Source organism: Notolabrus celidotus, chromosome 21, assembly GCF_009762535.1.
Source record: "Notolabrus celidotus isolate fNotCel1 chromosome 21, fNotCel1.pri, whole genome shotgun sequence".
Classification (NCBI taxonomy): Eukaryota; Metazoa; Chordata; class Actinopteri; order Labriformes; family Labridae; genus Notolabrus; species Notolabrus celidotus.
In genome coordinates this window covers 13820428-14280340 of record NC_048292.1, presented here as the reverse complement: position 1 = coordinate 14280340, position 459913 = coordinate 13820428, and the positions used below count along the sequence as shown (strand labels likewise).

General features: G+C 41.1%; 5 protein-coding genes and 1 long non-coding RNA gene across 6 annotated transcripts in view; 2 read left to right on the top strand and 4 right to left on the bottom strand.

The window, feature by feature from the left end:
- Window positions 1-8665: 8665 nt before the first annotated feature.
- On the bottom strand, window positions 8666-298033 carry snd1 (staphylococcal nuclease and tudor domain containing 1). Its single transcript, XM_034673168.1, has 24 exons — window positions 297703-298033; window positions 293549-293698; window positions 292721-292841; window positions 291479-291560; window positions 283232-283392; window positions 276401-276492; window positions 273997-274155; window positions 273804-273910; window positions 272441-272531; window positions 261332-261436; window positions 241009-241110; window positions 224602-224702; window positions 218495-218605; window positions 217009-217081; window positions 208016-208157; window positions 188823-188932; window positions 106636-106824; window positions 72723-72864; window positions 52284-52407; window positions 50612-50681; window positions 46526-46639; window positions 38691-38894; window positions 14071-14115; window positions 8666-9009 (listed from the first exon to the last, which is right to left on the bottom strand). Exons 1-24 carry the CDS (start codon window positions 297928-297930, stop codon window positions 8944-8946), a joined length of 2889 nt encoding a protein of 962 aa, XP_034529059.1. The 5' UTR covers window positions 297931-298033; the 3' UTR covers window positions 8666-8943.
- lrrc4.1 (leucine rich repeat containing 4.1) lies at window positions 149916-155143 on the top strand. The gene has a single exon (XM_034673166.1). The coding sequence runs from the start codon at window positions 151727-151729 to the stop codon at window positions 154589-154591; it is 2865 nt and encodes a 954-aa protein (XP_034529057.1). The 5' UTR covers window positions 149916-151726; the 3' UTR covers window positions 154592-155143.
- Window positions 298034-302828: 4795 nt separating the features above from the next.
- Window positions 302829-307295, top strand: pax4 (paired box 4). The gene is made up of 10 exons (XM_034673751.1): window positions 302829-303285; window positions 303429-303559; window positions 303728-303943; window positions 304029-304119; window positions 304420-304560; window positions 304651-304733; window positions 304817-304880; window positions 305443-305516; window positions 306234-306339; window positions 306785-307295. The coding sequence occupies exons 1-10, from the start codon at window positions 303252-303254 to the stop codon at window positions 307087-307089; spliced, it is 1245 nt and encodes a 414-aa protein (XP_034529642.1). The 5' UTR covers window positions 302829-303251; the 3' UTR covers window positions 307090-307295.
- A 2994-nt stretch (window positions 307296-310289) lies between these two features.
- Window positions 310290-311172, bottom strand: LOC117805225. The gene is made up of 2 exons (XR_004629377.1): window positions 310750-311172; window positions 310290-310573 (listed from the first exon to the last, which is right to left on the bottom strand). It is a non-coding gene; the product is annotated as an uncharacterized LOC117805225 (long non-coding RNA).
- Window positions 311173-316282: 5110 nt separating this feature from the next.
- hgfa (hepatocyte growth factor a) lies at window positions 316283-349740 on the bottom strand. Its single transcript, XM_034673029.1, has 18 exons — window positions 349479-349740; window positions 344335-344497; window positions 344069-344181; window positions 343302-343416; window positions 339101-339243; window positions 336552-336672; window positions 336237-336361; window positions 332143-332314; window positions 331800-331933; window positions 329316-329409; window positions 328052-328191; window positions 324600-324635; window positions 324300-324408; window positions 324115-324189; window positions 319151-319288; window positions 318796-318902; window positions 318548-318681; window positions 316283-317191 (listed from the first exon to the last, which is right to left on the bottom strand). Exons 1-18 carry the CDS (start codon window positions 349540-349542, stop codon window positions 317015-317017), a joined length of 2160 nt encoding a protein of 719 aa, XP_034528920.1. The 5' UTR covers window positions 349543-349740; the 3' UTR covers window positions 316283-317014.
- Window positions 349741-379711: 29971 nt separating this feature from the next.
- cacna2d1a (calcium channel, voltage-dependent, alpha 2/delta subunit 1a) overlaps window positions 379712-459913 on the bottom strand; it is a 139409-nt gene continuing 59207 nt past the window's right edge. Inside the window, exons 5-39 of the mRNA XM_034673988.1 lie at window positions 453028-453063; window positions 451130-451265; window positions 436187-436318; window positions 433930-433999; window positions 433108-433158; window positions 430857-430956; window positions 425841-425999; window positions 424551-424655; window positions 424377-424455; window positions 422291-422340; window positions 422076-422165; window positions 419519-419608; window positions 418809-418892; window positions 418642-418716; window positions 415059-415130; window positions 414851-414922; window positions 414689-414750; window positions 414105-414181; window positions 409649-409657; window positions 407300-407360; window positions 407100-407206; window positions 404303-404387; window positions 404008-404070; window positions 402134-402243; window positions 401975-402043; window positions 401486-401553; window positions 401355-401393; window positions 401190-401261; window positions 396932-397084; window positions 395823-395875; window positions 395430-395485; window positions 389999-390125; window positions 389282-389394; window positions 388450-388532; window positions 379712-383466 (exon numbers count right to left, since the gene is read on the bottom strand). Of these exons, the coding sequence (XP_034529879.1) occupies window positions 383341-383466; window positions 388450-388532; window positions 389282-389394; window positions 389999-390125; window positions 395430-395485; window positions 395823-395875; window positions 396932-397084; window positions 401190-401261; window positions 401355-401393; window positions 401486-401553; window positions 401975-402043; window positions 402134-402243; window positions 404008-404070; window positions 404303-404387; window positions 407100-407206; window positions 407300-407360; window positions 409649-409657; window positions 414105-414181; window positions 414689-414750; window positions 414851-414922; window positions 415059-415130; window positions 418642-418716; window positions 418809-418892; window positions 419519-419608; window positions 422076-422165; window positions 422291-422340; window positions 424377-424455; window positions 424551-424655; window positions 425841-425999; window positions 430857-430956; window positions 433108-433158; window positions 433930-433999; window positions 436187-436318; window positions 451130-451265; window positions 453028-453063 (2934 nt within the window). The 3' untranslated portion in view covers window positions 379712-383340. The remainder of the gene's footprint in view (window positions 383467-388449; window positions 388533-389281; window positions 389395-389998; window positions 390126-395429; window positions 395486-395822; window positions 395876-396931; window positions 397085-401189; window positions 401262-401354; window positions 401394-401485; window positions 401554-401974; window positions 402044-402133; window positions 402244-404007; window positions 404071-404302; window positions 404388-407099; window positions 407207-407299; window positions 407361-409648; window positions 409658-414104; window positions 414182-414688; window positions 414751-414850; window positions 414923-415058; window positions 415131-418641; window positions 418717-418808; window positions 418893-419518; window positions 419609-422075; window positions 422166-422290; window positions 422341-424376; window positions 424456-424550; window positions 424656-425840; window positions 426000-430856; window positions 430957-433107; window positions 433159-433929; window positions 434000-436186; window positions 436319-451129; window positions 451266-453027; window positions 453064-459913) is intronic.

The window sequence follows — 459913 nt, the reverse complement described above, 5'->3', positions numbered from 1 at the left end:
GGGCAGTATTTTTTGAAAGGGAGGAGGGATGAAATGAAGTGGCATGAACAATAAATTAACAATTCAGAAGAGCAGATTGACATTATAAATGGAATAAAATTAACATTGTCTGCCAAAACCACGTCTACCTGCTGATCTCTGCCGGCTAAAATAAGCTCATCAAATATGTGCTCATTTGAAGGACACAAAGATTTTACAAGACGACCCTGTGGGGTTAAAATGTTAAATAAAAGTTGGATTACTTCTTATCTTTGAATAACTGTGCAATAATCCAGCAGAGACTCAAGGCTGAGAGGTTTACTAAAGGAGTAAACAACCATTTGCCGATTCTGAGCCCTGTGACCTGCGGTGCGTTCACTGACACACACGAACCACATCCCTGAAATCTACCCTACTTTCAGCTGTATGAACCTTCAGACATGTTTAAAAGCATTTTCCTTTCTTCTCAGGAGTCTGAATTATTAAGCTGGGTTTCATTTCCTCCTCAAACCCCTCAGAGGAGAAACATGCCCAGGGTTCATAAAAAAATGATATTTTCCTTACTGTTGCTTTTTGTTCTCACCAAATCACAGATTTTTTTTTCCCCCTCTTCCTGGCAGCCTCATAGCTTCACAAACACATGTAGGTTCTCAGATAAAACATCAGCGGCTTAATTGGAAAAAGAGACCTCTGATTTTCTGACAAATCTCTCACAACGAGGCAACATTTCATGGCTTAACTGTTGTTGACACAGTTGTGATTTGGCTTTGCTCGAGCGCCGAATGATCAACTTTTCTGAGCAAACAATTTGCTGACACACGGCTCTCGGTAATCTGTGGCGTTACGTCAGCCGGGCGTCGATTCAAATATGACAGCTTTACAAACAGAGAGGAGGTGGAACCAGAAGGCTCAGCTTACAACTCACACACACAAGGACTTCTCATATCTCCCCATTATCACTTCCTTTTCCCCCTTTCCTTTTTTTTTTTCGTCTTAAGCCCAGTCACTGTCTCATCAGCTCGGAGAACAAAAGCAATGAGGCAAAGAGAAAGGGAGAGATATGTGATAGAGGGCGGTGAGACGATGGATAGTTTGTGACAAAAAAGACAGAGAAAGGACATGGATCTGTGAAACAGAGACGTCTCAGACTCCATGAGTCAACTGACAGCACAGACAGGATTCTTAATTGCCCTTAGAGCATATTTCTCATCCTGGAGTCTGGTAATTGGACATGAACACTGCTGATAAATTGCTCGGGCCATCTTTGATTTGGTGGCTGCTGACTGCTGCATTGAATTAAGACTGGCATCAAGTGAGGAGTGATGTTAACGACGGAGTTTGTTTTTTATCTGTCAGACTCTCGTACAGATTCTTCATCACCTGTACAAGCTTCAAAACAGACAGTACAAATAATATATGTCTTGATTTCTTGCTGTGATCAAGCAAAGCCCCACCGCGTGTCATCGATCAACCACAGAGGAGGACATGAAAAATAGATGCACGTCTGCCATGTCTAATTGAAAAACATGTCCTTCAGGCTGAAGATGTTTTCATAATCTCTATTTGACTTTCAGGAGATAATTTTTTTTTATCTTGCTCCGCCTTATTTCAGAGCAATTTGCAAAAACAACCTCTGGTCATTTCTCCAGAGTCTGGAGGGCTTCTTTGTTGCCATGGTAGACGAGTCTCATATCAACCAGAACTAAATGTCAGGATTGTGTTTTGTCTGAAATGGTGTGAATAAACTTTGTGCCCAAGCGTACACCTTACAATTATACCTAAATGAGCTTGTTGACAGTCTGATCTCTTCTATAAGAATGCCTACAGGCTCATTAACCAAATATAAACATGGACGACTCCACCTCCCTCCATTGTACCAAAGTGAAGCCAAAATGGATGGATGGATGGATGGATGAATGGATGGATGTGACAGATGTTATTACAGTTAGATCAACAAGCTAAGGCAGTGTATTGAATGCCTGAAAACCATGAGATATCCCTCAGGATCAGAGTGGATTCTTGTGTCGATTTGAGGCGGACCCTCACGGTTATTGAACATTCACTGATTCCGATGTCAGTAATTGTTGCATTTTCTCTCAGCTCTATTTTCCTTAACTCTCTCCTAACCTAGTGCACACAGCGTTGCAGGGGCAGCAATTGTCCGCAGAGCTGTCAATCATGGCTTTACACATTTTTTTTATAGCATTAGATTATTGATTAAAAATAATCTTAGCTGAAAAATGAACACAGCATGATGGAAACTGACTACGATGACAAAAAACACATTTGGATAAATTTAATTTCACTGAATAATCATATATTTTTAAGCTGGGGCTGCACGGTGGTGCAGTGGGTAGCGCTGTTGCCTCACAACTAGAAGGTTCCTGGTTTGAATCCCCTGCCGGGGAGGTGCCTTTCTGTGTGGAGTTTGCATGTTCTCCCCGTGCATGCGTGGGTTCTCTCCGGGTACTCTGGCTTCCTCCCACAGTCCGAAAACATGCTTACCAGGTTGATTGATCACTCTAAATTGCCTGTGGGTGTGAGTGTGTGCGTGAATGGTTGTCTGTCTCTCTGTGTTAGCCCTGTGATAGGTTGGCGACCTGTCCAGGATGTACCCTGCCTTCCACTCGAAGCCAGCTGGGATAGGCTCCAGCCCCCCCGTGACCCCTAACGGGATAAGCGGTCAAGATAATGGATGAATTGATATTTTTAGGCTCTTACACATTTATGTAAAGAGGACAGGACAGTGGACAAGCTGGAATCAAACCTGGACCGCCCACTGTATGGGTGCCCAACTTAGCCACAAGGCGAATGCTGAGCCCTTGATTTTAAAAATTCTGACCTATGTCCCATGTGTAACCATGGAGGAGGTGGGCTTTATGATATCAAGTACAGCCAATCAGTAAGGAGAGGTCCATGTTTTGGTGCCACTTTTGGGGCGCTGCCATGTGTTACACCCAGCTCGTTGAAGAGCATAACAAAGAAGGGAGGTCCACACAGCAACAGCTTTTAAATGAGTAAATCATTTATTGAAAGTACTCAACAAAGGAAAACTAACGATGAAGTAAGCTATCAGTAGTGTGGTGGGGGTGTTGGGTGCCGTGAGAGTATGTGTGCTAACCAAAGCTATGTGTAAAAGATAACTAAGGCTGAACTCAACATAATCACCAAACAAAACCAAAGTGGATGCCTGGCAGGCACCAGCCTTCCAGGAGGGAGAGAGAGAGAGCCATCTTGGATTCACCCAACTTTTAAAGGCTCCAAGCAGGTGAAGCCAATCCCTAAACGAGATGGGAGGGGCAGGCACTCCAGGAGGATCTGGAAGGGGAAAGCAGAGGCAGGAATGCAGGAAAACACACACTGACCAAGGCCTGTGGCCATCACACATGGCGTCCATCTTTTTATATGTCTATGGAACAGCTGATTATGTACCAACTTAAGAATCAGTTGGGGTTTTTTATTTTATCTGCTCTGTAAATCACATCCTGTGTCACAATGTGGTTAATATTCATTAACCTTAATGGAAGAATTTTGCTGTTAATTTGGGAATTTTGTTTGTATTACATTGACCAGTAAAAAGTAGTTATTTTTGAGTAAATAGAGAGCTTGTTTACAAAAATCCAATCAATTTGTTTTTAAGTTCTATGTGCTCAAATGATCCTCTCAACATTGGCGGCTGTTTGGTTGCCAAGTGGATGAGTCCTCTTGTGTTTCCATGTCAGGAGAACTCTTCACGTTAATTAGACTCTTTTTGTTGTTTTGATCACCAGTGTCTTCCACATTCTTCACTGAGCTTAGTTACTGATGGATCAAAACTTCAAGATGATAATAAATTATAAGAGTTAGCTATGCTGGACCACAATGCTTCCTACTTCAAACACCTCAAAAGCTGTTAGCAAGACACTGACTGCCTTTAGCTTTAAGCTGGCTTCAAGTGCAGACTCACCATTCCCCGTGCTAAGCTTAGCCTGCCAATCACACTGACTCAGACACCTCTTAGAGTCTTACAAAACAGACTCTGATGATGAAATCCTTCATAGAAAGAAAGAAGAAACCCTTTTTCCCTCTTTAAATGGATTGTTATGTGAAAGCTGTATTTTTCTATGCTGAGAATTTTAATTGTTGCTGATGTTTCTCCATATGGCACATCATCCGGTCACTTGTTTTGTCGTGGATATTTAAAATGCAGATCTTGTCTGTTTTTTTCTATAACTCCACAGAGGTCACTAAATGGTTAACTTGAAGGCAGTGAATCCAGAGCCTGGTGTGTGAACTGTTTGTAGAGCGTTACTTTTGTAGACAGTCACCGTGGATCTCTCACACACTGAGCTGTCACTCAACATACTTTTGAAGCGGTAGACGTCCACAGTGGTTTGAAACATCTGCCATACGTCTCCAATGTAAATGAAGCTTCTGCCTCTTTTTATGAAAAGCCCTTTTTTTTCTCCTTTCTTGCCATTAAACTGGAATGTGTCGATGTGTAGGAGTCCACTTAATAGCTTTAACCTTCAAAACAAACTTAACACTCCGGTGTTATATCGACTTGTTGTACTTCTTTCAGAATACAGCAGCTCTGAACACCGCAGCACGTATGGTGTCGAAGGTTTCATGAAGTGCGCTTTATAACGTAGAAGTTAAACGAGGAGGCAATGATGTGCTTTATGTAAGATTTGGTAAAGCAAGGTTAACAGGCTTTTAATGTGAAATGGAACATTTATTTATATGGCAGGCAATATTAAATGTTTACGAGCTCAGCATACTGTGCGGTGGGTCTTTTTTTTAAACTATTGCCTTGTTGGATATGCCTATGAAGATTGTTGAGGACTATGACTAAGAAAATTAAGAGCTGCAGTTTGTTTAAATGGAGGCCTGTTGGACAAATTAAAAAACAACAAAAACACTGCTTTAATATGAGTGTGAAGCTTTGCACAGGAAAAAACACTAAAATGTTACAGTCCAGCCTCGTTGAAGAGATACAACCAATTACAGCAAAGAAGACTGGAAGTGAAGTCTGTATATAAAAAATGTTATACTTCCAAATCAGATATTCTCATGTAAGTCCTTAAAGCTGGGGTTGGTAATCAGATTTAGATACACTTTTTGTCATACTGGTTAAAATGATCTTTATGTCCTGATGGTAATCATTACATGATGTGTTCCTAAAAAAGAGTGAAAAAAAGCTGCTATCTACAGCTGGAGTAAACCTGGGAAAACACCAACCAATCACCGTTTTTTGGCTCCCCAAATTTTAAACCAATCAAATCCCGTCCAGACGTTCTGCCCTCCTCCTGCGCGTACATTTCCCCGGCGTGCACTCCTCCGAGTCCCCGTCTCCTGCCTCTGCTTCCCCTGACTCTATTTACTGCCCCTCTCGCTCGTCCTCGGGCCTGTCCCCTCTGACCTGATGAGGTGCTTTGCTCAGGACTGTAGTCCGGATCAGAGTCTAAAAAGCTCTCACCAACAAGCAGAATAATTAATGACGTTCAATACAGAAAATATATATGTACTGTAGCGTCCGTCCGGACGCTGTAGTGATGACGAGCCGATTCGTGAACACGTTGAGCTTTAATAACCGGTCACTGTCGGCCGTGATCACGCCAACCAACAAAACAACAATCAATGTTTGAATGAATGAAAAACTTCTCCTCTTGTCTCTCCTCTCTCCCACTCGCACACTCTACACCTCTCCTGATGTGGAGGAATTAAGAGCATCTACACTGAACAGGTTTAACAAACAGTAGAGCTGTTACAGTATTACATGTGTTATAACTTTTCTCCTGATATCGTGTCACCGGTACAACTGGATAATGCTAGCATGATAGTTGTGAGTACTAACAGCAGCCATGTTTGTTTGTGTTTTTAACTTTCACTATGATAATGTTTTGGTGAGGACCGGTTTTGAATCAGTCACGATCATATGGTCGAGAATCAGCGGCGCTCGTACATGTGAGCGGGGGGGGGGGGCGTCGTTTTGGAGGAGCTCCGAGGGGGGAGGGGAGGGGTTAGACGGAGTCATGAGGAAAAGCTACATTCAAATTCATGCTGGTTTTCCGAGACTACCAACCCTAGCTTTAAAAGAAGTGATGTGAAGAAGTATTTTTCAGACCAGGGTGATGCAAAGAAAAAACAACAAAAACAAAATACAATTTTTCCACCAAATATTGATTTCTGACCTCCTCCTAAGTCTTAATGACAGCTTTCATGAGTCTCAATATGCTCTCCATCAGTCTTTCAAATTGATGTTGGCTGACATTACAAAGCTCTTTGCACAAAATTGATGGTTTGTCAGTGGCTTGTTCTAAATGGGTTCCTCAATAAGTAGAAAGACTTGAGCCAACAGGCTCTATTAGAGTATGGCCTCCATGGATATAAAGATGATGATTTAAAGCTCCTGTGAGGATTTTTTTTTAGCTGATTGTTAATCAGGCTGAAATGAATACTGATGTCTCTACATGAGCTCCAAAAGCAACCCAGAACATCTTTATAGAGACTGAGTTTCTATGTAGTTATTTTTAGTGTCTGAAAACACTGGCAGGATTCAGAGAGTTAAAAAAATAGTTTTTTTGTTTAAGTTTTTACTTAATATACTCAGAACAAATTCAGCAAATAAAACCAGATACTACACAAACTGAGCTGTACGGTGGTGCAGAGTATCACTGTTGCCTCACAGTTAGAAGGTTCCTGGTTCGAATCCCCGGCTGGGCAGGTGTCTTTCTGTGTGGAGTTTGCATGCGAGGTACTACGGCTTCCTCCCACAGTCCAAAAACATGCTCACCAGGTTGATTGATCACTCTAAATTCCCTGTAGGTGTGAGTGTGTGCGTGAATGGTTGTCTGTCTCCCTGTGTTAGCCCTGTGATAGGCTGGCGACCTGTCCAGGGTGTACCCTGCCTTCTGCCCAAAGTCAGATGGGATAGGCTCCAGCCCCCCTGTGACCCCTAATGGGATAAGATGGACGGATGGACTACACAAACTGAGAGTTCCTGACAGGAGCTTTAAAGGGATGGTATGCTTTTTCATATTTTTCAAACATATTTAAAAACACATTCCACCCCCACTTTAAAGAAAACAACTTGAAACAGTCACTTAATTATTTCCTGAACTTTAAGTTTCCTCCATTATCTTCATTTTGTTCATTCACCTAAAAACCTGTTACCTTTCATAAGCATGCTGATATCAAGTTTACTCATACTCAGTAAACAAATGTGTTTCAAATGTCTCTTTTCACGTTACTTCTTAGTGCAGACTTCACTCAAACACATATTTCAGATGTGCACTCTTCTTCATAACTCTGAAATAAACATTAAATCCTCTCATTTTAAATTACAAGTTGCAAGTCAGCACAACTTTCATCAAGGACAGTTAATGAAAATGGTCTATAGGTGGGTTTGGATTTTAGAATTGATTTTTAAGATTTCAAAACTCACTTTTAAAGCAATAAATGGACTGACCCCTGAGTACCTACGTGAATGCCTTAAAATGTATGTCTCCAACTGCCTGAGCAGTTTTAAATGTGTTTTTACTTCTTAACTCATCACTGACTTTTGAATTTCTGCATGGTTTTTATTATTGTTTTTTACTTAACTCATTTAAGCTCTCCTCACCTTTGTCATGTGCTTTTGTGTTTGTCTTGCACTTTGTAAACATGCTTTTAAAAGGTGCTATATAAATAAAATGTATTATTATTATTGTAGTTTGGAACTGATATAGCAGATCTGTAGATACTGTGCTGGTTGACATGATTCAAACTGAGACATGCTTTATTTGTGTCAGATTTAAAACTAGTGGGAAAAGAATGGTAACCCTCTTATCTGTGTATTCTCCTGATTTGCCACAAATATTTGATTAAATTAAGACATCTTAATTAGAGTCAAGCTCTTTTAGACCTTTCCACTCATCCCTGAAACAAGGAAGATCTGAGAAGAAGAAGAAGAGAACAAAATCCAACGTCTGGTTAAAAAAAAAAGGAACACAATGGTTTTAGTTTGCTCATTTTTAATAGAATGCAAAGGTCCATTAAGTGGAAACAAATTCAAACACTGTTTCTGCTATGGCATACAGAGACAGAAAGAGAAGAGACTGCCAGAGACTGGATCATAACCATTATCAGGATGTAAACTTCACAGAAGAGAAGACAGATAGAGAGAGATGATAAAATGCCACAATCTGGCGTCCTTTTTTTTTATACTGGTCATAAAAGTGTGACATAGTGAATAAACGACAAAACACTCCCCACGAAAACATCCGCAAATGTCATAATCACACAGATATACATCAAAGACAAAAATAAACCCGTCCTTTTCTTTTTCTGTTTGTCTGTGTGGCTCCACCTACAGCATTTCTCTAAAATAAATCCATTTACACTTTTCAACATGTCCTCACATTTACATTAAGTTTATTAGGGAAGCATCTGTTTCCAAAAAGATCAAGCGTCTCCCCTGGAAAAAAAAATAAACACCCGTCCGCTCCTGTATAGAGGAGACAGCAGGGACCGGGCCAGAGCGTCAGAGAGCAAAGAATATGATTGGCTGAAACATGTACGCAGGTATCATAATTAATTCATTCACACAGGAAGTCTGCTGAAAAGGTAACATGGCAAATAACACAGATTGGCAATAGTGCAGGCTGCTTGAGCTGGCAGAGGCCCAAACGGGGAAATAAATGATGAAAGGAGAATGATTCTTGCATGGTTAGTTTTTTTTTTTTTTAGTGTTGCAGCATGCTCTATGAGGAGCTACAGGGGCTAGCCAGAAGGGGGGGAAGAAGGAAGGTATGAGCGGAAGAGAAGCAGAACTGCAGGGATGAAATGTCAATTAAGGAGGAAGAGTGAGTCAATGCTTGTCGTTTAGTTTGTTTGTTTATTCCTTTTGTCTTCTGTCCAATGCATCACTCGTGTCCGTCTTTGGAATGGTGTTGGTTGGATGGTTGGTTTTGGGTTTTCTTCGTCGTCGTGTTTTTTTTTTTTTTAACGGCTGTAACCAAACTCATCGGCGTCATCCGCACGGAAGTCTCCATAGCGCCAAATGTTGAGCTGATGGGAAGACAAAGATTCAAGATTCAAGTTTCTTTATTGTCATTATGTTGGCATAACGACATTTTGCAGACTCCCGGTAAGTAACATAAATAAAAACACACATAAATAAGTATGTTAAAGTAAAAAAAACACACCCTTGGAATAGAATAAAAATATTTACAAACAAAATCTACAGAAGAATTTAAAAGAAGTGAAATTGCAGCTTAGTGCAAGTCCTGTTTTGACTGTCAGTAAGGGTGTGTGTGTGTGTGTGTGTATGATAGAGGTAGTCTTTGTATTCAAGAGGGTGGGTGTGTGACTGTAGGGGGCATGATATGCAAATGTTCCTTTACAGGGGGGCTATTGCTTTCACAGCTCTGGGGAAGAAGATGTCCTTGAGTCTATTGAGGAGTTTTTCGACCGGAGGAACTTTACCCTGGAACTACGTGCGTTTCTACCGGTGGAACTAGGGTCTAAATTTAGTTCAGGGGTAGATAATCTCCCCCCTAGAAAGTCCCTGCTAGGGGGGGGAAGTACTTTTCAAAGGATCTGGGGCTTTTGGGGGGCAGGGCCTGCAATGCTGAATGTGTCTGATTGGTAGATTAACCGCATTGTGTTTATTCCGCCCGCCGTCCACAATAACATCACACATCTCTGATTCACTTGATTTCTCTTTCTTTCATTTGTTCTATCAGTTTTGAATGAATGTGTACTTTTGAAAAGAAGAAGCTGTGATTCTCTTGATTTAGCAGCTTGTAACAGTAGTCTTCTCTGAGCCCACCGCAAATGCGTCTCTCCCGGTGTTACGGTTTTAAAAGCGACCCTGTAAACTGGAGACCTTCAGCTGAATGTAAAAGTTTTTGTGGAGTTTACACAGCTGTTGAAACACAGAGGGAGTTTTAAGATTCGATATCCTCATCAGATAAGTATTTATTGATCGCCTAAAGACGTTTATGAGGGATGCATCCGGCTGAAAGTCAGCAGTTCACAGGGTCGCTGTTTAAACCAAAACACTGGCGATCTCTGCCACGGCCTTTTGAGTTTAAAAGGATTTTAAAGCCGTGTTGAAACGTCTTTGCTACTCGCGCTTATCTCCTCTCACGTGTTGATTCATTGAATCCATCTGTGATTAAATATAGCACCATCTAAAACAGCACAAGCTGAGTCTCTTCATGTTAACAGGCTAACTGTTGTGATACCTGCCGGTCTTTCTTCTTCTGTGGTGTCATATGTGATGAATGGCCTTCGTCTTTGCTTTACTGCCCTCTACTGGTCTGGTGGTGTAGTGCATTTACTTTTATTTCCTCCGTACATTACTGGCCTGATTTGCACAATCTACCCGGGGCTTCGGCCCGAAGTCGAAAAGCAGACAACAATGGGGGGCACAGAACCTTTTAGTTCCAGGGAAAGTGGTTCTGGGGGCTAAAAGACCCCGGAACTCTTGGTCGAAATGCTCCTCTTGAGTCTATTGGTGGTGGCTTTGATGTTCCTGAAACGCTTTCCTGATGGAAGCGGTTCAAACAGTTTGTGCCAGGATGGGTTGGATCGGTTACAATGCGTCTGGCCCTCTTCTGGACTCGTGCAGTGTAAACTGAGTCCAGATCTGAGACGTTTCATTGACAATGATGGAACAAGCAGCCATGAAGTACTGTTTATACGCTTTGAATGGGACTCCAGAAGCCTCACGAAAACAAGTAGGAGAGAGCGGGAGAGAGGGAGAGATCACTGCTTTTTACAGCCTGGTAAAGGCGACTGCTCCACTCCTCATCATCACCGGTTAATCCAACTCTCTGTGCCCACCCATCCATTCTGGAGGCCCCCGAGTGCCTCAAATACCACCCAGTCTATTACTTCTCCTCTTCCATTACGTTCACATCGTGTCGCCTCATAAAGCATCACATGCGTTTCCCAGCTAAATGCCGCCTTTATTACGACGGCGCTTTTGGCAAAGTGTGTGTGTAGTTTGGAGCGGTTTCAGAAGCGTATTGGTTATTTAAATGTGATAGAAACTGTGCAGTCTCAGGGGTGTGTGTGTGTGTGTGTGAGAGCGAGCGAGGGTCTGTGTTTGTGTTTGTGTGTAAGTGGAACAGTTCTTTTTTGGCTCTGAGAAGCATACACGCTCAGCTGTTAATGCTGTGATTCATAGCTAATTAGTGACGATGTTAATTAGCAGCAGTTATTAGTATGAATGAGTGAATGGAGCCATTTGTAGGTATTGTCGTCTCTCACTCTGCTCCTTTTTCCTCCCTCTCTATATCACACTGTAAACATGAAGACAGGTTTTTATTGTTGTTGGAGTCAGATCCACTTCTGAGGAGCTTGTGTCTGAAAGTGCCGTTAAACTACCAGCTGAATGAAGAGAAGTGAGGGACAGCTTCATGGAGGGTTTAGAGCAGGGGTGTCAAACTCATTTCAGTTAAGGGGCCACACACAGCCCAAGTTGATCTGAAGTGGGCCAGACCAGTAAAATCATAACATAATAACCTATAAATAACGACAACTTTACATTTTTCCCTTTGTTTTAGTGCAAAATAGTACAAGTATGTGCTGAAAATGTAATCAACTATCTTTCTACAAAAACAGTTCTCCATGATGAGTCTCATAGTGGGGTAGAACATTTTACTCTAAGCACTGAAACCTGCTGCAAACACACCAAACAGGTTACCTATTGACCTGACACAGAGTGTAATGTTTACTGCAAAAGAACAGAGAGATTATAATAATGAAGAAGGTAAAGTTGGCTATCCTGGACCCCTCAGCTCCGAAAGGAACTGTTTGCTTGCTGGACAGTGTTGTATGCAGGGGTGTTGTGCTAGTGTTAGTAGTTAGTGGATCATCTTATAGTGCTCTAAAATGACTTAAAGAATCTCAACCGGATTATGCAAACAGCAAGTCATCTATTTTCTCACTTTGAGAAAAAAGTCCCGGGAAAAAGTGCTGTTCCGGTGCGCTCCATCAGCACTATGATTGTATGCGACCCTCAGAGGACAAATTTAAAATAGTAGTTACTTTTATTGAAAATTTGCAGTCAATGTCTAATCTGTAATTTTTTCCCTTTGCAAAGTCGTTCAGTGGGCCGGATTGCAACCTCTGGCGGGCCGGTTTTGGCCCGCGGGCTGCATGTTTGACACCCCTGGTTTAGAGCCTTTGTGTTTGATCTTTGACGTTTAAAACATGTTTACAGGTGAACCTTTCCTGTTGAAACATGACATTGATTTATTTTTTCTTGAATCTTAATGAAAAGTGGATGTTTTTAAAGGATTTATTGGTGTCATTTTGTCTTTCTTTGCTAGTACTGAGTTTTAATTAAAAATAAATAAATAAAATTAATAATAATAATAATAATAATAATAATACATTTTATTTATAAAAGCGCTTTAAAAGTTTCTCTAAGACACTTGACAAAACACTATATACAATATATAAGTAAGGGAAAGCAAAAAAAAATAAATAAAAAAAAAAAAAAAAAAAAAATCAATCAATTATAGGTTAAAATCCTTTCTAAATAGGTGGGTTTTGAGTCTGGATTTGAAGTTGGTGAGTGAGGGAGAGAGTCTGAGGTGTTGGGGGAGAGAGTTACAGAGGGTGGGGGCAGCGACAGATTAAGCCCCGTCCCCCCAGGTTTGGTGCTTGGGTTTGGTGAGAGGGGTGAGGAGGTTGCAGGTGGTGCTGTATGGCTGCAGAAGGCCGGTGAGGTAGGAGGGAGCTAGGTTATGGAGGGCTTTGTAGGTGATTTTCTGCATTGCATTTATCGTCTATGGAACATAACCAGCTGAAACCTTGAAAACATCCTCCATTATTAAACTCTTTTTATGTACTTTAAGTTCCTGGTTCTTCTCTATCATGTTAATGTTTACGTATCCTGACTGTTAAGACAGTTAACTGAGCCAAAGTACTTTATTTATTTTTACAATATCTGTCATTATAGTGTCAAAACTTTGTGACTTGACTCGTCTTAAGACTTGCTACGAATGTGCTGCTGCTACAACTACTACTATCTGTCTACCAACTATCATCTCTCGTTATCTCTCTTTCCAACCCTAACTCGATGGAGGCAGATGTGTGTCTGACATGAGTCTGGTCCTACTGGAGGTTTCTGACTGTTAAATGATGTGTTTCCTTGCCACTCCAACTTGCTAAATACTGCAAAGCACTCTGCTCATGGTGGATTAAGATGAGGGAATAAAGTCAACTCATCTCTCTGCTTCTCCCTTTATCCCTCTTTCCAACCCCAATGCGGTCTCAGTAAATGGCTGTCTAAGATAAATCTGGTTCTGCTCAAGGTTTCTGCCTGTTAAATGTTAAGATTAGATAAGACAGAGTCGATTCTCTCCGTTCCTTGTCAGACCCCAACTCGGCCGAGGCGGATTGATGTCTAATGAGAGTATGGTTCTGCTCAAGGTTTCTGCCTGTTAAAGGAAGTTTGTCTTTGCTAGTGTAACTTGCTAAATACTACAAAATGCCCTGCTCATGGTGGATTAAGATGAGATAAGACAGAATCATCCCTCTCACTTTCTGAATCTACCCCTCTTTCAGATCCCTACACTGTCAAGGCAGATAGCTGTCTAACATGAGTCTAGTTCTCCTCGAGGTTTCTGCCTATTAAAGGAAGTTTATCCTTGCCAATGTAATTTGCTAAATGCTACAAAGTGACCTGCTCTGTTTGTGCGTCTTCAGATAACATTTGTTGTGAATTGGCACTATATAAATAAAGATAGATTGATTGTTTGTTTTAAAACGGAGGCCTTGTGTGATTTGTGTCGTCCTTTATTCCTTCTCCAGTTTTCCCTTTGTATCCCTCTGTCCTCACTCTACATTTTTGCACTCCTCCCTGCCCCCCATTTTCCCAGTATGGACCTGCACAGACTGTGGGCAGCAATCCATATGGGACAATGGCGGCTGCCAATGTGATGTGTCGCCTCTCCATGGAGTAGGAGAGAGAGAGAGGGGGAAGAGGAGCAAAGAGGAAAGACGGTGTGTAATGTATCCTTGTTTTTAGAGTCTCTCTGAGAGGCAGACAAAGCACAAGTATAAAAGAAGTTGATGAGAAGACAAAGAGAAGAGACTGAAGTGACTTACCCGGGCACTCTTGGCAGATTCTTGACTGTTCAGGTACTCTGTCACCTAGGGCAGAAAAAGAAGAGTCATTAGCATATCACATCAGTGCGTCACACTCAGGATTTTAAAGGATTAAGGTGAATCAATGCATCCTTTCAACCTGCTCTGCCCCTCCAGACTTTTCTTTTAAGTGCTTACATAAGGATTCACACGTTTTTTTTATGCACAGGTTCACTCATTTTAAAGGGTGCTCGTTCACCCTCTCAGCACCACTACATGTGAAGAACTCAGTGTTCTGTGAAGATCAACAGGATCAACATAACACGCGCAGACACCGAGCGGTTATGTCACTGAAGTGGATGGGGAATGCAAAAACATTGTGAAGGAAGCATACGGAGCTCAGAACGCCACATTACTGCCCGTCATGTGAGGTCAGTGCTTCATCCGGCGTGTGTGGGGCATCACTTTGGGCTTCATGCTACGACTCACAACTCACAAGAGCCGACCAAGATGAGAGGCACTCATACACCTCGTGCCGCCTAGCCGCTGGCTAACACCTAGCCGGTATGTAGCAGCAATTTATAATCAAGTGCATTCACAGGACGCCTTAAGGGAGCTACTAGCTAAAAGCCTCAAATTTTCATGCATGTTTCATGATGAAAAATAAGAGCTCTGCTGACACTTACAGCCTGTTTATGTCCCTTATTTATACTATTCACTTTCAATTCTCTATTGGGGTGACAGTGGCTCAGTGGTAGAGTCAGTTGTCTCTCAATCAGGTGGTTGGTGGTTCGATCCAAGCTCCTGTGGTCACATACCAACGTGAAATGCGCCATAAAGGTAGAAGTCAATTTACCATTTACAGACCAGGCTGCAGTAGTATCTGTCTCTTTAACTTCATTAAATATCAACCATAGAGTGAAATATACACACATCTCAACACTAGTTTAATATAAAATAATGATAAAACAAACGCACTGAATAAAACGAGGTGTAATGTTGAATTTAAGACCTTTATAAAGTGATTACAAAATAACTTCCAGTTGCTGATGATGGGTATACCTTGAATCAGTTTTTTAGTTATAAACCCCTTCACACATTTTAAGCCTTAGACATGACACTCTCTGACATCCCATTTCTTGGTCCCTTCAGTGGTTTGAGGACCCTGCTGCACTGATAACCATTATCCTTAAATGGGCACCATAACTCTGCCTCAATTCTTGGTTTATTTGGACTTCATATTTAAGTCACTTTGTTGCAGACAATCACTGTGTCGCTCCAATTTCTATCCTCATGGACAACTATAGTGAGCGACAGCTAGCCTCAGTCATAATGTGTTTAATCGATGCTCCTTTAGTTTATTGAATTGTATTCTATTTTTCTCTTGTCGAATGTACCTTGTTTAAGGTTGTACCAACCCCTGTTTTGTTGTTGTTGTTGTTGTCGTCAAGTCTGTTGATTGTCTGACTGTTAGTGGGTTTTTTGGGGTTTCTTTTTGTCTGTTTGTTTTTGTTTTTGTTTAGAAGAATTCATGTTTTGTTGTATATTTTGTATTGTACTGTTCTCTATTTGTCATTGTCTGTCTGGGACCCCCTCTAAAACGAAATGGCACATCTCAAGGGGTTTATCTCAATAAATAAATGTCTTCATAATCACTAAACTCCTAATAAGACAATCCCACTTTTCAGATATATTCTAAGGAAGATTTGACCTTATATACAGGTCAATACGGTGGTTCTTATCCTCCCAAATTGGTATTGAATTCAAGACTAATAGCTTGGCTTTTAACATGGCCAAAATGAATAAAAATACCAATCCATTATTTTCAAAAAGCCAAGGTGAAGTCTTCAAATGGCTTCTTGGAAACACTCCCCAACATGGTCAATTTTTATTATATAAGGAAAGGAAAAAGCTTGAAAATAAGGAAGGTAGTTACACTTGGTTTTTGGCAATTTCCTTGAAAATGACAGCAAAAAGTACAAAACAATACTGCTAGTTGGTTGAATCCTGCTTCTCTTAACAGTGGATAATCTTTGTTGTGGGAACAAACAATGCAGTATCAGCAGCGTGCACTTGTTCGACTATCTGGAACAAAATGAATGTTGCTCATGATGGTTTTGTTTTCTTTTGCAGGTAATGAATAATCTGTTAATACTTCAGACAGTGAATAAATTGGGAGGGTTGGCTGTTTAGAGGATTCAATTTGAAATCACCAAGATTTTTTTCTCATTTGAAATCTTACATAGAGTGTGATAAGAATCAATGAAGCAGTTGACATTTGATTATGGAGGTCTATAGATACATACAACAAAGCAATAACATGTCTTATGGAGAAAGGATCAACAAGCTCCACAAACAAAGACGCTACTTAATTTCCAACTAAGGCAACAAGGTCATTGCAGTTGGAAGTTTGAAGATTCTCTTCAGTCAGACATAAAACCGCCATTTTCAGTTGACCTGAAACAGGGATAGTGGATGTAGCCACTTATTTCATCCCGTTTCCAATAGCGGAGCCAGGGGGTGGCCATGGCCACCTCTGAAAACTGATTGGCCACCCTGAAATTCATAAACATGATTGGCTATTTGCCATGTCAGAGGCACTTATATTCAGATCAGCTATTGCGTTTAGCGAGCTGCAGAGACAGTAGTTTCTGTGGATTTGAATATTGTTTTTGTTGATGCTTTGACTTTGGACAATCATCTTAATTTTGAGTCCTTAAAGAGTGCAGTTCAGCAGATTGTTAAATTATTTCATAGAAATAAGTTAAAGTAGATGTGGTTATTGGAAGTAACCCTCTTAGGTTTGGGGTAAGCCCCTAATGTTTTCCACACCTGGCCAACCCTTCAACAGTCAGTGCCCCAGTTTGGCCACCCAAGTCAAAACTGTGTGGCTTCGCCACTGCCCGTTTCATAAGGTAGCGAGTGCTGTCCAACAAGCAGTGCTGAATTAATCTGCCTCCATTTTTTTGTTTGATGCTTTCAACTTCACCCCAAACTTTAATGCAAATCCAGAATTCCTCAAATGTAGTTCCAATTCAAAAAGTTGTATGGACTTGAATTATAAAAGTACGGACCGATTCAGTCAGGTATCAAATATAATTAGTCAAATATTTGAAATGTGTGACAGGTTGGACGGGTATTTTTCTCTTCTCATTAGGTATCTTCATTAATCTGTCTGAAAACTGGATTTAATTAAGCTATTAAGTTATTAAGCAGCAACTGAGTGACAGGATGAGTGACGTCTCATTAATAACTATGATTTAATTAAAGAACCTGTCACATGTATTGAAGAGCGATACACTTTCGCAGGTTTTCTCAGTATCAACAACATAATATACGCGCATCAAATTATCTTAAAATGTTTGTCAGGCATGGAGGGGCTTTTTTCACTCCACACAAAGAAGTGGACTCATAATGAAGACATGAGAAGGAATAGAAGAGTGAGAGGAGGAGACAGGAGGAAGCCAATGTGCAGAGTTGAGCATATTGACTGCTTCTGCTAGAACAGCCATTTAGCCTCATTGAATGAACCAGTGATGAGTCATAGGGCAGGAGGTGGGGGTGGAGGAGGAGGAGGAGGAGGAAGAGGAGGTAGGGAGGGAGGGAAGAGAAAGAAAAAGAGAGGCAGTGTTTGATTAGATGGTAACAGCATGACTTGATGTTTGGACCTTGGGAAGCTGAGTTGAGCGCTGTCAGAGTCGATTCAGAGTGATCAAACTTCACACACGGTTCACCTCACATCAGACATGATCAACCCTGTCCGCCCACTCCACTCACACCCCGTCCGTGGCGGTGGGATGTAGCGCAAAATACCTGAAATGTGATCCCGCAAACAGGAACGGTTTGCAGAATAAGCAGGACTTATTTGTGTGCATGAAAGAAAACAATTGAAAGAAGCGGCGGCACAAAGAAAGCAGAAGTCACTTGAGAGAAGCAGCCGGTAAAGAAGAGTCATTGTGTTCTTGTAATGGATTCAATTGTGCACCATGTTTTGTAGCTTATTATAGTAGCAGATGAGCTGGCTTTCACACTCAGACGCACACACACACACACACACACACACCAGAACAAGGATGCCAGATGTTAAAACTGTCGAGTGTGGATGGGGCTCTGGAGTTTAATTGCTTAGCCAGCTCGTGCTCGTAGCTTGATTTGATAGCTGCGCTGCACATGGCACCGCCAAGATAACAGACCTGCAGCTGGACAGCGTGGACACTCCGTCTGAGGGGGCGGCACGTGTGAGAGTACGGCTGGAGGAAAAAAAAGTGCAGTGGCTGCATCAGTCATCCATCAAAGCCAACTAAAGGAGTGATTTTTTTGGAAGGAGTTGGGATATGGCATCTTGGTCCCATCAGGCAGATGTCACCATATGGAGGAGCCAGCGGACGATATTTTCTGGGCACAAAAGGCCGCTGATGCCATTTGGGCTTTGGAGGGGGGAGCTATGAGGGCCTGTAGCAGTTTCAGCTGGCTCTCTTAGTGCTGCACTTGGAGAGCTAAGGGAGGCTAACATGATGTGGGAGAGGGTTTCATATCAGCCAAAGTGGATCCACCAATATGTGAGGGGGGGTGGAAGGAAAATGACGTTTGTAAGAAAAATCACAGCTCGAGTTGAAAGGATAAAGAAAATATATTCAGCCAGCCCTTTTCCCCCAAACTCTACTCAGCTGAGAGTCTGCATCCAAATGTAAAGTATGGAGTGAAAGAAGTCAAGAGCACTACAGCACAATACGCAGAAATTGTATGCTGCCATGCTGAAATAATCACGGTGAGCCACTCGGTGCTCCGGTCGGGAGGGTGCCTCATCTTTCACTGTTCTGCTCACTTGTGCTCGCTGTAACACAACAGCCAATCAGTGAGCAGCTGAGCGCAGATGATGACTGCCTTCGGGGGCTGTGAACAGCTCCGCGTATCCGGTCCCCGGATCTTTCTTTCACAGCATCTCTATTGGCTCCAGTAGGGAGGCATAATGGCTCATTTAGCACACAAACAGAAGCAAAAAACTCATCTGGAGTCAACTTTAAGTGGGGAAGAAGAAAAGAGGAATGTTTCTCTTCATGGGAAACAAGAGGAATGTCAAGCACATGGGGAGGGTAGAAAAGGAGGGATGAGGGAGGATTGTCAGGAAATGATGATGATGTTCAAGCAAACCAAAGGCGAGGGGCCAACAAGGAAGCGGCTTAAAGCCGATTATGTTGAGGAGGAGCAAGAGAATATGACACACAACAAAAAGAGGATAATGAATGAAGGGACAAGAAGAAAATGTGTGGAGGGGGTTTGAGTGGGCAGAAGGCGACGGGTGACTGGGTGCTTGTCTTGATGACCCTACAGAGCTCCCATATGCCAGACAGAAGCCATGTTTGGTGATCAGCGGTCACGGACGCTGGCGGAAGCAGGGAGTAAAGGAGGACGTGGTGTGGGGAAAGTCTCTGAATGTGGAGTGATTAATTCTTAGCATGGGTTTGACTCTGCTCAGAGTGTGCAGCAAAACAACTATGAGAAAGTTGAACTGATTACAGAAGTCAATTTAATACAATTTCACGCCATCAGTGCACAAATGAGTGAATTTATCGCAGCATCCAGAGAGTAAAAAACAACAAACACTGCTCTCACACTCAGTGGGAAATATTATTTCTAGCAGCCGTTCGAGTCCATTTTAATGCATGCAGGTAACTCTGCAGTCACATACTTGTTGGAACACTCTGTGTAAGTGTGAATCTCTCCCTAATCTGATGGACAGGTGGTGTGGGTCTGGTGTTTTGGCACCCGTCAGTGCGTCTGGCCGGCTGTGAATCTGTCTGCCTCAGTGAGAGAGAGAGAGAGAGAGAGAGAGAGAGAGAGCGGGACAGCGTATTTTCCCGCGCCGGCCTGCGAGCCATGCCCAGGTGGTGTTCTGGTTAGCGTGGTGTGAAAGTGACAGATCTGAGCGAGAGCTAACGGGCCAGCTTTCTGACAGGTTGTGCACGTCTGGTGCGTAGGTGAGCTGCCACTTTTTTTCTTTTTCATTTCACAGCACCCAAAAAAAGAAAAGAAAAATACAGCTTTGGATGGATGCATATGAAAAAGCAAGTAAGTGATCAAAGTTTCAGCGCAGGGTGTGCGCTCTATGGGTCCTCGGCACTGAAATGGGATGTCAGGCGACGTGAAAACCAGTGGAGTGGAAAGGGAACAATGAGGCTTGTCCTCCACGCATGTTGAGCTTTTCTCATTAACAGCAATGACGATCAGACACACAGCCTCGCAGACATGAGCAGTCAAACTCTAAAGTAAAAAAGCTGCCACTGACTTGCTTTTGTCATTGTGTCTTTTGTTTCTGCGTTGTTGGATTTTTTTTTTTGTACTGCTCTCTGAATCCTCATCACATCTCATTTCAGTCTCACTCCTCCGCCTGCCACGTCTGTCTGTCTCCGTCTGACTCCATGGAAAGTAGAAATGTCTGCACATGACAGGTCGTCATCAGAGCATCTGCGGGATCACAATCGCTTTTATGTCTGTAACTTGTGTTTCAAGAGGAGTGCGCTGGGCTGAGCTGTGAGGCGTCCTCAGAGATGTCTCTCATTCAACATGCCAGAGAATGAACACTGCATGAAAAGCAGAAGAGGCCTGGGCTCCAGGAGACTCACTTTACACGATATGTTGCAACATGTGGTTTGATACAGGAAGGCTTGTCACATAAAAACTTGTAAATTGTTTATTGTTGTTTATAGTTGTACTATTCAATTCATTTAAATAATGTGTTGGCAGCCAAATGTATGTACCACACAGGTCCAAGACCAATTTTCCTTAGGGTACAACAAAGACAGATATTGTTCTGTACAGTATAGTATCATGTTGGGTTGTATGGTTTTGTATCACATTGTTGTTTATCTCAATCAATCATATAGTATTGTATCTCAATGTATCATATCCTATCATATGGTTTTAAACTGAAATGACTTTTGTTGTTAGGGCTGGTTCAAGTTTGGACCAGCTCTTAGCTCCTAGTTATGCTGCTATAGGCTTAGACTGCCAGGGGAACTGACACACAGGGATCCTGTCTCTGCTCTCTCTCTGCCTATCCCTTACTTTAACTTTTCCTGTCCCATTGAAATTATTAACCGTAGATCTTTCTGGGAGGCCCTGAGCTCCCTTGTCTCGTAGCTTTCTCTGGATCGCCGCCATAGACAGCCTGCTGCTGTGGACGTGCCAGACTCCCGCTGAAGTTTTTCCTTGCCACTGTAAATTGCTAAATGTTACAATGACACAGTCCTGCCTGTAAGATGGGACTGGATCTTATCCTGTCTTCGTGTTGGGTCATTTTGTATATATTGTTTTGTATTGGACCATATCGCATGTTATCATTTTGTTTCAAGTTGTATCATATGGAGTCTCATCACTTTGTTAAGTGGGGTATTGTTTTTTATTGTATTGTATCACATCTTATAGAGTCACTTTGTTTGGTTTTGTATTGTATTTTATGGTATTGTATTGAATTGTATCACATTATATCTCATGGTTTTGTGAGGTATAGTATTCTATTTTATTCTATTATAACAAACTATATCATATTGTATTGTTTCATATTATATCTCATCATTTTGCTAGGTATACTATTGTATTCTGTATAATTATAACGCACTATATCACATTGTATCGTATTGTATTGTCTCATATTGTATTGTCATTTTGTATTGTAGTGTAGTGTATCGTATGGTAGGACCCACATAACCTATAGTTTGTTAAATGTGTTTTTCTTTTCTTATTAATTTTACAAACTCAAGCTGGCCTGCTCACCCTCATCTCCCCCCTTTCTGTATCAGACCATATTTTCTCAGCTGTCAAAGACACACCAGAGCCGTGTTCACTGTTGAAGTCACTGTCAGCTTTCTTCAGACTTCTGGTTGAAAGCAGACGTCACTCTGAGTTTAAACTAGTCTTCACTGCTCCCTCAGAAAAAGACTCTTTACATGAACATCTGTCTAAACTACAACTAAATGAAAATCACCTTACATGTACATCATGTGTGTGAGCGTCATTGTCCCTAACGGAGGTAAACTGCCACATCACACGCTGACCCCCCGCCCTAAGCGTAGCTGTCGGAGGAGATCAGGCGCTTTGGAGGCAACGTGGCCTGACAAGCCCACCAGCGTGGGTTCATGGAGTTAAGACAGACACACACATGGAAAAACATGCACAGTAACACACACAACAAATGCAAGGACTAACAACAGATATCAAAGAGAACATTCTCCAGTGTTCCCAGGGGCATTGGAAAGAAAACAAGTCTTACATAAATGCTAATGTATCATAGAAATAAGCCAAATACACACACACAACCACACACACACTTTTATATAGGCTGAGTGAATAGTTGGGTTTTGTTTTGTGCAGTATCTCTTTCCTTTATCTCTTGAGGTCACTCCGTTTGAACATCATGAGGCCTCCACACTTCTTCCTGACTGTCCTCGGCTCACCTCAGGGACGACGGTGTTTGAAACTCTGCATGTGTTTGTGTGTTTGTGTGTGTGTGTGTGTGTGTGAGTGTGTGTGCAAATCTGCAGAAGACTTGGACATGACAAAGGGGCCCTCAAAGCGGTGGCTGCAGGGGAGGGAAAACTAAGTGAGTGAGTGAGTGAGTGAGTGAGTGAGTGAGTGAGTGAGTGAGTGAGTGAGTGAGTGAGTGTGTGAGTGTGTGTGTGTGTGTGTGTGTGTGTGTGTGTGTGTGTGTGTGTGTGTGTGTGTGTGTGTGTGTGTGCAGTCAATAACGGGAGCAGAAAATGTCCATTAAAAAGCTCCATCTCTAACTCTACTTGTAAATTAGGTATTGAGCCATTGGTGGGGAGCGGCTATGCTGCCACACAGCCATGACGCTCAGTGTGAGAGCATGTCTCTCCCTCACTCTGTGTATGTGTGTGTGTGTGTGTGTGTGTGTGTGTGTTTCCATGTGCCCTGTGGTGCTTTTTTTCAGTTTGAGGTGGAGGATTCTTGATGGGCTGTGACAGACGTAGCGGTTGAACAGGGAGGGCAGCGACCTGAGAGTCAGTCAAGTGGTGGTCTGGATACGGCTAAAGGCATTTATAGGTGACACGGTGAGGGACTTTTACGGTTTGGGGAGGAGACGACAGAGAGCTGACCCACCGTGTCGGGAACCATAGGGTGCTTACAAGCTGCACAAACACATTTACCCCAACCCTCTACTTTTGTTCTTCTTTGGATGCAATTTTTGCTCTGTGTTATTTTCTTGGATGTGTTTTCTTAAGGTACTGTGAAGTTGAAGTCAGTAAATAATTCTACTTTTGCACCACTCTTGAAAAACCTTACATTTGCACGCCACGGGTTCCCTCTTTCACATATGCTTACATCTCCATTCCCTGTGCCTAGACATATAATTTGTCCAGATCAGCAGCAAAGGCTTTTTGAATAAGAATTGCTTCTATTGATGAAAACCAATATGTTTAGAGCTTCAACAGTACAGGTTGTTCTTTATTATACAAGGTCTGTTTCATTCTAGTGAAATGTTACAGGAAACATGCGCAAGTCAAGACCCAAACTGGAAGATTCCTCAAATCTTAACAGCTGTTAAAAATGTGAGACACCCCACACTTGACGACAGTTTTGTTCTCAAGGAAGAGTGTCGCAACCAAGGATGTGACCAACGCAGCACACCACGCGCTAACAGATTCAATCCACCACCAATCCCTGATCCGACACTCAAAATTGGAAATCTTGCGAAATTTCTTGCGATTTTAAAGTCAATAAACAGCTGGCTAGTACGTCTTCTGTGGTAGAAACAGTCTCGTACATTTTCAATGGACCTGTTGTATAAACATAAAGTTGGTCTTCTATTTCTGACGTCCAAGATAACTTTATGCATTTCCTGTTGTTGCTATTGCTGCTTTATTGTACTTCTGGCTTCATGCAACTTGCTTCTCAACTTGCTATTATTTCGTACATACAACAGGGTATCTGATTGTATATATTAACCCTCCTGTTACGTTGCGGGTCAAATTGACCCTTTTTAAAGTGCAAAAGTCTAAAAAAATTTAAAAGTATTTTTTCGGTATGAACCGTCTGCTGCTTGGCTTAATAGGTCAAATCAACATGTATAATTAAAATGGTTCATTTCACATTTTAGGCAATATATGCCTTCCTAACTAGTTAAAAACAGCCTAAAAATCTGGGCAGCATGTGTAAGAAGAGGTTTCTCCTGTTAATTTATCAACATCACTTCATAAAAAATAAAAATAAAATATATGTAATGTAAAACTATTGCATTTATATCTAAGTCTTTCCAGTGTGCATTTAAAAAAGTTTTAAAGGTGACATATCATGCAAAATTGACTTTTTAATGGTTCTCTACCTGAAATATGTGTCCCTGACATGTCTACAAACCCCCCGAGAATAAAAAAAATCCATTCTGCCCCTGTTCTGATTTCTACACATTTCAGTAAATGTGTGTGAAACGAGCCGTTTCAGACTTCTGTGTTTTTGTTACGTAACAACAATATCCGGTCTGTCACGGAGTCAGAGCTCGGAGCTTGTTCAGCCCATAGACTGTATAAAATAATACTCAATCCCCTCCTCCGTTTTTCATTACCTGCACAAATGTGTGCTAACAAGGAGCTTAGGAGGGAGGCATGCTAGTTGTAGGCTGTCTTAATAAACACAAAGGTCAGTTTTACTCCCCACGTCTGCAGATTTGAAGATCTAGTGGATGATTTTTATTTATCATGGATAAGTGCTAGCGCTAGTTAGCATAGCTACATAGCTACATGTCGTAGCTGTAGCTGTGTACCAAGACACACGTCGACATACTGACAAATAAAACAACAAGAAACACAGAATCTGTGACCAATCCTTCAGAAAAGATCCCGCTGCCTTTCTGGCAGAGGTCGGTTTTACTCCCCATGTCTGCAGATTTGAAGATCTAGTGGATGATTTTTATTTATCATGGATAAGTGCTAGCGCTAGTTAGCATAGCCACATAGCTACATGTTCGTAGCTGTGTACCAAGACACACGTCGACATACTGACAAATAAAACAACAAGAAACACTAAATCTGTGACCAATCCTTCAGAAAGGTCCTGCTACAGGCGCCTCTCCATCAGGATCAGATTCAGAGGGTTGAAGTAACGCGATCTCTGAGCAGCCGTGTATATTCAGCCAACATGTAAACATTAGATTCAACGTGCTGGAGAGCCGAGGCACATCCACTTCCTGAGGGGGCGTGGTCAGAGGGAAAACAGAGTGTTCTGAGGAGGACTGAAGAAGAGGGCTTTTCAGGCATGCCAAAATCTGATTTCAAAGTGTTTTTTTGAGCATAAATTTTAAAGACATGTTTTGAGGACCTCTTAGACCAATATATATTGATTAAAAAAGCGTGATATGTCACCTTTAATGTGAATTTTCATGAAAAACAAGTGAGACATCCTCATTAAGCCATGATCTGTGAGAATTAAAGAACACCATTGCACTAAATATTGATATAAATGGTTAGTAATGGAGTTAACAATGAGATTCAAAAAATGTTTTGGGAATTATTTTGGGTTCTGACACTTTTGGATAATTAAATATACCCCAGGTCAAATTGACCCAGGAACATTATTGCTGTTCCTCAGAAACGAACAAAACAGGAGGGTTAAACATATCTCAAATCAGTGTTGTCACGATTTTCCATGGAGCAGATGGTGGGAAGTAAAATCGCTTATAAAAACTCTCAAACCACCGGAGAATATGTCACAATAATCTGAAGAACAACCAAATCAGGACTTTGCTGACTTTTGTCCAAAAGGGGAATCAGGGCTGAATTAGGCCAGATTATCTTGTAGTGTGTAACCCACTTTAGATGACATCACTTTCTTTATGTGTGCTTCTGAAGGGTGTGTGTTTTTTACTTCTGGCAGGTAAAGAAGGGATATTTGGTTGGATTTGATTGTATGAGTGAAATATAAAGATAAGATAAGATTTGTTTTGTATGAATGCATGCATGTAGGATGTAGGATTAAATAAGTTGTTACTTCTTCCTACTCATTTTTGCACATGTAAATTAAAATCTTTCAGTGCATGCTGATGGAGATTATTATAATTTTTTTAATCTATGTATTTATTTTGATATTATTATCAAAATAAATGTATATATTTTTACAGTTTTTTCTTTTCTTTTTTTACTAATTTTTTCAATTTTTTTTAGATGTACATGTTCAAAATAAAGACATCAAATCAAATCAAATGTAGTTTGAAGATTATTAAAAACCGTTACATAAAATGTGTGGTTTTATCATCACTGCAATCTTGTATAAAGCTGCTGTAGATGCTCATATGTGATTGGTCAGCAATATATGTGAGCAGGGGGTGTAAAAAAAAAAAGGGAGCCATTGATTGGTGTTAATTTTTTTAGGGGTGTATTTCCCCCCCTAACATCAATGCAGTATTATTAGAGTCCTAATCTTTCTATTGCTACTGTTCCCCTCTTTCTTCATTTCAAACAATACTTCAACAGCTCACGTGGCGCTCCCCACACATGTACTCTGTCCATCCTCTCTGCTTGGGGACGGCTCATAAGCGACAACATATCTGCTACAACATGAAACATTGTTTGCCCACGAGGCCTCATTTTGGCGCAGAGAACCTCCTGTATGGAAACACTCACACTCCCATGAGGCATATCATCAGTGTCCAAACCCGAGCCTTTACAGCATTGGCAGCAGCAGACTGTGTCACATGATCCCCCTTCTTCCAATAGAGTGTGTGAAGCACACGGCACAATTGCACTTTGATAAATGGAACAGCCCGTCCCTGGAGGCTTCCTGTGCATGTGTGAGCCTCCTTCCTGATTTCCTGTATGGATTCTTACATGCAGCTCAAGGTGTGACTACACTTCTAAGCAGCCTATTTCATCTTCATCTACAGCTTCAACCCCCATTAACACAATTACCGTGTGGTGCAACCGCTGTGCTATCAACCACGCTGGGGACTCTGATTGCAAACTGAAAGAAAACTACACTACCCATGAGGCAATGTGTGAAAATAAAGACAGGGATGCACAAAAAAATGGAATACCTGCATCTTATGTGAGGTGACACTTAAAAGGCTGCCCTTCTGTCCACTTGAAGCTACTTAAAATCCTCTTCTCTACACTTGTACATGAAGAGTGCGGCCTCAGGGTGAGTGCAGCAACAAAAGAGAGGAAGAAGATGAAAGACTTCAAAAAATATAAAACCACATTTCCCAGAGGGCTGCTGGGTAATTAAAGATTCCGGGACTCTCATCTTGGGAGCCACCTCACAGCTGTTTCCCCAATAGCCTGCCTTCTGCCGACACACAGCAGTGAAACTTTTAGATAAAGATCTTAAGCATGTCTTTACAAACATTAGTCTAAGGCAGGGGTTCCCAAAGTGTGGGTTGGGACCATAGACTGTATAAAATATGGACGTAGGATCTGTGACGTTACCCATCTGTTTCTGAAGCGCTGTTTTGAGGCCAATCGTCGTCGGCAGCCATATTGCTGCTGCTTTAAGCCTCCTAGCCAACAGCTACAGTGTTCCCGTCTGTCAATCAAGTCAGCTGTGTCTCTCATTGGAAGACTCGTAATCTCAATATCTTTGAAATTGCCGGGTTAGAAAAAAATTCACCCCCCTCACAGTGTGCGGCGATCAAGAAATGAGCTATCCAGACTACACTCGTCTTTTGTACCAGGCTGTAAACATGTTTATTTCTGCAGTAAAGATCGCCTTTTTCCCATTCATGTGTATGTGACTTCCAGTACTTCCGGAGCCAGCCTCAAGCAGATCCTCAATGAACTTCAGTTTTTAACACTTCTGCATTGGACTCATATTTTTAGACCAGAGGTTGCCACTTGATCTTTTTTAAAAAAGTTTTACCTTGTTTTCTTATGTTTATCTTCCCCTTTGTTTGTACTGCTTATTATTATTATTTTTGTATTTTCAGTCTTTTTTTTTTTTTCTTCTCTTTGTTGGTTTTGTGTTACTTATATGAGTTGTAAGTTCTGCTTATTTTTTACTTCTTCAATTTTAATCAAATCAATAAAATAATAATAATAAAATCAAATAATTAAATAATAACTTTTTCATAATTGTTACTTTATAAGCTCTTGTTTGCTTTATACATTTTTTTGCACATTCTACTTTGCTACTGTGACACTTGAATTTCCCCGTTGTGGGATGATTAAAGGACTATCTGATCTTATCTCTTATCTTATACAATTTGTTAACTTGTGGTTAACAAAGAAGTAGTGATCTAAAAATAGTACATTTTACCAATTATAGTAAAACATATCCACAAAAATAGTCGCTAAACTTGAAATAAAACCTTGAAAATAGAAAATGTAATGAGTTTTCGGCCTTTCTTTTTGCCAGATGACTCCTAAGTTTAGGGTTTGGTGAACAATTAATTATCAAAAGTATCAGTAGCAGTAGGTTAACTCATAACGGCACAGGAAACACAGACACATGCCCATAGAGGTAGGCAAATTTTCTGCAGACCAGCTAAATGAAGCCACATTAAATCACTTTGAGGGACAGTGGGGGTTGCGAGTCTTTGGCACCAATATTTTGGGGGTTGAAAAGTTTGGGAACCCCTGGTCTAAGGTGTTCCTCTCTCTCTACATCTCAATGGAAACCCTGCTGTGGTCGATACAGCAGGACTCGTCCCTGTTGGTGATTGATAATAATTGTACTGGCGAAGGAGTGACAGACTCTTCTGTGTCTGTAATTGACTTGTCATTAGCAAACAGCAGATTAGTAGCTTGTAACTCTAATGCATTTTAGGGGAGGTGTAGCACCAATGTCAGTTAGTGGAGGTGACTGGGCGAGACGTGGAGCGCCCGGTGGCCTGACGGAGCTGTGAATCAGTCATGTCGTTTTGCGGCTGCTGACAGAAAACACTGGTGAGGAGCAGCCGAGCACAAAAGATAGTGCTTCTAACCACACAGCAATCTTCCAATTGAGCTGTCATGACAGACTCATTTCAGCTACATCTGCCACCAAAACCAAAAAAGAGGTTTTCTGGTCAAAGATAGCTCCTGCGGGCGCTTAAAACTTGTGTAACCAATCAGATAGAAAGAAGCATTTCTAGTGTATCGAATTACCCGTCAAGTACTGAACTTTTTCACTGTCTCTTTTAAATACAAGCCTAAAGAACACATTTCCTCAGTGTGCGTGTGCTTTCACTGGAAAATATAAAAGACAGGCGTTACGGTCAGCTCATTGTAGGCTCACAGGGCAGAATCAGCTGATACAAGTTCTGAATAATTGCACATAACAGCATTTTAAATCAGTGCTCATTACGAGGCCAACATCAGGTCTGATCCGAGTGCCTCTCCACTTTAATTCCTGGGGATTATTGTTCATCGTGACATATCACTAAAAGACAATATGCAAATAAGCGCACGCAAACAGCCAAATGAGTCGCCTTCTGCTGCTGACATGAAGCGCTCGAGCTGAGTGTGGGTAACAAGAGCAGAGAAGGTTAAAAAAAGAACACAAGGAGAGAGTGTGTGAGAGTGAGTGAATATCAGAGCAGAGAAAAAGTAATAATGACAAGTGTGGTTGGAGAAGAGAGGGAGTGATGTGCAGAAGGCGGGGAGACGGAGCAGGGAGAGGAGTGGAGAGTACAGGGGGCGAGTAAACAAGGAAGGAGTGATGGAGAGGAGAGCGCAGGAGAGATAAGAGGCCAGAGGAAGAAGAGGAGGAAAAAACTTGAGTGATGTGGGAAGAGGCGGGGGAAATAATGGAGGAAATCAGACTCCAGACATTCAGAGGCATGGAGGTAGAGAGAGAGAGAGAGAGAGAGAGAGAGAGAGAGAGAGAGAGAGAGAGAGAGAGAGAGAGAGAGAGAGGTAGAGAGAGAGAGAGAGAGAGGTAGAGAGAGAGAGAGAGAGAGGTAGAGAGGGAGAGGTAGAGAGAGAGGTAGAGAGAGAGAGAGAGAGAGAGAGAGAGGTAGAGAGAGAGAGAGAGAGAGGTAGAGAGAGAGAGAGAGAGAGAGAGAGAGAGGTAGAGAGAGAGAGAGAGAGAGCGAGAGAAGAGAGAGAGGAGAGAGATAGGAGAGAGAGAGGAGAGAGAGAAGAGAGAGAGAGAGAGAGAGGAGGGAGAGAGAGAGAGAGAGAGAGAGGAAAGAAGAGAGAGGGAGAGGAGAGGAGAGAGAGAGAGAGAGAGAGAGAGAGGAGAGAGTAGAGAGAGAGTAGAGAGAGAGAGAGAGAGAGAGATAGAGAGAGAGAGAGAGAGAGGAGAGAGAGGTAGGAGAGAGAGAGAGAGGTAGAGAGAGAGTAGTAGAGAAGAGGAGAGAGAGAGAGAGAGAGAGAGAGAGAGAGAGAGAGAGAGAGAGAGAGAGAGAGAGAGAGAGAGGAGAGAGAGAGAGGAGAAGAGAGAGAGAAGAGAGAGGTAGAGAGAGAGAGAGAGAGAGGTAGAGAGAGAGAGAGAGGAGAGAGAGGAGAGAGAGAGAGAGAGAGAGAGAGAGAGAGAGAGAGAGAGAGAGAGAGAGAGAGAGAGAGAGAGAGAGGTAGAGAGAGAGAGAGAGAGAGAGAGAGAAGGAGGGAGGCAAGTGTGTTTTTTGTGAGCGAGTGTGTGCCAACGTGGCACCAAGCCCATGCGAGCAGTGGATAGTTGATGGTGCCAGGACAATTTAAGGATGGCTTAGTGCTGCGCCTGAGGTGGAGACGGCATAAAGTCAGTGTGTGAGTCTCAGGTCAGAGATGGACAGGAGCACTCCAAATGTAGGGTAATAAAAAGGAGTACATACTAGGGAGTGTGTTAAGTCGATTAAATGATTAAATGACATCACCCTTGCTAGTTGGCATCAGAACTACTACTCCGTAAAACAGTTTAATAATACTTTTATTATTGTGGGACAAAGCTGCCAATAGCCTGTAGTTGGGACTGTCATGTGGAAGTTAACCTGCAAAGAGAACGGAAGGATGGTGGTGCTAGATCTGCTATGGGTAGCCACAAACTAGAAATTAGTTGCTTCAGAACATCCCTAGTATATACTGTAAAGAAGTATCTACTGTTCAAGTACGGCCAATATATGTTGAATTTTAGTCGCCAAAGTTGACAGATTTGTCCTATTTCACAGGTATACTATGACTCTAAATAATAACTTTTGTTTTAGGGACTTAAAAACCTTTCAAAACTTTCAAAAAGGTTCAACAGATATCTTTGACAGACCGATACAATATGAAAGAAAGCAAGAAATAAAGAGTCAAACAAAGCCAGACCACTGTGCTGCAATCAAGATAAAGTAAGAGCAAGAGGATGGAAGATGTAAAGCCAGACGACAGAAATATGATGAAAGCTAAGGACAGCAAAAGACAAAGAAAAAGCCTTTAATGGAATGTGAATATAAAGAAATGAATAAAAGGCAAGAGTTTATAAAAGCAAGTCGACATAAAAGGCCTTAAGAGGTGATTTAATGATGCTTTACAGCTGCTAACAGCTTAAGTAATACTTCAATATAACCACCCTGAAATTATGAGTGATCCTGGAGGTTTTAATGAAGTTTGCTCCTGTTATTATCAGTTATCTCTGCGCTTGCTGATGCCTTATTGATTCAACTCTACACTTACTTATTCCAATTCCCATTTTTGTGATGGAGGAAAATCAATGCTCTCTTATTCACGCATTTGCTCGATTATATAATGAAGTGAAAAACAAATTTCCTTTCCCCAACTCAGGAATAGCAGCAGGCAGCGGAGCAATCAGACCTAATGACATGGTTGACACTGCTCTAATCTGGCTATCTGGGGCACGCGTAATTGTTGAGCTCTGCAAACAGCTAATTTATGATCCTCACATGATGATAGCATTGACACAGGCTGCCACTTTGCTAGCAGCCAATTGTACCTGACAATCTACAGAGTACAGCAGGCCCAGTTGCCTTAGGGGAACGCGCCATCACACTCGACTTTGTTACAAATTGATTTCTGCAGAAATCTCAGGCTCTATATCTGGATTTTAAAATGCCTGAGTGGTGACAAATAAAAAGGAAGAGTGGAGGGAGAAACAAAGAGATGGGTAATGTGATGCTGAAAGACAACAGAGATGTATCTTTGAGGGGTGTAGAGAGAGGGTAAAAAAAAATCTGACAGTTCCCAGCCTCTAAAGCTTAAAATACCATGAAACTGTCTATAATACCAAGTACTAAGTCAATTCCTAAAAGACAGAAAGTGATGGTTTGTAGAGTCATGTTGTTTTTAAGGCAGTGCTGCCTGAGGGCCTGATTATCAGGACAACACAGTATTGGTTTTTGGACTTCTCCCTTCTGTAGAGAGATTTCTCCAGCTTCTCTGAATCCTTTAAAGGTATTATGTACGGTTCATCAGGGTTCCCAAAAAGAGGGTCGGTGGAACACTAGTGGGGGGGGGTCCTGAGATGTCTTCTAGAATGTGTTATTTCTTTTATCTTAAGTAATCTAAAATTGCATATTTTACTGATTATTGTATAGACAAAACAAGTAGTCAGGGTTTGAAATAAAACATTGCAAATACACATTTTTTCATTAGTTTTCTGCCTTTCTTTGTTGCTGATGACTCCTAAGGTTAGGGTAAGAGTTAGGGTTAGTGAACAGTCGATTAACAAAAGCATCATTAGCAGCAGGTTAATTCTCAGCAGCACAGGAAACAATTCCAAATTGATTCAGCATGGAGGTAGCTAACTTTCTGCAGACCAGCTAAATGAAGTATGAAGCAACATTGAATAACTTCGAGTGACAGTGGGGGTCACAAGTCTTTGGCACCTATATTTTGGGGGTCCCGGGGTGCAAAGTTTGGAAACCCCTGTTGTGGAACACTAAACCCCCAAATTATTTATTTTCTTTTTTTTTTTAAGTTATATTTTGAGGCTTTTTTGCCTTCATGATAGGACAGCTGAAGAGAGACAGGAAATGTGGGGAGTAGAGAGAGGGGGAAGACATGCAGTGAATTGTCGACTGTCCGGGAGTCGAACCGGCAACCTTCTGCGACGAGGACTATAGCCTCTATGTGGTGAACCCTTTAAACCTTGATTTCTGAGAGACTCAGCCTCACTGGAGTGCCCTTTCACTCAATCGTATAACCAATCTGTTGCAAGTTCAGCCAATCAGCTGGCAGAAGTCCTTCCGGGTGTTTTTTAAACAATTTTAAAGCATTTTGGAACTTTTTCTGTTTTGTTGGCCCTGTCCCAACTTTTCTGACACGTTGATTGCATCAAATTTTCAATAATATGTATTTTTCATTAAAAAAAACCAATTCCTTCATATTTAATATGGTGTCTTTGCAGTATTTTCAAATTCATACAGGGTTTGGATGTTTGTATCAACCTTTTACACAGCGTCCTGACTTTTTCTGGAATCAAGTTTATGCACAATGCTGCTTGTTTTTCATAGTAAGCTTCTGATAAAAGCAATAATATCACAAACTGATGATCACCTAAAAAAAAAATAAAAGCCTCATAAACAGAAAATGCTGACCAGCTGGCCTGTGCGTCAAACAGATTTAACATTAAACACCAGAGTTTAATCTGATGGTCCGTCTTTAGCATGTAATGGATATCAATAGTATGAAATGCATACGGCGCCCGACTTAGGCTTTTTGGGTCATTCCGTTATGTAGGACAAAAGGGCAGTTGTACTTTAATCCCGCACTTTGTCGTCTATTCTCACCTCTGGGTCACTCTGTTCCCCCTCACTAAGTACATCATATCAATCATGATGTGGCTTACTGTCCTTCCACCCACCTCCTACTTCCACTGCCTCCTGCCTTTCTTTTAATAAACCACTTCCATACAATCAGGAACCAGAGGCCGCCATCCATATGATCATTTTTCGCCTACACTTTTGAAAATGACTGTTTATCCTTGGTATCCACCATACTGTTGTATAGGGCGCCCATATGGCGTGCATAGTGGGCTCCAGTGAATGTAAGGCTTAGGGCACAAATGCACTTGAAAGAAGAGATAAAAACCCCAAATGGATGAATATCCCTCACTGCTCTTCGTCTCTTGGGACAATGCCATCCTCAAAGACTGGTGTTAACCTTCAGTGCACTTATGACTCACTATTGATAGTTGCTGAAGTGCCAGTGAACGTTACAGCCCATCTGTTATGCAATGCTTAACACTGGAGTACAGATTACAATGAGCATGTTCCAATCCCCTGGAATGGATAATGAATAAAGAATGGAGTTAAAATGGAGCAGATAGGAGGGACAAAGGTCCATTTTACAAGAAGGCTGATAGTCTGGGCGAGTGAGAGGAGAGAAAGAGCCGGGGTCTGGATACTACGCTATCAAAAGCTCAAGGGGAACTTTCTAAAAAAGAGGAGAAGAATACAGGCACGAATTCAGAGGTCAACAAAAGGTTGTATCTTCGAAGAGTTTTTGGCTCTGCTGCCCCTGTGAGATAACATTTTCTGTTGTCACACCAGCAGCAGCTACAGGGCGCCTCATGAATCTTTGAGCCAGAGATGTGCCTCGCAAAAAAATAACTCCGGGGTCAACAAATAAAAGAATCAACAACAGATTGAACTGTAAAGTCTTCATCCAAAGCAGCACACGAGTCCAAACAGAGACAGGCGACTAGTGGTGAAAAAAAAAAAAGACTCAAATTTAAACTCGTAAAGGGCAACATTTAATCTAATGAAGGTACTTCTTTTGTTCAATTCAGTTTGTCGAGAAAACGTCCAGATAAAAAATACTCGTAGTGGTTTCCCAGAGTCCAAGGTGACTTTGTGTCATTTTGTCTGACCATGAGTCCAGAACATAAAAGATTCAATTATGGAGACAAAGACCAGCAGCAAATCCTCAAATAGGAGAAGCTGTGATGAGAGAATAGTGGGAGTTTCAGCTTGAAAAAGTGACCAGGACATTAAACAGCATGTCAGCATAGTGGCGGGATCGTTTACAGACTATTGGCTGATTGATATTGAGTTGATTTTGGAGTAAGTACATCAGCTCTATAACATGAGGTTTATCTTATGCTTAAAACAAGCTTGTACAAGTAAGAACAGAACCATTTGAGCGATATTAAAGGTAAACACACAATTAATCTATTCAATTCAAAAGTATATTCACAATTCAGGGCCCTGGAATAATTTCCAAGCCTTCCCTCCCCTCACTATACACATCAATGCATAAACATACTCTAGAATTCAGGTGTTTCAATCAGGCCCCTTATCTCCAGTGAAGGGCGATCTCAATGCTCCAGTATACCAAGACTTTTTACTCAATGCTATGCTTCCAACTTTGTGGCAACAGTTTGGGGGAAAGCCCTTTTCTATTCCAACATGAATGGGTTTGGAAGAACTTGAGAGCCCCGACCTCAACCCCATTGAGCACCTTTGGGATGAAGTGGAACTGAGATTGCGAGCCAGGCCTTCTCGTCCAACATCAGTGCCAGACCTCGTAAACGCTCTACAGAATGAATGGGCACAAGATCCCAAAGAAACACTCCAGAAGTGACTCCAAAGTGATGCCTCAACATGCAACTTTCAAATCTTTAATGTGTTGGCTGCCCACTATTGGTGGAGGTCAAAGCCAGGGCCAGAGATGACTCATCATAATTTCTTGTCTTTGTTTGAGTAGTTGAGACATTTAGTGGTGATCCATTATCAGCCTCATGTTGATTTGGCAGAGCTTTGACACAAGTTGGTCATGCTTTGCTAGTTGTAAAGAACTATGAGCATTGTTAAATATAATATAATATACATTTTATTTATATAGCACCTTTTGAAAACATTGCAGTGCTTTACAGAGTGTAAACAAAGGTAAGGTGAGCTAAAATGAGTTAAGTAAAAACAATAATAAAAACCATGCAGAAATTAAAAAGTCAGTGATGAGTTAAGAAGTAAAAGCACATTTAAAAAAGTGTGTTTTTAAAAGAGATTTAAAAGAGGACAAGGATGTGGCTTGCCTGATCTCCTCCGGCAGGTCATTCCAGAGTGACGGGGCCCTGACTGCAAAGGCCCGGTCACCTCTGGTTTTTAACTTTACTCTAGGAAGTTCTTAGAGGGACCTGCCGGAGGATCTAAGGCAGCAGTTGGAGACATACATTTTAAGGCATTCACTTAGGTACTCAGGGGCCAGTCCATTTATGGCTTTAAAAGTGAGAGTTAAAATCTTAAAATCAGTTCTGAAATCCACCTCCAATCAGTGAAGGGAGGCTAAAATTGATGGGATGTGTTCCCTTTTACTGGTATGTGTGAGGAGTCTGGCAGCTGCGTTTTGCACTAACTGGAGTTTTGAGAGGTTGTGTTTGCTTCAGCAGGTATAGAATGAGTTACAATAATCTAATCGAGAAGTTATGAATCCATGGATGACAATTTCTAGTTAAAGGTCGTCTTTTAATGCACCCCCTCCAAAGGTTGCACCCACCAGTTTGGAAATCACTGGGCTAAGCGTCCATTAAGAGGTCTGAAAAGTGGCCTCATCACACTCCAACTTGTTCTGCTCTGAGCATAGTAGCAGACTTTTTCTGAGGATTTATCAACCAGAAACGCTTTAGAGCTTACTTTAACACACTTGTAAGCACATTGGCAACACTTTCAGCTTGTTAAGCTCTCTCTAGATCTAAATATCCGTCTGTGGCCAGCGCGGAAAAGGCAATACCAGAGCCCCGGGCTGTTGAATATTAAGAGAAACCATTCGATCCGACGAAAACCTAAATCTGTGCGGCCTGTAAGGCTATTAGTCGTACGGCTGGAAGGGTTAATCACTGTCCTTTGTCTATAGGGTACATTACCCAGAGACGGCATTATGGTCTTTGGCTACTCTCAGGAGGTCAGAGGTCAAAGCACTCTTACAATGATGCACAGTGCTTTATTGACTTACTGGGAAGTGCTTTTATAGCTGCTCTTTAGTGAGGACAAAACAAGCCCTCATGTGAGGGGATAAATCGTGTAAAACAACGTCCACACGAACATATGTGCATACCTCCAGCCTCTGTTTTACATGAACGGTCATTTTCCTCATGTTTATGAGCAGCCACATACTCATCACTCCATTCTTTTTGTGTGTCTGAATTTTTTTAAATAAATGGCAGAGTGACTAATATTGGGGTTGGTGTGGAAGCAGTAATTGCAGCAGGAAAATATATCCACCACTTTTCTTTATCTTTCATGTACAGAGCGGCTTTGAGTCTGTGGGGAGAATTAGCATAATGAGGGGAGAGTAAATGAGCAACGCTTCATGGTTTGACAAAATGGCCGCCATCTGAGGCAAATTGTAGAGGTGTGTAAGTATATGTTGTGCGGCTGCGGGATTGACAAGCGCGGAGAGGTTTTTAATGTCCCACGATGTTCAAATTACCAAACCTGCAGGCGAGTCGGGCTGTCATTTCTCAAAAACAATCCATACAGGACAAACCGAGGGGGGGAAATGAGTGGGTAGATGCATGCTAGCGTGGACATGTTATAATTATTGGACTGTCAGAAAGCCATAGGCGGCGGTGCGGACCTTTTAACATTCAACGATACACAAGAGGCCTCTTTGCAGATGAGAACGCTCAACATTTACTGTGCGCCTAGAGTTAAGTAGCACCTCTTACAATTGATCCATGGACGCCATTGTCTATTTATAACAGTTGGCAAAAATATTGATCTATTGTGAACTACATGAACTGCGGAAACAAGAAGTAGGTAGAGATAGTGTGTCTTTTCTTTTTTGCATTTTTGGCATAAGCACAACAGCCCGAGTGGGCTGTAGGGAATCAATCAGAAATGTGCCTAAAATGACTCAAACTGACCTGATCAATGAAGTCTCTCGTTGACACAGGACAACCCCTGACCTTTCTTTTAATGCAGTTGGAGAATGTTCAAATATTCTCATGAACAAATAGAGTGAGTGGAAGTATTTTTCTTGGAGAGGATTCACGCCAGGAAAGAGAGGTCAAACTGTGTCGAACAACCTCCGTCTTCGCTCACGAAAAATAGGGGAGCAAGAGGAATTCGTATATACAGCCTAACCCAACAGGCTTCCCTCCCTGGATCTGCCTCCCTTGTCTTTTCTCTAGCATCTCTACACACTCCTTTCTCCATTTCCCCACTCCTCTCTTCCCTCATTAAAATAGGGGAATAGAGGGAGTGAGCTTCTGGCCTAACCCAGCGGGTAAGCTTGCTCCCTGAAGCCCCTGTTGCTCATTTCCCTCCTTCTATCTTCTTGCTTGGGTGTTGAACGATAGGGGCCTTATGGTATGTTACATAACTTATTGGTAGAGCACAACGGTTGGAGTGAAGGCATAAGGGGTTGGGTTTCATTGCTTAGCGCTTGTACAAATGACTACACAACCTTCAGCTTTGGTGGGACCAAACTAAAACGCCCAAGAACAAGAAACGGGTAAGGAAACACCAAAAGACTTCCCAAAATCTGTCAAACAATGTAGTTGGAGGCCTTCAAAGCTGGTTTTGGGACTTGAATCCCACCAGCCAGTTAACAAAACCAACCGTTTTCATTAAAGCATTTAAATACCTTGTGTTTTTTGATAAATGGACACTGGCAATATATAAATGATGACCCAACCTTCAGCTTTGGTGAGACCAAACTACATAGACTATGACAAAGAAACCACTCCATCCCAGTAAGGGCAAGAAGCACCAACAGAGGTGTCAAAATCTGCCTAAAAATGTAGTTTGAGGCCTTTCAAAGCTGATTTTGGGACTTGACTCTAGTTTCTTCACTCACCATCTTCTGCAGGTACTTCTCCTTGCGCACGTCCGTCATGACCAATCCCTCCTTCACCAGGCCCAGACCCACGTCGTCCTTGGTGTCGCCAAACTGTATTGTGACGAGTGGGCAGGTGGCTCCGGCGTACTCCACGTTCAACAGGCACTGGCTGTTGTGGATGTCCCGCACGATGCAGTCGACCACGTCAGCACGGGCGTCCTCCTAGAGAAGAGATCACAGGAAGAGGGGGAAGGTCAGGAAATGAGGCAGCAATGGATGGTGGGATTAGAGAAATGAAGGAAAAGTGGTCAAAAATAAAGGATGAGTTTATCTGGAGTCATTGATTTCCATTTGGGGGGTAACATTGAAGTGGGGGGAAACAGCCATTCACTCAGTGGGAACACACTCACACTGATTGATTACTGTTACATGATCACTCACTCTGTAATCCATCTGTCGTATCGCACAACAATTATCTACTCAACCGCTTCAACAGACTTTCTTGTGGCTGAACCATCTAATGCTCCACCTTTCCCCATCCTTCCTTCCTCTGTACTGCTCATTCTTCACTTATTCACCTCACTTCCTCTCCTTCCTTCCCTCCTCGTACCTTAAAGGCCAGAGTTTGATTGAGCACACATTGGAGGCTGCGTGTAATCCTGACCTCAAAAAAATAAACGAAGGAACTGCGTCTTCAGCGGCAGAAAGACACTCAGAAACAAAAAAAAAAGGGAAAAAATATCAGTCGCTGGCCATCATCCATCCCTCCCCTACACCATCCATCTCTCCGCTTCCCTTCATTCTCGCCCTGGTCTTGTCTCCATGGCAACCCCCTTCGAGCTAGCCGCCCTTGGGTATGTTCGTGTCTTTAATATGTGTGTGTGTGTGTGTGTGTGTGTGTGAGCGTGTGTGGGCAGGGTAGGCTTGTTCAATGCACAAAACTAAGGGCCTTCTTTGTCCCCGCTTTCCCCCTGGTCAACTTGTCACAGGCGCTGCAGGGGAGCTCAGGGCGAGAGAGAGAGGGAGAGAGGGAGCAGGAGAAGAGAAAAAGAGAGAGTGATGACACAGGAGGAGGCAGAAAGAAGAGCAGGAAGAGAGAATTACAAAACAAGAATACTTTGACGCTCGTGAGGGGGGAATACAAGATTAATGAGAGTCTCATGGTGACCCCCTCTTGTCCACCATATGTGCAGAGCAGACCTGCTTCAACGTGTTAAGGGCGGGCTAAAGTAATTGCTTCTTACGTCTTGTAAATCTATATAATTAGGCCTGCAGCTGGGTATTGTTTGGGGGGTTTCAATGGGGGTCAGTACGATCGCTCATTTTTACTGCTGCTTCTTGAAATCCGTCTTTTTTACCTTCTCACCGGCATACTAATGTTTTTATTAAAAAGCGCATGTCTCTGTTTAACACTACATTAGTGATAATTGTGTCACAGCACAAAACTACTAAGTAGATGTTGCTTTGATGAAATACAACATATAGACTTGAATTAGTCACATTAAATGTATTCACTGACATCAAAAGTGACATACCGTAAGTTGTGTAATAGAAGTTCCAGTGATGGGATGTAGTTTGTTTTTACTATCTTCCTTTTTGAAATCTTCCTGTGTTCAACGTTTCTATGCAGCTGTGTAGCTTCACTAGCCCAATCTACTTTCACCATCCTGTTGGCTACCGCAGTGGTTCCCAAAGTGTGGGTCAGGACCATAGACTGTATGAAATATGGACGCAGTATCCGTGATGTCACCCATCTGTTTCTGAAGCGCTGTTTTGAGGCCAATCGTCGGTGGCAGCCATATTGCTGCTGTCTAGCGATTGTGATGTAAAGAGGCGGGCTTTGAGCCTCCTAGCCAACAGCTACAGTGTTCCCGCCTGTCAATCAAGTCAGCTGTGCCTCTCATTGGAAGACTCGTAATCTCAATATCTTCGAAATTGCTGCGTAGAAAAAAATTCACCCCCCGTACAGTGTGTGCCGATCAAGAAATTAGCTATCCAGACTACACTTGTTTTTTGTACCAGGCAGTAAACATGTTTATTTCTGCTGTAAAGATCGTCTTTTTTGAATTAGTGTGTATGTGGTTTCCGGTACTTCACTTCTGCATTGGACTCATATTTTTAGACCGGACGTTGCCGCTTTGTCAGGACCCCCTGCATGGTTACTGAATACCTTCCGAAAACAAAAACTATTTAAAATAGCATATTTGATCCATAATTATAAAAATATACATGAAACTAGTGGTTACATTTTGAATAACGATGCTCATAATAAAAATGTTGACCACTTTTTTTTGTTGCCACATGACCTCTGAGCTGAAAGAGCCAGATAAATGACGGTATCAGTGGCAGCAGGTTCATTTACAGCAGCACAGGACACAGCAATGTGCACATAGGTAGTCTAATTTTCTACAGACCAGTCAAATGAAGTATCTAAGGCCTCTTTTTGATCCATATTGTACGTTTTTGTATTAGCTTATTAGTGTTTTCCCACATATCAGCTTCTCGAAAGGACAGTCGGGGTTGCCAGTATCTGGCACCAATATTTTGGGGGTCATGGGCTAAAAACTTTGGGAACTCAGGGGCTACCGGAAGGGTAGTTGAACTCAGCCTACATTAATGTTAATAGTTGTGGAGTAAAGATGGACCCCCTAAGACCAATTCCCTTGCTCCACCCACTTCTGCTGGCAACTTGTTGGCATAAATTGAAGTTTTAAAGTGATGCAGATAGAGTAGCCAGTCTCACTATGAGTCTAGTATGCTCTGCAAAGCAGATTGCTTGCATGCTAGACTCATAGCGAGCACTATCTTCTGGGCAAAAAGCTGCGACATCCACTTTTATTTTCTTACCAATATATCTGCCACTTTTTCAATGACAAAAAGTTATTAAAAGCAAATACTTTACTCCACATAGTCTGGTTATTCATACTTACAACTTTAACTGACACACAGTTTGCCTAACACAATGCCAGACCACTTTTAAAACCCCACACATAGTGGTCTGAAGCTCTCTATCTTGCCTAACATGAGGAAGTGACCTTTACTGGTGGAAATTCTCTCCAACCAAATTTAATTTTGAGTTTTAATCAAACACTTCTCGTGTGAGCTGGAGAGGAATTTAGAAAGTTTGGTTGAATCTGAAAGAATAAGTTTGAATGTTATCATGAAAATGAAAGGTAGAGTAGTAATGTGACCAGTAACCTTTAGTTCAATCAAAAATGAACACAACCTTTTGCTTCTGTTGGATTTTGGCTTCATACGATGCTGTGATGTTACTTATTTGTTGCATTGAGCAACCTTTGCATTGTCAGTGTTCTATAAAGCACAGCCATCAGGGAGTTGCTATGGCGTGTTATGTTTGAGAATTTATTCTGTTGTTCATCTTTTTTTACGAGCGCACTCTCGGCATAAACTACTTCCTTTAATTGGCTGCGCAGGTATGATGAAGAGATGGCAGTGTGGCAGTGAGAGTTCACTACACTCGTGATAAAACTGGATCAAGTTGTGCTAAAAACGTGGAAGCAGTTGTTGCTCTCTGCTGCAGGTGTCATGGAGGTCACATTTGCATTGTTGCACCGTCTTTTTTCGAATGCACGTTTCATGTAAGGAGGGAGTTTTGCAAAGCGCCATGGTGTCGCTTTATGTAACATTTAGGGGAACTACACTGGAAAGAAGCAGCGTGATCACGTCCCATTGGCAGATTCTGGTGTCAAAAGTAACAAAGAGTTAATACTCTGAAGCGCTTTCCACTTGTGAAGGTAGACCTTTTGGTGCGGGGCATCAGGTGACAGACTGCGAGACAAAGGCAACAACCTTTTTCCCTCTGTGCGGCAGCAAAGGCGTAGAACAAGTGGGGCACCGTGCTGTCAGCGTGAGAGACGCCGCAAAAAAAAAAAGCTCCGGATAAAGCAGACGGGGAACACATGAAAGGGAAAAAAAGCAAGAGAAAACAGAGAGAGAGGTGAGGGAAAGGGGTGAGACAAATGTAGAGTGACAGAGAGGGAGGGAGAGGTAGGAGATGGGAGGTGGGAGGTGCGTGTCAGCTTCCAGTGTGTGGGGAAAGCTTTGTGTGTGTGTGTGTGTGTGTGTGTGTGTGTGTGTGTGTGTGTGTGTGTGTGTGTGTGTGTGTGTGTGTGTGGTTGTAAAGTGTAGGTGATGCCTTTGTCCCCCGGGTTGGATCAACAGATGGGCCACTTCATCCACTGACTCATCAGACAGGTGACAGCATGCATTCGGGCACCACCAGCTCCCACACACATCTACACACACACGTCTACACACACACACACACTTCACTGTGTAATGCTTTGATAGCAATGTACAAGAAAAGGTTAATTAAGCAGCATCCAGTCATTCCATGTATAGTGTTCTTATAATGTATCACACTCTTGATAGTCCAGAATTTCAATCAATCAGTGCAGTGGTAATATTTGAAGTGAGATGTTCAAAATATAAGATGTTAATTGATGAAAGAGATGATTTCGTTTCTTTGAGGTGGGAGAAACACGTCATTCTTAGTTCCTGTGAATCATACATGAACATAAGATGCTCCTTTTTTTAATCACTTGTTCACTGATCTACAACTTTATTTATATTTTCATGCATCTGTGTCTATTAGTGAGATTATATTAACACTCCTTTGCTCTGACACCTCCAATGTCATTCCTTTTTTTACTACTGTGATTCAGTGTTTATGTTTAGGCCACTGGATCGTCACACTCTGCAGACTCACTGCACTCACCTCAACGTCAGAGGTCCATAAGCCTGAGGTTAAGCTTTTCTAATGTTGTGTTTTTCAGATTGTGAATGTGTGTAGAGATCACATCTTAAGCCTTGTTTATACTTTTGCGTTGACCCAACGCTGTAGAGCAGCTGCAGTATTCTGCTTCAATGCTTGTGAGTAGGGGTGCAACGGATCAAAAAACTCACGGATCGGATCACGGTCTTGAGTCACGGATCCGATCATTTTTCGGATCAGCAAAAAAAAAGCAAATAAAAAAAAAAGAAGACAAGACAAATATGACTTTGTCCCTCCATTTATTTTGTAAAACACTTTGCCCATTAAATAAAAACAACATTCAACTCAAAATGTGCTGCATGTGCAAAGCACCCTATCTGTGGGCCGTCCTGCCTCATTCACTGCATTTCATGGCATGGCAAGTGAAGGAGCAGAGGAACTTCTAAAATTTCACTCTATTCTTCTTTCAATCGCTGATTTTCACCGTCCACTTTTCTTTGAGCTGCAAACTGTGAACACACCGTTTGATTCTAGGGTCCTACAGCTGGCAAAGTGCCAACATGTGAACTGCTCCATAAACGAAAGTGAAAGTTAAAAATTGCACTCGCAGCATTGGACTCTAAGTGACCCAGTAACAGGCTGTCTGCATATCGTTGACATGGAGACAAGTCCCAGTAAACACGCGGTGACCCGACCAAAACACAGAGTGAAGGAATAACAGTTCGGGGACCACAAATAGGCGGCCGGATGCGGTCCGCGGGCCGCGTATTGACGGCCTCTGGTCTAGTGGGTGCGCAACGGAATTTCATAACGTGGCTCAAGCACATTCAGCATTCACTGTATTTAACAGGGAAACCCAAAATGCTCCCATACATGTGACTTAAGAGATGCAGGAGGGTTTTCAAGTTCCTCTGCTCCTCCACTTGCCATGACTACCGCTGCACTTGACGAGTGAGTGTGGATTGAACATGCAGTCATCACGTGAACACGCGCAACTTTTTTCATCAACCGATCCGCAGACTACGTCCGTGCTGAACCGTGGAGAGGCATCCGAACGGATCACGGATCAACGGTGATCCGTTGCACCACTACTTGTGAGCAGTGTGATCTCTATGATAGTTGGGTCGCCTGTTTCTGGTTCCGCTACGTTGTTTCACAGCCATTCTGAGCGTATAACATGTAATGTATAATCTTTAATGCAAATGACTAGTGGTTGATTTTATTTCTATCTTTTTTTTGTTTTACTGACTTTGTTCTTGTTTATTTCTCATTTCTTGTTTTTATTGAACGTTACCTTTGTAGCGTACTTTGTCACTTTGTTTGTCATGTCTTGTCCTGTGTTGTTGGGTGATGTAAAAAGGAAGCTTACTCACTGCAAACAAAATCTACCTACGGGTACAAATTAAGTGGTGCCATGGTGGTGTGAGCATGGTGTGTGAATTCAGCGTATATTCTGATTCAGATTCAACTGGAAATGCAGAAAGTGTGTATATTCCCTTTAATCCTTACTGTATCATAATGTAACCTCATATGAATAAACCTCAAAGAAACCCCAATCTGGCTCTTTACATCAAAAAACAGGCAAAAGAAAAATGAAATGCAAAAGAGGAGTATGACTCCCCAAATGTACTTCTCCCATGGATACTTTTTGCTGCTCTTGACTGACTCAAGCAGTCTTTTGTCCTTTTGCAGCCAGAGAGAAGTCCTTACATGACAAGTCACAGTCTACTGATATTTGAAGTTCATTTTTGATCAGCTCTGTAACGCATCTGTTTCTTGAGTCTGACCATTTAATGGCCATCAGAGAGAAAATCCTCTCCACACTTTTTTGCAGGACTTGGCGCATTTGTGCTGTATACAACTGATGCGCGTGAGGGGGCCTGTGATTGGATGACAGGTGGTGTGATTGGCACATGATCTGCCACTGCCGTTTTATCTGATCTAGGATCAGTAGAGTGCAGTCTGCTGTATTTACAAGAGTTAATAGTCAATATACGGGACAATTGAGGTCCCGTATGAAACAACCCAATTTAGCCCAATATACGGGATGTCCCGGCTAATATGGGACAGTTGGCAACCCTATTTGCAGGTGACTGACGCATTTGTTGAGTCAAAGCTTGTGAAGAATTGTGTCTGTCGGCTTGATATACATTTCTCATTCCTACTGTTTACACTTCTATCTTTACATATTTCTATATCTAATTGTTGTTATGTATCTGTTTACCTGTATCTTTTATTTGCATCTATCAATTCATCTATGCTAATGGAGCTAATATCCTCCAAACAAACACACTTGCTCATAGAAAGCAATTAAAAACAGGACTTAGCACTGTGCCCATCAGTTACACAGCAAAAGTAAACACACTTTTATCCACACAAACTCTCCTGGATGCTGCCAGCTCAGGAGGCAACCAATAAGCTGACCCCCCTTACACACACACACACACACACACACACACACACACACACACACACACACACACACACACACACACACACACACACACACACACACACACACACACACACACACACAACAGTGAAGTCACTCGCACAAGTGGTCACAAGAGGACGAGTAAACACACTCCAATATAACAAGAAGATTAGGACTGCTGCTTAAAAAAACCACTCAGTGCTGCTCTGCTATTAGATGACATTTATATGCACGGACACAAACACACACAGCACCTGGATGGTTTGTGACTGAATGTAGGATGTGGAAGAGTGTGTGCTGTTGAAGGAGGATAGTAAACAGTGTCAGATTGTTCATAAACATTAATGTCTCGCTGCTTCAATGTCACGTTTCCTCTTCTTTTTCGAGTAAATCAATGGCTCCATGTTTGTCGATGCTCTGTCTGCTCTGTATGACATGCATTATGAATGAGCAGGATTGAACCACAGAAGGAAGGAAGCAAGACTCGACCCTGTCTGTCAGCTGCAGACTTTATCACCTCGCGCCACAAGTGACACCCAAACACGTTTCATGCCTCGCCAGGAAGAAAAAAACCTTTCAACTTTCAAAAAGCTGGCAAGAAAAGTGAGAGTCAAGAAGTTGATATCTCAAAAGTTAATTTTGAGCCTCTCGGTTAAGGGACACATATCTCAGCTCTGCACTTACGTCCAGCGGGATCTGGATGAAGGCGAAGGCGTACTCGGTGGCCTGTGCTGGCAGGGTCCGGGTGCTGAAGGCAGGGGGGATGACAGCCAGACGAGTGGACGACACGACTTCTCTCTGAGGGAGGATGATCGAGGACAGAAAATCAAATATGGAACATTCTTTTTAAGGCAGATTATTTTTATCAATGCACATCATATAAAGACAGAGCAGCGTTCGCTTTCATGTTTCATCAACACAAGGTGCACAGACTTGGCGTTAGCGTCCAGAATAATGACTCAAGGGAGATCATTTGCTGTTTGATTTTGAAGTTTTGAGACTGTAAAGGGAAAGTTAAGAACAAACGGGGTGTGTTTTTTACTCCTTGCAAACATGGCAGACATCCATGTCCTGCGACAACTACCTTAAAGGAGGAGATTCACACAGAAACGTCTGGCTCAGGAGATGAAACAAACGTGACAAGGCAGTGGGAATCTTGTCGTGAAAGTTTTCACTCTGAACATTTGGCATCACATCTCTGGAATCAAACACGTGAAGGACGTTCTAGAACAAAAACACAGCAGGTACTCAGACTCTGAATTCTTCCTGCACCCTCCTCATGTTTTTCACATCTTCTCTGGATATTGATTCTGGAATCCTTCTGTCGCTCTAACGCGGAGAGTTTACAACTGTGAGAGACGGACAGATGCCATTTTGTAACTTAAGGGCTGCATGGGTGTATATGTCACCTTCCCGATCATTTCACAGATGTTTCTGCAGTAGTACAGACTCACTCTCACTGAGCTCCATCTGCTCTCCAGCTCTGCTACAAACTAAGAGGAGAAGCGACAATCGACATGGAGCGGGAAGCCAGGAGACTCTTGTCGGATCAGTAGAATGTAATGAATGTGTGACTTTTAACAGTGCTACGTATCGAATGAAGGAAGAACAACAACATGCACTAATTAAAGTTGCATTATCTCGTGATTAAAGACACCACGTCCCATGAATTTGAGACCTTTGAAAAGGATTTTCCCTGCGACCTTTCTTAAAGAGCTGTGGTCTTACAGCAGGGTGCGGTTGTCATCACTGGATTATGCCTCTCTGTTTGAATGCATTTAAAGATGGACAACTTATCTCCCCCTCATCCCACTGTCCTCAAAAATGAAGACAAAATACCCTCCCAGCAGTAGTGATGTCACATTTAACGTACTTTGACTTAAAACAGCACGGGTCTCTCAGGTGGGGACAGTCTACAGTAGAACAGCTTCTTGTGTTGACTTAAAGGGCATGCCCACTTTTCCCCCAAAACTTCTTTTGGTGAGGGTGGCGCATGTTATGGTGGCAACCACAGAAATTCTTTGGCTTCGCAGACTCTGGCTGCACAATGGCGGTGCCCAGGAGTGGGATTTTTTGGCTTCAGAACCATACAATGGGAAGAGGTGGAGCAACGCTGTCCATTTTTATTTACAGTCTATGGAAAAAACATGTTGACCTGAAATTAGATTTTGAAGTTTTGCCTTTTTCCCATCTGTCAACATGAAGGAGCTACACTATTAGCTACACTACAGCCAGTTAGTAGGGGGAGCCCCAGATGCTTTGGCTTCACTTTAGGAAGGCTGTCATGTCATCCATCATTTTTCTATGTAAAAATAATCTCCAATTTGATCTCCAGTGTTTCGCTTAACTCATGTCCGAACTGTTTTAATGGAGTGGGCGGAGTTTCTTTCTTTTCTTTCTGTAACTACAAACTTTTAATTTCTTTTAAGAAACTGAGTTTTAATGAAATTTCATAACTAATATTACAGTCTTTCTTTCTTGATCTTAGATTTTAAAATATTTTAAGTTTTCACGCTTATGTTCGTTTAATGTCATATTTGAAATTGGATATTTTCTGATCAAGGTATGGCGTTATGGAATTAACCAGATATTGAATCTACAATTAGATGTTGGCCTGTCCGGCACCCAGCGGGGCTGTCAAGAGGTCTGAGCCAGCTTTGGGCTGCGACTCGACACAGAAAAGATTCAATGTGTGAGTCTTAATCCTTGGGAAGAAGTTCTGAGATGAATCGAATAATTAAAGGTCCGTTTTGGTTAAGACAAGATCAGCTGTGATTCTGTGTCCGGTGGGACAGTAAGACTCTGCAAGTTACGGACTTCAGAGCAGTGAAGGGGGCTGATTATCTATAATAATCCCTCCTAATTTAAATAAATAATAAGACCCAACACTATTTACTATGTACGTTAAGTTACATAAGCACAGAGAGAGAGAGAGAGACAGAGAGAGAGAGTCCATCCCATGGGGTTTGATTTTGGGTGGAGGTTTTGTGAGCGCGCCGAATCGGGTGAGGACATTGAGATATGCTGTATAGGTGACACCATCGTTCATTAATGCATATAAAATATGTAATATATGGTTGATATGTATGTGATGAATATAATATGTAATGAATATGGTGTGTGATTAATGTATATATGGTGAGTGTAATGTGTTGTGAATATATATAATGTACTGTATGAATTTATGTGCTTTGGCAATAATATCTCGTTGTTCATGCCAATAAAGCAAATTTGAATTGAATTGAGAGAGAGTAGATCAAACATAATTGGCTGCATATAAAATGTAAACGTTCAAAGTGTTTGCTGTGTGTTTTGTTAATTGTTGCTGTTCTGGTTTTTGTTTTTAACTCTGTAAAGCACTTTGAATTGCTCTTTGTATGAATGGTGCTTTATAAATAAAATAAATAAACTTGTGTTGCCTTGTGATCTATACCAAAGTCAGACAGCCAAGGCTCTAAACTTCTAGGCTTCACTTTTAGGCAGCTGTCATGCCTTTTTATGTTGCGTACAGTCTTCTAAAACACAACTATTACCCTCTTCAGTGCTGATTTGAACTTCAGCTAGGCTCTACAAATTGAATGAAACTCTCGTGCTATGCTATTAAGTCTGTACTACACTCTATGCTGTGAAATAATGAACAGATAAAGTTGATAAATCCCGAAAGGTATAAGCCAATTCGGCCAATCAGAGATCAGCACAGGCTGCCTTGAGTGAGAAGCTGCTGATGGAAAGTCAGACAAAAACAGCCGTTAGGAGTGGGGAGTTAATTTAATGACCCTCATATCTTAGGTTAATGTGTTCATTGGACTGTTCAGTCTAGACAGAGAATACCTTGAACATTTATTATGGATAAGGTTATGGTTGAGATTTATCAACGCCATATTAGATTTTGACGGCGCTGTAAATGTGGGCTTTAAAAAATGAAAGACAAAAAGCGCTTTGCTGTGTTTGCTAATGATCACGTAATAACTCAGATAGCTGGGTCCCTGAGACAGGTGGCTGTATAACCGCCGAGCAGCTCATGACACAGCGGCATGAAATCAAAGCCAGGGTGACTCAACCTGAAATGACGCAAAACTAAAGAGTATGAGGTAGATATCAGATTGAAGTTTTTTATTTTTTTTAAGCAAGCCAGGTTGGCCTTGGAGAATCACACTTTCAGCAACATGCCAGGGCGCATCATGTCTGCCAGCCAAACCTCGAGTTATCCCCCTTACTCTGAGGTCAGTCACATACTGTGCCGCTACGATGCATCATGGGAAACTCCCGCAGGCCTGAGGTTGGCTGCATGAGCCGTTTGGTGATGCAAGTGTGTGCGCACATGGGCACTTTAAGGCAAGGATGTAGAGCCTTCGTCATCACATTAGAGGGAAAAAAAAATGGATCCAGAGAGAGGGGGAGTTTTGCTTTTGTCTTTGTTATAAAAAGGATAAAATGATACACTCAGATGCACTTTTTGCTTCAGTCGTGAACAATAAAGGGAAAACAAACAAGCCTGCATCGTATTTGTCCTGAAAACTGCAGCTTGAAGGATACACAAAGGCCTTTTTCTGCTTCCAATGCAGAAATAAGTAAACAACTGGTGTCGGAATAAATGCGAGAGATAGAAAAGAAATCCCTTTTCAGGCGATAGTTTCCCTCTGGCTGTGGGTTTGGCCAAAACAAAACATGACTAATGTTTGTGCTTCCTGAGCCTCTGAACAATGGCATTATGTTTTAATGATGACAATGCAACATTCAGCACAAACTCGGGGTCACAAAGTTACTCACATTGCCGTAGTCGATGTAGAAGACGTGGACCTTTGCTGGCGACTCAACTTTCTCCACTCGGGCTCTGTACCTGCAGCGGCAAAGGGATAATTGAGCGAGAGACACAGGCAGAGAGAGAAGTAGAGAGAGAGAGAGAGGGAGAAGAGAGATGAAGACAGAGGGCACAAGAGGAAAAGGAGATGAGTAAATGATTCCGTGCTTATTTCCCTGGGGAGAAGGTGTTGGAGGATCTGTCTGTTGTGATCGGGGGAGAGCGGAGAGGAGAGGATGAGCAGGCCGGGGGAGAGAGAGAGAGAGAGAGGGAGAGAGAGTGGTGGGGGGCAGACAGAGGGGATCTATCAGGACATGGCAGGGTCGGGGAAATTGCACTGAGCCCTCTTTGCAATAAAGGACAGAAATTTAAACCAATTTTTGCCTTGTAGGAAACAACTTGAGCGCATTAGAGCTCATCAGAAAACAGCAATTTCACTTCACATTCGGCGGCTGAATTAGACCGAAAATAAACTTAACATCACAAGGACGTAACAGATCAGTCGCTAATCTACTGAAAGACATGATAAAGTATGTTTTAGAGTCAAATCCTGCTTGTGTATTCACACAAAGGCTTCATAAGAGCATGTTTCCCCTTAAGACTTAATTCAGAAAGTCTCTCTTCATCTGACCATCGCCTGCGTGACTCTCAACTCCGAGCGCCGGGGAACGACAAATTGGCTGAGAACCAAGGACAGCAGCGGGAGGAGGCCGAATAATTACAGGCGCACGGGCGCAGGAAGACAAGTGAACAAAGTTAAGACCAAAATAAGTGATTAACAGGGACTCATCAAGACCAGCGCTGAGAGGGAAGAGAGAGAGAGGCTGATTGAAGGTTTCTCCTTTCTGTTTACGCTTTCAGACACATTTCTAATTAGCCCCCTAATAAAACAAGCCGTCGTTTCAAATACATCGCACACAATAAAGATGTGGACGCAGAACAATGCCAACATGAACGTAATTAGCTTGCAGAAAAATTAAAGACAAAGACTGAAATCTCACACATCTTCCTCTCAGAGAGACGATGTGTTGAAAGATGTTTCAAGAAAAAGAAGAGGGGATTTAAACGATGGCCTGTTTCCAAGCTCGGGGGTTGCAAAAGAATAACTTTGCCTCTGAAAATAATGAGAGGAAGGATGGATGGAGGGGAGGCGGGATAAAAAAAAGGGAAAGAGGAGCACCTGTGTCAGGGGAACATTTGGTTTTTTTAATCAGTTTCCTAATCTTTTTTCGCCGTCACCTTCTTGACATACACGCTCCCTCTCCCTCCTTCTGTCACCGTGACTTTTATCTGTCCCCATGACCATCTGTAAACTTCCAACATCCGGTGAGGAGGAAGAGGTGTGTGTGTGTGTGTGTGTGTGTTACTGTCACCGACTGCTGATTCCGAGGGGCAAAGGCAGTGGCAGAGAGCTAATTACAGCCTGTGGGTGTCTGCAGTTAATGCATCGCCGTTTTAAATAGAGACAAGACAAAATTAAATGTCAGGTTATCTTAAGAGGGGAGAAAAAAACCTGCAATCCTATATGTCTTATCAAAATGGAGTTAATTACGGTAAATGGGTGTGAAATGTTGAGGAAGTAAGTTCTGCTGTCTTGGTTCTGAAGGGTTAGAAGAGAAGACAGGGTTTGTGTTTGCTTACCATTCGCCATCAGCAAACTTGGCTATGCAGTAATCTCCCCGGCGTGCAGCGTAGGATCCTTCAACTGGAGGCTGGGCAGCGATCTCTGCTCTCATGGTCTCCATCAGACTCTCCAACTGGCCTCCTGATAAAGACAAAGAAACATGGGTTATAGTCAAGCGGCAACCTCCGGTCTCAAACGATGAAGCCAATGCGGAAGTGTTATAAACTGCAATACATCGCCTGGTTCAAAAAATGGCTTGGCTCTACGAAGCTAATTTCTCTATCGGCACACACTGTACGAGGGGGGGAATTTTTTTTCTAGCTTGACGATTCACAAGATATTAACATTACCAGTTTTTGCCCAAATAAGGACATGACTGACTTGACTCCCGGTCGGGAACACACAGCTATTGGCTAGGAGGCTCACACTACGTCACACTCTGCCTAGTTGAGTTCCGCATTTCCAATATGGCTGCCGCTCAGGAACAGATGGGTGACGTCACAGATACTACGTCCATTATTTATACAGTCTAAGGTTATAGTGAGACATCCTAATGCTGGTAGAGTGTTTGTTCACTTCATTAAAGCTCCAGTAAGGAGTTTTTAACAGGTTACAAAAAAACAATGATATCTAAAGTGAGGCCTCTTTATGCGTCAAATGCAAAAAAATAAAAAAGTTCCACTTATTTTCACTTTGAACACAAAAAAATGCCACAAATTTTATGTTTTTTGCATCAGGTGCAAAATTTTCAAATTTTCCATGATTTTCTTGTCAGATGCAAAAATTATACTTTTTCCATGATCCTTTTATTTATTTATTTTTTTCTTAAAGTAATATTTTTGGGCTTTTTTTCTTTTGTTGGAAAGGACAGCTGAAGAGAGACAGGAAATGAGGGGAGTAGAGAGTGGGGGAAGACATTTGCAGTAAATGGTCAGCCGGCTGGGAGTCGAACCGGCATCCTCTGTGACAAGGGCTGTAGCCTCTATACGTTAGACCGCTAGGTCACCAGCGCCCCTTTCCATGGTTTTTGCATGGGACTCAAATGTTTTACTAGTTTCATGATTTTCGCATCAAAAGCAAAATTTTCACTAATTTCATGAATTTAGGGTCGTAAGTAAATATCTTACTTTTACCATGATTTTTTTTTTTTTTTTTCTAAATTACATCGGACATGACTTTTTGAACTAATTTAATGAATTTTGGGCCGTAAGCAAAATTTTCACTACTTTCATGGTTTTCGATTGAACCTAAATTTGTCACTTTTTTTGTGTGCGAAAGAAAATTTTCACTAAGTAAATTATTTTGCACCGGAAGCAGAAATTTTGCCTTTTTCCATGATTTTTCGTTGGATGTAAAATTTTCACTTTTTTCATGATTTTCAGTTGGATGTAAAATTTTTACTTTTTTCATGATTTTTTCACTGGGATGTAAAATTTTTATTTTTTGCATGATTTTCATGCATCAGGCGCAAAATTTGCAAAACTAGCAAGATCAAACAAGATCATTAACAAAAGCTTGACAATTTCTAAAGCACTTCAGCACTTGACCCCCAAAGTAAAGGTGCCAGAGACCCGGCGACCCCCCACTGTCCCTTGAGGTAGTCTAATCCTATAGCAGTGAGGAACATTTAACTAATAGGCAAATCCAATAATAGACAAAATAGAACAAAAAATTGCCTAATATGCTTAATTTACATGGTCAGTAGAAAATTAGACGACCTATGTGCACATATTGCTGTGTTTCCTGCTGCCACTGATACCAACATTAATCTGGCTTGGTCACCTCAGGGGTCATGTGGCAACAAAAAGTGGAAAACAGATTAAAGATTTTTTATATTGTATGATTTTATTTAAAATGTAACCACTTTTTTCATTTCAATCTTTATAAATATGGATAAATTATGCAATTTTAGTTTTTTAAATGCATTTTGCGACCCCCTTATCAGTGTTTTGCGACCCTGCAAGGTGTCCCGACCCCCACTTTGGGAACCTCTGATATACAGCACAGTTCAGACAAAGCAGTTTTTTTACTTTCCAACAGCAAACCTTCACAGTGAGTGATGTGTCTCAGCCAGCTGGCTGCACTACATTGAGGAATGTGGATCATCTTGTGAAGCTGATCAATAGCTGAGCACAAACAGCGCTTAGAAGAGCGTGCACAGACTGCCTATTATCTCACAGATTAAACATTCAGATATCTATGAAACATCTACTGAGGTATCACTTCACAAGTTACTCCACATTTCTCATTTTAGTATAGACAGCAGGCTGCCTATCCAAAGCTCCCCTTCAAAATAACACTACCTAAACTTACGACCTTTTTCCTCAAATGTACAACTTTATTCTTGAAACCTCACATTGTTTTTGTCTTTTAATCATGCCCTCATATACTCTGTTTTGGTTTCCCTCTTTCCACAACACTGATGTGTTTATTTCTTTGCTTTCATCCCATTTCATCAAATTTGAATACCACCACTCAAAAGAGAAGAACTGAAACGTTAAAGGTGTAGTTGTTTTAAATTGGTCGAAAATTACACCTCATTTTCTCAGACACTGCACGCATGATGCTTTTGATTGTGATGTTGTTTTGATTGGCTGTGACTGACAGAGGACACATCCCGGTGTTTGAGCAGAAAATTAACTTGCTTTCAAAAAATCCCTGCCATGATGGGGCTGTTCAGTAAAATGCCACGATATAAATGAAATCATGTCTGATGCAACTTGTGCACAGTATTGGGACTTCTCCAAAGGTTGTTAGTGCTTTTAATTTGCATACTTATTTTCCCTTTCCCTTTGTGATGAGAAAGTGAGATTACTTTACTGATACTGCGGCTGCAGGGATTAGTATAAAACGCTGTGGTTCCAGTTTAACTGCATCACTGCTGCGGAGGAAGACACTTGAAATTTTGATGCGTATCAACAAACAAATACTCAAATCCTTTTTTGGTAGAGCACAAAGCTCTTCATTCAACATACAGTATTGCCTCCTCGTCTTCCCTCAGGGACTCAGACCAAAACACACAAAGAAAATCATGTTCCCCTTGCTAATGCAGGCTGACCCTGTTGGACCGACACGGCTATGAGTTAAGTGATCCAGAGCTCTTCCAATGGGCCTTCTTCATGGTGTACGCCATTATATCATGTCCCGCAAACCTATTATGGTGGATTCGAGGCGAGAGTCTGACTTGTCAATATGGTGGGAGTTACAGAAATCAGATAGTGAGTCAGTGCTCCATGGATTTAATGACTGCTGTAAGTGGCAGCCTGATTTGCACCCATCTGATGCAATTGGGGAGCTAATTATGAGTGCCGTAAAATACGCACATCTCGAAGAGAGCCACTTTCTGATGTTTGTGTGGTGTATATTTGTTTGTGTATGGCCCAGTATGTTTACGCATGTGTGTCTATGGCTGCAGGTGTGAAGTGCACGGAGGCAATTACAGCAGCCAGTTTAGTTAAGTGGCCCACATGAAATCTCGTGTGTGGGTTTTTTTTTTTTTAAGAGGCCATTTTCGCTGATCTACCACCTGGAGGAGGTTATGTGGGAGCGCCGGGGTCCTGAGTTATGGAGCATGTCAAACCGCATGCATATAAAGGGGAAGAGTATGTTGACTTAGTTTTGTATTTGCCTCACAGTTTTGATATGTTTCGCATTTTGCTCTCCGTAGCTACCATTCGCTTTAAGATGCCAGGAATCCAGGCCTGACTTCTTACCTTGTGCAAACAATGTTTTCTTAAATGGAGGTTTTGCATGCTTTAGAAGAAAAAGGATTCAATGCCAGGTAAAGTATCTGCAGTGAAGGGTATTGAAAAGACTTTTAATGTTAAAAACATGAAGTTCAAAGCTGCCTTCAAAAAAGGTAGTTAGTAAAAAATGCATGGATGTACAAAGGGAATGTTTCTAGTGGAAATAACAGACATTTTTCTCGGGGTATGTGAGGAAATGCTACCCAAGAGATGGAAGAAGCTGCTAAAGTATATACTTGTGTGTGGTTCTGAGTAAATGGGAGGAAAGTATGGACATTTAGGCGGTGGAATGAGATGGTCTGGAAAATTTGAGTCCAAGACGACACGGTGACTAAGAGTGTCATCGGGGAAACTTTTCTAGAACTTCAGAACGTCCAAAAACACTGTGCGCTCTCACTTTAACAGCTTAAAGCTCTGACCAGCCAATAAAACCTCTATGTCTTTGCCTCCGTTTGGATTATTCAACAACAAGGTGAATCCATTCTCTGGTTCTTTCGTGCATGTAAAAGCAGCCAGTGTTTAAGATGATTAAGTTCTGCTTACCATGCATGTTTCTGTACTATCAAACAAACAGCTTGCAGGCAGTGCAGTGCAGAGCTACACCTCTTCTCTCTTCTATACTGCTCCGGTGAGTTGTCATTAACACCTGATGTTATTTATTCTGCTGGAGAACAAGTAAATATAAATAATGATGCAGCTTTCAGAGGGTTATCTGCGCCGAGACAGGCGAGCAGCTGCCAACCAACGGTAGACAGCAGCAAACCTTCATTAGCATGGTGTCAAACTTTAAGAAAAACAGCAGCCAGGAGTGTGGAGGGATGTAGAGTGCGAGGAGCTCAGTTTGATTGAGGATGGGGTCTGGTGGTGGAAAGGGGGGGGGTAGTGGTGGTGGTGGAAGGGGGGGTGTCCAAACAGATGGGTAGCCACCCACAACTACACCAAATGCTGATGAATGCAGGGAGGGGAGTACAGATACACATACAGACGCTTCTTAAGAGTTTTGTAGAGAAAGCAGTTTTTGGAAAACATGTCAGATGAATCGCTTTCCGAACTACTCGCCTCACAAACACAAACACACACACACACACACACACACACACAAAGAAGAAGAAGAAGAAGAAGCAGTGTGGTTACATCATTACGCTCCAGCTTTGCCACAGCAGCTTGATACGGGTTCGGAATAGCGTCGGGCTACAGCCGTCACAGGCAGCCACCTCTTTGATTTATTAATCTAATTAAAAAAAGTTAGTGTGCTTTCCCTTCTCCTCTCACAGTCTACCAGTGTGTGCTTCTATGTGTGTATATTTACACTCACACTTATTTATTTATTTCAATTTCCTGGGCCATGTTCCACTTTGGGTCCAGAGAGAGCCCAATAAATGACACATGAGCTTTAAGAGGCTTCTTCCTGTTATATATAAATATATATGTATGTATACTCATGTACATGGAGCATTAGTGGATGGAGCCTCTCAGCCCAACCTAATTAAGAATACTTTATTCATGTAAATGGTACAGCAGGATTTTTATCTGGATACATTAACAAGGGGAAAAATCTTAACACGCAACATGGAGAATGGGGGCCTGGTTATCTGACAAGGATCTGATACGACAATCAGGTCTCTGCTGGCAGTAGAAGAAAAAAAGACAATTAATTATCATAGCATGGTCTGGCAACTAATAATGAAGCACAATGCAAGGTGCTGCTACAAGGATTGTAAAGTACATTGCAGAGCAACCCAAATTTGACAGTGCTCATGATTTTAGCATTCGCCCATAAATGGACTAGCTAAACCATTAATTGTAATCTAGATATGGACGTTTTGGGGGGCCTTTCTGATTCCAAACAAGCTACTCTGACTAACACTGATCAGCCATAACATTATGACCACTGGTGGCTGATCTGAATGATAATGGGATGGATGGGTCATGTTCGGCACCAGGTGAACACTTCATCCTTAAAGTTGCCGTGTTGGAACCAGAAAAACTGGGCAAGCTTAAGGATGTTAGCGACCTTGACAAGGACCAAACTGTGATGTCTTCATGACCGGGTCAGAGCATCTCCAAAAACTGGAGCTCTTGTTGGGTGTTCCCAGTGGTCAGTACCGACCAAAAGTGGTCCAAGGAGAGAAAACAGGTGATCCAGAGACACTTTCGTGAGGGGTCAAGGCACACTGATACCAAGTTCTCTATCTTATGTTTGTAGCATTTTCAGTTGTTATATCTTACATTTGTATTGTATTTTCTGTTTGTTGCATTTTCAGTTTTGTATTTCATGTATATTTTGTATGTTATGTTTGTTTTATGTGAACCACAGGAAGAGTAGCTGCTGGGTTAGCAGCAGCTAATGGGGATCTGAATAAAGGAAAGGAAAGGAAAGGAAAGGAAAGGATCAAAGGCTGTCCTTCATCCAAGAGAACAGCTACCTGGTTGTTGGCAGAACAGCTGGTTCAGATAGAAAGGTGTCCACTACTAAATGTGCCTACAGTAGGCATGTGAGCATCAGAACTGGACTACAGGGCAATGGAAGAAGGTGGCCTGGAGGAACACGGCAATGAGTGTCGGGTTCCAGATTCCCCAAATCTTAGTCCAATCGAGCATTCATGGGATGCTCTGGACGAAGTCTGATCCATAGAGGCAACTTCCTGGATCTTAAAGGATCTGCTGCCAACGTCTTGTTCCAGATACCACAGCACACCTTCAGATGTTCAATGGAGTCCATGTCATGTTGGGTACGAGCTGTTTTGGCCATGACCTGATTAGAGGGGGTCCTACACAATATAAGGCAGGTGGTATTGGTTTGGTATTGGCAGATACAAGTACCCCATGTGTTGTGCTGTGTCATGTCATATCGTGACTTGTTGTGCCGTGTTGTGTCATGACCTATTATGTCTTGCCTATTTGTCTCAGTCAACTTAAATTGTATAGACTCACAAGATCTCTGACAAAACATGTCAAACTGAGAAAAACAAGTATAACCGAATAAGGATTCATATCCCTGTTCAACTTGAACAGTCTGATGGCATATTTTTCACTGGGTTGCTCTTTTTTGTCATTAAACATGTAACAAAATAATCATTATTTGTTTTTTCATGTCTAGCCACAGGCTTTTTTTATCAAATTGGCCTCCCTGTATTTTCCAGACTAAGTATACTTTTCGGTTTTCTTTGTGCTTTGGAAATACACGCCACACTCTTTATGGACCCTGTTTGGGGTTATGCAGTCACAGAGGGCACTGACAGTGCAGTGTTATGGATCAGCAATTTTAACAAGCTGATTTATGATCCGCTGTGACCCGTGGACTCACTTCAATTACTTCCGAGTCAAGTCCAGTCACACTTTAACAATAAATCTATGTCCATCCACTGACTGACAATGAATACTGGCCTGCTTCTTGTTTTTTATTTGAAAAATGTCTGTTTCACTTTTGAGCTGTCTTTTAAAAAGACATATTTTTACATTTCGGATTGTATTTGCGTCTGATGCATGCAGGGTAATCAATATATTAAAGGGTGATTACTGATAGGGTTAAAAAATATCTGTGACAGATGCTTTTTTTGCAGCACAACAGCAACTGAAGCCTTTTCTAAGCATCTTATAGAGCCCATGTCTGAATGTGTTTGATTTAGTATGCAGGATGTGCCTCATGCATTATCATTATCCACTGTTGGGATTTACAGGTCCAATTTGCTGTGTCGGCTTCTTGGACAAAGGTGAACTGGATTTGGGGTTAGGGTTTTATCAGGAGCCGTGCAGGTTTATGTCCAGGTGAGTGCTCCTCTACAGACGGCGTGGGCTGAAAATGATTTGCGGAAATATGCATATCACTGAAGAGAAAAAACAGGGCATTTGAAATTACACATAGACGGCGACTATAAAAGAAAGACATTACTCTGACTGCAATCACGACGGCAGAAATCTGGAATAAGCTTTACATTCTGCAGGCGAGCAAAGAGAAAATCTAGGCCCTCTGGGGTCAATTGAGTAGTCTTATGCAGCATCCCAGAGAAATTCTGAGCGAATGTGAACATTAGGGAGGAAGTGCAGCCAGGAGACTCTGCATTACAAAGGCAAATTCCTATTTAATGCTGGCATAAAGACAACTAAATATCTGCGTGCAGAAGGGCTAAACCATGTCGAGCGTGAGTGCTCATTTTGTGTTGCAGGGAGAGCCAAAGCGATGATCCAAAAAACAGCCAAACCACTGACTGTGTCTGATGCTGGCCAATTTCTCTCTGTCTTCATCTCTTTATTCTACTGTTGTTTTTTCTCTCTCCTTCGTTTCTGTAATTTGTATATACACCATTATGGCTGCAGCTGTTTGTAAATCATATATAATTACATTCTGAAGGCCCAGTGCAGAGTGGGAGAGCAGTTCAGATGTGTAACAAGAAGAGAGTGGAGAAGGAAGGAGGAGGAGGAGGAGGAAGGGAGCAACAGCTTTACAGGTTGGTTATGATTGTATTTGATTATATTGTGGAACAGGATGTGTGAGCAGAGACAAGAGAGGGGTACAAAGAGCCAATGAAAACAGTGAATCATGTGCCCTTTCGCAGCGCATCCCAAGGCCTCGCTGAATTCTATTAAGCTGTTTACGAAAGCCATTAAAATCACAGAGGGGTAAATAATCACAGAATGACAGAAGCAGAGGCCAAGGGAGCAACGGTTGCTTATGAAAGCGTGCTAATTTCCTGGCTTATAAGAATGAAGGAATTAAGAGTCAAAGTGGAGTGCGCCTATGAAAAGGACACCTGCCGGGGAAACAAGAGATCTGGAAACGTAAACCTGGCTATAATCCGCTTTAATTGGCGAGGCAAAAAAGGAAGGCATTGACAGTTTTTCACTGCAACACTGGAAAATACTGCAGAGCCTTTGCTGTTTGCAGGGCTGCCTGGTCAAAAAAAATAAAACCTGTATGAAACACACGGACGGTGCATCATCCACCATCTGAGCAGAGCTTTGTGCTTCTGCTCACCTGTTTGTTCGCAGTGTTAAATATGCATGAGGTGTGGACAGGGGCTTTATCCTCTGGGGTAGAGGAATGGGCTGCGTTTCAGGACATGCAAGCAGCACTTCAAAGGGAAAAAGTTTGCAATGACAAACAACATCACACACGCTGGCTGGGTACAGTACGTACTGGCTAGGGAGGCATGCATTTGTGTGTAAGGAAACACACACACACAGCTGTTTCTGAGTCCATTGCCCCCCGTGGTTGGTCAACAAAGAAGCGGTGCTCACCCGGGGGGATATTCGGCATGTTTTTCTGAAGAGACAGTGCGACAATCAGGGAGCTAAGACAAGAGAAGGGCCATTTCCTCACGTTCCTGAGTGATGTTTAAAGTGGTGTCAGCATCTGCCCAGCGCTGAGGGAGGCCACTATAAAAAACAAATGATCCCCTTTGCTTGACTAATGCTGCTCCCCTCCCACTGGAGAGTGATATGGATTATATCGCGTGCCATACCCCCTCCCCACTTCCACCAGCAATTACCCCATTCCATTCTCCCCTTCCCGGCAGTGTGGAGCCTTTTACAGCAAATTACCGTTTCTGTAATTGGAAAAGCCATCACAGAAAAAAATCTAAACAGAGACAGCATCTGTGGCTCTCTCTTTTTGCATCCGTCTCTCCTGCTCCTCTCTCTTGCCACCTGTCGAGCCTCATTGACTTCAGCTAATGTCCTGCTTTGATTGTAAGGACTCCAGATATTTTCAGAAGATGGCCTCTTGCAACATTAGGGAGGGAGGGTGGGGGAGGGACAAAGCAGGGGCACAACCGGGGCCAATTCTGAAGAGAACCCCATTTGGATCCATAAGTGGCTCACCGCTGCGAAAAGTGTCATTCAGCCGTTCAGTTTTAGGTAATAGACCCACAAGTTGACATTAGTGCAAATCATGCTCGCTGGGATGGTGAGGAATGTGGACGGAGACGCTTATTTTCCGCCTGAAAATCAAAAGCAGCCTGCCTCAGAGCGACAGGTGAGCTGACCTTTTAGAAGCTAAAGGTGCGTATCTGATTTAATAATGAATGCCAAGGGAGGCGGGAGATAATGCGGGGAGGGTCTGACCTCTAAATATTGTATCTGCTGTGGGATCAGGGAGCTGGGAAAGTAAAACGAAGCCACGACGGCAGCTACTTCGAGGGCAACTTTCCCTTTTCTTTTACTTCCTACATTACACTGAAGGTGTTTGGTTTAACTCCACTGCAACATGGATTTTTGCATATTCAAATAAAACATGGCATAAAAGCTAAATGGCCAAATAAACAAGTGCAGCTCGAATAATTAGAATACTATGAAAAAAAATCTATAATTCCCTTTTTTTTATGAAACTGAAAATGTGATATTTTCTAGACTCACATTTTCTATCTTACTTTAATAATCATTGTCTCAATATAATAGTTTTTAAAAAAGATCTTAAAGAATTGGAATATTTCATTTGGTGTTAGTGCAGATTGTAACTCAAACAGGTAAAGTCACATGTATCTCTTGATCCAGTTTGGTGCATGCGACCTCAGTCGCTGGGCAGACTGACAGTTGTCAAGAAGACCATCATCAACACCCTCCACAAAGAGGTTAAGCCTCAGAGGGTCTTTGCTGAAAGGGCTGGCTGCTTGTACAGCGCTGCATCAAATCATGCTAATGGCAAGTTGACTGGAAGGGGAAAGGACTGTAGGACAAGGTGCCCAAGCAACAAAGGACGACAGCCTTGAGGGCATTGTCAAGTCCAGTTGAGTGAAGTTGATTCGCAATGTACGGCCATCTTTAGGGAACCAATCCTGAACCCGAGACAATGTCATGAGAGTGTTACCTAAAGGGGGGCGAAGAACTGTACTGTTGCTCAGTGCTCCAAAGTCCTCTTTTCAGATGAAGATCAATTCTTCATTTCATTTGGAAATCAAGGTCCTTAAATCTGGAGGACTAGTGAAGAGGCACAGAATCCAAGATGTCTGATGCCCATAGTGAAGTTCCAGCAGTCTGTGAAGCTTTAGGGTGCCATGTCATCTGCTGGTGTTGGCCCCACTGTGTTTTATCAAGTCCAAAGTCAACGCAGACATCCACCAGGGGATTTTAGAGCACTACATCCTTCCACTGACAAGATTTATGGAGAAGCTGATTTCCTTTGTCAGCAGGATTTAGCACCTTCCCACAGCGCCAAAACTCCTACCAAATGGTTTGCTTGATTGGCCTGCCAAGTCGGTTTACTTGGACCTCATGGAGAAACTATGCTGGATCGTCATGAGAAGATGAGGATCAACAGACACAAAAATACAGATGAGATGAAGGCTGATCACATCCATGCCATACCAAAATAAAAAAGACAACTACCATTTCCCAATATTCCAATTCTTTAAGCTGCACTACAAAACTCTATACATAATGCCTCTGCTTTATGTTGGTTTAACTGTGGCCATCGTGGCTCATTACTACAATTTGCTATGGGAGTGTCCTGCTGTTAAGTTCTTGTGGTCAGAAGTGCATGCTGTCATGACAGGATTTTTGCATACTGTTCTTCCCTTCTCCCCTTCTGTTTGCATTTTGGGCTATAAGCCCCAGACTAAAACTAGCCCTGCTGTCAGGGCTTTGGGCCCTTTGGTACCTTTCGGTTAAAAGACTGATTCTTCTTAACTGGAAGGAGCAAAAGCCAGCATGCTTCATGAAGGACTCTTGGCTTGAGGATTACCTTGACCTGCTAAATATGGAGAGAGCTGCTGGTCTCTTAAAAGACTTTGACCGAGGTCTGGGTTAAGAGCTTTGTACTGTATTTATCTGTGTTCATGGTCCTCTGCAAGGAGACTCTTCCGTATTGTTGTCTACCTGATACTGTTATAAAAGCTATTCAGCCTCCTAGATGTTTCATTGTGTATCTGAACTCACCCATCATGAATTGGTTATGAAATACCATGTACCCCCTCCAGTGTCATGTCCAGTGTTGTGGTGTCTCCTATTATATTGTATCTTATCTTTCCTATGTCTGTTATTTTTTTGTCTTATGTCTCTGTGTACTTGCATTTTTGAAAAATGTGAAAATAAAAAAAAAAAAAAATCTATACATGTATCTGCCTTTACTAGTAGGAATGCAAGGATAATCTAAATCTAATGTGGTGCCGCAGACAAGCAGCTTAATCTTTGTGATGGTTGCATCCACATTCAAGCCAATGCAATTTGAGCCATTCACCTCTTCTGTGATGGAGTCATTAAACTACCCGACATAATCATTGATACAACTGTCACATTAAACCCTTTGTTACATTTCTTTTGTCTCTACATTGAATTATGAGTTAATGTGTCCATTACATCACACCCCCTTTACTCCTTTCTTTTAAATAGATTGTTCAACAAAGAAGTGACAACATGACGAACAAAAAATTACTTCCTCCAGTGCTTCTTTTTTGGAGGTGTTTCATAACTGCTCTGGCATATGAGTTAATTATCTCAACCTCTGACTGACTTTGGCTTGATACCTACAATGTCACGCAAAGATATGTTATCCAGAGAAATAATGAAATTATAACTTAGCTCAGGCACCGGTTCTTAATGTTTTTATGAAGCTCTATTGTATTAACTTACCATCTCTTGGCTGCCTTGACATGACATCCAATTAGCAGGCCACTCACCCTGATAAATATTAAATGCTGTAAAATTCTCATGTGTTCGTATTGAAATCAGCACCTTGAATAGAAGCATAAAGGTGTCCAGTTGCCTAGGTTCAATAGAATAAGTTGGTATTAAAAGGGAAGATTTTGATGCAGTGTTAATGTTAAATCACTGTATGGAGGCCATGTTTGCTTAAGACATCAATGTGTGGGAGAGCGTACATTTAAAAGGACACCAACACAAACAGGGAACAAATAAACAAGCCAATATGACAATTTGCATTGGCAGTCATGAGAAGCTCCATACATAAGAAAAATAAGATTGAAATGTTACAGTTCAAAGTAACAGACTTCAATTTCAAAAGACAGAGAAAAAAAAAGAAGTCCTGGTTTGAAGTGTGGCCAGAGGCAGAGCAGCTCGCTGCCTGCCATGCTCCATCTCTGGCCGGGTCCAGCTTCATTAGGTGATGAACAGCTGCTATGTGTAAAAGGTAGAAGTGTGAATAATGTGGACGGAGTGGCACCTGGTTGGGGGGAACGACTCCTCTCATTATGAGGCTGTATGGGTGCCAGGTGACAACCAGCAGACAGGATGTACCACCGACTGCGCTGCAGCTGAGGCTCAGGTTGTGCAGAGTTTTTTTTCTTTTTTTCTAGACAGGATTGGGCCCCGCAATCAAGGCCTATGAAGATGAAAAGATAGTGCGGTCCAAATCAAGAGGGGGGGGGAACCCCTGCAGGTCTGTTGCCCAGTGGTATAGTTTGTAGGCCAGGACAGCCTGTGCAGTCTGAATTCAACATGTCCGTGTGTTGTAAATAACTCTCACAGATAGACATTTATGCATCAAACTAAGCGCATATTCAAAGAAAACATAATCAAGGGGATTTAGAAAGAGCCCATGGTAACTTTGCCAATATTTGGTAGGGGTGAGTATTGCCAAGAACCTCACAATACGATACGCATCACGATACTTAAGTCACGATAGGATAGTATCACAATATCACGATATTGTGATATATTGCGACATTCAACACAGTGAACTGGGAAAAAATAGGGATGGTGTATATGTAAATAACCCAATATTACTCAAAATTGAAAGGACAAATTAAGTCAAAACTAATTGATCGAAAACAACTTTTCCACTTCATCGTTTTTTAAATACTGAAGTTGTATTTTAGTTCCAACTCGGCTAAAATGTGACTTTGTATTATTACAAAAATATCGATATTAAGAGTTGAAATATCGATATCATATTGGAGGTCAAAGTATCGTGATATATTGCTGTATCGATATTTTTTCACACTTCTAATATTTGGAGGGTGTTGCATTTACAGACTGCTATTTAAGTACACGGTGGAGTCAGGTATGACTGTTTCTGATTGAGTTATTATGTAAACAAACAAGATGGCCGACCCCACCAAGAATGCTTGGATTTAACCAAGATGTTGAACCCAAGTGTCAAGAAGTTGAGATATGAAGCTAGCACTGTGCACAAACAGCAACAACTGTTGCTCCTTGAGTGTCCACCTGAGGCTGGCTCCAAAAGCCAAGGAATCCCCATTAACACAAATGTTAAATTGCTGTTTTTCCATTGAAACTACATGGCTATGGTCGTAATGGTTAATTAATTCATACACACTGTAAGTTACTTTAGATTGCCTATTTTGCTTATATTGAGGCTAAGAGTTATGCATAAAATTGCATAATTAGGACCCAGGCTGATTTGACCGACCAGTGGGTGTGTACCAGTTTTTAATTGGTTAATAGAATAGTAGACTTCGTCAGCATTTCCAATATGGTGGCCAAGGAATCATGTGTTTGTTGGTATTATTATTGGTGTATTGGTAAAGTAAAGCAGTGCCAGGCTAATTACCAAAGTTTGGGAGCTTCAAAAACAAGATAAGCAAGAAGGTGTATTGAGCAACACATTTTAGAGTTGAACTCCTGGATATGTCGAGGCTTTGTGGTTGGTGCTTTGTTTTAAAATTAGGTCCCGATATCTCTAGAAGAAGCAATTATTTGCTGCTTATCAGGCCAACATATTCATCTCTCCAGCTCTTTCTAAACCCTCCGAAACTAGCATGTACCATGAAATTGGGGCACAGCTTATGAGTTTTTAAGAAGACTAATACCCCTGCACTTAATGTCTTTTATTTAAAAAAAAAAAAAAAGGAAAACTGTGGTGCAGCATCAAATACTCAGGTTGCAATCATTACAGCCGCACATCCATAAAGACTTGGGGAGCTATATTTAGCACGTTTTTAATTATGTGGACTCTCCAGTATAGTGGCAAAGCAACAACAGTGTGCCGCACAGAGTCACTTCCTCCCCCTGCGCCTAGAGTGGCCTCTGTCTTTTAGTGTCCAAGGTCACACAGATCTATGCAGGTCCCCCTCTGACAGTAATTACATATAGCCTCTGGAGAGAGAGAGTGAGAGCAACACACACAAGGAAAACACAGCGAAGGGGAAAATAGAGAGAAAGCAGTACGGACGAGACAATGTGTGCAGGGAGAAAAATGAGACAATGAGAGATAAACGCATACAGCAACAGATAAAGAGCCTTAAAATAAACTGAGGATTAAAGAGTGCAATCCCTCAAGCTTCTCAGTGACTTGGAAAAGCCCATTCCAAATGTGGAATTAATCACTTATCGAGCCTGTGTTAAGATATCCGTATACGAGAAAACCCCACACTTAAGAGTAATTAAATGTGAATAATTAAAACGGGAAAAGGGGTAAAATACAGAGCGCTTAGGGACCCCCAGAGAATAAAAGATATTACAAAGTGCATTCTCTCCATAAAATATGAGAATCACTTAGTAGATAACAGCATGAAGATTACTTCACGGGGGCCTACGTTTGTTTATTTAAGTGCAACAACAGCAAGATAGCCTTTTCAATCACTGCTGCCCTCAGCGGACCACAATAAATAATAAAGAGACCCCGGCCTGCTGGGTAGCCGTAACTACCACAGGGCTAATGGTTTGGAAAAAGCATCTAAATATTAATGACTTAAAGCACACTGTATGTAATTTTTGTTCTTTATTTTACTGTAAAAGATCAATTCCTTTTAAAATAGGCTTTTTTAAAAATGGGGTCGTTGTTACTAAGGTTCAAATTCTTACTTTCTTTTCTCACTCACATTCTTAACACTCGTCTCCACCCTTTGCTCTTTATTGTAAGGATTCTACCACTATTTCTTCCTCCTCGCTGCTGAGACACTTTAATTTTCCTACATCCAATCAATTAAGTTCAACTTATCTTACTGGAGCAACGGTTTGAACAAATGGTGCTTAACTGCAGACAGAAAAATGACTCTGTGCCAGTCCCTGCTGTATTTTAATCTCCTTTTTTTTTGCGGCTAAAAATACACCTACCTTCTACAATTCAATTTTTACACCCACAATAAAAAGCGCTGGATTATTCAAGTTAAGTAAATGGGCTTGCACCTATCATCATTTTGATGATAGAAGCAAAGCCGGGGCCGTATAGTTTTATCGTCTCGCTCAGGTTACTCTCAGAGAGGGGGCCATCCCTGGTTTCCAAAACCGAACATCAAACAAGAGTTGAGCCACGAGGGGAGGAGGGGCGGGCGGTTAGGATTAAACTCCATGTTGAAACGCGTGCTAGGGTGGTTAAGGAGTACTCCATGAAAGTGTTTGCTCCATCTGGCAAATGGAGTTGTGGCACCGGCTGCCAAAAACGCAGACTAAAAATAGTCTGTAGTTTTACACTGTCAAGCGGCGACACGAGAGGAGGAAAACGTGGGTCTAAGGAGGTCAGATTTGGACTGCATGAATATCCTCAAAACAGCATCATCATGTCAGGTCATACAGTGTCAGAGTATTATTTGAAACTGCACTGATCTGCTAAGAAATGGGTTTACCTATTGTATATTAGTACGCAGCTCTCTTACTGATCCTCCGACTGTGTGAGATGCTGTATTCTGATTGTTCAAAACCTCTTGACAATGGTTATTAACTTTCACGAACATGAGCAATGCCAGAGGCAAACTGATCACACCCATAGACTGTATAAAATATGGATGTAGGATCCGTGATGTCACCCATCTGTTTCTGAAGAGCTGTTTCGAGGCCAATCATCGACGGCAGCCATATTGCTGCTGTCGAGTGATTGTGACATAGAGGCGGGCTTTGAGCCTCCTCGCCAACAGCTACAGTGTGCCCGCAGTCAGCTGTGCCTCTCATTGGACTCAAGACTAGTAATCTCAATATCTTCGAAATTGCCGCGTTACAAATAAATTCACCCCCCCATACAGTGTGTGCCAAGAAATTAGCTATCCAGACTACACTCGTTTTTTGGACCAGGCTGTAAACATGTTTATTTCTGCTGCAAAGTTCGTCTTTTTTTAATTGGTTTGATGTGATTTCCGTTACTTCCGGAGCCAGCCTCAAGCGGATCCTCGATGAACTGCAGTTATGTCCGATGTTATGTTGATCATACCACATGTCAAATCTATCCTTGGAAAAGATTTCCGACACATTTTACTTCTGCTTGTTGACACCGTACACCGTCAGGTGAGGTAAAACCTTTTCCGTTAGCATCAAAACAATGTGGCCAAAACGTTAGTTTGGGTTAGTATGCTTAATCATCAGGCTACAGATTTTTCATTTTAGATCCTTTCTAGCAATATTAGCCACAGCAACTTTAAGGCACCGATTGCGACAAAGAAATTTAAACCATGAGCAGTGGTGACAATATTAGCAGAGTTAAAGGTGTGACTAGGGATGCTCGATATGTGATACTATCCAACTCTTAATTTCCGATACTGATATCCCCCGATATATTCAGGCTTTTTACACCAAAACTGTTTGGTAACGACATAACATATCTCCTATTGTGGAATTAACACATTATGCCTAATTGTATTGTTATGCCCCACTGGATGCATACATAAATGCAACATGGCTTTCCAAATGTACACACTGTTTGTGCAAAATAAGAGAACAACTTCAACTTAAGTTATGGAAAAAAGGTGACACTTGGATATAGTTCCAAACCACGGATATCTCATGCACCGGGCGAGCAAGCTTGTTAGCCACGGTTATCAACCCACGAGTCTAGCGTGTTGTTGTTGTTGTTGTTGTCATACATCATCAAGAGCCCGTCTGTAAACGCTCCATGCTGCGTTCATGCAGGCTCGGAATTGCTAAAGCCTGCCGAGCAAACATTGGTTATAAAAGCCTGATACAGATAATTCCTGATATTACATTTTTAAGTCAATATCAGCTGATAATATCACATATCCCTAGTTGTGACATTTGCCTTGTTTATTTTTAAAGGTGTGTCACCAGCTGAGCTCAGAAGAAGAGGAGAGATGAATGAGGACAGTTTGAGGATGTTAAATAAACCACAACGTCCGGATAAGAATCCAATGCCATGGAATCACTGGGACTATTTTCAAAACTGTAAACATAAATCATTTTAGATAAATAAAATAATCCTTCAAACAAGGTTTTTCTGCCAGGGTGTTTGTATTTTAAGTTAGTAGCTGGGTAATGTGTGGGATAATGTATGGTAAGCAGGCAGGTATGGGACAAGATCCCAACACGAAGATCCCTACCTCCTAACTATACATTATTCAAAGATCAAGATTCAAAGGTTTTTATTGTCAATTTTCACTGTATATAAATTAAAGCCTTCACTTTGTTCTTGAAAGTCTTTATTTGTTCAGTGTTAATTGGTGAGGCCAAAGTGATCCACACAAGGCGATCAGGACACATTAACATCTATTTTACATGCCCATTATAACCACTCACACACTTTCTATGGAGTGTTATGTTGTCATAAGTTGCAATCACAGGCATATTTATGAAAGTCAGCTTCTGCTCCCAAGCTTATCTGAGCATATTAATTCCTTCACTTCAGAATTTAAGGAGAGGCGTGTGTGTGTCTGTGTGTGTGAAACATGTAATGATATTGCAAAGCACTCAGCCCGTATGATTTTACAGGCCCTAACACTTTGATGTGCTCTCAAAGGGGCTGGTATGACTTAATGTAGCTTTGAGGAGGCGTCAGCGAAAATGAAAGAGACCAAGGGAGAAAGAGAGACGGAGGGAGGCAGCGGGGAGGGGGCAAACAACGTGATAGGGAGAGGGAGAGGGAGGCAGGAGGTGAGGACCGGTCAGGTTTTCCCTCCCTGCTGAGAGTAACACTTTTTCAAAAAAGTGAAAAAAATAGTGCGTAAGCCTCTCGGTGGAGGAACACGGGCCAATTAAAGGGGGAAATAAATAAATAAACAAGCCCCGACATTGCTGGATCATCTAAAAAAATCAAGCCTTTATATGAGAAAAGATTAAATAACTCAGCTCCGCTGTCAAAATACACTGAGAGCAGCAATATAAAAAATGCAGTTTGTGTACAATTTCTTTAAATGCAACACTTAAGTTGCTGCTGAGAAGAAAGTTATTAATGCTTTGCATCTTGGTGCCCTTATAGACATACAGAACTTCAGAGGAGTGTGCTAAATGTCAATTAAGAATACTCTCTGATTCACTTTCATGTGGCTCCGTATGTTTCCAGAAAGACCCAGTAGATTTAGCAGCCTTCCATACGACAGGTAGAAAGCACACATTCCTCTTCCATGTTTTACCTTGCCAGCAGACACTGATGCTGGAGGCATTAACCCTGCCTCCGGGCCCACATGTGACACGCAACTGTTCATCTCAGCCTCCTTTTTTTAGTGACATGTGATTTTGATCAATGATAAAAAAAAAAAGAAACCTTGTGCGTAACCTCAACAGCAATCTTGACCTGCGGGGAGTGCAGCCGAAGTAGCCAGAGGAGTGGAAGAGCTTTAGATTTGAATCTACAGCCTGTGGCAATGAGATGAAGAGCAGATTGTGCACACTTCAGAGCACCGAGAGGTTTCAAGGAAAGGGGGGGGGGAAGAGAAGAAGAAGAGGGAGTTCAAAATGCAACTGATGGCCAAGTCCTTTTTCCACACTCGCATTGGAGATTGGATTATTATGGTGTGAGCGATGCTCCGACTCAGATTGGCAGTGAAGAAAGTCGGGTTAATTAATAACGTCAGTGAGGGAAATTAAGACGTGGCCAAAGTCGATTTCATGGCCTCTGACAGTGGAACCAGATGCGAGGGGCGGCTGAGAGAGGGAGACCTCGGTGTCCTGTTCTGATCTTGCACAAACTGGCAGACGATGAAGGGGAGGATGATTGGCATGGAGGCTTCAGATCTGTTCCAGCTAGTTTGTGGATGCAGGTTTCGCTGCGACTGTGGGGTTTCTAAATGTGGAACTATGTGAGACAATAATTAAAGTGCGGAATCAAAAGGTGTCAGGGGTGGCTTGGATCAACTTTTGATGCTCCTTTAAGAGCGGTACCTGATGCAGAATGCGAAGGCCTCTACTATTTTCTTCCTCTTGTCTCTTATCAGAGCTCAACAAATCTTGGTCTTATGTTATTAGAGATACAAGCTAAAGCTAAGTGCCACCCAAAGCCTAGACTGCTGCTGTGTGTACCTGCAATTAAAAACAGATATAAATGTATACAAGGAAACCCACACCTTGATTTTGATGTGCAGAGGACGCCTCATTAAGTATACAGCCGAAAAGATGGACCATTACCCAGCGCAAAACAGAAAACACACACACATACGTATATAGGTGCAAACGGCTTGTCAGAGGCAGAAGCCATGCAGGAACAACAGGGATTGTTAGTTTTCCCATCTCCCAACTTTTCCCTCCCCGCTGTCACTTGTGACATGAAGGGACGCTGTGATTTATTCCTGTCATTCAGTAGTAATAACAAGAGGGACGCTCTTTGTTTTGTCTCTGCTGGTGGGAGGGGGAGGTGAATGTCAGAGTGCTGCAGATAATTGACATTCATAAAGTCAGTGTGTGTTAAAAGAGAATAAAAAGTAAGAGCCACTGCTCGCACCCCAGAGAGATCGCTGCTGGTGTTGTACGTCGGATTGCACGGGATGATGAAATCCCGGCTGTAGCATGAAGAAATGTAGCATGTTGCGTCTGCCATTCTAACTTTGAGTGACTCACATTTGATCTACCTGTGTGTGTCATGTTAAGTTTTGCGTGTATCTGACGAACACACTTGTTTCTTTCTTTCACAATCACAAGTACCTGTCTCGACGTCCTGGGCGTAGAAGTGCAGGTTGTCACTGATTTCGGTGACGTATACTGCTCTGTAGTTGGGCACTCGTTCCTTCTCCTCTGATACCTGCACGACCTCTTCGACTGGTTTCTCCTCGTAGTTGGCCCAGACCTACAAAACACAGAAATATGACAGACACAGATCAGCAACTAAAACAGATGCTGCAAATTTTTACTTTTTTGCAGCTCAGAAGCAAAAAAAGAAAATCCTCGTAAAAACAGTGTGACAGAATATACAGCTACCGTAAAATGTGCTGCATAAGACACGCTTTTAAGACTTATTTTTTAATATTTTGGGGCTCAATTTTTTTTTATTATTGAACTCAGCCAACACGCCACAAAAACACAATGCAGCTATGAGACTCAGAGGCAGATCTAAAATAAATATTATATAAATAACACATTTTCATTAAAAAAAGGAGAAAAAAAACACTCAAAATCTGAAAAAAAGTAAAAAAAAGTTTTTACTAAAATCAATATAAAAAAATAAATAAATACTAATTAGAATAACAGAAACAAATACAGTTAAATAAAAAAAGGAGGAAAAAAACACTTAAAATCTGCAAAAGGAATAAATAAATAAAAAAAATTGTTTTCACTAAAATAAATATAAAAAATAATACTAATTAGAATAATAGAAAAAAAGAATAAAGTTAAATAAAAAAGGAGGAAAAAAACACTCAAAATCTGAAAAAAGGATTAAATAGATAAAAACAAACTTTTTAACTAAAATAAATATAAAAAAATATAAAAATACTAATTAGAATAATAGAAAAAAAAAGTTAAACAGACGTGACACTTCTCTTGAAATAAAGTTAAGACAGAGGGGAATGAGATGGGCCGAGTGTTGGAATCAAACTTGGCCATTTGCTTTGTCAGTTATAGCTTCAGTACTGCTAGGCTAATATGGCTCCCATCTAAAAGTTTGCAGTTTAAACATGTTGTCCCCTTTGGTAGACCCCAAGACTGCTTTTTATATACAGGTGGGAGCTATATTCTGTATATTACAGTAACTAAATTCAAGATTTTACTCAAATGATTGAAGATTTTGACACAAATACACTGCGTTTACCACAATACCTGGATTGATAAGCAACATTTTCACTTATAATTTAGTTTATGATACTGGCCACACTTTCTCCCCATCTGAACTCCCATAATGAACTTGGGTTGTTTTAATTCAGAGCAGATAATGTAAAGATCTTTCATTTTGACAGTCTTATCGAGGACAGAAGATATGAGAATAATAGAAAAGATATATTCTGATCCAACATTCTGCTCTGGTGAAATGAAAGTGATAATAGGAGCTGAATAACTCTCAAGAAAATAAGCTAAAAACGATCCGTCTTAATAAAAGTTTTAAGAGTGACGACATGCTGGGAAGTCTGTGCTTCTTAAAAGGGGATTTTTTTTTAGAGTTCAGTCTCAGGTCAAAGGTTACATTGAGTTTAGGATTAGTAGTCAGGTTATGTAAGGCTCAAAATCAACACAATAATATAGTCAATGAGGTTCCTCACAACTGTGGCAAAGAGTGTGTGTGTGTGTGTGTGTGTGTGTGTGTGTGTGTGTGTGTGTGTGTGTGTGTGTGTGTGTGTGTGTGTGTGTGTGTGTGTGTATCTGTCGGCAGGTTACATCCGTTCTCCGCTGCATCAAGGTTAGATCTCTTTCAACTCCCCAGGAGAAACAGAGGGCAGGAGGCTCATTAGGAAGAAGTGCTTCGCCTTGGGCCACATATCAAACTGCATGGATGTCAGGAGGTGTGTGTGTACGCGTATAAATGCGTGTGTGTGCTAACAGAGGGATGCGGCGGTAAGTGTGGGTGGTTGTCAGGACTGAAGGCAGCGTGTTTGTACACAGCTTCAAGTACAGTAATAGTATTGAGCACGTGCAGTCGGCACAAGACGGCCAGGATGAAAGGCGGATAATCAACTCCCTGCAGATGAAGGAGCGGAGGGAGCGGAGGGGAGGGAGATCCACAAGAGGAGACAGGGAGGGGAAAACTCAGGAGTCAAAAAGTGCACCACAGCGCTGCAACTTCTTGTGCATCAGCAGCAGCAGCAGCGGTAGCACAGCTTGTTACTGCTCATTTCTGCAGGCTATATGGGAAGTGTTTTTTTCAAAAGGTTACAGGAAGAGAGGGGAAAGAGGCAGAGAGATTTTTAACAGTGCAGCGATATTAGCCAATTAGGTTCTGGCTAATTATTTAACTGCATGGTATTATTAGATAATTAGAGTAGCTAGTTTTAGTGTTGTAAGTTTTGCACTCTGCCTGAGCTACGCTAGTGTTAAGGATTCACTAATCATACCCAGGGCCCTCCTTTTTTTTTTTTTTTTGATATGCTGTCTCTTCAGATTATCTCTTTACCTCACTGATGTTGAGACATACAGTTGCAAGAATCTGTAGAGAGAATAATTGAGTGTAATTCGCAAGAGAAAAAAATAAAAACAGTGAAATCATTGGGAAAAAAAAAAATTCTGACAGCGACCAGTGATGCAATTGACCGGAGATATGAGTGTTGCTGCCCCCTGCATCCCCCGCTAACAAAAGACAGGGGTCATACCACCCAATTAAATTCAATTATTCATCCCGCTAACACTGCAAAAAGAAATGAGAAAAAGAAAAAAGGAAGAGGGGGGAAAAGGAAGGAGGAAATAAAGCAGGTAGAAATTCTAGGGATTGAGGTTGAGCAAGGTTAATGAAGACCGAAAATGCAGCCACGCTTCGTAAACCCAGAGATCAACAAGGATTTTTTTTTTCAGGCAGGAGCATTATTTTCACACACACGCATACGCGGCCGCATGCAGACATTATATGCACGGTCACAAATACTGGAGCACAAGAGAGTGTGGTCATAAACATGCCTCCTTCGTTGCAATTGTGCAGACATAGCTTGGCTTCTAATCAAACCCACAGCACCAATTAGGGATTACAAAGATTAGAGTGTCACCATTCATTAGCTCGGTGGGCATCACTGCAGCACCTTCAGGGTGGTGGTGAGTGGGTGGGCTTAGGGTGGGATTGGACATTGAGCGCAGCCATAGGGGATCCTGTTGACCTCTGACTTTGAGTTGAGTGTGGATATCATGGTAACACAGAGAACGGTACATACAAGGACTGATGGGAAAGACACAGTTGCCTTGTTAGCCTTGTTCGAAAAATGAGATAGGGCTGTGTGCATTTGGTAATCCAAACCATTCAGGGTTGTCAAGAGGAGGGCCTTGACTCTTTTCGCTAACAGCTTTTTTTGAAAGGCTGTTTATGTGATTTCAGGTGTTTCTCCAGCCAGCCTCAAGAGGACGCTCCATGAACTGCGTTTTTTAGACACTTCTGCATGGGCTGACCACTTGACACAAGTTATATGGACATTAACCTGTAAGGTGAAGTGAAGGCTGGTGGTGCTAGCTCTGCTAGTGGTAGCCACACTTGGCCAACTAATTAGACATCCTTTGCCTGCAGACTATGTGAGCCTGTGTTTCACCGTGTTATATTAGTTAAATTTTCATAAAAAGGAAATTAGTTGCTTTTCAACATCCCTAGTTTCATCATGTAATATGTTTCCTTTGCACTATTTTCTGTCAAATTTAAGGTTAAAATGATTTGCAAACCATCTAATTATGTTCTTATTAACCTTTTTCAGGGTGTCCTTACGATTTGTGGAATTGGGGTTGTACGAATGAAAAAGAGATGCTAAAAGGAGGTGGTCAGACTATTTTTTGCTGAGTACAGTTCACAGATTCAGGCAGGCAGTCTCTGGTCTTGATCATTTCAGATCTTTTTTGGGGGGAGGGGGGTAAACAATCTTTTTTTTTTCAAGCGTGAAATTTGCATGTTCAGCTCTGACTCTTCGGGCGTGCAGAATCAAATGACTGGTGTGTTATTGTTTTCTATTGTGACCTAAACGGCAGACTGCTGGACATTTACAAAAAGTGAAAACCTTCAACACATCTTGCATCTGATATCGCCACATTTAATGTCAGCCAGCGTCTTCAGTATGTTTAAATCTGGGCGAACATCTTGTCTACATAAGGCTTAATATGCTCCACATTAACAGCAGCAACAGCCTCAGTTCTATTTCTGTGGATGCATTCAGGAGCAGTATTGAGTGTAGGTTACCCACGTTTTGGCAGAACTCATATCCCAATGCACACTCTTTAAGTTAACGCATGAAAGGGGAGAAAATAGACTTTTGCCTCAAGAGACATTTAGGTGTCTGTAAAGGAGGTATAAGATGAGGCATCACTTAGCCTGGATTGGTTAAAATAGAAGCATATCGGTTCTGTTAGACATGCGTGACGAATAAAAAACGATGCTTTGCTATATGAAGCACAAATTGAGCTTAAGCTGTGTATGCCTGAGTTTAAAATGTTTCAATAAAATGTTGTAGCAAAGAAGCCGTGTGTTAGTCACAGGGTTTCTTTTCACAAGGAAAGCCTGGGGGAAAATTCGCTGAAATAGCTGAACTTCTGGTGAGTATTTCAAATTTCTTATGCTAATAATCCCCTCTGTAAAAGCTATCACTTACACACAAACATTTCACACTTAAAGCAATGTATGCATGCACATCCTTGTTTTTTTTTTTAAAGGCCATCTGGAACAAGATTCCTAAAAGACTCCAGAGGACAGTGTGATTGTATTTGCTATGAATTGTCTCTTTGTGCACTATTAGAAACACTGAAGGGCTTCCATCTCTTTTTAAAGCACAAATAAATGCAAAAAAAACACACACATGCAAACACACAAACACACATGTAAATACACACACATGCAAACACACACACACACACGCAAACACACACTGTGCCCAGGGCTGATGACCTTCCGTGAGCAGCCAACCATCCTGTTTGTTCCACTTGAATGCAGGTATGTGACTGCTGCTTCTGCTGCCGCTCTGCAACTGCAGCCAGAGCCACCAAGATGCCAGAGACAATGAGAGAGGGGAGAGAGAGAGAGAGAGAGTGACAGAGAGTGAGGGAGAGTGGGACAGCAAGAGAAAGAGAAGAGAGAGAGAGAGCGTGAGAGAGAGAGAAAAATAGGGAAAAAGAAAAAAGCAGCAGGCCATTAAGCTGAGGCTGAAAGGACAACAAGTCCTATTAATGGAGGGCAAGCGGGGAGAGATATCGGGTTGGTTTGACCTTCACAACTCCTGAATGAGAAAACATACTTTTACCCAAAGAGTCCATTTGTGGTAATGTGATCGGGCGACATTTCTTTACCTTGTATCGTTACTCTTTAGAGCAACATTAGAAACGCTGACGCGAGTATTCAACGGATACATTGCATCTGTTCCCATAGACATGAAGGTACACCCATTGGCTTTTCAAAGGGTGTTATTAAGCCCAAGGTTGGTGGTCGCCATATTGGAAATGCTGACTCCAACTAACTTTGAGCTTCCTCAGATACCAGCAATGACATGGAGTTGAGTTCAAAGCCTTGCCGCCTGGCAAACGGCTACTACCCTACCACCTGTCAGTCAAATCAGCCACGCCCCTAATAATACATAATTGTGTATAACTCTTTGATTATATAGAATTAAATAGATGAGCTGTAAAAACAGAAAAGAAAAAAAGAAGAAATGTTGTTTAGAGACCAAAACTGTTTTTATTCCGGGTTTTAAATGTTAAATTCTGCCGTAAATTGGGCCCAAATGGTGTTTCTTTGGCTTTTGGGGGCAGCCTCAAGTGGACACTTTAGGTACTGCATTTTTTAGGGCCTTCATTTTTTTTTATGCAGGAATCATTCCTCTCTACATTATGTTCTCTAAATCTCTCTCTATCATTTGATTGTTCCCTCTTTTGACAAAACTTCCAATAAAAAGCAGTTAGCGATTGTTATTACAGAAATTGAGGCATATTTTCTAGAACACCAGCCTCTAACTGTCAGACGCCAAATTATTTCCTTAAACAAGTAAGATGATGATGCAAAAGGCCTCTCTGCAAAAAAAAGAAACCCCTGCTAAATTGTTGCAGAAATTCAGTAGTGGCGAAACCTTAATTTCCCAGCCTTGCACATCAAACACTAGTGAATGGTAGAAAGCTCTTTGACAGTTGTCTGCTTTGGAGAGAGGTAAACTGAGCTGCTGATGAGCCGAGGTTTGATTTATATGAATATTTCTGATTTGATGGAAAGCAGCAACTGAGAAAATCTATGGTCCTACATTCATAGATTCCCACATACAAGCACAGGTGGATGAATACACAGACAGATGGATGACTGAACACAAATGTAGTGCCAGGACGAGGGGGTGAGGGCTGCTTTGAACACTGATTACATGTGGCAGTGTGTCAACTTTTGCAGTGTGTGCGTGTATGGTCTGTTCATAAAAAAATCTACTGGTTAAACCTACATAAAAATTAATAATTTAATTGTATAGAGCTTTGAGAACTTTTTTTTCTATTCACCCTCAGATGAAATTAAGGACATTATCAGCCCTACTATACAGCCTGTCTTAATCCCTAATCAACCTCTTGCCACCATTGTCTGTACATAAAGGACAACACATTTGCACCTCCTTGTATTTGTGCATTTGGAGTCTGTAAGGGGCAACTTTCGTAGCTTCACCATTGACGCCAAAGGCAATTCAAGCTGGTACAGTCTAAAGCATAAACTTATTGCACTGTTTTGAAGTGGACACTCACTATTATGGAAGGTTCAATGACTCCTGTGTTAGTATTTGTTAAGTTCCCTCTCACAGTTCTTCCTTTGCTCTGCTAATCCAGTGCATACAGCGCCACAAGAGAAGCATTTGTCAACAAACTGGTCACTTAAGGCTTTATACCCCTTTATTTTTTGCACCAATTAACTAATCAAAACAACACGTCCCAGAAAAATAAACACCCAAAATGAGAACTAACACTAAGGACAGAACCTATGATTGAGGAAAAATCCTTCTGCATGTTTTCTGATATTAAAGATTGGGTTATTTTCCATCTGTCAACATGAAGGAGGCAGGGTTTATAGAGGAGTGTTGATCGGATTGATAGACCGAAATGGGATTATTTTCATCCTGTTCGGTTGTGATTAGTGACTGGTTTGTCTCCTCAAATCAACTGCTGATCTCAGATTTGCAAATACAACCTACAGCTTTCATGTCTTGTGCACACTGCACAGTGACACAAGCACCAACGCTGCAGTCACACACACAAGCTAACGTTGGTAGCCCATCAGCAGAGGAGAAAACAATCAAGCCATGAAATATAATGTGTGAATTAACTGATACATGAAGTTAGAGCTGGAATCGGTGAATCTCTACTGGAAAACGATAACTTCTGAAAGCTCCAAATATTTTGGCTTCACTTGTGGGAAGCTGGCATGTCATCCATCTTTTGTATATACTCTGTATGCTCTTATATTTAAGAGCCCAGGAAAGCTGCTGTGTGAACTTTTTGCTTCCCTTCTCAATCAAACACACTCCAGCATCTCACGACAAGCTCATGTACTGCTGAAACTGCAATCTAGCTGAAGTATTGAGTACTATGAGCTAGATGATATGGAGTGGTCTCTCTACTTACATGGGAACTTACATAGTTCCATTGTTTATTCATTACCCAATCACGCTTTGAGTACAATTGAAATCAATAGGAGCATGTTATTCACAAGATTGCTCTTTGTAAATCAATCTAGCCCTTATTATATCCCTGATGAAGCCTCTTTCGTTGGAATGGTTGATTAGTTCATTGGAAGGCATCATTTCTTGTTCACTTTTAGCCCTGTTTGTTTTTAGAAAGCACATCAAAAGGCTGAAAGCTACACGTAAGACTAGAAAGGACCATGTTTTATTTTATCCTGTTTGGATGCTAGGTGGCCTAGATTTAGACAAACAAGAGACAGTATCAAAGGGAAGTAATGGAGAAGCAAATAAAGGAATGTATATTTAAATGGAAAGTCAAACGCTGCTTGAACTAGTCCATTCCCTTTGGTACTGCGAGTAGAACAACTGAGCCCTAAAAAAAATGACGCCTTTATTTATGTGTTGTTTCAGACTTTCCCTCTTGACACAAGAGTTTTCTCAAAAAGCTTTAGGAAATGAATTTGACTGGCATACAAACTGAGACAGAATAATTAGAGATCTGCATTGTAGTCACGTCACCGAGAGGGTCAGATTTGTGTGGCAAGAAGGTGGGCGACCTGGATTTCCTGCTGCTCGATGATGTTGTCAAGTATTGACTAAACCATTAGAGGCGGAGAATGATCAAGAAGACGGGCAACTGCTTTCCCCGGAGGCAATCTGAAATATCAAAGCCTCTGTGATTACAACCTCCTATTAAGGTGCTAAGAGCCTTAAAAATCAAACTCGATGACATGGAGTTGGTAATAACGTCTAACCTTTAAAAAAACACCACATTTAAGGGTGCATTGGTGCAACAGGGCAAAGGTTCAGGTTCATTCCAAAAAGGACTCAAGGTTTAATCATTTTCTGGCAGAATCTTTTGTTTTTCAAAACTCAATTTGACAAGTTGTTGGGCTAGAAAAAGTCTGTAGCCCTGTGTTTTAAGCATGTTACTGCGGCCAAACAAGATCTGACAAAGACTCAATTTTCTCTTGCCACAGGCAAAAAAATGTCAGCATTAAGACTTCTCAAACCAACAACCTCAAAAAACCCTGACAGATAGATTTAACACAAAGGAAAATACCAAGAACAACAAACTGTTTGACCACTTACAGGGCACAGTTTGTTATTTTTGCCATCATCAATAATTAATATATAGTGGCCGCCCTTGATAAGCAGAGAGAGTGTTGGTCGGATTTAATCACAGGTAGGGTTGTTACTGCTTTTGCAAATTAGAGGTTGACAGCGAGAAAAACACCCTTTACAAAACCAAAAACAGCTCCTTCCATTTGTCAGTGATGTGTTCTCTTTTTATGTCGAGCCTCTCAAACTTATATGACCACCTGTCAAGAAGTGAAGTGACAGGAGGCTGGTGTCAGGCACACCTTGACTGACAGACTGTTAAGCTACCAGGTTCCCCCACATTGCCTTATTGACCTTAGGTGACACGACAGACCATTTCTTGACAACCCTGGAATCAAATTGAGTAACTTCAATGTAGAGGGTGGAAAAAAAAGTTGTCTGTATTAGTATCGATTGGACGTTGGCTATTGTGACAGGTGTCAGGGTGGCCCAGTTGCTCTCATAGAGTAAAGAGAAAAGATATTAACCTGATGCTAGCTCTAAGAGACATGCTCCAAGGTTAAGAGGTTTGTTGATGGTACATTAACCCGGGGCGCTCTCCTTGTTGAGGTGGGATAACTGAGAGGGTTGGCTGTGGTACTGGAAGGAGGATTGATTTACAAGACAGGGGAGCTTGGCCTGTGTGTGAGTTTCCTGCCGTTCTCATATTCAGATATAATGCATGGCGGCCTTGCATCGTAAAACATACTGACTGGCCTAAGCACACACAAACATGTGTGATCTTGTAGGCGCGGCCGTGGCCTTGGGATGAATTGGTCCGGGTTGAGCTACGACGTGGTGGCAGCATCGTTCCTGCCTCAGTGGGATAATACAGCGAGACTGCTAACGGGGGGCCTGCAAGGCCACACACGTGGGCACAGTAACAAAACATGTCAGCTGCACACACGGACAATTTGACAGGCTGTAAAAACTGGAATCACACAACAGTGGTATATCATGTTGTATTAGGCTATTGGTGTATCCCATCAAATCACAGAAAGAATCCCAGATGGAATTATTCCTTTTGCGACCATTTTTAGGCCTTTCATGGAGAAAGAGATAGGATAACAAATTATAGTTTGTATCTTGGTGAGAACAAGACTGGACGCAATGTTTCTGGGTTCAGATTTCTCCAATGAAGCTAGTTCAAACCTTCAACTCCTGGATACACCACAAACCACTGATGGGTTTGAATCAGAACATGAGAAAATGTGTCTGATTTCAAAGGATGTCACATTGAGGACATTTTTTAATTGGGTAATAAACTAACTCTAGTGTTTCTGATTACTCCAGACATTCAACAAGATTGGTCTTCATTGGTGTCACCATCTTCGGAGCACTTATGCTGCAAACCAGATATAATTTTAATGGATGTGGATAACGAGTAACAATTAAACAAAAAAAAAAAGATGGCCGACTACCCATCCAGATTTCACCACAACATTAAGAGGCTTTTTTGTAGGTCTTGGCAAGACACATATGCAAAAAAAATGTCATGAATGTATGTTGAATCATCTTGAGGGGCTGGCCCTGTGAAATTTGAAAATTGAAGGTGGCGCTATTGAGCCATTTTGGGGATTTTTTTTCAGGGGACCACCACAACATCAAAATTTTTCGCCAGGCCTGATGCATGGTCAACTATTGGTGAGTTTTTGGGCATGCTGAAGGCTCCAAAAAGGTGATTTACTTTTGGGGTAGAAAGAATAAAAAATTCCTTGGGTTCCAATAGGGCCTTCGCCGACCATGTTGGTGCTCGGGCCCTCATAATTATACATGGAATTTTAATCCAAGTTGTGCTGCTTTAGCTATTTGAGCCCCAAGTAATGAAACTGTATTGATTCACGGGCCAAGTCAATCCACCAAGTGTTGATACTTTCAAATGTTAATTTCAAATTCAAAATTAAGTCTTCAGTAGTGTTGATATAAACTCCATTAGCATTAGCCAATGGAGCAATCCATAACCCACATTTTGTGAAGTGACTTGCAGCTACGAGGGGCTTTTCCTTTCCTAGAACTCAGGTGTGTGACTCCATCGACACTGCAGTACCAAAGCTCTACATAGGAGCTTTACGTAGAGAGAGTTGGAGTACAGTAGAAAGGGTTTTCTCCAACTTGCAACACATGGACGTGACGGGCAGTGAATTCATACGTGACTGTGACGGCTCATCATGTGACAGATGACTGGTAGCTGCTGTCTCACGCTCTCAAGACAAGAGCAGAAAATGCTCTCTCTGCAAGTGCCAATTTCTGTCTTAGTACAGACGTCCATACATGTTTGCATTCAGTAATGTTGGACTTGACTGTAACACATACAGCTCAGTTTGTCAGGTGTGTGCAGCTTGTATTACATGATTTTATCATGATGTTTGTCAATGTGCTTGACTCCCATTGTGTAGAAACTAAAATAACTGCGGTGAGATGAATAGACTTAGAATTTTTTCTTATTAGATAAAACATATTTAATCAAGTTTGTTATTTTTTTGGACAATATATGGTGTTGTGATATTCAGTATATTATGAAAAGTTAGACATTGCAATATAAAGTCCATTGTGACGATATTGCACTGTGGGGCCAATGGTGATTCCCATCTGTATTAGCTAGACAAGAGATGGTTTTAAATTTGTCGCCCTGCCATTCCGTCGGTTGTGTATTTTTCCTGTGCCATCCAAAAAGTATGTTTATTTTCTCTCCCCGGTCTGCCTGAATTCATGTGAATGTGCCATAGCTTTGATCTTCAATGTTAGATTGCCTTGCCAGTCAGCTGCCTACTTGCATGGCTCTGGGTCAACTAAACTTGCATGTGTTGCAAAATTCGTGATATGAGACTTCTTGGTCATCGAAGCTTGGAGCTTTCCGAGCCACAATCATACCCTAACCCTGACCTTAACCCCTTAAGTGTCGGAGTATTGTCAAGATACGAAGGTGGGGGCTGTGGGTAATGTAATCCGTCCGTGTTAGAACACCGTGTAACGCCTGTAACACCTACTACCGTGGCGAGCCAACCACTTTCCCGTTCCAAGTCAAACACTGAGGGGAGAAAAGAGGGGAAGCAGCAGAGGGACGGAGGGATGAGTCTCTAGGATGTGGTTACTTAGCGGATAAATTATGCATTAAAACTGCACAGGTGGCGTGGGACAGGGTTTTTTAGGTGCAGGGGAGGGAGCCGAGCAGCTGGGGAATTCATACAGGGAACGGCGGAGCGAGCAAAGGGGGGAGAGAGAGAAAGAGATACTTCCCCAAGCTTCATATCACAGCCAACAGATGTTCTCCCATCACAGAGGCGGCAGGCGGGCAGCGGGGATACTCAACCTCGGCTTACACGGCTAATACTGCGCCCCTTATTCTGCGACTCATATACGCACGGAGCGGTTGAGGGCTTGGGAAGCGACCTCAGGCTATCGTAGCGGTTGCTTGCTACACTTGTCAAATTGGCACAAATTGATCCACTCAAGACGCGTGTGTGTGTTGGGGAGGGGGACGAGAGGTCTGCCGCCTTGCTGAAAAAAAAACTTTCAACTGCTGGGAAGTTTATCTATAGCTGCTTTAAAGAGGAGACATCAGAGGGAGAGACAAAAAAGAAGAAAATGTAAGAGGAAATGAGGAATGGAGGTCCTAAAGACATAAAAAGAATCAAATTAAAATTAAACTGAGCATTAACTTGAACCTGACAGAGATTGGTGGTATGTACACGTCAGCTTAATAGGGAGGGGGGGGGCAAGGTGTAGCCATGGAAACAGGATATGTTGGTGCATATGAAATCAAGCAAAATGTGTATATGCAAACCTACAACTGTGCCAACATCCTCATGGCTGCCACACAACTCTGCTGGTACAGCAAGCCAGAGGGTTGAGAGAATAAACCCACAGATCAAACACACACACGCAGAATCACCACACACACATCGTCCCTGGAGGTAGTCACTCCAGCATATGGAGCCTTGTGTCAACTAGGCCATTCTTTTCTGTTCCTCTTTCTTTCCTCTGAGCTGTGAGAGTGTCCATCGGCGGTCATTAAAACATGATCAAGCCCGAGCGAGATGTCGTCAGAACGAAAAAACAAAAAGCAGCGCTGGGGAATCGGCGCGCAATTAGAGCCGACCAGCTGCAAGTGCGAGGGCGCACGACGCGGACACTCCATCTTCAGACAGACGAGACACACAGAGACAGAAAAATGGAGATTGGAAAGAGAGGGGGGAATAGATAAAATAATGAAGCAGCAGGAAAGAAAAACACTGTCTGATTGTGTATCATGATAACCTTGATAAAGAATGAGGTGCTGCTTCACACAGAGATGAAGGGCTTTACAAAGAAGGACTTGTTTAGAAGGTTTCTTGATTTGTGTTTGATAGCTGTGTTTGCTCATCCTGCACTGATTTCTCGTTTGGGTGTGTGATCTGTCAGGTTGTTCTTCACACTCTCGCCTCCCTTTTGTCCTTCAATTTTCTCGTGTGTTTGCTCCTCCTCCGACAGCCGTTCTCGTGACCTTCATTCCAACGGGTTAAGTCTGTTTCTTCGGATAAATACGCCCACATTGCTAAACACTACGCGGGATCAAATTGGGTTGAAAATCAACAATGAATGCAGCATTTAATCCCTCCCTCCCTGTCCCCTTCCGCCCTCGGTTGTTCCCTTCATCCTTCCTCTATAAGATATGTTTATCAATTGAGCGGCTTATTGTCCGCGAGAGCACGCTCCTTGTCTGATCACTGGAAATTAACGGCGGGTTTAAAGAAACAAGGAGGAAGAAGAAAGAAGAGAAAAGGCGTGTACAAAGCAGAGTGATTAAGAAATAGGACTACCTCAATGTTACAATGTATAAGTATGCAATTAAAAGGCAATTAATCAACTTTTTAATTAACAGGCTAGTCTGTCCCGGGTTGCCACAGTGTTGCCATGACGACTGGTTTTCCAGGGCGCCGTTATCTTTTCTCTTCTTCTCTCCTTCTTCCTCTGTGTAGGACTCCTGATCATTTTTCTCTCTGATCACACCTTCCACTCCATTGTTCTCCCACTCCCTATGCTCTCTCCATTGAAGGAGAAGAAAAATAATAATACACAAAAAAAAAAAAAAAAGGGAGGGAGCCACAGAGGGAGGGAGGAAAGTAGAGCTGGTGGGGATTAAGGGGAATGGGGGGGATGCAGGATAGCAGAGAGAGTGACAGAGAGGTTAATATGGATCTGGCAGTGCTGAAGGAGCAGCGATGGAAAGCAGGAGGGAGAACGAGTGGAGGGAGAGAGAGGAAACAGGGGGGGTGGGGGGTGGGGGTGGGGGGGGGGGGGGGGATTGAGGGGAGAAAAAATATGGCAATATTACCACATCAGAGGTAAAGCCTCTTGAAGTCTCTGAAATGCTTCCCAGATCGCTCAATTTGTAGAGAGATTCAGAGTTCTGATGCAGCTCTCGTGAGCGGATGCTTTCCCAGTTTGAGAAACAACTGACATAATCGGAATCCTTGTAGGTGGAATAAGGTTGGGATCATCTTCTACGTCTGCCAGGGTACAATCAAAGCACATTTAGGTCATGGAAAGACACTATAAAAAGCTATACACAGCTTTAGAAGCCCTTAGATTTACACAACAGAGCACTGAAGGAATTCCTTCAGATTATGTTTCCAAATCTGACGCTTGATTATAACTGTAGATCCTTCCCCTAGTCTCCCCGTTGTAAATAGCTTCCTGCAAACTGGTTTTGTACTATCTTGTGTGAATATAATGTTCTAAAAAATACTAACAGTGACCCATCTGGTCCAAAAACTACACTCCAAACAGCCTTTAATACCCAGAATTGTACACAAGTCACTTCCATCGTAACAGCAAGTAATACTTTAGAACAATTCCAGTTTGGCTTCTGTCACAAACCCTCAGCTGAAACAGATCTTAGTCTCACATGACAACATGATTCCCTCTGTCGCAGGTGAATCCTCAATCCTGATCATCCTAGACCTAAGCTCTGCATTTGATACTGTAGAGCACATAGACACACTGAGGCGAGCGGTAGGCATCACTGGGAGCCCTCGACTGGTTCTGATGTCTTTCGGATTGATATTTCTCAGTGTAACTTGGACCCTTACATGTCAGAGACAGCCAATCCACCCTGTGGTGTGCCTCAGGGCTCTGCATTGGGTCCTACTATACATTCTTTATATATATTCTTCTATCAGGCCATTTAATTAAAAAAATTCATGGAATATTGCACCGCCGTTATGCTGACGATATTCAATTATATTTTCGTTTGTGCCTAATGACAATGAAAATCGTATCTTCTCCACTGTCTGCCATTAAGGCCTGGATGATTGACAATTTCCTTCAGATAAACACAGATAAAGAAGCTCCTCATTAATGCCTCTGACAATATCTCTGCCAGGGTTGCTAATTGTATTGGTTCCCTTTCTACCTTGGTAAAAACAAACCTCAAAAACCTCTGTAGGTTTTGATCATGGAATGCCCTTTGACCAAAATATCAACTCTTCAAACCACCCGTGTTTATTTCAGTTAAGTAACGTGGCGGAACTATAGTCTGTTGTCTCACAAGCGGATCTAGAAATGCTGTTTTTGCTTCTTCCAGGCTCGATTATTGTATTTCCCCTTTCACCTGCCTCAATAAATCCTCCCTTGACCGTCTACAAACGATCCAAAATGCAGCTACAGGACTGCTAACTAGGTCCACCAGGAAAACCCATATTACTTCCCTTTTATTCTTCCTACACTGGCTACCAATTAAATTCAAAATACATTTTAAGAGCCTTGCATCAACGTATAAAGCCATCCATGATAAAGCACCCGAGTACATCTCCGACCAGCTCCATCCTTACATCACCAGTAGATCCCTCAGGTCTTCTGACCAGGGTCTACTTGCTGTTGGCACTGTGTCGATTGGTGTTTGAACTTATGGTTTCAGCTCAGTACAACTCTCTTCCACTGTGCTGTTTCGACTGAAGCCTTTAAAAAGCAGCTTAAGATGCATTTGCATTTAAATTGTCTCTTGATCATCTGATGTACTCGGGTATTGTTGCATGTTATCATGTTTTTTAATCATTATTAGATGGACATGAGGGAAGCAGTCAACCTTTAACTGCATTGATCGATGTACAGCAACAGTGAAAATACTAAAGACTATACTAAAGATGTATTGAGTTCTTAAAATACATTGATATTGACTGAAAAATCCCTTCAATGATGAAAATCTCAATACTACTGTTACGTGGTCCAAACCAGTGTTGTAGTTCTCTGGTCCAAGGCTCAGACTCATGACTTGACTTGGACGCAAGCATTGATGACTCAGAGCACACACAAGCATTTGGACTTGGATGATGAAGAGAAGGACGAGGACTTATTTTGTGTTAATGAGTACTCTAGCGCTTCTGTTGATTCTCTTTTATATAATGCCCTAATTATAATGACTCAAAAAGAATTACTTAGTTTTGAACGAAGGCTGGCACATGTATCCACCTTTGTTTGCCTTCATGTGACGTCTTGTTCAGCAACAGTTCCCACCAGGATGAGTAGAGAGGCGCCATGAATTTTGCTCTCTGCTTTCAAAGAATTTACAGCAATGCAAGCAAGAGTAGTGCAACATTTTTGATATAAGAACCATCAAGGAGAACAGAGGGGCTGCTTCAAGCTTTAACAGACATCTTTCCATGAGGAGGAGAAAGGAGGCACCAAGAAAAGGAAGTGGGATGTAAATGTAACTTGGACTGTTACTGTTAGCAGGCTGCTAACTAACATTAAGAGAAGCCAAGATTTTAGATGTAAGTTCAAACTAAGCGGCAACCTTCGGTCTCAAAGTATGACGCCCATGCGGAGGTGTTATAAACTGCAATTCATCAAGAATCTGCTTGAGGCTGGCTGCAGAAACACCGGAAACCACATAGACACCAATTCAAAAAAGGCGATCTTTGCAGCATTATGTTTACAGCCTGGTTCAAAAAACGACTTGGCTCTACGTAGCTAATCTCTCTATCGTCACACAATGTATGGGGGGTGATTTTTTTCGAATGCGACGGTGCAAAAGATATTAGGATTACAAGTTTTTGCCCAAATACGGACATGACTGACGTGACTCCCGGTCGGGAACACATAGCTGTTGGCTAGGAGGCTCTCACTACGTCACTCTCTGCCTGGTTGCGTTCCGCATTTCAAATATGGCTGCCACCGCCGATTGGCTTCAAAACAGCGCTCAGGAACAGATTGGGGACATCACGGATACTACGTCCATTATTTATACAGTCTATGGGGAGTCTTGTCGGGGAACTCGGACTCAGATTGGACTTGAACACTGGGGACTCTTTTACAGGTGTATTTGATGTTATCAGATCATGTTTGAATACTGATTGAATATAATAGGCTAATTATTTTGTCTTATATTGTTTGCAGGCAATCTAACACAAATTAAAGGACCTTGTGCCCTGTCAAAATAATCAATCATACCCTTTTGATGGAACCTTTGCTAAACAGCCTCAATACTAATTCATAAATGACAAAAATTCCCATTACTTGTTGGCGTCAAAGTACCATGACATTATTAATTGTTTAACATCAATTACCAAAACCTCCTGTACAGCTGGAATGCTGTGAAACCCAAATAAAGTAAGTGTAACCCTGCAAAAAGGCTCTGGCAAGACTTCTACTGACACATAGAGGAAGCAGCGGAAATTAACAGGAAGGGAAAGTGAAGTGGGAAAAAAGACAGGAGCTGACAGGAAAAAAGAGAAGGGGGTTAAGGCAGAGTGAGAGAGACTGGTACAACAGGGGGAATTGGAAGCGCAGTGATGACGAGAGCCTCTTTATGTAACTCTGTCTCTCCCTAAGGCATGAAAGAGAGAAACAGAAAGAGGGACTCTGTAAAATGCACAAAAACACACTCGCAAACTAGGAGAGTGGTCCCATTCTCTAGATTTAGAGTGTTCTCTGCAGGCTAGCCAGCCAGAAGACTGAGCACAGAGGGCTGACCTAAATTAAGAGAGGGTCATTTAAGGATTCAACGTGAAGTCACGTGGTATAAAGAAAAATGTCATGTCGGCAAAATGTTGTTGTTACAGGCACATTTCTTGCCCTGATGATGAACCCTTATGGGTTCTGGTAATGCGCGAGATTCGATGGAAGCCACACCTCTAATGGCCATTAAAACAAAGTAGAAAACACTGAATGTGCACAAAGACATATTTTGGATGTTTTTAGGGGAATTTTGGGCTAATAGACAGGTTTGATCGAAACAGATAACATTTTGGCTTGCAAATAGTGCAAGAACCTCCTAAAAGTCACCAAACTTGAGTCAAACCTAGTTTTTGGTCATTAAGTTTCAGCTTCAAGGCTTTCCTCATTCCTTTTAACAAAAAGAAATATAAAAAAACCGCATCAAGTCAGAACGTCTCACAACAACTCATAACTGACTTGTTAGCTACTAGCTAGTTAGCCAACCCAAAGTCAATTGAAGAATTTAAAGAACAAGATGTCAGCCAACTACAGCTTTGAGGACCAAACCTCAAATTGCTGAAAAGGCGTTGACCACTGTTCTTTGTCTGGCCTGCTGGCTTCTCCAAATCCTTATCAGGTTTTGATCTGGGGTTAGATTAGACTTTGATGACTGGGTCAGAGATCACCCAAACTTGTAGCTCATGTAGGACGTTCCCTGTCTGCACTGGTCTGCACCCACCTGAAGAGCTCCCAGGGAAGAAAACTGGCGACAGGTTAATGGGTGGCTAAAGCTCATCGATGCACTACTGGGGCTGATATTGCTTAAAGTTCATTCTGCTTCTGATTCAAAGGTGTCAGAAAACAGAGTGCATCACATTTCCTTCCAGTAAGATAATGCATGGTTACAGATCACTGATGGTGGCCATACTGACCCCTGCCATCCACCAAAAGCGCCAAGAGTAGGGACAGGAACATCAGAACTGGACTACATAGCAATGGAAGAAGGTGGTTTGGAGGATCAAGACAGTGTTGACTTGGTTTAGAAATTCCCCAGAACTCCATTAAATCCAACATCTGTGTGATGTGCTGGACAATCAAATCTGATCCTTGGAATCCCCACCGCCCAACTCAAAGGACTTAAAGGATCTGCTGCTGATGTCAAGGTGATGGATACCATAGCACACCTCCAGAGGTTTGATTAAGTCCATGGCTCTACAGGCTAGGGCTGTTTTAGCCTTGCTCTGATAAGATCAGGTCAAGTGGGCTCTACACAATATGAGGCAAGTGGTCCTGATGTCATGACTGGTTGGTGAAGAACTGCTTCAGAGGAATGTGTGGACCTATTAAGCTGTTTATTTCAATACAATGATCTTTAAACATTGTAAAAACCCACGTACAAACCAGTCCCGTACTCCTTGAGTAAAGCATTCCATCCAATCCTACATAACCGACTGCTCGCTTGGGTTCATCCATCCATTCCTCTTTCCACATGTCACCACTCTCGTAGGTTGACAGCCCATGAAAAAGAACCCATCCATTTCCCATTAAAGGTTAGCATTTCTTGAAGGTTTAACAAACATGTTGAATGCTTTTCCACAAACCAGCAGCGGCAATCTGCAGTGCACTGGCATTTCATAACTTAACTGTGGTCACACGAATATATTTTATTTTGCTGGATGGTGTGACGATTCCCGGGGGGGCCACTAAAGACACTAAAATATGAGTCTAAGAAGATAAAAGCGGAGCTGACAGCTTTGCAGTTGGTGGAAATGTGCCTCATATCAACTCTGTGCTGGTGATGCATGACTCACAAACAATACAAGGGACTGCAAACGCAGTAATTTAGGATAAAATACTGAGCAGTAATAACAGATTCAGTGTCTCTTATCAAATATTAACTGTAAGACGTACGACAAAGGCAAAATTTCCTGAAGCGTGTCAATCAAAGCGAAAAACGGGCATCCCAACTTCTTTCTGTGGCTGCCCTTGCTGAATGTCACACTTAAAAAAAAAAAGAGATGCCTTTAGAAAGACCAGAGGACAGTAGAAGAAAAAAAAATGCATCAATGAATCAATGCACTTGGCATTCTCCTCACAGAAAGGAAAGCATTAGAGAGCATGTGAGGTAAGGGGAGAATAATAAATAGGGTACCTAATTCAGGGCTTAGATTGGGAGTAAGGGAGGTGGCAAGAGAAAGAGGTTGAATTAAGGACGGGATGATGAGAAAAAAAAAGGGATAGGGATGATAGGGTTTGTGTAGTGAAGCAAGAGCAAATGAATGGCAGGAAGAAGAGGAAAAAGTACGAAGGCAGAAGAATGATAGGGAGTAGGTAAGCCGTTGAGAGGGGAACAGAGGAAAAGAATAAGCAAACACATTTTAGGAGTGGAATTGGCTGCTCAAGCAAGACCGCTCTGCCAGTGTGTGGAGGAGTCTGTATGTGAGAGCAGGTAATAAAGAGAACTGATGAGGTGTTAGCATCTAAACTGGCTATAAGCTTCTTCTCTCCACTCTGGCTCAGAGTGGACCGGAGTGATCTGCTTTAGACCTGGAGTATACCGAGAGCTATTTCTTAATCAGGAGTAGGAATCTATGATAAGCAAGGTCAGGGGTGTTGTAGCCCTTTAGGTGACAACAGGCCAATGAAGGTCTTATCATAATGCCTTGGAACTCATAAAAACCATAACTCATTAGATGAGACAAGGTTTCAACCACCAACCAGTGAAGAGAAAGAGAGAGGGAGCATTTAAATGGCGCCCTTAAGAAGCAAATATTTAGCATTTCATTAGACAGCAGAGAGAGGAGCAAGTGAAGAAGGGAGGGAACAAGTACGGGGAGGGGGATTTCACTGCCGACCCATATTAAATGGAGTTAAGTGTCCCTCCGAGCACAGGGCCCTAAAAAATGTCAGAGTGCGTGTAAATGACTGTAACTTGCGTGCGTCGTATTTTTTAGTGCAAACACAGATAACGCTCATGCTGTTCTTCCCCTGATTAAACAAGGGCGATGTGAGAGGACACCTGCAGCAGGGATGAAAACGTCCAGGGCTTGATGTTTTCACAGCACCTGCCTGATGACTCCAAAAGTATATAAATGTCAGTTATCTGCAGGGGGGGGGGGGGGGGGGGGGGGGGTAAATGTCATGCCGTATAGGGATGTTCACATGAATGGCGTGGCAATTGCATTAAAAGGCAGGGTTGTCTGTGCTAACGGCTGCAAGGTCACAGGAATGTCATCAATACAAGCACTTTCAAGTTATAACCTGACCGATCTTAATGTATGTACCTATGTAATGTACCTTTAAAAGTATGCAAGGTGATGTGAGCCATGGCACTTTTGAGCATGAGGGGTTAAAATGCACATCTAAAAATGCTGTTCCAAAGGGAATATTCTCAAGCATAAGCAGTTTCAGATAAGTATGTATGGTGTTTAAGTAAACACCCAGAATACTGCATCATTATCAGCAGTTGCACGAGGTAATAACCTTTGCAGGAACTGGCTAATCAAAGTGCTGCAGTCTGAGGTCAAGTATGTCGGCGTTAAAATTCAAGGCTCGCCACCTGTGCTATACGCAATCATTTGCGAGGAGGTAGGAGGCAGTCAGCTCCAACCAGTCCTCAGCAAACCAAGTGGAAAAGTGTCTCCTTACAGTGTCCCAGGAGGGACACGCCAGGAGTGAGAGAGAGGGAGAGAGAGGGAGAGAGAGGGAGAAAGAAAAAAGAGCAAACCGCTCGCCCACCTCCAGTCAGTGCATGTCCTTCACACTCACTTTCATCAGCAAAAAATGGGGGAGAAAGTGGGGCAGAGGAAAGATTAAAAGAGGGATGCCCATAGATATATGAGGCATGAAGGGGTGGAGGGGGGGGGTGGAGACCTTGGGTTTGTGTTTTCTACTCCTAATATCAGAGCTGAGCATGTGTATTTAAGCCACAATGCCATGCACTATGTCATCGTACATTACGCCCCCTGCCATCTTTTCACCTCCTCTCACTCTTTCAGGCCTTCACCCCGGGAGCGTAGGAGGGTGTAGTGGGGAAGAGGGGAAGCAGTGGTGGTAAAGGGGGTGGGGTTGGAGGGTTGCTGCTGCCTGAGCTTTTCTGCACTGATGAGCCAGAGGCAGCCGGAAACCTGCCCCTTAGGACCTTCGCTAAGAGCCTGCAAGAATCCTGTGCATGACTGGAGAACGGGGAAGCACAAGGCCAAGGGCATGCAGACAAATGCATTGAAACAGTTGTGCAGGAATTGTACACATCACAATGAGCATGCTCACAGGTGCAAGTTACAGAGAATGCACAAGAAATACAAAGGAACAGGGACGGCAGGGACCATATGTACACTGCTGCAGCACGAGTACACACACACACAGAGGAAGAACGCAGAGCAAATGTTGATCTAAACAAAAAGGGTCTACTTCCTGTTTTTATGCTTCATCAAGTGGAATATTTCATCTGAGAGAGTGTGTTCCTCAGGATCGTCCCCATGTCCTTGTGGCTGGATGCATTTTTCAGATGACATTTTCAAAGTCAGCGCGTAATCCTGCAACTCATGTCAATGTATAATTCAGTGCGCAGAAGGTGAGACTGCTGAGGCGGACTCGCTTCGTTGAGCGTCAGATTTTGAGGTTCTTGCTCATCAGAACCGGTTTGCATGCGTCATTTTGCAGGTGAATGCACGTGCACGAATGCGCAGCTTTGAGTGTGTGTGTTGCGGAGAGGGAAAACGGAGCAGATTAAGATAGAAAGAATGTTTGCATGTGATTTCATAAGACAGCGAGTGGAGCTGACAGACTGCTGAATTTGCAACTTGGAACTGGGGAAAAGGAGGATGAAGACAGAGAGAGAGAGAGAGAGAGAGAGGGAGAGAAATGGGGGCTGGGGTGTAAATAACACACACATCACTGGCTCCACTGATCTCTTTCTCCGTCTTTCTGTCTTCTCTGCCTCAGGGCTCGGAGGGTCCAGCTTGCCGTCTCCAGTGAGGAGGGTATCACAGGAAGCGTGTGTCCGTGTGTACGTCTGTATTTGCTCCGTCGGGCTGCACATGCTCAAAGAGTCTTTGAGTCAGGCAGAGAGAGACAGTGAGAGTATGGTGTGTGCACGTGTGGTACCTCCCTCTATCTGCAACCAAGTTTTGTGTGTTTGTGTGTGTGAGTGAGTGCACGGATGTGTACACAGCGCACTGAGAATCATATTATGTAATCCTTTAGCCATATGAAAAAGCCTCCGTCAGCTCTTTGCTTTGTGTGGTAGGTGGTTCAGTTTGTGCACACAGAAGAAAGATGAAGGCAGGATTGAACTCACGCACAAACATCCATACAGAACATGATTGCATTGTAAGAAGAAAGGGAATGGCTCACACATATGCACCCAGACACACAAACTGAATCCTGGGAATTAACCCGGAATATAACGTAGAGTACAGTGAGTCCTCTCCATCTTTTCCAGTGATGTGAGGTCTCACACGGGTCACCTCTCCCATTGTGGCCGCCCTGCAGGCAATAATGTCCCCTTGCTGTGAACCTGCTGTCCTTTCACACTTACTAACAAACCCTGCAACCTTCATCTTACTGCTTTATTGACGCGCTGGCAAAGCGGCCAAATGTACACTCGTGAATGTGGTGATGATTCCTAGTATGGGAGGCGGGTCTCCTCAGCTACAGATCTATAGGCCATCAATACAGATTGGTGTTCCCGTTGTACTGCCTGACTTTTATCTTATAATTTTACATTTACAGAACTGTGATCCAACTTGTTTTTGAAACACTGCCAACATTTTACTTCAGCAAAGATACGCTATATTGCCCTCTTTTCTTTAGATTCAAATAAACGTACTTATATATTCCACTGCTCGGGGCATATCCCTCAGATTGCAGCATTTATTTTCCAACGCACTGCAAGTTTACTTCTGCTGCTGCTTTCTCTCATTTCTGAGAAACACCTTAATCAACACTTATCAAAAAGTAGTGGAAGCTACTCCAGTGGAAACTTTTTCTGTACAAAACCTACTGGTTGAGTTGTTTTTGAAAAGAGCACACTCAAAAGCTGCTACCTCAAAACCAGGACAAAAGCTGATCTGACCACAGTAGGATGAGGACTGCAGCACCATGAGTCATCAAACTGCACTAACCTGTTCACAGCTACTTAGAGCTAAAACACCGTGTTCCAGCTCTAGCCAAACAGATCATGCCGGCCTAAGGAGCAGCCAAGACCTTGGACTTCAGTGGGGTTTTTTTGTGACTGTAGTGCAGCACTGTGTTAAGACTGCAGACGCGATATATTTGAGACACAAGCAAGACGTGTGTAAATAGATTGCCCATGGGTGAGGTGATGTACTGTGACTTTTGGCACAGTTTTAGCAACTCATCACTGAAAGGGCAAAAAAATGCAAATCACCGGTGACATAATGATTCTCCACGGTGCTCTATCTCTGAGATGGGTGAGCAAAATGCAGCAGCAGGCACCGTTAAATTCTCCCATTAGTTTTCTAGTATTTGAAAGGGCCTCTGCATTGAACTGATGCTTTAATGTAGCTGTTTCTTCAAATCTACCACTTCAAGGAACCAAAGGAAGGGTGCTCACAGGAAGTTAAAAACGTCCTTTTGCAAAGAGGGGACTGTGATATGATGTACTACTACAGGCGTTTTCAATCAGGTCATTCATTACATGTCTGAATAAACTGTTGGATGATGTGACTTGAGTTGGCAGTTTGAAATCCAACACTTGCATTATGAATGATGTGTAGGACGCATGCAATACTGGCAGGGACTCCTCAGCCGTAGTAAAGGTAAAGCAAAGTAAGATGAGGGAGTTTGCTGAGGGTGGCAATATACAATCCTAGAACCAAGTGGCTATTTCAAGATGGGGGTTCCAAAGATCACCAAGATGGTTGCATCATGCTGAAATTCCACTGTTTGCATTCTGAGACTGAGGATTTCCCTCAGTAATTACAGAGTCAATGGTTTTCCGCCCCCCTTCTCCTCTTCGTCAATGGCCTCTGACAACCTCTGACCTGTTGACTCTCTGCCTGGCTTACAGCGGTTTGTTGATGCGGTTAAGTGATCTGGGAGTTTTACGCTGAAAAATAACCAGATATTTTAATGTTGTTTCGGTGTCTGACTTCCTGTCTTGCTCGATCTGCCCTGTGCCGCCTCAATGTGCTGTACTCCGGTATCCGGTAAGTCTAGCTCTTCCCCAGTCTGGTCAGAACTGAAGAAGCCTTTCGGAGGAGAGGTGAAATGTCTTCAAGAATTTCTACCAGTCCAGTTGCCTTGCGGATAATGCTTTGGATTACCATGACCTGGATGACTGAGAACCTTCACAGACAGAAGTCTTGTGTATTTGCTGCAAAGAGCTCTGGATTGCTGGAGCTGGGATGGAGCAGATGCGTAACAGACTGGAGCCAGTGGAAGCACTGTTGTGGCAGTCGTGGATCTGGTGACACTTCCCATAAGCCTTTAAAATGTGGTGGCCAATCCTAGAACCCATTGGCCATTTACACTGGTAAAGAAGGCCAGCTCAGTCCTGGAGCCTGTGGAGGTGGTGGCTGACAGGAGGATTATGGCCAATCTGTCGTCTTTGATGAACATTTCTTTTTTTTTTTAGATATATATTCTGATAGATTAGATACATATTGACATAGAGTGGTCTAGACCTCCTATGTTTGTAAAAGCGTCTTAAGATAACGTTTGTTGTCATTCGGCGCTATACAAATAAAGCTTGATTGATTGATTGATTGATTAAGTATGTAGTCTTTGGGGGCAAAACTTTTGGGGCTTCCAGGGCCACCAAGGTTTACCTGCATAAGCTTAATAAATACTATGGACAATCCTGATACCTATTAGGTATGTAGGATGAGTAAAAAGCTATTTGGGGCCACAATTTTGGGGCTCCTAGGGGAACCGAGGTTTGCTTGAAAAAGCTACAAATGCATAGTGGGCAATACTGGAACCTATTGGCTATTTTTGGATGAGACAAATAGCCCTTGAAGGGCCAACTTGTTAGGGCATCCATGGCCATAATATGAGCCACAAAGATGCAGTGCCCAAGCCTCTTTCCACACTCCAACTAGTAACTTCAGATGCAAGAGTAGTGCTCTGGTGGACAAAGGTTACAGGCTGTTGTTGGCACTGACGTTATTGAGATTCCAAGTATTTATTATAGAGATGGATGAAAATGTTTTTAAAATGATGGTTGCCTGGTTACAGGTTTTTATTTCAGTCATTGCGTTGTGACTCTAGCTCTCCAAGTTGTTTTTTGTGTGCATGCAATCAAAGGATGCTCAAATGTGGTTAGAGAACTATTCATATAATGAGCACTGCTATCGGAAAAACTCTCATCCTTTGGCAAGAGATTCTAAATGTAACATGCAGAAATCCTTTTGAGATAGTAGGTACTTGTGTCCAGACAAAGAACCTCCCTTTTAATGCAAAGACCAAACAATGGAATGCTCACAATGGAGGTTTCCATTATATTGCCATAAAGCAAGACATACAGGTTTTAACTAAAGTATGTCTTTAGTACTATATGGAAAAATGTACGTGCAGGAAGCTGAAATCCACCCACTGGCAGTTTGATCTCAAGAAGTGCAAGTGATCAAGGCTGTAGTAAGGAAGGATTTCAACAGAGTGATATGGTAGGGAATTTAACCAGACTTTCTTGTGCTGACTGGAAGTGAGTGGAAGTACAAAATATGTGTCCAAGATATCATAACATCAGCACTTTTCTTTAAAAGAATAACTTCCTCCTTGGAACCTTTCAACACTTGGCCATGGCATTTTTATTCTCAATCAGGCATGAGAAGCAGTTTCCTCAGCCGTCATTCTTGTTCCCTCTCAAATGACCTGGACAGGCAGCTCACTAGCTCATTAACCCTCCTGTTATGTTCGTTTCTTAGGGACAGCAATAATGTTCCTGGGTCAATTTGACCCGGGGCATATTTAATGATCCAAAAGTGTCAGAACCCCCCAAAAAATCCCAATAAACTTTAGTTCAATGAGGATAACTCACTCCTTTTTTATGAAAATTCCTGTTAATTTTTTTTAATGTAAATTGGAAAGCTCTAAATATAAATACAATAGAGTTACATGACAGATTTTTGTTTTTAATTATTTTTTTTGCATTTTATTTATTCTAATTTTTTATGAAGTGATGTCTATAAATTATTGTACTCTATTTTAATACTTAACATTTTTCTTAAGATTTTTGAACTTTAAAATGTGTCAAATTGACCCGCAACATAACAGGGGGGTTAATTGAATATCACTTTCCGGCAATCGACCATCTCATGGCGTTGCTCCTGTCTGGACGCTGTATAACGTCCATTTGTTAAATCACATGGCAACAATGTCAGCAATAGGCGGGCGATATCAAAGAAAAGGTTGACTACAATAGGTGCAATCATCCCGTTTGCCCCAGGCTACCATCAAAGCTCAGGTCTTTACAAGTCCTAATGCAATTTATACGAAAAAGGAATAAAGGTAATGATTTCTTGTTTGCCAGAAATCTCTCTGTAGAGTGAGGACAGCCAGTGACTAACACCAAAATGGCTGGAGTTAAGAAGACTTAATTTGCAGGAGCAGCAGTGGGATTTGGCTAGAAAGGGGCCTAAATTGGAGAACAATGAGCCACAAAATGAGCCAAATTTATTTTGAAGACTCCACAGATGAGCTACTTTAATATTAATCTCCAGCAGTTTTCCATGATACTGCTATGTGACTGCCATAGGTTGTTTCGATATGAGAGGCCAAGAAAAAAGGGAACAGAAAGAGAAAGATTTCAACCCTGAAAGCGGTTTCATGGCTCTAGGGCTTAGAAAGGGAACAGGGAAAAGAAAAGGGACCCTTATCCATGAAAGAAAACAAGGCTGTTTTATGTTTTGTATGACTATCTGCAGAATACTGGGAATCACAATGCCATTTATGTAACTGTAGACAGTCCTTCACTGTACAAGTAATGAATGTTAACTTAATTTACTGGATGTACATCGCTCCAGGTGAAACACACAGAACCATGTACATTTTCTTAGAAGTGCTATTATTGGAAGAGGACAGGCTGCAACTCATTACTCATACTTGTGCATGAAACCGGTCCACAAGAGGTAAAACTCCTCCAGCCCTCAACTCAGAGACACAAGCCTATTAGCTTTTCTAAAAGCCCAATTATCGTGATTCATCCACAGCGTGTTCCTGTGTAGCCAGGTGTGTGATGTGCTGACTGCTGGGAAGACACAGCTCAGATGGGAGGACAGGGAGATGTTGCTTTTTTTTTGCACACCCTCTGAAAACGGCATGAAATCATAGATAAATGGCGGAGCGGGTTGTGGTCAGACGGGATATATTTTGCTTGTGAGGCAGCATGCTTGACCCGTGGGAGAGCTTAGCCTAAGGCAGCTGAAATGCAACAACGGTTAAAAATGGAAATGTACTGATATAATCAGACATGCTCACAATGTTAGTCATCCAATCAGAGCAACTTCAATGACTGCTATTTGCTTAGCAGCACAGAAAGGGTTGGTCTGCACCATGTGTTCAAGTAATACCTGTGAACAAGCCCTTGGGCGAAGTCACAGTCAGATCAAGTAGACTTTCAAATCTGGATTCCACCCAAGAAATGAGAAGAAAAAAAAAAAAAGACCCAGCTGAAACAAGATTATGTGCTTCCATCAGGCTCCACCAAGGACTCGTCACCAAGCTCAATGTCAAGACGATGCTGCTGAAAGTGCTTTGACGAGTGTCGTTGAGTGACGGGTGAAGAATACGGAAAAAAGCAGCACCGGATCCTCAGTTTATGATTCAGAGGGTTTCTCTTTCCATTTCCCTCAAAAGTGGGAATGGGTGATTCAGCTTCTTGACTCATTCTGACCGGAGACATGGCCAAAGAACTCTGAATCAGCTGAGGGGTAACAAGGGCATGACATGGGGCATCTGAAAGAAGGTTATTAGGTGGAATAGGTGGGTATCAAGTGAAGGAGTTGTCATGATCAAAAGCTGCGGCTCTGAGATGCTTTATGGGGAATCAGAAGAGCCGGCTCGCATCGAGAGAGAGCTGGCTCCCAGTTTTTTCCTTTCGCTGCAGCCCATCCAAGCTGAGGCATCTCATTTTTCTCAATGCCAACCTGCACTGAGGACATTAATAATGTCTGCTTGAGTTTGGTTCTGGTTCTGTTTGCTTGAGTTTGGTTCTAGTTCTGTTTGCTTGAGTTTGGTTCTGGTTCTGTTTGCTTGAGTTTGGTTCTGGTTCTGTTTGCTTGAGTTTGGTTCTGGTTCTGTTTGCATGAGTTTGGTTCTGGTTCTGTTTGCTAGAGTTTGGTTCTTGTTCTGTTTGCTTGAGTTTGGTTCTTGTTCTGTTTGCTTGAGTTTGGTTCTGGTTCTGTTTGCTTGAGTGGGTTCTGGTTCTGTTTGATTGAGTTTGGCTCTGGTTCTGTTTTGTGGATATGTTTGCAGTTTGTTAATTTGTGCAATAAAAAAGTTGGATTAAAACACTAAACAAAAGTAAGAATGGTTTTGTAACAGAATAAATGCACAAATTTAGGTAATTATAAGGCTTCTCATAAAAACACTACGTAAAAAGGTTTTCAACACAAAAACCATTAGTTTTTGCAAAGTTAAGGTAAAATATACGGCTACAAAAGATCCTAAATTAAGAGCCGTTCAGGATTCGAAAGAGCCGACTCTTCTTTGGGACCCGAGTCAAAAGAGCCGGCTCTCTGAAAAGAGCTGAACTTCCCATCACTACTGGAAACCCCTAGGGGCCAGTCTTCTTCATTGGGCCAGACCATTTACTAGCTTGTGTGGCTCCTTGGTTTTGTGATACATGGATGTAAGCCGACAAAAAACCAACCAGACAATCATCCAGCATTGGCGAATGATGATAGCTTTTACTTGCAGAGCAGAAAAGAGATTTTCTGAGAGTGTAAACTGATTCCCCTCTCATCACCCTGCAGCCTCATTCCAGAGAAGTTCTTTCTTTGGTTTCTAAATTTAAAAAGGAAAAGAAAAAAGTCATCCCTTGAGGCATTAACCAAATAAAACAGGTGTGGTGCGCCCAACACCTGTACTGTCTTAAAGGAAGGAAGCAAACTAAAGCAAATGTCTCTGCAGTTGAAATCTCTCCTCCCGATCCATTTCCAACCAAACTGCTGCTATCATGTCAAATTTATTTCTCTCTACTGCTGCATGGGGAATACTGGAACATCGCATGAATCGCTGCAATGAGCCGTCTCGTATTACAGTGACAAAATGTAGTGTTTTTTTTGCAACATTTCTTGTTTACAGAAATGCCTGGTAAGCAAGAATTTGTTTTTCTAACCCTAGGAGAATCTAAATATACACAAGAATGCTTTGCACAACCAGGCAGGAGATTTAAGAGGGGGGTTATGTGTGCTGCTTGGCAACAGTCGACTCATTGTTAGAACCACATGAGATGAGTTTAAACAGAGTCTCAGGTCCGTCTTGCTGCTGAATCATGTAACTGTTAATGCTGAAGGCATGACAATAGGTTCTAACGGGGTGACACACTTTAAAGGAGATTTATGTGAACAATGGCTCAGCCTGGAAATAATGGGGAACAGAAGTAACGATTTTGCATGTGTGGGGAAATGGGTTTTCTGTTCCAAATATTGTTCCAAGAGATGCTGATTTGCAAGATCAAATAATGCTGAGCTCAAGAAAAGGCTTCTTCTTCTTCAAACCCTTCGGACTGCTTCATTTAGAACACAATCACTTCGTCCCACTGGTCTCATTGGAGCAAAAACTCATATTCACTTAAGTCACTCGAACTAAGCAGTTTTGGTTCAGGACGCTGCTGCAGAAAGGCCTCAATCCCCCGCTTGTTGTCCCGGGTCCCTGCTGGACCACCAACGCAAAGTTGTTCCTTTAATGAGTGTGTGAATGTGTGTGTTGGCGCGCACACCCTCTCCGAGAGTCCACTTCATTACGACAACCTTGTTTTCTTGTAGGCATTCCTGACACAGCAGTGCTGCTTGATGTCTTCCATATCCACAGCCGTAGGGACAATAAAGGGAGGGCAATGAAAGAAGGAGAGGGGGAGAAGGGGACGGGAGGAGGTGAAATCTGCCCTACCTTGCCTCAGCCTGCACGCAGACAAAGACCGACGACGACTTCAAAAGCGAAAGGCGAGAGAGAGAGAAAAAAAAAACGACAAGCTTTCAGAATTTTCCCAAGATGGTCTCTACGGGTTAATTAGAACACCAGGTCCAACCTCATCTGCCTTCAACTTGCAAACGATGCACTCACAAGCACATACAACTGCCATGTGCTTCCATTTGCGCAACATGCACACAAACAAATCCGGCTGTGGTTTATCCTTGCGTCAATGCCCGTAGCAAACAACATCAAACATGATCACTGTCTGTCTGGCCCACTCGGGCCCCATTCTGTCGTCTTTCCTCTTCGGACCTGTCCACACTCAGGTTGGCTCAAGTCAAAACCTTGTGGTGGAAGTCAATCTGTCTTGGTACTGCAAAAAGGGGGGTCGGAAACTGGTAGTGAAATTGTCATCAGAAGTGTCAGGAGGGTGCCGTCCTGCTTAAAGTAGATTTAACATGGCAGGGTTGGGTGTGCTCACATGGCTGGCGGGATGTTTCTCTGGACAGAGGTTCACCTGCATACCAATCTCCAGATCATTATCCCTCTATTGGAGCTTTTTTGAGGAAAAGAGAGACACAAATGTAGAGAAAAATAGAGGGAAGCCAGAAACTAGAAAGAGGAGTAAAACAGAGACCATGAACATGACAGATTCAGAGAAAGAGGGGGGAAAAAAAGAACACAGCCCGCTCTTGGCTGCAGCAATAGATCATGTTTATGTGGCGAGAACAGGCATTTGTGTCTCCTAAAGGACCCAAATAGGTAGGAGTGGAAGAGAGAAAGAGAGAGAGAACTGAAGAGAAGGAGAGCGGGAGAGAGGGTAAAAGAGATGAGTTACGGAGATAGAATGAAAGGGGGCGAGGATGACAGCTGGCCGGGCACTTCATGCATCTGGCAGGGGTGACTCGTGGAGCCATAATGAAAATGCAGGGCGAGATCAGGATCAGTGTGAGCGAGGCCTCCATCCATCAAAGGACTCCCATTGAGGAAAGGAAGCTTCGGTGATAACAGGAAATATGTGGCTATTCTCGACCCCAGATGGAGCATTTCCATGTTATTGTGGCTTTGACTTACAGTTCTGCGTTCATGCTAATTACCATATCAAGACAAGAAGTGCTGTTTAAATGATCTAAGAGTGTCTAATGTGACATATACTGATGTGTCTGCATCTATCTTTATGATACATGCTTTCTGTCTGGATAAAGAAGCATGGTTTTGTTTTAATGGGCGCCAAAGGTCATGGCAGCACCTGTCCTAACATGCTGGTTGGATGGTTAGGAGGAGGAGGGAGGGTGCTGTGACTTTGACAAGGGCAATGTGTGGGAGTTTCAGGACAGAATAATAACGTTCGTTATGAGTTTTTTTAAAAGGTGCCATATAAATAAAGTTACTACTATTGAAGTCATTAAGATGACATTCTTTTTATAAGGTTTGATATTAAATGACAGATTAAGTGCCCTTACAAGAGTGAGAGTCAGGGAGAAAGAAGTCAACAGTGGGCCAAGCAGAGCCTTTCAAATGCTCAGTATGAGGAGGAAAATTCCCCAATACGCCAATGATGTAGCGATGATTTGTACTTTGTTATATTAGCTATTAAGTGTTTTAGTTTTGCAGGGGTCCTTCCAAGATATGAATTCAAAGAATGGACATTATTTGAAAAGGTTTTAGAACCACTTTGCATGGCTTTTTGTGTCTTCCTCTTCGGTCTTAAAGGGTTATCACCAGTGTTAATTTTGTTAACGAAATTATGACGATAAATGTTCGTCAACGACTCATTTTTTCATGACCAAAACGAGACTATGATGAGCTAAGTGCTAAGTGCTTCACTGATAATAAAACTCTGACGAAAACATGTCTTGATTTTGTTGACGAGACCATGATGAGACGAAAACATTAGTGGCCGACCGCCGTACATTCAAAATCCATGTTTTCCCCGCTGTGCGTCTTTAAAGATAACAGTGATGCGTTCCTGTGACAGGCTGAGTTATTATCTGAGGGGCACAGTGTTAGCTTGGTCTCTACCTGCAGCAGGTGTGCTTTATTAACCAGCTCTCCTGCCTCCATGCATCTGTCTCATCTTCAGTGAGGATTTTTAACCCCCGGTGTGCGTTAGTCACAAAGACACAACCGGGAGACTTCTGTTTAATATTTGACGTTTGATGTTTTTGCCGCTCTCATCGTAAAAAGCTCTGCGTCTACAGCTTGATTTAATCCAGTTTGGTGATACATCAGACACATTTAGTAAGTTTGGATCAACTCCTTGTCATCAAAGATGCAGATGCATTTCAGAGTGCCGTGAACTGACTGTCTGTCCAGTGCGCCTGTCACTGCAGGTGCATTCAAGGACTGTCGGAAATGTGCAATACAGTCCTTTCATGGCATTTTTCTGTGAGTCAACAGAATCAAAATACAGTCACAGTGGTCACATTAAGAATGTTTTCTTTTGACATTTTAGCAGGGACAGGCTGAATTATTTAACTTTAGATATTACACAAGCAAAAGTGTTAAAGGAGTGTTGACGATTTTAACACTTGGTATGACCCTGATACCAATATCTGATCGACTACATTAATTATTTAAAGAGTGAAGATGTTTTGGCAAGAATCAAAGAAGAAGAAAATTTTTTGAGTAACTGACTAAAACTAGACTAAAACCATAAAGGGCTGAAAAGACTAAAATGTGACTAAAACTAACAGGCATTTTCGTCTAAAGACCAAGACTAAATCTAAAATAGCTACCACAATTAACACTGGTCATCAATCCTGTTGCCAGCTTTTTAATCTCTGCTTACATCCTACTACTAACCAGTTCAGGTGTTTTTGATGTAAAGAGTGGGACTTTTTCGGTTTTATATAGACACAATTTTAATGTGGCCACAGGCAGCAAGGCTAAGGAGATCAGGTGTGGTCAAGGAAACAAAAACTACTGATCTGTACCCGAAACTGCTTGTTGTGAAAATCCTGAGACGCATGACATCATCGTCTATGCAGAATAACAATGCTGAGACAGAAAAGTAACTCTTTCTAAATAATACATCACTAGATGTCATGCTGCATATCCCAGGCTTGCTTTAATGAATGTGAGTGTGGAGGCTTTGTGAGGACAGTTTTATGTCAGATGGGAGTAAAGTCGCTGCTCTGAAAGTTTAAGAGGATGTGGAGTAGTTGTGGCTCCAACGACGGTTAAGTGACACCCACCTTCTCTTTCCTCTCTCGGCAGCCCTCTTCTGCTGAGACCAAGGTTTTGTAGTAAGCGCTGCGCTCGGCTGTGAAGTGGACCTTGGAAAGAGCGTTTTCCACCAGCGCCACTGACAGGTTCAAGCCCTCGATGTGCAGCCAGCCAATGAAGTTGCCTGCTTTGTCCATGCTTTCCACTTCCACTTCCACCTGCGACAGAAAAACAGAGCAGAGGGAAGGGAGAGGGGGGGGGGGGGGGGAGTTAATTTTGTGTTTCCGAGATTATGTGTGAGATTCCTTTACAGCAATGAAGTGAAAGTGGTTAGACTGGGAAGGGGCTGGATCCACTGGTCTTAAATAGACACATCAATTGAGGCCCCCTGAGCTCGGTATCGATTTGGTAGGACACACACACACACACACACACATACTGCTTCAATCCTCTGTTGTTGATTTCTCACTCAGCAGTATCTGGTCCCTCTCACTGGCCACTTTATTTTATTCCTGAAAACAAAAACACAGGAGTGCCCTCTTGTCTTAGTGTAAATTGAAGCTGATTAAGCTCTACTGTCTGCTTTCCAAAGGAGCAATCTCTGCTTCTATTTGCGAACAATAAAACCCTGAAGGGGAGAAAATCCCAGGGCCCAAACCAAGAAAAAAGTCCATGTGGCTGTAAATTAGTGTTGCATAAGCACTTCAACCTTAATTGAGACTCTGAATATTGTGATGCTCCTTTTTTTTGTGATGTAAATCACTTGCAATTAGCGACAGCCAAGTTGCAATTCCCTTAAGAAACAAATGGGGGCACTGAAAAAGCTAACCCTGCTGACAAAGTAGGAACGATCTCACAACATTTCCCACGATAGACTCGAACCAAATTCTGCCTATTCAGGTTAATTATCTATTCATTACATTTTGTTTCATAAGTGATGGACGACCAAGGGAAAAAAAAAGAGGGTAGAAAAGAAAAAAAAAAAATCAATCGATTTTTTTCTCTCCTCCTCCCTACTCTAAAGCCTCAGTCAGCGAGAAAGTGAGAGGGCAGGTGTGCCGAGGAGATAGGGAGAAGTCAAGCGATTAAGACTGCCGCTGCTTAGCCCTGCAGCCACGGGGGAAATCTGAGGGGAATTAAGTTTGTAAACTGCTCTGCCTTGTTCTCAACTCAAGTAAAAGGATTTTATTAATGAGTGCATAATCTGTTCTATTATAAAACGCAAAACTGACAACGTCGGCAGTCAGCGGCGACTTACATATTTCAGCTTTCTGGATGGGGTTTCCACTTGGATGGAAATGGAAAATGACTAAAGGGTGTATTTCCGTCTGTAGTAGCAAAACTTGTTATAATGGAACATCAAGGCAGCAAAGCCAAGGTGAAGGGAAGATAGCAGAAACATAGGGTTTTCTGCAACCCCAGTTTTAGGCTGTGATGATGTTTAAAATATTAATAAAGACTGATTTCAGAGGCATGCAAATAATTAAAACCATATTCATTGAAAATAGTGAATTGATATTGTATTAAATATTGAAACTGAATAAGTTTATGAAAAATATATGAAGAGTTAATTTGCAAAAACAGATGACTCACTTTGAAAAATGTTTAAAAAAACATTTTTTCTATTACTAGCTTTTGGTATTATCATTCAATTGAAGTTGGGGGGCTTGACTAAGTCAAAATGACATTAATTAGAGGTATCTTAAAAATGTAACTTTATTAAAAATCTATATTAAAAAGAAATTTGGTTTTTGAAAATTTGTAAAAAAGGAGATATCTATTTTTGCAAATGAACTCTTCAAATGATCACTTGAAATGTGATTCCAGCAACACGTTCCAAAAAGTCCAGACAGGGAAACCAAAATCTGTGAAAATGTTTTGGAACATCTCTCATCTACTGAGCTTTATTTGCAACAGGTGAGCAACATGACTGGGTTTAAAATGGACATTCAAGAGAGGCTGAGTGTCTCACAGGTAAAAAAGGGAAGAGGTTCACAGCTGTTAGAGACTGCATGAGCAAATATTTCAACAACTTCAGAATGATGTGCTGTACAGTGGAATTGCAAATAATTTAGGGATTTCCTCATCTAGAGTACATAATGTAATTTAAACGGGACTAAAGGGACACAGAAGAAAACCAGTCCTGGATGGCCATGATCTAGAGGCTCTGAGGTGGCCCTGCAATTAAAAACAGTCATGACTCTATAGCAGACGTCACTGCATGGGCTCAAAATCACTTCCAAAAAACATTGCCAGTGAACATATTTTGTCCCAGAAAATAGGAAACCATAAGAAATACCATCCAAAGATGGAAACTGTCCTGTGGTCTAATGAATACAAATTCGACATTCTTTTTGGAAATCATGGACACTGCTTCCTCCACTCTTAAGAGGAGAGGGACCACTCAGCTTTTACACAGTTCAAAAGTTCCAGCATCCATGATTGTATGAGGATGACCTTGTCACCATACACTGTATAAAATATGGACGTAGTATCCGTGACGTCACCCATCTGTTTCTGAAGCGCTGTTTTGAGGCCATATTGCTGCTGTCGAGCGATTGCGACATAAAGAGGCGGGCTTTGAGCCTCCTAGCCAACATCTTTGAAATTGCCACGTTAGAAAAAAATTCACCCCCCAACAGTGTGTGCCGATCTAGAAATGAGCTATCCAGACTACACTCGTCTTTTGTACCAGGCTGTAAACATGTTTATTTCTGCTGTAAAGATCGGCTTTTTTGAATTGGTGTGTATGTGGTTTCCGGTACTTCCGGAGCTATTTAGCAGCTGAAATCCTAACACAATGGTGAACATGCCTGTCATGTTTTTGAATTGTGTCGTTGGCATCAAATTTAAAGGATCATACATTTTACATAATGTAACAACATTTTTCAGTTTAAACATCTGACGGTTTGTCTATATTATATATGAACTATATTGGTCACTTCAATTAAAACTGCTCTATTAAAGCTAAAAAAAAACACAGCTATGACATTTGTCTCCCATCTCAGGTTCTCACTGTGATACAATCTAAGTACACGTATACCTCATCTGCTTTCCCTTCCTCTCCCCTATCTCAGTTTCTCTCTCCATTGTATCTCTCTTTGTCTCTAAGTGCAGAAGCAGTTACATAACTAGGCTATTAGAGCGCCACTGGTCCTCTGAGCACCCAAAATGTCAAACGGGGGAAGTGGGCGAGTGCTGGAAAGAAAGATAGAATGGCTTGAGCCAACTTTACTGTCACTAAAAGAGTGAATACAAAACAAAAATAAAACAACACTGACAACTTTAAACAACACTTTTAGATGGGGAAAATTGAAAGCTACAAAATGACGTGCTAGCGTTGCAAACAATAAAGCCTACACGATAAAAGCTCCTGAACCAAAAGAGTGCTATCACAAGGAAGAGCACAAAAAGGGGAAGCTCAAAAGATAAATGTCTTTGTAGACGAGGCTGAAGCCTTGTGATTTCTAGTGTGATCAGCCTTTTTGCTTAGCAAGAGAGATCTGACAATCACTCTTTAGTCGAACAATGCAACTGTCAACGCAACACAGTCAAAGACAAGAAACAAATAATCTCAGTACATCTCTTGTTTCTGATTATCTCCTCAGAGATTTCAACTTGGGTGCTGAAAACTACCTCGAGGTCAGGGAGATATATTTTCTCTTTATAGAAAAATATCAAATATCAAAAGCAGAGTTTGTGAAAGCTTGAGATTAGTATAACAAAAGGACCTCAACAGTGAGATAAGTGAACACCTAGGGCAGGAAGTCATGTTCAGATGAACGCTAGGCCTTGACAGAATGCCGTTATTGAATTGAAATTGCATATAGATTTCTAAAACTATTTACGGTGGGCTTTACCAAAAATGCAGAGTGGGCAGATTTAGCCATGCCCAGTGGGGCTGCTCCATGGTACTATCTTTTTGGAAGGGGGCACTGATACACTCTCCAAAAGGCTGGCCAGAGTGTTTGGAGTGGTTCACGCTCATGACAGGAACTGCTGCCTTTGCTGGCCTGACTAAATAATGTTAAAGCAGGAGTGGTAGAACATGGGGAGCCTTTATGGCTTGTATTAGAAGTGAGGTATCTTTGAAAATACATATGGTACTGCTAGACAGGATTTGTTAATGCATTTTTATATGAATTGTTGGGAAATGTGAGCAGACCAGTGCAGATATAAAGGTAAATGTATTAAATACAGTGACAGAAGAAATGTTAATTCATGATCAATTTTAAAACAGCTGTTTCGTATGACGGCGTATTAGAGCCACTTAAAGAAATAAAAAAATAATAATAGTTCGAGAAAGAAAACTCAAAATGTTTAAGTTTTTTTTCTCGAAAATGTACTGATTCTAATTTATTCTTGTTGGATAAACGCAATCACCTCCTCCAGATCAGTGTGCTGCTTTCTTATGAACAGCCCCAATGTAGAAAAGGCCCCAAAGTTATGTTAAATCCTGTTTGGTTTCAGTTCTGTTTAAGTTATGCTTTCACTTTCAATGTGGGAGGGGCTTCCCCAGCTAGTGTTTGACTGTGAGTGAGTGAGGCCATGCGGTGATGAGAGCTGGTGCAGTGACAGACAAGTGACAAGAAGCTGGATGTGCATGAATGAAAGAGTGAGTATTAATCTAAAGGATAATTGTAATGAGAGAGTTGATTTAATTTGATGTTGCACTGTAAACTGTTATTGAGTCCCCGTTTAGAGTGTAGATGGTCTCCATGTGTTAATTTCGTAGATTTGCAGACTCTCTTGCTAAGCTAAGCTATAGTATAAAGAAGTGTGCCATATTGCTTTACATATTTAAGACATATTTGTTGTCCCTTTTTCTTTGTAGAAAACCACACACCCACACAGTCACACGAAGTAAAACCCAAATCAACCAACTTCCAACTCTCTGTGTTTTTCGTGCTCTTGAGCATTTGGCCTTAAGTGGTGTTCTGGCCGACACCCCTGTGTGAACCTGGTAATACTACACAAACTAGTGTCCAGACAGAGTTATCAGCATTATCTCCACTACACCCAATATATGGAAATGTCTCTTCAAAGTCCTGATGCTTATAATAATGTGATGATTCTGGGCTAGAATCAGTAGTATCTCCTTATTGCTGAGTCCAAGTAGGAAGTACAATTTGATGAGGCTGTCAAGGAGGTCCATGATGCAGTGAAAAGGGCAAAGGGCAGCTTGAGTTTGATTTCTCACAGATTTACGTCTTTAAAAACTCGACCTTTTTAAGTACTTTTTCAAGAAACTATGACTTTATAATCTCAGAAGTTTTGAGTTTTTTCTCGAAAATGTAAAACTTTAAAAACTTGAAAATTTCTAGTTTGATTTCTCATAGATTTGCGACTTTCAGTTTTTTTCTCGAAAATTAACTAATTATATATTTTTTCTTACATAGTGGCCCTAATACGCCGTCGTAGTTTTGTACGTTGTCGTCTTTTCTTTTGTTTTGTGATTTTTCTTCAGTGGGGGTTATTTTCTTATTTTTGCTTTATTATCTATCGTTAATAATTTCTTTATTACACTTTTTCACATTTCTTTTTTTTTAACTTAAATTACAACCACACTGCAAAAAGCCCAATTGGTTATAATTTCATGAGGTCCATTGTAAATGTTTGACGAGCAATTTAAAAAAAAAAAATAAGCTTGAGTGAGGAAGTTTAAGGTTGTGTTAATTCTGGCGCCCCCTGTGGACACAGTGGTACATTACTTCTTTACGGATTTTGTCCTGCAAATGTGCAAGTCATCTCATCCTGTTTTATTTCTAACACCAAGATTTATCACTCATTGAAAATATTTGAGGAAAATGTAAGAACAGGCTGTTTCAGCAGCGTGCTTTTGTCACTTTGACGGTCATCTACCCTACGCCGGAAGTTTAACACAGAAAAAAATAACTAAATAGAAAAAGTAGATCTTTATGCTCATGATTTTGTTTGCTGTTGTGGGTAATAAAGATAATCAGTGTTCATTTCAGTGTGTTTTATAGGCGATTAAAAAAAAACTCCTCACAGGAGTTAAAAGACAGTTTTCGTGAGTTTTGGCAAAAATGTATAATACACATGTTTTTTAAAGTTTAATATTTTTGGCCTTTTTGCCTTTATTCCATGGGACAGCTGAAGAGAAACAGGAAATGTGGGGAGTAGAGAGCGCTTAGACCGCTAGGCCACCAGCGCCCCAATATACGTCTTTCTTACTGTGAAACATATTGCAAATATGCACACAAATGTTCATTGTGTGTTTACATTGCATCAAACCATGAAAAAAAATCTTTGAAAATAGAACTAATCATATCAAATTTCTCTATTTGACTAAACAAACAAATAAAACTATACTATACAATATACTATAAACTTCTGAAGACCAAGACTTTGAAAGCATCATTAAATAAAAAGGATCCGGGCACTTCACCGGGCAGCGTGAAGAGATGAAAGAGGCTAATCGAGAGGTCAAATGTGAAATTAAGTAGGACAAATGAATTCATAAAAGGAAAGCGGAGGCCCGCTTTTCTGCTGGCAGAATAAGATCAGCTTGGAGAGGCTTTAAATCCATGGCAGGATTTGAAGCGTTCTTCTGGTGCTGGTACAATATGCTGCATTAAATATGAAAAATGGACCGACTGAAAACAGCTTGTTTATACTGTGAGCAACCACGGCCAATAATGATCGCTTTCCATCAGACTTGGCAATTTCTACTCTGCTTTTGGGTTGATTTCAGCTATTTTGTTTCGTTCGATAATACATTTTCAAAGAATTAAAATTTGTCACTTGTTCTGATATTGTTGGGACTGTTTCGGTCATTAAATTACAGCTTCTCTGACTTTGGAAATGGGTTTATAACTTTGGAAGAAATTTTAGATCCGCCAGGTTGTCATCAGTATTCATCAACTGTTGATGGACAGTGAATGAATGATTTATGAAGGAAGTAATTGAAAGTAAATCTTATATTGCCACCTGCAACCATACCCCCTCATGGTTTCCCTACCTTAGTTGCAAAAGGTGCCACATCAGAGCTCAAGAGCCTGATCTGAAGACACAATTTCAGATCTTTACAAATACACACACATTAAATTTCAGTTTCTCCCTCTTTTAAAGTAAATAGCTTTGGTCACAACGTAGAGAGGACAGGGGAGGCGGAGTGGAAACTGCTTTGAGTGGAGCCCAGATGGTTCCCAGCGGAGGCCTCCTCCGAGCCAAGACGGCTCCCGTCGGAACACAAATGGGCTCTGGTAATCTCATAAATGCTGGGATTGTGTCGACACAGTGGACGGGGTAAGGAGGGGAAAAAAAGGCAAAATACACACACACAAAAGCGATGCACATGTGCGTGCGAGCGCATACACATGCGCAAGCAGGAAAGACAAAGCCATTTGGTACCATTGAAGTGAAACCTGGCCCCGGGGCATGTTTTAAAACTGCAGCAGATTTAATTCACTTAGCTGTTTGAAAGTGAACAAAAAAAAAAAAGAAGAAAAATCAAAATAGACTGTGGTGGGTGACACGTCATGTCGGAGCCAAAGCCGGCACTAAAAGAAAATGAAAGAACACAGTGGGGGCTGGCAATTTAAAAATTGGCAAGCAATGGGATTTCCTTTTATCGCCACTTCTAAACAAAACAAAGTCTGAAAATCTGGAGGGAAAAAAGCTAATGGATGGATAACCCAAGGTTATGGAGAACAGGGTTTGTTTACTGATGGGTCCAACCCTACCTGGCAGGTTACAGCAACAATCAAACATTGTCTGGTGCACAGGGGTGGCCCAACTGAGGTATCGACTCCTTCATGGGGGGCACGAAGTATTTATGTAGATCACTCATTTCCTTTCTACACTAATCATAAAGACTTTTAACAACTTATAAAATAAAGCCAAAATATGTGGGGCTAGCTGTTTAAGTGCGCCCCATATTTAGAGGCAATAGTCCTTGAAGCAGAGGTTGCAGGTTTCGACTCTCAGCCTCTACCTTTGCTGCATGTCATCCCCAACTCTCTTTGGGACAAAAAGGTTACACTCTTTTAAAATTTGCCCTGCGAACCAAGGAAAATGTGCTATATTTAAAACGCAAAGATAACTCCCTGCGAAACATAATTGAAACAGAAGCCCTGCCTCTAACATGTCTCACAGCCAATCATAGTTTAGGGTGTTGGGTTGGTATCTTGGGTGGCCAATCAGATCCCAAAGGGGGCCAAAACCACCCCTCTGGACACGCACCTGTTTCATTTTGAAACAAATTATTGCAATCTTTAACAATTAGCACTGCAAACAAAGGAAAATGTTATTTGTTTAAATTTGATGATAACCCGTTACAAAACAGATAATTCAAACAGAAGTGCTGTATCTGTCAAGTCTCAAAGCCAATCATAGTTTAGGGTTTTGGGTTGGTATCTTGGGTGGCCAATCAGATTCCAAAGGTGGCCCATGCCACCAAAAAACAGCCCTCTGGACACGCCCCTGTTTAATTCTATAGACAGCATTTTGGAACAAAAATATTGCATCTTTTACAATTGGCACTGCAAACAAAGGAAAATGTTATTTGATTAAATTTGACAATAACTCGTTACGGTAATTCAAAGTCTCACAGCCAATCTTAGTTTAGGGTTTTAGGGTGGCCAATCAGATTCCAAAGGGGGCCAATGCCACCCCGAACCAACGCTCTTCACACACCCCTGTTTGTCACACCATATGTGCTTGGCATAGTCTCCTTGGGAAAAGAGAGCAGGCTGTAGACATGAGGGAAGCCACACAGGAGATGAATCTGTCAGTCAGTGCTTTAAATCATCACTGGAGGCAACGCTGTCACTTCTCTATTTTACTGCATATTCCAATAACTGAGATCACAGTCATCACCACAGAGATTTAAGCTTGCCTGAGTAAAATTACCACTCCTGGTCGTAAAAGTTTAAAAGCAGGGCATTGATGGTGGCAAGCGGTGTATTTCTCTAGAGTGTACTAGTCTGACGTGTGTGTAAGAGAAAGAGAAAGAGAAAGAGAGAGAGAGAACATATTGATGGGAGGAGATGTTTTGGCACATCTTCATTCATTCTCATTAAGCGACGAGGAAGTGGGGGGTGCTTTAACGGCAACTGTACTCTGCCACTTTTGCAAAGCTCCCTCAAGTGTGTGTGTGTGTGTGTGTGTGTGTGTGTGTGTGTGTGTGTGTGTGTGTGTGAGTGTAAGAGAAAATCAAAGTGAAATATCAATAGTTTAAGCAGCGAGTTAAATGATGCAAGGGGATAATATTTATGTAGGAGCGTTTGTGCGTACTCGAGTATTAAGGGATTAAGTGCTCATCACGTTAATGAATTTGGGTGTGTGTTGGTATCCTATGTCAGCGCGCACACACACACACTCATGCAGCTGATATGACAAGGTAACTTAAGAGAGAGTGGCGGCATCAGTCGCTGACATTCTATCCTTCGTCATCACGCCTGACTCACAGAAACAAAGAAGGCAGTCACTTAGAGAGAATTTGAATTCAGGAACCGAAAGACGAAGAAGAAAAGAAAGAAAGAAGTCGTTCCCACCTACAGCTCTCTGCTCATCCAGCAGAATAAGCCATTTATCAAACTGAGCCTTGGAGAAGATTGAAGGACTGATGTGGAGGTGTGTGTGTCTGTGTGTTCCTTTGTGTGCAGTGGCAAAGAGATCAAACCTCCTGCCGAGCAAATGAGGGATCCTAAGCCTCGGGTTGAGGTGCAAAAGTGGGAGAAAGGCAAAAATGGATGGAGCAATCAGATCATCTCTGGACCTTAATTCATATTCTCAACCTTCCCTATTCACTTAGAGAGAAAAAATCAATAGCTGTGGACACTTAATTCAGAGTCATGAATGTCACATGAAGAAGACACTTTGTCCTCTTCAATAGGCGTGTGTGGATTAAAGGAGAAAAAGCTGAGCGCCCGTGGGTCAGCCAACGCACTCTTGCGTGGAAACTCCATTCGAAGGGCTCCATCTAACAATAAGTCCATCATCTCTCCATACTAGCCCCTCTCACGCTAGCTTAGCTTATACGGCTCGTTTTTCTTCCCGGCGGAGTCGCTTCAAATGATACATCTGTACCCTTGAGCAAGACGTGCAGTCGCAACTTTGATCCGATTTTCAACCAGAAATCAATACGTGGCGACCAAAAAGCTCCTGCTGGGGCGGTGATAATTAATCAAAGCTAAACTGAGAAGTGAATCAAACTGTGCTGCACGACAGATGGCCGCGGAGCAAGGTAAATAAAAGGGGGGCACCAAGAACCAGGTAATGAGTACAGTATTAGTGTGACAGAGCTTTCAGAACGGCTGAGCGATCCTGTAATGTGTGTTAGCGTACGAGACGGGGCTTGGAGAAAGGATTCGATTTTCCGCGTGTGCCGACATGTATTGAGTTGTTTGTGCTCCAAATGGAAGGGGGACGTTTCAGTAGTGGTGTCACTTTTTTATGTTAGAGGCTGTGACAGTGTGGACATCAAACAGTAGATATAAAAAGAGAGAGGCTCCATTCTACCTTAAGTCTAGTATAGTATGGGAGGTCGAGCCTTCAGTTATCAGGCAACTCTACTTTGGAATCATCTACCAGTCAGGGTCTTTGAGGTAGACACCCTCTCTTTAGGTAGGCTTAAAACTTTCCTTTTTGGGAAATTGACAAACTGGGATCCCCTCTCCCCCCATCACTTACTTTCACTCTACCTGTCCCTTTAAAGTTACTAACCATAGACCTTTCTGGAGTCCCTGAGCTCCCTTGTCTTGTAGGTTCCTCTGATACCTCTTTTCGACCAACGTGATCCGAGATTTATTTCCAGGCTGGTGCTCGCACTGGTTCAGAGCTCGTTGAACTCGTGAACCAACACGGCACTCGTTTGTTTTTCCGCCCGCTCGAGCCCGTGGAAGAGGGACGTCATGACGTCAGATTTATGTGGCCGCTTTTCCCAGCAGCGCTAGCACAAACTTTCCCTCACAACAACAACGATGGCGGACAACAGCAGCTTGTCTCCTCGGTCGAACACTGCTTTGCCTTGGAATCCATTAGTCTCTTTATTTTTTCACTGCAGGACAATGGAGGAAACATGTTTTTGTTTTTGATCACGGCAACCCCACTCCCCGCCACTGACGTAGGCGGTTCGTGGTTCTAGACCAGCAAAGAGTTGGAGCCGCTTTGGAACCGGATTTCCCGTCCGGGAGCCAGTTCACTTGTAGTCGAAACACGAAAAAACGGTTCTCAATTGAGTGCCGGTTCATAACTGGCCCTGAAACTGCCAGGGTCGAAAAGGGGTATGACGTGCTGCCATGGCCGGCTAGAACTACTACTATCCGTCTCACCACTATCATCTCTCTCTCTTTTCATCTCCTCTACCCCCACTTTCCAACCCCAACTTGGTTGTGGCACTTTGCTGTCTAACCTGAGTCTGGTTCTGCTTGAGGTTCCTGCCTGTTAAAGGAAGTTTGTCCTTGCCGCTGTATCATGCTAAATACTGCAAAGTGCTTTGTTCATGGTGGATTAAGATGAGTTAAGAGTCTAACCCTGTCTTAATGTTGAGTCTTTGTTAATAATTTAACATGGAGTACAGTCAAGACCTACTTTGTTTGTATAAGGATAACATTTGTTGTGATTTGGTGCTATATAAATAGAGATTGATTGATTCTAATGTGTATGTTTAGCATTCGTTGGTGAGAGATAAGGAACTGGCAAGCAGCTAAAATAAAATGCTACAACACCCGGGAGCAGTTCATGTAGAAGTCAAGAGGGCTGCCATTTGGTTTAAAACAGGACCACATGCACTTCACCCTCTTAAAATCTTCCCACAGCCCATTATCAATAGTGCATTGCCATTACTGAGGTCCATAAACTGCTGTTAATGGAACAGAGTCACACAGCTTGGCTGGAAACAAGGTCACATGCTAAATCCTTCAAAATAAAACTTTTATTTTTCATTATAGACACAAGCCGCTCTTCCAGATGTTGTTAACCTCATGTCCGACTTATAAGGAGACCTTATCCGAACTTAAAGCCCCTCTTAAAAGGGCTACACTTGACTCCCTGACTAAAATAAGCATGCCCGAGTATTAGAGGGCTAAATGTGTTAGCATGTCACTGTGGTCAAATCGAAAGAGGGAAAGGCCAGTGGGTTCTGGGAGAAATCTATAAATATAGATCACCTTTAAAAAACTAGACAGAGAGAGTGAGAGATGGAAGAATAAATGAATGAATTAAACAAACAACTATTGATCCCTTAATGGCATAGATCAGGCAAGGATGTAAATAGCGTGTTAATGGGGCCTGTAATTTAAAAAAATATCTTCACAAGGAGAAGAGAGTGTTAAAGGGAGGCGAGCCGGCACGATGTCGACTCCTGCAGTCACTACTAAAAAAAAAACAAAATTGGAAGGGGGGTAAAAGAGGTCAGCAGTCATCGAACAGTGGTAAAATGGGGTGATGAGACAGATGTTGTTTTTATTGACATTAGCTAAAGTGATTGACCTATTTTAGAAGCTCTGCTGAGAGACGCTTTGTTATCTGAGAAGACCATTGTAGATGAAAAGTCTACCTGAAGGTATTATGCTTTCAATTAATCGTCTTTGGCATTTCAACTTAGGTGACCGTAATATTTGGTGTACTTGACCCTCTTTCAGCACCTTATTTTCTCTATAAAAAGTGGGCTGTGTCCTACATTCTGGTGTACCTAATACACCAGTGTAATTGTAGACTGCTACAGAAGCTGGCACAATCTACTGCATGTGACCTAATGCAGCTGATCATTTTTTCTACCTTCTTAGGTCATAATCAAGCATTTAAAGGCACAGTGTGTCACTCTTTGTGGAATCTAGCAGGACAGACTTGGTAGACATTGGATGTTATATTCCAAAGTATGTTCTAATCAATGTATAATGACCTAAACATATATAAAAAATAAAGTTTTTGTTAACTTCGAATTAGTAGAAGTAGAAGTAGAAGTAGAAGAAGTAGAAGTAGAAGTAGAAGAAGAAGAATTAATGTTTTTGGACCAACGGTTTTTGAAATAGAGGATCACACCTGTGATGACTTACAGGAGCTTGTTGTCCTCAAAGGCCACTTTCACTTCTCAGGCAAGAGGGGTGAGCAAGGGAGCGTATTATCTAGAGTCTGACTGCTAAATGTCCCTATTTTGACACACTGTCCCTTTAAGAAAATGGGCTGTATTGCACTCCAGGTGAACTTATATTCTGTATTTTTCAGTAACTTTTACATTTCAAGCCAAAGCTTCCCTCTCACCTTAGCCTCTTACGCTAAGATGGTAGAACACGTGTGTGCAAGTTATTGACCAGCAGTGCAGCTAAGCTCAAGGCCAAGGACCCAACCTCTGTCACCAACCAATTCCAAGCAAGGTTAGTTCATTAACTATTTGACCACAGGGTCTGGGGGGACAGCTTATACCTTCAAAGTTGATCGTAGTAAGCCTTGGAGTTGAAAGGTTGAAAAATTGGCTGCAAGAAATAATGGCGATTTCTATTTTTTTTCCTAGAAGATTTTGTCAATATCTGGAAAACGAAGGACACCATTTATCATTCTGTGCTGAAAAGACTTGGAACATACATCTCGCACAATGCTGTAGAGTTCCAAGATTTGCGAAACAACTAGCCAGTGCATAAGGACTCTGTTTTAGGATAATGAAGGGCAGAGTTGATGTCTAAAGAAGAAGCAAGAAGCGATCATCCAATAGTGCAGTGTAAGTTAAAGGAAAGCCTGAGCTTGGCAGGAATATTGCTGTCCACAGTGCTCACAAAAGTGTGTGCTTGAGTGTGTGCCAATTTGACTGCCTGAACTAATTTGTGGTGGAAGGACACTTTGGTGATCCACCCCTCCAAAGCCTGACATGCCCAAGGTCTACAGTTATAGCAGTAGTTAGAGCAAACAAACAACAGTACCCTTAAGACTTGCAGGTTTTATTGCTTTGACCCATCCAGTCCATCTCTTTAAATTTGAGAGGAAGCAGCAGAAACAACAGTTTGCACTAGTTGCTACACTTTTCAAATAAGCTTGTATTTGTAAAAACCTCGACATGCAGTACAGTCAACATTTCTTCCCCAAGAGTTTTGACCAATTTCAGCCAAGGTTGCATGAAACGATGGAACGCAGAGTGGACGGGAATGTGTCTGTATGGGTGCCTATGTTTGTGCAGACTCTCCCAGGGTGATCAATGTGACTCAGGGGGTCCAATGCATCACTGTCAGTGGCACGCCGCTGTCTGTCGGTGGCAGGGTGGGGAAAAGTCAAACGGCTGCTCTAATGGCAAGGGCCATTAACGGTCAGGCAAACAAGCATGATCCCCACCATTAAACCTGCCTGACGCCCATTAATGAGGTTTTCTTTTATCAATAGATAATTGATGTTTGCCCTGCGTCAGTGTTCTGACAGAACAGGTGCATAGAGGGAAGCTGGTAGAAATGGTTCAGGGAGGTAGACGCAGGCTGTATATGTTGGATATAAGTAGAAGACGAAATGATTTGGCTTGGTTGCCTACAAGTATTTATCCGTCTGTTACTGTATAACGGCACCACCTGCCTTTTCAGCACACATCAAACTGTTTGTTTCCATTTGTCACCAGAGAGTTCTTGGGACAGTTGGAAGTAAACACAAACATTTGACGTTTGTATAAGAACTTAGCTTATGTTTCCGTTGCAGGCCTTTGTAGAAAGAGATATGTCCACATGGTGCATCATGCCATTTCCATTAAACACCAAAGACAAAGAGAGGAGCTACTGCATCTGCCAACTGTATCACTGGTTTCCATGGTCATTCCTTTGTTCTTGATTTAAAGCCAACATTCATTCCATTTTGCTTTCATGATAAAGTGTGTTAAAAACGTTTTGGCAAAATTCAAAGTTTTTAAAGATGAGACTGTTGCCATGAAAATTATTACAGTGAATTATTCATGAATCCACAATGAATATATTTGTATAGAATCGATATGTATCCCTGAAACTAAGTACAAAGTCCCTTTGTCCAAGCAACAGCTATTTGCATTTGAGATAACAACGTCACTGATTTGTCTACAATTGGTCATCTGATTTGGAATATGTATTTCCTACTTAAGTAGCACCTTAATGGTCGAATTGTTGGGGGAAATCATCTATTTGTTTGACCTTGGGAAAGATAGAAAAAATAAAAAGGGAATTCAGAAAAGGGAAAAGAAGAAATGAGAGGGAGATAGAAAGAGAAAATAACAAAATAACAAGACTAGAGAGAGAGAGAGAGAGAGAGAGAGAGAGAGAGAGAGAGAGAGAGAGAGAGAGAGAGGGGGGATAGAAAAGAAAGAAGAGTAAGGAATATACAAAAAGAAAATGAAGAAAGACTGACAGAAAGAACAGTAAGGAAGAAAGTACAGATAGAAGGGTAGAAAGAAAGAAAGAACAGATGGAAAAAGACAGAGAAAGAAAGAAAATGAAGATACAAAAAGAAAATGGTGAAAGAAAGAGAAAGAAAGGATAGATGAAAAAAGACAGAGAAAGAGAACGACAATGAAGAAAGAAAGAAAGAAAGAAAGAAAGAAAGAAAGAAAGAAAGAAAGAAAGAAAGAAAGAAAGAATGGCACAAAGAAATAAAGAAAGACAGATAAAGGACATGGAAAAAGACAGAAAAAGAGAAAGAAGGAAAAAAGAAAGAAAGATAGAAAGAAAATGAAGATGCAAAAAGAAAGAAAGGAAGGAAGGACAGATGGAAAAAGACAGAAAGAGGGAGACAATGAAGAAATAAAGAAATAAAGACAGAAAGACAGAAAGACAGAAAGAAAGAAAGAAAGAAAGAAAGAAAGAAAGAAAGAAAGAAAGAAAGAAAGAAAGAAAGAAAGAAAGAAAGAAAGATTATTTATTCTGTAGCCTGAGCTTTATTGAAGCACTGAGAAAAAAAAGATGAAAGAAGAAAGTGAAAGAAGGAGGAAAGTCTTTGAAAGCAGTACTTTCAAAGACTTATGAAGCCTCTGTAGAAAATGAGTCAGAGCAATGGTGGAAAGAGAGAAACAGGCTGAGGTCATAGTGAGTCGATCAGAACGGAGCTGCTGTTGTCCTCTGCAAATAACCTACAGTAGACTTACCAAACTTCAGCACTAAATAATGGAGGGATCTCCTGCTGGGGCCAGATTCAAGACTGCAGAAGACACTTTAAGTGGAGTATTGTCAAAACAAATCTGTCGCTACTACTTATGCCAAACAATCTGGAACGAGTGACTGACTTTGAATACTGCTTCTCACGGTCGCTGTTTGCTAAGAGGTACCGACAGCGAATGAGCAATGAGCTTTTAACCATTGTTAAACCAGACTGTTCTTTACTCAGTTGATGAATTGTAAACCATTTAAAAGGACACAAGAACAATGTTGTGTTTGTGCGAAGGGGAAATGGTCTCTTGAACCTGCAAGCCTTTGTGAAGCTCGCTGACCTTTGTGACCTTACTTTTCTGTCATTTCACCCCCAAACCCATGACATGTACGGCAAATAGACACCATAGGGGTTTGACAATTCCCTACACAGTGAAAGGGTCAGTGACATGAAGTAATGCAGGACCTGAGGCGATGTAATGGCTGACTAGATTTAACATCAGTCACTCTCCTTTGATCTGCCCTAATAGGTTGATAGTGTTTCGAGGAAATCTGATAATTCGAAGAAAAGAAAAGAAAATACGAACAATGCTAGAGCCTCCCATTTCAATCCTGTATTACTGTTATCTACAATTAAATCAGTGCCATTAATACATGTATCCATTAGGGGTTGGAATTTAAAGATAATTCATGGTACAGTATAATACAATATGATACAGTATGATACGGTATGATATGATAAAATACAGCACTATACAATACTAGATAGTGTGCCTCACCTCACCACACCATATAATGAGTTACGATACAATATATGATATGTGATATGGTTTCATACAATGCGGTTTCATACAATACGTTACAAAAAAATACAATACAAAACGAAAAGAAGCGATACGATACAGTTTAATACGATACGATACAATACGTTACGTTACCATACGATACGATACAATCAAGCGGCAACCTCCGGTCTAAAAATATGAGTCAATGCGGAAGTGTTAAAAGCTGCAGTTCAATGAGGATCCGCTTGAGGCTGGCTCCAGAAGTACCAGTCACATACACATGAATGGGGAAAAGACGATCTTTGCAGCAGAAATAAACATGTTTACAGCCTGGTACAAAAGATGAGTGTAGTCAGAATAGCTAATTTCTCTCACTGTGAGGGGGGTGAATTTTTTTCTAATTCAGCAATTTCGAAGATATTGAGATTACCAGTCTTCCAATGAGAGGCACAGCTGCCTGTGGGAACACTGCAGCTGTTGGCTAGGAGGCTCAAAGCCCGCCTCTTTACGTCACACTGGCTCGACAGCAGCAATATGGCTGCCGCTGCCGATTGGTCTCAAAACAGCTCTTCAGAAACAGATGGGTGACGTCACGGATACTACGTCCATATTTTTTACAGTCTATGGTCCAATGCAGAAGTGCTAAAAACTGCTGTTCATCAAGGATCTGCTTGAGGCTGGCTCCGGAAGTACCGGAAACCACATACACACCAATTCATAAAAAGACGATCTTCACAGCAGAAATAAACATGTTTACAGTCTGGTACAAAAAACGAGTGTAGTATGGATAGCTAATTTCTCGATTGGCACACACTGTACGGCGGGTGAATTTTTTTCTAACGCAGCAATTTTGATACGAGTCTTCCAATGAGAGGCACAGCTGACTTGATTGACAGGCGGGAACATTGTAGCTGTTGGCTAGGAGGCTTAAAGCCAGCCTCTTTACCTCACAATCGCTCGACAGCAGCAATATGGCTGCCGCCGCCGATTGGCCACAAAACAGTTCTTCAGAAACAGATGGGTGACATCCCGGATACTACGTCCATTTTTTATACAGTCTATGGATACAATACGCTACCATACCATAGGATACTGATTAAAACAATACAATATATAATATATATATAATATATAAAACAATACTATTCAATACAGTCCAATACAATACCATAAGGTCTGATATTGTTCATTACGATATGGTATAATACAATTCGATACGATTACGATACCGTTCAATACAATACGATACAATAACTTTCAATATGGCTCTGTGCGATTTGATACCGTTCAATACAATACCGGTTAATATGGTTCTGTACAATACAACACAATGAGGTTCAATGTGGTTCATTACGATATGATATAATACAGTTCAATACAATATGCTACAATGCCAGTGACAACTTCAATATCATGATACAGCTATTCTGCTGCAATTGACAGACTGCAAAATGCTTATATATTGATGTTGTCACTTTATATGATTAACTGAAGAATGTCATAAGCACCTACAAGATTAATAACAGGGTTATAACCACTACCAACAATACAAGGATTCATAACATAGTTACACGGTGCCTTAAATTGGAAGGGAAATCTGTTTATAGTGATGAATCATTTTTAATTTATAACAGTATTTGAAGCCAGTGATATGACGACGGGTTTGCACAAGTAAGGACAATATATATTGCTGGATCAATATTTTGCCCCACCCCTATCTGAGGTTGGGTTTTAATGAAAAAGGTGTAAAAATAAAAAATAATACTTATGAAATATTCTGTGTCAGAAAAGGTCTGTAGACAGAAAAAGACTAACTGCAAGCATCAGCTAATTTAATCATGCTAAACCTGTATTAAATTAGTTTATAGATCCTTTGTTATCCAGATGAAAAAAACAGCACGTCCCTCACAAAGCACAAAAGGTACCCGAGCAGGAGAAAGGCTCTGCACTGGGTCTTAACAGCCTGGTTATTAAAATCAATAACAGCAATAACTGCAGTCCATCTCATTTTTAAGAGAGGGGCGACATGGCATGCCAGTCGATGAATATTGAGCTACATTTGTAATATTACTAATATCACATAATTCCTCTTAACTGGATGGTGTGAAACTGCGGGTGGGAAACACAAATTGAACAGGGCTGTAAGTTATTGAATGGCTGTTAAAACAAATGTCACACAGCTCTGTGAAAGTTATTAGTTTGACAGTATTTTCAGTATTTTGGCAACACAAATACACAGCTGAGCTAACACAGATGAATACGGAGACAAAAAGGGTGGAAAAGTCGGAATTAATTCAGTGCTAGACACATTGGAAAGGACTCTGGGATTTGATTTTTAAGCATTTTTTCACTTAGTTCCCAGAGGTACATAAAGTTCCGGGTTGAGACTCCCAGCTTCTCAGCGCCCTGGGGTATTGGAAAGCAATGAGAGGTAAGAGTCCAAATCTTCAAAATCGCAGCCTGAAGCGGCGAGAGCTTGGTGGGAGCAGTCAAGCCACATTGAGCACACTTAGGGGGTGGTCAAAATGATTGGAGAGGGCATTAAGCCACATTACCTCTGAAAATGACAGCGTTGCTCTCCTGCAGATCCATTTACACATATACCTCCGAGTACATAACCAATAAAGTCTGGCCATTATTTTGCAATCACCAAGCAGTACAGCGGCGACAAAGACATGGAGGAAATAACAATGGCAGGAATTTTGAGCACAGCTTCCTATTGAAGAGCATGCAACAAAGAGTATGCAAATTGAATGCTGTTGTGCTGTTCAAATGGCCACTTTTGTACACAGCGTAGTGTAGTGGGCTTACAATTGTGTTATCCCAAAGATAACACAGATTATTTGTTCTCAGTTCATTTAAACAGCTACTATTTCAATACCTAAAGTAAAAACCCAAACAATGAGGCATGCTAGAAGGCAGCTATAGGCGTCCACTGTCAATCCATTATCCAACTCAATACAATAGAAGGATGATTTTAGGAGCTGATTTTCTATACTGCAGCAGTACACATAATCTACTGAGTGCCTATTTTTACACAATAAAGGGATGAGTTCCCATTGTAAAACAATTGTTAGCATGCATGTTTATGTAAAGTATGAAAATATAAATAAACAAAGTAAATTGGCGTCATAACCTGATTAAGAAAAACAGGTATCGCAGGAGAAAAATACCCTGTATGTGTCACCTTGCAAATGAACACACAAGTGTATCTTTAGTTACCAGTAGTATGGATTTCTGACAAACATTTCATGACTGCAAAAAAAACATTTTAAACCACTCCCACAAAAATGAAAAAAAAATCCTAAAATTAAAACATAAAATTTGCAAAATAAATAAAACGCAAAAACGCTTCACAAAAAGGTATAAAAAATTGGAATTTGAATTTATTTTGTGTAACATGGAAATATTTAATGATTTTTTTTTCACAAATGTAAATATTAAAAAGCTGAAACATTTTACCAAATGTAATAGTATTTTGAAATGAAAATTAACATTTTTGTTTTATGAAAATCATTTCATATTCAATAAAATCTGTTTTTATGTTGTTTGATAAAATATTGTATTTTCAGATTTATTTATTTTTTTCCAAATGTTTCAATTTTCTGTTTTAATTTTTACAATTTGTTAAGTGCTTTAGGGTTAAAATATTTGTACTTTTTGTGAAATATTTTTTGCATTTTTATGTCATATTTTTTGCATGTTTCACATGTTTTTGCCAATTTGTGGCGCACTGTTAGTGGTTGCGAAATACTTGTACCTACAGGGCCATCATAAATACGAAACCTATAATGGTACAAAGATAGAACCAATATTTTGTCCCCAATGTCTGTAATTAGTTGCATGGTGTTGCTTAAAAAGATGACTCTTATTAACAATTACTTACTACAATTTTAAAGCTCCTTTGAGGAACTTTCTGTATATGTTGATTCTAGCTCCCCCTACAGACAAGTAGTACGTCTTAGCTATCTATTAGTTGATACTGTCCTGAACATGTCTCGGCATGTTCATAAAATGTCACCATTCCCTCTCTAACCATTTAAATGTATCACTCACTGAGAAGACACAACCTGAGAATAAAAAATGCTGTTTCTTCAGAGTGCTAGTGGTCTTGTATGATATCTACTAGCAGTGGTTAAAAGCATTAAGAATTACTACAGAGCACAAACCAATCCAATTATGTTAGCTTGGTTTGCTTTTGTAGGTCATATAGAGGCATCAACATTAACTTCAGTTTGTGTCACTACCAGGCATCATGAGTGTGGTTACAAACGTCAATGTGAAACATGAATCTGTACTTTCCTACTCTGTCAAACCTTTCAACCTCAGAGTTCTACTCACCACACGGGTTTGCCGTTTCTTCACTCATGCACCATTTGCCAGCGCTTTATGAATCGCTTTAAGATTTCATAATGGAATTTCAAATATTCATGATGCTGTGGCTGGAATGACCACGCTGAGGCGGCGGCGGTGGATGGGCCTATGTTGGGAAAACAGTGCGGTTGCACTACGGGGGGGGATCCAGTACAGTTAACAGACAGGAGAGTGAGTAGAGAATGATTGACGGCGTCCGAAATTGGATTACATTTAAAGTATTTAAAGCCTGTTTCCTCCTTATTCACAAGAAATAGTCAGACAGCGATGGTTGCGTAACTCGGTTCATTATTCAAAACTGGGTTACATTATTTACTCAATTTTCTGCGTACTCCAAAAGTTATTTCATTGATATGTTATACCTTTACACATGGGATTCTGTGTATGGAAACAAACATTCAAAGCATATGTAAATATTGAAAAATAAAGAATAAGTATCCGGATTCCACAAGAGGAAAACAACATCAATAGCGTGGTGAAAAAAACATCTCTGAACCAACTGGCATTCTGGCATTGAGGCAATGTTATTTGGACTTCAGTGACCTGAGGGGGAAAAGATGGCGGCTGAAAGCAAGGAGGGGTGCAGGACAATCATGGCTGAGGCCATCATCATTTGTCTCCACCTCCTTTTCTCTCCCTCTTTCACCAGTTGACGCGGCAAATGGCACGGCCAGCCCGTGTCACTCAAAAAGCCATTTCTGTCCTCCCAGACCGTGCCTGTGCTGACAGAGTGGGAGAATGAGGAGTGGAGGGGGGGTGAGTGAGAGAGAAGAGAAAAAAAGGGGGAGGAAAACAGCCGACTGAGGCATTTTTTAACATGGCTTTTTGTCAACTTCTGTGCACTTGTCAAAAGGGGGGGTGCTAGGCTAGGTTGGAGAGTTGTTAAGGAGAGGGTGAAGTTTGAGAGTTGTAAAAGTGGAGAGGGAAGAGTTACTCCATGTTTCTGTTAACTAGAAGTACAGCAAAGATGTGAAGATTCTTCCTTCATTAACTCACAATTAATCGCATTATTGTCCATCATTAAAGCTGGGGTTCGTATTCAGATTTAGATACACATTTTGTTGTACTGGTTAAAATGATCTTCGTGTCCTGATGGCAATCAATACATAATTTGTTCCTAAAAAAGAGTGAAGAAAAGCTTCTATCTACAGCCACCGTAAACCTGGGAAAACACCAACCAATCAATGTTTTTGGGAGCCAAAATTTTAAACCAACCAAATCCCGTCCTGTCGTTCTGCCCGCCACCTGCACGTACATTTCCCCAGCGTTCACTCCCCGTCCCCGTCTCCTGCCTCTGCTTCCCCTGACTCTATTTACTGCCCCTCTCGCTCGACCTCGGGCCTGTCCCCTCTGACCCGATGAGGTGCTTTGCTCAGGACTGTAGTCCGGATCAGAGTCTAAAAAGCTCTCACCAACAAGCAGAATAATTAATGACATTTAGTAAGTCCTACAGAAAATGTAGATGTACTGTAGTGCCAGACGCTGTAAGGATGACGAGCCGATTCATGAACACGTTGATCTTTAATAACCGGTCACTGACGGCCGTGATCACGCCAACCAACAAAGCATTAATCAATGTTTGAATTAATTTAAAACTTCTCCTCTTGTCTCTCCTCTCTCCCGCTCGCACACTCTACACCTCTCCTGATGCCTTCACTGACTGTCAACACTGTAGGAATTAAGAACATCTACACTGAACACGTTTAACAAACAGTAGAGCTGTTACAGTATTATATATGTGTTATAACTTTTCTCCTGATATCGTGTCACCAGTACAACTGGATAATGCTAGCATGATAGTTGTGAGTACTAACAATAGCCATGTTTGTTTGTGTTTTTAACTTTCACTATGATAATGTTTTGGTGAGGATTGGTGTTGAATCAGTCACGATCATATGGTCGCAACTCAGCGGCGCTCGTGCATGTGAGTGGGGGCGTTGTTTCGGAGGAGCTCCGAGGGGAGGAGGGGGAGGGGTTAGACGAGTCCTGAAGACATGCTACATTCAAATTCATGCTAGTTTTCCGAGACTAACAACCCTAGATTTAACTCTTGATTGATCGCATTATTGTCCATAGTTAACTCACGATTAAATCGAGTTATCGTCCATAGTTGACTCATGGTTAATCACATTATTGTGCATAGTTTATTCAAGATTAATGGTTAGCTTACGATTAATCGCATTAATGTCCATAGTTAATGCACGATTAGTGGCAAATTAATTGCACATTTTCTCTTCTAAATGTATGTGACAACCAACTCCATCTAATTGCGCTCACTCTGCTAAAACATGAAATTTCAAATAGGTAAAGAGCAGTCCTAGAAAAACAGGCTTCCTTCTTTTAAGTGGCAGCTATTACAGGACACCATTAGAGCATATTGCACCCACCTGCAATGAGTCTTTAATGTCAACATGTATCGGATAATAGGAAATGATGATCTGACCTCACTCAGCGGCATTCGAGACAGAAAAAAAACCTAGAGACAAATCATCCTATAATCATTCTTCAGTTTTGGCAATCCAGTCCATCCCTCGCCACGTTCAATCAAATAAATGGCAACTGCCGATCAACAAATGAGATGGGGAATTGAGATGGGTAGTGTGTGGGAAGGATAGGAGAGGGCCCGCTGATTGAATCAAGTCATGCCTACTTAGAAGGCAGTTAGTCTTTTGCCGGACCGCAAATGACAATTCACTGGCAAATTCGATTTGATTCCACTTTTCTTTTCCTTCTGCGACACATTTTGACCACTCTGGCTCTACTTGCACCCAGACATGGTAGTTAATATTATCAGTGCGGTATCAAATAAATGGAATTACAGGCAAATTGTACCTTTTCTTGTTAGCTGGCCGACCTTTAAGGAGACGCCATAATGAAACAGTGTTCTATTACAGATTTGAAGACTTGGAAATTAGGTAGGTGGGTGTTATCTTCTCTTACTGGCGATTTCCTAAGTAGGAGAAGAATATTTGGGTCATTCCAGTCACAGAGCCATCCTTGAGTATAAGTGCACTGCTTAATAGAGTACTGACCTTTAGAGTTAAGAGGGATTTTTGTTCTTTTTTTTGCTATAGCTTTAACCTCTTTTTCTTATTACATGCTACAGCTATGATGATGTATGTTATTAATGGACCCTTGAACTCAGACTAGTACCAGAGGATTGGCTGGGTTGTATTTTTGGAACAATGTCTATTGAAAGGGCAGCTTGTGTTGATACTTCCCTCATTCCAAAATATATGAGACTAGGGCTGAGAAAGGATTATTTTTTTAACTACGATTAATCACATTAATGTAGAAAGTTAACTCAAGGTTAATTGCATATTTGTCGAGTTAATCCACATTTAGTCACTTTATAATTCATTGTTAACTCATGATTAATCGCATTATTGTCCAAAGTTAATTCACGATTAATGGAATTATTGTCAATAGTAAAATAATCACATTATTGTCCATCGTTAAGTCTGATTAATAGCATTAACCTCCATTGCTAACTTGTGATTAATTGAATTATTGTCCACAGTTAATTTGCAATTAATCGCATTATTGTCCATAATTACCTCAAGGTAAATCGCATTAATGTCCATCGTTAACTCACGATTAGTTGCATTTTTGTCCATAGTTTACTCACGATTAATCGCATTAATGTCCATAGTTAACTCACGATTAGTTGCATTATTGTCCATAATTACCTCAAGGTAAATCGCATTATTGTCCATAGTTAACTCACGATTAGTTGCCTTATTGTCCATCGTTAACTCACGATTAGTTGCATTATTGTCCATCGTTAACTCACGATTAGTTGCATTATTGTCCATCGTTAACTCACGATTAGTTGCATTATTGTCCATCGTTAACTCACGATTAGTTGCATTATTGACCATCGTTAACTCACGATTAATCGCATTAATGTCCATAGTTGACTCACGATTAATCGCATTATTGTCCATAGTTGACTCACGATTAATCGCATTAATGTCCATAGTTGACTCACGATTAATCGCATTATTGTCCATAGTTAAGTCATGATTAATCGCATTAATGTCCATAGTTGACTCACGATTAATCGCATTAATGCCCATAGTTGACTCACGATTAATCGCATTTTTGTCCATAGTTTACTCACGATTAATCGCATTAATGTCCATAGTTAACTCACGATTAGTTGCATTATTGTCCATAATTACCTCAAGGTAAATCGCATTATTGTCCATAGTTAACTCACGATTAGTTGCCTTATTGTCCATCGTTAACTCACGATTAGTTGCATTATTGTCCATCGTTAACTCACGATTAGTTGCATTATTGTCCATCGTTAACTCACGATTAGTTGCATTAATGTCCATAGTTGACTCACGATTAATCGCATTATTGTCCATAGTTGACTCACGATTAATCGCATTAATGTCCATAGTTGACTCACGATTAATCGCATTATTGTCCATAGTTAAGTCATGATTAATCGCATTAATGTCCATAGTTGACTCACGATTAATCGCATTAATGTCCATAGTTGACTCACGATTAATCGCATTATTGTCCATAGTTGACTCACGATTAATCGCATTAATGTCCATAGTTGACTCACGATTAATCGCATTAATGTCCATAGTTGACTCACGATTAATCGCATTAATGTCCATAGTTGACTCACGATTAATCGCATTATTGTCCATAGTTGACTCACGATTAATCGCATTAATGTCCATAGTTGACTCACGATTAATCGCATTATTGTCCATAGTTAAGTCATGATTAATCGCATTAATGTCCATAGTTGACTCACGATTAATCGCATTAATGTCCATAGTTGACTCACGATTAATCGCATTATTGTCCATAGTTGACTCACGATTAATCGCATTAATGTCCATTGTTGACTCACGATTAATCGCATTAATGTCCCTAGTTGACTCACGATTAATCGCATTAATGTCCATAGTTGACTCACGATTAATCGCATTATTGTCCCTAGTTAACTCACGATTAATCGCATTAATGTCCATAGTTGACTCACGATTAATCGCATTATTGTCCATAGTTAAGTCATGATTAATCGCATTAATGTCCATAGTTGACTCACGATTAATCGCATTAATGTCCATAGTTGACTCACGATTAATCGCATTATTGTCCCTAGTTAACTCACAATTAATCGCATTATTGTCCATCGTTAACTCACGATTAATCGCATTAATGTCCATAGTTGACTCACGATTAATCGCATTAATGTCTATAGTTGACTCACGATTAATCGCATTAATGTCCTTAGTTGACTCACGATTAATCGCATTAATGTCCTTAGTTGACTCACGATTAATCGCATTAATGTCCATAGTTAAGTCATGATTAATCAAAATATTGTCCATCGTTAACTCACGATTAATCGCATTATTGTACATAGTTGACTCAAGATTAGTTGCATTATTGTCTACAGGTAACTCACGATTAATCAAATTATCGTCCATAGCTGACTCAAGATTAATCACAATGTTGTGCATAGTTTATTTAAGATTAATCAAATGAATGTTGATAGTTAACTCAAGGTTAATTGCATTAATGTCCATAGTTTTCTCTTCTTAATGTATTTTAAAGGGATAGGAGTTTTCAAGTTTTTATACTCTTATCAATATAACGAGAAGTCATGTGACCCACAAGACCTGATAGCACTATGATATGCTCAAACTTTATTGATGTTCAAGTTTTGTATAACGTAAAACTGGGTCCTCAGTTGCTTTTTCGTAGTCCACTTTTAGCTTAGGAGGTTGGTTTCTTTTTGCCCTCTACAACGTTACTGCTTTCTGATTTTCCAGAGAACGGCAGATGGTCACAATCACAGAACATGTGCATTGATCTTGCGTCAGAAGAATTACTGGCATTAAAAGCATTAGCTCGTTGTTAATATGTTAACTTTACAAGCCCGAAGAAAGAAAACAGCTCTAAATGTATCACCTTCAGCTCCTCCTTAGTTTTATTTATGAGTGTTCCAATCATCCCTCTTCTCTGCCGTTCTGTACACTTGGAAAGAATAAAAGTGTCGGAAACGAGACTGGGCCCCCTAACACCACAATAATGAGGAGACAAGGGAGAAAAATGGGGCTAACATTAGTGGAATGAGATACTTAGAGAGGCTGCAAATGATGCGGGAGAGCGTTAACACGCAAGTTTATTTTTCTCTTTTTTCCCCATTCTGATTCTCCTCTTCCTGCCCCACAAGACGGGGGAATCGCAGATGTTGTGAATCAGCTTTCCCTTAGAGAGGACATGCTCTGACTAGACAATCCCACAGAGAGAGAGAGAGAGAGAGAGAGAGAGAGAGAGAGAGAGAGAGAGAGAGAGAGAGAGAGAGAGAGAGAGAGAGAGAGAGAGAGAGAGAGAGAGAGAGAAAGAGAGAGACGCTGGTCAAATTCATTCATTACACACAAATGCTGGGCTGTACAACCTTTAGTCTTTCTCAAGGTTTATGTCAAACTCCAAACAGGAACAACATGTATATTGGCACTTGGATTTTCCCATAACAGGCCTGGCTTGAATGCAACACCGCTATAAAGAAAACAGATGCCAAAACATAACGCAAATGCTCCTAGAGGAAGCTTTTTAATACATATATTATGTCCAATACCTTTCTTTTGGCATAAGAAGAGATATATGACTCAGTTGTGAGTCAGTCAAAGATGACATTGTGTCGTTACATGGCAACACCGGGGCTGGGGCTTGTGTCACAGCAAAAGTCTTGACAAGCCATAAAGGATTGTGAAACGTGCACAAAAGATCTCAAAGGCTCAATCACAGCTTCGTTCATTATAGAACAGCCTAGTACAATAGGTAGGAAGGTTAAGTCATGGGTACAAGGATTTTCCATTGTTGCCTTCGCAAGCAGCTTGATTTTTGTTCCTGATAACAGCCAGGACTGTGACGACTGAGAAGCACTTTGACACAGGGTTGCATTCATATCAGTGGATGCAATGTTTAAAACCTTGGTACACTTGTGCTCTTAAGTCTTATTCCCACATAAACAAACCTGGTGAACTTTTCAGAGTGATCGGGAAAGGACACATTTTTTACCCCAACTTATTCATCCCAGTTACACCTGGTCTTCTCCGTTACAGTATATCAATATATATCAATAATTCTTGCATGAAACGATGCTTCTTCAAACTCCCTGATTCCAGAATATTCTTTTCCACCTCCACTGGCTCCCTGTTAAGTACCCTATCTCCCGACAACGGCAGAGCCCCAACCCTGGACAGTTTTTAAAAAGTTGTCAAAACGCACCTTTCCCTCAAGACCTTTCACCGTAAGATAGTGTTATCCCCACCTTACCCCCCAGACCCCCTACCTGACCCTGTGAAGCGACCTTGGCTTTCTTGAAAGGCCCTATATAAATACTAGTTATTATTAATAAGTCATTGATTCTATGAATACGTCCAATTGCACATAGCATTAATACAAAACTGTCACAGGCATGGTCCTAATTTAGGGGTGGGATCCCGTAAAGGATTCCGCCTTCATAACTGTATGAACTACTCAGTCTGAACAGAAATGACTGGTCTGGGCTACAGTGGATTTCTGGCTTGCATCACATAGCACTTCCCCTATCGCCTAGCTAATCTAAAGTATTAAGGTGTCCGTCTTTTTTTAACATTTGTATCGATTGGATTTCCATTGATTGGAAACCAGTTACATACATTTAGCAGTGTATAACTTGGCCACTTGAAAGTCCACCATCTTGTTGGGATTGGTGCACAAAGGATCATCAGACATGTTGGGCCCAAGCTGCAACCTCCGGTCTCAAACTATGAAGCCCATGCTGAAGTGTTATAAACTGTAATTCATCGAGAATCCGCTTGAGGCTGGCTGCAGAAACACCAGAAACCACATAGACACCAATTCAAAAAAGACGATCTTTGCAGCATTAATAAACATGTTTACAGCCTGGTTCAAAAAACAGCTTAGCTCTACTCTCTCTATCGGCACACACTGTACGGTGGGTGACTTTTTTTTTCTAACGCGACGGTTCAGAAGATATTAAGATTACAAGTTTTTGCCCAAATAAGGACATGACTGACTTGACTCCTAGACGGGAACATATAGCTGTTGGCTAAGAGGCTCAAACTCCGCCCCTTTACGTCACACTCTGCCTGGTTGCGTTCCGCATTTCCAATATGGCTGCCTCCATCGATTGGCTTCAAAACAGCGCTCAGGAACAGATGGGTGACGTCACGGATACTACGTCCATAGTTTAGACAGTCTATGGTTGGGCCCCAAAAAAATGCACCCCATGCATCCCCCCTTCAAAATAGGAAAGCAATCATCAACCATCTTGGATTTCCGCAGGTGAAACGTCTCTCCTCCTGAAACCTTCCCTTCTGTTCAAAGGGGAAACTTAACACTGAGAGGGATATGTGTGAAAAATGAACACAGGAAGATATCAGGGGCAGGGTGTCCTGAATTTTTTTTTGGAGCTATTCAGTGAGTACGTATGTGAAAACAGCTTTAGATCAAGTGGAATAAAAACAGCATGTGATCATGCACTTGATTCATTTGGCTTAGAACTCACCGTTTCCCTCAGGAGTGCTTTTAACTCCACCAGGTGTGATATGTGACAATTGTGCTTCCAAATAGGATGGATAACACTCACTTGAAAACAGGCGGCCACACACACAAACACACACACACACACACACCGGACACACACACACACACAAACTCACGCACACACTCTACAAATTCAATTTCAACAATGTGGCCACAGGCGAAAGCAGACACCCCACTGTATCATGGAGTTACAAGCTACAACAATCTTGCGGCCAGCTCAACACTCATGCTGCCCAGACTAACTGCCTGAATACCCAATGGGGCACCTTTTAAGAGGTAAAAGAAAAAAACCTTCGCCCACAGGCTGTTTGTCTCGTGGTATTTCCGCCAGACGACTAAGTGGAGAACTCAGTTGTTTCCTCAAAAGAAAATTTTAACCAGTGCATCTCAGTGGTTTCATCAATTTTCAGTTCATTTATTGCTGTGCACAGCAGACTCCGTCACAAATTGATGGCAGAACAGTGATGGGCAACGGGAAAAACAAATGGCAGCCCTTGAAGAAGAGTGTCTAGACGTTTAAGTCAGCAAAGCCATCTCCAGGCAGAATGTGCATATTAAAATGCATGCACAGGCACTGGGAAATTTGTGCTAGCACTGTGTAACTACAAAACAAATTGAAGAAACTAACAGCACATCTGATTCAACACTCTAAGGACAATACAGAGAGGAGGAAACCATACAAGTGTATGTAGAGGAATGAGATGCAATCTGTCATTTATAGCCTGAAGCTACAAGAAAGAAGAAGCGCCTCACCTCTTACACGTTTTAAAGTCTGGTCCCACTTCTGTCTTTTTTATTGCCAATCACTAAAATAATAAAATACATTAGGAATGGATGTATGACGATAGGTTGGAAGTCCAAACTATAATTTTCAGCAGGATGTCAAACGATGAGTGGCAGGAAGGGAAACGAAAGTGAAATCAATGTCTGCCTTGGGAAATTACCACTGTTCATCCATGTGTCAAGCCACTACTATGCGTGGGGTGAGGGGTTATTATGGAAAAAATAACCCGGCCACACACCAATAAACACAACCAGGGTGCAAGTGACCTAGACTGATGCCATCAGTGAAGGGACTGACTGATATTTTATGGATCCATGGTGCACACAGGCCACTGCCTATTAATCGTCCTACTGGTGCTCTGTCTCTACCGGTTAACAACGACAGAATAACAAGGAACAAACGCATGAGAGAGATGGTGTGAATAAAACATTAAGGGATGTACTTAGCTATTAAATGTAAAGGGCGACAGCTCTTAATGTGCGGTGGTGACGCAATGGTAGTTCTCTTTGTGTATGTTTAAAAAGTTAAAGAGCTCTGATGAATTATCGCTTCATGCTTCATTTAGCTTATTCCCTTGGTGTCATGTTGAACATATCACTGCATTATACAGGCACTTGGAGTCCTACCATCCCAAGACTGAGAGGTAAATTAGTTTTTATCATGAAAAATCAAACACACACAAGCATGTTTGAACACCACTGGGAGGACTGAGTATCAAAACTGCAGCCGACTGACTTTTTTTTTGCAATCAGCTCAGCAGAAGTAAGCAAAAAAGTGCTTAGCGCTCAGACAAATCATGCCTGTTTCCATGCTGTGCGGATGTGCCGGTAACTGCAACATACTTGTCATCAGATTCAAAAGACAAGGTGTGCATGCTTACAGCCCATGCTGCAACACACGCACACACGCACCAAAGCAGGCTCATGTCAGCCGGATGCCGACCCCTCTACCAGTCGTTAATTTCCTTCACACTGCTCAGAGCAGGCCAAGCATACCCATTTTAATCCCCACAGCTATGCAGAAGTGCTAACATACAAAAAGGGATTAAAGACAGAATAAGGCTGTGTCTGCATGTGTGTCTCAGATGTGCCTGCATTAGCAAGATTTCATACAACAGCTAGATGTGGAGTAAAAAGCACTTCTATGAAGCGGGCTCAGGGTGAGGTCAGGGTTTGTTTGATGCCCCTCTATTCCCAGTGTTTCCTCAATGAGTGTGATTTTAGATAGCTTCCACTGCTTAATATTCTACCCTCGTGGTGGACTTGCCAACAAAGCAAACACGTTGAAAAGAGAGAAAACAACTCGTTGGTTTTCCCGATAGAGAAAGTTTGCAAAGTGCAGTGTCGTTGCCACGCCTCTTTGCACTGGCGCCACTATTTGTCGCCCCCCCCCCCCCAACATGTGTGTCGCGCCCACGCAAACACATGTTGCCATGTGTGATGGTGCTTTGGAGAACTCAATCGACATCCAACCCCTCAGCTCTCCTTAGTGACTGTAAGCGGACTGCGTGGGAGGACTGGCTCTGATAGAATGAACTGCTGTGTTATTGACTTCAATTTAGAAAGTGCTGCCTGCTGCTTTCTCTTCCCCCCCCCCTCCTCCCTTCTCCTCCACCCTCCATACCCTTCCCCTTTCATAGCCAGGACCCTGCTGGCCCTTAGCCGCAGCCAACCTCCGGGGGATATCCCTGATTACACTGCTACAGAAAACACATTTAAGCAAGGTCGCAGGGTCTGGAGTTAGACGGAGGTGTGATTCAGGGGTACTTTCTCTTTTGACCCATATTCCATTCCCACTTTGTTATCAAAAACCTTACATTACTCTGATTATTTGGCAGTAATGTCACTCTCCACTAAGGCACCTTGTCTCACGACCTGCAGCCCTCCCTTCTCCGCATTGTCTCCTACCTGCTTGGTTGGACAGCTGCTGGAGTGTAGTATTGTCGGAAGGCTGTAGGAACACCAGCACTGAGCATTTGACACTGTGCTGGCTGCGCTCATAGATTAGACACACTTAGCTTGGCTTCTCAAATCCCCAGCATGGGAAGGGAGAAAAAATATGGAGGCAGAGAGAGAACGCGGATATTACACAGGGAAAAATATAACCGGCTGGGTGGTGAGTAGTCGCATTTGAGAGTAGACACACAAAAAAGGATGTCTGGTGAGCACACAAACATGGAAACTCTTAACCTTTCTGAAAAAACTACCTTGTCTCTTGCTGCTTTGCTGGCATTGGAGAGCAGACGGGTCATTTAAGCAGAGATAAGGTAGATGGGCAGCTATCAGTAATGAAATCCAAACTGGAAACACATTAGAAAAATGCCTTGTTCTGCTTTCTAACTCTGGAACATCGTTGGAAAGCAGATTTTAATATTGTGGAATATCTGTAGCAATGTATCCGGCACAAGGAAAATAGGCTGACAAACAGATTACTGGCACACACACAGACAACGTCACACACACACACTCAGATACACAATCTCTTTTTTTGGACGGTAAAGCCGTAAACTGGGTGTGGCCAGGTGGATTTGAAAAGATGAAAAGCTGTTTCATTCTCTTTCTTCCATCCCTGGGTCTGTGCTGTAACAGGCCTCAGTTGGGCTAATCCCCCCCTACATGAAGCTTGATGGAGATTCTGGGATTAACAGCTTCATGGAATAACGCAGGAAAGATGGTTAGTGGGCTGTGATTTTTAGGGAGGGGGAGGAATTTGAAGGTCAAGGGATCATTGGAGAGGAAGGAAAGATGGCCACCTTGAGTAAACTGGTTTGAGGTTAATAAGGGTTTAGGATTGAGGATAGGGATTGTTCACTTTTCAAACGTTGTAAATGTTTGGGAACTGAGGAGACCAGTTTCTGGAGTTTCTCGCCAAGTGCTTGGCATCTCCTTTGTTGTGTTTGTTTGTTTCATGATGCGCCAAATGTTTTCAATGGGTGAAAAGGGAAGGAGGGCCAGTTAAGCATCCGGACTTTTCTTTCACCTCAAACCATGCTGGTATAGTATAATACATGCCGAAAGAGGCTTGGCATTGTCTTGCTGAAAAAAATCATGGTTCTCCTTGATAATATGATAATCTTGGAGGCAGCATAAATTGCTCCAAAATATGTATACATTGTCCAGTATTAAAGGTTCCCTTCTTCCGTAGGCCCTTATTCATCACAACACTATCCCAGTTGTTGTGTTTTGCACTGTGTCCTGAAAACAAGTCGGATGGTCCCTCTACTCTTTAGAGCTGAGGAGGTGGCATCCAAGATTTCCAAGAGGATAGTCAAATTGTGATTGGTAAGAAAAAAAGGACAGTTTTTTTTCTTCGCCCCAGTCCATCCTAAATGTGCTTAGAGCCCAGAGAAGTGGCTGACCTTTCTGGACCATATTTATTCAATAAAATTTATTTTATGTCTTGTTTCTTAATTTTTGAATACTATTTTTGATAACACGACTTGCTACAAAGTTTTGGTGCCCTTACCACAGATGCGTTAAGTGGACGGCTACTTACAGTAAAATACAGTTCAGTCAGACAACTCACGTTTACTTAATAAGTTTATTGCAGCATACAGTATTGTGTTTGGCGTGTGGGCTCCAAACTTCATTACTCCTCGTACATTATTTAAATGCAGACATTAGGAGCAATGAGATAGGACTAACCCCTCGGAGCCCGTAGGTGGAAGCCGGGGAGGAGGTGGGGACAAACTTCACACAGCGCTGAGCAGAACAGCAGGAGCACTGCAAGCAGAGGCAGAGACAGGGAGACTTGCCGTTTAAATAGACCGCCGAATGAGGATGTTGAGATCAGCTGATGGAGAGGTGGTGACGTGTCAGTATGATGAGCACGGCTCGAGTTGTCTGCCTGAACTAGCTTGCAGGCGGCGCTCCATATGTGCTCGAAGGTGTTCCCCCTTGTAGTAAACTATTTTGAAACATAACTAGTCTTTTGCTTCTTCCTCATCTTTTGCTTTGGTTAATTGTTACCAAACCTTAGACCACTATATGTTCAGCCATCCTTCAAAAATTTGGCAATTCGGTTTTATTTGAAAAACCTCATTAGACCATCAATGTAAGCTTGTGCACCAGTGATCTGATTAACAGACATGGCTCCCCTCAGGTTATATTACGTTACAGGACCCACAAGACTGAATAGCAGACTTGATAGGCTGTAGCATTATTGATTTTTCAGTATTGAAAGAACTCATTTATATCAAATGCAATGAATATATAACATTTAGGGAGGCAAATTAGGGGCCTGTGTCCAATAACAGCGTTTTATTTGCAATGGCAGCGCAGATTTTCTATAAAAAACAATCCAATTTAGCATTTATACCACTACTATCCATCTCATTACTATCATCTCTCTCTCTTATTCTCAAGGCAGATGTGTGTCTAACATGAGTCTGGTTCTGCTCGAGGTTTCTACCTGTTAAAAGGAAGTTTTTCCTTGCCACTGTAACTAGCTAAATACTGCAGGGTGCAATGCTCATGGTGGATTAAGATGAGATCAGACTGAGTCCTGTCAGTAAGAGAGGACTGGATCTTATCCTGTCTTGATGTTGGGTCTTGGTTAATTATATAACATAGCATTTGTTCCCAAACTTTTCAACTCTCGACCCCCAAAATATAGGTACCAAAGACCCGCAACCCCCCTTGAATTTATTAAATGTTGTTTCATACTTAATTTAGCTGGTCTGCAGAACATTAAGCACCTACATGCACACCTGGCTGTATTTCCTGTGGTCCTGTGAATTAACTTGCTGCTACTGATGCTTCTATTAATTCATTGTTTACTTACCCTAACCTTAGGGGTTATCAGGCAACAAAGAAAGACAGAAAACTAATGAAACATTTTTAATTTTGCAAGATTTTATTTGAAATTTAACCATTTCTGTCAATATTTTCTAGAATAATTGGTAAAATAAGCAACTTAAGATCATTTAAAAAAGAAAAACAATTCTGGAAGACATCTTGTGACCCTAAATTAGTTTATCGTGACCCCCAGGGGGTCCCAACCCACACTTTGTGAACCACTGACAGAGTACGGTCTAGACCGGCTGTTTGTAAAAGCATCTTGAGATAACATTTGTTGTGATTTGGCGATATATAAATAATGATTGATTGATTAATCAGTGCTCAGGATCCTATATGCATAGAAACACTGGCATCAGTCGTGTTTGTCTCGCTGCACTTACAGTCCTCCCAGTCTAAAATTGCTATACCTGTGGAACACCTGCCCACTTGTCAGTGTTGATCAAATCAAGACAGGGCGGGACTTCTTATGTCATCTTTGTCAACAGCGTCAGAGAATTAGCTTTCATACATCAACTAAGCATGGTTTATCTTGTGAACTAAGTCTTGTTTTTCCCATGGGAATAATTTCCGAGTGTAGAGCAGGTAGGAATGCAAGGATTCCTTAACATTGGGTTTTACATTATCCACTACAGTCACCTTCAATTAAAGCGATAGAGCGAGTGATTTCTGACTAGCCACTATCAAGGAAAGCGGAAGTGATGTGAGACAACTTCCATAACCTTACTACAGTTAACAATGTTATGGATTTCTCTGAATTGAGGTTGTTGATGCCGCCAGCGCTAAAAGAGTATAGTCAATGGCCTTTGAGTTATTCTTATCTAATTGCCTCCAGCTGCAGACTTTTCATACTTGTTTGTATAAAGGCTGCACAAAAGCCAGACAACATTATCAGTATCAATGCAACACAAGCAATGCATTTGTTACTATGCACAATTAATCAGAGTTTCAACTCCCTTTTTAATTAAACAAAAACAATTAAGTGAACAGAGACTCGCAGAAGTAATACAAAACCCCAACATGGGACTATGTCACATGCAATATAATGCTGCTGCAGAGTAAACAACTCACTCGTAAGGATTCTTTTTTTTTTTTTGGACCAAGCCAAGGACACAAAGCAAAGGAAGAAGAAGAAGAGAGAGGAGGGGGGAAGGGAGGAAGAGGTGGATCTGAATGAAGACGGCATCTTTGCTCCTGAGGAGCTAAAAGTCGAGAAGATTTAGCTTCTCCCTCTGCTGTGAATTACTATTTTTTTACCTTCACATTGCTCAGAGAATGAGACATCCATTTCCTACGGCCTGGCAGTTGGCAAGGCAACATTGTGATGAACGCACATAGAGGGATGCTCCGTGAATCCCAATGAGACAAGCTGACCAATGGAGTGGCCAGGGTGAGACATGGAGAGCATTAGCATATGGGGAGAAAATTATAAAGGGCGATATATCACAGCAATGATTTTAAAGTATCTATGCAGACGAAAAAAAAAAGAAGAAAAAGAGATGTTAAAAATGATGTGGCACTAATTGGTGAGAAAAAACCCCAAATTGCTGCAAACTCAAGAGGCCAAAGTAAAAACACTTTGATTTTACGCATGAAGCATCTCCTTCCATTGAGCTATGTTGGCTCATGCTGATTGGGTTAACAGCGCTAACCTACTTGTATCTTTCTTCTGCTTCCAGCTAACACGGCGCTCGGGCTAATCCCTGCTCTGGCAGCCAGTATGAACACAGCTCAACATAATGAAGCCCATTAGTCTGGAGACAATGGCTGCTAGCGAAGCTCAAACACCGAGCCACCACAGGATGAGTGAATAGAAAAAAATGAAGTGAAAACCCTCGTCTTTTACTGTGTGCTTTCAAGTTGCCGTGACCTGATAATGTCCTCATTTGAGAGCGCACACTCTGTCACACAGAACAAAAAACATATGCTGAATGAGCAAACACAATTAACTTGAGAATGGCCTGCAAATTGTAGACCAGAGGAACACTGTAAGGAAGGAGCAATTTAGAGAGAGAGACAAGGGGGAGGAAGGAGAGAGGAAGGAGGTGGGAAGGGGAAGAAAGGGGTGAACAGAACAGCAAAGCTAAACAAGAAAGAGAAAATGGTGAAGGGGGAAAGAAAGAGGGCAAGAACAAAGGCTGGGAGTACTAGAAGGGAAACAAAACTGTAACAAGGCCAAGAAAAAGGAGAACGAGAAGAAAGAAAGAGGGCAAGGGACACCTTAAGAGGAGAGAGTTTGATTGAAGCAAAACAAGGAGTATGAAAAATAGACGATGAACACATCTACAGAAGGAACAGGTACCTAAAGAAGAAATTAAATTTCAAGTCTTTTCAGTCTCGACTGAATGTTTCTTTTTGTAAGTTGTATTTTTTTGCGTTGTCGTCTTAATTGACAGGACATCTGAAGAGAGACAGAAAATGTGGATAGTAGAGAGTGGGGTAATGATGGAGGCCGGGAATCAAACCAGCGGCCACTGTGTCGAGGTCTGTAGCCTCAGTATATGAGGGCACAAGCTGAAACCGCTACACCAATGGCCGCCCAAAGATTCAATGTTTAATGGTTCATTTGGAGTATTGCCAGGCTTTGCAAAATTCTTCATTCTGATTGGTTGAGACCCAATCACAAGAGTCATAATCCTCAACAGCAAGAGCGACGCAAGGGTTGACCTGATCACGTCTGTCATATTAAACCTCAATAGAACAGGACAACACACATCCACTAAACACGCACCTCATCCCACTCCCCTCAGGGTGCAGGTAACAGGGTACCGGGATGTAGAAGGGCTCGCCTTGGCAAGAGCCTGATCCCTGCTGTTATAGGGACCCTGAACAGCAGGCCTCGCTGAATAACACCACGTTCTCTGTTTGAATGTTGATGCCTCTGTGGGTAGTTTGTTTAGTAGAGTTGAGCAATGTATGTTTTTCGTGAATGTTTTTGTTTATGTCTGTGGAAACGCAGAGGGTGCTGTGAAAAAGAATTTCCCCAAGGGGACAATAAAGTCTAGAGTCTCAAGTCTAAACCAATCTATGGAAAGCACCTCAGGATATCTCTCCTCAACCTGTTGACACTGTGGCAGAAACATTACTTTCCATTACAATTCTAAATTGGTAAACAGTGCTGCATCTGTCTGCTTAATGTGGATTATAAACAAATAAGCAGGGTAATTTATTATTATCACCATGGACTGAAATGTTGTGTTTGATGTTAATTCATGTTGATGTTAAACCAGCAAGGAAGCTAATAAGAATCTGTTGTCATGGAAGCATCACCCACTGTAAAAACTTTTTTTTAGCAGTAAATAAATAGTCTTCAAATCAATCAAGTCATCTTTAAACCAACTTTTGATTCAACTCGTCTCTGTCTTTAGCTGGAGACACCTTTAATACAGGAGGTGTAAAGTCACAAATTACATTTACTCGCGTTACTGTAATTGAGTAGTTTTTGTGTACTTACTACTTTTTAAGTAGTTTTTAAAATCTGTATTTTTACTTCTACTTAAGTAGCTTTTTTGTTTAGTATTGTAATTCACTACATTTAAAAAAAATATCTGTTACTGAGTAAAAAAAAAAAAGGTAGGCTTAAATAAAAAAAACGATAAGAAACACATCGTGCAAGAGACAACTTAAAATATTGCACTCCACAAGAGAGATCAGTTGTTAAAATAAAAGTAACTAAGGAACTTTTCCTTAAAGTACATTTTAAACTAGCTTTTTTAAGTTATATTTTCGGTCTTTTTTGCCTTTATTTGTTAGGACAGCTGAAGAGAGACAGGAAATGTGGGGAGTGGAGTGGGGGAAGACATGCAGGAAATGGTTGACCATCTGGGAATCAAACCGGCGACCCCTGCGACGAGGACTGTAGCCTCTATATGTGGGGCGCTTAGACCGCTAGGCCACCAGTGCCCCGAAACCAGCTACTTTTCACTTTTACTTTAAGTACATTTTTAAACTTTTACTTGTACTTAAGTAAAAATTTCATCAAAGTAACAGTACTTGTACTTGAGTAAAATATTTCAGTACTCTTTACACCTCTGGTTGGTAATCCCTTCTGGTTAAGATAATGCTCACCCTCTTGAGATTCTAATTTGCATCACCGACTGTTCACTTTACATTTTCCCTGACCGACAACAGGGATTGTGTTTTGACTGAACAATAATTCAACTAACTCAAAGCAGACCAGAGGGGGTCAGTATTGGGATGAAACCAACTGTGCATATGGAAGCTACTAATATACCCTATTGCCTGTTATAATCTCTTGATATGCTGGCATACAATTGCTGTGTGCGTTTGTGTGTACATGTTAGTGTGTGTCTGTGTGATGAGATAAATGATAAACCACAAAAAATCCCTACCAAGCAGTTTAAGCCTTCACTGGGACAGTGATAGCAGTGTGTCTGTGTCTGTGTGTGTGTGGATGCAAGTTTTAGTCGTAATCTCTCGTAGAATTAATTCTTGGAAATCGAAATACAAATGAAAACAAGCTGTCAAAAACAGGTCCTCTACCTCAAGGTCAGTGTTTGGGGTGTTGATGTGCATCTATGTAAAAAGAAAGGTGGCCTTGAAAAACTGGTACGAGGGAACATGGTGCCAGGGTTGGAGGGTTTGCTCTGCTGTGCATCGAATCGGACATCTCGGATACTTAGAGGACATGCACGCAAACACACACACAAACAGCAATACATAAAATTTGTAACAGCTCTCAGTGCACAAGACAGGCCCAAAAATAGTGTGCCTCTTGTCTCCTTGAGAAAATCTCCCTCTCTGTCTCTCCTACGCACACACACACAAACACACAGAAAACCGTATGTGGACTGCCCAAGGGCCTACGCTGTAAATCCTTGATCCTGGCAATGGCAGAGGCAATGACATTATCATTAGATCTATCATTCGACTGTGCATCCCTCAACTCCGATTGTCATTGCTGCCATACTATACTGCAGGGCCATTCTCCTCCCAAATGAAACCACTGACACGCACACACATGCAAACACACACACACCACACAGGCTGCTGACCTACATGTGACTGGCCACAGCCCAGATTTGCCAGCATCCACCTCCGGGGATGAGTTCTGCAATGTTTGCATATAGCCTTCGAACATGCTGGCTGACCGGCGGATGAGCTGCACCAAAGTAGGTCGTGTGATCGCCACAAACTACACCCAGTGCCCTCCTGGCCTGGTGCAGGGGAGGGGAGGCTCTATTGTGCCCGGGGCATAGAGTAGGGAGGGCAGGGGTCGCACAGCAGGGGCATGGGGCTGGCATGACAGCGTGAAGGTCCTGCGTATGTGACAAGCCATCAAGCCGTAAATGGTTAGCAAGTCCCGAGGGTAGAGCTGGACGACGCCATCCTTGTCACGGCAGCATATATGTATAACCTGAACCTAGAAAGACGCGGCAGATTCAACAGTTCAGTCAGGTTGCAGATTCAGTACAAGTCTGAACAACAAAGTCCACAACAGATTAAAGGCAAACCCCCAAAAATGCTACTAGCTTAAAGGCTTTTCTGGTTCAACTCTTCGCCAATGTCAGGGATGCCAAGTAAACTGCACACATACCCACAGACCCACACTCTGGACCTTGTGAAAACCTTGCCAGGATCAGACTTTGGCTGACAATCAAGCCATGTCAGTCATTCCAGGCCAGGATCAAAGCACATCGCAAGGTGTTGACCACATTTGGTCAGTGGAGCATTGCAGAGTTTGGCAGGCTTTGACCCAGGCTCCCTTCAGTAGAGAGACAAAAATAGAGTCAGAATAGAAAAGACAGGAAAAAGAGAGGAATAGTTAAGGTGGAAACCAAGAGGAGAGAAGCTGTCCTGGCAGCGACAGTCATGTAATGGGTCAGTGGATGATTTTGGTTAGATAGTCTGGGACGTGACTGTGCTGGGTGGCTAAAACACAACCTGAACTCCTTCTGGGTCACTCGCTCATCAAATCGAGGCACAACACACCTACAGAACAGTGCGCAGCCACCATCTGACACACCAACAAAAGCTAGCAGCTCCATTATGCACACTGTTCTACATCTGATTTTTGTCATCAATACTCACACAGAGAACCACAAGCCTTCATTTGCAGTCAGCTCGATAGCGGATCAATGTAATGTTGACGTTCTGAGCAGCACATTGCAGCACAGCCTGCGTTTGCACTACCACTTTTTTCACATGAATATATGCATGCGTAATCTTGTGTTCCCTCTTGCTTGGAGAATGCAGTGAAGAGGACGTGGTGGTGCAGCACACCTTTGATGTTGCCGGCCGCATGGCCGCAGTGCTGGGGAATCCCTGTGGAAGGGGGAGAGGAAATGGCCTTTTTCTTAACAAGGAAAATCCCCCCCTATTCTCCTGAGACTGTCACCTCACTGTTACATGTGCTTCATTGAAGCCCATTCGTATTCAACTGCAATGAAGTCAGGGAGAAAGTCTGCATGTGTGTGTGTAATATAGGAGTTGGCTCTATACTCCTGTGCCGGTGGGAATAACGTACTGCGCTACAGGCAGTGACCTTTTCTAGCTGGCATGCTTTTCCCCTTCCTCTCTCAATCCCCCCCACTCTCTCTTTCACACGCTTACTCTCGAGTTCACACACACACACACACACACACACACACACACACACACACACACACACACACACACACACACACACACACACACACACACACACACACACACACACACACACACACACACACACACACACACACACACACACATAGAACTGTCACTGCGAGCTTTACCTCCCATCAATTACCCACACTGCTCCCTAGTTTAATGGACATGAGGCTTGTACAAATCATGGGAGATAGAGGGGTGATGGGACAGTGGGGTGCGTTTGTTTTGCTTTTCCTCCAGTGGCAGGAAGGTAAAGCATGTCTTGTTTTCTCCTATTCCCCTTTCCTCAACTTGACCTTTATGGCTGTGTGCTTCTTGAAGCGTCAGTTTGTGATCAAATTGAGGGTTAAGGCCTGCCTGTTTAGAGTGCTCTAACTACGTGAACAGACACACATGATGGAGGAGAGTGGGGAAAGGAAAAAGGTGTGGGAACCAGGGAGACTCAGAAATAAAATTGGCTCAAATGTCTCAACAAAACATAAGCTCAGGGATTTGTTGAGGTACATGATGAGGACCAACAGAAACAGATACAAATGTGTGCTTGCCGGAGATTACACAGTGACGAGTGAAGAGTGAGTAGAGCATGAGAGACAACAAGGAGGGCAAGGGTGGAGTGGGGGTGGTGGTGGTGAGGGGGGGTTTAATGCACAAAACACACTGCATCAAACCAAAGCACTGCTCCGAGCAGGATGCGTCAGCAGTCCATTCATGTTCCTCTATTTTCTACTAAAGGAAAAAAAAAAAAGAGAAGAGTGAGCGCGCAAAAGGAGATAAAATAAAAGAGAATCAAAGATAATGAATGAGAGAGCGGACAGGGGAAAAAGAGAGAGGGCATCATGAGATGAAGCAAGGAGAGTGAGAACGAGAGAGTGAGAGAAAACAGTGTCCCATCTGCCTGCCTTTTCCACCAAAGCAATGCTGGAAAGCTTTGGCAGACTCGTTGGGGTGGCTAGATTAGTGCCGGAGAGGAGGGGGTTAAAATCTGGTTGCTGTGGGGATGCCACTGTCCATCTCTGCCTTTTGCTTGGACAGCTCGTCTATTCCCCTAAGCCAGACAAAGCCTCAGAAAGCCACAGAACAAGAGACTGTAAGCATTAAAAAAGGAGAGCGAAAGGACAGCAGGAGAAAACTGGTTTTTGAAGAGGTAGATGTCTAAAAAGGTCTGAGTGCTTTGAGCCTACCCAACTACCTTAGGACACTGCAGAGAGAGCAGGAGGGAGGCAGGGGGAGAGAGAGAGAGAGAGAGAGAGAGAGAGAGAGAGAGAGAGAGAGAGAGAGTGAGAGAGAGTGAGAGCGAGCAAGCAGGAGAGAAAGTGAGAGAGATCCAAGCCGGTGCACGCTCTCTCTTTTGCTGCTACAACAGATCCTTTCCACATCGACGCTACTGTTAACGTCACGCCTGTAAGCCGTGCGCTCGCCCGGCACTCGCCTTCCCTATCTTGCTCCTCTCCCTGTTCGGACGCTGCATTAGCAAGGGGGTGCTGATCACCACGAGGAGAGGAGGGGGGAAAAAAAGAACTGGAAAAACAAGAAGAAACAAGAAACAAGCCAGAGTGAGGAAGGGAAAAACTGCGCACCACCCCTCCTCCCTCCAACCCACCTCGATCAACCCAGCTACAACACCCCCACTCCTCCCGGCACCCCCTTCCATCCCCCACCCCGCTCCCTCTCTGAAGAAATTGACGGATTATTGGGAAGTGCAAGGGAGGCAGGCTGCAGCTGCTGCTGTGTGTGCTCCGCTACTGCTGCTGTGTGCTGCGCAGGGATGGTGTGTGTGCGTTTGCGACTGCTGCTGTCGCCACCACGGCTGCTGAGACTGGAGCGTGTGGCCAGTTAAGGGGAAGAAGAAGAAGCTAATGAAGGCAGTGTGTGTGTCGCCTAGCCTTTTTTGAACCCCCCGCAGAGGACTCCTGGGGGAGAAAGAAAAAAAAATAGGACAAATCAAGTGGACACGACGCCGCACTGAGAGGGACGTAAGAGAGGAGAGAGTGAGAAAAAGGTAAAAGGGCTGTCAAACTGACCAACCGACCAACTGATTGACCACTAAAAAGTGAACACTGGAATACAGAGAGGAAGGAGTCTGCTTTTCCTGGCTTGTTACCCTCTCCTTCAAACCGTCGCAGTCAAAAGGCAAAGAACATTGGGAAGGACTGTGGAATTTTGATTAAACCTTCTTCAATCCCACCCCCGTCGACCTCCCTCTTTCTCTCTTGGCTTTTGTGCAAAAAAAACCAACAAAAAAACTGTGCATGTGTGGTTGTGTGGTCGCTTGTGCTATGGAGACCTGGGTAAGGTGTCTAGCAGGGGGATCAACTGTCGGATTCCAAGGACAAGCGGGAGAAGAGGAGCCGACAGCAAGAAGCGAGCCAGGGAGCACTGCTGCTGCTTTGGGAGCCTGACTGGATTCCTATCTGCAATCTTTCTTTTCTTTTTCTTTTTTTCTTCTTATCAACAAGGAAAAGGGAGAACAAAAAAACAATCACAAAGGGCCTTCGAACCTTTCTCTTTGGATGTGTGGATTTACAAAATAGCTTCGATTAAGCTCTGTGGCATTGATACCTGTTCTGTCAGAGCAAATATAAAAAGGCTTTCTTTGCTGCTCTTGGGATATACATACAACTGATGTGAATACCACAGCTCTTTCTGGTTGCAAACAGGAGGGAAGCTATATATCTCAGTTGAAGCACCTGTAATAATAACTTGAGGTAGGTGTCTAGTGTTTCAACCCCTCTTTACATCAATTTGTAACACCCTACCCTTCCTTCTGTCTTCTGATAAGGTTTTCAGTTGCTTAATTTTCCATAATGTCCTTCTCACACACACGTTTAAGAAAAGCCAGCCCTCCCTTCCCTCCCCTTTCTTTCTGCTTCTGAGAACAGTTCATGGGAATAAAAGCATTGCTTGATTGAGAATAGGTCAAGCCGCTTTGCCCCTGAGTAAGCCCCCCAACCCAGCCCCCCCTACCCCCCTTGTCCTCTGAAGTTCCCCTAACCTCGTAACTCTGAACCCATTAACATAACGACCGGCCATCAAGCTGCTTTCCCTTTCCCAAAAGCCCCTAAACACCACCCCCAAACACCCCAACCTCCCCCCCAGATGATGCTGAATTATGAACGTGCCACATCATGAGTCTCCTGGGGCGGGTAGCTGTGCATCGTGCCAGGAAAGCCGCCCTGCTCTGTGTAGTCTTCCTGATGGCGCGAGCGTGGAGCAGCGCCTCCCTGGCCTCGGCGGGGGCGGCGGTGTCTCAGGGACCCCAGGGCTGTCCACCGCAGTGTTCCTGCAGTAATCAGCAGGGGAAGGTGGTGTGCACCCGTCGTGGCCTCACCCGTGTGCCCCCTGGCATTCCTGCCAACACGCGACACCTCAATCTAATGGAAAACGCCATCGAGGCGGTGCAGGCTGACTCCTTCCGCCACCTGCACCACCTTGAGGTGCTCCAGCTTGGGCGAAATGCCATAAGGCAGATTGAGGTGGGCGCGTTCAATGGACTTACCAGCCTCAACACACTGGAGCTGTTTGACAACCGGTTGACAGTGGTGCCCAGTGGGGCCTTTGAGTACTTGTCAAAACTAAGAGAACTGTGGCTGAGGAACAACCCCATTGAAAGTATCCCCTCCTATGCCTTCAACCGGGTGCCCTCACTAATGCGACTGGACCTGGGAGAGTTACGGAAACTGGAGTACATCTCGGAAGGAGCTTTTGAGGGCCTACAAAACCTCAAGTACCTCAACTTGGGCATGTGCAACATAAAGGGTGAAATGCCAAACCTGAGTCCTCTCAAGGGTCTGGAGGAGCTAGAGATCTCTGAAAATCTCTTCCCTGAGATAAAGCCAGGCTCCTTCAAAGGCCTGGCCTCCCTGAAAAAACTTTGGGTTATGAACTCGCAAATCACAGTGATAGAGCGAAATGCTTTTGATGACCTTTCTTCACTGGTGGAGCTAAACCTGGCCCATAACAATCTGAGCGCTGTGCCACATGATCTGTTTTCCCCGCTCAGGTACCTGGTGGAGCTCCATCTCCACCACAACCCTTGGAACTGTGGCTGTGAGGCCGTGTGGTTAGCACGCTGGCTAAGGGAGTACATACCAACTAACTCAACTTGCTGTGGACGCTGTCACTCCCCTGCCAGCATGAGAGGTCGACAGCTGGTTGAGGTGGACAGAGGAGAGGGCGCTGCGGTCCAGTGTTCGGCACCTTTCATTGCTGATGCACCGAGGGACTTAAACATCTCTGCTGGGCGAGTGGCTGATCTTCGTTGCCGTACTGCCTCGATGTCTTCAGTGCGCTGGCTCCTACCCAATGGGACTATCCTGACACATTCGTCCGGTCATCCGCGAATATCTGTTCTCAATGATGGTACCCTGAACTTCTCAAATGTCCTGGCAGTAGACACAGGAACCTACACCTGCATGGTGTCCAATGCAGCTGGGAACTCCAACGCCTCAGCCTACCTCAATGTGAGTGCAGCTGAGCTGAATACATCCAACTTAAGTTACTTCACCACAGTGACTGTTGAGGTTTTGGGGCCAACTACTGAGATGCCCAAATCTAAAACCACTACAACTACAGCTTCTGCTGCAGGGGCTGGGGTAGCTGGAGGAGGAGGTGTAGGCCTAGGGACAACAACAACAACTGCCTCTCCTTCAGTCTTTCAGCCCGTCTTTATCTCCACACCAACAGTGTTACTGCAAAGCACTGACAGCCCACCAGGTGCATCTAAGCCATCCGTGGCGCCAGGTGTCAAAGGTGTCACTAGCAGGCCCGGCAAGTCTGGCCCAAGCCTAGATGAAGTAATGAAAACTACTAAGATCATAATAGGCTGCTTTGTGGCGGTAACACTTCTGGCTGCAGTCATGCTCATTGCCTTTTACAAATTGAGGAAGCGCCACCAGCAGAGGAGCACAGTGGCAGCTGCCCGTACTGTGGAGATTATCCAGGTGGATGAGGAGGACCTTCCACCACCAGCATCTGCAGCTCAAGAGACAGCTCTTACATTGCCTGAAATCCGGGACCATAACAACATACACAAACTGGACTTTATTAGTCACAAGACTGACTACAGCTTTCACAAACCCAAGGCAGAATACAAAACACAGCCAGATTTCACCCTTCACAAGCCGAAGGCTGAATACACCACATACAAGCCAAATATGGACTTCAGTAGCCACAAATTCATCCCAGATTACAGCACTCACAAATCTACACCAGATTTTAGCCTTCATAGACCAAAGCCTGACTATAGCCCATTTAGACAGGAGTACAGCACCCACAAACCTAAAGCAGAATACAGCCCCTTCAAACCAGATTTTGGCACTCACCCAAAAACTAAACCAGACTACAGCCCCTTTAAACCGGATTACAGCACCCATCCTAGGCAGAAAGCCGACTTCAGCCCATTTAAACGAGATTACAGCACCCAACCAAAACCTAAACACGACTACAGCCCGTTAAAATCTGACTACAACACACAGCATAAACCCAAGGCTGAATACAGTCCATTCAAGCCTGACTATGGAACTCATCCAAGACCTAAACCGGATTACAGCCCATATAAGCCTGACTTTAGCACTCAGCCTAAACCCAAATCAGACTACAGTGCCCAGAGATCTAAAACTGACAGTATCTACAAACCCAAGGACCCTTACGCCCCCCATAAGACTGCAACAGATTACAGCGCCTTCAAGACCGACTACAGCCCCCACAAAGCGGATTACAGCGCCTTCAAGTCTGACTTTAGTCCACATGCTCAGAGACCTAAACTGGATTACAGTCCACACAAAATGGACTACAGCCCTCATAAGGTGGACTACAGCACTCTAAAGCCCAAATACAACACCTATAAACCAACGGGTCATGGGGCTAAATGGACAGACAACAATGTTGGGAACTCTTTGCCTCGAACCTTGCCCAGCACCATCACAGCGATGGCTGAGCCCTTTGTCATAAAAACTCACACCAAGGAGAAGGTCCAGGAGACTCAGATCTAAAAAGGCCCCCCCAAAAGGCTCCCACTTTTTTCCCTAGCTCCCACCCATCCCAGACCTATGCCCCTCCCCCCCGCCCCTCCCTCCATCATTCCCTCATAAAATCATGCAATAGAATGCACAACGAAAAAAGGACAGGAACTACTTTTTTGTACAGAGTGCAAACTTAAAGACTGATGATTTCTTGTTGTACATGCTTATAAATAAATATATATATGGACAAATTGAAACTACCATGGGCTGGTGATAGAGAAACATATATTAAAAAGAAATTGAAACTATTTTCTAACTTGTAACTTCTATTTAAAACAATGAGTTGTTTAAGATGCTGTCTTGACTTTGACAAATGAGGGTAGTGTTGTTTTAAAAGGGGCATTCTGTGTGATTTTTACACCATGCTACAGAGAATGCAGTGATAAGAAAAAATATTTATACTGAGAAGACTTTCTTTAACAAAAACCGAAAAAAGATCAGTGTCGATCTTTACAGGTTTATCTTGTAAAAGCACCAAGAATTTGTACTGTGCCAAATGTTATAAAATGCAATAAAAAGGATTTTTGGAAGAAAAAAGGAAGTATTAGAAAGAGATGTTTTTTCCCCCCTTTTGCTTCTTCTCCTAGCGTATACTGTAACGATCAGCCAAATGCTTTAGACACTGCAGTAAGACGCTGCAGCTATACTTTAACCCTACGTGTGCTGGATGACTCAGGCAGAATGAATCATGGTGCAGAAGTGGATGGTGCTTTTTAAAATGATATCATTACCTGCTATTATATCCTTTTTGGTATGTACATGAGGGTTTGATCAGTTTTTATTTTCCCTCACCAGTGAGTTTCTTGGTGCTTCATCAAGGTGTGGCTAAAAAATAAATAATGCACAAGCTTCAGCTCAGTTCTACAAATATGTTCAGAAGTTAAAAGATGAAGCTAAGTGGCATTGTTCAGGAAATCTAATCTTTATTGAAATGCTTATTCCATAATGTTTGTGAATGCTGCAAGGTGATTGTGTTACCTACCTCATTTTCTACATTACAAACTGGTATTATTAATCATGCACCTAATGAGTGAAAAGGGTGATAAATTAAGGTGAAATAATGTTTGGGTGTTAAGACTGTCTTGCACTTTGCCAAAAATATGGATCCTCATTTCACTTTTCATTGCATTGCCAGCTGTTGTGCCGTCATCAATCAGTACGGGGGGCTTTTTTATGGTGACAAATGCATTTGGGTCTTGCTGTTAACTGTGCATTTTTCATCTTTGACAATATCACCCCTCTCAGTCATAATACAGCCTAAGTGCTCTGCCTAACAAAGAAAAATCACACACGACACACACAGTGGTTTAGTATCCATGTATGAGACAGGTGAGCCAGTTTGTCTTTGTGTGTGAAATCAAAGACCAAGCAGTGCTGCTGGTGCTGCTGCGCTCTTTTCTCTCACCTTGCATTTATTAACAGATCTGGAGATAGTAGTTCAAGCTCAGTGGATGAGAAGAAAAAAAAAAGCTGATATAACTAACCGCAGAACACATTTAGGCAAAGAACAGAGTATCATGTTGGAAATGGGCAACATGTGGGTGATAGATGACAAAGAGAATACTACAAAAAGACTCCAGTGGATAGATAGAAAGCTTTGTGGTCCAAAATCACCACAGCAAACACATAATCTCACTAAAAGCAGCAAAATACAAGAGAGAACTCACAACTTAAAAACCGCAAACAATTAGCCTCCTAAGATCTCATCAGAATCAAATGGGTAGTCCTCTGAAGAGAGCAAAGTTTGGCCTGTATTGTTGACTCCCCCAGTTTGCTTAGCTTAGTGCCTCAAAATCCCCAAAACCACAATAACAACGTGTTTTTTTCTTCCCTCTTGAGCTCTGTAGCATTCGAGAATTAGAGACAGATAGGAGAGGTGGTGCACAAAAGGAGTGCAACAGTTACCTGAGAGCTTGTTATGTGCTTAACCTGAAGTAGTCGCTGTTAGATGAGAAGTGTGTCTGGGTGTGTGTGTGTGTTTGCATGTGTGACAGACAAGCTAGGAGAAATAAAGGAGGGACACAGAGGAGGAAAAAGGAATGCCTTTTTTAGCTGTTTTTAATAGATAGATTCTACTTTCTCTGTGACTCTAGAAGTCTCTTCCACTGTTGCTTTATTCAGACAACTTAAACTTGAATATAACGAAGGCCTGAGAGATATGCTACAGTCAGTTAGACTAAAATTGCATAAACGTGGTGTTGTTTTCATCCCCAAAAATAGAGACTTCCCCAACCCTGAGTAAAAATAACTCACTGCAGTGCACCCAGGGGCCCCACATCTGGTCACTTTGGCAAAAAATAATCAGACATAAAAAAACAACAGCAGTTCTAACAATCCCCTCTCTTGTAATGTCTTTTTATAACTCGCCTACGCTTGAAATATGGTGTTTTGACTGCAGCAGCAACAAATGAGCTCGATGTATCAAAAAAGCAGGCTCCGGTATGCATTTGTGTGTGTGTGCGTGTGTTTTGTGCAGGAACAATACAAGCTGCACAGTGCAGTAAATGTTAAACATGAAGAAGGGTAAGAAAAAAAGACAGAGATAGAGAGAGAGAGCTTGTAGAAACATTTGAGAAAGAGAGCAGAGTGATGCAACTTAAAGTAAAATTTGACACGCCAATTTTGGGGACCAGGAGCCAAGTTCTTGAGGAGGTATAGGACTACCACTGCGACATCCACTCCACAAATTAATCTGTGGACTTTTTTGTTGCATGTCATCCACCTCTCTCTTCTCTCTCTCTCTTTCTTTCTTTCTCTCCCCACATTTCCTGTCTGCGCCTCTACTTTCGGCTTCCCACTGAAGGCGAATTGCCAAAGCACTGGAATATTTCAAACAAAAGGGAAAGAAAGAGAAACGTTTCGTACTGTAACTGAATGTTTGTCCCTATGCTGACTCACAACGCTCACAGCGTGCCTTTTGTCTCCCACTCCTGTTGTTTACTTATAATTGTTTTGATATCAAAGCTATGCAAAGCTTGATTTTTTCCGTCGCTAAAGTGTGGCAGGTGAGGAGATTGTTGAAACGTACTGAAAGCTATTTGTGTGATGGTTAGCATAAATGTCTTGATGGATTGTAAGCAGCTGCATAAACTGGTGTAAGCACTGTATTGAGTAATAGCTGTGTAATGGGGTTCTACTGTGAGCTTGGCCCATGCTTGCTTAAAGCAGGGGGATGCTTATGCTACTTTTGTATTGTGCTATGAGGTCATATATAAGGCTGCACTGTGCTATAAAAGGCTCTGTCAAACTAATCAGTCAACATGGCTAAAGGGTCATCAATCAGCCAATCAGCTAGCCAGCAACTGAAGGGCCCGTCACCATGGGAAACACTTCTACCCCCTCCGTCCCTTCCTCCTCCGCATCATGTCTCCTTTTTCTTTTTTTTTTATATGTGTGTGTGCTCATTAGCAATCATGAAGCCATTTGAAAGAGGAAGCAAGGCAAGATGCACCTACTTACACACAGCTCACAAAGCCCGAGGATGGAGGTGGGGGGGAGAAGGAGAGGAGAGGATGGGGGATTACAGGAAGAGGAGGAAGGATGATAAAGTGATACAGAAATCAGGATGTAGGAAAGCAAGACAGATTGCTAGGAAGAAGTTATAAGGTCGCAAGGGGAAGTGGGGAAATTCAGCCAAAAAGAGGGGGAAGAGAAGGAGGAAAATGAGGAAGCAAAGAGCGGGCACAAATGGGAAAAGGAGAAAACAGAGAGAAATGTGGAAGTGCTGGATAAAGATGGTTCATAGAAGTGTTCCTAAGAGACTCAAAGATGTAAGAAGGAGAAGAGGAAGAACACAAGGAAAAGTAGAGAGGCAGAAGGGAAGCAGTCAAACAGAAAACGGTGGTGCAAAAAAATAAAAAAAGAACAGACATAAGATGTTAAAAGTGATTAAAATCAAATACAAATGAGAGAAAAAGAAGAAAAGCAGTGAGAGAGAGAGAGACAGAGAGAGAGAGAGAGAGAGAGAGAGAGAGAGAGAGAGAGAGAGAGAGAGAGAGAGAGAGAGAGAGAGAGAGAGAGAGAGAGAGAGAGAGAGAAGAGGGAAAGAGAGCAAAGGCGCTTAGTAGAGGAGGAAGCAGAGCAAATGTGATGCAAGAGTGCCAGCTACAGATGGAAAGGGGGATATATATCCCAGCCATCATGGCTCCTGCATGATTGGTGAATGGCCTGAACTGCACCACGAGGGGTGTGGTGGTGGTGGTGGGGGAGGGGAGAAGGGAGGGAGAGAGGGAGGGCGAGGATGGAGTGTGATTTTATAGCACAGTGCAGCAGATAAGAAGTGCTGATACCAGTAATGGACTGGACCACTGGGGGTACTTGAGGAAGGGAGGCCGGTGAATATGAGGGAAGAGAGGATGGGAGGATCAAGGGGTCAGCGCAAATGGAACTGTAGGGATGATAACGGCCACAGTGCAGCCATGTGAATGTGTTGGTGTTTGCAGTGTGTGAGCAGGAGGACACTGAACAGAACAGGTTAAAGCGTTTAAAGCAAAACACTTCATTCTTGCTTTTTTATTCAATTTTAAGGAGACAAGCTCACTCTGAACTTGAAAGAGTTCAGAGGAAATTTAGAAACCAAATTATTTTCATGCAATCTCTTAATTAGATTTCTTTTAACCCGAAAATTACTTTGCACAGAAGATGGCTGAAGTAAAATGTTATTCTGTGGAAATTACCGCGACCAATGGACTTTATAATTTAAATGGCATCATTTATTTCTCAACTAAAGCACCTCACTTTTGAAGCATTTTCAAGTGCATATAACCTCAATTACTCTAATATGAGTCCTCTGAAATGTATATAAAATTGCGTTGAAACCTCCAATGTTAATTTGAAACTTCCATTTCTGTTCAACACCTCAAAAAGAGATAGTTTTGATGTCCTGAGAACTTGATCGCAGGTGTTTTATGGTTCTGACCTTTCCTTACACTTAGACTTGGTACATGACTTTTGATCAAAGCCAGTACTGGGATTCTACATAAACAAAAAGGATTAAAGGCGTTCCTAAACCCTATAATGACTGAATGTTCTGTTCTACATCATTTAAGGGTTGCCAGTTTAAAGTGCCCTGAACTAGAAATGTGTCCAATACAATTTGAATATCATGAAGTAGTATGTCTTGTGATAACTTGATTAAAAAAGTTACTTCAAATGAAATATTCCAATATTTTGAGGTATTTTTTTCTGGGATTTTGTGAGCTGTAGGCCATAGTTATAAAATTAGAATAGAAACATGCTTCAGACATTTCTGTGTATGTGTAATGAATCAAGAATATATAAAATCTCCCTCTCTCAAAGCTAGAAAATTTACTTCTTGACCTTTTTCAAGGTCTAATTCTTTTTTAGTTACACTGGTCTATTTAAAGATAAAAGAAACATTTGGCGGAAACTTGAGTGCAGGTGTTTTATTGTTCTGACTTTTCCTTACACTTAGAATTGGTACACGACCTTTGATCAAAGCCAATACTGGGGTTCTATATAAACAAATAAGATTAAAGGTGTTCCTAAACCCTATAATGACTGAATGTTCTGTTCCACATTATTTAAAGTGCCCTGAACAAGACATGTTACTTAAGAGTGCATCCAATACAATTTGAATATCATGAACTAGAATGTCTTGTAATAACTTGATTAAAAAAAGCTACTTCAAATGAAATATTCCAATATATTGAGGTATGTTTTTCGTGGATTTTGAATCTCCCTCTCTCAAATCTGGAAAAATGTACTATTTCATGACCTTTTCCAAGGTCTTATTTTTTGAGTTGCACTGGTCTATTTAAAAGATAAAAGAAACATTTGGCGGGAACTTGAGAGCAGGTGTTGTGAAGGCCTGAACTATATATTGAATTTCCATACACTGAGGCTTGGTATATAACATTTGATCAAAGCCAATGTTGGGATTGTTTATAAACAGAAAAAAAGATTCTTTACCCTTAGGAATCTTTGGTTCTACAGTTTGTTCAGGGACGTCAGTTCCAAGTGCCTTTGACTTTTAGTGTCAAGTTATTGACTCTTGAAAAGAGAAAAAATCTTTTGCTTTGATGCTGCATGCACAGTCCAAGAAAGGGAAGAAGGGAAAAAGGGAGCTCTTCTACAAATGTGCAGACTGATAGTACATGAGATAAGCAGGGCGAGTTTTGGGATTACTTTGAGAGGAGTTTCTCTCAATAGAAGTCTGTGAGTTATATGTATTCATATGATTTAAAACCTCATTTACGTGAGCTTTCCAGGAAAACTTGCTAATTTTCTTAGCTGTTATTGTTTAGTGATAGTTTCATGCTCAAACTAGCTAGATATGTGTGCTTGACATGAGTTTTTGTGCAAGGACTAGCTAGTGTGCTAGTGGAGCAAACAGGAGGCTATTCTCAGCAGGCCTGGGAGGGAGCTGCCATGTGAGTCAACATGAGTCAGGGCCAGAGAGTCGTTTGGTCCTAATGTCAAATAGAGGGACTGCACAGGAAGGGGAATCAAAGATGGACCCTGTGCATCATGAGTGTACAGAGCAAGGACATGCTTGTTCTGATGACAGAGAAACTGAGTCAGATGGAATCACGCTAGTTCACGTCTTACTGAAAACATCGGTAAATCAAGTTATCTTCAATAATTAGGAAGTAATAGACGTTGTCTTTGTTGAGAACACATCGTGTAAACTGACTGACATGTTTAAATTGAGTATCAGGGAGTTTAAATCACGAGGACAAAAGGTGCTGTGGGTGTTGGTGGACTCGAGGGACGTGCTGCAGGAAGGTTGGTGTGTGCTGACTTTGACTGTGTGAAAACTGACGCAAATATCCATATTCAGTGACCAGCTGGTGGTTTGATTTGTTGTTACTGAGGTCAACACAGGCAGAAGAAAGATTTTCATCACAGTATACTGCTGGCAGTGAGCCCAGTGCTGTCAAGGCTGTAGTGTTGAATAGGTGCATGCCAACAGATTTTATTGGATATACACTGCGGTCAAACTAACACTAGATTCTGTAGCTAAAGCTGAGTGGCAGGTGGGCTGTGTGAGCTATTTTTGCCATGTAGAGGACCACTCGAGTGTGTTACTCCCCTGCGAGACAGACTTTATTGCCCTTTCGGTGGGTGAAAAACATCACTGTATTTTCTTAGCAGCCACCGACGATGAAGCCTTACTTTTATAGTCCCGTCCAGTAGTTGAGGCTGAGGTGTGTGTGTAGTAAATCATGTCCACCGAGAGCCGCAAACGGGTGGGAGGGAGGGAGGGAAGGGGGGTGCTGAGACATATGCGGAGGAGGAGGAGGTGGAGAGTTGAGCTTTTTGTGTGCTCGCAAACACATAAAGAAAGTCACACACACTCTAAAAGGTGTGCACATACACACAGAGGGAGAAAAAATGAAGCCATTGACCATTAATTTCACTGCTTTTGTTGAGATTTACAGCAGGGAGAGAAATCATGATCACAGGAGCAGCATCACCAAGGATACGGTGCTCAGGATCAGGTCTTTTTCACTCACTCACTCAAAGACAAACAGAAACACAAAGAATAAATGTCTAAAGCTACATAGTTTGTGTGCTGGAAGTGCTGCCTTTTCAAATCTTACGGTAAAGAAATGTTGGTTCTTTTTAGTCAGATACTTTGAAGGCAAAACTTTAAAGCTGGCCCACACTTATGGGATTTTCAAAAATCCTAACTGATGCTGAAAATGTGAGAAGATCTAAACATGATGCCGAATAATGATAGATTTAATAGTTTTGTTCCTATAGTATGTGAAGAGCAATGGTATGACCAAAACAGCACACCACCCCCAAATATTTACAGCCTTGACCCTCAAAACTAGAGATAGACCAATATGTTTTTTTCATGGGCAGATACCGATACCTATTATTAGTAGTCAAGGAGGCCGATAACCGATATTTGGAGCCATTTTTTATTTATCTTAGATAATAAACATCTTTGTTTTAAAATTCTAACACAAAGTGCAGGGAGCTCCCAGGCTCAGCAGCATGTCTTATAAAGTTCAATTAAAACTTAAACAAATACATAGCTCCATAAAGTTTTCTACAGTAAATAAAGTTTTCCAAAATGTCAATATAACTGAAATGTTAATATTTCACTTATCTTTGTTTTATGGGGGTATTTCAGTGATTTTGAAGTGGGGTTGTATGAGTTTCAAATCACTAGTGATTGTAGGGGCCACAATGGATGCTCGTCCCCTGTGATGAGAAACTGCAGGGAGAAATTGAACACAAGCTAGGCTACGGTTTCTGCACACGGTGTCATTTCTGCCATGTGATTTAGTGAATTTTGAGCCAAAATAACCCAGTTTTAAATTGATCTCTTATCGGCCATCAGATTCTAAAAAAAGGCTGATGCCGATATGTGTCAAAATGCGAATATCGGCGCAGATAATCGGCCTGGCCTATCCCTACCCAAAACTAGCAATCTTGCAGTATCCCTTGCGGTCGTACGTGACTTTGGAGTCTTTGGAGAAAGATGGTGGACAACGGGAGCAAGAGTTGGCAGTAAAGTTGTTGTGGATGATGTCTTTAAAACAGACTGTGGGGGAAGGAGGGATCACTCTTTAAACATCAAATGTAACACCAGTGAAAAATCTGGGAAGATCATCTTTAGAGCCATGGCAAAGTCCCAAAATGTGGGACTTTGCTTACATCTGTCGAAGGATGGAAACTGGACCAAAAAATTGTCTTGTTAACCTTCAGTTAAAACATTCTAATTTAGCTGCTTTCAGTTCGTATAAAACTTGTCATGTGGTAGCTGAAGCCATGTTTTGCAGTACATAACTATGAGTGTGAAAAAAACCCACTGAATTCATCCTTTAACAACCTTACTGCTTCAAACCTCCCCACTTCCCATCAAGCATGTCTTATCACCCTGACACAAAAGCAGCCGTACGTGTACTGTACATGGATGTACATTCAGGACAGTGAAGTGTAAGAAACCTCTCTTCCTCTGTGTATATTCCCGACACATCCAGATTTTTACATCTATGTAGCCATGTTCAGATTTCATTACAGAAAAAGGTGAGCAGATGTTATTTTTCTGGACTATTTTTGTACTTTAGTTTCCATGGCACTCCAGCATGTTACCATGCAAATTCAGAGCCTGAGAAAGACCAGAACAAGCATATACACACTCTGCTGATGAGAAAATCTTTGCTTTGAGGCTGCATGCATAGTCCAAGAAAAGGAAGAAGGGGAAAATGGGAGCTCTTCTACAAATGTGAAGACTGATAGTACATGAGATAAGCAGGGCAAGTTTTGGGGGGATTACTTCGAGGAGTTTTGTGCGATTTCATCTTTTCTAGGATGAGCTCATCAGTGTGTAGACATTTTGGTGATTGTTGAAGGGTGGAATAGGGGTGACAAAATGGCCTCCTGCATTGCAGAAGACATTAAAAAGAGAAAGGAGTGACTGAAGGGCAGGAAAATTAACCGAGGGTGGGAGTGAGGGCAACGCATTATCCATGACACCCTGATTTAGTCATTCAGAGGGTCGCAGTGCTAAATGGAAAGAGGGAGAAGAGGGCAAGAGAATGAGAGTTGAGACAAGGGGTGAGGAGAAGGAGGAGGAACAAAGACGGCGGTGGGGGGGAAATAGCAGAAGAGCTGATTGAAATAGATTATAAGTCCTGTCTGACACATTAAAGGGAGGGCTCTGTATTCACTGTGTGGTAACTGCAGGATCATGAATTTACACTCATGCGGATGTCAACGCGACAAGCAGTGTGTGCCAGCGTCACAGACTTGCTGAGAGAACGTGCACTGTCGTGCGCAGAGCAGCACATGAAAGTGACGTCAAGATGAAAAGCTGTGACTAGAGCGACTAGCCTCCGTGGCTTGGAGCACAGTTTTTGGTGGGGTGGCAGAGTTATTCTGCAGCAGACTGCTGTGTTTGTGTGTGCAGGCGGGTCAGCGGAGATCTTTAGAGATCAAGCAAATCGATAGGCGACCTCTGTTTGCAGTGGACAAGTAAAGCCTCACTGCAGTATTGGTAGTGAAGTCCTTTCTTAGACACTTGGTTTTTATCTTAGAGAGCGATTGGACAGGATTTCAATTATTGTGTATTTGAATTTGAGTTAAACACGAAAGGATGATTGCTCATGGAAGAAATCCACCCCACTATGCCCTCTACTGATAAGTTTAGCAGACTACCACATGACTCCTCATGCAGGCCAAAGCCAGAAACAGATAGCACAGATGGGGAGCGAGAGCCAGCACATCATTGTGGTCATTTATCAAGTGGGCACCTCCCTTCTCTAATGTTTCATTAAGCTAGGTTAACAACACTTCGGAGAGGTTAAACAGTTAGTTCTGGCATTCCAGATCAGGGGTGCATCGTGTTCAGCTGGAAGTGAAGCTTCCAGCAAAGCGTCTGCCCCCTGGTGGCTGGCTGCAGTATAGGTCAAAAACTCTGTCTCCCCCATTCATTTGAATGGGGCTGCAGTCAAACTTTAAAAAATAAATACACGTTGTAGAGGCCAAGCCAAAGCTTTAAGCCACTGAGGCGCTGCACCTGGAATACCTATCTGACGCTCTTGGGTTACTGTGATTGATGAATGAAAGTCCGAGTCATATTTCCCAGTTGAACTCTTGGTCCATTTATTTTCGTGATATAAGCTCCAAAAGTGTCCAAAAACATGACATTTCATAGACAAACATACACGCATAACTCCCGCAGCACCATGCTGCTTGAGCGGTCAAAAACTGTATAACCATCCGGGTGGAACACCTGACCACACAACAAAGGTTCCTACCTAAATAGACAATGACCTCCGTACAACCTTAATTACGCACACAGGTCACACACATTCATTCATAATCTGCCGTTACACACGTCGTCAAATGTTTCTCACATCTGTATGCTGTGGTGATATGTAGTTATTAATTAACACTTTTGTGCTCAAGGCCTATTTTTCTGAAAAGTTTCCCTTTCGTTAGTTATTAGAGGTTACAAAAACGTGGTTTTACTTCTGGGTTTTCTTTGATTGACAGCTGCCGTAGAGAGAAACTCCATGGGATCTTGTGACGCTACGCTGTAGGGCGGAGCTAGTTACTGTGCTGACAGAAATTACCGTGACAACCACAGAAATTCTGTGGCTTCGCAGACTCTGGCTGCACAATGGCGGCGCCCTGGAGCTGAGTTTTTTGGCTTCAGAACCATACAACAGGAAGAGGCGGAGCAATGCTGTGCGTTTTTATTTACATTCTATGTTCCAGATCAACCCACTCCGAGCAAGCTCCCAACGTCTATTGCATACAATAGCAGAACACCCCGATTTAACAACCCAACCTATACACTATTGCCAGGTAGGGTTGACACAATACCAGAATTTTTAAACTTAGACGCATGATATCAATACCTGTTTGATACCAGTGCAATTGAAATCTAACTTTTGGGCACTCACACAATTAGCTGTTTTTTTTTTTTTTATTACTACACTTCAAATAGTGCTGGTTCAAAGTTCATATGACATAGGCCCACTGATGAATAAATTCTTGTTTACTGTTTCACGGCTTCGTTTTCATTAACGGCGCTCGCTTGCTTCACTTGATATCTACAGTTGTGCTCATGAGTTTACATACCCTGGCAGAATCTAGGATTTTTGGGGGGCATTTTTCAGAGAATATGAATGATAAGAGAAACACTTTTTTTTTTGCACTCATGGTTAGTTTGGGTTGGGTGAAGCCGTTTAGTGTCAAACAACTGTTTACTCTTTTTATATCATAATGACAACAGAAATTCTGCCAGGGTATGTAAACTTATGAGCACAACTGTATCTAACTTGACCATCTTTCTCACAGCAGCTTTGTGTTAGGCATGTGACTCTAGATCTTTCTTTTTTATAAGCTTCCAAGCTTTTCAATACTACCTTTTGTAGAAATAACAGATTGTTTTGTTGTATATATGCACATGAAAAGTTTAACGTATTGAGTATTTTGACGATCTCAGTGGAATAAGAGGTTGATAAAATTTTGAGTGTGCTCGAAACTAAATGGGGAGGAGAAAAAAAAAAGCTGAAAAGCTGAATTCATGAAATGTCAAGGTCGAGGTGTTTATTCGAGTTATGAATTCCAATAGATCCTGACTGAATGCTGTTTTGAAAAGAGCCTCTTAGGTTTGCAGGCATACCTTAGGAAGTAGCTAAACAATTGGACTGTCCTAGCATTGAATACATATAGTGAAGGCAAAGACTAGGAAAATAAGAGTACAAGAGATATGTGGGGGTCTGTTTGTGTTTTTATTCAGTGCGGTTCCATTTCTATGAGTTTGTGCAGCACAAGTAAGGAAAATATCCTGCTAGCAGATATTATTGTTGAATCATTCTCCAGTGTCCAGTGGTTTTCATTCCCGTCTTAACAAGGGGATTCAGCCATCCAAACAGGCATGAAAAACTGATGGTGTGCTTGCATGCCCGTCTATGGGAAAGAGCTCATGTAGGAGTCACTGCAGGTGAACCTGCGCCAGCCTAACTATGCCTCCTCCGCAGGAAAAAAAACTGATCAAAGCGCATACCATCCGAGAAAACCGACAGCAAAGAGCATTTATATCCAGTAGCTGCATATTTATGTCAGACAGCGAGACAACACTTAAACTTTAACTTTGCGAGATCCTCTGGAGCTGCACTGGCACAACCTCAAAAAAATAAGCCTTTGAAAGCAGGGGTGGAAATTATAAATATGAGGGGATGTTGTTAATTGGAAGTTGGAAGGTTTAGAGAAGGAATATTTCCACATGAAGAAAGAGCTTAAAGCTTGAAAAAATGAGAATTAGTGGTATTTCTGACAACACTAGACACAATAACGCGCTTATTCGGGGGTCAGACAGATTTGTCATCATGAAATCTTAAGTGCCAGAAGGTCTACTACAGCGTCATATAATGTGTAATGATGTGTGCAAAGAGGGGAGGGTTTCATTTGCGTCCTTATTTTGATTCAAATGCAGACGTTTTCCTTGCCTTCATGGCTGAGTTAGCCATTTCAGAATGAGGAAGTTTTCAACAAGAGGTTGAATCATAGGCGCTGTGTGGCCCCAAGCTGAGCGCGACCTCGTCGGCCCGGATGATATAAGAGTACCTGCCCGACGGGGGAGCCAATAATTAGACAGCCAGTTATACTGCTCCCCCCCCCCCCTCCCCTCACCCCTTTTGTGTCCCTCACTCCCGCTAATTAAACATGACCAGACACATCAAAGATGTATGTGTGCAAGCGGCCTTGTGTTTGTTCCTCAATTACAGTTTTGTTGTTGTTGTTGTTGCAGAAAATTAACTCAAACCAAGTCGGTTAGGGATGTACTATAAGAGTGTAAACATGAGGGATTAGTGCCACAAGTCGGGAAAATAATAAAATAAGTTAGTGTTATGCATCAGTGATATGAGAGGCAGAGGGCCTATAGAGGTAGTACTCTAAAGGGAGTTTAATACTATGAGAAGGTGAGGAGGAGGATGTTGCTAAGCTCATGGGATGAGAACCAAGAGGGAATAGAGGGAAAATATCAAAGAGAAGAAAGAGAAGCAGAAAGAGGCAAGAGGACGGTGTGTTTGATGAGGAGAGGAGAGGAGAGGAGAGGAGAGGAGAGGAGAGGAGAGGAGAGGAGAGGAGAGGAGAGGAGAGGAGAGGAGAGGAGACTTGGCAGGCGCTCACCCTCCCACTCTGTTGGCAGCAGAGACACAAACTGTTTGCTCACAGCAGTACATGCATCTATTAGTATTGTTCCAGGAGATAATAACTTGGTGTGAGTGTGAGTGTGTGCGGATGTGTATATTCGTGTTCTAGGGGTAATTCTCACCCAAAAGTGGCAAATGTGTTGCTTGGGGGTGGCAGACTAACAATATGGAGAGGCGTGTAACATGTAAGGGGAAGCAAGCGTTTGGATGTCTGTGGGTGTGTCAGTGTCTAGTGCCGAGCGTCAGCAACACAGGAGCACCAGAAGGTTTGGCACTAGCAGTATCATTAGCAACAAGTGACAGGTCATTTAAGGGGTAGCTTAATATTGTTAAGTAGAATGATATAGCCTGTTGTAGGGAACTACGTGGCGCTAAGTTGCTTTCTGGGTTTAGACTAAGAAGATTTGTTTGATGTTTTGGAGGTTTCCACAACACAGCATAGAGCCACAATATGACCTGATATGATACAACACAATAGGACAGGATATAGAACAATAGGGAAGGGAAGGGTAAGGTAGGGTAGAGTAGGGCTGGGTAGGGTAATAAAAGGTAGGCTACAGAAGGTTACACAAAAGAGAGGGTTCTGGTTTAGGAATCATATGGGAGATTTCCATGATGCAGCACAATACGATGTAGTATGGTAGGGTAGTGGCAGGTTGAGTAAGGTAGTGTAAGGTAGGATAAAGTAGGGTTGAGTAGGGTAAGGTAATTGGGATAAGGTGGGGTATGGTAGGGTAAGGTAGGGTAAAGTGGGGTATGGTAGGTTAGAGTGGGGTAAGGTAGAGTAAGGTACGGTGGGCTGAGGTAGTGCAAGATTGGTAAGGTAGTGTTAGATCAGGTTAAGTAGGGTAAAGTTGGGTAAGTGGGGTAAAGTGTGGTATGGTATGTTAAAGTTGGGTAAGCAGGTTAAAGTGGGGTTAAGTAGGGTACGGTAGGGTAATTGGGGTAAGGTGGGGTATGGTAGGGTAAGGTTGGGTTAAGTAGGGTAAGGTAATTGGGGTAAGGTGGGGTATGGTAGGGTAAGTTTGGGTAAAGTAGGGTAAGGTAGGGTAAATGGTGTAAGATCAGCTAACGTAGGGTACGGTAGGGTAAGGCGGGGTAAAGTGGGGTATGGTAGGTTAAAATTGGGTAATTAGGTTAAAGTGGGGTAAGGTAGAGTAGGTAGGGTGAAGTGGGGTGAGGTAGGGTAACGTGGGGTGAGGTAGGCTAAGGTGGGGTCAGGTAGGATAAGGTAAGGTGGGCTGAGGTAGTGCAAGATCAGGTAAGGTAGTGTAAGATTGGGTAAAGTAGGGTAAGGTAGGGTAAGGTTTGGTAAGTAGGTTAAAGTGGGGTAAGGTAGAGTAAGTAGGGTAAAGTGGGCTGAGGTAGTGTAAGATCAGGTAAAGTAGGGTAAGGTGGGTTAAAGCAGGGAATGGTAGGGTGTGTCACATGTGTGCTCTACAGTCCCATGTCCAGTAACACACCTCACACTTATCTGATAAAACGGATATAAAATCTAACATGTATGAGGAGGAGAAAAAAGGTGTATCCTATTAAAAGTAACTGCAATTGTGAAAGCAAACCCCCAATGAGAAAAGGTTAAAGACATGAACTCTCTGGATCCTTAACAAATGTATGGAGAGGCAAGCTGGTCAGAATACCAAACATTAAGTTTCATACAGCAAGCCTCAGGTACAGCTCACCTTTCAGACAAGCCGAGATGAGCATACTTACAGCAGCAAACGCTCTCCCTTTAAGAGAAATTCAGCTGGCAACTAAGCATTTTAAGAAACTGCAGTGCCCTGGCCAGCCTTTCTTGGAACTTCCCCTGCATACACCCCTGCACATTCAGAGAGAGAGATACTCAGCCAGCGAAGGGGTTTAAAGAAACTACGTTTCTATAGCTGGCCTCAATTGAAGCTATGCTTGTGCACATATACACACAGGCTCTCTGCCTGTCGCCCACTTCTGCCATTAGCTTTATCTGTCTGAATTCAAAGCTCAGAGCCCAATCCCTGTTGGTTTTTTTCAAAAGATTTTGCCAGGCTTGTTCTTCCCTTTATGCCCCCAACTCTCCTCTGGGAAAACATAGAAAAGAAAGGAGGGGGGGGAGAAGAGAAGGGGGAGGTATGCCGATCGCTGACACAGCCGCTGAGATAGCCTCTCTCTTGTTGGTGAGGGATATAAAGAAAAGGAACGAGGGGAGAAGTAGACAGGAGTAGATGCTGAGATGGGGATAAGGGTGCAGGCGCGAGGACGTTATGCTGGGGTAAGCTCGCGAAGGATTACCGCTTCAATTCTCTACTTTTTTTTGGCCTTTACTTGCCGCTTATTTATTTAAATCTTCAAGGATGTATTCATGCTCATGCCAGGTACACACACACATGCACACACAAGGATAAAGAAGGATCACTCAAAGTAGAGGTGAAGGTGAAGGAGAGAGGAAAAAGGAAAAAGGACAAGACAAGAGTCGTTCGGGGTCTAGGCAGGTTTTACCTCGCCACGTTGATAAGTCAATAAGCGGACAAGTGACGGGAGAATGACATTATACATGGAGACAAACAGGAAATGCTCAGTGTTTCATTTGCTTCTGTAACTTAATTTACCAAAAGTACTTTAAGCAATCCTTTCAAAATAAAAGCATGTTTGTTAATAAAAGGAGAAATAAAGTAATCTGAGTGTAAGCAGTAAAAAAAAGGCAAAATATAAGCTAGTTGTCTGAACTAGTTGACATGTCTTTACTCTAGCTAGTCCACACCAAAAATGTATCATCTGTTAAAGATAATGTTAATATTTTTGATTATTACAGGCCTGAAATGACAGTCAAATGTTGTGTCCAAACTGCACAGTGGCCATCCACCACTGGCTGGGGCTTTAGCTCTGGTTAATGGCTACTTCAATGGTCCTATAAAGCTCTACTACCCGAATGTAAACAACCATAGATCAAACAATCAATCTTTATTTATATAGCCCCAAATGCTATCCAAAGAAACTTTACAAACAGAGCAGGTCTAGACCAGGGGTTCCCAAACCTTTCAGCCCGTGACCCCCAAAATATAGGTACCAAAGACATGTGACCCCCACTGTCCCTCGAAGTGATTTAATGTTGTTGCATACTTCAAAATTAGTTTACCTACATGCACATGTGACTGTGCTGCTGTGAATGAACCTGCTGCTACTGATCCTTTTGTTAATCAACTGTTGGCTAACCCTAACCCTAATTTTAGGAGTGGTCTGGCAACAAAAAAAAGGCAGAAAGTTAATGAAATGTACTTATTTACAGGGTTTTATTTCAAATGTAATCACAATTTTTTGTCTATTTCTTTTGAATAATGGGTAAAATAAGCAATTTTAAAATACTTTGGAAGACATCTTGTGACGCCCCATTGGTGTCTCGAGACCCCTCAGGGGGTCCCGACCAACATTTTGGGAACCCCTGGTCTAGACCATACTCTATCAATAAGACCCAGCCCATCTTACAGGCAAGACTCGGTCTGATCTCATCTTAATCAACCATGGACAAACTTCCTTTTCCCAGGCAGAAACCTCCAGCAGAACCAGACCGTGTTGGGGTTGACAGATGACATCTCGTATTGTGGCGCATTTGGGCAGTGTTATGATGTAGAAACATATAACCACTCCAGATTCATACTTAACCAGCACAGGCATTTGGATATTAGCTTGAAAGCAGTGCCACGGCTGATGGTGCTTGCTCTGCCAACAGTAGCTGCATCCAGCGAACCAATTTGGCACCATTTGACACTGTGTTTAGCTGTGTTACATGAATTGTGCTCAATTTGAACTGCTTTCTGAATGTTTTCTTACCTGTAGACCAGTTGGTTAGTTGGAATTTAAATTTTCATTTAACAAGTGGCTATAGGACATCCCCTCTATAAGTATCACCAATCACTTTTATGAAGCATCCTCTCCTCTTGGTTCAAACTGTGTTCTTCACACACTTATAAACTTGTTCTTTCGTCAATCGTATCTAGAGTGGAGAGTATAATTTCTAAATGCAGCCATTGAAGGCACAAAATGAAGCCACAAGGGGGGGGGGAGGAGATGGGCGCAGGGACAAACTGGCTCTTTTTATCATGACAGCTGACTTTAGTGTGAGCATGTGCAGGCCTGATTGTGTGTGTGCATGTGTGTGTGTCTTTGCGGTGTGTGTGATTGAACCCTACGGCCAAGACAACGTCGAAGTGTAGCAACTGCTGTGTTGTCAAGGGAACCATTAGCACAAGTGAAAGGCTGGTATCTGCTCTGCACACATGCACACACTAGAGTCGACCCTCTTTGCACGTTTGTTAGCGATGACAGGAGAGAAATTCCTCCGCACACGCCCAACGTATAGATTCAACGGTGTTAGCAAGCTACAAGTAGAGCTGGAATTGATGCTGGCTGCAGAGCAGTGTAAACAACATCAATATGCTCTTCATATGTGATCGTTGTTTGTATTTGATGTATGCGCGGTGCAGACGCAAAGAAAGATAAGTGCATATTTATCTTACGGGGCTGTCGATACGCAGTGCTCTTGTGTCACAGTTATGAACAGAATAGGATCAATCTGAGCATCAATAAAGCATAGAAGCCTGGAGCTGTTTCCTCGGGCAGGCTCATTGGAGATTCAACTAACATATGGTGATCGACAAAGACTCGAGTGTTTCCAGTGCTCTGCACTATCTAGGTCAAATTGCACGAGTGAGAATTCAGAGGAGGCATTAAAATTTGAGCATGACTTGTAAGTAAACATAATTTTTGTATGTTTGATTACTAATATTCTTTATACGTGTTATCTTTTAAATGCAGCGTTAATTTGCTGCGGAGGGATCTGATCAGAGTTAATTTGCCTCTGATGGCGATATCACAGCATTTTTAGTTACATAGTCTCAAACAGTGTTCATGTTAAGATCATAAAAGGCTTATTAAGAAGATTACAGAGCAACACAGCAGGGACACTTGTGTGTGAGAGTTAAAGAGTGTGTGAATACCACTGAGTGTATGTAAAGTCTTTTTTGTTGGGCAGACTGGAGAGGTGGTACGCAAATAAAATAATTTGGGCGAATGAATTACATGTAAAGTCAATGTAAAGGCGCGAATGGACGCGAGTAGTGGTCTGGCGGCGCAAATTAGGCGACGCAAATGATTGAGGAGAGTTGAAATATCTAAACTCCGGCGAATCTATCGCGCCGTGATAGCCAATCAGCATGCAACTCACCTGGTGACGTGAGGTGTGACGCATGGACCAGCGGAGATTCACTCATCTGGAATATATGGGACACTTCAATTATCTCTGTGCAGCTTCCCCAAACTCTGTGACTCTAATTTCTCTTTATGGGATCAGGAATAAACATCCTCCACACTCTGAGGACAGAGACTGAGGAGGATTATCTGGTGAGTTGTGAAAAATTTGTCTGTCACTTCAATCCAGCTACAGGTTGTAGTGGGAAGTTAGCTCCGCCCCCTTTAGCAGAACCGGCTTTCCCATTCAATGTCCGTGAGCTCAACTGTGTTTGATAACAGACTAGTGTCATGTAGAAACCTCCCCTCTCTCTCGAAAATTCACGTCTTGGGAACTCGTGTACACACGATTTTGACCCTTGAATTGAGCGAGTCATTCACGCGAGTAGAGGGAATAAACATCGATCATTTGCATCTGGTGTGAACCACGCGGCAACCTCAGGTCTCAAACTATGGAGCCCATGTGGAAGTGTTATAATCTGCAATACATCGAGCATCCACTTAAGGCTGTATGCAGAAACACCGGAAACCACATAGACATGAATGGGAAAAAGACAATCGTTGCAGCATTAATAAACATGTTTACAGCCTGGTTCAAAAAATGGCTTGGCCCTACGTAGCTAATTTCTCTATCGTCACACACTGACAGGGGGTGGATTTTTTTCTAACGCGACGGTTCAGAAGATATTAAGATTACAAGTTTTGCCCAAATAAGGACATGACTGACTTGACTCCCGGTCGGAAACACATAGCTGTTGTTCTAGGAGGCTTAAACTCCGCCTCTTTAAGTCACACTCTTCCTGGTTGAGTTCTGCATTTCCAATATGGCTGCCGCTGTCGATTGGCTTCAAAACAGCGCACAAGAACAGATGGGTGACATCACAGATACTACGTCCATATTTTATACAGCCTATGGTGTGAACGTGACATTAAGGTAGGGCAAGGATCGCAAAGGGGGTGCTAGGAGGAGGGATAGAAGATATCTGGGTCGCAAAAAAATGCTACTTTGTTATCAGATGCTCATAAAATGTAAAGTGAAAGTGAAATGAGGAGAATGGGGAAGCAAGACAACCAAATTGTAATGAAGGAATGAAATATATAGCTACGTCATAGGGATAATGAAAGATGCTTGTCTCATGTTTGCAAATTGAATTAAACATAACCGCTATCGTAGTAAACAGAGGGTTGTATACAATGAGCTACTTGAAGAAATTGAGCTATTGAGTGGCCGTACTAGATTGGTTTCATTCAATAATGTAATCAATATTCCACAGTAACTCCCCACACTCAATTCAACTTTAATTATAAGTCACTCTCTCCTCACAATCGCGGGCTCAAGATGAAATAGAGTGAGAAATTGAAACATAGTCTTCTTTATTTGGACTGTAGACTGTTAGAGAAAGTGAAAGAAGCAGAGGAGAACAGCAGCCAAATAATAACACAGGTAATGACGTGGCTAACGACACAGCCACTGGCTATCTGGCTGGCTGCCTCCAGTATTCTCAGACCGGCTGAAAATTCAATATGTAGTTTGGCTATTTTGATTTTGGAGCGAGAGGGAGAAGAGTATAACCGGGGGAAAGGCAAAGAAAGGAGGAGGGGGAAAAAAGGCAGAGTACAGACGACGGAAATGTTTCCCCCTTTCCCTGCTGCTTCAATCACTGATGAAAAATATTCAGCCCTCCCGCCTCAGGTTCGACAATATTTTAAGAAATGTGTTTGTCAAGGAGTGTGAGCACACACCAATGTCCCGTGAACTGTGCTGTCATTATGCTGGATCTCTGAGAGTGAGGTTTAGCATTTAAATAAAGTAGAAAATCTCCAGAATGAAAGAAGGGGGGGAAAGAAAATGTAAAGGCGGAGATTTAAAAAGCAGGATGAATACAGTGAGTGATATACTGCAAGACAGTGGAGTAAAAGTGCAGGAGAGCATTATTCTGTTGCCCTCATTGATGTGGAAGAGTGCTGCAGTGCCCTTCATGTAGAGGAAAAGGCTAAGAGGATTCAGCTGGTCCCCGAGCACAGTGTGTGCCTGCGTCTCTGCACTGTTTCCAGGGTATGCTTATCAGGGTGGACGGCAAAGTTGCAACACCATCAAACACACACACACACACACAAACGTTGAGCACAAGGTCAGGCTCGTAAACTGGTTGGGGCGATAAAGCGGTGAGCAGGTTTTACCCGTCCTCTCATCGTTCCATCTCTATTCCGGCCCATCTATCTTTCCAGTGTCAGTGCAATGGTGTGAACGCGTTTATGTGGGTTGTGTGGTCACCTTCAGGCTGTGATTCAGGGATTTAAAGGAACATGGACGCCAAGTTGTGACACTGAGACTCAATTACAACAGGTAAGAAAAAATCCGGACACTGTTTGTGACACCAATTAGTGAAACGTCATGTAGATTGACTCTTGTGAGTGGTAGAGTTTATGGTCAGTGCTCAGCTGGATCCACTATGAGTGGAATAAGGCTCACATATTGATGTTCTTTTTAGATGAAATGTAAATATACAAAATCAATCTGTTAAATATGTGGACTAGCATGGATAGACAGCAGTGCTCAATAGTAACTTAAGGGAAGGACATGACTACTAAAGCTGGATAGGAAAGTAAATGGAGTCAAGGGTTGCAATTGATGTTCAACCTACACAAAAACCTCATGACTAAATTCTAGACACTGTAAAAAAATTTCACTTTCTTACTTCCTAGAGTCTAAATTATCAACTTCAAATGAATATTCTTTAACCAGCTGGTCAAACACACCCTAGTGATTGAAAACGAGTTTTTAAAATAAGGTTACTGCGTAAAATTTAAGGCATGTAAATGGATTTAAAAAAAACATTAATGGGGGGTGACGTTGGCCTAGCAATCCAAGTGCAAGCCCCGTGCACAGAGGCCATAGCCCACGTTGCAGAGGTCGCAGGTTTGATTCCAGCCTCGACCATTTACTGCATGTCCTCCCCCACTCTCTGCTCCCCACATTTCCTGTCTCTCTTCAGCTGTCCTGTCCATTAAATGGCGATAAGTATAACTTGACAAAAAAAAAAAAAAAATACATTAATGGTGATCAATCTGAAGATTTTGTGGGATGATTGTTCTACTTTCGAAAAATATCAGAGGTAACTCGTAATCTGGATGACAAACTTGGAAATAAATAGGAATACATACAGATTCTGGGGTTGAATAAATAGGAATACAAGGGCTGTTTCCGAAACGGCCTGCTACATACTACTTACTAATGTAGTAGGCAGTAGGTATTGCCTACTACATACTGCGTTTGAATTCAGTATGTAGTATGACTGTTCTGTCCGATCTGTCATGCAGCATGCTGAGCCAGACTTCACTGGATTTCCGGTTTCGGAAAGCGGAAGTAAACAACGGCGAAGCCGATAAATAAAATGCTTATTTAGCATCCATTTATGATTTAAAAAGTTAGGAAGTGGTTTATATGTAATTTGATAACTTTCACAGCACCCAAAAACGGATTTCCTCCCGTCAAAAAATGAGGAAAAAGAAAAAGCAGAACGAGCGCTGTGCATTGTGGGAAACAGTACGCGAGGAAGACTGGTCCGATGCACACTGAGATATTTTCCCGAATCAGTAGACATCCGGGGAGTTTTGGCATACTGCAGATTTTGCTCTTGTTCACATACTACTTACTACATACTGAATTTTGGACATATCAGTACGTACTGCTAGTATAGTAGGCGATTTCGGAAACAGCCATACAGATTCTGGGGTTGAATAAATAGGAATACATACAGATTCTGGGGTTGAATAAATAGGAATACATACAGATTCTGGGGTTGAATAAATAGGAATACATACAGATTCTGGGGTTGAATAAATAGGAATACATACAGATTCTGGGGTTGCAATTAATTATATTCATTATTGCTAAATCTGGATGACATTTTCCTGTGTGAATGTTTTTCCTTCTCGATTAAAAAATCCAAACGCAGTGAAAAGAGCACTGTCCAATTTCCCGGAGTCCTGTATGACATCTTCAAAAAATATTTTTTCCAATGTTTGATCAATCTGTACTATCAATATTTTTCTAAATGACCGTGACCACAAATTACCTTCTAAATGCTAGAAAACCGTAAAAACATTTTCTGTGATGTTCCGATCTTCAAATTTGTATATTTTCCAGCCAACATTCCAAAACGCCCTTGATTTACTCAAAAGCATCACAAACAGCTGCCTGGCCTTGGTGTTGAAGGTGCTGTAACCATGCAATGTTTGACATTTTTTACCTGATTCCATTAAGTATTAATGTTCTTTCAGTTGACTCTTGGGTTAATGAAGTGACCCGTCTCAGAACTAATGGACTGTATAGAAAAGGTGTATGAATCATTTTGTTCTTTTTCCTTTTAGCTCCAGTCCCACCAAGGTTTGTGCCATCATCATTATAAATTCACAGATTACCACAGCACATTTGTGTTTTTAGGTTTTGGGACAGTTCCACTGACAACTGAGGAAGATGATTTACATTTTTAGCATCTTAATCTGCCAATAAAAGGTTTATTTTAATGTTGTAGCCTCATTAAATATCATTAAAATGCCCCTGGGTCGTATCAGTAAAATAAATAAAAACATACTCATAACTGTTGGTAGCACCATCAAAAGGATTAGTGAGCATATGATGGTAAAAAGTATTAATTATTCTGGTATGGAAGCAGCTCAAACTGGCACCAGAATTGTGAATGGACTGGGACAGATCCTGTCTGTGGGTATAAAGCAGCAGTAATCCAGATATGAGGCTGCCGTCTGCGCTTGTGGTTTGTTTAACTACAGTATGTGGTGAAGAAAAAGGACCCGAGGGCCAGTTCACCGTCCCTGCCGTCTGTCTGTCTGGCTGACCAGGAAACCACACCATGAATTATTCATAATGTGTACTCCCACCCTCCTCCCTCTCTCTCTCTCTCACTCTCACAAACACTCAGAGTTCTGCATTCCAAAGTAAGAGAAATAAAAACAAGTCCTTAATAGATGCAAAAACGGCAAAAGATGCACAAATGGATGTCGACAAAACAGGCCGATGCGAAGAGCAGAACAGGAGTTTGAGGATGGGGGTGGGGGGGGTGGGGTTCGAGAGCAAAGACGGCAAAATGCAGCACTTGTGTAATCGGCTTCGTGCCAAAATAATTCAAGCGTGATCGGAAATCAATGTGAGAGCATGGGAGCTGTGGAGAAATCCGATGCTGTCCTGCGGCCCTGAAAAAGGCAAAATAAGATGTAGAAAACAGGCTCAAATGCATGAAGGATGCATTCTGCGTGCCCCTATGTGTGTGTGAAGAATGCTAAATGAATCAATCTGAGTCGCGCTGACCGCAGATGTGCAGAGAGACAGATGGAGGACGAAGCGGGGGGGGGGGAAACAAAAAACTGGAAAACACTTCAATTATCTCATTGCCACAGTGTGCCCATTTAGACTTTTGGTAGAGATACAATGAATAAAGCACGCAGAGAATAAAAAGAACAATCCTCTTGATATTTCAAAGGTGTTGAATGTGTTAGCATTTAATTAAAACGCTCACCAAGAACAGTTATTAAAGCGGAGAGCGGGTGCATCGTGTGGTGCCACGCCGGTACACTGACTCATCAGCGCTTCACAACACAACCTCCTGCAGGTCTGAAAGGGAGCCTCTGCCAGACCCCCACCACCTGTGGGAGCCCTGTGCACACGGTGCTCATGTCAAAAGGTGGGTGCAAGGAACCTGCTGTTGTCTGCAGGGTTTTGAGGGGGAGAGCAGCATGCACGCCATATGACACTGATAAACTGTCACTCTGCCGACAGACAGAGGTAAGTGCATATGTGTGTGTGTGTGTGTGTGTGTGTGTGTGTGTGTGTGTGTGTGTGTGTGTGTGTGTGTGTTATTTTTATATGTGTGTTAAGTCTTTGGTAATTATGCCAAAACGCTAATCCTGTTTTGTTTTGTTTTTTTGCTTGATTACTGCAATTAACATTTTTCCTCATTGCAATCTCATTCTTACTCAAGTGCAGCTGGAATTCTTAAAAGTGTTTTAATTATCATTTCAAAGGATGACACACATTACAAACTGTCTATCAAAGTTGAAAATAATCACCAAACTAAGGTGCTCTGGCATTGTTGGAAAATATTGTTTCCCCTTGAATAGACTCTTGACAACTTTTTAGAGAATGGGAGACTTTGAAGAACGATGACTCTCTACTACACCACATTTGTTGCTTTGTTTTTTTAAAGGCTCAGTCATCTGTGAGATAATCCATTACAAACACAAAACACAATTCAGTTCTTTGAAACAAGATTGTTGCATCTTTAATTGATCGAAGGCAAAAGTATTGTTGGTAATCGCCACTCTCGCCAACTCTTTATATTGTACTTAATTGTCTTGCATGCTAACAAACAAGCATCTGTGCATGAGATATATAGAGAAAAATAGTAAGTGAGTAGGCAGTGAGGGCAGTGCGATGGATGAGAGACCCCCAGACTGAATGAGGTCAATAGGACTGACAGTGTACGTAGGTGGATCAGCACACGGCATATTACCGGCCACTTAGCCTGCTCTCGTCCCAGCTCAATCAAACACTTCATCTCCGCTTCAGCCTTTATTCTTATTCCTGCTTCCTCTTCCTCGCCTGATGATCCGTTATAAAACAATAAATATACACAACAATGGTTTCAATCAGTGGGTCTATTCTTTACTCATCAATACAATGAGTCAGAGTGTGTTAGCACTATTTGTCTGCCAGATGAAATATAATAAAGGCCAGAAGAGGGTCACTTGTAATCACTATTTAGATCTTTACAGAGACATGTAGAATCTGTACTCGGTATGAGAGGTGTAACGACATCTTGACTCGCAAACACAAGGAGACAATTTCAGCTTAAGCGCTAAATTACTTGAGGCTGTATCATGAAAGCTAGTCATTGTTTAGATGTCCCAACTTCCTGAAATATTGTGAGTTAACCACAAGAAAAATCCTTTAGTTTTTCTATTTCTTTTCTGAGGACAGTCGGATTGAAGCCTCTGTTTAACTTACACTTTACAATGAAACTGAGACTCACCAGAAGAAAGGATATGGATATCAGAAAGTACGGTAGCTTTACAACTTCCTCAATGGATTATGAAAAATTATGTGCATCAAAAAGGCAGTCTTGGCTGCAAGTTGGCAATTTACTTTGTGTAACTTACTCTTAACAATGAAAAAAAAAAGCAAAAAAAAAAAAGAAGACAAGACAAATATAACTTTGTCCCTCCATTTATTTTGTAAAACACTTTGCCCATTAAATAAAAACAACATTCAACTCAAAATGTACTGCATGTGCAAAGCACCCTATCTGTGGGCCGTCCTGCCTCATTCACTGCATTTCATGGCATGGCAAGTGAAGGAGCAGAGGAACTTCTAAAATTTCACTCAATTCTTCTTTCAATCGCTGATTTTCACCGTCCACTTTTCTTTGAGCTGCAAACTTGGAACACACCGTTTGATTCTAGGGTCCTACAGCTGGCAAAGTGCCAATATGTGAACTGCTCCATAAACGAAAGTGAAAGTTAAAAATTGCACTCGCAGCATTGGACTCTAAGTGACCCAGTAACAGGCTGTCTGCATATCGTTGACATGGAGACAAGTCCCAGTAAACACGCGGTGACCCGACCAAAACACAGAGTGAAGGAATAACAGTTCGGGGACCACAAATAGGCGGCCGGATGCGGTCCGCAGGCCGCGTATTGACGGCCTCTGGTCTACTGGGTGCGCAACGGAATTTCACAACGTGGCTCAAGCACATTCAGCATTCACTGTATTTCACAGGGAAACCAAAATGCTCCCATACATGTGACTTACAAGATGTAGGGGGGTTTTCAAGTTCCTCTGCTCCTTCACTTACCACGACTACCGCTGCGCTTGACGAGTGAGAGTGGATTGAACATGCGGTCATCACGTGAACACGCGCAACTTTTTTCATCAACCGATCCGTGGACTACCGTGCCGAACCGTGGAGAAGCATCCAAACGGATCACGGATCAACGGTGGTCCGTTGCACCACTAGAAGAATGCACTATTATCATTATCAGAATGCACTATTATCATTATCAGAATGCACTTTTATCATTTTATTTTTTAGCCTGTACATATTAGTCATGCCTATTTGTTGTTCTTTTGTATTTATAGCTCATGTTATTGTTATCACATTTTTTTAATTTATTTTTTATTTGTATGTCTTATTCTTATGCCTTGTACAAAGAGAGCACAGTTTACCTAGGTCAAATTCCTTGTGTGTTCAAGCATACCTGGCTAATAAAGCTGATTCTGGTTCTGATTCTGAAGAATGCTGTGCATGGAAAAGGAAGTCTTAGCTGGAAGTTGTTAATTTACTCTGTAACGTACTCTTTACAGTGAAACTGAGACTCACCAGAAAAAGATGAAGAGGTTATCTGGACATATGGTTGCTTCACAAGATCCTAAACGGATTGTGAAGAAGTCCACGCCTGGTTAAGTTAGTCCTAGCTGGACGTTGTTCATTTACTCTGTAACTTACTCTTTACAATGAAACTGAGACTCAGTAGAAAAAAGATGAAGAGGATATCTGAACCAATGGTAGCTTCACAACTTCTCAAAATAGGTTGTGAAAAATGCTGTGCATCAAAAAGGAAGTCTTGGCTGGAAGTTGTCCATTTCCTCTGTAACTCACTCTTTACAGTGAAACTGAGACTCACCAGAAAAAGATAACGAATGATCCACTTTGGGATGAAATCAAACAAGAAATGGTGCCAGTTTTTTGTGGACATATCTTGAGAGGGACTTTCAGTTAGGTGTGAACACATGGAAGCTTCAGAAGTTGCTAATTGCATTGTAAACGATGCAGTGAATGGAAAAGAACGTCTTGGGTGGGAGTTAATTGCTTACTGAGAAGTCGGCAATTGTTTCCTGAGGAAAACTAGTGCATCTCAAGAAGTTTGAATATCATGAGAGGTTCTTTTTTTCCCCTAATAACTTGAAACTAGTGACTTGATATTTAATATTCTAATAATTTGCAGAATGTTCTTTTGAGCCGTCGGCCATACAATTAAAATAGAAAAATGCTTGAAAATTTTAGTTTAGATGTAATAAGTCTTGAATACACTCCATTTTCACTTAATTAAATTGATTATGAGAAAGATTACTTTTTCAAAATATTCTCTTTATGAATGAAAAAAAAAAATCAAATAAAAGCCGATGGGTTCCTGGTTTGAAGTGAAATTATATAAACCATCAATGCATCAGAAGCACCTTCAGAAAAGAAAAGAAAAGAAAAGAAAAGAAAAGCAGGTTGTCCAATCCTGAGAACGTCAGCAAGTTTGAATCAAAGGTTTGAAATAACTTGTAACTTTGACGCACGTTGTTTTGCGTCACGTCTTTGTCATTATAGGCATCTTTCTTTGGAATGACTTCAAACACACACATTGTAATAAGGCTTTGGAGAAATCTTTAAAAACTAACTCATGATATGTGTCTTTTATTAACTCACACCACTCCACTGATTATGTTCGGTCTCTGGCTGACTCATTCCAGATAAACACGTCAATGCAGTTGAATTCCTTCGTCCTCCCTCCTCCTGGTTAGCTACAGCTTTTGAAGTTGTTACCCAAAAGTATAAAGAAGAATCAACAGAGCAGCTCTGTGACTGAGACTCTGTGGATTTTTTTCTGTCAATGGAAGGTGGGAGGTGAGAGAAATTAAATGGTAAGACATCAAAAAAGAAAAAAGGGGAATGTCTGGGGAGTGGTGTTTACCAATGTGTTTTCGTACGACATTTTTTTGTGCTGCTGTTTCAGTCGCATGCTGGGAACAGGAGCAGTGTCTGTCAGAGATTAACACAACACACAGAGAGCAAGGAGAAAGAAAGAGAGAGAGGAAAGGAGGGAGGGGGCTAAAGCGAGACAGAGGAGATAAACACAAAAGTCATTTTTTGAAAGGAGGAAGGGAAGCTGCGGCGAATCAGGGGGGAGAGAGACAGAAGGACTGAGGGGTGGCGAGTGGGTGTGAGGGGAGGGTTATAAATAGAGGAGACAGAAAGCAGGACCTCTGCCCTCGCTGGATGCTACATTAATTATGCTAGTCTGCATCAGGAGAAATAAAGACATGTTTGAGAGTCGGTTTAGAAAGAGAAACCAAGGGAAGAGGGGATAGAGGAAAAATGGCAGACGCTAGGGGAGGGAGCTGGAGGCAAATGTCAGTTGCGGATTTAATACTGGGCGAGGGAGGAGAGAGGGAGGTACAAATGAGTGGAGGAGAGGAACGGAGAGAGAGAAAAGGCCATGAGAGCCACATGATTGCAAAACACAGGAAAGTGCGCTAACGCCTGCACCCAAACTCTATTCCTAAGGAGAAAGAGTAGCTAATTACAGGTCGGGAAAAGTATGCAAGTCTGTGGTGAAAAAAAGAGAATACAGAGTTGATTCAACCTGTCATCAGATCAACAAAGCTGCACAAAGTCAAAATGACTGAGAAAAATATTTTCTGAATGCAAATAGGTACACACTCCGAAACCCAAATCAAACGTCATTCACGCGGGGGTTATTTTACAGAACGTCTTCCTGCAATCAGAAGCCATTCAGAGCCGGCATCAACAGCAGAATCTTATGCTAATGAAATCAAATGATACTTTTTTTTTATGCTCGAGTGTGTCACACCTTAATGACCTGTTCCTGTGTCACACTGCTGTACAGGAGGAGGAGGGGGGGGGAGAAAAGAGAGAAAAAAAGCGTGGATTCAAGGGCACCGAGCAGTCCTTAATCATGTCTTTTATTCCGCCGCTAACTCGTGTCTCGTTAGAGCCCTCTCACTCGCTCTCACCTCTTCACTCCAAGCTTTCTCTCATGCAACCCGATTCCTGCTTCAGTGTCAGGCGTTGTGTAACGTTACGCCATCTTTTGACCCTTTTGACTCCGTTCCAGATAAGATTGCGTGTTTGTTTCTGAGCTGCTTTTCCCTCCTCCTCCTCTAACTGTCCCAATTTGCTTGGCGGACGTCTTAACAAAGCTGGCGAACCAGAAGGATGACACTTGCACTGACTTTCCCCACAAAAGGACACTTTCAACTACTAACTTTCTTTTAAATAATGATGCATCCTTTCTTTATTCTTTGGGGCGAGTGGCAGATCTCGCGTGAATGCTTAATTGTGTTGTGTTGTGTGTTGTTTCAGTTGCAGTGTGTGTTTGTGTTCGTATTAGCCTGTAACAGCAGGTCAATGCAGACAGCCAAGCAGCCCCCGCAATGGGCTCAGGACTCATTATAAAGCTCAGTCCTGCCCGCTCACTCCCACCTACCTGTGAAAAAACCTGCTGACACCTACGATGACCCGCAAGAAAGAAAATGTGTGCAATAGTGTGTGTGCATGGAGAACACATGCATGGTAACCGGTGGCTGAATTAATCCGTGCATAAACACAAAAAAGGGGCATGTCAAAGCTGTATAATAATGTTATTTGTGTGTTTTTACATGTGTATGCATCTGTTAGTGTAATAAAAATTCATGTACCTGATGGAAAATGCTTCCTCTGACTCAAAGGAGGAGGTTTGCATCCCTGTCAATCAAACCTCTGCTTGAGTGCATCAATTATTTTCACAGCAAAGGCATGCTTCTAACATATGCTTCTGACTCGCCACACATAATAGCCACACATAATAGCCACACATAATAACCACACACCACACACACGCACACACACACACACCAACTCTCGTCCACCTCCAACGCCAGGCCAAGGCTACATTTCCATGACAATTAAACACCAGAGGACAGAGGAGTCAGCCACCCTACGCAGGAAAAAAAGCCCTCTAACACGCAGATAGGAATGGAGAGGGGGAGTAAAAGAGAGAGAGAGCAAAAAGGGAAGGGAGGAGGAGAGGGAGAGGGAGAGAGCGTGAGGCCTGGATAAGTGGTGGCGGGATTATAGCTGGTTCCATCATGGCTTTGGTCCGTTCACCGGCTCCTTATAAAAACCTATTAGCATGTGAATGAACAGGCGCAGAGTGGAGGGAGGTTTCTAAAACCCAGGAGCACTGATCCACTATCAGGTGAGCTTTCCATAAACTGGGAATAAACAGGGGAGGACGGTGTGTGTGTGTGTTTTGGGGTTAGTCTACCTGTTTGTGGACACTTTTATTTGTATTTCGCTGCTACTTTACCACACTCAAGGTACAAATATGCCGCTTTAAATGTCGTAATTAAGCTCATGTGGGAGTAAACAGTTTAATCAGCTTATTAAAGCGAGTGGCCGCATCTTTTTACAAACTATATTAGGCATTTAACGGACAAATATTTGGCTTAATGAGAGATAAGAACGTGAAACTGGAAAATGTCAAGGGAAGATGAGAGTTTTTAGTGTTTTGAGGGAGATTCCTCTTGTGAATCTCTGGATAATGTTTTCAAAAGCATCAAGATGAAACAAGTTCAATCCTTTCTGGAGTTAAAACACTGCCATTTGAATGCTTTAATTACTTATCTTAAGAGAATTTGCCCATTTAAGGACATAACAAAGATGATGGGAGCAACAGGTGGCATATGACAATATGTTTCTACAACTTATGCTTTATTAGGAGTTCAAACGTGGTTGTAAAACAGACTGAAATTAAAGCTGGGGTTGGTAATCAGATTTAGATACACTTTTTGTCATACTGGTTAAAATGATCTTCATGTCCTGATGGCAATCATTACATGATGTGTTCCTAAAAAAGAGTGAAAAAAAACTGCTATCCACAGCCGGAGTAAACCTGGGAAAACACTAACCAATCACCGTTTTTTGGCTCCCCAAATTTTAAACCAATCAAATCCCGTCCAGCCGTTCTGCCCTCCTCCTGCGCGTACATTTCCCCGGCGTTCACTCCTCCGAGTCCCCGTCTCCTGCCTCTGCTTCCCCTGACTCTATTTACTGCCCCTCTCGCTCGTCCTCGGGCCTGTCCCCTCTGACCTGATGAGGTGCTTTGCTCAGGACTGTAGTCCGGATCAGAGTCTAAAAAGCTCTCACCAACAAGCAGAATAATTAATGACGTTCAGTAAGTCCTACAGAAAATATATATTTATTGTAGCGTCTGTCCGGACGCTGTAGTGATGACGAGCCGATTCGTGAACACATTGAGCTTTAATAACCGGTCACTGTCGGCCGTGATCACGCCAACCAACAAAACAACAATCAATGTTTGAATGAATGAAGAACTTCTCCTCTTGTCTCTCCTCTCTCCCACTCGCACACTCTACACCTCTCCTGATGCCTTCACTGACTGTTAACACTGTAGGAATTAAGAACATCTACACTGAACATGTTTAACAAACAGTAGAGCTGTTACAGTATTATATGTGTTATAACTTTTCTCCTGATATCGTGTCACCGGTACAACTGGATAATGCTAGAATGATAGATGTGAGTACTAACAGCAGCCATGTTTGTTTGGGTTTTTAACTTTCACTATGATAATGTTTTGGTGAGGACCAGTGTTGAATCAGTCACGATCATATGGTTGAGAATCAGCGGCGCTCGTGCATGTGAGCGGGGGGGCGTAGTTTTGGAGGAGCTCCGAGGGAGGAGGGGAGGGGTTAGACGGAGTCATGAGGAAAAGCTACATTCAAATTCATGCTGGTTTACCGAGACTACCAACCCTAGCTTTAACATTGATATCTCCATGTGACCTCAAACAGCAAACAAGACCATCAGTGACAAGATTGATAACTCCTATAGAGCAATTTTTAAAGCTTGTAACCACTGCCGCAGGGTAAGTGTCAGACGAATTGAATTACAGCTTGCTGCCAAAATAGCCTTTGTTTACATTTTCCACATTAAAGATTCACAATAAATGACACGCTTGGCTGTTAAAAGAGAACAGGATGTGATGTTTGTTAAAAGAAAATATGACTTTCGCAGAGTTGATGCAACACCAGAATTTGGAGTCTCAAGTATGATACTGGGAAAAAGTAAACAATGTCAAAACACTACCATTTTGATTTTAGGATTGATTTTAAAAGGTGACATATCATGCAAAATTGACTTTTTAATGGTTCTCTACCTGAAATATGTGTCCCTGGCATGTCTACAAACCCCCCGAGAATGAAAAAAATCCATTCTGCCCCTGTTCTGATTTCTCCACCTTTCTGTAAATGTGTGTGAAACGAGCCGTTTCAGACTTCCGTGTTTTTGTTACGTAACAACAATATCTGGTCTGTCACGGAGTCAGAGCTCGGAGCTTGTTCAGCCCATAGACTGTATAAAATAATACTGAATCCCTCTCCCGTTTTTCATTACCTGCACAAATGTGTGCTAACAAGGAGCTTAGGAGGGAGGCATGCTAGTTGTAGGCTGTCTTAATAAACACAAAGGTCGGTTTTACTCCCCACGTCTGCAGATTTGAAGATCTAGTGGATGATTTTTATTTATCATGGATAAGTGCTAGCACTAGTTAGCATAGCTACATAGCTACATGTCGTAGCTGTAGCTGTGTACCAAGACACACGTCTACATACTGATAAATAAAACAACAAGAAACACAGAATCTGTGACCAATCCTTCAGAAAGGTCCTGCTGCCTTTCTGGCAGAGGTCGGTTTTACTCCACACGTCTGCAGATTTGAAGATCTAGTGGATGATTTTTATTTATCATGGATAAGTGCTAGCGCTAGTTAGCATAGCCACATAGCTACATGTAGCTGTGTACCAAGACACACGTCGACATACTGATAAATAAAACAACAAGAAACACTAAATCTGTGACCAATCATTCAGAAAGGTCCTGCTACAGGCGCCTCTCCGTCAGGATCAGATTCAGAGGGTTGAAGTAACGTGATCTCTGAGCAGCCGTGTATATTCAGCCAACAGACTGTATTGTTTCAAAGCATGTGGTATAGAAAGAATCAATGTAATTCTGACAACCTAGTTCATAGGGGGCGCTAAAATCAACAAACTGAAAGTTCCTCACAGGAGCTTTAAATTAATGAGTCTTATGTAATCATAGTACCAAGTGTAAATATTATGTAAGTTTTGATATTTGTGTCCTCAAATAAACAGACTCAGATGTTCCCAATGGTGCAGTAACACAAAACAAAGCCAGAATGCATACTAGAGATGTATTTTCATGCCAAAAGGAGCTCTCTAACTTTTCAGCAACTGTTATTAAAAGTACTTTTTCTCACAAGCCCGAACCAAACGATCTCGTGCTCACAGCATACTCAACTTGGACTGTGAGTGTGAAAATTAAATGCAGCAATGTAAGGTGCCAAAAAAGCAGCAACACCAAGTGTTAGCAACACAGAAAAATGGACACTGAAACACTAAGAGATGATAAAACCAGGGACAGAAAAAGTCCTGCTGTACTGCCTACCTCTCTCTGCAGCACCAGCTCTTTGGTGAACAGCATGGCCTCGTCACTGAACGGCTCAGCCACCTGCATGCCTCCGGGCGTATTCCTGGAACTGCGTGGACACTCAATACCTGGACCAAAGAGAATTGCAGGTGTTAAAAATTAGCACAGCAGCGAATCAAAAGAACAGCAAGATGTCCAGAGTGGTTTTAGCAACATAAGCCTTTTATGGTTCAAAAAGACCACAAATAGAGGTGAATCTGTTCAGCAAAAAAACAGAGATGCACTGGGAATTAATATAAATATCACAACGAGTCAGTTCTACAACCCTACAGACAATTTACAGGGCCTCAGGTGCCCCGAACATCTGATACCACATCAAGCATCCTCTCATCCCTCTTAACAGTCTCAAGGTCAAAAACCTTAAGCCACACTATTTGACAAAAATACGGCGGTGGCACAACACAGATTAACCGACAACACTATCATCAGCACTTAATGGATAATTGGTCATCAAGGGCTCGATCCTGAGCGCATAAAGTGCTTCAGTAAAAACTGCTTTGTTGGAATTTGCGTCTTTGGGACCCTTTTGACGTCGACTTTAGCAGATTTTCAGAGGCTTTCTTGCTGAGTTCAGGTAGGAATGGATAAGCTTCAGGGCAGAGGTGGGTGCAAGAGGAATGAGTGGGTATATAAAGAAGCTGTGAGACTGCAACATTTCTACATTTCCAGGCTGTTTAAAAAAAAAAACTTTAATAAAAGGAGGTGTGTACTTGAAATGTGCAGTGTATGGGTAACAGGATTTGAAGGTAAATGTGGTGTGTGTTGATCTGATAGACAGTTTTGTGTGACGTCTTCTCACACTGTATGGATATTGCATGTGAAGCCCTTCATAAAAGACTAATCAGAATCAGGATGCCCTTATTGTCACTGTAAGCTCTGCATACAACAAAATTAGGAGTGCAACTTTGAAGGTGCAAGAAACATTAAACTACGGGACACAGCACTGTTTCAGCTGAGACCATAGACTGTATAAATAATGGACGTAGTATCCGTGACGTCACCCATCTGTTCCTGAGCGCTGTTTTGAAGCCAATCAACGGCGGCAGCCATATTGGAAATGCAGAACTCAACCAGGCAGAGTGTGACATAAAGGGGCGGAGTTTGAGCCTCTTAGCCAACAGCTATGTGTTCCCGACTGGGAGTCAAGTCAGTCATGTCCTTATTTGGGCAAAAACTTGTAATCTTAATATCTTCTGAACCATTGCGTTAGAAAAAAAGATTCACCCCCCGTACAGTGTGTGCAGATAGAGAGATTAGCTACGTAGACCCAAGCGTTTTTTTGAACCAGGCTGTAAACATGTTTATTAATGCTGCAAGTATCATCTTGTTTTAATTGGGGTCTAAGGGGTTTCCGGTGTTTCTGCAGCCAGCCTCAAGCAGATTCTCGATGAATTGCAGTTTATAACATTTCCGCATGGGCTTCATATTTTGAGACCGGAGGTTGCCACTTGGTTGAGACCCACTGCCACTCAGGGATCAACACACTGTATGTTTATTCATTTTGAGTCAAGGAATGCACAAAGTCATGCCTGTTAAAAGTGTAGAATAAATGTAGACTATTTACACATGCACCTAAAAAAGTCCCCAAATTTTTGTGGTGAAATTCTTGTGTGAACCCGAACGACCCTGACTTTAGCCAAACTCTTTCATGCCAGCTTGTTGCAATATTTCTAGCACTGAGTTTGAAAAAAAATGGATTAATGGGGCGCTGGTGGCCTAGCGGTCTAAGCGCCCTACGTATAGGGGCTACAGTCCTAGTCACAGAGGTCGCTGGTTCGACTCCCGGCCGGACGACCATTTACTGTATGTCTTCCCCCACTCTCTACTCCCCACATTTCCTGTCTCTCTCCAGCTTTCCTATCCAATAAAGGCGAAAATGCCCAAAAATATAACTTCAGAAAAAAAATTGATTACTCAATTCAATACAATACATTTTTTTCCAAATCAATATCAATACAGACAATCCTGTCGGGGGCACTGTGAGTGCCACTGTACTGTGATTGGCATTAAACATTGAACAGTGATCCCTCTTGACTATACAAAGATTGTGGCAACAATCGCCAAAGTCAATTTAATATTTTATTGTTCTCGACAGTCACAACAGTTTGTTCTCTTATTATTTCCTAATTGAAAAATACATAGTGGAGGTTTTATCCAGGTTTCTTTAAATCGATAACTAACAACTGCCTAATAAACAGGCAGAAAATCCAAATGAAAGACTTCCTTTATACTTGACACAGAAAGGTAGACTGTCCAGGATAATTTTCAGTTTTTATTCATTTTCATTTTTGGGTTCTTGTTGGCTATCCAGATGAAGTGACTGCCAGTCCTAGTAAATAGCCAAGAGTTGTATGATTCACTACAAGACAACCAAAGGATGAACACGACCTGCCAAAAGTGTGACTGGCATGGTTTTAGAAAACCTGACTGGCAAACTATAGCCTCCTAGAATGGTTTAATAACTCGGAAACAGAACACACTAGCTTTTATGCAGCACTTTGTGTCCCCTCATGAAACCTCTGCACATTTCTGTCCCACTTATGAGACCGAGAACAAGAGACATCAGCTTATTCACGCAGGCAGGGAACAGAAAATGACCCGGGAAAGGCAAAATAAGGCCAGAGGACAGTCAGCACCTTCAGAGTTATGTAGAAGTGTTGAGTCAACCATCTGTAAAAAATAAAGGTCTTCAGTGTACAGCAGGGAGCTTTAAAAGCAATTAGATACGAAAATCTCCCTTTTGGAGCAAACTATTTGCATCTTTTCCCTCTAGCTATAATATTTGGTACAATATATAAACTGTGATAAAATGGGTTTGAAATGCCATGGAGCAATAAAAAAGATTTGTATACAGAGTAAATAGGCGAGAATATGCAAACCTTACAGTAAGAAGCTGCTTTTATAAACAACTGCTTTAGAATGGTTCTTGGAAATCCAACAAAGATAGAAAATACATTTTGACGGCTGACTCTGAATCAGATTATGGTTGAATGTATTTCATGCTATGTTCAACTGACGTGGGACAAATAACATGGCAATATATTGTCATCCCGACTCTTGCAATAGTATCACTAATCCCTGGCATCAAATATCAGTAATCTGACTCACTATATCATCATTTTGTTTCCTCCAGTAGTGCATAACACATCATTCTGTTCCATCAGATACTGTCTTAGCTGATATATTATTACAGCATCACTTTGGTATTATTGTTATTGTGGGAAATGTATTGTATCAGGTATTGTATGGTTTCATATTGTATCTGATCCTCTCGTACTGCATTGGATTGGTTGTAATGTAAATTTAATGTGATGGACTGTATCGTACCATATCATATGGTACGATATATAATATGAGGTATGTATATAAATACCAAATATATTCCTGAGCTTTATCTCCAGACACTGGAAAGCAGGTCAAGACTGTTATATTACATCAACAGCTGGTTACAGTGCCAATAATAACAGTAAAAGTATGTATACTGTTTATAGTAACAACAAATGAATGATAATAGAGCAATCCTAATATTTACGGCAGTTAAAAAATGATATGGTATGATATGGTATGGTGTGGTGTGGTATGGTAACATAAGCGTAATGTGACGTAGCATAACATAATGTAGCATAGCGTAAAGAAGTGTAGTGTAAAGTAGCGTTGTGTATAGTAGCATAGTGTAAAGTAGCGTAGTGTAAAGTAGCGTAGTGTAAAGTAGCATAAAGTAGTGTAGTGTAAAGTAGTGTAAAGTAGCATAATGTCAAGTAGTGTAAAGTAGTGTGGTGTTAAGTAGCGTAGTTTAAAGTAGTGTAGTGTAAAGTAGCGTAGTGTAAAGTAGCATAAAGTAGTGTAGTGTAAAGTAGTGTAGTGTAAAGTAGCATAATGTCAAGTAGTGTAAAGTAGTGTGGTGTTAAGTAGCGTAGTGTAAAGTAGTGTAGTGTAAAGTAGCGTAGTGTAAAGTAGCGTAGTGTAAAATAGTCTTGTGTAAAATAGCATAGTGTAAAGTAACGTAGTGTAAAGGAGCGTAGTGTAAAGTAGCGTAGTGTAAAATAGTGTAGTGTAAAATAGAGTAGTGTAAAGTAGCGTAGTGTAAAGTAGGGTAGTGTAAAGTAGCGTAGTGTAAAGTAGCGTAGTGTAAAATAGAGTAGTTTAAAATAGAGTAGTGTAAAGTAGCGTAGTGTAAAGGAGCGTAGTGTAAATTAGGGTAGTGTAAAATAGCGTAGTGCAAAGTAGTGTAGTGTAAAATAGCGTAGTGTAAAGTAGCATAGTGTTAAGTAGCGTAGTGTAAAGTAGTGTAGTGTAAAGTAGTGTAGTGTAAAATAGTGTAGTGTAAAGTAGTGTAGTGTAAAGTAGTGTAGTGTAACATAGTGTAGTGTAAAGTAGTGTGGTGTTAAGTAGCGTAGTGTAAAGTAGCGTAGTGTAAAGGAGCGTAGTGTAAAGTAGTGTGGTGTTAAGTAGCATAGTGTAAAGTAGTGTAGTGTAAAGTAGTGTAGTGTAAAGTAGTGTGGTGTTAAGTAGCATAGTGTAAAGTAGCGTAGTGTAAAGGAGCGTAGTGTAAAGTAGGGTAGTGTAAAATAGCGTAGTGTAAAGTAGCGTAGTGTAAAGTAGCTTATTGTAAAGTAGTATAACCTAACGTAACATACCATAGTGTATCGTTGAACGTAACATAACGTAACTTGTATTGTGTGATACCCTGCGATCACCACACCTGGTATTTGTTCATTTTCTTTTTACGTTTATTTCTGGCTTTCTATGCCTTTACTGAGTGGAGACGACAGGGGAGAGTGTAAAAAAACTTGAAGGGAGAGTGGGAAATGACAAGTGGCAAAGGGCCACGAGTTGGAATGAACTCTAGTTGAACTCTCTGAGGACTACACCCTCTGTACATGGGTTGCAAAAACCAGTAGGCCAAACATGTGCCTCATATTCAGTTTAATCAATAACAATTGGACTTTCCTGAATAGCAAAGTGGAAAAGGAAGGAAAGGAGGAGAAGGAAACACTAATGGCAAAGATTATCTAAAAGTTTTGGCTTAAGTGGACCAGGACAGGTCTTCCATGTGGGAGGCTGGGTCTCCAACAGAGAGTATAAACAGAAAACTGACAAAGGATGTTAAAAAAAAAGAAAAAAGGAGGAAAGAAAAAATTTGCAATTGCAGAGCCAGTTGGCTGGTCTGCTTGGTTCTGTCAGAGTTATAATAAAAGGAGTTAGGACTGTTTTCCTACCATAATCCACAGGAAAAAACTGTACCAGAATGTAATGTCAAGTTTAATTGTGTTGCTCATACAATGCAATGTCTCAAAGGGCTTTTTCTGCAACAATCCCTAACTCAGCACAGGCTCTCTTAAAAGACCTCCCAAAAAACCCTTAATGCACAAAGAAAAAGTAATAGGATTATAATCCAAAGAAAGGGTTACAATAGGTTAAATATTAGTGGTATAATCCTAAAAAAGAAGCCGAATATAATGAGGGGGAGATGTGGCTTCATATCTGCAGTCAAATGCAAATGGACATGGTCTCCTCAAATGACCTGCAGCTTTCTGGGACTGCACTGTCCTGAAAAACACACACACACACACACACACACACGCACACACACACACACACACACAGTAGTGTACTGTACTGAACTGTAGTCCCCTCCCTGCAGCATTTAAACCAAGCCAGGGAGTCAATTAGCACGGCCAATTTTAACCCTGCATCACAATACATAAGTCACGCCTGACACAGAGATAAACATCTGGGTCACACTGCAGGATATCCATCTTATCTGATTTCAGAGACAAACAAGACATACGCTGATGACTACTGACATCACACTACACACACACACACGCACACACACAGGGCACTGCTGTGTCTCTCGCACTGTCATTCCACCGAACATCACATCAATCATTGTGTTTGGTGGGTTAGATATTAGATTCTTAAAAGTGTGGAGGGGCTTTGGAGACGAATCTGAAAAGCAGAGTTAGCAGTGACAAAAAGAAAGCACAACTGAATGAACAGGCTAAAGAACCAATTTATGTTGTTTCCAAATTCTGCAACCACACTCCTAAAAAGACAAATGCTTTCAACCATTTCATTTAATAATGCCGCTTTCCTTCCTGTTCCCCTCCGTGGAGCTCAGGCACAGAGAGAGGTGGGTAACGTTTTAATCTGTGATTCAGGGTGAGCCATGCGCCTGATTAAATTTCCCTTCTTTCCTTATCACCTACTGTTTCTCTTCCTTTGCACTTAAAACTCCTCTCCCCACTTTGCATTTCTTACCCTGAAGTTTAGATAAAGTCGATAATGATTGTGTGATAAATTCAGTTAAACACTAAAAGGAAAAATAATGGGTTTAATAACGGAGATTATGTTGGTTTTATTAAAGTAAAGGAATTAAAACATGACTATGTAACTTTGGAACTATTACTTTCCCACTGCCTCCAGTGTTCATGCTAAGCTAAGCTAGCCCTATGTGTAAAGTGTCATATTTAACAGGTAGATTTAAGGGAGGTGTTGATCTTATCTCTCTCAGCAAGAAAGTGATTGTGCGCATTTTCCCAAAGTGTCAAACTGTAGCTTTAAAACTCATAATGTGGCTAAAATTGTTTAGCTTTTATATATTTATTTAATTATACAAGTGCATCTCATTAAAATAGAATATCAGTAGGAAGTTCAATATTTGTCAGATTTAAAAAAAAAAAAGTTATATTCTTGACTTATTACCAGTAAACTAAAATGTTAAATGTTTCAAGCTAAAAATATATATATACAAATCCCAGAATACTTTATTTTCAAATAATTTTTAAAAACTATGTATCTCTTAGATTACTTTAGAACATTCACCCACAATCATGAGGAAGACTGCTGACTTTACAGTTGTAAAGAAGACGACCATCAACACTGTCCTCATGGAGGGTAAGTACAGAAGGTCATTGCTAGAAAGGCTAGCTGTTAGCAAAGTGCTGTATAAGTTGACTGGGAGGAATAAGGGTGGTAGGAAAAGACTGCAGCCATGAAAGGAGTGTCAAGAACAGTTCATTCAAGAACTCAGAAGAACTTCATAAGGAGTGGACTGTAAATCAAGAGCAACCACGAACATAGGCCAACAGGAAAGAGGCTAAACTGTTGCAATCCCGATATGAAGCCACTCCTGAGCTGGGCTAAGGAGAAACGGCACTGGACTGTTGCTCAGTGGTCCAAAGTGCTCTTGTCAGATGAAAGTAAGCAGGATTTTGTACCTGCCCACAGCGCCAAAACTACTACTACATACAGTAGTTAGCTGACCATGATACTACTGTGCTTGATTGGCCAGCCAACTTAACTGACCCAACCCAAGTATACAGACCAGCTGAAGGCCGTGGTTGCCCTAGGCTTCAGTTGTACATCAGCAGTGCTACAGGCTGATCACCTCAAAGCCAATTTGTGGTGAAGGAGCAAACACCAAGTATTCAGTGTTCAGTATTCAATTAACATTGAAAAATTTATAATAAATGAATAATAATAATAATGATAAGATTAATAAGAATAATAAGAATAATAATGAGAATAATAATAAATAAATACATTATTAATAAATAAATACAAAGTTAAATATAAAACATTAACATGCTTTTCAGAAGTTGGATATTTCTGTATTTGAATCCTTTTTTTCTTCTTTTTTTTTGACAGATCTTAGAAAATATTCTAAGTATTTGAGGAATTGGATTTCCGAGTTTCACAAGCTTTAAGCCAAAAAGTAGGCTCGAAATATGTCATTAAAAATGTCACAAATAAAAAAATAATAATAATAAATTCATGTTTTCCCTCTTTAATTGAATTGTGAAAAGAATTACTTCTTCAATATATTCTAATTAATTGAGATGTAACTGTACATTTTTTTAATATTTATTTCAATTTTGAGAGTCTGACAAAAAAATCAACAGAATTATCACAAGAAAAACTCATAGTTCAAAACAGCTCATTCTGTCATTAGGACTATAGTTTGTGGTGTGGGTGTGGCCTATCTTTGGACCGACATCTGCCTGCTGCCACACACAACTATGGCCAGTTGACAATGAGAATTGCACAGTATGTTTGAGAGGTCTGAAAAGTCCTGACTCAAGAAAAATATGCATAGAAAGCTGCCGCTGATTGTGGATTTACCATGCTGTAGACTTTTTTAACTTTCTTTTTCTTTTCTGTATTTTAAAGAATACTTTTTGGTGGCTTTTGAGCTTGTATTAAGAGATGACCGTGGACTGAGTAGGAAGCTAGAAAGAGAGAGTGGGAACATAGACTGTATAAAATATGGACGTAGTATCCGTGACGTCACCCATCTGTTCCTGAGAGCTGTTTTGAAGCAAATCGACGGCAGCAGCCATATTGGTAATGCGGAACTCAACCAGGCAGAGTGTGACGTAGTGTGAGTCTCTTAGCCAATGGCTGTGTGTTCCCGACCGGGAGTCACGTCAGTCATGTCCTTATTTGGGCAAAACTCGTAATCTTAATATCTTCTGAACCGTCACGTTAGAAAAAAATTCACCCCCCGTACAGTGTGTGCCATTAGAGAGATTAGCGTTGTAGGGCCAAGCCGTTTTTTGAACCAGGCTGTAAACATGTTCATTAATGCTGCAAAGATCGTCTTTTTCCCATTCATATCTATGTGGTTTCCGGTGTTTCTGCAGCCAGCCTCAAGCGGATTTTCGATGTATTGCAGTTTACATCACTTCCGCATGGGCTTCATCGTTTGAGACCGGAGTTTGCCGCTTGAGTGGGAATCAAAGGGCTGCAGGCTGAAATCAAATCTGGGCCCCTTGATTTGAAGTCCAGTCTCTACACAAGAGATTTTGCCACATCGCCAAGCTAGTGCCTCAAACTGGACTTTGTTCTGTGGGATCTGATGTGGATTCCCAGGCTTTTAGAGCCTCAATTGGACACTCGAGGAACTTGAGGTTTTTCAGCTTCCGTTTTAAACACTGTTTAAGTTGCTGCTTGAATAGAACTCATGTCTACTTTGAAGATGCTAACTTTTGTGTAAATTATTCTCTTCATTACAGTTAAATGTCTATAATAAGGTTTGGTCTTCTATAGGCTTTAATTTTCAATAATCTAAGTATTATGGCAATCAATTGGAGCAAAAGTAATGTAATCACTCCCGGCCTTTAAGATGCACTTACAGACACAATACGAGTAATTGGCATGCAAATACAGAACGGATCATTTCAGCAAAGAATAATCTTCATTTTAGTTTTAATTCTTCTCAGGAAGCAAAACTAATTGGATGGATTCATGTGCATATATATTTCTGGCGAGGCCGATTCTGTCCTAATATATATTTTTTATGCTTTGGAACAGAATGGGTTTTATAGTCGCCCCGACATACAGCAGAAGCAGGATTGAGTCGACCTTTCTTCCTCCGCTAACCAAGCCGAGATAATGAGCTTCATTTTGTGGAAGTGGCTCGGGAGGGAGGAATGTGGAGACATGCGGCCGCTGTGCATTAATGCCATCACTGCAATTTATACAAACATACATCATGTCACGGAATCCTATACTAATAATATGCATATTGATTAGCCTCTGACTTTTTGCTCATAAACTGCCAGACGCTGTGCTCTCCTGGTATGTCTGCAGGTATAAATGGATACTTGCAGGATACATTCAGCGCAGTATGAATGCCATTAGTGTCCATCTTTTTAATGTTGTTACTTGAGTAATTTCTGAGTTCTGACAAGCTGTTGACAGGACATAATTAGCACTGCGGCAGGCAAATAAACATAGACCTAAAAGCTGCTGTGGTGTAAAAGTTTGCACATTTGAGTGCTATTTCAGCGACTGTGTCCTAGGCTTCTTTTTCTAACAAATCAATCTCCCCTCTTCTTCTGTTTCCTTAGTGTCAAGTCAGTTCAGGGGAGTTGAAATGTGCGGCGGTGAGAGATGCAGGTGGGGCAAGATACAGAGGTGAGACATGGGTGATGGAGGGAGGCAAACAGAGATGAGGCTGTGGTGGAAAATCCAAGTATAGTTTCACCATCCCTCGTTTAGGTGCTTCCATTTTGACATTTCAAGGTGGGATATTTACGCCCCTGTTACGCCTTGTCTGGGATGTGTAACTCACAGAGGGGTAATGGTGGGGTAAAGTCGTTCCACCTCTGATCCTCCCTTGGAGTTAGTAGCATAGGCAAAATGGGACGGGGGACTGTGGCGGTGAGTAGCGTCAGAGCCGTGAGGGCTGTAAATTTGTGTATATGGCACTCCTACTGGCCATGGCTCTAGTGTATGCCATGTGTAAACACACAATGGGATGCCAATATTACGCCATTTAAGGATGTACAGTGTAAGTACAAAGGCGTAGTGATGGCGGATCTCTGTTCAAGTGGAATCGCAGTAAGTATGACGCTTTTATGGCGTCAATCTTATCCTCTATCTTCCCGTTATATCATCATGGTTCTGTAATATAAGCCATTTATAACCTCAGACTATGCATACAAGACAGCAAAGAGTATCTTTTAAATGTTATTAAACCTCAAATGAATGAACAACTTTGTCCATCAAATCAAATTCATCTCTTCAAAACAAGCCTCATCCATTTCTTCATCTATTTTATAACTTCTGTGTCACATCATGCTCTCCTCCTTTCTTATGTTTAATATTTAAGTGTCACACTAATCAGAGTGTTTTGGACCAATCCAGGTAGCGGCTTCACAAATCTGGCTTTGCTCAAGGTTTCTGCCTCTTAAAAATAAGTTTGTCCTTTCCCACTGTTGTTAGATGTTGCCAAGTGTTTGCCCAAGTTGGATTCAGGTCACAGGTCAAGTCTCTTTACAAGTCTGATCAAAAGTGCCTTTTATACTTAAAGTCTACAACAGTAGTGCATAGAGCTCCTCCAAGAACAACACAAGCATAGATCTAGACAAGAGGAAACAAGATCAGTATGAGTAACAAAGCCGTGCAAAGGCAATGCACAAAAGTAAATAAGGATTTTTTTTTTATAGTAAAATAAGGAACATCTACAATGAAGCAACCAAACCATTTAAGACCTTACATTATCATCATCAACAATTAACTTGTCATCACCACAATAATTACCGAAGTATCAAGTGCTGGGTCACTCCACAGCTGAACACAGATGCCCAGAGTAGAGCAGGACAGTGCGAGTCAATTGTAGCTGGAAGACACGATCTGCCACTGGGGACAACAGTGGAGAATAGTCTAGCTAAGTGCATAGTGCTTCCTAAACAGCTTCATCTTTAGCTGTCTTTTGAAAGTAGAGAGGGACTCTGCAGATCGAATGGAGTTGGACAATTCATTCCACCATTTAGGGACAACAGAAGAGAAGAGTCGAGCTAGTGATTTTGAGGCCTTATGTGCTGGAAGTACTAGGCGCTTTTCAGAGGCTGAGGGTAGCGGGCGAGAAGGGGTGTAGACCTGGATGAGGGGTTCCAGGTAAACTGGAGCAGTTTTGGTTACTGCTTTGTAAGTCATGATTAGAGTTTTGTATCTGATGCGAGCTGCAACTGGAAGCTAGTGTAGCGAAATGAGCAGGGGAGTGACATGAGCGGTCTTAGGCTGGTTGAAGACCAGGCGTGCTGCTGCGTTCTGGATCATTTGCAGAGGTTGAACTGTGCATGCAGGGAGGCCTGCCCATTGGTTTAGATATAAGGGTCTGTTTAATGTAGAAAAAAGTGACTCTGAACTAAGCTGAGTATCAAGCTAGGCACTGCTCAGCTAGCAGCCTCTCGACATTCTTGTCTACTTGAGAGCATCAGAGACAGACTGATTTCTACAGTGAAACTGCTATATTTAAAAAAAATGAACAGATTTGAATCACCTTTTTGAAAATGTCTTAGAGTTTCTACTTATTCTGTTGCTATAACATTGCTGTGTACAATGACATCGCTAGCAGAAAAAATATGCAGATATTCAAATGACAAAAGGTTCTCTCTCTATGGGATAATTTTGTCTAATGATTTGAATTGGTTATAAAATTTGATGTAAAAAAAACCCATGAATGAATTGAGGAATGATGTGATTTCAGGGAAATGGTTGCTGGTATTAAGAGCTAGCCTGTGGCATGGTCTGCTGTCTGTGAAAAGCTGGTTGCATAATGTTACCCAAATAATGAGGTGGAGGACAAAGGATGGTTTGAGATAACCTCCTATTTTCTTAGAATAATAACTCTTTTCTTGCAGCCAAAGTTCAGTGAAGCACAGTATTTGATCCGGGCTTCTTTAGACAGGAGCTATAATGAGATTCACATGTGATTATTTCACATGCAGAAGACTGAATTTGTAATACGTTAAAGCACCAGATGTGATATGCACACTTTTCTTTCTCTTCTAACAGCAGCTACAATAGATAATTGATTTGTTAATGGCACATGTAGACCATGTTTGGTTTCAAGACTACAGCTTCTGTTGCAGTAAGAAGCATTGTCATAAAGTGTTCCCAACAAAAGGCATTGTTCCTTGCCTCTATATTTCACCAGGCCTTGGAATGTATCTAAAGCTCTCACCTCTGTTTCTCATAAATGTGTGAATCTCAATGGAGACACACACAGTCGCAGACAAGGACACAAATGTGCAGAGGTTGTAGCCGAGCACATAACATTTTATTTGCAGCCTTTTCCTGACAGACCTGCTTTCCATTATGCCAAACTTTTTTTGGCACTCAGACGTATTTTTATAGAGAACAAGTCTACAAATTTTCTGCATCACTTCACCATCTTTCCCGGCTCGCAGGTGTCCCGACACACACACACTCAGATATCAAAAAATCAGACAAATGGCACTAAGCCACACACTGCGATGGCTAATGCTTCTTGCTGACGCAGTAAATCTTTGTGTCCGAGTGATGGGTGTTTCATCTTTTTGACAGACTGCTGCTCACCATACCTTCCCCGAGTAACTTTGAAAGTGCACTTCACCCGCTGTGGCCTCCATCTGAAACTCTGTGAAAGCTATTGAAGCCAGTAAACTTTTACAGCCTTTTTCACTGCTTGGTCTCCCTTAGCTTCAGCGGGCCTTTATACCCACGTACTCCACATCAATTGTACTTTTGTCTTCTCTTTACCACATGCCGCTTTCTCTTTACCCTCCCCTGTCCTTTCTGCCTCCTCAGCTCTCGCTTCACCTCCTCTCCTCCTTCTTTCATCCTCCTTTTACCCCCCCTCCACTGCACTCTCAAATCCCTTTCCTGTGCAGAAGCCCTCCGTTTTTTTTTTTCCTTTCCCTTTCAGAAACAGGATGACTCCTTTACCCTTTATCAAACTTGCATACGGAAGTGACACCACGAAGGGCCAGAGAGTGAGAGGAGAAGAAAGGAGAGGTGATGTGGGAGGAGAGGATATGGAACTTTACTTCAACTCCACCTGAAGCACACCTCCGGCCTGCTTTGAAGCGTGGACTTTACTTGCTTCATTTTTGTTTCCTCACGTTGTTTTTTTTTCTTACAGCGCTGTCTTTACCCATCAAGGAAAACTCTGGGAAAGGAAGGAGACTTCGTGCCAGGGAGACCCACAGCTTTTGGGTGCCTCAGTGGAGAAACAAGCCCTTACTATGAGTGAGGTTTAATATTAAAAATCAGGAGAACATGGCAAGGACTGCTGCCGGCTAGGGAAGCTAGTGGCTCATACTCTGATACGCCTCTACTGTTTTTGGTATTATAATTTCTTCTTAGTGTTACATCACCGAATGCCTTGGGATCTCTTCATTTGCAGCTTTACTGTAAACAGTTTGCTCATCAATGGCCTCCCACGATATTGTTACAGAATAAAAATTTGCACTGATGAATACAGTATGAAGAGAGCACAGCTAATGAAACAGATGACTAATGAAAGCCCCGTTTTAACAGCAGTAGCAGCCATTGAATATAATCTCTATTCATCTGCATGCAGTCAATATTTACCCACAGCAACTTGCAACAAATGAGTTTGAAGGAGCTCCGCTCATGGACAACATCTCATGACATTGTATTCATCATGAATCTAACGATTATGATCGGTAACTTTTTGATAACCAGATCAAACCGTATGACAACGATGCATTATTGTGACTCATGCCATGATTTATCATGAGCGTGTGGGTACATATGAAAACCGCACTCCAGTCAGATTTAGCTTAACTGTACAAACAAGCGTTACATAAGCAGTAGTTGTGATTCAGTCATGGCTGAAGGTTAACACAGCCGTGCTTAAATTTAGTATAACAACACAGCCTCGAGTGTAATACAGCTTTTATACTACGATGGCAGAATGTAGTGGTTCAATTAAAAAAATTACTGATGCCAACAGTCTAGTACCAGTTAATTGCAGAGGACAATCTCCTTTCCACTTGCTGCTTCCTGTACGTCAACATATTACAACCAAGCGTGCCGGATACGGCCCTGGTGGTGAGGCTTTCAGCAGTGTGACTGCCCCCTGGTGGCTGGCTGCAGTATAGGTAAAAAAAATCCGGAGCAGTCAAACTTTAAAAAATAAATACACGTCGTACGAATGTTTCTCACATCTGTATGCTGTGGTTATATGTAGTTAGTATCTGAGTGTTTTGTGTTCAAGGCCTCTTTTTTCTGAAAAGTTTCTTTTTCGTTAGTTATTAGAGTTTAAAAAACAGGGTTTTACTTCCGGGTTTCCTTTGATTCACAGCCGCCGTAGAACGAAACTTCAAAGGGCACACAGCGTCTTGTGACGTCACGCTGTAGGGCGGAGCTTATTACAGTGGCTTCACAGGTTCTGGCTGCACAATGGCTGCGCCCAGGAGGGGGATTTTTTGGCTTCAGAACTGTACAACGGGAAGAGGCGGAGCAACGCTGTCCATTTTTATTTACAGTCTATGATTACAACTCATAGTTCAATTAAACTAGGGCTGTGTTTTTTCTGGTTTGCTTGTTTTTCATCCTTCTCTATTTTGTCCTTTCGAGCACACCATAGTGAAGCTGCCGCAGTGTCTTCCTGCTTCCTGCTGCAGCTTCTGCCGTGATGGAAAATTGCGACACCACTGCGCTCTTGAATGGCAAAATTCACTTTAAAAAATTCCCAGATGGCTCAGTTGAGACGACAAAAGTAATATGCACTCTTGCTACTTCAAGTATAAGCGACAACCTAATCAGAGCTAATCAGAGTGATGTCAGCAGACAAGCTAGTTGGCATCAATTGTTTTAAATTGTTAATATGGACTTTAAAACATCTTTGAAATGCAAAATAATGGAATTTTGGGCATGCAATCAATTTGAGGAGCAGGTTTAGCTAAGTGGTTAAGTCATATGCCCATTTAGCAAGAGGTCTGGGTTCGATTTCAGCTCGTAGTGCTTCACGTTATGTCCTTTCCCCACTCTCTCCTGGTTGCCTGCTCTATACAATGTCCTGTCTTCTCCAAATAAAAGTGTAATAGCCCCCAAAATATATATTTTGAAAAAATGCAACCAATTGGGTTTTAGTTATTAGAATTCATTCATAACTAACAATTAAAAATATAATTTTTCATAGCCCAAAATCAAATGTAGTTTGGGGATTTAAATGCATTTTTGTGATGCAAAGTTTTCCATGGTTAATTATTAGATATAAAAAAATTGCATTAAAAAAAGCTGAAGAGGGGCACTGGTGGCCTAGCAGTCTAAGTGTCCCACGTATAGAGGCCAAAAAAAAGCCCAAAAATATCACTTAAATAAAAATTAAAAAAAGCTGAAGTTTAGGGAGTGAGAGTCCTTTAAATTAGTACTCATGGAATGCTTCTTGACCAATGGGATTACTCATAAATCCTGAACTGTATAAAATCCTGGGCAACACAACAGCTATCCTTAATAATGCCAAAACTTTTGGATCTCCCCTTGGTGACTTGTTGCAGTATACGTCTTAAAGTCAGCCTCCTACATTTAGACAGATGGAACATGGGTCAAACTAGAAAATTGAAATACATGTCAAATAATTCTTACTCAAACCTGTTTTCTGTCCTAACAAGTAGTTCTAATCATGTATATGTTTTTTTTTTTTTTTGGGAAAATGTTAAAAAGAGAATGTGACATCACCATTGACAGCTCTTTACCAAATCAGCCAAGTAGAGGAAGCTACACTAAAACAAGATTCAGTGAACTTTCCATAACTGTGAGACAAGAATCTGTTCTTGTCTTGTAACTCCATCAGGTAGATTGTTTCTGCACATGCCTTGGTCCCATGGGCACAATACATAAGGGCCCATTGCTGCAATATTTTGGCATCACTTTTCTTAAGGGGTATATAGCTAAACTATCCATTTTAAAGGTACAGTCAACAGTTCAATATGTTAACAACTCTACCCCAACATAAAACATTGTATTGGGTAGGGGAAAATTCCAGCTTTACGTCACACCTATTTAATTTGACAGTACTGAAACATGCATAATTTACATCTACACTCATAACACCTCATTATCAGTTGCCGGTCGTGATCGCTTAAACAGAAAAGGGTCCAAATGCTTTGTAGTGTTTCAAACCCAGATGCAAAGGAGGCTTTGAGCAGCTTATTCATCATGCATGTGTCACTTCATACACAGCCTGTATTGCTGATGGGTGAATAAAACATGCAGAGATATCTTTGACGGGGAGGGGAGAGAAACAGGAGGGAGATAGGAAGCGCCTGGAGATTAGAGGTAAAGAGATAATAAAGGAATGTTTGTGCCGGAGGGGCTTTCATTTCATGTATGGCAATAGGTTTAAAAGCAGTTATCACATATAGAGGACAACATACATGCAGAGAAACGATGAGGCCTTGACCCAGCAGACATAAAACTCTATCTCGTAACATTCCTACGTCAAAGGAGAACAAACAAGGTGGTGAGAAGGAAAGCATCATGGAGGAACACAGGGGAGCTACTTCTCTAATTAGAACGGAATCAGAAAAAACACACAAAAGAGGAAAAAGGATCATTTGTATCAATGAGAGTTAATCCAGCCTAATGTGTGTATTAAAGGGAATATTTGTCGTCTCATTTCTAGGAGATGAATCTTTTCTTCTGGGTACCACCTTCATCAAATACGCTTGGAGGCTATCAGCGCTAATGTGCTGCTAATAACCTCTGATTGAATCAAATCACTCAAAAAGTAGACAGACTTTGCAAACACTTTTTTTTTTTTTTTTTGCACCCACACTTGATATGTTCTTGAGAAACAGGGTAACGTGCGATGACGCCGAGCACTCTCATTACAGAAGAATTGTCCAGAGCTGTGAAAAAAAAATAAAAAAGAAGAGTATCCTATATGCTCCTATACGTGGACTGTTTATTGGCGGAGATCATTTCAATACATCTTGAGGACGGCAGCGAGGAAAAAATGCAATTACGGGAGCCATCAGCGGACAGCAGAGACAATCAGAGGCAAATTGCGAAATTAATGAATGCATCGGCGGTTTAGCCACGCATAATTAAGCTGAATCTGAGTGTTTGTCAGAAACTACATGATGTTTGTCCAAATGGAAGACAGAGAGGAAATGTATGGCTGACTGAAACGGAGATGGATTGAAACACATCTTTTATTGCTAACTATAACAGAGCACCATCCATAGTGGAGAAAGGGATGAGCATTCTCACCATTCCTGCGATGCGCAAATCATCGTCGGCTGACAAAGATACAGTCTCAGTGTTTTTATTACGAGTGCAAACTGTCAGAGACGGGCGAGGAGCTGAAATAAATGACCAGGCCTGACATCAAACAGTCCGTATTTCATCCCATCTGCATCTAGCCCTAAACTACTGTTATCTTCTCGAGCTGGAAGTAAGCGGGAAAATCTTGGAGAATAATGGACCCATCTTCTAAATCATGGATTAGGAAGAAATCATAAAATTGTCGGATCTCAGAAGCCGAAATGGGGAGAAATTAGCTGTTTCATCTCTGAAATTGTGTATCAAAACAGTTGCCAATTCATTTCCTACAAGTGACTAATCCATTAATAAACTAATTATTAGAGTTCCATTTTTTCTCTCCAATGCATAACCAGATTTCTGTACCCTCAGTCTGCTTATCAAGTAGGAGTCTGTTATGTAATGCTTTTAAATGCACGTTTTTTAGGTCATGTGCTGATCTTTATGTTTATTTCTATAACATTTATTTATTAACTTATTATTGTATTTTCATATTTTATTTATTTATTTATTCATTCATTCATTCATTCATTTATTCAATAAATTCTTATTTTAAATGTATTGAAATATTTCTTTTAACAATCTTTTTATTGGGTTTTGCTTTTAACACAGGGCTAAATTAATGTTAAAAAAGTACAAGTACATTTTAATTCATTAATTATTATGTATGTATTTAGTTATTATTTTATAATAATTTATCTGATTTTATTTTATATTTATTTTATATTTATTTATTTTGTCATGGTTAATTTTGGTACATGAATAAACTGCATAAAGAAAAGCTGAAGCTCAGTGTTAATAAATGTTAATTTTAATAGATTAATTATTATATATGTATTTAGTAATTTTTTTAATAATCATTTATCTCATTAGTTATTATTTTATATTTATTATTTAACTAATTTATTATACATTTTTATTTATTTTGTTTTATTTTATTTGTATTATTATTTTCTATTTATTACATAGCTGGTACGTTATTTGGAAATTGTGTGCACAGATTTGTTTGTTTTTGTGAAAAATAAAGATGAAAAAAATTAGTAATAAACGCTTGTTTTTGCGACAACACATTTCCTGGAATCATTACCTAACCTGCTCATCCATTGGAGTCTTCAGGCTCCTGTTACCTTTATACAGCAGTGAGTTTTTCATAAAGTTGCCTACCACCACCACCAAGATAGAAGAGCGAATGCCAAGAGAGCAGAGCATGAGTGGATTTCAAACTTGGCAAAAAGCCAGAAGGGGGGGAAAGGTGAGGGTCAAAGGGGACACATGCTTCACGCCAACCCTGGCATTCTGATTGAGGGTGGGCTGTAGCTGGTGCAACATACCCTGCCCCTACCCTCTGCCCTGTCAGGGTTGACTGCAGAGAGGTGTGCAGAGAGGTTTGAACGTTGATCCATGCGCTGGCAGGAAGCTCACTTTGGAACAACCTGTTTTTGTCCAACCTTTTTGTTCTTTTTTTCCACCTGAAACTATCTGCCTACAGCAACTAATGCATGTAAAGATGAGAACATGGGCTGGTTATAAAGACAGGGAATTCATCTTTAGGACAAAGAAGGGGGAAGAGCTGTACCCACCAGCAAGGAGGAATGTGATGAGGCAGGTTTCTTTGGGCATGTACAGCTTGAGGCGGGAGCCGCTGAAGACGTATTCTACCACGGCTTCTGAGCGGCCGGCCCTCTGCAGGAAGGGCAGGAACTGCTTGGCTTTCTGTGTCTCCTGGAAAAAGAAAGGACAAAAGGAAAGGAAAAAATCTAATTAAGCTCTAAAACATGAAGTTTTATATGGGAGGACATGTCAGCTCCTTTAAAGTGAGGCCAAAACATCTGGTAAGCCCCTTATTGATAGGCAGTAGTATAGGTTGTAAGAACCTACTTCTAAATGTTGACAGATGGGACTTTGGACAAAATTTAGAATTAAAATACACATCAAAATTTGAATAATTATGCTAGTTTTAGCTAGCTAGTTCATTTTCCAGATTTTATTTTTTATGCAAGGTTTCGCTTGAGCTAAATCTTTGATGCTAAAAAAGTGAAAATGTTTTGGTTGACAAATGTGGCGACTACAACGCTGTGTGCAACGGTTAGCAGGAAGAGTTGGAGCACTAAAATAAGATTTTATGGACCTTAGGATTTTTTGTTGTGTTTTCATTAGCATTTCAGGAGGAACATCAATGCCATGAATTTTACACCAGACTTCCACTAGATCCGTGTCCAGTCCAGTGTTCTCTTGTCCGCCAACACCCACCATTTTCAGAACAGAGCACGGAGCAGGACCACCAGACAGCTTGAGTCATGTGACCGAGGTTTTTCCGCGGTAATTGCTGAATCAGCGATTACCCGACTCCTCTCCTCATCCATGTTGTCTTTATTGGCCTCTGAAAACCTCTGACCTGTTGACTCCAGGCCTGACTCGGCTCAATATGACGGTTTGTTGTCGTAATTAAATGAAATACAATCCAGCGAGAACACAGAGTGTTTTATTTTGAAAATGAACCGGATGCATCTTCCTCGGCTCGATCTACAAAACGGAGCATAGCGAGTGTGAGTTAACACACTGATTGGAATTGAAACCCATCAGATCTGGTGCTGTGACTGAGCGTAGACGGATCAGACACGCATCTGGTGGAATTTGGCCGTTACTGTGCTGATTCCGTTTCCAAAATTCGCAGGTGTCAGCGCCTAAATTTAAAAAATCAAAATCGACATACAAGACGAACGGAGGAAGTGTATCGACGTGAATTCGCCAGCCTTTCTCTAGACATCTTTAAATCTTGCTCCAGACCCTAATGAAGTCCACACTGCTCCTCCGTGACACGCCTGGAACCTCATGCAATCAAAAATAATTCCCTTTCTCCTCCTTCCTCCTTCTCTGTCTGCAAGGGTGACTCACTAGCTTATTGTTGTGCCGGGGCCAAAATTACAAGCAGAGCTAAATCATGTGTATTCAAGCAGGGCTGGTGATGCAGCAGGAGTCCAAAAGAGAGAGGGAGAGAGGGAGGGAGAGAGAGAGAGAGAGGAGGGGGGGTCAGAGAAGATAAAAGATTATTTAATATGTGCCGACTGCAGGCAGGAGGACGTAGGCAGGCACAACAGACCAGCCAGTCATGGATCAGTAAAGAGTGTGTGTTTGTGCGAGTGTTTGTGTGGTCAGTGGAGTTGGAGCAAAAGGCTTGGAGGGGAGGACAGAGTTCAAACAAGGAAAGTCAGAACTAACCAAGGCTTTCTCTGCGACTACTGTAAGTGGATGTGAGAGCTGAAAACACAGAACTCTGAGGGGACTTGTTTCAGACAGGATGTTTCCTTCTCTGAGTCGCTGGATTTGTGCAAAAGTGAAGGTGGAAAGAAAAAGTGGACCATGCAACAACAACAACAAAAAAAACACGTCACCAGTGCGACTCGGTAACATGATGTTGTAAGCGCAAAAAAAAAAAAAAAAAAAAGGAGGTATGTGCTTTAGCCGTAAGATGCAACCACCTGAACTCCACCCACTGTGGTCCAAAATAGCCCCTTGAGTGGGAGACAAACATTCTGTCGCTCACACAAACACATTCAGAGCACCTGCAGTGAGTGGGCTGAGCAGTCTAACTCGGTTCAGGAGGGATATAAAAAAAAAAGAAGAGACGAGAGAGGAGAGGACCTCATTATGCAACCTTTAGAGGTACGAGGTGAGTCAAGTGCTTTATCCACTCTGCTCCCACCCCCTCTGCTCATCTCCTACACTATGTTTATAAACCTATCTGTGCTTTATTTGTGACTGCAACCTACTCAATGTACATAATCCCTTTCGGCGAACCTTTACCAGCAGAGCTAAATGACGCTGACGTAAAAGGAGTGTAGCTTCTATAGGTATGTAGGTTGTGGGGAGGAGGGGAGGAAGGGGAAGAGGCGCACGTGTGCAGCTGCGTGTGGGCGTGAACCACAGAGGAGAAAAGAAAAAGGAAGGGAAGGATGCAGAAGGAGGGGAGGGGTGTTGCTATTTTGGTCTTGAGAATGCTCATTACATTAGCCTAGCCAAACAACTGGTGCGTGCGCATGCATGCATACACGCCCACCGGCATTCACTGGCAATGATCCTGCGCATCCTGTGTGTGTGCGTGTGTCTTATTGGAAACTTGCAGAACCGCTGATGGAAAGCTGGGGGGGGGGGGGGTTGCAGCTGCACATAATCGCAGCCGCTAATAAGATGGAGAGTTTAAGAGAGCCTTGTGTCACACCGCATACAAATGCATGACGCAGCACGTTGTTGTGAAATGTGAAGGCCCATCAGATTCCTCTCCGGGTCACTGGGACACTTTTTTTTAATTTGCGCGACGTGTGAAACCTCCAGCTGGTTGTTGAGTGCGGCACATATTGCTCTTTCTCGTCGTTATTAAAGTAAATTAATTACCCGGCTCCCAAGTCAACGCTGCGGAGGAATGTTGTCAATTTAGCCGTTTAAGTTCTGGGGGTGTCTGAGTGTAAAACGCACTGATGAGATCGCACAGGGCTGCTCAGTCAGCAACAACAATTCCCTGTCATAATTATTTTTACAGGGCCCAATAATTTAGCTGTCGTGCTGACACAATAAGACACGGGGAGGTTATGGTGATGATAATGTGGAGCAGCACAACATCAGAGATGTTATGCGGAGCAATGTCTGACTTATTAGGCACACTCTACACAACCCTGGTGGTGTTAAACAGCTTTAATGGCTTGGCTGGATGCCTCTGCGGAAACGCGGGGTGACAGGGACTTGCAGGAGCATGTGCAGCCGTATGTGTTCGTCCACTCTGAGTGAAAAAAAAAGGCTAAAACAGAGGAAGAGGGCTTGATTAATTTCACCAAGAGCAGATGAGTGCAAGTGCTACAAGAGAGAGCTCAAGTGAGAGACACAGAGAGGCGCTAATGTTCCTGGAGTTCGGTTTTGAGGACATTAGTGGCTTATCAAAATGTGTAAGAGACGGGTAATCGACGAGTGGGTAGACGCGGGAAGGCTCTTGAATTAGTCTGGATAAAAGGATGCAACACCCGGCTTTACGTGGACGCATATTCAGACGGCATTCAACACCATCGTCCCCAACATTCTCCACCAGAAGCTCTCCCACCTCTCTGTGCGTGCCCCCACCTGTCAGTGGATTTCCAACTTCCTGACAGACAGGACACAGCAGGTGAGGCTGGGGAGTATCACATCCAGCACACGGACAGTCAGCACTGGCGCCCCCCGGGGGGTGTGTGCTCTCCCCACTGCTCTTCTCCCTCTACACCAATGACTGCACCTCAGGAGACCCCTTTGTTAAACTCCTGAAGTTTGTGTACGATACCACCATCATTGGTCTCATCCAGGATGGTGATGAGGCCGCATACAGACGGGAGGTGGAAGAGTTGGTCCTCTGGTGTGGCCAGAACAGTCTGGAGCTGAACCCGCTAAAGACTGTGGAGATGACAGTGGACTTTAGACGAAACCTCCCGTCACTCCCCCCCTCACCATCCTCAACAACACTGTGTCTAGTGTGGACAACTTCCGGTTCCTGGAATCTACTATCTCCCAGGACCTAAAGTGGACCCCCCACATAGACTCCATCAGGAAGAAGGCACAGCAGAGGCTGTACTTCCTCAGACAGCTCAGGAAGTTCAAACTGCCCGAGAACTGCTCATCATCTTTTACACCTCCATCATCCAGTCTGTCCTGTCTCTCTCCATCACTGTTTGGTTTCCCTCTGCCTCCAAACGTGACAGGCACAGACTGCAGTGCACAGTCAGGTCTGCAGAAAAGATCATTGCCCTCCATCAAGGACTTGGTCCAGGACCAAGAAGCGGGCCAGTAACATCTCTGCAGACCCCTCACACCCTGGACACTCACTTTTCAAACTCCTCCCCTCTGGTCGGCGCTACAGAGCTCTGTACGTAAAAACATCCAGACACAGGAACAGTTTCTTCCCCAAGGCCGTCACACTGATGAACTTAACACTGTGTCATAAACTAGCTACCTCACGGACAGAGCCACCTTCATCCTTGCACTTTTGCACGTTATCATGTTTGTTTATTGTTTCTTTTTATTGCACTCGTGCCTTTTGTACTTATATATATATTTTATGTATTTTGTATTAGTACTTGATTTTTAGTGTCTGTCTATGTTTGTACAGGGAGTACGCAAAAACACTGGAGTCAAATTCTTTGCATTCTTGAGATACATTGTGATTAAAGTTCTTTCTGATTCTGATTCTGACGACTTGTGGGCCTCAGTCAGGTGAGGGGGGGAGAAAAAAAAGGTGTTTGAAAAACTAAAGAGGAAAACAAATGGCAGCCGAAGCTCTCCCCGAGCAAACAGAGGCAGTTAGCAAAGACAAAGGTCACAAAAAATTGCTCGTTCTGAGGTGTCAAACAGGAGAGATTATGTTGGGAATACATATAGTAAGAACAGAATGTTACATTTCACATCACCATGGAACAAAAGGGTGACTTATCCACCACCTGACTGACTGACCTCAATTTCCCTCCTGGGTGCTGTGAGAATAACACAGAGATAAAAATAGGCCACCGGCAAGAACAGCACCTAGCGAGCGACAATGACCATCACACAGAGCCTGCGTTCAATCTTTGTATCTCTGCTATCGGCGCACGTTTCACTCCGATCTGCCACTTTCTCCTCCGTGTGAGCTTGTCCGACCCTCACAAGTCAGTTTGACGATGTTCGACAGCTACAGTGTGTGAGGGGTTAATAAAAGACTGCACTCTGGTTTACAAATGGGAGCATGGATTGAACACGAGAAAAGAAGGCCCATTAAAGAGATCAGATTTTTAAAAAACACAAGCTCCCAGGGTTAAAAGAAAAACACACACACGCTCTTTAAAAAGAATGGTGTAAGAGTCGCCTATTACTCGTTACGGGGAGATTTTATGGCTTCCTCATGTTAATGTTCATTTGGTGAGCGCTCCCAATCAGGCTTCATTAGCCAAATGATGCCTCTATCAAGCCCCTGGGCACACGTAAACAAGCTAGGACCAAGCACCACTGATGGGTTTATTAATGGTGCTGATTATTTTTAGAGGCAGCTTTAGTTTCCTAAAGATGAGGGAATCGGCTGAGGGGGCGAGAGATAGGGAAATAATATGTGTGTCAGGGTACGAGGTGGTGATGGCTTTTGGGGAGTGATGGCACGTTTGAATGAGTCCAGGGTGAAAAATATTCATGTATGAGTCTGACACAGCACAATACGATAAAGATTGATTAGATAAGAAATGATATGGTACGATACAGCTAATACGAAAAGGCGCGGAGCGACGTGAGTCAGGCAGTTGAAGTGCGCCCCATGTACAGAGGCTGTGGTCCTCAGTGGTCACTTGACTTCTGGGCTCGAACATTTGCTGCATGTCTCTACTCCCTACATTTCCTGAATGTCTTTAGCTTCCCCACCTAAAAAAATGTAACTTAAAGAAATACGATACAACACGATATGACATGATTATAGTTTTCTTAGGAAATTTTTCTTGGACTCACCTGCTGCACAATTTGTCAAAAGGTATTTATATGGCACCACTAATTTATTTGAGTGCGTTTACACTAGTAGAGATTTCACAAATACTCAATATTAGCTTACTTTACGGGATTAAAACGAAACGATACACTTTACTGTTTTTCCCTAAGGAGATTTATTTGGGACTCACCTGCTGCAAACTTTTGATTGTCCAACATATTCATAGGGCCACATATAATTTGTTTGAGTGTGTTTATATTAGTCCAGATTGAAGAAGCACTCAATTATATTTGTTTATTTGCAGGGATGAGATCTATACGATACGATATGACACGCTTATAGTTTTCTTGGGGAATTTGTCTTGGACTCACCTGCTGCACAATTTTTTCAAAAAGGTATTTATATGGCACTAATAATATATTTTAGTGTGTTTACATCAGTAGAGATTACAGAAATACTCAAATACATTAGTTTACTTTAAGGGAATAAATCGATACGACGACACGATACACTATTGTTTCCCTTGGGAGATTTATTTGGGACTCAGCAACTGCACACTTTTGCTTGTCCAACATATTCATATTGGCACATATACTCTGAGTGTGTTTATATTACTCCAGATTACAGAAATACTCAAATATATTAGTTTACTTTAAGTGATGAGATTGATACGATACGTTACAGCACACTATTGTTTCCTTAGGGAAATTGTTTTTGGACTCACCTGCTGCACATTTTGGAATGTTCAAGACATTCATATGGGCACTAATAACATGTTTGAGTATGTTAATATTAATCCAGATTGAAGAAACACTCAATTATATTTCTTTATTTGCAGGGATGAGATCTGTACGATGCGATACGATACGATACTGCACCCTTTATTGTTTCCTTAGGTTAATTCGTCTGGGACTCACCTGCTGCACACTGTTGTTAGTCCAAGATATTTATACGGGCACTAATATGTTTGTGTGTGTGTTTACATCGGTCCAGATTGAAGACCCACTCAATTATACTTGTTTATCTTGAGGGTTGAGATCAATACACACATACTCCATACACTTTGGGGTTTTTTTATTGGGAAAAATTGTCTTGGACTCATTTCCTGCCCACTTTTGATTGTCCAAGATAGTTCAACGGGCAATATCAATATGTCTGATTATGTTTATATCAGTCAAGATTACAGAAATACTCAATTGTATTTATATATTTTGAAAGATAATATCAATACGATACGATGTGATGTGATACGATCCGATACAGCACACTTTATTGTTTTTTCTTAGGGAAATCTGTCTTGGACTCACCTTGTGCCCATTTTTGAATGTTCAAGATATTCATATGGGCACTAATAACATGTTTGAGTATGTTTATATTAGTCTAGATATAAGTAACACTCAATAATGCTTGTTTATTTTAAGGGTTGACGATACACTTTTTTGTTTTCTTGGGAAAATTTGTCTTGGACTCACCTGCTGCACAGTTTTGTTTGTCCGAGATATTTCAATGGGCACTATTAACATATCTGATCATGTTTATATCAGTCCAGATTACAGAAATACTCAATTATAGTTATATTTTTTGAAGGACAATATCGATATGATACGTTACGATGGAATACGATACGATAGTCTTGTACGCACCTGCTGCACACTTTTTGGAGTTATATTTTTTGAGCTTTGACAGTTTTTGTTGAAAGGATCGGACAGTGGATTGAGCAAGACAACCAGGAGAATTTGGGAATGACAAGTGTCTTGACCACTTGGCTTAAAGGTGACATATCACGCTTTTTTCATCAATATATATTGGTCTAAGAGGTCCCCAAAACATATCTTTAAAGTTTATGCTCAAAAAAACACTTTGAAATCAGATTTTGGTCTGCCTGAAAACCCCTCTTCTTCAGTCCTCCTCAGAACACTCTGTTTTCCCTCTGACCACGCCCCCTCAGGAAGTGGATGTGCCCTCGGCTCTCCGGCACGTTGATCTAATGTTTACATGTTGGCTGAATATACACGGCTGCTCAGAGATCACGTTACTTCAACCCTCTGAATCTGATCCAGAATCTGATCCTGATGGAGAGGCGCTTGTAGCAGGACCTTTCTGAAGGATTGGTCATAGATTAAGTGTTTCTTGTTGTTTTATTTATCAGTATGTAGACGTGTGTCTTGGTACACAGCTACGAACATGTAGCTATGTGGCTATGCTAACTAGCGCTAGCACTTATCCATGATAAATAAAAATCATCCACTAGATCTTCAATTCTGCAGGCCTGGGGAGTAAAATCGACCTCTACCAGAAAGGCAGCAGGACCTTTCTGAAGGATTGGTGACAGATTTAGTGTTTCTTGTTGTTTTATTTGTCAGTGTGTCGACGTGTGTCTTGGTACACAGCTACAGCTACGAACATGTAGCTATGTGGCTATGCTAATTAGCGCTAGCACTTTTCCATGACAAATAAAAATCATCCACTAGATCTTCAAATCTGCAGACGTGGGGAGTAAAACCGACCTTTGTGTTTATTAAGACAGCCTACAACTAGCATGCCTCCCTCCTAAGCTCCTTGTTAGCACACATGTGTGCAGGGAATGAAAAACAGAGGAGGAGTTGAGATGTATTTTATACAGTCTATGGGCTGAACAAGCTCCGAGCTCTGACTCCGTGACAGACCGGATATTGTTGTTACATAACAAAAACACGGAAGTCTGAAACGGCTCGTTTCACACACATTTATAGAAAGGTGGAGAAATCAAAACAGGGGCAGAATGGATTTTTTTTAATTCTCAGGGGGTTTGTAGACATGCCAGGGAAACATATTTCAGGTAGAGAACCATTAAAAAGTCCATTTTGCATGATATGTCACCTTTAACCTGTTTCCTGCTGCCCACTTTTGATTGTCCAACATATTCGTATGGTCACTAATAATATGTTTGAGTGTGTTTATATCAGTCCAGATTGAAGAAATACTTAATTTTATACATTTATTTTGAGGGCTAAGATCAACACGCTACGATACAACACAAAACACTTTGTTTACTTAGGGAAACGTATTCTGGACTCACATGCTGAACATAACTGATAGTAAAAGACGTCCTGTATATAAATCTACAATACATACCCCAGATATGTCGGCCACTCTGTGGATTGGGACTTCCTTCTTGCTGTGCAGTCCTTTCCCGTTCTTGATGGCCCTGCAGTCAAACATTAAGCAGACACACACACACACACAAACCCGTCATCATTATAGCTCAACAAAATACATTAAAAAGGCATAAGGCTGGAGGACTGTGAGCTCTTTGAGTAATCACCGTAGATACAAAGTGGGACCAATTGTGGCTTTGTGAAGTAGGATGTAAATTCATACCAGTTTCTCATTCCCTGAACTGCCATTACGGCTCAGCTGGAAGCACTACAGGGAGAGTTTTTTTTTTCTTTCACAAAGCAATCTATAGGCTGAAGATGAAAAGAGAGGAATAATAATGGAAGGGAATTTTTTTTGCAAGAATAGAAGGATGACGAGAAGTGGAGAGACAGGGGTTGCTTCTTCACAGTCAGGGGTTTTAGCCATGATGACTGGCTTTGGTCATCGCTGCTTTACCCCTCGAGGGCCAAATGAGATGCTGCTGTGGAGTGTAATCATGCCACCTATGGGTCTCTGAAACGGACCGCTGCTGCTTAAGTGTGTGCATTTATACAAGCATGTCTATATGTGCATTTAATAGCCGGGAGGAGGTTTCTTGAAGGCTGCGGGGCCACTGGCCTCGTGCAGTGGGAACTAAAAATACAACCGAGGCTATAGACAGAAACCTCTCATCAGCTCTAATAAGACCCAACCAGGGACGGAGGGAGGGAGAGAGAGAAAGGGGGGAGAGAGGAGCAAGGCCAAAGAAGGACAAAATTGGAAAAAAGGTGGGAAAAGAAGGACAAAATGTGCAGGAGAAGAAGAAAGTGGGGGGAGAAAGAGTAGGCCGGTGACCATGCACTGGAGAAAGTCCTATAAAAAGAGGCTGTGGCTGCGTCTGCTCTACCTATAGCAAGCAGATCTTAATCTACAGCAGAGTAATAAAGCTCCTACTAAATCTCTTCACTGCACCTCAACATAATTATATTCATAGGGCCGGTGTGGAGAGAGCCACTGATTTAGCATCTCTGCTCTGTGCGTTTGTGTCGAGGCATGTTTGTTGGAAAAGAAACATGTAGGAGTGAGAGTGTGAGAGTGGGAGAGCAGCGACGTGTTTCTAAGGGGGGAAATGTAGCAACAGCTGTGATAGGCTGGGACTTACAATGGTGTCACTGCTAGAATAAATTCAGAAAAATAATAACAAGCGAGTTGCTAACCTGTGCCACGCTGGTTAAAGCAGAAAATGCAAAAGCAATTTGTCTCAAGGTCAGTTTCAATTTGCTTTTTCTTCCCAGGAGCAAAAAAAAAAAATTTGTCAAGGTTATGCACAACTCGTGGATGGTAGAGCGTTGTGTGATTAGTGTGCATGAGAGAGACATTGTGTAGCTGTGCAGGTTCATGTACACACACAGACAAAAAAAAAAAGAGAGATGGAAGGAGTGAATGTGTGAAAGAGATGTGTGTATGTGTGCGTGATCCTCACCGTGCCTCTGCGGCAAGCAGCTCGTCGTAGTGGGAGGAGCGCTGGTCGTCATCCTGTCTGTATCTGATGACTGTGGCCAGGCCTTTGCTGACCAGAGCCTCCGCTATGTTACTGAAAGAAGAAGAGTGGGAGAAAAAAAAAAAGAGAAAGAGAGAGAGAGATTACTTTAATAATAAAAACAACAAGCTAAAAAAAACCCACGGCTTCACAGTGAATTAAAAGTCAGCAAGCTCGACAGAAAGAAAATAAGGACATGAGAAATCCCAAAGGTGGCTCCGCTGAGGAACAAAGGGCACCTAAATGTTGACATTGCACACTTGACTAACCGCTTTCTGGCTGCGTTACTGATGTGCAGAAGAGGGGATGAAGGGCAGAAAAGGAGGAGAGTGTTGTCGTACTTGTATAGCACTTAGTGGATAGCCCTTGGACATCAGTGTTCTGGGTGAAATGTGGAAGAATGAGACGAAGAAACGGGGAGGAAAAAAGCTGAACTTGTGTCATTGTGTGATTCTTTGTGAATTCTTTAGTTAAGAGTTTATATGAACACTTGAAAAGTTTGTGACCAGTTGGGCTGTGTGTGTGACTCGGATCATTCTGGGCCGTCCGCCGTGAGTACCAAGCAGGTAATACTCAGGAAGAGTCACTGCAAGCTCAGGGTGATGTTACTCTCTTCCACTCGCCTCACTTTTGTTTACTGTCTTCTCATTTTGTTTGCACTGTGGGAACCTCCTTCTGTGTGTTGTAGTGATATAAACAGAGGAAGAGTCACCATTATGTAAGGCTTCTCCTCCTGCATGGCCTACCCAGCCACCCTCTGTAAACAAGGTATTCTAGGTTGTGCAGGTTTGTCTGACAGGTACGTGTGTGTGTGTGAGAGGCAAATCCTGAAAATATCACGGCCTGGATGTCCCAATTTGATCTACAAATGTGTGAAAAGGGTTAGAGGATCTGTTGTTGTGGTATGTGCGGACTTTATGCATGTGGTGTAGTGTTAACGTGATAGTTTTATAGTGGCCCTGAAGTGCAAAACACAACAACAAATCAGAAAACAAGACGACATTAGCTTCTGGGCAGTCTCAGCAGATAGCTACTTTCTCAGCTAGAAGTTAGGGCCTGTTTCCTCTAATACCATTTTTGCAGTGCCAGAACCTATCTCCATTTTCAGCGCTCCCGAGTACAGAAATCACTTTCAATGTCAGTTGATTTTTGTCACGGCACTCTCAGTTGACAACAATTTTTGGAGCATCGTCACTTTTTGATTATCGACCAATCAGAATCAAGAAGGGGCGGGACTTCTGATATCAACTTTTTCAACAGCAATGGCAGATGTCTTGTTTTTTCGAGGTACAATTTCCAAGCCTAGAGTTGCTGCTAATGCTATGACACAATTTCCAGTAGCAGTTTTTACAGTTTCTTGTTAAAGTTAAATTGAATTAAAGCAAATATTAAGCATACAGGGCGTTTTAAGTTTTAAAACAGACCTAAGGAACACTACTAAGGGAAGCAGGTGTTGTGGGACAACTTTGGTATCCGTGCAACAGTACATGCTGGAGGGAAGCACTCTGAAATTTAGGTTGTAGGCGCTTCCAGCCCCAACAAACACCCTGACATGGGACTCCACCAGATCCGTGTCCGGTCCATCTCTGATCCGCTGCCGTCCGGCTCCGTGCTCTCTCGTCCGTCAACACCCACCGGTTGCGTTTTTGGAATGCAGCACGGAGCAGGACCGCCAGAAAGCTGGAGTCATGTGACCGAGGTTTTCCCGCGGTGATCTCTGAATCAAGGATTCTCCTCCTCCTCTCCTCATCCATGTTGTCTTTATGCTCTGAAAACCTGTGACCTGTGGACTCCAGGCCTGGCTCTGCTCAAAATTACATTTTGTTGTCGTAGTTACATAAAAACGTTCTGGTGTTTTAATTTTGTTTTGGGGCCTGACTTCCTGTCCCGCTCCATCTACTCTGTGCTGAATTGATATATTGTGCTCCGGCATCCGGCAAATAGAAGTCTTGCATATCTGATCTGTTGCGTTCGGACCTGCCGGAGCAGAGGCACAGATGGAACGCAATGGATCAGATCCACTAAGAGCTGACACATTGACTAGAATAGAAACCTATCAGATCCGGTGCAGTCACAGATCTGGTGGAACTTGGCCCTTAATGTTGTTTTCTACAAAGCTCTTAAGGGTCAGGCATCTTCGTATCTTAAAGAGCTCATAGTGCCATATTACCCCTACGCTCCCAGCATGCAGGCCTGCTTGTCGTACCTAAAGTCACTAAAAGTAGTACGGGAGGTAGAGCCTTCAGTTATCAGGGCCCTCTCCTTTGGAATCATCTACCAGTCAGGGTCCGGGAGGCAGACACCCTCTCTACTTTTAAGATTAGGCTTAAAACTTTCCTTTTTGATAAAGTTTATCGTTAGTGCTGGCTCAGGCTTTGACCAGCTCTTAGTTATGCTGCTATAGGTTTGGACTGCCGGGGGAACAAGCTCACTGACACACTGGGATCCTATCTCACCCCTGAATCACTTTTGTGTAATGTATTTCCTTCCTGAGTATAACTATCATTGAGATATACAGTGTATTAAGATGTACAATGGTGTTTTGGTACTTTGTATATTGCCAAACCTTGCCATACACAGCTCAATTGCATAGCTTGAAAACTTTCCAGAACAGGCTCAACCATGCCCCATTTGTTCTCTCTTACCACAATCTCAACATTTTTGACCGATACAGCGCCCCCCCAAAAAGGTCAAATATATCTCCCCCACCGACCAGCCTCACCCCCTGACCTTGACATCCGCCATGCAAACTGTTTTCTGTGGAGTGGAGCGGCTGGTGTAGCCGACTAATGCTGGGTTCTAATTGGCGGTTCACAAGGTCGGGTCCTGACCTGTGTACTCTACAGCTATACAGAGAAGCAAGACCGCTTGTTCTATGACGAACATGTCCAAGTTTCTAAGTGTGTAGGAAACTGCTTTGTGCTATAGAGCCCAGAATGAGACTGATAGAGAGAACCGGAAGATAAGCGAGCCTTTCAGCTTCGTCTGTGCGAGGACGGACTTCATTTCAAGTCATGAGGCATCCCAGCTCCTCTCTCCTCTCTCCAGTTCTGATTAAATTTGAACCTCTGAGTAGTTTAATAACGCTTATATCTGTGGCGCTGAATAAAGTACATGCTTCAAACAGATAAAACCAGATTTCTTCAAAGCCCTGTTTGTAGATAGAAAAATAATTGCTTGCACTGATGTGACCCTTCTCATGAAAAATTTAAATACAAAGAGGCTCTTTCAGGTTACTCTGTGATTCATAGTGAGATTAGGGAGTTCTAAGCGTTTACAAATGGTTATTGTGTGTCATCTTGCATCAGATGAACTGTACTTTTAAAGCTTCATCCTGGGAGACAGCTAATGCACTGAAAGGGAATGTGTTACTGAAGTTGCTCACATTTACAAATCAAATACTGTATGATCCGATGAGCAAGAGGAGCTTATCTGTAACCATGTCCAATTGGAAGATTGAGGTGTTGTGTACTGTGAGAGCTAAAAAAAAAACAACACATTTTGAGTTTGATGATGAAAAGCATCAAAAAGGGGCTGATAGATCTATGTAGGATTACAATGGCTATTTTCTGATCAGGCTGAGCTTATCAGGATTTTCATTTAAAGCTCCTGTCAGCAACTTTCAGTTTGTGTTCATTTTGGCGCCCCCTGTGGACAAAAAAGGGAACTGTCATCTATCTCTTTACTAATCTTGTCTGATTCAAGTGAAGGTCATTTCTTTAAATCAACATCTCATCTTGCTTTCTTCTAACAACCTATTGTTTCAGCGATTGTGAATCTTAGCTGTAAAACATGTACACAAACGCTGTTGCGGCAGCTAGCAACATCTAACCCACGGATGTGATTACAAGCTTTGAAAAGCACTATGCAGATGAAGTTGATATTGTCGTGAGTAGTCTGGATTGGTTCTCTAGGTCAGGGGTTCCAAAACTTTTCAGCCCGCGACCCCCGAAATATAGGTGCCTAAGACTTGTGACCCCTATGTCTCTCGAAGTGGGTAAATGTTACTTCATACTTCATTTACTTCAACTTCAAAATTAGTTTACCTACATAATTAACTGTTAGCTAACCCTAACTTTAGGAGTCATCTGGCAACATAGAAAGGCATAAAACTAATGAAATAACCTTCTTTGCAGGGTTTCATTCTATATTTTACAATAATGGATAAAATAAGCAAATTAAGAATGCTTCAAAAAAATTAAAAAATCTGGGAGACATCTTGCGACCCTTCAGGGGGTCCCGACCCACACTTTGGGAACCCCTGCTCTAGGTCATAATAGGAAACAATATTCATTTTGTGATAAAGTGTAAATTCCGCACTCGAGGTTTAATGCTGTAGTTCAAACTCTGTCCACAGGGGGCGCCAAAGTACATCTTGTATCTTTAATAATTTAGTCCTGTACGTATATAAGTAGTGTTTTCTTTCTGAAAATCTCATGGCCTTTACACTGTGACATGTCCCACTCAATGTGAACACTTCCTGTTATAAAATGCAAATAAGGCTGTGTCTTTGGACTGCTATGAGTCTTGTTGCCTAACACCTACTCCTTAACGGTGATTACATGCATTTAAATGACTATATAGAAGTCAATCTTCACGTTGATGGTCTTGTTTACATTTTTACTTCATAGAAAGGCAACACTTTTATATTCAACATATTCCATTACTAGTCAATAACTCCTTACTGAGGCTTTAATCATCTCAGTTTGTTTTTATATCACTTTAATGGATATCTTTTTTTAACACCTTCTACCTTTTTTAAACGTTGTGTTGTTTTATTGTACCATTTACATACTTGCCGCACAATTTACGAGTGCACTCATTGCTCAACGCTGGCGAAATGAGAAATCCAATAGACACAATAAGACAATATTATCTAGAGGCATAAAATAAATGTGGACCAATCAGTGTGTGTGAGGGAAAAACACTTACTCTCCAACAATGAGGTGTACAGCTCCTTAAGTTGAATATTCATTTGTAGTTACTTGAAATGTGTTTTATCCTGTAATATTAGGAGTGTTATTTTCTAAATATTTGGTTTTAAGCTTTGTTTATTAACCATCGACCTCTCAGGTCAACTTCCTGGTTGAGGATGGTGCTCTAATGAATGCTCCACCAGGTGTCGGGAATCTGGATTGTACCAAGTTGGACTTCAAGATAAGGGAGGATGTAATCTTTTCATTTTCTATTAGTTCTATCTTTTTTTTTTTTTTTTTCCTTTTCTTTTTTCCTTGTGTAGTCAAAAGGGATCACTGTTCAATTTTCAATGCCAATCACAGTACAGTGCCCCCTACAGGAGTGGGGCTTCATTACAACTGAAATAATAAATTGTCCAGGATTGTCTGTATTGATATTGAATTGGGAAAAAATGTATTGCATTGAATTGATTAATCCATTTTTTTTTAAGTTATATTTTTGGGGCATTTTTGCCTTTATGGATAGGACAGCTGAAGAGAGACAGGAAACTTGGGGAGCAGAGAGAGGGGAAGGACATGCAGTAAATGGTTGAGGCTGGAATCGACTCTGCGACCTCTGCGACCTCTGCGACCTCTGCGACCTCTGCGACCTCTGCGACCTCTGCGACAAGGACTTTAGCCTCTGTACGTGGAGTGCTTAGACCGCTAGGCCACCAGCGCCCCCATTTCTATGCTATTTTCAATCAGCCAAAGTAGAATTAAGTCGAATTGTAAATGTTAAAAGCTTAATAGAAATAGTGATATTTCCAAGCTTTGTACAGCTTGAGCTGTCTATGTCATTTTCCCTTGTTAGCTGCAAAATGGTTTTAACCAAGGAGTATTAAAGCTGTTGTTAAATCTACACAACCTCTTTGTCAGTTCGCTAGGGAGCCCATTTGTGAGTGAGTTTTCCTTTCTTTTGTAATGGTGCCATTTCTGAATTCATTTTGATGATGAGATAAAGTAAAAGCAGAGCTCTGAGCCAAGTCCCTTAACTGTTCTGATTTCTCCCCCCCTCCAAATCTTCCAGGACTGCTGGTTAACATCATGATTAACAAGGTTTTGAAATCCATACCAAAACGCTGTGTTACTTACATGCCGCCGATTGTCACTGTAGCACAGGTGCGCTCTGAAAAGGCGGGGGTGCCTTCTCCTGGGCCGGTGGCTGCTCTGATGTAGTCGACTGTCACATTGACCTAAAGGGGCAAATAGCCAGGAAAGGAGGTCAAATACGCAGCGAGAAGTGACACAAAGAGAAAGCAACACCAGTTATTGTAACAATAAGTGTAGGGGGTGTTTGAGTTTGTGTGTGTGTGTGTGTGTGTGTGTGTGTGTGTGGGTCTGTGTTTGTCCCACTTCTCAAGGTCACCCCAGTCAGTGTGAATCACATCAGGCGACGCTGTAGATCTCCCCAGAGGAGAAGTATTAACACACAGTGGGTGTTTGGGACAATACACACACACAAACATACACACACATAAGAGGGAACAGTGATAGAACCCACATGACCCTACGCTGTGTGTTCTCTAAACAGCTCCCCAGGGACATTCTCCATTCCTCCCACCCTGAAGATACAATTTTTGTCACTCAGCTGTGTGTGTGTTGTGCTTGTGTGTTTTTGTTTGTGTACTCAAGAGGCTTGTGATGGGGAAAGCCTGCTTCGTGGACCCAGACGCAGGCAGACAGCGCCGACAGCAGGGATGCAGCCGTACCGGGGGTACACATGATCGGCAGTTAAAGAGCTACGTGTCAACGATGTCGGACGTGTGATGTGTGGAAAAAGTGTGATGATGGGGAGGGAGGGAACCAAAGAAGATGAAGAAAAAAAGATTGGTGGGAAATCTGGCTTCGCATCACAGTGTCATAGCTTAGACACAAGTTAAATAGAGACAATGCAGACAGGCCTATTACGAGAACATGAAAGAGATGCCAACAAGGACACGCAGAGACGTGGGCTTGTCATTAGATGGACGGGATGGGGACGTGGTGACGTGAGGAACAGAGGAGCTTCTGTCAGAGCTGAATGGATGAGGTTTAGCGTATTGTTCTGCAGGAAGTACTGTCTGCATATCAAGCACAGACGGAAAATGAAAAGGATACCAGGGAATGGATTATGGGGTTTGGAGGCAATAGAATGGGAACACCATTAAATACAAATGAGTGTGCTGATAAAACTACTGCGGTGGAGATACTAAAAATGAGTTATACTACCAAAGTTTTATGTTTTGGTTGATAACTCAAGGAACTGAAATAAAGAAAACACCACAAGAAAAAGCTTGTAGTGGTAGAATTGGCAGAAACTCATACAACCAAAACTGTTATATTGCGAATTGCAACTATTCCAGCCAATGCACTAACCTGATACTAGAACTTGGTGGACATAAAGTCTAAATACACCCTGAATGGTCACCCCCCATTGGTTTCTGAAGAGGATTATGCATCCAAAAGATGGAGGTCACCACATTGGATTGGCCAACTCCGACTTTCTTTCACCTAATATAGAAGCTGATGCTATGGCCTGCTGCCTGGCAAACGGATACAATGTTCCCACCAAGCGGCAACCTCCGGTCTAAAAATATGAGTCCAATGCGGAAGTGTTAAAAACTGCAGTTCATCGAGGATCCGCTTGAGGCTGGCTCCGGGAATACCGGAAACCACATACACACCAATTCAATAAAGCCGATCTTTACAGCAGAAATAAACATGTTTACAGCCTGGTACGAAAGACGAGTGTAGCCTGGATAGCTCATTTCTCGATCGGCACACACTGTACAGGGGGTGATTTTTTTCATAACACGGTAATTTCGAAGATATCGAGATTACGAGTCTTCCAATGAGAAGCACAGTTGACTTGATTGACAGGCAGGAACACTGTAGCTGTTGGCTAGGAGGCTCAAAGCCCGCCTCTTTACGTCACAATCACTCTAGCAATATGGGTGCCGCTAACGATTGCCCTCAAAACAGCTCTTCAGAAACAGATGAGTGACATCACGGATACTATGTCCATATTTTATACAGTCTATGGTTCCCAACTGTCAATCAAATGAGCCCCGCTCCCGATTCGACCAAATTATCACCCTTGTACAGTTAGCTTTAAAGAAATCAGCTTTTCAGACAAACAACATGTTGGACCAGGTTGTGAACAGGTTTGGTTCTGCTGTAAAAATGGGCTTTTTAAAACAGGTTGTAACAGAGGTTCATTGGCTTTGGGAGCTAGCCTCTAGTGGACACTTTAGGAATTGCAGTTGTTTCCACTTCCCCATCAGTTGCTTTTCGACAACTCATGAAAAGTGACCTCTTTCAGTTGAATAGTGACTGTATACCAAACAACACAACACTCACTGCTAACAAAGAAGTGTCCGTGTGTATGTACGGTTGAACATCTGTATCTACATACATTCGCCTTGTCAAACATCAGCCCATCAGCAAATAATGCGCCATACATGAATGCCTGTCGCCAACAGTTATTGCATCCTGGCTTTCTCCCATCGATTCAATGCTGGTAAGCTAACAGCAGAGTCAGAGAAGGGGGTTTTATTGGGCAGAAGATGGTCACCTGTTGGGGGGCACCATTGGCCTAGTAATCTAAGCATGCGCCCCATGTACAGAGGATACTGTCTTCTGGTTCTGTTGCCAGCCATGGTAATTTGCTGCATGTCTTCCCCAACTCTCTAACCCTCTCTAAGGTATCTTAGCTTTGATCTGCATACACACACAAACCTGACAAATCTAATCCATCCTTGTGTGACATTTATAGTAACAGTCATATTAGAAAGAGAATAAGTTTGGGATCCTTTCAGCCGTAGAAAATTAAGCAATATTTTTGGCTTCAAAGACACCCCCAATTTCATCAAATTTGTCGCCACGCACACATGTTCTTATTGTTTTTGGAAGGAAATTATTTCTCACTCCCACGTCAAAAGCTCTTAATTTCCTCGTAGCTCAAACATGACAGAGTTTCACTTCTATTCAGCCTCATTGAAAAGTGAAAACAATCCAAATGAATGAAAAAGCTTTTGTTTTGTTGTCAGATACATTGGGGTTTAATGGCCGAGCACTCCCGGGCCCGGGCGACGGAAAAAATAAGGGACAAACAAAGGGATGAAAAACAGGAAGAAAACAAATGTGCCAGAGAGGACCAAATGAGGTGAAATGAAACAGGAAAATGAGAAAGCAGAGACAGAAGAAGGGGAAGATTTGAGGAGGAGATTAAAAACACAGGAGCAGAATACAACCCTAGATGCTATAAGCTGTGAAACCAGAACACCAGTAGCTCCCCATTAGGCCATATGATGACAGATTATAAACTCTGACCATGCGATGTTAGATTAGGAGGAGTTTCCAGGCCCATTCTCCACGGGCCATCTAACCGATCTCCTGATAAGGCAAAGCTATCTATAAGAACCCCCAGAGGAGAGGGAGGCAGAGGGGGGGAGACAGTGGATGGATTTAGACAGTGGGGGAGTGATAAGGACAAGAACAGGAGGGGAAGTGCGATACAAAATGTTTTTGTTCTGCTGAGTTGACGAGCAGCTGGGGGGATTTTGTTTACTCCTCACAAGGAGTAGGGTTTCTGACATGTCGATGCCACTGACTGTGAGTAAAGATGGACGACATGTCTCCACATCCTCTGGTTGTACAAAACTGAAGCCAACACCCCACCCGTCCAATCCCCCCCGTAAATACATTGGTGACATTATTGTGGCCATAGTTTAGATATTATTATTAATAATAATAATAACTGATATTTATATAGTGGCTTTCAAGAAACCCAAGGTTGCTTTACAGGGTCAGGTAGGGGGTCTGGGGGATAGGTGGGGATATCTGACGGGGAAAGGCCTTGAGGAAAAGGTGCGTTTTGATTGCTTTCTTAAAACTGTCCAGGGTTGGGGCGCTGCGGATGTCGGGAGGGAGAGAGATATTAAGAATTAGCTTGTGGATGGCGCCGTGTGGGCATCCTGCCTTTCCCACCAATTGAAGCAAACACTTCACTCATGCAACTTTCTGCCAAGACTTCCTGTTCCATGCTGTTTTTACATCTGCTTTTTACACCCAATCAATGTTCGATCAATTACATATCCCCAGTAGTGCCTGTTCATCAGTTGCAAGCACCAGTCTGTCTAAATTCAAGACACACAGAACCTTCACTCTGACTTACTAACCGGTGATCAGAGCCGGGATAACGTTTGAGCAGTATGCTTGCTTTTGCTCTCCATACTGACTGTTTTTTATTATTCTACAAAGCCTGCAGACACATGATTGGTCATTACTTCTCAGACTACAAATGTACTACAAATGGAAAACTTCCCATATGAAAAATCCAGATACCAGTGGAAGCAGAGCTAAACATCTCAGAAAATCAACTCCTTGACATAAATCAGAATGAGAAGACTTCATTTGGCGAGTATTTTGATTTTAAACTTTGACTTTTGTCCCATCTGTTAACATGGAGGAGATCTGACTTAGAACCGGTTTCAATTGATCAATTCCATCGGAATTGTACATCTGAAATGTTATCGCTTTTCAAGTATTCAAGTATTTTCCTCCAGACTCCAGGGGCAACGTCCAGACTCACAAAGCCGAAAATGAGGCACCGAGAGCGGGTAAAATATGTCCGCGATGACACCCGGAGGTGAAAAGCGTTTTTCCTCTCCAAATTTAAAGTCTTTTCCTCCAGGCTTGAGGGGCCACGTCCGGACTCATGTGGCCAAGAATGAGGTCAACCTATTGTTCAGTATGATCAAGTTGAATATGTTCATGTTCAGTCTTGTGCAGACATAATTTTGGAAAAAATAAAATTGTTCCTTTTGGTGTGGAAGACTGTGTAGAATTACTTTTTTTCCCCTCAAAAAATTACTCAGGAATCGTTAGGAGAATTGATAAGGAATTGGATTGATAAGCAGAATCGACAATGGCATTGACATTGATCAAATCTTATCAATTCCCACCCCTAGTGGGGAAGCTCGGTTTGGTAATAATGTCAGTTTAAAGAATTTTAAAGTCTTTGTATTTGGCAGCATCTACTGTTCTTTATTCATTTGAACAAGATTTACACAAGATGATGAGTGTTTTGGGACCCAATTTTGGATCCAAAGCTGTCAAGCAGCAATTTATTGGAGTATTATAAGGACACCTGTACCGTGCCGTATTGTAAGAAATCATAGCCCCGCGTTGGCTCAGCATGGGCAGCTTTTTTTTGCAGACACGACAAAGTAAAAGGCTGCTATCCCTGATAAAGTGTAGGAGGGTTTATGTTTGCTCAACCAAAGTAAACACCTGTCACCTGCACCCTTTCATCAAACCCACAGGCGGCTTTCTTTTTTGTTCCTTCCCATGTTTGCAAACCGAGCGGCCAACAAAAACATGTTTTTTTAAATAAACGTCAATGTACAAGTGCTGATACTTTTCTAATCAAAGGGGCATTTTAACTCATTAGAAGAAAAGCCTGTGATTACAGTTAAGCCGGTGAAGAGACAGTGTGCTTTAGTGAAGCCACAAAAAAGCAGACAGGCCTACACACAGGTGCAAAGATGAAACCAGCCAATCACAGCAGGTCTGAACAAATGAGGACCTTCTTTATTTTCAAGCCTTGGAGAGGCAAAGCAACAAAGACAGAAGCATGATGGTTAGAAAAAATGAGCATAAAAGGGAGAGAGGGAGAAAAAGCATTGAAATATGAAGAATGAATTGTGTGTAAGTGTGTGTAAGTGTGTGTAAGAGGGTTGCCTACGTTGCTGCTGTGTTTTTAGCCTGGTTGTAATCGCAGCTGGCTATCAATTAATGAAGTGAGCCGTGCTGGAAGAAAAATATCCTGAGGCTGGGAAGGCACAACTCGAGGAAACAAAAGAGAAAGACCAGGGAGCCCCATCTGGAGGTTTCAAACAGGGGACCTGGTGACGCTTCTGTTTGAATGCTTGTGCATCTGTTTGAAAAAACACACACCTCCAGATTTCCCCCCAAAAACCACGTCCAAGTCACTCTGAGAAATACACACCGCATCCAACACCACATTGCACACTCATGGCATTCTCAGTGCATGCACGCAAATGAGAAAGAGGAAGGGGGAAGGGGGGGGGGTTCTGGCGCTAACAGTACTACACACGCAGCTGCATAACAGGAGCCACTTTGAGCGCGCAGGATTATCCGAATGTGCTCAACCCTGATAAGTGGCTTAATTCAGCGTTTCCACTGGACTTTTTTTTCTGCTGAGGCTGAGACCCAGGCGCACAAGAAGCACTACTTATAAAGTTAGCCAAATCGAGCTTTTTGGGATTATGTCACCATGCAGACGGTGCCATTTCAATGCGGGTGGGGATATATGAAAGCCATGACGACAGACAGACAGATGTAGAGTGACAGAGAGAACACGGAGACAAGGGGGGGGGGGGGGGGGATTGCCAGCGTGCGCATTCAGCTCACTTTAAACGGAGAGTTCAGACAGGTTTTTTTTTTTACTTATGGCTGGCACACATTACAGGATTCTTCATACCTTCACACATTTAGAGACCGCACACTTGATGATAACAAAAGACAGATCGCACAAGATCTCTCTCTCTCTGCTGATCTTATAGTGTGTGGTGTGCACTAACCGATTCTTCAGCAGAGTATCAGGTTCTTCACACTCAATATTCCAATTCTCGCGTAGTAAAACGTGACTTCGGTGTAAACAAACATGGCGGACGAACAGGAAGGTCCAACACTTCTCTTGATGCAATTACCTGCAGTGCTTGAGGTGTCCCAACTCCTGTCCCCTCACCAAGGTACCAGATCCTTTTGTGTTTTAAATTGTGATGTCTAGATCCCCAAAACCTCTTCTTGAAACACACCTTAGGGGGCGGTCCTCAGGTATAAATGTTTAAGCTTTCCCCTTGTTTGGGGTCTTTCTTCATTCTAACCGCTCGGGTGATGACTGACCTTTTCCTTGCAAAGAGAATAAAACCTTGTCAGCCGGCAGAAGTCTCCATTTCATTATTCACCAGTAATGGGAAGTAACGGTAAAAACTTCCAGGACAATGTCCTGTGTGGTAGGTTTTGGACAAACGTTATATAAAAATTCATGCTGTTGCCACAAATCCACCAGTTGGTCTTCCATTTCGGAGTTCCAAGAGACTTTCGTTTTCACAGGCGCCATGTTTTTGTTTGTTTGTTTTTACTTCCTCCTCAGTCAGTCAGCCCGCGTCTTGATTGGCTTTTGCTCCAGTACTAGGGATGCACCGATCCCACTTTTTAGATCCCGATATCGATAACGATACCTGGGCTTTGGTATCTGCCAATACCGATACTAGCCAATCTGATCCCAGTATTGATTTAACGATCTCTATTCCTTAAAGCTGCTGTGAGGAACTTTTGTTTTGTATCGATTCTGGCGCCCCTCTTGTAGGCAAAGTAATACCTCTTATCTCTTGTCCTATACATGCAAAAGTAGTGTTTTCAACAAAAGCCTCATCCTGTTGTGTTCAACAGTCAACATTATCAGGGAATGTGATTATTTCCCATGTAAACAGTCAAAGAAAGGCTGTTTCTGAAGCAAGATGTCAATCATCTGGTCTGGCACCTACCCCCCCAGGGCGGTTTCAGGCATTAAAAATTACAACAGAGGAGGTGTCAGTGTTGCTGCTGATGAACTTGTTTGCTATTGAAGGTCATAAATAGGCATCAGTATCATTTTCAGTCTGTTTCTCAGCCAGTTCAAAACTCCTCACAGGGCCTTTAATGTAAGGATAGAATCATGTTTTGGCAACTTCAGGCTTTTCTGACTTTGTAAACCAAAATAAAGTAAACATTTTAAACTGACAGTATCATCAATTCAAGAGATTCTAAATGTGTACCAGCAGTCCAGTGAGTTAATCTCCATAACCAATAGATATTGTAAACACAGAAAAGCATAGAACTGAGATGAATAGATCTGCCATATGGATCGGCACTATATATCGGCCCCTTGTCAGCGATATCCGATCTAGCTTTTTGAGTCCAATCTAGCCGTGTGTGCTCAGCTTCTCTCGGAGCATCCCACACACTACAGGATTTCTAGTCGCAAATATTAAAAACATTTTCATTATTTATGATCTCTCCTTCTGAGGCCTTCCGAGTGTCTCCGACCGGACAAGCTCACTCTTACCACACCCCACACCACAGGAAAATCAGCTCCCGATGTTTGCAAACATCAGACAATCGGGCCTTTGCTGGCTTTGATCGTAAGGGGGAGATCGGGACAAAAATCAGCCCGATTATCCTGTAGTGTGGTCTTAGAGTCTTCTTACAGGTGATGTCGACGATTACCTGATGTGATCATTAAGTTTAATATCTCAGAAACGCACATTCCAACATGACATAAATTGTGAATCTATGCTTGTTGAAGTTGATTTTTAACTCCACGTTAAAGCGAATTCCTCCTCCAAAGATCAAACCAGGTATGGCACCTTTCTGCCTTTGAAAGCTATCAAATATAGACTCCACTTGGCAGCAGAAAGAGGGGAAAAAAGGCAGTCTTTTGAATATGGATATTAGATATGCTTTATAAAAGATCAAAAGCGCCCTGCTCTCCTTATAGAGATGAGGAATAGGAGGTTTAATAGAAAAAAAAAAAGCATTTAATGTCGCTTTATACTCCTAAAGCGGAGCGGGGGCATTAGGGCTTTGAGCTTTTGCTCGGTGCGCAGAGACTCATAGTTAATGCTTAGTCACGTCCTGGCAGGTTTAGTCAGGAGAAAATCTGCTTGTTTTCCAATTCATGTAATGTATTGCACACCAAGGCGACTTCTGGCTTTACAAAAAAGGAATGCTGCGAAGGTGAACACCTGTGGCTCAGTGTGAAACCTTGACACGGTGACTTTGTAGGGATGATTAGCTTTAACTTGAGTCCAGTTGGAGCAAGATTATTTAAAGATATGCCTTTCTTTGATGTGACCCCAGATCTGCGGTTGTTCTTCTGTGGGTGGCTCACGTTCGATTCGGGGAAGACTCAAGAGCAGAGTGGTCCTTTCTAAATCCTCCAGGTCCAGGCCGAATTACCCCCCCTCCCTTCCTCAACTGTGAGGGTAAAATCTTTGTTTCTGTTTGTGTCAGAGGGAGGAGAGCGAAAAGATAAAAGTGCATCTCTCCTGAGCAGAATAGCAGGGAAAGCGGTGGTCTTAGAGTCTTCTCCTAATGCTTACTGCTCCAAATCTGTCTCTGTAGAGCTTAGTGTTCGGAGACAGGATGACAGTAAGTGGGTCGACTAAACTCCTCGCCTTGTTGGGAGTGCAACATGCATCTGTACGCCTGTGCACCTACCTGCATCCGACTTGACAGCTCAAGTAGGCCAAGGTGGCACGGATTAACATTACAACTATGAAGGTTAAGTATTGCGCTCACGTATAAACACTCAACCGCCGGGAGTCTGTTTGATTTCGTCCAAACTAATTCTTTCATGTTGCCAAGGCTGCTGAAGCAACCGATGCTTGTACCTTCAGAAACCTGGCTCATAATCGTTTAAAAGACATTCAGATACGTGGTGACGGAGGCTTTAATTCAGAGCTTTCGCCCCGGTGTCTTAGCAACAATGAAGGGATGGGAGGAAAGCAGCGCTCCTGAGCTCTTCCGTTATTGATTTTGCAGACTTGAGGAGGAAGGAGGAGGCTGCTCTGTTTGGCAAATGGGTTAGAGCTCTCCACTTAAATGTAACTCACTTCTGTGCGCCTGGAAGCACACACCTGAGAGACAAAACTTCAATACTAATCCAATGTGGAGGAGTAAAGGGATGAAATATGGAATATATACAGAGTTACACATACATCTAAACCTTCCTATGTAGGACTTGTGGAAGTAAAAGGGAAGTTTAAAAGGTGCAGGGTGTGGCAATTAGCAGCCTATAGCAAAGCAGCTCTGGTAGAAAAGGACTATAATATTCATTAGCATGTTGAATTAGCTTTAATAAGAGCTTTTTTTGTAGGTTGGAATGAGCCTTTTATATCTACATAGGCCATGTAGGCTGCCATCTTGCACCACCATGTTTCTTCCGTAGCACAAAACGGGCTAACAAGCAACATACGTGTTTGTTTGTGTCCTGAGTGGCCATGCAAAAGCTTCTTGAATTTCAGATGCAGCGTTAACTCTTTCAAGAGTTTGAGCGGCAATAGCTCACTCCCAAATATCTCTTTTCAACCAACGTGAACCAGGTTGTATTTCCAAGCTGGTGCTCACGCTGGTGCTCACGCTGGTTCGCAGCTGGATGAACTTGCGGACCAGCATGGCAACTGTTTGTTTGTCCGCCCACTCGAGCCTGTGGAAGAGGCCAACATGACGTCAGATTTACGTGACCGCTTTTCTCACCAGCGCTAGTGCAAACTTTCCCTCACAACAACAACGATGGCGGACCACTGCTTTGCCTTGGAATCCATTAGTCTCCTTTACTTTTTCGCTCCAGGATAATGGCGGAAACACGTTTGGTTTGTGTTTTTGATCACAGCAACTCCGCCCCCCGCTCCTCGGCCTGACGTAAGCAGTTCGCTGATCTAGACCAGCAAAGAGTTGGAGCTGCTCTGGAACGGTTTTTCCCGGCCGGGATCTGGTTCACTCACAGTCAAAACCCGAAAAAACGGTTCGCAATTGAGCACCAGATCCGGCCCTGAAACTGCCTCGGTCGAAAAGGGGTAAAAGTGCATCAAAGAGGCAACCTCTGGAATTCCACCAGATCCACGTCTGGTTCATCTCCAGGGCTGCCGAACAACTGGAGTCACAAGACCAAGGATTCTGCACGCTAATTACTGATCAACAGCTCTCCCGTCCCAATGATGAGGCTCTCTTCATCCATTTTGTCTTTATTGGACTCCGAAAACCTCTAACCTGTTGACTCCAGGCCTGGCTCTGCCTTGTTGTAGTTTAGTGAAGTGCGATCTGGCGACAACAAGGTTTTATTCTGAAAATCTAGCAGAAGTTCTAACGTTGTTTGGGGCCTGACTTCCTCTCCGGCCTGATCTGCTCTGTGCTGATTCATGCATCATCACAATTAATATATATTGAAGAAATACAAAGTAGCAGCAGCCGCAGCTAGCACGGGCACCAATAAGTTGATTTTAGTTAGATTTGTTCAGTAGAGCTCACTGAGTGTGAACAAACTATAACAAAAATATTGGTAACAGTCTTCTTGGTCTTGGCCATCAGAAGCAGGTTATTATTGTTAACCAGTATCGGCTCAAAAAACTAAATACTGTGCATTCCTACGTATTTGTTTTTCCACATATTTCAACCCTGACTATGTGGTGCAAGTTCACTTTGCATCCATACATGATGCATATGCATGAATAGAATTCTTGACACATCATTTAAAGCTGCCCCTCAGTGATTGGATCATGCTTGATGCATCTCAATGCAGACTGTAAACAGCAGCATTGATACATTCGTGGGAAAACAGGCATACTTGAGTCATCCCCAGAACTGTCATTCTATTTGACACATGTGAAATCATGTATACTTTCAATCCTCACTGGTGATCAATCATTTGCTTTGAAGGGTGAGTTTTGAAACCCCCGTCTGTTTGAATATTGTGAGGACATTCTGACGAGAGAAACTGGAGCTTGCAGTTGCATGTTGCAGGTCACAGAATTGAACCATGTTATTACACGATTATCACTCCCTCTTTTTTATCCTTGTGCATGAGAACCAAGCGGCAACCTCCGGTCTCAAGCGATGAAGCCCATGGGGAAGTGTTATAAACTGGAGTTCATAGAGAATCTGCTTGAGGCTGGCTGCAGAAACACCAGAAACCACATACACACCAATTAAAAAAAGACGATCATTGCAGCATTAATAAACATGTTTACAGCCTGGTTCAAAAAACGGCTTGCGTACAGTAGCTAGTTTGTCACACACACACACACACACTGTATGGGAGTGAACTTTTATTAGCAAAAAAAAAAAGCAAAAAAAAAAAGAAGACAAGACAAATATAACTTTGTCCCTCCATTTATTTTGTAAACTTTTGCCCATTAAATTAAAACAACATTCAACTCAAAATGTACTGCATGTGCAAAGCACCCTATCTGTGGGCCGTCCTGCCTCATTCACTGCATTTCATGGCATGGCAAGTGAAGGAGCAGAGGAACTTCTAAAATTTCACTCTATTCTTCTTTCAATCGCTGATTTTCACCGTCCACTTTTCTTTGAGCTGCAAACTTGGAACACACGTTTGATTCTAGGGTCCTACAGCTGGCAGAGTGCCAATATGTGAACTGCTCCATAAACGAAAGTGAAAGTTAAAAATTATACTCGCAGCAGGGGACTCTAAGTGACCCAGTAACAGCCTGTCTGCATATCGTTGACATGGAGACAAGTCCCAGTAAACACGCGGTGACCCGACCAAAACACAGAGTGAAGGAATAACAGTTCGGGGACCACAAATAGACGGCCGGATGCGGTCCGCGGGCCGCGTATTGACGGCCTCTGGTCTAGTGGGTGCGCAACGGAGTTTCATAACGTGGCTCAAGCACATTCAGCATTCACTGTATTTCACAGGGAAACCCAAAATGCTCCCATACATGTGACTTACAAGATGCAGGAGGGTTTTCAAGTTCCTCTGCTCCTTCACTTACCACGACTACCGCTGCACTTGACGAGCCAGAGTGGATTGAACATGCAGTCATCACGTGAACACGCCCAACTTTTTTCATCAACCGATCCGCAGACTACGTCCGTGCCGAACCGTGGAGAGGCATCCGAACGGATCACGGATCAACGATGATCCGTTGCACCACTAGTCTATAATGAGAACACAGCATCTGACTCTTACTGCCAGAACCCATGTTCATTATGACCTCTGCTACATGCAGCAACACATACCACACTGACATCCCTGTATGTTGATACTCCCTTGCAATCCCACAGTGCTACTTTACTGTCATTAAACGCTTTGATATGAGGCCTTCTGCTCCACATTTCATCCTCACGCTAATGGAATAATGCGCTGTATTTTTGCACCTTGATGAGGCTATAGTCGCCCTGTTCCCATCACACACTCACACTCACACACACACACACACACACACACACACACACACACAAACACAGAGTCATTATCCCCCAAACACAAACACCACAAATAAACAGCCGAATCATTATTCTCGCTTCACTCGTCAAAAGCCAGCTCTTGGCTGTGTTTTCCGTCATTAAAAGAACATTAATGAGGATGGTTAAAATGGCAGTGATAAGAGGCTGGGACAGGGAGATGAATCTCACTCCTGCGCTGAATGCCAAAAGGAACTCTCTTGGCTTTTTGGCTTTGAGTGGGTGCGTGTTTTTTGTTTATCAGGCTGTACAGCAAAAAGCTTTTTTTTTTTTTTTTTTTCTTGTTTGTTTTTTTTTTTTACTTTGTAGACTTATGAGAGTGTTAGATGGGAGTGTTTATACCATCTATTGTTTTGCCGCTGTGGTTTGGACCTCTGAAACTTGCACATTTGTTTGGTACATTCAGCCCAGCAGAAACACAAGCTGGGATTTAAAACGGAAAAAAAAACAAAAAACATTCATAATAGAATTTTTTTTTTTTGAAGGTCTAAGCTGCGAAATCTGATATTTAAAAAGCCGGCATGGGATTCATGAGATAACCTCTGACTCAGGAAGTTTCTGTGCTAACATGATTGTGCATAATTCTCTATTTTTGCCTGAGTTTTCCATCAATCTGCCCTTTCAGAGCAGTTTCATGAAGATTGTAACACAAACAAAGAGATTCAAATCTCTTCCAGCGTGCCTCACATTGTAATGTGTGTCCTCAGTGTCTGACGAGAGCTAAGAGTTAGCTATTTGGAAATACATAAACCATCATCAACTCAGGCAGTGGACAATAGCCCTGGGCCTGCCTTTGAGCAACAGCTGCCTCCTGTCTCTTCGCCATTGGAGGGGGCAACATTACAACAATAACCGCATTGATCATACTGATACTGATGAGAGACTGCAGGACTACAATACGACATTCAAAGTAAAGTTAGCCACTTTTAAGATTCTTTTCTTGTTGGTGCTGACATTTAAAAGTTGTACTATTTTCAACACCTCATCCGATGTAGGTCATTTAAGCGTCCTTTCCAAATTTAACACAGAAAAGATGCTCAAGTAGTGATTCGTGTCTCGCTGGGCTCTGCCGGGTCAGGTGTGTGTGAATCATAGCAGCCCCTAAGGTGCGCAGACCTGGTGGATCAATAGACACAAGAGGAGGAGGTAGAGGGGAGAGGGGGGGGATCAACACTGCTTGTTTAAAGGGTGCGCCCCGACCAATACCAAGCCTCTGGGCATCCAGCAGGAGTACTTGGTATTCAAACCAAGAGAGAGGGAGATAGATACCAAGCTCTCAGCTTCAGAGACATGTGTCGGGGTTACTGATGGGGGAGGGTGTTCGAACGTATTAGCTGATCAGGGAATCCCTCGTTGGAGGGGATGTTTAATTGATTTACTTTTTCTTGACTTACTTTATTCTGTTAGGATGGAGAATTACCTCACCCCCCCAAAAAAAACTTCTTTATCTGATTCCTTATTGCCACCATCAGGCGTGTCATTGCTTTGATAGAATCTTCATCTTGATACCCGAGGGGGGAACACAGGAAAGTTTCAGTGATTGACACGGTGTGTTCTGTAGCCATAGCAACTCAGGGGTAGTGTTGGGAGGAAAGTGAGATAGAGAGAAGTGAGTGAGAGAGCGAGGAAGAGATCCAGCTGATCCCTCCGAACTAAAACGACCTGACTGAACAATCATACAGCCGAAATGTTCAAACAAGGATTCAATCAATCTACTGTGTTTAAACCTTGGTGAAATCAAAGCTGGTTACAGCCTTTGTAACACAGACCTAAGGCGATATAGCGCTTATGAAACCAGATCTTACTAAATTAGCACAATGCTATCAGCTGTGCAGTTAGCAGGTGGCTAATGCTATATCAAAGGTGCATTAACAGCCTTTATATAAACACTAATGTCGCTTAGTTTGCATTAAATGCCAAAATGTTTGTGTTTACTTGCTAAATTTTGCACAAGTAACTCGCTCAATTTTTGCGTCACGATTGCGTGTACGCAGAGAAAATGAGGCCATAGAGGCTAAAATGTAGATATAAGTTTGTATTCAAAGAGCTCTGAAGAATGTCGTAAGCTTGTTATGTACTTATGTCTTGAATATTGTGTAATTGTAATGTAAATGTTCTATGGCACAATAAAAATTAAATACAAAATAAATAAAAAGAATTGCGTGTACGCGAGTGCCCAAGACACACATCTTCGGAAGGGAAGAGGGGTTCCCTTCAAACGCCACTACTGTCTGTTGTCATCAAACAAGATAGACCTCCTCACTCACTTTCCTCCAAGTGAGCTCCTTCTTATTCCTCTTCCAATAAAAAGAAGGTAGTGTCACAGAGTTTGAGGAAGACGCACAGAAATATAATCAATTCGGCCTCCGCCGGTCTGTAGGTTACCTCATGTCACCAGAGGATCTGCAAGCTGATTGGCTATTGCAGCATGAATTAATAAGCGAATGAAGGTGAATTCACGTCATGTGTCTTTACTAGGGATGCACCGAAATGAAAATTCTTGGCCGAAACCGAAAACCGAAAATGAGGAAACCGAGGCCGAAAACCGAAAACTAAAACACTGAAAGAAATGATTATGCCAACTATTAGTAGGGAGACCTTGGACAGTTGTAACACGGGTCAGTTGTAACGCTTGCACTCCAAATCAGGAACAAGTTAAGAATCACCTGATTCACTCTGCACATGCTCAGTTCAGTTGAAGCTAGTTTGCATAGCAGTTTGAACACACTGGGTTAAAATAGCTAAAAGTTATTTACATACTCTGACAGAATTAATGATTTCTTTGGTAATTTCTGTTGTCATTATGATATAAAAAGAGTTAACACAGTTGTTTGATAATACATGGCTTCACCAAACCACTAAACATGACTGAAAAAAAGTTTTCCTCTCATCATTCATATTATCTGAAAAATGGCCAAAAATTCAAATTCTGCCAGGGTCTGTAAACTTATGAGCACAACTGTATATACATATATATAAAGGGTGGTAACAAGCTGGTTCATAGGTCACCTCTTTAGGTCGGACGATTCAGACCAATCACACCCCTGCACAATGCTAACTTTTTAACTTATTATAAAGAACTGCTCTTGTTGTTTTAGTATCCTAGTGCCTTCTGTGAACACTTGAGGTTGTTGGTTTGAGTGTGTGGTTTGTTTTATGACTGATTGGAGAAGTCTTGTTCAGAGCGAGGGTAGAATAACAGTCCCCCTTTGCAGTTTAGATTTTCTCTCTGTTGATTATCAATGAAAAACAACCTTGGAAAGAGAGTGAGTGTCACTGTATGTCCCATCAAAAAACCTTAGAACTTCTCTAAACAAAATTGGAACACCAATGTCCAGATGCGAGTTCAAGCACACAATTCCTAAGTTTCGACTACATCCAAACAGTCGCTTTCATTTTTTCTTGATGTGCTTTTTATGTTTGTGTGGGGGGAATTTGGTTTTTCACTTAATCAACTCTTACTTTTTTGCCGATGAGCTTCTTCCTCAGGAACTCCCGGGCCTCAAACATGTAGGGGATGTCGTACAGCGGACGGAAACGTTTGTCTTTGTCCTTGTTCTTCTCCTGAGCAGAGACAGAGAGGTCATGAAGAGGAGGGAAGGGAAAGAGACAAGGAGGGAGAAAGTTATTCACATTGCACTTTGAAAGTTGTGTAGATTTAGTCATCTGCTGCAGATACAGACCACTAAGAAACATGTGCACACACACACATATACACACACACACACCGAAGTAAACACATTAAATAGATCCAAACACAGTCAGCCTGTTTGTTCCCCTCTCCCCTCTGCCTCACTCCTGCGACGAAGGGGATCAGGAGTCGGAACTCGCTGTGAGATATTTAAGTTTGAACAGCAGCATTTTACACACACACACCTACACACACACAACTTCCTCAAATAAACACAAACATCTCTTTTGCTGTCAAAATTGACACACTGCACCAAAAAGAGAGAAAAAAATCAAAGTACACAGTTGCCAAGGACACGGATACAAACAGCCAAGGCAAAGACACTAAGTGTTAAGCAGATGCACAAAGGCGAGCTCACACACGCACACACACACACACACACACACACACACACACAAAACTTCTTTCAATACGCTCACCCACTCTCTGACAGGAGCGAGCCACAAATAGAAGCTATTTGCATTTTCAAAAAGAAGGCTGAGGTTTTGTGTTGCTCCCCGTGTGAGAAGACAAACACACACACGCAAAAAAAAACGCACGCACCCGCATAGTGACAGGTGCTGTTTTGTAAGGGCGGCGTGAAGAAAAAATAATACGGCAAATGACAATGACGCAGTGGGGAAATAAACGACAGGCGCTATAGGGCTATGAATGACAATTCCTGTATGCGCGCCACCCCTACCCGTTCCCCGCTCCTCCATGAGCGCCGTCATTATCTGTCACACAAATGGAAGTTACACTCTTCAAAAATGAACACACACAGGGTTGGATTAATTCCTCATTTCCGCTTCTCTTCAATGGTTTTCATTCATTTTTAATGCGCCTTCCCCGTTGTTGGGAGCTGCCAGGTGTGGCACACAGCTGGGCGGATGGATGTCAAGAAGAGAACACACGGGGAGGAAATCGGCATTTGTTTCTGTTCCGATTTCGTGCTCGTGAGTCCATTAAGGGTCGCCGGGAACAAGTTTTCCGACTGGTGTGAAAGAGAAGAAGTCCCACTCAAAGCAACAACAACTTCTCCTGCTGAAGTGCTGCTAATATTTCAGTCTCAACATGACCGCACAGAAGGCTTTCTGGATTTCAAGCTTAGTCAAAGCTGCCAAATCTACCAGCCAACCGAGCTCCTTTAACCTTGGCAGCAATGTAATAACCTTTGATTTTAATAGCTTTCCATCTTTTCCTTTCTTACTCCCTCGCTTCCATCTCTCTCTCTCTCTCCCTCTCTGTCCACTCCTGCCAGCAGAGTCAGCACAGCATGGAACCTCGGAGGTGAGTTAATCTCACACATGGCCAGTGGAAATCCCCCCGCCGCTCAGCCGAGAGCCGATGTCCTCCATTTTGTGTCAGACGGGGCTTATTGTCGGGGTCTCTCATCCCCTACCAAGCCCGTTTTGGGAGGGATGATGGGGGCCTTTTAGGAGCGCTGCCAGACAAGGATCCTCTATTTTGGACCTGAGCTTAAGACTGGAGCCGTCCACCACCGGGAACGAGGCTCACATTGTTTAAATGACATCTTTCTTCTGAGCATATTTCTCTCGTTGTCATACATTTGCGATGATTCCAACGTACTCCAATCCCGATTGGGCGGTCACGTGAAGGAATACACTGCACTTTTCTAGCTTGGTGAAAAAGTTTGGTATACGGTATGAAAAACAACCAAATACTGCATTTTATTCTTACTTTCATGGCTGTGTTTGGCAGCTTCACCACTCTCTACCATTAGCTGGACCAAACAGAGTTGTCCCTAATGAGAATGCAGAATAATAAAAAAGCTAGAAGAGCCCCAAAATGTGTTGTTTCTGCTCTTCACAGAGACCCTTGTGCTGCATATTTGCTCATTTCTGGGTCTAAATTGGTTGGATCTTCCACTCCATTTAGTTGAAAGCCAAAATGTGTCCTGCATGGTGACACAGCGGTGTGCTGTCACCTCATAGCTTTCAAACCGCAGGCAGGACTTTGTGGAATTTGTGTGCAAGTGTGGGTTCCATCCTGGTACTCCAAATTCTTTAAGCTAATTGGTGACCCCCAATTCCCCATAGGTTTAAGTGTGACTGTTTGATTATATATTGTATGTTAGCCTGCAAGTCTTCCAGGTTTATCCCACCTGTCGCACAATATTGTCAAAGTCGCACACTGGTGGCCTAGCGGTCTCAGCGCCCAACATACAGAGGCTGCAGTCCTCATCGCAGGGGTCGCCGGTTCGATTCCCAGCCGCGACCATTTCCTGCATGTCTTCCCCCGCTCTCTACTCCCCACATTTCCTGTCTCTCTTTAGCTGTCCTGTAAAATAAAGGCAAAAAGCCCAAAAACATAAATTTAAAAAATATATATATTGTCAAAGTCTGCCAAAATATTGTTGGCGTTGATCTAAGCCAGAGCATTCAGAAGGCAAAGGCCATCCTTGAAGACCCTCACCACCATCTCCATGCAGAGTTTAGGCTTTTGCAAACAAGAGGAGGTTCACTTGTTCTAGGAGGGCCAGATCAAACCAATATCTTTGATCAGTGTGCCATTAGCTGTCGGGTTCGGTGTAGATAATGGATGAAAGTCAAAAGGTTACCTAATTTGGTTTCTTTTGTATTATTTAGTTAAGTATCATTGTTGTTGTTGTTTTTCTTATGTAAGTAATGTGAGGTTTGGGTGGGAGGGGCTTGGGGTCATGGTCATGAAAAGGCCAGTAAAATTGTTGTATTGTGTTGTATTACAGAATCAATAACAATGATTGTGAAAGAAAGAAAGTCAAAACGTTCCAAAACTGATGAAGGTGTATCTGGTTCCACAACCAAAGCAGAAACTCAGAACAGAATCAAAAGTTGACGGAACATAGTAGGCGCTTGACTTTTGCTTTTAATACACATCACTCAATTTCTACAAACCAAGGTCTGACACATGAGGGGCATGGCCATTATAAAAAGGAAAACGGAAACATGGCAGTTGTAGCAGTTGAAATGTCTCTGGTCGCTTAGAGGGACAGTTCTTTTTTTGTGTATGTGGGATTTTTGAGGTACCTATCAATGGTAAGTATTTTACCAACAGATTTGTTAATAGGCCAGGCTAAAGACCAGCATGGAACTTGTATTTTGAGGTGGGGCTTATGATGTTTTTATTTAGAGGATAGGACAGAGGACATGTTAGGAAACTGGGAAGAGAGTGTGGGTAATGGCAAACAGCAAAGGGCCAGAGGTCAGGTTCTACCAGCTTTACTACAGCCTCTGTACATGGAGCACATCATTTACCTTGAGCCATACATGTGCCCATGACAGGGTCCATTTCACCTAGTTACTCAGCTCATTTCAACATTAACGTTGGTGTAAGTGTGCGTGTTATTTGGACTTTTATCAAAGCTTTACTTGACAACAAACAGCCCAAAAATGGCACAACACTCTGTCTGCAGCAGTTGATAGCATAGCTTCTAAATGTTAAATGGTTAATGGACTACTAAAAGCATTTTACATGTACAATTTGCATTCACCCATTCAAACACTGTTGGCAGAGGCAGCTATGTAAAGCGCCCACCAGTATTAACCAATCTCATTCACCCACAGCTGGCATGGCCACCAAGGGGCAGTTTTGGGGTTAAGTGTCTTGCCCAGTGGGCGCCGAATGGACAAGGTTGGGGTCTTGTGCCACATATACAGAGGCTTGTCCTCGAAGCAGGCACTGAATCCCCAATCCACTGATTGAGAGATGGTAGACTTTGTGCCAGTACTCTCTTAACCCTTTTCCACCTTGGCAGTTTGAGGGCCTGCTCGGAGCCGGTGCTCAAGTGAGAGCCATTTTTTTGAGTTTTGACTGAGAGAGAACGGACTTCCACCCAGGAAAACAGGTTCCAGAGCAGCACCGACTCTTTGATGGTCTAGAACATTTTAACATTTAAAGATCTTCGTCTAACATTTAAAAGACCTTCCTCTTTAAAGATGCTTTTAACTTATTTTAAGTACTCCTTTTAAGAAATGTTAAAGTTTGTTCCCTCCTTTTTACTGTGTGCCTGTAGCACTTTGAGATTTCTTGAAATAAAAAGTGCGCTCTAAATAAAATGTATTATTATTATTAGAACCGCGAACTGCTTAAGTCAGGGGTGAGGGGTTGCCGTGACCAAAAAGACAAACCAAACAGGTTTCCGCAATTTTCCTGCAGCGAAGAAATAACAAAGATGGAGCTAATAGATTCCAAGGTCGAGGAAACACCCTACCTCCTTGCTGTTAGGTCCTAGCAGGAGACCCAAAACAAGCTGGAGCGTCATCATTGTTATTGTGAGGGAAAGTTCAAGGTAGCGCTGCTGGGAAATGCGGTCACGTAAAAGTGATGTAATGATGTGGCCCTTCCACGGGCTCGAGCAAGGAAAGTGGGAAGAAAGGCACAGTTGCGACTAGAGAGCGTGGAGCAGATGGACTGGCCTGTGTCAGGAAGGGTCCATCAAGTTACATTTTGAGGGGAAATAAACAAGGAGCGTTGAATCTAGGAATCAAAAACAAACTGGTGCCGAGTTGGTTCGCGTGTTGAACCAGCTCTGAACCAGCTCTGAACCAGCTCTGAACCAGCTCTGAACCAGCTCTGAACCAGCTCTGAACCAGCGGGAGCACCAGCCCTGAACTAGAACCAGGTTCCCATCGGTCAAAAAGGGGTAAGTGTGGTGTTTCAATAAAGGGGGCCAAACTGAACGGGATCCTGTGCTGGTTATACACTTACATTATTTACAAGTGCCTCAGACAACCCCACTTCAAAGAATCTGAACTATTCCTTTAATAGTGCATTAATGCAGCTATCTGGACAGTCCAGGTTTACATTCAGTCTATCAATGGTACTTCTTCATTCTAGCGGCCAACAAGGATTCTGGACAAAAGGTTCATTTTTAACAGAAAAAGTAAAGAATGAACCCAAGAGAAGCAGAGGGGAAAGAGAAAAGAAAAATTATCTCTTACTAATAAGCTGATTCACAGCCGGAAAGGGAGCCATGTCACTGAGGGCCAAGAGTGTAAATGTCAGCACTCTATGCCAATTAGGCACAAGAAGTGGAGGAGAAGACCAGGAGGACAAAAAGGTACTACTCCTCCATCTTTTAGAGGGTCTGCTGGGAACGGAGCAAGGTGAACGAGTCGAGGAAACGAGAGTGAGGAGATGTTACGTCCAAATACATATGCAGCCATAGAATTCAATGTTGTCAAGTCATTGCAACAACTACTTGGTCTGTTTGGTATTGATACTACAAATGGGGCCATGTCTCTGCTATTCAAAGAGACATTAGTCATGCTGTGACAGTTAATAAAAATTTAAAAAATGGGCCGTGACAAGCCTCATTATTGGACTTCAGAGCAGATTTAAACTTCACTCCCCAGACACTTGCGACGTAAGCATCATTAAAACCCTCCGACAAGTCAAACTCCATGTACACCATTCTAAAAACGGCGATAATGCAGTCGCAAGGAAGGTTACAGAAGGAGGAGAGAGAGTCACTGTTATGTCTCATCCATGACCCAATAACAACAGCTTGCTCTACACTCTGCTCGGGGGGGAGTTCTGTGCTATTTGGGGTAAATTCCCCTTCGTACCAAATTACCGGCTAAAGCTCGGGAATCGTCTCTGACTATTGCAGGGGCATGACGCTGGCTGGATGGTACAGTGTCGTGGGGCTGGGGGGGCTGGGGCTGTGCAAATGTGGGCATGCTGGAGCTGGAAGCATTCGAAGCTTTCTGGAACTTCAAGGGTAAAATTATGACTCAGGAGCGCGTCATGCTCTGTGATGTTTGGCTGCGGCGTTGTGGGAGAGTGTACTGTATTGGTTTCACAATCAGAAGGTTGAGACGAGTGGTTTTTTTTAATGTGGATCTCACACTGCCGTTTGTGAAGTGGACATTATTTTTTGATTAAGCTGTGAACTTGTAGCCTTTGACAGAGCAACATTTACTATTTCATGCTTAAGTACATTGCTAAATAATGCATGCATTGGACAGTTATGGCTGCAGAAGGTTGCAAGACAATGAAGTAGAGAGAGAGGGAAAGAAGGAATGAATGCACCTCCTGAAGCCGGAGCAAGAAGGACACCACTTGTTATGGTGCTACAATACGAAATCTAATTTATCTAATCTAATATTAAACTCGCAGCATTATTGCTGAGAATACAAATCAGTCATTACTAATCTGACTTGAACTGATAGACTCCAGAGACGACCTGGATTTCAGAATGAAATTACCTGTAGCACCACAACAACAAAACAGCCACTCGATTCATGATTAGCTGCTCGCAGACAGGTGCAGGTAAATTTACCGGGACAGCTGTGACAGGTTGCAAGTCGAGCTCTCATTGTGAACTCATTAATAAGATGTCAAAAGAGGGAGGGGAGTGGGGGAGGAGGGGGGTGAGTCAAAGCACGTGGGTTGTTTTTAATTTTTTTGCGGCCCTGCAGACAGGCACATTGATGCAGCGTTGGGAGTCTTCCTGCAAGGAAAGCTTCAATATTGCTGACATTTATTTGTATTCATGCATTCAGCTATTGAAAGCATCGAGCAAATTTGCGAAGCTTACACTGGATAATATTGAACACCCCTCCAAACACACTCCCTTTTATACAAATGGCGTATTTGATAACAATTTGTGTTTAGACATCTTTTCGGGCAGTGTGTTTTGTTGCTTTTCGGGAGGTGACGCTTTCTGCAAAAAGAGTACAGTCGCATTATCTTGTCTTGTATAACTTCCTCTCTCTCTCCTCTAAACACAAGAAAGCCAAGTCCTTGTGTTGTGTGTTTTTTTTAACAGTGCAGCAAGGCCAAGAATATCCTCCCAGTAGTGAGGACACATACTGGCTTCCAATCTGCCTCACCAGGCCAAAAGTGCACGAGTGAATCACGAGGTGGGCGACCCTCCTCCCCAAAAAATGTGGGGTCGGAGCGTGTCATGGCAGGCTGGGGGCATGCTGAGGGCGCACACATGGATGGACAGAAGATTTGGAGGAAGTGAGGAAGAGAGGGGGAGGAGGGGACAAAGTGGGAAGAAAGACACAGTTGCGACTAGAAAGCGTGGAGCAGATGGACTGGCCTGTGTTAAGAGAGGTTACATTTTGAGGAGGAATAAACAAGGAGTGTTAAATTTAAGAATCTTAAGTGGAAAGTCAAACTCAAGGTGAATGTTATCACAACACAACACTGAGAATAATTCCATGAAAACAAAGAACAAATCCTCTTCAATGAAGTCTCTCTTTGCGGTTTTGTCACTCATTTGTTAGCTGTCATCTTTTTACCCATCCGTCTGTCATTTTTCTTCAACTTGTTTTCTCTTCTTGTTTTTTCTCTTTGCTCAGTATGGTGTCAGTTTTTTGTTTGACAGCATTTGAATGATCATCTTTTTTTTTTTTGCCCATTGTGTTTTTGGTGTAGAGCATCTTGCACTTAGGTTGATAATTAGCTTACGAGCAGCAACAGCAACACAACACATTTCCATATTTACCACCTTTCCCAGGACCTTGATGTGTCTTGACTGCAGTCGTAGATGTGAAATTGAATTCATTATCGCGTGCAGAACACTAGCGACGGAGCCTGCTACTGTATAGCTATTGTTGGAGAGAACAATATGTGAATCAATGGAAGCTGTGCAACAATAAGAATAGATTTGGTTTGTTTTGCTGCTTTTGAGATGTATCTCCTTTTTTTTATTATTATTATTTTTTATATATAATTCAGATGTGGAATTTTTTCAATTCTGCCCACGCACTGAGCTTGACTTAAGACCTGAGTTAAAGCTGCTGTATTTACAGGGATGCTTATCAATATGCAGTGTTATGGTGCAAAAATAAACCTTTGAAATTTAAAGAAAAACAGGAAGGAGCCAGAAGAAAAAGGAAAAGAGGGGGAGAGATGGGAGTTAGATAAAAATAAATAAACAAAAGTCAACACACGCACACACACTCACACACAGGGGTGGACCTTTGAGAGTTTAGACGAGTAGGCAGGGCTGCATGGAGCAGTGCGGGGATGAGCCACAGTCATTGTGCTGTCTTATATAAAGGACAGTGAGTTGACCTCTCTATGTGCTCCATCAGCAGTGTCCTTAACCCTACTTAAACCACATAAGCACACAGATACGTTACAATGCATGGGGACAAACACACACACACACAAACACACACAAACACTCGAGACTCAGCGCATGCACAACACAAAACAACCAACACAACGCGAGCAAGCGAGCAGAGAGAGTGAGTGTGTGTGTGTGGGTGTAGGAGTGAGTCACTGAGTAGCATAGACATCTCTCTGCACTCGTGTTTACGCTGGGCTTGTCCTGCCGCACACGAGAGAAAACGAAGAAGAGAGCGAGGGAAGAAGGAAGGAAGGGAGAAAAAAAAAAAAGGAAAAGAGGGAGTAGAGAAAAGCTGACTCCAACTCCCATGCCCAAAATAACTCACATCTGAAGATGCGCAACAGTAGTAACACACCGGGGAGGAGAGGAAGCAGAAAGAGAGGAAATATGTGTGCTATGTTTTGATGCAACGATACCAATGGTCCAAATATCTAACAATGTGAGCACAATTAGTGTAGTTGTGAGAGAGAGAGAGAGAGAGAGAGAGAGAGAGAGAGTGTGTGTGTGTGTGTGTCTGTGTTAGTGTTTTGATACAACACTCATAAAAATAAGTGCTGTCAGATTATGATTTTTTTATCTCGATTAATCGCTGACTTTCGTTATTAATCCCGATTAATCACAGGGTTTCGTTGTTAATCCTGATTAATCACTGACTTTCGTAGTTAATCATGATTAATCAGAATTCCATTGTTCATCTTGATTAATCACTGACTTTTAATCTCGATTAATCGCTGACTTTCGTAGTTAATCACGATTAATCACAGGGTTTCGTTATTAATCCCAATTAATCACAGGGTTTCGTTATTTATCCCGATTAATCACAGGGTTTCGTTATTAATCCCAATTAATCACAGGGTTTTGTTGTTAATCCCGATTAATCACAGGGTTTCGTTATTAATCCCAATTAATCACAGGGTTTCGTTATTAATCACGATTAATCACAGGGTTTCGTTATTAATCCCGATTAATCACAGGGTTTCGTTATTAATCCCGATTAATCACAGGGTTTGGTTGTTAATCCTGATTAATCACTGACTTTCGTAGTTAATCACGATTAATCAGAATTCCATTGTTAATCTTGATTAATCACTGACTTTTAATCTTGATTAATCACTGACTTTCGTAGTTAATTACGATTAATCACAGGGTTTCGTTGTTAATCCCAATTAACCACAGGGTTTCGTTGTTAATCCCAATTAACCACAGGGTTTCGTTGTTAATCCCAATTAACCACAGGGTTTCGTTATTAATCCCAATTAACCACAGGGTTTCGTTCTTAATCACGACTAATCAGAGTTCCATTGTTAATCACGATTAATCACTGACTTTTGTTGTTAATCACGATTAATCACAGGGTTTCGTTATTAATCCCAATTAATCACAGGGTTTGGTTGTTAATCCTGATTAATCAGAATTCCATTGTTAATCTTGATTAATCACTGACCTTTAATCTCGATTAATCGCTGACTTTCGTAGTTAAATATGATTAATCACAGGGTTTCGTTCTTAATCACGACTAATCAGAGTTCCATTGTTAATCACGATTAATCACTGACTTTTGTTGTTAATCACGATTAATCACAGGGTTTTGTGTTAATCCCGATTAATCACAGAGTTCCATTGTTAATTAAAATTAATCATTGACTTTCATTGTTAATCCCGATTAATTACGGAATTTTGTTATTCCCAATTAATTGGTGACTTTTGTAGTTAATAAAATTGAATTGCTGAATTCCATTGTTACCCCAATAATCACGAACTTCCGTAGTAAATCACGATTGATTGCTGAATTTTGTTAATCACGATTAATCACGGAATTCCATTGTTGATCACAATGAATTGCTGACTTTCGTAGTTAATAACAATCAATTGCTGAATTTCGTTGTTATTGCGAATAATTGCTGACTTCCCTGGTAAATCACGATTGATCGCTGAATTTAGTGGTTAATCTGTGTTATTTTACATCACGGCAGAAACAGGAAGAGACTGCGACAACTTAACTATGATTTGCCAAAAGGGAAAAAATAAGTGCTTTTAAAAAATGAGGCACTTGTTGTGGACCTAAACCCACTCGCAATTAAAGCAATTTGATGCTAACAGTCCTTGTAAAGATCGAACAATATTAAACAGTGTTTCTATTCAAAGGCAATAAAAATGATCTCCTGGGCACCCGTAGTAATTATGTTATTACTACATTGCAAACAGTGCAAGTTCAGAAAATGTCATTGACAGATTCTAGCAATTAACATACTGATGAGTAATGTCTAATTTTCTTTTTCACTGCTTTGTTTTCATTAGCAGGACTCACTCACTTTACTGTCTCTCTATGTAACTCGTCCACTGCTGCTCTCTCTCTTTTGCTTGCCCTAGTTTTGGGTTGAACATGTAGCTATGGATCTGTCCTTTTCATGGAGGTTCAGTACTTTGTGATACCATCTAATGTGAAAATAACGCTGACTGAATGAAAGAAAAAAGCAAAAGTATTGTTCAAAGTATTGAACATTTCGACAACCGTAGTGTGTGTGTGTATGTGTGTGTTTGTGTGTGTTTTTGAGGGACTAAAAGGAACCAGGGGAGATGGAAGGAGAAGGAGGACGAAAAGGAGGAGAGGGGCTTGGCAGGAACAGTCACTGTTGATCAGAGCACTGGTACATTGTACAGTTTGGGGGCATGGGAGGCCAGATGCAGACAGACACACACACACACACACACATAAAAGTCAGCACTCACATACAAACGTATAAACAGCCTTGCTTGCAGAACGCACGGTCAAACGGTGCAAACAGACAGAGATAATAATGACAACTGGCACGAGAAAATCCCTGCAGACCTCTAGAGAATACAACACACACACACACACACACACACACACACACACACACACACACACACACACACAGACGGACTAAAATACACGCACAGAGGAGGCCACAATGCAAAATCTCTGGGTAGTTTTTCTCTGGTGGTTTTCTGGAAGGTTCACAGACAGGCTACATGCACACATCTGGAGTACTACTGTACACTCAGACACGGCACATGTCTGCGTAATCCATGTTTATAAACACACCGACGCCAATTTCCAAGATGTTTCCTGACACAACCCTAATGCAGCTTAACCGAGCATGCCTCTCGCATGTGTGTGCTGCAAAGCGTGACGACGTCTGCTCGTGTGTGTCTCTCCTGTGCTGCATTGTAAGCATTAAAGGGCGGCTCGCTTGTGACAGTGTTAGCCAACATGATGTCAGCGTGCGGAGGAGAGAGATACCTGCTGTGACCTCTCGTGTCTTAACCTCACAAGGTAAGAGTCGCTCCTGCAGAATCAGAGCGTGCATGAAAACGCTGCATGTGTGCAGCAGAAGAATCCTTCTCTGGGGTTTGTTAGCCTCCTCTGGGACGTGTTTCTTCCTCACAAATACTCTGACAGGTGCGCACAAATATTTGAAGGTGCTAAACGATTAATTTAATTGCCTTTTAAAGGAGTTCATGCAACATCTATGAAAGGGGAATTCAATAGTTTACAATGTTTAAAATGGCTTCTGAAAACATAATGTGAAGTGCTGCAGCTGCATCTGTGAAGGAGGGGAGACAGGGCATGAAATTAAGTTTCCCGGCTCACCTGAGGTAACAGCTCACCTGCCCGGGGTAAATGAGGACTGGACATAAAACTCTCACTTCTATGCATATAAAAAAAATTACATTTAGTTAAGATGTCAGACAAATACAAACGCTTCTTTGTCGTTTGCCTTTTTTCCACCTCACAGTCCAAGGGCTCATCACAGCCTCATCACCACTCTGCAGTGCTGCCATAGCGACAACACTCAAAGCTGAGCCAGCGGCGATACAGACAGGCAGGCAGGCAGGCAGGCAGGCAGCTCTTTAGCTCGCAGACAGAAATAACTAGCTAACAAACAAAACCAGCAGTGGCATCATGAACAAGGCTTTACAAAAGCACAAAAAGCAGCAACTAATCTTATGCAACAACGACTCCAAAAAAAGAGCGCCCCAATGAGGCCTCTTATGTCTGCAGAGAGCACCAAACATGGCAGGAATTTAATTGTGTTGCATGTTTGAATTTACATGAAAGAGCCATCTGCACTGATACCTGCTGAGATGCACCTTTAAGAGAATAACTTACATTTTTGTAAGTGTTACTTTGTTTTAGCGTCTTATGCATTGTGTGTTTTTTTATTTATACATAAAATATTTTTAAGTGTTTTTCATGTTTTTTCTTATTTATTTTAATTTTCTTATGTGGTTTAAGTGTAATTGTATTTTTTTGTTTTATGTGTATCTTATTATTTTATTATGTTTCTTCAGAATTTTGTGTCACATCATAATTTCATTACAGAGTTTAATTCTTTTTTTACATTTCTTATGTAACATGTTTTATTATTGTTCATTTTTTACAGCGTTTGTGTTTTTAATTACTTATTTTTAGTGTAGTATGTTTTACATGTTTTATTATTGCATTTTTTACAGTGTTTTTTCATATTTTTTCAGTGTCTTAGGCTTTGTGTAATAATTTTTTACAGCATTTTTATTTGTATTCAATTATTTTAAGGGTCTTCAGTATTTAATGTCATCACTTTATTTTATTATTGTTCGTTTTTTTTACAGCGTTTGGGGTTTTAAATATTCATTTTTAGTGTTATATATGATTTATGCGTTTTATTTTTGTATTTTTTATTTTTTAGTGTCTTATAATACTTTTTCACAGCATTTTTATTTGTATTTAATTATTTTAACTGTCTTCAGTATTTAATGTCATATCATAATTTTTAATGTTTGATTATTTTAAAACATTTCTTATGTGATTTGTGTTTTATGTGTATTTTATTATTTTATGAAGTGTCTTATGTGTTTTAAGTGCTATATAATATAATATTTTTTACAGTGTTTTTTATTATATTCCAAGTGTCTTATGTGTTTTAATATTACAATTTTTAAGTGTTTTGTGTATTTAATAATGGTATTAAGTGTCTTAAGTGTTTAAAGTGATATTATTTTTTTGTGTTTTTTATCTTTTTTTAAGTGTATTATGTGTTTGATGTGTTTTATTATTATATTGTTTAAAGCTGGGGTTGGTAATCAGATTTAGATACACTTTTTGTCATACTGGTTAAAATGATCTTTATGTCCTGATGGCAATCATTACATGATGTGTTCCTAAAAAAGAGTGAAAAAAAACTGCCATCTACAGCCGGAGTAAACCTGGGAAAACACCAACCAATCACCGTTTTTTGGCTCCCCAAATTTTAAACCAATCAAATCCCGACCAGCCGTTCTGCCCTCCTCCTGCGCGTACATTTCCCCGGCGTGCACTCCTCCCCGTCCCCGTCTCCTGCCTCTGGTTCCCCTGACTCTATTTACTGCCCCTCTCGTTCGTCCTCGGGCCTGTCCCCTCTGACCTGATGAGGTGCTTTGCTCAGGACTGTAGTCCGGATCAGAGTCTAAAAAGCTCTCACCAACAAGCAGAATAATTAATGACGTTCAGTAAGTCCTACAGAAAATATATGTTTATTGTAGCGTCTGTCCGGACGCTGTAGTGATGACGAGCCGATTCGTGAACACGTTGAGCTTTAATAACCGGTCACTGTCGGCCGTGATCACGCCAACCAACAAAGCAACAATCAATGTTTGAATGAATGAAAAACTTCTCCTCTTGTCTCTCCTCTCTCCCACTCGCACACTCTACACCTCTCCTGATGCCTTCACTGACCGTCAACACTGTAGGAATTAAGAATATCTACACTGAACACGTTTAACAAACAGTAGAGTTGTTACAGTATTATATATGTATTAGAACTTTTCTCCTGATATCGTGTCACCGGTACAACTGGATAATGCTAGCATGATAGTTGTGAGTACTAACAGCAGCCATGTTTGCTTGTGTTTTTAACTTTCACTATGAGAATGTTTTGGTGAGGACCGGTTTTGAATCAGTCACGATCATATGGTCGAGAATCAGCGGCGCTCGTGCATGTGAGCGGGGGGGGGGGGGGGGGGGGCGTCATTTTGGAGGAGCTCCGAGGGAGGAGGGGAGGGGTTAGACGGAGTCATGAGGAAAAGCTACATTCAAATTCATGCTGGTTTACCGAGACTACCAACCCTAGCTTTAAGTGTGTTTAGTCTGTTTTTTCTTTTCATTTTTACAGTGTGTATGTTCTGTGTGTTTTAACTTATTTTACTTCACTGTGCAGTACATCAGTAAACTTTATTGTGTTCTTTAAATGCACTATATAAATAAAGTGGGTTGGATTCTGTAACAAAGAGCATGAGCATGTGGATGCTTGATGATCATGGTAAATGGCCTTTCTCTTGACCTATCACCACTCAAATTAGATCACATTACATGTCACACTCACCCATTCTCATCACATTCACACACTGATGGCAGAGGCTGCTATGTAAAGAGCTCGCCCTTTTATTCTTACCAATTCCATTCACACACTGATGGCGCAGCACCGGGGACAGTTTAGGGTTAAGTGTCTTGCCCAAGGACACTTCCTGGGATCGTACAACTGACCTCCTGATTGAGATACGACCGACCCTTTCACTGAGCCACAGCCGCCCACGACAGGATATAATACTGTTGTTGCAAAGGATAGCAATTTCATCATTATTGCAATAGAAGCATTCCCAGTAAACTCATCATCAACCAGTTGATGCTTTCTCACTCGACACACATCCATTCACCTAATGGATAGAAGCCTGAGCATAAAAGGTATGCTTTCACACTATTCTGATGCAGTCACATGAAGCTAAAACCAGCTGCCCTCAGATTAACAGGGGTTTTGTATGTTTCCTGTATGTATATAACTTGCAGTGTGTACAGGTGTAGCTATTTCAATGTCATTGTGCTTTAAAAATCACAGTAAAGGGGCTATTTCTATTTCTGTTCTTTCTATAATACCCTCTCTTAAAACACTGTAACTGTGACATTCAACTTAACAGTCCAAAGTTAAAACCACGCTGTGTGACTTTTCTCTCATTCTCAGTCCCTCACCTTAAAATATTTCCCCTAGGACACCTCATCTTTTTCTCTCCTGCTCAGCTCTCTTTCATCCTCCTCTTCTGCCACCGAACAGTGGAGCAAACTCAAACTATGTTACTATAGTAACCAAACTACACATTAAAAACACGGTCATCCTTCTTTCGATGGCAACAGTAGTTAATTGCCAAAATGAAAATAAAAGGGGACAGAGTTTGGAGTGAGGGGTCCGAACTATGGAACAATCTGCCGGAGGAGACCCGGTCTGCTGACTAAATCCCTTCCTACAACATACTTTATCGTTGAGCCTTTCCTGATTTAACCTGAACTTTAATTTATCTTTTACTTGAGTTTAACTCTTGAAAAATATAAATATATACTTTAAAGCATAATATTCCTTAAGAGCTCTTTTAAAGGAATTTTGTGTCTTTGAAAAAAAATGTTTTAGTTTTTTACCTTGGTTTTTGAAAAGTGCTCTATAAATTATTGTCATCATTATTGATCAACTACTTCTATTATCATCTCATTATCAATATCATTATAACTATTTTAACTACAGTTGTAACATTTTTATTACATTATTATTACTATTACCATTATAACTATTATAACTATCATTGATATTAATATTAGTATTATTATTACTACTACTGCTATTATTATCATTACTAACATGTTACTAACTATTATTGTGTTATTACTGTTATTATTACTATATCATTTTTATTATCTAATTGTCAGTAGTAGTAGTAGTAATAGGTGTAAATAGTAATAGTAGAAGTAGTAGTAGTGGTAGTTATAGTAGTTGTCGTAGATATAGTAGTAGTTGCAGTAGTCGTAATAGTATAGTAATAGTAGTAGTAGTAGCAATGGTAATAATAGTAGAAGATGTACTAGTTATAGTAGTAAGTTGCAGTTGTTGTAGTAGTTGATATAGTAATAGTAGTGGTAGTCGTTTAAATAGTAGTAGTAGTAATAGTACTAGTAGAAGTTATAGTAGTAATAGTTTCAGTAGTTGTAGTAGTTATAGTAGTAGTAGTTATAGTAACAGTAGTAGTAGTCGTTTAAATGGTGGTAGTAATAGTGGTATAAATAGTAGTAGTAGAAGTTATAGTAGTAATAGTTGCAGTAGTTCTAGTAGTAGTAGTGATATAAATAGTAGTAGTAGTAGTTGTTATAGTAGTAATAGTTGCAGTAGTTGTAGTAGTTATAGTTGTAGAAGTAGTGGTAGTTATAGTAGGTGTAGCAGATATAGTAGTAGTAGCAGTAGTCAAAATAGTAATAGTATAGTAATACTAGTAATAGAACTAATTGTAGTAGTTGTAATAGTTATAGTAGTAATAATAGAAATAGTAATGATAGTAGTAGTTGTAGTAGTAATAGATGCAGTAGTTGTTGTAGTTATAGTAGTAGTAACAGTAGTAGTAATACTAATAGTAATAATAGTAGTAGAACTGGTGGTAGTAGTAGTTGTAGTTATTTCAATATTTACAGTAGTAGAACTAATTGTAGTAGTATTTGTAGTATTTTTATTGTTATAGTAGTAGTAATAGAAATAGTAATAATAGTAGTTGTTGTAGTAGTAATAGTAGAAGTAGTACTATGTGTTCACTTTGATATTTGCTTGCTGATCCAACATAATATCCCAACAATGAACATTGTTATCACACATTGCATACTTTCTCATATCTTTCTAAAGTCTCCTGGACCAGACGATAAACTCTCTACAAGCTGGGTGAACGGGTACCAAGACCAAAAAGAAAACATCCACACATGAAGTAAGTGTCTAGGGCACGAAATAGCAACAGAACACCGTGCCAATACAAAGCTGATAGAATACACACACATCTGGGCCCACTCTCCCAGGCTCCCTGTAACATACGATGGCGTAATGAAGCACAGAACGCATACTGTTGAGGCATCTGGTGCAGGCAGAGACAGAGTGACAGCCAGAATACTGACAAGAGATTAAGAAAGGAATCAGACAGAGAGACATGACAGAGAGTTATGAGGAAAAAGAGGAGGAAAGGAGGCAGAGAAAAGGGAAAGAAGAGCAGGAAAAGTACTGGACATGGCTGGGTAAGGATAGACGGATTCAAGAAACATGAAAATTAAGAGAAAATAGAGAAATGTGTTTTTTGCCCAAAAGCTTGTAACAAACCACACAAAGCTGAGGAGAGGAAACACATGCACAGGGCAGCGTTGCAGGTCAGCAGTCTGACCACAGCGTGCACACCAGAGGGGAGAAGACAGCAGGGAGAAAGTTAGGGAGAGGAGCAGAGAGGACAGAAGGAAGGAGGGAGGCAAAGAGAGAGAGAGAGAGAGAGAGACAAAGCGGTCTCTTAATGATGCGAGACACAAACAACACCAGGGGGGAGAGGGAGACAAAACCATGGATGGAGGGAGCGGAAAGAGAATCAAACAATAAAAAGGAAAAGACACGAAAAAGTAAGCCATAAACGGAAAAACAAGCTGAGAGAGGGAGTCAATAAACCCAGAAACAATCAAAAGAGAAGATTTAAAGGGCTGTTGCAGACATTCAGCAATTTGACTTTTACGAGTGTTTCCTGGACTTTTCGAGCGTCTTCGAGAAGCTAATGTGAGACATGACTTCCTCATAAACAGATATCACGGTAAACTGTGTGTCTGCTTGTGGTGCGGTTATTAAACAGCCTCAGACGTGTTACAAAAAAAGAAGAGGGGGGGGGACACAGTCACTCTCTCGGAGACAAAAATGAAAAATCGCTTCTATTGAGACGCTAAACTTTCTAATTAATGTGAGTGACATTTTCAGACATCTAGAGTCTGTAATTTACCAAAATCTTAGAGGCTCAGGCAGCGATGGTAATTGAGAAATACAAATTGATTACTCATTATGGAGACACAAGCTTTTTTCGGAAGAATAGGCAACTGAGGCTTAATCGATCACTCATTTTAACAATGAAACCTGCTAAAAACGAGGGTGGTGATGAGGAGGTGGAAGCAACAGGGGCATGATGATCAGGGGTGGCGTGTGCCCACTTGAGATCTTGGCCACCCCTGGTGCCATCCCAGAATCCTTAACCTTGATTCATCATTTGCCTCCTCAGAGACTGTACTCCTATTAGAATCATTACTGGTTACAAGTGGCACCTCCCGTATTGAAATATGAAGTCGAGCAAAAAGCTGCAGTACCCTGAGTGTCCACTAGAGGCTTGCTATGTTTGAATAGTCAAAGTACAGCAGATTAAAAAACATGATTGCAGCTGAGTGTAGCTCAGTGGTTAAATAGCACAACTCAGGTTCAGAGTTTTGAGTCCACAAAGTGAGCAGCTCAAGTTCAAATCTGACCCGCAGCCCTTTGCCACGTGTTGGTCCCAACACTCTCGTCCCAGTTTCTGTCTCTAGCCACAATCCTATCCTCCCAAAAAAGTGTAAGGAGGGTGAATAATTTGGTCTAATGTATCATTTTTATTCTGTTAAAGTAAGTGAGTTATGGGGCACTGTTGACCTTTTGTGTTGACCCCATATCCAGGGGCTACAACCCTCTTTAGGGTTTGCTTTTATCATATCAGCCAGTGAGAGCCCTCAGGTCTTCAGGTAGTGGACTTTTAATTGTACCAAAAGTAAGAACAAAGACCGACGGTGAGGCAGCTTTTTATTATCTCGGCCCACGCCTGTGGAACACCCTACCTGAAGATCTGAGGTCTGCACAGAGCATCAACATTTTTAAAAGCAGACTCAAGACCGACCTTTTTAGTCTCACTTTTAACTGAGTTTCATTCTTATAACAGTTTTATTTATTTATTTATTCATTTATTATTTATTTATTTATTATCTAGTTCAAATTTAAGTCACTTTTATTCTACTTTACTTATTTATTTATGTACTTATCTATTTATTTATTTAAGTATAGCATCTTATTTTCTTTTAATAGTTTAATATTTTAGTGTTTTATTATCTTAGAAATGTATTTTACTTGTGTTTTGAGTTTTAACATCTTATTTTACCTCCAGTGTTTCTTCATTAAGATATGAGAGCGTTTCCTCAGTTTGTTCAACAACTTATTTTTTTACTTTCTTATTTATTTATTTTATTTTTATTGTTTGTATTAATATTGTTGCATATATTGTGTTCTTAACCTTTTTCTTAATGTATTCTATGTTAAGTTGTTTTTATGTACAGCATTTTGTGTTACAAAGTGATTGTATGAAAAGCGCTTTATAAATAAAGTCTGATTGATTGATTGATTTCCTTTTGATGCTATTCCAACTTAAGAATTATATTATTGTTGAGTCCGTAAAGAATAAAGCTTAAATAATGATGTGTGTTTCCAGTTAAGTTAAGCAGAAGTAAAAAGGGTAAATACGTGCTTTTCATATGCTAATTCATACTGTTAGCAGTGCCTGGGCTTGGGCACCCCACTTTAAAATGTCTGAGCACGCCCCTGGTAGGTAATAAAAAGAGAGTGACATTCAGCTCTGTGGAAAACAGCATCCAGGTGTGACTGCAGACACTCTGCCTGCTGGGTGGATAAATATGTGTTAGGTAAGTATGCATCATGAACATGTGTAGGTTTATGTTTTTACAGTCACAAAGTGCCTCTGAGGAGAACGGGGGAGTAAGGAGGGGACAGCCAAAAAAGAAAACAATCGATCTGCCTCCCTCTCTGCAGTGCTGCAACCACTGGGTGTGTGCGAGTGTCTCGCTGTGTTTGCATGTGCCCCAACTGCAGGGGCGCCACCAAGTGGTGAAATATGTTAGTGTGACTATTTTAAGAGAGAAGAGGAGAGGGTATCAGAGATGGATACATATTAAAAGAGCTGGTGGAAAGAAATGTAAGCAGCTTGTGTTTGACTTTAAATAAATCTAAACCCACTCTTCGAAGAAGTCCAAAGTAGCAGTGACACGAGTCATCTCTGTTGAGACGCTGATTAATTGGCTGACCACAAGCTCACCCACATACATCCACTTATTCATGCACAAGTTGCCACTCACTCAGAGCGAGGCTGTGGACACACATACGAGAAGACAGACACAGGTTTGTTTGTACCTCTCCCTCGATTCTTGGGGGGCGAATGCTGGACAGGTGGATGGTTTTGTATTCTCCAGAGTTGAGCTTCACTACCATGGCATCAGCGTTAACTACTTGCATCACCTGGAGGGAGAGAAGAAGAAGAGAGAGGGGTTTGGTTAAAATAAATACAGGAGGGAAATTGCTTGGCAAACATAAAGCACACAAAGAGGAACTCAATAAGAAAGTAATTTAAGGGTCCAAAAAACATGTAAATCCTTCAGGAAAACTTGAAAGAAGGGAAATAAAACACTCCTGCAGGATGGAGGAGTGTTGGAGCATGAAGAGAAGAATTGTATTTTGGTGAGCAGACAGACTGAAAGAACGATGGGAAGTGAAGGAGCAGGTAAAGGATAAATGGAGAGGAAGAGATCTATTCAAAGGCATTGAGGAGAGTGACAGTGCAGATCGTGTGCTGTCACGAGCACAAGGCACTGAGAGAGGGGGTAAGAAAGAGTGATCCTTGAGTGACTGAGTAAGTAAGCGAGCTGAGTCGTCCCAGCAGGGCCCGGCGAGGTTTGGAGGACAGAGCGAGGACGTTGTGCTATCTGGGGGATTGGCACCAGAGGAAGGGGGGATGGTTGGGGGGGAGAAGAGTGCAAGAGAAAGAGCTTTAAAAAACACAAACATCCTGTTAGAGATAGACTGCTGGAGCATTACACAGATCTCTGCCAAACAACAGGCTGGCAGCACTTTGTTCTGGAGACCTTTACAAGTGGAACTAAAGACTCAGACTTGTTTATGTTTGGCATTTGAATGTTATTTCAGTGCTCCAAAAGGTAGCTGCTAGGGGTGGGAGAAAAATATCAGTGCAGCAATACATCATTTTCCTGACTTATGTAATACAGTTACCCGCACACCGGAGCCAAATATCAATATTTTTATTTAAAAATGATACAGCACTCTAAACACATTTCCCCATACAGTTTAGCTCAGAGTTACTACATCATGACTTCTCATGGTGGCATCGATGAATTTCACAAAACACTTTGCCTTTCAGGAGCATTTTGTATTCTCAAGTCAATAAGTTATCTTGAGGTATCAAAGATTGCCTTTCACTAGTAGCTGTTTCATGATTCATACAAGTGTTGTCATGAGCAGGGTTCTGAGTGGAGTATGGAAGTGTAGGGTATGGTAGAGTAGAGTATGGGTTGGTAGGGTAGAGCATGGGGGTTGTGGTGGTGTATGGGAGGGTGTGGTTGGGCATGGGAGGGTAGAGTAGAATATGGTAGAATATAGGATGGTAGGGTAGGATAAGATATAGGATATAGGATGTAGGGTAGGGTATGGGATATAGGGTAGGGCAGAGCATGGGGGTAGGATAGGGTATGGTAGAGCATGGTGGGTAGGGTCGGGTAGGTAGAGCATAGCATAGGAAGGTAGGGTAGGGTAGGGTAAGATAGGGCATGCAAGGGTAGAGTACACTATGGTAGGGTATAGGATGGGATTGGATGGTAGGGTAGGGCATGGGATGGTATGGTAGAGTAAAATATGGTAAGGTAGGACATGGGTGGGTAGGGTGGGGTAGAGCATGGGATGGTAGGGTGAGGAAGAGCATTGGGGGTAAGGTAGGGTAGGGTAGAGCATGGGAGGGTAGGGTAGGGTAGAGCATGGGAGGGTAGGGTAGGGTAGAGCATGGGAGGGTAGGGTAGGGTAGAGCATGCTAGGGTAGAGTAAGATATGGTTTGGTAGGACATGGTATGGTGGGATAGAGTAAGATATGGTTAGGTAGGACAGGATGATATGGTAGAGTAAGATATGGTTAGGTAGGACATGGGGTGGTAGGGTAGGGTGAGATATGGTTATGTAGGACATGGGATGGTGGGGTAGAGTAAGATATGGTACGGTAGGACATGGGATGATAGGGTAGGGTGACATATGGTTAGGTAGGATATGTGATGGTAAGGTAGGGTAAGATATGGTTAGGTAGGACAAGGGATGGTAGGTTAGGGTAGCGCAGAGCATTGGGGTAAGGTAGGGTAGGGCATGCTAGGGTAGAGTAAGATATGGTATGGTAGGACATGGGTTGGTAGGGTAGAGTAAGATATGGTTAGGTAAGACATGGGGTGGTAGGGTATGATAATGAAGGACAGGATAGAGTAGTGTATGGTAGGGTAGGGCATGGGAGGGTAGAGTAGGGTAGGGTAGGGTAGGGTATGGTAGGGTAGTGCATATCAATCCATTATGTTTCCTATCATATCGTTGCATAGTATCAATTTTAAAATGGCAAGCTTGTAAGCCCTCTGTTTGAGCCTTCTTTATATTCACTTTTTGTAAATAAACAAATCTTTGTGTGAAAAATACACAATTGTGAGTAATCGACTCCATTATGTATGTCATATCATTATTTCTATTTCAGATTTTCAATTGTATAGCTTTTCTAATAATTGCAATTTTTTCCCAATTTAACTTTAACAGAACTCAAGTTTTCAAAAGGAAAAAACTGCTTCTAACCAAACTTGTCATTTTTAGGGTAAAGAGGCTTTTGAAGCCGTTAGTTTTTCAAAAAATAAATATTTTTTAAGTGATCGACACTTAAATTAAAAGTTGTTTTTTACCTTTCTGTAACTAAACTTGTGCTCAATCAGAAATAGTGGAAAATTGGGCTGAATGGTTTTAACAATGTTCACTCGATACATTTTTTTATTGTACTTCTAATAGGACGGTTGAGATGTGAGCTCCTCTACATCAACAAGATAAACTCTGCCAAAAATTTAGTTAATTACGAAGGACCCAGGGAGCTTTGGATATGAGCCACAGTCAGACAAAATTAAAGAATCAAAGAAAGCCAGATGTTCATGGTAAAGAGAAACACCATATGCTAACACCCGAAGCTAGCAATAGTATAAGTAATGGACAGCATTAGCAACAATGTTTATAATGAAGTTACACTTGGCTACTGTGTAAACTGTTATTTTGAGCATCAGAATCTGTATAGGTCCTCATTTTCTCAATGAGTGCATCCCTAAACTCAACTCTGTGTGTGCCTCTCTGTGTGTTGTTCCCTCCTAGGCAAGAAGACAGATTGGGGGTATAATGTGACTGAGATGGAGGAGGCATCCAAGACCAGAGCCTTAAAGTAGGCCGCTTGCAGTAGACGAAGAAATCAATCGCCCTACACATGTTGCCTCCCACTTGTGCATTAAATGGCCTCATCATCTCTCAAACTGTGCTTAGTATGTAGGCTGAGCTCGAGTTAAAAACCTTAAAAAGTAGGAGACTCTGGTCTCTGGCAGGTTTGGAGCACAATTTGGACCATGTGGGTGTTTGTGTGGCTGGAAAAACAAAAATTTTGTTTGAATTTTTTTATGGCTGAGTCGAGGCATTTTGAGTGTATGGCAGCCATAAATCCAGGTGCTTTAGGCTCAATATTTCATGAAAACAAGTCAGGCATCGCAATCGCCACCAGAGAGCAGAAATTAGCCCGGCCCACGTGCTCAACAGGCTGCCCACGACAGCAGCCAAAATACATCATATACTAATCAGTGAGTAGAGTGGGAGAGATGGGGAGTCATAGGGAGCCAGTGGAGAGAGAGAGATGGGGGGAGAGGTGTTATGAGTGAAAGAGGGGACACGTGTGCACACATGCAGGCGCTCCCGTCTGCACGGTTTCACACTGTAACAAGGTCATTTAGAGGCCCTGCCCAAGTAAATAAAGTGCAAGGGAGAGAACGTGGAGAAAATGGCTCAGCATTTACCGGCTAATTATCAGCCGGGGGAGGCGAGACGACAGAGTAGCGAAGGAGGAACGGATCAACGCACACCAAAGATAGACGAGACAAGGAGACAGACTGTAATCTCTGTGCAAATATCACCAGGAAGGAAGCTGGAGAATGGAAAGAAAGAAGGGGAAAAAAAACAGAGCAAAGAAGAAGAAGAAGAAAAGAAAAGTCTTTGCAAAGTAGCTGCCATGAGGGGTCGAGTGAGCAGGCAGAGGAGACAAACAGGCGGGCAAGCATGACTCACTGGTCTTGATGTGACAGTCCAGAGGTGGGGATCTACTGCCACCCTCTGTCTGTGTCTGTCATGACATCTGCAGTGGCCTGGATCAGTCACAGAGGAGAGAAGGAGGGAGCTTGGCTGCTGTCAGGGGCTGTGTTTGGTTTTGTCAGTCGAATCCATTAAGTTTGTTTTAACCACGGGGACGAGCGAGGGCTTAGCCAGGACTTAGCTCATTACTCATGTCGGATGATCTCCCTTTAAAAGCGACACCTATGGCGGTGTTTCAGTGCGGCTGCCAGTGGAGATAATATGTCACCCGAATTACATGCTTTCATTTAAATTTGTGCTGTTTTTGATGCTATGATAAACACATTAGGTTGGCGTGTAGCCAGTGGGTGCTGTTGGAAAACGAGTGTGTGAGACGCTATCCTGGGACAGAGACCAATAAATTAGAGACTTTTCTGACCTGATCCCTTGGCCTATTTTAACTGGTGCACAAACCAATATACCCTTTTCTCATCCTCTACCAGAAAATAGACTTTTTAATTTCCTAAAGTGGGTGTGTGACCTTGTACCAGTGTGCCCGACAGCCAGAGGCCTGCTTTCCCTTTTAAAAAGTGCACTACTCTCTCTAACTAACTACAGCTTTAATTGCTTCAATGCAAGAGCATATTAACCCTTTAGACCTCACGACAACCTGGACCAGAACCTCCAATCTTTTGTACTATGTTTGGACTCACTGGGAGGGATTTTAAGACGCCAAAGCATGTGGATTTATCTTCCTTAAATTGTCAATGACTGCAAAATTGGGGACTGTAAGATTGTTTATTGTAATATTGAGATTTGGTGTTTTTCTGCTGGTTTCCACCAGAGACTGTATAAAATATGGACGTAGTATCCATGACGTCACCCATCTGTTCCTGAGCGCTGTTTTGAAGCTAATCGTCAGCGGGTGCCGTATTGGAAATGCTAAATGGGTGTGTGTGTGGTTTCCGGTGATTCCGCATGAACTGCAGTTTTTGGCACTTCCACATGGGGTTCATATTTCAGGACTGGAGGTTGCCGCTTTGTTTCAACAAGGAAATCTTGATAGGGCTCAGTTTAAAGAGAAGGAGTGTGCATCTCTGCATTTTCAAGACAATGCATGATGGCTGCGATCAGATTCAGGGACGATTCAATAAAATATGGACGATTCGGTCCAATACGGAGCAAATTGATAGTTGAATTCCAACTTAAGCTAACTGACAAAACGACAACGTGTCCTTCAAAATAGTGTCCTTGAGTTTATTACTTTCCAAGAGACAAAAGGCGAGACTTACGAAAAGATAGGCATCATCTACCACTTGACGCAAAGTCGCTGCTCTTGCCAAAGCATGCATTTTTTTAGGGACGTGAATTAATGGAATACAGATCTACTTTTTACAGAAATGCTCTATGCTGACGACTACTTTGTTTCCAATGCAGAGTGATGATGCAACATTTAGATTTGTGGCTACGTTAAGTTATTAACCATGACTAAACTTTGCAAACTATGATTGATTCCTGTTTGTAGGCTAACAAAAGGTGATGGTTTAATGTTACCCATCACAGCCCCGGTGTTGTGATGTGAGCTCCAATGTTCAATATACGCCAGAATAATGTAAATCTGCTCATGGTTCAACTCTTTCGACCTCAAAGAGCAGTGATGCATTCATACAGCGGCATAAACATTGAATCCTGTTTGTAGCTTAGCTGCTCCTCTTCCAATCAAAGCTCTAGTTGTAGAGTTTCTTCATCTAGAACAATACTTCCAACTTGTTAATCCTGCTCCAGTATCAGCCATTAATACAAAACATAGTGTGAATTAGGGATGTCAACTTTAAGTATTCTCCATGATCGATCTTTGGAAATGTTAGCTATCAATTATTGATCAACTTTTTTTTCTTTTTTTTCTTTTTTTTTAAACGTAGGAGTTTTCCATGTCACAAACAATGCCAAATGCATTTTATTCCCTAAATCAAATGTTCCTTATCAACACAATGTACATAATTGACGGTATTGAATATCTACAGATCATATTGAAGCATACAAAATGTTAAACACGCTGAATATCAACATGTGGAGCAGGCTTATAAAAATGATCTCCGCAGATGCATAGTCATATAAAGTGAAGGCTCGGAATGCAACATGTGGATTTATTGCAACAAGAGGACTAAACAGAAACATATTTCAGACTCAAGGTGTCCAGTTTTCTGCCTACTCGTTCTAATTGAAAAAAATAAGCATGTGACGTGATGAACTGTCAGTCGGGAGCGCAACCGGGGTCGTTATCATTCCGGCGGCAAAGAAAGAAAGCGCTGGTGGAGACCAGGGGTGCATCTCGCTCAGCTGGAATTGAAGCTTCCATTTAATTAGCCAAGCGTCTGCCCCCTGGTGGCTGGCTGCAGTATAGGTCAAAAACTTTGTCTCCCCCATTCATTTGAATGGGGCTGCAGTCAAACTTTAAAAAAATAAATACATGTGGTAAGAATGTTTCTCACATCCGTATGCTGTGGTGATATGTAGTTACTATTTGACTGTTTTCTGACTGAAAAGTTTATTTTACATTAGTAATTAGAGTTTAAAAAACAGGGTTTTACTTCCGGGTTTGCTTTGATTGACAGCTGCTGTAGAGGGAAACTCCATAGGATCTAGGGACACTACGCTGTAGGGCGGAGCTCGTTACTGTGCCGACACAGAAATGACCGTGGCAACCACAGAAAGTCTGTGACTTCGCAGACTCTGGCTGCAGATTGGCTGTGCCCTGGAGTGGGTTTTTTTGGCTTCAGAACTGTACAACGGGAAGAGGCGGAGCAACGCTGTCCATTTTTATTTACAGTCTATGGTGGAGACCTGTCGCAACACCTTTAGCCAGCTGATTCACATCGAAACATGCTCTCTCTCTGACAGCTGATTTAAATATGTAATCGATACTGGATGAATTGTTCCCTAATGTGAAGACAAAACTATCAAAAAAATTGCTGACGTACTTCTCGCTGACAAACTTTACCAGCAGAGCTCTAAACATCAACCTTTCAAAGTGAGTGCTGAATCTTAAAGTCGACTTTTTACAAAGAATCAGACCTGTTTTTTGATGTTGTTTTTTTGAGGGGGCTAATGACTTATTGAGTTGGAAAATGTTTGCGTAGGTATCCAGTGAACCACTGCAGTATTTTATTTAATTTGCTGGGGTTTAAAAGGTTAACAGCCACTACTCCCAAACAAATTCAGAAATCACATTCATGGTGTTTTCCAACTGGTGGAGCTCCAGTCAAGCTCCTAATGAGAGGCTGGTGAATGGGTTTACTCCACGTCACCTCTGATCCATCACCTTGCATGACAGCGGTCAGCCCAGGGGAGCAGCAGGGAATGGGAAAAAGAAGGAAGGGAGATGAAGACCATTGGGACATGGCCTACATCCACTTCCCTAGTCCCAGTAGGGGTGCAAGGAGAAAGAGAGAGAGGCGAGACAGGGAAAGAGGGAAGATGCGTCAGCAGGATTGACTTGTGGGGATTGGAGCTGCTCTGCCTCTCCACTCTATCCATCACTCAGATAACAAGAAGTGAAAAGTGGACTGGACGAGAAGAGAGGGGAGGAGTGTATGACGATGATGATGATGATGATGGGATTGATGGATTGATGTGTCCCTGGGAGAGTCGGCGCATTGCAGTTATTAGGTGGCAACAAATGTCACAGGCAGGACTGCGGAGGGGCAATGATGGGCAATGATGGGCCTGAGTAACCTTAGGCTGGCCAATATGTACTTAGCTTTGAAACAGTTCAAGCGTCGGCGGCGGCGGCAGGGTCAGCGTGACATTTCCACTGTTGATGGAAAGTTTTTTGAGCCACATAGTGCTGCTGCAATCTTAGAGGCCTTTGACTCTATTGTGAAAAATGTTTGAGGCTATCTTGGATCCCATTTAGGGTGAAGATAAAGTTTCTTTTATAACAATATTAACTGAATCCATCACATAAGGGGGAAAGCATCAGAAAGAAAACATGCCTCTGGAAGCAATGTCCATCTTCTGTATTCAAAAAGTTGGCCATTTTTATAAGGCCATTATTTTACTTCAGTATGGCTTGCTGTTAGCTAAAAACTACTTCTAGCTAAGGCTTTCTTCGCATTGTTTACAGTCCAATAAGCAAGTTCAAGCAACCGTGTTCAAAAGCATAGAAAAAATTCAACAACAAAAAAAAATCTAAATTATTCACCAACCAAGTAAAGCATCAAATTATCTGTTTCTGGTGAGTCTCAGCTTCACTGTAAATAGTAAATTACACAGGGGCTTCACTCTGGCTGATTAAACGATGTGAGCTCACATTCCAGGAAGTAAAGAAATCCATATGGTCAAGTGGCTTTCATGACACAGTGCCAAGCTGTACTTTGCTGCTAAAGTTGAAATTTAATATCCAAAATGGATTCTTAGCGTTGCGTGCCAGGCAATTTCCATTTCTAGCAATAAACAAATACTGTCAAATTCAGGATATGAGTTGACTTGCGAATATTGTGTTCAGCAATGAGCAGTTTCTGTTCAGCTGTGTAGCTCTTTCTAGTAGTGTCTGTTTTCGCCATAATGCTAACTACCAGTCAAGCTCAGCCTACGGTAGCATTGATAGTTGTTAGCCATGAATGGATGCCCGTGACAAATTAGCTGAGGCTTGTCTTATATTGAGGAGTCTTTTAAACTGTACCAGCAGTCCATAAAGCTAATTGACTAAAAAGTGTATCACCGTTTTATTTTGTACACCAGATTAAATGGTACTTGTCAAATTTCTGCTTATATGAGCCAGGATGCTGTTACTTATTTATTTTATTTAAAGCTGCTGTTGGTAGTCGTGATATAAACACCAGTTAAGAGAGAGATTTCGAATGTCAACACTACCCCTCCTCCCTCTGCTGTCATAGCCCAGCCCACAACAGATTGTTGTGCGTGTTCTATGAGGAAGTAGTGGCTTCCCAGCCAATCAGGGCGACATAGTGGGGCCACCACTCAACCAATCAAGACAGAGGGTTGGGGAGTCGCTCTGATTGGTCCGTGATAACGGGAACAAGGGGAATGATAAAATTGCTTGATACAAAACACAGAGATTACGCCATAATCTCAAATTACTTCACTTACATATGAGTACTAATGGGTATTATTACCTTTTCTCCAAACCTAGCAGAAAAAAAGTAATGCATTTTTACACCATTCCTACCAACAGCAGCTTTAACCTTTATTTTACCAGGTAAGTCAATTGACAACCAATTCTCATTTACAATAATGGCCTGGGCGAAGAGGCAACACAGGCGGCATGATAATAAACGAAAGTAAAAAAATAAAAAATAAATAAGTCAATATAAAAATATAAATAAAAATGGTTATGGGGGATTGCATTACACCTGCTTTTACTCTCCGTATCAATTGTTTTTCCTTCCTACCCAAAAGCCTGCTGATTGGTCAGAATTACTGACTACAAATGTACTTCAGACAAAACACCTTTCATAAGTCAAGTCAACTCGGGGTATAGATTCTACATGTTTACGTAGAGTCAGTAAACAGGTTATCTACTCCCTAAATAAATGACTTCAACAGCAGTAGCTGTCATAAATCCTCCTCTGTAGCTCTTTCGATCAAGAGCTCTTCCAGGCAAAGAGGACAGAGAGAGAGGAGCCATAGAGAGATCAAAAAGTGCACCAAAGTTTAACTGGGGGCATCAGCAATGCAGCACTGTAGCATTAAAAAGGCGCAAGGATAACGGAGAGGATACACATAGTCTGAGGGATCTTGATAATATCGTTTTTTTCTGGCCTTCCCCCTCATGTATTTTCATCCTCGTTCCCTTAAGTCTCTATTTTCCTCTCCTCACAAACTCACATATTCAATTTCTTCTTCAACCCTCAACTTTTCTCTTTTCTTGCCAGCTTTCTGCCTCTTTTTTTTTTTTCTTTACACCCCCTCTGGAGCTCAACACCAAATGTTTCCTTCCTCACTTTCCCCACCCTTGCCTCTTTTATTGAAGGGGTTTCAGAGAGATGCTGGAGAAGCCTCACACTGATAATATAAATGTTTTATCCTCTCTCCAGCCTCTTCCCTCTTACTCAGGAAAAATATATATACATACACATAGTATCCCTTTTTTTGCGCCTTCTTTATGCGTTCGCAGTTTATCAAATTCATCCTGTAAGCAAACTGCCACTGCAACACCTTTCTATGCAATCCTCCAGCTGGCTGTGAATTTTTTTTCAGGGTCTTAAAAGTTTGGGGTGCAGAGGAAGCAAACGTACCTAACAGACTAACTTAAGGAGGTATTAAACTTTTTTCTAAAGGAGGAAAATATATCAGTTTAAAGAAAGGGAAGGGTTTGGATGCAGCTCGTAATCAAAATGCTCACACAGGAGACCATATTTAAAGGCAATGTTTTTGAGGCTATAGCTGCTTTACTACATTAAAGCATAAAGCATGGAAACTGTAATTTTTCATCCCATAGTAAAACTGTTACCAAAATGTTTCTAGGAATCCATCTCACTTGATTTAAACTAATACGTGCTGACAACCAGGAGGGAGTGCACTCTCTTGTACTTGATTTTAAGGACACGTCTTCTCCCCTGAGGCTCCGGCGAATAACCTCTAAAGCTAATATCTCTAGTTCTCGACTTTTGGGGGTCGTTCGGTGCTGCTGCTACAGCATACGCCAGCGATTTGGCTCTAATTTGACTGGGGAGTGCTCCACTGTTGCAGTTAAGCATTCCACCAGTGAAGGGATTTTTTTTATTTTTAAGATATTTATTAAATGGAAGGTGCAATGTCGTTAGACACTTCAGAGTAGCTTCTGCTGTGCTGGGAGAAAATTGGAAATGCAGCAGCCAAACACGAAGTAGTGGCAGGAGAAAGAAATGACCAGCTCCCCCCTCAGCGCTGAAGCCAGGTCTTATACATGCTGGATAATGTCGGCATGTCATGCTGCAAGTTTTATACCTTCAAAATGATTTCTTTTTTGTAGCGTAAAGAGAAGCAAGGACTTTCAAAGGAAGGAAGATGGTCCAAATTGAAAGACATTATGCTGGGGGGGGCAAAGATGAGGAGCCAATTTGAGACACTTTTACCAATGGTGCACAGCTTATAAAAGCCACTATGAGGCCTCACCTTGGCTACAAATTGCCTGTCCTTCTGGTCCAAGTTGGCTGTGGGCGCAACGTAGTCCTTCCAGATGCGGACCTTTCGCTCTTTAGCAGATCTGGCCAAAAAAAAAAAAGAGATAAAATCCCCATGATATTAGAACATAAAGTGCTTCATTAAAGTGATTAAAAACCATCTCAATGGCTGTGAAAAATACAAATGTTCATTAAAGGGAGAGTATTCAAACATGATTAGCTCATTGTCATTGCTTATGATTGTAGAAAATTAATACCACAGCAGCATAACAATAGTGTATGATTGTTTTAATTTATATAGTATTTAATCTGCACAATTGCTTTATGGTCCCTATTTAATTAATCTACATGCACAGTTTTTATTCATCATATCTCGTGTCAAATCAGTGATTTCAAGAGACACATGTATTTGAAATTGGACTCCAAGATTTTTCTCTGTCAGCTAGATTATCATGTTTGACATAACGTGACTGAAATAACTGAAATGCTGAATATGTTTAAAACATTGACTCGTTGAATTTTTTGATGCTGTTTTAAATATTTTTGATAGTCATAAGGGCATAATTGGTCCACACATGTAGCAGATAGGAGACAAGATAAGGCGGCATAAAGTGGTATAAAGTGGAATAGGGTGGCATAAGGAGGTATACATTTGTTTAAGGTGGCATACAGAGGTATAAGGTGGTAAAGGTGGTTTAAGTTGGCATAAGCAGGCGTAAGGTGGTATAAGTTGGCACAAGGTGGAATTAGGAGATATAATGTATAAAGAGGTGGTATAAAGAGGTATAGGGTGGTATAAGGTGGAGTAAGGTGGAATACGGTGGAATAAGTTAGTATAAGGTGGTATAAATTTGGATAAGATGGCATAAGGTTGTTATAAGGAGGTTTACAGTGGTATAAGGTGGTAAAAGGTGGTCTAAGGTGGCATAAGGTGGTCTAAGGTGGCATAAGGTGGCATAAGGTGGTCTAAGGTGGCATAAGGTGGTCTAAGGTGGCATAAGGTGGTATAAGGTGGCATAAGGTGATCTAAGGTGGAATAAGGTGGCATAAGGTGTTATAAGGTGTTATAATGTGATACCAGTTGGTATAAGGTGGTATAGAGTGGAATAAGGTGGTTTAAGGTGGTATTAGGTGGCATAAGGTGGTATAAGGGGCATAAGGTGGTATAAGGTGGTCTAAGGTGACAAAGAGGCACAAGGTGGTATAAAGTGGAATAAGGTGACATAAGATGGTCTAAGGTATTATAAAGGTATATAAGATGGTCTAAGGTGTTATAAAGTTATATTACGATGGTATAAGGTGGTATAAGGTGGTATAAGATGGTATAAGGTAGAATAAGTGGTATATTTTGTTACCTTTCAGCAGCTCTGAGTTTCTCGGCTCCCTGCGTGTACACAGCCATTGACCAGTCCACGCAGCGTGCGAAGCCTTCCTTCAGCAGCAGTTCTGTGATGTTCCCATTCTGTGAAACGAAGGACACAAAGACAGTTAATAAATATGATTACAGAGATAGAAAAGACACTTTTGTGCTACTCTCTTGTGTCCTACCGGGTGCATGATGGTTCCCAGTATGATCTGGTTGGGGCAGCTCTCCAGGATGATCTGGACGTCTCTCTGCAGAAGTCGGGACTCGGTGAAGAATTTGGCCTCCGCTGCGAACGGCTCTGGTGTCTCTACGCCATCTGGTTCCCGCTTGAACGAGGGACACTAGGGAGAAGTAAACCAATGTGTTTGATGTCAAATGAATGATTGCATCACAAAAAAAGAGAAACCACATTTTGTCTCCTTTGGTTTCCTCTAGAAGCCTTTTCTGTATCCGTTTCATACACCTGATGTGTTTTATTTTGGTGTACAGCTGTTATACTCTTTTAACCGGTGTCACCTCTTTCCTTTCCTGCTATCTATATTCTCCTCCGAGTGAAGCAGAACACTGTACGGATATATACAGACAAGCCTTTGAACAACGAGACAAAGAACACCTTGAAATGGAAGTAATATCTTCAAGTGGGAGATGAAACAGATTAGTTATCTTGAGTGGGCAATTGGCAAAGCTAGGCTTGGTGAAAGGGATGGATGGGGGAATTTAGCGGCGCGGAAATGACACTGGTAGAACAAACAGACTTAGAGGAGAACAAAAATGAGCGGTTTCTTGTTTCAAGTCTTTTTTTGTGGAAGTTATTCCAAAAATGGGCCGTCTACTTTATATTTGCGTTGCTCAAGTGAAGATGGACAGGCCTGGGGAGGAAACTCTCAGTTCAGTCACAATGCAGTTGATTATTTAGGGTCAGGATTAGAGCTTGACGATCAATGATCTCATTACTGGGAGAACTGGGAGTGCACGGATAGTTAGATAAAAGGCGGTGAGGTAAACGTAAGACAAGGTAGTTAAAACAAGTCAGTAGATTTGAACGAGGATGGATAATCCCAATGAAGGGGCAAAGGCAAAAGGAAAGGAGAGCAGTTCATCTCCTCTCTCCCTCTCTTCCCTCATTAAAACGGGAGAGTGGGCAGAGGTAGAGCATAAAGCCTAGACCAACCAGGGTGAGTTCTGGCTCAGGCAGGCTTCTGACCCTGGCTCTGTATTCACAGTCCTCTCTCTAATGTGTCATTTTCTCTCTTCCTTCATGAAAACAGGAAAGTTAAGGGAGGTAGAGCATACAGCCTCACTCAGACGGGGTGAGCAACATTTAAAAAAGGCTTCTCACCCGGCTCTGCCTTCCCTTCTTATAATAAAATTGGGAAGTTTAGGAAGGTGGAGCATACACAGTCTGACTTAGGCGGGGTGAGCACCATCCCAAAAAGGCTCCTCACTGTGGCTCTGCCTTCACTGTTCCCTTTCTCACATCTATTTTCCTCTCTTCACATCCTCTCATCCTTATAATAAAATAGAGGAGTAAACGCAGGTAGAGCATACAGCCTAACTTTGGCAGGGTGAGCACAATCCCAAAAAGGCTTCCCACCCCAGCTCTACCTTCCCTGTTCTTTCTATTATCTCTTCTTCTTTCAGATCATCTTTGTCTCCCTTCACATGCTCTTTCTTATGAATTTAGGGAAGTAAAGGGAGGTAGAGCATACAGCCTAACTTTGGTGGGGTGTGCACAATCCCAAAAAGCCGTTCACCCTGGCTCTACCTTCCTTTTTCTCTTTCTTGTCTATCTTTTTCCCTTTTCAGATAATCTTTTTCTCCCTTCACATCCTCTTTCTTAGGAAATTAGGGAAGTAAAGGAAGGTAGAGCATACAGCCTAACTCAGATGGGCTGAGCACCATCCGAAAAGGGCTCCTCACCCGGCCCTACCTTCCCTGATCTCTTTCTTGCGTCTCTTTCTCCCTTCACATCATCTCTTTTTAAGTATAAAATAGGGAGGCAAAGGACAGGTAGAGCATACAGCCTAACTTTGGCGGGGTGAGAACCATCCTAAAAAGGCTTCTTTCCTCTATTCCTCTACGTCCTTGTGAAACTGGGTGAGTATAAGGAGTTAGAGCATACCCCCAAAAAGGCTTCTCAACCTTGCTCTGCCTTCCTTGTCCACTTTCTACATACTCCCCCTTTCTCTTTCTTATCCCATTTTTAGCATGGGTATGTTTTGAGGTGAGAACTAGATCCCACCTCTCAGATTTATCCCTTCCATGCTAACTGTTAATCCTTGCAAGCCCAACTTGACAGAACATAGGTGAAGGGAGGTGCCGTGACCCTCGCTGCCCATATGTCCCCATCTTTCTTCATGTCTGGGTCGTGGGGGACACTAGGGGCCATGTGGTAGGTTACACAACTTATCAGTAGAGCATGGATAGTGGGATTAGGCGCATATCCTTCTCTCAAGAGCACAAGTACCTTATGTTAATTACAAATTTCTGCCTTACTCCCACCTTTAAACGTCTGTTTGCTGAAAGAGAAAATCACAAGTTCACATTAGAGCACATCTGTTAGAGCAGCAGGTGATTGGCAGTTACCTTGACTCCAGACAGCATGACAGTGACCAGGTAGTAGTCAGGAAGCAGCAAGGCACGAACAACACTGCCGTCACGCACATGCTCTATAATGGCTGCGGGGGAGAAAAGGAACAGAATTTAGAAAACACTGGCGAGGAGAGTGTGTTGAATAACAACTCATACTGACATCAGGTTTGCTTATTTGAGGCATATAAAAGGTGTACAACAGTTTCATAAGAGCTATATTCTTTGTATAAGAAGATGAAGGTAAGGTTTGAATGGTGACGCATTCAGGGTGAGCCCACATGTCTGATATTTTCATGAAAGGAGACTTAATCACATATTCTGGGATCAAAGTTAAGGTAGAAGGTTAAGCAGTAGGGATGCACTGATTGTGAAAACAGGGCCAACACAGATAAGAGATATTTGAAATAATTAGACGATAGCTGATTCTTGAGCACATGTTTTTTTTATCTTTGGAGTCTGTTTTTCAGACAATGCTACGATTTGATCTATCAAAATCATTGATAATCTTCTTAAAATGCCACTCTAACATGCTTGCAAACTACATGTCATTAATCCTTCTAAGAGACGGTTTGTTACCCCCACACACTAGCATGTTCAAAATCAGATTGGCAGGTGGCTTTCTCTGCCCACTTGAAACTCTCTTCTCTGTTTCAGCAGTTCAGTCTAGCTAGCCAGCATTAATTTAATACAACATATTAGTTTTTCATTCTTTAAGTTTTTGGGGTTTTTTTGGGGGGGGGGGGGGGTTCTGCCCCTTATTGATAGGATGGTTGAACAGACCCCGAAGTGGGGGCAGCAAAGGGTCACAGCCGGAAGTTCGACCAGCGACCGCTGCAACAGGAGCTCTAGCCTCCGCAGATGGGCATGCTAGGCCAACCTGCAACCTGATGTAAACTTTTCATACACACCTGCTTCTGACATTGATTCAAGGCATCTGTATATATCATATGCTGATGATGACTAGGTCCAGGTCATAAAACGGTAACGATAATTATCGTGATTTTTTTTCTCTCAATATAAATATAACAAATGTACAATAACACGTTGATATATTTAAACCAAGCGGCAACCTCCGGTCTCCAATGATGAAGCCCATGTGGAAGTGTTAGAAACTGCAATACATCATGAATCCACTTGAGGCTGGTTCCAGAAAAAAACAGAAACAACATAGACACCAATTCAAAAAAGACGATCTTTGCAGCATTGATGAACATGTTTACAGCCTGGTTCAAAAAACATTTTGGCTCCACGTAGCTAATTTCTCTATCGGCACACACTGAACCGGGGGGTGAATTTTTATCTAACGCAACAGTTCAGAAGATATTAAGATTATGACTTTTTACCCAAATAGGGACATGACTGACTTGACACCCGGACTGGAACACTTAGCTGTTGGCCAGGAGGCTCAAACTCGTCACACTCTGCCTGGTTGAGTTCCGTATTTCCAATATGGCTGCCGCCGTCGATTGACTTCAAAACAGCACTCAGGAACAGATGGGTGATGTCACAGATACTACGTCCATACTTTATACAGTCCATGATTTAAAACCTGTAATTACACCCCCAACTACTGGAAAAGCTAGTGTGTCTTACGCTAGTTCCCATCCAACATTAAACAGAAGAAGAAGTCAGCATGGAACAGCCAATCGTATCGCAAGGTGAGAGGTAGGCAGGCTTTAAGACATTTGGAGCGGAACGTAAACACAGCTGAAACGAGCGACACCAAAGAAAACGCAAAACCTACCAGCTCAAAGCAGAGTGAAAACATGCTCGACAAGAAAGGCCACCAAACTTCATTAGTTAAGATATTTTGGATATTTACTAGACGACTAAATCCCAGATACAAGCTAACAAACTGTCTAGTTTCTTCAACTTTCACTCAGGATAAAAAAATCTGCCTTTAAAATCATATGAAAGAATGATTTGATATTTATTGTGAAAATTATCGATATCGACTGATATGAAAAATGTTATCGTGATGACACCTTTTTTTTTTTTAATGTCGCCCAGCTCTACTGATGACTGATGTTTGTTAATAGGGCTGATAGAGCAAAGGTATGAGTGATTGTTTGGGATGTATCAATTTCATTATGACACATCGTATGAATGTGATCACTAGAAACACCACGTGTCATACAGGTCACATTGATGTCTTTGCAAGTATGACCACAAGAAGGTCAATGCTTAAAGCACGACACAAAAAATCTTTGATTTGTCAGAAACATTTAAAAAGCGAGGACAGAGAGAGAGAGAGAGAGAGAGAGAGAGAGAGAGAGAGAGAGAGAGAGAGATGTCAGCTGAGTCCAGATTCTGCTCAGACTTCTGTGCTTCATGGAATAAACCTTTTAGTACCACACTCTGATCATCCCCCGTGGCTTCTTGAGTGTATTTTCTGATTGCATTAATTCCTCTAGAAGACAGCCTTATCAAGTGTTCGGACTGAATCTGAATCCATTATCCGGGCTGGACCTGAATTTTATGACCCAAAAAGGTCCAGCCAATGAATATCTGAGTGTATTTCATTTGTATTATTCTTTCTTCCAACCTGGGAGGATTGTCATAACAAGAATTACCTTTTTCAGCGATGACCTGCGTGACAACGGATGAATTTCAAACAATATCACCTTTGACACGCCAAAAACAGCGGCAGTGTTTCAGTGAGCGGTTGAATTGGAGGGTCTTGTTAAAGGATTGCTCTCATGCTATCATGGAGAGCGCACTCCACTTAAAGTGATACTCCATCTAAAATCTTTATTTAACACGCGTTACTGTAGGCTGGAAAGGTGGCTGGAAGAAAAAAGGTTGGCAGCCTCTTCTCTCAGAGCATAAAAAGGCTTGAGAGATTGAAGTCACTCAGCTAACAATAACTGGGGTTTCCAATACAGCCTTGAAAAACACTGTTATAATGCCTTACGCAAGAAGAGCATTTAGCCATGTCTGCCAACATTAGGGCTGTCAGTGTTAAAGTGTTAATCATAACGCAATTAAGGTCTGAAATTAACACGTTTTCCAAATCCTGTGCTATTTTGTCCCTTTCCTGTCCTGTAGTTGAGCTGTCGCAGAGTCTTCTTGCTTCCTGCTAATACTGAGATGGAAAATAACACCACTGTGCTTCAGTGTGGCAAATTTCACTCTCATCACAGTCATCTCTCTCTCTCTCTGTCTTAATCTCCTCTATCCCTCTTTCCAACCCCAACTCGGTCTCATTAGATGTCTGTCTAAAGGCTGATTTATACTTCTGCGTTGAATCAACGGCGTACCCTACGCCGGGGGTCCGCGTAGCTCCCGTACCTACGCAGAGGCCTACGCACGTAGCTGACGTGCACCTCCTCCAAAATGTAACTCCCCGTAGAGCCAACGCGGACCGCAAGCCCTGTGATTGGTCCGCTCGGCGGCTTTGTCTTTCCCGCATTTACAACACTTCCGGGATCCCGGACATAGGCCGCACATCGGCCGTGTATTTCATCTCCTCCTCTCTGTTCTTCATGTAATCATGTCTGTATGATAAACAGCAACATGTGTCAGCTGTAGATTAACATAACACGCTCTGAATCTCTGTGGAAAAGTAAACAGAGATCGTAGCGGGACCGGAAGCAGGCGGCCGGCTATCAGAGAGACCGCACTGCCCTCAGGCGTTTCGGCGGAGAATTGCTGCGCGACACAGACACACCGACGCACAAGTATGTGGGGCTCATGTCCGCGTCAGCCCCTGCTGCGTAGGGGAGACGCAGAAGTATAAATCAGCCTTAACATGAGTCTGGTTCTGCTCAAGGTTTCTGCCTGTTTAAAAGGAAGTTTGTCCTTGCTGCTCTGCTCATGGTGGATTAAGATGAGATCAGACTGAGTCCTGTCTGTAAGATGGGCCTGGATCTTATCCTGTCTCGATGTTGGGTCTTTGCTAATAAATTAACAGAGTAGGGTCTAGGCCTGCTCTGTTTGTAAAGCATCTTGAGATAAGGTTTGTTGTGGCGCTATACAAATAAATGTTGTAGTAGTCAAAAGCAGTATGCACTGAGGTGGTTTAAGCACTTGCTTCATGTGCAGAAGCCTTCTGTTGTTATGCCCCAAAACTGTGGAACTCTGCCTCTGGATTTAACCTTTTAAATCTGGCTTTTAACTTGAAGTGATTTATTTTCAGCCCTGGACTGCATTATACCATTATTACTGTAATTACCTTTGTTTTAACATTATTTGCATTTATTTATTACTCAATCTTATTTTATTTTATTTGTTTTGGTATTTATCAGATTTTATTTTATAGATTTTATTTATTTTAATTTTATTTTTAAAGCTGCTGTGAGGAACTTTTGTTTTGTGTCAATTCTGGCGCCCCCTTGTGGACAAAGTGATACCTCTTATCTCTTGTCCTATACATGCAAAAGTAGTGTTTTCAACAAAAGCCTCATCCTGTTGTGTTCAACAGTCAACTTTATCAGGCAATGTGATTACTTTCCATGAAAACAGTCAAAGAAAGGCTGTTTCTGAAGCAAGATGTCCATTATCTGGTCTGGGACCTACCCCCCCAGGGCGGTTTCAGGCATTAAAAATAACAACAGAGAAGGTGTCAGTGTTGTTGTAGATGGTCTTGCTTGCTATTGAAGGTTATAAAGAGGCATCAGTATCATTTTCAGTCTGTTTCTCAGCCAGTTCAAAACTCCTCACAGGGCCTTTAAGTATTTTAAGAATAACTTTCCACTCTTCTTTTAGTCTTTTATTTTTTTACCTATTGCTGTTATTTCCTGTCTCTTTGTTCTGTTGTGAAGCACTTTGAACTGCATGCTTGAATGTATGAAAGGTGTTATATAAATAAAGATGAGTTGAGAGTTGAGGCTATCGTTCAACTCCTAGCCACAACCCACAATCCCTGTCTCTCTTCAGCTGTCCTATCATTAAAGGCAAATAAATCCCTAAAAACATTACATTTAAATAAAAATAAAAAGTAATATGCACTTCAAGTTAAACTGAATTAAAATGTCACCCAAGTCCTTTAAGTTTAAGCTAGCACCTGGTAGCTAACCATACAGGTGCAGCTAATCAGACTGGTGACAGCCGGCAATCGCTTCACGAAAGCAAGCAGAGGACTATTTCAAAGTGTGAGAACCGCCATTGAGCTGTGAGTGAAACACTGTGAAGCTGTCTCCTACCTCTGAGTCAGGGTTTCAGACCACACTGGTGTAGCAGGGCATCATTTATTGGGGGGTAATAAATCTAAAGGTCAAGATCATAAAGTTCACTTTGTTGCATTCATTTGATCCTAACATTAAGACACTCGTTTAAATTGTTTCACATTAAAAATAATGGAATTTCAAGCATCCGATTAAGAATGTGATAAACCGTGATTAACTAATAAAACTCAGAGATTAATCAGAATTTTAACTATAAGCAGCCCAAGACAAAACATGATGTTGTGGAATCATATTGAGCTGATGGAAGTGCACTGAGAGAATCCTCAATCACAGACTCGGGCTGACAACAGCCACTGCTCTGAGAACAATCTTCCTTTTCCTTCCTCCGTGTTATTGTTTCATTTCAAACCTATAGAGGCAAGCACTCAGAACACAACCGACAGACATTTGAGTATCACTTCAAAGTTGCGGCTATACTCTGTGCACCGTATCATACAGGCCTGAGACAAGGTCAATTTCTTTGGAAAGCTTTTAAGTCACAAAATTAAATACTCTCTCCAAATGTAGCTGCTGACCTCTGAAGTGCTTCAGGAAATTGAAGAGGTTTTTGAGTCACCTGTGCAAAAAGGTATTTCACACCTAAATGGCGTTTTTATGGGTTCTCTCAGAGTCTGAGTGCTCTCTTTCTGTGTCTAACCTGTGTGAAAGTATAGTTGTGTATGTCTCTGTGTGTGAGTGTGTGTGTGTGTGTGCGCTTCAGAGTAAGCCGACGACAGAGAAATTGGTATTCTGGTTCTCCAGTTGCAGCGAATCGTCACACGTTTAAAGCTCTTCGGGTGGATTGCTGCCTCTGATTTTTAAAACAAGCATAACTGCTTCTCATGGATGGTAGGAACGAGAAATGAAAGAATGAAAAAAAGACTTGTGCACTTCATTTCTTCCATTCAATTAAAGAGAAGCGGAATGAGCGGAGCCACTGCTGGCTGCAGTCGCCTGGAACTGAATTGAGTTGCGCATTACACCTCCAGTTGGGTCGGAGATGAGAGAACGGAGGAATGAGCCAGTGGAGTGACATTACATGGAGGATATGTCAAACAAAATGCCCTCAACATCAGCCTGTATTAATCATAGACTGTATAAAATATGGACGTAGTATCCGTGATGTCACCCATCTGTTCCTGAGAGCTGTTTTGAAGCAAATCGACGGCAGCAGCCATATTGGTAATGCGGAACTCAACCAGGCAGAGTGTGACGTAGTGTGAGCCTCTTAGCCAATGGCTGTGTGTTCCCGACCGGGAGTCACGTCAGTCATGTCCTTATTTGGGCAAAACTCATAATCTTAATATCTTCTTAACAATCATGTTAGAAAAAAATTCACCCCCCATCCAGTGTGTGCCATTAGAGAGATTAGCGTTGTAGGGCCAAGCCGTTTTTTGAACCAGGCTGTAAACATGTTTATTAATGCTGCAAAGATCGTCTTTTTCCCATTCATATCTATGTGGTTTCCGGTGTTTCTGCAGCCAGCCTCAAGCGGATTTTCGATGTATTGCAGTTTATATCACTTCCGCATTGGCTTCATCGTATGAGACCGGAGTTTGCCGCTTGGTATTAATCCACGAACGACAGATCTGACATACACATCATGTGTGCTTCCTACACCAGGACCCTTTGACTCCTAGGCCGAGCTTTCTCTGATTACCGTTGATAGGTTTCTGGTGCAAGGAGTCCACAAAGTTGCGGGGGTTCTCTATGGTGTACTTGAGGTCGCGGATGGTGTGTGTGCCGCCGCCCTCGCTCCACATGCCCTTCTTTGCGGCCCTGGATGTGTCCTCCAAATCGCAGAGTCTGGCTTGGTCTGGGCTGTTAACACACAAACACAAAGAAAGGAGAAGTTTAGGACTTGAATGAATGATGCTCACAAAACTTTGGACAACTTTGAGGTTTGAGGTTCAGCACTCCTGCTCTCTTTTCAGGCTATCTCCATTCCAAGATATTGCTGGAAAAACCTGATAATGGGTGTTTCAGTTCATGTGGTTTAAATTTAACCAAGTGTGAATTTTAAAATTAACTTTACAGAGTTGAATAAGAAAGAAAATAGCTGAATCTAAAGCAACTTTATCCTATTTATCTCAATTAATGACATTTGGGGTGCCGTTGGCCTAGCAGTCTAAGCATACGCCATTTTGTCCGTTGCTTAGCGCCGCTCAAGTGGCTGCTTGTTGCAGCAGCTCTCTCTTCGTTGTTCTTTTTTTACTTTTTTTCATATCTGTTTAGTTATCTTTGTATTTGGAGCCTGTCATGACTTTTAATGACTCATTTGTTGGCCATGGACACCGAACTGGCTACGTTTGCAGTGGTGTTTTTGCTGTTTTTGTTCCTGTGTGTGTGTCCGGAGATCCTACGTGTAACCATGGTCGCATTGTTTACATATGAGATCAGCTCTTAGCAGCCCGTAGCATGTCGATGCTAAACGATACTAGGCCCAATGTTCCCTGCTAGCTGAGAAGGAGGCAAGGATGACGTGCTGGTACTGAGGTGCAAGCTAAGAAAAGACGACATCGACCTGTCCTTCCACCCACCGTTATGGGGAATTTAAGATCTATCTACTATAAGGTGGACGAGCTAACCCAGCACCAGAGGGAATACTGGCAGAGTAGCATCATGCTAACAGAGCTAACACCGGACACGAACGCCACATTGGAAGGATTTCACCTGCTGTGGGCGGACAGGATACAGGAGAGCAAGACTGAACACACTGGTGAAGAAGGCCAGCTCAGTCTTGGACCCTGTGGAGGTGGTGGCTGACAGGAGAATTATGACCGAGCTGTCATCTCTGATGAACTTTTTTTTATATATATAAATAAAGGAGTATCTTATCTTATCTCATCTTATCTTATATTCAGAGGCTATAGCCCACGTTGCAGAGGTTGCAGGTTCTTTTCCAGCCTCTACCATTTATGGCATGTCTTCCCCTGCTCTTTACTCCCCACATTTCCTGTCTCTCTTCAGCTTTCCTATACATTAAAGCTGAAAATGTCTTAAATATATATACAAAAAAAATAAAAAAATTAAAAGAAATTAATGACTTTAGCTGCAGCTAAGTGGAGCTTTTATTAAACTCTCTGATATCTTCTCAGCAGCTTTGAAAAATGGAACAGTTTGAGAACACAGCTGCTCAAGCTCAAGTTCAAAAACGGCAATAACGCGTGTGAGAAACGCATCTGTAATAATCAGGAAGCTTCTGAGCGCAACAGAACTTCCCGTGACAAGCTGCTTATGATAAAAAATGTTAAAATATAATAGCACCATTAACACGGCTTGTTAACAAGTTGCAATTAATTCCACGAGTCAGAGAGCGATGCTCAGCATGTGTGTGCCTAACGAGCAGAAAAAGCTTTTGATTGTAGACTCGCAGCACTTGGGAGGTTTAACATGTTCTAATTGCTCTGTGTGGAATCATGAGCCGCCCCCCCCGAAGCCTTTTCCTCAACAGGCCGATATCAACGTTACAAGAATAACAACAAGTTGAAACCTCTTTTTAACTCCGCGGTGTGATTCGTCGAGCAACAGTCGTGGACTTTTCGGTTCAGCGGTGGCATCGCTTGTTGTTAACTTCAGCACCTTAAAAAAAACGAGGAGCTCATTAGAAGTACGGGACTGTGCGAGCGTGGCGTTTGCAGAGGCTCCAGCTTTTGGTGAATTAAGTCGTGCTGTTCCTGACGGCTGTTTTTCGGGGCGACCAGCTGACCACCAGATTATAACAGCTTTAATAAAATGTATCAGAGCGCTCTGTGTGGAGACAATAACTGTGTTTGACAGCTCCTTCAAAAAGCAGCCACACAGCTTGCTACAAACGCCACAATTAATTCCACGCCGGCTCTCCAAATTGCTCGGCCTTAATGCTTTGTGAGGGCTCTTGTACGACTTTAATTATTTATTACTTCAAATGGCTAACAGGCTTTGTTACTTCAAGAAGCAAACGCTGCTCGATTGACATGGAAGTGGCGATAGCGACTAGAGAGGCAACAAAGTAGGCTTCAATTAAAACGCCACACACATGTAGCCTTCCCCCCCTGCAGCTGTGAGCTCCTAATTGGGCTCTTGGACCGGCGCCCAAAACACGTCGAGTTTGCTTTCCAGTCTGATTCAGCCGCTAACTTGGGATTGAATTGAATTGAAACAGTTTCTTGCTTACTGAGTGAAACTTTCTGTAAGAAGTCGATTGTGTTTAAGCTACTTAGATTTTAAACGGGAAGAGAAAGCCACGAAGATAAGGAGGAGGAGGGAGAGCAACAATGCAATCAGGAGGGGCAGACATTGTAGAGCCACAGGAGTAAATGGAAAGCGACTCCCCAGCAGAGATTGGGGGAGATATAGAAATAGCTTTATGTGTGGAGGCAGATGATAGTGAACTTATCCATGTCTGCAAATAGAGTCGTTTCTTTTTAGGTCAGCAGCTCCTTCCAACCAACACACTGCTCGGAATCAAAACAGATATTGATGGGTAAGAAAGTGCAATCCCGAGCAAGACTGCTGGAGAAACAAAAGGGCCGAGGCAAAGGAAACTTTCCAATTCCTTTGTATTTGAACACGCTGTAGGCAACACCTTTCATCTCCGAGAGGCTCCCTTGTGCAACTGAAAATACTTTCAAAAGGCACAAAGTGTTGAACCTTAGCGAGCCTTTTACAGCCTGTGTTGTTCAGTTTGAGGAGGGTGTAGGTTTCCCAGAGAGCTCGACTGGAAGGCTTCTACTCCTAGTGAGCAGTGGTGCCCACATGATTACAGTTCATGCGTTCAGTTGAAACAGAGCGATGGGGGGGTGTTTGAAGCACAGCTGGACTCCATGTTAATGTAGCTCCACGTTCAGGGGTCGTACAAACAATTAAGTCGAACCCCCCATGCCTGGAGTTCTCAACTTTCCACACGATGAAATCTGACCCGGTCAGCCCGATCCGGCCATCTGAGGACAGAGCTTTCTTAAGGATAAGCAGTCTGACTGGGCGATGGAGTCAGAGACACGAGGCCGAGTCGAGAAGATTGATGAATGTGTCTCCATCAATCACGGCATGGCTCAGCACCAAGGACGGAATTTGTTATGCCTGATCACGTTAAAGTCAAACTCAATTGTATGATGAAGCCTTAGACAGCTACCCAAAAAACTCATCTGAGCGATTTATACAGATATAAATCTGTCTGACAGTCAAAGCTGCAGTGTGTGTGAGACAGAGAGTTAGACTGAGGAGTTTATGTGCGGCAGAAATTATAGCAAGTGAGAGGTTTGGATTCAAATGTGGAAAACAAGAAATCAAGTTGAATGAAAATGAAAAGTCCTAATTAAAAACTGTCTGGGTATAGAACTGCCCTTTGAACCCTCCTGCCTCCTAAAACGAATACTACCCGGGGTTTGAGGAGTACAGCACTGCTGAGGGTCCTGTTTTTGGTTGCAAAGAAGATTATCACAGTCTCCTGGTTGAAATACCACTTTGAGATTACGGTTAAAAATTGATCTTTTCCAGATGAGGTGTGCGCCTGTTGCTTCATCTCTTTCAGTCTTTTTTATTCGACTTTCTGATGGACTGATTTGAGACATACATTATTAATATTATTTAACAAACACCCATGTTAAAACTTCAGTTTCTACAGCAAAATTAAACAAGTTTGGAATCTAGTAACAAAAATGGCACTGGTCTGAATAGCACAGTACAGAGGTGATTTTTTTATAAGTATCTATATTGAAGATATAAGGACTACATGTTATGATTAGATTTGCATAATTAGGGGCATGGTTGAGTTGACCGACAAGCGGCTAACACGGGACTTCCACCAGATGTCTGTCTCCGATCCGCTGTGGTCCAGCTTGAGTCATGCGACTGAGGTTTTCGCACGGTAATCACATTAATCAACGATTCTCCTCCTCCTCTCCTCATGCATGTTGTCTTTATCGTCCTCTGAAAACCTCAGACCTGTTGACTCCAGGCCTGGCTCCGCTCATCATGACGGTTTGTTGTTGTAGTTAAGTGAAATACGATCTGGTGATAACACAGTGTTTTATTCTGAAAATTAACCAGATGTTTTGATTTTGATTTGGTGCCCGACTTCCTGTCCCACTCCATCTGCTCTGTTGAGATTTATGCGTTGTCTGGCAAAAAATAGAAGTCTTGCGTATCTGATCCGGAGGGCAACAGCGTGCCGGATCAGAGACGCAGCCGGAACGCAATGGAGCGGATCCAGTGGAAGTTAACATTTTGACTAGAATAGAAACCTATCAGATCCGGCCCAAGGTCCAAACAAGGAGCCAAGGTCACCGTACGGGGAAGATTTTAAAAAAGAACAATATAAAAATGAGTCTGATGGGGCGCTGGTGGCCTAGCGGTCTAAGTGCCCCACATACAGAGGCTACAGTCCTCGTCGCAGGGGTCGCCGGTTCGATTCCCGGCCGGTCGACCATTTCCTGCATGTCTTCCCCCGCTCTCTACTCCCCACATTTCCTGTCTCTCTTCAGCTGTCCTATAAAATAAAGGCAAAAAGGCCAAAAAAATATAACTTAAAAAAAAATAAAAAATAAAAATAAAAATGAGTCTGATAAAATCGTCAAGACATGATGCTGTGTAAATATTGAATAAAATGAACTGGATAAGATGAAGTGCAGGGAAGAGGTGTAATCAGAGTGAATATGACAGTTTAAAAAGATGTGTCTTGAGATGTGATTTGAAAATGGAAAGAGAGTTGATGCTACGGATGTCTTGTGGGAGGGAGTTCCAGAGACGGGGGCAGAAAGGCTGAAGCCTCTGGACCCCATGGTGGTTAAGAAGGCCTGAGAGTGCGGCTGGGTGTGTTGATGTGGAGAAGTTCAGAGAGGTATGGAGGAGCGAGGTTATGAAGGGCCTTGTGACCGGTAACTTAATTAACTAATTAATGGACGGAGTTCTGGTGATGATACGAGCAGCAGAGTTCTGGACCAGTTGGAGTTTATGGATGGATTTGAGAGGGACGCCAAAGAGGAGGGAGTTACAATAATCAATGCCTGAAGTTACCAGGGTGTGAACGAGAACGGCAGTACTGTTGGGTGTGAGGGACGGGCGGAGGCGCTGTAGCTGTTTGCCAGGAGGCTAAAGCCTGCCTCAGCTCCACCTCTCTTTGTCTATTTCTAGGCTGACAAGAAGTTTTGCTGAGTCAGCATTTCCAATATCTCAACCGCTATCTTTTGGCTTCAAAACCCCTGAGTGATCTCACTGAGACTACATCCATGTATTATAGTCTATGGTCTAATCTAATCTTGAACATGTGTAAACAGTGCTTTCTTTTAACTGTTAAATATATCACTACGTATCACTCACCAGGACTCTTTGCCTTAGTAAGTCCACAGAATGCATCATTCTAACTCTAATGATCCCTTCCTTCAGTGTCCAAAACACTTGACTTTTTCAGATTCCGTTATAGAGCTTAACTTGGACATTAATTTGCACTTCATGGAGGAATTATTGCCTCATTACTTCAAAAATCTAGCTTAGTAAAGACAATATTCTGCATCCAAATATATTCAGAGGCTGAACACACATTTGGACAGGAGTGAGCTCTAATCCAACTTGTGTTCTATGTGTTGTGTTTGCGAGAGAGTGAGTGTCTGTGTCTTCACTCTTGCTCTAATAAACCAATGAAAAACCAGCCCCAAACAACTGTGCCCCCGAGTCCGCTCTGGTGCACAGCTCGACACAGCCTGGGCACTTAAATCTGCGAGTTGGCCGACAGTTCTCCCCGAGCCGCAGCGGGCTTCTTCTTCACATCTAACTGCACTGTCCAAAGCCATCATCATTATAATCACCCCCGTAATTATGATCACATCATTGTTAGTGTAGCCAGTCACGAGGGGTAATGATATTGGAGGCTAGTGCAGCGAGGGGAAAACTGCGGCCTGAAGTCCTCTCTGAGTAATGGGCCTCCCCCTTTGGCCAAATGATGCCTGCTTACACTTAAAGCATCATTTACATTAGCGCCTGTTCTGGGCCATTGCACAGAATGCTTGGAATGGGTCATTAGCGGCAAAATATTCACATCATCATCTCTGTTCATGTTGGAGGATACAAATGTAGCAGCATGAGTCAAATTGCTTGTAATGTGTGTAATGTGCAAATACTGCCACTGGGGGGGATATACAGTGCTTTGTCATATAGAGCTGGGTGTGTAAGTGTATTTAGGGGATTACAGCCTGAGGGCAATGTGGCAGAAAAGGGTTTCAGAGGGACATTGCTGTAGCAGCAGGGTAATGCTGCCACCATCTGGGACTTTATGGCTCCATCTCAATTCTCTGCAGTCAAACCAGTCGGGGACTTATGTACATCTCCCTGCAGAGTTACCAGTGATGTGCTGCTATAAGCTTAAGCAAGCAGATGATTACATCATGTTGCCAAAAGTGATTTCTGCCTCTTTCTGTGAAACAAAGAGTTCAGCAACAAAGCAAAACCAGCTTTGACGGGGTAGGAAATTACTTCAACTACACTGACTGAACTAACAGTTTTGGAGGGAGAGCATGTTTGGCACCAGAGTGTACGAATAGTACAATACTCGAGGTCAACCAGGCCAAAGAAGCTGATTAGTTCACCACTACAGATAGTTCCCATTCACTCATGTGATACAATTAGATGCATCAATAAATATGATGAATGGGAACTATGGCACAGTGAAAGTTTCTACTTTGATCCACCTTACTAAAAAGCAGATAATCAGACAAAACAAAGCTTTCTCTTGCAAACGTAAAAAAGCTGTTACATAAAAAGTTGTTTTGTGCTAACAAATGGCTGTTTCATGTTAAGATAAAAACTGTTTCAAGCTAACATAAAAAGCTTTTTCAAGCTAACATAAAAAGCTTTTTCAAGCTAACATAAAAAGCTTTTTCAGGCTATCGAAAGAAGATGTTTCAGGCTAACGACAGAAGATGTTTCAGGCTAACGACAGAAGATGTTTCAGGCTGACAAAAGAAGAAGTTTTAGGCCAACATAAAAAGCAGTTTCAGGCTAACAAAAGAAGATGTTTCAGGCTAACGAAAGAAGATCTTTCAGGCTAACATAAAAAGCTGTTTCAGGCTAACGAAAGAAGATGTTTCAGGCTAACAAAAGAAGATGTTTCAGGCTAACAAAAGAAGATGTTTCAAGCTGACGAAAGAAACTTCTTCAAGCTAACATAAATAGCTGTTTCAAGCTAACATAAATAGCTGTTTCATGCTAACATAGAAAAGCTGTTTCGTGCTTAGATTAGGAGCTGTTGATGATTGCTAAGATTGGAAGTTGTTTCAAGGCAACATAAGAAGATTTTTCGCTAACACAGGAAACCTTTCTTACCAATATAAATAACCATGTCATGCTAACCACAAATTTTTTCATGCTAGCATAAGAAGCTGTTAATGGAAGGGGCAGTTTTATGCAAACATGACATTTTGTGCTATGCAAACATAAAAAAACGTTTCATGCTAACACAAAAAGCTCTGTTATGCTAACATTAAGAAAACTCTAATGCTAACTTAAGCTGTTTCTTGCTAACACAAGACGCTGCTTCAAGCTAACATAAGAAACTGTTTGATGCTAACATAAGTAGCTATTTCGTGCAAAGAAAATTTGCTGATTCATGTTAAGAGAAGAAGCTGTTACATGTTAACACACAAAGCTGTGTCATGCTCACATGCAAAACTACTTCTTTCTAACACAGGAAGCTGTTTTATGGTATAGGCATGCAATCAATTATTTATTGCTACTCTGAGAAGCTGTTTCATGAAAATATAAGGAACTTTTTTTGCTAGCATCCACATATTCTAATAGTGAGAGTTTTACACTTGGAAATACAGTTTCTAGCACTTGGAGTTGTGCATTTGTTGTGCCATTCCACCGAATAGAAGCAATTCATCTCAACAAACAAGTTGAACATATCACAGCTAACAGAAGCAGAGATTCTCACTTGTTTCCTCTGATTCCTTCCCTGCGGACTGTAGCGAAGCCCTCGTTCACCAAAGCCTCGGCAATGTTCTCGCCTGTTGTGTCTAAAAATGAGAGTACAGAAGGAAAAAATAAATATCAAACGCTTCAGAAAAACACAGAGCCATTTCAGTTTGTTGGTTACAATAACACAGCAGTTAGTTCAGGTCTGGTAGCTTGATTGCACCAGAGGAAACCATGAGTGCGGAAATTTTGGATAAGAGGGGCACACAATCACTTTTTGCAGGTGTGTTGATTTTATGGTTGGTTGCAAACAGTTTTCTGTTAAAAGTGCATAAAATTAGCTGGCTCTGGGCACAACTGACACAAACTGTGGTGTGCTGTGCCACCACATAACTATTTAAAAAAATCAAGGGAATTCAACAAATTCTAACATTTTTTCCCCAGAAAGAAAAAAACACTTCAACCCTGAGTTGCCATTAGCTGATGCAAAAATAAGTGTTGGTATCAATAATAAATAGTACCTTTACAGCTTTTACTTGACAAAATAAACAAGAGCTTAATTTCAGAATACTCTATGTAATTCTAATGTAATTACTATTTTTAAATCACTGAGTCAGTTAGCTTTCAAGATCTCTGTGGTAAATTCAGCTGGAGTGTAATTCGTGAGAAAAATAAACACTGAAGAGTCATTTTGAAAGTGCTCTGCGGTTGATTCATGACTGGTCTGTGTACAATAAGTAAAATCGGGGAAGTGTTGAGAGTGCCTGATAAATTGCAAGTCTAATTGAGGTTACCTCAAGGGATGATTCATAAAAATGAGGCATCAATAAAAAAGGAAAGAAAAAAGGTACAATGATGGTATGAATATTGATCCGAGTCCTGTTTTATTTTATTTAATTCAATACTTTTTGTATCACTTTTTAAACATAAAATATTTCACAGTCTGCAGACATAGATCCCCTAAAAGAAAAAAATAATCCAAAAATATAGACTCAGATAAATAAAGTCAAAGGGTAAATAAATAAAATATATATATATATATATATGTATATAAAAATTATATATAAACACATATGTATATATTAAAAAATGTAATAATCCTGACACACAAAATGAGTTAAAGAAAATTACAACTAAATAAAAAGAATCAAAAACAAAATAAGTAGATATAAGAACTCTCCCTTTTGTCAGAACCTAGTCCCTGATTTATAAAGAAACTGTTTGTATTGGTTCATGATTCAAGAAGTGTCAGTCCACCCACCTCGTCCCAGGTAGACCATGCCGTACTCTCTGCCTGAAGCTATTTTGACTTCCACGGTGAAGCACACTTCTTTGCCGATAAGCTTCTTTCGCAGGAACTCTCTTGCTTGAAAGGCCCAAGGCTGCAAAACAAACAGGAATAATTATTTATAACTTTTGGAGATGCATTTTGACAAAACCAAGCCCTTTATTTCAAATAAAATGAGTATCAGTGTCTAAAAGGTACAGTAAGATCAGAGCTGTGTCGGTTGGTTTCAGGTTGTTTTGTTTCGTCTTTTTACAGCCATCAGTTCACATAGAAATCTGCATCGACGAAATACAAGCTTTAAAAATCTTGATTATCTGTAAAACATACTGTTCAGTAGGGTGTTATCTTGGTCAAAGAAAACCATGTAAGCTTATAATCTGTGCTTTTTTTTTTCTCTGCTAAAAGACAATGACAGACATTTTTAAAAGCAGATATAAAAGGTTAAATTTATACTTCATAACGCTGATATTTAAATGATGCAACCTTATGATTGCAGACATCAGTAATATCTAATTGGATGATACATTTTCAAAGGCGTGATAAGAAAATGATAAATCTTCACCTCCAGGCTGTTTCATTATTTCATAAACCACTCATGCTCTTGATACCAGCTCATTCCGGGTCTTTGAAAATCTTCACCCCACAGTATCAACAAAGACGCGCACACACACCAGCATTCAACCACAAATAGGAGCATCACTGTTTGTGCTGGAGGGCTGCTAAGTAAGACCTTGCTCTGCCTTTGCCAAACACACACATAAACACAAACAAACAAAAACACAATAGGAGCGAGCCGCTCACCTCATCCGGGGTGTCCTTGGTGTCAGGCTGAGCCTGAGCGGCTCTGCGGGCCATGGACCCGGCTCGGATATTACTGAGATTAATCTGACGCTCCGGGGGTGGGCCACCTCGAGGCTGGCCCCGGACAATGATGGCGCAGCCTGACAAGACCTGGAGGGGTGACAGAGAAAAGAAAAGAGTGTCAGTTGGAGGACGGAAAAGAAGCACAATTAACGGCTGATTTAATGAAAGTGCAGATAAAAGTTTCAATCACTTCTTGCTTGCTACTTCAAATCAAGTCATAAAAAAAGTGAAAGAAGCTTTTGAACAACTTCTGTAGAAATCTGGAGGAAGGCAAGAAATGGTTTCAGTTTCTATCCTAGACGCAGTTAACTGCTGTATTTGCATTTGTATTGCAGAAAGTGTCCGCCTGTTAAGTCAAGCCAGCTTCATTTGAGTCTGTTATAACAGCAGAGTATTTTCTTTAGCTTAACTGCACACCAGCTCATGTGTAGGTTGCCAATTTTCAAAATAAAAGCCCTTACTCATGAGTCAAATTTGTGAAATGTTTCAAAAAGCTGAAAAACTATCACAAAGCTGGTGAGCAAGTTCAAATCACTTGTTGCTATGGTATCGAGGTGTCATCCAAACACAATGGGAGATCACTCCATCTGATAACATGGCTGAATACAGGAAAAAAAAACACAGATAACCTACTCTTGGGTTTGACAACCGTGGCATTTACGCGAATCTGAGCAAACAGCTTTTATCTGCGGACTCTCCAGAGTGTCTGCAGGGAGCATCACCGGGGGCTGTTGATCTAAGATGTGAGCCAGATAAAGTCTTTCATCAAATCACCACTGTTACCCTCTGTCTGACTCAGGCCCGCCAAGTACAGGCTGGGCAGGAGGAGGGGATGGGTGTAATTTTTATACACTGAGCAGGCTTGGAAAAAGGAGACACTAACCCCACTTTCTTCAATGAAGGTGGCTGATTTTAGTTGACTTTGCTGGAATACATTTAAATCCAGGATTCAGTAGATACGTTTTCGTTTCGTTGGCCTCTCAGACTTTATTTAAATAAGACCTGCAGTAATTATCCCTCCACAAAACCTTCAACTCCTCTGATAATAAACCCACAAGAGTGTAACTGACTTCATTCTCAAGGGAAGAAGCTACCTGTTTACCACATTTCTAAAAACAGCCCTCCTGCTAACACCTGGAGACGAGGGTTATTATGTGTTATGTGGGAGCATGAGTGTGAGTTAACTACAGAACACTCTTTACTGTAAGGAAGCCTGAAGCAGACATGTATCATGCTTAATTTATGTCATTCTCTCATATTATTATTGTTACTATTTTGTTGTTTTTATACTTTATATTTAATTTTCATATTTTTTAACCTTAAACTGTATTAATTTCTTTATTTTTGTTGTATTTTCTTTATATATTTATTTTTTCATACAGCAGTTTTAAATTTCCCTTTTATGTCATTTTTTTCTGTTTATGTGCTTAAATTTGAAAAAGCAAAATAAAATATTTTTTATTGGATTTTACTGTTTTCAGTATCTTAGTATAACAACTCTAGTTTCCCGTTAATATAGCATTAATAAATCTCATAAATGAGTATTTTTCAACCAGCAAACAAAACAATATGTGGATCACTGTGATAGGCCAGACAACAACATACCAGGCTACCACACTTATTAGGTAAGTTACTACTAGTTTCTATTTCTATGATTGTTTTGTGCTTTTGAAATTTCAGAAATATTTCTAATGACAATCTAGCACAGAAGTCTCAAACATACGGCCAAAACCAGCCATCCAGAGGCTCCAATTCGGCCCTCGGGATGACTTTTCAAAGTGGAAAAATTACAGAGAAGACATCAACTGCAATTTTTCAATAAAAGGTAACTGCTGTTTCAAATTTGTCCTACAATCAAAAGGCTGACTGAGCGCACCTGAATGGCGCTACAGGACTTTTTTTCTCAAAATGAGGAAAAATAATATTTGCAGTTTGCACAATCCGGTAGAAATTCATAGACTTTTTGGACCCCTGCATACAACAATGTCCAGCAAGCAAACTGTTCATGCTGGAGCTGAGGGGTCCATAATATTCAACTTTTACCTTCTTCAGTATTATAATATGTGTAAAACATTACACTCTCTGTGTCAGGTGACTGGGAAACGTGTGCTTGCAGCAGGTTTCAGCGCTTAAAGAATATCATATTTGACCCCACTATGAGACTCATCATGGCGAAAAATACAACAGCTGTTCTTGTAAAAAGATAGTTCATTAAATGTGAACTTTTCAAAATGGACTTTTTTGCACTAAAACAAATGGAACAATTTGGATTTTTTGATATATACAGTTGTGCTCAAAAATTCACATACCCTGGCAGAATTTATGATTTCCTGGGTAGTTTCTGTTGTCTTTATGATATAAAAAGGGTAAACACAGTTGTTTGATAAAAAATTTGCTTCACCCAACCACTAACTTTTTTATTATCATTCATATTCTCTGAAAAATGGCCAAAAAAAAAAAATCACAAATTCTGCCAGGGTATGTAAACTTATGAGCACAACTGTAGGTTTTTATGTTATGATTCTGCAGGTCAGGCCCACTTGAGATCAAACTGGGCTGTATGTTGCCCCTGAACTAAAATGAGTGTGACACCCCTGATCTAGCATAAAGAAAACCAAAGGTATTAACACGTTATGAGAAAATTGAGTTTTACCGTTTTATATACAGAGGATTTACTTCCTGGAATATGCTTCCCATCGCTAATAGAAAACTCACGAACAAAAACTCTTAAAAAAGACATCAAAAGATTTGTTTTAAGCTTGAGATAGACTCAATCATTATATGTTGTGATCTTCTGGCTGTTTCTGTATTCTTTGTTTTATTTTCTATTTACCTTTTAGATTATGTTTCTCAGGGTTGCTATGGCTTAATTTCATGTTCAGCAATATTTTATTATATCTTTTAAGATGTTTTGAATTGTGCTGTAAATTACTGGGGTTTTTTATTGTTATGTGTGGACCCCAGGAAGACTAGTGACCACTTTGTAGAAGCTAGTGGGGATCCGAATAAAGAATAAAGAGTTAATAAATGTATGTCCACTAAGGGCTTCCGTAGTATTGGGATCATTTGTTGTGGTCTCTTTCATGGTGGTCCTAGAGGCTAGCTCCTTCCACAGGTCAAGCTAGGTACCCAACCAAACTGAGAATATCTGTTATTTGAAATAAATGGATCAAAGTTTAAGAAATAAGGCGTTATAGTCGACTATAAAATCAAAGAGGGTGACATAACATGTGGTCGAGGGGTGTCTCCACACCGCTGAGGGGAATGGGAGATTATAGGGGGCAAGACAGCTTCAGCTACGTGTCAGTTTCCCGTGGTAGGTTTCAACCAGATCACAGAGGAAACGCTCGGTCTGAAACTTCAAGTAGTCTACACTTCTGAACACATTAAACCACATTAACATCTTCAGCTTCTTTTAAAACGTGGAGTAAAAAAACTTTGATAAGAAAAGTGAAATATAACTCACCGGTTGTAAAGAAAAGCGACTATGATATAAGTAGAAGCGGTAAAGCTTAACTTTTCACTCCATGTTAGTTAATATAAATTACTTTTAATAAAAATGAATGACTGAAGTATAACCAAATTCTGTGTTTTAGCAGCACAACTGAACTTTGTTCACTGAGTCAACACTTTGCTGGACAGTTAGCTTTCCGTTAGCTGGGAAACTAAACATCTGCGAACGTTAAAGCCGATAAGTTTCTAAATGACACTCTAACCACTTTAACAACTACTCAAATTAATTCTAATACGTCTCACTATAGTGTCCTTTTCATGGTTAATACTTTTTAAATGTTCAATGTTACTCAAAGCTACATAGTAAAGTAGCAAACATGTGCTAACGTCAACTGGCTTAGCTAGCAAACTTAGCAGCACAGGAGCTAATGTTAGCTGTCATGGTGAGTTCAATGTTTGTGACAGTACAAAGTGACAACACGGCAACCCTTGCAATAAACACATTCATGTGCAAATATAAGTTGTTTTAAACTTTAAGGACGTCAGGTAGTTAGTTTAGCCTCCATTAGCCCAAAGCTAACTAGCTGTATGCTCTCTCACGCAGGAGCTTCACATCTTCACATGTCAGGGTTTCCTACCATCTTTACAATCCCTCTCTGCAGAGGAGCAGCCGGAGAAGGGGCTGACTGCGCAGGTGCCGAAACGGATGCCATGTCCAACGGTGAGAGATATAACGTCGTTAAAGGGGTGACCAGGTAAGGGAGCTGGGACTCTGCTGTGGGTGACTGTTCTACTGAAAGCCAAGAGAGAAAGGCTGAGCACCGATCAACACACACGTTATACCGGAAACACACTGGGCCATGCATACACACGCGTCAAACCCGTTCCGGGTCTGGAGGAGCGGAATGAATGGCAGTGGATGGAGCCGAGGCTAGACCGCGTAGACGAGTTGAAATAAAGGCTTCCGGAGCAGGAGCTGCGACACGTCAGCATACTGTTAACCCGGCTCATGCTGCTTTCAGAGGGGGGCCGGGAACCATATAAACAAACCACCCTAAAATAAAATGAAAAATTAAGTCAAAATATCTTTCCATTTGTCATAAATATTTCTTTAATAAACTTTTGAAAAATTTGGATGTCAATTAAGATTAAATTGTATATCATTTTAATATTATTTAAGATAATAGGCTGAATTAAAATGAAAAATAAAGTAAAATATTTCTCCAGCTGTCGTAAATAATTATTTGAAAAATTGTGAATGTCAATTAAGATTTCATTTTATATTATTGTAATATTATTTAACCCCCTCCAAAAGTGTTAGAACCCCAAAAAATCCCAATCAGATTTTATTAAATCACATTTTTAACTCCATTATTAACCAGTTAACCCTCCTGTTATGTTGCGGGTCAAATTGACCCTCTTAAAAGTCTATTTTAGGCAATACATGCCTTCCAAACCAGCTAAATGCAGCATAAAAATCTGGGAAGCATGTGACAGAAGAGGTGTGTTAATTTATCAATATCACTACATAGAAAAAAAAATTCAAAATGTAAAATAAAATGAACAAAAAACTATGTCAAGTAAAACTATTGTATTTATATTGAGGGCTTTCCAATGTACATTAAAAAAAGTTTTAACATTCATTTTAATGACAACTGAGTGAGTTATCCTCATTGAACCATGATCTGTGAGAATTAAAGAACACCAATGGATTAAATCTTGATTTTAGATAACAGACTGAATTAAAATGAAAAATAAAGTAAAATATTTCTCCAGCTGTCGTAAATAATTATTTTTAAATACTTTTGAAAAAATGGTGGATGTCAATGGTTTCAATTAAGATTGCATTTTATATTTTTTTATTAATATGGAGCCAAAACGATGATTTTAATGTTTGGTATTGAAAATAAAATTTGGTATTGAACATATATTATTTAATTTCTAGACATATTTGCATTCCAATATGTTTTTGAATGACAATCGTATTATATTTATTTGATGTCACTTTTTTTTCAATGACAGACTGTTGTTTCGATGACGTTCTTTTTTTGGATGCAGTTTTTATTCAATGATTGGTTTTTCAGTTTCAACTTTTTGTCACTGTTTGGGAGTTGAGGGGATGAGCTATGACGGCTTTAATTATAAGGATTTCATTTTATATTATTGTAATATTATTTAAGATAACAGGCTGAATTAAAATGAAAAATAAAGTAAAAATATTTTTCTAGCTGTCATAAGTAATTATTTTATATACTTTTGAAAAAATGCTGGATGTCAATGGCTTCAATAAAAATTTTATTTTACATTATTTTACTATTATTTAAAATAATCGGTATTATTAGTATTTTTGCTCTAACTTACAATAACTTCTGTGTTCCCTCTCATTAACTTTTTGGCTTACTCACAAACTTTTGCATTCTGGCCAACTTTTTTCAAACCCCAAAGGTAATAAGTCTTACCTTGCCATATTTGTTGCATTTTAGCACCATAACTTTTGCATTATCCAGCAGTATCTTTAGCAATAACTCACAATTACTTTGTGTAACTTGGATAACTTGCATTCCCTCATGGTAACTCTTTCTTTACCTCAAAATAACTTCAGCAGTCCATTGGAATAACTTTTATATTTTCTTTTAAATTACTTTTGTCTACCTCACATTAACTTTTTTGCCTTCACTGGCAAAAACGTTTACATTCCCTCCCAATATTCTTTTTATTCCCTTGTTGTATCTATTGCTGTACTTCAAAATTATATTTGCATTCCCTTGTATTAACATAACATCAAATAAGCCCCCCCTCAAAATCGTTTGCATCCTTTCCCAATGGCTGTTGCGTTCCCTTGCTACTTAGTGTGTTACCCTCCTACTTTGCAATTACTTGCATTCCGTTACAAAAAGTTTTCAACAGCATCCTGCAGATTGTCACACTGATCTCTTTCTGTAGAGTCATATGGATCTATGGACCCAAGTTTTATTGTACAAATAAATTTGTGATTACTCCCTCAGTGTTTGCAAGGTGTCATTTTTACTTTCCTATAGACATCATACATTGTGTCATATATGTTTCATATTGTTATGACCTGTGATATATTTTGGCTGTATTGAGCCCACATAATTCAAACACACTGTCTGAACGTTTCTACCCCACAGCCATCAAGGTATTAAATGATGCTCAATCATAATTTATTCAAATGCAAAATCATACTGTGATACCTTCCCTTGAGGGATTTGTGCAATAACTTTTGAATGTAGATGTCTGTCTGGGTTTGTCTGTCATGCGTTTTTTAGCATATATTTTATATTCAATTATTTTTTTATCACCTTTTGAATTTCGTTTTACATGTTACAATGACAATCAAGATATTCTACTTATATTCTGATACCAGAACATCTTCCTTTTTATTTCGGTTAGTCTCCAGGCGGCTAATTGCATAAAATAAATTAGTAAGTTAGTAAGTAAGCCACTATTGGTTTTTTTTGAGCTTCTCTCTAATTTACTTTATCAACAAATTATTATGATCATGGTTATAAGGCTGTTTGAAATCGTTTTCAGGCCCGTCTGAGCTGCATTGCGCATCCAATTCATAATTGTGACGCATATCTTCACAAAAGAACGCACGAGACATAGATTTGGATTACAATGAAGTGGGATTTCTTTCACAGTGGGCGTAGTATTTCACCTTTATGATCGGAATATACACAGTATTTCAAAAAGACGTGTCAAAATAGGAAGGTAACAAAGTTATAGTTTAAAAAATTACGCTCTCACACGATGCTGAACTGACAATATGGATGATTAAGGTCGTGGGTCTTTCTGCTGTATAAAATGCGCTGCATTGTGAGTTATAAATTGAGCCTTTGACGCATAGAAAAAACAAGTGGAAAATTTTGTTAACAGCTATATTACAAACGTTTTAAATTATATTCCAGAAATAGAAACTCGGTCAAAATTGAAATAAACATTATGATAGATGCTTTCTGTGCTGGGCCCTGCTGCTGTGGTTTGCGCATTTGGCCACGAACCTGACAACAAAGACAAACCAGCTTTAGAAATGCATAAAGGGATTCAAACAGCGTCTGAAAACAACACACGTGTCCAGAAGTATTTTTTTTAAAGTGGCAGCAAAAATCAAAAGATTTGGGCTATTTAGACATCTCATCCTGGAGTATTTTTCTACATTATTTCCATGGAATAACCTCCGTTGCGCACACAGCACCTCGGTGCGTCTTGGAGAGGTCAGGTAACCTTTTTACGCGGATGATTTACCCGCATCTCTCAACTCTTGAGGACGCGTTAAAGCACAAATACACGCGTTTTATCCACTACACAAACACATGGTATGTGTAAGTAACATGTTTTGTGACATTCTGGCATCTTTTTACCACTTAAACTCCCGCATGCTCCTTTGGCGAGTTCGGATTGAAATTTACGCACAGCTTTATGTGGTTCTATGTTAACAAAACAACCTAAGTACCTTAATTAACCTGCTGTGGCACACACTGTACGTGTAATCAAGTACCATAAATGAATGACCACATTAACTCCCTGGTAATAAATAATTTTAAAAAAGGCTTGCCTTATTTGTCTTGTGTCTTGGTTGGCAAGGAGATGATGGTGTCCAAGAATGGCTGTCCTCCATCCACCCTGACTGATTGTACACAGAGATGATTATTGTCCACTAGCACATGGTTAATGTATAATTTGGGCCATATGGCATTTTAAAATCTGAGCCTTTATTTCGGTGCCACTTCGATCTGTGTGGACACTACTAATGATATTCAATTAGTCATTAAACACGCCAAAGGACGAGCCTCGTGTGGCTTTTCACATAGGCTAATATTTGCTCGTCAAATATTTCCCTTTGAAACGTTTACAGCGCATTTTTATCTGCTGGCTGCCCAAGGAACATCTGTGAGGGTTATTTTAACCTCCCTCTTCTGGATAAACGTGGTCCCCCAATTGGCTCTCTCCTTGCGCTTATGCACGAGTCTATTTGTTCACGTTTTGAAAGAAAATGTAATAAAGAGAGACCGGGTGATGGATTTATGATTTATCAAAAGCACTTTACCATATGGCAGTCGTCATCGACGCAGATTTACAAATGTTTGTTTTATGAAAGGAGGCCAGAGATCGCTTTAATCTGAGCCACTTCACCCGGGGAGAGGATGCTCCAGTCACGTGATCACGTGTCTCCCACGAAGGATGGGGAAACGTACCAGTGTTGATCCTTTTAGTGTCTTTTGAAGAATTGTATCTGTAGCTTTATTTGGAAGGGGGAGAATGGAACGAAGTAGAAAGTTGAAGGCCTGAATCATGCTCTGCTGGAAATGTGATGGGTCTGAATGAGACAGGAGGCTGCCAGTGCGTAAAAGGAAACCTGCCCGACGTCCCAGACAAGGACAACTTGATAGGCTTTTAACAGCAGTACACAGAAATGTTGAATCTAAACACATATTGTTATAATCCAGGGGGAGGAAGATGCGTCTGTGGCGCACATAAACATGGTAACGTCTGTGGATGTTGTGCTAAAATGGCCTTAATTTGGTGTTTTGGTGCAGCAAAGCAAACATCAGGATATCCCACTAATACAAGACGTTAATGATGATGTAGTGATTTCAATAAGGGACAAAAAAATTGTTCTGATTGAAATAGCACGTGCTATTTTGTCATGTGGCAGTTGTTTTATTGCTTCTGATCTTTTTCTGAGTGACATTTTTGACGTTTTACGCATGCATTATGACATTTATTGCTCATATTTGTCCATACATCGTTGAAATTACAGCCACAGAAGCTTGCTGGAAATTTAACTGGAAGATTGTTTCACCATTTTAAACTCCATGACTAAAGCAGTCCACTTTTCTATACTCAATACAGATCAAATAATTCTACAAAATTCACGTAATTTGCTCTTTTAAGTCAATTTAAGCACATATCTGCTAATCTGAAGCTCTATAATCCCCACCTGTACTTTGCTGCGTCTCCCCAGGAATTATTGACATTTCAGGTGACACTGCACCACGTCATGTGGAGGTCTGCAGGTCTATAAATTAGCGCTGAAGGGCGTGATTCTCTTCACTGTAGTTCCCCACGGACACGCGCACTTACCTGGACGATTTTAACAACATAAGGTTTTTTATTATTGGATTATCATCTTGGATTTTATCATCAAGGCTTGGAGCCAGCAGAAATGTGTGGAGCAGATGTTGATCTGTCAAATAAAGGTAAATGTATCATATTTTACACAGCACTTTTTAGGTTATTCTTGGATTCAAATCACCTGTTTTGCGCACCGTCCAGATGTGAGCTATTGTAATACGGTGGGGTAATATATTTTAAATTATAGTTTAAGCTCTGTCATAATAAGGTGGTGGAACCGTAAATCAGCTTGGAGGGATGTTCCTCAACGGCAGACCTCTCCCAGAATCCAAGAGGTGGAAAATGATTGAACTGGCTTCAGAGGGAGTCCGTCCAAGCCAGATCTCCAGGATACTTCGGGTACGCAAAACCCCTTTGGTTGAGTTCACCAAGTTGCTCAGACTCGGTTGAAAAAAAGTTTCCCAAAAAGTCTTGTTGCTTCATTTATCTACTAGGACAGACCTAAGTCTGAGTGCATAATATGTGTTTGGGTTGAAGTAAGTGGAAGAAACTGCGTTGAACTTTCAGGTTTCCAACGGCTGCGTCAGTAAGATCCTGAGCCGATTCAGACGAACAGGACTCCTGGAGCCAAAGACAATCGGAGGGAGCCGACCTCGGCTTCTCACCCCGGGTGTCATCTCCACAATCATCCAGTGCAAACAGGAAAATCCAAACATTTTCGCTTGGGAGATTCGAAAACGGCTCGCAACAGCTCGGATGTGCAAGGCCTCCAAAACCCCTAGCGTGAGTCTGACAGATTTCAAATGTTGAGTTCATGCAACTTAAAACTCTCCAGCAGTTGATTTTGATGTACATTTTTGTCAACAAGGTGTCGTCGATTAATCGGGTTTTAAGGAAGATCCACTTGGATCATGGACCAATGTGCATGGAGAGGATTGTGCACAAGAGGACTGTGCAGAGTGAGTCACGTTAAAAGGCTCTTTGAATGACTGATAATACATGAAAAAATGTTAAGATGTAACCAATTACTGTTAATATTACAAGGAAAACAGTCATAAGCACACACTGAGAAATATATTGTCCAAATAATTTAATTTGATCAGTTTTTATGTAGTTTAATGAGGAATTCTGATAATGTCCCAAGTAAATAAATCTGGATTAATCAACAAATAGGCCTACAGGACTTGGTCTAACCCTATAGTACGCAAACGTGATGTTTTCTTCCAAAAATGATGTTATGTGTCTGTCTGCATCTGCAGATTTTGACTCCCTCATTCAGGAAGACCTGAATGAGAGAAGTACTTCTGAGACAGTGTGCAGCAACGACCAAAAACGCAAAGGCGCCCAGCATCGAATCCGAACCACCTTCACCACAGAGCAGAGCTCAGCACTCGAGCGAGGTGACTACAAATCTCAAACCAACACCATCCCGTTAACTCTTCACTTGAACTTGCAGCTAAATTCTCTTTTCACCCCCCCCCCCCCCCCAGAATTTTCCCACAGTCAGTATGCAGACATGTACACCAGAGAGAAACTGTCAGCGGAGATCAAACTTCCAGAGGAAACCATCAAGGTGACAAATCATGAAAGTGTTCAGACTAAAGCACATGACACTTTCTGCTTGTATGATGACTCTCTGTCTCGACTCTCTTGAAGGTTTGGTTTTCGAACAGACGGGCGAAATGGAGGAGGGAGGCCAAACACAGGAGCAGCACGCAGGGTGAGTGTGTGGTAAAGTGGAGGTCTTTGGGAAACATACCTAGAATACTACAAAAATCAACATTAACAAATACAACTGTATGGCAATTGGAAGCCTCTCAGCACACTTTCATTCTGACCCCGTAGTTATTTATAATGTCCTGCTGCTGTGGACGTTACAGACTCCAGCTGCTACTACCATTATCCTTCTCATCACTATCATCGCTCTCTCTCTCTTATTCTCCTCTGTCCCTTTGTCCAACCCCAACTCGGTTGAGGAAGATGGCCGTCTAACACGAGTCTGGTCCTGCTGGAGGTTTCTGCCTGTTAAAAGGAAGTTTATCCTTGCCGCTGTAACTAGCTAAATACTGCAAGGTGCAATGCTCATGGTGGATTAAGATGAGATCAGACTGAGTCCTGTCAGTAAGATGAGACTGGATCGTATCCTGTCTTGATGTTTGTTCTTTGTAAATAATTTAACATAGAGTACGGTCTAGTTTGTAAAAGCGTCTTGAGACAATGTTTGTTGTGATTTGGCGCTATATAAATAAAGATTGATTGTAAAGTACGTTTCTTTGTAACAGCTGCAGACCATCGAAAACAACCAGATGTTGTTCCTGTGAATGCATCAATGCCACGCAGCTTTGAATCTCAACAGGTACAGTTCAAATTTATTTGTTTATTGAGTTGGGACAATGCACATTGAGCAACATTAATGCATTGAGCATCAATGTAAATGCACCAGACTTGGCACAGATGCTAAATTTCATCCGTTGTCCCAAGGCAGGTACCTATACAACATAGACATAGTAAGACTAAAACCTGACAGCTACAAATCATACAATAGACAATTACAAAACAAAACACAGGCAGACAAATCAAGACTAACAAAACACTGGCAGACAGAATGAGCACTTTTAGGACCCTAACACAAACACCTAAAAGGCCTCAGTGCACCTGAAAAATTGGCTTCATGACGGCAATGTAAAGTTCTTAAAAATGTCTAAATAGAGTTTAGAAGTTTAGTGTTTTTAACGCAGCATGGGTTAAACTACGTGGTAGAGTTGATCCTGTTTTTAGTGGTTGATAAAAGAGTTTCGTATTGGTTCTTCGTGTTCGATTTCTCAACAAGCGGGCCGAGCTGACTGACATTCATGTGGGAAAACAGCTGCTAACGAAATGTACCTCATACATAAATTTCCCTTTAAGTCCAGAATTTTTTTAGCGTCAGCATAATGCTTTTAAATAAATGCTTTAAATCTGAAATAGTTCTGGTAATGCGACCAAATCTACCAATCACAAACTAGCTTTTGGGGTTTATTACACACAACAGACCCGCACTCTACAGTCATTCTATGTTTGTGTTCGTTTAAAGACAACAGGAGTGTCCAGAGTCTACTGTGAAAACTCAGCGGCCTCTTCTACGTACAACACAGCAGTCAGAAAGTTGCCACATGGCTACTACTCTGCAACTGAAACAGGTGAGATTTCAACGTGTGGAGTTGCCTCTTGTTCTTTGGTAGTTTAGATTTTAAAATGCGTACACGAAGGCTTCATATTGGGAGCTTGACATAGCTCTGTTATGAGAAGTTATACAAGGTGACTTCCAATCACCTATTTGTGATATTGGCACAAATTTAGTCAGCACATACAAGACTTGCACCTCACATTATGAAACACAATGCCCCATATAACTGTATTTAATTTACGTTATTATTCAACTAATTGCAGTGTGGCTGTTTAAGATGTTAGAATAACAAGGGTAAATGCAAACACCTGCTTTCGTGGCAAATATCTGCCCTGAAACATACGTTATTACTTTTGTGATCCCTTGTGAGCTGCTTTTACATGTAATTCAAACACATAGGAGTCCTTACTTGACTTTGAAAGGAACTAAGGTAACAGTTCTCTCAATCGGATATGCAGGTATTGGACATTCTGAACGTGGGACATCCGTCTCAGTCCCAACATCATCATTCCTACATCAATCTGGTCACATGATGGCCCACACCATGACACCAAAGCCTGCACTGGATCTCCAAACAGATAGATTCGCCTTCCCATTATTTCACCACAACGCAGTTACAAACACTCCGCTACTTTTGGGCACTGAGACAATAAGACCGGAGCAGACTGTGACTCCGATCTGGAACCAGCAGGGGGTTTCTTTCCCATGGTGCCAGTTTTCGCAGCAGGCATGGGCCCTGAGTCCACATGGTTACCAAGACTGACATTTTAAATTATTATTGAAACAGGAAACATTTAACTTTGGTCATTTCTAAATTTTGAAATAATCAATTTTCTACCTATATGTTTTGTATATTTGAATCTGTAAAGTGCCATTTGAAAAGTTTCTGTTCAACTATGGAGACATACATTAGCATTTTAGCTAACTGTGCTATGTTTAACTCTTGTATGCTAACGAACTTTGCTTTTTCATACCAATAAAAGTAAAAAAAAAATATACTGTGGCTCAAACAAATTTTTTTTATTTAATTTAAACTTCATTTAACCAGATGAGACCCATTGAGATCAATACCTCATTTACAAGACAACCTGGCCAAGAGGTCAGCAGCACACGTCAAAATAAATAGCACAACTCAACAGCATGGAGCATATATACAGACAGTATGTAGAAGCAATCAATCATTTAAAAGTGCAACTTATTTGCAAATAAAGTGCAATTTGTGATCACAAAGACAGCATTTAAAAACACAGGCACTGTTCTGGGGTCTGTCTTTCATTTAAGATGGAGTCGAAGGCGTCGAGTGAGATAAGATCTGACAAATTCAAGTCCTTCTGGAGTTTATTCCAAGCAGTAGGAGCAGCAAAACTGAACCCTCTCTTACCGAACTCTATCCGAACACACATTTGTAAAGTGTTGCAGGAGCGCAAGGCATAGTGGCTTTTTGATCTTTGTAGATACACACACAAATACAATGGGACCAAGCCAAGAAGACATTAGATGTAGCCAATGTGTATGCTTGCGTACAATCAGGGATGGCCAGTCAGCTTTGACGTAAAGTTCACAGTGATGAGTGAGGCGTGTGCAACCCGTGACAAACCTCAGAGCACTATGATACACACCATTTAAAGACAACAAACATTTAGCTGAGGCTCCAAAGTACAACACATCACCGTAATCAATAAGAGGCAGGAATGTTGCAGAGACTAAAAGTTTCCTCACTCTGAGGATGAAACAGGATTTTTTTTCCTGAAGAAGAAACCTAGTTTCACCTTAAGTTTGGAGACCAGGCTGGCTATATGAGATATTTTAAACGAAAGCTCCCAATCGAAAATAAAACCCAAGTATTTATACTTAGAGAAGAGTTCTATGGGTTTCCCTTGTGAGGTTACAACCAAGGGGACGTTTTCTGGGGACTCGCTTGAAGTAGAGAAAAGCATTAGTTTGGTATTGTCTGTATTCAGGACTAGTTTTAACATAACATACAGTACAAGAGTAGAGTACAAGCAAAGAGTGTATTTTGAATTCAACTCACTGCACGGACACTATTTATCCAGCAGAGGGCGACAGAGGACACAAGTTAGCATCTCACACTTTCTTTTTCTTCAATGCACTGCTGCTTTACTCATTATTTCTGAAATGCTGCTGTTGGAAAGCAATCACTGAGCAGAAAAAAAAAAATCAAACTTAGTGCCTCAAATTTTATTTTTAATTCAAATTTTCCCTCTTATGTTTCAGGCGATCTCAAAAATCCTAAATTCATCTATAAAACAGAGCTGTAAGGACGACAATGTGTGTGCAACTTTAAGAAGAGAAGAGCTAACTAAAGCTGGACAGGGAGGGTAGTTAGAGACTTTTATCAAAAGGTTAAAGTCAGTTCTGTTAGCTTTTAGGAAGTATAATGTGTCTTATGGCAACGTGTGGAATTGGTTCTGCATGAGAGGGTGTAGATTTTAATGTGCGTTTACAACAGTACAACAGTGCATAACTTTATCTGGATTCTGTGTACCTGCTCAGTGATAAATTCTGATTGTAACATAACTCATAGCTCTACGGATCATTTAAGGTTACCACTGGGTAATATGGATGTTATCTCTTTTTATAGTCTCTAGCTTGCTGTTTGTTTAAGAGCACTAAGAGATGAAGGCCCTCGGCCAATATTTCTTTCCACAGGGAGGCTAGTGGGAAAATCTATAAAAGCATAGCTTCAAAAAGTCTAAACATGAACTGATATCTGCTCCGCTCGGTATCACTTTTTATGAGTGCGACAGGGCAGAGGCATTGAGTTCCTCCATTTCCCTTTACTGCAGTGAGGAGACGTTAAGACTCGGGAGTTTCTCGATAATTGGTCACCGGGGGGGAGAGGTTGGGATCAGACGGCAAACAGCTTGGCCAGCAGGCGTGGAAGTGGCCTACTGGCAAAAAGTGACCTGTTGGAATTTAATGCTACAGAGCCAGATAGGTAAATTACATCTCCACATGACAGAATAAACGTTTGTGTTGTGATTTCTGCCGTGAATATAAATCATGTGTAAGCCTTTTAAATAGTTTTGGCTCAGCTATGGAGAGGGAACATAATGCCTTTTTAAGTTAAGGCCAGTTTTACTGTAACTGATATTACTCAGGGGGGTGACAAACTGCAGGGAACAGGAACGTCATTTTTAGAAACTTGTAGCTGTTTGAATATAATCAAGCTACCTTATATCTATAGCTCAAAATTTTACAGGCATATATTTGACTTTTTAAAATAGGGTAGCTTACTTATCTATAACACTTTACATTTAAAAAGCTAAAAAAAAATTTGCATCTGTGTTACTTGATTCTGATTGGTCAATACCTCACTGGACATCAAAGGTTGCTCAGGGTTTGACTAATTAAGGACTCTAGCGGTATATATGGATACACACAAAGAAGTGCAATACTTTGATGTCAGTTTGTCAAAGGTGGGAAAACAGAAACGAGTAGATGACACGAAAAACAAAGGCTATGAAAAAAAAAACTTTTAAGAAGAGTATGGGGGCGCTGGTGACCTAGGCATCTAAGTGTCCCACATACAGAGGCTGTTGTCCTCGTTGCAGAGGTTGTAGGTTCGACTCCTGGCTGGTCGACCATTTACTGCATGTCTTCCCCCACTCTCCACTCCCCACATTTCCTGTCTCTCTTCAGCTGTCCTATCCAATAAAGGCAAAAAATCCCAAAAATATAACTTAAAAAAAAGAAGAGTATGAATGAAACATGGTTTACAATATGGCGATGTTAAATGACTGAAATATGGAAAAGGAAGTGTCAAACTCTGGCATTGACAAGGTAGAAAGACAGGTCAAGAAATGTTCAGGTCAGTGTGAGGAAAAACAGCTATGTTAGCTTATTTGAGGAAATATGAGTGTTCTGTGAGTAATAAGTGCTACTTAATGTAACATGAACAGTGGAATACAGAACAGGGGCTTCAATGAAAAGGCCGCAATACTCAGTGTGGATCATGTCATTTATTATGTGTTAAAGGTAATAAAACAGAGGCAGGAAATGATAAGAGCACAGACAGGAGTGCTATGGCTGAGAAGCTGACCATCCACTGAGAAGAAGAGTATAGGCTACTACCCGTGCCAAAAGGGGAACCTAAACATACGTCATAGAACATAAAGCAAAAAAAACCTTCAAAATAAGTCACCACACTAATAAAGAAAAGCACGTCTACAGCGAGTGAACTCCCAGCAACCCAGTCATGCTGGGAAATGGAGGCCACACCAGCCCTAGAAACAGAAGGAGACTTTTTTTAAAAACATTTTCACTCTAAAATAAATTATGACATACCCACAATATTACAATCATTAAAATACAACTACCTCATGGTTTCTGCACCCTTACAATATCCTACAATTAAAATATATAAAACAATGCTAAACATAACCTCAAAGGACTGGCTTACCAGAGCCACAGAGAGTTTTCAGAGTCCGAGAAGCTGCAGCCTCACCTGTTGTCTATCAGCCCACTTATCACCTCATGCCTGCTTCTGATTGGTTTCTAAACCCCACATGGTCCAATTGCCCCTCCACTACACTCAGCTCACAATAAATGAAAAAAGAAAGGTTTCATTTGAGAAATATAAATCTATGTTAGCTTATTTTGGAAAATGTTTGGTTCAATGCTAGTTGTAACAGCTTAGTTAGTTCATTTTTTGATATTACAGATGAATGTGAGTGATAGAAGCTACGTTAGCTTATTTGAAGAAACAATGTGAGTGAGAGAAGCTACGTTAGCTTATTTGAAGAAACAATGTGAGTGATAATAGTTACATTAGCTTATTTGAAGAAACAATGTGAGTGATAGAAGCTACATTAGCTTATTTGAAGAAACAATGTGAGTGATAGAAGCTACGTTAGCTTATTTGAAGAAACAATGTGAGTGATAGAAGCTACATTAGCTTATTTGAAGAAACAATGTGAGTGATAGAAGCTACGTTAGCTTATTTGAAGAAACAATGTGAGTGATAGAAGCTACATTAGCTTATTTGAAGAAACAATGTGAGTGATAGAAGCTACATTAGCTTATTTGAAGAAACAATGTGAGTGATAGAAGCTACGTTAGCTTATTTGAAGAAACAATGTGAGTGATAGAAGCTACATTAGCTTATTTGAAGAAACAATGTGAGTGATAGAAGCTACGTTAGCTTATTTGAAGAAACAATGTGAGTGATAGAAGCTACGTTAGCTTATTTGAAGAAACAATGTGAGTGATAGAAGCTACGTTAGCTTATTTGAAGAAACAATGTGAGTGATAGAAGCTACGTTAGCTTATTTGAAGAAACAATGTGAGTGATAGAAGCTACGTTAGCTTATTTGAAGAAACAATGTGAGTGATAGAAGCTACGTTAGCTTATTTGAAGAAACAATGTGAGTGATAGAAGCTACGTTAGCTTATTTGAAGAAACAATGTGAGTGATAGAAGCTACATTAGCTTATTTGAAGAAACAATGTGAGTGATAGAAGCTACATTAGCTTATTTGAAGTAACAATGTGAGTGATAGGAGCTACATTAGCTTATTTGAAGAAACAATGTGAGTGATAGAAGCTACGTTAGCTTATTTGAAGAAACAATGTGAGTGATAGAAGCTACATTAGCTTATTTGAAGAAACAATGTGAGTGATTACATCTACGTTAGCTCAATTGAAGAAATAATGTGAGCTTAATGTGAGCTAAACAGCTACATTAGCTCATTTGAAGAAATAATGAGTGATAACGTCTACCTTAGCTTATTTTACAATGGCTACGTAGTTAACTGTCAACATGGGTGCAAGACAAACTGAAGTTTAGTGGAATATTTTCAACAGAAGAACCACTTCCCCATTTTTAAGCAGTAAAATCATCATTAAATCATAATTTGGTGTAAAATGATTGATTAGCCATGTAATATGCAGGATAATACAGTTGGGCAGGTTTGAGCAGAGGAACCTCTTCACCTGTCATGGCCCTAACCCGCTGACAACTGTACATAATCCTTGCAGTGTAATGGATTTAACATGTGTTTCCCTTCCAAGTAAAATGGTGACCCCCAACAAAACCGCTGTGCCCCCTCATAAGGCTTCTGGTGGTTTCACAACTTAAAATGTGAAATCTTTTTCCCATACAAGCAAAGATTAGATTAAAGTCGCAAATGAACAGAGATGTGCTGTCGAGCTTTTTCTCTCTCTCTGTACAACATTAATCATGTTATGACTAACATTTTTTTATCTTGTGATCCTTGTCAGAAGGGGTAAACTCTACGGAACAGCCACACTAAACAATTATATAGAAGACACACCAAATCTGTCTTCATAAGATTAATACTATCTAATCTCTTATTGAGCAACCCAAACTGAAAAGCTCAATAGTATCTCAACCAACGCCTGGGATGTCCACATTTGTCAGCGAATGTTTCAGAGGACATGTTATTAAATCTCTCCCTCCTCGCTTAGATGGATGACTCCTGCTCTTTTAGACACTTAGGCGTATTTATCACGCATTTGAATCTGCTGCTCTGACGGATACAAGGAGTAAACTGCCAAAAGCAGAGTAAACAGATTTTAAGTGTGTGGGAAAAGGCCAAAAGAAAGAAGCAAAAGTGCAGGATGAAGTTAAACGCAACGACAAGTTGTTTATTAAAATAGAAGTGATACAAAGGCTACTGCATTCAGAAAAAGTCATAGATATAAAACAACATACTGAAACACAAAATAGCAGCTGATATATTTAATATTAACAGTATACAAATATATATGGTGAAAATACTTAGGTATGATATTTACAAAAAAATCACACGTCATTTACAAAATACCTATTTACATAAAAGTCAAATTAAATAACAGTTAAGACTCCATAAGAGCACAGCTGAAGGGGAATCGTATATCTGCAACATGATTATGGATATGTGTATTTCATGTAAAATGTTTATAACGAAGGTTTAACTTTATACTTTATACACTTGAACCTTTGGTTTAACCTGTGTATTGCTATTAAAGGGTTGCATTTGTCCTCAAAAGTACAGTTAAAGCTACAGTTATAATTTAATGCAACAGCTGTGGTCTCTGAACATGAAAACAAAAGGACAAATGACTGATGCAAAGCCCTGACTACAAATGTTTGTTTCTTTATTGCTTCGTACGGCAGCCAAAACTGCCTTGTTTGCTATCGTTGATGTAATGCAGTTATATCAAGATTGAGAGTAGATCATGTGTTTTGTTTGTTAAAGAAAATGAGCTTTGTTTTTTTAGGACAGTGAAATAATCCAAAGAAAAGGCCACCATGTTGTATAAGCTGAAATGTTAAATACACCAAGAGAGGATGACTTCTTTACAAATGTAGCTTAAAGATTCAAGCTGAAAGTGTCAAATCAAGGAGTACCAGTGTTCGTCAACTCTAGGAGGTGGAAATAGTTGTACTACAAACTCACTCTTGAATACTCCTCAACTGTCTCAGCTGACAAGACGCAAATAGACCTTTATCACGAGTAAACAAGATTTAGTATCCGGAAAAAAGGACATCATTTACTTGTGATCTCAAGGTAACAGAATTGAAATTTACAAGCATAACAATTCCCAGCTTCCGTAGTTTAGTACCGTTTTGTATGTGATTTCTAGAACAGTCCTCTCTGAGCTCAGAGTACAAAGCATGGTTTGACTCCCAGATAAATGCCCCACAAACATTGGTAAATAAACGTGTTAATGGAGGGTGAAAAGGACCTTTTGGCACAATTGAGGTCAGACAGTTACACAAACACAACATATAAGGGAGTGGTAGAGAGTGGGGAAGATGTGAAGTAAAGGATCTTAACTGGGAGTTGAGACAGTGACTGTTAGGACAAGGTGTGCTTTAACTGGGGACCCCTTTTTGGAACAACTTAGGGCATTTACAGTAGAGTCAAACCTATTATTCGGCTATGTCTTGGCAATTCATAAATGTTCATAGACAAAATGTGTTTTTTTTTAAGTTGAACAATGTCGCTAACCGACCTCCACCAAATAGAATACTTGACTCGTATGGAGGCGGTCATTTTGGTACCAGTTGGACAATGGTAATGTACCAGATTGAATCACTTCTCCTTTCCTTTCCCCTCTAATATATCTTTATTTTGGGTACCACTAATTGAAGTTTTATCTGTAATTGTTTATTATTTCAATCAAAATTATATTTTGCACCTAAGCCTTTTATAATAATTTTGGGGTGCATTTTTACCCCAAGCAGCAGCCTTCAGTGTTGAAAAAAACAATGTTGAAGTGCAAAAACTGCAGTTCCTCTGTTGTCCACTTGAGACTAGCAAACATAGATATATGGTTTTGGCCATTGTAGTTCAATTATGTATTTGTTTTAACTTTACGTTGATATATATATTTTTTTGTACTTGGTTTTGATTACTTCCTGTCTTGGATTTATGCATAGGAAGACATAATAGGGGCTGATTTGACTGACAGGTGAGTGCTCAGCTGTTTGCCAGGTGGCTTAAGGCCTGCCTCAACTCAACCTCTTTGCTGCTTTCAAGAGTAGTTGGAAGTTAGTAAGAGTCAGCATTTCCAATATGGCGACTGTCTTCATAACGTCTTTTCAGAAACCAATGGGTAACATCCAAGCGGCAACCTCTGGTCTCAAACTATGAGGCCAATGCGGAAGTGTTATAAACTGCAATTCAACGAGAAACCGCTTGAGGCTGGCTGCAGAAACATCGGAAACCACGTAGACACCAGTTCAATAAAGACGATCTTTGCAGCATTAATAAACATGTTTACAGCCTGGTTCAAAAAACGTCTTGGCTCTACGTAGCTAATCTCTCTATCTGCGCACACCGTACGGGGGTGAATTTTTTTCTAACGCGATGGATCAGAAGATATTAAGATTACGAGTTTTTGTCCAAATAAGGACATGACTGACTTGACTCTCGGACGGGAACACATAGCTGTTGGGTAGGAGGCTCAAACTCCGCCCCTTTACATCACACTTTGACTGGTTGAGTTCCTCATTTCCAATATGGCTGCTGCCGTTGATTTGCTTCAAAACAGTGCTAAGGAACAGATGGGTGACATCACGGATACTATGTCCATATTTTATACAGTCTATGGTAACATCACATCCTTGTTTGTAACAGTCATAGGTTTTTCCCTATGATGACTTGAAAGCACATCATTGGGAGAAAATGAAAGTATTTGCATACTTGCACATGTGTGTTTTCGTGTTAACCTCTCAAAATAAATATGATTTCCCAGCCACTATTATTTCTTAATCAGACGGCATGTTGTAACCTATCCTGTTATTTGATGTTTGTGAGGCTTTGACCTGTGAGTCAAACAGCCAGACTAGTAATTTGGGGGTTATTATTACACCCCAAATAAAGAAATAAAGCTCCGAATATCACAACAGAATCTGGATTCCCTTCGAATGATGTCTCCTGCTGATTTGAAAAAATAAATACACCCAACAACTACTTAGAAGTGATCAGTCTCTTTAAATATTTAAGACAATCAGAGACAAGAAAAAAATAATTTGACATAAGAGAACAAAAATAATCCAGATCTATAAGACCTATAAACCTCACCGCTCTGCAGAAACATACTCGATGAATCTGCAGCTATGTACATAAGGAGTCACTTTCCATGAAACAAAAGTAAAGTATAAAATCTCCTACTGACCACACACAGCCCACCAGGGGCCAAAGTTCCCTCCAAACTGGAGACCAAATAGCCATGTTATATTTGGCATGGCTCTACTCTCCCTCATGCTACAAATATTAGCATAAGATCTGGAGCAGTCTGCTCAGTCCTACTTAGACCCTCTCACGGGGAAACTAACAGTAACAGCTAACTGGGGAAAAGGTAGTCCGGCTACTGCACAGTTAGCACGTCATGGTTTGCCAAGGCTGCTGCAGTTAGTAATAATGGACTTTATATACTCAACTGCAGGAAAATTGGAAGCCATTTAGCTGCAATTACAGGCTGTAATGTAAATCACCATTTTTTATTGGGATTTAAGTGTCTGTACTAAATATTAGGGTCTTCAAATGACGTTTTCATGCTGATACGAGTACAATTATGGTCGTTTTTGATCCATTGGTAGAAAAAACGCATCATTTTTGGTGCGATATTTGGTAGGAATCCCACAAATGTATGACCACATAAGTATCTTTGTTGACCTCAACAAATATAAATCCATACACGTCCCTGTGTTGGACATAAAAAGATAGTTTGCAGTCCAGCTCAAGGCATAAAAAAGGAAACCCCAGTCACATAGGACTACTCATGCTGCAACCCCCCAAAAAGAACTGGGTTCTTTCCATTTTCAAGTATTTTCCAGGAGATAATACTGAGTCAAAAGAGTCCTTCTCATTGTCTTTGTTTGTTGCATGGCTTCAGAAATTCTGAACATGTCAAAAATACTACAAGTATTCATGTGCCAAAGACTTTGGTTTGTATAATGATATAATGGCTAGAGAGCTGGATGTCTTCATTTGAAAATTGGACAAAAGGTGATATTCCATTTCTTTATCCAGGCTTCAATCTCGTATGTCTGTCCCCTCTGTGAAATTCAGCCAGAAAATCCCAAAAATGGCAACCTCCCATTTGGCGATTTCCAATTTCTTCCTACTTGGGTAAAGTCTCTGAATTTGCTGCCAATTCCTTCTTGCAGTTTGTGGTGAAGTCATGTGTAGAGTTGATTTGTTAACCGAACCATTAGTTCCTCTCAGAATTGGGGTAAAGTCTGAACACTTTGTAAATCCACTCGGAGTAGAAGGCAACGTTCACGAAAAGTGCTGGCTGTGATGAGGCGCATTTGGTCCTTTGGATGCTCACGCCAACGATGACTTTGCGCTCGTGTTCCTGGCAAACCAGAGGGCCACCGTTGTCTTTCTGGAAGAGAAGAGTAGAAGCAATACATCAGAGAGACAGAAAGCTAACAAAGAAAAATAGTGTGTTCTAAATACTCAAATTAAACCTAAATCCAAAGTATGGATATTAAATGGTAAATAGTAAATGGACTTGTACTTATATAGCGCTTTTCTAGTCTTTCTGACCACTCAAAGCGCTTTTACACTACTCATCACATTCACCCATTCATACCCATTCACTCACTGATGGTAGAGGCTGCTACAGTAAGGGACCATCAGTGTTAGCTAATCTCATTCGTTCACATTCACACACCTCTGAACAACAGAGGGAGCAATTTGGGGTTCAGTGTCTTGCTCAAGGACACTTTGGCATGTGACTGCCGGAGCTGGGATCAAACCGCCAACCTTCCGATTGATAGAATGTTAAAGGGCCATGTTGTAATCATATGGATATGTTATGACAACTTTATTCTACTATTACATACCCATATTTATTTTTATTTAATGCTAATCTTTCATTACCAACTATAATCACACAATGTCAACCTGTCACTATTGAATCATTTTTAATACTGCCTGTAATTAGTACTATTTAATCTATATTCCATTTGTAACATTGTATATATCTAAATTGTATTCATCTTTATTTATCTATTTTTATTTTATTTTATTTTATTTTACTTATTGAAACTTCTTCTTGATTGTACTTATGTCTGGGTTGCTGTAACAACTGAATTTCCCCCCTGGGGGATCAATGAAGTAATATCTTATCTTATCTTATCTTACACTATATTCGTCCTTAATGTGGCCCTAATTCTCCATCCCACCACACACAAAAAATGTTGATAAGAATGTCTTAAGTGTGAGTTGACAGAAATGACAAAAACAGGCAACGTTTTTTTGCCATTTGATTCACCATCCAACAAATTTTGAAAATTTTCTTTCTATTAAGTCTTACATTCCTCAAATACAACCAAAACAGAAGAAAACAACAACAAAAAAGTAATCTTGCTGACCAACTGTTCAAAACAAATTTGGGGACTAGTCCTACATTTTGTTTGGGGGGACATTTCCTCAAAACAAAAACAACTAGGGGCTCTGGTGGCCTAGCGGTCTAAGCGCCGGATCGATTCCTGGCCGGTCGACCCTTTCCTGCATGTCTTCCCCCACTCTCTACTCCCCACATTTCCTGTCTCTCTTTAGCTGTCCGATAAAAAAAGGCCAAAAGGCCAAAAAGAACAAACAAAAAAAAACTAGTCCCAGTGACATTAAGATACTCAGATGCGACCTTGTCATTTCAAGTTTGTGTGAAGCTGTTTTTAAATCCGTCTGTTATTTTTTTTTTTGGGGGGTGGGGTGGGGGGGGGTGGTCTCTTACATCACACACGCCTTCCCCTCTCCTGCCCCCGGCACATATTCTGCTCTCCCCAGCATCCCCTTTGATTTGTGAGCACATTTCGTTGTCCACCATAGGCATGGTAACAGAGTTCAGCGCCTCATTACGTCCTGTATCTGAAAAAACAGAAAGGATATGCAGCGTTACTTATGAATGTAATTGCAATTTCATGGTTGAAATAATGATTTCAATGCAGAATGGCATGGCATGTGGGTGAAAGAGGGCAGTACTTTTGGTTTCCCCCCATCCGTACATGGTGCAGTTGGTGCCTTCAGGGATGTGACACTCTTTGACTGGGAGATGAATGGTAGAGGCACCTTCAGACACAGGGGCAGGACTGTGAAAAATAATAAGTCATAAATAATATGCAAAAATAAAATCTTGTGTGTGCACGCAAATGAAGCAAATAAATTGAACTGATAGAAGATTTGAAATGGATGATGAAAAATTCTCAAAATTAACCAAAAATTGTTAATTTCTGGGGAAATATAGACATTTAGACTTAAGCCAGATGACATTTATGATAGTTGTGAAACAAAAAAAAAAAAACAATCAGTAGAAACCTCTCGAGTGTTGTGAACTTACTCAGCTAGTTTCAGCATAACCAGGTTGGATCCTTCAGGGCCGCAGATCAAGCGAGAGATGTGAAGTCTTGGGTGATTTGAGGACTCATTGAGGTGGCGCAGACCAACCTGCACACTGTATTCCCTGAGGTCTGGAACACTGATAACAAAAAGCACCAACATGTGAGTTGTAAATTCAAAATACAGATAACTAGACATGATAAAGAGGGATGACGCTAGCAGGGTTTTCTTAACTTCGGGAAGAGTTGTCTTGTTTTTAAACACAGGAGTCAATGATACAATAGTCTAAATAAAGTGTTTAATATAAGTATTCCATGTGTTCAATGGAACCACCTACAAGAAGACATATTGCATGTTACATGTGCATGATATAGACAAATCCGTGGAACATTCTTTACTTTGTAGTAGCACCTTCTGGCAAGTTCTTCACAGCAAAAACAATGTCAGCAATTTAAATTCAACAATAATATATCATTTATAGTAATCCTTTCTGCAAATATACAACATGTGGAGACAAGACTTACAAATGTAACAAAGAAGAGAGCAGAGTTTCAAAGCACAGCATGATTTTTTTATGGGGTTAAAAATATCTGCTAAAAGCTACTGATGCACACCATATGTAACACATACAGTCCATACAGAGACATGGGCTTTTCTTTCAAGCCACTACTTCCGATCTAGAGATAGTGTGTGTGAGTATGTGTGTGTGTGTGTGTGTTCAATTGGCTCTGACTTAGATAACTGCAGAAGCTAAACAGATCTGCAGGCTGAACCTTTCTGTTCCATATCTCAGGTCAGGGACCTGGGGAAGGGAGCTGTCAGTAAACAGGATATGTCCTGCATCTTTAAACAGTATTAAAGAGGGCGAGCGAGTTGAAAAGAGGCATTTTTGAGCGATAGAGTAAGCCAAGGAGGCACTTAAAAGAAAGATATGGTGAAAGTTAAAGCTCATTAATACTTCCGTGATGTATGAAATTAAAAATTTACATTTTAAACGATATATACACTACCAGTCAAAAGTTTGGACACACCTTCTCATTCAATGTTTTTTATTTATTTTATTTATTTTCATTATAGTAGATTAATACTGAAGACATCAAAACTATGAAATAATCTGGTTTTGCCATAATCTGGATTACAACAGTAGTCATATAGAGCTATCCATTGTGTACTAACCCTACCTCTGAACAACACAACTGATGGTCTCAAACACATTAAGAAATCACTCTACAAATGAACTCTTGACAAGGCTCATGTTAATTAGAAACCACTCCAGGAGACCACTTCATGAGGCAGACTGAGAGAATACCAAGAGTGTGCAAAGCTGTCATGAAGGAAAAAGTGGGCTACTTTACAGAATCTAAAATATAAAACATATTCTGGTTTGTCTAACACTTTTTTATTCATTAAATAATTCCATATATGTTCTTTCATAGTTTTGATGTCTTTGGTATTAATCTACAGTGTTTCAATAAATTAAAATAAATACAAACCCTTGAATGAGAAAGTGTTTCCAAACTTTTGACTGGTAGTGTATGTTACTACCCTAATACTCCCACACATCCTTTATGTTGGAATGGAAGTTAGACAATGCATTCACAAGAGGGCGCCACTTCACTTCTCCGGTGTCATGCAACTTGCATTCAACTGCCGTTCAATCTGTGCCCAGCTTTTGTACTGTGGTATCGTGAATGTTTAATGGGGCTGTCAGCCTTAACTTGTTATTCATGATGTGATTGAGGTCAGAAATTGCGCTAAAAACTCGAGGTGACAGAGATTTCGTGGTGGCTGCTCCCACACTGTGGAACAGTCGGCCTCTGAATATCAGGACCGCTCAGACTACTGAGAGTTTTTAATCGTTACTTAAAACGCACCTCTTTGCATTGGCTTTTAATACCTGTTGAGCAAGACATCCAACTTTTAATTTTGCTTTTATTTATCGTGGCTTTTTCCTGTACTATCTATTGTGTTTTTTTTTTGTTTTTTTGTGGGGGGGGGTTAAATATCTACTATTTAAAATTATTTTAACTATTTGTTTTTATTGATTGTGTTTCTAAGCTTGTACAGCACTTTGGTCAACTGTGGTTGTTTAAAAATGTGCTATATAAATAAAGTTTGAATTTGACTTTTTTTTTCTTTTTAAAAACAAAAAAAACCCTTTTACTTTGCCCAAGGTTAAGCCGATACAGCGTTTGCAGCTACCTGAGTGACAGAAAATTGACATTCCACTGTAAAAAACATACACACGGCTCAGTTGACAAGTCAAAAGTAATATGCACTTTGTGTGAAACAGCACTAACATATCAAAAAAGTGCTTTGACTCTGATCTACCACCTACAAACTAAGCATTCAGGTGCAGGCATTCAGACTAACCCCTTCACAAAAACCAGCAGAGAATTATTTCTGGACTGATTATGACCCGGTGTCAGGCTGACACCTGTCCAAATACACATGTTTATTTTTCTCAATAAGAATGAGTAGGCAGAAAACAAGACACTGTGAGTCTGAAGTACTTTTCTGTTAGTATTATGAGCCTTCACATTGTAAGACTATGTCAGCGGAGAATATTCTCATGAGCCTGATCGTTGATAATCAGTGTTAAACATGTCCCTGTATTCAATACCATCAGTTATATGCATTTTGTTGCTGTAGAAAATATATCATTTAGGGGAAAAAAAATATTTGGCATTGTTTTTGACATAAGAAGAATAATGTTTTTTTTTTTTTTTTTTGATTAATCGATTATTGATTGTTAACATTTCCAAAAATCGATCACGGGAAATACTTAAAATGTACATCCCTAGTTCAGACTACACTGGTGAAGCAATGCAGAATTTATTTCAATGATACATCTAAAAATAAAGATCATAAAGTATGTTTCATCATATTCATTTGATACCACTAGTAAAAGTGGCTTGACATTGTTAGTATGAACTTATGAACTGTTTTGAAACGTAAAATAATGGAATTTTTAAACGCAATAAATCTTGACAGACTATTAAAATTCAGCAATTATCATTATTATTTAAAAAATATAATTTTGACAGCCCTTATGTTTATAGTTTCTATCCAAGCTGCACAATCTGGCTAGCAACTATTGGCTACACTGCTTGACGCTGCCCCATGATTTAAAGTGGTACTGCAACATTGGTCAGTTACTTTAAGCTTCCACGAAACATGCAGAAATACAGACAATTCTAACCCAGAGCCTGCAGCCCGTTACATCTAAAGTCATGCAGACTGTTCTTGCCTTTGCCACCCTCTTGGCCAGGTGACTTATACTCCTCAAATGTAAACACCCTCAACCTCCATCTCATAACAGATGGGTGAAAGAGTTGTTACTGTCTATTAGACTTGAAAAGCTCAGGTTTTCCCTCAATGGTTCCTCATCCTCAATCATATTGAATCTTTGACTTCCCTACCTGATTGTGGTGACTGAGCCCCCCTTTGATTTTATTTATTTATTTATTTTCTTTCTTTTAGGTTTTTATATTATTATTTTATTTATGTATTTATTTTAATTTTTTAATTTTTACATCTGGGTCTGATTTTCTTATTTTCCTTATTTGTGTAATTGTTGTATGTATTCTGCATTGTCTACCTATTATTTCTTGAAGTACAAGTGGGATGGGTTTGTGGGAGGGAAAGAAGAGGGAAAAAATGGGAAGAATGAATGTCCTCTGTACCACATTGTACTGTTCCTTTGCTACCTGTGAAACTGCTTCCAATAAACAAAGTTGTCAAAAAAAAATCTAACCCAGAGCATGGGCAGAAGGCTCCGTCAATATCTGTGTGTGAATTAAACTTAGAGCACAAATTAGCCTTAAAGGTGACGTATCACGCTTTTATCATTAATATATATTGGTCTAAGAGGTCCCCAAAACATGTCTTTAAAGTTTATGCTCAAAAAAACACTTTGAAATCAGATTTTGGCATGCCTGAAAAGCCCTCTTCTTCAGTCCTCCTCAGAACACTCTGTTTTCTCTCTGATCACGCCCCCCCCGGAAGTGGATGTGCCTCGGCTCTCCAGCACGTTGATCTAATGTTTACATGTTGGCTGAATATACACGGCTGCTCAGAGATCGCGTTACTTCAACCCTCTGAATCTGATCCAGAATCTGATCCTGACGGAGAGGCGCCTGTAGCAGGACCTTTCTGAAGGATTGGTCACAGATTTAGTGTTTCTTGTTGTTTTATTTGTCAGTATGTTGACGTGTGTCTTGGTACACAGCTACGAACATGTAGCTATGTGGCTATGCTAACTAGCGCTAGCACTTATCCATGATAAATAAAAATCATCCACTAGATCTTCAAATCTGCAGACGTGGGGAGTAAAACCGACCTCTGCCAGAAAGGCAGCAGGATCTTTTCTGAAGGATTGGTCACAGATTTAGTGTTTCTTGTTGTTTTATTTGTCAGTATGTTGACGTGTGTCTTGGTACACAGCTACAGCTACGACATGTAGCTATGTAGCTATGCTAACTAGCGCTAGCATTTATCCATGATAAATAAAAATCATCCACTAGATCTTCAAATCTGCAGACGTGGGAAGTAAAACCGACCTTTGTGTTTATTAAGACAGCCTACAACTAGCATGCCTCCCTCCTAAGCTCCTTGTTACCACACATTTGTGCAGGTAATGAAAAACGGAGGAGGGGATTCAGTATTATTTTATACAGTCTATGGGCTGAACAAGCTCCGAGCTCTGACTCCGTGACAGACCGGATATTGTTGTTACGTAACAAAAACACGGAAGTCTGAAACGGCTCGTTTCACACACATTTACAGAAAGGTGTAGAAATCAAAACAGGGGCAGAATGGATTCTTTCTCGGGGGGTTTGTAGACATGCCAGGGACACATATTTCAGGTAAAGAACCATTAAAAAGTCAATTTTGCATGATATGTCACCTTTAAGTCTTACAAACATAAAGGAAAAGAAAAAGAACATTTTAAGGGTAAATTACCAGGAGGTGAAGCACTGCTGGTCCGTCAAAACCCAGTTTTCTCTGATCAACGAGCCCCCACACATATGAACCTTCCTATGAAAAAGGTAAGGAGACAATAACACATCTATAGGAGGCATAAAAAGCAGGATTTTTTTATGAATAAAACATAAAATGTGTGTGTTCACAGATGTAAAATAACCTACTCTCTTTGGATGCTTACAACCCAGCTGCCATCTGTGCCTCGCATTTGGTGACCTCCAACAATCCTGGTGTTTATATGCACAAAACACGAGATCTTGGGCCTACTAACAGCTAAACAAGGAGACAGTTTTTACTCTGCAAGTAAGACATATGTAAAATTTACATTTCAATGGGAAAAACATTGAAAACTTCAAAAGGCAAGGGTAAAATATGATTTGTTTAGTCATAGTTAAAGCAGAAAGGAAGAGGAACCAGATTATAGATAGGAGGTCAAAGGGTAGATAAGTAAAAGCTGCACTCACTTTGGTTTGCTTGAGGAGCCACTGTAGCTGATTCACCTGATAGGAGTAAAGAAAAGCACAACTGTAAAATGAGACCTCAGAGTAGTTTGCAATAATTTAGACCACTTGACACACGAGGCATTAAACCTCATCGAAAGGAAACCCTTCCTCACTCCATAAAGACCTATCTCTCAATCGGAATCATCATTTCAGGCTATAACAGTCAGCAAACCGCAGCAAATAAATTTGCTCTAGACCTCAAGAACTTCATGGAAGACATGTTTTATATTATAGAAATTATTATGCGGCCATTTGAAAGCAGCTTTTTTAATGCAGCCAGATTGAAACCAGCCAAAGAAAATGTTGGGTCCAGCCGTTTGTGGGTGTGCTTTCCACGGATGGAAGGATGTCAGCGGAGATCTGCATCTGTTTGCTGTTTGAACGTTGGACAAAAGCATGGCTAACGCATTACATAAGCCACCGGCCAAGCTGTTAAAAAAGACAGACATTTTGGATGAAGTCAACCGAAGCTGCAAAACTTAATCACTTGTGCTGTTTCATTGTACTGCACCCAAAAACCATTATGGTTTCTCTGATCTACAATGATCACCACTAATCATCCTTGCTTGACCTTAAACATCTTCTTTTGGAACTTTTGGACGTCGTAAATAAAACTAAACATGGTAGAACTTTATGAGGGCCATTAGACTCAATAGACACCTTGGTTTCTTTATAAAACTTGCTTCTGTTTTTTGTTGATGTTTGTCTAGAGCCTTCAACAGGCTGTATTTCAACGCCTAATATTCTCAAACAACAAGTAGTGTTTATTTCTGTGGAGGCAGATCACACTGAAAAGAAGGTTGATCACTTTTATTTATTTATTTATTATTTAAAAGGACCATGCATATTAATTAACACTTCTGTAAATATGCCAGTTAGCCAAAAGGCTAGTTTACATCCGTAGTCCCTTGCCAGATGTTAAAAAGGCTCCCTAAAAAGATCAAGATTAAACAAAGATAAAATAGGGTAAAATAAGATCAAAATAAGAAGGTAGAGGAGAAACCAAAACACAAACCAACAAACAAACAAGAGAAGAAAAGAAAAGTACAAATAGCACCATACGATTAAAATGACTAAAAGCTACATAAGGACATGATATGACCGTCTTTGAGAAAGTGTCCAGGGACATAAAATACATGGAGCAAGACAATCAGGAAGCAGCAATAAGGAAATGTTAAAGATGACATGCAAAAACAACAGGACAACATTTAACAGTACTGTACACATTTGATTCAGGCAGTGACTATCAATCATTAAACTAGCTGCACGCAATTCACATGAGGCAACGTATAGACTGAGCAACAGATGAGCACAACAAATACACAACACAAGCAAGCGACAGTAAGTTAAAAAACACAGGACAAATTCACAGATGGCCGACACAAGGTGGCAGTAGCAGGGGCAGAAGGTTTAGTGCTGACAGATTTGGTTGCTTATGAGCAAATGGATCAAATGAAAACTAAATGACTGGTATGTGTTGAGCTCTTTGATAGAAGTTGGTATGTTGTTCCATTTTGATGGTGCAAGTTTAAGCAATTTCCCAAACGTTGGGAGCAGGGTCTTTTCAGGCGTGTTTATGTAAGGATATTAGTATCAACTGCATCTGTGTTGGCAGCAATTAATGATCTGCAAATGCTTTAAGAGAGGCTCGTGTTTTATGTTTTTTAATCAAGCTGTCACCACTAGAATAAAACACAAAGCAGGACGTGCGCAACCAGTTCGCTGCTCGTAAAGGCAATATTTCAATCTTTTGAAGCCTGTTCATTTCAATGTACTAACAATATATCCACATATCCATTACAACCCTCCCTCCTTTGGCGAGAAGCTAGTTCTGACTTCAAAGGCAGCCATGTTTTTTCTGTTAGAGAACAACATTTATTAACTTTAGGGACTAATTCAGCATCTTATTTGTATTTATTTGCATTCTTATGGAGAGTCTAATGTGTAATATGAGTCTTGTCTCATGTCTGAGGTTAAAAAAAAAATAATCAAGCTTTTGGCAGCCAGTTAGCTTAGCTAGAAAACTGGTTGACCTGAAGCCATAGACTGTATAAAATATGGGCGCTGTTTTGAGGCCAATCGGCGGCGGCAGCCATATTGCTGGTGTCGAGTGATTGTGACGTTACGAGGCAGGCTTTGAGCCTCCTCGCCAACTGCTACAGTGTTCCCGCCTGTCAATCAAGTCAGCTGTGCCTCTCTTTGGAAGACTCGTAATCCCAATATCTTCAAAATAATCGCTTTAGAAAAAAATTCACCCCCGTACAGTGTGTGCCAATCGAGAAATCAGCTATCCAGACTACACTCGTCTCTTGTACCAGGCTGTAAACATGTTTATTTCTGCTGTAAAGATCGGCTTTTTTGAATTGGTGTGTATGTGGTTTCCAGTACTTCCGGAGCCAGCTTCAATCGGACCCTCGATGAACACTTCCACATTGGACTCATATTTTTAGACAGGAGTTTGCCGCTTGCCTGAAACATAGCCTCAAAGGAATAGTTTAGCCTTGTTTATAGGTATTCTGGTTGTTTTCTTGCCAAGAGATGGATACCAATCAGAACTCTGTGGATAAAAACAAAGCAACTGGTTGGCTATGCTAAGCTAACCAGCTGAAAACTAAGAAGACCTTCTACCTAAAAGAAATAGTTTAGCATTTTGGGATTACGCTTGTTTTAATTCTTGCAGGAAATTATACAACTCGACTGATACTACTTCAAAGTCTGTGGGAGAAAAAAGAGAAGCTAACCAGTAGCCGGTACAAGTACATTATCTTTCTTGATGACAAAGCTCTGAATTTTTTGGAATACACTTTCCCTTTTGTCCCTTTAAGACTTACCTTTTTAATCTCGCTTTTAATTTGGAGTAATTTATTTTTAGCCCTGGACTCCATTATTTTAATTATTATTTTAATCAATATTATTTTAATCATTGCTTTAACATATATTTATCTTATTTAATTATTTATTTATCTATTGATTTCTTGTATTCTTCTGATCTTGTTAACGCTACCTCATTTTTAACTTTTCTTTCCACTCGTACTTATTTTATTAATTTTACTGTGTTGATTTTATTTTATTTTTAAGTATTTTATTTATAATCATGCCTTTTTTAATTTTACCATTGCTGTTGTTTTCTGTCTCTCTATTATACTGTGAAGAACTTTGGGCTGCATGTTTTCATGTATGAAAGGTGCTTTATAAATAGAGTTGAGTTAAGTTAAGTGTAACTAGCACTAACCTTTTAGTGTAAAAAAACAACTTGAAGTTTACAGATAGTTTTAGCCATTGTGCTAAGCTAAGCCATTTCTAGAAATACTGCACAGACGAGTGTCTTTTTTCCCTTTCTTTGGTAGCTAGTATGTAAGGCTGACAATACACAGACAGACATAGGAACAGACAAGGTTATTTAATCCACTCACAGTGCTTCAGCTTGCAGTAGTCCCAGACCAAACGATTATTTGGATTGGTGTAACACCAGGGGCCATGTTTGTCCCGGTCTGGGTTCCGGCAGTAGTTCTTCTCCAGCCCAACATGTGATTCTGTAGAGTGAGAATCCCCACTGTAAAACACACAAATACACATTCTCATATTCCATTTATTATTTTGCGCACAGTGTTTCAGAGCTAAGGCTGAGCCACGTCTCATAAAGATTCAAATACACTCTCACACTCTACAAACACACAAGCATGTGCAAACATTGAGCCTGACTCTGGGTTTACTATAGTGTAAAGAATCCATTGCATCGGTTACACAGAGCCCGTAGAAGGAAACAGAGCTTTTTTGAAGCGTGCTCATGGGAGTTTAAAAGTATGCACTCTAAGCATTCATAAGGGCTCGGACCAGCAGGAGCCACATCCTCTGCAGAATAATTTGGCTCTGCTCTAAATTTTGAGGAATTCATGTCTAATTGTGTCCCCTTGCTGTAACATTCCTTTTGGCTCTGAGGTAGTTAAGTGTAATCTCAGATTTTGCCAAAATATCACAAAAGAGCAACTATTTTGTCAAAGTTCGGACAGACACATGGAAAAATAATGCTAAGCGATGGGCAACAATTTGTCAGGGGGTGAGGATAATTCCACTTCCCAAGAGAATGTTAAACAAGCTGTAGCTCTCAGCAGTTTTTCCTGGGATGACCCTTGGCCTTGAGCAGGGTAGACTCGCTGGCTGCAGACTATGCAAGGGAGCTGATTGGCTTTGATCTACTTTCCTCAGAAAGCACTTCCTGGGGTCAGGGGTCGGCTCTGGAACATGTCCATCTGTCTGTGCCATTTTGGCTTTTAAAATTCCTGTAAATTAAGTAATTCCAACAGCCCGACTTAAGCATGAGGCAACAGCCGTGGAGTTGGCAACCTTTCCGTCAGGTGGGGTCACTTGGAGTGCACCCCAGGGTTTCCTCTCGTCAGTTAGATGAATAATAATTGGGCCTGGTATTGACCCCTGTGGAACCCCTGATTTCCCCTCGCTGTTTGTTTTCACTGCTTAGCTTCATTCATTTGAAAGGGATTTTCACGAGGCAATGGGAGCTAAATTGTCAACAAACACTCATCAACTGAGCTGAAAAGAATATCAGTCAGTCTCTCTAGGAAATACCTCCAGTGTTTCTTCATACATTACAAGCCTGACTGGGTGGCATGTAAATGAGCAAAACAACACATTTGAATACAGAATGAATTACAGTCTTACCTATTTATGTGATGTGACCATTCTGCACATGGAATCCCTGATCGGGTTATGGATAAAGTGCCCCGGTATGCCTCTCCATTGTCTTCATAACAGTCTGAGGAGGAACAGAGTGAAGCAATAAAAAAAAAGTCCTAGGCATGCATGAAATATTGGATCAAGCAGTTTTTCAAATACCGTTATGCAGTCAGTAAATGGGAGAACTCAAAGAACCATGCATGATTCGGTGGATGCTGTCTTTCTCATTGATTCAAACAAAACAAAATTAGGTCGAAAATTTCCGTTTTCCTTTGTGGTTTGGATCAATTTAGTGTCCGGGGCCTCTGTGTAACCAGTGGTTCTCGAATGTAATAGAAAAATGAAACCTTACTATGTCTGTTCCTAAACAGACTCAGAAGACTGGCTGTAGTAACCAACAGTCTGGCTGCAGTTTGACATGTGTGGTCTTACAGCAAATGTAAAGCAGAGCATCATGGGAAATGAGAGCACTTTTGCCAAAGTCTGGTGTTTTTGTTCTTTCATGAAATGGAATTCGCTGGGCAGCATGCTGCCAAGAGGCTCGCTCCTATGGGAGCAATATAGAAAATGTCTGTATCAATCCACTTTGCAAAAACATGACATGTCATAAAGAGCATTAGCGGTTGTACTTCTCAATCGTATTACACAGGAGACAGCGTGGACATTTCAGAATGATGGACCCAAATTTGCCACATGCTTTTGGAACACTCTTGTGGTTTTTAATGTAAGCTTGTCATTTTGGGGAAAACTTATTTGCTTCTTAGCTTAGACTTAAAAAAACCACTATATTTGAATTGCAACCACCAGCTAGTTAGCTTAGCCTAGCATGAAAAATTTAAAAGAGGGAACGGATCTCCTCGCTCTGTCTTAAACCACTCAAAGATGTTTATGTCACACTGATATATCGTTGTTTAACTTTAAGGATTATATACCAGCCTATAGATAAAATATCATCTTGAAAGGTGTTTGCTGTTGTGCACCATGTAACTGCTTGCTAGGCTAAGCTAATAGGCTGCTGGTTCTGGCTGTAGGTTTACCATAAAAACATCAAAGCAGTGTAAATGTTCTCATCTTACAGTAAAAAAAGGATGCAAACATTTTCCTAGAATGCTTTTCTTTCAAACTCAGTCAAACTCTGTAAATCAAAATGAATACATCGTGCCCAAACCATACAAATATTCAAACGTTCAGTGATATGTCTTAGTTTCACTTAAAGGACTTTATACCAGACAATTTCTTCCTTAAGTTATTTTGACTTTGCGCACTTTGTAGCCGTTAGCTTCAAAACAGTTACAACCAAGAGGCAAGCTCCGGTCTCAAACTATGAAGCCCGTGTGGAAGTGTTATAAACTGCAATTCATCGAGAATCCGCTTGAGGTTGGCTGCAGAAACACCAGAAACCACATAGACACCCATTCAAAAAAGGTGATCTTTGCAGCATTAATAAACATGTTTACAGCCTGGTTCAAAAAACGTCTTGGCTCTACATAGCTAATCTCTCTATCGGCATGCACTGTACGGGTTTCTAACGCGACGGTTCAGAAGATATTAAGATTACGAGTTTTTGACCAAATAAGGACATGACTGACTTGACTCCCGGACGGGAACACATAGCTGTTGGCTAGGAGGCTCAAACCCTGCCCCTTTACCTTACACTATGCCTGGTTGAGTTCCGCATTTTCAATATGGCTGCCTCCGTCGATTGGCTTCAAAACTGTGCTCAGGAAAAGATGGGCGACGTCACGGATACTACGTCCATTATTTATACAGTCTATGGTTAGAGCACATTACGTCAGCTACCACCACACCTTTAGACCACTGACTGTATAGATAATGGACGAAGTATTCATGACGTCACCCATCTGTTTCTGAAGCGCTGTTTTGAGGCCAATCGTTGACGGGAGCCATATTGGAAATGCTGAACTCAGCCTAACTGCTGTCGAGCTAGTGGGAGGTACAGAGGTAGGCTTTGAGCCTCCTGGCCAACAGCTACAGTGTTCCTGCCTGCCAATCAAGTCAGCTGTGCCTCTCATAATGGAAGACTCGTAATGTCAATATCTTCGAAATTGCTGCGTTATGAAAAAATTCACCCCGTGTGTGCCGATCGAGAAATGAGCTATCCAGACTACACTTGTTTTTTGAACCAGGCTGTAAACATGTTTATTTCTGCTGTAAAGATCGTCTTTTTTGCATTTGTGTGTATGTAGCTTCCGGTACTCCTGGAGCCAGCCTCAAGTGGACACTCAAGAAACTGCAGTTCTTAACACTTCTGCATTGGCTTCAATTCTGGGAGGTTGCCACTTGCTTTAGAGAGAACCAAGCTAGCAGACTGACCCTTTGAGTTTTTTGCTAGCTTATATTAAGCTGCTAGTTACCAAATTTACCATACAGACATAAAAGTGGTATCAGTTTTCTCCTCCCAGAAGAGAATGAAGTGTAACTCCACATTACAGTCGATCAGTATTTTACCTATTTTTTGTGTGGCGTCAGCATCACACCTGGGGATATGGGTGCAGTTGGCTATCCTCTGGTTGGGGTCTGTAGTGAAGCACCATGGGTAAGCTGCACCATCAGGGTTACGGCAGTAGTTCTCTCTCAGGTCTCTGTGACACAGACATGTACTACAATTTAAATGATAAAGCTGATGAACAAAACTTTTTATGGCAATGGTGGGATTACTAAAGTCTTACTTTCATCCCTTGCCTTTTGGCACTACAACAATCAAAAGCACAAAATGAACAAATCACCTCCCTGACACAGCAGATAGAATCCAATCCAAGCTGTCAGGGGCCATGAAAGAAGGATGACTCACTTGCATTTGAAGTTCTGAGGGAGAAACGAGTGGTTATGGGGAAACTGGGAGTCCCAGCGCTGACATGTCACCCCCTCTGGAGTCACATTCATCGTGCCGCGGTAATCTCTGCCCTTTCCCTGGACACAGGATGAAGTTACATTGACATCTGTGTCCTCACTTGAGTCAGAATCTTGCAAAAGACAAAGAAAAAAGAAGAAGAAAGTGTATGTCTGAGTGTAATCATGAAACTGGAATCACAGGAGAAGTTGGCTGAAAAGAGAGTTAGGTGTAGAAACCAAAGGCAGGAAGAAGGGAGGGAGAGAAGGTGGGAGATATTAATCCCCAGAAGAATGTGTCATGTTTAACCTAGAGACAGATGATCAAAAACAGTAGCACTCCCCCCTAGTCCTGACTGTGAGGAAACTTTCTGTGTATTCATAACAGTGGTGCCCCACATTCTTGCACGCAGTTTCAGAGACATCCACAATAAAAATAATAAGCAGTTCTTTATTGCTGACGATCCTAAAAGTCACAGGTTGTCATGAAAAAAAACCTGGAACCTGATCCTGTTTAGGAATACCTCCATGCCACAACATTTAAACTTGTTTCTGGTGAATTTATTTATCCCAGCCAAACCAAAGATATCACATCCAACCCAATCTGGCCGGGGCAACTTTATCCACCGGAAAACTATTCCAAACATCTTGAGAAGGAATTCTGCTTTTCAGCAGCGCGGGGATTGCAGAACATAGGGAGCGGACTTCTCCCCTCCGGATTTCTGTCTCTGTTTCTTTAGCCTTTGACAAATGAGATGGGAGAAGATGGAGGAGGAAGGGGAATGTTTTGAAGCAGAAATGAGAAGGCGGATGGAAAAGAGGGATTCTTTGGCTTGATGTAATGCATGCCAGTGTCTGTGTGCACTGTGTTGTACAGGTCAGTGGTTTTTATCTCTCTGAGGGCAGGCATTGAGGGATGCACACATCTGGACAAATGCAGATCCTCCGCCCTCGCTGTAAATCATAACATGTACTCTTCACTACATGTGTGTATGTGTCTGACAGAGACAAAGAGAGATGATCTGTGTGTTTGTGACGGCGCATGGGGGATATTTCATTGCGCTTTCAAAGAAAAAAAATGCACCTATGGGGTAACCTCTTTTTGCCGTCCATATTCTGTCTTTTTGTTGCACTTGAAGGCCAAAAGTTACCTAAACAGCCACTCTGTCAAGCTCTGCCATGAGGACATCATGTTGGTGATCTCTCTTAAAGGCCCTGTGAGGAGTTTTGAACTGGCTGAGAAACAGACTGAAAATGATACCGATGCCTCTTTATGACCTTCAATAGTCAACAAGACCATCAGCAGCAACACTGACACGTTCTCTGTTGTCATTTTTAATGCCTGAAACCACCCTGAGGGGGTAGGTGTCAGACCAGATGATGGACATCTCGCTTCAGAAACAGCCTTTATTTGACTGTTTTCATGGAAAATAATCACACACCCTGATAAAGTTGAGTGTTAAAAGACAACAGGATTTGGTTTTTGTTGACAACACTACTTTTGCATGTTTAAGACAAGAGATACGAGGTATCACTTTGTCCACAAGGGGGCGCCAGAATCGATACAAAACAAAAGTTCCCCACAGCAGCTTTAAATACTAACATCCCATATTTTAATGATTCTTTATAATTATCAACTAATTCTGACCTTGCACCTTCAACTATAAAAGGTCTAAAATAGTAAAAAGAAAAAAAAAAATTAATATCCACAAGGGTTTTTCCATGATTGTTCCAGATTCAAAAATAATCCAAGTCTTAGTTCCAAAAATTGTGAATATGCTCATAAATTGAGGAGTCTGTCACTTTTAGTTGATAAGTAGGTCACCAAGCTTGATTCCTTTCAACAGCAGATTCATTTTCTGGCACTTGATTTGAAAAGATTGCTGACAAAATGAAGAAAATATTGGAAATTTTAGGTGTCTGCGTTAGCAGTGGTAGCAGCAGGGTATTTAGGGGGGTTGAAGTTCAGTGTACTTTGGGGGTGCGGGAGGATTTTAGAATAAAAACATATAACCGCGGAAGCGTTGTACATCACATCACATTACTTACACAAGCATAGAGAGAGAAAACATGACCAGCACAGTCCACTGCTTGTTGTGGTTGGATGCAAACAAAGTATTAAGCTAACGAGCCATTACTACAATGGTCTGTTAAAGCAACACCTAGCTGTTAGCAAACTGACAAGGCATGCTCATTTAAGTGACATGGTTTGGTGCAACTCAGTGCAGCTCGACAACCTCTACTCTCTGGACAATGTGGGATGTATGCTGCATACTAACGTTGATACAGAATGACAGATCTGCTAATGAGCTCAGATCTGTGTAAGGTGTCTAATGCATCTATACTTCGCTGCATCATGCTTTGAGGGTTTGGAGGGCTGTTGGAGCAGGTCAGCAGTAGCACTCAAAAGTTAATGCTAATGGGACGAGTTGGGTCATTTTGAATGGTAATTATCTTGGTTGTTCCATGGTAGGGCTAAGGTGGGACTAAGAAAATACTTGGTGGGGTGGCAGTCCGACCAAGCCCTACCCTGCTGCGGTCTCTAGAAGTAGAAGTGTTTGCTATCACAAGTCACCAGGACTTCCCATTTTAATGCAATTTGGGATTCAACAAGTTTGTACAGGATGGATCGCCACCATTCTTCAAAGACATATCCCCTTATTTTGGCTGTGTCCTAAAACATACTCAGTGCTTGCTCCCTACTCCCTACATTTATAGCTCATTGTAAAGGACTTAATTGTGAGCTCATCGGCATAATGAAAACCATAGCTTAATGCTGATAATAACACTGTTCCTGACAGTATCAAAATGTGAGGCTCAATGAAGCTCCAGATCAACAGTAAGTAATGTGATGAGTTTTGGCAATTGCCAATGTAAAGAGCCTATTTTCACAAAATAATTGAGTTTCATAAAGACTGAAATAATGATGCCGGTTGCCTGGCGGTCTAACTGGGCCCCTATAGAGAGGCCATGGTCCTTGTTGCACAGGTTGCTGGTTCGACTCAAAGGCCTCGACCAACTGCTATACAGTATGTCTTACCCCACTCTCTACTCCCCACACTCCCTCCTGTCTCTCTTCAGCTGTCCTATCAATAAAGGCAAAAATGCCCCAAAAATATACTTTACAAAAAAAACAAAACTTGATTCTTCCACTCTGTAAAAAGCTCTACAAAATGGCGAATCCCCTTTATAATGCCCAGTACAGTGAGTAATGTGTGATTCCAGACACAGCTCTGGTGTTTTGATGATGGTTGGTGGGGGAATGTTGTCCATCCTCAAGGCCTGACATAGGTTTTCAATTTGATTGAGATCTTGTGACTGAGAGAACCAAAACATATGATTCACATCATTTTCCAAATCATCAAACCACTCAACCGTTCTTTGTGCGTGGTATGGCAGCATCTGCATCCATGATGTTTCTCCCCTTCAGTTCATCGCTTGTTTGTATATATAATGATTGTCTTTATACCACCGAATCAGCTATCAGAATCTCTGTATAGTGGCCTTCATTGTAACTCTCCATTTGCACTGTCCCTTGTCATCTGTCAGTGGTCTCTGTAAAACACTTCAGGCTCTCAAGTCTGATCCCCTCCCCTTTATAAACAACCTATTTATTCTTCCTTGTTGAGGTACAGGGATTTGAAGCCAAGCACCACATGAAACACCCAGCCTGGTAAACAAAAGATTTATGAGACTCTGCAGGGGAGAAATGGGGCTTTTTTACTCAGCTCACTGCAACTAACCCCAAACCACCAAAGTCCTAAATGTAACATACCCCCTTGCGCCCTCAAACCACTTGCTGGTAGTACCCAACCACTGTCTTTTCAAAAAACAAGCAAGGGATCCTCAGTACTGAGTCTACTTTTGAAACTTTGTATGGATTCATAACTGTGTGATACTTAATGTTTTAAGCTTTTAAGTGCACTTAATGTAGAGAAAAATACAAACAGTCATTAATCTCAGTAAAACATTAATTTGCTCTTCTATAGATTCATTGAAGATTATCCACAAAAGCCAAGCCCCAGATTTGGAGTACATCAACAAATAGGCTCTTACCATTACCACACACAGTGATGTTGCAGTACTCCCATGGAGTTTTGGGATCCATGGTATAACACCAGGGACGGAGACGATTATCCAGGTTACGACAGTAGTTGTCCTTTAAATCTTTGTCCCGATACCTGAGAGAGAAAGCAGAGGGGGTGCAGGGAGGAAAGAAAATAGGAGGGAGGGAGATAAGTCATAATAACTGGTGAGGTCTGTGTCCCATTAGTATTAGCGTCATTTCTTTAAGCATCTGTCATGGGTGTGTTCAGCGTTGTCCATGAGAAAGGTTATTATACTATGTGATTATGAGCTTTGCTAGCTTACTTTTTGGGCTGGAAGTGGTGTTTGTGGGGCCTTGCCAAGTCCCATCGCTGGCACTCTTTGCCACTCTCTGTATGGTCCATTTTGCCCTGGTAATTTTCCCCATTACATGTCATACAGACTTCTGCCAACAAAGGAAACAAGTAAACAGAGTCTCATTAGATGTATACAAACAAATTATCACTTAGACAACCTTCCTTGGGACAGTGAATCATTTGATCGTTGAGTTCATTAAAAAAAAAGTCATCTTTCTGAGAGTCTTCTCCCTGTTTTCTCTTCCCATCCCTTCTCTCTTACCTCATGAAAATGTGAGAGTCAGAAGAGTAGGGCATACAGTCTAATCAGTTAGAGTAAGCTCTGCTCTAAACAGGCATCTTAATCTTGCTCTTCCTCCCCTGTCTTCTTTTTTTACAACATGTTTCCTCAAACTTCTCACTCTGTTTTGTCTCTCTTCTCACCTTTCTTCCTCAATGAAAACAGGGGAGTAGTGGGAGGTAGAGCATACAGCCTAAGCAGGCTTTTGCAAATCAGGCCCAAACAGGATTCTCTGCCTTTTTCAGCCTCTTCATTCATCTCTAAACTCTTCTCTCTCTGTCTTTCACTTTCCTTTCTCTTCTCCTACCTCATACAATTGTGGGAGTAGGGGAAGGTATGGCATGCAGCCTTGCCTGGCAGGGGTTGAGCTGTAACCCAAACAGGTTTCTTGCCCTGGCTATGCCTTCCCTGTCCTCTTTCTAACATGTCTCTACAGACTTCCTCCTCTGTTTTATCTCTCCTCTCTCTTGTCATGAAAATGGGAGAGTTGGGAAAGGTAGGGCACACAGCATAACCTGGTAGGGGGTGTGCTGTCGCCCAATCAGGCTTCTTGCCCTTGTTCCGCCTCCCTGTCCTCTTTCTCATGCATCTCAGCACACTTCTCTTCCTGTTTTCACATCCTTCTCTCTTCTCCTACACCATAAATTGACAGAGTAGGGGAAGGGTAGGGCATATAGCCTGACCTGGTAGGGGTTGAGCTGTAGCGCAAACAGGCTTCTTCCCCTTGTTCTGCCTTCCCTGTCCTCTTTCTAACACATCTTTACACATTTCTCTTCCTGTTTCAACTTTCTTCTCTCCTCTCCATCCTCATAAAGTGATGGGAATCTAGGAAGGTAGGGCATACACTACAGCCTCAAATCTGGAGGGTTGAGCTGTCGCCCAAACAGGCTTCTTGCCCTTGTACTGCCTTCCCTGTCCTCTTACTATCATGTCTCTACAGGTGCCCCCCTCTGTTTTATATCTCCTCTCTCCTGTCATAAAAGATTGGGAAGTAGGGGAAGGTAGAGCATACGGTTCATAGCTCCACTTGACACACTTGAAGCTCTCATAAACAGAGTTTTTGAAGGTGGTTATGATGCTGGGTTGTGGCAGCTACTAGGTGCAAGTTTGATGGTTTGGAGCATTATCAACCAGAGGGGAGGGATGTTAAGACAGAAAATAGTTCAATCTTAGGACCTATCAACCTCCAAATTTGGTAGATCCTCAAATAAGTGCTGGAGGGGCTGTGGCCTGGTCAGAGACCATACACATATATTTTGGGACTATCCAAAACTAAAAACATATTGGAAAGGTATTCAACTTGAAATTAAAAACTGTCTGGGTTTAGAACTGCCCTTTGAACCCTCCTGCTTCCTACTGGGAATATTACCAGGGGATGAGGAGTACAGTGGCCATGCAGCTCTGCTGAGGGTCCTGCTTCTAGTTGCAAAGAAAGTCATCACAATCTCCTGGTTACAGCCACAGCCCCCCACAGTCACACAGTGGAGGAACAAATTGAAGGACATTTTTTATATGGAGAGTATAACTGCTAGATTACAGTTAAAAACTGATCTTTTACAGATAAGGTGGGCGCCTGTTGCTTTGTTCCTTTTTGGCTATCTCTCTGACGGGCTGATTTGTGATATACATAAATATTATTCTTTTATTTTATTGACTTATTTTTCTTTGAAGTTTACCGTGAGGATTTTTTTATCATTATTATTATTGTTATTATTATTATTATTATTGTTGTTGTTATTGTTATTATTATTATTATTATTATTATTATTATTATTATTATTATTATTATTATTATTGTTGTTGTTATTGTTATTATTATTATTATTATTATTATTATTATTATTATCCTGATTACTATTTACAAAATTATTTATATTTATTGTTGTTATTATTATTTCTATTTCTATTATTTTTGTTTTTGTTTTGTGTTAATCATTACAATCTTAATATCATTATTATTTTGTATCTTTGTATTTACTTATTTTTAATTGTGTACTATCTACTTATTTATTCATTTATCTTTACCTTTGGACTATGGACTAGGTGTTTTCAAAAATCTTGTTTTGTTTTTTTTGCCTCCGAGTCTGATAGCTGCATTGTTGTTTTGTGATGTTGGCTGAGTCTAATAAAAATGTTAAAAAAAAATAAATCTTAGGGCCTATCCATAAATGGAGCTTCTTTCTGAGTTATTTGTGCTGAATATCATTCCTCAAGTATGACATTCGTAAGAGTCTTACCCTCTGAGCACTTGGGTATGCCACACTCCTCAGCCCGTACGTTGGGGTTAGTGGTGTAGCACCACGGACCACCAGGATCGTTGTTAGGATTCCGACAGAAGTTCTCCCTCAGGTCTTGAGTTGGGTACCTATCAGGGTAAAACCTACAGGGGAGTAGACACACATTATTGAAAGTGTTAACTGATACTGTAAGCTGTTTAAATAAATTTGAGGGAGTACTTGCACACTTGGCTGCTCCAGTAGTGTATACAGTGCTTTACCTGCCTGCCTGCCTGCCTGCTGGTGCTCTCAGTAGCAAGCCAAACACATTCAAAGGGCATTTATATTCAGATGTAAGCTTCATCCTGAGAAAATGTTACATGAGCAGGTCACCTTTGAAATCCCAGAATGACCATTCAAAGAAACCTTATGCAAAGTATGTCATTAATACACTTCTACTCTCTAGGTTTGCACCTTTTGCATGATCGCCTTACTGATTCCTACCATACCCCAGCTCCCTCAAGTGTGAAACAGCCAGACTCTGTCACAGCACAGTAACCACCAACAGCACAGAACAATGCTACAAACCACTGGGAGCAACCCAAGCAGGTCTGTTTCTGGCAACCTTCGAACACTCTTAAACCCAATCCCTCTCTGTCAAGGGTTTGCATCGTAAGTGACTGTAGGAGCGTAAGAAAAAGAACCTGGCTAGTGCAAACATATGGAATGTAACAATGTGGGCCGTCATGGGAGCCCCATGCTAAATGGACAGTGTGTGAAATTCGTCTTCTGCTAGGGAAGGATGATGAAAAGCTGGCATGTCAGCACCCCTGTGATCCATGCTGACCACATTCCACCTCCCACCCAAGGAGACAGAGATAGAAGACAGGAGAAGAAGAAGCGGGCATAGAGGAGTGAAAGAAAGAAGCACAGAGACAGCTTAGAAAAGACATAATGGAGTGAGGAAAAAAGTGAGGATCTTACTGTTTAATTGATGAGAAAAAATAAAGAACAAAAACTACCCTCCCTTCCACAGCTTGTCTGAACACTCTGCCCCAGACAATGACTCTTTACCTAGGGGAGTCTGCTCTGCTCTCCCCTCTGTGCCCTGGGGCTTACCCTCTGCTTGTACGCTAATGCACATCATCACTCACCCCAAAGTAGAAAACATCTAAGGCGGCTAACTTAGCAAAAAAGACTGACGAATGGGAAGCTACACCTCATAAGACTAAGATAAGACAAACAGTAACATTTCACTGTAACAAAACCAAAAAAAGACACTACTTCCTCTTCAATGAAGCACCAAATGCACATCTGTTGACCGTAACTCACAAGCTCGACACACCAATTTTCTATCATAGTACAGTATCTTTAATTCATAAGCAGAATTACAAGGTTTTTCACTTAAAAAACAAGGTTGCATCTGGTCAGAGTCCGTAAAAAGGCCGCAGCATGTGAGCAAGTTAGCAATAATGATGTTGCGCTAACAGATGTTGGCCAGTTATTCATCTCCTTGCCAAAGTCTTTTCCCATCGGAGTTGAGGCAGACACTGTGCACACATGCTTCGCTCCCTGGGTCGGCGCAAAAACATACTGGCCAGATTTTGGATATCACTACAGTTAAAACCTTGAGCTGAAGTAACTGCTGTAAAATGTCAAAGCAACATGCAGCTGGAGATTATGGAACAAACAGGGTCATGCATCAGAGCTGTGCATCCAAACGAAAAATTATTAGCAGATTAAAGCGAGCACGCAGGCACTTAATGAGGCTGAAGACGTGATGATTTTTGGAGGCAAGATGATGAAGTGAAAGCAATTAGAAAAGTTTGGAAGTGCTTCTTTAAATTGTTGCCAAGAATGATGTGAAAAGCTTCCTTTTCAGTTAGCCAAATATTAAGCTGAAGCTAGGAGATGGTCAGCTTAGCTCTGTGAAAAGGCGGGACAAAGGCAGCCTGTTTCGAAGCCGATCGTCTAGTGATTGTGACGTAAAGAAGCGGGCTTTGAGCGTCCCAGCCAACAACTACAGTGTTCCCGCCTGTCGATCAGGTCAGCTGTTCCTCTCATTGGAAGACTCGTAATCTTAATATCTTCGAAATTGCTGCGTTAGAAAACATTTCACCCCCCGTACAGTGTGTGCCGATCAAGAAATGAGCTATCCAGACTACACTCATCTTTTGTACCAGACTGTAAACATGTTTATTTCTGCTGTAAAGATAGTCTTTTTTTGAATTGGTGTGTATGTGGTTTCCTGTACTTCCAGAGCCAGCCTCAAGCGGATCCTTGATGAACAGCAGTTTTTAGCACTTCCTCATTGGACTCATATTTTTAGACCAGAGGTTGCTGCTTGGTCTTTCTGCAAAGCTTAGCTAATCTAACTGGCTATACAAGATTCAAGATTCTCTTTGTTGTCATTTCCTCTAGTATTTGCATACTCATTGATAACAAGTAAGCACCTGCTGAGTTATGCTAGCAGCTTTCAGTCTTTCTGCGAAGCTAAGCTAAGCTAACTGGCTATTCAAGATTCAAGATTCTCATTATTGTCATTTTCTCTAGTATTTGCATACATAGTGAAATGAAATGCTGTGTCTCACAAGCTCAATCGTACATATGTTAAAAAGACACTCTGGGCACTGGTGGCCTAGTGGTCTAAATGTCCCACGTATAGAGGCTATAGTCCTCGTCGCAGAGGTCGCCCCAGCTGGTCTACCATTTCCTGCATGTCTTCCCCCTCTCTCTACTCCCCACATTTCCTGTCTCTCTTCAGCTATCCTATTACATAAAGACAAAAAGCCCAAAAATATAATATATAAATATAATAATAAATATAACACACTAGACATTTAAAACAAGTTAAAACATTTGGGACACAAAAACACGTAAGTTAGCATACGTTAGCAGCATGATAAAAACCATTTGAAAGACAGTGCATCTAGCCTAGGAAGCTTCATATCCACCGTACAGACACGAGAATGGTTTGAATTTTCTCATCTGTCTCACAGAATGAGCGTACCTTACCTAGCTAAACGTGTACACAAAGAAAGATGGTCCCTAAAGGAATTGTTATTACTCATATGAACAGAAATGTTCCATTCCATTCCATTCACCACGCTTGGCCGAGCATCAGTCCACAGCTCCTTTCACTGGGCTTCAAACACTAAATATAGACAACAGGTGGAAGTCCCATTCCTGGAAGGGAACCTCCTGAGAAATCACCCCTGCCCCACACTGATCAGTCAAGCATGAAAATAATAGTTACCTGAAACTCAAACGGTGCGTCGTTCATTACGGCGGTAATTCTCACACAGCGGGACAGTCCCATGTTGGGTAACCTCGCAGTGGCACTAAATCTCCCTTAAGTAAAGCTCTCTCTGAACCTTTGAAGGTTAAAAGTTGCTGACAAGCCAGGGCGATGTGGATGGGTGCTACATTTGCCGTGTGGGACGGGGACGGGGACTGGGACTGCGTGTCAAATAAACAATGACAAAGTATTGTGTGGCGCTTATTCTTGAAAGAGAAGAGGAGGAGAGGGGAAGAGAGGACTGAGACCAACACTGCGAAGTGATTTAATTGAGGTGGATCACTCAGTATTTGTTTAGCTCAGCTAGGTAACGGACAGTAAATAACTTCAGTCTATAAAAGGTTGTGCTTCCTTTGTTTTATTCTACCTCCTTCCTGACTATTGCTCACTCTGCACTTCTTCAAACTTTTACAACTCTGTCTCTCAAACCTCCCCAGTGCTGCAGTTAAAATATCTTGTGACTAATGAGCCCCGCTAATGAGCCCTTGGCTCAGAACCATCATCACAAAATTCACTGATCTCTCCTTAGCGTGGAGCCTCTGGAAGAAAGAAAGAAAAAAAATCTTGGGATACACCTGATGGCAGAAAAAAACTGCCTCAGCGGAGAGGACATCCCTGCATGTGTTGAAAGAAATCTGACTTAACTCTGGCTAAACATTCACTCGCCTCCCAGCCTCCACCGTCCCTTAACCCCTGAGGTGCAACGGGATGATGTGAACATCAATAAATCAGCTGCTGAGGCCTGTTCAATATCAGACACAGAGACAAAGCAAGAGCATCCAGGAAGGTGGTGCAAACTAAAGATTAGAGAAGCAGACTTTGAAGGCTGCTGGTTCAAATCTATGAGACCTGGCAAGACGGGAATGAATGAATAAAACCTTCCACTCCTTGTGTCACGCAAGCAAAAAAAAAAGAAAGACTTACGTGTGTTCGTTGATGTTGTTATCTGACCACGCTTGGCAAGTGATGTTCGACTTTGTCCATGACCTCCTGCCTCTGTAGTTGTCCTTGGTGCCGATGATACACTCCCTTATATAATCTAAGTAAAAGCAGAGGTATGAAAAGAAATTGAAAACATCAATTTGTGTGTGTTTTTTTTAATACAAGCTGTCCCTGTGTACTCCTTGTGTGCCAATTTATACAGCGCTAAGTCAATTAAACGCTGATTTGTGTCCCCTGCCTTGACCACCTGGAGTATATTTTCCCATCTATGGTCAATAAGTCGTTTTTACAGCCATCGTTTTATTATGTCCCAGCTTGTGTGTTATTCCCAAAACAGACAACTCCCTGAAGTTCATTAAATGTCACCAGGGGGAGTTTCCATAAATTTTGCAGTAAACTCTAAAGTGCTAGATTCCACAGCCAGCAGTGGAGAAAAACTGTTGCACTCCGTCTGTAAACAATGATTTTTTTTTTGGTTTACACTCCACTTAAGCCTGCTACATGTTTATGCACGCGTCTCTTCTCAGCGGAGTGATTAAAAAGCAGGGGGTGAGGGAGGCTGGCGGCTTTTTATTGTGTCAACAGAAACCTGAGGACCTTAAAAACTCCGGGAGCTTGATGCAAGAAGCACAACCTGTGATCCCCTTAAAAAAATAAAACCACAACTCGCCTGGCAAATCCCTCTCTGCACCTGAATCTTCAGAGTTCACAAAGTCAACTTCAAGAGCACTAAAAATAGACGTATTTACCCTTTTTTTCATACAAAGTAAAGTTGGCATTCGCCTGCTTCTGAGCACCGTGGGTGAAACGGTCAAAGGGAAGCAAGTGGCATTTCCTGTTGTGCCGATGAAAGTTGAAAGCCCTGTGGAGACACACGGGAAGTAGTTGAGAGATGACCAAATGATAAACACCCAAAAAATATGTAAATACTTCATCTGTCCAGGAAAAGAGAGGGAGCAAAGAAAACATAGCTGGGAGGGAAAGTCAGGGGGGAAACGGGGAGAGAGTTTTTCACCTGCAGCTGAAGTTTTTCTTGACCTTCTTGCACTTGCGGGCACAGTGTTCCTGTGATCGGCTTTTTCGTACCATCGTCCGCTGAGGACAGTCCGTACAAACCAGCATGTGATGCTCAGTCTTTTCATACTTCTGTAACGATTGATGAGTCCTTCGGCAAAAACCTGGAGGAACATGAGGGCAGAACATGTAAATAACTATCTGCAGGTTTAGAGTCCATGTAGGGAACTAGGATTTTCCTGGGAATCCCACTCTCTAAGAGGACAGTTTTGAGTGACACTCTTTTATGAAAACCACATATTGGGCTTCCTAGTAGACAGGTAGCTGGATGCAAACCTTTTTCTGTCGGAAACCAGGATTTGGTTTGTCTTGAATCTCCCGGGTCCTGACTGTATCTAAGCTCTCATCTGCCAAGTAGCGCCTAACGCAGATATATTTAAGTAAAAGAAATGTATTTCTTTGCCTGTTCTTCACTGACAAAGCATCAAACATTAGTCAAATACTGCTACGACACAGCCAAACATTTCACTGATGCTGTCAAGGCGCTGGGAGTAAAGCAGAACTTGTAAAATCGATTAGAGTACCTTCCAGTTTAGACCTGGTGGTTTGAATATTAGAACAGCAGGAGGCATGAACACTGGTTTGAGAGTCTTGGCATGAATAAAGCACAGTAAAGATTGAATTATTTCTCTGTCATTTATTCGAATGGGTGGCCGGCGGTGAATAAAACCCTATTTTAGCTCAATTTTTCTTCAAATCCTTTCCATGTTGACGTGTTGCATCCGCAATGCTAAATCATACTGAAACATCACAGAGCAAGACCAGAAGCCTGAATCCTGAATGTACTCGGTAAGGCAAGCTAAAAGGCTGTTACAGTGTTGTACTGTAGTATTCAGTAAGTTTTATATTTGTTTAAATGTAGCTTATGTTCCATTTCAACCTGTTCCTTGTTAGGTATCAGCTAGCAGGAATCTGCTAGCTTAAAATGAGCACCTTTCCTTTCTTATCATGTAACATTAGCACTATCAAAGAGGTTAGCAAAGAGGGGTTGATTTTCTTAATTACATGATTTGCTACACTGGTATGAGGTCCTAATAAAGCTCATGTGGTCAGAGGAAAATGTCTGCCGTGTGAATATGAATTGTGAGAACATATTTTGAGATGGAACTTCTGCCATGCTGAGCGTTAGCTAGCTTGCTGATCGTTAGCTAGTTTACACTGTAGTAATGAAGTTATTTCACAATTCATTGGTTAACCTCAGACTAAAGCTTATGTTTCTTTTCAACTTGTTCCTTGCTAAGTGTTAGCTAGCCATGGAGTCTAATAGCGTAAAATGAGAACAATTCCTATTCTATCATGTATCATTAGCACTACCAAAGAAGTTAGCCAAGAGGGGGTTAAATGCCAAACAGCAACCTCCGGTCTAAAAATATGAGTCCAATGTGGAAGTGCTAAAAACTGCAGTTCATCGAGGATCCGCTTGAGGCTGGCTCTGGAAGTACCGGAAACCACATACTCACCAATTCCAAAAGGCCGATCTTTAAAGCAGAAATAAACATGTTTACAGCCTGGTACAAAAGACGAGTGTAGTCTGGATAGCTCATTTCTCGATCGGCACACACTGTGAGGGGGGTGAATTTTTTTCTAACGCTGCAATTTCAAAGATATCTAGATTACGATTCTTCCAATGAGAGGCACAGCTGACTTGATTGACAAGTGGGAACACTGTAGCTGTTGGCTAGGAGGCTCAAAGCCCGCCTCTTTACGTCACAATCGCTCGACAGCAGTTAGGTAGTGTTCAGCATTTCCAATATGGCCGCCGACTGGCTTCAAAACAGCTCTTCAGAAACAGATGGGTGACGTCACAGATACTACGTCCATATTTTATAGAGTCTACGTTAAATGCTCATCAAAACTAGCTAGATTTTCTCGATTACATTTACACGATTAGCTAACGTGACATACACTGGTATGATGTCATTATTAGAAAAATGTCTGGCATGTGAGTATGAAATGTGAAAACATTTTTTGAGATGGAACTTTGTAAGCTAGCTTGCGAATCTTCAGCTAGCTTACACTTTAGTTAGCTAGATACAAACGTATCTAGTATTTGTTTTCTTCATAGTGTTACTTGAACACACTAGGTTAGCTAAGAAGTTGTTAGTGTCAGCTGTTGTTAAATGGTTGCTAATCAGATGGCTCAACAGTAGTTTTATCATGAAATACAGTTTAATACCTCTTCAGGTCTTGTATTGTTTTAGCTACTGATCAGTTGGATGTGGTGAATTAATTACAAAACATCAGAGGCTAAACCCAGAATTCACTGACGTGGCATTGTAACAAAGTTTTAGCTTCCCACCATCTTTACATCAAAATAACCGAAGTGAACTGTAAGAACATTTTGTGAGATTGTACTTTGGCTGTACTGGCTGACCTCAAGTAGCAGACTTGTTTGAGTGTTAGAAAACAGGTATGAAGTGCGTCAAGGATCAAAGCCTAGCTTGCCTGACAAATGAAGAGTGGATGCTGAGCTGCGAGGACAGCCAAGAGAACAGAATGATGTTCATCCAACAGGCTGCTGCACTCCAGTACCTTTGGAGGTTTGATGCTCATGAAAGTGTATCTCATATTTCAGTGCTTTTAAAAAAAAAGCCAAACAACGGCTTTGTCAACAGCTTTTACTACTCTGTGGCATTTTTTTGTACAGTAGATACATTAAATGGACATCTGTGATACCCACAGAATGTATTTCTGTCGCTTGCATTCACGACTTTATGGCGGTCACGAAATTCTTATTCAGACCCCTGCTGTTTAACGGCAGTGACGGTGACTACGTGTTGACAATCTACACTACAAGGGTCACTTTTATCTTTTAAGGGAATAGATGCAGAAGAGGATGCTTTCATGGCACTTATCTCTTCTATTGTTACAATTTACACAGCAGTTTCACAGCTTTTGGCATCCAACACAAACGCATACAGAAACGCATAGGTGTCAAAAGTCTGGTGAATTGTAAGGAAGCCTTGTTCATTCAGAAGCATTTGTTGAGGGACATTTCTTTGGAAGAGGAAGATCAAAAGAGACATATCATTGAAAATACATAGTATAATGGATATGTGTTCATAGGGGTTCAAAAGCAGGACAAGAACCATATTTTAAGTCCAATCCTCTGCCCTACAAATCATTCATTTTTACCTAATGGAAAAGTTCAGAGCTTGTTCTTCAGCCGGATGAAGGAGTATTCAATAAATGCTTCTTCAGAGCTCTATAAAAACATCTCAAAGCACAATTTGAGTTTAGTTACAACAGTTTCCCGTTTATAATTAGAGGCAAGTGCGTTATAAATCACATAGGGAAATCTTATGCTACTGAGTTACAGCTACACGCTCCTGTGCCAAGATCCGACACAGGACGTCGTGTGTGTACTTAGGATATTGTAAACTGTGCAGCGTTTAGAGGGTCCTCGTGGCTGAAAATGGTTTTTCGAGGAGAACGTGTTATTAATGTTTGGGCTCCCTTGGATCACATCTGGCACTCATCACGGTGTTGTTCCAGCCCTGATGTCTGGCCAGGCTGCTCAATTAGATTTCACTTAAGTCTCTTCCTCTTCTTGACGTCCGACTTCTGCTATCTCCAGATCCAGAGCATTTCGCTGAAGTTGGAGATTATAATAAAATGTGCTCAATGGGCAGGTTTGAGTGAGAGAGAGAGAGAGAGAGAGAGAGAGAGAGAGAGAGAGAGAGAGGGGGAGAGAGAGAGAGAGAGAGAGAGAGAGAGAGAGAGAGAGAGAGAGAGAGAGAGGGGGGGATTTAATGGGAAGAGACAGGGATAGCTTACAGGGAACAGGTTTGAGACCTCTGGTTTAGCCTGAAAAATGTAGAGAGGAAAGGTGAACGACCAAAACTCTCACCTTCCTCAGAAACTCCCACTAAGGTGCCCTTGAGCAAAGAGCTTCAGCGTCAGCTGGATAATTGTTTAAGTCAGGCTAACCTTTTGGGATATGCTATACTACTACATTTTAATACATTTAATGGCAGTGTTTTGAAAAAGGTTGTGTTTAACGAACAACAGGAAAGTAGCAGGGTAAAGGTGTGCCTCTGTCTGGGAATTAAGCACACTACATCTGCTTCAGAGAGCGCAAAGTGTGGAGTCAGACTCAACCAGATGTTACCCCCTCCCCACCCTTTTACCCCGTGCACAGACACACGCACCCCTTTTCTATCTCTCTACCGGGACACAAGCGCATTTTACTTTCCCCGACTCCAGGGCGGGTCAAAGGTCAGGGTCGGCACCCCTGGAGGTGGTAACTACAGATTCAGTGCTTTACTCAGTGCCATGTCAACGGGGCGGATGTGAACCGGCACACTCTGTAACCACCAAATAATGTGCGCGTCAAATAAAAAAACGCGCGGCGCATTGCTGGTTTCGGGGCGCGTTTCATTGATCTGTGGTGGTTGTTAGAGCGTTTATGCGCTGCAATGTTACCAGCAGACATGCGCTGCCTCTCGAAAACAGTTCAACAGATGCAGGAGTCTCTGGGGCTGATATCACCATGACCTATAAACGGTTTAATGACAAAGTAGTAACATCAACAGATGCGCTTCAAAACATGCGCTTTGGCTAGACTTTCTACCTTTACGCAGCTGGAGACGAACACTACCCTGACTAATGAAACTTTTAATTCACACAAACACTGTTAAAGCATTTTATGTTGATGGGATCTGTTTGTTTCTAACGCCAGTGCTGCACTGTAATAAAGTGACTGCTACAAATAGTTGTTGACTGACTCTCTTAAAAAAATAGCCTCAAGTATGTTCTTTCACTAACCTCAATTACTTATGCATTTAAACGGAGAGAGAGAGCCAAATCAGGACATGATAGGGCTTGTTGTCAAATTAATTATCTGCGTGATGTGCTGTCATTAAATACTATTCATCAGCAAAACTTCAGATTGATTAAAGAAAAGCCTAAACCGACATTCTAATGAAGGATAAACAAGAAAAAATGTGGATTAACATTTCCATAATTTCTTGTTTCAGATCTTTTCTCGCAGAAAACATGTTTATTTAAATTTGAAGTGAATATCCAGCACAGCAGGTAGGCTCTATATGAAGCACGTAGTCATCAAAGCTTCCCGTGTCTTACCTGTGTCCATTAAAGTGACCACAACACACACCAAAGCTTGGTAAATCCACACGTTAGTCCTCATGGTTTTGAGCAGGATAGAATCCGGATGAAGTAAGCCAGACTCGGTTCCTTGTATGAAGTCCACAGTGTCTGCAGAGAGAAGCAGAAGACTCCCTCACTCAGATGCCACTTTGCCACTTTGCCAGCAAACACGTCCTTGATTAAACCTCCACTTCACTTGAGTTTGTGCTCCTCTCTATCAGCGTCTCACCTCAGCAGTGTCAATGGCACGGGATTAAATACTACAACTTCCGGTGGTGAGTTTCAAAATAAAACCGGAGGTGAGTCATTAGAGTAGAATATTCTACAGATCAAAGTCTGGTGATGTTTCATTTTAGTCCTGTTGTCAGCAAGTAAGAAAGAAAGTGAATTCATCACACCCAGCTTTCTCTGTGTTAAAGAGGGAGTCATGCTGAATGATCCCATGGGTAACACATTTCCACTGAACAAATGTGCTGCTGACTCGTAGTAATAAAATAAATTCTGCTTAGTCATTGTTCTGTATCTGTTTTTCTGTGATAACGTGTCTTTCAGTTGTTTTCTCGAGATCTTGACTGAACCCTCCTGTTATGTTGCAGGTCAAATTGACCCTTTTTAAAGTCTATTTCAGGCAATATATGCCTTCCAAACCAGCTAAATGCATCATAAAAATCCGAGCAGCATGTGACAGAGGAGGAGTCGTGTTAATTTATCAACATCACTTCATAAAAATAAAAATTTAAAATAAAACAAAAAAAATGTATGTCAAGTAAAACTATTGTATTCATATTTAGGGCTTTCCAATGTACATTCAAAAAAGTTTTAACATGAATTTTAATGAAAAATTAGTGAGTTATCCTCATTGAATCATGATCTGTGAGAATTAAAGAACACCAATGGACCAAATCTTGATTTAAATGGTTAGTAATGGAGTTAAAACTTAGATTGAAAAAAAAATGTGTATTGGGATTTTTGGGGGTTCTGATACTTTTGGATAATTGAATATGCCCAGGGTCAAATTGACCCAGGAACATTATTGCTGTTCCAGATAAACGAACATAACAGGAGGGTTAACTTGTATCACCCATGAGGCAAATAACAAACATGGAAAAAGGCCAAATTTACCTCATTAATTTGGGCAATGGTAACATGGTATGTTGTTGTCTGGCCAATTAGAGTGACCTATATGTTGTTTTCTAGATTGAAAGACAGTATCACAAGAATCTTGTTATCTAAAGATAAAGAAATAAATCAACCAGTTCTGTTATCTTGAGAGAATGAGAAAAATAAGCCCATCCTCAATGAAATAACTAGACATTAAAGCTGGGGTTGGTAGTCAGAATAGATACACTTTTTGTTATACTGGTTAAAATGATCTTTATGTCCCGATGGCAATCAATACATAATGTGTTCTTAAAAAAGAGCGAAAAAAAAGCTGCTATCTACAGCCGGAGTAAACCTGGGAAAACACCAACTAATCCCTGCCTTTAGGGTCCAATTTATGAAACCAATCAAATCCCGTCCTGCCTTTCTGCCCGCCTCCTGCGCGAACATTTCATGTTTGTTCTTTTTTTTTTTTTTAACTTTCACTATGTTAATGTTTTGGTGTTTTCTTACCGCTGAGTGAGACATGAGTTGACGTAGTGCAAAACACAAACGATGTGCTGAGGACCGGTTTTGAATCAGTCACGATCATTGCATGCGTGTTGATTAGCCGAAGTGGTGCGACATCAGTCCTGTGCATACCTTGGCTCCACCAGCTTAATATGTTAGCAACCATTTAGAGGGTATTTTGGATTCACTTCTCACACTGAGAGGAGTTGGAGGCATGCTGGCCATCATGTCATACAGTCAATCACGTTTGCGCAGTGCAAGTCCATCTAACCAGCATTGAAAGTAGATTTAAACTAACCGGAACTATAAGTATGAAGGCTAGGAAGTTCAAACTACTGAGTCAGAATGATCCAATAGTAATAAAATAATATATTAGTTTTCAATGTACAGGCACAGGTTTGAAGATCTGGTTTTATTTTGAAAGCACTGCTAAAACAAACAGACTTGGAGAGCACTCTTGTAACATATTCTCAGTATTTAAGACATTATAAAAACCCCATGGTGTAGAAACAGGACCACATGAGGATGCTTTTCTCAAAAGAGACACCATTTATGGGATTTATGGGTTGCAAATAACGGCCTAATTAAAGCTTAATAAAGCTTTCAAATCCAGGATGGGCGACTTTAAAAACCAAGCATGTGTTACTTATATTGGAGCATTTAATTGAAATAACCTGATGGACCTACTACAGGCCTGGGACCCACCACACAAACTGGCACTTTTCCTCTTTCTGTCATCACATTTGATCAATTTACAGCTGGATTTAAAGAGAATTTCACCAGCTCTGACTAAAACAGACTTTAAACACACCATCTACCCTTGCTCTAATGACTTTATGAATGACTTGTCTTCACTCACCAGGCAGCCAGCTTTTTCTAAGAGGCCATCAAACAGGATCCTCTTGACAGGATGATCTTTCTGTCTCTCCTCACTTGCCTCACTTTGGCTCGACTGAAAAGGCAGATGTGATTCTTTACATGCCGCGCCAAAGAGTGCTTGGCCCACTGTAGTGATTGCATCCTCAAAGGAATCGCCAGTTGCAAAATGCCTCAGACAGAACCAGACAAAGCTCATGAGTGTAAAGTGTACGAAACGAGAACCAAAGAGTCTGCTGGAGTGTCTTTGAGCAAGTTGTTGAAGCCGTGGATGTGAAGAGCAATTTTTTGTTTTTTTTATATCAAACATGTTGACTTTGAGTTAATGTGTGTCTGGAAAAAACAATGGAATGTTCTCAGTCTGTCAGAGCTTGTAAACTGACATTTCCTTTGATTTATGCCCTCAATAAAGCGACAAACTGGGACTGGACTGCATAAACCTGATTTAGAGACACTCCCATGCCATATCATGAGACAGCATCTTTATACGCACACAGGGTCAGATGTCCTAATGAAAGTCACGGTATGACAGTGATGAAAAATATCTGTCAGGGACTGAGGGAATATTTGTCCTGCTGTTTGAACAATCCCCGCGAGAGGACGAGGTATGGAGGGAAAAGAGCGCCAAGAGTCTATTTGTGGTTTATTCTGATGGCACTTTTGAGACTGACCTCATACAGCCCCATAAGGAAATACAATGCAGGGGTCATACTTGACAGGAAACACTTAATCAGGCAACTTTATACGTGTTGTATCTTTATTGAGGGATAATTACACTGATTATTGGAGGTTAAAGTGCCATGGAGGTGCAATAACCTCTCTGTAAAGAAAACTCTGTGCACGAAAAACACAGAATAAATCCCAACAGGGACATGAAGTGTATGTTTAAGGTGGGGCAGCTGGAAGTGATCCCGTTTAGGTACCAGCCTACAGGACTTTTGTTGGGCCCTAACCCTTACTTGACAGGAAATCCACACTTCAGCCGTTAACGGGCGGCGGGCTTAAAGCCCTCCAGAGAGAGCCCAAATGGTTTGAGGTGAATGCCAGACGCCTGGCCCTCCTTCATTAAGACGCGTGCAGGTCATCTCATTTTCCTTTGGTCCTTTCTCTTCCCTGTGTGTGCGCAGGAAAGCACCAGCAGGTGTAGAGGTGTGCGTTTGTGTGTGTGTGTGTGTGTTCTTTGGCAGCAGGCATGGAGGTACCATGTGCACCGTGCACACATCGCACCCGCAACGTCAATCAGTGTCAGTGCAAAGAGGTATTCCAGACACGGCGAAAATATGTCTCGGAGCAAATTTCCGCAGATTGGTACCTTTTGAACCTACATCTCGCCTCGTTCCCATGTGCCTCACACACTGCAGGTAAATAAGTTAAGTTTGACAGCTGATTATGCATCAAGGGGGGAAGATGTTGGAAGTGGGAGTGTTCTTTCATAACACACCGAAGCAGTGGGAGTATAAACTTTCATGATTGATTTTTTTTTTCACTCGCAGCCTCGGGCATACCACGAAGGATTCCAAAATGTCAGTCACTCTGCGGTGTTGTTATTTAAAGCATGGGAAGTTTAGCAGCACTGTGATGTACAAGGCTGATGAGCCTTTTTTTAAACACGGGCTGAAGAAGTAATCAGGGAAACTGACATATATTTCACAACTGCCAGTAACAACAAGTGTCCACCTCTTGTCCGTTTCTTGGACAGCACTTTCAAAGCGTTTTGAATCAGATAACAAAGTCACTCCCCGAGGGTTTCCAGTAAATTTGTGACCACCCAAAAACAAAGTTTGGGAGATAAGGTTCAGGATTGCGTCCTTGCTTTGTTCCTGTGGATTTATAACACGTGGTTGTGTTTGACAATTAGACTGGGAGGTTATCAAGCTTCTTTCACAGATGCTTTCCAAAATTTTTCGGGAGCTCTGCCTCCAAAATTCTCCAAAGTTCCGTCATCACATGCTTTGGTACTTATACATTGCACCCTGAGACTGAGTAACATTGATGTGCATTGATGTCCAACGTGATTTCACATTGCATTACTGTGCAGTGGTAAACACACTGCAGGAGAGCCATGTTTACTACCATAGACTATAAAATATGGACGTAGGATCCGTGACGTAATCCATCTGTTTCTGAAGCGCTGTTTGAGGCCAATCGTCGGCGGCAGCCATATTGAGGCGGAGTTTGAGCCTCCTAGCCAACAGCTACTGTGTTCCCACAGTCAGCTGTGCCTCTCATTGGAGGACTCGTAATCTCAATAGCTTCGAAATTGCCGCATTAGAAAAAATCCACCCCCCTCACAATGTGAGCCAATCGAGAAATGAGCTATCCAGACTGCACTCGTCTTTTGTACCAGGCTGTAAACATGTTTATTTCTGCTGTAAAGATCAGCTTTTTCCCATTCATGTGTATTTGACTTCCGGTACTTCCGGAGCCAGCTTCAAGCGGATCCTTAATGAACTGCAGTTTTTAGCACTTCTGCATTGGACTCATAGTTTGAGACCGGAGGTAACCGCTTGGTTTACACACACTCAGAAAGGCAAATACACAAAGCACAGTTTCTGCCCTGCTAGCTCTGATGCTACACATCACCACTGTCTTCTCCTCATCATGCCTCTGTTACTACCTGGATCAAAAATCGCTCCAGCATTACGCCTCCAAACCTTACACATTGCAGACGAGGAGGAACAGGGACGTAAATATCCCGCCTTGAATTGGCAGCATGCAAGAGCCAACAGCGTGAAGTCTTCCCTGTGTCTGTGGAGGCCACAGTGCATGTAATGTTAACAACATCTTAGTTGTTACTGCCTTGACAAAGGTTTCACGGGTACGGATTTGGCCTAATGGTTAAGTGCGCCCACAAAGCTGGCGGGCCCTGGTTTGATCCAAGCCTGCAGCCGCTTTCCCACATTATTCCACCACTCTCTTTCCCGGTTTCCTGTCCTCTCCTATCTAAATAAAATAAAGGTGTAAAAGCCCCAAAAATATATCTTTAAAAAAAAGGAAAAGGTTTCCCTTTAACCCTGCAAATTTGGCACTGATTGCATGATATGAACGTCATCACACCAACTTCCTAAAAATGTCATCCAGTGTTCTCACATTGCCTGATTTCTCACGGAAATGTTACCTAGGGACTAGCTGGGAATAGGCTTTCCTTCTATCGCAAACTCCCCAAAAACCTTGGGAAGTTTTGGGTGTTTTGTGATTCCATGAATGTGACCATAGAATTCTAAAAAGTTGGGTTTTTAAAGCTACTGTAAGGAACTTTTGCTTTGTATTGATTTTGCTCCCTGTGAGCAGGAATGTTCAGCTTATAGCTCTGCTGATCTTGCGCACCTGCCAAGGTAGATGACCATAGGGGAGGGTTGGAACGTAGACCAACTGGTAAATTGAAAGCTTAACCTTCAAGCTCAGCTCCCTCCTTACCACAATGGTCCGATACAACGTCCGCATAACTGCTGACGCTGCACCAATCCGCATGTGGATCTCGCGCTCCATTTTACCCCAACTCGCGAACCAATCATTAATTGTGAATATCTGCTGTTGAAAATATGAGAATTTCTACAGCGCGCTGTCAATCCTCTGTTCTGACACACACCCTTGCAGTGGTTCCAGGTAGTAAAAAAAACTGCATCGAAGTCATCAGTATTGTTGCATATGGTCTTGCAGGTCATGAAAAGGCATCAGTATCAATTTCAACCAGATTCATAACCAGCTAAAAACTCCTCACTGGAGCTTTAATGGCAGAGGACAAACCAAATTCATTCAAACAAGGAGCTGCCTTGGGTTCATCTTCCTCTTGGCATCTTGTGCTCCTTTGATGGACCAAAAAAGAAAAAAAAAACAGATGGAAATTTTATCTACTTAGCCTGGTGGAAGTCTGGCTACTCCTCTACAGAAACTCAAATCTCCAAGCCAAGGAATATTTTCAATGGACGTTAAAGTCGCATAAAGATACAACCCTTTTTAAACTCTGTCTTTCTTCCGCTCGTCCTCTCTCCACTCCTCATGCCCACATAAACAAACACCTACTTCATAGCCTGCTGGGCCACATAAAGAGGTGCAGACAGCAGAAGTGAGGAGGCGGAGGAGGGTAGAGATGGGTGATGTTCATTGTCGGGGAGGGCAGGGAGGTTTTTGACACCGTCAGCTCCCGGGGCCAGAACCTGTCAGCACTCACGTAATCCAGCCTCGTTTGGTACTTTTTTTTACCCTGACCTGTTTCTTAGAGCTCTACCCCTGCGAGCAGAGTTCAAAGATAAACTTGCTCTTAACACAGCTGATGTAGTTTTCCAGCTGGAGAGTTGTTTTTTCAACATCAAAAGGAGTTAGCTTATTTCAAAGGGCAAAAAGCAGCATTAATGTTTGCAGTGCTAATGTCTTGATCCACTTTGGTAATGGTGAGGTGTTTCTGGGGTTTGGCATGGACTTACTTTATCAGAGCCCAGGCATGAACGATGTTACAATCTGACTATCTTGGTCAATTCACTAGCAAGGACCACACCATCAACTGAATGTAATTTGATAATGATTTATTCATTTAATTGGAATAGTGATTCTGAATTTGATGTTGACTCTGGAGAAGCTTATTAGGGGATCTGCAGTAGCTCACGATGAACCCCCTTAAGAGCCCTATGTAAGGAAGGAAAGAAATAAATAGAAAGAAAAGGGATGCAGAATCTGAGAACGAAAGGGGAGCTAAGGAATAGGTTGCATTTATAAGATTGCCGGAAGAGGAGTGGCAGGTGTGGTCCTGCTCCTGATGCTATATAGCATCCCTTAAAGTCCTGCACGACCAACTATGACAACAGACTTAAAGAATCAACAGTGCTGACTGTTTTATGGGATCAATACTGCAGACCATCTTTCTTGGGATTGGCCCAGACTGACTGTATCATAGTCCCAGCGACCATGCCTCCAGTAACAGTGCTGATTATCTTGATCATGATGAACAGCAATGAATGCCTTACTCATTTGATGGTGCTGATCTCCTAATGTGATGGACAGCATTGATTTTCGTATGAATTTGTACTTTCACAGATATTTCACAGCGCTGATATAACAGTACTGACACTAAATGGACTTGCACACATCATTCACACATGGGTGGCATCAGCAGCTATAGCTAATATCATTCATACCCATTCACACACTAATGACTATGTCACGCAGAGGAATTGGGGTTCAGTTCCTTTCCCAAAGACACTTTGGCATGTGACTGCAGGAGCTGGAATTGAACCAGTAACCTTCAAATTGAGAAACGACGACTCCACTGAGCCACATACGCCCCACACAGCACTTATCACCTGATACTAAGAAACAGTAGTGGGATGCCAGTTTGGCTCAGCGGTAAGACCATGTGCTCCATGTGCACATCACAGAAGACCTCACCTGGACCACCAACACTGCATCACTGACCAAGAAGGCACGTCAACGCCTCTACTTTCTCCACAAGCTGAGGAAAGCTAGAGCCCCTGCCCCCATCATGTGCACCTTCTACAGAGGCACCATCAAGAGCATTCTCACCAGCAGCATCACTGTGTGGTACGGGGCCTGCACTGCGTTCTGCCAAACGACCCTCCAGCGCATCATGAGAACAGCTGAGAAGATTGTTGGTGCCTCTCTCCCCTCCCTCCATGACATTTACTCTTCCCGCCTCACCCTGCACATAGCAGGCGACCCCTCCCACCCGTCTCACAGCCTCTTCAGCCTGTTGCCATCAGGAAGGAGATTATGCAGTCTCTGGGCCAGAACCAGCAGATTGAGGGACAGTTTTACCCCCCCCCCCCCCCCCCCCCTCCAAATCAACGCAATATCAAAACCTCAGTATGTCTAGTGCATACTGCAGTTTATTTGACAATAAAGAAGACTTTGAACTTTTTGAACTTTGACTCCAGTCCTTGGCGCAGGTGGCCCTGTTTCAGTGCTGACCCAGTGGCCCTTTGATGAATGCCAGTCCTCACTCTTCCCTTGCATTTTCCAACAACATCCACTGTCTTACTTCTCATAATAGGGGTACCGTTTTTTTCCTCAGTGATTACATTATGCTCCCCATCTACAGAGTCTATAATCCTTAAATTGGATGGCCTGGGCTCATCCCATATGATCCTACAGCACTGACTATCTGAATGCCTTGTTTTCCCTTGCAGGTATGGCTGATGTCCGTAAATCTGTAAATATTCGGGTGATCTCTCTTGTCCAGTGCCAGGAAGTGTTTCCTTACGAATTGGTGGAATTTTGAGAGAAACTACCCGTCGCTTTAGGGAAGAGACTGACGGATGAGGCTTGCGAGTTTCAGTTTAAACACGACCCTTTTAATACTCAACAGTTGAGGTGCAAAGAAACACCCAATGTCCCAGCTTCTTGCCTGCACATGAAGAAGGCTAATCACCGGTGTGATCTCTCTCTTTTCACCTCTGACCCCCCCAAACATTAGAATAACAACCACCACACCAGCCCCTCAAACGCCTCCACTCTCACCCTCCCCAATTAGGAGGGTGCTTTTCCCCATGCAGATGACAGATGAGGGGTCAGGGGGTTGTCGGACCCCCTTGCTGGTCTCTCGTTGTGCCCGCCAAGGGATGAAACAAGAGGACGTCCTTGCCTTGGGGAGTGACAGGGAAGAAAGGTTCAGGAGATGGAAGTTGCGTTGACGTAGATAAATGACTATCGGAGAACTCGGCACAGGAGCACAAAGAGCGGGGAAGTTGGGGTCGGAAGCATATGGGGAAATTAGACCGGTTGGATAGAGTTAAGAAGAAGTGGCAATTTGAGAAGAAGTTTAGAGTGAAATGGGTAAAATTAGAGATAAAAGAAAGAGTGAGAACAACCTCTGCTGCAATTTAAATGCCTGTTACATAAAGCACAGACATTTAGAAAGATGGCAAGGAGATTGAGGGACTGAATGACCAAAGGAAAAACAAATAAAACAGGGAACATGAGAGGGGAAAGACAGAGAGAGATAAGGCAACTCTTGCTGTGCTGAAACACTGCAGCAAGCCTTTTTTTCCTGCGCTGCAATAAAAGCAGAGCTGCAGTCCAATGAATCAAGGCGTTGGGGGCTTTGCTCTCTCTGTTGTGTGTTATGTCCAGTGCTAATGGCCAGCAGATGTGGAGGTATTTCACAAGTGTGGCTTTGGAAAACATTCCCGCACATAAATCCAATTAGGCCGGACCCTGCACACGAGCTAGCTTGCGAGCAGACGAGCGTGGTCGACCGCCCAAATGCTCAACAGACACAGTTGACTTAAATAATCAGATTTCTCACAGCAGCTAAAGGAAGGTATAGACCGAGTAATGGTTAAAGACTCTGCAAGCTTAAGTAAACCAATGTTCTAATTCAGGGTTTAGGCTGTTTGGGTTTGTCTGGGTTTGATGTAGCAGTGGGTGATCAGCTCTGACAGCTCAGTGTTTGCTGTCAGTGGTTTCTTTACACAGGTGGCTAAACTACACCAGAGTGAGGAGCTCCATGAGACAGACATTGTCTGCATCTGAAAGCAGAATTGGATCAGAGGATTTAATATCAGGCCAAAGTTGCATCATGAATTGGAATACTTCTTCCAATGTCACAAGGCCTGGGATCCAATAATGCAGATCAAATAACCATGTTCGAATCTGTTGCCAAACTAAAACACCCAGAGGCAACAAAACTTCAACATGTTCACTCAGGGAGTCGTTGCAAAAACGTCACCCTCCTTGAGTTGGATATTTGTTCCTCACAGCGCAGTAAATAAAGCTCTGTTTGGAGAATGACAGGGAGCCAGATGATCTCTGGCATACGTCAATCCAATAAGGATTGTATTTCACAGGCTGGGGTTATTGGCCAATCAATTTTCAGCACATTAATGAATTTGTGAAAGCGATAAATGCTGCATGTTTGTCATTAAGTCCTTGAATTACAAAGCTGGCCCGTAAATGCTGCTTCGCTGTAAGTGGTCTGGCAAGCACGAACAGGTTATTAACCCAGGACAAGCATCGTTTAGGATTAGCGCTCAGCCAAAAGATGGAACACTTCCTATCGGCTAATTGATTTGACAACGTTTGTGAAGCACTTTCCCAACAGAGCAACCTGTCAGGAATTCCTTTTATATGATAGCAAATGATCAATGAACATTTGTAGTTGTTTTCCAAGCACAAGGCCTTTAGTGAAGAAAAGCTGCATATGCCTGTCAAGAAAACAAAACCAGACAATTGATTTTCTCCCCACAATTATCTATAGTAACGTTTATCTGTTGTGGCTTAGTGATAAAATTCACAACAACAAACAGATGAGGTTGAACATAGCTGCATTTTGGCTTAAGATTTTGGAATGTACGTTCACCGAAACCAGATAAAGATGAGGAGAGAATCACAGCTGCTAACGTTACCCTTCACTGTTATACAGAATTATTCAGCTTCCACAAGACAAGATGGGTGTTAGAAACTTAAACATTGTTTTGGAAATGATGGTAGGTTAAAGGGATAGTTGGCTTTGTTTTAAGTGGGGTTGTATGAGGTACTTGTCGGTAGTAGTAACAGGGGGTTGACAGTCAGCTCGGTCATTTTGCCAAGAAGCCAGCTGGTGAACCGTAACGGAAGCTAAACCATCAACCACTGCAGACAGAGTCAACTCTACTGTGTAATTTAGCTAGATTAAAGAAACTGACATGAACAGTGGATGCTCTATTAAGACATTTTCTAACACCTTACTTTGCCATCAAAAAGCCCATTTGTTCAATGTGCAAACACAACGTTCTTGCACTTTTTGGGCACTGATCAGCTGTATGGGGCTATGATGACAGAGTCAGCTTCAATTTTGCCAGTGCACTGACATATCATGAATTTAAATGTATTTACAGAAGAGTTTTTTATGTTAGTTAATTTTCCCCTTTAAGCGCTAACAGTTGTATTTTAATAAGGTAAACACATAGTGTATTTTAAAGTTGTATTTTTGGCCTTTTTGCCGTTATTTAATAGGACAGCTTAAGAGAGACATGAAATGTGGGGAGTACAGAGTGGGGGAAGACATGCAGGAAATGGTCGAGCGGCCGGGAATTGAACCCGTGACCCCTGCAACGAGAGCTGTAGCCTCTGTATGTGGGGCACTTAGACCGCTAGGCCGCCAACGCCCCATAACATAGTGTATTTAAATAAGGTAAACACATAGTGCAGACCATGGGTTGAGTCATTATGCAATGACAAACCAATGAGAGACAAACCCTTGAAAATGCACACCCATTCAGGTTTTCAGGTTTTCTTGTTTAACCTCTAAAAAATTGAAGAAAGCAGGAAAAGCAGTGACAAACAGAAGGACAGAAGGAAACTCTTTTTGTGTCTTGACGCAGACAGCAGCCAAGTTCACCAAGTGGTGTTGGTACCAAGTTCCACTAGTGGCCAACAGATTACACACCTACACCTAGAGGTAACTTGGGATCCCTCTTGCTCTCCATTAAGCACAAAAGTTGATGCTCTCGTGTCCTCAATAAACCCTATGTCAGTGTTGCTGTCAGGATCACTTATTTCTCAGTTTGGTTGTAGTTTTTGACTCTTTCACAGCCCACAGCTTCAAATAGCTGATCAGACAAACACAGATGTGTTGCCTCTGAGAAAATAGCTAAAGAAAAGAGGCTTTCCTGAGGGCCAATTAGAGAGAGATTAGTCTAAATGGAGCGTGTACTTTAAACCAACATTTGTGTTTGGGTTGGAGTACGTTGGATTAGCTAAATCAGAACTGGCCCTGTCTGTGCTGTTGATAGCCTAGCTTCCGTTCCAATTCTCCAAAGGAGAATTCCCTTTGGGTAATACACTTACTATTGACACGTACCTCACACACACAGTACCACTGAAGAAAAAAAAGGAAAAAAAACAACAACTATCCTTGAAGCGTAGCTAGTAAGCTAGATAGGTTTGCATGTAAACTACGGTGGCCCTGAAGGACAAAACAAATTTACAAACGATGAAACACTTTTACAAAGTTGGAGACAAATTTAGATTTTGGAAGACATTTTTACATTTCATAAAACAAAATACATCAGCAAAACACTTTTACCAAGGCCAAAATAAATTAACATTTAAGAAAACAAATTTGCAAAAGATTAAACACTTTTACAAAGTTGGAGACAATTTTACAAATGACAGAACACTTTTAACGTTTAGTCTGACTCTGTTTAGCCTGAGGCTGTGTGGTCCAAGGCTGTTTCATCTGAATTCTGACACATGATGAAGGTTTTGCGGAGACTTGATGCTTTTTCATCTGAGGTCTGACACCTCTCTGAAACCAGAGGATGTCCTCATATGTAAACCATGTCGCTCCGTTTGGTTTCTCTCCATCAAAACAAACTAATTGACCCCTCACTCCATCACTTTTAGATCACTTCCGGTATTTGGTACATTCCCTTTCCGTAAAAATAAAATGTTAATTTGTTTCAGAAATGGTTAAATTGTGTTTCATCTTTTGTAAATTTGTTTTCTTAAATGTAAATTTGTTTTTTTCTTGGTAAAAGTGTTTTGCTGATGTTATTTTCTTTTATAAAATGTAAAAATGTTTTCTAAATGTAAATTTGTCTTCAACTTTGTAAAAGTGTTTCATCTTTTGTAAATTTGTTTTGTCCTTCAGGGCCACCGTAGTAAACACTTGTAAACTTGTAAACCAAAATAGCATGTATACACACTCTAGTATTTGAGTGACTCCAAAGGTGACACACCAGCTGTGCCAGGACAACAGTGCTCAGGTATAATTAGGTAATTGTGTGTATTGAGGGTTAGACTGGCTGCGCTGAATTTCATGATTTCAAAGCATAAAACCTGAAAATTATAGTGGATGTTGTGCTAACCTCAAATCTCCCTGCTAAATTATGCAGAAAAGCGGAAAAAAATAAAAATAATTAAGTTATATTTTTGCCCTTTTTGCCTTTATTGTATTGTATAGGAAAGCTGAAGAGAGACAGGAAATGTGGGGACTGTGACGAGGACTGTAGCCCCTGTATGTGGGGCGCTTAGACCACTAGGCCACCAGCGCCCCGAAAAGCAATTTTTTAGTTAATCTGAGGAGGAAGTCGATTATACATTTGCCAAAACTGTGCTACATCAACCTTAAAGTTTAGAGAGATAGCAGGTGAGGTAATTACAAGCTTTAAATTGCATCTGGCCTCCATCTGCTAGCTACAGTTTCCTCTCAATGACTGTTTTCCAGATAGAATCCAGATTTAAAACCTAATTTTGTTTCTGCCTAATAAAGTTCTTAATTTGAGTGCTTTGGGCTGCAAAGCTTCTAGTTATTTCATCCTTTCAACACCACTGTCCATCACAGCTCTGACACAAGACAGCATGACATCTCTTGATTAAACGTCATCAAATAAAATGAATCACGGCTGTTCTTGTCTGACAGAATGAGCTGGGGTGATTTCGCTTTTATCTCAATCCACCAAATGCTTTACGAGAGCTCTCGCCGTGCAAACATAGTGACAGACAAGTCCAAAGAGAGTTGATGTATTTGCCAAGATATGGGTGTTATCGCAGCTCGTAACAAGTGTATTTATTAAAAAATCAGCAAACTGACCACAGGTCACATGACTCTGGCTGTAATAGTGTCTTAATAATCTGACCTAGAGTCAGCGCCGAGCATCTAACTGTGTCTGGATCCTGAGCTGTTGTTTCGAGTGTGGCAGCTGCTGCATGCTCGTCTGGCACCTCATTCATTGCTAACTGGCTCCACGTGTGTAAAAAGACAGGTCCGTGTACATTACAAGCACTGTGCGCACACACTCTATGGAGATCCACACATCCAGGCGTAAATGCACACCTCGCCACACGCCACAGATGGACACACGTGCATACACACACACCCGCTAATCCCCTGGCTTTAGTGGCACAGCGGGAGTGTGGTGGTCTTGTGTGGCTTTATTAACTGGGGCGGGGCAGGGAGAGGTGAGATGGTAAAGCGAGAGATGGAAGAATGGAGGGAATGGAGAGGGAGGACAGAGTAAGGAAGGCGGTGGGAGTCCCACCAGGTGCTAATAGATTTCCTGCAGCTTTGAAAGGCTTGCTCGCGCTGGTCCCCTGGAATGGAGTCAGGTTTCATCTGTGGCAAATTACCCGGACCGAGGATTGACCTCCCTTCAGCACACACCCCAGACACACGCCTGCGACACACATTCTGACACACACATGCACACACCCAAAGTTACACCCATAAAGCACCAACATGCATCCTTAACAGTGAAACCTATGTTCATTGGCTAAAGATTCTGTCTTTTTAAAAGGGACAGTACTTTGGATAACAATATGATTTCTAGACTTCCAAAACACAGGGAATAGCTAATGGCCTCTGATGTCACATTCACTAAAACTGCAACTTTCATGCTCCATAAATTAAATTTCGGTTTATGTACAGGTTAAAACAGCAATAATGCAGTACTTTTTACAAATAGGAACCTGAATGTTTCATTTGGATGGAGCTAAGCCAACATTCCCCTCTTATTCCTTACATAAAAGGATGAAAAAAAAACGTACTGCTTAGCTTTAGATTCAAAAGTTGGATAAGTTTGTAAAAGCTATCTTAGCTACCTTATGCTCAATTTAGCATTAAGGGCCTGTTCCCACTAACAGTGTTTTTTATGCTAGCAGTGCCAAAGACCTCAATTTCAGAGTGCTGCTCACTACTTGCAAAATTTGTTCTGTCACTTTCATATCCCATAGTTATGACTCTTCAAAGTGACCCATTTTATAGTTAAAATATCTAAAAAATAATGCCATAATATTATTTCGCTATGAAACTTCTTCTGCTTGGCTTCATTAGCGTAAACAAGATATACAATGAAAATGGCTCATTTCCCAAATTTGCACTACGTAAAAAAAAAATCTAAAAAATTTAAATAAAATAAAATAAACAAAAATCTAAGTCATGTAAAACTATTGAATATATATTTAGGGCTTTTCAATGTACATTTAAAAAGTTTCAGCATGAATCTTCATGAAAACAAGTGAGTTATCCTCATTGAACCATGATCTGTGAGAATTAAAGAACACCATTGCACTAAATATTGATTTAAATGGTTAGTAATGAAGTTAATAATGAGATTAAACAAAATGTTTATTGGAATTTTTTGGGGTTCTGACACTTTTGGATAATTGAATATGTCCCGGTCAAGTTGACTCAGGAACATTATTGCTGTTCCAGAAAAGCAAATGTAACAGGAGGGTTAAGTCTTTTTTAAATGCTTTATATTTTCTTTTATATGCTGGAATTGATAAACTACAGATACAATATTTACCAGAGGAGTTATGTTGGTAGTCATGTTTATTGTTGAGTTTTAACAAAGCAATGTTGAATCAAATGCTTGTCAAACCACCTCAATCTGTCTGCTGAGCTGAGCTAATTTGCTGCTTAGCTTCAAGTGTGTGATATCAGTGCTCATTGTGAACCTATGCATTAAAACAGATAGCTTAATTTTTTATAAATATAGTAGCATGTCTTCAGCTTAAGTTCATACAAAAGATGCTGACTCAGAACAAGCTAAAGGATAATGAACTTTTTTAAGTCTCAAACTGTTACCCCTCTCTCACCCACTTCAGCTGCACTAATTATTCATTACCACACATTTGCACTTACTAGGCATCTAACTACCACTTTGCCCCCCCCCCCCCCACACACACACACACGCTCACACACACACAGGTTAACCACACGCAAACCCTTTGATGGTTGTGGTTGGAGAGGTGCCACACATGCTTGTTAGCATGCTTGTAATTTGTCTGGCCTATATGCTTACATGAGTGGGTAGTGTGTGTTTTTGCGTGTGGTACAGCCTAGGGTGAGTTTTTTTTTAAATGAGTCATAAATGTTACATATGTAGTTTTGTTGTTTCGATGTAAATATAAATGAGAATGTAGGTGTAAGGATTTACAAGTTTGTTTATCTTTCCGGTGACTGTGTTTGTTTGTGTTTGTGTGTGTGTGTGTGTGGGCTTCAAGGAACATCTGCTTTGCGCTCCAGTTGAAAGATACAGCTTCACTTTAATTTAGCCACAGTAGACAAGGCTTTGCGTGTCAGAGGGTCTTTAAGAGAGTAGCTTCTCCGTGCGTGCCAGACCCTAGTGCTTAATCACACACATTATCATCGCACACGGATGAAATGCTGACTGGCTTTGTTGATTAGACACCTGGGGCTCATGGCAAAGGATATAACTCACACTCTACTAAAGCGAGGGATGTCTGAGTAAAAGTCTTTCTTATGTAATTGACCTGTATCTGATCTATCCAAACGGGTCTGCCTCTGAAACAAGAGACTCCCCAAGAGTCACTGAGCTGTTTGTCCGGCTGTGTTAGTCATTGTTTGTGACTGGGGGGTGATTGTATCTGTTTTCTCTGATGTTGAATGAGGCATACAGCCAATCACTTACTTGGTCAGTCATAAGTACGTCTGTCGGGAGGAAAAACCCAATAGTCACCGCATGGGCTAGATGCTGACAAATCTTTAGTTTACTGACACTTTTACTCAGGTTCCATGACTGATGCATGCTGCACAGCTGATTCGTCAACTCTTATCAACAAAGCAATTCTTTTGTTGTCCAAGTTTTAAAATGTACTTCTGTTAGAGACAAGACAGGTATAAAGTTTGGACATTGTTCGCCTCTAAGATTTTGGCTCCAACTTCAATACAATGGAGCTGATTAAGAATTCTGTTTGTAGTTTTCATATAGTTAATCAAAATGTGGAATATTATTGGCACAGACAAGAAAAGCTTTGTTATATCAAGAACTCTAATTGCCAAAAATGTGTGTGAAATATTTCCATGTAGATTGGACATTTAATTTTGTGTTATTTGAAGTTTTAAAAAATAATTTAACATTATTGTTTTAATATTTGTATTGTGTAACCCTCCTGTCATGTTCGTTTCTCAGGAACAGCAATAAGGTTCCTGGGTCAACTTGACCCTGGGCATATTCAATTATCCAAAAGTGTCAGAATCCCAAAAAATCCCAATAAACATTTTCTTAATCTCATTTTTAACTCCATTACTAACCATTTAAATCAATATTTAGTGCAATGGTGTTCTTTAATTCTCACAGATCATAGTCCAATGAGGAGAACTCACTCGGTTTTTTTTTTTTACAAAAAATCATGTTAAACCTTTTTTTATTGTACATTTTTTACATTTTTTTTACATTTTTAATGAATTTTTTACATTTTTTTTAACAATTTCTTTTTAGATTTTTGAACTTTAAAATGTCAATTTGACCCGCAACATAACAGGAGGGTTAATTGAAGCCAAGAAACTAACCTGACAGTGATTGTTGTATAAACTCCCAGGCACCTTAGAAAAGTATCCCCCATATGAAGACATGATAATTTGTTTTCTGAGGATTCTCTGTTGTAACATGAAAACAGTTCTTTAAAAAAAAAATGTTGACATTAATATTTCCCTGAAACATGGTTGATTAAAATATCAAGTTATGTACAGGAACTGTTCTTTGGGGGGTTTTCTCTTGGCAAACTATCAGTCATGACAAGGATCTGGATTTTTTGATTAACCTAACAATTGAAAATTGAGCAAAGATGATATATAAAAAGTTGACACTGTAGAGTTGCATTGTTTTATGGAAAATATATAGTATGCTCATGTTACATTTGATGCCAGCAACCAAGGAGACCAGTTTCTGGAGTTTTGAAAGGGAAATGTTTTACAGTTCTTGTCTGAGAGAGGATGTCAGCTGCTCAAACATTTGGGGTCCCCTTCGTCGTGTTTTCTGTTTTATGACAAGTTGGGACTGCAGGCAGACTAGTTTAGCAACCAGACTCTTTTACTACAGATGCTGACTTTTGAATTGTGTCGATAAAAAGTTGGATGGTCCTTCTTTTCTTTAAAGTAGAGGACAAAGCGTCCATGGTTTCCCAGAAGAATGTCAAATAAAGTGATTCTGAGCAGTGATTTCCACGACAGAGTCTTGTCTGTTTTTAATGCAGTGATGATAACGGACATCCAGTATTGTTTTTTTGGCCTTGTTTCTTTTAAACAGACATTTCGCCATTTCTTTCAATTATGTCAGGTACAGTAGATCAGGAGTTCTCAAACTTTTTGGAGTCAGGGACCCCTTACAGGGGAGAAAATAGTCCAAGGACCCCCTCATAGTTGAAACACAGATTAAGCACATTAGTGATGTGTCATGATCAAAAGCTGTGGCTCTGAGAGCCGATGCTTTATAGTGAATCAGAAGAGTCGGCTCGCATCGAGAGAGAGCCGGCTCCCAGTATTTTCCTAATCCTAACCCTAACCCTAACCCTAATCATAACCCTAACCCTAATCCTAACCCTAACCCTAATCCTAACCCTAATCCTAATCCTAACCCTAACCCTAACCCTAACCCTAATCATAACCCTAACCCTAACCCTAACCCTAATCATAACCCTAACCCTAATCCTAACCCTAACCCTAATCCTAACCCTAACCCTAATCCTAACCCTAACCCTAATCCTAACCCTAACCCTAATCATAACCCTAACCCTAACCCTAACCCTAATCATAACCCTAACCCTAACCCTAACCCTAATCATAACCCTAACCCTAATCCTAACCCTAACCCTAACCCTAACCCTAATCATAACCCTAACCCTAACCCTAATCCTAACCCTAACCCTAACCCTAACCCTAATCATAACCCTAATCATAACCCCAAGCCTAACCCTGATCATAACCCAATCATTACCCTAACCCTAACCCTAATCCTAATCATAACCCAAACCTGTTCTGTTTGCTTGAGTTCGGTTCTGGTTCGGTTCTGGTTCGGTTCTGGTTCATTTCTGTTTAAGTTCTGGTTCAGTTCTGTTTAAGTTCTGGTTCAGTTCTGGTTCATTTGTGGTCCGGTTCTGGTCCAGTTCTGGTTTGGTTCTGGTTCGGTTCTGGTTCGGTTCTGGTTCGGTTCTGGTTCGGTTCTGGTTCGGTTTGCTTCAGTTTGGTTCTGGTTCGGTTCGGTTCTGGTTCAGTTCTGGTTCGGTTCTGGTTCGATTATGGTTTGGTTCTGGATCTGTTTGTTAGAGTTCGGTTCTGGTTCTGTTTGCCTGATTTTGGCACTGGTTCAGTTTTCATGAGTTTGGTTCTGGTTCTGTTTGCTTAAGTTTAGTTCTGGTTCTAACCCTAACCCTAATCATAACCCTAACCCTAACCCTAATCCTAATCACAACCCTTACCCTAACCCAAACCCTAACACTAACCCAAACCCTAATCATAACCCTAACCCTAATCCTGACCCTAATCATAACCCTAACCCTAACCCTAACCCTTACCCTAACCCAAACCCTAACACTAACCCAAACCCTAATCATAACCCTAACCCTAACCCAAACCCTAACACTAACCCTAACACAAACCTTAACCCTAATCCTAACCCTAATCCTGACCCTAATCCTAACCCTAACCCTAATCCTAACATTCAATATCTCGTCTTTGCACTCTTAACAATTAGATGTAAATGATTTTCAAAACATCAAAATCCGTTTTTAATAAACATTTTTTACAGCATCACAACTTTTCTAGAATTGGGGTTTTGGGGTTCAATTCCTCCAACTATTCCTGTGAGACCTGAAGACAGGTTTTGACAGCCTGTTTCTTATTTCACATCAGATCTGTCTGCAAATCTCCACAAGAGCTCCTGTGTTTTCTCTCCTCTAGCAACCCCCCTCCCTCCCTCCCCTGAGATAAGGACCACTCATTTTGCCAGTCAAGGACAGCTGATACAAAACTGTGGCTGATGCTGGTGATTCAAAAACCACATCAAACCTCTGGTACCGGTCATTGCACAGCCCAATGAGGGAGGGCGTCCCACATCTGCCCTGGATATTTTTCTGTTACCCTGATACACTTAAGCTCCACTTTCTCTGTGGCCAAAAAACATGGGAGAAACATAGAAAGCCAATGCTACCAGACTGCAGCAATTACAACAAAGTGAGTGCATAAATGAGCAGCAGATGAGTCACAAAGCAACCAAGCTCCCAACAGGGATCCAAAGTGGTGCAAAGGCTGGGCAGCAGGTGAAGGAATTTGGATCCAAGCTGTTTTGGAAAGATAGCAAAATCCTTTGACTTTTCCTGAGCCAAATGTTTAACGCTTTTTTCCCCCCAAAGCTTTCATGTTGTTCAGGTTGCACAAGGCTATGTAAATAATCACTTTTTCTAATTTTCAGAGGAAGTGAATCCTGGTAGGTTTGTTTTAGAAGTGTTATTCTGAGTTCCATTGTATACAATAAACATCCCTTTCATGATGCAGATTTACATGGAAAATATGAGGCTGTTCTCTCTTTATCTGCATCTTCAATAATGTAAGATAAGATATCTTCTTTAATCCAGGTATTGAAGAAACACTCCATTTGTCCCCTTCCCTTCTTTACATCTGTTAATGTTTTCATAATGATAATCATAAACATGTAATGGGGCTTTTTCTAAAATCACTTGATGACCTTCCAGAGTGAAAAGACAATGTCATCTGACTTGATTTAAAATGATTCACCGTTTTGAGAAGGACCCAGGGATGATTTGATGGATTACACCTGGGTTCAAAAACATTGGATTGACTTATTGTACAAAATGTACCAAAAAAGCTGTGTTGAAACTCTAGAGGTTTGAGCATTTCCTCCTTCAAGAATACAGTGAAGGCCTCCATGTCAGAATACTAGAGTGTGCTATTTGTACTTTTCTGAAACCTGGAGACGGTCCAAAAAAGGGGGCTGTTGTTCCCATTTGTTTTGGGAGGGAGTCAGTCAGCATCAAGCTAACAATACAAAGGAAATATGAAAGATTCGATGTGATGCAGCCTGAAGAAGGCAAGACAAGAAGCTTTAGTTGAGAGCCGCAAGGTGTCAAAGTTGTACCCTTTTAAAAGGGGAAATAATGTTGTTTTATAAAAGCGAGGGAAACCACACATGCTGCTGTCTTCACACTCTGTATTGTGTGTAACAATTTTCTTCAAGAGCAAACAAAGACATTCAATTCAGAAATTACATTCACATAACGGATTGTATCTCTGTATTGTGTGAGGAAGAAGAGCGTGCGCGGTCCCCTTGTTGACCAAAAGACCAAAAGATTTCAGAGCAATCAAACTCGAACACAAAAATCCAAAACGCTAGACTACCCCGTCTAATTACCGAACATGAAACTCCAACAACAGTAACTATCCACATCAACAACAGATACACACAAAATCCAACAGAAATAGGGCAACAAGGCAAACGCAGCAACGAAAAACCAAGACAAAACGATTATTGGAGTCTGACATTAGGTTACCACATCGACCTGTCACATCAAGGGTACACACTTTTTATCTCAAGTAGAATATTTGTGTGAAAAAAAGACATGTAAAGAAAATTGAGGTACAAATCCACTTCAATTTCTTAGTTACTTAACTTTGTCACTCCAATCCTTAACTGTGAAAGATAAACCATAAAATGTCCATAAACACAAGTGCACACATGGTAGAGCAGTGATTTTCAACCACTGTGCCTGGTCACACAAGTGTGCCGTGACAGATCGTCATGTGTGCCGTGGGACATTATCAAATTTCACTTAATTAGTCCCAAAAAACATTATTCATATACTGCAAATAATCTGCCATGTAGCGCATCTGTGCCTGCAGTGTAGTGACTGGCGGAGTGATTAAATACTTATCAATGTTCTGACCTGCGCTACCCACACAATGGGTGGCAATAAAGCACAATAATTACCGGTGTCTGCGAGAGCTCTCAAAGCTAGCTACTTAGTAGCTGAACTCGTAGCCAAATAAAAAAAGCCACACAATGTGGCAGGGACATTAATACTGCCTGCAAAAGCCATTGTAAATGAGATGCTTCGCCCTGACACAGTTAAAGAAGTAGCCAATGTCTCTTTCCCAGATAAATAGATTCATATATTGAGAGACTAAATTTGTCATTTTGCAAAACTTTTGGTTAGTGGTGTGACTCCAGATTTTCTTAATGTAAGAAATGTGCCTTGGCTCAAAGAAGGTTGAAAAACACTGTGGTAGAGAATCATTAAAGTTAATTAAATATTGTCTCCATTCAACAATCAATTTGTTGTATTTGGTCCCTATAATGACAAATAAACCAGTATGTGTGTGTATGCAAAAGTTTTCCAGATTTTAAAACTGGAAAGTGCATCACATAAAGTTTGTAGTTATTGTTTGTAGTTTCATCCCATCCTAAGGGCCCATAACATTTCAATAAATGATCCATTTAAATATACAAGAAAGAGCGTAAACCACTCAGCCATGGGATTTATTCTAATTATCACAGAGACTAGATTAACAAAACACTCACAAGCACAAAGTTCAGCAAGTGGCAGCAAGGCTGGGGTCCCCACTCCAAATGCCACTCCTCTACTACAGGAGTTACTTGGGCCTTTAAACACTCAGGACCAGGTGTTCCAGATTGGCAATCAGTGGGTTCACCTGGGCAGAGAGAACAAAGGGAAAGAAAGGAACCAACGCAGGAAAACACAGACATACAATCCTAAAACAATACATCTTTAGTTTGTGGTTCCCACAATGGCAGATTAACCAGAAAGTGTGTGACGGGAAAATATGTCTAGATATTAAAATTGGAAAATGTGTCAGAAAAAGTCCCTTAAATTATTGGTAAAGCTTTCTGAATGCCAGTGAGAGTACCCACAACAATAGGCAAACGAAAAAGTGCATGCTAGTTAAAGTTTTCAAGAACGGTCATTCAAAACAAGTACTTCTTTTGCATTTGGATATTTTGTTTCCCAACATATTGAGCAATCTTTTCCCTTTGAGGAGAACGAAACCTTTTAAAACAAGAGTCTTAGGATTACTGTGAACCTGCGAAGAAAATCACGGTGAAGAGTCTATCAATGGGATTTCTAGTCCTCAGTCCACATGGTCTAGTGAGGCGTGAAACTAAGAGCTGTCCTTGACAGGTTGTCAGTCAGTCAAAGATTCCACACATGGTAACAGGCAATAATTTGTGCTCAATAGGGGGCAGCTGATAGTGTCTAGTTAACCTGAACTGCGTTGGAGTAACCTGCACCTGGAGAAAACCAAGAACATACGAACTCTTCATGTTGTAAAGGCGAATAAATGAGACATTCTGTGGTAAGAACAACATACCCTAAACATATCAATCTCAACTTCCCTGAAACAATATCCCCCTGTGCCTTATAAATATCACAAGATGTCCATTATAGCAGTTGTGATTGGGTTTTGGGCCTGGGCCAGACAAATGCCTTTATGAGGTGTTTGAAATTTAAATGAAGGGGTTCGAACTTCATTTGGGATGTGGGTGGTTACAGATGTTTCTCCTGAACATGAAGTCAAAGTACGGGCCTTAAAATGACACAGAAGAGCTTAAAGCAGGAGATGTGGAAAAAAAAACATAACCCACAACAATGCCTTGGTGGTCTAATCTTTGCTGTTCTTTTTTTGTGCATTGAAGGTCTAAATGCCATTTTTCCCTGACCACAACCCTCAAAGTTGTTCTTCCTTCTCAACTACCATGCGCCTACTGGATCGTTTGAGGGAAGCATCTGTGCAAAAACAACATTTTCTCAGCGGTAGCCTGCTGAAACAGGTTTTTGTGTGGAGACAATGTACTCTTTAGAAATCTAAAACCGGTTACAATGTAGTCAAGCTTCCACGAAATAGAAAGACAATTCCAAAACCATATCTTCTTCATCTGGCACAGTGCAGGAATGCAAGAATAAGCACTCACAGAAAAAAGGGAGGGTTTTGAGAACATGCATATAAATGAAGCGGTGAACTTTGGTATGTTAGCTCTCCTGGTTTAAAATATAGGATTGTTTTTTATTGTAAGCATATAAAGGTTCACTTCAGTGCTCAGACGACATGCAACACTGTCTTCGTACTCCTTGGAAATGATCTTTTGGAAAAACAAACCTGCTGTGTAATGAGAGGACTGTTAATACTTGCAAATGTAATTACTTACATGACAAACTTTCCAGATTTACTCTTGAAGCTGTTTGCTTACTGGACTTCAGGCCTGATATCAATCAGTGACACAGGGATACAAGCCCACAGGCTAGGATAACAATCAAAAACACAACAGGAGTGACCTCTCAGTGTAAACTGCCTGGGTCAGCTTGTTGCCAGACGCGAAATCCAGAGACCCCGGCAGGAAATCCACCGAGTGCTGTTGACATCACAACTCATCCGTGGCAGACAAGGAATAACACTTTTGGAGAGGAAGAATCAGAGAAAATAACATTTAAGACAGACAGGGTGCTGCAACTGGAAAACACAGTTTTTTGCATGACAATAAATCTTTTGTGCAATATCCATTCAAGGAGAGAGAATACATAAGAAACGGATAAATTTAACTATGTTGTGGTTACAAATGCGGGTATAAGTCAAAATCCAACAGGGTCAAAAAGTTACACAATTTTGGTTGTTGTGTGAAATGTTAATAAAAACTGTTTCAGATGATTTCCAGATCATTTAAACGCTGTGTTTAATTTAAAACAGTGCAAATGCAACATATCTCTAACACTGAGTAATGTTATTGTTTTATGAACAGTTTAAAAAAGTTGTGACAGGACCAACAAAACAATGAAAAAATTGTGTAATGCTAAAAAAAAAAACACTTGGAAGGACATCTCCCCGCTAATAAGGTTAATTTGTAACATGTTAGTAACATGACTGGGTCAATCCAAAGAGACTGAGTCTCTCTCAAGTAAAACTGGTAAGAGGTTCATCACTCTGTGAGAGGCTGTGTGTGCAAATAGTTCAACAGTTACAGAATAATGTTCCTTAGCACAAAATATTGAAGACTCTTGGGACTTCATCATCTACAGCAGGTGTTCCAAAACTTTTCAGCCTGCAACCCCCAAAATATAGGTGTCAAAAACTTGCAACCCCCACTGTCCCTCAAAGTGATTTAATGTGGCTTAATTTAGTTGGTCTGCAGAAAGTTAGCCTACCTATATGAGCATGTGTCTGTGTTTCCTGTGCCGTAATGAATTAACCTGCTGCTACTGATGCTTTTGATAATTATCTGTTCACTAAATTTAAACTTAGGAGTCATCTGGCAAAAAGAAAGGCAGAAAACTCATTACATTTTCTATTTACAAGGTTTTATTTCAAATTGAGCTACTTTTTTTGTCGATTTGTTTTTGCTATAATGGGTAAAATGTACTCCATCACTTCCAGGGTTTGGTACATCCCATTTCCTTTAAAAAAAAAAGTAAATTTGTTTCAGAAATGGTAAAAGTGCTCCGTCGTTTGAAGAATTGTCTCACTGTAAATTTTTTTTCTTAAATGAAAATTGTTTTGGCCTTGGCAAAAGTGTAAATTTCGCTCCAACTTTGTAAAAATGTTTCATCTCTTGTAAATTTGTTTTGTCCTTCAGGGGCCACCGTACGTTGGGAACCCCTGATCTACAGTACGTAGTTTCATGAAGGACAAGGCCGAAAAACCAATACATCAGGCCCTAGCATAAAAAAACAAATGTGGCTATGTAGTGGAAATCACTGAAAATTACTCAAAATGACTTCACTTGACGTTCATCTTGGAAATCATGGATGTTGTGTCCTCCACGCTAAGGAAAAGAGGGCTCATACAGCTTGATATCAGCACACAGCTCAAAAGCCAGCATCTGTAGCAAAAGTAGTAAAAGAGTATGGGTGCTAAAATGGTCTGCCTGCAGTCCCAACTTGTAATAAAATATTTGGCGCATCCTGAATCAAACAAGGGGACCCCAAACGGTTGAGCAGCTGAAATCCTATATCATTTGCAAATCAGTGAATTCTGTTCAAAAGCCAGCATATGTGATGGTGTTAGGACTTGAGAGCCCAGAACATGGTAAGCTTACACTCCTGGGGAGACACCAATAATGGTTAACAATGTTTACAAGTTTTGGAGCCAAAAAACAAAACTGGATGGTTGTGGTCTTTGGGCCCTGAGGTGGTACTGCATTAAAAAAGTGATGACTCTGTAGTGGAAGTCACTGCATGGGATCAAAATCACTCCTAAAAACCATTGTCTGTGAACACATATTAAAAATATCATGGGGTTCATATGATTTGCAAGCTATCAAATTATCTTTTTGTGAACATTTTACACAGCAAAACAACTTTTTTGGGAAATTAGGTTGTAATTTTGTTCTATTATGATGTTGATATATCATCAATCAATCTTTATTTGTATAGCGCCAAATCACAACAAACATTATCTCAAGACACTTTTACAAACATAGGAGGTCTAGACCACTCTATGTCAAATTATGAACAGAGACTCAAAACCAAGACAGGGTAAGACTCAGTCTGACCCCACCTTAATCCATCATGAGCATTGCACATCGCAGTATTTAGCTAGTTACAGTGGTGAGGAAAAACTTCCTTTTAACAGGCAGAAACCTCAGGCAGAACCAGATTTATGTTAGACAGCCATCATGCCTCGACCAAGCTAGGTCTTGAAAGAGGGATAGAGGAGAGTAAGAGAGAGAGAGGTGATAGTGATGAGACGAGTAGTAGAAGCTGTTGCTGCTGGAGTCCAGAACATCCAGAGCAGGGGGATGCCTACAGCAGCTCAGAGGGACCTACGAGACAATGGAGCTCGGGGACTCCAGAAAGGTTTATGGTTAGTAACTTTCAATGGGGCAGGCAGAGTTAATCATACACTGAAGAAGTGTCCAGTTTCTTCAACAAGCCCATGAAGTCATATTTATCCAGAACAGCAGATTCTTGGTTGAAGCTGTTGTAATCAATTTCTGTGACATGGTCTGTAAAATATTTAATTTTATAATATTGGTCTCAGTTCAGTCATTCAGCAGCTGTGCTACCAATAATAGAGGGATTCTTTTATTAAAACTAAATACTTAAGGCGCTGTAATTGGTCTCATTTAAAATGTCCCCAAGCACCTGCAGGACTTACGGTTTTCTTGGTGGAACACGTGGAAAACCATCCAAAACTGGGTTAGGTTTTAAGATCTCTAATAAAGAGTAAAATGAGCCTGTGGTTTGTCTTTGGGGAGCAGTGAGGAATAGTGACTCCAAGAATCTGGGCTTGAGCACAGCTGGTTTCAGGTTCAAGTGTGAAGAGTACCGCGCTAACGAGAAAGTCACTTACCATTTGATCAACATGCGATGGGGAAAATGGGATTTACTGTGAATTTATGACCAGAGAACATTACGGGTGATTGTTAATGGACACGTCCTTGAGCCAAATTCAATGTTGTAGAGAGATGTGGCTGGATCCACGCCTGCGCCGTTTCTTTTCCTGGACATTGTTGATTTTGGCTCAGTGTCAGTTTCTGATCTTGGCTAGACACTGGGGGAGCAGGCTCAGGGTGCTTCCTTCTCATGCTCACACACATTTGGATGGGAAATGTGTGCTGGCAATGTGACAGGAGCTAGTAACAGAAATCTGATCCACTGTAAATTAAAACAGACATTTTGAACAAGAAGGACATCAGCCAGAACTTTAAACACAATGCAACAGATAGTAATCATAAACTTTTATTCTGAATATACCTTATTTGCACATGAATAAACACATTTTTCCTCTCCAGGATTATAAATATTGTTCTTTTTTTCTTTTTGTTGAAAACAACATCAGTTTTGTACAAATTTTACACGACTGATTCTGGAGAATCAAATTCCACTAAAGCACAATCAAGGGAGACTGACAGAGAGGCCCACCAAGACCCTCCAAATGTGGAGTCTGGTTAGGGGTGACTTGGTGGACGCCTACATCAAGAGCCCGCCTTAAAACCAAAGGCAGAGCAAGGTTGACTGACAGGCCCGCCAATCATCTGCCAAAGAGTGGCAGCAAGGTAACATACACAAAAAACCACACATTAAGCAGTCCTCAAGATTCCAGAAATAAAAAGGCCAACCCACACGATCCATACAGAGAGCACCAACATAATCAAAAACACGTCATATCACATCAAGAGTATATTGTTCCTGAGGTGACAGCATCTGAGTTTAGCACTTTGGAGTAGAGTGGAACATCTGGGTGAGGATGGCGCTCACCTTCACTCTCCTATGTTTTATGTTAATTAAAATGGGATCCAGTTGCAGGATTTTAGATGGTGTGTATTCCCCCGTCATTTCATATCTGCACATTGTGAATTCTGAAAGTGACTTAAAGGGCCATACTGTTGTTTTTGCAGGTTAGCTTCTTAACAAATCATAGCTAATGGCCGTCCAGTGCTCACTCTAACTGAAGTTTAAGCTCATTTTTCAGGCAACCATTGATTTCTATTTACCTCTATGCAACTGAAAATTCAAACTTGAAAGAAACTCTTACTGAATCTGCAATTTTACTCGTCCACTGTATCCAAAAGAATGAATGTGTATGGGTGACTGTACTGTAGGTAGGAAAAAGACTGATCCAAGCTAGAGTCTACAGCCATGCTAGCAGCTTTGTGATGCTGTTCTCAGACACAATGTCTGATGTCAATTGCTCTGTCACTTTTTATTGGTTTTATTTTCTTTCCACTTTGTTAGTTTATATTGTTTCTATTCATTTTGATTTCTATTTTTGTTTCCTTTAATGTGTAAATCGTGTATGTGTATATATGTATGTATGTATGTATGTATGTATGTATGTATGTATGATATGTGTGTGTGTGTGTGTGTGTACATATATAAGGGATCCTTGATTGCAGAGAAAAGCGCCTTTAAATAAAATGTAGTATTAATATTAGTTTAATGTTGCTTTGAGCTTAAAGTTAAGGATGGGAGTCTTTTTGTAGCAATGGGAATTTCTCAGCAGATAATGACAACTAGGGTTGCAAAGGGGTGGAACATTTCCAGTAAATTTTCGGAAAGTTCCCGGTAAACTTCCCTGGGAAGTTAAACTGGGGAATTTTGGAAATATTCCAAATTGGAAACTTTCCATGGGAATTTATGGGACTTAACAGGGAATTGAGGGTAATTTAATGGAAAGGTATCATATCCAAGCCAAAATATTTGTTTTGATATAAGCAGAAATCCATCCAAAGTAGAAATCATCTGTGCTTCATGTGATGGAGGAATGCACAGTGCATGTAGGGGGTGTGGTCTCTATAGCCCTGCAGTAAGCAGTGTGCTATGTGCATGTGATCGAGGAATAGCATAGATGTTCAACTGTACTTGCATGAAATCTGGTTGTTTTAGTCAGGATTATGCCAAAATATATTTTCACCAACCATATTTAAGTTCCCTATTAAGAGCCAACCTTTAATTTAGTAAATTCCTGGTTTATTCCCATAAATTCACTTTAATTCCCATGGAAAGTTTCCAATTTTGAAAATTCCCGGAATTTTGCAACCCTACTGACAACCCTTTTCTTCCTCTTGATTTAGCCTGTTAGCTAACATTTGATACTTTCAGCAATAAAATGTAGGAGAGTCAAAGCTGCATTAGTCTTGTCTGGTCATAGTATAGATTAATCAACACATTTGGGCTAATCTGCAGTTGCTTTGCACATTATCTTAACAATTTCTTCATCCTTGCTTAGCGTGTTAGAAAACATTTTCTGTTTTCTGGTGTAAACATGAAGGACAGTCAAGGGTAAGTCATTGTAAGATCATGTAAATATTGTTCTAATCTGCTATAGCTAGGCACAATGTTGTAATTTCTTTTAGCTAATGTTTCCTTTTTTTTTTAGCAGGAAACATTTGGACAGTGGACGCTAATGGGAAGGCTATTATTTTTGCATGTTTACAAAATTCATGGATGATTTTGACCAGATGATGGCATCACATCAAAGGTAGATGGATTATCAAAGTTATGACAATGGATCACGAGGGTCTCATCAATCTTTCAGGTTTAATTGCACAAGATTCAAGTTATTGAGACATTTTACTCAAAACTGCAAATGCCAACTTCTTTGTGGCAAAGTTTAAAGTCAGGATACAAATCATCTAAAAACATCCTCTGGGATCTTTAAATGTTTGTGCAACATCCACCCAGCCAATCATTTTGAAGTGAATTCAGTGTGGACCAACGTGTTCGATGAATCGACTGACAAACAATACTTGTGAAGCCGCGCTGCTAGCATAGCTTAAAATCTGAACCACAACATAGTTGGTTTTAATATCAGCTGTAACATCCAGTATTAATGATTTGTAATAAGTAGCCAACATCTTGCTGAATCACTGCTACAATGTTAAAATAACACCGAGTAGTGCATTTCAATCAGGTTCCTTCTCCTGCTAACTTCGACCAGGCTGGAGCCAAATGCTGTCCCCCCAAGAGAAAGGCAGTAATAGCTGATCATACCGTATCATATCATGAACAAATGCCAGACACCCAGAATATTATGCTTCCCAACATTACACACTAAAGCAGGAGCACACAGGATATGTTTTTTTTTTAATCAGATAGTCAGCCACTACCATGCAGCACAGGGAAACCATTGAAGAGACTTACATCTGCCTTGATAAATTGCATAAATGTCATAGTACGATAATAGGTTTCTCCACAAGAGAATAAGAGAGTCCTATATGGCACTTCATATGTCTGAGTTAGTAAATGTGGAGCATAAATATCATTGTTAGTCTCAGCACACTGTACTTGTTGGACAGTTATAGTGGAAAACAGTGAGAGTAAAAAGTGCACCTTAAATTCCCCTGACATTATAATGATGGGCATTTTTCAGCACGGTATGATGTGACGGCAATAAATCTTTAAAAATTCTGTGTGAGTGAGAGAATTAAATGGTGGCGGTATTGTGGCACACAAAGATTACAATGGTTTTCTTGAATAGTTTTTACTCCCCGACAGAATGAAGCAGTTTCCTTCAAACATGTGTCAGTGTTTATACATTACACACACATAAAAAAGATGAAGTCCCTGGTTTTGTTTTGGTGTAAGTGTGGGTGTAGTTCCCCCAAACTCAGCTTTCAGTGTTGTTTTGAAAATGTTAAATACAAAAACATGTGAATTTCTTTTTTCTTTTTACAGTAAATTAGAACAAAGTGTGATGAATTTGGGGGCACTAGTAGGCAGTAAAATTGTGGTCTATACCCTTAAAGCATCTGGTATCATAAAGCAGTTTTCTGCCTTTTCAGTGAGGTACCACACATTATTTATGAATGAGTCATTAACCTGTGATTGTCAATTTTTTTCTAGGAACCAATGCACAATAAATACAAATTAAATTGCAGGATTTCCCTTTACAGCAGCGCCAAATAAACTGTTAAGTGCAACAAGTTACAACAATCACAACACTCAAGTTGTCCGCCGGATGTTGCGCTAACTACTTGCCTACTTGAGTATTCGTCAATTTTTAGTATTGTATAAATAAATAAATTAACCTAAAAAAAAACATAGTACATCTTTCTTTAAAAATCGTTTCTTCATATCGGAACAACATTTTCATTTTTAAGTTATTTAAAGCTCCTGTGAGGAGCTTTAAGTTTGTGTTGATTTTGGTGCCTTCTGTGGACAAAGCTGATTTCACACTGTGTAATTAGCATTTCTTGATTTAAAGTCTTATTCTACTCTTTTTTTTAACAGTCAAATGTAACTGTGCTATGGAACGTGAAAATTGCTCACACTTGGGGTGACACCCACCCCCCTGTTGGTGCTTTCAGACAACTCTATAGATGAAGTCATTTTTTTTAAAGGTCTTCTTTGCTTTTTTGCTTTTGCTTTTTTTAAGGTTATCGAGAGACATCAGGATGAATTTCAATCTGTTTCACAACTAGCTTAAAACTCCTCACAGTAGCTTTAATTCAGATATTATTACTCTTATCCTCATATGCTAGGTCTGATTTACTTTTAATAAGCAGCTTTAAGAATTGGTGCAGTTAAAGTCATCCTTTTTCTAAGTTTGGTGGATTTTGTTTGCTTTGAAAGATGACACAACTGAAATAAACGTGTCTACATAACATTTCCTGTAAGTTCTCACATGTCATGTATGTGTAACTAGTGGACAAAAAGGCACACAAAATGAAACAAGATGAACTGATGTTGGAGAAAATGAAATACAGCGGTAGATAAGGTTAGAAGTGAGGACTGACTGAAGTCTGCTAGGTGAGATCATACCAGTATAAGAAACTGCAAGTGGGAACCTCAGTACTGGACATAGATAGAGGTTTTCAGTCAGGATGTAAAATTTAAAAGTAAATAAAAGTCGTATAATTAACACAGTGACAGCAGTGAGTGAATACAAATGTCATGTTTTGATATTTTGCTGATGAGAATGATAAATATGAATTCTCACAACCCCAGTTCTTGTCCTGTAAAGGTGGCAACAAATCACACAGTAGCATGCCGTCCTTGCGTTTCATTTAAATAACCCAGTAAGTCATAAAACAAATGCTACCCTCCTTTCCACTCAGCGGCCACGGTCTAAAAAGCTAAAGGGTTCATCTGAGTCACACAGTCCACATGGCACTAGAGATTCTGTCCAGTGAGCATGCATAGGACACCAGCCAGGCTCACCCTGATTGGTTAATGCGCACTATGGCAACAAAGTTTTCATTGGAGCAGTCCAACAAAAAAAAGGCAGGAAATCCAAATCGTCCACAGAGTGGTTTCGATCACATCTGATGGTTGGATGATCAGCCGGAAAACCGTGCACGTAGAAGCAGGTGGCAGTTGAAGATTGAAGTTGGTGTCTGTGCATTAAAACAGCAATGATTTCCACACTGTATCTACATGAAAGAACACTGTGGCAAAAATGAAGATGCTTTATCATGAGAATCCTCTTAGAGACTGTAAAAATGTCCCGGGTAGCGCAATCAAAAATAGAAGACTACAACCACATTTTTATCAGCAACCCAACAGAGGCAAAAGAAGGGCACAAGCTTGTGGTGTAACAATTTGGCATCTGTTACTGCAATCTTAGCTGAATTCTCAACCACAAAAACAATTAACACCTAAAATCTACCCACTGCAAATCAACTCAAACCAAAGTGTTCCCCTTGCGAAGGGCAGCTCTTGTTCTGGCAGTGTTAAAAGAAAACTGCTCAGCATCTTCAATAAATAGAAAGCCCCTCTGTTGTGATTCAAATCCCTCCGATTCGATAAGGCAGTCTGATCTCTTTCATCAATGACAACAAGCCAGATAAAGTCCAGAGGTCGCCAATCAAGATGAATCTCTGGATTCCTCTAATCTTAGCTGGCAGGGACCAGTGGAGTGATGAAGGATAGGCGTAGGTCGTGTTCTCTAATCTTTCAAACGGATGTCTTCTAATATCCATTTCTTTCACACTTGGTACTTTTGAACCCGGTGAATTCACTTTAAAAATCCAATGAAAAAAAGGTATCAAAAGAATGAACTTGCAGGATGCAGGGCTCACACGTTTTCTGTTTGTTTGTCACAAGCGCTTCTCATTCGGCGTTCGTCATTTCAGTGGCATGCTGGTTGCCATTTTGCAGATAACGAAGGGAGTGAGAGATAAGAGGGTGTGTTCGAGATGTTCCGAGGTCATGACGGGATGGCTTGATGATGTCTGGAGCCGGACATAACCCAGAGCAGCACCAGCTGGAGGCCTACCATAAGCCACAGTGAGGGGCTCAGTCCGGACGCCCCTCCACAGTCAGGGTCCTCCTCCTGGTACCAAGAAGGGAGGAAAGAGGCGGAGTTACAGATGAAATCTAACACACTGAACACTTTTCAGTTGACTGTTTACAAACCCCCCCAAGAAGTTGTCCTTCATAGGGTTAGCAACCATAACAAGTCGTACCAGAACAACGCATTGATGTGTATGCTTCATAAATTAATTCAACTGCTTATTATTGTCTTTGTAACAAAGTATGATATTATTAGCATGTTAGCCTAGCTAACCATAGAAGTTCATTAGGTCAAAAGTTATGCCCCATTTGAGAAAGCCTTTTTCATAAGGGCTAGTTTGTGAAGCTAGCAAAGTATGAGCAAACACACATGACCCAATGAAGCTCTACTGGATGGCAGGTGTAACTCCACAGCCTTTAACTCTCGTGATGTAAACAGTGAGAATGTTGGATTAAAAAATAGCATTAGCTATGTTAGCTTAGCAGCCATATTAGTGTCAACACACCCTTAGTCCAAAAATGTCAAATATGGAGGCTAGGTTTTGGACCTAAGCTTCAAAATATGCCAACCTACATGCTAATTGCAGTTTAGCATGGGTCTGCAGTCGAGTTGTCATTCTTTGACTAGGTCCATTAGCATTAGCCATTTTAGGAATAACAGATAAGAAACGCCAAGCAGTTGCAGTTTTGCCAAGAAACGGCTCGGTTTAGATTATAGTTTTGAAACGTTACTTACCACTACATGTTTTGTAGCTTAGATAGCATTACCAATTCCATGTGCCATATGTAACTTATATGAAGTACAGCTTTAGCTTTAGCTTTACACACTGATTTCATAATAGCTATCAAAAGTTTGGTGGGGCTTGGCAACAGTCAACTAAAGGGATAGATAAAGGGATCGAACAAGAGGGCAGAAGGAACAGTGTTAAAATGTTTTTTTTAAATGCTTGACTGTAAAAGTTCCAAGCTCTTTTGTTCAACCAGAATTGATCAAACTTCAATGCCAGAAGAAGAACAAGGAAAGGAATGTGTTGTTCTGTTTTTAGAGAGGTAAGAGTTGAGAATCATGAGAGGCAATGTGGAAACATCTGACTGCAAATGAGTGGTGTGTTTTCCGATTTGGTTAGCTTCTGGCTACTTCAGTAATCAGCAGTCTATCTATTGAGACATGCGCTGGACTCTATTAGGTTAGACAGATAATGATAGATGGGGATGGATACAGAAAGCATGGCTGGAAGTTCAAAGACAATGAGAGACGGCGAAAATGTTGGTGAGAGACAGGAGGAGATGGAGAGGTAAGTTAAGGGGAGGTGAAAACAGATGATGGTAGAACATAAGAAAGAGTGATGAATGAGAATGATAAGGGCAAGGAAACAATGGAGAAAGAAATGAAGATGTGAAAGGAAGCAGAAACAGAGATATAAAAGAAAAGGATAAAAAGGTGAGAAGGAAAAAAACACAAATGAGCAAAAGACAGTAAGATTGGTGAAAGCGAAAGAGCAAGCGTTATGGGACTGACCCGAGACAGCACATGAACAGTGGCAGCAGTAACATGAGCAGAGAGGAAGCCAATGGGGAGCCTGCGCTCCTTCGGCACATGGCCTCATCCTAACCATCAACAGCCAATCACAGAGCAGGAAACAGAGAAAACAGAGAGAGAGAGAATCATGCAGCAAAACTCCCATAGAGTTGGCAAGAAGTTAGAAAGCAGAACATAGAGAGAAAGTTGGATTAGAAATCAGTTATACAAGATGGATGCATTTTCAGTGGAATGTGAGAGAAGGAATAAATGCATGTGTGTGTGTGTGTGTGTGTGTGTGTGTGAGCAAGACTGTGCAGGCATAAGATTTCATTCATAAGACTGACAAACTCTGACACTGGAAAAAGACTATAGAGTGAAAACAAACAGAGCATTCGAGTACAGCGGTTTCACACGCAGAGATTCAGTCCGGCTCATAAAAATGTTTGTTTAGCTTAGTTATTCAAAGTTGATTAGCAACCGGCTGTTTGCCTTTGCGTGGGAAATCTGTGCATATAAAGCTTTTGAAGAGCTGCCAGAAAACAAAACAAAAAAAGTGTCATGCACCGTTTACAGATATTAGTGATGGAAAGGTGCCATGGGTAGGACTTCCTCACTGATATATAGTTTCCATATTGTGAGCAGAGCAGAAATATTTTGGGTTCTGGTCAGTGAACTGAAATTTCAATTATTATTTTTTTTTTTTCAGTGTTTTCTAACATGTTGCTGTTGCTCCCTCTTATTTTCCAGGAAAAGTATTAAAACAGAACACGCTGTTATCTAGAGCAGGGGTTCTCAAACTTTTTGGGGCCAGGGACCCCTTATAGGTGAGAACATTTTCCAAGGACCCCTCATAATTGTAACATAGATTAAACACATGCTTACTACCATTTGCACTCTTAGACGCCTTTGGAACTATTTGAATTGTAAAACTTCACCATCTGTGTTTTCTGTCAGATGTATTCCTCGCTCTTTCCCTGGAAAAAGTCTTTAGTTTTGTCCTTATATTCTTATGTCGCTTTAGCTTGGCTGGCTTAATTTGCTTCTTAATTTAGCTAGCTTGGATTTAGCATCACTTGACAATGTGAACTGATTTAGAAATGGCTCCATGCTCACGTTACATGTGCTCAAACAAAGCTAAGTAGTGGCAGTAACAGTTGTGACCGGAGTGAAGTGTGAATGAGTGATACATGACTTGATTGATGTGAGTGTCACAGTCATATCAGTTTCTATTGGCCCAAAGTTAACTAGGGTGGGAGTAATGGGCACAATCTGCTGGTTTCATTGGTGCAAATGGTCCTCATCTGTATACATGCTGTTTTTAATGACACAGCACAATTTCAGAATTTTTTTATAATTATTACACGGACCCCCACACTATGGTTCGCGGACCCCACTTTGAGAACCACTGAACTAGAGTATACATTTGAAAACAATAACAGTGTAAAAAGGTGCTAAAAAACAACAACAGTTACCATTGAACATATTCACAGTGCTAACATTTTCCTCTATCATTGTTTTGGGTTAAAAGCTAATATTCTTTAATAATGTCATACTGTTGGAAATCATTAAATAATTATTATTTCAACACCTCTTCCTTCTATAGCGAAGACACAAAACCATGTTTCATACCACAACAACATTAATGACCCATTAGCATAAGCATTTAGCACTCTCCTAGCTAACGTAGCCATAAGGTGGGCAGTGACTGAATGCAAACATCACCTTTAAAAATGTTATAAATGAAGGGAAATAGAAACTCAATCCCCATCACTGGACAACAGCTAATGTTAGCAATGAGGATATCAGCCACTTATTTCCTAACAATAATGCACTGCTAAACATTTCCTGCTGTTTTCTGATGGTGGCTAATGTTATCAAACATCTTGTTTTATCTATCTTTACACTAGCTTGATGTCCCTTTGTAGTTTTCACTATTCAATGTTACTACAGTTGCTTATTAACTAGGAAATAGAGAAAATATATCAAAAGTACTTAGCTTAAAGCTTTTAGCTACTTCCTTGCTGACATTACTGTTAGCTAGCTTTTGTTTTGATTGAAGCAACACCATCAAAAAGTAATGTAAAAATGTAGACACCTGTTAGCTAAAAGTAATGTTAGCTAGTAAGTTGCTGAATGCTCATGTTAGCTTTAGTGTGATGGTAGCTAATGTTTTATCAAATAGGCTCCTCTGTTTTACTTAAAGTGTGTCTTAATTTATTGTTTTACTGTCAACTGCCCTTACAGTTGGTTCAAAATCAGAAAATGGTGAAATGTATATGGTTGTTGGATTCTCTATCTCAATCCAGCATTTAACCCCTAAGACACTAAGCTACATTTTTAATGTCCAACCCTGAGCTTGGTGTTGAAGGCAAATGGCTGCAACGACTGTGTTGAAGGGCTGAAAGATTTTAATTTTCTTGATGACGTTAAATTTATAAATAGATTTTTATGTCTCTAAAAAACAACAGTAAGACCACTACAGATTTATTTGTTGGTTGAACTTTTAGTTTCAATGGCCTGCTTTTTTCATTTTTCATTTGTAATAGCAAAACAAAAAGCATGAAGATTTATTTAAGCTCAGGTATAACTAGCCACACAGCACCAAACAACCATCATAGAGTCATCTGGTGACTGTTTTTGACCAATTATTGGTGCATACATCATTTACTGTAGCTGCTGAAGTCTGCTACCTGAAACCTAATTTTGGCTAACCCTGGGTTAAAGTATCTGTTGTTAAAACAACAAACAAGAATTCCAAGAAGTGTATTTTAATGACTTACAAAGTCCAATAGATAGGCCATTATTTTCTGAAATTTTTCATGAAATAATAAAAACCATAAGGAGCAAACGGGAAGAAAACTTGAATCATATACTAGGCTAACATGAACACCCAGAAGACTGAGTAAATAGAAAGACGATTTGTAACCAATAACACAACAAGTTGAGTAATGAGTCAGTGTTTTCTTTTCAGATTGTTGAGGTGTCCCAAACTAGTCAAAGTGCAGTTTTATGTAACTTTAATTACAACATATTTTGCCTCTTTAATTGCAAGTTGCTGTTTGAGTAAATTTATGTTGCAGAACATGTCATTACACCAGTGTTCAATAAATTTGGATTACACTGAGCTGTACCTTTGATAACTTAATACAGTATAGACTTTGTTGTCAAAACTATCAGAGCTAAAGAGACTGACTTAAGCTCTTTAAGCTGTAACCTTTCAAAAATGTTCCTGAGGGATAAACTCAAATGATTTAAGCATCGAAACCCCAAAACACAAGCTAGACACTTTCATTTAGAGGAATTTTCCGGTATCAGGTTGGATTTTCTGCAAATCTCTCTAATGCTTATGAGAGTTATAAAGCGGGAGAGGTTTCACTGTTCAGTGGCTTGCCAATTTCATTCATGAGACCCTACACAGAGCACCTCAACCAAACACAAATATACATTTCCATTGGTTCTCAACCGGGAGTGCTATAGATCTGGTTGATGAAAGCAACTTACATGTGCAGTGTTGTCAAAACAGGCTGCAGGCCCTTTCCTGTACCGAGGATTCTGGGCTAGTTCACAGGTATTCGGACCTTCAGCTGGAGAAGTAAAGTCAGGATCATGACCGCTTGAGAGTGTTTCTGAGTTAGCAGCAGGAAGAAAAAGTCATTTTTCAGTTGACACTTGTAGCTTTGATTACCCCAAGGAAAATGCTGAAATATTATGCTATGACAAATAAAGCAAATCAGCAGGATGTGTTATGTTACTCTCCAAATCTAGCACTTTGGGTACAATTATGCAGGGACCACAAAGTCTTAAGGCAACTTGTTACTTTTTGGATTTCATGCCTGTTGCTCAATACTTCAATGAAATGGTAGTCTTTCTCCAGCATTGTGTTTTTCCAAGAGGCTTAATCTGTAATTGACCACAGCCCTATGTTCCAGGGAACATCATAGATGTGTTTGTAAGCTGTTCAACAGACATACCCGACACTACCATCTGCCTTCCAGACACACAGAAACCCAGTTTAGAATTTTCAAATGCCATTAAGTCCAAAAATAATGAGTTGTTATTCCCAAAGCGTGATTATGAAGACGTAAATGACAAAAGAAAGAAAAGAAAAAGAAAGAAAACGAAAATAACCCCTTTTAAAAAAACTTTAAAGAAAGATGTCATTTACTGCATGTTTTCTTTCAGCTGTCAGCGGTGAGAAATCTGGTAATAGCTTTGTGTCAAAACAAGCGATTATCCCAGTTATCTTGTAAAACTAAAATTTACGAACATCTGTCTGCTGAATTAAAGTGTCATTTTCTCTGCCAGATATTAGCTGTGTTAGCTTAAAGGATACACTGCTGTTCGTCCTGTATTAACGGCTTGTTGTCACAGGACAAGCAGGTGAGTTTCCCATCAGCGATGATAAAAACCAGGTTTGTCTTGGGGAGCTTTTCTGCATGGTACATCCTGGAGAGGAGAAGACACACGAGAGACACAGGGAAACTTGTTGAGTCCAGGAAAGATGGAAGATAATATTTCATCGAGAGACATTAACATTTTACCAGGAAGCCGGGAAAAGGAGATTTTTGCTCTGCTGCTTTGCGCTAGATTGTAGTTATTCCTCATGCGTGACTAAGCAGAACTCCAGAAACCTTGCAATCTTCAACACAATGAAAAACACACTGCAGATCACTCAATCAAGTCTCCAAGGGGGGACACAAACCTGCTTTGCCAGCCCCTCCTCAAAGACCTTTACCTAAACCCACATGTCGCTGGTGCACATATGATTTTCTCTGCTTTTTTATGGCCGTCGTTAAAAAAGAAACGTGTGTGCAGCTAATGTGCAGGAACGCGCCGTGGCATGCGGGCAGGCACTCTATTAGCCGGCACAAGGGGGCCTTAAAAATAGCGTACGACACAGACACGCCAAGACGGTGGTCCAGGAGAGTGACTTGACTTCACCTTTATGGCATGTGAGTTTTTACAGCTCCTCTTTTAGTGCCACCTCTGGGGACTTCATTTGTGTCTAGTGGATGCAAATGAATCACAGGAGGGGAGTGGATATTTTTACCTGCTGCAGTTCACACAGTCTATTTCGCCTCTGAAGGACACAGTCTCAGTCTCAAAGTAGTACTGTGTTTGCTCCGTGATGCAGACCTCTTTCATCATCGCGTCTGACTGTTCCTCCTCCATCTCAGCTGTGGAAGGACACACAAGAACATATATATTAATATCTTGCACAAGATAAAGTATAAGATTGCTAAAGCTGCTGAAGAGAGGATTTGGCAGTGACTGATATTCTGCAACTTTAGTGGAGGCACAACTATCCAGGGAAAGTCTGGCATTGATAACACTGATACAAAATGCTTTTATTACAAGTCTGAGAAACAAAAAACTAAATCAGCATACATATATTTTTGGTGATCAATCATGCTGAATTACTTAGAGGGAAACCTTACTTGTTCTAGCCAAAAATAAACCCCAAGTTGTAAAGGTCTAAAAACAACCTTAAAATAGATCCCATAGCAAGGTAACAGTTTTCACCTTTGTGTATTAACCATCTGTGTTAGATACTCTATTCTGATTGGTCCAAACACCATAATAACAGTGGATAAGTCTCATGACACCAAAAACATGAGTTTCTGTCTCAGGCTGGTCTGAAGAGTTGTGATATATTGACCGTTATTGGGCACAGATGTGAGAACAGCCTGAGGAGTCACTGCGCCACAAACATCTCTGACTGGGAAAAGTGGAGCAGGATCCTACCCTGCAATCCAGGCTATGGCAGCAGAGCTGGTGAGAGCATCTCTAAGTTGCCAATCACTACAAAGAAACTTAAACCACAGTTGTGGTAGTGATAATAGCAGCAATGTTAGAAGTTGTGGTGACTTCTGTTGGCCTCATGCATGTTTAAGAGCATGCCAACGGCAGAAGAAGGAGGAGCACTGAATGAGGACAAATATGTCAACATAAAGTCCGGTTTGTCTGGTGTAATATAACTTTTGATGGAAATTTTCAGTTTAATGTGAATTGTAACAAATGAGCGTGCCAGTATTTAACTTGTGACTGTGAATTGAAGTGGAAGCCATGGAAGTGTTACCAACCGTGGAACTGGAGTGACTCATTTTAAGCTGGTTATATAAATCAATATCAAGGAATCAATATTTTGTGTCAACTTGTTGTCTTTATTTGGAAGCTGGCTAATAAGCGGGGTAATGTATAGTGACTGGGTGGATATGTGGAATAGAATATTTTCAAGGTGAGCAAAACCCCAACGTGAAATGATTTAAATCTGCATAACAACCTGCTCACTACTCATTTTCCCTTACTTTGCCAACTTAGTCTTACTAAGATCAGAGATCTAAAGAGGGACCGGACCAAAGTGGCAACTTCACAACATTCAACAACAACATCCAGACCAGGGGTGTCAAACATGCGGCCTGCAGGACGGCTTTGCAAAGTGAAAAAATTACAGAGAAGACATTAACTGCAATTTTTTTTTTAAAGGTAACAACAATTTTAAATTTGTCCTCTGGGGGTCGCATAAAATCACAGTGCTGACGGAGCGCACCTGAACAGCTCTTTATTCCTGGGACCTTTTTTCTCAAAGTGAGAAAATAGATGACTTGCTGTTTGCATAATCTGGTTGAGATTGATTAAGACTTTTTAGAGCACTATAAGATGATCCACTAACTACTAACACTAGCACTACACCCCTGCATACAACACTGTCCAACAAGCAAACTGTTGCTGCTGGAGCTGAGGGGTCCAAAATAATCAACTGTACCTTCTTCATTATTATAATCTCTGTTCTTTTGCAGAAAACATTACACTCTGTGTCAGGTGAAGGGGTATTTGGTGTGTTTGCAGCATGTTTCAGTGCTTAAAGAGTAAAATATTCATCCCACTGTGAGACTCATCATGGCGAAAAATACAACAGCTGTTTTTGTGGAAAGATAGTTCATTAAATGTGAACATTTTCAGAATGTACTTGTACTTGTTTGCACTAATGGGGAAAATGTAGAGTTGTTGTTATTTATAGGTTATTATGTTATGATTTTACTGGTCCAGCCCACTTCAGATCAACTTGGGCTGTTTGTGGCCCCTGAACTGAAATGAGTTTGACACCCCTGATCTAGACTCATACAGTCAATAGAAAAAGCATTAAACAATCAGCTTAAGAGCCTTGAACTAAATCAAATGCACATCGATTACTTGAACAAGCTTGAGCAGGTGTAAGGGAAAAGCAGTAAATGAGCATCATCAGCATAACAAGATAATGTGGACCTATGTTTGAACAGTTTGCAACCCCCAAAAAACATAGGTTTCCATCTTATGAAGGTGAAACTGTAAAATGTTGTCAAATAATTGCCTAGTCAGTATTAATTGTGTTCAAGGGTTGTGATCAGTGCAAGTCTAATATGAACCCCCTTTTTAAACAAGCTATTTGAGCTCTGTTTTTGATCCCCACCAGAGAGCACAAAGCCGGTCTCAAGCGGTCTCAGCCATGTAGAGCAAAGCTCAATAAACGTTTTTCACAACTTTTCTTGCTGGAAGCGTCTGCCTTATTCTGTGGTGGACTCGATTAATGAGCGACCCAACTTAACAGTGGAATTACAGGGTGTGAAAACCAAACGATATGCTGAAAGACACTGAAGCACTCAGTAGAGCAGAACTGCAGACTACCACTTGTGTGGTAACTCTCCACTGGATCACTGCTTCATCTAATCCTTTCACATTTTATAAAGTCATTTGATCCTTTGTTTATATGAAAACAATGACTAGTGCAGATTTATGGAAGATTTAACTAGAATTACTGTCTTTGGGGTTGAATGCTTCTGTCAACTTGTCATGTGGCAGTTTATATCCATCATTGTTTTCAACAGTGTGACAGTGTAACTGCGGTTTGGATGAGAGGAGCGGGGTGAGGGGCGAGGGACTTGTATTTGTAAACTGAAAATATTTGAAAAGTGTTTGTCACCAAAAGCAAAACAACAGTATGAGTAGGCCTGAATTCAACAGGGGAGGTCACACCACAACCGTTTACAGGACAGAGAGAGAACATCTCTCTCTCACATTTTCATTCTCTCTCGCTCTCTCTCGCTCTCTTTTTTTTTTATATTTTTTGGCCTTTTTGTCTTTATTTGATAGGACAGCTGATGAGAGACAGATAATGTGATGAATAGAGAGTGGGGGAAGACATGCAGGAAATGGTCGACCGGCCGGGAATCGAACGGGCCCAGCGACCCTTGCAACGAGGACTGTAGCCCCTGTATGTGGGGTGCTTACACTGCTAGGCCACCAGCGCCCCCTCTCGCTCCCTCTTAAAGCAAGGGGAGATAACACACTGATGGATCGCTAATGTCTTTGATGTCTTAAAGCTCCGTGTCGTGATTTCCACTCCAGAGTCATGTTTGTTTTAATGCAGGGCTGCCTGAGGGACAGATATCTGCTAGCCAGTATTGTTTTTCTGCCTTTAAACTTGCATATGTAGATGCAGTGATGAACCGTTTAGTATACAGTGGTTTTTGAAAGTTATGCTGAGATCATGCAGTGAATTCCACTATAAGTTAGATAGATACTTGAGTCATCCCCAACAGGGGAAATTCGGGTGTTCAGCAGCCTACAGTGTGTGCCAAAACATCAACAAGGCAAAGTGAATAAAATAAGTTAAAAGCTACTATCAGTAGTATTTATGAAGTGCACATTAGCAAGATCCGTTGCAAAGTCTTATCGTAGCCGGGATGAGCGACCTCCTGAACATCCCAGTCTTGCAGTGCATGGAGAGGAGTCGGTCACTGTGGCTGCTTTACTGAGCGACCAGTGTCATGCAGGGGGTGACTGCTGTTACTGAGGATGGACTTCATCATGCTCCTCATTCTGCTCTCCACCAGTTCTCCAACAGAGTCCACCCCCCTCCCCATCACTGATACACACTTCCTGACCAGTTTGTCGAGCCGGTTCCCCTCTCTTGCCGTCATGCAGTTCCCCCAGCACAACAGCAAACAAAATATAGTCAGGTCTGTGTTTAAATGCAGTGCCATAATACCTTCATTTATAAAGCGCTTTTCAAAACAAATTACAAAGCAGTAGGCAGCAATGAAGAACATATTATTACCCAGCAGAAGTATTAAAACAAGAATCAAAGCAATGAACCATAATATCAATAAAAAGCAAGTTTAAATAGTGAGTTTTTAAAAGTAATTTAAAAGACAATCATGAAATCCTCACATTCTTTACAGCTTTACACTCAGGAACATTATTCTGAAGTACTCACAGTCTCTAACAGAGTGGTGAACTTCTTCCCATCTTACTTCGGAGAGCCTCTCTGGGTTTTCCTAATATACTGTACACTGTCACACTGCTAACCTGATGCAAATTAACCCAATTAGTTTGGAGATGTCCCTCCAGGTTATTTTCTTAATGCACTACACAACGTTTCAGTGTTTTGCTGTGCCTATCACAACTTTTATGAAACATATTGTTAGCATCACATTTAAAATGAACATACATTTTTCACAAAGATGTTCATTCTCAACATTTGATATGTTGTCTATTAACTATTTTCAATTATTTTAGGGTTTCAATGATTTGCAACCATTAAACATGTAAAAAAAAGTGCGATGGACAAACAAGATAAAGAGAAAAGATTGAGCGGATGAATGAACTCATTAACACTCCCAGCCTGTGCTTGTTTACCCAAGCTTTGAAGATTATTTTTTCACTCACTTTGAACTATTTGGATTCTTTTGCTCTCACTCACCAGTAATTTTCCCGAAACAATGTCCTTGAGACTGTGCCGTCACCCTGACAACATGGATGTGAATGGAGGAGAATCTGTGGTTTTCATTAGCGTAGCATTCTTCTGAAGACAAAGTCCTCATGATTTGACTGTTAGGTCAGCTGCCATTGATCTTAACAGCAATTTCAGTGACAGATATTTCTCAAAACCTGGGAAAATTAAATAAAGATCTAATCTGTGTAGTTTAATACCAGGACCATTAAGTCAGACAATGTGAGGTTTCATGGTTTGGAATGGCTGATTCTTAAACAAGTATTATAACAACCAGATTAAAGCATAATCAGACACAGTCTTGTTATTTAGCTTTGTGTTGGATCTGTTGGTTATCAGAATAATCTAAGAGCACATTTGTACCCACAAAACACAAACACAACTTCATATTCGCACAATCCCGGTCAGCGTTGCAATATCTGAGGATAAATGAGTGTTTCAATTCTTTCAGTGACCAATATTTGTACTAACTTTGTATTCTTGGCATGCGGGGGGAGTAATGCTCTTGGATTTCTGGGTACAGAAACAGTTTGAAAACAGTGTGCTCAACATCTTTTAAAGCCTTGTCAAAGCAGCTAAAACGTATCATTTTCTTTCCATAATGAGGCCCCCAATGTGTGCTCTCCTGGGCTAGCTTAGCATTACAAAAACCTTTATTAAAACCTCAAATTTCTACCCTGCTGTTTGTATCAAACTGACAGGAACTCACCTGCGTCCAGGAAATTGGGGAATGTGATGCTGACCAGTAACTGTTGCAGAATTGACCTGGGAGGAGAAAGAAACAAAAAAAAAACCAAAGGATGAAAAAATGCCTGGATTCATTGGAACATAATGTACAATAAATATTCTGTGTAAATGCTAATGCAACGATAAATCAAGGGAAGATTTTTTGGAATGCGTACTGTCCTGGGAACAATTCAGCTGTTAAACAGATGCTATGTGTCCATTTTGTAGGAACAAATCCTGGCCTGCTTTCCATTACATTGTGAGCTTAAGGGCTTATATTGCAGGATTTTATAGAATATATTTTTCTATTAATCATTCCAACACAAAGCCAACAATACTGTAATACTGTAAAAAAACTCTAATAAAAGGGACTCACCAGGCTGCAGCTGTCGCCCACCATCCAACACTCAGAATATCTGCGATTGTGGGCTGGTTTAGGAACAAAGAAAATGAGAATTAATGCAAAAAAAGAGACAAATCTGAACATCCTGCTTGTAGACTGTCTAGTTTGGCCATGCGGAAGGTCCAAGTGGAGTTTCTGAAAATGTCTTCCCCTTTCAGAGGAAATTAGAACACAATCCGTCTTAACAGATGGGAGAATACATAAATATGTAAACAAGGAGCCAGTGAGAAAACAAAGCAGCACACGGTTTGAATCAAAGGCCCAACATGCTGCTCTGATTAGGGTTAGCATGCGAGGGCCTTGTTTTAGTGAATCACTGCTGCATCCTTTCTCTTCATTTCACCGGTGTGTTTAGTCATCGCGGAGTCTTAACTAACCGTGTTGCTGCGGACGGCATCTTTGATCTGATGATATCTACACCTTTCATCTTACCTTGGTCACACTGGCCAGTTGTAAACAGTCAGAGTTAAAGTCGGGAAATTATATGGCTCCAATTTTCTTGGGGATTTTTTTACCATTCCAATACCTAAATATAACCTCTTTCTTGTGGTTAAACCTCTACCTACGCCTTCCAGCTTCCAATAGAGATTCATCTGACTTAGTGAAACATCCACGGGTGTGTTCGCGTCTTATCACTCACAGCTGAAGTGACGAAAAACAGCGCCTCTTTCTACACCACTCGCCGTGTTAGCCAAGCACGCTAGACCACCTAATCCTGTAACTGTTGCAGCAACTCCCACTCAAACGCTTTCACCATACCCTCTGCTTCCCTTCTCATCTACTCCATCCAGATTTATGGCTCCCTGGTGTGTGGTGGTTTTTGCGTGTGTGTGTGTGTGTGTGTGTGTGTGCAAGTGTCTGACCATTTGGAAGTGTGCGAGCAAGAGAGCAGGTTTGGCAACAAATAGCATGCATGTGTCCTTGCATCTGTCCATGAGCTAATGGAGGGAAATGTACTGAATATATATGGATATGAAATGTGTGAACATGTAAGTGTGGGCGTGCACATGTGGGTGGCTTCATGTGTGTGTTTTGAGCATGGTGGGTTGTGTGTGAAACGGTCTCTGGCTTATGTAACTCACCACGTAGACGGAACGCAGGCCTGCAGCCGTCTTGCTCTCCCTCTTGGGGTCACAGAGCGACTGGTAGTCGAAGGTCTTCTTAAAGGTGAACAGGGATGAGTTGACAAGGTTCTTCATGAGGATCGGGTCGATGGCACCAAAGAAGCGGCCGATCTAAGAGCAAGGAGATGAGAAGATGAATCACTACACCACTTATACCCCACTTTCCCCATCCATTGTTTGAAGCTGTTGCTTGATTTGATAGTGGCCTGTTTTAAGAGAGTTTAAAGATCTGGGTTATGCTGTGTCATAATGTGCTTTCGTGTTGACCGTTCCAAAACACTTGACAATAAGAGAGAACAAAGAACCGATACCTCATGAACCTGGGAGCTCAGGACAGCTGAAGGTTTGGGGGCCATTGTTCTAGACTTTTAAAGAAGCTTTGAGTTCATAACTAACTAAACAAAGTTAAGAAGAGGACTCCAAAAATGTCTGCCTTATTGTTTTCTTGCACAGAGTGACGTTTGGATGAGCAACTTTAAGGATAGCAACCTTAATATGAAGCAAAAGCTTTTATTTTATTAGCTCAGCTACTTACCCATCTGCTTTAAAAACTTGATTCTGATTGGTCGAAACCCAATAACAACAGTGATTCATTCTCAACAGCAAAAGTGACTCAAGGGCAAGCGTCAAACTCCGGTCTCAAACTATGAAGCCAATGTGATGTGCTAAAAACTGCAATTCATTGAGAATCCACTTGAGGCTGGCTGCAGAAACACCGGGAACCACATGGACGCCAATTAAAAAAAAGACGATCTTTGCAGCATTAATAAACATGTTTACAGCCTGGTTCAAAAAACGAGTGTAGTCTGGATAGCTCATTTCTCTATCGGCACACACTGTATTACTGAGATTACGAGTCTTCCAAAGAGAGGCACAGCTGACTTGATTGGCAGGCAGGAACACTGAAGCTGTTGGCTAGGAGGCTCAAAGCCCGCCTCTTTATGTCACAATCACTCGACAGCAGCAATATGGCTGCTGTCGACATTTGACCTCAAAACAACGCTTCAGAAACAGATGGGTAACGTCACGGATAGTACCTCTATATTTTATACAGTCTATGGTTTGAAGGTGTGTCACCTTTAAAGCTCAGTGAAAAAAAACAGTTGAATGAGGACTGAAATATCAACGGAAATATGCAGATGTCCTGTTTCCTTTGATTAACATTAACTTCAATGGAAATGTTCACTTTGATGTGAATTCGTGCCACAAGGAGGCTGATAAGATTCCGTGGCCTTTGATGAGTGACTGACTATAGAGGAATTATTTTTAAGCTGAATAAAAAATTCATTTTGAAGTCTTTTAAATCATTTTTAGATCCCAATTTGTGTTCATGTATTTAGTTGGTAGCCTTGGAATAAGCAGGGTCATGTAAAGTGAACAGGGGGTTATGCAAATTAGAATCCCGACAGGGGGAGCAGGACTGTGACGTGAAGCAAAGGGGTCAACATACATTTGTTGTGTATTAGAAACAGCTTATTGTTTAGTGGAACACATTTCACTGTGGACCCACCCTTTGGTCATTAATACACCAGTGTGTGGCTAAATGCACAGAGAATGTTCATGGTAAATTTACACACGCACACACACATTCACACACTCAGTAAATCACAGTCGAACCAGGATGATGGACTTCAGTATAATCTGATTAACACAGTCCACCAGGCGGCCATAAATTTTCACGAAGAGGAAGCAGTTTGTCTCAGCATTTTAAGGTGTGACACGACTGCGTGCATGGGAGAGTTTAAGTGCTTGTGTATTCAGGAGGGAGTGCGCACAATACTCATCTATGTATGTATGTGTGTGTGTGCGTGTGTGTGTGTGTGGTAAAGAGGCGGACATGTGGTGCATGTATGTGCTCGAGGAAATTCAAACTATCCCTTTCCTTCCACTTTGTGAGGTCACTGTTAACAAGCCGTCCTTCACACGTCCATTCCTCTTTCGTCTAACAGCCAAAGGATGTATAAATCTTCCAATCTATAAGGTAAAATGAGCCCTCTCTCCTTCCCCCTGTGCAATAACACAAATAATGAATTAACAGTCACAGCCCTGTTGGCTGCAGACTCCCTCGAGGGTTTCGGAGAAAGAAAAGGAACGCGCTAAAGAGAGGAAGACATAAAGCGGGAGGGAAAGCGAGCAGCTTACAGAGAGAGGGAGAAACTTTGCTCCTGTAGGAAATATGATTGAGGGCACACAGCCTTCTCTAAACAAAGCCTCGGGCCCCGCGGGTTTTAGTGCTGCTGCCAAACTTCAGAGGGCGACTGATTTATCCAGCGCACACCCAGCTCTGATTAGCAAGGAGCCGGGGCAGCACCAAAAAACGTATACTCAGGCGACAGCAGGATCCTGGACTTAGCCTTTAGCATATGTGTATGTACTGTATAAGCTAACCACATTTGTTGGTGTGTGCATCTGTTAGTGATAGGAAAAGATGGATCCCACTGTGTTTGAACGAGTGTTAATAGTTTGGGTTGGGTTGGCAAATCGTCACTGGAGAACCGTTTAAACTGATCAATGTTAAATTCTACAAAACCTGTAGGACAAACTGGACTGTATTTTGTAAATGAACGATTTAAAAATGACATCTGCGCTCTCTTTAAACTCTATGTACTTTATAGTCTTCATGCAGAATAAACTCTATTTCAAATGCTGATGTTTATATTGGTACTTTGTCAAAGAAAAATTAACTCAAAGCAAATTTTAAGTCTCTCTTTGATATAAAGTGCATAACGCTTTGACCCCTTGATTTCTCTGGAATAGTATAAGCTCAGATAAATTAATTTGCCAACAAAAGCTTCTTAGTGTGTGTGGGGAAAAAATAATCACAACAGTATGGGGAATTCATATTGGATGATTTTAAAACTTTCCTGGTATTGATTTATTTCAGTTTATGGCAACATCCGTTTCCACTAAATCTGACCAACATGAGCCAAAAAGCAGCTGAAAGAAAAATGGCAGACAAGCCCAAAAACATGAAGAGATACAGCCTCTACCATTAGCTGAGCTGGAGGTAGCCTCTTGAGCTCACTTTCAGTCTCTTCTTGAGATCTTAACATTGTTTTCCGTAGGTCCCCTCTTTGATCTCTCTATGATGTTCCTTGTTGTCGGTTTCCTTGATCTAACAGGGTTTTGAACCTGTGATCTTCAGTTCACAGGTGGGCAGTGATGACCAGAATGCTACAGGCTCTGCTTTTTTTAAGAAAGTCTGTCTTGTGGGGTGCTCACACCAAACTCATATTAAATCATTCTCGCAAGTAAATAACATGTAAAGTCAATGTAAACAGGATTACACGTGAGTCCTTGTTGGGTAGCCAGAATGACGCAAATTGGGCGAATGAATGAATTTGCGAGAGTTTAAAATCTGAACTCCAGCGAATCATTAGCCCTGCGATATCGCATATCCTCCAGTGACATATGATGTGACGTACGTATCTGTGGTGGCTCATTCATCTGGAATATATAGGACTGATTATGTCTCTGTAGTGTTGTAGTCAAGACCACATTAACCGATACCAAGACATGTCCGAGACCAGAGTGCACCGGGACCAAGACAAGATCAAGACATTTAGGGATTGAGACCGAGTCAAGACCAAGACCAAAGCAGGGCAAGACAGAGACAAGGCCAAGACCATATATATCAATGAAAAATCATCATGAGAGTAAACAAAATAAAAGACTTCTGTTTATTTTATTGAAGTTTGCTTTAAATATAATAAAAAAAACAAAACAAGGTTTGGTTTTGTCTTTGTTGCCTTTCTTTTGACTCCTTAAGTTTTGTTTTTTCTCTTATCACAGTAATGACATGGACACCGAGTGCATCAGTGGTGGTCTCGACTGGTCTTGATATAAAATATGGAGTCCGCCCAGTCCAAGACCGAGACAAGACCAAGTGAAAATGCTTTTGATTCCAGTTGATTCCGGTCCCGAGACCGAGACCTGAAATAAGCGGCCTTGAGACCGGTCTCAAATACTACAACACTATATCTCTGTACGGATTCCCCGAACTTTGTGACAGTACCTACTTTTTATAGGATTAGGAATAAACTGAAGCCCACTTGAGGAATGTGAGTGAGGAGGTCTGATTATCTGGTAAATTGTGGAAGCCTTTTGCCTGTCACTTGATTCTACTTGGTTGTACTGGGAAGTTAGCACTGCCTCCTTTAGCATAATTGGCTTCCATATTCAATGTAGTCGGGTTTGCGTAAAAACGTAGCCCCACCTTTTCAATATCGTCCTCTTGATTGGTCATCACCAGGAAGCCCCCGTCATCCAGAATGACACAATCTATATTCTGAAATCACACAGAGATTCTAATCAGTGTTTTATGTTCATGAATCGTGACCATACAGAACATGGAAAAAACACAATCAATCAAACCTCCTACCTTATCATTCCGCAGACAGCCACAGAGCTCATCGTTGCACTGAAAACCAAACAAAGAGTAACAGAAAGTCAAGGTCTGAATCAACTCTGTGACTCAACATGTGGGTGTCGTGCACGTAAAAATCTACTCACATTCAACTTCTGTGTGATATTGATGAAGCGCTCCATCCACATGCTAATGTCCAGCTTCACGCCAACCACTGCGATCAAACACAAAAGCCAGACATCCTCGATCATGTCAGACCTCTGCATCAACTTTACTCTCTGAACTTAGTAAATCCAAACTTGGCCAAGGATCACAGGAGACCAGACGACTTGATGTGTGGCTGGTGTGTGCGTATGTTTGTGTGTGTATGTCAAAGGGAGAGGGGGAAATAGACAAATGACAAGTAGCAGTGTGTAAAAAAATGCTGTGTGTCTGAAAATGTAGAGGAATGAACAGGGTTGAGGCTATAAGGTGGGGCTAATGTAGGTGAGTAAATCAGACTCACAGCGGTAAGTGTACGTTTGTTTATATGGAGGTGGTAGACTGAGAAAGCTGACTTCAACTTCAGAGGTACAGACATGTAAAACAAACCGTGTCTCTCTTTTGTCGGTGCGTGAGAGTGTGTGTGTCCTCACCAGCTGGTTTGAGTGTGATGCCATCAATGTCCAGGTTCACTGCTCTGCTTACCAGAAGTGATTCACTTGCTGTGAGAAGAGGAGGAAAAATTGATCATTGTACGCGTACAAAACACTGAGACACAAAACACAAACATATTATAAGTCTGAATTACTCACTATTATCTTTCCTAGTGTAGGGCGTAAACATGTAAAGTTCATTTTCCAAGCTTCTCTTGTAGAAACTTGACTCATACGTCTCTGCATCTTCTGTCCAGTCCAGCCCAGCACTGTGGAACACAAATAAAGCAACACAGGTAAACACATGTTTTCAAATTTTCATGAAGATAAATGACATGACTGGAAACTATATCTGTAATCTCTGTTTCTTTATGAAATAAAGTCTAACTGATTCATCCAATACTTTAAAGCCCCTTCTGTATGGCCTGGGATCTTTTTGATTAATCTAAACTGCACACTAAGGCCAACCTTGTCTGATGACTTAACACATCTGACTGATCTAGCACCAGTGATTCCACATCATGATATAAGCTATCTCAAGGGCCTGTGTCCACTAACAGCATCTTTTGTGCTTGCAGCGACCATGACTTTAATTTCAGTGTTTATCACAGGTGTTTACTGTTGCTTGAATTGTCTCATGGCACCTCTGCTTCCTTGACTATTCTAGTCTCTCTATGCTTTATATTTTCTTCTATTCAAGAAATTTTAAACCAGGGGTGTCAAGCATGCGGCCCGCAGGCCAAAACCGGCCCGCCAGAGGTTCCAATCCAGCCCACAGAACGACTTTGCAAAATAAAAAATTACAGGGAAACATTAACTGCAATTTTTCAATAAAAGTAACTACTATTTCAGATTTGTCTATCACAGCAGTGTCAGTGCTTAAAGAGTAAAATATTTGGCCCACTATGAGACGCATCATGGTGAAAAATTCAACAGCAGTTTTTGTAGAAAGATAGTTCATTAAATGTGAACATTTTCAGAATGTACTTGTACTTTTTTTGCACTAAAACAAAGGGGGAAATTTAGGTTTGTGGTTATTTATAGGCTATTATGTTATGATTTTACTGGTCCGGCCCACTTCAGATCAACCAGAAATGATTGTATAATATTTTGAATTTCATGCTATGTTGTCCCTTTCCACATATGGTAGTTAAGTCACTGCAGTATCTTTCTACTTCCCGCTTCTGTGGCGATACCATAGGGCTTTTAAACTGAACATTTCAGTTAATTAAAGTCCCAGTTGGCTCAGTTGAAGTCAAAAGTAATATGTACTTTGTGTCCAACATAATTAAAATACCAAATATCCCAGAAGTACTTTGAGCTAGCACCTATGAGCTAAGCTACAAAGGCAGCTAAATCAAGAAACTGGTAAGATTTGCTTTATACCATCAATATTGAGTCAAAAACAGTTTAGCAATGCAAAATAATGGAATTTATAAACGTGTGATTAACAATATATTTAATCTCAATTTACTATTGAAATTCAGCGACTAATTGTGATTGGCAAAATTAAACATTTAACAGCCCTACTCGGTGACATGTCTGTCTTTTCTACATAACAACCACTGGTTATTGTACGGGATAGTGTTTGGAGAGGCAGTACTTCAATGAACACCTCTGATGGTCATGGTGTTTGGATGGTGGCTTCGAAGTAACTTTAGGAGTCTAATTCCCATTGGAAGAATTCCAGTCATTGTTGACAAGATGAATACTCCTTGATGGATGATTTACAGTGGAAACATTGCATCTACAAGGTTTTGGAAATTAGAAAAGGGAAGAAAGAGCTAGGGCCATAGAGAAATTGCCATGTGGCCACCTTTGCTTCACCTGCAACCTTGCCTACAATTCTGACAAGCGTCTACAGATGGATGATCGTTCAATTCCCTTTTATTTGTAGACTATAAAGCATCCATGGATAAACTGCAGCTCGCTCAGGAAACCTTGTTTTTTTCTTTATCCGGTAATCCCAAACATATTTACTTCATTTCAATGCTCTTAAATCCATTCCCTGTCCATATGAACTTGATCAGTACCTCTTTGGGAAGACTCGAGTGATCCCTCCATCAGTGGCAACAAATCTGGCCAAGACACCATTCCTGACAAGCAGAGCAGATAAAGCTATAAAACATACAGTAACAAAAATCTGGAATGTGCTTCACATCTGCATGACATTTATTGGTGATGCTGAAATACCTAAACCATCTGTATTGAGTTTTTCCACTTAGACATTCATTACCAAACATATCAAATAATTGAAGCCACACTCCAAGTTTGTCTACCATTCATTCAATCGATGGTAGCGCTGGAAAAAATCTGGAGTTCACTCACTGCAACTCGTTATCTTTCCAATTCTTGACCAGCTCTGAGGTGATGCCAGCATCCAAAAGCAATCTGTTCACCAGCTCCACATTACCTAAACAGCAAAACATCACAGAAGACTCCAGCATGTTAGCCTTGAACAACATTTGTGCGTCGACTGATTAATCCAGCATTGCAAAAGTAATTGATTAACAATTCAGTCTTTGATCAGCTTTGTGTTTTTTTATCTTAAAAAATGGGGATACCCTATTTGTTGTTTCAGACGTGGCCTGGAAAGAGTGTGTAACAGGACTCAGCTGGAATATATGGGATACATTCCAGAGGAGCATCCAGGAGCCAGAATGTAATGCATAGTAATGTGAGTGAAAGAAGAGCTGCAAAAAGGTAACCAAATAGGAAGAAAAAAAACATATGTTCCACAGTGGTCGTCTCGTGAAGGCTTCCAGGATGAATTGCAAATTGATTGCAACATGTGACAAAGCTTGGTCTGATATACAGCTAAACTTAGAAGGAGATAAAGTCCATATGAAAGCAAATTTGAGGAAACAGAATGGGAACAAGCTGACAGACTGACTGATGAGTTTAAGGCCTTGTGAAAGCAGACATTCAGTTTCATTTCATGATGACAACAACTGGGTAAACACTTGTGATGAGGTCAGGTGTACAGAGGATGCTTGGTCCTCAAAGGTGCTACATTTTTTTCCACCTTTTATAACGTCTAACAAAACCACATACAAGCCGCTCGCCAATTCGTTGGCATTGCCCACCACTTTGAACTCTCCAGCAACCTGCTCCGCTCCATTAACATCGAGACTCGTCGATATAGTCCCGTCACCTTTTCCCCACCTTTATGACACACCACACACATCAGAGAAAAACAGCTGGTGCAACACTTTACCCCCACCATGCACCAACTCCCCCTCTCTTTGAGCGGTGGTTTTCATTAGGGGTTCTTTATTGAAGGCAGCCCAGGAATTCCTAATGTACTTCAACTTCTGCGCCACTGCAGTGGCTTAACCAAGGAAAGCGTGTAACGATACTCAAGCTGCCAACAGTCCACATGGGTCTAACTTTTACTTCTCCCTCTAAACTCCCAGTGGACTCCATTAAAGTAGCAGCTAATAGTGGAGTAAGTAATAATTCAATTGGGTGAAAAGTTTTATTGGATTGGTTTTGTCAGGATGTTTGAGCTTGGTTTGCAAACTTAAATCGTCAAGATGTACTTCTATTAAAACCCTGGGCCCTTTTCTTTTACTCATGCATATCAATGAGTGTATGCACCAATGGCTGTGATGCTAATGCATTGGTCAGATGTTTGGGAGAAGGTCCACCAGCCCCTGATTTGTGTTTTATTGCTCCGCTCATGCTCCTGGCTTGACGTGTCCTGCTCTTTCTCACAAACACACAGTAATTGGATGAGGTCGAGCGGGTATAGGTGGGGTGTGGAAGGCACATTATTGGTGAATACTGTGTGTGTGTGTGCGAGAGCGCGTGTGTCACATCTAAGCCGCCGTGCCTCACACATGTGCACCCAGGCGTGTGATGGTCAGACTTTTAGAGTTAGCATCAAATGGGTAACACGGACACAGGGGGTTCCACATCACAAAGCTTTGCCTGGTCATGCACACCAAAAGCATCCAGCCAGACGTTGCATTTCACTCCAATGAGAGACCTCTGGGGGATTGGTTTCCATTGGTGCTTTTCCATTAAATGTTCAATGCACACCCTCTAATGCCAAGCCAGATGGTTGAGATTCATTCTAGGGCAAATACCAACAAACTTTGCAGCTCTTTGAGATGTAAATAGGAGTCTGTGAGGAGTATGATGCTCACGTGTGCTACAGACAGTACAGTAAGATCAACTGGAGAAGCTTTGATTCTCAAGGAAAATGTAATAGTTGATGGCACCAAGACAAGATGAGGCATTTCAGAGAACATTTCCTTCCTGTTAAGATACTCACACATAATTTCTGTAGCACAAGAAGCTCAAGTGGCCTTGTGTCCAAAATGTATCAGTTTATGTTAAAGTCTGCATACAGACCCTTGGCATTAGATGGATTATGGAGAGCAGATATCCCGGATCTTGACCCAGCTTTTGATTGGGATAAAGTCTGGGCAAACATTATATTGACATCTAGAAACCCAGACCATCAACAAGTACATTATAACTTTGTTCACAGAGTTTACTTAACACCAAGGAAGCTTTGTTCAATGAAAGTGATTTCTGACCCTACCTGCACTTTGTGCTTTGAGAACGCCTCTGGTACTTTTGCACACATGTTTTGGGAATGCCCTCCGGTGGCCAGTTTTTGGGAGATGCTTTCCTCCAATCTAGCTAAGATGTTTGAGATCAAGATACCGCTTTCGCCGGCTACACTTGTTTTAAATTATCTTGCTAATACAGGCTTAACAATTAATAAAAAAAAAAGGTGATACTAGCTGGTCTCACAGCAGCGAAAAAGCTAATTACAATGTGCTGGAAACCCCTGCATGTACTTTCCTTTCGAGTATGGGTTCTAACGTACTTAGATATCGTGTACCTTGAACTCTCAACAGCCAGAGTTCACGGGGCGAAAGATGCAAATATAGAGACTTGGCAAATGATTTCTACGAAACTCAAAAACCTTCTACATTGATTATGTTGATATATGGTGGCCTAGAATGGGGGTGGGGGGAGGGATGAGGTTTTGGGCTTCATTTTCTTATCATTGTCATTTATTAATATTGTTTTATTATAATGACTATGGTTTGTTTTTGTTCTTCTCCCCTTATTTGTATGAGGCTAACAAAAAAAAAAAGATACTCACACATGGGGTTGTTTGGAGTCTTGATGTCGATGTAATCGTTGAACTCCATGAGGAACTCTGTGTTGTTTGTGTTCTTGTCTGGTGGCTTTAGGTCCTTACAGTACACCCTGCGTGACATAACAAGACATACAAATCAATGTAAGCAACACACAAAAAGAAGAATCAGAAGGTTGAAAATTACCATTTTTGTGTCCACTCACCTTGGTGCAATAAATGTGTAGCCGTATTCATCAAACTTGTCCACCAGCAGGCTTTCAGAAACTGGAGAAAGGTGAGGAGTATTAAATATATTGCAGATGTACAACAGAGTATTTAGGCCACAGTATAGAAGAACATGGAGATTTCCAAAATGGAGTTGAACATTTATGACAAAAAAGTCATAATTTTAGTCTACGGTTAGCGCATGTCTTATTTTGAAGGCGTAGATCTGAAGAGCAGCAAGCCTTCTGCACTAAGATGAGGGACGTGGGGCATCTTGTGATGTTAAACTTTAGTACATTTTCTGTAAACAACTGAATATTCAATCTTTTAGTGCCTCACGACCACACTGAACCTGAGTCTATTCTGCTGAAGGGTAGGCTGTGCACACTACTGCAACCAGTGTTTGACCTCAGCTATCGAGTTTAACTTCATATGATTATTCATGTTCCACTTTTTAATACAGGTAACTCTCTGCCCTTCTCATGGCCCCTGTATGTCATCTTACATATGGATTAACTATAGCAGGTCTTCATCAATCTTTCTCAAAAAACACAACTTTGTTCCTGAAAATGTACAGCTTTATAGTCATAAATTAACGACTTCGGTCTTGTTAATTTGCAGCTTATTCTCAAAAAATCACACTTCTTATTCCATTAATATCATGTCATAAATCTCCTTAATTTACAACTTAAATCTTTTAAATCAGGGGTGTCAAACATGCGGCCCGCGGGCCAAAACCGGCCCGCCAGAGGTTCAAATCCGGCCCGCGGAACGACTTTGCAAAGTGAAAAAATGACAGAGAAGACATTAACTGCAATTTTTCAATAAAAGTAACTAATACTTCAAATGTGTCCTCTGGGGGTCGATTCATAAAGACTTTTTAGAGCACTATAAGATGATCCACTAACTACTAACACTAGCCCTACACCCCTGCATACAACACTGTCCAGCAAGCTAACTGTTCATGATGGAGCTGAGGGGTCCAAAATAATCAACTTTACCTTGTTCATTATTATAACCTCTGTTCTTTTGCAGTAAACATTACACTGTGTGTGTCAGGTGTATGGGTAACCTGTGTGTTTGGTGTGTTCACAGCAGGTTTCAGGGCTTAAAGAGTTAAATATTCAGCCCACTATGAGACTCATCGTGAAAAAAGAAAGATAGTTCATTAAATGAGAACATTTTCAGAATGTATTTGTCATTATTTATAGGTTATTATATTATGATTTTACTGGTCTGGCCCACTTCAGATCCATTTGGGCTGTATGTGGCCCCTGAACTGAAATGAGTTTGACACCCCTGTTTTAAATGAATAGTTCCAAATTTGCAACTTTATTCTCATATAGAAGCAATTAAGTCTTCTAAATGTATAACCTTATTTTCATAAAATTGCGATTTTATTTTCATAAAATTACGTCTTAAATGTTCTTAATTTACAGCTTTAATCTTGTACATTTAAGACTTTATTGTCATAAATGTACAACTTTAGTCATGTTAATTTACAGCTTTAATCTTGCAAATGTATGACAATATTCTTGAACAATATGACCATATCTTACAAAATTACTCCTCAAAAATTCCGATTTTATTCTCAAAATATTATGTCTGAAGTCTCAGCTTTAATGTTGTAGATTAACAGCATAATCTTGTAAATTCAAGAGACTTCAGTCTCATAAATTAACTGCTTTAGTCTTGTTCATTTGCAGCTTTAAACTCGTAGATTTATGACATTATTCTCGGAAAACTTTGCTTTCTATACTATTAATATTATTATGTCTTAAATCTCTTTAATATACCACTTCAATCTTGTGAATTACCAAACATTTTTAATGTAAATGTATGCCTTTATTCTTGTAATATTTTGTTTCTAATATTGTAACTTTACAACTTTATTTCTGTAATATTACAACTTTATTCACAAAATCTCAATTGTTCCATCCTTAATGTGTTGCTAAGCCATAGTTGTAGAAATGACAATGATCTGCTCTGCAGAATGTAACCCCATTTTGTGTTTGATATGTAACATTTCATTGATATAGAGGATTCCTGCAGGGACCAAAAACTTAAATGAGATGCCAATGTAAAGAAAATCATCATCACCTAATACCTCCTTAAAAAGCATTTTCATTTTTTGATGTTATAAGTTAAGAACTTCAGAAAGTTAGGAGTTTGTTCTTAAGAAGAGAAAAAGTCTAAATGTGAAGAATCGTCTTGAACAGAAGAGTGAAAATCAGGTTTACAGAAGAAGGATCATCACAGTAGACTTTGCCAGACATGCTGGGCAAAGGAGTGACAAGGCTCAAGAACAGGAGGAGAGAGATGAAAGTAAAAAGGAAAAAAATACTTGCCATTTTCCCCTGGAGTGGAAAAAAATCCCAGCAGAGAGAAAGTGAGGAATCATCCCCCCGGGGAGGAAAAGACGAGAGGGAACAGAAAGGGGAAAGAGAAGGGACAGGGTAAAACCACAGGGGTCAAAGGTCACACAATATTTTATTCACAGAGCGAGCCCTGAATAGAAATATTGCATTCCCAACAAAAGGTTTTAGGCCTTTGGATGGAAATGGAGATGATGCTGATGGAGAACACGACTAGAGGCTTCACATGTGGTCAGAGCTCATGATGTGGATGTGTTTTTAGCATTAGTATTAGCATTCTTCTGGTGATCTGATAATCTGTGGAGTTACTGCACTGTACGGTAAATTTGCACTACAATACTGCACATTAACCACAGCTTATACCTTAAAAGTCCCTTTGACATTCTCCACAGTGGATTATACTACACAGAGACATTTCTCATGACGTCGTGGGCTTCTCCTCGTCCTCTTCTGGTGGTCATGATTGGGAAATAATTGCGCCCATGTGCTTTTTCTTTGATATTCAGTCAGCACTTTCTAATCCAACAAAGTATCTCGTAATGATGGATCGCAGGGAGATTTGGGGAGCGACAAGCTGCTTATTTTTGGTGCTCTCATGCATGCCTTTTCACACTCATGATGACATTTCTGCCAGTTTTGTGAATATTCTCGCGTAGAGCTGAATAAATATTGTGTCGAGGACAAGTCTGAGTGGACGAATCAAAACCACACATTAAAACATGCAAGACTGACTTACAAATGTATGGTAATTACGTACACATTGGAACTGGATACATGGTATAAAAAGACATATAGAAGACACGAATGAGGCTTCAGTTTCAGTTGATCCACAGAGCTTACATTCAAGGACCACAAAGGAGACGAAAGTGATGACAAAGCACACAGAGCGACGAAGAGGAGATGCAGCTTTGTGTGTCAAAAGAGGTCCTGCCTCTCATTAGGAGTTATTAAACATGGTTGTAAAACACAAAGTGAGTCAAAAAGGGAGAAAACCAAAGAAAAACAAAAAAGAAAAGCACCAACTCATGTTCAGGGCTCGGACTCACAGCTTTCTCCTTTATGGGATCACCTTAAAATAATGCAAACATCCTGTCGTCTGTTCTGTTCGGCTACAGCAGGTTAGTGCCAAAACCACATCAGAGGGCAGTCAGAACAGGTGGGGGTCGAACACGTACTCGCGCACGCACACACCCCCCTTACACACACAGGCCATCTGTGACACGATGTGTGGGCATTGCGTTGCATGCGAAGCACTGCTTGTGAGCGCAGACGCCGGCTTGATTCAGTGTTACAGAGTCGTCAGTAATAATCAGGAGCCATTAAGGGAAGAGAAACAGATGATGAAAACAAAATGCTTCTGTGTGTGTGTTTGTGTGTGTGTGTGTGTGTGTGTGTGTGTGTGTGTGTGTGTGTGTGTGTGTGTGTGTGTGTGTGTGTGTGTGTGTGAGACGCTGCTTTAATTACAGAGAAGGTATAGATCAAGAGACTAAACATACTGTACTTCAATATCCAGGTTAGTAAAAAGTACCCTGTAGTCTTCATTAAAGCCCCAGTAGGGAGGTTTTAGCCAGTTATGAAACATACTGATCCTAACAGTTATGCCTCTTTGTGACCTTAAATAAGCAAACAAGACCATGTCTCACAAGATCAAAGATTCCTTCATTGTAATTTTGAATGCATAACTGCCATGAGGGTGTGGGGTCATTCATGTCAGTGAATAACATGTAAAGTCAATGCAAAGATGCGGGTACACGTGCGTTCTTGTCAGGCAACGTAAATGATGCAAATTATACACAGTAGGTGCATTTCGACCAAGCCGAACTAGCCCCCTGAACTACTTTCCCTGGAACTAAAAGGTTCCTCTGCCCCCATTGCTGTCTGTGTTTTGACCGCAGGCTGAAGACTCGGGTAGATTGTGCAAATCAGGCCAGTGACGTATGGGGAAAAAAAATTATATCAAATAATATTTTGAAATCTTAATAAAAAACTAAACTAGTATGCATTCCCAGGAACTCCCTCTGTGTTTCAACAACTGTGCAAACGCCACAAACATTGAACATTCAACCGAAAGTCCCAAGACCTTTGAAAAGTACTACCCCCTAAGTAGGGGCTTTTCAGGGGGGAGATTATCTACCCCTGAACTAAATTTAGACCCTGGTTCCTCCGGTATAAACGCAGGTAGTTCTGGGGTAAAGTCCCTAGTTCCGGGGTAAAGTTCCTGCGGTCAAAAAAAAGCCTATGAATTAAGCAAATTAGCTTATTTGCAAGGGTTGATGAATCTGAACCTGAAATTCAAATCTTGGCCACTTGCGCACACAAGATTTTGACGCGCCAATCGAGCAAGTTACTGTGACCATAGAATGAAATCAAGACGCACTCCGACAAGATGGAATATTCCTTCATTGTAATTTTGAATGCCTGTAAATGCCGTGAGGGGGTAGGTGTCAAACCAGATGATTGACAGCTTCATGTGGCGTTCACATAAAAACGGGAATTAGATAATTTGTGCGTGAGTTACATGTGAAGTCAATGTAAAGACACAAGTACACGTGAGTTCATGTCAGGCCAATGCGAATGACACAAATTATACATACCAATGAAGTGAGTTACCTTATTTAAAGGGTTGAAAACTCTGAAGCTGAAACTTGTCTACTTGGCAAATCGCATACGCACGATTTTGATGCACAGATTGAGCGAGTTATTACACGGATTAAGTGAGTAAACAAAAAACACAGGAGGTTCGAATTTGCACGAATGAAGCGATTTTTTGCGTTACGTGTGAATGCAACAACCAATTGTGTGATATATGTTTTAAAAGAATGCAGAATGAGATTTCTCATCAGAAAAACAAAATCTCACACATGTAGAGGACAAGATCAGAAGGAGGGATGAGGAAGGTAACAATTTGTCAACAGGGAGCACCAAAGTCAAAATTGATACTGGCAGAGTAAGAAAAATATTGCTTGTGACAGGCAGAAACCTTGTATCTCCATATTTCATTATTAATTCAATTTTTCAAAAAGTTACGTTTTTGGTCATCCTTAGCGCCTGTCAGTGGGAGTTACAAAATTTTGTTTTTTTATTAAAACTCCTAAGAAGAGTTCTCAACTACAGCAGTTCGAAAAAACAGGGACTTTTTTTTTATTGTGTCATAATTTGATAGTGTTTGTTTTTAATGCTGAAACTGCTGAGGGGGTAAGAGTTAGATGAAGTGATAGCAAGCTGCTGAAATAGCCCTTTTTTTTTACATTTACATTGTAAATGACTCTGACTTAGACTCAATTTTGAACCCCAGGGACTCATGACTAAACCTTTACTTGAGTTTTCATGACTCAGCCATGACACCGGCTTACAGTAAGCATGATCAGCAAAGAGATAAAAGGTACTGATTTGTCCAGAGGGGGCGCCAAAGTGTTCAAAGTTGTTTACTCTCTGTTTTTGAGTTCACAGGTTTCAAAGAGTTCAGCAGCACAGTAACAACCACTTAAGTGCAGAGTTCATATGAAAGCTTTTATTTGTTTATCCTCTGGGTCTTGGATTTCAATATGTTGCTCATAAACTCAGCCTCCAAGCCATACATTCACATCTCAGATAGAGGACTGGAACAATCGTACAGCATCCCTTTGCCTTGTTTGTGATGAATTGAACTCTAAGTGGATGAAAAGTAGGCTGGGATAGATTACGTGTGTCCAAGTTATGAGGTCTACGAGCTGACTGTGGATTAGAAATGGGACACTGTGACTTTAAATGTGTTGCATGCTTTTAAATAAAAGTATAGTACTGATGAGTGACTGTAAAACAGCTCCAAACATACAATTAGCAAACATATAAACAGTTTATATTTCCATCTACACACACACACACACACACACACACACACACACACACACACACACACACACACACACATGCACTATAACACTATCCTTTGAGCAACATTATGAGTCAGTCACATCGTCTACTCGTAGAAAAACATGGAGATAGTATAAGGTGCAACACATATCTAACATTTGATTCAATGAATTGCATCCAATGGGCTTTAACTCTCACACACACACACTCATACACACACATATATACACATACACACACACACAGAGTGAGGTATTTAGTTGTAAATTAATTCACGAGTGCTACGAGTGTGAAAGACGACACTGGAGCCACTCGTCCCGCTGTCTGGCAACGAAATCTCAAACAGCGCCACAACTTGAGGGTTTCGATATGTGAAGCGAGGGCATGCAGTGAAGGAAGGGAGGAGGGGTGTATATGTATATGTATATGTATATGTATATGTATATGTATATGTATATGTACATGTGATGGATAGAAACCATTAGCTGTGGGTGTCATTGCCTTACATGGAGGGAAATGACGACAAGAGAACATAAGCAAGAAAAGAAGAGAATGAGCTGATTTAAAGGGCACTTACATTTTGCTTGGGTGATTGTGTCACTGATAGTAGTTTGGATGAAATGCATACTGGACTCTGGAAGCACCAAGGCGAGGCTGAGGAAGACATACAGATACAGAAATCTCAATATTTGAAAGAAAGATGAATTTTTTTTTTTGCATAAACGTATCTTGTAATAAAACATGTCACTTTTTCAAATATTTAATTAGAAAATGATGTATTCTTCATAATTCTGTTAGTCTTTTCATTCCATTATCAAATTAACATGTCATTAAGTGTTTGCATACAATCTTGCTCAACTGACCCAGCTCACACGCAAAAACACACATTGTAAGAGAGGAATTCATTAAAGCTTCGTAACAGATCTTTCAGTCAGTCCTGCTAAGTGTTTTATAGCAACAGGTCGGCCTCTCATTGCTCCACCTCGAACACTTTAAACTGTGCCTGGACTTTGTCCTCAACTCAAGACCGCCATCCAGCTTCAGGACAGATGAGAACAAAATGCTTTTATGCAATTATAAGGAGCATTTTGCAAACTGTATCAGAGCAAACTCACTCTTGGCGCAGGTTTTGTTAAAAAAAAAGTTGTTTCAGATATTTACCTGTAATCTGTCCCCTTCACTGGCGCGAAGGTGTACGTCCTCTGACCTAAATCAATGTATCGCTTTGAGGGCAAAATTTGGTCAGAGCATGAGTACAAAACATATCAAAGCAAATGTGTTAATAATTGCTGTGAACTCCACATCCTTCTCTTTTAAGATTACCTCATCTTGTGATTTTACTAAAGTAGAAATTGTGTAATTCCCTGTCATGCCGTCGATCATTTCTCTTCTTATCTGTGAACCAAAAACCAAAAATAAATTAATTAGTTAATTACAAAAGGAAACGAATAATCCAGTCAGATAATATGACTCATTTGGATCTGACATTAGCTCATGGAATCGTACAGGTGGAGTAATCTATTTTCCAAACCTCCACTTTGATCTCGTTCTCCAGCTCTGCATCCAGGAAGTCCAGCGTTACAGGTTCATGAAACTTGGCAGTCTACATGGAAATGCAAGCAATCATTCCTTAGTACATACTGCAATTTATAATTCAGGGAAGCTTCAAGTACAAAGGGGAAACATGGAGCAGTAAACATCAGTTGTTGATCTTGTGTTTCCAGAGGAGATTGCGATACATACGTTTTTGTAGCGGGGAATAGGGAACATATTATGGTCTAATTTGTCTGTCAGCGCTGACTTTCGAGGGTTGTAATCCTCTGTGACCAATGTGTGCATGCATAATTTACAAGAAGAGCACATTTCTCAAAGGCCGATGAAAAACATCTTGCCATGTTTCAGCAAACAACACTCTGGACATTTTACAATGAGAGATTCAAAGTCAGCCAAATGACACAAACAAAGGAGGTGTGGTAACTGAGGCAAACATATCGAATGCTGCAGAGATGCTGTTTAATGTTAGCTTAATCTTACTACTTTCAGGGAAGTAGAGATAAAGGAGAAAAGGCATTTGACATATTTAAAGGGCCTGTTTCCACCAGGTGCATCCATAGTGGAATGCTCACAAGAGGGCAGTTCTCAGTGCAGGTGTAAACTCACCCAATTTTCTTCAATGAGCGTTCTAATCAAACCACTCAGACCTCATCTTGTGACAGTCTGGGCTGCATAAGCCTGCAGTCTTTCAGAAGTGTGTATGCTAATATGTTCTGGGCCACAATGAAAGACTGTTCAGTCTCTGTACTCAGGGCAGGGACCATATTGAGTGACAGAATGCTTGCCTGTCAGTCTTGCCAAATTTGATTCTTCTCTGCTGTGCTTTCATGGAACTCTTTTAATTGGATTACCCAGAGCATCATTTCCAGCATTGAAAATGTAACGTATGTGCTGGAGCAGGGTTTAAATGAATATACAGGACAAGTCAAATCCTTTTTGAATCAGTAAGAGATAGAGAAGGGCAAAAACAGCACCTGGAGATGGCTAAGGGTAAGGGTTAGAGTTAGCATACAACCTTTTATCATAGTTTGTAAAATTAAAGATAAAACATGACACATATGGTAACATTGTGGAATTTTGAATACCATTTGAATGTGGGTGTAGTTTTCATACAAGTCATCAAGGGCCTGTGTCCACTGACAGCATTTTCTGCACTGGCAGTGCCTAACACATCAATTTCAGGGTGCTTTCCACCTACGCTTGCTGTTTCTAAGTTATGAAAGTTGTCATACTGCACTTAGCAGTAACAAGGATGTCTTTTTTCTGTTGCTCAGATGTGCATTAAAGGGGATTTTATTGAGATAGCATAAAAACAATGGAAAGGAATTGTATCCTGGCATTTGCGGTAGCTTTAGAACAGGAAACACTTGGATTGGTTTTTCTCCCCCATTGTTGTAGAAAAAATTGACATAAGAAGTACTACCCTACGCAATTTTGATTGGCTATGGTGATGTGGCACCTACAAGCTAGGCAGTGTTCAAAAAGTTGAACTATTTTCAACCAAAAGCAACAGAACATTACTGCTGCTCAACAGCAATTTTGCTGAAGTACACTAAAAACACAAAAAACACTGAATTGAATTGGTTTTGACTTCATTCTTGCTGAATTTGATTCTTGTCTGCTGTGCTTTTGAGGAACTCTTTTAATTAAAATGTCACCACTTTTAACACTGCTGCTGCCATCATGGTTTAAGTTTCTGTGAAGCAATCGCTTGTTGCTAGCACTGCTAGACAGGATCCAATAAGCAAGTATCCATGTTGTTTAGACTCCCGAATTAGCATGCAAACCGAAACCAGCGTTCTGGCCACATTGTTTACCAATAGGGTGCTAACAGAAACTAATGGTTTTACCCAACCCTATGGTCTATGGCAGGGGTTCCCAAACTTTTCAGCCCACGACCCCCAAAACATAGGTGCCAAATACACGTGACCCCTACTGTCCCTCAAAGTGATTTAATGTGGCTTCATTTATCTGGTCTGCAGAAAATTAGCCTACCTATATGAGCATGTGTCTGTGTCTTCTATGCTGTCATGAATTAACCTACTGCTGCTGATGCTTTTGATAATTCACTGTTCACTATAACTACTCAGGAGTCATCTGGCAAAAAGAAAGGCACATTACATTTTCTATTTTCAAGGTTTTATTTCAAGGTTAGCTCCTATTTATGTTGGGGTTTTTTAAAAGTATAATCGGTAAAATCGACTATTTTTAGCCTAATTTAAAAAAGAGACACTGGAAGACATCTCACGACCCCAGGGGGTCCCGACCCACACTTTGGGAACCCCTGGTCTATGGTGTCAACAAGCAGAAGCAAAATGTGCCAGAACACTTATCTGAATATTGATTTGACTTTAAGTGTGGTCAGTTTGCCTCTGGCCAGGGTGTAAAATGAACACCCGCCAAGCGCCAATGGCGGGTAAAAAAATCTGTTTGGCTTGTAAAGCAAAAACACACCCGCCAGTGGCCGATGGAAAATTTGTATTGCATGTGAGGTTTTGTTTTCATACTTTCGCCCATTTCTGCCGGCTGTCAGGCTATTTTGACCCTCGTGGCGCGCTGTACTTGTGTTGTGATTTGGTACGTTGGGAATGGCGTGACGTCAGCTACTGGAGTTCTATTCATTCCCTTTGCTTGAAGAAGCAAGTTGGGAAGAGCGTTTCGAGGAAGATGTGGCGACACATTCCCGGCGTGAAGCCACTACAAACAAAAAGAGTGAACAAAGAGGCAGGAGACGATCAAGAAGAGGAACAGACAGCTAAACGGAGTAAGTATAACCTAATAAAATAGTAATAATCTAATATTATCTGTACATAACTGTATTCTTTAACTGATGCTTAAGTTGGATTTTCATAATAAAAACGTATGGTAATTATTCTAAATCAAATAAGGCATGATTTTTTTATTTGGCAGGTGAAAAATCTTCTTGGCAGGTAGATTTTTGGAGGTCACTAGCCAATGGCAGATGAGGTAAAAAGTAAATTTTACGCCCTGCCTCTGGCATTGCTCATGTTAGTGAAAGTTAATAACCGTTGTCAAGGGGCTCTGACCAATCAGAATCAAGCATCTTACACAGCCAGAAGATCAATAAGAAAGCTGAGTAATAATACCTCTTAACATAACATTTGTATTCCTATTTTTAGCACCTTTGTGTACCTTTATAAACAGGCTGTACTAATTAACTCCTCATATCAAAAGCAGCACCGGGGGTAATGTCATCACAGTCTTCGTCACAGTTTTTATAAATCGATTGAATTTTACAATGAAACTGATGAACATGCTAAATTACTTTAAGAGCGGTAAAGTGAAATTTACCCCAAATGTCTTCTTGGGCCACATGTGTGTATGGATTTTATTAATTAGACCACTCAAGATGCGTATAAATACCAGGTGTAAACAGGCCCTGTGTGTTAATAGCTTGTTGTATTCCCAATCAGGAATGTTGTGTCTCTGTTGTCAGTTAGAACATTGTTAATGAGTAAATAATGGGTTTTGCAAAGCATCTAAATATTAGGAACACCAGCTGGGGTGGAAAATGATTGTAATTTCGTAATCTGGCCTACCAGGGGCTGGAGATTAGGGTGGAGGAGCACATATCCATTCGGGTCGATGGCGAAATAGTAGCCATTTGGTCCAAACTACAAGGAGAAAGGAAAAGAAGAGGGAGTGAAACACAGGTGGGATATCTGACATCTACTGTACAAATAACTGCTTTTGTATGTGTTCTTACAGTGAAACGAGGCGTCAGTCTCTTGATATCGTCAAGGGAGACATCAATCGCCATAACACCCAAGATGAGCTGGTTTTGAGATTTCTAAAAGAGAAAAACACAGAGGGGAGAAAAAAAGGAGGAAGTCAGTGTGTAGAAGGAGTCACTGTATGAGTCCTGTTGTTCTTTCTGGATGAGTCAAGTCCCTCAGCGCACTCTGAAGGATTTCAAGGAAATGGGGTGCAACAGAAATCTGGACAGCCTCATTCCCAACAGCTTTACATGCCGCCATGAGTCACTGACAAGGCATTTCCAGCCTTTACTTTCTAGCCGCTGCCGAGGTTACCCCGAGTCCTTCGAGGTAGACATGCAAACTCATCTTGAAGCACTTAGCTACCGGATCATTTGTCTCTGTGATCCGCAGGTTTGATCTCTTTTTGATATCTGCTTTATGACATCTTCCTGCGGAGGCTCGTGGGAGGGCTTTAAGGGACCTCAGCGTCAACAAAGGATACAAAAAAAGCCACACAAAAAGAGAAGGATGAAAGGAAAAGGATGAGAGGATAATTGAGAGTAATCATGTTGGATGTTAGTTTTGTTAGTCTGGTAACCATTATGGTGTGTCATGAAACCGCAGACCTACATTCTCCCATGGGGTCAAAGTGTCAGACATACTGTAAATTCTGTCAGTAAATCACTCGTTAATAAGATGGATGGATAGATGACAGAACCTGGGAGTTGGGTTGTCTTTTGCCTACTTTTGAGCCCGTGTGGGTTTTGTTGAAGACAGGCAGAGTTCCAGTGATCACCAGGCCGAGCTCCTACGGATGAAACACACAACATATTGAATAAACATTAGGTTCGGAGGTTAACTGGTTTTGCATGCTGGAGTAAAGTTCTCATTTATTATTTTCAGTACAATTTTCATTTTATTTAAAGCTCCTGTGAGAAGTTTTGAAGAGACTGATTTTAACAGTGATGCATCTTCATGTCCTCTAAAAAGAAACAAGACCATTAGCAAAAAAAACAGGACAATTTCTAAAATGTAACTTTTAATGACAGTAACCTTTACAAGGGGCAGCAGTCAGATAAGGCAGTTTACCTTTCTTTCACTGTTCTCCCAGCATCCTGAGTTTGATTGGCCTGGCAGATTCCCATTGCCAATAATCCACATTTGGCCAATTTTCTTTATGGTATTTAATTTTTAATCTTTGTGTATAAAACCTATTGATTTCAAGGTGCACTACTTTGGCTCTGCTACAGGTGTGTCTTGCCCTCTAGGTCTGTATTCGTACCTCCCTGTCTCCCCACCAACAACTACTGCTACTTATACTGGTGTATAACTGTATGACTGGTCTGTACAAACATGAACTGTAAAAAAATGCAGTTATCAGAAATAATAGAGTTCATAGTGTGTATACATCTGTAGTAGTTGCTATATGTTATTTCATTTTATTTTATTTTATCCTATCCTATTTTATTTTATTCTATTTTACCTTTATCATTGCTATTATTATTGTTATTATATTTTATACTATGTTAGTACATTGTTGTATTCCCCTGTCCCGTGTTATAAGCTGCTGTAACAAAATAATTTTCCCCAATGGGGGACCAATAAAGTCTATCTATCTATCTATCTATCTATCTATCTATCTATCTATCTATCTATCTATCTATCTATCTATCTAAAAACTCACATTTACATATTTATGTATTGTAATAATTAGTAATGAAGTAGTGTGGGGTTTTCTTTATTAGGTGATTTATGATGAAGAGTGGTAATAAACTGTATCAGTATTGGCCTGTAAAACTGCTCTCAGTTGATCCCTAATAAGAAGTATCACTTTTGTCCACAGGGGACGCCAAATTCTTAAACAGAAAGTTTCCTACTGGAGCTTTAATTCAATGTGGTTTAAGTTGGCACAGACATACAGTAGGTGTTTAAAATTGGCCACTTTTCAACTATTAGTGTTTACTTTTACGCCTTCACTTCAGTAAAAATGTATCTACTTCAACTTAAATACAAAACGTTTGCACTTTTAGCCTCTTTTAGACACAACATGCCACATGTGTCTGATCCCTTTTATTCAAATAAAGCTCCAATGAGTGATGATGTGTTTGCTGATCTTGTGCTGTGCGTGTGTATGTAGGCAGTGCTTTTTGATGAAAAATCTAATTTGACTGTCTTCTAACAGTCAAATAAACTACTCAGTGTGAATCTTTGATTAACCTCCTGTTATGTTGCGGGTCAAATTGACCCTTTTTAAAGTCTATTTTAGGCAATATAAGCCTTTTAAACCAGCTAAATGTAGCATAACAATCTGGGCCGCATGTGAGAGAAGAGGAGTCGTGTTAATTTATCAACATCACTTCTTTAAAACAAACAAAAAAATTTTTTTTAAATAAAATGTAAAACTATTGTATTTCTATTTAGGACTTTCCAATGTACATTAAAAAATGTTTTAACATGAATTTTAATGAAAAACGAGTGAGTTATCATCATTGAACCATGATCTGTGAGAATTAAAGAACACCAATGGACCAAATCTTGATTTAAATAGTCAGTAATGAAGTTAAAAGTTAGATTAAAAAAATTTTGTATTGGGATTTTTTGGGTTCTGACACTTTTGGATAGTTGAATATACCCCGGGTCAAATTGACCCAGGAAAATTATTGCTGTTCCAGAGAGACAAACATAACAGGAGGGTTAAAAATGACCATGTAAAAATTCTAAATTGTGTGCAGATGCTGTTTTTTTTCATAAAATATAATTCAAATATAATTTAAAACCATAAATGTCCCAGAGGAACCAAAATCTTAATCTTCAAAATAAGATGTTTCCCGTAACAAAAGGCAGAGACATTTTTTGGTGATGACAAGGTCAGTAAATTCACAAACGTTGACAGCTTGTTATCAGAGAACAGATGACCACATCCAAACCATTTGGCTGAGTTTACCAGACTGCTCTCTTATCTTCACTGTCGCCTGAAACAGAAGCTCAAGCACCACAGAAACTGATAAAAGCAGCGTTTTTCAAATCAAGTTCATCTGTCTTCACAAACTGGACTGGACCAGAGTTGAAGTTGAGTTTACGAAGGCGTCAAACAGCAACTGTTCAGCATCATTTAGGAAGATTTATCTTTCATTCTTTATCAGACAGAAAACAGGATATGTCTAACTCCTGCAGAGGTTTTTTTTTTTACAGATGTCTCAATCGCTACTCTTTTTTCCCCCCACACGTCTCGCAGTATTCCCTCCCCCTCTTACACCAACTTAACTTGCACCTACCAGAGCATCCAGGTAGACATTGGTCCACTGAACCTGCTTGGCCCTTCTGTCTGCTCTCACCATAGGCCGGCCCAGAACATCCAGATACTCCTGCAAAGAAGGATGAGAGAAGAGCTTTTTATTCACTGCATGCACATCAGGCCTTTCACCACAAGAGGGCACAATTCACCAGGAAGGAAGAGACAAGGTCTGTAGTGTAGGTGGATTTAGGTTACCTGAGTGTTGATCCTGATGGCCCCTATTGATGGGATCTCATAATAGTAACCTGAGAGAAAGATATTACATGAAGTTTACATCCAAAGCTTAGTTTTGACATAATTTTGATATTCCACAGCTTATTTTCAGCTTTTACCCAGAGTAGTAAACAGAAAATAGTTTCAATCCCCTGAGATGTGGAGGGCACGTTATGTATTTAGAAAAAATAAACATATTTAAACTCATCTTGAAATCAACTATTGTCTAAAAGCTGCTAAATATACTACTTTAGCATTGAAAACCCAACAAACTAAAGCATTGAAAGCATCCATACCTTACTACAGGTGTATTTCAACTTTCACATGAACTTAAAGGGGCCATATTGTAGTGTTAAATTATACTCACAATAATTAAAATCTTGGCGAAAGTTAACAAAGGTATTTTTCCCCTAGGGTTTAAAACTTAAATCAAAGGCACAGTATGTAATATGCAGCAGCATTTTGCAGAAGAGACTTGCACCTCACATCCGTAACCTTGAAATCATTTTTGACAGCTACCTTTCTTTTCAACACCACGTCACCCAGCTCACTAAACGGCCTTCTTTCACCTCCAAACATCGCCCGCCTCCGTATATCCCTCTTTCTCTGCGGCAGAAACCCTTATCCACGCATTCATCACATCCTGTTTAGATTGCTGTAAAAGCATGCTGTACGGCACATCATCCAAAGTCCTTGATAAAATGAAATACATTCAGAACTATGCTGCATGCTGCCTCACCTGCACCCGTGACCATATCACCCCCATCCTCCAACATCTTCATTGGCTCCCTGTCCCCTACCGCATACAGCTTAAAATCCTCCTCCTCACCCACACAGCCCTCCACCACCAGGCCCCTTCCTACCTCACTGACCTCCTCCACCATTACACTCCTTCCCATAACTTGCGTACCTCACATGCCAACTTCCTGTCTCCACCTCACAGAACCAAGCACCGACCCTGGGGGGACAGAGCCTTCTCCGTAGCCGCCCCCACCCTCTGGAACTCACTCTCTCCCATATCCAAAACTGCTCTGACCCTTCAGCTTTCAAATCTCTTTTAAAAACTCACCTTTTTAAGGTGAGCTTTTAATTTGTGATTGTACTGTTGTTTTGTTTTGTTTGTGTTCCTTGCTTGTGTTGATTTTAACAGTTGTACAGTGTCTTTGAGTTTCTGAAAAGCGCTATATAAATAAAATGTGTTATTATTATAAGTATGTTTAAATTAGTGTATAATCACTTGAATATAGATATTGTGTTGTTGTGGTTAACTTAAAAACTTAAAATGAGTCCGTTATATCTTCATAGAAGCAGGTCCCCTGGAGGCTGCCATCTTGCACCGCCATGTTTTTACAGTAGCACAGAATGGACAAACTAGTAACATCCCTGTTTTTGTATTTAGTGACTGGCCGTGCAAAATGCACAAATTGGAAGACGAAGACAAGAATTGTTGTTGTGTGCAAAAAAAATTGAGAAGGTAGATTTTGTTGGTGGTAAAAATTTGACCTACAGTATGGAGGATCATACTTAGCTTTCATCATTGGAGCTTCTTGTCCTCAAAGGCCACCATTACTTTACTAACAGAAGGAGTGAGCAAGGTAGCGTTTTACTCTAAATTCTGACTGCTATATATTGCTAGATATTCCTGTTTCTACACACTTTACCTTTAACAGTTAAGAAGTAATATTTAACTTGTGTGAGGAGTTTTTAGCCAGTTCTGAATGAGATTGAAATTACTACTTTATTCTTAAGAAGTTTTGTTTGACAGGTAAGAGACAGGAGGATGAGATTTTCTGTTAGAAAAAAAGCACTCAAAAAAAGTACAGGACAGAAACAGCAAAGAGACTGGAGGTACTGGTTTGTCCACAAGGGGGCGTTAAAAGAGCAGCAAACCAAAAGTTCCTTACAGTATATTTAACTTAGTATTTTTGAACCTCATTTTTTAAAATTATTGTCAAATTTGGACCAAATTTAGACAGTTTCAGATATTATTTTACCTCCTAATCCTAAAGATAAATAGAATAGGTTTTAAGTTTAATTTGGCCTCCACAGCGTCATTTCCAGGTCATACCTTTATTTTTGCAGGCCATCCACTGTATTGGTCCTTTGTCATAGTTGTGTTGACCCACTGAAAATGTGAAGATGCGCACCTGTAAGAAAAAGATAGAGGGAAAGATAGTAAAAAATGAGTATGATGGTGAATATGAAAACAGCTTTATCAGACATCTGGAGTCTGCAGTCCTACCTCTTGTGTCGGGTTGTACTTTTCAAAGATCTCCTCTGCCCGCTCCTCTCCTCCGTCAGTGAAGAGCATGATGATCTTGTTACAGTTTGCTCGTGATACATTCAACTAGGAGACAATTTGAAATTTTTGAAATTTACTTACAATTCAGTCACAGAAAAAAAGAACACATACTTCCCAATTTTTCATCTTAAAGAAACATCCAGGACTGATAGACTGACAACTGATCATTGATTAGATTTCATTATTGTGTCATGTGAAAGCACTTTGTGAAGCCCAAACAGGCTTAGAAACCCATTTTATTAAGACAGTGACCATAAAAAAAGGATGAAAAATATATTAAAATAATATCAAAAGATTTTTCTTCCAGGCTCTGTAAACAAAAGTAAAAATATTAAAACTAAACAGCCATTCCATCTTCAGTGCTCAGACAATCTAGGATTGTAAAAACACATTGAAACTCAAATTGAATTCCTTTATCCTCTTTTAACTCTTTTTTAAAAACACATTATTATACAAGTGCTTTTACAGGAGATGCTTTCCAAGCGTATTTCAATCCTCCAAACGCTGATTTTATTCCATTTCAGAAAGGATCAAAGGCATTTTTCTTAGTCTCTTTGATCCTTTTGATTGTTTTAGCCTCTTATCTTTACCTGTAAGATGTTTAATTTTATTTCCTTTTATCCATTTGTTATTTTTTAAGCCTTTTGATGTAGTTTTATTTCTTTTCATATTGTTTAATTTATTTTATATTTGGTCCTCTTACACTTTTTATCTTATTTTGTTTCTAGAAATTCCTCACATTTCTCTTTTATTCTCTTTTATTATTTTTCTCATTTGTACAACACTTTTTAACCCTCTTTTTAAAAGTGCTATGTAAATAAATTTTATTTTTATTATCATTATTATCATCATCATTATTATTATTATTATTATTATTATTATTATTATTATTATTATTATTATTATTATTACTCTAAAGCATTCTGATGTCAACATAAATGACAATAACTTGTAATACCACCAACAACAACCAGAGGAGGGCGTCACATACTCACACTTCATTGAAACACAGCAGGGATAGAGTTGGCAGTTTGTCCTGCTGTGTGTTCCTTCATTAATATCATAGTTGAATGAAATGGATATGTAAACAAATAATACATAATGATTTCAGTCTGTTTGGTTGATTCCTTTGATCTGCTGCGTTGGTTTTTATGGTTTAAAGGGACATTCTTGGATAAAACAATGAAACAACACAGGACCATATCAGACACGTCCCTGCTGACACTTTACCTGTGCAAGCTGTTCGAAGGCAAGCTCAAAGCCGCCTCTGTAGTTGGTGATCCCCTTAGCGGTGATTCTCTGCACAGCTTCTTTGAGCTTTCTCTTGTTGCGGGTGTTGGCCTGCACCAGGTTTTTGAAGCACGCCGCGTGCATGGCCTTGTCATTGAACTGGATGGGGAAGAGGGAAGGAGGGATGACGGGAAGTGGAGGGAAGGCACTTTCACATATTTCGAGTCAAATATGTGGCCTGTTTTCCCTTTGGTTACGGAGGCATGCGGTGACTTTCACACACACAAGAGAGACTGAAAGTATCTTAAAGAATCAATTTATCCAATTTTTAATTAAATCTAATAAAAGTTCTCCCAACGACATTGATGGAGTAAACACATCTACTTTGAGAGCGCTTTAGCTTCTTGGATATTACTGAAAATTTGTCATGCATGGAATGAAATCAGTCTTAATCAAATCTGCACAGACCGGAGGGAGCTAAAGGAGCAGAAGGAAGGATTGAGCAGGAGAGCAGGTGGGGGTGTGAAAACAGTGGCATAAGGAGGTAAAAAAAACAACAAAAAAACAAAACAAAGAGCTTGATTATGGAAAGATCATGCCGCAGAGACAAACACTGGTTAAATAACATTTACACAGCTCTGCATGTAAAGAGTAATTAGATTAATATCAGTGAATAGTTAATGTGGAGGAACAGATGGAAGTATTTCAATTCATGCACACACACGGTGCTTCTACAGTGGTCTGGGACATGGCTCATTAATACCCAGCATCTGTTTTGGCCTTGACTGAAAACATGTTCACACACTTACACATGCATTTTCAAACACACAAGGTGCACAAATATCGCTACGGAAAAAGAAAACCTGCAGATAGTCTCTATGATTTATTTGCCTCTTTGCTCTGGCTTGGATCTGGATACTTACAAGTTGAGATATATTTGAAAAATAACAAAAAGATCTTACTGCGGTTACAAAAACATGTCAGTTATGCGTTGAAAAAGCACTTTAATGAGACTTTAACTCAGTCTGTGGATACAATGACGAAAGTTAAGTGGTTATGTCGGCTGTTGTCGTCAGCCTTCACAGATAACGAGCGATTCAGAGTGAGCTTTTAAAGCAGCTTAAATCAAATGGTTCAAGGTTCATAAACACTTAATTCAAAAAACAGCAAAGGTATTCACTCCTGGCTCCTCACGGCTTTTCAAGAGTAATTATATAAGACGGCGTGGAAGACAACAACTGCAGCTCACAAAGACTGAGTACTCTGTGTTTTTTCATCACATGGGTTTTTGTTTTTAGAATGCCAAAAGGATGCTGCAGCTCACAAAGACTGCTTCCAAAAACTCAACATGCTGGAAGTTTCAGGGCAAATACTGCCAAGACATTCTTCCTCTAAACAGACGCACGCCTACACACACACGCACACACACTTAAAGTGACTAAAGTAAAGCAAAGTGATTTCAAACTTTAGCTCAGTACATGCTACAGAAGATTAAGCCAACAACATCTTTTAAATCAGCATTCTCTATATCCAGAGTAGATGTTCATGAACACAAAAACATTCTTTAATTCACTTAAAGCTCCTGTGAGGATTTTTTAGGTGGGTATGAAACAGACTGAAATTAATACTAATGTCTCTTTGCAACCTAAAAAAGAAAAATAGACCATCAGCAAGAAGAGAAGTTAATTTTGATGTCTTGAACAGCTTTTATCCATGTTCCTCACATAGACTGTATAAAATATGGACGTAGTATCCCATCTGTTCCTGAACGCTGTTTTGAAGCCAATCGACGGCGGCATCCATATTGGAAATGCAGAACTCAACCAGGTATAGTGTGACGGGGCGGAGTTTGAGCCTCCTAGTCAACAGCTATGTGTTCCTGACTGGGAGTCAAGTCAGTCATGTCCTTATTTGGGCAAAAACTTGTAATCTTAATATCTTCTGAACCGTCGCATTAGAAAAAAATTCACCCCCGTACAGTGTGTGCCGATAGAGAGATTAGCTACGTAGAGCCAAGCCGTTTTTTTAACCAGGCTGTAAACATGTTTATTAATGCTGCAAAGATTGTCTATTTTGAATTGGTGTATGTGGTTTCCGGTGTTTCTGCAGCCAGCCTCAAGTGGATTCTCGATGAACTGCAGTTTATAACACTTCCTCATGGGCTTCATAGTTTGAGACCGGAGGTTGCTGCTTGGTTCCGCAGTATAGCTCTCAATGAGTGATACATTTGATTGTTCAAGGGAGCAGGACAAAGGTTTTTGGGGTGTCATGAAACACTGATGACACATTTTGTCCGCAGGGGGGGCCAAAATCAACACAGACTGACATTTCCTAATGGAGCTCACTAGCTGTGTTTTCAGAACGCAGGATGGATAGAGTAGCACCATCAGACAGCTGGAGTCACGAGACCAAGGATATTCCCGGGTAATAACAGCATTAATGGGTTTCTACCTCCATGATGTGCTTCACCTCATCCCTGTTTTTTCAGTGGCCTCTGAAAACCTCTGACCTGTCCACTCCAGGCCTGTTGCAGTCACGTGAAATATGATCCGGCGTCAACACCAGTGTGTTTTACTCTGAAAATCAGATGTTTCAATGTTGTTTTAGTGTCTTGACTTCCTGTCTAGCTTCCTGTCTGCTAATTGATAGAATTAAGCCAAAATTAGGGGTGGGAATTGATAAGATTTAATCAATCTTAATGCCATTGTCGATTCTACTTATCAATCCAATTCCTTATCAATTCTCCTAATGATTACTCAGTATTTTTTTGAGGGGGAAAAAAGTACTTCTACACAGTCTTCTGCACCAAAAGGAACCATTTTATTTTTCCAAAATTATGTCTGCACAAGACTGAACATGAACGTGGCCCCCCGAGCCTGGATTAAAGACTTTGAATTTGGAGAGGAAAAACGCTTTTCCGCCGGGGCACATTGCGGAGGTATTTTACACGCTCTTGGTGCTTCATTTTCAGGCGCGTGACTCCGGACGTGTACCCTCGAGCCTGAGAGAAAGCGTCCCGACTCCGAAAGGGGAGAGGTAGGCGGGGGTTCACCTCCCAGATGCGAACAGGTTCACATGGAACCCTTCTCCACTTTGGCCCGATGCAAACCCCGAACTTCGAGGCGGAGTCGACAAATGCTTCAGCATATTTGAGGTAAATGCACCTTTACATGAGATGACAGCGTTGCACTGATTGCACACGGCATTGTTCTCATCTCTTTTACTAAAATGGAGCCATGCTTTAGACCGCTTCTTACTCCATGTTTCCTCGTTGTTGAAGGAGTTCTGAGTCGCAGAGTGTGTGAAGTAATGCAACGTACCGCGACGTGATGTGATGTCGTGCTGGGAAATGAATCGTTAAGAAGAATCGATAACATTTGAGGTGTACAATTCCTATGGAATTGATCAATTGGAACCGGTTCTAAGTCGGATCCAGTTTTCGATTCCCACCCCTAGCCAAAATATAAGTAAAAAAAAATCTGCTGTAGAGGGCTTTGGGTTGTCGGAGCTGAGAAGGAGCCGAAACAAAAACGCAGCAGAGCCAGTGGAAGCACATCCTGACTCGTGAGAAACATATTAGCTCAACTGTTAACAGCAGGGTGGGTAAAAAGTTCCCTGTTTTGGTCCCATCTGTGGTACCAGTGCCAACCTTTAAGTGCTACTCGTTAATATTCAGACTCAATGTTTGATAGATACAGGTTGCATACTTTGCTTAACAAATCTATTGTACAGCAGTTTTATGAAGCGTCCAAAAAGGATAATATTAAGAAAAGATACTGGTAAAAGAGGAAAACATAGAAGACCCTTTAATGTACTGACTCAGTCCAAAACACACAAACACACAACACAGAGTTGAAGGATGCCTGGTGCACTTTTCATTCCGAAAGGTTGTTATAGATCATACCTTCAAAAAGCTCTGAATTTATTTCCCAAGGTCTACAAACTGAGCCGGATGCCATCAATATTCTTATTATGCTGCTGCCTGATTTCATTAACTTCAAAAGCCCCGTCACTTAGCTGATTTGAAAGCTCCAAACAACAACACAACCCAATGCTGTATTAATGGAAGTGAAAGAAAATGTAATTCATGGTTCATTTGGAGAGCAGATTGAAAAAGCTCTTTTCAGCTCCGGCTCAGGAGAAGAAAAAAGAGAGGCCAAATTGAGGATTAAAGGTGTATTTCAAAATAAAGTGCAGGGAAATCCAAGTCTATAAAGAATTACATGCAAAAATGCAAGTCACTGGAGGGAGACACTTCTGTCAGAGATGTGTTGTCCACTGTCAGTGGTTGATTCCAGCAGTGATGAAAACTTGCCTCCAGTATGTTTTCGCGAAATTATCAAATAGAAGTTATCGTTAAAAATTATGTCATTTTCTATAAACAACATATTTTATCAAGACAAAAGAAAGTGCTCAACTGAACGAGCCTTAGATCTAGATATGATGATGAATGGATATTTCTGCAGTCTCCACATCAGTGATTCCTTTGATGCCATTGACTCTTCAAGAATTTCAATCAGGCTAGTGTGGCTTTTCAAGTCCATGGCACTGACTAAAGAAAATGAATCATAAATACAGAGAAGAAATAATTCGTCTGGCTTATCGTGTGGCATTTCAGGGTTTACTTGAGCTGTCATGTTGTCTTTCTATTAGGCTCACATTTTTGGACTCAGCTCTGATGCTCCGAAGACATTTCTCGTGTACGAAACTCTGCATCAACACTCATGCACACTCAAACATATATACACTGTAGAAATAAGTTTTGAAAATGAGAAACAACATGCATGCACTCATGCATATATGAAGATCCATCCATGTGGGGTGCATTGGAAGATCGCTGTCAATTCAAAATCGATAACTCAAACAGAGAGAGTAAAGCTACGGCCACGCCACGAATACATCCACATTAACATTCAGCAACCTGGAATTGTACTTTATATTCAAAGTCAAAACAGCTTTTATGACAGGATTTGAAGTCGAAGATGACATTAAAGTACAAGCAGTATGAATACTCACATAAACCACGTTCACATAGTCGTCATCGGAGAGCGTCTCCAGCATCTTGCTAACAGACGTTCGAATGAGTTTCAGGGTTAGACCAGAAACGCTGCCACTCCTGCAGTACGGAAATAAAAATGTTATCTTTTTCACGATACAAACAAATGAAATAGCTGGAAAAAACTAATTGACTGGTTTGAGTGGAAATAAATAAATATGCTGAATGCCACTTATTGAAAATTAAACCAACGCAACAATGGCACAAAGCTTTGTAACTCCACCACAGCCTGCCTCAGCTCTCCTCCTCCAATAAGAAATGATCTGAGTAATTTGTTCTGAGTTGCCTTTTCTTCTTGTTGCAATCATGAATAAGACCAGGCAATGTGGCATGAATAAACGAAGAGATCTTTCTGTAATTTGCCTTTTGGTGTTTTGTGTATCAGACAACTGGACCTTTTTTTTTTTTGCTGAAAGAAGAGCTGGGGGCTCCCCAAAATCTAGATTTTCCTCCCAAGCTATCATCGCAGCGTTCCAAGCTTTCCACTTGCAGTGTAGAAAACTACTCACTAGCAGAAGGCAAAGATTTCAGATATTCAGACTGCTAGTATCTTCATGAACAAGCAGGCTTGTATAGTTGCTTCAAACTTTTGAAAATGTTAAACTAGCACTACTGAGTATTTTTAACATCAATATAATGTGTGTAGGATGAACTCAAAATAAACTACGGTGAACAAGATAATCAAAGTACACAGACAACATTATGTATGATTTAAAGTCACCTTTGGTTTGCTCTTCCTCAAGGGCCTGTGTCCATTGAGGCTGTTATTTGAACTGGCAGCGCTCACAACTTCAATTTCAGAGTACTTCTCATCTGTGTTTACTGCTTTTATTTAATGATGCCTTAAAGGAAAACAAACTTAAAGATAGTCCCAGAAGTCATGTTGTAGCATAAGCAGCACCTCTGGACCTGGAAATGTACCTGAAAGATACGCTACACTGACCTTTGCTGTTGTTGTTGTTGTTGTTGTAGTTGTTGACAAGATTGATATGAGAAGTCCCGCCCCCCTCTTGATTTTGAATGTTTGCGGATAGAGAAGTGAATACTGAACTAATTCCAACTGAAAGCGCTGATAGTGCAGCATCAAGAAACAGTTGACGCTGAGGGCGTTTATGCATTGAGGACACTGAGACACTGCTATGTGGAGACAGGCCCTTAGGATTACACTGTTAATTATATGATTATGAAGGCGCTGGTGGCCTTGCGGTCTAAGCGTCCCACGTATAGAGGCTATAGACCTCGTTGCAGAGGTCGCTGGTTCGACTCCCGGCCGGTCGACCATTTCCTGCATATCTTCCCCTGCTCTCTACTCCCCACATTTCCTGTCTCTCTTCAGCTGTCCTGTCCAATAAAGGGAAAAAAAGCCCAAAAATATAACTTAAAAAAAATAAAATAAGACAGAGCACAGTTTGGGATACGGTTGTGTTTAAGAAGTGACAACTGGAGAAACAGAAGTCACAGATTATGACAGTGACAAGGTCGTGGATGCAGCTGAAACTTTGAGGGAAACTGACTAAAACCTTTTTCAAATCGATATTTGGTCTGATTTTTTTTAAGTGAGTAGTTGTGCAATAAGCAGGGATAATATACAACGAGCAGATAGTTATAGTGGCAAAACATCTTCAGGGTGAGACAAAACCTCTCCACTCCACTCATGTTGAGGTCCTGCTTACCCTGTTGGGATTCCAATCAGCAAAAACAACCCGCTCACTATACATTATCTCTGGGTTATTTTTGGTAAGTTTGCATTTATTCTCGACAGGAAAGGGCTTTCAAGTTTAAGACCTTGGTAAATACATTGGAAGAAGTCAGTTCTCTGATTTAAAATGTTGTGTAACCAGGAGATGACTCAGTATTTGTATTTCTTGTAAATGAGCTGAAGCGTTAGAACCTGATTAAAGGCTGGACTGCTGTCATGGCTGATACTACTCCAGAAAAGTCGCTTAATAACATCTTTCAAAACTTCAACTTTTAAGGGTATCAACCACTGGAAGAAACAAGTGAACTGTAAATGAGAAAGTCCTCCGATACTCTGTCTGCCTTTTTCCTTTCTGCTTGTCACACGAGCTCTGAGGCAGCTGTGAGCACAGCGCAGTCCCTCCCAGCATGGCGAGGCCAGTCACACAGTTAGCATCACGGCCTTCCGGGGCGCAAATAAGAAAATAAAATCTGACTGTAGGCTAATAGATGAATCATAAGGTCTTCACTCACGCATCCACCAGGATCAGCATGTCCTTGGGTGACGCCGCCCCCTGAATGTACCTGGTGAGTAATAACACACACGCAGACATACACACACACACACACACACACACACACACGCACACAAAAGGTCGGGGATATTGAGCGGATAAACAGATGTACGTGTGCAGAGAAGTGGAAAACACACAGACAGAGGCAATTACTGTGCAGGGATGCTTTTTATGAAACAGATTTCTAAGGAAAGAAAACAACAAAGATTCAAACACTGTATATTCTGCTGTGTCATCACTCTTATTTTTGATTGTGTAAGCAAACACCACTCCCTATCATTTGCATTTAATTCCATTAAACCTTTACTTTCCCAATTCTTTTAAAGTGCAGACTGTTGTGTGTCTGTGTAAAGAGTTCGAATATTCAGCACCCAACAGGGCTTTTGAGTTGAAATAAATTTGAATAACATGGTTGAAAGGGTAACTGTTGTGACAAGCCAGATTTTAATGTGTTTAAGGCGACTAATAAAGCTTTGTATCGTTGCCCTTTGATATGCAGAAGCTTGATCATCTTTGTGCTCAGTCTGAGAGGGTTTGGCTTTGATCAGAAACTCTGATGTGGTTGTTTTAAACGTTTTGCTAGCCTGTGTGTGCATGTAGTTGCTTTTATAAGTAATCAGCTTATGCAATATGCAAATAAAGCTGCTGTAAATTAATAGCTATTAAGTGAAATATACAGAGGTGGTGTGACAGATCTTTGGGACTGCTCTTATGAATCAGTAGAAAAAAAAACGACAGACGATGAAATCACCAGGGACGAATCAGGACAGTTTATACTCACCATGGTCGTCTGCGCACATCATAAAGGTCGATTTTATCGTCTGAGGTGTTTGCATTTATCCAAGGAGATGCTGGGTTTTATTACAGAAAGAAAAAGTGGTTACAGAAAAGTATGTTAAGTTCACAGTAAGCATTTGAACATGAATGTCAGGGGCAAAATTGTCTTATGTTCCAGAAATTAAAGCTCCTGTAAAGAGTTGTTCTCCAAGCAGAATTCCATATTTCTATTTTTTGTACTATTTAACTACTATTTTATAATGTAAAACTACCTCTGCAACTCACCACTGCACTTTATCATATTATTTTAGCCTGTACATATTAGTCAAGCCTATTTGTTGTTTCTTTGTATTTATAGCTAAGGTTATTGTTATTATATTTTTATTTCATTTTTTATTGTAGTTCTTATTCTTATTCCTATTCTTATGCCTTGTACAAAGAGAGCACAGTTTACTAAAGTCAAATTCCTTGTGTGTTCAAGCATACCTGGCGAATAAAGCTGATTCTGATTCTGATTCTGATTCTGAAGAGTTTTTGACTAGTTATGAAACTGATATTAACAGGGTGTCTCTTTAGGACCTACAAAAGCAAACAAGACCATCAACAGCAAGATTGACACCTTCTATTCATTATTTTAGTGCTTGTAACCACTTCAGGGTAGGGGTAGGTTTTTGACATGACAGTTGACAGCACGTTGAGCCTATTCTAAATCTTTTTTCCGCAGTAAGTATTCAGTTATTGACACATTCTACAGTTAAAGACAGCAGAGTCCTTTTTATCAGGAAATACTACCTCCAAGGGATGTTGCACAGCCGCAGCCCTGAGCTGAACGTCTCCGCTGCACGCAACACCTTAAACCAGCTGATTCGCATCGAAACATGCTTTAAACATAAAACACCTCCCTGATAGCTTAACGAAATATGAGACCACATGTTTGTGTGATAGACAATCAAAAACAAAAAAAACGTGCTCAAGTGCATTCTTCACAATCAATTAACGGATACTCGATTCATTGTTAACATCCCTACTACCTAAATTCTCACCTCAGATTCAATAAACATATTAATTCTGTTGTCCAATCATGCTTTTTCCAATTACGAAAACTGTCAAAAATTTGGTCATTCTTATCAATCAAAAACCTAGAAACAGTTATTCGTGCTTTTATTTCATCCAGGTTAGATTTCTACAATTCACTTTACTCTTATTTCTTACAAAATAACCTCAAAAAACTCCAACTAATCCTAAAACATAACCAGGTCCAGCAGGAGAGAACACATTACACCCATTTTAAAATCACTTCACTGGCTCCCAGTCAGTTTTAGAATTGATTTTAAAATGATGATGTTGACTTTTAAAGCTCGTAGGGGGTCAGCTCCAGACTACATTGCTGACCTCTTGACTCCCTACAAGCCATCATGTAACCTCAGATCCTCCGGTAGGTCTTTACTAACTATTCCACGCTCAAACAGAAAAACCAAAGGTGATCAAGCATTTTCTGTCCAGGCCCCTAAGCTGTGGAATGACCTGCCGGAGAATATCGGGGAAGCTGACACACTGTCGTCTTTTCAGTCGCTTTTAAAGACTATCTCTATTTTAGATTTTTTATTGGTTTTATGGTTTATTGATTTGTTCCTTGTTTTATTACTTCTGCTGGATAAAGACATGCTTTTAACTACTGCCTACTGCTTTTTAAAATTGTTTGTTAAGTGCTTTGTAATATGTTTTGAAAACCGCTATATAAATAAAGCTATTATTATTATTATTATTATTATTATTATTATTATTATTACACATATTCAAAACAATAGTAATAGATACCTCTGTCAACAGGGGGCGCAAAAGGTGACATAAGTGGAAAGATCTTCACAGGAGCTTTAAGTTTTTATTTATATCATAAAAGTCCCATATAATGATAATTTTAGCTTTTTATGAAATGTTCTAGTTGTCTTTTAAACTAGGAGCATTTAAATTCAGGTGCAAAACCAAAATAAAAATCAGCCATGTTCTTTTAATCTCATTACCCATGCAGTGATCCGAGTTTACAGGGGTGCTATGATAATGAGGCACTGTGTTGATTAGCCACCTAAATGTGGTCTAAGGGGTGAAGGGTACAGATTGTGCAGACTAGTGCAAACATATGCAGAGGCGGAAAAACACTACAATTCTGAAACATTATGTCAACATTATAAAATGGCACTTTGTTAGTACTTTCTATCTCCATTACTGACTACAGAACCCTGATTGGCTGGTTGGCTGCTCACCTGGGTAGTACCGAGCCAGTCCGGTGGCAGAGCCAAACACTTGCCAAAGAAGCGAGGGATCTTCCTCTTTGTTTTTCCGGAAAACTTCCTCCAAGGCCTCGGTCCAATTTAGCTCATTCAAAATTATGTTAGCTGGAACACAGAGGCAGAGAAAGATTGAATGAGTCATGTTGGTGCAAAAGTACAAAACACAAAAAGCACACTAGCACAAAATGACAAAATGTCAACGCTTTTAGAGGAAGGAGATGACACACACACACACAAATACACGCACAAACAGACACACACATTTGTCAGTATTAAGCCACTGACGTTGATGGCTGAGAGGAGGCCTCTTCACAGATATTGAATCCGACGTCAATCTGCTATCATGCCATATTTCCATTTTTCTTCTACTTTTTTGCTCTCAGAACACACACCAAAATCCACAGCAGTAGAAAGTGAGCAAAAAAAGGAGGGGAGAGGGAAGAGAGAGGGAGGAAGGAGGGGGACAAAAACAAAATGATTCAATTTGATATTTCGGGAATACGAAAAAATCCTCTTCCTGGTACTCGGGGGGGACAGACATACAGTAAACGTTTTGTTTACCTGTTTGTCTGCAGTAGCTCTTACTGGCTTAATACTTCAACAGTCTAGTTTGATAGGGTAAAAAAAAAAAGCTGAGCTCTGCCAGGGAGAGTGGGCTGAAAGTCAAAGTGATGCTGTGCATGAGTCATACTTCCATGTGTGTGTGTTTGTGTGTGTGTGTGTGTGTGTGTGTGTGTGTCTCTGTGAGAACAACTGGATTAAAGATACAATAAAGAACAAACTGCATAATATATATATATATATATATATATATATATATATATATATATATATATATATATATATATATATGTGTGTGTGTGTGTGTGTGTATGTACAATCTGTACTCGGGGGTCATGTTGATTCAGCAAACTTGAAACATACCAATTAAATTTGTATATCACAAGAAAGTCAGCTTCTAGAGTGAAGCCCTCACTCTAACCCTGAGTAACTTACCATTTACAGTGAAACTGAGATGGATGATATGGTCTGATCCAAATTAAGAAATTGGTAGTATTGATTAGCCGTAAAGGGCTTCTGGCCATACAGTCTGACAAGCAATTTGTATGGCAAGAATGAAATTACTGTTGATTGGATGCTGAGCGGATACATAAGGGACGACCAGTATTCCACAGTGGGGGTTATCGTCCATCCTATTTACTCTCCAAACAGAGGTTTTTTTTAATGTGATCAGCTTATGTCCACTGAAACACTAACTGACAACTGAATCAAGATCACTTAAGATACCAAAACACAGCCTGCATATTAATTCAGAATCTGTAGATAGAATTTATATGTTTATTAATTTATGAAAAAAGTTGTATTATTTGCAGATTTTACATAATAATGAAGAAAACGTACTAGGGGGTCATGATGCCAATTTGTCAAACTTAAGACTCATTAATTGCGAGTGAATCTCAAGAAAGATGGGTTATTTTGGTTCAATACCTAATGCTGAAGTAAGCCAGAGTGAAACCTCTGTGTAGTTAACTATTTACAGTGAAACTGAGACTCCCTTACAAAAGAGGAGTTGGCACGACTTCAGCATTTGTAATGAACCAAGAAAGATGATGAAGAATTTCAGTTCATAAGTTGCCAATGAGACTGCAAACAATGCAGCACATAGCAAAACAAGTCTTGGTTGGAAGTGGTCAAGCGCTAACTGCTGGCTACACTGGAATTACAGAAAAGTAGACGTTTTTTCACAGAGGAATATAGAGTTGCCAGAAAATCACCAATGGGTTTTAACATTGAAATCGAGTTGCTACCAGTAAAAAAAAGTACTACAGTTCCCCTTTGTATTGTCTGATGTTGATTCTGCCTCTGGGAGTACAAGCCAACAGTTGGGGACTTTTGGTGTGACCGGCACTTCACAGTGATGAACGTCTAGCCTTGACTTTGTTTTTAGTTATAGAAGCAACTTGAGGGGAAAGAATGAAGTTACTGTTGATTGGATGTTAAGGAGATGCATGAGTGATGTTTAGTATTGCACTGTTCAGATTGTATTCCATCCTTTTTACTCTTCACACAACATACATTTTTCTGTAAACAGCTAATGCCTGCTATAACACTAGTGAACAAACTCAAATTAGAACTCTTAAGATATCAAAACCTGGTCACGCTTTTTTAATGCAGAATCTGTAAATAGCAGTGAAATGTCAATAGTAGTTTTAGCATATCACATATTACTCAGCGGGCACTGCATTGGGTGTCTCTATCTTGATGTCAGAGAACTTCAAATTCTTCATTGGATTGACCCCTTAAAGTTCTGAGCGGATAAAAAAAAGATGTTGAACAGCAACTACACTTTCTGTTTTCTCTCTACCTCCCACTTCTTTTTTATTTTTTCTTCTCACGGTCTTGTAGCTCTCACGCTCCACCTCCACCTTCTTTACCAAGGATTTGTTTCCTTGCAGTGTTGGATAAAAGAGTGTTTAGGCTGACTCTTAAATATCTCCCTCTGGTACTGCAGAAGAAAGCATGTCCCAATGATAAGTGGCAGCAATTTGTTCAGGCCTGATCTCTCCCCTCCCTGTGGATGGCACTTAATGGATTTGTCCTGCTGGTTTCCGTGACATCGGTAACAAGACATCTAAGGGGTAACAAGACCTCATACAGGAAGCATTGGTATCCCCACCACCCCCGTGTTGCTAATAAAAAACAGTAAACTAACAAGAAAAGAGCACATTTAGTGTGAAGTGTCCCACTAGTTTTCGTGACAGTAAGTTATTGATGGGTTATTTGTGTGTGGGATAAATGATGAGGAGGATGGATAAAATAAATCACTTAAATGGAGAGAAGTGTGTCCTTCCTCGCTGTGCCTGTGCTTGTGTTTCCTTTGTGTAAAATAGATAAAGCCATTATAGTCTCCCACTGGAGTTTTGGATGCTAACATACATCAAATGCCCCCAAATGGGCAGTTCAGGCACCACTGATGAGCCCTTAGCAACTAAATCAAAGTCGCTGCAAGGCAGTGTCCCCTAATCCCCAACAAACGCTGGAACAAATCACAGTTTCAGTGTAAACAGATCCATCTCTGAGGCGATGTGTTTGTGACTCGCTCGAGGTCACCATGATGAGCGGAAGAAATGAGAAGTATCACCAGAGCAACACTGCCTCCAGTTAGATCTATTCATCAGATGCATTATTGTGGCCTGAGGGACATTTTGGAGGGCAGGGTGCATGTGTTGGTGCTTAAGAGTCAGTTTCTTCAAAAAACTAACAATAATGAAGCAATTCTGAATGTTCAAAAAATACAAAAAATGCAGGAAGAAGAGAACAGAGGAAAAAAAGACTTTAAATAAAGTAAAAAGAGGTGTGTTTCAATTTTCAAAAAGCATTTCATCTTAGGTTAAAATAATGGTAACTTCTTGCAGAGACTCAGTCCTGTTACAAAACTGTAGCAGTCAAGCAAACAGCTCAGATGCTAGCCAGTAGAGAGCGCTTTTCTATTCTGTGTTCAGGAAACAAACTTTCATTCACTACTGACTTTTTGTTGCACTACTTATATAACAAAAAAACATTAAAGCTGCTGTTTGTAGTCAGAGAGTAAACATCTGTTCAGAGAAAGGGACTTCGAATGTCAACACTATCCCTCCCAACCAGATTTCCTCTTAGCCCCCCAACACAGATCTGTGTGCAGTCATGATAGTGCCGGACTCATAACCAATTAGAGGACATAGTAGGAGCCGCCCCTTAACCAATCAGGACAGAGGATTGGAGATAAGCTATGATTGGTCCGTCATAACAGGAACAAGGGGGATAATAACATTGCTTGATTCAAAGGCATTGGAAAACGCAGAGATTTCGCAATAGTCTCAAATAACTTCACTTACCGATGAGTACAGATGGGCATTATGACCTTTTCTCAATACCCAGCAGAAAAAAAGCAACTTTTTTACACCATTCCTACCAACAACAGCAGCTTTAACTGTTGTAGCAACAGAGACTGGTTAAAACTTTAGTTAATTGTCAAAGCTAACAAACTTGCTAACATTGGCTTGCTATATAGTTATCAATATAGATATCAAATATCAGATATCAAACAGGTGAATCAGTTACCAGGTCATGGTATCCGCCTGGATGTAGCCATCACTGAAAACTGTAGCCATCAGAATAATGGCTAGCAAGTTTAGAATATGCTGGCACTGGGTAGTCACTTAAAGGGCCTCTTTAAAAACTCTATGATGTTTTGTTTTAGGATTGTACTTAGTTTTTTTCATTATTGACATATTGTAGTTACATTATTGAAATACTTATAGTGTTACAAAAAAATGTAAAAACAATCGTCAAAAGTTGTGTCATAGCATAAGCATCAGTTCTAGACCTGGACACTGTTACTTTAAAAGAAACACACAATTTCCCATCCAAATTTGTTGTTTACAAAAATGTTATCAGAAGTCCCGCTCCTTCCTGATTTTGATTGGTCTGTGACAGGGAAGTGGCATTAAAAGACTGTGGTGTTTCAAATGTTATTCTTTGTTATTTATACTTTATTAGGAGCCTAGTTTGCTTCAACAAAGTGGTTGCTAAAATAAAGACATTAATGGACACAGGCACTCTAAGCTTGTAGATGCTAACATTAGTTAAGCTAGTATAAGTAGAATTCCCTCCTGTGTAATATTCATTCTCAAATTGTTTCTTTTGAGTAAACCGTTTAATTCGAAGGATACTATGAAGTGGATATTGTTGTGCTGTGCTTTCTTATGGAGCACGCCAGGTTTACCCATCCTTGCAGACTCATATTTGTCTGCCCCTTAAAGTGGTTTGTCTTTGGTGTTCCATTGAGTGGTCACCAGTGAAAACAACGCAGACTGAGGAGTGAAATATAACCTCTTCAGCTGATGATAAATTCAGCAGAGATGCCCAGCCATGCCAGCCTCATAAATCACACTATCCAAATATCACATGGTTAACAAGTGAAGACATGTGAGATAAGGGAAAAATGAATGATTCATGGGGCAAGAAGACATGGAATCTGAATATGTAAAAGAAGACAGCCTACTAAATATTCCCTGTGAGGCATGTAGATGCTTTCAAAAGCAAATCAAACTGGATTCTGGCAGTGACTGATGAGGGTGATGGAGGTGGGAGGAAGTGAGGGAGAGGAGGGGGAAGCTTCACGGTGCCATGCCAAGTGATACCCTGTGAGTTCCCTGTCATCAGCTGGCTGGTGGCTGAAACTGCCTGTGCATTTAAAAGTAATTACATAGGGGATGGTAGAGCGGTGAGAAGCTACAATCATTGCAACAGAACGGCCCTTCTGCTCCATGATACTTTGCCATTCACTATTGATTTTGTAGAAAACATGCTATTCCAAAAATTAACCCTGCAGTCAGGTCAGTTTAAACCACACCTTCAGATTAAGAGTCCTGCAAATACTAAACAACATCAACACAGAGGCGCATAGTTAATCTTACAGCTTTCACACTTTAGATCCACTCAAACAAGCCACTGTCCCTCATTTCTTTATCTACGGTCCCCCAGCTGGCATGACAGATGCCAAAGTTGTATCCCAAAGCACTTTCTAATACTCGCTTCATTTGAATTCTTTCCATTTGTTTACCAGCTAAATTTGCCTTCCTAAATAACGCTACAAATTAGACTTAAGAAAAATTTGATGAGAGGTTGGGGCAATAGATTTGGGCAATTGGTTGAATTTGGCAGCTTGGTGTCTGGCCCAAAGCTACAAAATATGAAGATCTAGAGGCGTTTTTCGACCGCAGGAACTTTACCCCGGAACTATGGACTTTACCCCTGAACTACGTGCCTTTCGACCGAATGAACCAGGGACTAAATTTAGTTCAGGGGTAGATAATCTCCCCCCTGAAAAGCCCCTGCTTGGTGGGTAGTACTTTTCAAAGGTCCTGGGACTTTCGTTTGAATGTAACAGTGTTTGTGGAGTTTACAAAGTTAGTTTTTTTATTAAGATTTCAAAATCTTATTTAATATAATTTTTTTCTCCATATGTCACTGGCCGGATTTGCACTATCTACCCGGGACTTCAGCCCGCGGTCGAAACGCAGACACTAATGGGGTCACAGGAACCTTTTAGTTTCGGGGAATGTAGTTCTGGGGGCTAAAAGACCCTGGAACTCTTGGTCGAAATGCACCTTAGGTAACACGCTCACACCAGTTTCTCAAGTGCAAAGCTCAGCTGTCTTGTCAACCATGATTGGTATGCAACTTCTGTTTGGATTCTTAAAATAAAGCCTGCTGACTAACGTTATACTCTGCATTAATCCACCTAGACTGCTTGAAAAAAAGGTCTTGCTTTAGGTTAAATAAGTACATTTGTACGTATACATGTTAGCCAAACATAAGATAGTAGCATAACTATTCACCAAATATTTACTAAACGCACCAACATTCATCACGTAGATATTGCATTTTCTGTTACTAGAATTCAACCACTTGGATTAAGCTCTTTGTCCCATGATCAAGGTCCCTTATTTCTTTGATTCTGGAGCACTAATGGCCTTGTGATCAACCAAGCTGTGGCGAATGAGTAAAAGCTTGGATGAAAGGAAACTTGAGGAGTGGATTCCTATTAAATACCAGCAATGTACAAGTACTAATTGTATCTGTCAGAGCCCGTCTGACACATAGGTGTTCATTTTCTCTGGACCCAGAAGTAAATAATAAGCGTAGTTAAATCATGTGACTGTCAAAACTACGAATGGGCAAATTAAGATGTGGAGACACACAGCACACTCATGGCATCTATGACCAGAGGGACGGTGAAGAGAGACATGGACACCAGCACACACACACACACACTAACCCATGACTACTATATCTCTACTGAAGGAGTAAGGTGGCGAGGTCATTAAGGTGAGGAAAGACCCTTTGGTAATGTCGACTGCCTTTAGATCAAGAGCAATTACTCAACATCTACGCTGATGACTTTCTTATTTAATGACTGTATTTAATGACTGCTGAGTCTTTTTTTAACCTCACTTGGATATGATTTAATAGTAATTGTTGCTATTGGTTAACATAACACTAGAGTTAGTTTGGACCAAGTGTTCTTAATTGGACAATAGCTATTCCAGGAGTACTTATAGAGAATACAACTCAAACAGGATGTTTAACTATTAATATCACGCCGCCTCAGCCCGTCCGTCAGCGTTCATTACTATTACATCAGAGAGTGTTGGTCTTGACTACCAATATGGTCCCACAACGGACTCTCAGTTTGCTGTCAATTAAATGAGATGAATAAATGTATAGTACCTAATAAAAGAAGGCTGGTTTGTGGTAACTTGTCAACACAAACAAAGTAGCTAAAATGCAGGACAAGTTTTGGCTTGCATTGCAACAGTCCAGTTTTAGCTAAGTAGTTGAACCATTTACTATGCATAAAGATGGACAGCGTGCCTTCACTTTCTTAACTGGTTGTACCAAAGTGATGCCAAAACATCACCACCACAGGCATTGACATATTACTCAAATAGCAACAGAGTTTGTGCAGAGGGAACTGGCTGGTGGAGCTGTAGTTTTGACATCCTGCCCTTTCCTCAGACCCAAACACACTCTTGTTTCATTAATAAAAAAAGCTAAGATTACTCAGGTCATTACATAATAGAGCTGTCATCAAAACAGATTTTTAAGTCACAATAATTGTTGCCAAAAAAAAATCACAATGATGATATTATGATGATATCTATTGAAAACTTTAACACCCCCACCATTCTAGATTACACGTTATCAACAAACACCCCATTATTCTTTTTACAAAATCCCCAAACTCCCAAACTGGTGAGGAAACTTTTAGTGGGTGCGGGTAAAGTATCTTTCTTTTTCATCTGTCATCTTCTCTATCATGATTTGAACTGATGTGTTCAGGCTTGGTCCACGATGAAACATGTCAAATTTGGAGGAGGTCGGCTATTGTATGTAAATGTCAGTACCATGTGTTTCCTGTGGGTGGCGCTATGGCTGTTGGAGAGAAATGAACCCATAGGTGTGTTGAGTGATGGACCCTGATCATGTGTATGAACTGAAACAGATTGATTACTGTTTGAAGGAGCTATAAGTATTTCCTGTTGTGAAAATGTGTCATTTTTTCGTACATATTTACGACTTTTATCCAACAAATTTGTCATTTTGTCAAATTTTGAGGCGTCCCCAGTGTCAAACCTTTCAACGACAGGTCACAGTCTGACCTGTGATGCTTTATGAAGGTGTGAAGGCTGTTTCTGAGCACATTTGAAATAAATACAGTCAAAATCGGAGTTAAATTGTAGGGCGAGCTCTCTTAAATACGCACCCGCAAATCACCAAAATCAGGCATTCAAGGTTTTAGACCATGACCATAATAGACTTTTTAAAAAGTCTTTACATGATAAATACGCAAAAAAAATGTTCATGCATGTAAGTCTTTCCCAGTGGCGGGTCTGATTTTCATGGGTGTAGGGGGCGCCATAGAGCAAATTGTGAGAAACGAACAACAGAATATGAGAATTTCTCTTGAGGCTGAATTTTGGGATAAGTTTCGTGACTTTTGGGCCGCCTTGAGGCAAGCAAATTTGGGGTACAGGAGGGCCTTCGCCGACCTTGTCGGTGCTCAGGCTCCAAAAAAGACTGTTCATGTTGATTTGAAGTAGACACTCATGTTATCGAAAATTCAATGACTCTCCTGTAAGTGTTTGTTACGTGTTCTCTCACTGTTCCTCCTCTACACTCCTAATCAATGAGCCACAGCAGCCACATTTTGACAACGTAGCTGTCAACCATGACACAGCGTGATAGGAGGAGCTGTCTTGTCGTCCATCTTTTATAGAGTTTGTGTGATGACAGGAAGTGGTTGAGTCGGTGGAGGAGGAAATAGCAATCTATTGTTGATTATTTCCTTTTACTAACACATCCTGCAATGGTTGTATAAAAGCAATAACACACTCAGAGCTGAGATGTTGTCCTGAATATCAAAGCACTTTGATCCTCTGTTGCACTCCTGTGGGCTCGTGCCTCTGAGTAAATCACAGCTGTGCTTGTACTCAGCACATCACTCCCTCTAATGTGATATTGCTTCCTTATCAGATACATTTTCAATCAGGAATACAGAATGGGATATTTCTGATTCTTTCCAGGAGTTTTATGGATGGGTCAAAATAAGTTTTGTCGAATTCTGGATATGGAGGGGACACAGACTGTGAATCCCAATCAGCTGATTAGAACACCCTGGGAAAGCTTCCAGCTTGTCACAAGGACAGAGGACACAGATAAGGAAGGAAGGATGAGTGGAGTAAGAGATGGAGATATCTCAGAGTTTGGCAGCCAGCAGCTTAAACGAAACAGGACGTGTATCAAGTAGCACAAGAGTGCAAAATAGAAAAACAAAATCAATTTATATGCTGTGAGCTTTGCCACAGGGACAGTGACTTCGACACAAACACGCTTGCATACACGGTGTCAAAGTATCTCAGCACGTCACAGTTTGTGTGTGTCTCAGGCTGACAGGTGCCACACAGCGTTGATGCAAACAGGCATCAGATGAGCCTCGGCTCTCCTGCCAAGGCCGCGACGCTCTCCTCTCATTGCATCCACGCCAATCTGCCTAATGAGCGAGAAGACACGCATACGCATCCATGAGAACCATACACAGGATGGTAGGTGCACGAGATGGGACACACATGCTGACTCTCGCACCCAAAGTGTTTCTTCTCTCCCCCGTCTCTCTTTCTTTCAAATACATTCACACACACGGACAAACTCTGATTCATCTCCAGTGAGCATGCACGTACACACATAAAAACACGATAATGAATCCCAGTCTGACCACCCACACTGGATCAGCAGGGAGAATAGATTGTGATCAGCAGGACTTATGCGGGGGAGAGAGACAGTGGCACATTTGTCTCCGCACACCCCACTATAAATATGCTTGATAAAGTGCAGAGAGGGATGGGGGAAGAGGGGAGGATGGGGCAAAGGGGTAAAGATGGAGCGGAGGAGAGAAGAAGTCGTCGAAAGGAATAAAGAATTAGCAATCCTGCAAAATGAGCAGGGGAGAAAGAAAGGAAAAGGGACTACAAAACAAAAGACAAAGAGGCGGAAAGATAAGGAGAAAAAATTAAAGGGGATGGGATGACGTAAAAGGTCCATCGCAATCAAAGAAGAAGAGATGGATGACACAAATCTCCTTCAGCATCAATAAAAGCTACAAGGGCGCCAGCATTGTCTAGACAAAGTCCCCTAATCAAGTTACAAGTCCTCCCTCTGCACAACAAGAAAGAACACAAGGGCGTGTCCAAGTGTGTGTGTGGCCTCCCCGACACACATACTCGGATGAACATTGTCATGGCAACGCTGACAGTGCTGGCCAGTCTGAGTGGCATCGATGTGGGAGCCCATCCTTGTTGATGGAAGCGAGTGACAGAGGAAGGGTGGACCAACATCAACAGCTAGCTTAGCTACGTTACTAACAAATGATCTATTTAAATCCAACAAACCAGCAGAAGTCTTGGAACTGGTAGGGATTAGGGTTGTAAAGGAGTGGAAAAATTCCAGTAAGTTTCCATGGGAAGTTAAGCTGGGGAATTTTGGAAATATTTCAAATTGGATACTTTCCATGGGAATTATGGGAATTGAGGGTAATTTATTGGAAAGGTATCATATCCAAGAATAAATATTTGTTTTTGTTATAAGAAGACATCCATTCAAAATAATACAATTAAAACTGATTTATTTGTAAGTAGAACTTTATCAAGTGTTAAATATTTTATTGAACAATCAATTCTTTCATTGAAGAACAAAAACATGAATGCCCCCGACCCAACCCATTCAAAAATTAACAAAAATGCAATCCCAACCAAGTCCCATTCAAAATGTTAAATGAAAAGAGCCCCTCTCCCTCCAAAAAAGTCCCATTCAACATGCAAATAAAAAAGCATCTTCCCTCAAGCTTCTCAAGCCTAGCCTCTGCAGGATTACAGAAAACATCTGTGCATGTGATGGAGGAATGCACAGTGCATGTAGGGGGCTTGGTCTAAATAGCCCTGCAGTAAGCAGTGTGCTATGTGCATGTGATTAAGGAATAGCATAGATATTTGACTGTACTTGAAGGAAATCTGGTTGTTTTAGTCAGGATTATGCTAAAATATATTTTCCCCAATTATATTTAAGTTCCCTATTAAGTGCCAACCTTCAATTTAGTAAATTCCTGGTTTATTCCTGTTTATTAATTTTTTCGATGACGTTTTTCTGCATTCAAAAACTGCATTAAAAAAAAGAAAAACGTCATCGACATCAAATAAATATAATATGATTGTCATTCAAAAACATATTAGAATGCAAAAATTCTAGAAATTAAATAATATAACATTTGATGTCTTCAGTGAAATGTTTTGAATGCCAATACCTGTTTTGATGCCGTTACAAAATTTTTACAATACAAGTGTTTCAATGCCAGTGTTTCTTTTTTCAGTTTCAGGGTGTTCAAAAAACAGCTTGGCTCTTCCTAGCTAATCTCTCTATCGGCACACACTGTACGGGGGGTGAATTCTTTTCTAACGGAACGGTTCAGAAGATATTAAGATTACAATTTTTTTCCCAAATAAGGACATGACTGACTTGACTCCCGGACGGGAACACATAGCTGTTGGCTAGGAGGCTCAAACTCTGCCTCTTTACGTCACACTCTGCCTGGTTGAGTTCCACATTTCCAATATGGCTACCGCCATCAATTGGCTTCAAATCAGCGCTCAGGAACAGATGGGTGACGTCACGGATACTACGTCCATTATTTATACAGTCTATGGTGCAGACCTAGCAATTAATTCAACTTTACTAACTGAGCCAGATTAACTTTATGACAGAGGTTTGTGGACCTTATAACTAAGGAACTGTAAAATCTGAAATGATCTAATTCAAACATCAGGACAGTAAAAGTTAAGTCAAAACAACTTCAACAAGTGCTGAATGAACACACATGAAAAAGAAAGACAGAGGTCATTTATAGCTGCAGAAAGAGACCAAAGACGGACTGATGAATCACACAAGGAACAACCCCCATCCTCCTCAACCCCCCTCCCCATCCTCCCCCTGTGTCCTTTCATCCTTATAACTGCTGCTTGCAAAAATAACTGAGTACATTTGGCCGTTTGGCAATGACAGAAATGTCTGCACAGTCAGAGGCCTCAGAGGCGTGTCACTCTGCACATTTATAGAGCGACTTCGTATGTGGAGTGACTCGCTGTGGAAGGGCATTGAAGTCATATGTCTGAGTCCTCAGCATTTAGCCGATGCAGAGTGACGACCATTACCCAAATTGAAAATGAATACTTGATCGATGCCAGGAAGGCTATTGGCTCACACGCGGCTATACAAAAACTATTTACCCGTTGTGTGGAGAGATTGCTGCATTCGTGTGTTGTTCGATGTAGTGTGTAAAATGTCAAAGAACAGCTGTTAGTCATAGTGTGTCGTGTTAAGTGGCGTGAAAGCCAAAAGTGTGCTGTTGTCTTATTCCCTAACCTTTTGCTGACACATTGATTCTTTAGATTGATCTAGATTACAATTGTATTACATGTCAATTCGTCTTCTTTGACTTATTTTTGATTCCTCCCCTCATACTGCGTGAGTGCATCTGCACTGCATGTTTCTATGTGTGTACTAAAACATGCATCCTCAAGCTTGTGTGTCAGTTTGCCCTTGTATCAAACTCATTAGTGTCCTAGAATAAGAAGCTAATAACCCAGAGGGTTTGGATCTATTAGCGTGTATTGCCTTAGTGTTTCTTTACTCTCATTGATTTGTCTTTTTGCCAGTGGATAGATAATAGCAATTTGTTAAACAAGCACACGCTTCCTGGGCAAAGATAAATGGACTAATGTATGGGTGGGTCTCTATATACTTACACTGGAGTCAAATATACTCATCCAATACACACACACACACACACACACACACACACACACTGCTCCATTGTAACCAGATGTCAGATTGTCCTGAACATATCTTATAGTAAAAGCACTCTATATTATTGATTGACCTATTTAAGCTAAATCCAGTTTGACTGGTGGTCTGTTCATTGTGTTTCCTGCGTCCAGTACTTGTGGATTCAGGCCATAGAATGTAAAAACATTTGCATAGTCCCATTGAAGCCCAAAGATGTGGCAGCCATATTGGAAATGCTGACTCGACCTAACTTTTGATCAATTAAGAAACTGGCAAAGGGAGGCATTAAGCGTCCTTGCCAACAGCTTCTACCTGTCAGTCAACTCTGCCACGCCCTTTATGTATCAAATTTATGCATAACTCTTTAATGTAAACATAATGGAAAAGTTTTTACTCACAAAGAAATGAGTGATTGAAGCCAAAGTTTTTTTGCGTACCCAGCTGTAAATGTGCTTAATTCATGGCAAAATGGGTATTTGGACATGGGGTCTCCTTGGCTTTTGCAGCTAGCATCAAGTGGACACTCAAGGATGTGCATTTTTCCACACTTCTGCACTGGCTTTATTTTACCTACTCCTTGGTTAAAGCCTTGAATGAGCTCAACTTTGAAGCTGATCCATAAAAGAGAAATGTACTTGTATCATGTTGTGCTGACAGTACAGAAGAAAGAGTGGTATGGTAAAACAACAAGTAATCTGAATCCAATGATTAATTCATGCAGTCGAGGCTTGTTTGAGCTTCCTCAACAAGCACTAAAGTGACTTGAACACAAGTTGGAATAACCACCAACAGTGTTGAAATTGACAACATCAACAATTCTCACTGAACAACAACAGGAAAGAGCAGCAGGCATGTTTTTGTTTTTGTTTTGCCACCAGGAAAGTAGAGGGTTTTGTTCTACATTCAAACCTTACAGCAAGGACACAAAATATTTCTTATTTTCACTCTAGTGTTCATGTACTGTGAATAATAGGACTGGCATGTCTGCACTTGCACATGTTCTTGCAGATTTGCCAATGTGTAAGCCTAAATCAGCTACAACTGTGGACTCTGGACTTTAACACAAACATGTCTTTGGGTAATTACTAATGATAGCATGCTAACACATGTACCAGTGAAAGTCAAGTAAATGTGGTATTACTGCAGTACCAAATAGCGCCGCTGAACTGCAGTTTATAACACTTCCGCATGGGCTTCATACTTTGAGACCGAAGGTTGCCGCTTGGTTTATACATATACACATCACATGATACATGAAAACTTTTGGCATCTTGATGGTTATAAGTAAAAAGGTAATAACCACTAAGGTTATTGGGGTTCACCCTCTGGGGATCATGAAAGTACTTTTTTTCCCCCTCTTGTTTTTAAGTCTATTGGTCCAGACAAAAATTATGAACTGGTGATGGTCAATGGCAACAACGCCATCGCTACAGCAATGCAAGAATTAAAGATTAAATATTAAATTACGCCAAAGACAGCAACGAAAATATGACTCAACATATATATTAAGAAGCCAAAAGCATGAGTAGCAAATTGGGGCATGGATGTGTGAAATACACCAAAAACCACAGTGAACAGCTCCTGCTCAGTACAGAGCAGTCACAAAAAGAGCTATCCCTGACCGAGGCATCGACTGTCCCAAGAGGTCAGCGGGGTTAGTAATAAATGGGAGGGAAAGGAGCAGCTGGTGACCAGGGCAAAGAGGGGGCTTGAGTGTGCTGCCCATTGCGTTGTTGGTATCTGCACTATATTTAGACTGGAATGGCCTGGCCTTAGGTTGGAACAGTGTACACTGCAGAGAGCGCTGGGAGGCTGAGCGCCTCATCCTGGGAACGTACTGTAGATACTGGACATAGTGATGACAGGAATAAAGAGAGACATAGAGCAAGGTGGGAGGTGCTGGATGCTGTGTTTTACTATTTATAAAGACGGATGTGTTGATGTGTTTTTCCTCTGTGAATTTGCGTTTCAACTCACAGCCTTCGTATATATCCGTGGGGATGTGGACGGCGGTGGTGTTGTACGAGACGAGCCGTTTGAAGTCAGGGTCTATCTGCAGATCATCTGGAACATATGCGTTCTTTCTTCTTTTTACGTCATCTGTCTCATAAAGCTGCAAAAAAAAGGGGAAAATCAGAACCAGGAATTTCAAAACAATCCTTCAAAGCATCTTTTTTTCCCCTCCCTACATTTACACACAATCCCTATATGCAGTTTCTTGTTAATTTGAATGACAAGGTGTCAATGTTGATGATCACTAAAATGTCACCGCTGTCAGATAAAGCTACGGAAATTGAATCAAAATTTGAGGCATGAAACATAAACCCAGGCATCCAGAGAGAGGAAGAGGAAGAGGGGGAGAGGGGCTGTCAGTCAAATAGGGAGTGACATTAGTGTGCTCTGGGTGCGTCGTTTTCTCCCACTGGGACATTGAAGGGGAATTAGAAGCTGATCCCTGTTTATAAGAGCAGACAGATGACGTCTGAGGCCGGGGGGTGGGCATCTCATGTCTCACACAAAACTCGTGTTCCTGAATTTTCAGCTCAAAACATGCACTGGTACTTGAGTGTAAAAAAAAAAGAAAAAGCAATGTATAAGATTTGAAAAAAAAGATGGTTTACCTGGGTTGATTTCAAGGTAATATGAAACAACTTTGAACATATCTATCTGGAGATGTTCTACCTGGTAAATCTTTAATTCAGTCAGGACCACCATCAACATAATTAACCATTTGCTTGAGATAAGTAACATCAGGTAGTATGGCTCTATTCCTGGAAGCTCCCTGCCCTTCAATGTGCCTACGTGGAATGGTAGAGCATGAGGTAGGGATAGCACACCTCCCTTGGCTTTCATGTGCATACATGAAAAGCCAAGGCAGGGAGAGCATCAGCAAAGACTCCCAAAACAATACAACAAAGCAGGTGTAAAAAGAGGTCCTGAGGTGGAGGCGGGTTGCAAATGGATTGCAGGGGAAGCAGCAATAAAAGCAGGCCAATGCAGTTAAAATAGGATACCCATTTTGCTATTTGCCCAATTGGATGCTTAGATGTAATCAGCTGAGCTGTCAGCTGATAACTTGAGCAGTTACATTAAGGAGCATTTCCATCTGGGGTCAAAAGCCTACATTTATAGGTTAAAAATACTAAAGGGGGAACACTGGATGATACAGAAAATGATTTGCAGTTGTGATGAAAAAAAAATTCAACCACATCTCTCTGGTTTTAGCTTCCTTGCACTGGCTCCCTGTATGTTTTAGAATTGATTTTAAGATTTTACTGATTATTTTTAAAGCTCTGCATGGTCTTGCTCCGAGCTATATAGCAGACCTTTTAATATCCTATGATCCGACGCGTACATTGAAATCATTGGGCAGAGGTTTATTGTGCATTCAAAATACTAAAATGAAAACCCAAGGGAACAGGGCGTTCGCAGTGAGGGGTCTGACACTCTGGAACCATCTGCCCGAAGAGATCAGGTCTGCTGAGTCAGTGAGCTCTTTTAAATCCCTTATAAACATACTTTTATTGCAGAGCCTTCCCGGATTTTATCTGAATTTTATTTGACTTTATTTTATTTTAACCGTCTAAAGAAATATATTTTAAAAGAATTGTATTCCTTTAGAGTTATTTTAGGGGAATTTTATGTCTTTTAAAATATGTTTTATTTCTTTATCTTGACTTGTGTGTTTTTATGGTCTGCCTGTTTTATTTTGCTGCTCATGTAAAGCACTTTGTAACCTGGTTTTGAAAAGTGCTCTACAAATAAAATTATTATTATTATTATGACTCAAAAATCGGGTCAGATTTGGGCTTAATTTGCAGGGTGTATGCCTGGCCAAAGAGAGTAACAGAAAAGTGGGATTGAGCTGTACTTACTTTTTCTTTGGCGTAGTAGTAAACAAACTTGTCGGCCTGCGAAGAGAACAAAAGAGAAACAAGTAGAAATGAGTGATGATGATTAAATATAAGAAAAAGCACATCACTGACAAGTAACTTTATAAAAGGCTGAAAATTAGTATCTGACTGGGTTGGAGGTTTGAGTATGGAAAGTTCTTTCCTCCATTTGTACCCACACCTAGCTGTAATGTCACAGTGTGCTGACAAACAAAAACAAAGTGTTACAGCTGCTGGAACATCTCTCCTTAAATCCAGGACTTAGTGTACAATCAGTTAATGGTGGTAAAAACACGTCAGAACTTATAAAAGACCAAATCTCATTTTTCTCTTTGGTTTCTTCTATACTTGATTTCTCTTTGAGAATTGTCTACCTATGGAATAAACAAAAGAAAAAGCCTTTGGAGAAGAGGGATAATTTGCTGTAAAGATGGCCTTTGGGGAATAACCATGGCACCATAAAAGTCAAAAGGATATGTTCGAGGAGAATGCACTCAGGGTTGACATTTGAACAGAGAGTAGGTGTCATAAAAGCAGGGTCTAGAGGGATGGCTAGTGGTGGCATGGGCCCCCCTTGAAATCTGATTGACCCCCTCAAAAACTACATTATGATTGGCTGTTAGCCTTGTCAGAGGCATTACAATTACTTATTTGTACAGTGTTGCAACCATCTTCTTTCAAGTACAAGATGGTCTTAAACCTAGAGAAGTGCCGCTATAATACAATTAAAATTATGGTGAATATATCTCAAATGAAGAAGTTGAGATGAAATGTATTAGTGCAAAAATCTTTTTTTTGAGTGAAAAAATACTAATTGTTAGCAAATCTGTCTTATTCTGAGAAACCGAGCTTTAAAATACTGGTCAAATATTGCTTGAAATGAGTTTTCCCTGCTAATTTTAAGATCACAGTTTTCTAAATATTACGTCTTATTTTAAGAAATCTTACCAAGCAAATTTTCACTTGTTCTATTGGCAGATTTTTTTTGCTTATTTCAAGGTAAAAGTACCTTGAAATACTTGTTTTTGGAGGGGGATTTTTTTCCTGTAAGTATAACTTTATCTTAAGTTGAATTTTTCAGCCTTAATCTGGCACTCAAGAAAAGGCCAAGTGGGTTAAAAAAGCAGTGGTACCCCATTGTTAACTGAAGTTATAGAAATCTGGCAACTTTTCCAAATATGAGTCTTGGATGTAAGAACAAAATGTACTCATTGTTTTCCACTAAAAACATAATGATTTAGTCGGTAAAAAAAGAATAACACATATTTGTGTTTTGTTAAGTCAAGTTCTCAGCTACAGATAGAAGTTGAATCTGGCTTTATCCCCCTGCAGGGCGGTGGTTTGTTTTTGACACTGAGGATCAGTGAAGTAAGTGGTGTTGTTTTGCTCTCACATGGCTGGGCTCCCTGTCAATACGCAGGCTAGCAGGGTGCTAACAAGCTAGCCTGGCTGCTGACATAAGAGCGCCCCAGAGCCACAGAGCTGGTTCACTGACTCCCACAACCTGCCCACCACTTCTACAGGTGCAGACTAACAGGATGGCAACTTAACAAAGAATCTGTGACTCCTCCTGCCACTGTTCCTGCTACCTAAGCTTTAAACAGTTTGTAATTAGCAGACACTAAGCCATTAAGCTGTGCCAAACGCTAGCATCTGCTCTCTGTTTTGCTGTTGTGTTTGTTAATGAGCTATGGCAGGAGATGTGTAAGTTAATGTGCAAAGAGTGGGTGTGAGGCACATCTGCGATTGTGCACATGCAACAAATATACAAATAAATGAGAAGAGAAGAGGAGACCGACCGTCCCATGATGCTCTCTGTCAGGTCATGTTACCACGGACAGACGTGTACCTTCAGAGGTGATGATAACACTGAGGTCGCACCATCACACCCCTCAGGGGAGGCTATTGTGCAGGGACACTTAATGTGTGAGGCTGGAGGAAGGCATGTAGGCAGGGTTGAAAAATAAAGTATTTTTGCTGGTGCTTACACAGCACGGCGTAGTGTGGTCTGTTCGCACTGTGAGAAGAATGTGTGTATTTTATCCAGAGAGGAAGATGCTCAGTGATGTAGTGCAGTCTAATCTTTGTAAGGTGTATCTGAAGTTTGTGTCTGCATTTGTAAAAACCTAATGACTCATTCAATATGCAAACTGCTCAATAAAATCTCCAACATACTCAACTCCCACCTGCTCTCCTCCTGCATTCACAATACTATGAAGACAATGGAGTCTCAATATAAGCTGTATTTTTCTCTTACAAGTTAATAACAGTAGTAAAAATCCAATTAAATAACCTGGGATGTCCACTTTCTGGCTTTACATCCATTTCAACCTAACAATGACTTGATGCAGACATAAATAACTATATTTAAGCTAATGCAAGTACACAACAGTACACAAACACATCTGTGTGAGTAGTGCAACAGCACGTTCACACCTTTCAAGTGTTTAAGTCAGCAAGGAGAGGTGCTCAGCAGTACTGGCCCACTTATCAAAGGTGACAGGAGACAGACACGTGTGTACAAAAACACAGACAAAGCATACACACAGTGCTGCTCTTGATATTTTGAACACTCTTCATTCATTAAGTGGCAAATATGAACATATGTGCACCTGTTTGAGTATGTATTAGGGTATATGAAATAGTTATCTCTGCAGTTTATTTGAATGTGTGAAATTAAAGCTCCTATAAGGATATTTTTGGTTTGGGTTGATTTTGGCGCCTCCTGTGGATAAAGCCTTGTCTGACACCCAGAGTTGTGTTCAGGTGTGAAATCTGATCCACCAACCTTAGTTTTTATTCCAAAATCCTTCACTATGATTGGCTATGTGTCTTATTAGAGGCTGGGCTTATATTAAAATCAACTATTAGCTTTCCTTGCATTCAAATAAGGAACATTTTCTTTTGTTGTTCTTTAAATTGTAGGAATATATTTCAAAATCTAAAGTATGAGACAGCGGTGTAGGTGTGTGGGAGAGGAATCCATGTATCAAAAATTGCAATGGAAGTCCTTCATAGTCTTTCTGTCAAAATAGCAAAAACATTTAAAAAGCATTTCCAAATGAATTAAACCAACTTGTTTGCACTTGATTCCATTTAAGCTGGACTGAGCCTGAGCAACAAACTGTCCTGTCAAAGTTTGACATTCTTATTGGAAATCATGGACTCCAAGTGCTCTTAAAAGGAGGGGGGGCCACCTTGCTTGTTATCAGTGCACAATTCCAAAGTCCTATCTGTGTTGTTATAGTGATGCATAAGTAGCGTACACATCTGGGAAGGCACTACTGATGCTGAACAGAGTATACAGGTTTTAGAGCAACATGTGCTGCCATCCAGACAATGGCTTATTAAGAGAAGACTTTTAATATTTTGGCAACACAATGTGCAAAACCACATTCTGTACATATTGCAACAGTGTGGCTCAGTAGTAAAAGAGCCGTAGTACTAAACTGCCCTACCTGCAGTCCTGACTTTTCAACAACGGAAAACTTTTAGCGCATCATAAAATGAAAATGGTTTCCTCGTCCCCAAAAAGAGTGTTGTCCAAAGAAGAGGTGATGCAACATAATAGTAAACAGTCCCTGTTCCAACTTCTTCAAAACGTTTTGCGGACATCAAATCTTTCATTAAAATATATTTTTTTAGTTTAACATTTCATATGTTGTCTTTTCACTATTTTCAATTAAATATGATGATTTGCAAGTCCTCAAATTCTGTTTTTATTAAGAGTCGATACAGTGGAGGTGTTAAAAAATATCAATACAGCAATATATCGCGATACTTTGACCTCCAATATGATATCGACATTTCAACTCTTAATATCGATATTTTTGTAATAATAAAAATTCACATTTTAGCCAAGTTGGAACTAAAATACAACTTCAGTTTTGAAAAACAATAAAGTGGAAAAGTTGTTTTCAATCAAATAGTTTTGACTTAATTTGTCCTTTCAATTTTGAGTAATACTGTGTGATTTACATAAACACCATCCCTATTTTTTCTTACATTACTGTGTAGAATATCGCAATACATCACAATATTGTGATATTGTGATACTATTGTATCGTGACCGAAGTATCGCGATGCTTATCGTATCGTGAGGTTCTTGGCAATACTCACCCCTACGATACAGCATGCCATTTATTTGAGAATTGGGATGTGAGCATAATTTGTGTGGACAGAAGTGATAATTAAATGTGCACACATACTTTATGCCACCCCTGCATGATACAGTGCCACAGCTGGGCCACCCCAGTCTAAAAAGGCTTCAAGAAATACTGTTACTGCACCGATCACACTTGTCCCTGATGGTCTCTTTTGCATTTGTAGGTCAAGTAGATGCATCACTTTAAATTTCAGTCTGTTTCATAACCAACTTAAATTTCAGTCTGTTTCATAACCAATTTAAATTTCAGTCTGTTTCATAACCAACTTAAATTTCAATCTGTTTCATAACCATCACTGTTTTTTGTTTAGTAAAAACTACATATTTACACCACATTGTTGTGCAAGCTTTGACGTCTTGACAACGTTATCTGTCTAATCTGTTCTGTCTCAAAGTCAAGGTCACTTCAGCGCTGTTCAAGATGTGGGTTGTGAAAGCTTACAGAAAATATTAAACCCCACAAAGGATGCTGACATCCACACTTTATAGGATGTATTGATTGATGTAAAATAAACAGTGTGAAAACAAAAATAAATGGACACTAGCTTGTGCACTACATACAGCAACACTTTTCACAATGCTACAGGCAGTTATAGAGTACACAAAGAGACACGCATGCACTGGGGTACAAACAACTTCATACGGGGAGAAGCTTAGAGCAAGAGGCTGCCATGATCTAATCTGATCTTTACACTACAGCTGTGGTGACACGAACAAGGACATTCACTTTCTGACAGAGCCATGCAAGGCATGTGAGGGCTTTTTTATTCTGCAGTTACAGAGGCGACAAACCGCGATGATGTTTTATCGCTTTCAAAATAATACAAATCTCTTCAGAACTTAAAGATTTGAGTGTTTTTGCAGTCTTAAATGTATAAAATCAAATATTATAGCAATGCATGAGGTAAATAATGTAGTTTCTAAGTTTTATCACCAGAAAACACAAAAAGAAGGTCTTCTATTTTTTATGATGTACAATTTTAGTATTTTTTTCATCTTTTTGTAACATTCATTCATTGACATAATTTTATCTACGCATAAAACAGAAAAATAGTGCATCTTCTTCAATAAACAAAAAGAAAGAAAAAAATGACTTCATAAATAAATAGCAGAAAAAGAAAAAGGTCAAATGAAAACATAAACTAGTCAATTATCTGTCAGCGCAACAAAATAATGATAATAATAAAAGATTATAATACAAATAGTGATCATAATAAAAAACATAATAATAATGCTGATAATAATAGAGAAGAACAATAGTAATAAAAAAGATAATAAAAAATTATAATAATAAAAAGATAATAATCAAAAATAATGAAAACAATACAAAAAATCATTTTAATAAAAAAAGATAACAATAAAAAATAATGACAATTAAAAAAAATAATGATAATCATAAAAAAGATAAAACAAAAATAATGACGATCATAAAACATGATGATAATACAAAAAACATTTTAATAAAAAAGATAATAATAATAAATAATGATAATTATAAATAAATATGATATAATTAATAGATAATAAAAAATAATGATGATCATAAAAATAATGATAATAATAGAAAAAGATAATACGAACATATTTTTAATAATAAAAAATGAAACAAATAAAGACAAGTAAATACAAGAAATGAAAGGTAAAACAAATCAAAATACAGTTGCATACTGTAATATATACTCTTACAGCATGTATAGATTGTTTTACTTTAAAAAAAAATGCTACCACAGCTAACTTGTTTTCAAAACGTCTGTACCTAAAAAATTAATATTACTGTAAGGACTTCAAATATCAGTATGCAGTGTTAGGTGGAGACGTGATGAACACATGCAATGTGGCTAAATGATTTTGAGCCTTTATTATTCCACACATATCAGCTACCTGTGCCTTTCCACAATGTTGGGTGTGATATTAAATTGCCTAAGTTGTGCAGAAATCCCCTTTTCATTAACCAAAAAATGTATTATGTTTGCTAGCCAAGCATCTAGGCTAAAGGAATAAAGTAATAAAGCAGATAAATCAAAATATCCCCAGAGAAGATATTTCTCTCCCTTTTTCTTCAGTTCATGGTTTTAAATAAAGGAAAACTTTTAATTGAAAAGCATCATTAAGGTTTGGCAAATGATGCTGAAGAGTTCTTTAAGTTAATAGTCAGAGTGGCAAAGTTGAATTTCTTTGAAGTTCCCTCACTACAGTAAGTATGAATGATATCATTTGTTATCTGTAAAAAGGCTGCCAAGAATGTGATTTATTTTCTTTTTTCAAAGCAGGAGACTGGAATGTGCAATTTGCATTTATTATGGAAGAGTTTTGAGATAAAAGCACAAAGGCAAGAGAAAGCTGCATTATAACCCTCAGAATGGAGAGTTGGTGAACAGGAAGCAGCTACGTTGGGTTGGTTATTAGCCAAAATAGTTGAATGTGTTAATAGGAGCATGTTCATATTATTGCTGTACATCTCCTTCTAATGTGTTCTTAATACTGTGAGTAATGAGCAATAACTAAGTGTGTGTGAGTGTGTGTGTCTCCCCCTCAACGACGCCTGGTTATTTCTGCCAATTATGCAAAATAATGGAATCCAATCTGGTGTAAAGTCATTACAGTTCTGTTGTCATTGTAATGAGATTTGCCATCCAATTTTTGAAATCATATTGGATCATGAATAACATGCCACCCCTACCGGCACGCCTCTTACAGAGTTCA

What these genes read in the sequence shown, in the direction of transcription:
- lrrc4.1 (XM_034673166.1), top strand. Translation starts at nt 151,727, where the DNA reads ATGAGTCTCCTGGGGCGGGTAGCTGTGCATCGTGCCAGGAAAGCCGCC.
- hgfa (XM_034673029.1), bottom strand. Translation starts at nt 349,542, where the DNA reads ATGAGGACTAACGTGTGGATTTACCAAGCTTTGGTGTGTGTTGTGGTC. An exon ending in CATACCCAAGTGCTCAGAGG is followed by an intron (nt 336,673 to 339,100) that starts GTAAGACTCTTA and finishes CTTTGTTGGCAG; the next exon opens with AAGTCTGTATGACATGTAAT. An exon ending in CAGCAGTGCTTCACCTCCTG is followed by an intron (nt 319,289 to 324,114) that starts GTAATTTACCCT and finishes TTTTGTTATCAG; the next exon opens with TGTTCCAGACCTCAGGGAAT.
- pax4 (XM_034673751.1), top strand. Translation starts at nt 303,252, where the DNA reads ATGTGTGGAGCAGATGTTGATCTGTCAAATAAAG. An exon ending in GAGCTCAGCACTCGAGCGAG is followed by an intron (nt 304,561 to 304,650) that starts GTGACTACAAAT and finishes CCCCCCCCCCAG; the next exon opens with AATTTTCCCACAGTCAGTAT. An exon ending in TTCCAGAGGAAACCATCAAG is followed by an intron (nt 304,734 to 304,816) that starts GTGACAAATCAT and finishes ACTCTCTTGAAG; the next exon opens with GTTTGGTTTTCGAACAGACG.
- snd1 (XM_034673168.1), bottom strand. Translation starts at nt 297,930, where the DNA reads ATGCATGGCCCAGTGTGTTTCCGGTATAACGTGTGTGTTGATCGGTGC. An exon ending in AGAAGTACCTGCAGAAGATG is followed by an intron (nt 14,116 to 38,690) that starts GTGAGTGAAGAA and finishes TTTCTGCCCTAG; the next exon opens with GTGACAGAGTACCTGAACAG. An exon ending in AATCTGCCAAGAGTGCCCGG is followed by an intron (nt 9,010 to 14,070) that starts GTAAGTCACTTC and finishes TCTTCCCATCAG; the next exon opens with CTCAACATTTGGCGCTATGG.